At 44.0% G+C, this 576,716-nt stretch overlaps 8 protein-coding genes, 1 long non-coding RNA gene and 1 pseudogene across 25 annotated transcripts in view; 3 read left to right on the plus strand and 7 right to left on the minus strand.

Annotated features, from left to right (window-relative positions):
• The window catches only part of LOC309363642, a 16,260-nt gene extending 7,575 nt beyond the window's left edge, over positions 1–8,685 (minus strand). Inside the window, exons 1-3 of one of the 2 annotated variants that reach the window (XR_014165501.1) lie at positions 7,994–8,581; positions 6,670–6,736; positions 2,891–3,005 (exon numbers count right to left, since the gene is read on the minus strand). This is a non-coding gene — a long non-coding RNA (uncharacterized lncRNA). Of the gene's footprint in view, positions 1–2,890; positions 3,006–6,669; positions 6,737–7,993 lie in introns of those variants that run through there. The other variant, XR_014165500.1, reaches the window with a different exon arrangement.
• Positions 8,686–58,394: 49,709 nt separating this feature from the next.
• GLS (glutaminase) lies at positions 58,395–130,832 on the plus strand. 3 transcript variants are annotated; one of them, XM_081922675.1, is made up of 18 exons: positions 58,396–58,792; positions 67,918–68,014; positions 68,532–68,653; positions 69,310–69,439; positions 72,804–72,883; positions 74,882–75,045; positions 79,241–79,299; positions 87,818–87,850; positions 89,202–89,260; positions 91,722–91,788; positions 92,465–92,515; positions 93,602–93,778; positions 94,744–94,875; positions 95,694–95,786; positions 122,020–122,081; positions 125,538–125,614; positions 125,713–125,776; positions 127,955–130,832. In XM_081922675.1, exons 1-18 carry the CDS (start codon positions 58,485–58,487, stop codon positions 128,109–128,111), a joined length of 1,932 nt encoding a protein of 643 aa, XP_081778801.1. In that variant the 5' UTR covers positions 58,396–58,484; the 3' UTR covers positions 128,112–130,832. The 3 variants fall into 3 exon arrangements, with proteins under 3 accessions (XP_081778803.1, XP_081778802.1, XP_081778801.1); XM_081922677.1 differs by lacking the exons at positions 122,020–122,081; positions 125,538–125,614; positions 125,713–125,776; positions 127,955–130,832 and adding an exon at positions 99,052–100,594 and having other exon boundaries at positions 58,395–58,792; XM_081922676.1 differs by lacking the exons at positions 122,020–122,081; positions 125,538–125,614; positions 125,713–125,776; positions 127,955–130,832 and adding an exon at positions 97,021–97,387 and having other exon boundaries at positions 58,395–58,792.
• On the minus strand, positions 130,642–174,483 carry STAT1 (signal transducer and activator of transcription 1). Of its 2 annotated transcripts, none has more exons than XM_081919199.1 (24): positions 174,380–174,483; positions 171,736–171,864; positions 168,311–168,455; positions 166,574–166,672; positions 163,198–163,287; positions 161,923–162,001; positions 160,428–160,519; positions 158,413–158,564; positions 155,993–156,151; positions 155,744–155,836; positions 154,811–154,870; positions 154,240–154,269; positions 154,052–154,142; positions 152,404–152,442; positions 151,058–151,141; positions 150,375–150,473; positions 147,970–148,105; positions 146,298–146,347; positions 144,517–144,611; positions 140,841–140,980; positions 139,149–139,334; positions 138,314–138,386; positions 135,345–135,441; positions 130,642–133,247 (listed from the first exon to the last, which is right to left on the minus strand). In XM_081919199.1, the coding sequence occupies exons 2-24, from the start codon at positions 171,861–171,863 to the stop codon at positions 133,230–133,232; spliced, it is 2,235 nt and encodes a 744-aa protein (XP_081775325.1). In that variant the 5' UTR covers position 171,864; positions 174,380–174,483; the 3' UTR covers positions 130,642–133,229. The 2 variants fall into 2 exon arrangements, with proteins under 2 accessions (XP_081775325.1, XP_081775324.1); XM_081919198.1 differs by lacking the exon at positions 174,380–174,483 and adding an exon at positions 174,183–174,204.
• A 4,642-nt stretch (positions 174,484–179,125) lies between these two features.
• Positions 179,126–213,847, minus strand: STAT4 (signal transducer and activator of transcription 4). 5 transcript variants are annotated; one of them, XM_081918560.1, is made up of 24 exons: positions 213,582–213,847; positions 209,758–209,886; positions 208,604–208,748; positions 205,456–205,554; positions 204,162–204,254; positions 203,216–203,294; positions 201,275–201,360; positions 197,268–197,419; positions 196,354–196,512; positions 196,035–196,127; positions 195,285–195,344; positions 194,428–194,445; positions 194,242–194,335; positions 193,237–193,281; positions 192,215–192,298; positions 191,514–191,612; positions 190,056–190,191; positions 189,575–189,627; positions 187,507–187,601; positions 183,739–183,875; positions 182,594–182,785; positions 181,816–181,882; positions 181,192–181,300; positions 179,126–179,863 (listed from the first exon to the last, which is right to left on the minus strand). In XM_081918560.1, exons 2-24 carry the CDS (start codon positions 209,883–209,885, stop codon positions 179,837–179,839), a joined length of 2,250 nt encoding a protein of 749 aa, XP_081774686.1. In that variant the 5' UTR covers position 209,886; positions 213,582–213,847; the 3' UTR covers positions 179,126–179,836. The 5 variants fall into 5 exon arrangements, with proteins under 5 accessions (XP_081774686.1, XP_081774687.1, XP_081774685.1 ...); XM_081918561.1 differs by lacking the exon at positions 213,582–213,847 and adding an exon at positions 213,330–213,431; XM_081918559.1 differs by lacking the exon at positions 213,582–213,847 and adding an exon at positions 210,858–211,520 and having other exon boundaries at positions 179,126–179,774.
• On the plus strand, positions 213,050–373,307 carry MYO1B (myosin IB). Of its 5 annotated transcripts, XM_081908161.1 has the most exons (33): positions 213,050–213,064; positions 217,876–217,928; positions 222,518–223,991; positions 264,827–264,971; positions 281,664–281,779; positions 301,645–301,739; positions 302,519–302,623; positions 305,734–305,780; positions 311,652–311,715; positions 326,235–326,333; positions 326,541–326,644; positions 327,896–328,043; positions 328,190–328,308; positions 329,585–329,671; positions 329,903–329,968; positions 334,152–334,256; positions 336,744–336,806; positions 339,917–340,117; positions 341,155–341,381; positions 343,869–344,069; positions 346,557–346,650; positions 348,144–348,293; positions 349,093–349,161; positions 350,836–350,922; positions 351,230–351,316; positions 354,367–354,453; positions 358,669–358,743; positions 359,456–359,590; positions 361,179–361,285; positions 363,724–363,856; positions 364,332–364,484; positions 365,592–365,719; positions 371,638–373,307. In XM_081908161.1, the coding sequence occupies exons 4-33, from the start codon at positions 264,837–264,839 to the stop codon at positions 371,759–371,761; spliced, it is 3,411 nt and encodes a 1,136-aa protein (XP_081764287.1). In that variant the 5' UTR covers positions 213,050–213,064; positions 217,876–217,928; positions 222,518–223,991; positions 264,827–264,836; the 3' UTR covers positions 371,762–373,307. The 5 variants fall into 5 exon arrangements, with proteins under 5 accessions (XP_081764287.1, XP_081764285.1, XP_081764288.1 ...); XM_081908159.1 differs by lacking the exon at positions 213,050–213,064 and having other exon boundaries at positions 217,201–217,928; XM_081908162.1 differs by lacking the exons at positions 213,050–213,064; positions 351,230–351,316 and having other exon boundaries at positions 217,201–217,928.
• An 18,935-nt stretch (positions 373,308–392,242) lies between these two features.
• On the minus strand, positions 392,243–393,716 carry LOC309367160 (testis-specific serine/threonine-protein kinase 6-like). The gene has a single exon (XM_081906521.1). It carries the CDS (start codon positions 393,573–393,575, stop codon positions 392,700–392,702), a length of 876 nt encoding a protein of 291 aa, XP_081762647.1. The 5' UTR covers positions 393,576–393,716; the 3' UTR covers positions 392,243–392,699.
• A 7,901-nt stretch (positions 393,717–401,617) lies between these two features.
• On the minus strand, positions 401,618–408,275 carry LOC309363160 (baculoviral IAP repeat-containing protein 5.1-like; the record flags this gene model as incomplete). Its single annotated transcript, XM_081899241.1, has 4 exons — positions 401,618–401,976; positions 403,032–403,152; positions 404,001–404,110; positions 408,138–408,275. The coding sequence occupies 4 exons, from the start codon at positions 408,273–408,275 to the stop codon at positions 401,818–401,820; spliced, it is 528 nt and encodes a 175-aa protein (XP_081755367.1). The 3' UTR covers positions 401,618–401,817.
• A 44,429-nt stretch (positions 408,276–452,704) lies between these two features.
• LOC309367270 (testis-specific serine/threonine-protein kinase 6 pseudogene) lies at positions 452,705–453,931 on the minus strand (annotated as a pseudogene). The gene has a single exon. The product of its transcript is annotated as a testis-specific serine/threonine-protein kinase 6 pseudogene (transcript).
• Positions 453,932–464,826: 10,895 nt separating this feature from the next.
• Positions 464,827–484,787, plus strand: NABP1 (nucleic acid binding protein 1). Of its 4 annotated transcripts, XR_014165229.1 has the most exons (8): positions 464,827–465,478; positions 465,848–465,986; positions 476,429–476,500; positions 478,994–479,069; positions 479,752–479,821; positions 481,578–481,664; positions 484,450–484,557; positions 484,644–484,787. XR_014165229.1 is itself a non-coding variant. In XM_081899124.1 (7 exons), exons 1-7 carry the CDS (start codon positions 465,388–465,390, stop codon positions 484,676–484,678), a joined length of 570 nt encoding a protein of 189 aa, XP_081755250.1. In that variant the 5' UTR covers positions 464,827–465,387; the 3' UTR covers positions 484,679–484,787. The 4 variants fall into 4 exon arrangements, 3 of the variants coding, with proteins under 3 accessions (XP_081755250.1, XP_081755251.1, XP_081755249.1); XM_081899124.1 differs by lacking the exon at positions 484,450–484,557; XM_081899125.1 differs by lacking the exon at positions 484,644–484,787 and having other exon boundaries at positions 484,441–484,557.
• A 62,552-nt stretch (positions 484,788–547,339) lies between these two features.
• CAVIN2 (caveolae associated protein 2) lies at positions 547,340–575,056 on the minus strand. Its single transcript, XM_081892646.1, has 2 exons — positions 574,271–575,056; positions 547,340–548,226 (listed from the first exon to the last, which is right to left on the minus strand). The coding sequence occupies exons 1-2, from the start codon at positions 574,775–574,777 to the stop codon at positions 547,435–547,437; spliced, it is 1,299 nt and encodes a 432-aa protein (XP_081748772.1). The 5' UTR covers positions 574,778–575,056; the 3' UTR covers positions 547,340–547,434.
• Between the last annotated feature and the right edge of the window lie 1,660 nt (positions 575,057–576,716).

Genomic DNA, 576,716 nt, shown 5'->3' on the forward strand with positions numbered 1-576,716 from the left:
AAGACTGGTGGGGCCACCATCCCTGGCTGGTGGGCCTCAATCCATTTGATGAGTCTAAAAATTGCTCAGGCTTACTCAACAAAGTGACCATGTACTATTGACAGTACAATTGCATCATTCTTAAATCCCACTTGGGTTTCAAGCCAGAAAATTACGCCTGATTAAAGGTACTAAGCCAGTACAGTGGTACCTTGAGTTACAAACAACTCAGGTTACAAACGCTTCATGTTGCAAACTCCGCTAACCTGAAAGAGTTACCTCGAGTTGAGAACTTTGCCCCAGGATGAGAACGGAAATTGTGTGCTGGCAGCGCAGTGGCAGCAAGGGGCCCCATCAGCGAAAGCACGCCTCTAGTTAAGAACAATTTCAGGTTAAGAATGGACCTCCGGAATGAATTATGTTCGTAACTAGAGGTACCACTGTAAATTCTAAATGCTGTGATTCTAATGATATATGTATATATTAACTCACCTGTATCCCATTCAGGTTTTTTTTTAATTGATATTTTATTGAAAGATTTTAATTTATAAAGAAAGAATGTGATAAATGAGAGGAATTTTAAAAAGTGGGGAAAAGGAGTGGGGAAAGAGAAAGGAAAAAAAATACTTAGGACTGCTTAGGACTGGGATGTTGTAAATCAACTTCATGATGATGATGATGATGATGATGATGATGATGATTATTTTGCCCTGTCCATCTGACTGGGTTGCCCCGAGCACTCTGGTCAACTTAGGTTCCACTGAATTTACTTCCAGGTAGTGAGTACAGGATTGCAGCCATACGTGAAATATTTGTATGCTGCTTTTTAAAAAAACATAAAAACAAATTAAACTGACCAATAGTGACTGATTAGTCCCTCATTTCCTCCTCCAGAACCTTCACATTGTCACCAACTACCCAAAAGGTTGTATTTAAAAAATGAACCTCAGAGAATTACTTAAATCACATGGAAGTATTACAAAAGTACTTCCTATGTGCAGCTCCATGAAACTGGGGAAGCCACCAAGAATAAAATGATATTTCAAGTAGGAAATACGAAAAAGGTGAGTAAGAAGTGACCTGATAGAAGTTTATAAAATTTGGTATGGCATGGAGAGGGTGGGTAGAGAAATGCTTTTCTCTGTCTCTCATAACACTAGAACTCATGGGCATTCAATGAAGCTGGAAAATTCTGGACAGATGAAAGAAAGTATGATTTTATGTAGTGCATAGTTAAGCAATTTGTCAGCGACTGGGCAGAGGAGGAACGGTGAAGACTGCCTCTCCATCCTGACCCTTCCAGGGGGGAGAAAGAGGAAGACAGCTTAGATTTTCAACAGGAGGTTGAAGGAGGTCACAGTTCAGAGGCAGATGAGGGGAAAACATGGGAGAGGAGGAGGCAGGACCTGAATGGCAGCTGACTCACACGGTGTCTTTAGACAGCATTTCAGACCCCTCCATCTCCCAGAACCCGGCGGGCCTTAAAAGTAGGAGAGCAAAGAGCTTGAAGACAGTGGGCACATAGCAGCACCTATAGAGAAAGTGATGATGATGATGAATGAGGAAGTAGGAGAGACTGGGGGGGTGGAGATTCCCTTGCGACGCCATTATCCAAGAGGCTGGGTTCTGTAGCCTCTCTCCGTAAGTTTGAAATAAGAAAGGACTGTAAGAAACTTTCCCTTGTCTTTTTACTTTCCTGGGCAACCAGCCGGGAGCCACTGACAACATCCTGACACAATGGGGCTCAGTTCCACAGTAGTTGGTTAGGACCACGAATTTAAGAGAGAATTGGACAAATTTACGGAGTATAAGGCTGTTCTTGTGGGACGCCAGTGGCGCTGTGAGTTAAACCACAGAGCCTAGGATTTGTCAATCAGAAGGTTGGCGGTTTGAATCCCCGCAATGAGCTCCTGTTGCTCAGTCCCTGCTCAGTGGCTTAGACCACAGCGCCACCTGCTCCCTTTACCTGCCAATCAGAATAGACAGTGAACAGGTAAACGGAGCAGTGATCTGATTCAGGATAAAACGGCTTCCTAAATTCAGAAGGCCTTTTCGTGTGTACCTAATTTAGTTGCATTTCCTAATGCAATTATCTCATTAATGCATATGACTAAATTAGGACGCGGGTGGCGCCGTGGATTAAACCACAGAGCCTAGGACTTGCCGATCAGAAGGTTGGTGGTTCGAATCCCCGCAACGGGGTGAGCTCCCATTGCTCGGTCCCTGCTCCTACCAACCTAGCAGTTTGAAAGCACGTCAAAGTGCAAGTAGATAAATAGGTACAGCTCCGGCAGGAAGGTAAACAGCATTTCCGTGTGCTGCTCTGGTTTGCCAAAAGCGGCTTAGTCATGCTGGCCACATGACCCAGAAACTGTACACTGGCTCCCTTGGCCAATAAAGCCAGGTGAGTGCCGTAACCCCAGAGTCGGTCACGACTGGACCTAGTGGTCAGGGGTCCCTTTATCTTTACCTTTAAGGCTGTTCTTGGTCAGCCACTCTGAGAACAAAATGCTGGACGAGTTGAGCCGTGGACTCCATCCAGCAAGTTCTTATTGTGTTCTTATGTTCTTAAATACTAGTAATTATTGAGATCTGTGTGTGTATAGAGAGAGTGCTTTGTGGCAGTTCTCACTCCGTTATTTTCTTCACAATCTTCCAGAGTAAAAACGGCACTTCTTAAAGGCTATGCTTCCGATGGGGGTGGAGTGAGAATTTCAGAATATTAGCTGCTTGCGTTTTCTAAGGTGGCTGCACAACCACCAATAATCTAAGCCAAATGCACGCAATTGCCGCGTACATGTAGGTTCTCGTCTCCTGGGTTTAGATCAGAGACCGATCGGATGACTCACAGAAACACACGGAAAGAGATAAAAAGGAAACAGCATACGTTTGAAGAAAGTGTTTGCGTTTGGCAGGGAGTGGGGGATTTCTTTCTTTCCTCTGTTTTCCCTTTTCTTTTTGACAACCATTCGTCACATGAGTCAGAGAGGAGGTTTGCGTGGGTAGATCTCTGTGGGCGGATGCATCTGTGGGTGTCAGGGTGAGACAGATGTAGATAGATGGCTGTAATTAAGTAGTTAGTGAAATGGCTATAATAGTCAAATGATTTTCAGATGGAGAGCTTGTTTTTTTTGTTTTCTGGGGTATTTTTTTGTTTTAAAAAAGCTCATTTAAAAAGAAATCTCCCAGCATTTATGTGCAATGCTGTTCTGAAGCGCGGCGAGCACGACAAGAGGAGGCAGTTCCATTTGCTTGAAAATGCAGCTCAAAACAAGCTGATCTCCATTTGTTTTTCAGGGGGGAAAGGCCGTCGTTGAACAGCAAGCCATGTGATCAATGTGGGACTTCAGAAGAAATGCAAGATCTTGACAAAAATGAGGTACGTGGGTGTGTTGACAGGGTTCCCCCCTTTAATTGCTTTCTTTGTTTGCTCCACTCCATCAAATCAAAACATCAGCCCCCCCATTGACTTCAGAAGGAATGTTAAGCACTCTCCCATCCCGAAATCCACGGGGCAAAAATCATTTCGCTCAGAGGTGGAGAACCTGTGGCCCTTCAGATGTTTCCAGGCTACAGCTCCCCCAATCATTGGCTATGCTGGCTAGGGGTGATGGCAGCAGGAATCCAAGCACACCAGGAAGGCCTCAGGTTAGCCAAACTCTTTCAGTTGGATCACGGCATTATTCATCCATTCATTTATATCCTGCCTCCTCGCTAAGCTCGAGGGAACTCATAAGAACAAAAATGAAGATAAATGGAATACAGAAAACAAACCGGCAATCCTTGAAAAGTGCAGCCATAAAAGCAGCAGATAAATAGGAAAACAACCGGGTGTTTAAGTGCATTTGGCTTTTAAGAGTCAAACTACACCTGTCTGGAGAGAGAGTCATTGTTTGCAGCAAGTTGTTCAGAGCCGAGAACCAGGAGGAGAGAGCTGGTGCCTGAAGCAACTGTAGAATAATTTTGTATCTAAGAAAATTCCATTACCACATCATTAATATCTGGTTCTAAACTGCGAAAGAAAACAGTAGAAAGCCTCAGTCCACAATAACCAAAGTCATGGGAATAGTTCATTTCTACCAAGGGGGCCCAATGCCAAGATTTTCACTGCAGAGCTCCAGGTGAAATTTACATGGATGGGATTCTTTTCTCAGTCAATATTGTACTTGATGGTTCGTATCTGTTCCCTTCTCACCATTAAAGCCCATCACTCATTGCTTCCGGTGGGGAACAACATGTTATATACACTTGTCTGTGCATACCTACCCTGGAAGTAACACCTGAGATTACTCACTGCAAAAAGATGTGGTACTATGCCAGTTCCTGGGCCCTGCCCCTATGACGCAGAAATGTTCTTATTGTAGCTCTAAGATTTTCTGGGGCACCGCTAAGAAGGTAAAAATTGTTAAAATGCTGGAAGGGTTATTTCTTTCAGGCTACTTGGGGGATTTCTGGGGAAATTGCAACATTACTATACTATACTATACTATACTATACTATACTATACTATACTGTCCTATATTTTAGGTTCATGTGCAAACGGAACAGAAAATAGACCTTTTTATCATTATTGCACACAGGTTCACAACAGACGACCCTATTGGTAGAGAAACAATAGAGATGTTCTTACGCTTAACAGTATATATATATGTGTGTGTGTGTGTGTGTGTGTGTGTGTGGTAAAGGGACCCCTGACCATTAGGTCCAGTCATGGCCGACTCTGGGGTTGCGGCGCTCATCTCGCTTTATTGGCCAAGGGAGCCGGCGAACAGTTTCTGAGTCATGTGGCCAGCATGACTAAGCCTTCCTTATGGAAGAGGGTTAGAGACTTTTTTAAAAAGAAAGAAAAAGGATGAAAGATGAAGATTTTAAAAAGAGCCCAGGATATCTCTGAGGGGAGGAAACGTGCTTCTGTGTTCCACTGAACCTTGAATTCCTACAGATATTTTGAGTAAAATGTAATTAATACCTTTTTCATGTTTTGCTATTGTTGGGATGCTTTGAGATGTTGTTAAAGAAGCCCAAACTCAGTAAATCAAACCTTCCCTAGATTTCTGAGATTTAGGGCATGATCCAGCCAAGGCTAAGCACTGCTAAGGCTCATCATTTTCAATAGGATAGTCAAATTCTTGCTCAGATAAGTAGAACTTAAAGAGGAATCCTATGCACTTTGTCTTACGCTGAAGTCTTACTCACTTCATTGTGCTCATTGGAACTTGTCTCTCAGGTTAGTGTGAGGATGGACCGATAACTCAGTCTTGGTTTCTTGCCATTTCTAATTATTCCAATCTTAAAATCAGTTTCTGCATCATATTTCTGCATCAGTTTGCAGTTTAAAAAAAGAGTCGCACAAAATATTGCATTTCATGGCACATTTTTCCTAAAATACAAATTTTTTTATTCAATTTTGCTTAATACACTTCTTTTGCAAACAAATTTCCTTAATATAATGTATCTTTGCAGGTTATTTTTCGCACGTATGCATTTTAATGCACACTTTCCCCTAATAAATGCACCTTTGTACACATTTTTTGGGGGGTGGATAGCTTCTCTTGCAAAATTTCGAGAAGTGCAAATTCCTAATTGTAGCTGTGTTTTGCTTAATGTCTTGTTTGACAAAGTGCAATCAATCAATAGAAACTTTATTCGCCTCAGCCGATGGCCATAGTAACAAGAGAACATTACAATATACACGGAAGAAAATGGGAATTAAATATAAAAACACAGTTTAGGGTCCTGAGTCAACGGTCAGATAATGGACCTTATTTTAATTGCTCCAGCTAAGAACCTAGCAACCTTTGCTGACAAAGTGCAAATGACCATTTTTTGTGTGCTCTATAAGACTCACTTTTTCACTCCGAAAATGTAAGGGGAAATGTGTGTGTGTCTTATGGAGCGAATGCAGGCTGCGCAGCTATCCCAGAAGCTTTCACTGCGCAGCGATCCCTCTTGCTGTTCTGGCTTCTGAGATTCAGAATATTTTTTTCTTGTTTTCCTTCTCCAAAAACTAGGTGCGTCTTGTGGTCTGGTGCGTTTTATAGAGCGAAAAATACGGTAGGTAGGGTTGCATTGAAATGCAAATCTAACCCACTTTCCTGGCAGGTATGCTTAGAGTTATAGCTTGGGGGAATGCTTTGCATGGCCTGGATCAGGCTCTTTATATTTTTTAAATAAAATGTATATATTTAAAATAAAATGTATATATTTAAAATAAAATGTATATTTTTAAAATAAAATGTATATCAATGTAATAACTGAAGGTAAGAGTTTATACAGAGGTAACATTTGCTGACGGACAGAACATTTACTTTGATAATTTTGTAATGAAAAACTAAAAAAAACCTCTTGAAAGCAGAAGTGCACTTCATCAGTCATATCATCATCATCATCATCATTATTATCATTTGTATAGTACTACCCTATACCCGCAGATCTCAAGGCAATTCACAGGATAAAATCACAGTGTAAAAACACAAAATACATAATCAAAACAAAAACAACCTAATAATCCCCCCCCCAAAGTCTAGCTTGACTTATTTCCCAGAATTAGCAGGCTTATTTTTTGACACTTGCTGGATCCAGGGATTAAAGGGGTCTGGCATCTCCCAGCTCCCAACATTATTGAGTGTTTCCCCTTAGGAAGGTTTCTGACTTTGAGAAAGGGCCACTGCTCAGTTGTAGAGCACCTACTTTTCATGAAGATGGTCCCAGATTTGAATCCTTGACATTTCCACGTCGGGCTGGGAGATGATCCTTTCTGAAATAATAATAATATATATAATATTATATTTTTATTTGTACCCCACCCATCTGGATGGGTTGCCCCAGCTACTCTGGTTGGCTTCCAACACACATAAAAATAATAATAAAGCATCAAAAATCAACAATGTGCTTTGCTGCCCCCTCCCATGCTTTAAGCCAAGCTGAAAGTATATTTGTACGTTCAAGCAAGGGAAAGTTCGTTCTTTCTCTTTTTAAAGCACAAACAGGAATGAATTTCTTCAAACTAGCTTGCAGGTTGTTCATGGGAACAATGGGGATTGTGACATCACAGCTACCAGCCAATCAGCACCGGGCAACCAAGACAACTCCTGCAGCACACTGGCAAAATCAGTTTCCCAGGAATCTTATCCTGGATTAGGTTTAGGAACAAGAATACAGTCAGTGTGCCTGCTCTTTTTATATACACCAAGGAAAGAAAATACGTGTAAGGACACCCTCTATTGGGCAGGAACAGACCTACAAAAGTACATAGGTTTTGTGATTTTGAGTACTTAGTTTTGGCAATCAGGACCTGCAACAAAATAATGGCGTGTATCATCACTCGACAACATGGGTGGTCATTCTGGATTTAAGCTAGCCAACTATATCCTCCTTAGGGGGAGAGATGTGATTCTGTGTCCATTTAAAGCTGAATCCATCAGATTTGTGCTTTACAAAACGATATGCGAACTAAAATGCAGCCGGGCTTCGAAATTTGCACTTATCTGAATTTTCTGGTGCAGAATTCTCCAGCCAGTGTTTGCAAAAATGCATGTTTTAGGAGAAAGTGTGCCTAGAACCCAAATATATATTTGTGGAAATGACATACAGAAAAGCATTATGTTAGGGGAAATGGCTTGCAGAAATGCCATTAGTCCAAACTATATGTGTGTGTGTGTTTTTGTGAGAAGAAATTCACCCTAAAACATTGAAGAATTTTATAAGGATTGTTTTTAAAAATTGCAAATTACTGCAGAAATGTATAGGACTGAATCTGAAGTTGGAGAAAAACTGAGAGAACCAAAATTGACAGATTTTCCCATCCTTATCCCTCAGGATAATATAACCCATAGGGGCAGAAGCAAGGCATTCCAGTTGTTTTCTGTTCCCCAGCACAACATACATTTTATTTTCCAATTCACATTCAACATCCCATGGCTACTGAGCATTGGATAACAACAACAACAAATTATTGTTGTTGTTGTTATTACCCCAACCACATTTTTTGTACTATTTTGAGATGTTTAACTACCTTTTGTACTTCTGCAAATTAAGCTTCCTCTGAGCACGCGAACATCTTGTTTTTCACTGGCCTCATGTTGGCTGCGGTGCTGTTAACACTCACCAATTGAGTTAACTATTAGCCGCAGCGATGCTCACTCTCCCTATTAACACGAAAAAGCACAGCGTGTATAATAAACAGATTAAAGCTGTAGGTGGTAAGAAATGCTTACGATCTGGTTGTCATAAATAGCCGTGTTCGTTTTGGAACTGACTACTCCATAGAAATTGATATAAAATGCCTTCTTAGGGGGGAAATGCTCACAACTATCAGATTCTAACCAGAACAGTGGAAACGGGCATATGTACAAGAGTATATGAGGAGAAGAATGGGTAGTTTTCAACCCAGTTTTACTCAGAGTAAACCCACTGAAATTCATGGTCCTAATTTGTTGCTGTTGTTTAGTCATGTCCGACTCTTCGTGACCCCATGGAACAGAGCACGCCAGGCACTCCTGTCTTCCACTGCCTCCCGCAGTTTGGTCAAACTCATGCTGGTAGCTTCGAGAACACTATCCAACCATCTCATCCTCTGTTGTCCCCTTCTCCTTGTGCCCTCCATCTTTCCCAGCATCAGGGTCTTTTCCAGGGAGTCTTGTCTCCTCATGAGGTGGCCAAAGTACCTGAGCCTCAGCTTCAGGATCTGTCCTTCCAGTGAGCACTCAGGGCTGATTTCCTTCAGAATGGATAGGTTTGATCTTCTTGCAGTCCATGGGACTCTCAAGAGTCTCCTCCAGCACCATAATTTAAAAGCATCAATTCTTCGGCGATCATCCTTCTTTATGGTCCAGCTCTCACTTCCATACATCAGTATTGGGAAAATCATAGCTTTAACTATACAGACCTTTGTTGGCAAGGTGATGTCTCTGCTTTTTAAGATGCTGTCTAGGTTTGTCATTGCTGGAGGAGGAACCGGAAAGCCACTCCAGTATCCCTGCCAAGAAAACTCCATGGACAAAGGCAACAGGTCCTAATTTAGTCATGTGTATTAATGAGATAATTGCATTAGGAAATACAACTAAATTAGGTACACGTGAAAAGGCCTTTTGAGTTTAGGAAGCTGTTTTATCCTGAATCAGATCACAGCTCCGTTTACCTGTTCACTGTCTATACTGATCGGCAGGTAAACCACTGAGCCTCTTGGGCTTCTTTTTTCAAAATGGACGTGCCCAGTTTACCAGGAACCTCTCCACTTCTGTTTCCTGTGCGGATTCCAATCTGACGACGCTCTCAACGGATGCAAACTCGAAAGTTTCATTTATGCCTTTGGATTGCCAGGCCGCTGGATACCTGCTTCTGCATCACCTCTCAGACCTGCAATTTGGTAGCTTCAATTTGGGTGACAGTCGGCTTCACTTTAATTACAATGATCGCTCAATCTGGAACAAAGCTATTTAAAATGCGGCAGAGGCTGAGCGTTTCCACCCCCCGTTCTCATTCCAAGTTGTGATGTATCCTGTGAGTAAGCAGGACTAGGGCCAAAGCGATGCCTGCTCACCTCGGATGTGGGTTTTTAATTTTTTTTTAAAAAAAAACCCAACCATTTTCACAAAAGCTTTGATTTCCCGTTTTAAGCCTAGGTGTTGTTTTTGTCAGAGGCGCTCACAGCCCAGGCCTCCCACTGTGGCATTGTTGTTGTTCTTCTCTGCAAGGCCAAATGTGTTTTTATTCTCATTCAAGTCACAAAGATATTGATAATAAAATCAAATATCCCTCACCAAGTGCCCTTCAGAAGCTTTGGACTCCAAGTCCCAGGAGCCCCAGTCAGGTATGGCCTGTGGGATGATGGGAGCTGTAGTCTGGGAACCTGATGCCCTCCAGATGTTTGAGACTACAACTGGTCCACAGACAGGGCTGGCCCAAGGCGTTTTGGAACCTGAGGCGAAATAATAAAATGGCACTGGGTCTCCACCAAAGAAGAATACACTCCAACACTTTTCTGATGAAAATAGGGTACCCTCCAACATTTATCTGATGAAAATAGAGGCTTCCACCCAACATTTCTCCGATCAGTGCTTTTTTCTGGGGGGTGTACCCCTAAACATTTTGTGAATCTTAATGGGAGAAGCAACTATTTTTTTAAAAAAAAATTAGTTTCTTCTCTAGCACGGTCAATCATCAGTTCCGTTGAATAGCGTGGTGAATCATCAGTTCTGTTGCTGCCCCCGATGGCGGCGGCCTCATTTCCTGTCACCGTGTTTCCTGAGTCTCAGACGGAAGCGAGCGTTTAATGTGTGAAGTAGGAGTTGGAATCTAGCACAGCGATTGGTCAGTTTCGTTGTTACCACCTCTGATGACGGCTTCATTTCCTTCATTTCCCGGTGTTTCCTGAGTCTCAGACGGAAGTGAGTGTTTAATGTGCGAAGCAGTGTGCAGTGTGGAGGTAACTTATTTATTTTTTATTATTTATTTATTTCATTTCTATAGCGCTTTATATTTTTAAGAAAAATCTCGAAGAGGTTTACAACATGTTAAAGCATCAATAGAGCAATCTTGAATCAAACATTTCTGAAGAAAGTCAAATATAGGGTATACAGTCAAAGCGATATAATTAACCGAAAACTAAAATATTATCTTAAAGATTTCAAAATAAAACATTACAAAGGAGGTCAGCTACAGAATACAGACTTAACACAAACTTAACAACAACAACTAACATCTTAAACATTTTTTTAAAAAACATTGCTAAGTGAAGTCAAATTACAAAATGCACATTTAAAACAGCATAATTAACAAGAGAATAAAATATTGTCATGACACGGCTGTTTGGCAGACACAAAAAGATGGGGCAAAAGAACCCAATAATTAGGATTTGTTACAGATAGGTAGCCGTGTTGGTCTGCCATAGTCAAAACAAAAAAAATTCCTTCCAGTAGCACCTTAAAGACCAACTAAGTTAGTTCTTGGTATGAGCTTTCGTGTGCATGCACATTTCTTCAGATACACTGAAACAGAAGTTACCAGACCCTTCTATATAGTGAGAAGGTGGGGAGGGGTATTACTCAGAAGGGTGGTGGGAATGGGTGATTGGCAGATAGCTGTGATGAGCCTGTTGACGACTCTTAACTACTGCAATAGGTCTTACAGGAAAAAGCAAGGGGTGAGAAGGTGAAAAATGGCTTTGTCTATTTCTGAAATTCCTTTGTAGTAAAACAGCTACTTGTGATTCACAAGACAGAGAAACCAGTAGGAGAACACTTCAATCTCCCAGGACATTCTATACAAGATCTCAAAGTAGCTGTTTTACTACAAAGGAATTTCAGAAATAGACTGGAAAGAGAAGCTGCTGAACTGCAACTTATCACCAAACTTAAAACCATGGAGAGACCTGGTCTGAACAAAGACATTGGATTCTTATCTCATTATACATGACAAAGCCATTTTTCACCTCTTTTGTAGCATGTTCTTTATACTTTGGTCCATTTACTGTATTTATTTCCTCCGATTTGAACTATAAAATGGTGATTTTCTTGAGTCAAAATGAGAGTATCCCTAAACCTTTAAAAAAAATATGAAAAAAATACTGTCTCCGATGAAGAAAGGAACATCTGTTGTGGGCTTCCCATAGGCATCTGTGAGGACTGGAAGTTGGACTTAGATGGGCCTTTGAGTTTACCTGACGGGTCTCTTTCTTATGTGCAAGTGATTCAGCAAGGACAGGAACCAGAAAATAGGGACTGCACTTGATAATGAGCGATGGTTAGAACGTATGGGGAAATAACATCATCAAAAATCTGGATGATGGTTTTGATTTTAAAAATCTGCTTTTGTATCTCTGTGCCGGGTCAAGTACCTATCTCCACAGGAGTCAACTGCTGCTGAATAACACCCAGTCTCTCTCTTTTCTTTTCTTTTTTGCTCTGACACATCATTCTAATTTGCTCCTCTGTGGTGATACTCAGTCATAACCACCCACAACCACTTGTGCGTACCCAGTCCTACTCACACAGCTCTCGCCCCTGCCTGGTCACACTGAATCATCCTTCCTGAATACCCGTCCATGCAGCTGTTTGCCGCTTCACAACTGCTAACTTTTCTACCAATGCCCCATGGATTTGGAACGATGAAAATGCCACCACTCTTCTCGTCTCTGTAAGCTGCTAAAACCAACTTGCCGCCGTTAAAAAACCAGGACTTTCCCCTTTACCTTGAACAGAAATTCGGAAGGTCTCCTTTTCTTCCTGCCCATGGATGCCACTTTCTTGGTGAAATTTTGCTCCTAGAGGGGGTACCAGACAATTGCTCAGGGATTCTAACAAAGCTACCTATCCATGTCAGCAAAAGTCTGAGACTATGGGTTAGCAGTAGTGTATCTCCATCAATCCTGTTACAGAGGGGATTATTATTATTATTATTGGTGAATCTGTCCATTTAGAGTCCTTCTGGTTTTTCAATGCTAAATTCCATTTGCTACTTTTCTGCATTGGTTTTGTTTTTAACTAGAAAAAGAAAGACTTCACAAAAATTGTCAACACTTTAGTGCAGATATTCTCCTGATGTGAATATTTCTGTACGCAATTGTGCCTCACATACACATCTTGGCAAGCAACATCTCCCTAACAGAATACAATTTTTTAGAATGCACACATGTTCAGCACACTTCCCTAAATGTATGCATTTTATGAACACATTTTTTTTTATATTAGAGAATTGCATCGCAAAACTCAGAGAAGTGTGGCTTGGGAAGAAGGTGAACTGAACAGAATTTCATCCCACCCCTAGTTAAAGAGCAAAACTGACCTTTATTTGAGTTCCTCTTTGGGGCCCTATTCTCTTCATCCAGTGTTTCCAAATGCTGTGAATCTTCATATATATAAACATTGGTTTCCTCAGCTTTTACACAACACTGCCATTGTCCTTTTAGATGCTATTGGCTTAACTACTCTGATGTCACAGAGATATTCAGGCTGACTAGATGAACGGTAAAGGAAACCTGAGAGACTTTAGAATTAAAATTCTAAGCCCAACAAGCAGCTTTTGTTAAACCATGCAAGTATTCCTTCACACCACTGACTTTTGAAGAAATCTTTGCTGGTGCAGATCTATTTCAATATGGGCAGTGCTGCTGCGTACTTAGTTTGAAGATGAACCAATTGTTTTACTACCACAAAACCGCTTTTAGTGCTCTTAGTTTAGCCCAACGATGGGGTATCTGTTGTTGGACTACAGCTCCCATCATCCCTGACCATAGGGTCATATTATGTGGGCTGCTGGGAGTTGATGTCAGGGCCTGGCTGGCTGAGGAGGAGTGGTGGAAGCACAGAGGGAGAGGAATTAGATCCTGGCTCCTGGCGGTGGGAAACCGCTCACAGCCCAAAGAAGGGGACGATCTGGGAACTACTTGTGGCAGGGAGCTTGAAGGATGATGAAGAGAAGGAAACAAGCAAGTGCCCCAGCACAAGGCAGGGGCAGGAATCAGACTTGGCAGCTCTACAGCAGAGCCACTCTGACAGCTTCTCTGCTGACAGCCTGCAAGGCAGCCCCCTCCCAGAACAATGCATCTACCTCATGGTACCTCTGGTTGCGAACGGGATCCATTCCGGAGGCCCATTTGCAGCCTGAAAAGAACGTAACCCACGCCTGTGCATCTGCACGCACGTGGGTCGCCATTCGCAGCTTCTGCGCATGCGTGTGACTTCATTTTGTGCGTCTGCGCATGCACGAGCGGCGAAACCCGGAAGTAACCCGTTCCATTACTTCCGGGTTGCTGCGGGATGCAACCTGGAAACGCGCAACCTGAAGCAAACGTAACATGAGCTATGACTGTATTGGACGTCACTGATCAGAGAGCCAGGCGGACACAGAGAGGGTCCCTTGGGACTCGCCGTAGACAGAGAGATGGGCCTCACACAGAGGGCTAGGGAGGGAAGTGGGCAGTCTGGGCAACTGCTTCATCAAGACAGGAGCAACACTTTGAAGTCTCCATGTGTTCTTTGTTCTGCTTCCTTCATAAAGAAACTAGCTGCAAGTTAGCCAAGTGGTTTCACTGTCTTTCTCTGGTCTGTGAACAACCTGCCCTCCTTGTCAACTCCCTGACAGTTGGAATGCAGTAACATCTCTCCATCCCCTCAGTGATACCCAAGGAGCCATTTCAAAACTTGAATGCAGGCAAAGACCAACATAGATGCAAATTAGCAAGGAGCAAGTTTTTTCTCTGAGAAACACCATGTGGCGTTTGCCTCCTAGGTGGGTCATAAGGAAAGGGTTAAATGTGTGTGAAGTGATTGGCCAGTGGGACCCAAGGGGAGGAGTTAGAGTTGGAGTTGTGTGGAAGTCAGTCGGGTGTTAGAGAAGGAAGAGGGAGGATAAGTCTGTGGGTTGGTCGAGTTGTATTGTGAGAGAGTGAGAGAAACTGATAGGAGTCAGATAGACAGTTGGGATAATCAGTTAGCAGTTGTTAAGAAGGTATAGGCCGATATAGAAACTAAGGATAAGAAACTGACAAGAAAAATTATCTGAAACCATAAACTTGTTAAGGCTTATAAAATAAACTTGCTTATTTGATTTAATGTTAACAACTGTCTGAACTCAGTGTGTACCCAAGAGAAATGGGTTGGTGGCAGCGGGAAAGCAATCGCAGTGGTGGCACAGGGATCAATGGACCGTCAAATGTCCGGGGACCCTGTGAGATTGCCACACACCACCACCACGGTTCAATGATCCAATGGCCAACGTGGACTGATAGAGTCATTCCAGTACCCAGGGTTTGCTGGGTTTGCTGGTCTGTGCAATGCTATGAAACAACAATCTACAACTGCCGGTGGCAATAAGATGCATTTTAATATCCAGCTTAATTTTAAGTTTTTCCGTTGGGGAAGAGAAAAAAGGGTCTCCCAGTTTGACAAATTTCATTTGGTTTTATATTATGCATGGCTTCTATCAGTAGCTCTAGCTTTTTTGCAAGTGGTGCTTTTGTAAGCTTTTGTAAGCTTTTAAAAAATAAATTCAGAAAGAGATTCTATTATCATGCCATGATTCATACCCCTTAAAGGCCTCCAAGCCACTCCTTTACCTGCAAGGCCCCTTCTAGGCAGATAGCCAGATCAGCTACTCTGCTCCCCACACACAGTATAGCCAAAAATAGTACCGACAAGCAGCTGCACAGATTTTTCTCAAAAGCGGCATGCCAATGACGAACCATCTCGGCTTCACAATCAGGAGCTGTTGTTTAATCAGAGCCATATTTATTAAAGTAAACATGTAAATAATCAGAAGCATTTCATTGAATCATAAGGATATGTGGCATTCATTAAGCTGTGCACTCATCAGCCTGGAAATGGTATAGGCTGGGGTTCACCTCTCACAAGGAAAGCGACTCTTCAGAAAATAGAATTTAGTCAGATAGGTGTCCTTCTCCTCTGAGTAGTAATAAGGACTAGTGGCTTGCTTTGGAGATCTAGCGGCCTTGCAAATAAGAACAACTCGGTTCCTGATCCCTAACCCTCCAGCTCCCCAAGGGGTTATCGTAATCTTTCTTAGTATATTAAGCAAAATGACAAATGCATTAAGGTGCGGGGGTGAGGTGAGCCTGTTAGAATTCCGTATCAGGCTAGTGAGCAAGCCAGATGTGAAAGCCTTTGGCCCTTTCATTACACACTTTTAGGCAAAAACGTTCCTTTTTAACCAGGTCTTTGGTTGATCTGATTGACATCCTATGCCCTTTTAAAATGTGTTTTTATTGGTGGGGGCTGTTGGGTTGTTGTTTTTGTTTTTATTATGCATTTTGTGGTTTTATATCTTTTATATCTTGATTTTATTCTGTGAACTGCCCTGAGACCTCCCCTGACCATTAGTTCCAATTGTGGCCCACTCTGGGGTTGCGGCGCTCATCTCGCTTAATTGGCCAAGGGAGCCGGCGTACAGCTTCCGGGTCATGTGGCCAGCATAACTAAGCCGCTTCTGGCGAACCAGAGCAGTGCACAGAAACGCCGTTTACCTTCCCGCCGGAGCAGTACCTATTTATCTACTTCCACTTTGATGTGCTTTCGAACTGCTAGGTTGGCAGGAGCAGGGACTGAGCAACGGGAGCTCACCCCGTCACGGGGATTTGAACCGCCGACCTTCTGATTGGCAAGTCCTAGGCTCTGTGGTTTAACCCACAGTGCCATCCACGTCCCAATTCCGGGTATAGGGAGGTATATAAATTCAATAAATAATAATTATGATGATGATGTGCATGACCCACATGTTGCACATGTGACGTTGCGTGTGTGTAACGTTGGGCCTCCTCAATATTGGGTACAAGATGGTGCCACTGCCTGCCACTCATTTTTACTCACTCAATCTTTTCTGGACTCAGCAAATGAGTCGGGTGACTGACTTAGTCTCTCCCAAGGGAGCGGGGTCTCAGGTCATCACTCCAGGATATGAAGAGAAGCAGTAGAAATCCTACTTACATTTCGAACATGCTGGAGGTTTCTCCTGGAGGACCGCTTTGCACTATCTCAATCTACCTAGAATGCCCACTTAACCTTCACCCCAACCCCTAATCCTACCTCTACCCCTAATCCTAAATCTCTGTCTAAAACAATCGTACACAAAATATAAAGGTAAAGGTAAAGGTAAAGGTACCCCTGCCCGTACGGGCCAGTCTTGACAGACTCTGGGGTTGTGCACCCATCTCACTTAAGAGGCCAGGGGCCAGCGCTGTCCGGAGACACTTCCGGGTCACATGGCCAGTGTGACATCGCTGCTCTGGCGAGCCAGAGCCGCACACGGAAACGCCGTTTACCTTCCCGCTGGTAAGCGGTCCCTATTTATCTACTTGCACCCGGAGGTGCTTTCGAACTGCTAGGTTGGCAGGCGCTGGGACCGAGCAGCGGGAGCGCACCCCGCCGCAGGGATTCGAACCGCCGACCTTTCGATCAGCAAGTCCTAGGCGCTGAGGCTTTAACCCACAGCGCCACCTGTGTCCCTACACAAAATATACACACAAAGTATATAAAAAGAAAAGTGTACACAAAATAAACGAAGGTTTGCATTGGGGAAAAACCCAAAAAATAAAAGAAAGACTAAAATAAATACAGAAGCAAAAAATAAAGAATGAAATAAATACAGAAGTAAAAAAAGAAGAAGTAAAAAGTAGACAAAAATAGAACTCTCTAATCTCTCCTCCTCTCCATCACCTCTGGACTCCCTCTGGCTAACCCACACTGGATATCTGTGGTTGGTGGTTTTTAAGCCAGCAGCAAGAGATGTCACAAAGGAAGGTGGGATGCTGTTACCTTGGCAACCCACCTACCTTGACACTGGGGCAGTATTGCTCCTCCTGAGTCGTGATTATTCTTCAGGACTTTGAGGCATCTGCTCAGAGGGGAATCTCCTCCTTCCTCTCCTGTCAAGAGGTTTCTTCCTGTGCCTGCCTGTCTCCTCATCAGGTCCATTCTTTCGCTGCTTTATTTCCACAGTAAACTCTTAATTGCTGCCGGATTGATTCTTGCACTAGGGGGAATACCATTTATTTTGAAATTATAATTAGATATCTAGTCCTCTTAGGGTCTGCAGGTAAGCAGTCTTTCAGCTTTGTTTCAGAAAGCCTCTGAAAGTTGGAAGCTAAGTATAGCTAGGTTTTGCAAGTCGTGAAAAGGCAAATGTCCTCAGAGACTCCTCGCGACTTTAATTAGACATGACCTTAGCCAGCTAGAAAAAGATGCTACTCAGTCTAAGCTAGAATATTATTTGGTTGGCTTTAGGGAGGTCCAGGAGTTTGCATTTTGGCATTCTTCATGTATTTCAAGAATTTCAGGAAATGTATTATTAGTAGTGTCAGGGAACTGCCATCGGGGCCAGAGGCGGAGGGAAAGCTCCAGAGAGATGCCGGAGAGGGTCCCAGCAGGCAGAGAGGCAGCACATCTGCTGGGGAAGGAAATCAGCGTAACACCAGGGGTGAAGGGGGGCAGATGGGGGAATCGGAGAGGAGGCTCCAGGACTCTTCACCAGAGACCAGCGGGGAGAGCACGGGTCCTCCGCTGCCCACACCCTCCCTGCGCAGAAGACTTCCGCGCAGGGAGAGTAGGAGGAGACTTGGCGTCAAAGAACTTCTTTGCTGGAAGAAGTTCAAGAAACGCCCACTGACGGATTCTGCCAGCGACTGAGACAGCCACGGGTGGGAAGCTGTCCAGACAGAAAGGGTTCAACCAGGCAACCTAGCCAGGAGTGGTGGCAACTTACGCACGAGCAACCCCCTAGAACCATTACAAGTAGTAATAGAGTTCTTCTTCCTCAGATGACAGCAGTCAACTTATGAGAGCCAGTCTCTGAAATATGGCGATGATGATGATGTCACCTTTCACAAACACACAAAAACATACCATCCAACATTTCTCTCATGAACATAGGGACATGTCAAGACCCCGTGACCAGGCAGTTCCCTAGGGAGTGAATAACCAGACAAGACAATGGCATATAGATTTATGGGTTCAAATAGGCCACAACTTTAATGGTTACAGATATGAATGGTTTGGCACAGACACTGGGTGAAGCCAAATTATTCCTCTCTACTAAATCAAATAAGTGTTGGAGGCTGTGGCTCCGATCCGGTGGAACACTCTGTCACAAGAGACAAGGGCCCTGCAGGACTTGACATCTTTCCGCAGGGCCTGCAAGACAGAGTTGTTCCACCAAGCCTTTGGCCAGGGCACAGCCTGACTCCCTCCTTCGGCAATCTTCGCGGAGCTCTGGCCCAATGGTTGCCATTGGTTTGATTTGGATTAATTTTATAATGAATGATTTTAGAGTGTTGTGTTGTGTTGTACTGTTGTACTGTTTTATTGTTGTTAGCGGCCCTGAGCCCGGCTTCAGCTGGGGAGGGCGGGATATAAATAATTTTATTATTATTATTATTATTATTATTATTATTATTATTATTATTATTATTAAATGTAAAGATAAAGAAGGTTTCTTTTATCATATGTGGTGGTCTTGCAGTAAGGTTAAGGCTTACTGGGAAATGATGTACCATGAAATGAAAAAGATGTTCAAAATAACATTTGTAAAAAACCCCAGAAGCCTTTCTCTTGGGAATTATAGGGACAGAACTGTTAGCATATTTCCATTCCACCTTAAAAGGGAGCAGGCTATGTGAGTCAGAGTCTGCGTATTTCCTGTCCACAGGATGTTTATGTTTGCTATTGCTTTCGTTTTCTCTCTCGGTGCCTGAACACGCTAGCAGGCAGTCATGTTTGTTCTTTGTTCTGACCAACGCTGAATAAACTTGTAAATATGCTCTCCTGCTGTGCAACTTTTGCTGTGTGAATTCTGCTGACAGAGTGTGCACCAGCCTAAGAATGTGGCAATCTATTTCTGAGGCTTCGTGTTGCTAACTGCTGATACTGCACGTCTACGGGGGATCGATGGACGTCCGAAGTCCGGCTGGAGGCAGTGACGGTCGATGTCTCCCTGGCGTTATCCCAACAAGAACTACCTAAATTGTATAGAAACTTATCCATGTATGCTACTACAGTGGCAAGAATGTTACTTGCCCAAAAATGGAAAGAAGAAGTCTCAGCTAAGGAAGAATGGATACAAAAACTTGTGGAATATGCAGAAATGGCGAAACTTACTGGAAGAATAAGAAATCAAGATAACAAACTTTTTATAAAAGAGTGGAAATGGTTTATTGAATATGTGCAGATAAATTGTAAACAGATAAAAACACTGGCAGGATTATTGTAATAACCTGCAATTACATAAGAGTATATATCTAAAGAAGATAAATAGATGAGTAAGTTAAGTGAATTTGGATATGCAGAAGATATTAAAAGTAAATTTAAGGAAGCACAGAAAGAGGGGGAAGTCAAGTTTAAAAATGTCAAAATTATGGTAAAATCAGTGAAATGTATATATCTTAAAAGTATAAATAAAAAATATTTAAAAAACCAAAAAACCACAAATTATTCCACTCCAGTCCATCTGCTGACAGTGCATCTAAGGGTAAACTACAGCAAATAGGAGTACCCCCGAGGGGTCCCTGTTGCAGGAGTGCTGTGGCCCTATTCCCCACCTGGTCATCGGACAGAAGCCACTTTTCCCGGATCCCTTTAACAAGAGATCCTTCACCAAGGAGGGGCAGGAAAAGACTACAACCTCCCCTCCAGCCAAGACCTAGGTGTACCCAAAATGTTTTAAGATTTATACAGTTCTCCAAACCCTTGACTACCCACAGATCTTAGATGATTGTGATATATGATTGGTCCTGAATGGGGTAACTGTGCCCCTGAAGGACCAGGTTCGCAGCCTGGAAGTCATTTTGGACTCACAGCTGTCCATGGAGGTACAGGTCAATTGTGTCCAGGGCAGGTACACAGGCTGAGACCCTACCTGCCCACGGACTGTCCAGAGTGGTGCATGCTCTGGTTATCTCCTGCTTGGACTACTGCAACCCACTCTACGTGGGGCTACCTTTGAACGTGACTCAGAAACTAAAACTAATCCAGAATGCGGCTGCTAGACTGGTGACTGGGAGTGGCCTTCAGGACCATATAATACTGATCTAATGGATCTACATTGGCTCTCAGTGCGTTTCTGAGTACAATTCAAAGTGTTGGTGTTGACCTTTAAAGTCCTAAATGACTTTGGCCCTGTATACCTGAAGGAGCGTCTCCACCCCCACCGTTCATCCTGGACACTGAGGTCCATGTCCGAGGGCCTTCTGGCAGTTCCCTCACTGCGAGAAGCGAGGTTACAGGGAACCAGGCAGAGGGCCTTCTTGGTAGTGGCACCCACTCAGTGAAACACCCTCCCATCAGATATCAAGGAAATAAGCAACTATCTGACTTTTAGAAGATTTAGAGGTTTAGGGATGTTTTTAATGTTTGATGTTTTGATATGTTTTAATATATGCTGTAAGCTGCCTGGAGTGGCTGGGGAAACCCAGTCAGATGGGTGGCATACAAAGAATATAATGATCATTACAGTGATACCTCAGGTTAAGAACTTAATTCGTTCTGGCGGTCCATTCTTAACCTGAAACTGTTCTTAACCTGAAGCACCACTTTAACTAATGGGGCCTCCCACTGCCGCCGCCGCATGATTTCTGTTCTTATCCTGAAGCAAAGTTCTTAACCCAAGGTACTATTTCTGGGTTAGCGGAGTCTGTAACCTGAAGCATATGTAACCTGAAGCGTCTGTAACCTGAGGTACCACTGTCTTATTATAAAAAGTAGTGGGTGAAGGCAGGGAAATTGAATTTTCCTGCAGATGCTGACTCAGGATCCTGGTGAAGGAAAAGGTAAATAACCCCTGACAGTTAAGTCCAGTCATGAACAACTCTGGGGTTGGGGAGCTCATCTCACTTTACTGGTCGAGGGAGCCGACGTTTGTCCTGGTAGGTAGGAGTTAAGGGCTCTCCATGGCTACTCCACACTTCTCAGTTGCTGCTGAGAGCCATCCCTGGCAAGTCTGAATCTGCTTCCTCGTCGGTTGCTGCTGGCAAGATAGATACTTAGCAAGAGAAATGTAGAAAATTATTTTCTGGATGAGCAAGGACTTGTGCTCGTTTTCTTGTCTGGCAGCAAAGAAATTCTGGAGGAGACGGCTGTTCACACAGTTACGAACCAAAGGCCCGTTCAGACCAGCCTTCTGTGCTCCACATTGCTCAGTCGAATGCCTCTGGCTGCTTTTGAGAGTCACGTGAGGTAGTACAGACCAACTCCCTGGTTGGATCAGGTGCCATTTGGCTCCTCCTCTCCCCAAACTCCATAAAGAGCCATTGTACTTGGCTGCTTCAGAGGGAGAGGTGAATATGTGAAGTCCCACCTCCCCGTTGCCCTGGCTATGCCCAACAACCAATTAGCTCAGAGGTGAATTTAGGGCAGCACAACAGGTTCTGCCGCAATGGGCACCAAGCACAGGACATCGCAACTATGACATAGTCCGACAGGTAGATCGCAATCTACTGGTAGATTGTGGGGGTGTTCCTGGTAGATCCTGGTTGATCTCTGGCCCCTCAGCGAACTTCTTACAAAAAAGCAAAAAACTTTGGCTTACTAAAAAAAAGCTCCATAATTTTGGTGAGATCACTGCCAGTCTTTTTACCACAATGGTAGTTCACTGCCCATTGTCACATGAGGAGATCACTGCCAGTTTTTTTAATACTGTGAGTAGATAGCAGTCTATTGGTTGTTGGATGTCCCTGACATAGTGAATTGAGCAGAACAGAAGGGGAAGAGGTGGGCCACACAAAAGGTGCCGCTGAAATTTGAAAGACCAAAACTAGCCTCTCCTCTCCCAGAACTATCTCCTGCACTGACCATTCGAGCTGGTTTATGTTACCTTTGTGCCATATGATGTGAGAGCTGGCACCTGTATGGGCAATGTACCTGGAAGATAAATTGTATATTGTTATAAGAATTTTAAGATCTTAGATATGTAATAAATGTTTATAAATGTACCAAGCAAACACGTACAGAAATATATAAACCACATGTCTGGAGCAGCACAGGAAGACCATCCTGAACCCATTTTGACTCCCAAACTGACCAAATGTTTTCTCTGCAAGGAGGGAGGGGGTGAGGGAGCCTTCCCATTGTCTCAGGAATTGGGTAATCACCATTTCAAAGGAACGGCCAGACTACCAGGAAAGGCAATAAGATAAGGCATTATCAGATAACCTGGCAGACAGGGTTGGTCTTGGGTTACACCCCTTCTGTGATGTAAGTATGATGTTTGTGGGGGGGGGTGGTCTAGAGCTCCAGGGCAGGGAATTTAAAATGACTATATAAGCGCAGGCACACCTTTGTTCTGGGTCTTGCTCCTTCCTGCGTGTGAGGGGAGCACACTGTTGCAACAGATCAATAAAGATCAGGCTTACTAGAATCATAGAATCATAGAGTTGGAAGAGACCACAAGGGCCATTGAGTTCAACCCCCTGCCAAGCAGGAAACACCATCAGAGCACTCCTGACATATGGTTGTCAAGCCTCTGCTTAAAGACCTCCAAAGAAGGAGACTCCACCACGCTACTAGTTGCTTTGCTTCTCAATATTCTCTGGTTGGCCTCTGTTATTTTCTCCTACCAATAGGGAACCCACGTAAGGACTCCATACGGGCTCTTGGATACCCCATAAGGGAAAAAAAAAATTGTAAGCCCCGGGGTCACAATTTCAGCAAAAATCTCAAATTGTCCAATTCACTCAAAAATATTGCCAAACTGTTGCAAATTCTCCCCTGAAAGGTTTGTTTACAACAATATCGAGGAGTTAGTGATCTGACATGGTTGCCCTCTTCCTGCCTCTGTTTCTTCCCCCTCTCCTTGTCTCTTAAGTTCTTTGATGGTGAAATATACTCGGAGTCGAGAGTGGATTTCATGCTCTTTATTTAGCTCATAGTGGTGAGGAGGAATGGAAGTTACCCCACAATATCTGCTTTATATACATTATTTGCACAATGGGCTGCATGTGATTGGCTAATTCCGGGATTCTCCTGTAGGCCAATCAGGTTGTGGATTCACTTCCACCTGGAGCTGGATTGGGTGGCTCCTGCGGACCAATCATACTGCTGCATTGTTCTAGGACCAATCAGACTGCTGCATTCTGAATCCTATTGTTCTAGGACCAATCAGACTGCTGCATTTTGGATCCTATTCAACTCAGTACATAACAGATGGCATGAGAACAGCCTTTCATGTTCTAAGCAGGTAGGAGGAAGAGATAGTGATGAGTACCTTCTTTGATGTTGGACATTGTTTTGAGAAAGTGAGGTACTGGGAGGAGGTGTTTAATGAATGATCTGCAGGTAGCCAGTCAGGCAAGCCACACAGGCTGGCTATCTAGCTATCTATAAATCAGATGGTTGTGGGCAGAGTTTCTTTGAAGCTTGTGCACGGACTGATTGGCCGTGGGGCCATGCAAACTAAAGACTGCCTAGGGGAGTCACTTCACCACTTCTTGAGGGCTTCCAAGTGGCAGATCAAAGTGCTTGCTTGGTATGTATATATTGTGTTAAGTTGTGGGTGAACATATCAGACGACACAGCAATTCTTCAAACAGCTCTTGTTTATTCACAGGCCAGAACAGAACAGAACTGAAGGGTTCAGCCAGCCTACTTATATAGAGCTCCAGTACAACGTAACTGTAACAACTTTCTGTAACTATCCAATCACTGAACGTCACTTTCGATCCCTTATTTGCATATGTGGACCTGAACTATCTACAGTATCCCCCTGCTGGCCCAGGGCGAGAACTTCAGTACATAACATATTGCTTGCTGTTTAGAATAAAATCTTTAATCTTCTCACTCACTTATCTTTTGTATTGCTTCTGAATCTCATTTTTAAAGAACCACCTTGCATTTGGCAAGACAGTACCTGCCATTGCTTGTTTCCCTCTTCCCTCCGCAGCCCTTTTTCCTTTATGTTGCAGCTGTTAGATTGCAAGCCGTTACTTTAGATTACGAAATGCCTTGACATAAAATTTTTGCAAGCAGACAAATCCATAAATAAGCAAGCCTGCAAACTCGGCTTAACTGAATGGTCCTGTTTTATTCTGCCTGAGAAATATAACCCTGGCAGAATCGACTTACTTCAATCTCACTACCATATAGAGAACGAAATGAAAATAGTTCCCTTTCTATGTGCTCCTAGGCAAAGACAACACCACTGTCATGTGCCAGTAACTGTGAACACATAGCATTAGACCACCTGTTGAGAATGGTGGAAAACTCACTCATATTCCTGCCAGCGTCTGGCTGTTCCTGTACACTTACTTGAAAAATATGTAAGTGTATGAAATACATGTACAATTGTTTTGCAAACTCCCTAAGGGATCCTGCCAACAATATTTGGTTTTTAAATTTCAGGGAAACGAGCTAACTCTCGTTTAATTGTATCTCTATTCTTCCAATTCATTGGTATCAATCTCTTGCCCACCATTAGGGCTCATAAAATCCATTTCTGCTGTTGCCAACTTCCATACAATGGGTATATAGTTCAAGAGCATATTCACCTATGAAATCTTACTTTTCCTGTAGTGTCTTGTTTGTATAGCCCAGCACTTTCTCCAAAGACTTAGTAAGGAATCTCAACTACAGGTAGCTTAGGTCACTCCAATGCGCTCTACATGGGGCTACCTTTGAATAACGTTTGACTTTTAGAAGACATCTGAAGGCAGCCCTGTTTAGGGTTGTTTTTAATGTTTGATGTTTTATTCTGTTTAATATTATGTTGGGAGCCGCCCAGAGTGGCTGGGGAAACCCAGTCAGATGGGCGGGGTCTAAACCACTGAGCCTTGGGTTTGCTGATCGGAAGGTTGGCGGTTCGAACCGCTGCAACAGGGTGAGCTCCCGTTGCTTGGTCTCAGCTCCTGCCCACCTAGCAGTTTGAAAGCACGTCAAAGTGCAAGTAGATAAATAGGTACTGCTCTGGCGGGAAGGTAAACGGCCTTTCCGTGCACTGTTCTGGTTCACCAGAAGCGGCTTAGTCATGCTGGCCACATGACCCAGAAGCTGTCTGCAGACAAACTCCGGCTCCCTCGACCTATAGAGCGAGATGAGCGCGCAACCCCAGAGTTGTCCACGACTGGACCTAAGGATCAGGGGTACCTTTACTGTTAAGTTGTGGGTGAACATGCCAGACGACACAGCGATTCTTCAAACAGCTCTTGTTTATTCACAGGCCAGAACAGAACTGAACTGAAGGGTTCAGCCAGCCTGCTTACACAGAGCTCCAGCACAACATAACTGTAACAACTTTCTGTAACTATCCAATCACTGAACGTCACTTTCAATCCCTTATTTGCATATGTGGACCTGAACTATCTACAGTATCCCCCTGCTGGCCCAGGGTGAGAACTTCAGTACATAACATTTACCTTATTATTATTATTAAGCATCCATGGAAGGCATAGTTAATAGCTTCATGGAGGTATCTAAACCCAGATTATGAGGACTGAGTTTGGTGTTTCCCAAATCCACTGGTGGACCTTGGGCCACTTTCAGGAGGAACTCAGTACCAACTCCTTGCAGGTTGAGTAAAAGGTGGCCAGGAAACACAATGGTCCATGTTGTTGATGGGGAGTAGGCTGTTGAAATTATTGGAGCGTGCCCAGGAATTGCCCAGGAATTATCCTGAGTGTTGCAGAGCTTTTTCTTTGAGCTTGCTGAACTTCCCTGTTCTCTATTTGTCCCTTTGTCCCTTGTTTATTATTGAATGGTGCCCAGCCTATCAAAACCAAGGGGGCAATGCATGCTGATAGCAGTGATGACCTCTGATTATTTAGTCGGTGAGCTTGCCTATCGCTCCTGTGACATCAGCCATGCTCGGACCTGACAGAGTCATCCTTTAATATCCAGTTTTAATTTGGATTCCCAATGCTTGTGACTCCCCACCCACCCCACTCCCTGTCTGTGTGCACAAGCTCCGCTCGGAGAGAAGCAGATTTTAGAAGGATTTGCTGTAACAAGGACACTTGATCCTTTGAACAAGCAGCATTTACGGAACACGACTCAACTGCATGGTTAGGTGTCCCATCGCATTGGCCTTTTTCCCCATAAATAAAACAGAAGCTTAGTATCGATCAAGCAAACAGTGCTATAGCCTTTTCACAGAAACACCTGTTTAAAAGCATTCTCCCACTACTTGAATAGGAAAACTGCCCATTCATTTAGTAAAATATGTTGTTGTTTAGTCATTTAGTTGTGTCCGACTCTTTGTGACCCCCTGGACCAAAGCACGCCAGGCACTCCTGTCTTCCACTGCCTCCCGCAGTTTGGTCAAACTCATGCTGGTAGCTTCGAGAACATTGTCCAACCATCTCGTCCTCTGTCGTCCCCTTCTCCTTGTGCCCTCTATCTTTCCCAACATCAGGGTCGTTTCCAGGGAGTCTTCTCTTCTCATGAGGTGGCCAAAGTATTGGAGTCTCAGCTTCTGGATCTGTCCTTCCAGTGAGCACTCAGGGCTGATTTCCTTAAGAATGGATAGATTTGATCTTCTTGCAGTCCATGGGACTCTCAAGAGTCTCCTCCAGCACCATAATTCAAAAGCATCAATTCTTCGGTGATCAGCCTTCTTTATGGTCCAGCTCTCACTTCCATACATCACTACTGGGAAAACCATAGCTTTAACTATATGGACCTTTGTTGTCAAGGTGATGTCTCTGCTTTTTAAGATGCTGTCTAGGTTTGTCATTGCTTTTCTCCCAAGGAGCAGGCGTCTTTTAATTTCGTGCCTGCTGTCACCATCTGCAGTGATCATGGAGCCCAAGAAAGTAAAATCTCTCACTGCCTCCATTTCTTCCCCTTCTATTTGCCAGGAGGTGAGGGGACCAGTGACCATGATCTTTTTTTTTTTTTTTTTGATGTTTAGCTTCAGACCATATTTCTTTCACCCTCATTAAAAGGTTCTTTAATTCCTCCTCACTTTTCTGCCATCAAGGTTGTGTCATCTGCATATCTGAGGTTTAGTAAAATATATTCAGTGCTAAACTGTGATGTGTTAGCTGAGATATGCATTACGGCTGATTCAATCTTTTGGGAATTATAGGGACAGAACTGCCTAAAATTGTATAGAAATTTATTTATGTATACTACTACAGCAGCAAGAATGATGCTTGTCCAAAAGTGGAAAGAACCAGAACTCCCAGTAAAGGAAGAATGGATACAAAAACTTATGGAATATGCAGAAATGACAAAACTTCCCAGAAGAATAAGAAATCAAGATAACCAACTTTTATAAATGAATGGAAATAGTTTATTGAATATTTACAGATAAATTGGAAACAGATAAAAACATTAGCGGGATTAATGTAATCTGCAGTTTTATAAAAGTATATATTTATAGTAGATAAAGAAATGAGCAAGTTAAATGAATTGAGATATGCAGAAGATGGGGCGGGGAATGAATTTAAGGAAGCACAGAAAGAGGGGGAAGCAAGTCAAATTTTGAAATGTTAAATTGATTGTAAAACTAAGGAAATGTATAGAATTGAAAATATAAACAACAACAAAAAGGCTGATTCAGTCTACTAACTTCCTTCTAAATATATCCCATTTATTGAGCAGTAGGCCTTTCTCAGCCCAGAGCTCACAATTTTCATAACATACTGCTGGTAACAGAGTAGAGAAATTTTATTATACGGCCCACCTTGACTCCCAACATTTTTAATTAGTGCACCACGCTAAAAGAAAATTTGAGATCTTCATAATTTCAAATGATTGGTTCATAGTGACACCCCACTGGGTTTTTGTGGGTTTTTTTAAAGTCTAATTGCTGAATATTTTTACCTCATAAACATTATATGAAATTCGCTTCTGTCAAGTCAAACCGTTCCTTTTGAATGATTTCCTTGTCAGGTATTCATTAAAGAGGGGTTCTCATCAAACTGATAGTCACTAATGTAATGAAAACATCCACGGTGGGTTGCAGATCATTACATTTCTTGATTGCTATAGTACATTGAAGCTAGTAGTACAAAACCATCCTCTTATAAAGCAGGTGTAGCAAGGAGAAGATCACGCCACATTGTGCTTAAGCAGCTAAAAAAAGGTAAAGAACTACTGGACAGTTAAGTCCAGTCAAAGGCAGAAGGGTGGATCCACGGAAGGGTGGATGGGAAGTCAAAGGAGTTGGAAATTCGGCAGTGTCCTTTTCTTCTTTTTGAATATATTTTTATTAAAGATTTATTAGTTTACAAAAATACGTGCCTTGTCTCTTTTTACAAACTGTGTATTCTACAGATCAGTTTTGTTTGTTGTGAGATGTTAGTGTTAAAGAAAAAGAAGGAAACTTCTACCATATGTGGTGGACTTGCAGTAAAGTAAAAATCTTCTGGGATTTGATATATAATGAGTTAAAGAAAATGTACCAAAGTACATTCGTTAAAAAACCAGAAGCATTTTTACTGGATATAGTAGGGGAAGAAATACCTAGGAGAGACCAAAAATTATTTATGTATGCAACGACTGCAGCAGGGACTTTGATAGCCCCAAAATGGAAACAACAGGAATTACCAACTATTGAAGAGCGGCAAACAAAGATGTTAGAATATGCAGAACTGGTGAAGCTGACCAGAAAAATCCAAAACCAGCAAAATCAAGCTTTCCAAAAGTCTGGGGTAAATTTATACAATATCTGAAGGGCAATTGTAAACAACTAACAACACTAGCAGGACTGATTTAAGAGCTTGTAAGGTTGAAGATGCGGGTGGCGCTGTGGTGTAAATCACTGAGCCTTGGGTTTGCTGTTTGGAAGGTTGGCGGTTCGAATCCCCATGATGGGGTGAGCTCCCATTGCTCGGTCCCAGCTCCTGCCAACCTAGCAGTTCAAAAGCACGTCAAAGTGCAAGTAGATAAATAGGTACCGCTCCGGCGGGAAGGTAAACAGCGTTTCCGTGTGCTGCTCTGGTTGGCCACATGCTGGCCACATGACCCAGAAAAACTGTCTGCGGACAAACGTCGGCTCTCGTGGCCAGTAAAGTGAGATGAGCGCTGCAACCCCAGAGTCGTTAGTGACTGGACCTAACTGTCAGGGGTCCTTTACCTTTACCATTTAAGGTTGAAGAATCTACCTTTTTAGATTTATTTAAAATGTGACAAATGGCATGGAAGTACAGTGGTACCTCGGGTTACCTATGCTTCAGGTTGCATACGCTTCAGATTACAGACTCCGCTAACCCAGAAATAGTACCTCGGGTTAAGAACTTTGCTTCAGGTTGAGAACAGAAATCGTGCAGCAGCGGGAGGCCCCATGAGCTAAAGTGGTCTTCAGGTTAAGAACAGTTTCAGGTTAAGGACCTCCGTAAAAAATTAAGTACTTAACGTGAGGTACCACTGTAAGGTAAATAGGAAAAAGTATAAATGCGATGATTTAGTAAGAATTTAAGGTAACCATGAGGCGGGAAGGGCGGAAAGTTGTCCAGCTCATGTGAGGAAGAATTTATGTGAAAAACAAAATTGTATTCATCTATTAAAAATGAAACTTTATTATTATTATTATTATTATTATTATTATTATTATTATTTAAAGTGTTGCATACAGTGTTAGGTTAGGAAGAAATGGGGGGAAAGAGGGGGAGTGGGGAATGGTAAGGGGAGTGGCAATGCTTCAATTCTTCTACTTGGTGTGCTCTTCTGATTGTTCCATTGGCACAAGCATCTCAGCTTGCCAGTGTCACAGAGCAGACAGGTCATTTGTGGGTCAGGGAGACAGAGAGAGAAGCCAGGCTATCTTGCAGTGAAGCTTCTTTATTCAGGAAAGAAAGCAAAAATCACAAGAAGGCTCCTAAAGGAAAACCCATCGAGTGAACGCAGATGCTCAAGCTGTTGTGCGGCCCCTGCTTCGCTCTCTAGCCCTCTGCGCCAGGCCCTTCCCTCTGTGATTGTTTGCTACGGCGAGTCACTTCACACGGGCCCTGATGGCACGATCTGTGGCTGCAAAAATAAAAAGTACCGATCATGTGAGCAGAGACTCACCCTGTGCAGGCAGGAGCAGGATCCCAAATATAGGGAGAAATTTATGGTGGGGGTCAACATGTACTACCCCAACCCTTCCTATCCAACAGCACTATAAATATTTTTCCCCATTCCTAATTCAGATTTTGGTTGCCTTTCGCTTTTCCCTAGGTGTAACGTAAGAGAAGACAAGAAACAATGGTAAGAGAAGACAAGAAACAGGCCTTACCTGTTCATAAGTCCATCCTCGACATTCTGCCATTCCAAATCCGAATAATACATGCCAAACCATAAACTCTATTAACATTCAATTGCTGGCTTTGAGTCCTGTGTCTCTTGTTCCTTCGTCTCTGCTGGATCTCTCTGCACATCTCCAGGGCTTCTCTCTTCGTTTGGCTAGGAGGACGGAGATCTCGAATAGAGAAGAGAAGAGGCGGAATGTAAAAGACAGAGGAAAAACAATTCTTACATCCTAGAAAGGAACGGGGCAGAAATTCAGCTTGGCTTTTGCCAAGGTTTGCATCAAACCTACCTAATTCCCGAAACGTCTTGAAACGAAATGTGAACTGAAACAGAGCTAGCCTTCGAAATCAATGCTTCTTTGAATTTTGTGGTGCAGTCCTCTGACCAAAAATGTGCCTCCCCCAAAAGCATATGTTGGGGGGAAACATGGAAAATATTTATATGTTTAGGCAAAATTGCACGCGAAAATTGTATTAGAAATGAGCAATAAAATGCTGGCGGGGGGGGGAGTCCTGCTATTAGGCAGGAATGCAACACTGAGCATGCTTTGTGCAGAAAATGTTCTGATGCAGCAAAACTCTTTTACAGTCATACCTTGGGTCCCAAATGCCTTGGTACTCAGACGTTTTGGCTCCTGAACGCCACAAACCAGAAGTAACTGTTCCGGTTCACGAACTATTTTTGGAAGCCGAACGTCCAATGGGGCTTCCGCAGATTGAGATTGGCTGCAGGTGTTTCCTGCAGCCAATCAGAAGCCGTGCTTTGGTTTCTGAACGTTTTGAAAGTCGAACAGACTTCTGGAACGGATTCCGTTCGACTTTCAAGGCATGACTGTAGTCTGAAGAACGGTGCTGCAATATCCCTGCATGCCACTGGGTGGCATCTGTGAACAGCATACCTACTTTGCATGAGACTACTATTCCATGATTCCATGATACTGGTGGAAGGTAGCTAAACATTACACTGCTCTGTGGTGGCTGTTTTAAATCAAATGGGATGGGGGGGTTGCCTGGTGACAAGCTGTTCATCACCACCCACCTTAATTCATGTCTGAGGGTGTAGAGTGAATTATAGAACAATAGAATTGTAGAGGTGGAAGGGACCCGAGGGTCATCTAGGCCAACCCCCTGCGATGCAGGAATCTCAAGTAAATCATACGTGACAGTTGGCCATCCAGCCTCTGCTTAAAAACCTCCATGGAAGGAGAGTCCACCACCAATCCAATGGGACTCAAACCCTTAGCGAGTGAGGGACTTCATCTGAATGGGAAGACAGGCTCCGGTAGATTGAGCAGACGTGATCAACATTGGGCCCAACGGTCAAGAAGGTGTTTTCTGCACATGCTGTAGAGCAGGGGTCAGCAAATTTTTTTAGCAGCGGGCCGGTCCACTGTCCCTCAGACCTTGTGGTGAGCCGGAGAAGTTGTGAGGGGGGCAAGTACTCCTCCCCACCTCCCAGCCCAAGCCCCAGCCATTGGACTTACCTTCCCAGCATTAGGATATTGAGTTTCCGCTCCACCTTTAGAACAGGCATATGGAGTTGTTGTAGGTCACATGTCTGTTTACTTCCAGCACAGTCTGCTGGGAACTTCCGTTGTATATACCGTATTTTTCCGTTGTATATACCGTATTTTTCGCTCTATAGGACTCACTTTTCCCCCTCCAAAAATTAAGGGGAAATGTGTGTGCATCTTATGGAGCGAATGCAGGCTGCGCGGCTAAGCCAGAAGCCAGAACAGGGAGAGGGAGCACTGCGCAGCGCTCCGTCTTGCTGTTCTAGCTTGGGGTTAGCTGTGCAAAGCCTCCGCAGGGCAGCAGGGTGCCTTCATCCCGCTGCCCTGCGGAGGCTTCATGGGCTGCCCCAGAAGCCAGAACAGCGAAATGGAGGACAGTGGGATGAAGGCACCCCGCTGCCCTGTGGAGGCTTCACGGGTTGTCCCCGAAGCCAGAACATTTTGCCCTGCTTTCCTTTGGACCACATCAGTGAAGCTGAGAGGGAGGTCTTGTTATCTGGGCCAACCAGACCACACTTCCCTGGCTTGCGCCCTGGAGAATTCACTTTGGTGCTGTTTGACTTCACCACCGCACTCCGAGCAGCAGTAGGTTTCAGGCAGAATGGTTCATCTTCTTTCTTTATCGCTGCGAACATAAACTGCCTTGAATATCTGACTTGAAAGGGGGCTGTGGGTGTAATCTGACTTCAAGTCCCATGCCAGAAAACCGAAGGTGTGTTGCGTATGTGTTACAAACAACGCAGGGACAGAGGTTATGGGAGTCTATTCAATGCCTGTATGACTTCTCATCTTCAAGAAGTCGCTTAAGCACTGCTAGCTGAATTAATCTCTGTTGATTTTCTGTGGTGCTCTGCTGCCATGCAGTGGAAGAATACTGAAACTCTTGTCTCCGTGTGTGTGTTTTTTTCCCCCACACATGAAACTCCATTGCATTGTTTCCTATCCACAAATTGCATTAGGGAGCTATGGGTGTGGGGAAATGTTTAAAGAGAATACAGAACACATCACCTTCTTTCTGTGGCAGATGAAACATCCCCTCAAAATGCATAAAGGGGTGGCTCTTTTCCTGTCCTTAAGTATGTCTTTAGAGGCTACTTCCATGAGCTAAACCACATGTTAAGGAATGTCACAGTGCCACTGTGTGCTTCTTAGTAACTGGAAAAACACAGGAGCCCAAATGATTGGTTTCCCCATATTCCTACCCCCAGCCCTGTATCTAAACTCAACTTTAAAATAAGTAATTTGGCATGTGCTTTTGGTCTCTGTACTCATTTGCCTGGGGAAGCTTTGTTCCATTCCAAGATGGAACCCATGCCCTTGGCATGCCAAAGCATGCTTCGTACTTTGATAAAAGTACGAAGGGACCCCTGACCATTAGGTCCAGTCGTGACCGACTCTGGGGTTGCGGCGCTCGTCTCGCTTTATTGGCCAAGGGAGCCGGCGTACAGCTTCCGGGTCATGTGGCCAGCATGACTAAGCCGCTTCTGGCGAACCAGAACAGCGCAAGGAAACGACGTTTACCTTCCCGCCAGAGCGGTACCTATTTATCTACTTGCACTTTGAGGTGCTTTCGAACTGCTAGGTGGGCAGGAGCAGGGACTGAGCAAAGGGAGCTCACCCCAACGGGAACCACCGACCTTCTTATCGGCAAGTCCCAGGCTCTGTGGTTTAATCCACAGCGCCACCTGCGTCCCACTTCGATACTTACGTAGGTCTAAATGGCCAATGGTCCATCTTTTCTAATGTGTGTGGGATAACCAGCTTTCATCTTTGTTGGAAGCCGCCCAGAGTGACTGGGGACACCCAACCAGATGGGTGGGGTACAAATAAATTATTAGTAGTAGTAGTAGTAGTAGTAGTAGTATTTTCATCATATAACCAACATGCTTAAGGCTAATTAATACATGAAGGGGTTAATACCATATAGACTAAGCAGTCCTGCCAGGCTTGGCTATGTCCACTTCCCCTCCTCTGTGAAGGAACTAGGTAATCAAGCTTTTGTCCTGTCCCTGTCCCCCCCCCCCCAGTTTGTGAAGCTCAGTGTATGAAGAGGTTTGAAATGGTTGCTCCAGCTAAATTTTACTGCCTGTGCAATAATCCTGAAGCACATGAATCTGACCTTTGAAGAGTTTGTAAGTAAACCATTTTTTAAACTTACCAAGTGCACCATCTTTTCCTATGCCAGGGGAAGAGGGAAACTCTGAAAAGAAATCTTTTAAGGGGGCATTTTGGAACTCACTTGGAGGGGCACATTTTAAAGGTTTCACAGCCTATATTTCCATGCTTTACTTTGCTGCATATTTTCCGATTTGAAATCTCTGCTGGGGATCTCTAACCAAAGAGGACTTGCCCCAAACTTGGATCTTGGCATACAGAAATTATTTCCTTTTTTTGCACAAACATGTGTTTGCTGAGTTTTACCTGTGTGGCTTTGTTCTGCATTCCAAAACTGCCATTGTTGTCTTACTCTGTATTTATTGTTTGATGTGTAAGCCACCTTGAAAATATTTTTTTCTTAATGAGTGGGAGCATTTCAGGGAACTTTCTGCGCTGATTTTTAAATGGCAGCTGAAAACTTTTTTTTATTCTGCCAGGCCCATTCAGGCAATTAAGAGTACATTTCCCCACAACATCTGTTGATGTTGGCTTTTAATTTATTTTGCTTTTAACTTCTTCTTAACTTTTTATGGTTTCATTCTTTGGTTTTACGTTTCTATATCGTTGTAAACCACTGTCATATAGTTTTATGATATAGCAGTATATAAATATTTTTAAATGACTAAATAATAAATAATATCAGTTCCTAGAATGCATCACTGGTGTGAGAGTTGACACTTAATCTGAGTTGCGGCTCATGAAAGCTCAGTGGCAGAACCAGATTTCAAAGTTAAGGCTCCACCCAGGAAAAATCTGATATTCGGGGGGAGGGGGGAGGAATACATGGTACCCTTTAACATGTACATGCAATATTGTGTGTGTGTGTGTGTGTGTGTGTGTGTGTGTGTGTGTTCTTCCTGGTCCTATGTAGGTCACTACAGCTGATCTCAGGTCCAGGGGTGGGGGTGGGGAATCTTTACTATTTTCTCAAAAATTGAATTTAATCCCAGATGATCTATTTACTACTGTATAATATGAAAACACGTTATTAAGAGAACACTAGGCAGATTAAGTAAAGGTCAAAGCAGGACATGGACAAAAAATCTTTGTGCTCTGCTTGTCACTCGCTCTTCTCCCTATAGTAGATGTTGAGTGGCAAACCAACGCTGTGTCGTTTAAAAAAATGGAAATAACTGAGTGTGGTGTGAATCTGAGCTGAGGAATTGCAGGTGGGAGTGTGCCTGAGCTATTACTAGTTACTGTCTCTAGCCCTCAGCTATGCTGAGATAGCTTCTGAGCTAATAATAATAATAATAAAACAGTCAGAGGGGAACAGGTTAAGCACCCCTCTCCTGTGTGTTTCTGATCAAGTTAATAGTGCCCAAGGTTGCACTTCATTTATTTTTTTTAAAGCAATCCTGTCAGGAGACGGCCTGATGGAAATTTTACAGAGGGAGGGATAGAGAGGGAGACTATATGATGAGAAGTGTGGTTTGTTGAACCTGACCAATTCCATCCTTTCTAAAGGCAGAAATCCCCATTAGCTAGGGTTGCCAATGACAGATATAGCGCCCGGGGGGGGGGATTTCGGGAAATCGGCAAAATGTCTGGGTTTTTGAAACTTTGCACAAGAAAGCTCAACGACTTTCAGAAAAAGAAGAAAGTCTCAACAACTGAAATATACTCGGAGTCGAGAGTGGATTTCATGCTCTTTATTCAGCTCATAGTGGTGAGGAGGAATGGAAGTTCCCCCACAGTATCTGCTTTATATACATTATTTACACAATGGGCCTCACATGATTGGCTAATTCCGGGATTCTCCTGTAGGCCAATCAGGTTGCGGATTCACTTCCACCTGGAGCTGGATTGGGTGGCTCCTGTGGACCAATCAGACTGCTGCATTCTGGATCCTGTTGTTCTAGGACCAATCAGAACTGCTGCATTCTGAATCCTATTGTCCTAGGACCAATCAGACTGCTGCATTTTGGATCCTATTCAACTCAGTACATAAAAACAACTTTTTGTGTCCAGATTTTTGCTTCTTGAAATATGGCAACCCTACCATTAGTGAACAGTCGGCCATGTTACATTAGTAAGGAAACACAGTTTTGAATGCATTATAAACATGCAACACCAGATGGCGCCAGAGAATAAAAGAAAATTCTATGCAATTTCCCATAGCGTTTTTTTCCTTTTGTTATAACGGTTTATTTTCTGACTTTTTTATAGCACATCCCCCCCCCCCCCCGTGTGTAGATCCACCCATACTATTTATTATTTATATCCCACTTTTCCTCTCAAGGTGATGTAAATGGTTCTCCTCCTCTCAATTTCAACCTCACAAGAACCCTGTGAGGTAGGCCAGGCTTCCTCACCCTCGGCCCTCCAGATGTTTTGGGACTACAACTCCCATGATCCCTAGCTAGCAGAACCAGTGGTCAGGGATGATGGGAATTGTAGTCTCAAAACATCTGGAGGGCCGAGATTGAGGAAGCCTGGGTTAGGCTGAGAGGCCCCAGATTACCCAGGGAGCTTCATGGTGTAGCCTTCTTAGACTTTACCGACTGGTGGGGTCTGCTTTGCTCCCGGGAGGGAGAAAGGGAGTCAAATGACACCGAGGTTGATTCGGAGAAAGAGTTTATTCTGCTCTCCGGATAGCAGAAGGCACTTTCGTGGTCAGTTCACAGCAAGTCCAAAAAAAATGAGAAATTTCATGCAGTATATATATCCTCCAGGCACCCTCCTCCCCCCTTCCCCAGGAATCCAACCACGTCAGCTCATACACGCAAGTTGACATCCATGACCATAAACAAATATTCCAGTTCCGGTACTCTTGACCACAAAAGGTTGTTCCTGTTCCTATACTCTTATCTTGGGGCAGGAGGTCACCAACTCTAAGAACACTCCTGGCACCATTCCCGGATCTCTTCTCAGACCTGACAAGGTCTGTGCATCTTTGTGGTCAGGATGTAAGATAAGGCCCAGACGTGCCATCCCTGCTCCACAGAACTGGCAAAATTGTGAACCCTGGGCTTAGAATTTTTTTTTCCACAGGTCATGTCTTTGAGGGCTGATTTCTTGACCTATGATAAAAGGCATTCTGTTTCCACCGCCAAACCTTTCAGGGGAGAATTTGCAACAGTTTGGCACTACTTTTGAGTGAATTACAGAATTTCAGATTTTTGCTGAAATTGTGACCCCGGGGCTTAGATTTTTTTTTTAACAGGTTATGTCTTGGAGGGCTGATTTCATGTCCTATGAAAAAAAATCCTTCTGTTTCCACCGCCAAACCTTTCAGGGGAGAATTTGCAACAGTTTGGCACTATTTTTGAGTGAATTTGAGAATTTCAGATTTTTGCTGAAATTGTGACCCCGGGGCTTAGAATTTTTTTTTTTCATAGGTCATGTCTTCGAGGGCTGATTAGATGTCCTATGATAAAAATCCTTCTGTTTCCACCGCCAAACCTTTCAGGGGAGAATTTGCAACAGTTTGGCACCTTTTTTGAGTGAAGTGGAGAATTTCAGATTTTTGCTGAAATTGTGACCCCGGGGCTTAGAATTTATTCCCCACATGTTATGTCTTCGAGGGCTGATTTCTTGTCCTATGACAAAAAGCCTTCTGTTTCCACCGCCAAACCTTCCAGGGGAGAATTTGTAACAGTTTGGCACCACTTTTGAGTGAATTACAGAATTTCAGATTTTTGCTGAAATTGTGACCCCGGGGCTTAGAATTTTTTTTTCACAGGAGATGTTTTTGAGGGCTGATTTCATGTCCTATGAAAAAAAAAACCTTCTGTTTCCACCGCCAAACCTTTCGGGGGAGAATTTGCAACAGTTTGGCACCATTTTTGAATGAATTGGGGAATTTCAGATTTTTGCTGAAATTGTGACCCCGGGGCCACAATTTCTTTCCCCGTAGGTCCTGTCTTCGAGGGCTGATTAGATGTCCTATGATAAAAAGCCCTCTGTTTCCACCGCCCCCTCTTTCAGGGGAGAATTTGTAACAGTTTGGCATCATTTTTGAGTGAATTGGAGAATTTCGGATTTTTGCTGAAATTGTGACCCCGGGGCTTATAAACATTTTTTTCATAGGTGATGTCTTCGAGGGCTGATTTCTTGGCCTATGATTAAAAATCCTTCTGTTTCTACCGCCAAACCTTTCAGGGGAGAATTTGCAACAGTTTGGCACTACTTTTGAGTGAATTGGAAAATTTTGGATATTTGCTGAAAATTTTTTTTCATAGGTCATGTCTTCGAGGGCTGATTAGATGTCCTATGAGAAAAAGCCTTCTGTTTCCACTACCAAACCTTTCAGGGGAGAATTTGCAACAGTTTGGCACCTTTTTTGAGTGAATTGGAGAATTTTGCTGAACCCCCCCCACCAAGGACTTCCTTCAGCTCCTCTCTCTGATTTCTCTGCACATATTATTCTCTGCATGTTATAAAATTATACATATCTTTACCTTCTCTAAATTTGTGTTTGTTTATTCAAAACCTGCCAAGGAGTCCAGTTCATTTTTATTTTTTTAGATAAATTGTAAAAAGTTCCCATTCTTCCTTAAAGTCACAGTTGTCTTTATCACGCAGTTTGTATATCAATTTAGCCAACTCTGCGTAGCTCATCAATTTTTCTTGCCACTGTTCTTTCTTTGGGATTTCCTCATTCTTCCCTCCTTGTGCTATCAAGACTCTTGCCGCTGTTGTAGCATACATAAATAAATTCTTTGCTTTTATTGGCAGGTCTTGTCCTACAATCCCTAACAAAAATGCTTCTGTTTTTTTTTTTTTTACAAATGTCATTTTAAACATTTTTTTCAATTAATTGTATATCATTTCCCCAATTTTTTTAACTTCTCTACATTCCCACCACATATGCAAATATAACGTTTTAAGTACATTATACAAATGTGGCACTAGATGGCAATGGTAAGCTTATGGCAAATTCAACATATTTTCCAAAAGTTGTTTTTTTAAAAAAGCATTTTCACAGCATTTTCTATATGTGTGTCTAGATTCCACCTATGACAGATTTCAGCCTTTTCTGTCACAGCTAATGGCAGTGGACTCCTTCCCCTTTTAGTTTTCCGTTAGGGTAAGAACAATATGCCCCTTCATGGATCACTGCCTTGCCGTGGCGAAGGGGCTTGAATAACTCAGAGAAGCTATGAACTATGCTGTGCAGGGCACCCAAGATGGACAGGTCATAGTGGAGAGTTTTGACCAAACGTAATCCACCTGGAGCAGGAACCGGCAAGCCACTCCAGTATCCCTGCCATGAAAACTCCATGGAAAAAGACAACAGGCATATAAAAGTTATGACGCTGGAAGGTGAGCCCCTCAGGTCGGAAAGCAGCTAACATGCTACTGAGGAAGCTACCAGCATGAGTTTGACCAAACTGTGGGAGGCAGTGGAAGACAAGAGTACCTGGCGTGCTCTGGTCCATGGGGTCACAAAGAGTCAGACACGACTAAACGACTAAACAACAACAACAAAGAACAATATGACATAACATTCGACCTTTGTGTGAGAGAGTTAGCAAGGCTTTCTCTCCCTGTGTGTGTCTCTGTGCATGCACTTGTGAGCTAGTTTCTTTCTCTCTGTGTCACACAAACGCCGGTTAGGTCACAGCTAGTCAGAGTATTAATTTTGTTCTCCTCACATGACCCTTGTGGTTCAGTGGTAAACAGCTGCTGGCTGCCCTCTTGCCGTGATTTCCTCTCTCTGCTACATATCTCTTGCAAAGCACATATATTTTGGGCTTTGACCCATATTGCTCTCATAAAGCTATCACTATGTCATGTATCAAGCAGGCATGTTTGGGCATGTGACTGCATCAATAGTTTCAAAGTGTGAACTCGGATATAACAGGGCACTGGGGGAGGCCGTCTATTGTCCAGGACTGGGCTGGCCAGAGTTATGTGGAGTGCTTGCAAGGCACAGTCATGGGACGATATGTGAGCTATATGACCTATGGAGCTGCTGCTTGGAGCCAATCTCTGGGCATCACGATGCATGACTTTTCTGTATCTTGTGTTCCATTTACGGGTTACACCTGATGTAGCCAATATATCACTTAAGGTCGTTCAGTTCATCGGCAGCAGTTTCATCTACAAAGGAGAAATCTCAAGCTCTTACTACTACTACTACTACTCCTAAAAAAAAATAAACTTTTATTTATATCCCGCCCTCTCCAGCCGAAGCCAGGCTCAAAGCGGCTAACAACAGTAAACTACACTTCAGTGACTTGGGAGAAAAGAAAACTGTGGGCTTTCCCCCAGGGCAAGTTATAAAAAAACAATTAAAATGAAAGTAAAACCAAACCTTTCAGCAGCTGTGGTTCAAACTATGGAGTAGGTGCTTGTGTATGTGTGTGTATGTAGATATTGTTATAGATTTGGGGGGACCAGATCTATACCAAACTGCTATCAGAGTAGTTCTAATTAGCTGACAGTTTTTTTTAAATGCCCCTCCCCTGAGCTGTCATTTAAATCGGTTGCCAAATGACTTCCATTTTGCGGGGGAGGGGGGACATGAAAGGTTTGTTTTTTATTTATTTTTTTAAAGTTATATTAATAAATTGTGTACCAAGATCAACAGGAATATGCCAAATACATCAAAAACTAATTGATGATGATATGATGTTATTTTTTAAATCCCGCCAATCTGGCTGGGTTTCCGCAGCTACTCCAGTAAAATATAAAAACCTAATAAAATGGCAAACATTAAAAACTTCCCGATACAAGGCTGCCTTCGGATGTCTTCTAAAAGTTGTGTAGGAAAACGAACATGTTCCTCATCATGTTAATGCTAAGCAGCTCATGAACTCTGCCCAAATTAGATTTTATGATCGCTAAGTCATGTTCACCCACAATATACTGTTTGGCACTGGTCTCCACATCTCTTTTAGATTTAGATTTGTGACATTTTCTTTCGACCAAGCCTTCTAGGAAGTTTGTTTTAACGTTCTTATATCTTCCTTTTTGAAAAATTTATGAGCCGTTGCTCTTCAGTTGGAGATAAGACCTGAAGGTTAAGTAGCTGCTGATCCCAACTGGAATAAGCAGGCTGGTTTCATAAATGAAGTCTGCACACAGAGGTTATCCCTCGTAACTGCTTGATTGGGTGGAAGGCGAAGAACATTTGGAGAAACAGTTTCATCTTGTTAAATTCAAGTTCCAGGGAGCTCAAACAGATACTGTTAATATTTGACCACTTCCTTGTAGGATAAAATTCAAGGTGAGAATTTGCTACTTAAAATTCAGTGAGCTTGTAATTTACTCTGAGCTGTTTTACACAGGCCAAATAATATTGATCTATCTCTACATGAGGCTCCAATCCAAAATCCACTTACCATAAGAGCAAAATCTCATTGAACTCAGTAGGGCTTACTTCAGAGTAAATATGCATAGGCTTGTACTATGGGAGGATAGGGCTATGAATGGCTACAAGTCAAGATGTTGTTGTTGTTAAAATTAATATACAGAGGTGCCTCGGAAGTCAAATGGAATCAGTTCTGGAAGTCTGTTTGACTTCCAAAATGTTTGGAAACCAAGTCATGACTTCTGACTTGCTACAGGAAGCTCCTGCAGCCAATAGGAAGCCCGCAGAGGATGTTCAGATTCCAAAGAACATTCGCAAACCAGAACACACACTTCTGGGTTTGCGGAGTTCAGGGGCCAAAATGTTCGACTCGCAAGGCATTCGGGATCCAAGGTACAACTGTAATGCCCTCCATCTGCAGCTGTCAGGGTAGTTCTACTTATGCAGACCCTCCAAGTGTTCCTATTTTGCAGGGACAGTCCCAGATTCACAGAAGCCATCCAATTTCTGATTTGATCCCAGAATGTCCTGCTTTTCCTTAGAAAAATGGCATGCATCTACCTCTGTCTTTTATATGTCTACACCCATTATGCTCTTTGTAGCATAGATCATGTGTGGCACAAATGACCCTCCAGGATGTTATTCTAAGTTCATCATGAGTTAGGACCAGAGTGTAAAACCATCTATCATTGAAACTTCCTGGAAGAAAGAAGATGCAAGGGAGGTGAGATAAAGGAAGGAATGTCAACAGCCTGACAAAAGTCAGATTGCCAGGAGAAATAGGGGTATTATTATGCTGATGAGTCGGGGAGGAGGAGCACCATCACCTCCCCCCAAATATTTAGGGGTAGTCCGATAAAGGATTCCGGGGGGTGTTGCCTCTTCCGAAACCTATGGAGGCTAGGGCCTAAAGCGCGCTCCCGAGCGGTGACCCATCAGGGAGCGCCTAGCGATGTGCATCTCAGGGGCTCCCCCTGTTGGTGTTAACCCCTTCTGGTTTTATCCCGGATAGTCTGATAGGACCAATGCCTAAAGCCAATACTGCTCTTATCTGTAACCAATAAAGTTGTGGCCATTTGTGGCCCATTAACCTTAAATTCTGGTGTCCGATGTCTTTATTTTACTCCAACTGGTGGGGGGCGGGAATTGCCATGCAACAGTGAAAGACATGTGACATTTGAGACCAAATGGCCTGGGCACATTTGAGGCACTCCAAGGTGATTGCTTTTCTTAATTCAAATACACAACAAAATTTATTAAACCTTTACCTATAGGGAGCAGTGAGGATTTCCACAGGTCCCCATTTCCTGTTCATTTCTGTAGATAAGGTAAATGTAAAGGATCCCTGGATGGTTAAGTCAAGTTGAATTTGACTATGGGCGCTCATCTCCACTTTCAAGACCAAGGGAGTCGGCATTTGTCCACAGACAGCTTTCTGGGTCATGTGGCCAGCTTGACTAAACCGCTTCTGGCACAATGGGACACTGTGACAGAAACCACAGTGCACTGAAACACCGTTTACCTTCCCGCCGCAGGGGTACCTATTTATCTACTTGCACTGGCATACTTTCGAACTGCTAGGTTGGCAGGAGCTGGGACAGAACAACGGGAGCTCACCCCGTCGCAGGGATTCGAACCGCCAACCTTATGATCAGCAAGCTCAAACTTGCTGATTTCCGTAGAAAGCAAAGTTATTCTAGGGGGTGGGAATCTGTTACAAGATGGGCAGTTACTTTTACAGCAGGAAAACTATTTCCATCAGTGTTAAAGCATGCATCTCTACCTCTGCCTGTTGTTATAGCATATGCCCTCTCACGGCATAGAGCATGTGTAGTAACTTTGTAATAAAATAATTATGTGGCATTGTCAATTATTAATCGGGACAGGCCTGACTATTTCTCCTTCCTATAACTCGGTCAATGTCATAAACCTTCAGTCATCACCGGAATTTTCATGCTTAGGAACGGTTTGGAAGATTAGAATCTTGTTCAAACACAGGTGAATGACCTTATACTGCAAGGGAACATTGTGTGATGTTTCAGGTAAGCATGCTGTCAAAAACTAGAAACATGAGATAAAATTCCCCCTATACAGAAGTAACAAAATCCTTTATTAGACACGAGGTTCACGTATGGGGAGGGGGAGAAAAAGGCTTTCCAAACAAAAATGGATACCAGAAGAAAATCCAAGTGGCATGGCTTTTGTTAAAGGGATTATTTTTGTTGATTTTCATAGATGTTTTCCTGCACTGCCAGCTTAAGCAATTTTGTTGCACGTCTCTTGATGCCCGACACATTTCTAAAAGCTCAGCATTCTGGAATTGTAAGACTTCTGTTGAACAGATGAAATGAGAAATTCAAGAACAAAAGGTCAAGCTCACAAGCATCCGCTGTGTGCCAGCCTTATACCACAGAGCTCTTGCTGCTAGATATTAGGAACTGTCATATACTGTCAGACTAAAAGGTAAAGGGACCCCTGACCATTAGGTCCAGTCGTGACTGACTCTAGGGTTGCAGTGCTCATCTCGCTTTATTGGCCGAGGGAGACGGCGTACAGCTTCCGGGTCATGTGGCCAGCATGGCGAACCGAGCAGCGCACAGAAATGCCGTTTACCTTCCTGCCGGAGCGGTACCTATTTATCTACTTGCACTTTGAGGTGCTTTCGAATTGCTGGTTGGCAGGAGGGGATTCGAACTGCTGACCTTCTGTTCAGCCCTTCTGATCGACCCACAGCGCCACCCACGTCCCTGTCAGACTACTGGCCCATTAAAGCTAATACAACCTGCTCTAACAAGCAGCTATTCTGAGTCCTGACCAGAATGGCCAATGTTCAAGGATGATAGGAGTTGTAGTTCCAATTTCTGGAGAGCAACACATTGATTCCCCATTGCCTTTATCTTACGTCTGCAAAGCATAAATTGAAAAAGGTGAGGTGATTCATGCACACAGGGTTTTACAGAAACCCCATCACCAAAACGCCAGTCTCTCTCTCTCTCTCTCTCTCTCTCTCTCTCTCTCTCTCTCTCTCTCTCTCTCTCTCTCTCAACACCCACCCACACCCATTAGCAGAGGTTGGGTGGCCATCTGTATTGGATACTTTAGCTGAGATTCCTGCATTGCAGGGGGTTGGACTAGATGACCCTTGGGGTCCCTTCTAGCTGTATGATTTTTGGAGTGGGTAATTTGTCACATTAATAATAATAATAATAATAATAATAATAATAATATCTTTATTGTCATTGCCCCCTCTCGGGGACAACAAAATTACTTGGCTGCTCCATCCACCCAGGTAGGGCACTCCACACAAAATCAAAACAACTATAAAAACACTAATTAAAACAATACAGTATAATACAGCAAGGAAGATTAGATGACTTTCAAAGTCCAGGCTTCCCATTCAGGGCCGAGATCGCTCTGGAGAAGAAGCTGTTCTTAAGGCGGCTCGTTCTTGTCTTCATCGTCCTGTATCTCCGTCCCGACGGCAGGAGCTCGAAGAGACAGTGACCAAGATGCGATGGATCTTTTACTATGTCCAGTGCCTTCCTATGGCACCTTGTGGCATGTGGTGATATTTTGGTGGGTGGTCTCCATTGCAATGCCCCTACTTCAGTTTGTTCCTCGCCAGAGCAGAAACTAGCCATTTTGTTTTTGGCGGCAAGTCCAAATTTCAACAGCCCAGTGTGAAGGAACGGTTCTCTCAACACCACCACACAGCACGTACTTAAATAACTTAAATCCATGTATTCAGTAAGTCTGCATAGAAGAGGATGGTTGGATACCACCCTGTAATTTCAGCTTGTGAAAAATAAAAAACAATAACACAGAGGTATCACACAAGACCTCTCTATCACTCTTGTGTGAGTCTTGTGAGTAATATTTAACTAACATAGTATACGTAGCTCTCATCAAAGTAAAAGATGACTGATACCCCAGGATGCATTAATTAATTGCCTTTTGGGCACTATGCAGTCCTTTGACTCCTTCAGTAAGACTCTCTAACTGGGTTTTTAATGAAATGGATGAATCAGATTTGAATGTTATATATAGCTTTCTGCAGCCAATCGGAAGCTGTGCCTTGATTCCTGAACATTTTGTAAGTCGAACAGACTTCTGGAACGGATTCTGTTTGACTTCCGAGGTACGACTATAATAATAATAATAATAATAATAATAATAATAATAATAATAATAATAATATATACCCCACTCATCTGATTGGGTTTCCCCAGCCACTCTGGGAAGCTTCCAACATATATAGAAACATAACAAAACATTAAACATTTAAAAATAACCCCCCCCCAAAAAAAAATAGTCAAGGGGGTGTTTTTATAGTTGTTTTGATTTTGTGTGGAGTGCCCCTGAAATATTGCTATTCAAATGGAATGGTGTGCATGTGCCACATCTGTGATCAGTTATGCAGGCAGGACTTGCCTGGACTCCCTAATATTTTATTCAATATTATTCAAATAATATTTTATTTATTGAATAAAATTTATTCAATATTTTTCAATATTTTATTCATTTTATTTATTTTATTCATACCCTCCAACATTTCTCCGATGAAAACATCCTATTCAATAATAATAATAGTAATATTTATACCTCACCTATCTGTCTGGGTTGCCCCAGCTACTCTGGTCCGCTTCCAGCATATATAAAAACATAATAAAACTTTAAACATTGAAAAACTTCCCTATACATGGCTGCCTTCAGATGTCTTCTAAAGGTTGTCTATTTACTTATCTCCTTGGCTCGGGGGTCGCATAACTCCATACCCTCCAACCTTTCTCAGATGAAAATAGGGACGTCCTAAGGAAAAGCGGGACATTCCAGGATCAAAACAGAAACTTGGGCAGCTTCTTTAAATCCAGGATTGTCCCTGGAAAACAGAGACACTTGGAAGGTCTGAGGTTACAGCAGAAGCTTTGCCACATTGCTGCTACTTTTATTTTATTCTCTAGACAAACAACCCTGGTTTCCTCAAGGGCAATAAACACTGGTTAGTTGCAGCTACCACTATCAGCAGGTGGAACTGGTCGGGTAGTATAATCACTATCCGCTTCCTTTGCAGGAAGCAAATGCCCATAGCTCAGTCAATGGTTGTTAGCTGGACTGTTGCCATGGCTGTGGAAGCACTGATAAGAGACAGCATGCAAAATAGGCAGAAATTAATGGAAGTGAATGTATTTAGCAACCAGACAGGAAAGGCGCCGAAGACTTAACATGCTGAGAGTGCCAGTAAAAAAGAAAATAAAATCAGTACATCATCCGGGAGTGTCCATTTAAAGTAGATGATAACATAGAAACACCACCATAAATAGATGGCAGTAGGCTTGTTCACACATTGTACACTGAACACAGGTACAAGCTGTCTCTACACATGTGCAAGTGTTTGTGTGAAAGGGTCAATTGATGCAATCGATCCTTATTGCAGTCAAAGACCAGACAACAGAAGTAGCATCAAGAACATGTACTACACCCTTGTGGGTGCGGGTGGCGCTGTGGTCTAAACCACTGAGCCTCTTGGGCATGCCAATCAAAAGGTCAGGGGGTTGAATCCCCATGATGGGGTGAGCTTCCATTGCTCTGTCCCAGCTCCTGCCAACCTAGCAGTTCAACCTGTGCAGCAATCCTGTTTGCTGTCCTAGCTTCTGCCTTAACCACGCGCAGCCTCTTCCAGGCAGGGGGAGGCTTCATCCCACTGCCCTGAAGAGGCTTCACCTGACTATCCCAGAAGCCAGAACAGTCAGAGGCTATCCCAGAAGCCAGATCCCTTTTCTGTTCTGGCTTCCGGGATTCAGAATATTTCCCTCCCTTGTTTTCCTCCTCCAAAAACTAGGTGTGCCTTATGGTCTGGTGTGTCTTATGGAACGAAAAATACGGTATTCTAACCAATCGAAAACACCTGAGGGATGAAGCTAGTGGCCTGGAAAGAGTTCTGAGAGCCAGTCACAGATGTCCATCCCCTGAGCCTGAGGATGCCTTTTCTTGATCTAGAGGCCATAGGTTTCCCATGCTATATTTCATGCCTGCTCACCAATGCACACTTCTCTAATTATTATTTTTTGCATAGAATCATAAGCAAGGTTGTACACATCTTCTATCTTGAGCACATTTCAAGCCCGTGACTTCTCCCACAGCATCCAGGAACTGCTGTTTACTCCTCCCAGCACCATTAACAAACTATAGTTCCTAGAGTTCTTTGAGGAAAGACGCGGAACTTCAATGTTCATGTCGATGTGGCAGGGGTAGCAAAACCAGGGCAAGAGCATTGGAAAGAGGGGATGGCGACACATCGTTTGCAAGCCTTTGCCCACATAGCCAGCTCGTTCTCCAGACCAATGTTACCTAACCAGGTGCAATCTCCTTGTGTATATACAAACATAAATTGGCCCAGGAGTGCTGTATATCAGCGTAGGTCAAGTTGATAAGATAATTGTATCAATGTCAAACAAGAACTTGTCCAAATGATTGGACACGTGTGCAGATCTGTTGATCCAAGAGTTACACCACCATCAACATTTTTTTACTTTTTCAAAGAGAACTAGTTGGATAGGATGTAGCTTCGATTATGGGGTGGGGGTTTTCCCCTCCCATATCTCTTGCTGACGGAAGTTAATATTTTTTTTGGAGTTTTGCAATGCTGATAACAATAGCAAAGGCACACTTAAGGTGCTTCCAAGAACCATGGATTCTGCCTAAGTAAAGGTACTAATTTCATGTCATGCTGGTTCCTTGTGTCCACCATGACTGCAGATCAGAGAAAGGGGTGACAGGAAGTCTCAGCTGAGACAGTCACGCCATAGCCCATAATTCTCCTTGCACGGCTCACCAGATACCACAGGCTCATATTGGATTCCCAAGCAGGTTGCCTCCACTAAATCAGGAAAGCCTAGCAGTGAAGAGGCCACCAGATTCTTAGCCTGCTTGACAAAGATAGCTGGTTGCCCATCCTTTGGGCCTGAGCTGGGGGTGGAGCAGATCCGCCAGTTTTGGTTTCTCTCACCTTCTCAGTTTTCCAATCCTGAATTCAGTTCTACAGATCCCCACATACAATTCCACCTAAGTAGTGTGAAAATTCATCATCACGTTAGTGCAATTTTATCAATTTATGCAATTTTGCCTAATCCACACTTTTTTTGTGCAAAAGCAATTTTGCCCAATACAATGCATTTTTGCATGCTATTTTCACTAATGTGTGCATTTACCCTAGGATATGCACTTTCGTACATATTACCCAGACAGAGAAGTGCTTTGCAAAATTCAGAAAAGTGCAGATTTTAAAAGGATAGTTGTGTTTTGCTTTGCAAATGTTTTGGAAATTCGAACGGTTTCTCTTCTACCCCTGTTCTGAGCAATAAAGCCTCATATTGCACAGACATTTGAAAGCTTGTATGCTGCATTTTGAATAGTAGTACACTCCTTCTAGGTGGTGATGATACTCTGCAACATTTTGTTGCAGTCTGACTTGTATATATTGCCAGAATCAGAGGTGGTTGAATGCCAATCTATGTGAAGCAATATGGAGCTGTTGACTGTGGTATGCATCCTTAGGTATGCAGAACTATGCGAGTTTGCCAATGAAAAGAAAGATTAAAGAATGCAAAACGAAACAATTCAAGGAGGCACTGTACAATATCAAACACTCTGACCTAAACAACAATAAAACTCTGTCCACAGGGTTACAATTTAAATAAACATGTCACACGAGGAAAAGGAAAGAGGAAGGATGTAAGGAGAGACAATGGAGGAAGTGAGACTCAATTAACATATCTCTGTTAATTAGGGGAAAGTGCATGAAAAGAGATATCTGGGAGGGACTGAGTCATGCAAATATCTGGAGGCAACAGATTCCACAGATATGACTGTGCCAAAGAAATTGGACAGAGGCGTGAGACAGTATATGTCTCATTAGTCCACCTCGTGATATTCGTACTAGAGGAACGCAGAGCTCTGGAAGAAGTGTAAAGTGGAATTTAGAGGAGAAAAATAGGAGGAACAGAGGGCAAGCATTAATTTTTTTAAAATGTGGAAAATTAAATGAACCCAGCTAGAGAAAAAACACAAAGAGTAAAAAAAAAAAAAAAGAGGTGACGCATAGTGCTATCAATTGAAATAGAAGTAGGTAAAAAAAAGGTAAAGGACCTCTGGAGGGTTAAGTCCAGTCAAAGGCAACTATGGGGAGCGGTGCTCATCTCGCCTTCAGGCCAAGGGAGCCGGCGTTTGTCTGCAGACAGCTTTCCGGGTCATGTGGCCAGCATGACCAACCCGCTTCTAGTGCAACGGAACACTGTGATGGAAACCAGAGCGCACAGAAGCACCGTTAACCTTCCCGCCACTATTTATCTACTTGCACTGGTGTGCTTTTGAAATGCTAGGTTGGCAGGAGCTGGGACAAGCAACGGGAGCTCACCCTGTCGTGGGAATTTGAACTGCCAACCTTCAGATTGGCAAACCCAAGGGGCTCAGTGGATTAGACCACAGCGCCACCCGCGTCCCCAGAATAGAAGTGAAGTTAAGTGATAGAGTGGATGCCAGTGGGTTTGGATGGGATGAAGGAAGATCAGCAAGTAAGGTATGAATAATAATTATTTATTATTTATACCCCACCTGTCTGGCTGGGTTTCCCCAGCCACTCTGGGCGGCTTCCAACAAAAAATTAAAACACAATGGTCCATAAAACATTAAAAGCTTCCCTAAACAGGGCTACCTTTAGAGGTCTTCTAAAAGTCTGGTAGTTGTTTATTTCCTTGATATCTGGTGGGGGGCGTTCCACAGGGTGGGCGCCACTACCAAGAAGGCCCTCTGCCTGGTTCCCTGTAACTTGGCTTCTCACAGCGAGGGAACCATCAGAAGGCCCTCGATGCTGGACCTCAGTATTCGGGCAGAACAATGGAGGTGGAGACGCTCCTTCAGGTATACTGGACCGAGGTTGTTTAAGACTTTAAAGGTCAGCACCAACACTTTGAATTGTGCTTGGAAATATACTGGGAGCCAATGTAGATATTTCAAGGCCGGTGTTATGTGGTTTCGGCGTCCACTTCCAGTCACCAGTCTAGCTGCCACATTCTGGATTAGTTGTAGTTTCCAGGTCACCTTCAAAGGTAGCCCCACATAGAACGCATTGCAGTAATCCAAGTGAGAGGTAACTAGAGCATGCACCACTCTGGTGAGACAGTCTGCGGGCAGATAGGGTCTCACCCTGCGTACCAGAAGGAGCTGGTAAACAGCTGCCCTGGACACAGAAATTACCTGCACCTCCATGGACAGTTGTGAGTCCAAAATGACTCCCAGGCTGCGCACCTGGTCCTTCAGGGGCACAGTTACCCCATTCAGGACCAGGGAGTCCTCCACACCTGCCTGCCTCCTGTCCCACAAATACAGTACTTCTGTCTTGTCAGGATTCCACCTCATCTGTTAGCCACCATTCATCCTCCAACCGCCTCCAGACACTCACACAGAACCTTCACTGCCCTCACTGGTTCTGATTTAAAAGAGAGGTAGAGCTGGGTATCATCCGCATACTGATGAACACCCAGCCCAACCCCCCTGATGATCTCTCCCAGCGGCTGCATGTAGATGTTGAAAAGCATGGGGGAGAGGACCGAACCCTGAGACACCCCACAAGTGAGGGCCCAGGGGTCTGAACACTCATCCCCCACCACCTCTTTCTGAACATGGCCCAGGAGGAAGGAGCAGAACCACTGTATAACAGTGCCCCCAGCTCCCAGCCCCTCAAGACGGTATGAAAATGAAGAGGCATAGATGATCACTGGCTATCAATGACTATTACACATGGGGGCTATGTTCTGCTTCTACTGTTGGAGGCAGTATGTTCTTGGATGGGGAGACCACTGCTATCCTGCTTTTGGACTTCTCACAAACTTCTGATTGGCCACTGCAAGAACAGTTTGGTGGGCTAGATAGACCCATGGCGTGATCCAGCAGGGTTCTTCAGTTCTTCAGAGGAAATAATATAATAATAAAAATAAAAATAATAAATAATTAAATAATTAAATAATTATACCATAGTTCAAGCTATGGTTTTCCCAGTAGTGATGTATGGAAGTGAGAGCTGGACCATAAAGAAGGCTGATCGCCGAAGAATTGATGCTTTTGAATTATGGTGCTGGAGGAGACTCTTGAGAGTCCCATGGACTGCAAGAAGATCAAACCTCTCCATTCTGAAGGAAATCAGCCCTGAGTGCTCACTGGAAGGACAGATCCGGAAGCCGAGGCTCCAATACTTTGGCCACCTCATGAGAAGAGAAGACTCCCTGGAAAAGACCCTGATGTTGGGAAAGACTGAGGGCACAAGGAGAAGGGGACGACAGAGGACGGGATGGTTGGACAGTGTTCTCGAAGCTACTAACACGAGTTTGACCAAACTGCGGGAGGCAGTGGAAGGCAGGAGTGCCTGGCCTGCTCTGGTCCATGGGGTCACAAAGAGTCGGACACGACTAAACGACTAAATAACAACAACAATTTATACCTTGCTCACATGGCTAGGTTTCCCCAGCCACTCTGGGTGGCTTGCAGCACATATAAAATGTCAAACATTAAAAACTTTTATTAATAAGCACACAATGGCATAATCAAAAATATGCCTGAAGATGCAGTGTAAACACAAGGTCAGTCAAACTCACAAACTCAAGATTTCTGGTGTGCGACATACAGAACTGGAAATGGAAGGAACTCAGGAAGAAGCTGAAAGAGAGAGAAAAAGACGCTCAGAGAAATTCAACTTAAGGAAGCAAAACATTGTCCAAAAAGAAGCAGCCAACAGGGAGAAAGAGGGGGGTGGGACTGAAGATGTGGTATGATCTCGGGCCCCCAAAATAATTTTTGAAACGTCAACATGAAAGTGATAATAACAAAAGTACGTATGAATCATGCCATTGGCAACAGAAAGAGAGAGAAAGGATGAGTTTTAAAATGTATTTGGAATCCTGAGAACACCAACAGAGTGAGGAAAAGAAAGCAGAAAAATGTCGATTAGTGGAAAGACAATAGGAACAGCTGGACAGATGAGAAGGCAACTATAAAGGAACAAGGCGGCAGAAACCAAAAGTCATAAGAAGGTGGCAAAAGACTAGAAAGCTCACAAAGAAATAGAAGAAAGATTCAAAAATGACAGAAAAAGAAAATCAGTACAGTGGTACCTCGGGTTACATATGCTTCAGGTTACATACGCTTCAGGTTACAGACTCTGCTAACGCAGAAATAGTGCTTCAGGTTAAGAACTTTGCTTCAGGATGAGAACAGAAATGGTGCTCCGGCGGCGCGGCAGCAGCAGGAGGCCCCATTAGCTAAAGTGGTCTTCAGGTTAAGAACAGTTTCAGGTTAAGTACGGACCTCCGGAAGGAAATAAGTACTTAACCCGAGGTACCACTGTAGAATAAAGCTATTTCAGAAGATTGCAAAATGCAGAAATCAGGTTAAAAGAAATACGTTCTAAGTTTTGCACAAGTATAACTGTTCTAAGCATTTAGCGAAGAAAGGCAAGGGAGATGAGGAGGCTCAACAGAAGTTGTTCCCCCCCCCCAAAGTAGGAGTGATTACAGCTGGCATCAAAGAAAGATTTAAAAGATGAAAGGGGGTCTAAAGAACAGGCAGGAGGTTTGAACTATGCAGTGTAGGATAGAAATCGGGTAAATATTTAACGTATCGTACTGTGGATTCATAAACACTTTTGTAATTTTTGCAGTCTTACATTGCTTTGTGTGCCTCTATAGAGTCTTTCTAGACATCACCTTGCCGACAAAGGTCCGTATACTTAAAGCTATGGTTTTCCCAGTAGTGATGTATGGAAGTGAGAGCTGGACCATAAAGAAGGCTAATCGCTGAAGAATTGATGCTTTTGAATTATGGTGCTGGAGGAGACTCTTGAGAGTCCCATGGACTGCAAGAAGATCAAACCTCTCCATTCTGAAGGAAATCAGCCCTGAGTGCTCACTGGAAGGACAGATCCTGAAGCTGAGGCTCCAACACTTTGGCCACCTCATGAGAAGAGAAGACTCCCTGGAAAAGACCCTGATGTTGGGAAAGATGGAGGGCACAAGGAGAAGGGGACGACAGAGGACAAGATAGTTGGACAGTGTTCTTGAAGCTACCAGCATGAGTTTGACCAAACTGTGGGAGGCAGTGGAACACATGAGTGCCTGCCCTACTCTGGTCCATGGGGTCATGAAGAGTCGGACACGACTAAACGACTAAGCAACAACATAGAGTCTTTCTTTCATGTATGGATGGAAGGCAGTTTGTTTGCACATTCTTAAAACAAATAAATGAAAGCAGGAGAAAAGAAAATCAAGATGATGAAAAAGAAGCTAGAACAGAGGGAGATGATGGGTTTCATAGAAATTAAAGAAGAAGCAAATTCGGGAATAGTAGCAACATTGGAATTAGCATTATTATATCTGTATATAGGACCAAATCAATATGCTACTAATAGAAATAAGTGGGATATCTCCTTATAGCAGCCAGAACATTGATAGCCCAACATTGAGAGCACCTAAAGCAGCTCACCTGGGACAGTGTGGGAAGGTGAGCCCTAGCAAAACAGCTAACGCAATGCTAGCATCTGGCAAGCGGCAAGAATAAAAAAAGACTCCTTCGCTGCAAACTAGTGTTTTATACCTTTCACAAACCAAGAAGGAACATGTCGTTTTGTACTTTCAGTCCTTCAGACCAAATGGCTTGTCTAATGAGGACATCAATTTCTTTTTCTTCCATGCACCCGGTTGTAAAAGAAAGAAGCATACTTAATTCCCAATTTCCACATGTGCTTTCGTTTCTGCGTTTTGCTTTTGCTTATGGTTGTTATACTTATGTGAAAAACACTTCAGTAAATACGTTTTCAACAACAACAGCAACAGAGGGAAATGATGAAGAGTCCAGGAGCAAGTAGCATTTTCATGAGGCCTGGACGCAAATGTGAATTTTGAAGGTCTTTGTCTGAGGTAATGTAAGCTGTAATTTAACCAGAGCAGCCTCACTCATTGACTTGTTTTTCTCAGAGCAGCTAAATGCTGAAGAACCAAACTTTGATGTGGAAGAATTCAGGGAGGTTCTTTGCCTTATCTTTTGCTGAGAAGTTGCAAAACTTGCAGATACAAAATGAAAAGAAAACCCAAATGATTACCGTGTGCTAGGGTTATCTTGGACCATCTCCATGTGTTAGTATGTTCTCCCCAGAACCACTAGACTGATCATTGTTGTGGAAAGAGTGCTAAAATGATGAGTCTTTAATGTTCTTTGGCCCATCCCAGCAGCTGCCTGGGTCAAAGATGGAGGGAGTTGGGAGAATGTGTGAAGGCAACTGAACCCACTTACAGTGAGGAGACCCCGTAACATGATGGGGCAGGAGTTCTGCAGGCCCATGGAAAACTGCAGCTATCCCTGGTAGAGAATCTTCATTTGTCTAGCGCCTGTGAAATCATTTTGCAATGGAAAATGCACAAATAATGTTATATAATATCTAATTTCCTCGTTTTTATCATATGATCTCTTAATCTCTCCCTTCATCTATCATATTGCAATCTGGCTATCAGATCGCTGTTCTCCAACTGTTTGCCTTTTACATGTTTTCTAGGTTAAAATTACCATAGTTACTGTTTATACTTCTGTTCCTTCTCCTCCAGGGAATCTGTTGAATAGGAACTATTCCCATTTGAGTTGGAATGACAAATAATTGTAATTGGTGCCAGAATAAAATACATATTATTTTCAGTATGGAGAGCTGAAAACAACCTTTTGTGTTCGTATTATGTGCCCAGTGGGTATTCTGCCTTTATTCACATTTATACGGTATGTGCTGAATCCAGTTAGAGTCAAGTTTCCTGAGAGGAATATGATTTGCTTCTAGAAATCAGGATTTATGTGTCCGAATCTTTAGCTTTTCTGTTCAGAAAGCTATTTTTCTACATTAAATGTGATGCAACCGGCCAAGCTGCTTAAAATAGCATTGTAAAAAAATCCATGTCACTTTCAAGATAATCCTTAGTTTCTGCTCCTTATATAATATTGGTCCTGCAGATCTGATGTGCTGATTTATAGTTCCCCTCAAACATTTGTTGATGGATTTGCCTAAACTTGAAAAAACCTCTGCTGCCTTCTTCCCGGGGAAGGTTTTCTACAAAAGAATTAGCAAAGTTTCCTTTGCACTATAGAGATGAAAATGTAACTATCAACAAATGATAATTTGCAATGAGTCATAGAGTAGGATGGATTTACCGTTCATAAGCTATAGGGCACAGAATCGTGGTATAGATATAAAGATACGTGAGCCTTATAAAGTTGTGGAGATTTCCAAATAAATTAGATACTTGAAAACTGGAATATGTATAGCCTAAGACATCTTAATTACTAGAAGAATGGTAAAATGCCATATTTTTACATTTCCACTACAAAACCAGGCTATCAGTTATAACCCCAAATTGTTAAACTACTTCCATACTAACCAGAGAACTATGAAATATGAGATATACTAATTAGAGAGAGATGACATATGGTACCAGGAGCAGGATTTTGTATACAGTATTTAAAGAATATGGACCTCAGAGATCTATAAATGACTGGATCATCTATAAATTGATGATATTTTCAGTAGTTTGGGTGTTGAAGAGATTTCGATCAAAATGTATTAATTGCTAATTGCTTAAGGATTATGTTATAAATTACTGCTGTGTGTCTATAGATATCCCTATGAATGCAAATGTGGGTTCCTCCTTTCCCCCAGAAGGTGGCAGCACATTTGGTATGTCATGAAAAGTAACTTGTATCCATGGTAACTACAGCGTGACATTACTTACAGCTGTTCCCTCCATTCCTAACACATTTTAAATGAGTCAGGAATAGAAAGTGCTACATATGTAATACGTGCTCAGATCAACACCTTCAGGAACACTTTAACTGTTTCTGATACTAAGCCTTGCTAAAAGGTGCTAAACGGTCATTTTATTGCCATGGGGTTGATTGTTTCCCTTTCGCTAACGAAAAAGATAAAGGGACTTCTCCATTTCATGACAGAACATGTCTATTTTAGCGAAATCCCACGGAAAATTTGGAAAGGTTCTAAAATGTTGCTGCCTATGCATTTTTTAATTTTTAAATGCATAGGCATCAAGATGCATTTTAAATGCATGTGCATTGAAATGCATTTTAAATGCATATGCATTGAAATGCATTTTAAATGCATATGTATTTAAATGCACATTTAAATGTATGTATTTAAATGCATATGCATTTTTTAAATGCACTCCCCCCGCCGGCTTTTTGTATCCCTCTCTATCGGCGTCGATCCAAACTCTCTCTCCTTCTTAACTCAAAACTTCCGTTTTCAAATAAGATATTAAAAAGAAAACGACGTCCTCGGGGTTCAGAGATCTGCTGCCTTTTTTCCTTTCTGCTCGTGTCAGTTACTCGACCAAAGCGCCTGGGGTTTGTGCAAACTTCCAGAAACAGAAACTGTAACCAGTTTTTTTAAAAAAAGGAGAATGCCAAAAATGTCTGAGCTTGAGGGATGAAGAGGGAAAACCGAGCATGATGACGTTGAACTTGCAATAAGACATCTGGGCTAAAATGCCCAGGAATCTAATCACAGGCGAATCCTACGTGCCCTTTCGAGCGTCTGCCTCCTGCGCACACAGGTTTTCCTGCCCACTAGTCCTGCTGGCCGATCTCCCCCCACTTAGCTCCCTACTTAGGCCTCTGGGCAAGCTATTGATCCTTCTCTTTTCTCTGATTTTCTCTCTCACACACATTATACGTCAGTCTTGGGGCGATGTCTACCCTGTTTCTGGCGTGCAAATGAAATCCAATCCAATCCAAGCATGCACCGACCGAAAAAATGGTTTATTATTATTTTTATTATTATTTTGCATTGCTTCAAAACCAGCGTATCATCCAGGATTAACGTATTGTTGGGGTGCAAGCTCTGGAAAGCTGCCACCACCACAAATCCTTTTTGCGAAGGGGCTGGCTAGTCAGCGTGGTGGCGTCCAGATTGTGGCAACCCACAACCTCTAATAGAATTGTAGAGTCGGAAGGGGCACCCCAAGGGTCATCCAGTCCAACCCCCTGCAATATTTGAAGGGAGCCACTTCGGCTGTCCCTGCTTTTTAAAATCTTCACCTCAGTTATTGTGCATTCGTAACAAACTAAGCAGGAATACTTTATAGTCAATTTGTGGAGGGAGGAGTGATCGTCCCAGACTTTAGGAATCGCTCAGCTATGGGGGAAAAAAACCCTAACGGCTTGCGGGCGGGGAGATTGCAGCCCGCCTCACCAGGGACTAGTGACCTGTCAGGTTCTCTTCTCCTGTTTTCTTGGTTTGACTCCGTTGCCCCATTCCCTCTTGAAAAGCTATTTTTTCTCCCATCATTTGCTGGTGGTGGTGGGGAGAGCCAGGAATCCTATCGAATATTTCCCTTCCCCTCAGGCCCAAGGGCGTTTATTGAAACAAAACAACAACAACGTGAGAAGTGTTAATTGTGCTTGTACACTTGTGGCTGGGGGGAGGGGGGAGAGCAGGGGAAAGACCCCGAAATCTCTGAGGGCTGGAAGCAGCCTCGGAGTTGGCTCGACGTCGGCTATCTCCCCTCACAGCCCGCCGCTCCCTCCTTTCCCCTCTTCGCTCTGCAGGCCCAGCTCCAAGTGCGCCACATCTTCCAGCCTCCCCTTAAAGTGGGGAGGAGGCGCCGGGCCTTGGGCCCGCTTTCGGAGGATTGACGGGAGGGCTGAGCCAATGGCCTCCGACAGCGTCGGGCGGTGACGGCGGCCGCCGCCCAATCGTTGGCGCGCGCCCTGAGGCGGGCCCCGCCGGGGCGTGTGAGAGAAGCGGGGACGTCGGGTCGGCGGCTGGCTGAGGCACTTTCCTTCCCGCTCGGCAGCTGAAGGGAGAGAGAGGATGATGCGGCTCCGGAGCCCCGCGCTGCTGAGGGACCTGCTGAGGCTCAGCCAGAGCGGAGCGGCGGCCGTTGGCGGGCCTGGCTGCTGCCGCCGCCCGTTACTGAGGCGGCTCCATCCCGCCGCCGCCGGTTGCCGCCTGCCTAGCGGCGGCGCCCGCTCCTTATGCACCCGCTCGGAGGGGATTCTGGACGAGCCGGGAAAGGGCCCTCCGCCGCCTCAGCAGCAGCAGCAGCAGGCGGCGCCCTCGGCGGAGAAGCCCGGCGCCAACAACAGCCACGGCGCCGAAGCCGGCGGCATGGGCGACAAGTGAGTGCGGGTGGCGGAGAGGGGATGCCAGGCCACGCGGGGAGGAGGAGGAGGAGGATGCCAACCGGCTGCAAGGGAGGTGCCTCGGTTTCCTCCCTGCCTTTGACACGTGACAGGGCGCCCGCCGCCTTGCACGTCAGCATGGGGCAGTCCCGTGTTCCCCTCCCCACGCACTTAGGATCTTCAAAAAAATTAAGTTTTTATTTATATATTTCGGCCACGCGGGGAGGAGGATGCTGCTCGGCTTCCTCCTTGCCTTTGACACGTGACAGGGCGCCCGCCGCCTTGCACGTCAGGATAGGGGCAGTCCTGCGTTTCTCTACCCACACACTTAGGATCTTTATTTCCATCCCATTTGAATAAGTTCTCGTTTATGTATTTCCGGGAGGAGGGTGGGGGAAGAAGTTACAGCAGCATTTTCCAATTTGCAATTATTTAACTTTGGGCTCTCCAGCCCTCCCCACCCCCCTAAAAAAAAAAATCCCTCCATGTTTTCCCCAATTTTCTAAATAGTGCTGCACGAAATATCTTTATAGAATTATACCGTTATAACTCTATACTTTATCTTCATGGTGTTTTCAAATATAACCACTTAAAGTTCTTAAAACCTTCCAAAATTGGTACGTATAGGTTTTTCTAGGAGTGCAAAACCCAAGCTGAAGCTTGTATCCTTTTGCTATGTGTGCATGGATAAGTTTAGTTTCCCCTACCAGGGGCTCATAGTCCTCTTGACGTTGGGAGCCAGTCTCACGCTCCCTGGGTTTTGGGGCATGCATTGCCCTGACCCAAGGGTTTGGTTTCGGAAAACTTCAAGTCATGTGGTTGGAAGATGCCTCTAAGCATGTGCTGACTGCTCCTCCTCATTGCTGAATAAAATTTTGGTGAGCGCTCCACTCATCTAAGGACTCCAAAGAAGTGGGGCCCCAAGCCAGGCATGCAGGTGGCTTCCTGTTAAACTTGAAGTCTGGCACCTTTGATTTTAAACATTAGACACTGCTGCTGAGATTCTTGCTTTGCAGGGGGTTGGGCTAGATGACCCCTCTGGGTCCCTTCCAAATCTGATTCTATGAATCCACGTGAGAAATGCTGTTCATTTGTGGTATGTTGATGCTTGCTGGTTGTGGTGTTAAAGCCTGTTAGCTACAGCCACAAAGTGACTGACAGCACAACCCTGTGCATGTTTACTTGGAAGTAAGCACCATTACATTTGGTGTAGCTTACTGTCTAAGAAGTGTGTTCAGGTCTGTAGTAGCTATAGAAGCATGATCTACCATCTTCTCCTTTGAGAAAGGGTTGTAGCTCGGTGACAGATCACATGCTCTGCATACAAAAAGTCCCAGGTTTCAATTTCTGTCATTTCTAGATAGAGTTGTGAAGGTCTCTTGCCAGAAACCCTGGAGGACCACAGTGTTGATGGTACTGATCTAGATGAGCAGTGGCCTGGTGTATTTTTGGTTTCTATGGAAGCCGCCCAGAGTGGCTGGGGAAACCCAGCCAGATGGGCGGGGTACAAATAATAAATTATTATTATTATTATTATTGGTGTAAGGCAGCTTCTTTTGTCATATGTTTACAAAATAATGGGATCTGCTGTTCTGCTGGGTGTGTTGGATGAAGGAATGTGTGTATAAAAGTGATCATGTAGCATTGGCAATGTATTATTCAGATTTGATCAGGCAGCGATTTGCGGTATTATTCTGCTCCCTTCCCAATGCAAAGCTTTATCACTGTACAGAATGCAAGAGTGGATGAATTCAGAGAAATTTGTCCCTGAAATGCTACACTGGCTGCTGTGTCATCCTTTACCCTTCTTGGATCAGTTTTCTTGACCCTTGCAAGTTCCCAGCCTCAATGTTACAGATAGCGTAAGATGAAACATTTATCTTTAACAATGAAACATCTGAGTTGTTGCATATAGCTTGTGAAGAATATTCTAGTTGAATTAGTCATTCCTTCAGTGTTGGCAAAAGAGATAAGTGGATACACATCTTAGAATGAATGGCATTGTTAGTCTTAAAGTGGCACAAAAGTTTTTTTATTTTTCTCTCTAGGAAGGCACTGTGATAAATATTTTTTCCCCAAATAAAGATAATGTTGGCTACATGAAGAAATTGAATTATCAAGTTTGATGCAAATTTCCTGGCTTTCCCCCCTAGACCAGTGACAATTGGTCATACAGAATATTATTTTTGTATTGGCTAGTATTTCAAGGTTGTAAGTAAAATAATTTAATTTTAAAAGCAGGTTTTGGTAACACAAGTAGGCAGTGCTAGAGATCACCTTTAAACCTTTGGCCAAGGTAGTGTGCAATATCTCGATCAGAACTAGCTACCGGTATGTTGTCATTTGATCATTGGCTGGTATGTATATGAAACTGCTTTGAGATTAAAGCAGGCATGGGGCAGGATTAATGAAAAGATAATATAAATTTAAGTTTTATGTCCAGAGACTCTGCATTGGTTTCTGGAGCACACAGGGTGTCAGTTATGGCTTTGAGGAATAGTATGCAGAACCAAAGATCTTGGTCTTACTCTTAACTTTAGTACTACAGTGCTATTTGGGCAGCACATTTTACATATTTGCTGTGTATTACATTATTTGCTGTGTATTAACAAAAGCTGCCTGCTATAAATAATGGTTACTCAGATTAAGGCTTACTGTTATCTCACACTGGGTAAAATATGTTCTTTTAGCTGAATAATTTAAAGTAAAAAACTTTTTTGTCTTTTTTATTTCCATGAAATATAATTTTACATCCCCTTTAAAAAAGTGGATCAGAAGCTATTATAGTACCGCAGAGTAGTATGCAGTCTTTAGAACAGTCTTTGCCAAGCTGGTGCCCTCCTGCTGGTCTGGGCTCATGGTATAGTTGAAAACATCTGAAAGGCACCAGATTGGCAAAGACTGTTTTAAAATATTCATTGGTACCATCTTCTAAACTGCTCACTTTCATCTGGAATAACAATGGAAATATCAAGAAAAGTTCTGAGACGGAGGCCCACAATAGTTATGCATTGTTCTTTGTGTTTTCTCCTAACTCTTTTTCAAAACCAAAAGCATCCTGGAAGTTATGAGGATGGGCAGAGGAAGGGGCTGCTTATTTATTCCACCCCTAGATATTTTCACTTTTGAATCCCACCATGAGAAAATATGCAGGCTGTATTTTTTCTTCTTCATGGAAAAGCAACTAGAGGGTGATTTTGAATGGGAAAATAGCTTGAGGGTAAAAAGTTAAAGTGCTTGTCCCTCTTATCACCATATAACTGTTGTCAACTACCGGTATATACCTTGAAACCAGCAGAGGTCTATATGGAGCTTTCAGGGGTCAGGAAAATAATGTAAGCAGACAGTTGTACGGTGCCCATGGTTCAAGTTCATTTCACTACAGACCTGAAAGGATGTGAGGCTATTTCCCTGCAGAAGCTAAGCTGGTTTAACTGGTTAGTGCCTGGATGGGATACTGCCTGGGAACCACACATACGTTGCCTTGTTTCATGATGAAAGAAAGACTCTCAGCAGACATTCTGCAAAGACACCAGGCTCTGCAACTTAAAAGGAATTAAGTAACACTAAAATCAATTAACTTCATTAGTTTTTGGATTTGTTGATGATGGAATATAAATACTTTAGCATGGGATTTGTAGCTGAAATTTAAGTTGCTTTTGCAGTGAGAATTGTGTGGAGGTAAGAAGGGCTGTTTTCATTGACCCCAGCCCCAATAAACTCCATGTGTCGGAGAAAGTCTGGAAGTGAGTAGCCTGTTCTGCATGTGTTCTTGCTAGTGAACACAGAGTTTTAAATAATGTGTGAGCCTGCATATATAGAGTAGGCTTCCCACCTCATACATTCTCCCACATATACAGCGTGATGGAATGGGAGAAGGAACCAGCTGTCTCTGCTGCAGTTTGCAGTTAGTGAAAAAAGTGCTTAGCCATGACTCCCAGTTCAGGCTACGTGCTAAGCCAAAGTTTGGCTTAGCACAGTGTGACACAGGAGCAAAAAGGACCCAGGAGGAGAAAAGCAGCTGGTAGCATCTCTCTGGGAGCCGGCATGTGTGCGTGGTCTCAGTAAGTCATAGTTTGGCTTGGCATGTCATGCTGTCATCCACATCAGGTAACCAATGCAGCTGTCAAATAGACTAAACCTGGTGAGATGCTTCCAGATACTGTTTTGAATATTACGTCCGTGCATTACAGTTAGTCATAGTTTGGCTTGGCATGTCATGCTGTCATCCACATCAGGTAACCAATGAAGCTGTCAAATAGACTAAACCTGGTGAGATGCTTCCAGATACTGTTTTGAATATTACATCCGTGCATTACAGTTAGCCCTTTGCATGCAGTTAATTGCATAACCACCTTAAAGTTTCTTGGCCACATTTCTTGTATATGTGGACTGTCTCAAAGTTCTTAACCTAGCTCACGGTTGTCATCTGAACTAGTCACATGTTTAACCCATTATCAGTGATAGTCCATTATTTGAAAAATAAGACTTTAGAGCCGTCTTGCCCCCAAATGGCAGCTAGATATTCCATTTGGTGACTGTAACCTTGGTTTAAGGAGCCATTTGGCATCTAGCTTATATATCTGAGTTTCTAACAATGGCTAGGTTTGGGGCAGAATCCAGAAGTACATCCAGAGTTCGAACCGGAATCTTCAAAAGGGGTATTGCCCATCCAACACAGGTTGAATCCCTATTCCCTGATCCATCTTAATGTTAATCTTATATAATGTATATACCTCAGAAGTGTTTCCAGTAGATAAAAGTAGCAAATTAGTGGTTGGGGTAGGAATCTTGACTACAGCGGATTGTTGCCATGAGCCTTTGACTTAACTCAGTGTGGTGTAGGAGTAAAAAATACCATGGAGGAACAAAGTGGTCATGAGCCTCTTTCTAGGAGCCCTCATGGATCCAGTAAGCCATATTATTATAAGTTCCATTATAATAGTGCCAAACTTTAGAATTTTAAAAAATTCTAAGTTTTTTAAAATACTGCATTCAATTGGCATTCATTATTTGTTACTTCCATCCATTTGTTGTTTCTAATCAGCTTATGAAACATATTTTTATCTGTAGGAAAATAAAGGTGGAAAGTTTCCTGTACTGCATAATGTACTTTGTTTTTTTAAACTTTCATTGGAAAATATTGTTATTGGAATACTTTTAACTATTTTCATAGGAATTCAATAGCATGTTCATTGTGTAAATTCAAAGAAAAAAATGCACTGCAAATTCTTAAAATGCAAAATTTAGTATGCATTAAATATATAGATATATTTATATATTTAGCTTGACAAGATATAATTACATACAGTGGAACCTTGGTTCTTGAACTTAATCTGTCCTGGGAGTCTGTTCGACTCCCGAAAGGTTTTCAGTATGCCTTCGTAATTGTTACCATTTCAGATTTGTTTGTTTCTTAAATGTTCATTTATAGAGTGCTACTTATGTGTCTGGTACTATATAAAAGAGCATTCTGTTTTAAAATGTAACTTTTTGTTACCAAATATGTTAAAGCACTATCTAAAAGAGACTATACAGTGGTACCTTGGTTTACAACCATAATCTGTTCCGGAGGTCCGTTTGTAAACCAAAACAGGTTGTAACCCAAGGCGCGCTTTCATCAATGGGGCCTCCAAAAAATATTGTTCGTAATATAAAAAAGGGTTGTAATCCAAAAAAGGTTGCAAACCGGGACACACACTTCTGGGTTTGATGTGTTTGTAATCCAAAACGTATGCAAACCAAGACACCACTGTATTTGGGTGGGGAAGTTAGAGCCCCAGAATAGGGAAATGACCAAAATCTGAAGAGTTACAGTAGCAGCCCTATATCAGGGCAATCCAGAAACACAGTGTCTTAAGGAGAAGCTGAGGACAGGCATGGTGAGGCAGTCCGATAAGGTGTGAAGTAAAGCCGAGGGCAAACACAGCAGAGCAGTCCAAAGGTAGGCAGATTTTCAGGAGGTAGGGGTTTGTAGCACAGGGTCAGTCAGGGTAGACAGCAGCTGCAACTTGTTAACTCAGTCTTCCGCAGTCTCTGCTTTCATTTTTGAGGGGCCTGGTTCATATGGTCCTTGAGGCACACAGCCCCTTAGTGGGTGGCTGCTGGTGGCTGTACCATTGGAAGCCAGCATTCCCTGGGACTGGAGGTAGTTTGACCTCCCCTTTCGATTCCACAAGTGAGAAAGTTGTCCCAGGTGTGTTGGCAAACTCATCCACAGCTTCAGATTGGTGTAAGGTCACTTCTCCAGAGATGTTTGTGCCTGTGTTAGCGCTAGAGTCAGGAGGCCCTATTAAGTCTTTCAGCTGTATGTCATCAGGGTCCATCCAATGAGTCATCTCTGCTTAGTCATGGGTTAGACATGACACAGACAGGATCTTTTTTACTTCTGTGAGATCCTTCATGGGGAAAAAGCCTAATCACTCCTGCTTTATGCCATGCTTTTACATTAGAAGGCTTTATAATACAGGTGGCGATCATATTATATGCTCATTGGCGGGGTGTGCATAAATGTGCCCTACTCTGTTATGCCATGCCCCTATTCTGCCCCCGGTCTGCCCTCTTTGGATCCAAAAAGACCTGTGCGTTGGCGATCACTTGTCAATTGGATGCGCCTAAAATGGTCGTCGCCTATATCCTTTTAAGTTTATGAAAAACAAACTGATTCTTATACGGAGCTTTTCTTATGTCTTAAATTGCATCTTTGCATTTATTTGCCTAATGAGAACAACAAACTCATACATAGAAAACTATGTACAGTCGTACCTTGGAAGTCGAATGGAATCCATTCTGGAAGTCCATTCGACTTCCAAAATGTTCCAAAACCAAAGTGTGGCTTCTGATTGGCTGCAGGAGGCCATGGAAGCCCATTTGGATGTTCAGCATCCAAAAATAATTCACAAACCAGTCACTTTGCTGCGTTCGGGAACCAAAACATTTGGGGACTAAGCTGTAGTACAAAACACAGAAGTTTATAGGTTATGTAGTTAGTGCATATAAAATGAAAGAAGTGTGTGACTTGACTGAGTATGTGATTTCACTGAATGACATATTGGAAGAAAGAGACTACTGTTCTCGTTATAGTTTTGACTATTAAAAAGAGTGAGGCTTTCTCCTACTTCACTCTTAAGAATGCCCTTGTGGGAAGTAATCTGGGGAGTGGAAAATATGCAAAGGAAAAAGTAATTTAACTGAATTGTACATTTCTAAAAATGTAATTAGTAACACAATCAGCTAAGACTGAGTAATTTGATTGGTTTAGTACCCATTCCAAACTTGTGGAATCAGAAATGAAACTTGTGATTTTCATTTTCAGGTGATTATAACGCATGATAAAATGAATGCAGTTGTCATTATTCCCTGCCTCCCCCTATAAAATCTTAAAAGTGGAATGGAAGTTTATACTGTTAAAAGACTTAGACGTATCCTAGTAAAAAAAGTCCACACAAAATTTTGAATGTGCTGTCATACTTGATAATATAGTGACACTCCCCCCCCCCCCATGAGAAATTTCTTTTAGCTGCTGCGGGAGGAGTCTGTTGTATCCAGTCGAGTCTCCTCACTGTTGAAAGACCATGATCCACCATGACTTTGTGAGCTAAAAGGTGGAAGGTGGTATTTTTGCAAGTCCCCCCACCCTTTCCTGCACCCCCATATGCTGCCAGGCTTTTACGAAAAGTCTCACAACCCTCTGGACCAGATTGGAAGGGTACCGGGAGCTACTGAGGGACCCAACAAAAAGTGGTCTCTATCTTTTTAGCTAATAGAAGCCTCCGCTGGATCAAAACACCTTGGAAAGGGACATGATTGGGTGCTGCCAACACTGTTTAAAAGTATCATGGCATTTTCTCCCCCCACCCCGACTTGTTTTTACCAAACAAATATACTTGATCAGTCCAGAATTGGTGTTAGGATAATGACTAGGTCACTAACATTTCCATTTTGCAAACGGAGAACTGAGATTCAGTAACAGGTTTCAAATTCACTGTATGGTCTTGTACCAAGCTTTTGAAGGGCAGCACCATGTTTGCAACACAGTGACTGTTAACGCGTTCTGCCTTCAAATTAGCTTTCTATGCATTTTTCAGGTTTAAACTTTGCAGATAAGAAACATTCACTTGCATATAGTAAAGATAACTGTGACAATACCATGCCCACTTTATATCTTAGCTCTTTTTGGCATATGCTGAATATGTGTTTTTCTAAGTATTTAATGATGCTAAAACACTGCTCTTAGGTTGAACAAACATTATATAACAGTATTGACCTGGGAAATAGGGGGAGAAAAAGCTTATACTGCAGTTTAACTGATAAGCTTTGTACAATAATAGTCCATTTAAGGTATTTTCTGTATGAAAATTGAACGTTTGTCATGTTTGTTTTCTCGGCTGGGTTACTTTCAAAGCTAAATATTTGGCTAGTCTGCTTGATTTAACTGCAGCAGCTGTGAATGATATGCAGTCTATATACTTTTTCAAAAACATAATATTTCACAAAACTAATGTTTAATATTTTGAATTTTGAACAGTAGCATTCTTAACATACTATAATCAAAGTATGTGCATATTTTAGGAGACTTGTACATGCCACATGAAACATAAAGCTTACAATAAACATTAATGGGTTACGCTTATTTACAGTTTCATTATGTGTTTTACCATAGCCCTTCTGCACTAGGGAAATACCTGAATACCTAGTTCTGCTCCACACATTGTTTTAAGTTTTTCATAGTTAGAGAATCTATTATTATGGGGGAAAGTAAGCATTATATTCAGCTATACTTTATAGTTTTCTGACATGTACATTTTCTTAGCTTGAAATCATACTTTTCTACCTCAGGATCCTTTGGGAGGAAGGGTGGAATAGACATTTAATATATAAGTAATGCTGTAAAATGAAAATGAACTAAGCAGCAGAAGTTGCTTATGTAAGTAGTAAAATGCCTGTTTCTAGTTAGATATGATAGCTTAATAAAATTGTCAGCCGAATGTTTGTGTTAGCAGGTGGGCATATACTTACCCAAATGGTGGTCAGATGTGTTCCAGTGGTGAAATGATAAGAGTATCAGTGGCCTAGAATTTTGTTGTTGTTTCTCACCCTTTCCATGTATTGTTTCTTCTCAGTAAGATAAAGCAAGGTCTTTTGCCTAGTTTGGAGGATTTGCTGTTCTATACTATTGCAGAAGGGCAAGAAAAAATACCAGTTCACAAATTCATCACGGTAAGCTTTTTTTGTTTTGTTTTCAATAAACTATATGGTAAATAGCACAGTTTAATACTTTTTTGGTAACTTTTGAAAAGCAGTGCATGGCTCAAGGTTGCTAATGGTCAATTTTATTCTTCATTACATTTATACCTCACCATTCCTTCAAGGAGCTGATGGTAGCAAATATGATGTACCCCTCCTCATTTTATCCTCACAACAACTCAGTGTGTTGATAGGATGGTTATTAAAGATGAACATTCCATACATTTAACTCTCTAAATATGTCCGTCTGTGATATAATCTGCTTACTCTTGTAGTAAAACTGAGGGTACACTGTTATAAATCTTCTAAATGTGTTTATGACAAGGTATTGAAAAACAGAACTACTCTGAATGTGTCTGTCAGCTGTCAATTGCATTGTGTTGGAAAATGAGATCAGATGGTGCTTGATACCAGGGTAGCATATTATCCAAGTCAATGTTTAGAACAGGAAATATTTTTAATGTTCTACTCCTTTACTCTTTTTTTACAGGCCCTGAAATCAACAGGTTTACGTACATCTGATCCAAGACTGAAAGAATGCATGGATATGCTAAGATTGACTCTTCAAACAACATCAGATGGTGTCATGCTTGATAAAGATCTCTTTAAAAAGTAAATACCTATTTATTAATCTAAAACAAAAACTTAAAATTTGCCACATTCACCTTATTGATATGAAAATAGTGTGATGGGAGGGGGGAACTTGAGTGAGGCAAACTAACAATATTCCTAGGAAAATAGTTTGACAAAATTTGCTTTATTTTGCTGGCAGTATAGTGGACATATGTGCTGAAGAATGAAAAGATTTCAAAACACTTGTACCATAATGTTATCGTATTAACATATAACCTTTGTCCCTTGGTGATTGGATCACTATTGGAGCCAAGCTATTAGGGCCACTCCTGCTTGATTACAATTAACATGTCACAATTTTTAAAATTTAATGGCGGCTACAGGAATGTGGACGGATCAGGTCTGTAAAGAGAGCACTTAATGTTCCCCGCCCCTGCAGCACAGTGCTGATGATCTCACCTCAAAGCAACTAGTTCTGGGAGGGGAGCTTCCATAATTTAATAACTATAAATATTTAGACATTTAAACTCTTACTTGGCATGTAATGGAAAAACACTATACTGTCTAGTTACTACTAAGCTCTTGCTTTTGCTCTCGCATGTATGAGTGAGCTTACTTCGGCCTTCACATGTGTACTGTATGATAATGAACATAATTGAGATTTTCACTCATATATATTTTTTCATGTTTCATAGGTGTGTCCAAAGCAATATTGTCTTGCTTACTCAGGCTTTCAGACGAAAGTTTGTCATTCCAGATTTTGTGTCATTTACTTCTCACATTGATGAGCTGTATGAAAATGCTAAAACACAGTCTGGAGGAACGGTAAGTGCTCATATGAAATATTTGTTGTGTTAGTATGTTTTCATGTACTTTTAAGAAAAAACCCTCCTTATTCCGCAGTTGGGCAATACTTTTATTAGGACCAACCAAAAAGTCACAAAAAGTCCTTGCAGCACCAAGGATTCCCTGTCCGACCTGCTTCAGGTCGTGGCGGATTTTCTCCTGGAGATACTTAGTTTGGTTGTCCTAGGGGATTTTAACATCCATGCCGACACGACCTTACAAGGGGCTGCTCGGGACTTCGTGGAAAGCATGGCCTCCATGGGGCTGTCCCTGAATAAGTTTGGCTCAACTCATAGTCATGGACATGCCTTAGACCTGGTGTTCACCTCTAGTGACGTGGGTGATCTGACACTAAGTAAAAGTGAAACAAAAGAAGTGCCATGGTCAGATCACTTCCTGGTGCAACTGGACTTCTCTGCGACCCTTCCCCTCTGCAGGGAGGTGGGACCAATTTGGATGGTCCGCCCCCACCACTTAATGGATCCAAATGGTTTCCAGAGAGTGGTAGGGGATGCTTTATCCCATGTTGATGGCCTTTCAGCTGATTCCCTGGTGCCCGCTGGAATGCGGAGTTAACCAGGGCTATCGACTGTCTGGCTCCGAAGCGCCCTCTCCGATTGCATGGGGCCCGGACAGCCCGTGGTTTTCTTCAGAGCTGAGGGCGATGAAACAATCGCTGAGACGGCTAGAGCGTTGGTGGCAGAAAACTCACTCCGAATTTGACCGAACACAGGTTACAGCTCAATGTCAAGCCTACCAAGTGGCGATAGTGATGGCGAAGAAGACTTTCTTCACCGCCTCTATTGCATCTGCAGAAAATAGTAGCAGGAGACTCTTTCAGGTGGTTTGCAATTTAACGGAACCACCTTTACCACCAGGGCCTTGTAAAGACCCCAAGATCTCCTGCAACGATTTTGCAAAGTTTTTTGCAGATAAAATCACTCATATTTGGAAGGAGCTAGACACCACCGTGGGAGCAGGGCTGGGGCAGGAGAGTGCTAGAGCTCTGTCTGGTCAAGTTGCATGGAATAAATTTCAATCCGTTACCCCCGAGGATGTGGACAGGCTGCTTGGACGTGTGAAACCAACCACCTGTCTCCTCGATCCTTGCCCATCCTGGGTAATAAAAGCAAGCCGGGAAGGGCTGGGCGATGGGCTCTGCGGGGTGGTGAGTGCTTCCCTCTGTGAGGGAACATTCCCAGATCCGCTGAAAGAGGCGGTAATTAAACCGCTTCTTTAAAAAACCATCTTTAGACCTCGCCAGTATGGCCAACTATCGCCCAGTCTCAAATCTTCCATTCTTGGGCAAGGTGATTGAGCGCGTGGTTGCTGAACAACTCCAGGCACGCCTGGAGGATGCGGACCATTTGGATCGGGATTCAGGCCTCATCATGGGACTGAAACTGCCTTGGTCGCGCTGGTTGATGATCTCCGGTGAGCTAGGGACAAAGGTGAGAGTTGTTTCCTAGTTCTGCTGGATCTCTCAGCGGCGTTTGATACCATCGACCATAACATCCTTCTGGACCGTCTAGAGGGGCTGGGAGCTGGGGACACTGTTATAGGGTGGTTTCGCTCCTTCCTCCTGGGCCGTGTTCAGAAAGTGGTGGTGGGGGATGAGTGTTCAGACCCCTGGGCCCTCACTTGTGGGGTGCCTCAGGGTTCCGTCCTCTCCCCCATGCTTTTTAACATCTATATGAAGCCGCTGGGAGAGATCATCAGGGGGTTTGGACTGGGTGTCCATCAATCTGCAGATGATACCCAGCTCTACCTCTCTTTCAAATCAGAACCATTGAAGGCGGTGAAGGTCCTGTGTGAGTGCCTGGAGGCGGTTGGAGGATGGATGGCGGCTAATGGATTGAAGTTGAATCCTGACAAGACAGAAGTACTGTTTTGGGGGGACAGGAGGCGGGCTGGTGTGGAGGACTCCCTGGTCCTGAATGGGGTAACTGTGCCCCTGAAGGACCAGGTGCACAGCCTGGGAGTCATTTTGGACTCACAGCTGTTCATGGAGGCTCAGGTAAATTCTGTATCCAGGGCAGCTGTCTACCAACTAATCCAGAATGCGGCAGCTAGACTGGTGACTGGGGGCGGCCGCCGAGACCACATAACACTGGTCTTGAAAGACCTACATTGGCTCCTAGTATGTTTCCAAGCACAATTCAAAGTGCTGGTGTTGACCTTTAAAGCCCTAAACGGCCTCGGCCCAGTATTCCTGAAGGAGCGTCTCCACCCCCATTGTTCTGCCCGGACGCTGAGGTCCAGCGCCGAGGGCCTTCTGGTGGTTCCTTCATTGCGAGAAGCAAAGCTACAGGGAACCAGGCAGAGGGCCTTCTCAGTAGTGGCGCCCGCCCTGTGGAATGCCCTCCCATCAGATGTCAAAGCGATAAATAACTACTTGACATTCAGAAGACATCTTAAGGCAGCCCTGTTCAGGGAAGTTTTTAATCTGTGATATTTTAGTGTATTTTTTGTTTCTATGGAAGCCGCCCAGAGTGGCTGGGGAAACCCAGCCAGATGGGCGGGGTACAAATAATAAATTATTATTATTATTATTATTATTATTATTATTATTATTAATAATGTGACAAGCTTCTGAGTTTCCCAGAGCTCTTCTGGTGAGTTGTTACACAAAGCAGGGAGTGCAAGCTGGAAAACATTTTGCCTGATAAGAACTCTGGAGAATGCAAAAGCTTGTTGCGTTTTGTGACTAGTATAGATATTTTGGTCCTAATAAAGAGATTGCCCAGCTGGGGTCCCCTCCCCCTTATGGGCCAACCTTTGCTCTTTATGTGCCTTGAAGAATACTTTGAGTAGAGAGTGGCCACTGGAATTCTTGATTTCAGAATCAGTGCAAGATGTGAAATCCTTGTTTCTTTTCAGTTTTATATATTTTTGGTTGTCTTTCTTCATTTAGAAGTATATTTGCTGCCACTTCAAAATGAAAACACAAGATGCTGTAAAAATAGCAGTGATACAAAAAAACAAAACAAAACACCCAAGCAGCAGAAAATCATTTAACAGTTTGTTATGGGCTCCAAGCCAACGGTATTTGTAAGCGGCTTTTGTTGGTTTGGCACAGTAATTGATGGAAACATTATTTTGGCCTGTGGTATACATGTTAATTCAAGTAAGCTCCTGTCAAAGACTGTGTGATTAAACACCCTTGAAAGTTTGTGATCAAAGAACCTTCACTGTACACTTGTTGTTTGGGGGAGTTTGGGTTTGAACTTTGTTTTATTTATCTCTCTAGCATTTTTTTCTTAGTTGTAATTTTCCTCCAAGACATTTGTAGTAATGCAGTGTGATATTCTTAAATTGACATTATTAATCTCATTTTGGATAGGTTGCTGACTATATTCCACAACTGGCTAAATTCAGTCCTGACCTGTGGGCAGTTTCTGTTTGTACAGTTGATGGACAGAGGTAAGGTACAATTCTTAAATATCGTAACTGTCCCAATTTCAGCTATAGGTGATAGAAGCAGTACGCTAACTTTGAGGAAATAAATTTGCATCAAGGTAATTCTGTAAAATCCATGGTGTGTATTATTTATTGCACTAGGTGTAGGGTTTGCTTTTTTATTTATGTTCTTTTCAGTACACTCGCATATTCAGTATAGATTTAGGGTGACATTTCTTTAAACAATGGCTTAGCGCAAATGAACAAATGAGCAGGTTTTTGGAGAGAAGATTTTGGCTGATAAGTGATGGTTTGGGTTTGCATTGTGTCTAAACCTGGGCTTGCAATTTGTATGAAGAAGACAAATCACAAATAGCAAGCAAGAACAACCCTTGATTACAGCTCATGGCTTGTCTGGACTGATGTTTGCTTAGCATGATTTGGCTTAGCATTCTATGTGATCTGGTTTCTAGTTTCTTCCCAATATATAGAAGAATTTTTGGTAGTCATATCAGTAGCAGTTTGCCTAAGCACTTTTCTGAAGTAGTGTTAAGACTTTGCAGTTTTGCTCAGTTTGAGGGTGGGTAGTTATCCAGATTATCTATACCAGGGGTCGGCAACCTAAGGCCCATGGGCCACAAGCGGCCCACAGGGGTCGTTTAACCAGCCCACGAGCTGCCCGCTCAGCGAGTCCCCGCGCGGTGCCGAAAATCGCGTCTGGGCATGCTCAGATGCTGGAAATTGTGTCTGTACAGACGCAGATGTCAAAAATCGTGTCTGCACAGACACAGACACCAGAAATTGTGTCGACGCAGACACCAGAAATCGCAGCCACGCGTGCTCACAGAGCCCACGTAGGGATCTCCGCTGGAATGAACTGGCCCAGGCGAGATAAACCTTGCCAACCCCTGATCTATATAGTAATGCTACTGCATAGCTAGCCTCTAATTAAGGTGAGATTCTTGGCTATTAAAACCAATGAGAGATGTGACTTTGATAGGTTGTGGATTGTACGATTGAAGCTAATATATATATTTAGAATTTATTCTACACCATTTTGGTGTATGTGTTCTGGTTACTAGATTTTTATGCCAGTCTCTTTGAAAGTAATGAGGAAATTGCCTGTTTCTCAGATCCAAGCCAACAGGTTAGAAATCTACAAACAATGAAAATACCGAGGTCTTGACGCATTTTAAGTGTAACACTTCCTCTGAGGACGTGTTGAGAATCAGATAAAGCAGTGTTGAACTAAAATGATATACTTAGTTTAGATTTTGGTTTCATTTTCATTATTATATATCAGATTTTTAACAGTTGTCTCACATACCTTTTAAATCTTTTAATTCAAATACTGGACACACAGCACTTCTCACAGGGAAGTGCAGGAAGCCCCAAATAGTTGTTTTTCTGGCTTGAGGCCAGGTCATAGGATCTAATTCAGGGGAAAGTTTCCAGCCTTTGGAGCTCAGTTTCCTGAGTTAGTCCACAAAAATGAATCTTAGTAAATCTCCCTCGCATGACTAAATAAAAGCTCAGCTCAGTTCACTTCTAGGTGTGTGTCTGGGGGGAAGCTAATCATTGGACTACAACTCCCAGCAACATTAACTATGCTGGCTGAGGCTGATAGGAGTTAAAATCCAACAACATGTGGCAGTCCACTGGTTAACCACCCCTTCTATATATTTATTTATTTCTTGATTTTTTACGCTGCTTGATTGTTAAAAAAGACATACCCTTAAAAAAGACATATACAGTTGAATATTTTAACTGGCAATTTTTGCATATATGTTTTAATTGTTTACCTTTCCCTCCCAGACAAACTAGGATAGTAGTGAAATAATTATAATAATAATAAACCTATATTCCAGCCTGATGCATCATATAAACGGAACAAAAATAATAGAACCTGCTTCAAAAGTCCCTTTCCCTAGGATTATATCTATTTCTCAAACCTAGTGTGACAATTTTTATTTTCCCCTTAAGTTGAAATGCACGATTACTAATACGTTATTTGTCTCTCAGGCATTCTGTTGGAGATACCAAAGTTCCATTTTGTCTTCAGTCCTGTGTGAAGCCTTTGAAGTATGCTATTGCTGTTAATGACCTTGGCACGGACTATGTACACAGATATGTTGGTAAAGAGCCTAGTGGACTAAGATTCAACAAATTGTTCCTCAATGAAGATGGTAAGTGAGCTGAATGTGTATTTGCCACTTCCCAATATTCTATCTTAAAAAAAACAGCGAGGGGTGGCGAAGATGGAGAAGTGGGTACAAGGGAAGAATGAACTGGAGTGCCCCCTCCCTCTGTTTGTTCTATGAAATTGCTTGGGCAGATCTTTTTTTCTGGTTTTAGATATAATTGCAGCTAATGTCATTTTAGGGACGCAGGTGGCGCTGTGGGTAAAACCTCAGTGCCTAGGACTTGCCGATCGTATGGTCGGCGGTTCGAATCCCCGCAGCGGAGTGAGCTCCCGTCTTTCGGTCCCAGCTCCTGCCCACCTAGCAGTTCGAAAGCACCCTTTAATGCAAGTAGATAAATAGGTACCGCTTTATAGCGGGAAGGTAAACGGCGTTTCCATGTGCTGCGCTGATGCTGGCTCGCCAGAGCAGCTTCGTCACGCTGGCCACGTGACCCGGAAGTGTCTCCGGACAGCGCTGGCCCCCGGCCTCTTAAGTGAGATGGGCACACAACCCTAGAGTCGGACACGACTGGCCCGTACAGGCAGGGGTACCTTTACCTTTAATGTCATTTTATGGTTTAAGGAGAGTGAATGAGAAGATGTTGTACATATTCATATGTGCTTGCCAGAGTGCTTGGGTAGCAGACTGTGTAAAACAAAGAAAGCTGAGTGCATACTTTAGCTCGATATTTTCCTGGGAAAATTGTGGTGTTTGCATTGTCCCATATAAGCATTTGGTGTGTTCCATACCAGAGTTGGGTTGTGGGGAAAGGATTGTAGCACCAGGGTGAGAGAAAAGGTTTAAAGAACTTCTCTATCCAGTCCTGTGCTGTGATGATTCTCCCCCCCCCCCCCCGCTTAACCTTTCTCTTCAAATGTGTGGGTTAATCACTCCTGTTCTAGAATTGCGGGCATGATTAATGCCAAGTAAACCCACTGGTTTCTGGGCCAGTCCTATAGTTCATACAGATGCACAACAGGGACCCTTGTGGGACAACTATTACCCTTTGCATATCCTCATCCTGGACCCTGCTATTCCTAGTGACCCCAAAGTGAAGCAGCAGTGTTACCGAAAAACCAAGATTGCATACTTAGGAGTTCACCCATGCAGCTGCATGGTCTGTTGTCATTCATAGGTACTTGTTCATGGTTATGGCTACCAGCATATTTCCAGTCTGTAGATCCAGTATCAAGAAGTAGTGACCATCTTTGAAAGATTCTCCAATCTCATTGAACCTTTTGGCGCTCAAATTCACAAGGCTTTCCCCTCCAGGTCAGGAAAGGGAATACTGTCTTGAAAGAGCAGAGGACAGCATTTCCTCTCTGCCCTATCATGGAGGGGGAGGGACAGAATTAGAGTGCTATGTGAGAGGGCTGTGTGCCTCTGTGCATGCAATCATATGCGTGCAAGTATGAGCGCATGACTGCATGAACAAGAGAAAATGTTTATGTGATGTACATACTTTGGTCATGCTCACCACTGCAGTCCTTGGAAGGGTGGCAGATTGCCAATGTGAATGTGACCTGTAGGCTGGAAAAGATTAGCCGTTGCTGTTGTTGAGTGAAACTCCTTCCTTCCTTCTGATTTATGGTGATAAGATAATGAGGGACATTGTTTGTCAGTCTTCTCTGTTATAGAAAGTAATACTATTGGTAACCTAACATCAGTGGGAGTTGTGCTGTCAGTTTATGTGATATCCTTGGCTATATATGGTCTCCCATGTGCTGTGGTTATAAACACCGCATTGTACCTATGGTGCACTTGGGAATGTTTTGTGTGGAGAAAAGAAATCCTTTATGTGAACATTAGTCTGCCAAATTTCTCCCATGCAGCAGGGCTTTCCTACCTCCTTTCCCGCTGCAAACCCCTAAGACCTCTTCTGGGGGCAGGGGGCCCTTTAGAACAGCATAGGATGTGACATTAGGGTTCTAGGGTGTGGTTGGTGGGGGTTGACTGCTGCTTTGTTGCTCATCAGTTGATAGAGTTAATAAATTGCTCTTAAGTAAAAATCTTTTTTAAAAAATTGCATGTTTTTCTGGGTGATACCTCGCTGTGGCGCCCCACCTGTTCAACCGACTATTGCTTGTACGAACAGAACTTCCCTTTCCCCCCTCCTTTCCCCTGCAATACCCCACATGCTTCCCAAATTTGCTCTGGAGGGTTGGGGCAAATTGGGGAGGGGACAGTTGCACCCTTTGCTATGATGTTGGATCTCGCCCTCTGTGTGGCTTTTTGCATAAGCTGTCACTAAATACGTTGAAAGGTGAAATTACATTCTGGTGACTCATCTAGCTGAGGAATGAAAGACTGGGTTTATTAGTGAAAAACCTGCATACTCCCAGTATCTTTGCTTGGTGAGAGAAGACACCTCTCGGTTGCCATGACACCAAATTAATTTTTAATACAATGATAATTAAGGGATGGCAGTTGAAGACCATGTGATCTTTCTGCCGAGGAATAGATTTCATGTGTTTGTTTATCTGAAAGGAAATGCTCGTAATTTAGAAATACAGTGCACATTTTTGGCTTAAAGCTACTGCTAAAAGATAGATATTTAGTCATAAAATTAGCCTGTCTAGCTCTTTTTGTATTTTAATATAGTTTTATTAGTGTTCACAGATGTCGTACAGACTCTGGAAAGTTCTTAATTTAACAATTAATGTGGAGCATTTAAACAGCTCTGTACATTAAGGATTTGTGCTGGTTTATACTTTGAATAGCGAATATAGGTTTGAAAGACAGAACTTTAATTAAACATCGACAAATACTGATATAGAAAAGTCCCCTTGGTAGTCTGAGATGTAACTGATGCTACTTTTTGTTGAGACATTAAAAAGAAGCTTGGTTTTATTTTGGAGTTGTTTGTTGTAAAGAATGTATATTATGTGAATAAAATAATAAAGGATTTGGAAGGGGGTGGGGGAGAAGAAACTTGGTCCAGAGGTCTGCTGGTTCCATAGGCTGTCTGTTAATTTCCATTTTTGCCCTCTTTGCTCTTTTTGGACCCATCTGTGGGAATCATTAGCCTAGGAGCATAAGTAACTTTGTTCACTTGTAGATGTATTTAGCCTTGAATTCCAGGCCATTAACTTCTTGATGGTGATTACTAAGCTCTTAATACATAAGAACTAGGATACTGTAATGTCCTTGGCACAGTTCCAAGTGTGTGAATATCAGCAGTTGTTTCCACAGGCAGGATGCGCCAACTGTTGTGTCTAAAAGTTACTGCTATGTGCCAACTCAATATTTCATTAGGAGTAGAGCGCATGCACTTTCATTGACTATCCTAAATATAGTCCACTAGTTTTCCTATATCACAGTGTCATCTTAACAGTATGGATAATCATCGCTGAATGTGGAAAACAGCTGAGGTAATTTCACCTCATCATAAGACGTTAAAAAAAAAATACTAACATTTGTTCTAGGACTGTGAACTATTTTTTTTTACCTGTTTTCTCCTTGCATATATTTTGACAGCATATTTTATTGGATACCCTTGCACCACTAAGTCCTGTAGCCAAGATGTTCTGGTTCAGTAACAACTCCCTTTTCTGCATGTAGAATTTATAGCTGAAACATAAATGGGGTGTAGTAAACAGAACAAAACTAATTCAATGTTGAGATTTCCAAATCTGTCTGCGCAAGCATATCAGCTTGCCAGACTGAATTATCTCTCCCAGTACATTCTGGGGGTTCTCCTGCACCCTTCCCACTGAGCTTATTTGGGGGGGGGCAGTGGGGAGCCCTTTGCAGAAGTGGACCTGTACCCTTCCCACTGAGCTTATTTGGGGGGGGCAGTGGGGAGCCCTTTGCAGAAGTGGATGTACTAGAACAGGGTTCATTAGGTGAATAAAGCCCCATGTTAATAAGTTTGTATATGATAATCAATTTTTTAAAAAAAGTTTGCTGCGTTTAGTTTAATTGAAAACTTATATTTCTATTGTTACTCAGAGTAGAGTTAACTTCTTTTTAGATGACGTGAATGCATGTGCCATTATCTCTGGCATGCAAGACCTGTCTATTTCATTTCATTATTCTGGTTTGGAATTTAGTCCACTTAAGCAGTAGGGAATCCTGACTACATGTGGAAAGTTGGTTGATGGAGAAGAGAATAGATTGTGCTGGTTTTCACACACGTTTTGTTAATTTAATTCCTTGGGTAGTGAATGTACATGACTGAATAACTTTTGTTTTGCAGACAAACCTCACAATCCTATGGTGAATGCTGGAGCAATTGTGATCACTTCCTTGATCAAGGTAAAATGTTTACACAAATTTTCTGAACTGCATTATTAACATTTTTTGTGGAAAGCTATGTTGTGCAATGTTAGATATTGCACGGACAATGAAAATTTTAATTTGAATTGCAGTTTGTAGTCCACACAAGCATGCGGGCAAATATGCAATAATATTTGAATCTAGAGGGGTATGTGTGAAAGTAACTGTTTTCCTTGTTAGTTTTCTGAAACTAAACCCTACCCTGTATGTTCAAAAACCAGTTCTGAGGTATGGTACGAAATAATTTTAAGGGGAAATGCTCCTGGTGTGTTATTTCTCTCTTCTCCCTCCTCCTTTAAATTTGCTGGATTCCAAACTGTTGTTTGAAATAGGTTGGGTTGAAGATGGGCTCCTACTTTTTTCAGAGTAACACATGCTTCTCTAGATTTGTGGCCTGAATTATATTAAAATGGAAGGAATATTAGATAAGCATAACACATTCTACTTGAGATTTTATGGATTCTGTGAAACATGCAACTCATTTTAAAGTCTGTTAAATGAGAACTTGTACATCAATTTTAATATACAGTTTAAATTGTTTCTTACGTATTTTAGCATTTGTTGCAGTGATGCTCTTCTAGAGGATTTAAAACAAAAATTGTTTCTACATCAAGTGTATATTTTGAATGACAGAATTGTTCATTATATTTACAAGTATTAACATACTTTGGGTGTTTACATCATTAATATGCCTTAATTGCTCATTTAGTGTGATGAGATATCTGTAAGAATTAAAAACTTATACTGGAAGCAGTGGCTCTCTAGAAATAAGTGAAAGCTAATCAACATTTCACTCCCCTAGTAGCCTTAAAAATGGACAACCTATGCTGTTGATTACATCTTAACATCCATTAATTTGTTTTCAGACTTTTAGATACGAGAGGCTACTTCAGTCTTGGCTCATGATTTTCTGCTTTTCGTTATATTGAATAAAATAAAATAAAATCCTGCTTAAAACATTTATCTTTAATAGCTATAGGTGAAGGAAAATGGCCTTAAGTATGACAGGTAAATTTATTCATGTTTAACTTTTCTCTGTAGGTTTAAATAACTTTGAAATTCATTTTGACAGTGGGTTAGAATAAGCAATATACAATACATCAAATACTTGACTGTAATTATTGCCACAGTACAGCCTGTTACAAAGTACTGTAGGGTAAAATCCAAAGTGCAAACTTTCCTGGAAATAAGTTCCACTGTAATTAGTCTAAAATGTGCTTTTCTATCACAACAGTGTAGGTTTCAGGCTGTTGTAATATTCTGCAGTTTTAGTTTTTACTGCATGCAATCGTGGTATCATGACAAGAACACTATAGCAACTTTTGTAGCCAGTACTGGATTGCATTGAAACTTTGCATGTAGTATACTTGCATGTCCAGCAGACATAAATCACCATATTGCACCATCTGTTTAAAGTGATTGTAAGACATTTTTTGTGATACATCTACTGGGAAGCTATTTTGTAAAAACTGAGTGACTATGAAAACTTAGGAATCAGCACTGGGTTTTTAATACTTGGTTTTAATTTAAAAATATTTTCGCTATCATTCTGAGTTAATTGTAAGCTCACACTTAGTAACATTCACAACCACAGGCTAATGGTATGTTTGCTTGGAAATAAGCCTTGCTGTCTCCAATGAGTCCTACTTCTAATGACTATGTATTGAATTAGAGTAGCTTCATACATGAATTTGGAGCATTTGTTAGCTCAAGATCATAGAATACTAAAATTTCTGTGCTTGGTCTAGTACAGAGTGGCAAGTCAAATGGCTGTTTAAAGCTACAATCCAAAGATGTAATCTGTTTTGTTGAAGAGGGTGAAAAACCTTGGGAATTGATTGATTGCGTATCTTAAATGTGTACCTTATTACATGTTGTTTTTCACAACTGTATCTGCAATAGGGCAATAGTTCTAACTGGTTAGCATATTTTGTTTACTACTGCCTTTCATGATGCCTTTCTAAACCTACTGCCATTTGAAACCATTAAAACATAACACATATAGTGGCAAGACAATGCTGAGTTGTACCAAAGTCCTTTCCTGTATATAAGGAAAGTTATAGAAGCTCCTTTAGCTTGAGTGGTTAAAGCATATTAGTCACTGACTCCTAAAGTATGGTACATAAGAGAAAGTAAAGTTATTTTCTAGAGCAGTCAATGGCCACCACTGATAGAACATTAAGCCATGATTTTAAGGGTCTGGGTTCAAAGAGTGCAACAAGCCAGGCGTTGACTTACTTTGGCTGTGATGTGGTAGCTGCGGGAGTTGGATAGGACCATTGCAGGAAGTGTTGGAGCACTAGCAAGCTAACATAAAGCCATAGTTTGTTTTAAACTATGGTTTGATGTCGTGTACAAATTGGGCCAGTGATAAACATCTCAATTAAAATTAAACTCACTTTGTACAGTACTTAGATGCAGCTGTATTGAGTGTGCAGTAAAGATGTGCCGGGTTTTTGTTGGCCACTCCTGGGGAGATTGGTGGGCTAAATAGATCTCAGATATGGCCTAAGAAAGCCGTTCTTAGTGACTAAGGTTTCTTGTTCTTGCGCATACTCTGGTCTGTTGCTTCTCAAAGTGCTACTATACAGTTTTGGATCTTGCATAGTGGCAGCCATATGTCAGGAGCTGTGCATAAAAGCCTTACTGAATGAGAGATGCTTGCTATGTCAACCTGCTGAATAATAGTGTATTGACAGCTACAAATCTGTGATGTAGGACATAGGTGACTGATCGGCATTAGAATTCGAAAGATTTTAATTCTCATGCAACATACCGCATGACCACTGTTAAGAGAGAGAGGTCATCTAGAGAGGTCAAATGAATAAAAGCCTCAGTGTAACAAATCTTAAGAACTGGTGCTCTGTGGGAATACAAAATAGTTATAATCATATACGTAGGTGAGTGGAGAATTCAATAACAATGATCGCTCCTTTTCACCCATTTTCTAGTGTGCACCACCATAACATGAGGTGAATTCTTCCCTTGGTCAGACCTTGCAGTTCTTACTATGGTTGAAATTTATACATACACGTTACAATTTTACAGTTTGGTGTTACTACCTTTCCCTGCCCCCTGGCAAGTGCATAATTTAATTAATGAAAGCCATTCTCTTTTCCTAAATTCTAAATACAAAAATCCCCTTATGTGGGAATCCCAAGCTCTAGTTAAATGATACACGAGTCTTAAATAAACTGCTGTATCTGAACGTCTTTGCAGTTTCTAGATTTACAGTTTGAAACAGTATTTGTAATTATTACTTTTAGGTGTAGTTAATAAGCTTAGCAATTGGAGGTAAGCCCTAATTGCCAGCCATCAACCCCTCAGAAAACATGGTTTTTCATTATTGAAATATTTGTCCTAATGCTTATAGTGGTCACTTTTTCAGTTAATGTTTGATAAGTTTTGCAGTGTCCATTGCAATCCAGAATAAACTTGCAGAAAATAGACTAAGTTGGTTTATATAGCCAGCGGACCCTTTTTGTTTAATTTTTTATATAGAGACAGTGAAAGAATCGGGATAGCTAATAGAACTGATTTCAAAGTATGTTTTGGAGAGAAAATATTCTTCAAGGTTTTTTTGCATTCACTTAGAGGAAACTCTTTAGAAATTCAGTATCAGAACTGATAATGGATACTGCTTGTCAATGGACGAGCTCCATCAATGGAAGGATTCCAACAATCTTATCTAAAAATGAGGAGAAGGAAAACCACTTATAAATCATTTTTTTCAGCTTCAGCTATGAAATAATAAATGCAGTCATGAGAGCTAACAAAGTAATACCTGGAATAGACCCATTGAAATAAGTGGAGTTAAGTAATGTTTGTGTGGGCATATTCCTAGTGATCAAACTGACTAGGGCAACCTAAGTCTCAGATTGGAGCCCATTTACTTATGAAAATGGTGGAGAACTGAACTAACCTCTATCTGCATAGAAGTTGTACTAGATGTAATGAAAGCTAGCAGTTCTTGCAGGCTCATCCCTATAAATGTTATATGACAACTCTGCTCTTCATACCCTATAGCTTCTGAATATATTCAGCCTTTTGTTCTGTGTTTCAGCTGATTACTCAGTTTAGTAATCCTGCAGCTAAATGGATATATGTACAGAAACAGCTTTATTTCTTTAAACATAGATCACATTTCCCTTTCCCTCCCTCCTGCTTACTCAGACATGATACTTGTCTTTTCCTATAGGTTCTTCAAAATTTTATATATATCTGAAAAAATATTAATAGTAACTTGCTTAGTTTTCCAATGCATGGTCTGTTGTTTATGAAAATATTAATTAATACAACACTTCTGCTGTTTGAGGTTGTCTCTTTCATCTTGACAATCCTTTATTCCAGTTTTATAGAAGTAGTCCCACTGAGTGAATTGACCAAGGCTCCCCAGTATGTCCATTTCTGAGGTGAGACCTACTTAATCCTGGGTCTCTTAGATTCCAATTCAAGCTAGGCTAGAAGTGTTGGTCAGATGTAAAACACAACCAAAGCAAAAGATTATTAAACAATATGGTCTATTTGTGTTCGAAGGTTTAAATGTAATTTGTAAGCAACAATTACAAATTGAGTTTACATATTGAAATTCTAGCCATAAATATAATACTAGTCATAAATATAATACAAGAATTGATTTTGTTTGTGTTTCGATATGCTCTCAAATCATTCAGTCAAGCCCTGATCATAGGCTAGATCCAGAAAAAGTAATATTTTGAGCAGACCCTTTGAAATCAGTAGGACAAATTATCTGTGACTTCCAATTTGCACACTGAAAGTTCTCTTCTGTGCCACTGTTTGGGAAAACTGTATGCATATGGTGTTGATTTTGCTGATAGTTATTTTCCTGACATCGAACTTATGTTGCAGTTTTGGCACATACTGGGTTTCACGCAACTCCAGTGAAATGTGGAGCATGCGGTTTATAGATATTTATTTGAATAATTCTGGAACTTTGAATCAGGATATCTTAAGTATTCTGACACCCCCCCCCCAAAAAAAAATCTGTTCTGGGGGATTCTTTCAACCCTGGGGATGTTGCAGAGGGAGGTGGGGTACGTTCTGTTGCAGAGGTGCTATTCCTTGCAAGTACATAGTTGCATAATCAGCCTTTGGAGGAAGAACCACATAAGCTTGCATAATACAAGTCAAGTAACAGTATTAAGCACAGAATTAAACATGGTGAGGTACTACCTCAAAACTGAGAGCTATAAGAAAAATCTAAGTATTGCTGAGATCCTATTGCATGCTGATGCAATTATAATATAAATAAATAAAATGAGAGCCTATCCTCTAATTTAATATGGATATGTAAACGTTCTTTTAGAAACTTGCATGAATGGTGTGTCATTGGATTGTCTCAGTCTAAAACTACTTTGTGTTCATAGACGTTCATTGTATATACACAAAAGTGTGCATATACACATAAATATACATTCAAGCATGCACACTGCAAGTGTGTATATGTATATATTATGTTTGTGAAGTTATTGCATGATACGTTTGTAGACAGATGAACTGCTTGTAAAACTTCATATATAAAAAACTTGAGACTCCACAAAGTGGAAAATTAGACTGAAGTCAAAATAAAATTTGGAGAGAACAAAGAACTGCTCTGTGTTCCATCTTAAAGTTGCCGGGGGAAATATTTTCACAATTTCCAGGGGGAAAAACAACTCTCAAATATTTGGTGCCTCATTTCTGTTTGACTTTACTTACAACTTTTGCCTCCTTTAATCTGTAAAAGAAATGGGAAAAACTGGCGGTGATAAGAACCTGCATTAAGAGTCCCATTTTAACGAATAGTTCATGCAGTACAAGCTAAATCCAAGTTTAGGGTTTTGCTTTTTAAAGATGCTTACTTTTTAATCAATGTGCTTAAACTGGTATCTAGAAGGTGCTGTGAAAGAGTGTTTTTTGTGTGTGTCAGGGTTTTGTGGTTTTTTTTGGAGCTAAAGGCAGGGAAACCCTGAATTTGATAAATGCTGAAATAAGTTTGCTCAGACACCATTGTTTGCTATGTTTACTCTGCTAATAATATCAAACATATGAAGATGCTCCTTTGTTTTTTTGCAGTTAAGGTCGGGTGCGGGGAGAGAACCAATCCTTTCTGTACTTTTGGCATTAAGCATCTTTCTCCTTACCCTGTAATACGGGGGAGAAATGCAAAACTTGTTTCAGTTTTTAACTGCCTTAACCTTAACGACAATGACCAGTACGGCATCCCGTAACTAATGCTGACCCACTTTCCCAAAGCAACATTCACTGTGCATTTAAAAGGTTTTTGTGGTTTAAATGTTGTTACATATTTTACAGCATTAGGATCTATGGAATATTTTGACAACTGCAACAGTTCAATGAAGTTGGTAATTTCTTCTTTTAATTATTTTTTCATTGAACAGATTTGGAGTTACACTTTTTTAAAAGCTTGTTTTTCTAATGCCTTTCAACACAATGCTTAACCTTTTTAGCGTATTTCTTAAATAGTCATTGACTATGGGTAGCAGTATTTTTACTTTATTGGTGCATAACTTTTGACACAACAGTGTGGTATTCTTTCAGCTGGTGATCATACGTGTATGACTGCACATCACTAGATGAGCTGGTGCGTGTGGCTTCACAGATTATCTGCAACACCCTAATCCACTTGTAGAATGGGAAATGAGGCTGGCTTTATGCATTTCATGAGTAGAATTCTGGTACATACAGGATTCAGGTTTTTTTTTCTTTCCCCTATATTAAACATAGTGCAAGTAATGTTTTTTGGATTGATTTGAGGTAGTGCTTTTAGATAACAGAACTAAATAACATATTAACCCGATGTTTCTGAGGCATTAAGTAATGCCTATTAATTTGTGACAGTCTGTTTTTAAAATTTATTAAGTATATTTATAATAATAAAATAAACTTATGCAATATGCATCCATCCATCCTGAATGCTTAACAATAGATTCCCAGCCACATTTAGTTCTGGAGACGGTCTGTTGGTAAAATGGTATTCACAACAAATCTCTTAGAAATTGCCTGTCAAGTTAGTCCTTTGAACACACAGATACAGTTGCTAGACTGTTGTTCAAGATAAGGACAATGCTCCTTTATCCTATACCACTGCATTCCCGTCAAATATGGTAAATCACCCTTATTTAAAATACCCTACCTCCATAGTGGTTTATAGCTGTGTTTCCATAGTGTTTATTTTTTAAATTTTGAGCTGGCAATCGGGGATATTCTTGAAAAAGGCAGCACAGTTAAAAAAACCAGTTTTGTTTTTTTGACAAAAGGAAATACCCATTTTAAATATCCACATATCAAGTATCTGTAGCAAGAACTTGATTCTGTGGCCACAACCCAGAGTAGAGTGAATGGAGATCTGTACAGAGAGGCTTTCCCTTTTGGGGTAGCAAGTTCTCTTTGTCCCCAATATAATTTACGCAGAGTAACAGCTTGGGCCAGGGCTCCTAGATATATACACCCAGGCATTGATGATTGCAGGCTTTACATTTGCTATATCATATAGCAAGCATGAAAACCTAACAGTGTCAATTGTAGAGTTGCCTTTATATAGTTCCCTGAGTTTCTAAGCAAGGGTATAATGCTGAAATAGAGGCTGTGTCAAGGTAGAGGGAGAGAAGCATAAGGATTGTGCTCTGCCCTTTTGAGTCCCACTGATGCTTAACTGGACATTTTAACATGTTTGCCAGTTAATAAAATCCAGGAATCTTTAGAACTACATTTGGACAGTATATCTGCTACTGCAATTTCTGTTATACTGGAAGATGTTTACCTATAAAACTTTGGAATTAATGGCTGGGGTGTAAAGATGCTTATGCATGTACCCAGGATTTCCCATGTGTGCATCAGGGCATCCTTGATACTTTCCCCAATTGCTGTTTGTGCTGTTTTGGAGTCATTTCCTAAGTTTTGACAGCAGCTTAACAAGTGGCGGAAGGGATGCACAAATGGAAGTTCCCAACAGGGCTCTTTGGTTATTGGTAGACTTTTTCATGCAGTTGCCCTTATAGCAGTGGTAACACTCATCTTCTACTCAATAGTTTACGTACAACCGTCACTGGCCCCTAAATAAAATAGCACTGAACATTCTAGTATCCAGCATAATGTAAAATAAAGTCTTGGACTACAAGAATGGAACGTTAATGTATCCACTGATTACAATAAACTATAAGTGAATTTCAAAGGCACTAATTCATAATTGAGTAGAGCACTTAAAATAAAGCTAGCCTTATTCAGTGTTCATCTCTGTTTCCTCACCTTAGTAATTTTCAAAAATTGAAACTTTCTGTAGTGTTCTTAAGTTTGATATAAACAATTTAGTAATCTAACTTTAGGTATTTAGACTAATAAATAAAACAATAGTTTAATATTAAATATTTAAGTAGTTATAGATTATTATGAATTATTTTCTTTAAACTAAGTTAAATTAGAATTAAAACTTCTCTTGTATTAACAAACTTTGTAAATATGTCTTCTTTCCTTTCAGCAAGGAGCAAATAATGCTGAGAAATTTGACTATGTAAGTGAACCATCAAACCTTTTAAAAATTATTTCCCATAGTTGAGTTTGAAACTGCAGGGTAAGATTTTATTTTTGTATTTGCTTCCCCCCCTTCATTTCTGATCTGGGAACTGGCATTCAAAGTCTAATTTAAACAAAAGAAAAGAAAAGCCATAATCTTGCTCCTGTAGAATGAACTTGGGTTCTGAAACACACCAAGCTATGATAAACTTTTCATAGTTGGTGCTTTTGAGAATCAGTTTCTTTCCTTTTTGTATTATTTTCCATTTCTGAAAGTCTACATTGCTGCTGAAGAAGAAACTTCAGTTTCAAAACAAGCCAAACGTCAATAAACTGTAATAGTTGGCTGTCAGGGAACTGCCATCGGCTCAGGGGCGAGAGGGGAAAAGCCGAATGGATTACAGAGAGCCCCCAAAGATTGTGGGAAGCAGCACTTCCTCAGCAGAGGAAGGAAGCCACGCCTCTAGTGGGGAGGAGATGCAGGGCTCGGAGGAGGCAAGGCGATGCCAGGACACCTTGCCTGAGCAAAGCGGGGAGGAGGGAGGTCCTCCTTTACCCAAGCCGTCCTTGCGCAGTAGGCTTCCAAGCAGAGAGGGGAGGCGCAGACTGGGGGTCGAGAAACTACTCTGCTGGGAAAGATTTAAGCACCGCCCACTCAGATTCTGCCAGTGAATGAGCAAGACACGGAATAGAAGCTCTCTGCAATCTAAAGGTTTTTACCACCAATAAGAAAGCTTTAGAACAGACTATTGAGGCATATTGCCTGATTGCTCTTGAGCAACCAACTGATACCTCTAACACTGGCGAAAACAGCAAAAACATTGAAACACCTAAGTATTGTTTGTGCAGCTTAACAGCCCAGTTCTCACAAAATGCTAAGCCATTGTTCAGCATTATAGGGACAGTCCTTGGAGGCACACATTGCCCTTTCACCTTTCAGTCCAAGGAGGAAATGGAAGCTTTTGTTTCCTGGTTTAAAATAACCACAGTTTACATCTAAACTGGACCAAAACTGTAGTTACTTTACACTATGGTTTATTGAAATAAGCCAGATAATAAACCCTACTTTGATCATGTCTTGTTTCATTAAACAGTCAGCTAAATTAATCTGAGTCCCTCAATGGGACATGACATAATAAACTGGCTTCCTCTAGACCACAGAAATGGAAGCTCCCAATCTCATGGCTGTGCTGAAGGAGGAGTGGAAGTGCATAAACCTAAGGCTTGTTCTCGTGATGCAAAACCAAGGTTTCATATTTCATCTGAACCAGGCCAATGAATGTTGAGTCCTAGGCGTATGGGGATATGTTACTGCACATTCTGAAAACATTGTGATGCTTCTTTAATAGGTAATGCAGTTCATGAATAAGATGGCTGGAAATGAATACGTTGGGTTCAGTAATGCCACGTAAGTATGTTTTTTAGTTTTAAAAATTTCCTCTTTACCCAGTTTCTTCTTGCGTCTATACTTAGTTCTGCTACCGCAAGTTAGGTAGTAAGTATGTTGGAACCTCGGTTTTCGAACGTAATCCGTTCCGGAAGACCGTTCAACTTCCGAAACGTTCAAAAACCGAGTCAAAATGGGCAGTCGGCAATTTCAATGGAGAAAATCAGAAAACCCTCGGTGGAAACTGTTCAATTTCCAAGGCATGTTCGAAAATGAAAGCAATTACTTCCAGGTTTTCAGTGTTCGAAAACTGAAATGTTCGGCTTCGGAGACCCTCGAAAACCGAGGTTCCACTGTAGTTCAAACAAGTGTTGGTTTATTCAAATGGAGCATTATTTATGCTTGTCTTCACCAAACATTCCCTTTTCTGAGTCCTGTAGCACTTAAGGAAAAGGAGATGTGATTCCTGCAAAGGCTCAGGGAGGCAATTTCTCCTTTATAAGTTTGGCTTTTGGGGAAAGCACCAGCAGTGCCTCACTACTGTTGCCGCCTCCAAAACTCCACTTCTTCCAAGCTCTGTTTTCTTTTTTGGGGGGGGGGGCAGGAACAGGGCATGCTAAACTGCAGTAGAAAAACTAGTTCTCTCCATATTATTGTGGAGGGAAATATGTGGTTTTTCAACTGCAGAGTTGGGTGGACGGTTCCCTCTGCAATAACTGAGCAGAAAAGGAAAGAGACCACCACCACCCCTTTTCTCCATGAGAAAGGCAGGCAGTACTGTTCCTTTTTCCATCCAGTTCTGCTGGATGCAGTGGCTGGTGTTTTTTCTCAGCAGCTCAATGTGCCAGGAGGGAAAGCATTTTTGAGGGTGAAAGGAGAAAGAGTTTTTGCCACGAGCAGGACATTTTGCGAAAGCACAGGGCACTGGACAGCAAAAGGACGTTGCCACTAGCAAATAAGATTATGAAATCCTGATTAAAATACGCTCAGGATGCTTGGGGGGAAAAAAGGACATTCTAAAATTCAATTGCTTCATTGCCTTCGTTTCAGCCAACAAAAGTCAACCAGAATAAACAGATCTTAAAAGCTGCTGAAAGATGTTTTGGCATTGGAGCATCTTCTACAGAAAGAGCTGGATTGCTGTAGTTCAGCCGTCCCTGAGTGAATGCTTCTCTATGTCTTTTGCAGTCTATACTTGACTCATGATGTTATGTGGTCTGGCTCAAGGAACAGTCTGCTTTGGAGATGCTCAAACCAAACTGTTAATAGCTTTGTAAAAGTTATGGAGGGAGGTAGCACCTTGAACTGTTTTTCAAAAGCAATATGAAGCCAGTGCAGATTCTAGAGTGCTGGTAGAATTGGCATCCATTGATGGCTTGCCAGGAAGCAGCCTGCTGTACCAGTTAAAGCCTGGCCTAGCTTCAAAGTTCATAGAAAGGTGCATGATCAGAGTTGGAAAGGAACACGAGGGCTATTTAGTCCAACCCTTCAATGCTGGAATCTTTTGCCCAACATGGGACTCAAACCCACAACCCTGAGATTAAGAGTCTCATGCTGTACCCACTGAGCTACATTATATGGGAACTGCAGGTTGCCACTCCCTTGCTCATCCAATATATGCAATCAGTGGCGTAGCGTGGGTTGTCAGCACCCGGGGCAAGGCAAGTAATTTGCGCCCCCTAACCTGTGGATTTGCGCCCCCTAACCCGTGGATTTGCGCCCCCTAACCCTAACCCCCAGATGTTGCGCCCAGTGCGGCTGGCCCCCCTGCACCCCCACGCTACGCCACTGTATGCAATGAAACATGTATAGGTTTGCACTGACCGTATTTTACGACCCTTCCTAGTTTCCTTATTTAATAATTTGCAGTTTTACTGAAAATTTATTCAAATTGGACAATGGAGAAATGCTCAATAGGCAGCCTTTGTTGTTGTTTTGGCCAGTAATGCCCTATGACACTAATTTGTTTTTAAACTAAGTTTAAACTAAGCTTGTGTCTTGCTAAAGCTGTAGATTGGGTAGCTGACATTTTTTGGGCCAGTGGACAGGCACATTTGGATTTAAAAAAAAAAAAATTCTGGGGGCTGCCACATCCAAAAGAAAAGAAAAAAAAAGACAGGACCACAAAAAGGCACAGGCATGCTCCCCCTCCTCCCCATCAGTGGAAAAAAGTTGTGTACACCAACCATCACTATGCTCAGTGTGGCTTTTTAAGGGATTAAAGACAAAGACCTTTTGCAGACACCACGGGAGAGGCACCCATGAGTCGGCAACCATTGATGTAGCCACTTAAGCCTCTCTCTTAAAGAAGGTAGCAGAACTATCAACATTAACAAAATGTCATCAGTATACAGAAATTAATTCTGTCTTGCTAAATGAATATTATGGTGTTTTAAAAAAAGTTGTATCCTAGTCAGAAGCTTTCAGTACTGTTAATAAGTGTCCTGATCTTAAGGTGCATTTTCATATTTCCTCACACTAGGTTCCAGTCTGAAAGAGAGAGTGGAGATCGCAACTTTGCAATAGGTTACTATCTGAAAGAGAAAAAGGTATGTTGGAGGATTACATAACCACCAGTTTCTTCACTTTTCAGGCCATGTACTAAGCAAACTACCACAGAACAGCCTTTCACATCCAGTCAAACCTCAGTTGTCAAACGTAATCTGTTCCTTGACTTCCAAAATGTTCGACAACCGTGGATCAAAGTTCAGTCGGCAAAGTCAATGGAGGAAAAAAGAAATAAATAACTCCCCGGAAGCCATTCAGCTTCCAAAAATTGTTCGAAAACAGGAGCAGTTACTTCCAGGTTTTTGGTGTTTGGGAGCCAAAACGGAGGTGTTTGGGAGCCAAGGTGTGACTATATGCATAATATGTATAGGATATAATGGTGATTCACCAAAGGGTGCATGCAAGGTAAAGCAGCAGTTTCTGCTGTCTGGAAGCACACTTAACGGACTTGTTTATTTGTATGCCACTTTTCCACAAGATGGTGTCCAAAGTGGCTCTTGCATATCTGATAAACAGCAATAAATATAAGTCACTTGCACTTCCGCATTCTTGTCAGATGTACCTATTCCTCTACAAATATGAAGTCACAAACAGCCTGTTCTGTCAGCAAAAACTATCTCTAATTGGCTTTTGGCTGTGATGTCATGATACCACCTCCATATCTGTGAAACCTCATGGCCTAGCTTGTGTACTAAAATCCTCTGCTATTTTTTCTAGTGTTTTCCAGAAGGCACAGATATGGTTGGCATATTGGACTTCTACTTCCAGGTAATTATCTGAACTTCATGTCTATAATCCTGAAAGGGAAATGTAAAAAGCTACAGAAATAATTGGGCAAGTGTAACGTTGACAAAAATCTCAAAACTGGGGTCAACAGTTAACTATACTGCAATACTTAACTAACTTACTTTTGCATATTTCATAAAGACAATAAAAATGCTGTACCCCAATATCAGATGCTATCAAACTATCTTTAAATTGTTGTTGTAGCTTTAATCTATGGAAGTTAGAGTAAGTTATCTTAGCAGTGGATTCCTATTACAGTGGTATCTCAGGTTACAAACAGCCTAGCCAACGAACTTTTTGGATTATGAACACTTCAGAACCGGAAATGAGTGTTCTGGTTTGCGTATTATTTTTTTGATTGTGAACGTACTCTGGGTGTGCACTTCTGTTTTGTTGGCACAGCCTTCCCTTGCTCAGCGCAGCAGCAGCAGAGGGACCCAGTGTTTTCTCCCCACAATGCATGCCAGGCCCACGCTCCCTCGCCCGGTCCCTCGGCGTCCTCTGCTCTCCCAGACTCGAGAGGTGCACCTCCTACCGTCTGGCGCAAAGCACCAGCTCAAGAGCAAATGGTGGCAAATGAGGGAGCCGCCTGCAGCCCAGAGCAGTGTGCCACAAGCCCTGTGCTTTGCCTACTGCTTCCTCTGGATCGTCCTGGTTGCCATAGCCGGACTCCCCATTCCTTCCGGTTCCATCCTGCCTCCTTCCCAGAGCGGGGCGGGCTCAGCAACGCAGGCGGGCAGCTGGAGCCAGGGAGCCCAAAGAGCCATGCACCTGCCATTCCGTTTTCCTGCAGTCGCCGCTTCCACAACAGAGGGACCCAGAAGCGGAGAGGGGGGGTCGCTGCAGCATCATCCCGTGGAAGCGCCGACTGCAGACAAATTGAATGGAAGGCGCACAGCTCTTTGGCTTTCCTCCCTAATCTGCTGACAGCTCGTTCCATAAGCTGCAGTCTATAGCTGGATCTAGTTTTTGTAAGGCAGTCTTTTAATCTGTTTACTTACGCAGTATACCACTTGTGTGTGTCAAAGTTTGTAACTGTTCCTTCTCTCACTCCCCACCTTTCTTAAGCTGTGTTCCATAGAAGTGACTTGCGAATCGGCCAGTGTAATGGCAGCAACATTGGCTAATGGAGGGTTTTGCCCAATCACTGGCGAGAGGGTACTGAGCCCAGAAGCCGTTCGGAACACTCTAAGTTTAATGCACTCCTGTGGCATGTATGACTTCTCAGGACAGTTTGCCTTCCACGTAAGTAGCATTTTCAAACTAGCATTTAGTAGACACGCCAATAGGAAACATTTAGGCTAAGTGGTATCATTCACTCTCTAAAGTAGCAATTTTAAGCATTTACTTAATGTTATTTTATCTAAAATGTTTATATGCTGCCTTCCATCAAAACTGATTCAGTTCATAACAATATAAAGTGGCAAGACACAAAGTTGAAAATACAACTCAATAAAACAAAGCTAACGGTAAAAGCTGTAGTTCAAATAGCAAATAAATAAATAAATAACCCAGCAGAACGTTATTAAAATAAATAAAATAAGTAGGTGAGAACAAAAGATTTAGCGAAATTGACACCAAGCAAACATCCATGGGGAGGTCATTACATACCTGGTTGGCAGCTGCTTCCCTTCTGATGGCAGCCGCACTCTGACAAGGGCGTTGGAATTAAGAGTATGGGGACACTGATACTGAATCTCAAACTGTTTAGGACTTTGCCTGTTTGTTTCAGGGTCCAATTCTTTCATGAAATTCTTTTAAAAGCAGGTGTGATCGTGGTCTTAATGAACTGTTCTGGTTGATGTTCTGAATTGAAGCTTCCAGTCAGTCTTCGGAGACTGTTTCACATGTAACAACACACCGCAGTAGCTCAACCAGGAGATTATGGCAGCCTAGGTCACCATAGTAATACTGTCCCTATCCAGCAGTGGTCACAGCTGCAGCTAGTCAAAGGCACTTCGTCTTTTGGAGGCCCAAGTTGTGTCTGTGATAATGGCAAACTCCGAGCTTACCTGTATGAGTGCACCAACTAAATAATACCTGGGACACGAGTTGACACCAATAAGTCAATCCTGAAAAGCTGTCTTTAGGACTACTTCAGTTATGGATGGCCACCAAACATTTAAATTCTGATATCTTTTAAGTCCTTAATTTTTAAATATATTTTAAATCCTTCAATGTAAGCCTTCCTGTTGTTCCTTTTAATCTAGGTTGGTCTTCCTGCAAAATCCGGGGTTGCTGGTGGCATTCTGCTGGTTGTTCCCAATGTTATGGGCATGATGTGCTGGTCCCCTCCTCTGGACAAGATGGGCAACAGCGTTAAGGGGATACACTTTTGTCACGTAAGCAGCATGCCTTCTCACTTGCATATTTTCTTTGGTTTGCATCAGAATTTTATTAGACTTTCCGTTTTCATGCCCACCTCTAATTTCGTCATAATCTAACAGATGGGCAGGCAAAGCTGTACTTGCTCTGCAGAATTGGTTTTTGCAAGTGCTTGGAAAATGTCATCTGGAAAAACCTTTTTCAGATTCCAGCATGAATGGTGGTTCATGTTAGGGCTGAGCTAGATACTAAGGCATGTACATTATTTCAATGTGAAAGAAGATCTTCAGGGCTCCCAGATGTTTGCCAGAGCCACACCCGTCTCATCCGGCTAGTTACTGTTTGTTCCTTGCCCCATTTGGCTGCAATTTGCATGGTATTTTGAGAAAATAGCCAGCTGTCTTCTGAATAATAGAGCTCCAAAAAGCAGCTGGTCAGTGTTATATCATGATGTCACTGAGGCTACCTGTTAAACAAAAATGATGCTAAATCTGCAGCTTTAAGCTGCAGCTGCAAAGAGGGAGTACATTTTGCAGGTGAAAAAAGTCTTCCAAAATGCACTTACCTGTTTCAGTCTAGCAGTTCACATATTGTTGGCTGCCAAAAATGCTGGTTCTTTGCTTTCTGTTCACCTACGAATCCATAAGTTTCAACAATATTTCAAACCAATTTTAGATTATTATTATTGCAAAATTCATATCAACCAGTGAGCTTTTCTAATGGGCTCCAGTTAGCTATGTAATCGGATAATAACAGACTAAATGTGTAAAGCATAGAAACCTATAAACTTTGCTGGTTTGCCCATAGAACAATGTGATGTTCTGACCCATTGCAGGAACTGGTATCTTTGTGCAATTTCCATAATTACGATAATTTGAGGCACTTTGCGAAGAAGCTTGATCCTCGCAGGGAAGGTGGTGATCAGCGGGTAAGTAGGAAAGGTATTTCAGGTTATTAGTGTGTAATGTGTATTTACTAGGTTTCTCCTTTTCCAAAATAAGATTGATCAATGTCATGTATTGCATCAATATGTAAATTCTAATGGTTCAAGTTCAGTTTACCTAATTGCCATAAGTGGAGCTTAGTGCCAGATGTTGTGCTTTTGCCATTTTGCCTACTCTGTTAGTAACCTGGTACCTGGTAGCACACTAGGTTTTGCTGTTGCTTTTAGCATGCCTTGGTTTGGTTTAGTATATTCAAGCCAGCCTCAAGCAAGGCCATCATTTATATAAAGATCTAAAGTCATCTTGGGCCAATTAACTATGGAGCAACATTGGCATGCCTTCCAAAGTACAGTGGTAACTTGGTTTTCGAGTGTCTCAGAAGCCGAACATTTCGATTTCCAAACACTGAAAACCCAGAAGTGAATGCTTCAGTTTTCAAACATGCCTTGGAAGTCAAAAGGTCTTCTGGAACAGGTTACATTCGACAACTGGGGTACCACTGTATAGTCAAGTCTCCGTGTACATGTTTGCAGTATAGATGCGGGAAAAAAATCCTTTGTTATTCTTGGTGCTCAAGGTAGCAGTTGTGAACTGCCTTTTGCAGTGTCTGGTGCTCTGTTGGCTGCATTAAGAATTGCTAGAAAAAGGAAGGAAGCTTCCCATTTAGTTTTTCTCCTAACTATACCGGATGGCTTGGAGAGACGCTTATCCAATCTTCCTCTTCTGGCTATAGCTCTTAGGTCTCACAGAGTACTTTGGGGGGCACAGTTTTGATATGGGGGGGAGGGACTACGATTTTTGGCCAGGTCAAACAGACCCATGGCTAGGATCGCCATGCTATTGTGGGAATGACCCTCTGCCCCCCCTGCAGCTCCAAGGCCGGGGAGCAGCAGTGTGTGAAGCCTTATGGGGAGGGGATAGCTGAAGAAGGAAAGCGAACCCCCAAATCCAAGAATTGGGCCTTCTGAATATCCCCAACTTCCCGTATAGTGAATGAAGCTGGTTGGAGGAGTGGCTCTTGCCTTCCCTCCCCCTCCACCTTCCGCATTGCAGAAAATCCCTTAACTGTCTCAAAACTGAATGCATAACCATGTCAAGAGGTAGCGGAAAGTCAGTGCTAACAGCTGGCTTAACGCTAATTGCTAAATATCAATAATGCTAGAATGTTTCCCCCCCACCAGTAATCTAACAAATAATGTGTGTTGCTTGAACAACTAGCATTCCTATGGACCGCTGGACTATGAGAGCCTTCAGCACGAACTTGCATTAAAAGAGACTGTGTGGAAAAAAGTGTCACCCGAGGCAAACGAGGACATCTCCACCACTGTAGTGTATAGAATGGAAGGCCGAGGAGAGCAAAATTAAAGAAATGGGCTCTAGTTTCAGAGAGAGTTGGTTTTCGTCTTAAAGCATGCTCCCGTTTTTCTAGATCGCACAGTTCCAGAGAAGCTAGTTTTGTTTTCAGTGTTTTGTAAATAACTGCTCCGAGATACCAAAGATTAGCATCTGGTTTTATGCAGATTCCTTTTAATTGCTTTTTCAGAAAGCAAGCGGAAATAAAGCACGAAAATGTGTGTGGCCTATACTTGCAATTCTATCATGCTTAAGGAATGAATTCAAAAGGGAATTTCATGGGGTATTTAAAAAAAAAATACAGAAAATTTGCAGTGCAGCAAAACACAAAGGTATATTGGCTACAAAAGAAAATTGGAACAATAGATGTAGAAAATAATAATACCCGAATCATATATTTTTTATAAGTGGATAAATTTTACTGTTGTCACAATTTGCTTAGATTTTAACAGACTGTTAAACAAATCCTCTGTTAGATTTTTCTCTCTGTGTGTCTTTTAGTATCTTAATCCTAAACATTTGGAAGCAGGTTCATTTGCTTTCAGTTCAAGCAAATATATGCAAAGTCATTCATTCAACTTGTGCAACATTGGAAAAGGTTGAAAATGAATGGAGGTGATAGGATTCTTTGTATCAGTCGTTATGTAACAATATGTAGAAACCTAGTTTAAACAACTCTTAAATATATTGAATATTGAAATATACCAAAGTATAGAATAGTATTGATAAGTTCAAGTTAATCTTCTAATAGCATCATATTAGGAAACCATGCTTGCGTTGTGCCTTTGACTTCTGAAAAATGATAGAACCAATGGTTGAGAGACACACACTCCATATATATTATAACATATATATTACTCTAGATTCTGCCAGAAATAAATAACAATAGGTGCAATAAGAAAGAAACCGTTTCACATTTGAGAGCCCTTTAACACACAGAGGCATTGCTTTTCTGTCGTTCGCTGAAAGTGGTATTAAATGCTTTTCAGAACCTCCAGTTTTAACATAGCAAGGGGAAGGAACTTTGTGGTAGTCTGGACATTTTTACATGCAGAACCGGCCAGGTTCAAATCCTGGCACCTCCAGGTAGATCTGGAGCTTTTGTATGAAACTCCTAGAGAGTTGTTGCCAGTCACTGTAAAGTTTGGCTGTGGTGAGGTGGATGAGCTGGTGGTCTGACTTCATACACGTCAACTTCCTATGTAATTAGCAGCCCTGTTTCCCCTTGACCAATATCTTCTTAGAATGTCTGCTCACAGGAAATTTACACTCAACAAATGCCCTTTCTAATCTTAATTAAAAGCTTCCTGTTCAGAAGCTCAACCTGCTTCATTGCTTCTGTGATCCTTGTGGCTGAAAGAGCGGTGAGGAATTACCCTTTATTTAGTTAGCTTCTGTTCCTGGCGTGTGTCAATTTAAGTCTGTGCTGCTTCACTATAATGAAATAAAAGGGGATTAAAAGTAATAATGGGAAGCAACACCTCTTTCCTCCCTCACCCCCTTTTGTGGGGGACAGAAGTGCAGTCAGTGACATTGCTGCGCTTTCTGTGAAAAGAGAGGGGGTCAGGGGTCAGCACTTTGTGAGTGCACCAGTTCCAGTACAGGATTGGTTCTGGCAATGTACCTGAAAACACTAACCTCACCACCAGCTCTCCCTCCCAGTAAATACAACAATGGTCCTCAGAGGAGATTAGGTATCCAGCACTACCTCTCCCTTAAAAAAAGGGGGGGAGTAAAATAAAGGGCAGTTTATCTCCACCTGCTGACTTGGGGAAGCAATAAAACGGTCTGAAACAGGAAGCTTTCACGTGAAAGGTACAGAGTTCCCCTAAGAAGTCCTAGTAGTGAATTGCTCGTACACAACTGACAGGATGTTGCTGCAATTGCATTTTACAGCAAAACCCCCACAACAAATCAGGTCTGGGAAAAGCACAGAAGGATAACACAAAACACTAGATTGCAATGATTTAACAACAGCGTTGTGCCGATTCCTTGCAAAAATTGAATGAACAAGAGACATCCGCCCCAGAGGAAAGGGTTAGTGTGGAAGCAACCTACATCTTTGATCTAGAACCAGCCATGAAGAAAGTAGACCATGATCCACTTGTGTACCACTTAGCACCTTTGGGCTGCTGGGATTCCTGAAAAGAATGCTGGATTAAGTGGATGCGAGTCTGATTTTGTACGGTACTTCTCAATGTAATCACTGGCTAACTTTTTATTGCACACTGATTATTCCTAAACTGCTAGGAGATCTGGAGTATTGAAGTCTGTCTTTGTGAGTTTAAAACATGTTGGTGAATCACACAAGAGTGAAATAATGCTGTCCCTGTCCTAGATAAGAGACATTCAAACCTTTGAGTGGGAAAGGAGGGCAAGGGAGCAAGGCGGCATCTGTAATTAAGGGGTGGGTGTTTCGTGTATCTGCCACCCTCACGAATGAATTAGGCCCCTGCAGTTTTCTGAACATGAAATCTTCTCTAAAAGAGGAGAGAGTTGCAATCTGAAGACCCACCACCAGTTGATCCCAAGGAAGGAAAATATCCAAACAACCCCTCAGACAAACATGGGTGTCTTCATTTTATGGGAGATGTGGGCGGTGACTGATGAACCTGAGCAGCAATAAAGAGGACCATGCACTAAGCCAGGGATGTGCTCTTAAAGCTTTAAAAAGAAGAGCACAGGAGATGAAATAAACCAAAAACAAAAAGCATTCAAAAATTCTATGGGGTCTGGAATGATAAATCAGCACAACTGTTGGGAGTGTGGAATGTGGCACTCGGAGTCTCCTGTATTGTTGTGATTGGGATGACCTGAATAATTGTATTTGGACTGGAAGGTGTTACGGTGCAAGCTCATCACATTCCTATTGGTAGGGTGGCCTTTTGAAGACAATTTGGTATCTCCAGCTGGTGCAAAATTCAGCCACTAGAATGCTTGTAGGGGCTGGGTGGTTCGTTATACCAATTTTACATTGGTTATCCATTTGTTTTGAGGCGTAGTTTAAATGTTATTTGAAGGACCTCCTATATCTTATATGAATCTCCCTGGGTCCTAAGATTGATCTCACAGGTCCTGCGTCCTGGCCTACCACTAAGGCTGATCAAGGTCAGTGAGTATCAAGGACAAGGCCTTGTCAGTAGCGGCCCCCCGAATTCAAAGAATTCCCTTTCCTGAGAATTCTGCTTGGCCCCTTCCCTTGAGGTCTTTAAGCAAACTCTGGTGGTGTTTTTTATACTGCTGGGCTTCTTGATTGCCCCCTAGATTGCTGGCTGCCTATAATTTTATTTTCTGCTGTTTTGTTATGGGGTTGTTGTTTTTTTTGCATTCAACTGTTCTATGTTTACACATCTGTTATAAGCTGCCTTGTGATGGCTTGCCCTAAAACGGAGAGTGACAATTAATAATAATAATAATAATAATAATAACAACAACAACAACAACAACAACAACAACAACAACAACAACAACAACAATTCTGTCCTCTTTAAATTTCTGTGGCGCTGGGTGCTTCCTGAGGAGAGAGGATGAAGCATGGACTTGTGTTAGCCTGTGCATATTTTTCTCCCTGTTTCCTTGGGGATATTGGCCTCACACTTTCAGAAAGTTGAGCCTACACAAGGTTTAGCCTGGAGGATGGCTCATGTGAGACCATTAATTTATGTGGTATGGAAAGTGATGCTCAGGGAATGGGTTTCAGCTTCTTTGAAGTACACTTTGTGATGGAGGTAACACTGCCCTGACCCATCAGCGCTGTTACGACTTATCTGGGCTGTTGGTTTCAGTTAATTCCAAAATATTTGCTGGTCTTTGGCGTCCTTTTGGTGTCCTTCGCATGCCCCTATAATCGGTTCAATGCGTTTAAGTTGAAAGCAATTTAAACTCTTTCCTTTACTAACTTATGGTTGTACTCCACAAAGTTGTCCTGTCCGTGCAATAATTTCGGCTTGTGCAATGAAAGTTCCCCTCCCTCTCCTCTCTGCAATACTCCGGAGGGGTGGGGGGAAATGACATAGGAAGAGAGAAGGGACTTGTGCAAAAGAGATGACTTCTTTGGATGCAATCCATAATGCCTGGACCAATATGAATGAGCAACCTCAACTGTCCAAAACCTTTCATACAGGCTTCACTGCTATGTGCATGAGCTGAAACAAGCTCAAGCCTCAGGTTTGTGTGTTCTCCTCTACAGCATTTGATTTCACTTTCTATTAATCCTGGCTTGTCATAAAGTATGAAATGGAGACCTTGACTCTGGCTGGCTAAACCAGCTGCTTTGCTTTGACCAGCGTTCATTATTTGAAATTTATTTCTGATTTGTGTGTAACGACAAGCCCAGCGTTCACAGAAAGTGAAACAAAACCAGCCACGTGAGCATCTCTGCAAAAGAAAATGTAATATGAATGAACATTCTGGCGAATGTAGGTTTTGCATTCAACACCATCTGAAGCACCTCGTGTATGAAAATGCTCTATATGACCTTAAGAAAAAGGATGTGAACTCAGCTTATTGGTTGAACAGAGCAGTGGCTCCATTCCAGTGGGGAATTTGTCAGATGAGCAAGACCATGAATATGTTATTAAAAGCTGATAGAATATTAGCATGCTTTTGTCTAAATATTCTTAATAAAGCTTAATGTGCATTTGTGTTCACGGCAATAACAGTTCTTGATATTCAAGCATTTTACTTGTCGTATTTCTTTTCCCGTTTCCTGTTTTGTTGCCATCATTAATGCTCCTTTGGAAATGTAAATGCATTTAGATTTTGCTTTGGCATGTGTTGTATGCTTTTGCTTCAGTTGAAGTGATATGTCATGTGTCCCATTTTTTTCATTTGCATTGTATGCTATTTATGTATCTCCAGCACATACACTTTTGTATCATAATAAATTTTATTTTGAGCTGCTCAGTTTGTATTTTTTTGTTCCTTTTCAATAGCAACTAGATCCATGATTTGAAACTAGGAATAAAAACACTTTCCATAATCTCCTGTGTTTACATCAAAATAGCATTCTGTATAAATTTGAAGTAATTGAGAGTTCAGTATAAGCTCTAGCCAGCTTTTGGTTCCATTTTAAAGTTGTAATTTTAACTTTTTTGCATAACAGCTCTTGTTCGTTGTCTAGTCCTGCAATTTTTGTTAGAGCAACATTACATTTGGTGTGGTGCTTTGGGAACATGTTGGCTTGAATCCAAACAGCGGCATGCCGTATTTGCTGCCACTACCCACATTTCTGACGTAGAACATTGTGCTAACTGAAGAAGCACTCCTGAGTGTTTGAAAAATCTTTGGTTTAGGGTGGTGGTGGGTGAAAGGCTAGTTAGGACCAGTTGGCAAAAACAGGTGATTCTCACCCCTCCCTGCAAATTATCAGAAATGCCATACATTCATGCACTGGGCACTTTGGTTTATGTAACTTATATAATGATGCTTCCTTACTAGGTCATACAGTTTTGAGCTTAAACAAGTGTCTAATTAGTCTAATACCTTATGTTATATCCTTTACAAGCTGTATGCTTGTGTAGGCAAGAACTGATCACACAGATGAACATTTCCTTTGCTATTTTTTATCAAAGCAGCTCCCAACAGCCAAAAAAATTGCCTCTTTGGCAGGTAGGGTTGCTGTGCAAAATCATTTTCAAAAAGCTTTTCTGCCTTTGTGCATGCACATAATTCTGGGGATTGTGACTGTAAACGCCAATTGAGAATTAAAAAAAAAAATTTAGTTCACTGAAATCATTGGCCACAGTTAGACACAGCTAACTGCATTCAGAAATGACTGGTTTCTCCCGGGTTTAATCTTGTGCACCTTGCTGCATCTTTATAGATTTGGTTATTGTGACTAACTACTAATAATGCAAAATGTATAGAATGGAATGGAAGCCAAAGAAAAAAGGGAAATGGCAGGGAAATACAAGGAAGGCAAAACAACACGCACACTTCTTGGAAATACTGTTGTTTGTACTTTTCCCCCAGGTCTTGATAATACAGTGGTACCTCTGGTTACGAATGCTTCTGGTTATGAGCTCCGCTAACCCGGAAGTAGCTGCTCCTGGTTGCAAACTTTGCCCTCAGGATAAGAACTGTTTCAGCTTAAGAACGGACCTCCGGAACAAATTAAGTTCGTAACCAGAGGTACCACTGTACATGCCATTGAGATTCCAATTCTATACCCACTTACTAGGGAATAAGCTCCACTGAAGTCTGTAGAACATACTGCTGAGTATAGTCGTACCTTGGAAGTCGAACGGAATCTGTTCCGGAAGTCCGTTCAACTTCCAAAACGTTTGAAAACCAAATTGTGGCTTCTGATTGGCTGCAGGAAGGTCCTGCAGCCAATCAGAAGCCACGAAAGCACCGTCGGATGTTCGGGTTCCAAAAGAACGTTCACAAACTGGAACACTCACTTCCAGGTTTGCAGCGTTTGGGAGCTAAAACGTACGAATTCCAGGGCGTTCGACAACCAAGGTACGACTGTATAGGATTGTGCTATAACATATGACACACAGTGTGTGCTTGGTGGTGTTTATTTTTAATTATTTTACTGAGCAACGTTAAAACCTCTGTATGTGGTTTTGATAACGAGCAGTTTATCTGAAATAAATATTAAATCTTAAGTCTCTTCCCAGTAAGCGTCAGATTATCATATACAAAAAAGTAGCCTTCAAACTTTGTGTCCCATCTATAGGGGATCCAAAATCAGTAGAGGGAAACGCAGTTTGCTAGGTGACTCGTATTCTCTGTAGTGAGACATTCACTGTGCCATTATTTGAAGTACTTGTAGATTTGGTGATTGAAAATGTCCTGCGAAACTTGCTAGGTAAACAAAATTCAACTGTCACTGTTTGGGTGCTAGTAGATCTGTATAAAGAACCAGAATATAAGAACCAAGTGGATTGATCTCTGTGGTTGGGGTGATCCCAAATCCACAGGCTTCCCTCTTCCCTTAAATGATGGGAACAGCTTTGTCATGCAGATCCCCTCTGCCCCCGAATCTGGTCCACAAGCTGTGTATACTTCAAGTAATAAAGACGCTTGTCAGGTGTTCCTGTCCAGTCCTCCTTTCATGCTAGCTTCCTTAGGAGGATGCCAAAAGCTCATTTTTCTTATTTAAGGTTAATTATTATCAAAGTCATATGTAAGGCACAAGCAGGAGAAACTAAAGTCCAAACAGCATTAAATCATCTCAAATCCTAGTACTCCAGCTTAACTCGAACATAGATTTACGGCATACTAAGCTAGGTAATCCTCGGCTTGTCATGCAACATCTATTTTTATTTCTGTTCTCTAGATCTGCACCTGAGAATAGAGGTTGCTTCCCAATATTCCTGCCCCATTTTTGAGCAATGTCCTTTAAAAAATATTGCCACATTTGCTCGGTATTTTACAAGTTCGTTGTGGCTGTTAGTGCTGCAAAGCCAATTTTGTGCCTTGCAGAAAAGAAGAAAGAGAATCATAGAGTTGGAAGGGACCCCAAGGGTCATCCAGTCCAACCCCCAGCAATGCAGGAATCTCTTGCCCAACGTGGAGCTTGAACCCACAACCCTGAGATTAAGAGCCTCATGCTCTACCGACTGAGCTAACAGATACTCAGCATCTTCTCTGGATCATCTTCACACTAAATGCATTCTTTTCCCTGGAGTGTATTCTTTCAAGGCTGATTTAATCCTTGTACCTGACAATTGTGGTTAGTGAGCATTATTTTTTGAGTCGATATGCGGCACTCACGTTTCAGCTGATTCTCTGAAGTTTGCGGATGCAAGGTTTATTAATTTTTTCCATCCCTGAAACATCCAGCTGCAGACCAGCATTGCACAAACAATTATTCTAAATGTCTTAGCACCTATGTGGACTGGGCAACTGGTTAAAAACCGAGTAGTTTGGAAGGCTTTCATTTCATAAAGGTAAAGGGAGCCCTGACAGTTAACGTAAGTCCAGTCGCGGACGACTTTGGGGTTGCAGCGCTCATCTCACTTTACTGGCTGAGGGAACCGGCATTTGTCTGCTCTGCAGACAGTTTTTCCGGATCATGTGGCCAGCATGACTAAGCCGCTTCTGGCGAACCAGAGCAGCGCATGGAAACGCCATTTACCTTCCCGACAGAGCGGTATCTATTTATCTACTTGCACTTTGACGTGCTTTCGAACCGCTAGGTGGGCAGGAGCTGAGACCGAGCAACGGGAGCTCACCCTGCTGCGGGGATTCGAACTGTCGACCTTTTGATCGGCAAGCCCAAGGCTCAGTGGTTTAGACCACAGTGCCACCCGCGTCCCATTTTTCATTTCATATTTGTCAACAAAACCCAGATTACAAAAACCACGCTAGTGTGAAGAAACAAACATGGTGGTACAAAATCATATTTCAATAATGAATTAAAACAAAGATTTGGGCATTATTTCCAGGTTCAACATCAACATTAAGTTAAAACATTTCTGCTTTTGCCACTTTTTAAAGACAGTCATCCAGTCATTCATTTTATTTCACAGATTCTTGCAGCAAAATAAATTTGATATTTCATAGTTCATTTAGACCTTTTCACACAATTCTGTAGCAATATTGCAGGTTCCATTTAAAGTTCACAATCACACCTGTTATATTTTGTCCCTTAAGTAAAGTCTGTTTGACATCCATGAATATATTTAAGAGTTTTAATTCAGCTGTCAAGATGTCCATAACTTTGAAAACCTGATGCACAGATCTCGAACAACGTAAGTCTGGTGTGGTACGGTTTTCTCCAGTTATAAATCTGTGTTCCTTCCCATGCTAACAGGTAGGATGCCTGTCCTTGTAACTTTAATTATACTATTGGTTAAAGGATTGAATAAAACAGTCAAGCAGGCTATATACAATTTGGATGAAAGTCTAGCCAATCTTAGAGATTTACCACTTTAAATTTCAAAATAGATAAATTGATTTCATCTTTTATAACTGGTGGCTTCAAAAGTTATTATCGTGCATTGAGAACTTCTAGGGGTTTTCAACTGATCCCCAAATGCTGAAATCTGGTTCTAAACAATATTTCTTAAAATATTATACAAAACCAAAAAACAAAACAAAAGTTGCCTTTTCTACTGGGCTCTCACCTTGGTTTTGAACAGGTTTTCAAATACTGTTTCTTAGTGGTGTGTTGTGGGTTTTTGGTCTTGTTTTTTTAACTCATCGGAAAGTTGCTGATCTGCATGGTTTATTATTTTTGCTTCGGAAAAGTTCAAAAAATTCCACTTTAAAAAACATTTAATTATTGGCTTTGGTGATGGTGAACTTCCCTTTGCTTGTGTTGGATTTGACTAGGAAATTCTGAGCTTTTCAACAAGTGTATTTTTTTTTGGGGGGGACACCCCCTGGCTCATAATGTTTGCATAGGTGTGCTAAAAGTGTCACACGCAAGGGCATTTGTTGCATTGTCCCCAGGAATGGCAGTTCCCAACACTAGACAAAGATCCTTTTGAAAGTTCAGCTGCCACCCTGGAAACACTGTCCAGATTTACCTGGGATAAGAAGAAGATCTTAGATGTGAATAGGAGGCAGCAATTGCGTGAAACCTTTGCAAGTAAAATTGAGTAAATAGACCCACATATCAAACATAGGCACCAGACAAAAGACTGCTTCAGTGATCACGTGGTTCACAGCAATCCAGTAAGAGTTTCTTGTGTTTAACAGTAAAGGAATTTTGCACGTTATACGCCTTCCTTAGTCATCAAGCATGCTCCATGTCGACTGCATGCGCAGAATCTTAACAGAATCACACATTAAATCCAAAACCAGAGAATGTAGGAATGGCATGATTTATTATTTACCTTGTTTTGAAGACAAGTTCGTTCTAGTTTGTAATGGTGAACTTAAGAGACTGCTTTCGCCATTTAACTCTTTGAGATCTTGGATTTTTGAGATCTAAAAGATTCCCCCCATAATATTGTCACATGTTTAACATGCCCACACTATTGAACTTCCACCTGTCAGTGTAGTTAGTTCATTGTTAAAAATTTCTCAGAAATAATAGTCTTAACATTGATTTTTTTAAAAACTGATTTAACTGCATGCAACTTTCCTGTGTACTTAGTTTCTCATTAGTTTCTTGAGAGGTATAGAAAAATTTACCTGATGTTAAATATATATATACTTGATGTTGCAAAATAGTATATTCTTTAATGTGGCAGTAAGAAAATAATAATATCTAGCCGTTTGTTGGATTAAAATACTGCCAAATATTAAACATTTGAAATTTTCCTAATCTTATGTAAAAGGAGGTAGTAAACTTTAGTAACTAAAGAGGCCCATTTTATTTTTTCTGATTGCTTTCAGGAAAATCTGCCCAAGTTTTCCACATTTTAAAGAAATCTTTTGGAGTGATGTTGGGCCCATTTACACATCCAGGTGTCATTTTTCTATAATAATAAAATTTCTAGATGATATATCTCCCATTACCATCTTCCTTATATCCTTCTGCTTTTAAAAAAGATAACTCTTGTTTTCTCTGTGTAGATGTGACACAAACTTTTCCAAGTTTCATTCCCCACAGTTCTTAATTTCTTTTTAAGATGTGTTTGTTACCTGCAAGAGAAGAACACACTTTCTCCTCTTTTAATAAATGAGCTTTTTTTTAATAAACTTTTCCCTGGATTTAATCCTTTGATACTTGATGAAAAGCATTGTAAATGCCGTCATGCTTGGATTTCAATATTAATTAGACATTTATTCTTTCTTTCCAATACAGTGAGAAGAAAGAGAAGAACAAAGGAGAACACACAAAATACAAATTTTATTCCCTTGGTTTTTTTAGGTAGTGCATGTAATGGTGAATCCTTCTAAATTTGCAATAATTCTTGGACATTCTCTGTTGCTTGCACTACGGTCAACTTTTTTGGCCCAGTTTGGATGTGGTTGCTAAACCGTGGCTTGGCGCTCAGGGCTGAGCCTTAGACTTCCTTCTCTGTTCTCATGGACTGTATCACACAAAATCATCCTCTTGAGTAGACCCATTTAAACAAATGGACATTACTAACTTAATTCCATTGATTTAATGGGTCACACTAGTGTTGACAGTTTCGTGCAACCTTCAGGTTCCTACCTTCTAATCCGAATCTGGGGAAACCATGGTTTGCCATTACATCCAAACCGAGTAAGGTACGGTTTGGGGAAACCATTGTCTACCCCAAACCAGAGGTGGAAGGCAGAATTTGAAATGGAATTCTAGTTTGGGTTTGGAGGCAATACATGGTTTGCACAAGCTAGAGTTTGCCTGACCTGGAAAACAATGGCAAACTTAAATCATTCATTGTGGGAATAAATTCAGTGTTCCTATTGGGAGAAGGGAATGTGTGAGCCCAACATTCAGCCCTGATGCCCAAACCATGGCTTGTGTCTTTACATCCAAACTCAATTCATGCATTTTCCTTTCCTTCAAACGTACACTTAAATCTTGAGGTCTCTTCTTACTTCTTCTCAATGGATTTTGTTAAAGGCTCTGACCTCTAACCCCAAATGTCAGTGATACTCCCCATTCATTTCCTAGCAGTGTCTGCTTTTATCCTTAACATTGTTAACTTCACAAGAAACTATCTTTTTTCTCCTTTATGCCACTGGCGGAAATTGGGTTATCTTCTCCTGTATTCAGGCTACAGACTTTCCTGATCTTCCTCTGCCTCTTCTGAAAGCTCTCTTACTTTAATACTTCAAAGTTCACTTCCTTGATCTCTGCCTGTAGTCGAATCGTATCAACTCTCTGAATGTGTTGCTCCATTTAGATTTACTGAACCAAATATTTTGGGTGTGTACTTCCCTTCCACTTACCTCTTCCAGTGCATTGAGTTTTGCCTCTTGTAATCTGATGTGTCAATTTTATAGTCCTCCGCTGTAGAACCGATTCTTAACCCACTTCATAGGTATGAGATCAGTAACTTTCATTTTAAAAGAGGGCGATTTGAAATTCTGAATGCAATTTAAGTAGAAGGTGTTTGAGGTAAGAAGCCTGCCTGTTTGCCTGCTATGCTTATGACTTCTAGTCAGTTTCCCCTTGACCAGCAGATTTACCTGCTGAGGAATGTGTGATTTCCTTAAAAGCAAAATCCCAAACCCAACTTAACGTTGTTTAGAAATGTATTAAGGGCTGATAGGACACTTGTAGATTTTGTGGTCTCCTCCTTTTTAAAGGCTTGTTACATCCTGTGGCTTTCCCCATGTGCTCCCACTGTTTCCCATATTAAATTCTCATTCTTCTCAGATGATATAAATCTTACAGGGGTGCCTTGGTTCGCAAACTTAATCCGTTCTGGAAGTCCGTTCCAAAACCAAAGCATTCCAAAACCAAGGTGCGCTTTCCCATAGAAAGTCATGCAAAACGGATTAATCCGTTCCTGATTTTTAAAAACAACCCCTAAAACAGCAAATTAACATGAATTTTACTATCTAACGAGACCATTGATTCATAAAATGAAAGCAATCATCAATGTACTAGTCTATAAAATAAATAAGACAGTATTGTAGATGATAAAAAATAAAATTATTATTTTCTTACCTGCACTGATGATAGTTTGGATGGGGGGCTTTTATCCATTTCCGCAGTCACACAATCAATCAGTAGCTGAACTGGGTTCCATACAGTCAGAAAAACAAATTAACTGAAAAAGCCTCAAAAATAAAAACACAAAATAAATAGCAAAAACAAAACAATACAGTTTTCAACTCAAAACATGTTCCAAAATGGGTGCTTATAAAAAAAAAATGCTACTCCTTATAAAATATGTCTAGAAATGCCTGCACTGAGATAATATGAGTGGTATTCAACTAACTTTTGGCACACACAAAAGCAGGTCTGCTAAGCGCAACAAGACTTGCACCCCTCTCTCTCCTTCACTCAGATGTGCCCTGCAGGCCCCCTAAATCTGCTCTGGGGGGGTTGGGTGGGAACCCAGAGCAGGTTTGGGGGGCAGGGGGAGGAGAGGAGAGAATGTTTCGCCAACCAAGCAGAAGTCGTTCTGCACACTTGTAACCTTTAGCACTACATAGACTGTGACCCATAGCATTTAAATACATATTTTGTGATTAAAATATACATGAAAAACATTTTTTGTGGAGATTAATGTTAAGTCTGCATTTTCAGTAGGCATAGTAGGAAACAATCTTGGTTTGTAGGGATATATATATATATATAATTAAATCTCACCTCTTTATCTAACCCAGGGTTTCCCAAACTCAGGTCACCAGCTTTTCTTTTTTCGGACTACAACTCCCATCATCCCTAGCTAGCAGGACCAGTGTTCAGGGTTGATGGGAACTGTAGTCCAAAAACATCAACAAACCCAAGTTTGGGAAACCCCAAATTCTAACCTCTCTTTACCATCTATCCTGCTCATCATATGCTTCTCTGTCATTTTCCGCAGGGTTTCACAGACCTTGGTGCACAAATTTACAAACTACTCTCATGTCCCCAATGAGTTATCCTGTTTTTTGTTCCTAGCCGAGAAAGCCTAAAATACTTGCGACTTCCAACCCCTTAAATATTTTGATTCCCTCCTTCATCCCCAAACTGTTCAAACATCTCCCTGTTTGCGAGTGTGTCCTTTAAAGGGAGTGGCCCTCTGAGGTATGTGGTCCTCAGTCTTTGTGTGGTTTTAAATGTCAGAATCTGAGTGCTTTGAATTGGCTCCTGGAGCTAACAGCAAAGCTATTCCCCTGAGTAGGTGGACTGTGGTAATCTGAAAGGGCAGCCAGAGTGCATTGCCGCGGTCGATCTGCGGGTTACAAGGGCATGGATGATCTTTCGCAAGATCTTTGCAGGTCAGGAGGGAACGCAGCCAGTATTTTGTATACTTCTGATATCCAAAGGTGTGTGTTGTCATCTGTTTCAGCTATCAAGAAGCTCTCCTGGCTGTGTGAGATCTGGTCCAGCCCATTAATTGCCAATTCATTATTTTCAGGCAATTTTTTTTCTCCCAGTCTTCCCTTATCTTAGTTACCGAGGTGGATGGTAGTATAGCCAGGGCTATTTTTCTAGAAAAAAGAGTTGCCGGAACACACCACGAATGCTTCTCTTCTTCCCATTTGATGGCAATGGCACCCGTCTGAATTTCTGCGAGCACTGAGTTTATCAGTGACAGTAGTCCAAAGCTACGTAGGATTTCTTGTTGTGGCTTCAGACAGATATTAAAATGTGATCTTCTTTGGAGATCACTCATAGCCGAGTAAGATTGTCTTCCATAAACACGGTTTTAACAGTGAGTTCGTAAGTGACTGTGGAGGCCAGTTCTGGATCCACATGTCCTTCCACAGTGGGGACATTGGTTTCTGGGCGGGAGTCGATCATGGTGAGGGTTTGCCAAGCATGCCTTCCTCTTAGCGTGTTTCTCTCTTTCATCCTGAGTTCGAGCATCTTGAAAGCCCATGTAAAGGTAAAGGGACCCCTGACCATTAGGTCCAATTGTGACCAACTCTGGGGTTGCAGCGCTCATCTCGCTTTATTGGCCGAGGGAACCGGCGTACATGGGGCCAGCATGACTAAGCTGCTTCTGGCGAACCAGAGCAGTGCATGGAAACGCCGTTTACCTTCCTGCCAGAACGATACCTATTTATCTACCGTATTTTTCGCCCTATAGGACGCACCGTCCCATAAGGCGCATCTAGTTTTTTGGGGGATAAATAAAGGGAAAAATTATTTTTTCCCAGCCGCTGGGAGGGGGAGGCCCGCCCGAGCTTCCCCCAACCCCAGCCCCCAAACAGGCAGCTCTCTGCAAGTCGTGGGAGCCCAGCGCTGGCTCCCGCTGCTTGCTGAGAGGTCCGCGAAGCCTGGAAGCACTGAGCTCAGCGAGGGCAGGCTTCAGCATGCAGGAGAGGTCCGCGAAGCCTGGACGCGCTGATCTCAGCGCGCACAGGCTTCAGCATGCAGGCAACTCTCCGCAAGCAGCGGGAGCGCTCCCACTGCTTGCGGAGAGGTCCGCGAAGCCTGGAGAGCGAGAGGGGTCGGTGCTCACCGACCCCTCTCGCTCTCCAGGTTTCAGCGAGCACCGACCCCTCTCACCCTCCAGGCTTCAGCAAAAGCCTGCATTCACCCCATAGGACGCACACACATTTCCCCTTCATTTTTGGAGGGGAAAAAGTGCGTCCTATAGGGCAAAAAATACGGTACTTGCACTTTGACGTGCTTTCGAACTGCTAGGTTGGCAGGAGCTAGGACCGAACAACGGGAGCTCACACCGTCGTGGGGATTCGAACTGCCGACCTTCTGATCGGCAAGTCCTAGGCTCTGTGGTTTAACCCACAGTGTCACCCACGTCCCTTTGGTAAAGGCTGTTCTCCAACTGGAGTGCTCACAGGCCAGTGTTTCCCAGTTGTCAGTGTTTATACTACTTTTTTTTTAAGATTTGCCTTGAGAGAGTCTTTGAACCTCTTTTGTTGTCCACCAGCATTACGCTTTCCATTTTTAAGTTTGGAATAGAGTAGTTGCTTTGGAAGACGATAGTCAGGCATCCGCACAACATGACAAGTCCAAGTTGGTGTCAGTCCGTGGAACCCCAGAAGTTTGCTTTCAAGGGACCTCATAGCTGCCCTCTGAGAGATAGCTTAAGGGAGAAAAAGAAGCCAAACCATTTTAGGGTTTCTCCATCAGTCTACTTGCTGGGTCAGTTGGTATAATAAAACGCCATTGCCCACAGGATCAGAAATCAATGAGAAGCCCAGAAACGAAAACCAGTGCATATCCAAATTTTCATGCGTTGACAGTGGGTGAAATCCGTACGCACATCCCATAAATTCAGAGTGCTTTGGCTCGTGCACAGGGAGGATGAAATTAACTTGTAACAGTGGCCTTATGGGATGTTGCTCTGGGAGGAGACTGTTTGTTTTTGGGGAGGGTGTCCTTGAAAGGGTAGCTTACAGGGTTTTCCAAACCTGGGACTCCAGCTGTTTTGGGACTATAACTCCCATCATCCCTAGCTAGCAGGACCAGTGGTCAGGGATGATGGGAACTGCAGTCCAAAAACAGCAGCAGCAAACCCAAGTTTGGGAAACTGTCCTCTAATATGTGAGCAGAGGAGCTGTTCGCTCTGGTGATAGTCTTGGCTTTCTCTGTGTGTTCCGTGTCTGTTGGGGGGCACATTATTAAAGAGAATGTTTTGCATGTCTCCACGAAGACACCCAGAAAACAATTGCCACGATTCCAGTGGCACATTTGAATGGCTGCTTTTATCTCCACGGTCAGCGAGCGTGTCTTTGAATGCAGGTTCCTTGGAAACAAAAATGGGGAGTTGTGAGTGTTGTTGCGTCCAGGTCTGGTTGGTGGGTGTCACAGCGGTTCGCCACTGAGAACAGGATCCTGCCCGAGGTGGGTCATTGGCTCTTCCTGGGTTCTTACTTTACTGAACTTAACACCTAGTACGGTTTTCGAAGATCTTGGAAATCCAAATTATTGTTGCGTCCGGCTCTTTTGTCTAATAATTCTCGATCTTCGGAAATTGCCTCCTTCTGTAGATAACGAATTTCTATATTAAGATGATTTGAGTGAAGGCTGGGAGAGCTTCCCGCTCGATCCATAGTCTGCTGCTGTTATTCTTTTCTGGGTTCCTTACACTTGTATTTTCAGCTCGACTTTTGAAACGGCTGAGAGCAAGCTGGGACTTTGTGGGGGCGTGGGGGGGGGAGGTATCTGTGCAAATATAAATGCTTAGGTGGGCATCATTTCAAGTTAATTCTGCATCTGTGGTTCCAAAATGAAATCCCTGGAAGCAGCTTTGTGAGTTAATGCTGCCACCGGCCTCCAAAAATAAAAGCTACCCTAACAGCATTGTGAAGTTAATGCCAGTGCGTTTGTAGGGAGGCAGAGGGTTTAGGGGGGAAATATCAAACAACCTACAGACACTACAATATTGTGACTGTGCACCACCTAGGGGGCAAACCAGGAGCTGTCTCTCTCCTGAGAATTGAAATTGAAATACTTTATTGTCACTTGTACAACTTGTATGCAGTGAGATTACACGAGCGCCCCCCACTTAGTTCTGTTAGTCTTAATTCCCCTCGTTTACTGACACAAACCCACCAAACCCGAAAGTCAGTTGCCCTGTTGTTATCTTTTCATTCAGCAGCCTAACAGCCCACGGATAGAAGCTGCTCTTTACCCTGTTGGTGCGACTAATCATGCTTTTATATCTTCTGCCTGAGGGCAGGAGATCAAGAAAGTGCCGGCCAGGGTGTGAATCATCCCTGAGAATTTTCCTCACTCTCCTGAGGCAACGTTCTTCCGCTATGTCATCCAGCGGATTCACGGGACAGCCCATAATATCATGTGCTGTATTCACCACCCTCTGTAGGCAATTCCTATCAGTTGATGTCAAACCAGCATACCACACCGTGATGCAGTATGAAAGGACACTTTCTATTGTTGATTGGTAGAAGGAGATCATCAGATGTTGATTGACATCGTTCTTTCACAATACTCTGAGGAGATGGAGTCTCTGTTGGGCTTTCTTAACCACCTGGGTTGTACTTATTTTCCAAGTAAGATCTTCACTGAGATAAACTCCTAGGAATTTAAAGGAAGAGACTCTCTCCACACAGCCCTCCCCGATGTACAATGGGGCTAGTTCTCCTCTCTTCCTCCGAAAGTCCAACACCATCTCCCGGGTTGTCCAATTCCTGAGGTATTGATGATATTCCTCTTTGCTTGCTTGCAGTGACATGATTAAAAATAATGTGGCACCCCAAAACTGGGGAGTTTCATGGTTTTGGTAGGGTAGGGAAGTTTAGACCATCTTTCTGGGTGCTGTACCAGAATAGCCAGACTGAGTGCTTTACAGAGAGAGCGAGAGAGAGAGCGCACAATTATTTTTGGCAAAATTGTACAGTACGAAAATCAATGCTGTTGCCGGCAAAGTCAAAAGCAGAATATATTGTAGTCTTTCTTTATTCATTCTGTGCCATTGCATTATCTTCCGCCATATCAACATATATATATATATAAAGTTTTTATTAAGATTTCCTTGGGTAACAAGTGTACAGCATCTCTGCTTTCAGTTCATAGAGCCCTTCCTACAAGTCAGTTAAATTTGATGTGAGACCCTAATATTATAGGCAATATGAGTTTGGGGGAGAAGAGGAATGGGGGGGAGATACACTTTTACATAGTGTTATGTGTGCAATTTGTGTGTCAGTGTCACAGGGAAAGTAGGTTCTCTTTCCATTCATGTTTTTGTTGATTGGTTGCCTAAAGTTGACTGCAGTGAGTTTTGTTTGTGTGTAAAGGGGGGGGTGCTGTTGGGTCAAATTAGCCATATCGGAGTTGTTGTGTTTTTTCTTGTTGTCTAGTTGGGCTGTGTATGTAATAAAGGGGAGCCATACCAGGGTGAAGGTGTCCTCTTTGCTTTGTCCTCACACCAGTTTCAGTTTTGAGATGACCCTGAGGCTTCTTGCGGATACTAGAGTTCTGCATGCAGGGTTTTTTGTGGAAGTTTTTCACAGTTGCCCTAATGATGATGATGATAATAATTTATTACTTATACCCCACCCATCTGGCTGGGCCACCCCAGCCACTCTGGGCAGCTTCCAACAGAGCATTAAAAACAATAAAACATCAAGCATAAAAAAATTCCCTAAACAGGGCTGTCTTCAGATGTCTTCTAAAAGTCAGATAGTTGTTTATTTCCTTGACATCTGGTGGGAGGGCGTTCCACAGGGCGGGCGCAACTACCAAGAAGGCCCTCTGCCTGGTTCCCTGTAATAATTATTTTTATTATTTATACCCCGCCCGTCTGGCTAGGTTTTCCCAGCCAGTCTGGGGGGTTTCCAAAATAATATAGAAACATAATAAAACGTCAAGTGTTAAAAACTTCCCTAAACAGGGCTGCCTTCAGATGTCTTCTAAAAGTCAGATAGTTGTTTATTTCATTGACACTTGGTGGGAGGGCGTTCCACAGGGTGGATGCCACTACCAAGAAGGCCCTCTGCCTGGTTCCTTGTAGCTTCACTTCTCATAGTGAGGGACCCGCTAGAAAGCCCTCGGAGCTGGACTTCAGTGTCTGGGCTGAACGATAGGGGTGGAGACTCTCCTTCAGGTATACTGCAAGACTCGATGCTGTCGGAGGGCATCTCGTAACGTAGCGTTGAGGCTTTCGCTGCCATGTTCAGCACTGCAGTTTTGTTTTAGCTTTGAAGTCTGGGGATGGGATTTGATCAGTTTTCACTTTCCTGGCGCTTGGTTTGGTTTTGAATAGGGCAAGGGTTGTGTGGTGGCCCTGATTAACACGGTTCAGCAAAATTAAGTGTTGCCCTTTGTTTGAGTTTCCAGATACCATTTGTAACCTGTACCTGGCATGATGTCAACTGAGGCTATTTTTTCAGATTCTTTCATACACAGGCATTGCATAGATAGCTTACACTTGTTTCGTTGTTGCCTTTTTCCTTTTTATTTGATAGGAGGAGAGAGAAAACCTGCAATCGCAAATGCAGTAAGCTACTGATTCTGGTTCACCAGAAACACACTCACCTCAGACAGCACAGAATCTATTTTTTGCACATCGGCGCTAATCCCACTTTGAGCCAGATTAATGGGGGCACATCCTGTTAACAATAGGTGCCGAGGCCCTGCAAGGACAACAGCTGTTGCCTCATTTTGCTCTTGGGTGCTTGCCCCCTTAATAGAGCTCACTTGGGTGCAAGATCCTCAGGCTGCCTGTGAACTGGTCAGAATGCTGGTTTAATTGTGACACAGCTGAAATCAAAGATTACTATCTCGAACGTCTTTGGAGCTGGGCCAATGGTAAACACGAAAGACGCCGCCACTTGGCTGCTGCTAATACCTTTTCTTTGAACAGCAACACACAGAATTTAAGTCCGTTACAGTGCTCTGCAGATCCTAAAAGTCTGTTGGAAACAGGCCAGGAAAGCCATTGAGCAGTGCTGACACCAGGATTGTTTTATTAATGCCATGCTCTTGTGTGTGTTCTGCTTAAGTCAATGAGCCAGGGAGGGTGTGTTCTGTGTGTGCACCGTTTGTGAGGTTTCAGAAAGTGAGATGAATTTGGTCAATTTTACTGAGCAGTTTTGCAGTTGTTGGGATGAATAAAATAGGTTCAGCACAGTGATATTTTTTCTAGAAAGAGAGGTGCCGGAACTCACCATGAACACCTCCCTCGTTCTCTTAGAATGGCAATGGCACCCACGTCAAAGGTGCCGGAACTCAGTTCTGGCTGGGGGGGGCAAGACCTGGTTTTGTATAATCTTACCAAAATGATTAGGGACGTGGGTTAAACCACAGAGCCTAGGGCTTGCCGATCAGAAGGTCGGCGGTTCAAATCCCTGTGACGAGGTGAGCCCCCGTTGCTCGGTCCCAGCTCCTGCCAACCTAGCAGTTCAAAAGCACATCAAAATGCAAGTAGATAAATAGGTACCACTCCAGCAGGAAGGTAAATGGCGTTTCCGTGCACTGCTCTGGTTCACCAGAAGCGGCTTAGTCATGCTGGCCACATGACCCAGAAGCTGTACGCCAGTTCCCTCGACCAATAAAGCAAGATGAGCGCCGCAACCACAGAGTTGGCCACGACTGGACCTAATGGTTAGGGGTCCCTTTACCTTTACCTTTACCAAGATGATTGGCATTTGGTTAACACCTTTGTAAATGTTAATACCTTGAATTTAGCAAGAGATCTTTTGCCTTAGTGGTATCTTTGATTAATGCTGCTCTCCCCCTCCTTTTTGTCGTCGGGATGTAAGGAAGAATTTCTCAACAAATGTAACATTTCCGTTCTGCTTTCCTTTATTCCGCAGAGTAATCGTGTGGAAAGTTTAAAAGCCTCTAATATCTATATTTAATCATGAATCTAAAGGAGTGGGATGATTTTCAGATTGCAGGGAAGGAGTTGCCTGGAAAGTAGACCATTCCGACATCTGTAGATCAAACCACAGTGACCTCGGGCAGAAAAATCACAGGGAATTTAATCAAGCTCTGAGCAAAATTGATTCATTTGAGGAATTTGTTTTTGCATGCATAGCAATCCAGAGGCTAGGTGAGGAGGGAATTGCCCCCCTTTTGAGCTGAGAAGGAAAACGTGCGTTTTAAGCGAAAACTAGACTGCCACGTTAGGAGCGATTCATTTAGGGAGTCTGAAACAGCTTGTTGGACGAATCAGTCCTTAATCACAAATTCTTAATCACAAATTCCCGTTTTAGGACAGCAGTTCTCAAACCTTTATCTTCATGACTAATAGAATATTGCTGGTGGAATATTGTTTATGTGTTTTGAAATACATACAGTGGTACCTCGGGTTAAGAACTGAATTTGTTCTGGAGGTCCGTTCTTAACCTGAAACTGTTCTTAACCTGAGGTACCACTTTAGCTAATGGGGCCTCCTGCTGCTGCTGCACCACCAGAGCACAATTTCTGTTCTCATCCTGAGGTAAAGTTCTTAACCTGAAGCATTATTTCTGGGTTAGTGGAGTCTGTAACCTGAAGCGTATGTAACCTGAAGCGTATGTAACCTGAGGTACCACTGTATATATAAATCGAAGCACATAGATGTAGTCTTGCCTTACTAATGCAATGGATGTGCTTCTGGGTTAAATAGAACAAAAACAAACTTAACGTTTTTCTTTTGTGCTGGTGTCAAAACCAGCACCGTATCAAGAAAATCATAAGTTGCTGTTAAGGTTCCATTCGAGTGGGAAATGTTTGAGGGAAAATCACACTTGCCCCTGTGTTGTCTTTTGAAAACTATGAGCCCAAAGCCAGGAGTTACACATAAGGGATTGCAGGCTGAAAAATCTTACTACGTTTAAACCAAGAAAATGGTAACTAGTTGCAAAGCTGGTTTATGTGATATTATTGGTTTCTGCTTCTTTTATTTTGCATCCTTCCATTTGGCTTTCCTGGTCTCAGCTCTTAAAAAAACATCTTAAACATGAGTGCTGCCAGTGAACTGTTGAATGGATTTAGGAAATCATCCTGGCTTGGTATAAACTCACCCTTAAATGTTGGAAGCTGCCTTATTGCAGACACTGATCATCCGTCCACCAAGTTCAATATTTTCTATACTGATGGGCATGCAGGTTTTCAGATTGGACTGCCCCAACCCTACCTAGGGATGCTGGTGACTTAACATGAGCCCTTCTGCAAGCAGGCCACGTGCTCTCCCACCTAGCTGCTTCCTTACTATCACCAAAGCTTGGGAAAAAATGGATTATTTGGCCAAGAGTTATTTGAGTCAATTTAATAATTTATTAGCCAGGCAGGGACATTTGACCTTTTGTGAATTCATCGTTCTTGTGGTTCTCGTGTTACTCTGCCAGTTCCTCCACTTCTGTATCTAAGCAAAACAGCGTCAAGGACTCTCTATTCCTTACCCACGCAAGGACAGAAGCTGCCACATTTTGAGTCAGTCTTGCAAATAGGCATGGGTAGTGTATCATTGCCGCCGTATCCTTGACTCGCGTTCGTGGCTTTGAGTTCTGTTTGTTGGGGAGAGTTGCTGGCGATAATCTATTTTTGCCAAGATAACGCACTGGCAATTCAACAAATAGAGGCAAGCAGGGAGGCTGAGAGGTGAGCAGGCAGGCCTGCGCAGGGGTTGCACGAGGTGACAAAGTCTGGGACGAGCTGTGGCCCAATCCTGCTTCCTTCCACTTGGGAAGTGCCGTTCTCCTCACGGTTAAAGAGGAAGCAGGAACAGAAAACGAGAGGGTGGGGATAGCTCCTCTCCCCTGGCATCTTCATGTACAAAAGTCAGAAGGGAGGGAGCCACCTTGCATACAGGTTTCCATGTGTTCTGGAACACTGAGGGGGTCAGGGTTCTGGAACATTGAGGGGTCAGGGTTCTGGAATGCTTGAGGTGTCAGGGTTCTGGAACATTGAGGTGTCAGGGTTCTGGAACGCTGAGGGGTCAAGGTTCTGGAATGCTTGAGGTGTCAGGGTTCTGGAACATTGAGGTATCAGGGTTCTGGAACGCTTGAGGGATCAAGGTTCTGGAATGCTTGAGGGATCAGGGTTCCAAACTGCCTGAAAGCCGTGTGTGTGTGTGTGTGGACTCCCTTTCCTGTATATGTGGTGTCACTGGGAGGGGCCCACTTCCCACTAGCATGTTCCTAGTAGTGAACCCAAGTAGGGATCGAGTGGGTACTATTTGTTCTGGGAGATCCCTGTTTAAGTGGAACACACTGTACAGTGGTTCCTCTGGTTAAGAACTTAATTCATTCCAGAGGTCCATTCTTAACCTGAAACTGTTCTTAACCTGAGGTACCACTTTAGCTAATGGGGCCTCCCACTGCCACCGCACGATTTCTGTTCTCATCCTGAAGCAAAGTTCTTAACCCGAGGTACTATTTCTGGGTTAGCAGAGTCTGTAACCTGAAGTGTCTGTAACCCGAGGTACCACTGCAATTTCTTATACAAATAAAGCTGGAGCTGGCTATGTGTTTTGGGGTCTCTGTGGGATGACTCTTACCTATATATATATATATATATATATATATATATATATATATATATATATATATGATGGGGGAGAGAAAGAGCTTGTCAAAAACTCACAGGCTTCCTCTTTGGAATGGACCCTGCACTGTGCTGCAGTTTCCCAGAAGCCTTTGCATGTGTCACGCCTTACTGGAAACAATATGGTTGCTGCCATGTTTGATGCCCTGGGTCCCTTTGGGAGGAAGGGTAGGGGTATAAATTGAATTAACTGGATAAATAACCTGTGCCTAAGTCCAACATGTGAAATAGTAAGAGCTTGAAAAGTGTGCTCAGCACTTGTTGTATAAACCTGTCTCCCAATAGTTTCTGCCTGTCCTATGTTTAATTATCTTCTTTCACCCACTCTCTTGGGTCTCTTTAAATAATAAAATGTACATAACATATAAATTTGCTACGAACGTGAATATATATTCTTTTTAAATAGTATTTTGGTTACCTGACATTGTAGTGGGGTAGGGTTAGGGTTATAATGACAATATATTTCTGGCAATATATTTGGCAACCAGTGTACCCCTTTGGTTTCAGATAGTATATGGGTAGATGAGTCAAAAAAGCCTGGGACACAAATTTAGACCAAACTAAGCCTCCTAGAGCACAATATACATTGTGGTCAGAATTGAGTATATACTTCCAGTAAAAGGTAAAGGTAAAGGGACCCCTGACCATTAGGTCCAGTCATGGCCGACTCTGGGGTTGCGGCGCTCATCTCGCTTTATTGGCCAAGGGAGCCGGTGTACAGCTTCTGGGTCATGTGGCCAGCATGACTAAGCCACTTCTGGCGAATCAGAGAAGCGCACGGAAATGCCGTTTACCTTCCCGCCAGAGCGGTACCTATTTATCTACTTGCACTTTGACGTGCTTTCGAACTGCTAGGTTGGCAGGAGCAGGTACCGAGCAACGGGAGCTCACCCGTCGCGGGGATTCGAACCGCCAACCTTCTGATCAGCAAGTCCTAGGCTCTGTGGGTTAACCCACAGCGCCACCTACGCCCCATATACTTCCAGAGTTAATGCTAAATACATTACTTCTGGTAAATGAGCTGCTAGAGGACTGTGAAAATTTGTGCCCTGGTCTTTGTAGACTCGACTACCCATGTACTTATCTGAAACCAAAGGGGCGGATTGGTTGCCAGATGTGACTTTTTTGTTTCGTTTTTGCTCTCCTGCCCCACTATTAAATACAGCCTTTCTCAGATATCAGCTGCTAACCTTTCCAAGTGACAACTTTGGCTGTGTTCCACCGGTTTAATTGCTTTGAAGTTGTCCAGAACTAGAAATTTATACAGAGGCAAAGTTGCTGTTGATAAGGCTGACATGAAAGTTTGCAGGTGTTAGCATGTTTTTATACTCCTTTCTGCACCTCCTAGGAAAATAGAAAAAACAACATTATAAATCCCTCCCCCTTTCCCTTCTCCATTACAGGTGAAATCTGTGATAAATCTCCTGTTTGCTGCCTACACTGGTGATGTGTCTGCACTACGAAGGTAAAAGCCATATTTTGCTTTGTGCTGCATTATGTGAAATGTGTATGCCATGTAGGGTAGCCATATTTCAAGAATTAAAAATTCGAGCTTTTTTTTTAAAAGTTTCTAAAACCCGGACATTTTCCAAATTTCCCCCAAAAATTCCTCCAGGCGCTAATTCCGTCATTGGAATCGTGGACGTATGGCAATCCTATATAATGTATATATTAAACTTGGCCGGGCCATGTTCAGAGAGACTGTGAGCGATGGAAGATCCATTTGAACAATAATTATAGTCTTAGATTCCAGAGACACTCTATTCAAGGTGGAAAGAAGATTCAATTACTACATGGTTCCTTAATAATCATGTCTCCTGTGGGGAACCAGTGATATATTATTGAGTTTTATTGATTTATTGATTTTAATATGCTGTACACCGCTTTATTAAAAATATAAAGCGGCATAGAAATTTAAAAAATAAATAAAATGTAAATATAAAATAAAATAAAAATATAATATCTACGGGACCGCCTCCCTTGGTATGTCCCACAGAGGAACTTACGGTCTGCAAATAAAAACATCCTGAAGGTCCCAGGCCTCAGAGAGGTTAGGCTGGCCTCAACTAGAGCCAGGGCTTTCTCGGCTGCAGCTCCAATCTGGTGGAACGCTCTGCCACAAGAGACTAGGCCCCTGCGGGACTTGACATCTTTCCACAGGGCCTGCAAGACAGAGCTGTTCCGCCTGGCCTTTGGTCAGGGCGCAGCCTGACTCCCTCCTCTGGCAATCTGCACAGAATTTTGCTTAACGGTTGCCATCAATTTGATTTTAATTAATTTTTATAATGAAATGTTTTTAGAATGTTGGATTATTTGATTGTTGTTAGCCGCCCTGAGCCCGGCTTCGGCTGGGGAGGGCGGGATATAAATAAATTATTATTATTATTATTATTATTATTATTTATAAGTTCTGGCTGCAGAGTGGCCACATCTGCACCATACAGCCAGAGCACATGCCTTCCCCCCAGGGAATAATCCTGCAAACGGTAGTTTAAGGGCGCTGGGAATTGTCGCTTTGTGAGAGGTAATCTAAGGTTTCCTGGATTATTTCCGGTGAGCCATGACTTTGGCTCTGAGCACCAGTCGGTTCCTTTGAAGTTGACCTGACTTACCTAGAGAACTATCAGTGTACATAGTTTCAAGGTTTCGGGGGATAAGATTGAGAGGAACGTTTCCAGGTGTCACTTACCCATGTTTCACACTTCCCTTCGAGCCTCCCAAGAAAAGAGGAGGGGGAGAAAGGCCATTTATATATGGTATAAATGTGATTTAAGTGCATTGTGTGCATGTGACCGCTGGCAATATAAATTCTTTTTTAATACATAATATTGCGGTTGAGATGCACACTCCCCACAACCCTGTTTGTGCTCCATTATTTTAAATGAATACTGTTGGGAATGCCAGGAACCTGTTGCATAAAGCTAGTACAATTGCGGGTTTTAAAAAGCATACCAATTAAAGCTTTCATCAATTAAATCTGCAGAGCAAGTGATTAAAGCTTACAGAGCCGTGGTGAAAATATTACAGGAGCGAGATTACATGCCCTCTGCTCGTTTTTAATTTTTTTTGCCTTTGTTTTGAAACGTTTCTGCTTTTCTAGTGTATATGCAGAACCAATGGCTGCTCTGATGTTATTTTGTTTTACAAGACAGGACAGTGCTTGAATGCAAAGGGTGGGAACCAAGGCTTTTCAGAATGACTGGAAAGGAAGCAAACGCATTACAATTTGGATGATTGAAACACATTCCCCATTTAATGGCCTGGTTAGCTAAGGCATGGCAAACACTAACCATAGTTAAAGCTGAGGTGTCTGGCAGATGAACACTTAAAACCTAACTTTATTATATTGAAGAATAGTTAAAAACACCAGCAGCTGAGCCTTGAGAGAGGTTCAAATTCCCCCACTCTTTATTCGAGCCAGCCCTGCTCAAATGCTGCTAGCCACATTTAACTATAGTTGAGCAGGAGGTCTAGGTTTGCACATAACACTAAGCTATGATTAATGTTAGCAAAGGCTTATAAAACAACTACAAGCCTTAGTTAATGAATGACCTTCAACCAGAATTAATCATCCATAGTTAAGCCGCTAAATTGGGTTCATACAACGCTTAAATCATGGTTTAATAAACCGTGGGTTTAGCATTAAGTGCAAACCAGGTCAGTGGGTGGTGCCCAATGCTATATTATTGTTGTTGTTGTTGTTGTTGTTGTTGTTGTTTCATTTGTAACCAGCCCATCTGACTGGGGTGCTGAAGCCAATCTGGGCAGCTTCCAACATATACCAAAACATACTGTATTTTTCTGTATCTGAAGAAGTGTGCATGCACACGAAAGCTCATACTAAGAACAAACTTAGTTGGTCTTTAAGGTGCTACTGGAAAGAATTTTTTTTGTTTTGACTATGGCAGACCAACACGGCTATCTATCTGTAACTGTATTTTTCTGTGTGTAAGACTAGTTTTTCCCCCTAAAAAATAATGCCCAAAATTTGGGGGTGTCTTATACACAGGGGCCATCTCCCCCCATTTTCTTAAATTGGAGTCCCCCCAAATAGTGGGCTTCTTATACATGGGTGCATCTTATAGAAGGAAAATTGCGGTAATTAAACATTAAAAACTTTCCCTATAGAGGGCTGCCTTCAGATGTCTTCTAAAGGTTGCGTAGCTGTTTCTCTCCTTGACATCTGATGGGAGGGCACCACTACTGAGAAGGCCCTTTGTAGCTTCACTTCTCGCAGTGAGGGAACCAGCAAAAGACCCTCAGAGCTGGACTTCAGTGTCCAGGCCGGATGACAGGGATGGAGATGTTCCTTCAGGTACACTGGGCCAAGGCTGTTTAGGGCAGGCACCCCCAAACTTGGCCCTCCAGATGTTTTGGGACTACAACTCCCATCATCCCTTGCTAACAGGACCAGTGGTCAGGGATGATGGGAACTGTAGTGCCAAAACATCTGGAGGGCCAAGTTTGGGGGTGCCTGGTTTAGGGCGTTAAAGGTCAGCACCAGCACTTTGAATTATGCTCAGAAATGTACTGGGAGCCAATGTAGGTCTTTCAGGACCAGTGTTCGATTTCCTAATGAAAGGACTCAGTCAGTGAAATGAGGAAGAGAGGCATTTTTTGGTGAGTCCCCCTTCAGCCCTCCAGAAGGAGCCGCCAACACTTTGTGGAACAGATTTGGGAAGAGGGCAGAGGGAGAATTGCCCAAAATGGCCTTCCTCCCATTCCACTGACCAAGTTCTTCCATCAGCATATGGAAAGCTTTAGATACCAATCGATATATTTTGAACTTCTAATTAAGCTTTCCTCATATCCAAGGCTTAGGAAACACCAGATGCTTGGTTCTGCATTATTTGGGACTGAGCTCTTTATCCCCTCCCCCCATTTTCCTCTCAAATTTTAATAATAATTTTATTTATTTCAGGTTTGCTTTGTCAGGCATGGATATGGAGCAGAGAGACTACGATTCCCGGACAGCGTTGCACGTAGCAGCTGCGGAAGGTTGTGGCAGTGAATAATCTCCGGCATTTCTTGTTAACATTTTAGCGTCGTTTAATATAACGAGTGCATAAAATTATCCTCCTCCTTGTGTTTTGTAGGTCACGTAGAGGTAGTTAAATTTTTGCTGGAAGCCTGCAAAGTGAATCCTTTCCCCAAAGACAGGTGAGCATCTGCACTTGAACATACAGGGGAGTATTCGCAGTCAATTAAATTACGGCAGTGCTGGCTTCGTGGGCACTGTTCTCCGAGGAATTTGTGTGCTGAAAAGTGGATATTTTATGGGGAATGTAATGAGAATTCTCTATATGAAAGCCAGGCGGCTGCTGATTCTGCTAATAGGGAAGGCGGGAGGCAGGGTTCTGGGCTTAGTTACAGAATATGCCTAGTCTGCATGTACTTGGGAGGGAATCAAGGCAGTGAAATGGGAAGATTATTATTATTATTATTAATTATTATTATTAGAGTTTCTATACCACCCTATACCCAAAGGCCTCAGGGTGGTTCACAGAAAAGATCACAACATATATAATCAGAATAAAAACAACAACCCAATAATATCCCCTGAAAAGAGCCACATTTAAAAGGGCACAAAATGTCAAACAGATCACCCAAAGGCCTGGTTAAAAAGGAACCTTTCTGCCTGGCGCCTAAAGGTGTGGAATGAAGGCGCCAGGCAAACTTCTTTGGGGAGAGCATTCCATAGACAGGGAGCCACCGCAGAGAAGGCCCTGTTCTTGAGTTGCCACCCTCTAGACCTCTTGAGGAGGCGGCACGAGGGCCTCAGAAAATGATTTCAGGGTCCACATAGGTTAACATGGAAAGAGGCGGTCCTTGAGGTATTGCGGTCCTGAGCCGTTTAAGGCTTTATGGGTCAAAACCAGTGCTTTGAATTGGGCCCGGAAACTAACTGGTAGCCAGTGCAGTCAGACCAGGATCGGTGTAATATGCTCAAACCGTCTTGTTCCGGTGAACAACCTGGCCGTTGAATTCTGCACCAGCTGAAGTTTCTGAATCTTCGGAGGCAGCCCTACGTATAACAGATTGCAGTAATCTAACCTTGATGTTACCAGAGCATAGACAACAGTAGTTAGGCTATCCTTGTCCAGATAGGGGCGTAGCTGGACCACCAGCCAAAGCTGATGGAAGGCATTCCGGGCCACCTGAGCCTAGACATTGTGCTCCAATATTTTACATTTTGTCAACATTCTTCCCTGTACAAACTAATAGACTCCTAGTCTGGTTTTGTGCAATGTCAGATGTCCTTAAGCCTATTTAATTCAATGAGCTTTGGCACATCGAACCATTCCTGCATTGTTTGCGGGTTAAACTGGATGCCCCTTGGGTCCCTTCCAGCTCTTAAGATTCTATGCACAGGTCAGACTGTGAGACCACATATATCCATACTCAGGCCATCCTTGGTTTTATGGCTTATAATCAACTTCACTTTTGAGTTTCACCTTCAGTTTCATTGCTTTTGACGTAACCCCATGCAGAATTTTCTCCAGTAGAATGAAATGGGCTTGTTAGCGGAGTCCCTTGTTTACAGAAAACAAACCTGAGGACCTCAAGGTTGCTTCAGATGCTTTGAGCTTCTTCTGCAGATTGCAATGGGTTCCTGTGGAGGAAACATGCAGCCTGCCTACGGATTGGGAACTGTGATGATGGCACAACCATTCACGTTGCATGGGTTTTCTTCCATGGTAGTCAGTCATGCCTGAACCCTGTACTCCCTGCTGCGTTCCTCGCCGTAACCATCATTGTACATTAAAAAGCAATTAGGTTTATTGGGCGAGGTTGCAGGACTTCCTCCCTCGTGTGGTTCCCCCAGAATCTGCTCCAGAAGGTTGGAGGGACCCTCTTGAGCTGTTTTTAGGGTGCACGAGGGTGGGGAGTAAGAAAATCTTTAGTGCCATTGCACAAGCAGATTTTTGTTCTGCAAGCAGGCAGACGTGTTGCCCGCTGCTTTCATTAAATGCTTGTGATTTAAAGACACCTATTGATGCCTCCTGCTGCGGCGACGATGTGTGATGTCACATGCTGATGTCACACACGCGTGCCGGGCACCCACAATGTTGGGTGGAACCTGACACACCATCTCCCTGCCTTTTCACTAGGGAAAAGAGAAACTCACTATCCCCATTTTAACGCCTCGCTTAACATACTGGCTGACCTCGGGCAAGTCACTCTATCAGCTTGCTTCTCTGGGTTATTTTAATTCTAAAAAGCTGCTCCAAGCTTGGGTGAAAAGGGGGGGGGCGGTTTTACAAATATGGCAAGAGCTTCCGATATATTTTGATACCCACATCATCTTCTTCAACCTGAATGTTTTTGCTCCTGCAGATGGAACAACACACCTATGGATGAAGCTTTGCATTTTGGACATCATGATGTATTTAAAATTCTTCAAGAATATCAGGTCCAGTACACGCCTCCGGACGATTCTGGCAGTGGAAAGGAAAACCAAACCGTGCAGAAGAACCTCGACGGCTTACTATAACCCTCTTGTCCCCCCTGCTAGATCCCAAGAATTGAGGTTACTGATCTAATTAATTGTGGAAAAAATGATTATGAAGAGCGTGTGTGTTTCTATTGGATAGTGATGTTATCTTTGTTTCAGTGTTACAAGAGCTTTCTTCATGGCGCACAGACAAGTCTAGTTTCTCTTTCAGAAAAACAAAACTTCCAAGTCTCCATTCATGATGTGAGCAATATTACCTCGTGCTACTTATAACCGATAGAAAAAAAAGAAATATTAGCTGCTGTTGGCTTTGTGCACTACTTTATTTATTTTTCTGTTTTCCGTGATGCTTCACTCCATGGTCAAGAACTCCCTCTCCCCCGTTCTGCATTTTTTTTTTTAAAAAAAATTATTAATTGAAGACGTCTGGGAAGTGCGCCTGAGTGGAACTGGGCCACACACAAGTGTCAATGTGGTCTTGCTAGATTTTCAAGATTTGTTGCCGATGTGGATTTAGTTTGGATGCGTGATGTGGATTTAGTCTGTGTGTTGAGCTACAATCTGCACTTACGTATTTGTTGTGTTTTTAATTTCCCATGATACTTGTTTACATCATGTAAATTCTCAGAAGCTTAGATTGTTGACTGGGGTCAGTGGTCTAGGCTTAACTTTTTATTCAAATAGTGTTTTTATCAGGGAATCTGTTCTAAGGTTTGTTTGACCAAAAGATATAGAGGAATGTAATTAGAGAACCACGAGATCTTAGATGTTTCTATCAAATCTGCTTTATCCTCATGTCTGGCTGCTGAAATACTCTTCAGTCCTTTGGCAGCCGCTGGTTTTTCACCAGATCGTTGTATACATACCACACTGGACTATGACTGATGGCAAGTGTTTCCTCCTTGTATTAAGCAGTGGCAAATACTTTATTCCAATCAAGGACCTGCAGGTATAAATAGAGAACCTGGCATTTTATAGTAAATCTAAATTCAAATTATGTGTGGATAAAGGTGATGTGGGGGCTGGTTTCACGCCAGGGGAAATAATTGCAACAATGGGGTCAGAAGAGTACCTCTAACTAACCTCCATTCTCAACTTGGTGACACTCATGCTATGTGCAACTTGCTTAAGGGACCTGATCAAAGCAGGTAATGGTGATGTTGTTATGGAAGTTCATCATGTCAGAATCAATCTAGATGCAAACAAATGGCGTTTTATAAAGGTGGGAGCTATATGAAATCTTTGTGAACTTGAAATAAGGATTCCATGTGGTGTTGATGTTGCTACCCCTTCTGTGGAAGATCAGCTGAGCTATTACTAGAGAGTGGACTGGGTTTTGTTGAAGGAAACAATGACTGAAGTAGAATGATTTGAATCCTTAAGGAAATGCTTACACCATAGAAAGATGAGCGGTTTGAGACTGAGTATATGAAGGCATAGGCCTGAGATTTTACCTTATAATAAGCAGTGGATCAAAACTGGGTTGCAGGCCATATGAAGGTGGATTGATCCAGAGTCATAGCCACCATTTTCTGTTGTTCTTGTTGTATAATAGGGAAGAGCAGACAATAAAGCCAGGAGGAGGAGACGTGCAGAAAAGCACATGCTATGGACATGAGGATCCAAAACAGGTCTTGCATAACAAGAGAGGCTTAAAAATGGATTCCAAAAATAAAAGATGGAAGGTGCACATTTTAGCAAACCTCTCATTACTGGTAGAATATCCTATTTGTTCACAGGTTTTAGGAGTTTCTTTCAAGAACTCCACATGCTTTATTTTCCTAAATGACATCCACTGGGCTCTGTGCCACACCCCTCCACTAACGTTCTTTGAGCCAAATTGAGGACAGAGTTTACTGCAACTCCTCAGAAGTGCTTAGCAATATTCTGCAAAGACTGAAAGTATAAAAGTCCATTTGCCTAGAGCGTCATAGCTGTTTTCTCCAAAACGAATCATATTCTACGTGTATCTCCTTAAAGTATTCAAATTTATCAATATTTCAGTAGTCTATAGTTATCACTATTTAATCAATCAATACTGCAAAGGAAAAAAAAGAGCATTATGCATATAAGCAAATGAAAGCCATTTCCCCTCAAATAGTTTGAGATTAACATTAGTATTTCCACCCTGCCAGTAGACAGCAACTATTTTAGTACCAGCCTCTTCGAAGGTAGTTATAGTTTTTCCTCATTACAAGAGGAAGTTGCAATTTGTAAAGTAATTGTGGCCCATTGGAGGCAGTTCATTTACATGTGGGTTTATTTATAAATATACTGTCCTTTAGTTCTGTTTTCTGTTGCTAACCTGTTTTTTGTTTACCAAAAAGGACTTGTTTTGCTTGAAGAACACACTCAGTTTTAAAGTCTAAGCATTCTATACTTGTTCATCACAGCCTATAGAATTAAGTCAATTTTATGCTTCGTACATAAATGGCTCCTGCAATAGTCCTAGAATCAGCTATCCCATTTTTTGTGTGGATGTGTTGTGCTGGACGCATGTCCTTTTTAGTTTCATAGCAGAAACTACCAGTGACTGTTTGTAGTGACCCAATGAGTAAAATACCTGGGCTTGACATTTGACATTCTTTATTGTAGAGGAGAAACTATGATGATTGTATTTGCCTCTTGACAGTTTCCCCATGAACTGAATCTAAACTTAATATACTTGAGCTGTACCACTTCTGAACGTAAGATTTATTTTCAGGATTACCAAATTCAGTGGTGTTGCATTTTACAACATAATAAACATGCTTACAAAAAGGTGGTTTGTTTTTTCTTCCCCGATCTATGCATGTGTGTTCTCAGTGGAAGCATATTAATTAAGCTTTTCATTCTTTCTATAGCAGCTTTACAAAACACATTTGCTGAGTGATTGGGGGGGGGGTTTCCAATCTGAACTTGTGTATTGTGAAACGTGCACTGCTGGGACTCTAGCTTGCTTAAGAGGAATGTACTGCTTTTAGGGTTGCATAGAGGGGCTGTAGAACTAATCTTTCTGGAGCCGAAGTGAGACACACAAGCCTTAGCCACCGAACAGCCTAGGCAACAGAATCAGTCTCTTAATTCCCTCCACAATCTAGACTCTCTCCAGAAAGCAATTCCCTTTTAATGAAGAGAGACACCATGGGAAACCATTACAGTGGTACCTCGGGTTACATACGCTTCAGGTTACAGACTCCGCTAACCCAGAAATATTACCTCGGGTTAAGAACTTTGCTTCAGGATGAGAACAGAAATCGTGCTCCAGCGGCACGGCAGCAGCGGGAGGCCCCATTAGGTAAAGTGGTGCTTCAGGTTAAGAACGGACCTCCAGAACGAATTAAGTACTTAACCCGAGGTACTACTGTATTCCATTAGCAACCAAACACACCAAAGGTATGCCACAATTACACACATGTTATTAGGCGCTGCCACTTATTTGCAGTCTTCAAACTGTGTGTGTCATTTATGGTCTGCCAACACAGAATACAAAATACATGGGATCATTAAAAGGTTATCACGGCAGGAATAGGGGGGGGAAACCCCAAATCTAACAATGCTGCTTATTTTGCAAATTCATCCTTTTACTGAATGGCTCTGATACGCAGAGCGTGCATGCAACAAAATCTATATACCACTTGATTGCAATAAAAGCGGCTTACTGCATAGAACCCTACAGAATAGGCATATTATTTGGGGGGGCACTCCTGGTAAAAATTGACTCCACCACCAGATGAGTTACGAGAGCTGGAATTATTACCTGCCTCTGCCCTCTAAATGCTTTCAGCGTTAAGTCATTAAAGCGTTCCTGTATTTAGGAAAAGATAACCAGTTATATAATAGGGAATTCTGCCCTTTAAAATTGAGTACAGCAATAACTGTGATCTTGTTGTTGAGCTCTACAGCAACTCTTAGCTGCAAATCCTGCTCCACCTGTTTAGTTTAGTTTTAACGACACAACAATACACAGTTAAGACAAGAAGAAGCAACTTTCTCTTGCAAACCATCATTTGGAATGCTACAGAGAAAAAGGAGATGGCAGTGCAGAAAAGTAAACATTTCCTCTAGTATCTTCATGTATTCCGATAGAATTGTACAGTTGGCAGCATCCCCCCAGGGCTATCACGTCCAACCGCCCCCCCCCCCGCTCAAACCCATGACCCTGGTAGTAAGTCTCATGCTCTACCAACTGAGATATCCCTCAGGATCTTGAAAGTTCCTGGGGGACTCCTTGCCTATTTCCACACTAGCGCTCTGCATTTGGTGACTGATCTTGTTCCCACCTCCAGCTACACACTTTCACTTAGCTTTCCTGTAGGCCAAAATGGAATCAAAATGTTAGAAGAGACACAAGTGCTGTGTACTTGGGGTACAATGCTTATGTCAAGCTACACCCCATGGAACGGGGTGTACAGTGGTACCTCTAGATGCAAACGGGATCCGTTCCGGAGCCCCGTTCGCATCTAGAAGCAAACGTAACTAGTGACGGCGCGTCTGTACACGTGTTGCTTTTCGCCGCTTCTGCGTACGACATCATTTTGAGCGTCTGCTCATGCGGCAAAACCCGGAAGTAACGCGCTCCGTTACTTCCGGGTTGCTGCAGAGCGCCACTCAAACGTGCTCATCCCGAAGCACATTCAACCCGAGGTATGACTGTACTTTGAAAGAGACACAACTAGGACTCCAGTTAGTCAGAAATGCGCAGTTAACAGTACCCCACCAAGGAGTCCTGATTTGTATGCATTTTGCCTCTCTTTGACACAGCAACAAAACCAGATTTGATTTCTGCAGGGAATCTAGGCTTCCAATTTGAACGTTCTTGGTGCTTTGTTTTTAAAAGAACATTCCATTTCACAGGGAACAAGCTAGGAATGTATGCGACGCTAATAAAATCAAATCGCCATAAGCACACACCAACTGACACACACAAACAAGCTGCTGGAAAATAAGTTACGCCCTGGATCACTAGCCTAAGCCACAATGTTCGTAACAAAAGAACAAACCCTTCTAACTTTTTAAAGCTGCGCTTTCGGCAAACAAAGCAGTACAGCAGCGATATATAAGGCACTGCAGTGCTCAGAAACCAGAACTGCATAATATGGATTCTACAGCCTTTATAGGTCCTCAACTCACGAGTGGCTAAGTCTTGATGCAGGCCTAGCCAGCCAGCAGTTATGTTCAATAATCTGGACACAGCTGGAAAAGAAAAGAAAAAAAAGACAGGTTACCCAAGTGACAATGACGAATGACACTTAACATTCTAGACTTTTGGCGGAGCACTTGATCCTTCAAATCTGCTTTTAAGCAGCTGAAGAGCTGCTCTTGAGTCCCACGGCCTGTGCACCAGCTTATTCACTATTATTTAAAGGAGGCTGCTTAGAGAGAGAGGTGCAAGCAGATACAATGCCCTGCATTAACTCGAAAAGCAGTGGGGCAAAGCCAAGTCTGCACAATGGCCTCTGCCCACTTCATCATCACCCCCCCCCCCAAAAAAACCCAGTGTCTCTTAACAGGAGACCAGGGTTAAAATTGGGATTGCTATAAATTGCACCGGGTGGCTTTGAGTAAATTATTACAGTTAAATTGGTGTTTAAGATAAAAGGGACAGCTCAGTTATGCTGCCTTAAAAAAGAAACCTTATATCCATAGTCTACAACCAGGGGTCAGCAACCTAAGGCCCAGGAGCCACAAGTGGCCCATGGGGGTCATTTAACCAACCCATGAGCTGCCCCAAACTGAATCGCCCGCTTGGTGAGTCCCCGCGTGCTGCGCTAAACCGGCGCAACGTGGTGCAGGGACTCGCTTCCGCAGCGTTGAAAATTGTGTCTGCACAGACGCCGATCTTGTTCGCAATCCAGCCCAGAGGGATCTCTGCTGGAGTGAACCGGCCCATGCGAAGTAAACCTTGCTGAACCCTGGTCTACACCTCTGCTCATTGGAGGAAACCCAGAGTTGAGCATACCCCAGCAAAGGGGGAAAGGTAGACAAACAGATATGCAGAAATACGATTTTGCCTTAAAGCTAACAGACTCCAGGGTAGTTTTTTCAGTTCTGCAGGGCAGAGGTTTTCAAGCTTTTTTGAGTCCACTGCTTGCTCAACCAACTACATTCTTTCTGTGGCTCCCCTGTGGGGCTCAGTTACCGTATTTTTCGCTCCATAAGGCGCATCGGACCATAAGGCGCACCTAGTTTTTAGAGGGGGAAATCAAGGGGGGGAAATCAACCAGCTGGAGAGGTTGCGCGCGGCTAAAGAGGAAGCCGCGCGCGGCTATGGCGGCTATCCCTGAAGCCTTTGGAGCGCAGCACGAGTTCCCGCTGCACTCCGCAAGCTTTGGGTTCCTTTTGCTGAAGCCGGGAGAGCAACTCTCCTGGCTTCAGTGAAAGGAACCTGAAGCCTCCAGAACACAGCGGGAACTCGTGCTGCGCTCCGAAGGCTTCAAGCGGCTATCCCTGAAGCCTGGAGAGCGAGAGGGGCCTCTGCGCTTCGGAGGCTTCGCGTTGCTATCGCTGAAGCCAAGGAGCCTGCATTCGCTCCATAGGATGCACACACATTACTAAGTACGTTTCCGAGCACAATTCAAAGTGTTGGTGCTGACCTTTAAAGCCTTTAAAGCCCTAAATGGCCTCGGTCCTGTATACCTGAAGGAGCGTCTCCATCCCCATCGTTCCACCAGAACACTGAGGTCCCGTACCGAGGGCCTTCTCCCTCACTGCGAGAAGCCAAGTTACAGGGAACCAGGCAGAGGGTCTTCTCGGTAGTGGCGCCTGCCCTGTGGAACGCCCTCCCACCAGATGTCAAGGCAATAAACAACTATTTTACTTTTAAAAGACAACTGAAGGCGGCCCTGCTTAGGGAAGTTTTTAATGTCTGATGCTGTACAGTGGTACCTTGGGTTACATACGCTTCAGGTTACAGACTCCGCTAACCCAGAAATAGTGCTTCAGGTTAAGATGAGAACAGAAATTGGGCTCCGGTGGTGGGTGGCAGCAGGAGGGCCCATTAGCTAAAGTGGTGCTTCAGATTAAGAACAGTTTCAGGTTAAGAACGGACCTCCGGAATGAATTAAGTACTTAACCCGAGGTACCACTGTATTGTTTTTAATATTCAGTTGGAAGCCGCCAGAGTGCCTGGGGAAACCCAGCCAGATGGGCGGGGTATAAATAATAAATTTTTATTATTATATTATATAAGATCACGCTAAGTCTCTTGGGCATGGGGGCACTATGTGAATTTATTGCATCCATGACAGATAAGCAAGGCTTCAGAAGCGTCCGGCTTTGTGGTTGACTCACCATCATGTCTGCAGAGCCTATCACTCGTTTGACCTCGTCAAAATCTTCCGGGGACATTGGCAAGAGGTTATCCGTGCTCTGCAGTTTGGAGGGGTGGCTGCAAGATAAGAAGGGGGGGGGAGAGAAAACAACAAGAACGTGACTGTTTCTAATGAGCTGGGAGCAACCAGGGAATCACTAGTCCTGGTATAAACAAGGGTGGGGAACCAGACGCCGAACAGATGTTGGGAGACCAGTGCCCACCTTCCCCAGCAAAAAGCCAAACTGGGTGTGACAGATGGGAGTTGGAGTCTAACAGCATCTGGAGGGAGACTGGTTCTCCTCACCCCAGCAGTACAGGATACCTCTGGCCAAACTCTTAATTTAAAGTGCTTGAAACCATTAAGCGTTGCCCAAAGGCAAGGCAAGCCCAACAGCCCTTCTTGCCCTGCTAAGACAATCGGATCGCTTTGAACAGCACAGTAGAATTTTAACAGCATCCCCCCAATACTACTAGGGCATAACTGGGAGAAGAGGCCGTGGAGGAGGACTGGAAGAAATTCAAGGACTATCTACAAAAATATTGTAAATTGTTTGAGCGTTAAGAAAGATGCAAGATTACAAATAATATGGCACCATTAAATTAGTCGAAAAGAATAGGAAGATAAGTGAAATATAGGGCAAGTTAAATTTTGGATAAATATCATGTTAAAATTAAGTTTTTAAGGTTTGGGTTAAATTATCTAAAATTAGAGATATAATATTTGAAAATTATAAAATAAGAATTGAAATAAGGCGGTAAATTGCTGGATAAAGTTTGATTAATTTAGAACGCAGGAACGAGAGACGCGAGGAAGTCAAATGAAGTGAAGAAAGTATGATTATTGTATGCTACTTTGTTTGTTTTGTTCTATTGTATTAAGAAAATCTTCAATAAATATCTTTTTAAAAAAAATACTACTAGGGCATATAAGTCCAGCATTACCCTTGCCAATACAGGAGCCAAACGTGAACTGGACCCAAGTGGGGAATCATCCCCTAACTGGCAATGCAAGCATTAAGTTAGGATAGCCACACCTTCCTATTTGATACAGTGCGCATGCAATCCATGCTCAGGCATGCACAATTAAATAGAAGCAGCCCGGTAAGGAGCTAGCGCACGAATTCAGAGGGGCAGGGAGAGATCGTGTGTTTGAATATCCTACATACCGCACACAGAAAAAGCAGCATATTGGAAATAATATACAGAGGCAACCTTCTCAACTTTGAGCAGCACACATCTTGGACCTGTTCCTACTCACAAAGAAGCACCTTTTCCTTCATGCATGGCAAAATGCAAACGTGAGGCAAGAAGATGAAGGCATGCTGTAAGGAGATGGCCTTAAAACTCTTCCAACTGTTGCCATGTCATACATTATTATTATTTTTCTAAAAACCATGACTTTACCAGATCTATTTGTTAGGACACTTTGGGAGGCTGAGCCAGTGTGACATTAAAAATTAGGGCTCCAAACTTTAATTAAAAACCCTTTAATAAATCAATTTTAAAAGGTAATCCTGGTTAATTGGACAACACCTTTAAAAAAAATATGGTCAGTTAAGAGAAATATTATCTACACTGACTGGTAGTGGTTTTCCAAGGATTCCCACACCTACAAGGAGACACCAGAGACCTTCTGATTGCAAAGCTACTGCGCTACTGCTAAGCTATAGCTCCACCCATTTACCCATATTTGGTTGATGATGTCATCCTAGGGGGAGTGGCTACAAAGCTGATAGAGCCTGCTCCCCGATGGATGGACAAGAGATAATTCTGGAATATTTAACTTACAGTGGCATACTGTGTTCTCAATTATTTAGCTGGAAACTGATAAAAGGGCTCTCTAGGATAGAGAAGGAGCCTATATACTTTATTAGCATTTAAGAACTGGGAACTGTATCAAAACACATACAACGAGACAAGTGTCCCTGCCTTCTAGGCTTACAATCTAATTTGTTTAGAGAGAGTCAAATGGATGGGGAACAATCTATCTATCTATCTATCTATCTATCTATCATCTATCATCTATCCATCTATCTATCTCACACACACAAGGGCGAAGTTTTAAATCAGAATATTGAAACACACTAAGTGAAGGAATAGACTGGGTTTTATGGGGGGAGGTGTTGAGTGTTCCAGTGGGAAAGAGAGGGGGCAGCTACGGAATGGAGGGTGCAATTTTGGATTTATTGAGGAAGGGGAAACAGAGGAATGCAGACAGTGGGCAGGGAGACCACACAGAGATTTAGCAAAGGAAAGACTGACTTGAGTGGTGGGACAAGCAGAAGGAGGCAGGGAGAAAACAGAAACCAGGTTTCTCTCCCCACTCAGGCTGTTGCCAGCCTGAAGCATCCTTTGTGCAGAACCACCTGTGGGCTCAGCCCAGGCTCCAAGTCCCTTCCCTTTAGACTCCCGCCTCCCAGGCTGCATCCCCTTGCCAGCTGATAACCCAGTAGCCGTAACCCTTTGCCCCTCTTCCAAAAACAACAAAACAAAACAAGAAACAAAAAAAGCCCTGGGGAAATCTGGTTGTCCATCCCAAATTAAGTACCGCCAAAGAAGCACATTATACCAATATCCAAAATTAACATTTTATTTTGACATTTCTTTGTGCGTGAGGTTTTCCCGCCCCCCTCCTCCTCCAAGTGCGCAGTGCATCACTAAGTGATGGTGTGTTTGGAAGGCAAGATGGTCCATGGGAGGAGCTTCTGGAGTCAGCCTAGGCATGAACAGGTTATATAGTTCAGCTGTGCTGGTACCCCAGAGGTCACTATGAAGGTCTGCACTGCAAAAGCAGCAAGGAAGGTGTGTGTATATGTGGGGTGGAGGGGGTGGGGAGTGTTCTACCCTGTAATAACAACACAGGAATTTCACTTCTTAGCATCTATCACAGATTTTTTTTGAATTTTTTTTTGGAAAGTACGTTCAGCTGTCTTCTCAGCAAACTCACACTTCAGACACAGAGATTAATTCAGTTTTGATGTATCCTTTTCCTCCGCCGTCCACATCCATGGGTTCTGCGGCTAAAATGATGAAAGAAAAACACATACAAAACCCAGTTTTAGTAACAACGGAACTGGTTCATCCAGCCAAAAATGGCCAATGGTCAGGGGCTGACTTGAGTTGGGAGTCTAGTAATAATAATAATAATAATAATAATAATAATAATAATAATAATAATCTTTGCTTCCCGGGAGAGCGGGAAGGCAGCGCTGCGTTTCTCCGCTCTCCTGGGAAGGCAGGCGGGGGGAAGCAAAGACTTTCGCCCCCCGCTGGCCTTCAGAAGAGGTGGGGGGACAGACTGTCCCTGGACCTGGTCTGAAGGCAGTTTCCATAGGAATGCATTAATTGATTTTTAATGCATTCCTATGGGAAACCGTGCTTCGCAAGACGAAAAACTCGCAAGACGAAAAGACTTGCGGAACGAATTAATTTCGTCTTGCGAGGCACCACTGTATTTCATTATGAGTAGGAAAACGAGAGCACCCCTAAACATTTTTAAAAGAAAAAAAGCACTGGAAAACACAATGGACAAGACTACATTTCAAATCACCCGTTTGCTGCTATTCCCTGCTATTTTCCTTACAGCTGCCCCCTGTCCCCCACAAGTGCCATCCCTGTTTGGGGCCCAGGAAAAAAAGATGGGGTGGCACTGCTAATTTATGAGAGGAAATTGTTGTTTTTTTAAAAAAAGAACATGGCTTTTCACCGCTACAAATTCAGCTACTGATGCTTCATGGAACTGACCACAACACATGTTTTTGTTTCAAAGGAAAAATACTCACACTCTTTGGGCCTGGAGTAGTATTTTCCAAAGGCATTGTCTTTGGGAATATCTGGGTAAAGAAATTTCAGGGGGTTTTCCGGAATATTCTCAGCCGCCATCACCTTGTAGCTGCGAATAATATCGGGCAGGCTAACAGCAGAGAGTTCCTTCTTTGTGTAGGGTTCCACTGAGTGACATAAATTATCTGGTACAAAGCCGGGGGTGGGGTGGAGAGAGAAGAATTAAATCAGAAACTCAACTTTCAACACACTTGGCCTGCTAAGAAGCTAACAGAACTCAGAAAGCTGCTATCTATACTGTTTATCCTTCACATTAGGGTTGCCATTCACCACGACCCCAGTCCCACCCTGTAACATAAGAGAAATTTAGCAGGTGAAGTGCTTTTCCCTGGCATCAAAGGAGGATGGCTCTTGAGAAGTTGCCAACTTCTTCCATTTTTTAAAAAATAATGCTTATTAGTTTTCAATTACAATAATCCAATAAAAGCCTCATTATGCCAACACGAAATTATAATTAATAATGCCAATCCTTCAAATGCCAAATTATACAATTTATATGCCCCCCCCGCATGCTAGAATTAATGGTTTGATTATGTATATAATTTCTGTGTTCCATAATCTTATAAATTCCAATTACACAGCAGTCAGAAAAACAAACCAGCGTCTCCTTCCATGTTTTTCTCCATTCTCTCGTTTCTCTCAAAATCCCTGCCTAGGCTCTCTTTCCCACAATTATGCCAAGAGGAAAACAGGAAGCAAGAGACTTGTTTCAAAGGAAGGAACATTCCAATTTTATTTATCTTTTTGAGAAATTGGGGCGCAAGAGAAAATTTCCATAGCTTAGTGATAAGCATTATTATTGTGTAGGAGGCCCAATTCAAAAAACAACTGTGCTTGGAGAGCAAGGCTCCAATGAACATGGGAGGATTTGCTGCCACAAAAAAATAACAACACAAACAAATATGCAGGCTGTATATAAGTTCTTTTTACATGTGATTCAACATATCATATCAAAATATATGGTTCTATAGACCAAAGTATCATACAAACGAAACATATTATGATAAATTAAAGTCCAGCAGATTGATCAGGAAATACAATCTATTCAGTTCTTATACTGGCAATATCCATGGTGTGGAATTCTTATACAGTGATACCTCGGGTTAAGTACTTAATTCGTTCTGGAGGTCTGTTCTTAACCTGAAACTGTTCTTAACCTGAAGCAGCACTATAGCTAATGGGGCCTCCCGCCGCTGCCGTGATTTCTGTTCTCATCCTGAAGTTCTTAACCCGAGGTAATATTTCTGGGTTAGGGGAGTCTGTAACCTGAAGTGTATGTAACTCGAGGTACCGCTGTATCAATCTTGGTAGTGTTCCACGTGAAGATGCTTTTAAGAATTCTACCATTCCTTGTATGCAGGTATCAGACGAAAAACTTGGAAGAATGGCACATGCACAAAATTTTTTAAAAATGGAACGCTTCACGAATTTGCGTGTCATCCTTGCGCAAGGACTATGATAATCTACTCTGTATCATTCCAATTTTAGTATATGTGCTGCCCCCCAAAAAAATATGAAATTGGATGGGTTTAAATATATATATATATATATATATATATATATTTTAATGTATTAAAAAAAAATTAAGCCCTTGAACACAAAATGAGTGTTCTTTTTGATTGTTTGCCTACCATTTTGTGGTCCTTCTGCCCAGGTAAAAGTGATGGCTCCTTCTCGACTACTTTCACTGAACCTCAGGAGGAAGGTCCCGGTGGGCTTATTCTTGAGCAAGCAACGTTCTCGTTCTTTGCTTATGAAGCCGATGATGCTTCTGAAATGTCAAAGAGAGAAGAGCACAGATGCACAAAAACATTTGTGACAGGACTTAGGCCTTGTAGTAAGTCAAGAGGACACCAACCTGGCGCCCTGAAGGTATTGTCTAGAGACTCCCAACTCGCACCAATTTAGGGTAAAGTCCTATCCGCCTGCAACTGCCAAAACGGCTTACAAATGAGTATTTCCAGTACATTTCCGAGAACAATTCAAAGAGTTGGTGCTGACCTTTGAAGCGCTAAACGGCCTCGGCTCAGTATACCTGAAGGAGTGTCTCCACCCCCATCGTGGCAACAGTACAGATTTAGGAGAATCATTGGAGTGAAAGTTGGGTTTTACTATTAAGTAAGAAAATACCCACCTTCACTGACCACAAAATCAAAAGTTGCATTATAAATTAGGGATGCAACTTGCTAATTGTTCCTCATTTCCTTCACCTTAATTTGGAGGGGAGGGGTCAAGGCAGAACCTTTTTGCTGTTTAAGGTAAAGGTAAAGGGACCCCTGACCATTAGGTCCAGTTGTGGCAGACTCTGGGGTTGCGGCGCTCATCTCGCTTTATTGGCCGAGGAAGCCGGCGTACAGCTTCCGGGTCATGTGGCCAGCATGACTAAACCACTTCTGGCGAACCTGAGCAGCGCATGGAAACGCCATTTACCTTCCCACCAGAGCGGTACCTATTTATCTACTTGCACTTTGATGTGCTTTTTTTTTTTTTAAATAATTTTTATTAAGGTTTTCCAAATTAAAACAAATAAAATCCAATTTATAAACTTTTTTCCAATAACCAGGACTTCCCCTCCCCACCCCCTCTTGTATTCCAAATCTTCCAAAAAAGCAATTAAATTCAACAAATTCTTATTCCCAAAATACACTCATCATCATTAACTTAATTTATCCAAATTTCCATCCCCTAAGGTCGATCTATTCCCTTCCACGAGTTCCCCCCTTTCAAATATGATACAGATGAAAATAAAATAAAAACAGACAATAATTTTACAACCTTTGGATTCCAAATTTCCCTCCCCTCTTTCCCTGTTGCGTTCCTCCTATCCCTCCACTTCTAATATCTTCCTGAAGATCCCACATTTCAATAAATCCACATCCCTCTGGTTCTTTACCGGTCTTTTTAAATTACGAATGTCCAATCATAGAAGGAGTCTATCAAAAAAGGGGCCCATTTCTTCTATCCAGATTTTTATAACCAGGAGTAAAAACTCCAATTTTATATCCATGAGCTTGTCAAATCTGGATATCCCAAATGTTCCCACCCCAGTTCTGTCCAGTTCTTGTTGTTTCCTTGTTCTTGTCAGTCATTCTCCTCCTTTTTACTTCCCTGTTCCCTCACAGAAATGTTCTTTTTCCAAAAGCTTCTAGTGTCTCTGCAGAGGCTTGTTGTTCAAGAGCAAAACATTACATCATGTTCCTTTCATTTTTCAACAGATAAATCCATTGTTTCCAGTAGAGTGTAGCCCTCTGTAGACAAAATAATGTTCCATTTCTGCAGTTTCCCAGGAGGTTAAAAGTTCCCTTCAACTGTTCAAGTTTCCCGTCGAAAACACATGCAATATCCCTCAGCTCCTCTAGATGGATTACAGTAACAATGTTCCCTTCCAGATCACATCCACCAGTCCAAATAGCTTGTAGATCCTTATTTGAAACAATTTATATCCAATTTATAACATATGTAACCGGCAAAGTCCTCATAACAAAGTCTCAGTTTTATTATTCCGTTTTGACAGCTCTTGACAGCTGTCAAAACCTCCGTTACTCTTCTCCAGGCATTTTCACGGATCGCTCCGGGGGTTCCGGGGGGGGGGTTGCTTTTTAATACGAATTCCACTTTTCTCCTCCAGCTCAATCTTATAATTTTCCCTCGCGAAGTTGCTAGTTCGGCAAGATAAGGTTCCACTCGATCTTAGTTATCCAGTCCTTTGTTTTGGCTCTTCTACAATTTAGGGGGGGGCTGACTTCCTTTTTTCCACCTCCCCCGTTCGCTCCTAATTTTAAAAAATTTATCCCTCTTTTTAGTCCATATTCCAATTACTCACGGGTTCTTCTTTTAGATCCAAATTTTCAATAGAAGAAGTCAGCGCTCTCCGCCGGATGGCTCGCGGCTGCGCTCGGCAGGGATAGCAGAGGACTCAAAGCACCACGCTTCTCCCCGGCACCCGATCCGTAGCCTTTAAAAAGGCTCCTTCACGAGTCGGGAGGGCGCTAACGGTGCCAGCCGAGTCTCCATGTCCACGGCCTCCGTGGCCGTGGTTTTTAAGGGTCCCCGCATCGCCGGTGCGGTAGGACCCAGCCCCTGCCGAGCAGGCTCCCTCCGGAGCTCGGAGGGAGCCCGCCATTCGGCGATGGCGCCGACCCGGAAGTCCGCACTTTGATGTGCTTTTGAACTGCTAGGTTGGCAGGAGCAGGGACTAAGCAACGGGAACTCACTCCGTCGCGGGGATTTGAACCGCTGACCTTCTGATCGGCAAGTCCTAGGCTCTGTGGTTTAACCCACAGCGCCACCCACATCCCTAAGCTCCCAAATATTCTGCAAATATTCCAGCAGGTCCCATCTATCCGTCTCTTTACATTACTTGCTTTTTCATAGTGAAGGCAAGCCATAAAAACGCTTTTATGTTCTCAGTAAACCTGTTTGCTATGCTGTGGATAACAAGCTTCAATAGCTCTCTGGAGGTCTATTTATCCCCCAGCTTCCTCCCCATATATACTTTATACTGTGCTGTAAAAAAAAAAAAAAAAAGCAATTTCAGGGCAATTAAAGTTCTGTTTTGAGAAATGGGTGCACGTTCAGCACTGCCTATCGTTTGACGGTCTGAGCAATTACTGTTTACACAATTAATTAGACTGCTGTTGTTTGGAGCCTACCAGTAGATATATAATAAGCCATTTAAACTGCTTTTTAATGGTCTTTGAGCTGCCGTTCTGACAACAGTCCCTAAACCAGGAGCAGGGAAACTGTGGCCTTCCAGATATTGCTGAACTGCAACTCCCAAAAATCTCTGACTGTCTGTCATTCTGGCAGGGAGGAGCTGAATTGCAACAACATCTGCAGGGCGACAGATTCCCATCCTTGCTGTAAACCTTCTTACCTTAAAACTGAAATCTCCTTCATTGTGTTTCTCTCTCCTCATGCCCCCAAGGCTATTCCATATGCAAAATGTTCTCTCTCTTTTTTTTGGGGGGGGGGGGAGCTAAGCATTGTTTAAGCACCACTGATTTCAAGGGGGAAGACAAGGGCCCTGGGAATAAAATCCCATGAATTCAATGACGCTTATATTGGAGTAGATGCACCAAGACTGCATTGTAAGATGCCCAATTCCAACCGGAACACCTTTAATGTTGTTTAACTGATGTTTTAATGTATTTTTAATCTTTTGTTGGAAGCTGCCCAGAGTGGCTGGGGAATAAATTTATTATTATTATTATTAATAATAATAATAATAATTCCAGACGTGGGACGTGGTTTTATTTAGGATTCCAAGCCCATCCACTGCCCTCTAGCAGCCTCTGAAATTCTTACCCATCGTTCCAGAGAGCGAGAAGATGTTTCTTAATGAGATCAAGGATGCCTTCAATCCACAACCAGAAGGGAACGTTTTTGTCATTTATGTTTTCCTGAAATTGAAGGAAACAAAAGAACAGTGCGTTAGAAGTTGCTACTTCAGCTAACCACAACCAAGCTCTTACGTTAAGAGTATCCGTTATATTAGCGGTGCTCTTCTCATTAATTTTTTTCCTCGCAGCTGTTCTTGGGTATTCCGATTTTATGTTCCATACATTCCCGTTCCCACATGCATTCCAACTGTCTTACGAGTCTGAAGGCCACCTCTATGCTATTGTGCGTAAGGGTGTTCACACATTGCATTCAATGAGTGTGAAACTTGTGTGCCCAATAGTTGAGCTACTGCTCCGTAAAGAGTTTTTCCACCCGCATCGTTCAGCCCAGACACTGAGGTCCAGCTCTGAGGGCCTTCTGGCAGTTCCCTCACTGCGAGAAGTGAGGTTACAGGGAACCAGGCAGAGGGCCTTCTCGGTAGTGGCGCCCACCCTGTGGAATGCCCTCCCATCAGATGTCAAGGAAATAAACAACTATCTGACTTTTAGAAGACATCTGAAGGCAACCCTTGTATCGGGAAGTTTTTAACGCTTGACATTCAATTACGTTTCTATATTCTGCTGGAAGCCACCCAGAGTGGCTGGGGAAACCTAGCCAGACAGGTGGGATATAAATAATAAAAATAAAAATAATTACTATATATTTTTTTAAAATCCAGCCACCACAAACACTTGTACATGCACAAACACAGTCTGCGACTTGTGCTCAGGGTAACCTATGAACAAGCCTGGTGAAAGCTAGTAAGGCAGCCCTGTTCAGGGAAGTTTTTAACGTGTGATTTTACTGTATTTTTCGTTTTTATGGAAGCCACCCAGAGTGGCTGGGGAGGCCCAGCCAGATGGGCGGGGTATAAATAATAAATTATTATTATTATTATTATTATTATTATTATTATTATTATTATAGTAAAAGGTGTCTGGAGCAAGATGATTCATAGAAGGCAACTGGGCACCAAAAGAGATTGCACTATGCACATGTGCCTTTCTCTTGAAAATGACCGAAACCACAGAGAGTCCAAACATGCAGCGTACGCTGTGCACTTCCCTGTATCAGGAGGGTGTGTGTGTGTGTGTGTGTGTGTGTGTGAGAGAGAGAGACAGAGAGAGAGAGAGAGAGAGAGAGAGATACTCCTATTGCACACATTGCGGTACAGCAATATAATGTTGCCTATGGTTGTGCACTCAAGACAGTCTGTTTTTCCGAAAATACAAGACTCCTCTCTTGGGTGCTCTCCCCTCGGCCCAATCTCCCCCCATCCTGGTTCTCACTGTATCAGTAAAATTACAACCACAACAAAATGATTCTCAGTATACTGACGTGTTTTCTGTTCTATTTAGTACCCTCTGCTGGCAACTGGAGAGCATGCAAGATTGTAAGACCTGAGGAGAGTTGTTTTAGCAAACAACAGCTTCCCCTCCCCACCAGAAAGTTTAAAAAAATGACAGTTCAGGCTCTGTTTTCCACCATGGCCTCCACACACATTTTTTCAGGTTTGTGCAGTGGCTAAAAAAAACCCCCACAACAACTTTTTTGAGATGACGAACAAAGGCCTTTATCACGCCACCTTAAAACTCCCTTATAAAACTACGGTTTGTCTCCGACTTAGGCAACCAACTGGTTATCAATGGATCCAGCAGTGGTTGGACTCTGGCCCCTTCAGAAAAAGAAAAAAGGAAATATCCTACCTTACAGAACCTCACCCAAGTAATAGTGCCGTCCGCAGTGCATCCGTTCGCTAAAGGGAAACAAGTTATCGCCATGTTACTCTTCAGATAGTAATTAGGCTAATATATCTGTATCACATGTAAGATTGGAGATAGAATCTTACCCTCCAAGAACACAAAGGATTGAATTTAAATCCCAAGGGCAAAGGGAGAGGAAGGACTCCCAGAAAAGAAAAGTCCTGCTGATTGGAACATGCCTTATTCCCACCTGCACTGCCGTGCTAAGGACTTAGGAATTTCCTAGTAACTGACAAATCAGGATGCTTTGTTGTTGTTTAGTTGTTTAGTCGTGTCCGACTCTTCGTGACCCCGTGGACCACAGCATTCCAGGCACTTCTGTCTTCCACTGCCCCCTGCAGTTTGGTCAGACTCATGTTGGTAGCTTCGAGAACACTGTCCAACCATCTCGTCCTCTGCCGTCTCCTTCTCCTTGTGCCCTCCATCTTTCCCAACATCAGGGTCTTTTCCAGGGAGTCTTCTCTTCTCATGAGGTGGCCAAAGTATTGGAGCCTCAGCTTCAGGATCTGTCCTTCCAGTGAGCACTCAGGGCTAATTTCCTTCAGAATGGATGCGTTTGATCTTCTTGCAGTCCATGGGACTCCCTCCCCAATTATATTCTGATCAAGTTGGCAGATTTTGCTTTCTTCTCGCTTTTGACAAATGTGATGTTTTTAAAATAATGATAATAATAATAAACCCAGAAATACTTCCAATTTCAAACAGATTCGAAGAGTGAATAGCTCACAATTTCTTTAGGGCAGGAGCTACATAACTGGGCTTCATGCAAGCTTCAGCCAGGTGGGGTCCACAGTAGGGGCTGTGTGATAAATTGCCACATCGTTGAATACCAGTATCGAAATAACATTGTGGTGAGTGTTTCAACAAGACAATATATGGGTGAGCGAAAAGGTAGAGACTTGACAGCTTCCCAGGGGGTAGCTAAGCTGAACCGATACTTTACAGTTAATTTGCAGATAATTTGCAGTACGTTTCTGAGCACAATTCAAGGTGTTGGTGCTGACCTTTAAAGCCCTAAACGGCCTCAGCCCTGTATACCTGAAGGAGTGTCTCCACCTCCATCGTTCTGCCCGGACACTGAGGTCCAGCGCAGAGGGCCTTCTGGCGGTTCCCTCAATGAGAGAAGCCAAGTTACAGGGAACCAGGCAGAGGGCCTTCTCGGTAGTGGTGCCCACCCTGCGGAACACCCTCCCACCAGATGTCAAAGAGAAAAACAACTATCAGACTTTTAGAAGGCATCTAAAGGCAGGCCTCTTTAGGGAAGCTTTTAATGCTTAACAGACCACTGTATTTTAATACTCTGTTAGAAGCCGCCCAGAGTGGCTGGGGAAACCCAGTCAGATGGGCGGGGCATAAATAATAAATTCTATTCTATTCTATTCTATTCTATTCTATTCTATTCTATTCTATTCTATTCTATTCTACCTTGTCTCCTGCTTTGTTTTCTCTCTCCCTCCTCCCTCCTAACCGATAAGAAATGAAACTGTTATGCCTTGTGCGCCAGAAAAGAAATGAAAGAAATGGCATAACCTCTTATTAAACATGGTGGGAAGGTGCATGCATTTTTTTTTAAAGAAGGTTGACAGTGCAAGCAACATTTCTGAACGTCTCTTACGAAGTAACTTTTCTCCTATCATGGTCAGTTGCTCTGTGTTGAGTCCCCTCTTTGTGACAGAAGAAAACTGCCAACTCAGCACTTCGGAAAGCTGCGACCATCTTGCACACGGCGCGTTCAGAAAGAAGGACAAATTCTAGAGAGGAAAAGGATAGCATTTAGAATCTGAGCCACTATTTACTCACTTATGTTTTATTTACAGGAATATCATCCCACCTTTCTTCCAAAGGAGCCCAAATGTCATAGAAATTTCTCCCATTTTATTCTCATAACCTTGCTTGGTAGAAGGAACTTGAGACATGATTGGTAGAGCCATTGGTAGAGTGGAGATTTGAACCAGTCTCCTTGGTCCTAGGACTCGGCTACATTTCGTCACATTAATATGTTTTGATTGTGTTATAAATATCCAACATCAGATGGTGCCAGAGAGCAAAATAGTTTATATGGATTTTTACATAGGCATTTTCCCCCCTTCATTGTAACGATTTAATTTCTGACTTATAGTGTTTTTAACCTGTGTCTAGACCCACTCCTTATTTTGAAATACTAAGTACAGTGGAACCTCGGGTTGCGAACATGATCCATGCAGGAGGCACGTTCACAACCTGCAGCACCGCGTCTGTGCACGCATGATGTGATTCTGCGCATGCGCCGAAACCCGGAAGTAACCTGTTCTGGTACTTTCGGGTTTCGGTGCATCCGTAACCTGAAAACACGTAACCCAAAGAGTCTGTAACCCGAGGTACCACTGTACTGCACCATATTGGCTCTCACAAGGCTAAGCCTAAACACCCATGTGGGGAGTTTTTACATCCCTATCAGGGAGCTTCAACCTCCTCATAAAAAAACCTATTTTTATCTTCCCACTCAACAAGACATATACTCCTGAAACGTGGAATCATTTTGAGGAGGGTGGTGCCTTCTGATGCAACACAAAGCATTACTATTTCAAAAGGAAACAGGAGGCAGACCAGGGCGCATACCTTAAAATGGTCTTTGGATTTCCAGACAACCTACATGGAAACTCTAACAATAATTGTTTATTTTAGCTGGAGTGAGGGGGGGGGGAACCAATAAAATTTCCTGCAATTTTGTAGTTACGACTTGTTGCTTGTTTTCAAAAATGTTATTTTAAAAAAATGGCTGTGGATTTAACTATAATCCTTAAGCTTTCTCTGTGACTGTTGTGTGCAGTTTCTCCTGTCTGCATTTTGTCCACATTCTTCCTTTTCCTTTTGTTGACAACTCTACAATCCATTTGCATGTTCCCATGCCCATTTTTAATTTTATACGGGAAGCAGCTGGTTTGCGTTTTCTAAAGTGAAATATGATCAACATCAGCAAAGCAAGTGATTTCTTCTTACACAGAGAATGGCACTGTCCTTGTACAATTTAAATCAAGAGGAAAAATGCTGCTTTTTCTCCCCAAAATGCCATGTATAAAAGAGTTCGAACAATGCTAATGTTTATGCAACGGTCATAAAAGCAATTCCAAAAAAATCAAGTATCCAATTGGGTCTTCAGCGTATGTAAGTGAAGAAAATCTCATCACTGAATGGAGCTTTCCAATTACGTTTTTAAAAGGTACCATTTTACATGAGCTATTTAATATTGCAAAACCATAAGTTGAAAAGCCAGCCACTTTTAGCTCCTTTCTCCTTAAAGAGTTTTCATTCCAAATGGTTGTTCGAAGAAATGATATCCAACATGGGCCATACTCAGGGTAAACTCACTGAAATAACTTATGTCCATGTTCAATGGGTCTTATGTTGAACTTATGGTCAATGGGTCTGTGCACAGATATGAGCAATGCTTGGATTATCAGCCTTCATAAACAGAGCCTTCAAAACCAGAGCTTGCTTCCTCCTCTGTCCCAATCATTTTCCTTTTGTGCCATGTACTATTATTGACTTTGGTAAGTTACAATGCTCTTTAGCTGTAAGAGGGCGATTGCTTTCTTTCAGAAGTTTTTAATTTATTTTTTTTTAAAGGAGACTTTCTTTACTTATTGATGTATTTGCTACCCTAAGTTCTTCGAAGAGCAGGATATAAATTTAATAAATACAGCCGTACCTTCCAAAATGGATTCTGTTCCGACTTCCAAAACGTTCAAAAACCAAAGCGCGGCTTCTGATTGGCTGCAGGAGCTTCCTGCGGCCAATTGGAAGCCACATCAGACATTCGGCTTCCAAAAACAGTTAGCAAACCGGAACACTCACTTCTGAGTTTGCGGTGTTTGGGAGCCAAATGTTTGAGAACTAAGCTGTTTGAAAAGAAAGGTACGACTGTAAATTGATGAACAAAATAATGGGGCTTGCTTTAATAAAAGAGTATTCTTTCAACTGTTTCAATATCCACTCACCCACCCAAATCCTGCACTTAAAAAAGGATGCCAGGAAACTCACCTTGGGCTCATTTGTCAGCATGTTGTACCACAAGATGGAAGCCCATCCACTCGGCAGCTGGCTGACATTGGAGATCACAACAATAGGAAGGGAGGTGGTCTGGGAAGTGAAGATGGTCAAAGGCACGGAAATTAAGGGGAGACACAGTACCAAATTCTTTTAGGCAGCATCACCATGTCATTAATTAGCAGAACATGGCTGGATATTTTGACACAGAAATGTATGACAGGCAACCCTCATTTTGTGCGGGGGGTTGCATTCCAGACCCCAAAGCGCATCGGTGGACCATGCGCATGTCGCCTTTCATGACATCTCTGTGACGTTTCAGGGCTGCTTCCTGGTTTGGCACGATGCGCACATGCTCAGATGCAACTAAAATTGGTCGTTGCCTGTATAGCCAAGGTTGGAAGATTCACTTTTCTACGCTCAAAGCTCTTTGGTGAATTTAAAAACAAACCAAACTGCAGGGCGAGCCAAACTTCATATAATTCCTTTTACCACAAAAGCAAACTGCTCCCAGTTTGGCAAACGAGACATAGCTGGGCCAATCTAACAAACAAGTAAGTGCCAGGCTGTGTTCACAGTTTGGTTCGTGGGTAGATTGGGACAAGACTTTTCCCAAAATTCACTCCACTCTTGCTACATACATATAGCCTTATGTCCTGAGTAGTTGACACACTTACCTCTAGTTCAATTATGAGGCCCCACTGTTCCAGCGTTGTCTCAAAAGAGAGAGAATGGAGTTCTTCTGTTACAATGAGAGGCCCCTTTATATAGGAAAAGGGCAGATTTAAAAAATTACAATTACAGGAATCTGTCACACTACACAACTCCCGATCCCTGATCCCGTTCGCTGGAGAAGAAGGGAACTGGTTAGATTCTCCAAACCCTTCAGAACATAGGACTGAAAATGAACTGGACTCTTCGGCAGGTTCACAAACTGTTTATTGTAATGTATAGAAAGACAACTTGAGGATTTTTACAATTTGATAACATGCAGATAGAAATATGTTGAGAAACCAGAGAAAGCAGCTGAGGGAAGTCTGGGTGTGAGGTGGGAGGTTGGTTTTTGTTTGTTTGTTTGTTTAGGGGGAGGGGAGGGCAAAAAAAATGGAGGGGAACAATAATATATTGTGGATGATGTATTTTTGATAAAACTATTGTGTTGAAATTTCCATTTTTATTTTTTATTTTTAGGAAAAGGACTGAACTTCCTGTGCAATCCTCATTGGACAGTATCTCTGCCCCCCCAATATAGGTGGGACAACCACTTGTCAATCACCCGACATCATTATTGCATCAGGTGCCTAACAGGAAGGTGGCCCCACCCACCTGTCAAAAGCTGGCCCAGTGGGATGGGGAAAATAAAATATCTGATATGCTGAGCTAAAAATCCTGCTCTTCTATATGAAAGGTTAACAAGAGAGACCTTGGTACTTTTTTCAGTTATATAATTATATTATCACTCTAACCAATATCAGGTTTAACATTTACAGGCTAAGGTTCAAGCAAGAGTAACCTCAAATCTATGGGGAGTCATGGTGTGCGGTAAAATAGGTAAGGGACGCCAGGACAGTTAAGTCTAGTCCAAGGCGACTATGGTGTTGCGGCGCTCATCTCACTTTTCAGGCCGAGGGAGCTGGCGTTTGTCCGCAGACAGCTTTCCGGGTCATGTGGCCAGTATGACTAAACTGCTTCTGGAGCAATGAGACTGTGACGGAAACCAGAGCGCACAGAAATGCCATTTACTTTCCTGCTGCAGCGGTACCTATTTATCTACTTGCACTGGTCTGCTTTTGAACTGTTAGGTTGGCAGGAGCTGGGACAGAGCAACGGGAGCTCACCCCGTTGCGGGGATTTGAACAGCTGACCTTCTGATTGGCAAGCCCAAGAGGCTCAGTGGTTTGGACCACAGCGATGCCCGCAATCCTTTGTGTAGTCTATTACCATTTCTTATTAAAAATCCGCTATCCAATTAAAAGAAAACCAAGCAGGCAAAATGAACGGCATAAGTGTTGATTCCTCTTACCTCATTGGTTCTTCCCGGATTCTTTTGCTCCTTTAATTGCTGTAGAATGACGAAATGTCTCAAAGTGAGTGACATTTATGTTCATTTTTCAGTATATTAACCAATCAAAGACACAGTTCAAAGGCCAACGTGTCAGGTGCCAAACCATGGTGCACATTTTGACTAGCCAGGGGTGAGCAACACCCTAACACAAACATCACCAACCTAGTGCCCTCTAGATGTTCTGTATTCCAACTCCCATCAGCCCTGGCCAGTGCGGCCAATGGTCAAGGATGATGGGACTTGTTGTTCAATAAACACCTGGAAGGGCACCAGTTTGACTACCCCTTTACTAGATTCTCCCAAAGGAAGCTCTGGATGAAACTAGTCAACATCAGACTCACAGGTGGCAATGTTGTGCAATTATATTTCACGTGAATCACGAAGGACTTTGTTTTAAATCTTTTCCCCTTTCTCATTGAAAGAAAAATTTGTGATATTGTGTCTCCCCACACCCCCAATACTTTCATTTCACTTTTAATTTGTATGTTGCCCTTCTATATTACTACACACAAGGCCATTTACAAGCTGAAGAAACAACAAAACAGATGCCTAATAACAATCTGATCCTATACAAAAAATGCCGATATAAAAACATAACTTTAACAACTTATATCAAATAATGCAATATTCAACAATCCAGTAAAAATCACGATGTGGGGAAAACCGTGAAGCCAGCCAATACTTCCACACAGCTCCATCCTTACTTCAGACTTTGTGATATATTGATATAACACGATGTTTAGCTGCTGACATATCACAACTTTGAAAACCAGGTATTGCCCAGCCCTAGTTATGGGTCTGTAAAGAAACCTTAGTTTGTGCTATACAGTGGAACCTCAGGTAACATAAACTTCTGGTTACGTTACCGGCAAACCTGGAAGTGTTTCGCCGCGCACGCATGTGCAGAAGCGAAAAAAACCCGCCTCTGCGCATGCGAAGAAGCGGCACCTCCGGTAGCAAAAACTTCAGGATACGGCCGGACCTCTGGAACGGATCCTGTTCACAACCGGAGGTACCACTGTCTAAGAAATGTACCAACATTAATAATGGAGTATAACTGAATTAATGCACACGTTAAAAAAACCACATTTTTAAAAAAAAACAAAGCAGGTAAATATTTCAAAATTACTGTATTTTTCCATGTATAAGATGCCCCCATGTATAAGATGCCCCCTATTTTTGGGGACTCCAATTTAAGAAAACACCCCTCGGCACTACCTGTGTATAAGACCAGCCCCAATTTTAAACCTACTTTTTTGGTAAAAGACAAACAAACAGCTAGTCTTATAAATGGAAAAGCTCTGGCACAGAAGGAAAGAACAAGACGACTTCTTACGAAAGCAATCCTGCCAAAAAGGAATAGGGGTGTTTGTGCATTGTATGTAATTGTATATACATACACACAAATATGTGTGTGTGTGTGTGTATTAAATAAAAGCAGGTTGTGAATACAAAACAGTGACAGACTTGATAATTGTGGCCTGTATGGAATATTTACCCCTTCAATACACAAACATCAGTAGCACAGAACGTTTTGGGGGACAACGAAGACAGAACATTATGAAGATTATTTTGAGAATCTGAATGCCAAAAAGATATGCCTCACCAGATGTCTAAATTCTGCTGACAGGCTTCCATTCGACTCTTCCATGTTCATTACTTTGGAATTCGTCCCCAAGATGTTAAATTTTCTAAATCTTCAGTGAAAACAGATTTTAAAAGTTTTTTGGAGACTAATCAATTCACTGTGTAACAAGAACAACAAGCAGTAGTGCACACAAGAAGTCAACGTACCCTTTAACAGCAACTTTCTCGTTGACGTCTCTGCAAAGGAATAAAAATAGTCAGGGGAGATCCATTATATAGAGCTGACAATGTATGTGGCAAATTTATCCATTTTACTGTAGTTTTTTTAGTGTGTGTTTTAAGCAGTGGTAAACGTCTCCAGTGTGCAAATGTTATATATTGCAGGACCTGCTATTTCAAAGATGAGCAAGACCTGTCAGCAGAAAACCATACCAGAATTTTTACTTTTGAGTCCGTAAACAGAAATAGGGAAGGTATGAAAAGCTGGGGAAGGATAACAGGGATCTATTGTCACAGGTGGAATCAGGGTAAGCTTTAAATGGATTGTGTGGATGCAATCTCAACCCTACAGCCACTAGTAGATTGTCTATTTTCAGTCACCCTTCATGATGTTTCTTAGAAAGTGGAAAGCTTTCAGAGAAGCTTTCTTCTGGTTGGAATAAAGGCGGCTACAGTTAAATGGGTAGAGAAAGAGGGCAAAGGTAAATAACAACTGATGCTTCAGTTTTGAGTGAAATTTTGATCTGGATGTCAATAACATATGCAAGGCGTCACTTACTTATCAAACACAACTTGCACCTTCAATTTGTAATTCAGTTCCTGTAGTTTCACCAGTAATCTGGAAGCACAAGACATATATCACTAGTGTGTTAATGAAGAAATTACTCCCATCTTTAACTTCACGACGAGCCTTGCATTTCCTTCAAGTTCTCAAGACAACAAAGAAAGCTTCATTTCCACACATAGCAACAGGGGAGCTGATTCATATACTGAAGATCAACGTGTGCCCATCCCAAACCACAACGTTTTAGAGAAGCAGCCCCCATCTGGTTTTGTCATGCACACACTTGCCAGAAGCCAGCTAATAGCTGGAACACCACAGATCGTTCAGCTCAACCAACCACTACCCGACAAGTGCTCTGTAGAATTGGCTTTTCATTGGATAGAGAAACTACTAGAGCATGGGTAGGCAAACTAAGGCCCAGGGGCCGGATCCGGCCCAATCACCTTCTGAATCCGACCCGCGGACAGTCTGGGAATCAGCGTGTTTTTACATGAGTAGAATGTGTGCTTTTATTTAAAATGCATCTCTGGGTTATTTGTGGGGCATAGAAATTCGTTCATTTCCCCTCCCAATATAGTCCGGCCCCCCACAAGTTCTGAGGGACAGTGGACCGGCCCCCCTGCTGAAAAAGGTTGCTGACCCCTGTACTAAAGGTAGTGAGAAATTAGTAGTGTCAGATATGTTGCCTTAGCTGTAAGTTTGCAACTGGTCCACAAACAGAAACGTGACACTTTTTCCAATTACTGCCCTTTTGTTTGGGCACAATTTTCCTCCGTGGTTTGGACAAGACATGGTACCATTTTCTCCCTGGTTTGGAGTTGTAACATTACAAGTGGTGTGGAATGGCCGCCTTGAAACGTGTTGCTGGTTGGTTGTTTTTAACCTAAAAGCTCAATAATCTGGATCATTTAAGGGGGGGCGGATTACCTGAGTTTTACTGTAAATTGCACTCCAGTCTTCACCACCAAAGGTCTCTGAGAGTGGGTCGGCATGCAAGGCTGTCTTTCTACCACGAAGGAACTGGACAAAGAAGAAATGGCATTCTAATTTGTCTCAACAAGAGAATGAATTATGGCAAAGGGCACAAAAGAGCGACATTAAGAATATAATCTATTTTAATATTTTGGTTCATTTTTAACGGACCCAAGAAACCCAAAACAAAACCCCCAAGCCTACCTCTGAATCAGTTGCTTGAAGAGGCCCAATGTCCGTTCATACAGCCCATTTTTCTGCTGAGGGATGGGGTCTGTGTCGTAGGTAAACTTCTGTTCCAACTCCTCCAGCTTTTTAAGCTGCTGGCGAATTTGCTGAAGACTCTCTGCTACTGTAGTAAACCTACCATTTACAAGCGTTATATATTTTAACATGGCTAAGCAATGCAGCTAGAACACAGCAGAGTTAAGATTTGAACACGCTCTACTTGACCAAGGGGGAACAAATTTCCTTCATCTAGGAAAGAAAAGGAAAAGCAGTGCTTGCATATCCCAACCTTAACAGCTTTTCATTCTGCAAAACTTAGGAGCACAGCAGGTCCCAGCACCTGAGATCAAAACACTCCTGCGTCAACTTGCCGCTTCAGAGACTTGGGGTGTGGGGTGGAGGGAGAGAAAAACTTATTCCTCCAAGGCCTGCAAAGCCAATATAAAGGTAAAGGGACCCCTGACCACTAGGTCCAGTCGTGGCTAACTCTGGGGTTGCGGCGCTCATCTCGCTTTATTGGCCGAGGGAGCCGGCGTACAGCTTCCAGGTCATGTGGCCAGCATGACTAAGCCGCTTCTGGCGAACCAGAGCAGTGCACGGAAATGCCGTTTACCTTCCCGTCGGATCTACTTGCACTTTGACGTGCTTTCGAACTGCTAGGTTGGCAGGAGCAGGAACCGAGCAACGGGAGCTCACCCCGTTGCGGGGATTCGAACCACCGACCTTCTGATCGGCAAGTCCTAGGCTCTGTGGTTTAACCCACAGCGCCACCCTCAGCAAAGCCAATTGGCAGAGGGGAAAAAAGCCGACCTCTGAGGCAGCTCAGGAACCTGTTTTGTCTTCCTGTCAGGGTGCTCAACAGAGCAGACCCAACAAACATCCTGCTTCTGAACATTGCAAAGGCAGGAGGGTTAGGGTTAGCGGCCTTGAGAGAAAAGGGAAGACATTGCCCTTGTCTTCCTTAGTTAATGCCTCCCACGGTGTGGAGCAGAGAGAATGCAGAGTTTGGACCAGTGGATGTTGATAAGCACAGAGGAGAATCTGCAGGAAACATTAACTGAACAATAATAATTTATTATTTATACCCTGCCCATCTGACTGGGTCCCCCCAGCCACTCTAGGCGGCTTCCAACAAAACACTAAAATACAATAACCTATTAAACATTAAAAGCTTCCCTAAACAGGGCTGCCTTCAGATGTCTTCTAAAAGTTTGGTAGTTATTTTTCTCTTTGACATCTGGTGGGAAGGCGTTCCACAAGGCAGGCGCCACTACTAAGAAGGCCCTCTGCTTGGTTCCCTGTAACTTGGCTTCTCGCAGTGAGGAAACCGCAAGAAGGTCCTCGGCACTGGACCTCAGTGTCTGGGCTGAACAATGGAGGTGGAGACGCTCCTTCAGGTATATTGGACCGAGGCTGTTTAGGGCTTTAAAGGTCAGCACCAACACTTTGAATAGTACTCGGAAATGTACTGTGAGCCAGTGTAGGTCTTTCAAGATCGTTGTTTTATGTCTTGGCGGTCGCTTCAAGTCACCTGTATTAACCTGCTTTCTCTCCACTGTGCAGTTCCAATGTGGAACTCAGGACCGCAATATCTCCAGGACCGCCTCTTTCCATATGAACCTACCCAGACCCTGAGATCATCTTCTGAAGCCTTCCTTTGTGTGCCTCCTCCTTGAGAGATCCAGAGGGTGGCAACACGAGAACGGGGCCTTCTCTGCGGTGGCTCCCCGTCTCTGGGATGCTCTTCCCAGGGAAGATCACCTGCCCCTTCATTATACAGTGGTATCTCGTTTTGAGTCCGCCTCGTCGAGCATCCATTTTGCCGAACGTCCGCGGCAAACCTGGAAGTACCGGAACGGGTTACTTCTAGGTTTGCCACTCGCACACGCTTTGTCGTGCGTCCTTTTTGTCTAGCGTCCGGTGCTCCGGAACAGATGCCGGTCGCAAAACAAGGTACGACTGTACACCTTTAGGCGCCAGGCAGAAGTGTTCCTCTTTAACTAGGCCTCTGGTTGACCTGATGCGACATCTTATACCCTTTTAAAGTGTGGCTCTTTTTTAGGGGGGGCGTGTATTATTGGGTTATTGTTCTTATTTGGATTTTACATATTGTGATCTTTTCTGTGAACCGCCCCGAGACCTCTGGGTATAGGGCAGTATATAAATTCAAAATAAAATAAAATAAAAGTGGTCTCCTATCCAGGCACTGAGCAGACTCAGAGCTGCTTAGGTTCAATAAGGGGACTTCAAGGCTGTGCGAAGGCTCCCATTTACACTCCCCGCTTCCCCAAGCAGCTTTGGAAAAGCAGCCTCAACATACAATTCTCAAGCAAGTTTTGCAGGGCTCGGTTCTTTCCAGACTCCTCCCCAAAAGGCCTTGCTTAGGAGAGGCCTACCAGTTCTGAAGCTGGTCCAAGCAAGCATTGGGCGGCCCTCCGATGCAAGCCATTTGCTGCCGCTGCTTCCATTCCACCAGCTCCTCTCGAATCAAGGCGTTCTGGGTGTGTTCCGACACATGCAGCGCATTGGCTATTCTCTGTAGCACATCCTAGCGACAGAGAGCCATTCAGGAATGAGTAAGAGCATTTAGAATTCTAAAAACCATCTCACGTCAATAGCATTTATTATTTATTAAATATGTAAACTGGCCCCTTCATCCTCATATCTTGATTGGTTGAGAGGGGTTGTATGTTTGGAGACAGAGAGGTTCTCCTTTGCGGTCTCTGGTTTTTTGCCTTCGGGGTGCGCTTCTGAGGCTCGCCAGTTTTTCCTTCTGTAAAATGGGTACTTTGCAATGACCAGGAAAGCTGCTCACATTTCCAAACATGCCTCCACATCCAGAAACGTTTGCAGTAATAGGCTTTGGGAAGTGCAACAGGACACATGCTTAGTTTGTACAAGGAACCAACTACAGTGGTACTTTGGTTCCCAAACGCCGAAAACCTGGATGTAAGTGTTCCAGTTTTCAAATGTTTTTCGGAAGCCAAATATCCGATGCAGCTGTCAGCTATTGTTTCCGGGGCGCCTGCACCAATCAGAAGCCACGCCTTGGTTTTCAAACATTTCGGAAGTCAAACGGACTTCCGGAACGGATTAAGTTTGGCACTTTTGTTTTTGCTATTTATTTTGCGCTTTTGTTTTTGAGGCTTTTTCGGCTAATTTGTTTTTGTGACTGTGCAGCTACTGATCAATTGTGTGACTACAGAAATGGATAAAAGCCCCCCACCCAAACAATGACTATCATCATTAAATTTTATCATCTACAGTACTGTCTTATTTATTTTATAGTACTGTACAGTACATTGATTATCGCTTTTGTTTTATGGATCAATGGTCTCGTTAGATAGTAAAATTCATGGTAAATTAATCCGTTTTGCATTAGTTTCTATGGGAAAGCGCACCTTGGTTTTGGAACACTTTGGTTTTGGAACAGACTTCCAGAATGGATTAAATTTGGGAACCAAGGTACCACTGAAAGCTTGTTCGAGTTTCTCCCTCTGCTGAAAGCATGGCCTGGAGCAGCCAATGTAATGGACTTTTCATTTCCTGACCATTGGGCCATGCTGGCACATAGCTGTCAAGTGTCCCTTATTTGAAGGGACAGTCCCTTATTCCAGCGCCATGTCACGTTGCTGTCCCTTATTGATGGATGTCCCTTAAATGATGTCCCTTAAATTTCAAAGGAAGCAGCTCCTCTCCCTCCCTCCCTGTCGGCCAGGGAGGAGGGAGGCTCCAACTGTGTTGCTTGGCTGTGTTGCTCACCCAATAAGAAGTCTAAGAATGACGGGGGGGTGGAGCTTGCATGCCATGTGTGTGGCTAGTTAATGCAAGCTGAGGGGGTTTTTCAATGCTGGACGCCATTTTGTTGCACGTGCTGCTGCAAACTTTGCAGTGCAAAGCCAGGCCGGGGAGCCATCTTAAGTTGAGGCTGCATAGGCCTTGTGGCGCATGTGATTCAGATTCTATTCAGTTGAACCTCTGGTTACAAAGTTGGTTGGACAGTGTTCTCGAAGCTACCAGCATGAGTTTGACCAGACTGCTGGAAGACTGGAGTGCCTGGAACAGGTGAGGCTTCAGGTCCCTTATTTTGGCTGTTGGTCCCTTATTTCCAAGGCTGCTGGTCCCTTATTTTCAAATCTGTAAGTTGACAGCTATGTGCTGGCTTGGGCTGATGTTTAACATCTGGAAAGTCCTGTGTGTTGGCTACCCCTGGCCTTGAATAAAAACCAAAGTTTCCCTGTACTTTGCAAGGAGAGATGAAGCACAAGTGGTCAAGATGTTTCTTAAGGAAAACGCCTGACTGACTGCCTGCCAGCCATTTCCCCACCTGTGCTAAGCCAAGGGAGAGGGGAGGGAGTTGCATACCAGCAATTTAGACAAGTAAAGTTCCACAAGTTCACCAAAGAATCACCTGTCTCATGAGGTCCAGCTGCAAATACATTGTGTGGAGCTGCATTTTTTCCTTTAGGAAGTCTTCCTGGGTCATACCACAGGGCTCATTTTCTGCAAAAACAGACCAAAGAAGAATTCCTGTGTTACGGCATTACATTTAAAGAACACTCTTAAGTTTGTAGAACTTTTAAAAAGAAAAGTAAAACCACATAGCTCAGCAGCTGGAATGTATTTAGGAGGGGAGATTTTTTTTGTCCCCTTCAAAAGCAGAAGTGCTCGGAAAACCAGGAACCTATTCCTGCGCATTATAGACAAAGGTTTTAAGACTGACTTCCTTGTTAATGATGCTTAGGGAAACTGGTATTAATTCCATCCTCAAAGCCCACATATATATTGTGTCGTTCAACAGAAGAGTAAACCCTCGAGGGCGGACTTACATTCTTATCTCAAGAAACCAATGTTCCCAAACTCACAAGCTGTTCATAGGCAGCCGATTTAGAGTGTAATGAGAGGGAAACAAAGTTAAGTTTTTAAATTCATTCCTGTATTATTCCCTGGCAGACGAGCTTGTGGGATTTTCTGTCTCAGGTGCCGAAGCAAACTCAGCCAGCCACATCCTGGGACCCATGGAGGAGACGCCATTTGCTTCAGGCAGCCAGATGTCTCGCGCAGACCCTCCCCAAACCTTCATTTTCCGAAGTAATTTGCTAGAGGCACTTAGCCAGGTATGGTGCGTTCTCTCTCTCTCACCCCCCCCCGGGGGGTTAAAAAAATATTAAATGGCGTTGGGATAAATATCCGTTGGGATAAAAAAATATTAAATGGCGGAAGCCAGCATTTTTATAAAGGAAAAACAGCACATACAGAAAGGGTTAAGAGCTCCTCTCCCACCTGACAATTTTCCCTTTCTGTTAAGGCCTCAGGCTGTCTTCATAATGTTAAGTCCTGCATTCTGTCCCTGAGGAAACAATTGCCTGGCTCCTGAGAGAAAATGTATGGTGCCAAGGTTTTTTTTTTTTCTTTAAGGAAATAAGACTGAGAGAAAAGGACTACTGGATGGCAACTATGGGGTTGCTGCGCTCATCTCGCTTTCAGGCCGACAGAGCCGGTGTTTGCCCACGGACAGGTTGGTCATGTGGCCATCTTCTGGCGCAACGGAACACCGTGACGGAAACCAGAGCGCACAGAAACGCCATTTACCTTCCCGTCAAAACGGTACCTATTTATCTACTTGCACTGGCATGCTTTCAAACTGCTAAGTTCGCAGGAGCTGGGACAGAGCAACGGGAGGCTCACGCCGTCGCAGGGATTCGAACTGCCAACCTTCCAATCAGCAAGCCCAAGAGGCTCAGTGGTTTAGACCACAGCGCCACTCGCGTCCCTTTATCTTTTCTATAAATAAGCTTCACATGAAAAGCCGGCCTCACCCTCAAATCGCAACTCCCGACAAAGCATCACAAGCATTTTTCTAGAATGGCTATGGTTTTGAACCCCTGCAAAGCTGAACTGCTCACCTCTGACCTGCAAGGTTTTGTATTTGAAGTCGTATTCGTCTTGCGCATCCTCCAGATTTTTGATGATCTGTTCAATTCCCTGGAAAAGCAATGACAAGCTTACGCACTGGGAAATGGCAAAGAATTCTTAAGTTGCCCCACTCACCTTTCCTACCGGGAGCTCAGGTTATTCCTCCCACCCCCTTTTATCTCTGCAACAATTCTGTGAGGGGTAAGGTTAGGCTAAGAGAGACAGAGACTGAATGTCCCAGTGAGATGTGTCTGAGTAGAGATTTGAACCCAAGCCTCCCCCATTCCTAGTCCAACACCTGAACCCACTATACCATACTGGCTCATTATAGTGAAGTTTCGAGGACCGAAAGGAGAGACTGTTTAGTCATGACTTGTCTAAGTAAACCAATTTAGACATCTAGAATAGGCAGTGACTCAGTAAAGACATTCACACTTAACTCTGGTTAACTTTAACGCTGGTTCAGATTCCAAAAGTACAGGGATTGTGGAATGTGCGTTGAGACACTAGAAAGACCTGTTGGTGGTGCTGGGTTAAGAAAGCCCGCAAAACTGGCTCCCACTGCAGATGCAATGCTTAACACATCGTTTTTCCATTGGTCCCAATCTGGCACGGGGCTTCAGCAACTCGGATGCTCCCAGACCATCCCTGGGACCACTCTTAACCATGACGATGCAAAAAGGTTCTGCACTCATTCTAAATCAACCTTCCCTAAGCTTGGTTATGGATTTGGTATGACAACTACCATTAGGATCTAGCTGGCTAGGGTTAAAGGTCATAGCCTGGCAATATCTTGTGGACCAGCATTGGGAAAGGCTAGTTTAGGCAATTTCAATGAAACTGAAAACAATGTAGGGCTTAACATGTATGTTTATTTAATTATTGCCCATCCTTCACCCCAAGAAACCAGGGTGGGTTGCAGCATTAAAAACAAATATGAAACAACTTACAAACGTAATGTGGGTTTCTAAAAACACTGTCTGGAAAAGGCGATAGCCCAACCTCTCTTTGGTTGAAAACTTGTGGTCGCGTTTCTTCCTGCGATATACCAAGATTGCAAGTGAAGTAAACTTGCAAGAAAGCAGCTCACAAAACTCTGACAGCAGCACTGATGAGGTAGTGCTGTGCGACTCTAAACAAACCCCTGTCCAAATGCGGCAAGAAAAGACAAGTCCCGTATTTTGCTCTCACACCTCTCAGAATGCCTTCAAGTGCTTTTCGTCAACAAGTTTCAGCTTAAGAACTCCTGGACTTTCAATACTTACAGTGACACTATCCTTCACGCTTTTGACTTTCGCATCCAGTTCTTTCACTCTGCCCAGCACTACTGTGTTCTGCATAGTCCCCAGCTGCATCTGGAATGGAAATGAGAATGCATGGCAACATGCAGGAGGGACGGAGGGCGACAATGCCCATCACCTCTGACCAATGCCCATGCTGGCTGGGACCGATGGGAGATTGACAGCATCTGAAGGTCTGCAGTTTGTCCACCCGTATGGCTACGTAAAGGTAAAGGTACAGGGACCCCTGACCATTAGGTCCAGTCGTGGTCGACTCTGGGGTTGTGGCCCTCATCTCGCTTTATTGGCCGAGGGAGCCGGCGTACAGTTTCCGGGTCATGTGGCCATCATGACTAAGCTGCTTCTGGCGAACCAGAGCAGCGCACGGAAATGCCATTTACCTTCCTGCCGGAGTGGTACCTATTTATCTACTTGCACTTTGATGTGCTTTCGAACTGCTAGGTGGGCAGGAGCAGGGACCGAGCAACGGGAGCTCACCCCGTCGTGGGGATTCGAACCACTGACCTTCTGATCGGCAAGTCCTGTGGTTTAACCCACAGCGCCACCCGTGTCCCTTGGCTATGTACAAGGAACTAAACCCCCAAAACAAATTATTCTCTACAAGAGACAGGCAAACTGAACACCTCCTCACTTGGAGAAATCCTTCAAACCAACACCGAATAGTGCAGTCCCACCCATGTGTTGTCAAATGTAAATCTCACTGAACCCAATGGGTCTTACTCCCAGAACAGAAGAATCTTTATTTGCATCAGCCACTAGCCATAGCAATAAAATAAAATAAAATGTACTGAAAATAGAGGTAAAAACTTAACTATAGAAAACACATTTTGGGAGTTTACATCAATAATCAAATACAGTGGTACCTCGGGTTACAAACACCTCCGGTTACAAACACTTTGGGTTACAGACTCCGCTAACCGGGAAGCAGTACCTCAGGTTATGAACTTTACCTCAGGATGAGAACAGAAATTGTGTGCTGGCAGCGTGCTGGCAGGCCCCATTAGCTAAAGTGGTATCTCAGGTTAAGAACGGTTTCAGGTTAAGAATGGACCTCCAGAACAAATTAAGTTCATAACCAGAGGTACCACTGTAGTAGATCTTATTTTAACTGACCCCGTTAACACCTTGCCATTTTTGCTGTCACCTGATCATCTTGATCTGCTAAAAGAAAGGACGCAGTAGCCATGGTTGAGCAACCCAGCGTGGAGAATAATAGAGGGGTAATACAGTGGTGCCCCGCAAGACGAATGCCTCGCAAGACAAAAAACCCGCAAGACGAAAGGGTTTTTCGGTTTTTGCGACGCTTCGCTAGACGATTTTCCCTATGGGCTTGCATCGCAAGACGAAAGCCCATAGGGAAATCTCGGGGACCTTTTTTTAATGCTGGCGGTGGGGAGCAAAGCCTTTCCCCCCCCTCCGGACTTCAGAAGAGGTCCAGGAAGGCCGGCGGGGGCGAAAGGCTTTGCTCCCCACCGCCAGCATTTTAAAAGCGGTCCGGGATAGCAGGGAATCGCTTCCCGCTATCCCGGACGGCTTTTGAAGGCAGGCGGGGGGAGCAAAGACTTTTGCCCCCTGCCCGCCTTGGGAAGAGGTCCTGGACCTCTTCCCAAGGCGGGCGGGGGGCAAAAGTCTTTGCTCCCCCCTGCCTGCCTTTCCGGGAGAGCGGAAAAGGCAGCGCTGCCTTCCCGCTCTCCCGGAAAGGCAGGCAGGGGGGAGCAAAGACTTTTGTCCCCCGCCCGCCTTCGGAAGAGGTCCAGGACCTCTTCCCAAGGCGGGCGGGGGGCAAAAGTCTTTGTCCCCCTGCCTGCCTTCCCGGGGGCTTTTAAATCGCCCCGGGACAGCTGAGAATTCCTCCGCTGTTCCGGGGCGATTTTAAAATGCTGGCGGGCAGCAGCGAAGGCTTCGCTGCCACCTGCCAGCATTTTAAAAGCCCCCGGGACAGCGGAAAAGTCTCCGCTGTCCCGGGAAGGCAGGCGGGGGGGGGAAGCAAAGACTTTCGCCCCCGCCAGCCTTCAGAAGAGGTCGGGGGACAGACTGTCCCCAGACCTGGTCTGAAGGCGGTTCGGTTTCCATAGGAACGCATTAATTGATTTTTAATGCATTCCTATGGGAAACCGTGCTTCGCAAGACGAAAAGACTTGCGGAACGAATTAATTTCGTCTTGCGAGGCACCACTGTAATAACCTGACTCCTGAAATCTTTATGAAGACTGCAAGCCAGAAGCACGTGAACCACTGACTCAATACTGCCATCTCCACAGGGACATAACCCTTTCTCTAGTGGAATTTTTTGAAATCCCCCCTCAAGTACCAGCCGAAGGCAGTACTGTATATTCAATCTTGCAAAAGTGAAAGCCCGTCTGTTTTTTGGAATTGTTAAAGTTTGCAAACAGGATGCCAAAGTGTCAAAATGACGAGGTGGAAAACAATCATACCATGGACAAAACTTCCTTAATGTGGCTAGATTATTCTGTCGCTTGATCGCTTACTCCCAGGTATATGGGAGTCATGACGGGATTTTAGAGTCCAGGGAAAGGAGATGCAGGCTACAAAATTAAAGTCCTACGGATGCGGCAATGCCCGTTCCAATGCTTTGTGAATTCCAGCATTCCAGGAAACGCCTGGGGCGTTTAGTACCGTTGGTTTCAAAGGGAATTGGGGCTGAATTGGACGTCATGGGAAACTGCATTTGTTTGCAGATGTTTTTTAACAGCACCAAGGTGACAAGAAATTCAGTCAAGAGTGGGGAAAGTTTATAGAATATCTTAAAGGCCACTGTGTATACTTAAAAACGTTAGAAGGATTGTTGTAACACTTATAATGTAATATTAGTTAAGGTAAAAAAGGAGATAAAATGGATTAGACAAATGTAATCAGATGCAAAAAATATAGAGGGGAATTGGAAAACACACCGGGGGGGGGGGGGGGAGTCCGAGGGACCTAAGTAATCCCCGGAGTGTAAAAACTGAAAATGATGTGAATGTATAACAACACTGTTTAAAAAATGAACTATTAAAAAACCCCAACAGTAATTCAAGAGAAGAGATTGTTCCACAGCTGAGGTGCCAACCCTAAGAAGGCTCTCCCATTCACTTGTTTTAACTTTGATGACACCCAGGTCAAGCAACAACAGAAACCCCCAAAGACAATCACAGGCTCTGAGCAGACTTGACAGTAAAGGACATCTTCATGGAAGACCAGCCTGAGCTCCAGCATTTAATGTTGGGGCAGCACTCCACATGGCGTGCGGTGTGAATGTCGCTGTGGATCGCTAGAGGGCATCCCTCAATGACATGATGCTGTTTGCCCAGAGATAAAAAAGCAAGGGAGAAAACAGTTACCTTATCTACTTCCTCAGCCACCTTGAGGATTTTCTCTTCTTCGTGCAGACACTTGGAGATCATCATGGCCATGAACATGGGGTCTTCCTCAAAAGTGTTCTAGAATACACCATAAAGAACAGGTTAATGCGAGCTGGCCCAGCTTCTCTCTCTTTTTGCTACATTTGCCTATAAAACAACAACAACAGGAGGAACTAAACAACATTGACCAGGGCATCCTCAGGTTTTGACGTCCCATCAAACTCAAATAAAAAAAGATGCTGAGTGCTCAACCTCACAACAGGTGAGCTGCCAAGAAGCAGATGTAGAGCCTATTCACACATGCAACTGGGCAAACCATAGTCCCGGGAAAAATCTGCACTTATTTATGCTCACCTCAGCATTTTGAATTTCTGAAGACAGATCACAAGTATCCCACATCCTTCAGAGAGCCACCTTATTGCAGGTAGAGAGTCAAGATGCATAAACTTCACTACTGCAGATGTTATGTAGCACCCCAAATTTGGGGGGCCAGTTCAACACACAAGATCCAAGATTGTGGACCAGTAAGTGTTGAACAAACATTAAAAGGGGGGGGGGGAATCTGCCAACATTACCCTTGATTTGAAGACATGCTAAAATTTTCAGGACCGTAATACACAAAGCTTGTGGCTGTGAAGTATCGTATTTTTCGCTCTATAAGACGCACTTTTCCCTTCCTAAAAAGTAAGGGGAAATGTATGTGTGTGTCTTATGGAGCGAATGCAGGGTGCACGGGTATCCCAGAAGCCAGAACATGGAGAGGGAGCACTGCACAGCGCCCCCTCTCTCTGTTCTGGCTTCAGGCTTAGCCACATGAAGCCTCCGCAGGGCAGCGGGGAGCCTTCATGGGCTATACCAGAAGCCAGAACAGCAAGAGGCTATCCCAGAAGCCAAATCCCTCTTGCTGTTCTGGCTTCTGGGATTCAGAATATATTTTTTTCTTGTTTTCCTCCTCCAAAAACTCGGTGAGTCTTATCAGCTGGTACGTCCTATAGAGTGAAAAATACGGTAATTGCATGTATTCATTTGAAGCACTACAATACCACTTTAACCATTCATGGCTTCCCCAAGAGTTTTGGGAGCTATAGTTTGTTACAGATGCTGAGAGTTGTTAGGAGACCAACTGTATCGAGAGGTTTTTAATGTTTGAGTTTTTTCTATGTGCTATATAAGCTGCCCAGAGTGTCTGGGGAAACCCAGCCAGATTGATGGGGTATAAATAATAACATTATTATTCCAGTGCCAGAGGTGCAATTTCAAGAGTACCCTATGAAGATGGATTGACTGGATAAATAAATTGGTTTAGCAGTGTTCTTAGACTGTTCTCATTTGTTTCAAGAAAACTTCCAGCATTTACTTGGGGATACTATCAAGGCCCTTCTGAACGGAAGAATCATGGCAAGATCCTCGCATGAATGATGAGAGTATGTAAACCATGTGAAGAATTTTACATACAGTGGTACCTTGGGTTAAGTACTTAATTCATTCCGGAGGTCTGTTCTTAACCTGAAACTGTTCTTAACCTGAAGCACCACTTTAGCTAATGGGGCCTCCTGCTGCCGCTGCGCCGCCAGAGCACGATTTCTGTTCTCATCCTAAGCAAAGTTCTTAACCTGAAGCACTATTTCTGGGTTAGCGGAGTCTGTAACCTGAAGCGTATGTAACCTGAGGTACCACAGTACTTTTTTTTTTACTTCTCATTCACAAGGACATTACCTGTAGGTTACGTTTGCTCTTCCTAATGTTGTGCTGAAGTAAAAAGTTGTTTTCCTGTGTGAAGCGGCTGTATTGGTCATCCAGTTGAGACAGCAGGTTATGGAACAGTAGAGTCGCCTGCGAAACATCGCTAGCAGCATGGTCCCTGGGAGATGAAGCAATGGAAGATGTTCACTTTCAGCTTCTTTGCCCTCCCACAAACCTTCTTGCAAGGCTCTGGGGCCCTCCCCTCTGCCCTTCCAGCAGCCTATTTTGGTTTATGATTTGCAACAGCAATCCCAAATAACAATACTGCACTGCAGCTAGAATCAAATAGGTACATAATTGCATAATTATGCTAAAAGATTGGGAAAACTTATGGAAGGTAAATTTGAAATTTACAGCCAGCTCTAATACAGTGGTGCCCCGCAAGACAAACGCCTCGCAAGACGGAAAACCCACTAGACGAAAGGGTTTTCCGTTTTGGAGGCGCTTCGCAAAACGAATTTCCCTATGGGGTTGCTTCGCAAGACGAAAAAATCTTGCGAGTTTTTCCCGCTCCCCCCTTTTCCTAAGCCGCTAAGCCACTGATAAGCCGCTTAACAGCTGATCGCTAGAAGCCGCTAGACCGCTGTAGCGCTAATCCGCTAAGCTGTCAATGGGCTTGCCTCACAAGACGAAAAAACCGCTAGACGAAGAGAATCGCGGAACGGATTCTTTTCGTCTTGCGAGGCACCACTGTATAAGAGAGAACATGGTGAAAATGGCTCATAGGTGGTACCTCACTCCTTCCAGATTATCAAGAATGTATAAAAATTTGGCGAATACTTGTTGGAGATGTGGAGGAAATAACGGTGACATGATCCACATGTGGTGGACGTGTGGAAAGATGAAGATTTTTGGGGAGGAAATATACGATGAATTAAAAAAGATGATGGGGATAACTTTTACTAAAAAACCGGAGGCATTTCTATTAAGTATTTTAGATAAAGAGATCCCAAAAAATCTATGAGGTATTTTTGTATGCAACCGCAGTGGCTTGTATACTAGTGGCCAAGGGATGGAAAGATCATGAGGCTCCAAAAATAACAGATTGGCAAATCAAATTACAGGAATTGGTGGAGACGGCTCAATTGACTAGTAAACTCAGAGGAAACTCAAAGCAAAAATTTGCGGAAAAATGGGATGTTTATAAAAAATATGTTCAAAAATACAATAATAGTTTTGACTCCGTGCTAGCATTCGAGTGATAAAGGAAATAAAAGGAGGTGGACTACAATTAAGGATTTATTATGTTTTCAGAATGTATTAGAAAAATTATATAGAAAGGTTTGTTGTTTTGTGTACATTCAAATGTAAGATAAAACATATGCAAAGGGACTTGACAGGAAGTCAAAGTTGAAGAAAAGATTTTAGAAGATAAAAGGGGGAAAATATTTACTTTTATTATTATCATTTTCTGTGCGGGTGTGTGGGTGTGCACACATGTGTGTTGTTGTATGCAATGTTTGGGAGGAAATAAGACGGTAAATAACAAATAACAAACTAAATATTGATGTATGTAATTTTTTTTTCTTAATTATATTTTGTGGTAGTATGGCTGTATTGTTTTTTGTAACATAAAACCATTCAATAAAAATTATTTTAAAAAAAAATAGAATCAAATAGGTACAAATAAAGCAGACAGGTGTGCCACCATTATGTTTCACGTTGGAGCAGCACCAGGTACCAGTGTTAGAAACTCAAGATATATAAGCTACATGCCAAATGGCTCCTTAAACCAAGGTTGCAGTCGCCAAAACAGAATGTCTAGTTGCCATTTTGGAGCAAGACGGCTCTGAAGTCTTGCTTTCCAAATGATGGACTGGTTGCGATCGATTCTCGTTTGAACATCTGGCTTGTTCAGATGACAACCTTGAGCTAGGATAAAAAGTTTAAGAACTTGAAGAAAAGTCACTTGGGACAGTTCACATATATACAGTGGTACCTTGGTTCTCAAACGCCTTGGTACTCAAACAACTTGGAACCCAAACACTGCAAACCCAGAAGTCAAGTGTTCCAGCTTGCAAATGTTTTTCGGAAGCTGAACGTGCTCTGTTTTGAGTGTTACGCTTCCGATTTGAGTGCCACCCTTCCGTTTTGAGTGTTATGCTGAAGTCCGCCTGTTTCTGCTATTTATTTTGCGTTTTTGTATCTGTGTGGAACCCAGTTCAGCTAATGATTGATTGATTGATTGTGTGACTGCAGTATGTTGCCTATTGCTTTCATTTTATAGATCAGGGGTAGGCAACCTAAGGCCCATGGACTGGATGCGGCCCAATCGCCTTCTAAATCTGGCCCGCAGACGGTCCGGGAATCAGGTGTTTTTACATGAGTAGAATGTGTCCTTTGATTTAAAATGCATCTCTGGGTAATTTGTAGGGCATAGGAATTCGTTCTTTTTTCCTTTCCTTTTTTCAAAATACAGTGGTACCTCAGGTTAAGTACTTAATTCGTTCCGGAGGTCCGTTCTGAACCTGAAACTGTTCTTAACCTGAAGCACCACTTTAGCTAATGGGGCCTCCCGCTGCCGCCGGAGCATGATTTCTGTTCTCATCCTGAAGCAAAGTTATTAACCTGAAGCACTATTTCTGGGTTAGCGGAGTCTGTAACCTGAAGCGTATGTAACCTGAGGTACCACTGTATAGTCCAGCCTACCACATGGTCTGAGGGACAGTGGACCGGCCCACGGCTGAAAAAGGTTGCTGACCCCTGTTATAGATCAATGGTCTCGTTAGATAGTAAAATTCAGGTTAAATTGCTTTCTTAGGTTTTTTATTTAAAAAGTCTGGAATGGATTAATCCATTTTTGCATTATGGGAATGCGTGCCTTTGATTTTGGAACGGACTTCTGGAACGAATTAAGTTTGAGGACCAAGGTACCACTGAATTGGCCTATTCCGACCTCTTTCTTAACGATATTTGCTACTGCTCAGAAAAAGCAATTTCATTCCGATTGAGCAGATAAAATGTAACTGGTAGGGTGGGGTATTAGTGTGCAAAAACAGTCCAGATCCAATGATTCCTGGTTGGTGGAGATGTCAGGCATTTTCACTTGGTCACAAGTGGTCAAGGACCGGATGCAAAATGCGCCTGTTAATTTCAAACACTGCCTGGTACCGTGATGTCATGCAAGTGACATCCTCAACAGGATGACAAGACTTTGTTAACAAGACTTAGGATGTCGTTGGCTCAACTTGCTTACATCTCAACATTAAACTGGTTGCCAAACAAGGGCTTACAATAAAATATGTTGTTTATTTGCTTTACCAAAACTTAGTTCCTATGCAAACATTATCTTCGGCACTTTTTAAAGCCCAATCGTTTTGACAGGAGCAAATTAGGCCATGCACAGTTTGGAACACAATCTTATCATTTGACATCTCAAACACAAGTTGGCCTCTCACCAGTCTTGGGCTTCCAGCCACTGCGCTAGATACTGTCGTATCTCCATAGGGAAACTGTCATCGTAGAGCTGGTGTACTTGCTCCAGGAATTTTGAATCCAACTGCTGCAGTTTATACCACTGACTCATCCTGCAGAATCAAAAGGAGAACAGTTTTTAAGAATACTTACCGTAACGTTCTCTATCACACACCTCAGTGGAGATTTTAGCTTCCTCTTCTCTGAGATCAGAATGGAACTGCAGACTACCAAAAGTTTAGGAAGCTAGCAAAGGCAGAGAGACCTGCAAGCCAGTAACTTGTGTGTTCACAAGGCTGCTCCATCAGAAAATGGCTTAGGCCCAGCTGTACTAAAAAGCAAACTTGAATTCTGTGCCAAGCAACACTGGATTTTATAATGCTTAATGTCTTACTATGTTTCTATATGTGCTGTAAGCCGCCCAGAGTGGCTGGGGAAACCCAGCCAGATGGGCAGGGTATGAAATATTATTAAGCTATACGAACAGCACAATTTTTCTGCCTTTGCCACGGGGAGTAAAGAGGCTAGTGGAGGAATTGCAGGGGTGGAAAATGGGGATGAGCAGGACTTCGGCTGCAATCCTATACCCACTTACCTGGGAGTAAGCCGCACTGAATGCAACAGGGCTTACTTTTACAGCATTCTTCTGTTATAAGGTTAGGTGGATACTGTATGTAGGTACAAATAATGTACAATGTACAGGACAAACTGTTTGACATCTGGACACATCCTGCAAAAAGTTCAAAAATCTGCCCTCTCTTTTGACTTACATTAATTCAGCAACTGGAGAAAAGAGGTGGAATCTAACCCCTAAGTTAAGCAGTATCGCACACCACTGGGTTCAATGGGCAAGATTTAACAGGCATGCTTTTAACCCTTCCCCACTCAAATTAGAGGGACAAAATAATGCTTAATTTGAATGGGATGATGCTCAGTGCATTTCTGAATTGGCCCCAGACAGATCACAATCTGGACCAAGGCAAGCTGGGAGAAATAACTCAATCTTTAGCACCTTAGTAACCAATTCCCTCTTGTTCTGCTTTAATTCTACCATGGGCGTAGCCAGGATTTATGTTGGGCAGGGGGCAGGACTTCTGTCTGGTTCTGTCTAGCAGATTCAGAATGAAATGTCTCAAAAACAGCTGTTTTAAATTGCTTTCTTTTGACTCTCAAGAAAAATCTGTCAAAATCTTACATCATTTGACAACTAGAAGGTAAATTAAAAAAAGACACCTGGGCGTACCTCTCGTGCAGTTAAAGGGTATACTTTGCAAAATTACAAAAAACACGCCTTTTAAAAAACAACAACCCTAAACTAAAACAAGTTTTCTTGAATTTGCTGAAATCCGTTTCACACTTCCTTCTCCAATTCCTTTTTTCCAATGCAGTTTTTCTGTGCACGCTCAGTAAAAATAGCCCATTGAGACTCCCCTGTCACCCCTGACCTTAGCCAGGTCTTTATGCTCAGCAAGGTACTGAATGGCTCTATGGTCCAAGTAGTGGTGCAAGGCTGAGCAAGAGAGATGGCCAGTTAGTATTCTAAATTTCCATGTTCTGTAGACAATGGCTCACACATTTCAGGGAAGGATAAAATAATATGCCACATACGTAAGTAACAAAAGCAGGCACTGCTAAATAAAGGATCAAAATCAGAACTGATGTCATTAGAATAATCAAGATTATGGAAGCAGAAAGAAATAAGAACTTTGTACCCCGATATCCAACACACAGGAAGTCACCCTTAATGGTTTAATTTTGTATTAGATTTTTTTTTCAAAAAAAATTGTATTGTAATTTGATATTGTGAAAATGTGGCTCTTTTGGATCAATGGGATTAAAAATTAATAAAAATTATTATACAAAATCAGGCACTGATGTTTTCTAGGGAAAAGTACCTGCCAGGGAGTAAGATTGTGATATTTTTATTTATTTACTTGATGGGGGGGGGGGAGCTGCCCGCCCCCGGCTACGCATTCTGGCTCCGGAAAATAAGTGCAATCGCCAGCGAAGCTTGCAACGCTCAAGGGTTTGCGACACATTTCAAGAATGCAACTGTGCTGCCCCTTCTCCTATGTATACTTGGAAGTCGCGTCCAGCTGCTTCCGAACAGAACTTGGCATGATGAAAAAACGAAAAATCTGAATGCCCCCCCCCCAAAAAAGGTTTTTCCTGTGTAACTGGTGCATTTGCACAGGAGGGGGGAGAGAAAAAAACTTCGAAACCATTCGCACCATAAATTTAAAGCACCCTTGATGCATATTTTACATTCCCCCCCCCAAAAAAAATACGAATCCTGGCACTATCAGTTTAAGCGTGCTGCGAATTGCAGTTCTGTGCGGAGTTCCACAATATACAGATATATAGAGACACACACACACACACATACATATATATTTAGGGAAGGCAATGCCTAGAATGGATGCAGCCTTACTCTCGCATAAATCGAGGGAGCGCAGCCTTATTTTATACCCCTGCGTTGGAGAGACGCTTGCGCGAAGACCCTGGGAATCCGTTAAGGCCCAAGCAGACGGCTGCCGCTTTTTGCATACATCTATCTCCCTTGCATTCTTGGAGAGCCCAAAACTGCACAAGCACGGAAGCACGCAGCACCTTGCTCCTTCTGCTTACCTGGCTGCTCTGCAGATGCCCCGGAGCGCGCGCCGATGCTCCCCGACTCTGTCTAAAACGAAAGTAAGCCGGACTAGGAAATAGCAAGCGGCGGCAGGCGCGCGACCAATCAGCGGGGCGCTGCTTTCGGCGATCAACCATTCAGGAGAGTGTGTTCCGCCTTCTTTGAATAATAAGGCTGTTCCCACGATAGCGCCCTCCTCCCTCTCCTGCAAAAGCACAGCTGTAGTTTAGCGAAGGGGCCGTGCTTATAATCGTCCTCTGATCTTGCCGTGTTCTTTTTGCAAACGTTTCCTAAAGCTAGCTAACGCGCTCTCTTTACCGTCTCCTCATCCTTGCCCTTTAAAAAAATAAAATAAAAATATTATAGGAAAAGCATTGTTCCCCTTGTGTGGATGTGGTTTTTTATTTATTTGAAAAATATCAAATTCAATCCATATATCTCAGGGCTGTTGACAGATGTTTCTTTGACAGGATTTGACACTACTGCTGCTGGGTTTTTTTGTTTTTTTAAATATATACTACCCTTCATCAAGAGATCCCAGAGGCAGTTCAAAGAAAAAAATGCAAGATAAAGCACAGTAAATAATTAAGCCAAAACAATGAAACACCCTTACCCTTCCCACAGATGCATTTAAAAGGCTGTAGAATATTCATCAGCCAAAGGCTGGTTGAATAGGAATGTTTTAACCTGGTGCTAAAAATATATAATGAAAGCACCAGGCGAACCTCCCTAGGGAGAGCATTCCACAAACGAGGTGCCACTGCAGAAAAGGCCCGTTCTTATGTCGCCGCCCTCCAGATCTCACTTGGAAGAAGCGCACAAAGAAGGGGCTCCGTTTGTTCTAACAGGGACAAAAACCTCGAGGTTAGTGAGTTTGAGATGATTGCATGATAAGGGCTTCCTAATTTTTGCATGTGCTTGGCAAAAAATAATTAGCAACCCAGTCCTAGGTGGAATCTACAAATCCAAGACTTGTAGCAAGAAGGGGTTTCCTGCACAATGCTCTGTAGCTCTACTCTGAAGTTAGTCCCCCCCCCCCCAGCTGCATAGGATTAGCTCCCAGTTAAAAGCAGGTAAGAGGGACTCGGGTGGTGCTGTGGGTTAAACCACAGAGCCTAGGACTTGCTGATCAGAAGGTCGGCAGTTTGAATCCCCACGATGGAGTGAGTTCCCGTAGCTCAATCCCTGCTCCTGCCAACCTAGCAGTTTGAAAGCACGTCAAAGTGCAAGTAGATAAATAGGTACTGCTCTGGCGGGAAGGTAAACGGCGTATCCGTGCGCTGCTCTGGTTCACCAGAAGTGGCTTAGTCATGCTGGCCACATGACCCGGAAGCTGTACGCCAGCTCCCTCGGCCAATAAAGCGAGATGAGCGCCGCAACCCGAGTCGCCCACGACTGGACCTAATGGTCAGGGGTCCCTTTACCTTTTTAAAAGCATATCAGATTACAGCTTCTGTTTAAATATTTGAAGCTTTCCTATAGTTTCATACCTCCGCAAAGATCAGGTTTTCACAGTAGTGCCTTTCCTTTAGCATCAGTACTGTTGTAGGTAATATCTCAAACTCTTAGTAAACTATGGATATGGGGTGGAGAGAGGAGGGAAGATTTCACCCAACGTGGAACTCCAACCCACAACCCTGAGATTAAGAGAGTCTATCCCAGGAAATAAGTTTCCTGTGTAGAACTTTTCTTACATTGATGCCACCAAAGTTACCACCCTTTGAGCAATGAAGCAGAAGTCTGCAAAGCTGCCAAGTTCAATATTATCAAGCTTTTCGGTAAGGCAATGAACGGCCAGGGTCAAACATGCAGAAACCGCTAGGAAACCCCCCAAATCCCAGCCTGCTTTTTCCAGCCAAACCACACAGAAAGGGGAGGAGGCGGATGCCGCGCCTGGGTGAAGGGCGGGAGGAGAGAGCTGTTCCTGGAACAGCACGGCCACACGTGCTTTCTGAGAAACAGGGACAAGTACGGGAAAGCCTTCGTCCGCAATGAAAACGAAAGTTAAAAACGGTCCCACGTGGTGGGAGCCTGGGGAGGGGAAGGAGAAAGAGCTAGCTTCAGAGAGATGGCCGGGAGGATTGCTTTGACTTCCTTTCTTCTTTCGATTTCAATAACCTCCTCTGAGTTAAAGAAAAGAAAGCAAAGCCCCAGCTTACTATTGCCGTGTTTCGGATCGATGCAAAGCGATATATGAGCGCGTCCATTGTAAAGCACTCTGAAAACAAGACAGGAACCCAGGAAGTTCAGAGGGAAGCTGTCAAGGAAATATTGGCATGGACTGAAATGGACAGTGTTGTAATTTATTGCGTCTCGTGCACTGGCCATCATGGGGCGGCAGGGCTTAATAGATGATGGCAGGGAGCCCAAATCTGGTTTCACATCCTTGCTTTTAAAACAGGATTGCAGTGGAAGTTAAGGGGGCAGGAGATGGTTAACAGTACCCAGTTCCTTATTTGCATGAAAGTTCGGAACACTGCTCAATCAGAAAACTTTTTTAAAAAACACACGTATTATGCACACACTTGTCTGAACCCCAAAATAAACTCTGGTCTATCTCATATATTAATCAATTTTAGCATCTTCTCCAGTAGCAATGGAGAAAGTGAGGACTCCAGCATGAGCAGAATGCCTTCCTCTTATCACCATGGGCAAAGCTTGGTCTAGAAAGCATTTAGCTCTTTTGGTTCTGTGGTTGTTTCTAGTTGTCCTGTATACTAAGGCATACATTCATGCATGCTATTACACACATACACACCCCTCTTGAAGGTTATGCAATGATCAAGAGCAACAGCATTCATTATACATGCTTCATGTGTGCAAGTCCTTTCAGAGATTGAGAGGGGCTTGGGTAACTTCTAGTTTCTGAGACCCCTAGCCGTTATAAAAATAAAAAATGACAACACAGGCACACACAAAAAAGACAGACATAATTTGAGTATTTATTTGACAAATGTTTTTTTCTACCCTTCTTCTGTGCAAATGCACCAATTCATCAGAGAAATCTTTTTTTGCCATTAAGATTTTTTGTTTTTTCATTATTCACTAAGGTACAGAAAACTAATGTAAAAAAAACAATCCACCAACAGTAGTAAAAATAGTCTATGGAGTCCTCTCTTAAAGGTAGTTCTTAACCCTTACCACTCACAGAAGGCAGTAGTCCCTCCCAGCTCTCACCTGGGATCTAGGGGGAAAAAATCTAACTTTCATTCAATGTCACAGCTGATATTAAGCATGATAAGCTGAGATATACTTGGAATCGAGAGGGGATTTCATGCTCTTTATTCAGCTCATAGTGGTGAGGAGGAATGGATGTTCCCCCAGAATGTCTGCTTTATATACATTATTTACACAATGGGGCCCACGTGATTGGCAAATTCCGGGATTCTCCTGTAGGCCGATCAGGTTGCGGATTCACTTCCACCTGGAGCTGGATTGGTTGGCTCCTGTGGACTAATCAGACTGCTGCATTCTGGATCTTATTTTTCTAGGACCAATCAGACTGCTGCATTCTGAATCCTATTGTTCTAGGACCAATCAGACTGCTGCATTCTGAATCCTATTCAACTTAGTACATAACATAAGCCCATTCCAATGTTCTTATCTCATAGTCAACTAGACTTAAAACTATAAAGACACAAAAATATAACAATTCTCTACCATTCAACACCAACTTGAACCAGGCTCAGGTATCGGTAGTGGATTCTTTATATAATCAGCTGATAGTCATATTCACTATACACTCTCCAGCCAAGGGGGCCTGCTATTCTTTTGGCCATGCAAAAAACACTTGTCTTGGAGCTAGAAAATCCAGTTCTCAATCTGATGCCCAGCCGTTTCTGGATGTGTGTCAATTTATTCAATATTTCCAATGCGGCTAGGCTTTAATGAAAGGCCCAATATGTTTCCACACATAATTACGTTGCTTGCAGTCACTCTAGCTTGTAGTTTTTAAGGCTGCTTCGAAGAGTTATTCACACATATGCGTGTTTGGCTCAGTTCTCCAATGTATCAAGGTTTAATATATTGTAAGAATGACAGTTTGGTGCACACAGATTAAAATATTACAAGAATAAATATATAGCAAAAATACATAACCTTTGTAGATATGCATGACTTGGAAGTTTTGTTGAAAACATGGTGGATTTTGGAAAGGCTGCCAGGATTCATAGTTCAGGATCCAGAAGTGGCAAGAATTGAAATATAGAACCCCAATTTTTAGGGAGTGGGAAGGACAGCTTGCAAAGAGCAGTAGGAATTCTACTACAATTCTACATTAAATTATATCTATATAGAGTATAAAGGCAGAAATAATATTTTTAGACCTGTGCAACTAATTTGATTCTAGCTTTTCAGTAGTACATCCATTTCCTAATTTTTCATTGCCACTTGTTTCATGTACTAAGTTCTAGTTCCAGTTCAGACATAATGCTAAACCAGGGTTGTGAGAATAAGCCAAAGTGAGCCTCGGGCTTGCACAGTGCCAATGCTCTCCTCCTTCACATGCAATGTCAGGAAAGTGCATACTTCCATCCAGGGCCGGATTTAGGTTTGATGGGGCCCTAAGCTACTGAAGGTAATGGGGCCCTTTATATGTCCAGCTGTCCTTTGTCAACAACAAATTGTCACTGTTTTTTGTGTTGAATATATGCTATATGGTAATTTATGGACCTAATAGGTATCTAAAGCCATTTGCACATAACAAAATATGTATTTTATCAAAGTGATTGTTGAACTGAAATACAATTAAGAAGTATTGGGGGGGGGGCCAAGAGAGTGGGGCCCTAAGCTATAGCTTGTTTAGCTTATACGTAAATCCGGCACTGCTTCCATTAGCAGTTTTAAATCATCTGCAGCTTTCTGTTATGGCAAAACTGAGAAAATGGGGATTTATGTTCACTGCGCTTAGTTCAAACAAGCCAGGACTAGAATAAGAGAATCATAGAATAGTTGGAAAGGACCACAAGTACAATCTAGTTAAACTTGCTACAATGCAGGAATCTTTTGCCCCACAAGGGCCTTGAACCTATGACCTTGAGCTTAAGCATTTCATGCTGTATTGACTGAGCTATCCCTCAGGGTAAACCATGGAGAGCAGGGGTGGTGTGCACAAGCCAGAGGCTTATCACAGCTTGTTCTTTGGGCCCAAACCATGGCTTAGTGTTATGTCTGAACCCAGGCCAAGTATTGACTTAATTTATGAAAGCAGAGTTTGGTCAAAGACAATCGTGTGTGTCTGGAGGAGTGATGAAGAACCTGTGGTTCTCATCAACACCAGTCAGGATGACTAACAGTAATTGATGATGGCAGTTGTACTCCAGAAACGTCTGTAGGGCCACAGGTTCCCCATATGTGCTCCACAGGGTACAGATACAGTATCTACAAAGGGAACTAGAAAAACATCTTCTTAGGAATGTTTCTGTTTAAAAACATACACATGCACTTTAGAATCGTCAGTCAGCTGAATATGGTGAACTTAACTGGAAGAGAAGAAAAAGAAGAAGAATCAATCAGTTTGTGGAAATTCGTTGCTGTTTGTTTTTCTTAAATGCAAGTTGAACTATAGCTTGCTGGAAATGAAAATGCCACATGTGTATCTGAAAACTGAAAGCTGAAGCAAACAAAAGATCTATTTGTTCCCCTCTTGTGAAAGATTGACCTAATTTTCTACTGTGGTGTGAAATCCAGATGTTACGTTATGAAGAAGGCACAATGGTACTGTTGACCCAATTAATTCAGCGCGCGTGGGGGGGGGGGGAGAATATCACTGAGGATTAGAGGCCCAATTTGATCTTTAAAATCATTTTTAAAAGACCCAGCTTCGTTTTGGAAGTTTGTGCCGTATCAGTTCTGCGGAGGAAGCAGTACTAAATAAGCAAAGTGTTGTCTTTTCCTTAGTTGGTGTAGGAATGTGCAAGCTTGTGAATTATACAAAACTATTCATCATAGTGAAAGAAACTGCAGCCTACTGAGGGCTACAGATACAGTAGTTTGGTTATAAATGTAGAAATTTTCTCCTATAAGCATACATTTATCAGGGTGCTGTGTGCAGTGTTTGCATAATTCCTTAAAATGTAAGCAGTTTCTGGAGCTGCAAGCTAGCAAACACACATGCATGTGCAGGGAGTCTTTTAAGAGCGGCTGCAAGGATTTTATTTGGAGAAGGTTTATAGCTTCCTAATCATGTGAAGAGCTAAGTGTTTTAGAGTACTATTCTCTTCTCCTCCTGACAAACTACTCAGTCTTCCCTATAAAGCTGTCCTTTTAGCAGGGGCTGGCTTAGTGCTGTCTAAACCCAGAATCACTGTTAAGCTGTCCCCCTCTCAACCTGAGTGGGAGCCAAGAACAGGTACAAAGTGGCTGCAAACTGCTCAGAGACCACCCATTTGCATTTAGCCATCGTTTCATTTCACATTATGTAAGAACACAGTCACTAGCTCTTTCGTTATAGCACCTGATAACCAGTCCGGCACAGTGGCACCTCAGAAGTCGAAAGGAATCTGTTCTGGAAGTCTGTTGGACTTCCAAAATGTTTGGAAACCAAGGCGTGGCTTCCAATTGGCTGCAGGAAGCTCCTGCAGCCAATCGGAAGCTGTGGAAGTCATGTCAGATGTTTGGGTTCCAAAGAACGTTTGCAAACCGGAACACTCACTTCCGGGTTTGTGACATTCGGCAGCCAAAACATTCGACTCGCAAGGCGTTCGGGATCCAAGGTACGACTGTATTCTAAAAGATACCCAGTCACTCCTTAACAGCACCTCTTCATTTGTTAGTCACAAGTTTAGAAGAAATTAAGCTTGGAACGTACAGCAGTTTCCATTACGGTAGGGCTCAGGTGTTCTCTCAAAACAGCATAGACACTTGGAGACATGGGGAGAAGGTCTGATGGAGAAGGTGGGTCTGTGGAATCACTCAGGCTTTAAAAAAAAGAGACAAAAACGACATCTTGAATGAGTAATACGCGAGAAGCAGATACTGTTGTAAGGGACTGAGCTAAATTGACGCCTCAGGCACATACAGTGGTACCCCGGGTTACAGATGCTTCAGGTTACAGATGCTTCAGGTTACAGACTCCGCTAGCCCAGAAATAGTACCTCGGGTTAAGAACTTTATTTCAGGATGAGAACAGAAATCGCGCGGTGGCAGTGGGAGGCCCCATTAGCTAAAATGGTACCTCAGGTTAAGAACAGTTTCAGGTTAAGAACGGACCTCCAGAACGAATTAAATTCTTAACCCGAGGTACCACTGCACTCTATTTTCACTTCCCATCAATCCTGGATGGTTCACCCACTTTTTAGGAGAAGGGTTCCAAGACAAAGCAGCAAAAGAAATGTCACTTCCTCTGCTGAAGAGCAACATACCATTTGGACTGGTATGCCAGACTTTCCACACTAAGAAGTTTGGGAAACACGACTTAATTAGCATGACTCACATTTTGGAGACTGGGATAAATACAGATGGGACGTAACCTTTGGTTCCTCCTTCCATAGGCCTTGGCGCTAAATTAAAAGCAACAACAACATTATGGACATTAAATCTCCCATCTATGAAACCAGAAGTCCATATTCAGCAGTGCAGCAGGGTGAATTTGTTCTTCACTGAAGACAGCTGGTGGGGGAGGACACATAGCTCAGTGCCAGAGCACACATTCTTCACATGCGAAAGGTTCCAGGTTCAAGTCCTGGCCAAAAGTACTGGTGATGGGAGAAGCTTCTGCTTGAAACCTTGGCGAACCACTGCCAGCCACACAGTTGACAATACTGAGCTAGGTGGACCAATGGTTTGACTCGGTATATGGCCGCTTCCTATGTTAAAGGCTGCTCCAGAAGTTCTTAGGCTGGGGCTTAACGACATTTGACTTTCTGATCTGTTCTTGTGACGGGACATGCAGTTTTTGTATGTCTGGTTGAGTAATTATCCTTGCAGAGAACGTTCCATTTAATATCGCATTTGTGAGGGAGACGGGGAGTGACTGTTTTTGCCAAGCCAGATTGCTCTTTCTTCTTTGCTAGTTTCGGTTTGTATTTTTGTTACTGCTTTGATTGTAAGATGTCTTGTGCACCACAAGAAGTAATTAAAAATGGACAAGCCTAATCTGTTTTCAAAGAACAAATGTGGCAAGCATGAGCATCGGGAGTTTGCATGCTCAGCAGTTTTAATGTAAAATGGTGCGGGAATTTATTATTATTATTATTAAAGCAATATCCTACCTTCATTTGGCTGAGAGCTATAGTGCTTTCCAAAGGCTTTGTCTTTGGGAATATCTGGATAGAGATATTTCAGTGGGTTTTCAGGAACGTTGTCTGCCATAATAACTTTGTAATCTCGTAAAATATCAGCAAATGGCAGCGCAGTTAAACGACCCTTATTATATGGTTCAACAGAATGGAAAGTCACTTCTCCTGTGAAGGACAAGATAGTTATGAATAAGCAGACAGATAGTTGATTGCAGGTTGTTTTTTGTCAAATGGAAAGAACCACAAACTCACTTAAAATAATAAAAATGCAAAATACACAAATGCTGGCCAGCTGAGAGCTGAGACAAGTAACAGATCCATTTCGTCCCAACCTGTTAAGGTACCAACTGAATACACTTTATAGGGGAGTACTGCAACCCAGAGAAAGAGGTCCAAAGAAGCTACAGCAGTCTTTATTTAATCTTACATCTGTAGTTAAGGTAGCACTGAGATTTGCATTAAAAGCAACATTCGAATAGTCAGTGGAAGAAGATTGGAGGAAATTTAAAATCTATCTACAGAAACACTGTAAAATTTTTGAATGTTGATGACATTGGAATGAAATGAAGGGGTTCTAGTAATAAGGTAAAAGATTATGTAAGAGTGGGTTGATATTAGATGAAAGTTCAAAGTTAAATATGTGATGAAAAATAATTAAGGATAGACCAATAGGATGAATTTGCTGAACCAAATTTTTAAGTGGAATACAAAAAAGGGAGGCGTGAGGAAGTCAGGAAAATAAGTCAACTAAAGAAGAGAGAAAAAGAGGGAGCTTTTGTTATTCTTTTTTCTTTTTCTTCTTTGTTCTTTTTATTATGTTAATTGTTTGTATTTTTGTGTTTTGTATTTTTCTTTTTTCTGTGTTTTTTCCAGTTATTGTCTTATTCTGAAAATTTTAATAAAATATCATTTAAAAAAAATAAAAAAATAAAAGCAACATTCAAATGATCTAAAAAGGATCCTAAAATGTTTGGTACTGGCAATTTGGCATGTGAGATGAAAAGGGAGGGTGGGGCCAGGCCACTAGCGTGCATTTCCCAAATTGCTTTTTGAACTCGTGGATAAGGGCGATAGGGGTCTGGAGTGCAGCATTCAGCATGTTAAAATATAGCACATACCATTTTCTGACCGCGATACCCAGGTAAAAGTAATCCCTCCTAAGTTGCTTTCACTAAACCTCAATAAAAATGTTCCAGGCATCTTGTCCTTGAGCAAATTTCTCTCTTTTTCTTTGCTTACAAACCCCATAATACATCTGTAAAAAAGAAAAAGAGGAAAAGAAATAGGTTTATATGTGCAGAATGCTTGTCAGAAAATCCTGTGGCACGCTAAAGACAAAGAGCTTTTGGGGACTAAAGAATTTTTCTAAGGTGCCACAAACACTTAGTTGTTGCTGCAATTTGTTGACCACACCAGAGCAAAACGTGGACCCCATCCCAGTGTTGTCCTGGACCTTTCCCACTTTAAATACACAGGTTTACAATCCTGGACATTTTGGACTTTCCAAGGATTGACAATCTCTGCATTTCAAGGGGAGGAAATCTGAGTCTACTCTGGAATGAAGAATGTCTTATGGATGTCTTTACATTAAAGGAGAAACAGACCAGTGTGAATCCACAGTTTGCTCTGGTGTGGACTAGTTCTAACTTGCCTACCCCTTTAGGAACCAGGCAAAATGTTATGCAGCAAACACATGTAATTGCTGGTCACCTGCAACTTTTTACATTCAAACTGCAGCACGGAGCTCCAAACAAAAGTGGTGCTGAACGTCTTTTCTGCTATTCTGTTTCGTATTCTATATTGCTCTCCTGAAGTAGTTTTTGGCAGACCAGTGGTTCCTCATCATGCTTGTCTCTAGAAGGATCAGCAAAGGCCCTATGATCAGTATTCAGGTGCCAATGACCCTGTGATAAACTTCCATACAAAACAAAAATGCAACCCATTGCAGTAAATATTTCTGCATTTCAATACATAGTCTCTTAAATAGGTTTTTGGTCAGGTGATGAGGATTATAAATGTAATTCTTGGTAGTATTCTTGCTAGATTGGTAGATTCTTGGTATAGCAAAGGACATGCACCGAACAGAATTAATAACTTGAAAGGCAATGTTTAACCTTATATATTATTTTCACTCACATTTTCTGCTTAAAATATAATAGTAACCAACGACACCTAAACAGTGTATACAATTCTCTTAAAACAGTAACCATCTTTTAAAAAATATGGATACATGATATAGTATCCATACACTATAGTAACCAACGACACCTAAATGGTGTATACAATTCTCTTTAAACAATAATCATCTTTTTAAAAATCTGGATACATTATATTATGAAATTATATTTCATATTTACGTATATAAACGAAATGTTTTATTTCTTTTGTAATGATTTTATTTTTCTGGATTTTTTTAAAAAGGCTTTTGGTTAATTATGTAATTTTTGCTGACTCAATCCAATGATGCTTTTTGTGCACCTAAAATTTGTCAAGAGTTAGGTATTGTTAATTTTATAATTTGAATGCATATTAGCTTTTTTTTTTTAAAAAAAGGATTGTGTTTGTTTTACTCTGCTTTTGTTAACCACCTTGAGTCTTTGCGGAGACATAAGCAGGATTTTTAAAAAAAACAACAACAACAATTAATCCTGAAGGATGGGGAGTGGGAAATGGGTTCAGCACTTTTCCTTTCCATCCAGCAGGGTCAGTAGGAGTTTCCATGAGGCAAGTTAAACCACACATATATGAGGGAGTAAAAATTCAGAAAAAATCAGATCATGGATACTTTTTTTTTAAGGTCATAAGTGGTTTGGCTTGAATTCTCAACCAGCTGGAGAAGCAAAATGCTTAAACTGGCTAACAAAAACTGCAAATACATCTGAAATAAATGGTGGCTGTGTGCACACATATTCCTGGCAGAAATTCCTGTGGTTAACCTTTGTCCTCTTGCAGAACTGCAAGGTTCCACTGGAAGTTCCCTGGAACTGAGTGGCAATGACATTTTCATCTGTGCACTGGGTGAATCATAGTGTTGCTCTGGTGCAGCAAAACAGCCAGGTATTACAATTGGGGCTTGTGCACGCCAGAGTTTACTATGTTCTTTCAGCTGTTTGCGTTCCCATTTGATTTGCATAGCTCACGTTGCCTTACTCTTTCGATAGCACCAGTCTCAATGCTTTCCCCAAGTGAATTTGGGTTTATGCAATACCAGCAGGGCTTTTTCTCAGCCTGAACTCATTTCCAGCACCTCTCAGGGGGGCGCCATTGCCATTCTAAGAGAATGAGGGAGGTGTTCATGGTGAGACCTCTTTTCCAAGAAAAATAGCACTGGATGCAGGGATAATCATATACACTGGAGGAAACTGGGGGCACAGAACATTTGTTTTGGTGTTTTGGGGTGAGTGGATCAATATCCATTTCTGCTTCTCTCTTTTCCATGCCCACTACTTCTTTAATCCTTTCTTTTTTTTCCCTGGCTGTGCTCCAAACTATTTCCAGTGTACCCCTGAATGGAGGCATGTTGTTTTATCCCCTTTTGATCCCCCAAATACGCACAAAATGAGAACCCTGTTGGTGCTTAATTGACATAAGAGAATTAAGAAATTAGAAGACAGGGACAAACACAAAAAGGATCACATACTGATTTTTAGAGCATATCTGAAGGCAGCCCTGTTTAGGGAAGTTTTTAATGTTTGATGTTTTAATTATCGTATTTTTAATTTCTGTTGGGAGCCACCCAGATTGGCTGGGGAAACCCAGCCAAGTGGGCGGGTATAAATTATTATTATTATTATTATTATTATTATTATTATTATTATTAACAGGAAACACCAGTGTTGTTCCTTATATACAAATTCAAATACATGTGGACTGTCAGTCTGCATTTCTTAGTACAGAAAGTATTGATCTGATATGTAGTGATCTCTCCTATTCTAATTGATTCAAGAGGGTTATGTAAGCTTCTCTGTGTGAAATAAAGAAGCAGAAGGTTCATGAAAGCAGAAGGTTCATGATGTTTGGGTTATTCCTTCAGAGAGGCTGAGTACAGCTGGCTTAAACTGGTTCTGTTATCTCTTTCTGTCAAGGTCATACTGACTATAATAGTAAGGCCAGAAGGAGCCTGGGTTTCCCTCTCTTTCTATCTCTGCTGGTGCAGTGTTCTGTATATACTGTATTTTTCACCCCATAGAGCGCACCGGCCCATAGGGTGCACCTAGTTTTTTGGGGGGAAATAAAGGGGGGAAAATTATTTCCCCCCCAGGCATGGGGCTGGGGCGGGGGAAGCCCGAGCTTCCCCCAACCCCAGAACAGGCTGCTATCCGCAAGCCGTGGGAGAGCTGCGCGAAGCCCGAAGCCTGGGGGGCGCTGAGCTCAGCGTGCTGCAGGCTTCTGGGTGCAGGCAGCTCTCCGCAAGCCGAAGTCACACAGCTCTCCCATGGCTTGCGGATAGCTTCCTGAAGCCTGGAGAGCGAGAGGGGTTGGTGCGCACCGACCCCTCTCACTCTCCAGGCTTCAGGAAGCTATCCCCTCAGCCCGGCAAGCTCCCTCTGGCTCCCATTCTGGGGGCTGGGGTCGGGGGAAGCTCGGGCTTCCCCCGCCCCCCACCCCGCAAGCTCCCAAAGCGATGCAGAAGCTGCGCACAGCTTCGGCATCGCTCTGGCTGCCTTCTGGGGGCTGGGGTCGGGGGAAGCTCGGGCTTCCCCTGCCCCAGCCCCGCGCTGGGGGGGGGGAATAATTTTTCCCCCCTTTATCCCCCCCCCAAATCTAGGTGCGACCTATGGGCCGGTGCGTCCTATAGGGCGAAAAATACAGTACTTAACAAACAGGAAGGACAACACAAAATTCCCCGTTGCCAGTTTATGTACAATCACCAAGATGCTGCTCACCCATCAATCCAAAGTGGAAGAATGTGCTTTTTAATTAGCTCCAAGATTGCTTCTAGCCATGCCCAAAACGTAAATGATTTACCAGGCAAGTGTTCCTGTTTATAGAACAAATTAGATACACAGAAAAATTAAGTTTTCAATATAGTACCAGTAACCTTTATCTTTAGACTTATTCTCCAACAAAAACAACCACTTGGTATTTGCAGACTACTGGAGGTCACCTGTGATACTATTTCTGAACAGTCTTTAGCTCCCTTCGTCAGCATATGAGACTACACTTTGCTATCAAATGTTCCAAAGCCAGTCTATAAGTTGCTATTTCCCCTATTTTTCCTTTTTAAAAATATAGTAAGTGTTTATGATACAAAGAGTCACACACTCAATATTCCACCCACTTTTGCTTGTGGAACTACCCACCACATGTGACACACATACCCCGCCACCAAAGAAGTTTATCTGTGAAGGAACATGGTTCTTGGACTAGAAAAGGTTCCCCACTTCTAGGCTGGAACTACCCTGATCTGTAAAAACGCTAATAAAAGCTATTTAAAAACCGTGTCATATACCTCTCAGTGCAATTTCCCATTCCCATTGTGACTCTGCAATGCCTTCTGGTGCCACACTTTCATAACACATTTTTGCTTTATAACTGACCAGTGTAGATTCATCCCTAGTCTATAGTCTTTTAACACTGTGCCAAATAAAGCACTTTTATTTCATATTTGTTATAATCATAATGCCACATTTCCTCTCTTATCCCGTCTCTCTCAAAAGAAGAAAAATCAAATGGAAGTGAGAACAAAACAATGAAACTCTATATGCCAGTCTTTCTCAACTGTGGGTCCCCAGATGTTGTTGAACTACAACTCCCATCATCCCTGACCATTGGCCCTGCTAGCAAGGAATGATGGGAGTTGTAGTCCAACAACAGCTGGGAATCCAAGCTTGAGAAAGGCTATTATATACCATATAGGTACATAATATACAACAAAACCCTCTGCATCCCTGAAATGTTGTGGAGCTCTTTGCTAGAATTAAAAGCTCCCTTTCTTCAACTTCTGAGTTTTTTAAAACAACAAAACCTCACAATATGGCTATCCACTAGGGATGGGTGAATATGTCAATTTCAGTTTCACTTAGCCACTTGTTTTTTTTACCATTCTTCTGTTCATTTCTCCATATTTCTGCATAAGTTTGTGATCTCATTTTAAAATAAGTATTAATGAAAATTCATCAGCATCAGTGCAAATCTCTCCTAATATACACACTTTTTCATTTCATAAAATGTATATACAGCTTGTTTGTAGAAAACCTCAAAGCGGTTTTTGCAAAGCAATTTCTCAAAATATAATAAATGCATTTATATGTTATTTTCACTAATCTATGGATTTATATGTGCACTTTACCCTCATATATGCATTTTTGTACACATTACCTGACTAGCAAAATTCACAAAAAGTGTGACTCTCAAAGAATGGCTGTGCTTCAGTTTGGGTATTGAGTTTCAGGAAGTGTGAGTTATGTAGGTTCACATTTAAATGCAAAATGAATTGAATGTCTCCCCAAATCCCTATTATTCACCCACCAGTGAAGCAAGGCTGCACCACTACCCTTTTCCCTTGCAGATGGGATGTTGCACTTTTGCTACTCAAAAGCTATACAGCAAACAGGGTTGGCCCAAGACATTTAGGCATCTGAATTGAAATACAAAATAGCATGCCCACCACCCACCAGGGAAGAAGGGGAGAATGAAGAACTACATCAGGAACAAGGTAGAAGTCAAGATCTATTCTGGGGACAAGAGAGGGTGCAATAGCAGCAACAGCAGGTGATGCATTCCTTGACGGCTGGATCTGCTCCCCTGTGGATCCTGCCACCTGAGCCAGTTTCCACACATAGCCTCCTGGATGGGCCGGCCCCACAAGCAAGCATCATGAAAAGACTAAAATAGTTGCTTGGAGAGCAAGTTGAGTGTTTGGAAAGACCTATGGTGCTTCAGTATCTGACTTGTGTACAAACATGGCCAAGAATGCAAGCAACATTTTGAAACATCTTAACAATGACATACCTTACAAAACTTTGACCAGGAAAGTTGATAGTCCCCATAACTAACTTGCAGTCCTAAAATTTAATGGGGAGAAATGTGAGGCCAACATCTTTCCAAAATGTTTGTTTTAAATATCACAGTTTGAAATACCGTAATTTAAAAAGACAAGCACAATTTCCCAGTTGGACTAAAGATTGAAGTACTATGAAGCAATCTAGGAGTTTCAAAATCCTGCCAAACAGCAAAGAAGAAGCTAATAATAATAACAATAATTTTATTATTTATACTCCGCCCATCAGGGTAGCAAGCTAATTTAGGAAATGTAGGATAGACCATGGAGTATGCACAGTTCTGTCCTCCAATATCTCACCACCATTTCCCCACAGCATTTGCCACATGAGGCAACTGCCTCAGTCCACCTAATGTTAGGTCTGGCCCGATTTACAACAGGACACAGTTTGGCTCAGAGAATTAATGCTGAAAATTTGCTTTATAGTTTCACCTGTAAGTTTGTCTGCCAGCATACTAAGTTGATCAGAGTTGAGCCCACGGCCAACATATGATGAAAACTGCCAGCTCAGTACTTCCAAGACTTGATTCAAAGTGCCGGGTGGTGGATTATTAAAGAAAGCCAAGTTCTGCAGCCAAATGAAAGTTAACACAGAATTCTGTTAGCTACTCATTGTTTCCATATGTGAGCTGTCTTGGGAACTCTGAAGTGTCAAAGGACAGTAGAAGAAATGTACCATGTTTTTCCATGTGTAAGACGCCCATATGCATAAGATGACCCCTATTTTTTGAACCCAAAATTAAGGATATTGGGTTTAAATCCAGAACCAGAACCTGAGCCCAGGCCACCCACGCCAGAACCAGAACCCAAGCCCAAGCCCAGGTTGCTGCGCTTGAACCGCCCACACCAGAATCTGAACCTGGGCTGCCCATGCCAGAGCCAGAGCCCAAACCCCTATGCATTCACCATCTGTGAATAAGGCAACCGCAATTTCTGACTATTTTTTAAAGCAAAAAACATTGTCTTATACACAGAAAAATATGGTAATACATAATATATTTATTTTAATGTATGTGGCAGGTCTAAGATTATGAAGTCAGATTGCTTATATATGATACATGTGGGGTGTAGCATAAGCAGTCAAGTACAACACTTCCTGTTTGCCCAGAGTGGATAAGCAGGGGGGTGTTACTCCCGCCAGGAGGACTTCCTGTCACATCTAGTCTGGAGCACCCTCCCCCTGCGTGTGACCAGGTAGGTGGGCGTGACCCTGGGTGACCTTGTAAAAGGGCCAGTCACGCAGCCATCTTCCCCTACTCTTTTGCTGCTTTCTTCTGATACTGATGTATTTTGCTGTCTGCTCGCTCTCAGCCAGCAGGACATGGGCTCAAATCCCTATGTGAGATGAACCCACTCTTTTCTGTAACTCTAAGCTAAAGCCTGCCTTCAGGGATTCAACTGCGAACTGAATGTGAGTAAACTTATTACTTTTAAAAGAAGACTGTTGTGTCTTTATTCTTTTTAGGAGGGATGAAAGGGGACTTGTCAGGAACAGAACCCAATCTGGACAAAGCCAGATTGGATTGCTTAAGCAAACAGATTCAAACAATTCTACCAACTAGCTTCCTGCTATATATTGGGGAATGCACTCTGTTGCCAACTCACATGTGTGAGTTAGGATACTATTAAATCAATATATCCTCTCCTAGTATCTACAACAACCCCCCAACAATCCCCCAATACAATATTTTCTTATTTTATCTTAAGAAAGAATAAATATAGACTGTAAATAGAATTCAGAACATACGAGCATCATCTTTCAAGTACCAATAAGGATACACAAGTGTCATGAGTCAGAGAATTGTGGGAAAGATGCATCATGGGAAAGAAGCCCTCTGTGCTTCTATACCCAATTCATGAAAAACAGGAATTTTGCTATATAAAACCTACCTGTGGTTCACTTGTGGGCAAGTTGTACCAGATAATAGAAGCCCAAGCACTGGGCAATTGGCTGACATTGGAAATCATCACTACTGGTAAGGAACTCGTCTGAGGAAAAAAGATGCATAGATTTCATTGTTTATATGGAATATAATATGTCATAAAATGCTGCAATCAAAATGCTATGTGGTAGGTGTACTCTTGCTGATTTTTGCAGGTAATCAATATTGTTGGAGTTCAGCTTTCTACGCTGGACTCTACATGGAGGGCTACTTGTGGCATGTGCCAACCAATAAACCCAAGCTACAAAGGCAGGATACAGTAGGAGCTAGAAAACAAATGGAACTTTGGAGAAATAAGTCATTGCTTGTTTGACCATGTGTGGGTCAACTTACGTTTAACTTGTGATTTGTTAAACAAACAAGGGCTTAGCATTTTGTAAAACAGGCCACTGTTTCTAGGTACATACAGTGGTATGTTGGTTTTCGAACAGAATGGATTCCAGGAGTCCGTTCGACTCCCGGAACGTCCTGCAGCCAATCAGAAACAACCTCGGACGTTTGGCTTCTGAAAATCGGAACACTCACTTCCGGGTTTCAATCGTTCAGGAGCTGATTTGTTTGGGAGCGAAGGCATTTGGCTTCCAAGGTATGACTGTACAGTTTTCCTTTATAGGCCACTTTATATAAATATATACTGAGAGCACTTACTTCCAGGTCTATTGTCAGACCATATAAGCAGACCTGTGTTTCAAAGGTTATAGAGTGTAGTTCTTCAGTTACCATTTGAGGGCCCTGAAGAGATAGAAAATGTTTTTATAAAAAATATCTGAAACACATATGAAACTAAACATGAGCGAGTTGGAATGCAACTCAAACAACCAAGTTACTATATTTTGAAATTTTGTTAAACAGGATTAGATGCATTGTGGATTCCAACGCCACTATGCTTGCTTCCGAAGTTTCCTGCATTTCCAAATTTCATTTAAACAAGAACAAAACAAAATGGTTGAGTGATGCATCTTACTTCTCAAAACGTTAAAAAAACTAACTGTGCTATTTGAAGGCTGCTTTCAGTAATGGCAAAAATATCATCTTCTGGTTTTAAATTCCAGTGGAAATGGTTAATTTCAAAATCAGGGGTGCATTTTACAGATTTTATTTTTATTTTGTAGGAAAGTGAAATGAATCAATTTATCCAGAAGTGGGAGCCCCAAAGCTACTTTTCTATTAAACCCTAATGGATAGAAATAAATTGTCGCTGCCCTTTAGAAGGTCCAGTGCTTGTTTTGGGGGGGCGGCGTACATACCCCTAAACATTTTTTGTATTTAAGTTTGGCCTCATTGAGGTGCAGTATTTCAATATGAGTAGGAAAATGAGAGTACCCCTAAACTTTTTTTTTAAAAAAAGCACTGAGAAGGTCGATCAATAAAAATATTTCTGCCACATGTTGCCATTGTTTAAAGAAAATAACAGAGCATGATAGCATTTCAGCTGCAATTGCTTATCTCCCTTCTCTCTCAAAATCAAAACTCTGACTCAATTTAGGTAGGATGGGGGAGGACTTTTATCATTCATTCATTTTAAGCAGTAAACTATTGGTGTACCATGCGTTATATATAAATTTATACTTAACTTATATGGAAAAATATGGACAATGACATTTTCTTCAACTCAACAGGGCAGCTTATGCCACACTACAAATGCAATCCAAATGATTAAATCTTCCTACCTCACTGCCCTTGTTTCCAGTACATGATTTCATTTCTTTTGGTTGCTAAAAAAGGGTTAAAAATCAAGACTGAGATTAATATACAATAGTGTTTATTCACAGAAATTGGTAGTGATGGGTACTTTTGTGTTCAGTTGATGACAATCAAAGAAGCATGGAGTGGGCCCTCTGGTGGAGACAAAAAACCTTCCAAAAGAATAATTATAATACAGTGGAACCTCGGTTTTTGAATGTAATCCGTTCTGGATAACCGTTTGACTTCTGAAACGTTCAAAAACTGAGGAACAATGGGCAGTTGGCAAAATCCATTGAGGGGGAAAATAAAAACATGCAGTGGAAGCTGTACGACTTCTGAGGCGCGTTCAAAAACGGAAACAATTACTTCCAGGTTTTTGGTGTTTGGCTTCCGATACGCTAAAAAAAGAGATTCCACTGTACAGTGTGGTACCTCGGGTTACAGATGCTTCAGGTTACATACGCTTCTGGCGGCGCGGCAGCAGCAGGAGGCCCCATTAGCTAAAGTAGTGCTTCAGGTTAAGAACAGTTTCAGGTTAAGAATGGACCTCCAGAACAAATTAAGTACCTAACCCGAGGTACCACTGTATTGGTATTTTCCTATGCCATCAGATCAGACGTTTAGTGTTCTAGCTTGGGGACTCAAAAACAGATTTCACAGTTTCCATGCATTTTGCCATGTCTGCTTTTTGTGGTTGTTAAATTTTAAAAATCAGCATCGGAAGGGGAAAAAATGCAAATTGCATCAGTGAATGGGATCAGAGCAAGAATCGGAGGGGAAATTTAACTATTTAACTACGCAGTATCGGCACCGTTGTTGCTGTTGTTAAAAAGTGTGGCTCTTGCTGTAACAACTTCATGGTAATTACCTTCACCTATTTTTCTATTTTAAAAAAGCACTGGGCAGCAGGGAAGAAAAGGGTTAGATTCTCTACATACCTGCATCCGTTTCTCCATTTTTGGGACATAATTAATGAAGTATTGCCTTACCAAATGACGAAATTCTACAGAAAGGCTCCCATTTGCAGATTCATCCATGTTCATTGCTTTTACATGAGTGCCACAAAGGATAAATCTGCGGTTGCTAGAAGACACATCCCAGTAAGCAGCAGCAGAAAAATAATAAGGGAGCAACACGTGTTTGTTGTAGAAGTTCCATCATTTATATTGTCTTACCTTATAGTAGAAGCATTCCTGAATTAAAAAGACAAGAAAACCCAAGGTAATTTACTGTGCTGAACTAAAACAATGTGTTTTAAAGCACAAAGGTTGACTCATGTTTCTGATATTTCAGAGCATGTTCAGAGCTTATTCAAAGTTTACCTGGAAATTGAGAACTCAAAGAAAACCAATAACAGTGGTGAAGTTGGCATTCATAGCGAGATACAGTATTTTTATTGTCATGGTTCTCTATTTTGTTTTGTTTGGTGCAGTCGACTTCCAAAACATTCAGAAACCAAAGAACGGCTTCTGATTGCCTGCAGGAAACTTCTGCAGCCAATCGGAAGCTGCGGAAGCTCCGTTGGACGTTTGGCTTCCAAAAATAGTTCGCAAAGCGAAACAGTCACTTCCGGGTTTGCAGCGTTTGGGAATCAAAATGTTCGAGAACTAAGCTGTTCGAAAACTAAGGTACGACTGTATACAGTTGTGCAAAGTTTCTGGTCAATGAGCCTAATAGATTGATTGTTTGCAATCCTTATTTCATTGATACAACAGAATTAATTTGCATGGATTCCATCCTGCCATAGATAACTGCAACTGCTGTTAATTTTACCAAGTGGGGCATTTGTAGGATTTGTTCCGAAGTTGCATTTTGTGCTGAAACCATGGAACAGCGATCAGTACTTCGAAAGTTGTGGTTGTAAAACCACACTTGCTATTGAGGCCTAAGCAATCCTGACACCAGTCTATGCAATCGCAGCAACTTGTTTTCTCGTGTGAATTGCAGTCTTAGTTGCATATTACTCAAAATGTTGTTAACAGCCTGAAGAAATAATGAGATCCGCCCCCCCAACACCCTGCAAGTTATCTACCTGTCAATAGCAGCTTTCACTTTGATCTGGTAGTTCAGTTCTGGCAATCTAATAAGCAGTCTAGGGGAGAAAAAGGAAGGGGGGGGAAGCTTCATACATTCAATAGCAAACAATGATAATTGCCTAGAGAAATTAGCTGTCATAACAGTTTTTATGATAATCTTGAAAAGCCAAATTAGGCAATCCATGCATACTTTGCAAATCGCATCCACGATGTTAGTGTGGAACCTGCCGCCAAATGCATGAGACTCGCAGATGCAGTCCAATAGTAACTAAAAGTAATATGAATTAGTCAAAGTGAAGAGAAGCTGTTGTTCTCATCTTCTGAAAGTTGTTGTGATAGATGCTGGCCTGAGTCTTCAGGGCCATAATCTTTTCCATTTAGCAGCTCCATTTAACAAACTGATTTCTTCAAGAACAAAAGACAATAGAAGTTTTAATGTTTAAAAATATTTGGCCCAGTGTGCACACTGGTGGAGGAAGAGGAGTGCGGGGGGAGCACCCCACCCCCAGCAGCATGATCCCGGTGGGGTGCCATCGCGGCTGCACCCCTGCCTGACCCGGGCACCCCGCCCCTGCAGACATCGCACCCCACCCCAGAACACATGCCTGCCCCACCCCCGCCTGCTCTCCGCCCCCCCGGTGCCGGAGCATGAAGCTCCGCCACTGAGTGCGCATAAGAAGTTTTTAAGAGATACTCCATGACACTAAGCAAATCAAGTAAATGGTTAAGTGATAGCCTTTACTCACCTAAGTTTAACAGTGAACTGTATTAAAGTTTTAAGAACCAAGGGCCTCTGAGGATGGGTTGGCATGCAGGGCTGTCTCTCAACTACAAATGAACTGACACAAAAGGAAGTACGGTAAATATATTTGTTAGTACTTTGCATAAACATGACTAGAGAAATACTGAAGGATAAGCAAGATTATTTCATCTCATGAAGACAAATTCTTCAACATGGCAGGGTTAATTTTTTCAGACACATATTGCATTTTCATGACAGGAGCTATATGTTGACATGCCTTTCCTTCACAAATTGCACTTAACACGTAACATAAGCTTACGCACCTTTGGAAGAGGCTGTAGAGCAAAAAGTTCACTCTTTCCAGCAAGTGAGGTCTTTGCAGGGGAATGGGGTCTCCCTCATACGTGAGCTTGACCAAAAGCTCATCCAGTTTCTCCAGCTGCCTTCTTATTTGAAAAAGACTCTCTGCCATCAGAGTGAAACTGAATAAATGAAAAGAAAGGATCAACTGTCTCTCTCTCTCTCTCCTTCACACACATGCAGTGAAATGGACACCTGGTGGAATCTAAATGTCTTATTTTTATATTTTGTCTTTGGCAAGGTCTATATAATTGCATACAGTGTGCTGTGTTCTTATCTCTCTGTATTCCTTTGTGATGTGTCCCATTGCAGCAGACGGTGAGAGCTCAGGTATAGAAAATGGGGGAAAGGCACAGAAAACAGATAAATGGATTGACAATTCAACTAGGGTGCAGTGAGACAAGAGAGAGGAGAAAATCTCTGTTGTCTCCTGTTTCCAGAACCAGCAATAGAAATCCAAAAGCAGCTATCTTTCTCAGGATAAAGTGCACAGTGCTAATGGCTGGGGTGGGATATACTCTCTATCAGGTAACTTTCGATGGAGGTTTCGCAACTGGCTACAACCCTAACAGTGATTCCCCAGATATGAAAGTGTTTGCTTGGGGTGACCATGACACAATCTGTGTGGTTCAGCCACAGCCCCTCATTTCTTCCATTGCAGCAACCTTGTTTCAAAGAGCCCTTTTCAGAGCAGGTGATGCCTGCTAGAGTTATTTTCACTTCAGATGCATACATTCTTAGAAGCTGCATAAACTCTGTTAACCTCTAAGATTAAATTTGTATTGGGTATTCTGGGCTGGGGAGAAGCAGCAGAAGCAGCAGCACCACTTCCTGTCGCACTTCGCTCAGAAAATAGGAGTTACCGATAAATGTTTACCAGTTTTGCAGCTGATCAAGCCCATTGTGCAGAGGCCCTCCGATGCAAGCAATTTGTTGCCTTCTCTTCCAGTCCACTAATTCTTCTGTTAGCAAGTTATTCACCAAGGCTTCAGCTTCTTTGATTATTTGTGCCATTTTGCTGAGAACTTCCTAAAAGACACAGGATGTGTATCTCTCGTCCAAGCAAGGACCAAGAATGTTTATAAATGCAACTGTCCTTTATTGCTCTTCACCAACTGGGGGGCCTCTAGATGTTTTGAGCTACAATTCCCACCAACCACAGCCAGTTTGGCTGCTCTGGAGCTCACCATCCATACAACCAGTGCTTTTTTCTGGGGGTACGCATACCCCTAAACATTTTGTGGACCTTTGTACTTTTGCCCATTTACTGTGTTTATTTTTCCAGATTTGAACTATAAAATGGTGATTTTCATGAGTCAAAATGAGAGTACCCGTTTAGAAAAAAAGCACTGCATACAACAATGCCTACTACAATAACACAATGCAAAGAGGCAACCTATTTTTTCTACTCACAGCTCTGAGGCTCTCATCTTTGTAAGGCTAATCAAAATCTGAACATCTTCCAGGATGTATATCAGACTTTTCTGTTTAGGAAAGCATTTAAGGCAACCTTCATCAAATAATTTCTTTCCAGCAATTTTGGACTAGAATTCCCATCAACCCCAGGCAACATACATGATGGGAGTTTAGACCAAAACAACTGGAGGGCAACAGATTGGCAAAGGGTGCTATATAATATGTCTGGACTAAATTCCACCAATGAACCACTTCGGCACACAAACTTCAGAAGCTCAAAAGGTCCATAAAGTACTAACACTGAATCACAATTCCCCATGGAATACATATCAGTATTACTATCTACTTAGGAAAGGTAAGACATTTCGAAAGTGGGAGCTTCAGACCTTATTTTTCTGATTTTATCTTACAAAGTTAATTGTAGGAAAGTTTTAAACAATCATAGTGTTGTTTTTTTAAAAAACCTTCTCCCCCAATAATACTGATATTTAACATGTAGATTCTGGCCTAGAATTTCAAGAGATACAAGTGAATGTAAAGTTCACCAGAAGTGAGCAACTTTAGCACTTAATAAAGCATGGTTCCTGGAGGGTTCTCAGTTTTGCTGACATGTTCCCCAGCCGTCATGATAAGTTATATTTTAAAAATAATAATAATCCAGCTTTACTTTGATTGCCTGTCTTGCACTAGCTCACCTTGAAACTCACTACAGTGGTGCCCCGCAAGACGAATGCCTCGCAAGACGAACAACCCGCAAGACGAAAGGGTTTTTCGGTTTTTGTGTCGCTTCGCTAGACGAATTTCCCTATGGGCTTGCTTCGCAAGACGAAAGCCCATAGGGAAATCTCCGGGGACCTCTTTTAAATGCTGGCGGTGGGGAGCAAAGCCTTTCCCCCCCCTCCGGACTTCAGAAGAGGTCCAGGAAGGCCGGCGGGGGCGAAAGGCTTTGCTCCCCACCGCCAGCATTTTAAAAGCTGTCCGGGATAGCAGGGAAGGGTTCCCGCTATCCCGGACGGCTTTTGAAGGCAGGCGGGGGGGGAGCAAAGACTTTCGCCCCCGCCGGCCTTCAGAAGAGGTCCTGGACCTCTTCCGAAGGCGGGCGGGGGGCAAAAGTCTTTGCTCCCCCCTGCCTGACCTTCCCGGGAGAGCGGAAAAACGCGCTACGATTCTCCGCTCTCCCCGACGGCTTTTGAAGGCAGGCGGGGGGGGGGGAGCAAAGACTTTTGCCCCCCGCCAGGACCTCTTCTGAAGGCTGGCGGGGGGCGAAAGTCTTTGTCCCCCCTGCCTGCCTTCCCGGGAGAGCGTTTTAAAAGCGGTCCGGGATAGCAGGGAAGCGCTTCCCGCTATCCCGGATGGCTTTTGAAGGCAGGCGGGGGGGAGCAGGACCTCTTCCGAAGGCGGGCAGGGGGCAAAAGTCTTTGTCCCCCCTGCCTGCCCTCCCGGGGGCCTTTAAATTGCCCCGGGACTGTCCCGGGCGATTTAAAAGCCCCCGGACGGCTTTTGAAGGCAGGCGGGGGGAGCAAAGACCTTCGCCCCCCGCCAGCCTTCGGAAGAGGTCCAGGACCTCTTCCGAAGGCGGGCGGGGGGCAAAAGTCTTTGTCCCCCCTGCCTGCCTTCCCGGGGGCTTTTAAATCGCCCCAGGACTGTCCGGGGCGATTTAAAAGCCCCCGGACGGCTTTTGAAGGCAGGCGCGGGGGGGAGCAAAGACTTTCGCCCCCCGCCAACCTTCAGAAGAGGTCCAGGACCTCTTCTGAAGGCGGGCGGGGGGCAAAAGTCTTTGTCCCCCCTGCCTCTCCCGGGAAGGCAGGCAGGGGAGAGCAAAGACTTTCGCCCCCCACCAGCCTTCAGAAGAGGTCCAGGACCTCTTCCGAAGGCGGGCGGGGGGCAAAAGTCTTTGTCCCCCCTGCCTGCCTTCCCGGGGGCTTTTAAATCGCCCCAGGACTGTCCGGGGCGATTTAAAAGCCCCCGGACGGCTTTTGAAGGCAGGCGGGGGGGAGCAAAGACCTTTGCCCCCCGGCAGCCTTCAGAAGAGGTCCAGGACCTCTTCTGAAGGAGGGCGGGGGGCAAAAGTCTTTGTCCCCCCTGCCTGCCTTCCCGGGGGCTTTTAAATCGCCCCAGGACTGTCCGGGGCGATTTAAAAGCCCCCGGACGGCTTTTGAAGGCAGGCGCGGGGGGGGGAGCAAAGACCTTCGCCCCCCGCCAGCCTTCAGAAGAGGTCCAGGACCTCTTCTGAAGGCGGGCGGGGGGCAAAAGTCTTTGTCCCCCCTGCCTCTCCTGGGAAGGTAGGCAGGGGGGAGCAAAGACTTTCGCCCCCCGCCAGCCTTCAGAAGAGGTCCTGGACCTCTTCCGAAGGCGGGCGGGGGGCAAAAGTCTTTGTCCCCCCTGCCTGCCTTCCCGGGGGCTTTTAAATCGCCCCAGGACTGTCCGGGGCGATTTAAAAGCCCCCGGACGGCTTTTGAAGGCAGGCGCGGGGGGGAGCAAAGACTTTCGCCCCCCGCCAGCCTTCAGAAGAGGTCCAGGACCTCTTCTGAAGACGGGCGGGGGGCAAAAGTCTTTGTCCCCCCTGCCTCTCCCGGGAAGGCAGGCAGGGGAGAGCAAAGACTTTCGCCCCCCGCCGGCCTTCAGAAGAGGTCGGGGGACAGACTGTCCCCGGACCTGGTCTGAAGGCGGTTTCCATAGGAACGCATTAATTTATTTTTAATGCATTCCTATGGGAAACCGTGCTTCGCAAGAAGAAAAACTTGCAAGACGAAAAGACTTGCGGAACGAATTAATTTCGTCTTGCAAGGCACCACTGTATATGGGAGCCTGCAAGGCTGAAATGATGATACTCTATACTGCTTTAAAACACACCATTCAACAGGTGCTATCATCAGCGAATTATTAAGGAATGGAGGTTTCTTCACCACTGCCTTTTTGTTCAGACACCAAACCTATTCCTTGTGGAAGAAGAGAACAGCCCTGCTTAAGAGACAATTATTTTTGAACGTCATTCTAATAGTAGGATTGCATGCCTGTGTCTCCTGACTCATCACTTTCTTCCACCCTAGTCTGTCTCGGAAGGCTGTTATAAGATGTTTGGATAGCCCCACACATGCTACTCTGAGCTCTTTGGAGAAAGGGCAGGTCGGAAATGTAAGGGGAAATGCAAACTTAAGTCCTCTCACTTTCAAATATGTGGAACATCCTTCCGCAACCTTTGTGCCCTCCAATTGTTGCATTCCAAGTCCCATCATTCTCAGCTAACATAGCCAATGGTCAGGAATGGTGGGAGCTATAGTGCAAAACATCTGGGAGGCGGCAGACAGTACTCTCTCTGCAGTCATCAGACTCTCTCGAGCTCTTGGGAATTTCCTGCTGCTTAACCACATGAAGAACTCTGAAGCAAGCTGCCTCTACATTTGCATCAGCAGAATAGGGTGGTGTGCAAAAGAAAAACATACAAACGACGAAGACAATTTAGCAAACCTTTCTCTTGTAGTCTAAGGTATTGAGCATCTCCTGCAACAGCAGCATCTCTTGTTTCACAGCAACACTGTTTTTGTTGGTGTGTTCTAAAAGAAGATGCAAAATAGCATGTGTATGGCACAAGAAGAATAAGCCTCTTAAACAGCATAGCCCAGCTAACACACACACACACAATCACACACAGACACATACACAGACACACACACACACAGCTAAAATCATGGTCTAGCCTTATGAGGAACAGCTATAGGTAGCTTCAGGCTGCAATGAGGAGATAGGGAAGCTTCTGCCTCCATTTTATAATCTCTTAATGATGAAATTGCTGGAAAATTAAATACACATTTTTTATTATTAATTTCATTTATTAATGACTTCCTATGAAGCATTACACACACACACTTTCAAATTCAGTACAGACACTGCTTAGGAAAAAATCTCCACTTAGAAGGCTTCTTCAAAAAGGAAGGTGTTCAACAGGCACCAAAAAGACAACAGAGACATGCCTGCCTGATATTCAACAGGAAGCAGTTCCAAAGTGCAAGTACCACCACTCTAAAGACCCAGTTCTGACATTGTATACAATGGCAGCACACAGTGATCATTTAGGTATAGTGCTTATATGTACATTATAAGCCCTATATGGTACATGCCAGCAAAATTAATCATGACTGAGTCCAACTGAAAGCAATGGAATTTGTTGTAACTAAGTGCCGTTCCATTGTTTTCCACTGAACAGGCAGCATAATTTTGTACACGTGTCCACTGTATTCACTGGGATTTACTTCCAGATAAGAGTTAAAGCATTGCAGCTTTAGTTGTGACCAAGTTTTGCAGGGTTGAGACTCCAGACATGAAAAGTACATGCAGGCTGCATTCTGACACACACCTGGGGATTCAGCAGGGAAACTGTTACTTATGAGAGTTTGATGAAACCAGAGATATGTTCACACATTTCCTTTATCATGTCTACAGTGACCCACAAAGGTGCCTGCTTATAGCGGTTAAATGTCAGGCAAAGTGATGCAGTAGTGATCTGTTTGTGGTCATGATCATCGTCATCATTTGAGGGAAGAGTCAATACATTATTACTCAGAAAACAGTATGACATTAGTAATAGACTAGCAAGAAGAAATGGCTTTTAAAGAGCCTGCATCTCTTGAAACTGATCAAGTGTAAACTCATGCTTATAATACGTAAACTTATCTGGCTTCCTGTATGGGTTATATTCTATATTTTGAAAGGAGGCTGGACTTTGGTGGAGAACATTGCTTATGGAACCATATGCTACATATAATCGGGGCAGACTTTGGTCTTTCAGATTTCAGTGGCGCCCTGTGAGAGGCCAAAATTCTCCCCCTCCCAACCTCTTGCATTCTGTTCTGTGCATGCACTATATCATAGTTGCGATGGCCCCCAGCAGTGCCCAGTGAGGGGAGGGGCCTGTTGCGCTACCTTAAATCCACCTTTGATGTGATAATAAGGCATTCGCTTTACAAAGCAAACATCCATTTTCACCTACACGGATCTTCAGCTTTGTAAAGGATTTTATTAGAAGGAATTCACAGCTCCCTTTTAAACAGCCAATCACAGTTTTTGATCAAGGTGCTAAGGGTGTTTTACAGCAGCAGATTTAAACACCTTGTTCTACCATAAGAAGAATACAGTTTTAGGCTTGTTTCTCATAACCATAGAAGGAGTTGTGACCACAACAATCATGAAGGGACTCTGCACTTCTGAATTTGCCACTAAACTATTGGATACCTCATCACTGCTATACAGTAGTTACATAGGTTGGGTGTTTTCGTTGTTGCAAATATGCCATTTGTTGAGTTTTTGGATGTAACACAAGGCGAACTTAGGCATTAACAACAATAAACACAACATTTTAAAAGTGTTAATAACCTTCAAATTAATACGGTTTACACACATGGAAAAGCTTACCTATGCTCTGTATTGTTTTATACCTCAAGTCAAACTCCTCCTGCAGATCTTCTAAATATTTGACATCTTGTTCTGTCATCTGCTTTTTTCAATTAAAATTAAAATGATTTAATGGCAAACAGATCCCCTATGAATTCCCTATAGTATTCCCTGTGAATCCCTTGCCGCTGCCTTGCTCCCAGAGCAACTGGGTGTGCCCTAAATGGGCAAAGTGAGCTGAACTATTTTGTATCTTGTGCTTATTGCTAGTCATGTCCATTAACTTCAATCTACTCTGAGTACGACTAGCATTGGATACATTGGCAGCAACATTTTATCTTATTAATAACTCAGATCAGTCAATTAAAAATATATTTTATCAACTAAAAAAGGTGCCCACACTAATGAGGCTGAGGATTTCATTTACAGTATCTCTCTCTACATTTATATCTACCTGCACATCCACACACAGAGATAGAGTGCTGTCTGGCAAGTATGAAGAGACATGGGGCCACCTGGGAACCACATCATACTGCCTTGGTTTCCAGGGCTTAAGAAAAGCAGGATATAAGCAACAGAACAAGGTGGTAGCATGTCAAAGAGCTAGAATAGACCACATCATGTCAGACAGTAGGTGGGGGGGGGGGAATCACATTTTCGAAAGTTCCTTTATGTTACAAAATCCACACAGATAAAAAAACCACCAGCATTACATGCAATGAGCTTTAGTAAAACTTTTTAGCCTTGATGTGCTGATTTTCTACTTGCATGCTATATTTCTTAAATGGGGGAGCATTCAAAAGTGGTGTGCTTCAAATGTAGTGCAGCTTCATTCTACCACCTCATTCTGCTGCATGTGTAGGCTCAGCCTTGCTCTGTCTGCATAGCAAGTCCACAGAGATATATCTGCACCTTGAGGAAGATATGTTGGCATTTGGTACACATGTGGCAAACTGTAGTAACTTGCCTGTGCACTGTTCTTGACTGCAGACACCTTGTGTTCAACGTTTCTTTGCCTTTCCAAACCCAGGTTATTCTGTAGTGACTTTTCCAGAGGTCCCTAAAAAAAAAATTTTTACAGATGAGTTCAGCAAAATGAATTTTCTTGGCATAGAGACAAATTCAGTGACCAATAACTTTAAAATAACTGATTTAGGACCTTATTTGTTAGCTTTCATGGTCCCCCCCCCAAAAAGTTATTTCTGATTTTAATGTTTTCATTCACGTGAGATAACTTGCACAACTCACTTTTGTGGGGAAACAATAACACACAAAGCATGGAGATCCACATCTGTTCATGAAACTGGCATGGGTGTACAAGTAATCTACTCCCTAATTTCTCACATATTTATGTCTGATCTGAGAACTACTTCCTCATCCAATATCACAGTGTCGGCATCATCACTGGGTCAAAAACCAAATAGATTCTTAAAGTTCCATTGAGTTCAGTGGTGATTACTTCCATGTATACTAATGCAGTGTATAGTTAAAGCCATGGTTTTCCCAGTAGTGATGTACGGAAGTGAGAGCTGGACCATAAAGAAGGCTGATCGCCGAAGAATTGATGCTTTTGAATTATGGTGCTGGAGGAGACTCTTGAGAGTCCCATGGACTGCAAGAAGATCAAACCTCTCCATTCTGAAGGAAATCAGCCCTGAGTGCTCACTGGAAGGACAAATCGTGAAGCTGAGGCTCCAACACTTTGGCCACCTCATGAGAAGAGAAGACTCCCTGGAAAAGACCCTGATGTTGGGAAAGATGGAGGGCACAAGGAGAAGGGGACAACAGAGGACGAGATGGTTGGATAGTGTTCTCGAAGCTAGCAACATGAGTCTGACCAAACTGTGGGAGGCAGTGGAAGACAGGAGTGCCTGGCGTGCTCTGGTCCATGGGGTCACGAAGAGTCAGACATGACTAAGCGACTAAACAACAACAACATACTAATGCAGCATAGGTTATTGCAAATTAAGTGCAGGTGGTGGTGGGGAAAACTTCAGCAAGAGGAAGGGTAATAGTTCCTGTTGGAAGAACAGGAGTGCTACAAATACACGTGAGTTGCCTTGTTTTGACCTGTGAAATACTGGAGGGTATATACAACTTGACAACAATCTTGGATTTGATGGGCCAGGATTGCACCCAGTGGCCATGATCCAGCCCCGAATTATATGTGCTGAAACCCTTTAAAATCAGTGTTCCGAATCTGCAGTGAATTTAGGCCTCCTTAAAGACAAACGTATATATCAAATTAAAAGCAGAGTTACCTGTACCGGCATGCTGGCTGAAGCCAATATTCTTCTTTCTTCTCTTAAACAGTTTGAAACAACCACTGCTATATGCATAGGACTACTCTGGTATTTTCCCTGAGAACAAAAAACAAAATAGCCCAGAAAATAGCATCAGAAACAGCCCAGGCCTAGTCCATATAGATCAAGAAGCACTGCTTTGCTGACAATATTTTTGCACCCACTATGACCCTTAAGGATTTTTTGGCATGAGTTTCAGGGTTAGGGTCCTAAATACTTCCACTCCGGAGGTTATTTGAAATCAATTAACATATATGAAGCTTAGTGTTACTGATTAAGACTATTGGTCTAACTATCCCAGCATTGACTAGGAGTAGCCCTCGATATCTTGGACAAGGGTATTTTTAGCTCTGCTATCCAAGATACTGGAGATGCAGGAGGCTTGAACTAGGGCTGATATGAAAAGAATGCACTCTGCCACTGAGTTATGATCTCTTTTTAATACCCAGCTTGAAACGTCAAACCTTTCTGGGCGGTTTTTATGTTTTAAAAATAATAATAGTGGTTGCTTTCAGGGGTTTTTTATATAGAAAAAACCCACCCTCATTGCTTAATTTTAACCGGTTAGTCATGACTAAATTATTAAATCTTGTGCTCAAACCACTTGATTTCAATTAGCTCTGATGCACCTTAGGTTTTGCATAAGGAGAGCTGTTAATTTACTTCTTTTGACAGTTGCAGTACCTACGTTCCCTCTGCTTTATCTGTTGATAGGTATGTCAAACATGCACATTTATGTAATACAGTTGTACCTTGGAAGTCGAACGGAATCCGTTCCAGAATTCCGTTCGACTTCCAAAATGTCCAGAAACCAAAGTGCAGCTTCTGATTAGCTGCAGGAAGCTCCTGCAGCCAATTGGAAGCCGTGAAAGCCCCGTTGGACGTTCAGGTTCCAAAGACTGTTCACAAACCAGAACATTCACTTCCGGGTTTGCGGTGTTTGAGAGCCAAAACCTCTGAGTACCAAGGCATTTGGGATCCAAGGTACGAGTGTACTGTTAAATATATACCTCTACATCTCTAAGATTATGTGTGCTCAGTATTAAATAGTTCAGAAGAACCCTTGGTTCTGAATCACAAGTGCTGATGCAGGTTAGAATTACAGCTCCACTGCAAAGAAATGGAGTGGAGGAAATGGGGTTGGTCTTTACCCATTCTGCCTGTGTGAATATGGTAGGGTGGCTAAGGGATGCTAAGGATGAGCGTTGTTGAATTGGTGTTCTTAAGTGATCCTGAGTAGGGGCTTTAACTGCCAATAAAGTAGTTGTTCATTTAGCACCAGTTGTTTGCATTGCTCAGCTTTTACTAGTGTGCACCTAACTTGGGGATAGTATGGTGCCATTTAGGGTTCAGTCTCAGGTGGCAAAATGGCTAGAGCCAGCCCTATCACTGTTTGAGGCTAAAATGCAAGGCGAGTTTTCTTGAGTTCAGGTAATCATTATTGGAAGCCACTTATCTATGTTGAGAATTCTAAATCTAGGTCAGCAAGAGGAAATGCATTACAAAACCTCACACAGAAATGTAGTATTAGTTTTAAGCCACATGTGTTGTTTTCCGCCCCTCCTCCACCCACTTCCTCAGAAGCGCTGGTGTTCATTTGCTGCCATGATGGTCTAAAAGAATTAAGAAACACCTATTAAATAAGGCAACAGGTTTCACTGGACCAACATCCAATAGACTTGTGCACAGAGTTCAAACTTCCAAGTCTCAAACAACACTTTCCACAATCTAAGTCTCAAACAACACTTTCCAGAATCTCCATTTGCTGCAGAATATTTCACACATAAAAATCTGGGATACATTTCTTTTAGAATACATAATCAAATGAAACTTTATTACCAAAAAAATGACAAAAGTTTGTAATTTTTTCAGGACAAGTTATTTATTCTTTACTGTTGTAACAACTGTTTCCTAAAAATGTATCTTCTGTACCATGAAAAAATAAATAAAAACATAACAAATATATAATAGAAGTAACCCTAACAGGGAAAAAATATCCACTGAATCATGAGCAAATGCACAGGTGTGTGGGGGGGAGTTCAGTAACTCTCACAATCCCTCTGCTGTGTTTTAAATCCCACCCAATTTTGTAGGAATTTGGCATGAATTGCCTTCTAACAGCACATGAGATATGCTTTTATAATACCTAGTTTGACCAATAGTGCCTGTGGATCCCCAGGACTTTCCTTTAACATGTAAACATTTGTTTTTACCAGGAGGGTTAAATATGGGGTTGCTTTCAAAGTAGCAAGTCACCCGTAAATACCCACCCATACTCAGGTGGTAAAGTCCTATGCCATGTCAGGAAAAGTTCATTTAAATTGGCTTTCGGGCCTATCCTTTTTCACACAATGTTACAGAAGCAATTGCTGTCTCAGGCATGAAAAATGTTTTTCTTCATTGCCAATATCTATTTTTAAAGCCACTTCAGGCCAAGGCATTGTGCTTCCCCATTCCTGACCCACCAAGTGAACAGCATAGACTAATTTGGAAAGAAACAGGTCACAACTTTATTGAATACAGATGAGAGAGGTTTGGCTTGGGCATGGGGCAATCATTTACTTGTGGTCCATCTGCTGGAAGTGATGCCATAGGTCAATCTGGCAGCAGGGGTTCCTAAGACTTACATCAAATAGGAGGACCCCCAGAGGGATCACCGTCTGGGGGAGTGTGACCAGCCCCCGTCTGGGCCTAAGGACATAGGCAACTTCAAATGTTTGGTGTAGAGTAGATGCATCTCACATATCACATCTAGTTTACAGAAGGTACTGGGAACGTTCCTCTACTAAGCAACCTCCATCCTGCATCAGCACCAACAACTAGAAAAAAGGGATGCACACTGCAATAGGAAATATTGGTCCCCCAGTTTGGTCACATGGGTAAACAGGTAACTAAGAGCAGGTTGAAGCCCCTGATTTTGGTGGACTGTAATGACCAAATACTTATAAGTGAATGCATTGCATCTATTTCCATAAATTGAGGCTGTGTGCAGATCTTCCTGGCTTGAAACCTAATAAAAATTACAGTAGTTCATTGCTCATGAAACAGACTGCTTCATGATTCCTCTTTAGCCTCAAGGTGTTGTGTGTGAAGGCAATAGACTCACCTGAAGAACTTTCCTGATTCTCTTTAGATTGTGTATCAAGAGGAGATTCTTCTCTTGGGAAACACGGTCAAAATGTTCGTCCAGCTTTATTAGTAAGTTCTGCAAGAGGATGGCTGCCATAGGTTCATTGTTATATGCAGATTCCCTGTGCAACACAAAATTTATATGAATAAAACATATACATGAAAAACCAAAACAAAAAAGTAATGGTAAAAGCCTTCAAATTATTTGTTCAAGAAAAGTATTAGGCCCTAGAATGGGTGTCTGGAATCATCAGCTTCATGCATGTTCTTATTTGTTTTAAGACTGAAGTCCTAAGCACGTTCAGAGGAAAGTCCCAATAAACCCCAGTAAATATTTCAGTAGGCTGAAGAACTAGTATGTTCCACCATGATTGGATAACATTACATGCAAAACTGGGCTACTGACTGCTTAGAAAAGGCTTGCTTACAAATTCAGATTGTTTCTATCATAATGCATCATCTCCCACAGGCTTAGCTCATAAAAAATAGAACTGCAAGCGTATGCCAGTATTTTGGAAAGAGCTAATACTATGCTAGGAAAATTATTGTTCCTTTCCTTTTAAAATATTATTATGCTTTCATTGGGCAGCTTGTAAAACAACTAACAAAAGTGTTTTTATTCCTATAGACCCTTTAATAGCAAAGGGAGTACTTTTAATAGCTTTACGTAAGCAATATGTACAGCTACAGTATATTGTACGTTACTTAGAAATATGATTATTGTGTTAATGTACACATGGTATATATTGTATAGTATACATGTATCCTTCGTATCATATCAATTTTTCATGTCCATTACACATCACACTTAATATTTGTTATTACAGTTACTGTTTCTTGATTTTGATAGTTTCTTAAGTTGCCACGTTTGTTTTCTGTTTATTTCTGATCAATACCTTCATCAAAAATAAACAGAGAACAAATGTTAAAGGCAATATTTCATCAGAATAATAAAAAGTTCTCTATATATTCCTAAGGATATGCTTTTTATTGGAATTTATATCTGCACACAGTAATAATTATGCACCCAATATCCTGCCTGTACATAAAAGTTTCCTAAAATTCAAGCTTTATAAGAGAGATAAATTAATTTTTTAAAAAAACATGTAGACAAAGAACATTTTATTTTACCAGTCCTGGTTTTCAATCCATTGTGCTAGCAGATGTCGGACTTCCATGGGAAATTTGTCATCATAAATCTGGTCTATCTGCTCCAAGAATTTTGCTTCTAGCTGCTGGACTTGATTCCACTGAGACATACTACAAAGAATAATGCTTGTTTTGATGAGATATTAAACGTTATCATGCAGGAGTGTATAAGAACATACGCAGAACCCACCAAATTGGGCCAATGACCCGTCTAGTCCAGCATCCTATTCTCACAGTGGCTGCATAGAAGCCTATGAGAAGACTTCAAGTAGGACATTGAGTGCAAGAGAACTCTGCCCACCTTCAATTTCCAGAAACTGGTACTAAGGCATATTCTCTTTGATAGTGGAGGTAGAATATATATGATACTCTTTCCTCCAGATTGCACTTGCTGCTTCAAGGTGAATAACCTTTTGCAAAATGATCACACATTTGTAGTGTGCAGCCTGCACAAATTTTGCCCAGGTTTTACTTTTATTTTGAAAATAAACATTTTTCTTTTCAAATACCAAATTGCTTTTATTTTACATAATAATAAACATGCATATGACGTATAATATATGTGACATGTTCAAAATCAGAACATTCAGTTGTCTGAATACTGTATACTGCTTTACCATTCACTTTGTGTTGTTTGGGAGATGCATTTTGATAGATCTCCTTGATATTCTGTGGCCTTTCAATGATGGTTGCTTGTTTTCACACTATGAGTGTGATGGGTGCAACTTACGTTGGGGCATAACTTGTGTTGTCGTTTCCAAATAAGAGTAACAAATTCCTTTACATCTGCTCAATCACTCTTCAGTAACTACAGCTGGACAATGTTATGAACAGTGCCTTTAAAATAACTTTAGGATTTATTCTTAGATGTTTGAGAAGCAGAGAGTATTGCCTTCTGTGTGGGCTGGGAACACAAACTTTTGGGGATATTCAATTTTGAAAGGCACAGCAGAGTTTGTTTGTTTGTTTGTTTATAGATTTGTGAAACTAGTAGGTATTTGACTCTTATCACCAAACAAGATGTAAAAGTCCACTTATGCAAAGAAACAAATAAATGAAGATGAATGCACCACAATACCCACCAAGTATTAAAATTGAGTTTGGGCATAGAGGGTTTGCAAAGGAAATATGATTCTACAGCTTCTTGTTTCAATTCTTCTTTGAAAAAAGAAGAAGATATTTGAGCAACTCAGTGTTGCGCTACTCCCAGGTTAAGTGCCCCCTCATCTACACTGGAAAATACAGGTATAGCACATTTACAAATGAGTCAGTTGCCTTTGACAATGATGAATAATAAACCCCCACCCCTGGCAAATGCTGACTTGTTTGTTTTCTGCTAAACCCAGGCAATGGAAAAACACAAGCAATGTGTATGTCATCAAGAACCATTTGGTTTCAAAAGAGGAAACTTGCTCCCAATGAGGAGCGTGGTGAAAAGAAAGTTGAAAAACAAAGTCAAGAGGACCAAATCACTCCAAAATGCTTGGGAGATATTTAAAAACACAATAATAGAAACTAGAGTTTCAACTAGTCAACTGGAGCTTATATTGTAGATGGGACATGAATGGTGCTGTGGTCTAAACCACTGAGCCTCTTGGGCTTGCCGACTAGAAGGTCGGAGGTTCGAATCCCCGCGACCGGGTGAGCTCCCATTGCTCTGCTCCAGCTCCTGCCAACCTAGCAGTTCGAAAGCACGCCAGTGCAAGTAGATAAATAGGTACTGTTGTGGCGGGAAGGTAAACGGCGTTTCCGTGCGTTCTGGTTTCTGTCACAGTGTTCCGTTGCGCCATAAACATGCTGGCCACATGACTCAGAAAGCTGTCTGTGGACAAATGCTGGCTCCTTTGGCCTAAAGTGAGAAGAGTGCCGCACCCCATAGTAGCCTTTTACTGAACTTAACTGTACAGTCATACCTCGGGTTACAGATGCTTCAGGTTGCGTTTTTTCGGGTTACGGAAGTACCGGAACAAGTTGCTTCCGGATTTCGGTGGTTGCGCATGCGCAGAAGCACTAAAATCGCATTTTGCACATGTGCAGAAGTGCCGAATCGCAACCCGCGCGTGTACAGACGCGCCACTGTGCATTGCGAACGTGAATCCCGCACGGACCATGTTCGCAACCCGAGCGTCCAATGTATAGGGGTCCTTTACCTTTCTATATATATTGGAGATGCATCATGAGAGCAAAAAGATGCCAGCATTGTGCAAGCAGACAGTAAAAGGTAAAGGTAAAGGTACCCCTGCCCGTACGGGCCAGTCTTGACAGACTCTGGGGTTGTGCGCCCATCTCACTTAAGAGGCCAGGGGCCAGCGCTGTCCGGAGACACTTCCGGGTCACGTGGCCAGCGTGACATCGCTGCTCTGGCGAGCCAGAGCCGCACACGGAAACGCCGTTTACCTTCCCGCTGGTAAGCGGTCCCTATTTATCTACTTGCACCCGGAGGTGCTTTCGAACTGCTAGGTTGGCAGGCGCTGGGACCGAGCAGCGGGAGCGCACCCCGCCGCAGGGATTCGAACCGCCAACCTTTCGATCGGCAAGTCCTAGGCGCTGAGGCTTTTACCCACAGCGCCACCTGCGTCCCAAGCAGACAGTAAGCGATGCTAAAAAAAAAATTGAGGAGCAAATACTCTCTAATTTTTCCCCCTTGGTTTTATGTATTTTCCTTTTCTTTTGTATTTTCTTTTGTTGTAAATATGTATGTTTTCTAATTTGTACTTAATAAAAATATTTTTTTAAAAAGAATTTGAGGAGCATGTTGCTGATGACATTAAGTTTTTAAAATATATTAGTAGTAGAAACCATCTAGGCAGGCGTTTCGATGACAAAGGAATCAAAGGTGTGCTAAAGGAGGATAAGGAGTTTGTGGAGAAACTGAAGGAATTCTTTGCAACTCTCTTCAGAAAAGAATATGTAGGACAGAAGGGGAATCTGAGGATTATGTTCCTGCCCTGATTGACAAAACAAATAATGAGAAAACACCCGATCTGGATGGCATCCACGCAACAGTTTTCAAAGCACTCAGTTGTGGAATTGCTTATATTTTAGCAAAAATATGTAACTTGCTCTTCAGATCTGCCTCCATACACGAGGACTGGAAAGTAGCCAATGTAACACCTTAAAAACAAAAACGTAACCAATGGGGGATCCTGGAAATTACAAGCCAGTTATCTTAATATCTTGCTGGGATGGGGAAACTGGTGGAAAGTATTGTTAAGGATAAAATCATCAAGCTTATACAAGCTTGCTGAAGCACAGCTCCTGCGTGGGCAAGTCCTGTTCACAAACTTAGGTGAGTTATTGGAAAGTGTCAACCAGTCTGCAGATAGAGGTGATATCCTGTTGATATATATTTTGGACTTCCTAAAAGCTTCTAAGAAGGTACCTCATATAAGTAAGCTTAGAGGTGATGGAATAAGAGGCAAGGTCCTCTTGTGGATTGGTTAAGTAGAAGGAAGCAGAGGGTAGGAATAAAAGGGGCAGTTTTCCAGCTTACTTGGGACAGCCTCCCTCCCAAATACTTTCCTCAAGTCGGCACCCATGGCTACAATTCCCACCTTCACACGAACTACAGTTCCCTGGAGGCGGGGGGGGGGGGGAAAGAGAAATAACATGCTTTAACGGTGTTAAAAATTAAATAAAAAACGTGGCGGGGCTGGGGGGGGGCACATGCCGCTCCGCCTCAGGCAAAAGAAAAGGAGAACAAGCGAAGTTCTGAGGTGAATTTTGCCCGCTTCTCGGCGTCTTCCCGCCTTTCCTCTCCCGCCTCCCCCTCCCCCTTTTCTTCCTCGCGCGCCGTCGTGACTCACCTGCCTCAGGGGCTGCGGAAGCCGAGAGAAGAGGGGCTTCGGCGCCTGGCGAGAGAGAGAGAAGGGGCGTCCAGGGGTGGCTGGGCGGGCTCTCCGGGCTCCTGGGCGTCAGGGGAGCGGACGGGACGGGGTGTGTGGGGTGTGTTTGTGTAAAAGAAATAAAAAATGCGGTCGGAAAAACGGGGAGTTCCCTGTCAGCCGCGGAACCTTTGCTGAGGCCGAAGTGTTCTGAGCTGAGGATGAGCTTCTCTTCCGTCTCTCTCTCTCTCTCTCTCTCTCTCTCTCTCTCTCTCTCTCTCTCTCTCTCTCTCTCTCTCTCTCCTCTTTCTGCTCTGTTCTCTGTCACAGAATATTCAGCCATAGAATACTATTATTATTATTGATTCTCTTCAGTCTCTCTCTCTCTTTTCTCATTCCGCTCTGTACTCTGTCACAGAATATTCAGCCATAGAATACTACTACTACTACTACTACTACTATTATTTCTCTCTCTTTTCTCCTTTCTGCTCTGTTCTCTGTCACAGAATATTCAGCCACAGAATACCATTATTATTATTATTAGCTCTCTTTTCTCTTTCCGCTCTGTTCTGTCACAGAATATTCAGCCATAGAATACTACTACTACTACTATTATTATTAGTATCTCTCTTTTCCCCTTTCTGCTCTGTTCTCTGTCATAGAATATTCATTTTTTAATAGATATTTATTGAGATTTTGCAAAACAGAAACATAAGTAAAACAGACATACAGCGAAAACAGATATATCAAAAAAGAAACAGAGAAAGAAAGAAGAAATCCGATTTTTTAACTTCATAGTTCTATAACCCTCTTTCCTGACTTCCTCACATCTCCCTTTTTTGTGTTTCCCTTTACTCAATTAAGTTCAGCAAATTCTGACCCTCTTTCAAACCTCGTTTATAAATATATGTTTCAACCTATTATGTCTCCAATTTTTCTTCTCTTTCCACATCATTTTTTACCTAATCTTCATATCTTAATCCCTTATACCACTTTATATACCTTTGACATAATATTACTCTGGTCTTCCCCCCTTTTCTTTTTGATCATTTTTGCATACTCCTTCTAACCATGTCACTAATGCCATATTACCTTTATATCCAACATCATTTTAACATTCAAACATTTTACAATGCTTCTGTAAATAGTCTTTAAACTTCTTCCAGTCCTCTTCCACCAACTCTTCTCCCAGGTCTCGGATTCTGCTGGTCGTTTCTGCCATCTCCATATAGTCTATCACTTGCATCTGCCATTCTTCCAGAGTGGGCAAATCTTGTGTCTTCCAGTACTTTGTGATGAGTATTCTTGCTGCTGTTGTAGCATACATAAAGAACGTTCTATCCTTCTTTGACACCATTTGGCCGACAATGCCCAGGAGAAAGGCCTCTGGTTTCTTAAGGAAGGTATATTTAAATACCTTTTTCAGTTCATTATAGATCATTTCCCAGAAAGCCTTAACCTTTGGGCACGTCCACCAAAGGTGAAAGAATGTTCCCTCAGTTTCTTTACATTTCCAACATTTATTATCAGGCAAATGATATATTTTTGCAAGCTTGACCGGGGTAATGTACCACCTATAAATCATTTTCATAATATTCTCTCTTAGGGCATTACATGCCGTAAATTTCATACTGGTGGTCCACAGCTGTTCCCAGTCAGCAAACATAATGTTATGACCAATGTCCTGCGCCCATTTAATCATAGCTGATTTGACCATTTCATCCTGTGTATTCCATTTTAGCAGCAAGTTATACATTCTTGACAATATCTTAGTTTTCGGTTCTAACAATTCTGTTTCCAATTTTGATTTTTCCACCTGGAAGCCTATTTTTTTATCCAATTTATAGGCCTCTCTAATTTGATAATAATGCAACCAATCTCGCACTTTATCTTTTAATTTCTCAAAACCCTGCAATTTCAATGTATCTCCTTGTTCCAATATCTCCCAATATTTTGGCCACTTGGCCTCCATATTGAGTCTTTTCAGAGCCTTACTCTGTCATAGAATATTCAGCCATAGAATACCATTATTATTATGTTGTTGTTGTTGTTGTTGTTGTTGTTGTTTCTCTTCAGCCTCTCTTTCTCTTTTCTCCTTTCCACTCTGTTCTCTGTCAAAGAATATTCAGCCACAGAATACCATTATTATTATTATTATTATTATTATTATTATTATTATTATTTGGATTCATATACCGCCCTATGCCCAGAGGTCTCAGGGTGGTTCACGGAACGTAAAACCCAAATATAATATAAAACCACAAAAATCACGTAACCAAAATAAAACAACAACAACAACCCAATCACCCCCCCCAAACCACATTAATATATTTGTGCCCCGCCATTACCCCTGATGGGAACGGGGGTGGGGGGGTGGGGAGGGAGGCAGCTGTCCCTCCAAATCGATAAAAACCAATAAAAAAAATACCAAACACAGGTTTTGCCTCCCTCACACAGACATTATAATTAATTAATTAAATTGGTTTCCCGCCCTATACCTGGAGGTCTCAGGGCAGTTCACAGAACACAAAATCAATATATAAAACCACAAAATAAAAATAAAAAACAACCACCACCCAGTAACCCCCCCAAAAAAACACCACATTATTTTATTTGTGCCCTGCCATTTCCCCTGAAAGGGGCATGAGGGGCAGCTGCCCCTCCAAATCAATAAAAAAACCTAATGGAGCTTTTGCCCCTCCTAACATTATAATCAATCAATTAATTAAATTGGTCTACCGTCCTATACCTGCAGGTCTCAGGGCGGTTCGCAGGATAAAAGCACAATACGGAAACCACAAAATAAAAACCCAAACAACTCAATAACCCTCCCCCACATTTTAAAAGGACATTGGATGACAACCAGCCAAAGAGCACCACTCTGATTCCTGAAGAACAAATAATAATAATTTTTATTTATACCCCTCCCTCCCCAGCCAAGGCCGGGCTCAGGGCGGCTAACAAGCAATAATAAAAACAAGTTGAATGATTACAACTTAAAAACAAAATTAAAATACAACGTTAAAATATCAAAATGTAGCCTCATCGCAGGAGGACAAAGGAAAAGATAAAAGAAAGAGAGGGAGGGATTCAAATTGGCTCCAAGCCAAAGGCCAGGAGGAACAACTCTGTCTTACAGGCCCTGTGGAAAGAAATCAGATCCTGCAGGGCCCTGGTCTCATGAGACAGAGCGTTCCACCAGGCCGTAGCCAGTGTTGAAAAGGCCCTGGCTCTGTTTGAAGCTAATCTAACTTCCTTAGGGCCCGGGACCTCTAGGGTGTTGCTATTTATGGACCTTGAGGCTCTCCGTGGGGCATACCGGGAGAGGCGGTCTCGTAGGTACGAGGGTCCTAGGCCGTGAAGGACTTTAAAGGTCAAAGGCAGTACCTTAAATCTGACCCTGTACTCCACCAGGAGCCAGTGCAGCTTGAAAAGCACTGGATGAATATGCTCCCATGGCAGAGACCCTGTGAGGAGCCTCTCTGCAGCATTCTGCACTCGCTGGAGTTTCTGGGACAGCTTCAAGGGCAGCCCCGCGTAGAGCGAATTACAGTAGTCAAGCCTGGAGGTGACCGTTGCATGGATCACTGTGAAATCACAAAGATCACAAAGAAAGTGGATGGAGAAAGCGCTCTCAAAAATGTATAGGGAATGCTCTCGAACCCTGTATTCATGAGGGTTACGTAAAATGCTTAATGTGTAGAATGCTGTTGAGTGTTGAAATTACTTTACATTCATTACCTAGCTGCAATCCTTACAACAGCCCCATATTATTCTCCCCTCTATTCCCACCTCTATAGGTGGGAAGCCTGAGGCTTGCTTAAGGCCCCCTAGTGATTTCATGGCAAACTCATTTGACCAGAGGCTTTTGTGGAAATAGCTTAGCCACTATGCGACACCAGCTCTGATCAGAAATCGCATAGACTGCATATTTCCACAACACAATGTGGTGCAATTCCAGGAAGGGTGCCAGGCAAAAGCAGATATTTTTCTTCCAAAGATACACGTGGGTAGGATGTGCTGGGTATGCAGACTGGAGAGAACCATGTTGAATTATCCATAAAGGGGATGCTATCCAGTAAAGTCACCCAACCTTGATAAATCAGCTTTGCAGATAAGTCCATAAAAGTAACAACAACAAAAAATGTTTTCTAGCTTGCCAGACCACAGAAACCTACGTTAGTCATCTGTGGAACATTGACAGCCTAAAAAAAAAAGGGTGGGGAAATTTGGAGAAAGAGAGAGAGAGAATGAACAGGCTTTGTTGTTTCTATAGGTTTTTCTGCCTGGTTGCTTGGAGGCAATTCTTACCGTGCCACAGATGACTAGGTAAGGGGCACTTTCAAAGGCTTGTCAACACATGTGATCTTGATAGTAAAAGTTGTGTTCGACACAGACATGCAGGGTCAATACAAAATGCTGCACTGGAAAAGGGTCACAGGGGTCAACAAACTTTTTCAGCTGGGGGCCGGTCCACCGTCCCTCAGACCTTGTGGGGGGCCGGACTATATTTTTTTTTTGGGGGGGGATGAACGAATTCCTGTGCCCCACAAATAACTCAGAGATGCATTTTACACAAAAGCACACATTCTACTCATGTAAAAACACGCTGATTCCCGGACTGTCTGTGGGCCGGATTTAGAAGGTGTTTGGGCTGGATCCAGCCCCCGGGCCTTAGTTTGCCTACCCATGGACTACAGCATGATGCTAGCTGCAAATTTACAAGCATGGCTGTGACCAGAGCTGTGACCAAGCCATTTTGGCACAGGCAAACCACAAAATGGCTCCTCCCTTGCCATCAGGGAAGAAGGGGTAAATGAAGATCTACATCAGGAACAAAAGAGGTATAAAGATCTACATCAGGATCTGCTGCCCCTGTGGATCCTGTCACCTGAGGCAGTCACCTCACCTTGCTTCATGTGTGGGCTGGCCCTGGCTATGACTAGGAATTATAGGAACCTTCTTATCGCTTCAGCCATCTTGACACATCCCTCTCAGACCTAAACTTGAGCCACACAGAGAATCATAGAACTAGAGAATCATGTAATTGTGGAGTTGGAAGGGACCTCAAGGGTAATCTAGTTCTCGCCCCCCCCCCCATTGCTATAATATTACCAAGGTTGCGACAGCAGTGGTTCTGTTGTCTGGGGTGTTTGTCTTTATTCAATCAAATATCAAGTGGTTGAACGATATCCTCTGCTGGCTGTCTAGTACATGACCAGCTCTATACAGGATTCTGAAGCCTCTTATCATGTACATCATGATCCTGACATCTAATATCACTTCAAAACCTTTCCTGGGACTTTTGTGCCACAAACTCCGAATTTTGTGCTGCTGTCCATGAGTGTGTATTGATGTATCCAATCAAAGTTCCTGGTTTATACCTCCAACAAACCATGATTGCCACATTCCCTCCAAACCAACAGCAAAGTATTGTGTGTTTTAAGACACAAAGCTTTGCCATAGGTTATGAGAAGATACAATATATGGGGGTTCATACTTCAGCCTTGCTTTGTATATCCATTGTCTCTGTCCACATACATGTGCTTAAAAAAAGGATCTAAAAATTAACTGTTACAAGTTATCATAAAATATATTTGGTATGTAAAAATGATTTTATGGAATCTAATGAGAATGGAAATCTCTCTCCCTCTCCCTCCCTCTCTCTCTCTCGCCCCAAAGCAAAAGAATGCAAACACCTACAGAGTATATTGACAAAAGATCAGTGATATGAACAGATATAGCTCACAAAGTATCAAAGAACCCAAATGTGTTTTGACCTTGGGCTTCCTCTGCTCTGTGTAGATAAGAAATGTTTGGCATAAAAACAAAATCTTATATATATATAAATACAAAAGACATAGTTTAAAATATTGCTACATGCTGTATTTGAAAAAACGAATTGAAAGTTAAGTAAAAATATCAACTATATTTTTGAAAAACACCTTTTGAGGCTATAAATAATAATAACTTACCTAGTCCTTGAGTGCCACACACATATCTTTGAATGTACTGTCCTGTTAAGTGGACTCTCAGAGAATACAAGTTGCCCTTCAAATTTCTCTGTATGCATCTGATAAAATAGGTTTTTGCTTACAAAGTTCCTACTACCATAAGTTGTTTATGCTTGAATTTACCACAGGCCTCTTTGCCGTTGCATTTTATTATTGTTGCAACAAACCAATGTGGCTACTTTTCTGGACTACTTATCTAGAGACAAATGAATGCCATATCTTACTATATATCATGCATAAATATTAGGAACTTAAAACAAACCAAGCTATGGCCCAAAGGTCAATACGGTTATTAACAAATAGTCATATATAGGTTCACAACAATAAGATACAAAAACTGTATGTGATTCCATATCTAAAATTTCAGTCTGCTGTCAAAATATATTCCAATAATAACTGTACCGCTGCAATGAAATAAAAAGATATGGTTGCACAAAAGAATGGCAACCCATTGGTGATAACTGCACCGCCCAGATGTTCTTTGGGAAAAATCAAAGAAGAGTTTCAGTTTATAAAGGCTTTTTCAGTGGTGTATGCAAATTTTTTTTATCAGTCTAATGTGATTTTAGTGATATTGAAATTAAATGTTTTATCGTTGTCATTACATATGTATCCTTCTGGGTGACGGGCAGTTTATAACTGTAAATAATAATTTCACGTTAATAAAGCAAATTGACATGAAGTATGTATTCAAATGGCTATTTTGTGACCAGATGTGCGCATTTTAAATATGAATTTTATATACAGTCGTACCTAAGCCCAGAAACAGATAGGTAGCCGTGTTGGTCTGCCATCTGAAGAAGTGTGCATGCACACGAAAGCTCATACCAAGAACTAACTTAGTTGGTCTTTAAGGTGCTACTGGAAGGAATTTTTTTTGTCTAAACCCAGAAGTGAGTGTTCCGGTTTGCAAACGTTATTTGGAACCCAAACATCCATCGTGGCTTCTGCGGCTTCTGTTTGGCTGCAGGACCTTCCTGCAGTCAGTCAGAAGCTGTGCTTTGGTTTCTGAATGTTTTGGAAGTCGAACGGACTTCCGGAACAGATTCTGTTCGACTTCCAAGGTACGACTGTGTGTGTGTATAATTAATGTAGAAAAGCATTTGAATGGCCTTATTAATGAGCACATAACACTGACTAGAAATAGAATATTCACCCACCTCTACTTCTGATTGATTAAGCACACACACACAAACACACACCTCTCTAGCTGTTCAAATTGAGATTGCTGTGAATACAAACTACCAGCAGAGGTCTCATACCACCATTATTCCATACTGACGCCAATGGCATTCTTAAGGACTGGACCATTTCAGACTGAAAGACAGTTGAGACTGCTTTGTGAACGCTGTGTTGTTTAAAGAATTAAAAAATCCCTGTGAGTGGAAAAGTAACATGTCAATGAGAAATATGCTAGCCCTTTTATTACAGGTTTACAGTTGTGTGGAAAAGGCTTTTTGTTGTTGAATGTATATCTACGGCGAAGCATTAGAACAGTGTTTCCCAACCTTTTTTGGGCAAAGGCACACTTGTTTCATGAAAAAAATCTCGAGGCACACCACCATTACAGCCCCGTGACGTCAGCGCGCAGCGTCACGCCGGGAGGGACGCACAAAAGTGTAAGTTTCAATTTTTTTCCCCTCCCCCTTGCCTTCCTTCTGTGCCAACCGCCAAAAAGCCAAGAAAAAAGCCAAGACTTTAGGGCAGCAGGTCGACACGGAAGAAGCTCCTACCTAAGGACAGGTGCGACGGCCGTGTCCTCTTCTGCCACACTTGGCAGCCCTGCCTCACGGTCGTGACTCCCACCCTGATTTCTCCCCGCAGGTCGAGCGGCACAGGCAGCCCAATGTGTCCAGCCCAGACATAAGCCCCGCTTCCCCACTCTAGATCCTGAATGCGACCAAGTGCTCTGGACTCCCGAGCAGGGTGGGAAAGAGGACTCGCATCTGGTAGCCTCCGGGCTCCTCGCCTGCTCGAGGGATGGCATTGCAGGCAAGCTGCCGGCCGTCGCCATCGCCGCCCCCTCATGCGAGTGGACCTGCCCGGAGTGGTGGGCCGGGGGAGGCTCGCTCTCTGTGGGGATGTGGCCCGCACGTGCGGCCCCGCTTCCTCCTGCCCAGGGCTGAGCTCCTTACCCGCAATCTCGGTCTCGCGCACGCGGATCCCACTTATTCCGAAGCTCGCGCCACTAGCCGGGGCTCTCACACCGTGCCAGGGCGAGGCGGTGCGGCCCACTGACGTCATCGCGGCTCGCCGCCGCCCTCGACTTCCCTGTTCCCTCCCCTCCCTCGGGTCGCCGTGGTTACCGAGGACTGCAAGCTGCTCGGGCGAGCGTGGGGCATTAAGTGGGAGAAGGAAAATTAAAATTAAAACTCGCCTGAAGGCCGCCTCTCCGGATATCTTTCGAATTTTTTAATTTTTCCCACGGCACACCAGGCAACGTCTCGCGGCACACTAGTGTGCCGCGGAACACTGGTTGGGAAACACTGCATTAGAAACTGCTATCCCCCAACCTCCACCTTTGGTCTAAATTAGCAGTTTCATTCTACTCTCTCAGAACTGCGCCATCTCCCACTTCTGCTGCCTGCATACATCAGTCCTTGCATTACTCGAAGTAGTGCAGGTGCCGCTTCCCTCAGGTGTTGCTGTGCTAACATGTGAAAGCTTGGCAGCACCTGGTGCACGGTAACAACTGTGGTGGTGCTTGCCATCCATTTTAAGCGATCCAATGGGAAGGGCCCACATTCTTGCTCTTTGCTATAAGCTACTGCACTTGTGCTACTGTGGTGAGATGGGATGAAGTGAAAGAAAGGCTGCTCGCTTGTCACTTCAGCAACATATATAGATTCTGATAGCCAATGTGAAATGCTTCACCTGCTGATTTTCTGCTCATTTTCTGCACAGGTGTTTAAGGTACAGAAGCCTTCAAGGAAAAGAAAGCTGACAGCCCCAGATCGAGGCTTTTGAAGCTGATGAAGTCAGTGATGGCAGCACACCCTTGAAATTAATTGACTACTTGCTGAATCACTCACCTGGCTGATATTATGAAATGTCTTAACACTATCTATACTCAGGCATGTAAGCTCTGTTTGTCTTCACGTCTGGGGTTTCACAAGATATCGCTTGAGGAGCTTGAAGCAGCCGTCGTGTTTGCTCTCAAGCCTACCTGTGATACTGCAATTCACCTTTGCTCATATTCAAATGAGAATGACATAAAAGGGTTTCATCGAAGTCAGCGACTTCAGTGATTACTTCATTTTCCCAGCTGTCATTGCTGGCCCGTTGAATAATTTTGTTAGGCACAGATCTCAACAAAAGAAGCAGCAGCAGGAGCAATTTTGCATCTGTTGCTGCTTGCAACTCTGGAGGGGCAGCAACACTGGAATTAACTATGTGGTTTAAGCTCCTAGATTGCCAGTTGGTGCCCCTGGCGAGCTTTTAAGCTCCTTGCCCAGGGCTTCCTATCAATAGGGCAGGTGTGCAATGTTAAGACTCTGGACTTAATGGTCTTCTTGTTGGTGGGGATTCATGGACTTTTTCAGGGTCCTGTGCTAATGGCATCAAGGTCTCCTCCCAGTAAAGGTAGCAGAATTTGTTCTGGACCTTTCATTTTTAAAAGATCAAAATGACAGTATCCATCATCTCTGCAACAGAGCAATTCAAAAGCATGACCCGGAAACATTGCACATCGCTTATGCCACATAGCTGGTAGCACTGCACTCAGAAGCACATGCCCCAGCCTGCCGCAGTATCACTCAGCTGTGATTCATATGAGATTCAGGATGAGGGGCACATCCAAGTGCTAACAGCAATCTTGTCTTTGTGATGTCATGCCTTTCCTAAGTTTAAATTGCCTACCAATTTCCTCTACTGTAATCTTGCAAAATTGTTTTAAATAGGGCTCTTGATCATGCTAAGTTTAACTGATTGCCCTGACTTCATTCCCCCACATGGAGGTAGATTTTAATCTCCAAACTGCATTTTAATTGAAGAGGTGTTGTATTCTGTTAGCCTCAAATCTATCAATGTCATTGGGTGAACCCAACCTCTAGTACTATGACAGAGGAGGTGGGGGAAAGCTTTGCTCTATGCACTCTTGGAGTAGCATTTATATTTTATATCCCCTATTTTATATCATTTATATCCCTTCCGGTCTTCTTCCGCCCTTGAAACTTCACCCTCTATTCATATGGAAAGTGTTCCAACTCCTTGATCATTTGGATTGTCTTTTTCTGCACCTTTGTCAGCAGCAAGTTTTATATAATATTTAAGGCCTCAGTGATGCTGGAGGAAGGCAAAGATGTCTGGAACTTTATGCAGCCAATGAATCATCCGTGGGGAAGCCAATCTACCTCAGAAGAGGCCATTTCCATCTGAGGTGGGTGTGTTGTGTATATCCTTAAGAGTCTGTATGAAATAAATGCTGAAAAGCAAAGTCTCTCTCTCTTATGTACTGACAACCAGACAATATTCATCCTGCCAGCACCCTTTGCAACAGCGAAGCAAATGTTCTTGGATCGTTTGCTAACGTTACAGCCAGCTAGTTAATCAGGTGTAACATGAAGCTTTGACATGATTTACAACATGCTGGTAGCTTGTACTGTAACTGCTTTGTACTGCTGTATGTATTGTATAATAGTGTTAAGCTGTCCTTGGACAAGTCTTTATTGTAAACATGCTATCTAGCTCAACTGGGATATCCTGTAAAAATATTGTAATAAAAACAGATTCTGACATCACTGTAAAGAGCCAGTGTTCCCTCTGCCCAGGACTCAAAAAAAAATACACTCAGCTACTGTCTGTAAAGAACATTAAATGCGGTCATTTAACCCTGATAGTACTGAGCTGGTTGCCTTCTGAGAAAATTTAACTTCCAATTGGTTGGACCTTCAGTCCCCCCCTCCATCCACCACTGGATAGTTCTCTGGGACAATGCTGACCTTCCACCAATCAAATCTGGATGTTCCAGTCACTTCAAATCTCTGGAAAGGCCCTTAGCTGCACAATACAAGCGCCAATGTTGGCAAATGTACCAGAGTGTCAGAAAGAATAATGGCGGGGAAGCTAGCATTCCATGGGCTAAAAGTACATTGTGGAAGCAAAGCAAGGCATTGTTTCAAAGTTATTATTCAAAGGTTGTTCCACTTCCCCAACAGTTTAATCTTCTCATAATTACATTGCTCCTCCGAATGACTTTCTGGCTAAAACTCAAATAGCCACCTTGGCCAAGGATCGTGAAATCCAGTGTCAATAAAGTCATATATTTCCTTTATTAGGTTGTTGTTGTTTAGTTGTTTAGTCGTGACCGACTCTTCGTGACCCCATGGACCAGAGCATGCCAGGCACTCGTGTTTTCCACTGCCTCCCGCAGTTTGGTCAGACTTATTAGGATTGGCTGAATTCCTTAAATTCTAGCCCCTACATCCCATCATGTTATATCCCATTTCTGCCCCATTCATACCCCATAACAACTTGGAATGACAAGGCATTGCTGTATCTGTCTGAGTTTGTATGAAATTCTAAGTATTCATTGGCAGTCACATAGAATCATGTTGAAAGGGACCCTGAGGGTCTGTGTTTCATTTTGGGCAATGAGGAACAGCAGAGACTGGTGTCTTTATGATATATAACCTAAGCCTAGGATGGAGGGATCCACAGCATTTATACCTCAAGAGGTTCTGCCTTTCTCAATAAGAGTAGCATTGGATTCAAACAGACCCCAGCCATGGCTCTCTGATTCTCTCTCTCCAGCCCGTTACTTCCTTCTCTGTTGCATAACTCATAACACTCAGCTTTTCTAAAACCCATGGCTTCCCTTTGTCTGTAGAGTGAAAGGGGCCTCACATATTTGTAACCTCACACTGAATTCCTTTGATGCTTTGTGTTCTAATGGCTCAGTTACCTCATGCAGGATGCCAGCCTGACTTAATTAGTTCTTAACACAGGCTTCCTCAACCTCGGCCCTCCAGATGTTTTGAGACTACAGTTCCCATCATCCCTGACCACTGGTCCTGCTAGCTAGGGATCATGGGAGTTGTAGGCCAAAAACATCTGGAGGGCCAAGGTTGAGGAAGCCTGCCTTAACACATGCCAATTTCCTGGGATTTAGAAGTGTCTAATACACGTTAAGATGTATTAAGCTAGTTTTAGAATTTAATTCAGGCTGGTGTGTTAAAACTGGTTGTTAGACCCATGGGTCTAACATACATGGGTCTAACAACCAGTTTTAACACACCAGCCTTAATTAAATTCTAAAAGTAGCTTAGTCTGAAATTCAGGGTGTCTTGCACAGGGTTTTTGCTGCAAAAACAACTGCAACAGTTTGGCACTGGTTTGGAGGGGATCCCTAATTTTTCATAGTTAAAGTTAAGTAAGAAACCCATGTTTGAAATATCAGCTGCTCAGTTTGTGGGGAGCTTCAAACCAAATACTTCAAACCATCTAATAGGTATGTATGGTTCCATAATCACAGGTTAAAATTTTGTTAACATCAAAAGTCAAGGCTAGGTGGGAGTGAACACACACACACCTGACTTCTAAAGTTGGTAGGATGCACTCATCGCCTTTTTCAACTCCCATAATTATGTTACGGGGTTTGTCCACCCACGCTTGCGTAGGCTTGCAACCTTTGTGCAATACAAACTTTTCCACATCATGGTGGAAAGTTATAGAGTTCAAGTTATAGAGTTCAATTAGAGTAGACTAACTGCTTAGTCTTAAGCACATCTATTTAAATGTAACTCCCACTGATGTCAATGAGGCTTCCTTCCATGTAAATAGTCTTACAAAAGTTGGGTGCCATCCCCACTCTATGCAAGGTTCCAAGGGATTTCAGTCAGGATCTGTGTTCCTTTGGAGAATTGAGACACAGCAGAGACTGTTGTAGGTTTAAGGAATATGGTTTATTCACCTATTTACACCTTTAGACTGCATGGAGAGAGTCCAGATCTTACAGCATGGTTATTTCAAAAAAGGCTTGTCCCCCACAGCAGTGCAGCCGTGGAGTCCAAGGCATCTCTCCCAGCCAGCCTTCAGCCGGCCTGCCCAAGATGGATCCCATTCTTTCTTCTTCCCCCTTCTTCCCAGAACACCCTGCTAAAAACTCTCTTTTCCTGTCCCCTCATGTGCCCAACCCCCAATCTCTGTTTACACCTCAGGGCCAGAAGGAGGACAATTCTCTTTCATTGCCAGTGACTCTCAATGGCCCTCAATGGCTTCTTGATGGGCCTAGTTTGGCCAGGTCGTTTTGCATAAGTTAGTTTAGGAGTTCCTCTGCAGCTTGTATTTCTCCCTTCACATTCCAAATAATCAAAATCCTACCATTTATTAATTTCTAGGGTTTAGGAGGATTCCATCCAAATCTATAACAATAGATATTGCTACAGTGGTACCTCGGGTTACATACGCTTCAGCTTACATACGCTTCAGGTTACAGACTCCGCTAACCCAGAAATAGTGCTTCAGGTTAAGAACTTTGCTTCAGGATGAGAACAGAAGTCGTGTGGCAGCGGCGGGAGGCCCCATTAGCTAAAGTGGTGCTTCAGGTTAAGAACAGTTTCAGGTTAAGAACGGACCTCCAGAATGAATTAAGTACGTAACCAGAGGTACCACTGTACTTTATAGCCCAATCCTATGCAAAGTTAGGCAAGGCTCTAGCTGTTAAAATAAACATGCTTAGATTTGCCTAATACCACAAGACCTTGTGGTTGGACCCACATAGAGTTGCAGCATTAATGCAGGAACCAGGAGTTTTTTGCTCTGAACAAGCTACATAGCAGGCAGGAATCAGTTCAAGAAGCTGGGTTCTCCTTGCTGAAACTTCCATCTTCTTGCCACCAAAGTGCCACCCTTTAATTATTACTGCCTGTTGGCAGCTGTTCAAGGCACCGCTGCCCATAAAAAACAGTGGCAGCTTTCCAGCATGCTTCAGAATGTTATGGGATGTTGCCTGATGCCCGTGTAAGGGAGGAGTGGATTTGCTGGAAGTGCTACAATGGAAGTGTATTTGTCAGCCAGGGTCGTAGATTTTATTCACAAAATTTCCCTCCATGTGCATGAGGCATTCCGTTTTCAGAACAAAATTTCCTTTTGGCTGCCTGCTGAATATATTGGAGTAGGCTTGGTGAACTAAAAGTGATAGTCTCCAAAACGTCCGCCTGTAAAATGCTCAGGGCAGGTCAACAAGTACTCTTGCTCACCTTTACAACAAAAGTGGCACCAATATTAGCTTCTCTCCTGTGGCAAATGACAACAAATGACCAGGTTGCCTGAAAGGCTGCCTACCATTGTTAAGAGCTAATGTCACTTAGGTCATGGGGGAAATTTAACTTGTAGCACCACACCCTACAGAGTAACATGGGGTGGTGACCTGAAAATAGGAAGTTTCTGTCATTGCTCCTGAAGTGTGGTATGCCCTTCCCTCTGCCATAGGTGAAGTATCATCTGTCAGTTGCTTCAGACAACTTGCCAAAATGTACAAAATGTGCTCAGGCCTTCCTAGGCACCAGTTAGTCCCGAATTCCTATATTTACTTGTCAAGCTGTTTTACACTTTTTATCGTACAGCGGTACCTTGGTTCTCGAACGTAATCCATTCCGGAAATCTGTTTGACTCCCAAAACGGTTTGAAAACCAATGCACTGCAGCTTCCGATTGGCTGCAGGAGCTTCCTGCAGCCAATCAGAAGCTGCATCGGATGTTCAGCTTCCAAAAAACCTTTACAAACTGGAACACTCACTTCTGGGTTTGCGGCGTTCGGGAGCCGATTTGTTCAGGAGCCAAGCCGTTCGACTACCAAGGTACCACTGTACTGTTTTCTTGTTTTTATATTCATTCTGTATGCTGCTAGGGATTTTAAAAACATTAAGCAGCGTAGAAATGCTTCTAAATAAATAAATAGTTGGGTGGGAGCAATTTTCACCAGCGTGGGTCAAGCAGCAAAGGGTACCCCATTGTACTTGCTGGGTACCTAATCTAGATCCAGCCCCTCCCTGTGTGATTCCTAAGATACAGGCCATCTCTTTAACACAATGTGCAGGTTGAAGTGGCCAGCATCCAGAAATGTAGGGATCTGATAAAAGCAAGGGGAGCTGGATGCACATGGTGGAAACATAGACACTTAAGATGTTAACTAGACCGACGCGGAGGAAAAGCAAGTGTTCTGAGAAGAGAAGAAGAGGAGTTTTTGATTTGATATCCCGCTTTATCACTACCCTAAGGAGTCTCAAAGCGGCCAACAATCTCCTTTCCTTTCCCTCCCTCCCCTACAACAAACTTCAGAGAAGTGTGACTAGCCCAAGGTCACTCAGCAGCTGCATGTGGAGGAGCAGAGAATCGAACCCAGTTCACCAGATTATGAGTCCACTGCTCTTAACCACTACACCACACTGGCTCTCTTAGTCAGGAGGTTTTATCTCAGAATACATGGTTCTTCTGGATGCCCTCCTTGTCAGAAAGAAAAGTACAATTATTCTCTCAGAGGCTGCCATTTGAAGTGAGTCTGTAGAGCAGCAGTCAAGAAAGCAGCCACCTTGCCTTAAAATACATTTTGGAGCCTTTCTCATAGACACTGGAACAGGGGCCTACATGTAGGCCAGGTTGGCCTCCGCCAAGGATGGAGGTCCTGTGGGGAGGGCACAATGTGCCTCACCAATTCGGCTCAGAGTGGCTAGGAGCCTGCCCGCTGGTCTGCACACTCCCTGGGTCCAGGGAAGTGCTGGTATAATTCCTTGTCAAGGGCGCAAGGGAGCCTAGGTACACCTCTGCACTGTAAACAAAAGTGCAGCCATCCTGGATCTCGTAAAACTAGACTACAATCTTATTGTGAGTTTCCTGAGATTTCCTCTCTTTCCAGAAGGCTTCAATTTGTCCGGGCAAAGAGTTCAGCCCCAGTAAAGCAGCCAACTCCTAGGGGCCGAGGTCCCTTCGGCCCCCAAAATAAAATATCTGAGTTAGCTGCCCCCATCCCCCCGGTTGATGAGCATTGTGATTCCAATGGGTGTGTGCCACATGTTGTGATCAGTTGTGCAGGGTGGGGCTTACCTGGGCTCCCCGCAATATTTTATTCAAGTTTGCAGCTGTGGGCCCAGGTGTCCATCAGTGCCTGGACAAAATGCGGGAAGGATGAAGAGGGGAGAGCACCTCTGAGCAGGTGCAGAGTGCATTTCCTCCCATGACCTATTGAGAAACTACTAATGAGATTATATGAGCAGGACTCCTGAATGCAAACAGTTGTGTTTCCTGAGCCTCGGCATCTCCCAGCATGAGGAAATTTAGAGGGAGATGCCATATTATGGTATGCGTGTGTTTGTGTGTGTGTGTGTATGTATGTGTGCTCTGGAGGGCAGGACTTGAACCAACAGCTTCAAGTTACAAGAAATGAGATTATAGGAAATACTTTCTGAGGGTAAGAGCTGTTGGACAGTGGAACACAGTGGCGTAGCGGGGGGGGCGCAGGGGGGGCCGCCCGCACCGGGTGCAACATCTGGGGGTTAGGGTTAGGGGGCGCAAATCCACGGGTTAGGGGGCGCAAATTACTTGCCTTGCCCCGGGTGCTGACAACCCACGCTACGCCACTGGTGGAACAGTCCCCCTCGGGAGGTTGAGCACTCCCCTTCCCTGGAGGATTTTAAGCAGAGCTTGGATGGCCAGCTGTCATGCATGATTTAGTTGAGATTTCTGCATTGCAGGGGGTTAGACTAGATGACCCTGGGGGATCCCTTCCAGCTGTACGATGCTATGATTCTAAACCTTTGGATGTTGACAGAATATGCACACCTCGTAGACTTAAACATATAGAATCAGAACAAGAAGAACATATGTTTGAAGATTGGAAAACGTTTATGGAATATATGGGAAATGATTGTGTACAGCTGAGAACGCTGGCAGCATTGAGATACAGTAAATTCAACGCTGTAAACAAGTTTTGATGGATGCAATAAGGGAATGCTGAATGGTACGGTTTTTGTAAAATAACGCAGGGATTTATGATATGTAAAACGAACCACGGAAAGAGAAGACGGGAAGTCACTGATATCTTAAGGATGTGGAATGAGTATTTTAAACAGAAAACTTAATAAGAATTATATACGAAAAGAAGAAGAAACCTTCGGGGGACAAGGACTATGAAGTCCAATGAATGAATGAATGAATGAATGAATGAATGATGCAAACTTCCCCCCGCGCCCGCCTCAGCCGCTGGGCGGCGCTCCCCACCGGTTCGCCTTTGACGCCGAGGCGCAGGGTCCGGGCGTCTCCGCAGCGCCCACCCCTCCTGCCGGCCGAGGGGCGTGGCCGCCCTGGCCGCCGGCTGCTTCGGCAGCGGCTTCCCTTTGGCTGGCGGGAGAAGCCGGGACGACCTCTCTCTTCTCTCTCTCTCTCGCTCTCGCCGGAGGGAGGCTTCTCCGCCAGGCGCAGAGGGCGCGCGTGCCGCGGAGAGAACGAGAGGAACCCAGCGCCTGGAGCTGCTCCCGTCGGATCAAGAGGGGGAAAGGTACGCCAAGAGGCGCCCGTGGAACTCCCCGCGGAGCTGCTTTGGGGGGGCACCCTCCTGCCCGCCCCCTCGGGCGCTGCTGCTGCTGGATCGCGCGCCTCCAGGTGCCCCGCCGCTTTGGGGGCGCGCGGGGTGGGTGGGCGCGCGGGGCTGAGTTTAAAAGGGGAGTGGGGGCCTTTGGAAAGGGACTGGGGTAGGGTGCTGGTCCAGTGCTGCTGGGCCAGGGGCTTTTGGAGAGGCAGTGCGACCCCCCCATCCACCGACCACCCCCCCCCGCTCTGGGTGGCGAAGGGCTGGCTTGGGGAGGGTCTGGTTTGGAGATCAAAAGGGCGCATTTCCCCCCGACGTGAGGGCAGGAGAGGGGGAAGCTCGTGTTGCTTAAGGGAGGCTGAGAGGGAAGGGGAGAGAGGCGACTTGGGAAGCGGCGATGCATGAATTAAGGGAGCTCGGTTGTTCTGGCTCGGGATGGGAAGGACCCTTTAAAAAAAAACAACCATCCCGTGAGTCTCGAAGATGGGGGTTAAGGGGAAAAAATGGGGAATCGGGGTTTGGAGACTGAAGGTTGGAATAGGGTGGGGGGGGGGTCGTCGGAGATTAGGGAAAGGCTTGTTTGGGGTTTGTGTGATGACGGTGAGATTTGGGGACACGGGCTTTGGAGGGGTTGGCCATGGAGGCAGCGTTAGGATAGGGAGGCTACTCTGGCTCCGTCGGGGGATGAGCAGAGAAACCAGGATTTGTTGAGTTGCTCTGTGTGTGGCTGCTGGTCTGTGATCCGGATCTGCGCTTCTTTGGGACCGGGCACCTGGGAAGTAGGTCTAAATGGAATTCGACTAGGTCATTACACACCCACTTTTAGCCTTTCGCCTCCCTTCCTCTTCTTGAGTCTGATTTCGAAAGGAACTCTTGGAAACATGTTGCCAGGGCGCAGCGTTTTCTAGGAGCAGAGGGGGACTAAAAGTTTAAAGCCACGCGTTTGGTTTTCTCCGGTGAAGTTGGATGGGGGCATTTGTACCCCCTCTTGCGAAATCGGTTCTCTCCTCCTGCATCTCTTCTCTTCCCTGCCTGGTCTTTGTTTAGTCTCGAGGACTGGATGCGAGAGAGAGCGCCTTTCTGTCCTTCATGTATGTGTGGCGCCTGCAGAGGGATTGAAACCAGATTCTGTGACTGTAGATTTCAGTGTGTTTAAGCCCTGGAGCCACTAGGGTGCCCATGTAACTCTTTGTCTTTAGAGACCTTTTGTCCCAAGCTTTGGACATCTGTGCCTTGTTGAGGCAGGGTGGGGGACTGTTCCTTTTGTTTAAGAATCCAGAGGTAGAAATTTTTAGCTGCAACAAGTTCTCTGCTTAGCAGCAAAGCTGCAAGATGGTATTGAGTAGAGGCAAGCTGCTGCTCTGCCTCTCTTTTTGCGTTTACTACAATTGTCACCTTATTTATGAACAGAGGCTTTGTGCCTTAAAACAGCTGTAGAGGAAACAGAAAATCAACAAGTGAAGCTTTTTTCTGCCATGGAGATGCAGTGGTGGTAGGAAAAAAACACAAACTTTTTTCAACATATATTGCAGCTGTTCAAGCTTTCAGTTATTTAGGAAAGCAAATAAAGAAGGAAAAACAATTCTTGTTGCATTTCTGGCTTTATTTATACCCCCTTTTCGTAAAGGAGACAAGTTGCCATTCAGAGTAAATTTCTTTGCATGGTCCATTATCAGAGTTATAACTATGTTCCTTACGCGAGAAAAGGTGGCTCATGCTTAAGGGAGTGCCTGAGTGGGAAAATCATATGGAAATAATTGTTGAGTTCATCAGTTGCACAATAGGTGACATTGTCCTAGAGTACTTTTTCCAAAGGATTTTTCTCTACCTCTCATACTAGTGTTGAAATCATCAAGGCAGGCTTGCAAATAAGCCCACAGAGGTTACTAGCCTATCAGCTTGTATACCTGTGTGCATTTGGAATTTGTCACACACTGGAGCATGAATTGGGAGGTGGGGGAGAAGAACCAACCACCTTCTAGTTGATGAACTCTCCCAAGAGTGGGGAAGCTGGGGCCCAGTAGATGATGCTGGATTCTCCTATCAGCCTCATCCACCATGACCAATGGCCAGGGATGATTATGGGAGTTGTACAACACCATCTGGACAGTGACAGGTTGTCCTCCAATATAGGCTGTCAGGATAGTGGTTATTCAGAAGTTATCTTGGCCCCTGGTTGGGTGCTCAAAGTACTCTGCTTTGGGACACCATCATCCTGTGAACATATGTGAACATAGCTCAGTTGGTTAGAGCATGGCGCTGATAATGCCAAGGTTGCAGGTTCGATCCTCGTACGGGACACCTGCATATTCCTGAATTGCAGGTGGTTGGGCTAGACTGATATGCAGAGCGGGGAAATGAGGAATCTATAGTAACATGTAGCAAAATGGCAGCTGAGACAACTGATGGGCAGTAGGGCTGGGCGATATCTGGTTTTCAGCATTGTGATATATCACCAGCTAATCATTGCAATATATTGATATATCACAGTGTCTGAACTAAGTATGGAGTTATGTAGAGGCATTGGCTGGCTTCATGGGTATTCCCACATTGTGATTTTTGCATAGCACACACACATAGTGATTAGCAATATATTGCCAGGTCAAAAATTATGAAACTGATATCACAATATGGACTTCAAACTAGTTTTGGGTGATACATTGCCATATCACCCAGCCCTAGGGGACTTGCCTGTCATAGTTGACTTGTTGGAGTGAGAGGGAGACAGTAACCAGCTGATGAGCAGAGACTTGAATACTCCAGGAGTTTGCTTCAGCAGCGTGTTCCCCACAGGGAACAAGCTGATGAAGTATCACCAAACAGGATTGAACGGCATTCATCAGCTGATGAGTGGAGACTTCACTTCTGCTCTCTGGAACCATTTGTGCATGATTTAACCCACCCCCTCATCAGCTGAGAGGGCTAAACGCCAGTTCTCAGCCAAACTGAGCAGGATTATACTATACCCCTTTCTCATCAATGGATGAGAAGGGGGCTAAATTCCGCTTCTTTGGGGAACTGATGGAGGTGACGCCATTCATGTATTGGAGTGGTATTAGCTGATTGGTGGGCATGGGTTGGGGAAAATGGTTTTCTGGGCCAAATTGGTCCCCCCTGGCTGGTGGGCCAAAGGTGCTTCATTATAGGGGACGTGGGTGGCACTGTGGTCTAAACCACTGAGCCTCTTGGGCTTGCTGATTGGAAGGTCGGCAGTTCAAATCTGCGCAGTGGGCTGAGCTTCTGCCAACCTAGCAGTTCAAAAGCATACCAATGCAAGTAGATAAATAGGTACTGCTGTGGCAGGAAGATAAACAGCATGGCTGTGGCAGGAAGATAAACAGTTTCCATGCGCTCTGGTCTCCGTCATTGTGTTCTCTTGCGCCCGAAGTGGTTTAGTCATGCTGGCTGCATGACCCAGAAAGCTGTCTGTGGACAAACACTGGCTCCTTTGGTTTGAAAGCGAGATGAGTGCCATGCCCCATAGTCACCTTTGACTGGACTCAACTGTCCAGGGGTCATTTACCTTTTACCTTTACTCCTGGTATGTAGGAACAGCTGTAAAAGCTGATGGCATGACTGCTCTGGTGGCATTCATTGAGGCTTTGATAGCTGCTCCAATATATGCAGAAAGTTTCGCAGCCAGCCCACTTTGCTTGGAAGAGGTCTTAAGTATCTTGCTTTGGTTTGGGATTTGGGGTTTGCCCAAACTGGTTAAACCACAGAGCCTAGGACTTGCTGATCAGAAGGTTGGCAGTTCGAATCCCCGTGACGGGGTGAGCTCCCGTTGTTCGGTCCCTGCTTCTGCCAACCTAGCAGTTCGAAAGCACATCAAAGTGCAAGTAGATAAATAGGTATCGCACCGGCGGGAAGGTAAACAGAATTTCCATGCGCTGCTTTGGTTCTCCAGAAGCAGCTTAGTCATGCTGGCCACATGACCTGGAAGCTGTCTGCGGACAAACACTGGCTCCCTCGGCCAATAAAGCAAGATGAGCGCCGCAACCCCAAAGTCGGTCACAACTGGACCTAAAGGTCAGGGGTTCCTTTACCTTTAAACTGGATCCACAACCCAGTAGCTGTTCAGTTTAAAAAGTGTAGTCTGGTGTTGGTATTGCAAGCACTAGGGGGTTGACTTTTAACAGATGGTCTGAACGGGCTAGGCTGAAATCATTGTCAGTGATGGGTATCATTTCTCTATTGAAGAGCAAATGGGATGAGTAATTGCATTGCAGCTGTATTTATAGAAAAAGGGCTGTGAATTTTCAAGAAAACAGGAACTTTTGGTATCTAAGCCATAAGGGAAGATGTGAAATGTAAATGATATTCTAGAGAAGATCAATTATTAAAAGTGCTTAGATTAACTCAAGTGTGTCATCTCCATGCACAATTTGACTCCATCTGTCATGAATGTCTTGTCTACAAGCTTATATTGAAGCCTGGTGTTTAAGGATGTGCTTCAATATTTTAAAGTTGGGGACCAGGGCTAATGTTTTAAAATACGTAGAATTCATTTCTGTATTCGCAAGCACTTTATTGATGAATGAGCTGAAATGTATTTTATCAGTGCAAATAATGGGGCTAAAGAAATATAACAGTTTGAACCGAGATGTACACTATATTTCCTTTGCCTTCTCAAATAACCCTTGTGGATGCAGTGTTTTACTAAATGTTATTGATTATTTGCTCTGGGATGCTGGCTACAGTGTCCCATTAAAGCCCTGTCTTTGATTTGGAAAGTCCTTGAATTAAAGTGGCATATACAACATGCGGGTAGCATACCTCCAGAGCTTTCAGTAAGCACTAAACCTGCTTGACAGTGAAAGCCATAACATTTATGGCATAAATCAATGGCTGTTCCTTAATAATTCAGAAATAATTACATTAAAAACACACACACAAATGCAACAATATGTGGGTGGCCACCAGTATCATCTAATTTTCTTCTTGCTAGAGTTTTGATCCATTTCCAAGGAAGTTACTCAGCTTATGAGTTCCTCAAAAGACGTGGAGGTGGAACTTGTAAATTCCTGAAATTGTAGAAGTGAGTTGGTGCACACATCTTCCATCCTTTGTATTTAACACTAGTAATTACTCTGCAACGTTTTATGTTTCTGCAAAACGCATCTGAACACCCCAAAACATTTAGTCATTCACTTGAGCCATTTGGGCATGTATGCTAATTTTAATTCTTACTTCACAAGTATCTTAGTCATGATGCACCCTGATATTCCTTCTCTCGGCTTATTTTATTGTTAATGTTTTGGGAATGTTGGGATCATGGGAACCACACTTTGGCCTAGATGACTTTCATGCCCCCTACCATCCTTGCCTAGCAATTCTAGAATCACTGCCTTCTGAAACTATGTAGAATGAGTTTTTTCTTGTTCCCACAAAATTGCAAAGTCAGACAGGTGAACTGTTTGAGTCATGATCCTTTCCCTCCATATGACAGACTAACATTGTCTGTGAATCTAACAAGGCTCTAGGTCAGTGTTTCCCAACCTTGGGCCTCCAGCTGTTTTTGAACTACAATTCCCATAATCCCTGACCACTGGTCTTGCTAGCTAGGGATGATGGGAGTTGTAGTCCAAAAACAGCTGGAGGCCCAAGGTTGGGAAACACTGCTCTAGGTGACCAGCCCTCCATTATGTGAATCATTGCTTTGTCAAATCCTGTTTCAAAGGAGAGGTTTTTCCCAAATTGGTCTCTGTTGGTCTGGCACATCTGTATAGTACGGCAGTTAATAAGCTGATGCTCACAGAAAACTTCCCGGGCAGGATACTTTTAGTCCCAACGTGGGGTATCCTTGTTTGGTTGTCCATGTATACAGTGGTACCTCTGGTTAAGTACTTAATTCGTTCTGGAGGTCTGTTCTTAACCTGAAACTGTTCTTAATCTGAGGTACCACTTTAGCTAATGGGGCCTCCTGCTGCCGCCGCACCACCACTGCACGATTTCTGTTCTCATCCTGAAGCAAAGTTCTTAACCTGAAGCACTATTTCTGGGTTAGCGGAGTCTGTAACCTGAAGCGTATGCAACCTGAAGCGTATGTAACCCGAGGTACCACTGTACTTGACTTCATTCTATGCCAATAATATTAATAATTTCAGTGCTGTATGTTAGTCTTTGACAAAAGAAACTACTATGTTAGCGGTGCTAACAATACGTATGTTGCTATAGCTGTTTTATTAATTGCTGTACACACAACCCCCCCCATTTATGCGGGGGTTACGTTACAAGGCACCGTGTTTTTAGTGAAATTGCATACATTTGAAACACCATTGGAAAAGTCTCTGTTCCATCCCTGTTCCTTTTTGTGATGCCCTGTTCCTTTTTATGATGGTTTCCGGTCGCTTTCGGGTTTGGAGCAGTGTGTGCGGGCGCACAGTCATGCACATATTGAACACATGTAAATTGGGGGTTGGGGGGTTGGGTTTGCCTGTATGTGAAAATGTGACTTACTACCCTTATCTTACTCTTCCTTAAATTTCTCAGTGTAACTGAAATAACTTCCCTGGAAAAAAGGGAGGTATTTATTTTAGGAGTTTTTGTGTTACATAAGTGGTGCAAAGGAGACTTGAACACTTCAATGGAATGTGCAGAGCGTTGTTGTTTCATGCATTCTTTAGCCAGAATTGTTTCTCTTCCGTTCTGTATAGGACCCCCCCGCCCCCGCACTTGTAGTGCTAAGTTTCTTTTGGTGTCCTCTTATTATAGGAGTCCTCATATTTTACCATGCAGGAATCATGTGGGGTTGCAGATAACCCTGTGCTTGTATGATTCTTTTTGAAATATAATACATGAAGAATACAGAGCTGTAAAAGAAAGAAAGATATGACCCAGAATCTCAAAGCAGAGTATTGAACAGTGACCTTAAACAAGCTGCATTTCCGTTTGTCATTGGTTGCATCATTTGTGCTTTTGCAAATTTACCTGATGCCGACCGGCTCATGACACAGTTCCGGTGTGGTTTTATGTTATCCATCTCAAGGTCTCACCCTCAGATCATAGTCTTTAAGCACTGTTGCAGTAACAGTGTGAAAACAATTCATATTTTGGTGACATTTATTGCTTAGGGAGAGGGATCAGGCATGAGCTTAATGTACTGTGGTTAAATTGCATTAGAGTCATTAAACTGAAATGGCATCGGAGTCATCTAAATGAAACGCTTATCACAAAGGAAACCATTTCTAGGTAGACAAGGACACACTTTCGAATTCTAGCTATGCAATTTTTTGTTTTATGTTGGATTTCCAGGGTGGGGTGTTTTTGGGTTTTTTTGCAGTGTACTTCACATCTCTCTCTTCAGTGCTGTGATGAACTAACCAAAGTCTCAGTAACTGGGCAGGGGGTATAATGGATCAGGCAGTCCTTAAACCCAGGTTGTTGTGGTCCATGTAAATTAATCATAGAATTGTAGAGTTGGAAGGGACACGGAGTGTCATCTAGTCCAACCCCCTGAAATGCAGGAATATGCAGCTGTCCCATATGGGGATCGAACCTGCAACCTTGGCATTGCGTGGTGAGTTCCCACCTCCCCCTCGGAAATAAAGACACAAGACACCGGTATTTAAGGTTAATGGGGGGGGGAAGGGCCCAACTTTATTGATTACAGGAATTGAGCGGTATTGGCTTAGGCATTGGTCCTATCAGCGGCGTAGCGTGGGTTGTCAGCACCCGGGGCAAGGCAAGTAATGTGCGCCCCCTAACCCATAACCTGCCGCCGCTGCCAGCTTCTTCTTGCTGCTGCCTGGTCTGGTCTGGTTCTCTCCCATGCTCAGTGCTGCGCTGGGCGGCTGCTGCACTGTCCCTCCCCCAGATAGTCCCTCGCTCTCTCTCCGCACCGCACGCCTGGCACCCACCCCCTCCACAGTGGGCTGCGACCCGGCGGCTCGGATCGGATTCGCACAGCCAGCACTGCAGTGAGAGAGAGTGAGTGAGCCAGGTAGGGGCAGAGAGCTGCGAGTGCGAGCACCCCCCCAGATGTTGCGCCCGGTGCGGCCGGCCCCCCCTGCACCCCCCACGCTACGCCACTGCTATCAACTAACTGGCTTCAGCCTGATTGCTTGAAGACCGGCAACGGTTAACCGCCAGTAGGGGGAGTCCTGCTGATGCACATCAACTAGGAGCTCCCCTGGGGTCACCGCTCGGGGGCGTGCCTTAGGCCCACACTTCCATAGGCTTCAGACAGGGCAACGCCCCCCGGAATCCTTTACTGGACTACCCTTCGTTATGGGGTGATGGCGCTCCCTCCCCCCTCTCATCTGCATAACAATACCCCTACCAATGCCTAGCCCCCAGTGCCAAGGAAGTTGTGACGATTTGCTACGAGGTAGGCGAGAAAACAAATGGCTGGCGCCAATTTGCCAAGTGGAAAAAATTCCTACCAGGCCCCTTGACGGCAACCAAACAAAGTCCATAGCAGTGTCAAATAGCAAAACCTAAAGGATGGGAGGGATGGGAAACCGGAGCAGCTGGAGCGAAGAAAGAGGGAAATCCTCTGCCGCGCCGGCCCTAAATAGGGCAGGCCATGCCTTCTGGGCCAGTTGATTGGCTGGCAAGGGACATGACGCGTCCGAGGATTTCCCCAGTCTCGCAGGGGCTGTGAGTCAGCCCCCGCGCATGTGGGGAGGGCGTGAAGCCCGCAACCCCACCTCCTCTCCAGCTCAGAAGTGGCTTTATCAGAACCACGCTCTAACCAACTGAGCTTGAGCTTTGTCCCCATAACACCAGTGCTTAATGGTTGTACTGACTGCTCATATGTTATGTGCTGCCAGTTGTCTGTTCCCATCAACAGTCTGGCTTCAGCATTTTGCCTCAGCTGGAGCTCCAGACCAAGTGCAAGGGTAGCCTCTCATAGAGTGCACTGCAGTAATCAAGTCTTGAAGTTACCAATGCATGAATTACTATGACCAGGCTATTCCTGCCTAAGAAAAGCCATAGCTTGCACACCAGCCATAGTTGGTAGAAGGCACTCCTAGCCACTGAGGTTTTTTGACAAATGTTAGAAATTCAGATACATAAGCTAGGTGCCAAATGGCTCCATAGGGATGCAGGTGGCGCTGTGGTATAAATCACGGAGCCTCTTGGGCTTGCCGATCAGAAGGTCAGCAGTTCGAATCCGTGCGACGGGGTGAGCTCCCATTGCTCGGTCCCAGCTCCTGCCAACCTAGCAGCTCGAAAAAGTGCACAGCAAAAAGTGCAAGTAGATAAATAGGTACCGCTCTGGTGGGAAGGTAAACGGCTTTTCTGTGCGCTGCTTTGGTTTTGGTGTTCCGTTGCGCCAGAAGTGGCTTAGTCATACTGGCCACATGAGCCGGAAAATTTGTCTGCGGACAAATGCCGGCTCCCTCAGCCTGTAAAGCGAGATGAGCACCGCAACCTCATGGTCGTCTGCGACTGGACTTAATGGTCAGGAGTTGTTTACCTTACCTTTAAATGGTTCCTTAAAAAACCAAGGTTGCAGTTGCCAAAATGGAATATCTAGTTGCCATTTGGGGGCAAGATGGCTCTAAAGTCTTATTTTTCAAATTAGTGAACTGACTGTGCTTGATTCTCAGTTAAACATCTGGCTAGTTCATCTGAGCTCAGTTAAGCACTTTGAGAACTTGGAGAAGAAATGTCACTTGATCCGGGGACAGTCCACATATATATTGGCCTCTTCCGACCTCTTTCTTAATGGAGTCTTCTCCTGGCCACAACTGGTCGAAAGCCAAAATGAGCTTGGTCCCTAGCTGATTTTGAGCACTGCTTAAGCCTCAAGTGAAGAAGATAGTTCCAGGAGTACTCCCCCTGCCAAAGCTCCCGAAATTGAACCTATTCTTAGAAGGAGAGTAACACCATCTGAAACAGGCAAACAACCCTTCTTCCCGGGTACCCACCCTTCTTCTCAGGGTTCTCACTCAACCTATTAGCTTGCATCCATTCCGCAACTTCACCCAGACCATATTCCAAACCATACCCAGCCTCTCCTGACTCAGAGGTTAGGCTGAAATAAAGCTGTGTTTCATCAGCTCATCAGCATACTTCTCCAGTTGCTCCAAAATTCCTAAGGGCCACTCCCAACATCTTTGTACAAATGTTTAAGTAGCATTGGCAACAGAATCATGCCTCCGGCTGGCCTCCATCTTTCTTGGGAGCCAATGGAAGAATGTGCCTTCAGGGCTGAAGTCAAACCATTGGAGAATGACAGCTCCTGCTGTGGCGGTAGAGACCAACACAGGAGAGGCGTGTTTTGTTGCAGTTGGGGCAGATGAAGGCATCTGATTGTGCTGATGCAGGTATACCATGGTGTTTTTTCTTTCTGTGCTCCCCACAGTGGTCATTCCTCCTCTGGTCACTGCTGTGGATAGACAACCTGATTGATTGTCTCCAGGCACTGTTGTGGTCATTGCAAGGGATTCCCCCACAGCAAGGTTGAAGCACAAGGATTATGGAGCTAAGACACAATCTCTCAGTGCTACTATCTAGACATGGCCCTGCAAGGAGGGACAGGAATAGAGTGTAAAATGCTGTTCTTTAGTCGTTTAGTCGTGTCCGACTCTTCGTGACCCCATGGACCAGAGCACGCCGGGCACTCCTGCCTTCCGCAGTTTGGTCAGACTCATGTTGGTAGTTTCGAGAACACTGTCCAACCATCTTGTCCTCTGTCGTCCCCTTCTCCTTGTGCCCTCCATCTTTCCCAACATCAGGGTCTTTTCCAGGGAGTCTTCTCATAAGGTGACCAAAATATTGGAGCCTCAGCTTCAGGATCTGTCCTTCCAGTGAGCACTCAGGGCTGATTTCCTTCAGAATGGAGAGGTTTGATCTTCTTGCCGACCATGGGACTCTCCTCCAGCACCAGAATTCAAAAGCATCAATTCTTCAGCGATCTGCCTTCTTTATGGTCCAGCTCTCACTTCCATACATACTGGGAAAACCATAGCTTTAACTATATGGACCTTTGTTGGCAAGGTGATGGCTCTGCTTTTTAAGATGCTGTCTAGGTTTGTCATTGCTTTTCTCCCAAGAAGCAGGCGTCTTTTAATTTTGTGGCTGCTGCCACCATCTGCAGTGATCATGGATCCCAAGAAAGTAAAATCACTCACTGCCTCCATTTCTTCCCCTTCTATTTGCCAGGAGGTGATGGGACCAGTGGCCATCTTAGTTTTTTTTATGTTGAGCATCCCTGACAACCATCTTACAGAGCCAGCCCAGGAAGATGCTGTGGCCAATGGTATTAAATTCCACCAACAGCTTGAGAAGCAGAGATGTATTTTCCCTCTTCTGATCTCAGTAATGCGACAGCTTTGAAGCATTATGAAAACTTGCAACCTGGGGTAACAAGGACAGCCAGAAAAAAGTATGCATAACTGCACTGAAACCTAGGTTGCCTAGATTTTCAGATAATTCAGATAATTGGAAGCAATCATTGGTAGAAAGTTCAGGGTTAGCTAGGATCTGAATCGAGATGCCTCATTTACTTGGAGATAAGAATAACACGCAGCAGAAATAAGTAATTAAGAAATAGGCATTTGAGGCATGACTCAAGTAATTACGTTTCCCACTAGAGATTTGCAAAAGGCTGGAAGAATATAGGAAAGTGTGGAGGGTCTGTTTTCAACAAGGTCCTCTGAGATCATCACGTTTCTGAGCATCAAGGTGAAAGAATTTTCTTATACCCCTTTCAAATATCATATTTCTTCAACAGCAGTAAGTAATAGCGCCAGATTTTTATTTTATTTTTTGCTTAGGAATATGAATGACAAAACTGGAAGATGTAAACTGGAATTTAAGCCACAGGATGTCTCCCTTCTTTTGAAGATTTTTTAATAAAAAAACACACTTTGATGGGTATCACACTTTCATGTTTGTCTTATCTAGCCAGTTTATTACCCTAATTTGAAACTGACATGCATAAAAAAACTCGAAGAGTAGTTGCAACTTCTGAAATAAAGTAAAGGTAAAGGTACCCCTGCCTGTACGGGCCAGTCTTGACAGACTCTGGGGTTGTGTGCCCATCTCACTTAAGAGGCCAGGGGCCAGCGCTGTCCGGAGACACTTCCGGGTCACGTGGCCAGTGTGACAAAGCTGCATCTGGCGAGCCAGCGCAGCACACGGAACGCCGTTTACCTTCCCGCTGGTAAGCGGTCCCTATTTATCTACTTGCACCCGGGGGTGCTTTCGAACTGCTAGGTTGGCAGGCGCTGGGACTGAGCAGCGGGAGCGCACCCCGCTGCGGGGATTCGAACCGCCGACCTTTCGATCGGCAAGCCCTAGACGCTGAGGCTTTTACCCACAGCGCCACCCGCGTCCCTCTGAAATATTAGGTGGAAAAATAAATGCTTTCCTTGTAAGTTGTCTAGGTACAATCGGTTTTTTTAAAAAACAACAACAACAACTCACGTTACATTTGAAGTCACAGGAGTTCAGCAATTCCTTTGTTTTTGAGTCCTTTCTGAATTTGCAGTTCCGATGAAGAGCTCCGTAATCGTACTTTGGTATGGCCAAGTCACACGACTCTTTTGTTATGGAGAGATAGAAGTCGCCTTTGTTGCGTGGAAGGATCTCTCCCATGATGACCAGGGACCAGTTGCTGTGCTCCTACCATCATATAACATTTCTGCTTGTAACATCTCTGTGTTGACCATGGACATTGCACAGTGGGAGCCTATGCTTGTAGTGCAAAACATGTGCTGGAACTGGGCACAAAATACAGTGGTACCTCTAGTTACGAACTTAATTCGTTCCGGAGGTCCGTTCTTAACCTGAAACTGTTCTTAACTAGAGACATGCTTTCGCTAATGGAGCCTCTTGCTGCCGCTGCGCCGCCGGCACACGATTTCCGTTCTCATCCTGGGGCAAAGTTCTCAACTCGAGGTAACTCTTCCAGGTTAGCGGAGTTTGTAACCTGAAGCGTTTGTAACCTGAGGCATTTAAACTCGAGGTACCACTGTACTGTGGAAGGCTATGTGCTCTGAGCTCAGTGTGCCTAGGCTTCTCCTACACACATATTGGCACTCAGTGTGTGGGCAGTGGGGATGGGGCCAGCACAACATCTCCTATTCATAGAGACACCTTCATATGATTAAGATGTTAAGTGGAGCTATGGGTGATGGAACCTTCTCCTGAATGGGCTATTTTCCCAGGCTGACGAGCCCCATTTATCCCTCACTTCCCTCTACATCACATGCAGAAACTGCTCTCTTGACCGTTGGACCTACTCATCCACTCAATCGCCTGTCTTCACATTCAGGGGACCTCTGATCCTAAACCTCCACTGCCTTGCAGGATATCTCCAGGAGAAGAAAAGGCCAAGGAGTAAACCCTACACAAATCCAGTGTGTGTAGGGTTGCATGGCATCTTGTACACCTCCTTCCGCCAACTCCAAAGCCAAGCTAGTGCCAAATGTATTGCTCTGCTTTCCTTTGGACCACATCAATGAGGTCGAGGGGTGGGAGGTGGATCTTGTCGTCTAGGGGCAGCCCAGGGCCTCCATACACACTGCCCGGGCTTGTGCCCCAGGGTGGTCACTTTGGTGCTGCTAATGTCTTCACCCCCGGAGGCACACTCCATTGTCTCTCAGGACAGATGGCTGCCAACAAGGTGATTGAACAAGTGAAGGGAGCTCAATGTCTCCTGGTTATTTCTGCTATACTTTCAGATTCTAAACCACAAGCATATTTGTAGCCATGCCATGTGTCTGTTGGCAAGCTCACTGCAGTCTTGGGAATGAAAGCTGTTGTAAGGTTGCTATGGCTTTTGACTCATCAAAATCCATCCTGATTAGTCTCTGCTCCACCATAGTGAAGCCGACTTCCCCTTACCCCCAGTAAAGGTAAAAAGGTAAAGGACCCACGGACGGTTAAGTCCAGTCAAAGGCAACTATGGAGTTGGGGCACTCATCTTGCTTTCAGGCTGAGGGAACTGGTGTTTGTCCACAGACAGTTTCCCGGGCCATGTGGCCAGCATGACTAAACCGCTTCTGGCTCAACGGAACACTGTGACAGAAACGAGAACACACTGAAACGCTGTTTACCTTCCTGCCACAGTGGTACCTATTTATCTACTTGCACTGGTGTGCTTTCGAACTGTTTTGGCAGGAGCTGGGACAGAGCAACGAGAGCTCACTCCGTTGTGGGGATTCGAACCGCCAACCTTCTGATCGGCAAGCCCAAGAGGCTCAGTGGTTTAGACCACAGTGCCACCTGCATCCCACAGTAGAACTGGCCAGAAGGCAATGTTGCGCCTACCAGCTCTGTATTTCTTAAGTGGCATGAGACATCCACAGGTCTTCACCTGGCCCCATGACTTGCCTGTCTAAGGACCAGTTTTTTCTCACCATCCTTTACCTCCTGCTCACATGTCTGCATAAACAGCAGCTTGCTCAGTGCTTGCTGTCCCATGGAATAGTTTTAAGATTAGTGGTAGACAGGAAATCTCTTAGCTGTTGGGCTGAAGTTAAGAGCATATAGAATTGCCGGCTCTACTGATAGTAGCAGGAAGCTTCTGATGTGATTTGTAACAGGTATGCTGCTTTTGCTTCCTTAGGCAATTATCCAGCCTTATTTGCATGGCACGATGCCATTAATTGTGCTAGCGTTGCTTGATTTGATTCCCCCTGGCATGTTATTCTCTGCCTTTGCTCTGGATAGAGCAACTGTTTTCTAACTCTGGGTCTGAGCATCTATCCTGTTTTCTTGGCTTGGGTGAAGTTAATCTGATCCCTTTCTTTAAAAAGACAAAAACAAAAAACCTTTCACCTTCTTATTTGGCCCTGATGATGAAGACTGGTGGAAGTCAGATGGACAAAAGAATTTTGTAATTTCCACAGTTATTTAACATTGCAGTGATAAAAAGTATCAAGTGATTTGAAGTGGAGCAGTTTGAAGCATGACCTAGTTTGTTCCAGTAGTGTGCATGTTTAACTGATATTTTTCTTGTAAACACATGCAAGAGGTGGGCCAGTGTGGCTTTTTATTTCTTTTTTCAAAAGTTAACGTCTAATGAAGGGAAATTTTTAGTGTTCTTGGAAGGTGTATCAGCTGATATATTAATCTGTATCAGTACATTTAAGGGTAACTATAAATGTGGACCACTTGTAGAGCTATTTGGTGTATTTTGGCTGAATTTTGCAAAGTGCTTCCTTACTCTGGGCTCCTGGTCACTTTTGACCGGGGTTGTGCTAGTTCAGTTACAGATAGGATCAGTCAATATCTACAAAGGGCTTGTTAGCTCTGTAAAGCCTAAACTGTTGTGAAATCTATGGGCACATTCTTAAGTAGCAGAAAAGTAACTTTTCTATAAGTATTTTTTTTACCCTGACCAGTCAGGTGCTATGAAAAGGACTGAAATGGAGAATATTGGCTAATTTTACTTGCTGTAGACATAAAGGTAAAGGGTAAAGGGACCCCTGACCACTAGGTCCAGTCGTGACCGACTCTGGGGTTGTGGTGCTCATCTTGGTTTATTGGCCGAGAGAGCCGGCGTACAGCTTCCAGATCATGTGGCCAGCATGACTAAGCCGCTTCTGGCAAACCAGAACAGTGCATGGAAACGCCGTTTACCTTCCCGCCGGAACGGCACCTATTTAACTACTTGCACTTTGGCGTGCTTTCAAACTGCTAGGTTGGCAGGAGCAGGGACCGAGCAACGGGAGCTCACCCCGTCACGGGGATTCGAACCGCCGACCTTCTGATCAGCAAGTCCTAGGCTCTGTGGTTTAACCCACAGTGCCACCCGCGTCCCTGATGTAGACATAGTTATGAGTAATTATATCTGAAGAAGAAAACTCTGTGTTTACACACTCACATCACTTCCCCCACTGCAGTCGCTTGAAGTTCTGCATGTCTCTGAAAACAGTGATCTCTGCTTATCAGCTAATTGTTGGGTTGGGAGGCCCAAAGGCTGGGTGCTTCATTACTTCTACCAGCAAGATTGTTTTTCAGGGTGTGGCATCTTTAGAGGGACACCTTGCTAGGACTGGGCGGTGGTGATGTGTTCCTCATAATAGTATAAGGAAACTTTGGTTATTGTTATATTATACAATGACTGTTAAAGTTTTTCTAAGACCTCGTTTCTGATGACACACTTGTTACAATGAGAAATATTTGGATGTGTAAGAAATATGAAATAGGTATTTAGAAGTGGGTTAGGAGGTAAAGTTTGGAGAGGAACCTTGAAGAAGAGGCATCTGGCCTGAGTGTTTTATGTCTCTATCTTGGCTGTAAGCAGAATGTGCCTGTGTCTTGAAGTATAGCTGTAAAAACCCCCCAATGATATGTGGAATCATTGCTCTAAAGTGCATGAATTGGACTTCAGAAAAATCCTTACCAAGGTGAATATCCCTTTGTTCTGCTTTTCTGTGTGATGTAATTAAGAGTTTCAACATGTAGTTTTGTGTCAGTCCCCTCCCCCCGCTGCAACTTCTGGGCCTAATTTTAAATTGCTTTGTTTTCCTAAAAGTGGCCTTTTAATGACCTGTTGAGTAGACTTTTATTTTCCTAGACCTGCATGCTAATGATTACTGACTAGTAAATGCAACTGAAATATAGTTTAAGGGTGTCACCAGTATTTTAAACTAGTATGGGTATGCGGTGACTGAGTAAATACTTGGAAACTAGTCTACAAGCCTTCTGATATACTGGCACTAAATGTTAGCGTGACACAAGCAAGCAGTAAGTTGTAAACTTTAAACATAATCTGGTAATCTAACTTCTCTCAGTCCAAATGATTTCCTTCACTTCCCCCCTCTTTTTTTAAAGGAAGTAAAGTGTACCTCGGGTTACAGACTCCGCTAACCTGGAAGCAGTACCTCGGGTTAAGAACTTTGCCCCAGGATAAGAACAGAAATCACTCAGCAGCGGGAGGCCCCATTAGCTAAAGTGGCACCTCAGGTTAAGAACAGTTTCAGTTTAAGAACAGACCTCCAGAATGAATTAAGTTCACAACCAGAGGTACCACTGTATCTGCCAATACAGTACAGGAGAACCAGCAGTATATTTTGGTTAGAAAGTCAGACCGGGAGTAATTCAATTCCTCCCTCCGTCTCTATTTCTGCTTAACTTTCCCCTCAGAGTGGATATGAGAAGAATAGGATGGGGGAACCTTCTATGCCACCCCAAACTGAGTTCTTTGGAGGGAGGCGGAGAGAGACAGAGAAGCAGTATAGTGTTTTGTATTTCTTCCTGCCTGTCCACCTTCTTCTCCTGAACTGCTTTGTGGGTCTGCGTAGGATATATCAAGCTGAGGGGCTGGCTTTCTCCTCTTTGTGACTTGTAGGGAACAGGTGGTGCTGTGGTCTAAACTACTGAGCCTTTTGGGCTTGCCAAAGGTCGGCGGTTTGAATCTGCGTGACAGGGTGAGCTCCCTTTGCTCTGTCCCAGCTCCTGCCAACCTAGCAGTTCGAAAGCACGCCAGTAGATAAATAGGTACTGCTGTGGCAAGAAGGTAAACGGTATTTCTTTGTGCTCTGGCACTCATCGCGGTGTCCCATTGTGCCAGAAGCAGTTTAGGCATGCTGGCCACATGACCCAGAAAGCTATCTGCAGACAAACGCCTTCTCCCTCGGCCTGAAGCGAGTTGAGCACTGCACCCCATAGTCAAGTTTGACTGGACTTAACTGTCCAGGGGTCCTTTACCTTTTACCCCTCTGTGACTTGCCATGTCAGATAAATCCTCCATTGTCTGCCACTTAGGAACTACAGGGAGGAGAGAAGCTGGTTGGATATGCAGGACTCAGTGCCTTAGTAATATTGCCAGCCAATATGTCAACCATGTGCATTACTATTCATGCTTATTAGCATGATTCCTGTTCATTGTGTCAATTGACAACAGGCGGAAAAACAGGCTGCCAATCAAGTTTCTTTATTGAACAAGCTGTCTTCACAAAGGTGTGACTTAGGCTTCACACACACAATCCAGACTTTAAGGCGGGTGGCAAATTAAGTTAAGAAGAAGCTGGATGTCAGCACTCCTGATTATCATGCTAGAAAAGGCAGGTGTGGCCTGCCCAGTTGTGAGTTTGGAATTGTTGTGGATGCAAGTAGCCCTCGACTGTGTACATTGCAGTTTAATGTTAGGTTTGTGTAAGAAGGATGTTTCCCTTAGGAAAAAATGTGGCAACTTGTCAGTTAAGCTTGGCTAACAGTGTATGCTGACCTCTTGTGTGTTTGGTCCAAATTATGACACCTAAAATAAACAATCCTTTGCTTGGCATTTGTGCTTCTGTTCTGTAACTCTTCCACAAACACAACCTTTGTAACCAAAGACAAAAAAAAGGTAGCAGTCAGCTTAGTTTTAAGGGGGAAAATGCATCTAAACTTTAAACTGAAGTGATCTGCTGCTATGGGACGTATTATTTCTTTCTCTTGAGCTATGTTCTTTTTGTAGCAATTTCTCTCTATAAAATTAACTCCTGCCGTTTTCCTCTTTCACTTACAGTGGTACCTCGGGTTACATACGCTTCAGGTTAAGAATGGACCTCCGGAATGAATTAAGTACGTAACCTGAGGAACCACTGTACTTTAGAGGAAATACCTGTCTGACTTAGTAATGTATGCAGCTTAAAGTTCTCAAAACATAACGCTGATGCAGATGGCTTCCATAGCATTGACATATCCTTAAAATGTTGACATTTAACTGGTACCAGGGTGGATTTGTGCTGCGACGAGTTAAGATCGAAAGCTGAAACGCTTCTCATGAATTGTCTTCAGAATGAATACCTTTAAGTAGCATGTGGGTGCTATACTGCCCACAGTTTTGCCTGTTCAGCGTGGCCAGATAAAACCTGCCATGTACATTTCCCTCACTACATATTGGGTGTACAGTGGTACCTCGGGTTACATACGCTTCAGGTTACAGATTCTGCTAACCCAGAAATAGTACCTCGGGTTAAGAACTTTTTTTTAGGATGAGAACAGAAATCGTGCTCTGGCAGCGCGGTGGCAGCAGGAGGCCCCATTAGCTAAAGTGGTGCTTCAGGTTAAGAACAGTTTTAGGTTAAGAACGGACCTCCGGAACGAATTAAGTACTTAACCCGAGGTACCACTGTATTTAAACATGACACTATATCTTTGCATTAGGGATCCATGTCTTCGAGTCTCAGCTGCCTCCCCTTCCTCCTCTGGCTTGGCCACAAGGAGTTCAGAAGCTTTCACTTGTGTTTTAGATGAATCGCAGCTTGCCGTATCCTTCAAACTTGGTTCTTAACTATGGTTAGTGGAAACAAACAAGCTTCCAGCCGCAGTTCTCAACTAACCACATTCAAGATTAACCATAGTTTAGGATTCAGACGGCCTCGTAAACTGTGGTTAATGAGAAAGAAAAGCTTCCAGTCTCCTCCCGATGTGACTGCAAGGAGAGGGGAGTTGGAAACTTGTGAGGCTGAGGCCAAATGTAGCCACTGCATATTTGGGTGGTTCAGTAAACCATCCTATGGAGATCCTTAAATGTTAAGAACGGAAGTGAAGTTTACACAGTTAAAATTATCCCATAGTCATGTGTATGAACATCTCACGGAAGCAGGTATCTCGGTAGTTCCACAGAGAGAAAATGTTTTGTCTGCATGATTTGTAGTCACTAAAAGATGAATGTTTTAGCATTGCAAAAGCAGCAGAAGTTGTTCCTTAGCAAAGCTGACTTAGACAACATTTTAAAAGTGTATGTAGATTTCTCTACCTGCATTTTGTTGTGCTCACTTTGCAAGGAATTGCTTCTCTACGTCGGGTTCATTGGGAATTAATGATGTAGAGTAATGCTTATGGATTGATCTGTGATATCCAGTTTTTATTTCATGACTCATTAGGCTTAGTTTTGCCTTGGCCTGCTTTAGAAACTAGCAGCTTGCATAGTTTTCTTTCAGACTAAAACACTGTGAAATAGAGATAAAATTTCTGGAATTTGTTGTACTGTAGTCTCAAAATCACTATGTAAGCCTCAAGCTTAGAACTTTTACTAGGTCAGCCCCCAAAAGTCCAGGATTCCAGTGTTTTTTGAGTTGTGGATGTTCTCAACAGCATTGAAAAGAACCCACCCCATTCCCTTTGTAGTATTTCCACCCTTCAGGGATTGCACTGAAAGGTGCCAAAGTATTTTCCCATGCAGGATGAGGTCTGTTGGTGATCCCATTGACTGTAATCTTACCTGTGTGAGTAATATAGGAACTGTCACCCTCGCTCCAGGTTTGCCTTCATGGGTATAGCCAAGTGGGGGGAGGGGCAGGGACGGGCAGCTTCCCCCCGATCAACAAAAATATTAAAAATGCATAGCTACCTGAGGTTTTGACACCCCCCCAACAAAAGGCCTGCCCCCCCCTAACAAAAATCCTGTCTACACCCATGCTTGCCCTTAGTGATATTGTCCCATAACCAGATCTGATTTGCCTTATATAGTATCATAATGTTCCATTCACTGTGTGATCCCTTGTAGAATGGCATCATAAAGGACTTTGCAATTTGAAGCAGGGCAGATGGATTGGGGGCAGGGAAGAGAAACTTTTGCTGCTCCCCAAAGCTCTGGTTACAGCTTCAAATTGAAAAGGCCCCGTATCCACTGCAGGGCTCACAGATGCATGCAGTGATGATCGTAGCAAGAATTCAGAACTTTCAGATTTTTTGTAGCTATTTATTTGGTGTTGGAAGAGACCTCTGGGAAAGGAAAAGGAAAAATCAACGTTCTGGATGTGTGTGCATGAGTGCACTGGAAGGGAATCTGGACTATATGTCATCTTAAGAAGAAAAAGGATAACTTGTTATAGATTCTAGAAATAAAAAAGGATCAACAATGCTGGAGAAAAAAATTATGCTCCAAACTGTTGCCACCTGATCATATACAGCATTTTTGTTGTGGTGTTAGGGTCAGGGTCCTTGCCGTTACTGTATTCTGCTCATGTCACAGAGCTTTATGAGTGCATCCACCAGCGAGGTCATAAAATGCTACCCCGAACCGCTCTGCCACTAGCCTGCCTCTACTCTAGCAGGTTTCAGGGACACCCACAGTCTGCAGGCTATCATCTTGAGAAGTTTTTAGCAAACTGGAAGGCAAGTTCAGCCTATCCTCACCCGTTTCCCATTTGTCCAAACTTTGCCCTTGTTTTTGGAGAAGTCCGGCTCAGTGAAGATAAACTGTAGTGACTTACGCAACCAGCCAGCCTCTAGCATTCCACTACAATATAATTTATTTGTAAAATAATGAATAAAGAAGGTGGGGGGAGAGAGGTAAGTAGAGTGAAAGATTAAAAAAAACAACAACAAGAAGGCTGATCGCCAAAGAATTGATGCTTTTGGATTATGGTGCTGAAGGAGACTCTTGAGAGTCCCATGGACTGCAAGAAGATCAAATGTATTCCATTCTGAAGGAAATCAGCCCTGAATGCTCACTGGAAGGACAGATCCTGAAGCTGAGGCTCCAATACTTTGGCCACCTCATGAGAAGAGAAGACTCCCTGGAAAAGACCCTGATGTTGGGAAAGATGGAGGGCACAAGGAGAAGGGGACGACAGAGGACGAGATGGTTGGACAGTGTTCTCGAAGCTACCAGCATGAGTTTGACCAAACTGCGGGAGGCAGTGGAAGACAGGAGTGCCTGGCGTGCTCTGGTCCATGGGGTCACGAAGAGTCGGACACGACTAAACGACTAAACAACAACAACAAGCCAACTCAGAGGAAGCAACAGGGTTCAACTCTCATGCCTGGAGTATGCATGGTTCTTCACGGCTGTTTTGCTGATGGCAAACACTAGATCAGACATCTTAGCGATAGGGGATGTGGAAATTCTCTGGAAAATGTGAGGTGACACTTCCTTTGATGCAGTCCTGTCTAACTGCCCTGCAAACAAACCAGAATAAAGCCAGTTGAATAGCCAACATTGTCTTACCTCTGTGTAAACAAATCAGGGTCATAGATCATAGAATCAGACACTCACACAGTAAAGTTGGAAAGTACCCCAAGGGCCATCTAGTAGTTCAACCCCTTGCAAGGCAAGAATCTTGCCCAATATGGGGCTCAGACCCACAACATTGAGGTTAAGAACTTCATGCTCTGCTGACTGAGGCATCCTTTTTGCATATTGAGGATGAATTGTTAATAAACGGTTTGTCTGCAGAAGCCAGTCCCAATATGTTCAATGGGACTTACTTCCTAAATAGTTACTTCCTAAATAGTTGGTTTTAGGATTGCAGATTAAATTGAGCTTGCTTGACACCTGAGCAGAGTAGCTAAGCATGACAGCTGGCATAACTTTTAATTGTTATGATGTTTTTGTTCTTCTATTGTTGCCTTTTATTTGTTTAGAACTGCTTTGGGAACAAGTTAATTGTGAAATCGTGTAAAAATAAACATGATGGTCATGGATATCTAAAAGTGGCCTTTCTGAAAGTGATTTCACAAGGTACAAATCCAGAAGAAACATATAAAAACCTGGTTTGGAGGCTTGCTCGTTCTTCCAGCGCTTGTGGTTTGCGATACTGAATGCAGCAGATCTATTTTTGATAGCTTAGTGCTTCTTTGACATCAGCAAAAGCGAAACAAAACAAAACACATGCAAACAAGACGCATAGAGCAAAAATATTTTGTCTTTGGCCCAGACAAACGTGATGTAGGGGAACAGTGCTTTCCAATTTCACATTTACTTATTATAGATTTATTGCAACAACTGTGAATTACTGCCTATTCCAGCACAGGCTGATTTGTTTGCTCAGGATCTTGTGTGTGTGACAGCGCCATCGGCTTGGAAGCATCTCAAACATGTTAGAAAGAGGAGTTCTAGCTTTCTATGGTGGTACATTATTGTGGAACTGTTATCTTGCAAGCAACCCTCAAACATTTTACATTGAAGGTTGGGCTGCCTTCAGGGTGTTCCACAGGGCAGGCGCCACTACCGAGAAGGCCCTCTGTCTGGTTCCCTGTAACCTCACTTCTCGCAATGAGGGAACCGCCAGAAGGCCCTCGGCGATGGATCTCAGTGTCCGGAGTGAACAATGGGGGTGGAGACGCTCCTTCAGGTATAAAGGACCGAGGCCGTCTAGGGCTTTAAAGGTCAGCACCAACACTTTAAATTGTGCTCGGAAACGTACTGGGAGCCAATGCAGATCTCTCAGGACCGGTGTTATGTGGTCCCGCTGGCCACTCCCAGTTACCAGTCTAGCTGCCGCATTCTGGATTAATTGCATTTTCCGGGTCACCTTCAAAGGTAGCCCCACGTAGAGCGCATTGCAGTAGTCCAAGCGGGAGATAACTAGAGCTTTTGAATAACATGCCTTTATTAAAGCTCTGGTTTTTAGACCTTGCTAGACCAGATCCCTTAAGCCTAAGAAGAATTTGTTAGCTGCATTTGTCTAGTCCTAAACGGAAAAAAGGGACACGGGTGGCGCTGTGGGTTAAACCACAGAGCCTAGGGCTTGCCAATCAGAAGGTCGGCAGTTCGAATCCCCCCAACGGGGTGAGCTCCCGTTGTTTGGTCCCAGCTCCTGCCCACCTAGCAGTTCGAAAGCATGTCAAAGTGCAAGTAGATAAATAGGTATCACTCCAGCGGGAAGGTAAATGCACTGCTGTGGTCGACCAGAAGCAGCTTAGTCATGCTGGCCACATGACCTAGAAGCTGTCCGCGGACAAACGCTGGCTCCCTCGGCCTAGAGAGCGAGATGAACGCTGCAACCCCAGAATCATCCGCGACTAGACTTAATGGTCAGGGGTACTTTTACCTTTTAGACCAGAGGCTAGTGATTCCACATATCCAAATACAGTGGTACCTCGGGTTACATACGTTTCAGGTTACATACGCTTCAGGTTACAAACTCCGCTAACCCAGAAGTAGTGCTTCAGGTTAAGAACTTTGCTTCAGGATGAGAACAGAAATCGTGCTCCGGCGGCGCGGCAGCAGCAGGAGGCCCCATTAGCTAAAGTGGTGCTTCAGGTTAAGAGCAGTTTCAGGTTAAGTACGGACCTCCAGAACGAATTAAGTACTTAACCCAAGGTACCACTGTAAATAATAAATTTAAACAAATGTGGGCTGGTGATACATGATAATATGTATGGAATTTGAATTTCAGAATGGAGAGGAAATTTTAATGTCATGGAGTAAGGGCAGAAGCACAAAAAGGAACTTTTCTGAGAAGTCTGTGATGTTGAAGTGTAATCTGACTTTGAACCACCATTCTCATTTTGTAGCATCAGCTTCTCTCAGTAATCCTGGAATCTTGTTTCAAGCTCTTTTAAGATATATATTAGTGGACTATTTGCCCAGTCTCTGTATTATGGCATTAGCTGATGACCAGGTTCTCCCACCTTCCCCCAGAATTTTCATGTCAGACACTTTAGGCGGCAGAAATGCAGAGGAAGTTGTCAGCTGAGGGGAAATTTTGAGGAATTGACGGGAAAATTCTGTTCCATTGCTGACCTGTTGAAAACTGAACATTTCCACTTCTCTTATTAAAGAAGACTCAAATGGGAATCTGATCTAGGTCTTTAAGGCAAATTGCTGTCTCGAGAGACAATAGAGTGCGACTCCGGGGGGCAAAGCCAAATCACTACACTCAAAGCACCAAATTGACCTCTCTGGGGCGCAAACCTGGGCAGCGTGTATGGAGGTCTTGGGCAACCCAGGCAACAAGACAACCTTCTCGGCCTCGCTGATGTGGTCCAAAGGAAAGCAGAGTGATATGTTTGGCACCAGCTTGGCTGCAGGAGTTTCCAGAAGGAGACATACAAGGTGCCATCCAACCATCTTACCGACTTCACTCCGGATTTGTATAGGGTTTATTCCTTAGGCTTTTCTTTCCCCAAAGGTATCCTTCAAGGCAGTGGAGGCTTAGGATGAGATATTTCATTATCCTATATCAGGGGTAGGCAACCTAAGGCCCGGGTGCCGGATGCGGCCCAGTTGCCTCCCAATCCGGCACATGGATGGTCTGGGAATCAGTGTGTTTTTTACATGAGTACAGTGGTACCTTGGGTTACATACGCTTCAGGTTACATACGCTTCAGGTTACAGACTCCGCTAACCGAGAAATAGTACCTCGGGTTAAGAACTTTGCTCAAGGATGAGAACAGAAATTGTGCAGTGGCCACGCAGCAGCAGCAGGGACAGTGGACGAGCCCCCGTTGAAAAAGGTTGCTGACCCCTGTCCTAGATGGACTGTCTTCCCAGGTTGACGAGCCCCATCTGCCCCTCACTTCCCTCTACAGCATGTTTGCGTGTCAAAGTCCCCAAGCCACCCCAATAATAATAATAATATTAATAATATTTTTTTATTTATACCCTGCCCTCCCCAGCCAAGGTGGCACTGTGGGTAAAACCTCAGTGCCTAGGACTTGCAGATCGTATGGTCGGCGGTTCGAATCCCCGCGGTGGGGTGAGCTCCCATCTTTCGGTCCCAGCTCCTGCCCACCTAGCAGTTCGAAAGCACCCCTAAGTGCAAGTAGATAAATAGGGACCGCTTTATAGCAGGAAGGTAAACGCCGTTTCCGTGTGCTGCGCTGGTGCTGGCTCGCCAGAGCAGCTTCGTCACACTGGCCACGTGACCCGGAAGTGTCTTCAGACAGCGCTGGCTCCCAGCCTCTTAAGTGAGATGAGCGCACAACCCTAGAGTCGGACACGACTGGCCCATACGGGCAGGGGTACCTTTACCCCAGCCAAGGCCAGGCTCAGGGCGGCTAACAAGCAATAATAAAAACAAGTTGAATGATTACAACTTAAAAACAACATTAAAATACAACATTAAAATATTGAAGCATTAAAATATTAAAATGGAGCCTCATCACAGGAGGAAAAAGAAAGAGGGGGAGGGAATCAAATTGGCTCCAAGCCAAAGGCCAGGGGGAACAACTCTGTCTTACAGGCCCTGCAGAAAGAAATCAGATATTGCAGGGCCCTGGTCTCATGAGGCAGAGCGTTCCACCAGGCCGGAGCCAGACTTGAAAAGACCCTGGCTCTGGTTGAGGCTAATCTGACTTCCTTAGGGTCCGGGACCTCTAGGGTGTTGCTATTTATGGACCTTGAGGCTCTCCGTGGGGCATACCGGGAGAGGCGGTCCCGTAGGTACGAGGGTCCTAGGCCGTGAAGGGCTTTAAAGGTCAAAAGCAGCACCTTAAATCTGACCCTGTACTCCACCTGGAGCCAGTGCAGCTTGAAAAGCACTGGGTGAATATGCTCCAGTGGCAGAGACCCCATGAGGAGCCTCGCTGCAGCATTCGGCACCCGCTGGAGTTTCTGGGACAGCTTCAAGGGCAGCCCCACGTAGAGCGAATTACAGTAGTCAAGCCTGGAGGTGACCATTGCATTGTTCACTGTGGCCAGGTCGGGGCGGGAAAGGTAAGGGACCAATTGCTTGATGCGGCAATGGTGGAAAAATGTCGCCTTGGCTGTTGCTGTAACCTGTGCCTCCATGGAAAGGGAGGCGTCAAGGATTACACCCAAACTCTTAACGGAAGGTGATGGCACTAATTGGGCCCCCGCAAAAGAAGGGAGTTGGTCCCTCATCCCCATGCCATCCCGACCCAGCCATAGGACTTCTGTCTTCGAAGGATTTAGTTTCAATCAGCTCCCACGAAACCAGTAAAACACAATTCACACGTAATTTTTGTTTAAGGTTTTTGGCATAATTTTGGCCACAACTTTATTAAAATACAAAAAATGTGAGTGGTTGCTTAGGCATTGGTTGTGACTATCTGACCCCGCACACGACCGCGAAAGTCAGAAAGGGAAAAACATTTTGGGGAGAGCAATGGAGCAGGGGACCTGCCCTCAGCTCTCCCCAAATGCTCCCTAGGGGCTCTTGCGTGGCCGTAGCCCCATGAGAGGGGTTCGGACAAAAGCATGGCGAGCCCCTGGATTCCTTTAATGGAATCCCTTGCAGCAGCAGCATTAGAGGGGCAGGCACAGCCAATCCATGCCCCTCAACCAACCAAACCATAAACCAATGCCTAACCGCAACCTTACAAGTTGTGACGATTTGCTACGCAGTAGGCAAAAACCAAATGGCACCAGCCAGTCAGCCAAATGGCCAAAATTCCTACCGGGTCCCCTGCCCCAAAAGCAAACGACCCCATGACAGGCATAGCAAGGTCAACGTGAACAACCCTAAATGTAGGAGGGTGGGCAGGTGGGCGATCCGATGTGCGCAGTGAAAAGAGGAAGCAGCTGCAGGACTGTTTTGAGAGAACCAATTGGGATATTTTTGATCGTTCAGACCTGGAAGAGCACACGGCGGCAGTTCTGTGCTATATCAATCACTGCACAGACACTGTCACAGTAAATAAATCCATCCGGTTTTACCCCAATCAGAAACCCTGGATGAATAGAGAGGTCCAGTGCCTGGGAAAGGAACAGGGCTTTCAGGTCGGGCGAGGTGCAGCTTTACAGTGTGGCAAGAGCAAACTTGAAGAGAGGTATTCGACGGGCAAAACTGGATTATAGGCAGAGGATTGAGGATAATTTAAGGAGCAACAACACAAGACAGATGTGGCAGGGGATTCAGCATATTACCAACTACAAACCTAACCTTGGTGCTGTCGACGGTGACCCTTTGCTGGCGGAGGAGCTTAACCTCTTCTTTGCTCGCTTCGAGAAGGAGCCACCTGAGACGCCGGTATTACAGCCACCAGCCCATAGGGGCCCCTCATTCACTGTAGAGGAGCACGAGGTGAGACAGGTATTGAGGATGGTGAATCCGAGGAAGGCTGCTGGACCTGATGGCATCACTGGAAAGGTGTTGAAGGGCTGTGCGGATCAGCTGGCGAGGGTCTTTACTAAGATCTTCAACAAGTCCTTACACCAGTCTATTGTCCCACCCTGCCTGAAGTCGTCAACTATTGTTCCTCTGCCTAAAAAACCCACAATCAGTAGTTTGAATGACTACAGACCAGTTGCACTTACTCCAATCATCATGAAGTGTTTTGAGAAACTGGTGCGCCGTCACATTATTTCCTGTCTTCCATCAACTTTTGACAACTACCAGTTTGCATACAGGGCAAATAGATCCACAGAAGACGCTATCACCACCACTCTCCATGCTGCTCTGTCCCATCTGGAGCAGCCGGGGAGTTATGTGAGGCTGCTGTTTGTGGATTTTAGCTCTGCTTTTAACACTATCCTCCCCCATAGACTGGTGTCCAAGCTAGAGGCGATTGGACTCTCCAACTCCACCTGTCTCTGGGTTTTGGATTTTTTGTCAGAACGTTCTCAGAGGGTTAGAGTAGGGTCACATATGTCCAAAGCCCTTAGCCTTAACACCGGCTCACCACAGGGTTGTGTGTTGAGTCCCCTGCTCTATACTCTCTATACGTATGACTGTACAGCCATCTATTCCAGCAACAAAATCATCAAGTTTGCTGATGACACTACGGTGGTGGGGCTCATTTCAGGAGGGGATGAGTCCGCCTATCGGGACGAGGTGGAGCGGCTCTGTGTTTGGTGTGGAGAGAACAATCTGGCTCTTAATACGGCTAAGACCAAGGAATTGGTGGTGGATTACAGGAAAAAAAAGGCGGACATTCAGCCCTTGTATATCAACGGGGAACGGGTGGAGAGGGTGGCGGAATTCAGGTTTTTGGGAGTGACTATCGATCAGGGCATGACTTGGAGCGCAAATACCACTGCTCTGGTGAAGAAGGCCCAGCAGAGAATTTATTTCCTCAGACTTTTAAAGAAGAACAATCTGAGTGAGAGACTGCTGGTGTCCTTCTACCGAGGCTCCATAGAGAGCATTCTCACATACTGTATTTGTGCTTGGTTCTCCAGTTGTACAGCTAGGGAGAAGAAGGTGCTCCAGAAGGTCATAACCACAGCCCAAAGGATTATTGGTCATCCTCTCCCATCTTTGGAAGAACTGTACGGTTCCCGTTGTCTTAGGAAAGCAAACAACATCCTGCAGGATTCATCTCACCCGGGATACAGTCTGTTTGCACTACTGCCTTCTGGCAGGAGATATAGAAACATCAAGTCAAGGACAAATAGACTGAAAAATAGTTTCTATCCAAGAGCTGTGGCCTTTTTGAATGCTGTAACTCGATAGTGTGACCTGGGAGTTTGATGGGTGTGGGTGTGGGTGTGGCTGGAATGTGGTTTGTTTGGTTGTTGTTGTTGTTTTGCTTTTGTTGTTTTTTAAGGGATGGCATCCAATTTCGTTGCACTTGTGCAATGTTGCACTTGTGTAATGACAATAAAGAATCTATCTATCTATCTATCTATCAACGCTGCGCGTAGGGAGTTTAACACTTCTGGCTGTCAATCACTAAATGGCAACATCAAATTCTCCCCAACGACAAGGGGAGCCCAATCACAATGGTGGCCAACTCAATTTACCCGCCCAGCAACAATGGGGTGTCTTGCCAGCCCCTACCTCAACACGTGCTCTCCAGGGAGAAGAACACGTTTTCTCAGGGTGTGGGTGCTGTTTCATGCTGACAGCTTCTCGGAGCGACAGGTGAGAGCTGAGGCCAGGGTGGGAACCAAAGCTGGACAAACTACCGCAGAAGGAGCACGACGTGTCCCCCACCAGAGGTACCCCCCTCACCTAACACCCCATACACCCCAAGTAAAATAATGTAGGAATAATAATGGGAAGCATAATATTTTATTAGTAACGTCTGATACCTAAAGGCGTTGTTGATATGGAGCACTTTGCTTGCTGGAAATGGAGTTTGTCTAATGCTGATTTGAAAATCCTTGAGAATGTCCTTTGGTTAATTCCATTTGGCAGAGATTTATGATATTATAGCATTTGGCCTAAAATGGGGCCAATTCTCCACCCCTCCCCCGTGTTCTTTGACTTGAATTGAAAGATTTGCAGCTTTATTTCTCCTCAGTCTCATTCAATCTATATATCTTGAAAGAATGTATTTTTAATACCCTAAATGGCTGAATACATTTTTAGTGCCTGTGTCACTGTGACACCATAAATTAGGACACTGTGCCAGAGGCTATTCATTCAACCTTACATTTACTCGAAAACATGCCTCACTGGGTTCAGTGGGGTTTACTCCCAGGTAAATTTAATGTGATTGCAGCCACAGTTTCTAAATATAATAAAGAAATGGGGGAAAAGGTATTTATGTTAATGATCCTGCCCAGTTTTTGCTTCTGAGGATATTTTGGAGTCTTTAAAAATAGAATCTGCTGAGCTCCTTAGGTCCTGATGTTATTATCCATTTTCTTTTCCTGAATGGATGCTTAATTTGAACAGCACACTGAACTGTTTCCTTGTGCATTCTTAATTTATTTGTTAAAAATTGAGACTTCTCATATTGTTTTTGGAGTTCAGTGTGGAATATATTTATGATCTGATTAAACAATTTGAAAGGGTGCTGACAAAGCAGTTGCAGAAAACTTACTGTGTACATGTTTAAGATTGTTGAACACTGGGTAATGCTTAATGATGAGTCTTTTATTAGTATGCCTGTTCATTTTAGCCACTGATCTACGTTAACTTTAGGAGGATATTGGTGACAGTAACTAACCTACTAATAATTTCTTTTAGTTATTGCAATACATTGTTGATTAAGAGTGTATAAGTTGAGCATCATTTCCACTTGGTGCAAATGACTAGTTTTTGTCACTAAAGTCTAAGGTAGTTTTGATTTTGGAGTACAGTATATACTTGCAAGTATTAATAAAAGATATCATTAGATTATCCATGCCAGAGAAACAAACCTTTTTTCACCCACCCCCCTTTTAAACAGTGTCTTTTTCATCATATAAATGTTGGGTGTGTGGGTGTCAAGCAGACTTGAATACAGAGCTTTTGGCTACAATTGACTTTGCAAAGTGTTTATGGGCAACACCTCAAAGCAACTTATCTAATTTATTTAGATAGACTTAGACAGGCTTGTCAAGGATAAAGCTAACCATGGTTGCTGTACACTAGTTCCAAGGTCAGAGGAGGATGCTACGAGGTCCTGCTTTTGGGCTTCCTGCAAGTCACCTGGTTAGCTGACCCAAGACTTTTTGATCCAGCAGGGGTGCTCTTTATTCTCCTTGCTTAATCTTGCTGTAGGGAAATCTTTTCGATTTGGCAGTTTGACCCAGAACTAACGCGGCTGCGTAAGCTGTGCTGCTGTTTCAGTTTGGAACACTTTAAATGTCACTTTAGATCAGAACTCTTTCTTGGTTTCGTCTTGTTGGAATAGGAGGCTTATTGGTTTGGCTTTGTCCACACTTGAAATTCCACAGCAGTGATGCATTTTAGTATGGTAGGTAGCTTGTAATTTAGAGTGGTAAAAAACCGAGACTCTGCTTCAGACTGAAAAAATTTAGCCACAAATGACCTTATTAGGATTTGTATTGCTCAGGAAAGCATGCTTTGAGAAGTGCAGATCCAATGCAAACAAATTTCAATTATTAACTTAAAGTCAGAAGTTGTTGTTTTGGTGTTTCTGACATGGAAAAGTTTGACACTTCGGGTTCTGAAGGTGTTCTGCATGAAACCTAGAGGCAGTTGATGCAGAATGGGTGTGAGGTTTTAGAGTCTCCTGCGCAAAGAATGGGGATGTACTGTATTTTTCCATGTATAAGATGACCTTTTTTCCTGAATTTTTTGTGGTAAATTGAGGGGCATATTATACATGGGTTATAAGCAGTGCTGAGCCGGGCGCCAGGCACGCCAAGCTCCAGCTGAAGCCTCGCAATGCGCCTGTCACGATGGCCATAGCGCGGCCCAGACCCGCTGCCCGCCCGCCGCCCTATCTATCTATGTTCACGCTGTGTTTCCCTCAGCTGCAGGCAGCGAGGCTTCGGATTGGCTGCAGGAACTTCCTGCAGCCAATCTGAAGCCGTGCCAGCGTCGCTGCCCGCCCAGAAGCCATGCCAGCGTTGCGGAACTCAGTCCCTGTACAGTGAGGCATACAAAGCGCACGGGGACTTACTGAGCTGGCGGCAGGCTGGATTTACAAGCCTGGAGGGCCGCACCTGGCCCCCAGGCCTTAGTTTGCTGACCCCTGTTCTATGCAGTTACGTTTTCCTTTTGCTTGGTTTTCTTCTTCCAGACCAAATGCCTTTATTTCCTTTTTACAAAGAACGCAGCAAGGCTTTCAGTCAAGCCTACGTAAGGCGGTGGGATCCTTTGGGATCCTTCTAGTCTTTTCTGATGAGTTTTGTTCCATGCCAGACCCTCCCAGTTCAGTGCTAATACCAGGCTTATTAACCACCTGCAGTCGATTAAATAGCCGGGCTGCCCATTAACCCCTTCAGTACACGTTCACTTAAAGCCAAACTGTTTCCTTTTGTTTGGAAGCCATGGATGCGCCTAATTACAGCTTTTTGGAAACGTGTGATTTAAAGGGACTCTTTCTATGTAGATAGTGTGGAGATAAACACAAGGCTGCGACCTTACAGTGTCCATTCAATTTTCCTGTACCTTCAGTTAGCTTTGCAGATGGAATAATTCTCATGGAGGTACCTCTCTGGCAAGATAAGCCGCCATGACCATAATTCTACCATGTACATGTTTTAATTAAGGTACAGAGACCCTGCTTCTTAATGACTGGCCACCCCAGTGCTGTGACAGCCTGGTTGCTTTTGAGACGTAGCCGTGATAGTTCTTACAAGGCAATAAGTCTGCTTGTTTTAGCTGTACATTTGCAACTTGATTCTTTAGGATGTCTATGATTTTGTCATGGCTAATAATAATTTTATCATTTGTATCCCGCCCATCTGACTGGATTGCCCCAGCCACTCTGGGCAGCTTCTAGCATATATAAAAACATAATACAGTGGTACCTTGGGTTAAGAACTTAATTCATTCTGGAGATCCGTTCTTAATCTGAAACTGAAACCAGAGGTACCACTTTAGCTAATGGGGCCTTCGCTGCCGCTGCTGTGTGATTTCTGTTCTCACCTTGAAGCAAAGTTCTTAACCTGAGGTAATATTTCTGGGTTAGTGGAGTCTGTAATCTGAAGTGTCTGTAACTCGAGGTACCACTGTAAAATATCTAAAACTTTCCCTATACAGTTGTATCTCTGGTTACAAATGCTTCTGGTTACGAATGCTTCCGGTTACAAGCTTCGCTACCCTGGAAGTAGCTGCTCCTGGTTTCCGAACTTTGCCCCAGGATGCGAATGGAAATCGTGCATCAGAGGCACGTGTGAGGCCCCATTAGCGAAAGCGCGCCTCAGGATAAGAATGGTTTCCGCTTAAAAACAGACCTCTGGAACGAATGAAGTTCATAACCAGAGGTACCACTGCACTACACTGCCTTCAGATGTCTTCTAAATGTCAGATAGTTGTTTATTTCTTTGACATCTTATGGGAGGGTGTTCCACAGGGCGGATGCCACTACCAAGAAGGCCCTCTGCCTGGTTCCCTGCAGCTTCACTTCTCGCAGGGAGGGAACTGCCAGAAGGCCCTCGGAGCTGGACCTCAGTGTCTGGGCTGAACTACTGGGGTGTAGATGCTCCTTCCGGTATACAGGGCCGAAGTCGTTTAGGGCTAGAAAAGTTACAGAACCGCACTGCAAGGAGACCTGAGTTCTCGGCGCCTTCTACCTTCCTTGAATGGCTTTTTCATAGTTGCGATATAGCAAGAGCAAACAGTGGAAACAGTTGTTTTCTGACCTTGAAGTACTTCTGCTCAGTTTCTTTTGATTACGCTGCCTGCTGTGAGCAATTTTTCCAAAATACCCCTTCCCCCCTCCTGTGTTGCTATGTGCTTGAAAGTCATTTGAGGTACTTTGTACTTGTGTTTTATGTTAAAGTTTAATCTCCTTGCTTTTGGTTTCTGCCTGCAGTAAAGAGAAAATGGCAAAGATGGAGGCGAAGACATCTCTTTTGGACAACATGATCGGGGTAGGGGATATGGTGCTTCTCGAGCCGCTCACGGAGGAATCCTTTATCGATAATCTCAAACAGCGTTTTGATCACAGTGAGATATATGTAAGTATGCTGTAACCTTACTCTATAATGGAGCTTGGATAGAAAGCCCCACCCAGGATCTCAATACCTTAAGGCAGCGGTTTTCAACCTGTGGGTCCCCAGATGTTGTTGGACTACAACTCCCATCATCCCTGAGCCTTGCTAGCTAGGGGTGATGGGAGTTGTAGTTCAACAACATCTGGGGACCCACAGGTTGAGAAAGGCTGCCTCAAGGACTGCCTCCATACAACCTAGAATTATATGTTTGAACATGGCTATCATATCACCCCTTAACCTCCTCTTCTCCAGGCTAAACATGCCCAGCTCCTGAACCCGACCCAGATCATCTGAGACCCTTCTCTGTGTCCCCCCTACCCAAGAGGTTTGGAAGGCAGCAACATGAGAATGGACCTTTTCTGTTGTGGCTCTCCATTTGTGGAATGCTCTCTCCAGAAAGGCTTACCTGGTGCCATCATTATATGTCTTTAAGTACCAGGCAAAAACATTCCTCTTTATTCATGCCTTCGGCCATTAAACAATCTATGGCCTTTTAAATGTGAGAGGTCCCAGCTCCTGCCAACCTAGCAGTTTGAAAGCACATCAAAGTGCAAGTAGATAAATAGGTACTGCCCCGGCGGGAAGGTAAACGGCATTTCCGTGAGCTGCTCTGGTTTCGCCAGAAGCAGCTTAGTCATGACCTGGAAAAACTGTCTGCGGACAAACGCCGGCTCCCCCAGCCAGTAAAGCGAGTTGAGCGCTGCAACCCCAGAGTTGTTCACAACTGGACTTAACTGTCAGGGGTCCTTTACCTTTACTGTTGTTATGATTTTTTTATGTGATTGTTTTATTGTCTTTTAGTATGATGCTATGCAAATTATGCTTTTAATGTTGTACACTACCCTGGGGTCTTCGGATTAATTGTGGTATATAAATTGAATGATAGATAGATAGATGATAGATAGAAAGATAGAAAGAAATATGGGATCGTTCCATGCATTTAGGTACAGGGATTCAAAATTGTATTTAGACACAGAATTGGTCGCGTCCTAAACAGACAAATAAACACATAGAAAATCAGGATATGCAATGAAGATGTGAATAACATTAATCGAATGCAGTGGTATGGTTCTCATTGATACCTATGCATCAAACAATAACTAAACACCAAACATGTTTTGACTCCCATGAGCTCTGCCTTACTAGTCAAGAAATCTGTTGCACAATTTTATCACCCAAAATTAGCCACTTGCCTGATAGTTGACACTCTGAGCTGACTAATCAAATACATAAGGCTGCAAATACCCACTCGGGGAACATGAAACAATGGTGTTTCTCCACACAGGCCCAGTCATATATGTTTTAGGAGCATCTCCAGATCTTAGGTTTTAGATGTCAGCTATCCACTATGTGTTCTACATGGATTTAAAATGCTTACGGTATTTTTAAAAAAACTGATAAATGTTTTGAACCGTTGTATGCATAACAGTGGAGAAGTAAACCCATTCAGCTGATAACATGGTAATCCTGAAGCGATGTCATTTCAAGGTGATGAATTGCAATATTTTCACTTGCCTGTTTTATTAAAAATAATAAATAAATAAATGCTGGGGACTGAATTTTGTTGTTGGGTCTTCTGGAATGTTTCATAACAACATAAAACCATCATTGCATTAAGACTTTATTAAGCAGGTTGTGGGGAGAGAAGTGGTGCTGGGAGGGAGTTTAAGGTATATGGGGCAGCAGAGGAGAAGGAGTGGAGTTGTCTGACAGCATGAAACCCTGGAGTGGCTCAGGATGGTAGAGTTGGAGGAGGAGAGGCAACTTTCAAGGCAGGGCTATCTTGGGGGTGGAAAGGTAACAAAAAGTATGGTCAAGGCCACCTTTAAAAGCAAATGCATGTATTTCGTAACTGGGAAACTTGCCTAGGGGTCGACAGGTGCCCTTGATTCCTGAAAGTGAATTGCATAATAATACAGCTTGCTTTTCCTTTCCTTTTGAACTCATTCTGGAGTTTGCTTGGTGGACTCCTCTGTTGACAAGATTCTTGATTTATGCACAAGAGATTTCCCTCCTCTGAGCAGATTCCCCCCCCAAAGCTTTTTTTGTGTGTAAACTGCTACGGTTTAGGACCTCAAAAAAAGAGAAAGGACTGCAGTGTTGGTCTGTCTTCAAAGGGCATTCTTCCCTTTTGATAAGGAGAGTATTCTGTGACTCAGAATTGCTTTAGGCTTTTTGACTGCTCAGCCGCTTGCATAGACTCAGCCAACAGGCTTTGCCAAAGTGAGAGGCGCAGGCTAGTTTAGAACGGTGATCTGTGCAGGTGTACAGCTATAAAGATGTAGAGGTTGGGTGCAGGGCCACAAGGATGTATGCTTCCCCACTCCATGCCGGTGAACTCCCCTTGTCTCACTCACCTTCCATTTCAGAATAAACGGGAAAGCATTGCTAACCAGATTTAGAAATGAAACTATAATAATATTAATTTATTATTCGTACCCCACCCATCCGCCTGGGTTGCCCCAGACACTCTGGGTGGCTTCCAACATATATAAAAACATAACAAAACATTAAAAAGCCTCCCTATACAGGGCTGTCTTCAGAGGTCTTCTAAAGGATATGTAATTACTCATCCGCTTGACATCTGATATGAGGGTGCCACTACTGAGAAGGCCCTCTGCTTGGTTCCCTGTAGCTTCACATTTTGCTGTGAGGGAACTGCTAGAAGGCCCTCAGTGCTGGATCTCAGGGTCCAGGCTGAACGATGGGAGTGGAGACTCTGCCTCGGGTATAAAGGGTATTGTAATGGTTCTAGGGGTTGCTCGTGCATAAATCGGCACCACACCTGGCTGGGTTACCTGGGTGAACTCTTTCTGTCCGGACAGCCACTCACCCGTGGCTGTCTCAATCGCTGGCAGAATCCGTCAGTGGGCGTTTCTTGAACTTCTTCCAGCAAAGAAGCTCTTTGACGCCTAGTCTCCGCCTACTCTCCCTGCATGGAAGCCTTCTGCGCAGGGAGGGTGTGGGCAACGGAGGACCCGTGCTCTCCCCGCTGGTCTCCGGCGAGGAGTCATGGAGCCACCTCGCCAATTCCCCCATCTGCCCCCCTTCTCCACTGGTGCTACGCTGATTTCCTTCCCCAGAAGATGGGCTGCTTCTCTCCCTCCCGGGACGCTCTCCGGAATCCCTCTGGAGCCCTCCCTCTCCCTCTGGCTCCGATGGCAGTTCCCTGACAGGTATTTAGGGCTTTCAAGGTCAGCACCAACACTTTGAATTGTGCTCTGAAACAAACTGAGAGCCAATGTACAGTATGTCTTTCAGGACCAGTGTTATATGGTCCTGGCGGCCATTCCCAGTCACCAGTCAACTGCTGCATTCTGGATTAGTTGTCGTTTCTTAGTCACCTTCTAAGATAGCCTCATGTAGACCGCATTGCAGTAGTCAAAGCAGGAGATAACCAGGGCATGTATCAATCTAGCAAGACAGTGCGCAGGCAGGTACGGTCTCAGCCTGTGTACCAGATGCAACTGGTGGACAGCTGCCCTGGATGCAGAATTACGTACACCTGTTTACCTGCCATTTCTACCATGCCTCTTCTCCTTTCTCTCTCACCCTCTGTTTTATTGCTTAAAAGAGATTTATTTAGGACTGATAGCTAATTTTCATTTTGCTGTTACAGTGTCGTTCTTAAGGGCTGACAGGGACCTGCTTATAAACAAGGTTGTTTAAAGAAAAGAAAAAGAAAAGCAGGATTTCACATGCTCCAGGCTACAGAAAGCCTCATGGGGGTTGTCTCTTCATATCAAGGGCATGTGAGAGCCTGCTTCACTTATATTTATTTTTAAAAAACCTAGCAAGCACTGTGTAAGGGTCCAGACTTCTTTTACTTTTCTGCTTTTGTCTTAGGATTCTCAGTGTCTATACTGAAAGCTAGCCAGATGAGGGGTTTAGATATACATAGGTAGCCGTGTTGGTCTGCCATAGTCGAAACAAAATTAAAAAAAATCCTTCTAGTAGCACCTTAGAGACCAACTAAGTTTGTTATTGGTATGAGCTTTCGTATGCATTCAGATACACGAAAGCTCACACCAGTAACAAACTTAGTTGGTCTCTAAGGTGCTACTGGAATTTTGTTTTGAGATCAGGTTTTTTAAAAAAACTGCTTGCGAAGTTTAAGAGAAGCAAAGTGTGTGTATGTCTATAATATAGCCCTGCATTTGTCTGTTAGAGATAAAATGGGATCAATTGTTTTTTCTTTCTTTAAAAGTTCACAAAAGCTATAGACTTTGGTTAACTATTGCCACCCTTGACGTTCAGATGTAGAACTTAGTTTTAGTGTCACCTCACACCATTTTGGGTTGGCAGTTTGAATCCCCGCTATGGGGTGAGCTCCCGTTGCTTGGTGCCTGCTCCTGCCAACCTAGCAGTTCGAAAGCATGAAGTGCAAGTAGATAAATAGGTACCGCTCCGGTGGGAAGGTAAACGGCGTTTCCGTGCGCTGTTCTGGTTCACCAGAAGCAGCTTAGTCATGCTGGCCACATGACCCGGAAGCTGTACGCCGGCTCCCTCGGCCAATAAAGCGAGATGAGCGCCGCAACCCCAGAGTCATCCGCGACTGGACCTAATGGTCAGGGGTCCCTTTACCTCTCAAGGTGCATAGCTAAAGATGCTGCAATTGAATGTGGCAAATGCATCTCAGAGGACTGGGATTGGCTGAAGCTCCAGACTGATTGACACTTGCAGCATGTGAAATTTATTATTATTTATATCCCCGCCCATCCTCCCAAATGGCCCTTTAGGTGGATTTGGCTGTTAAACCTACTGCCTTGAACAACTTTCAGGTATGGAGGTGAGATGCCTGGTTTTGCCTGTTAGTTTCTACTCTTTATTTTTGACTCTGTTCCTTCTGGATAGCCAGGTGGTTGTCAAACATATGAGGGAGGAAATGATGACCTGCTACCGCGGCGAAATTAGTTGCAGTGTTTGCTTTGGTGCAATTTACCGGTACTTAGAGACATTCCCTTCCGGGTGGTAATGACTATTAACTTAAAACAGAGCTGTTTGATTTGGTGTCAGATTAAAAAATACTTTCAAGCAAGTATGAAAATCCTAGTCATCATATCTTGGCCAAAAAAAAAAGAAATGATGGGGGCAGCCAACATATCTGATTATTTTCACTTAAAACAATTGGTAGGACCAATGAGATTGAAGTAAACACTTTCTTCTTAGATTTGCCTTTGATTGTCTGTGTAAAGAAGGTCGCTTTTTCACTGAGGCACCAGGTCATGTTCTTGCTACCGGTGTTGCTCTGTTGCTTTTTTTTTATTTTCCAAGTAATGCTAAGAATGTCCTTTGTGCTCCCAATCGTTCTATCGCTATGTAAATTTTGCTTCCCTCGCTGCTTTCCCTCCTTACTGAACCCGTTTCCCTGCCCTCTGGAGCATGTTGTACCTCTTGTTAAATGTGCTCTACTTAATTGTAAAGCAAACCTCAGCCCTGAAACCTCACATCCTGAAATCTGAAACTTTGCTTGGCCTGACGGATCAAGGAAGGCAAAGACTGCTGTTGGATTTGCAAGAATTTTGAACCTGATACATAGTTAAATGCGCAGAAGGATCCGTGGTGGTTCTGTTCTAGTGAGGGAGCATTCAAGTGCATACACAAACTGTTGCCTTCCTCAAGGTGCAAGTTTTCCCTTTTCTAAAACACTTTGTGCATGTGGGGCTGTGGATAAGGGGCACAGTTCTTTAGTGAATATAAGGCAGTGAGAAAAGCTACAGAGAAATCAAGTGTATATTCAAAGGTATATGCTAGCCACTCTTCTTCCCCTCTCCCTCACCCACAATCAGGCTGCTTTTCAGTCTCCCCAGGGCTTTAAAATGCAATTTAGGGGGAAAGGGTTGCCATGTGAGATGCCGAAAATGTACTCTTTTAAAGCGAAGGAACTTCAAAGGGAGACTGCTGAAATACACCAGGAATTTCAAGGCTATCGTAATTGCGGGTCGAACTGAGACAAAGAATTTTTCACACATTTTATGCGATAGCTGACCTACCAACATTACTGGGTAATGAGAAATGATGACCGTGCTTTTCTGCATTTCATTTGCTCCATACCTCACGTCTCATGCACACCCTTCCCACCAAACCTTCACACACACACAGTAGAGTTGGAAAGTACTGCAAGGGTCAGGTAGTCCAACCCCCTTCTTGCCCAACATGGGGTTCAGACCCACGACCCTGAGGTTAAGAACCTCATGTTCTACAGACTGAGCCATCCCAGCAGTAGAATATCTTCTGCAGAATTGTAGAGTTTGAGGGCCATCTAGTTCAGTAATCTGCAAAGCAGGGAACTTGGCTAAAGCATCCATGACAGATGGCCATCCAACTTGCTCAGAAACCTCCAAGTAAGGAGAGTCCACAACCTCCATGGGAGACTGTTCCACTCTCAAACAGCTCTTACTGTCAGAAAGTTTTTCGTGATGTTGAGTCGGACTTCCCTTTCTCATTGGTTCAAGTCCTACCTTCCAGAACAGGAGAAAACATCTTGCTCCATCTTCCATGTGTCAGCCCTTGAGATACCTGAGCCTCAGATTTGAGATCTTTGAACCAGCACCTCTCATTTAGAGTCTTCATGATTCATTTTTTAAATAAAAAAACTTGGGGAAGATCAAGAAGTGGTCTAGCAGTTCTGTCCGCACCAGGGATTCAGCATGTGCTGGGGCAGGAAGTGCAGAGGAAAGAGAATAGTTGTTACTGGCACCAAGGTAGAAACAGAGAGCAGCTGTGAGTCTCAAGGTAAACTACCGTACCTTGAGTGGTAACTGTAGAATGAGTCACAGGCAAAATTGTTCTTAATTTTCTTTACACGAAAGGTAGGCTGTCTATCCCGTAAGTGCTGGATTGCATAAATCACATATACCTGTCTACCTTTGCCAGTTTAGATTCTGTATTCTGCCCTTGAAACCGCTTGGCCGTTCAATTGGCCATGATTCCTGTGTTAATGAAAGTATCTACTCCTCCCGATAGAATCAATAATGATGCAATGCAGAATTACATTCTCTCCCTTTTTGGCCCGAGGAATAGAGTTAATGCATTTTTGTATTTATGATTTCCTGGAATAAAAGAGGGGTGGGCACTCCCCCTCCTGCCTCTCCTTGTCAGTCTTCAATGGCCAAGTGAATTTTCTTTCAGGTCTATTGATCCAGTGCAGGGAGTTCTTTAAGAGCAGGGAAGAGTGCCATCTCTTCTGTTCCACCCCACCCTCTCAGTCGCTGCCTCGCCATTTACTGCCTTTGACTTGGATCCAAGAACTGGCATGCTGCCTTCAACTAACTAGGGGAGAGATGAATAGGTGTGTCAAACAGCTCTCTTTTAGAAGGTGCAATGAAATGTGCTATGGCTGTGTCTGATTTCCAGCCCATTAACAGATCTGCAAGCTGTAGTGTCTAGATCAGGGGTGGGGAATTGGTGGTTCCCCAGATCTTCCACTGCAACTTGCATCATTCCTGACAATTGGACATCCTGGCTGGGGAACATAGAATATAGGGTGAGATTCAGCAAAGGTGTTGCATGCGCAGAATAAGGTCCACAACAGGATTCCCATCACTCTTCTCCTCTTGGGCGCCCTAAATCTGCTCTGGAGGCTTTGGGAAAATCCAGAACATGCTTAGGGAGGCACAGGGGAAAGAGAAAGGAAAAAGTCCTGCTATGTAAGTGGACTTCATTCATTGCCCACACCCACCACTTAGTGCAACAATGAATTCCTCCCATAGAGTTCAATAGCATCTGGAGGGCATCAGATGCTACGAATCAACTAGTTGGTTGATTGGACTGCCTTAGTGTTGCAAATACTCTTGATTGTCCTCAACTCTTAGTGCTACCAGACTTATTAAAAGGCCTTTTGATATATTACAGTTTAATTTCAGTATCTGACTTCTGTGCTTGTGGCTGTTCTAAATGGCAGCAGTTATTATTAAAAGGATTTCTATACAGTGGTACCTCAGGTTACATACTGTAATGGCATAAGGGGTTGCTTGTGCGTAAGCGCTAAAATGCTCCCAGTTTTGTGGTTAGTTTTAAACTCTCTCTAGCCGGGCAGCCATGAGTGCGTGGCTGCCTTAATCACTGGCAGAATCCGTCAGTGGGCGTTTCCGGAATTTCTTCCAACATAAAAGTTCTTTGACAGAAAGTCTCCTCCTAGATTCTCTGCGCGACAGCTTTCTGCGCAGAGTGGGCGTCCCAAGGGGAGGCCCCAAGCTCTCACCACTGGTCTCGCTTGAAGCGTCTCTGTGCCTCACCTCCAACACTGTCTCCTCCTCCCCTCCTTCTTCAGCGGAAACTCTCCCTCTCCCCCTGCTGGTTCCCTCCTCAGCATCCGAGGGTTTCCCAGCATCCGAGAGCCTCTCCACCACCCTGCGCTCCGATGGCAGTTCCCTGACACATGCGCTTCAGGTTACATACGCTTCAGGTTGCAGACTCCGCTAACCCAGAAATAGTACCTTGGGTTAAGAACTTTGCTTCAGGATGAGAACAGAAATCGTGCAGCAGCTGCACAGCGGCAGCAGGAGGCCCCATTAGCTAAAGTGGTGCTTTAGGTTAAGAACAGTTTCAGGTTAAGTATGGACCTCTGGAACAAATTAAGTACTTAACCTGAGGTACCACTGTACTGCTTTTCATTTGGAGAAGAAATGCCATGCGATTTTGCAAACACATAAAAGCCAACAGGAAAGCAATAAGCAAAACCAAAATGTGGGTAGAACATGATTCTCTTAATCTGAGGGTCATGGGTTTGAGCTCCACTTTAGGCAAAAGATTCCTGTATTGCAGGGTGTGTGTGGATGAGATGAGCCTTGTAGTCCCTTAAAAGTAAAGGTAAAGGGACCGCTGACCATTAGGTCCAGTCGTGGACGACTCTGGGGTTGCGGCACTCATCTCGCTTTATTGGCCGAGGGAGCCGGCGTACAGCTTCTGGGTCATGTGGCCAGCATGACTAAGCCACTTCTGGCGAACCAGAGCTGCACACGGAAACGCCATTTACCTTCCTGCCGGAGCGGTACCTATTTATCTACTTGCACTTTGACGTGCTTTCGAACTGCTAGGTTGGCAGGAGCTGGGACAGAGCAACGGGAGCTCACCCCATCACAGGGATTCGAACTGCCGACCTTCTGATCGGCAAGTCCTAGGCTCTGTGGTTTAACCCACAGCGCCACCCACGTCCCTGTAGCAACTCTACCATTCTATGATTCCAATATGGGATACCTGTAAAGTAGTAATATAGGGAGAGCTGATAAAGAAGACAGCTTATATAAGAAAGAAAAGGAAACAAGGAATATATTTATTAGAACAACAAATAAGAGGACTTGAGAGAGAAAATTTAGAAACTTGTGCTTCAGAAATCTGTAAACAATTACTCCTGGCTTGAAAACAAGAACTGAAAAAAGGCAAATATGTGGCAAGACCATTGAGATTAAAAACAAAAACAAAAACCCCCGAACAAATAAAAAGATATTTGAGAAACAGAACAAAGCTGATAAACTTCTGCCCCATATGTTGAAGAAGCAAGAGATAAATAAATAGCCCTATAACCCCCCCCCCATCGGACAAGAATGGGCTGTAACACCCAAACAGTTTGTTATGGAATTTGAGAAATTTAATAGAACATAATATAAAATGGAGAGTCCTTTATCGACTGAGGTTAATAAATTCTTAAACTCTTTAAAATTGTCTAAACTAAAATAAGAGGGTGTAAGGAAATTGAATGCACCAGTTGAAATGGAAGAAGTAAAAGCTGCTCTAAAAGGACTTTCAGGAACGGAAGGACTTGTATACCATAACTTTATTTTATTTTTTAACAAAAATTCCTGACGGTGCAGCTTTGACACACTAACTTCTATGATTAATTCAATAAAAATGTCTAAAAACATGCCAAGAACCTGGGAGAATGCCTAAATAGTAGTTGTTCTTAAAGAAAACCTCTTAAAACTTCATTTTATAGTTCTTTGTCATTGTTCAATTATGGACCCAAAGTACTAGCTAACCGTTTAAATAGAATAATTGAAAGAGAACAACCAGACTTTGTAAAAGACAGAAGTGTGACACAGTGTAATAAGAACAAATAAAAACAAATAAAAAGAACCAGGAACCTTTCTTTTTATGGATGCCAGAAAAGCTTTTGACCATATTGAATGTCTGTCTGTATTTTTTAATGATAATAATAATAATAATAATTTATTTATTTATAGCCCACCCACCTGACTGGGTTTCCCCAGCCAGTCTGGGTGGCTCCCAACAGAATATTAAAACATAATCAAACATCAAACATTAAAACATAATCAAACATCAAACATTAAAAACTTCTCTAAACAGGGCTGCCTTCAGATGTCTTCTAAAAGTCAGATAGTTGTTTATTTCCTTGACATCTGGTGGGAGGGCGTTCCACAGGGCGGATGCCACTACCGAGAAGGCCCTCTTCCTGGTTCCCTGTAACTTCACTTCTTGCAGTGAGGGAACCGCTAGAAGGCCCTCGGAGCTGGACCTCAGTGTACGGGCTGAACGATGGGGTTGGAGGCGCAATTTTAGAAACTCAGATATTTAAGCTAGGCACCAAATGGCCTCTTAAACCTGGGTTATAGTCACCCCAATGGAACATCTGTTCACCAGTTGGTTAAACTAGATAACTCTTGGGAACCCCTTCTAGCGCTACAGTTTTTCGATTCTATGATCTTAATTATAGTATTTTTTGCTCTATAAGATGCACCAGACCATAAGACTCACCTAGTTTTTGGAGGAGGAAAACAAGAAAAAAAAATATTCTGAATCTCAGAAGCCAGAACAACAAGAAGGATCGCTGCGCAGCGAAAGCAGCAATCCCTCTTGCTGTTCTGGCTTCTGGGATAGCTGCGCAGCCTGCATTCGCTCCATAAGACGCACACACATTTCCCCTTACTTTTTAGGAGGGGAAAAGTGAGTCTTACAGAGCAAAAAATACGGTACGTTGCTTGACTGTAGCTCTCTCTCTTATGACAATTCACTTGTCCCAGTGTGTGAGAAGGAAAAACATGCATGATGGAAATGGCATTAACTATGGACTAAGTCGGAGGTTTTTAGACTGTGGTTGCCAACCTGGCTTCCCAGAAATCTCCACATATGCACAACTGGACCTGCACCAATCACAAAATGTGCCTGGCGCCTGGGGAATTTTGAACACTGAACCCACGAAGAGAGTTCCCCCTTCAAAATGCCTCTAGCTTATCATTCCCAGATCCTGGAGCCTTGTAAGAAGGGGAAACAGTATCCACTCCTTTAGCCGCCTCTCTGCTCCAAATTGCAGCGTCCTGAGACTGTTTATAATTTTTTTCGAGTCAGGGCTTTGTTACCCACCTTTGCATATAATGTATAATTTGCCCCTGAGGTGATAGCTAGGTGTGGGTTAGAAGCTATAGTTAAATCCGTTATAGTTCAAAGCAAGAAGTATAAATGGAAGGTTTGTCATTTCGGTGTCTTTTTTGGAGGGTTAATTACATAACCAGGTTACAAATATTCCAGGGTGGGGAAGCAATAGCATTTTAAAAAATACTCTTCTTTTTTTCCCTAGCAAGACTTACAAGCTCTGCTGAGCAGGTCATTTAGCCTCTAAACATAGGTACCAGGGCACACATGTATATTAAATAACACTGGAAGGGACGTTGCGGGACACGGAAGACTTTATAAAGACTATGTGCTCTTTGAGCAAAGGAAGGAAATGCTCCCAAATACTTATAGAACCAGGTTCCGAAATTAGTTACGTTTTTGTTCGTATGGCTTTTTTCAGGGCCGCTTTGCAGGACTTGGGTGTCCAGTTGCGGCCCCGAATTACAGATCTGAAGGATGTGCTTAGAACAAAATTGGCTCTTGACCAGGAGTCTACTGAATGTTGGACTCCCCTTCGATTATTTCATGTGGCGTTGGAATATTTCGGGACTTGTTCTGCCTGAGGTGTTGGTGAATGTGGGACTCCTTTAATTTAGACTGAAGCCTTATCAGCAAAGTTTATATGGTCTTATATTCTTTCCCCATCTCTTTGGTTTAATATTAGTGTTTCCAATTCTTTGCAAGCTAATGCCCAGGTTCTGGCACATACATAAAAGCCAGCACACACATCAAAAAGCCTATTTATTGGATGCAATAAAAGTGCTTCTGCCTTGACTGTGGGCAATAACCACAGGGCTGTGCAAATGTCATTTTAAAGCATGCTGTGGCAGCATGACATTTGGGTCACCGCTAAACAAATTTCTTCTCTTGCACCCTGGTCTCAAAGATTGGTTAAAGTGGGCTTGCCAATCTGTTCCCAGGGGAATCTGGTTAGTGTCTTGTGTTGCCCCTGCTTCAGCAATCTTGCTTTCTTCGTGAGGTTTGGAACTATCTTATCCAGTGGCGTAGCATGGGTTGTCAGCACCCGGGGCAAGGCAAGTAATTTGCGCCCCCTAACCCATGGATTTGCGCACCCTAACCCTAACTCCCAGATGTTGCGCCCGGTGAGGCCACTCCCCCTGCACCCCCCACGCTACGCCACTGATCTTATCTTGGGATAATGATAGTCAAGATAATGAATAGTCTGTGGTGCAGCTAGGCCAAAATCTAGGGGTCTGCAGCCCAGGGGTCTCCTAATGACTATGTAGAGAGCAGCAGGAGGTGGAGACAGTGACAAACATGCCTCAGGTCTGTACCTGGCCCAGCACCAGCAAGCTGGGCTGCCGCTGGTCTCCACAATATGCTTTCTTCCAACATGGCTTGAAATCATTTTATAATTGGTGGTGGCCTGCCAGGTTGTAGATCTTCATTTTATTACTTTTATTTTACTGTTTTATTATCGTTTTCTACCACAAAATGGTTCTTATTTCCTGGTTTTAACACCAGGACAGCAGAAGCAAGTTCTCCTTTATTTCTGTAGTCATAATGGTGCTAGGATTTAAGCAGAGGTGGATTTAGGGCAGCATGGTTGATTCCTCCACACACAGTGTAGCAGCCAATAGGGTGCCTGCCTGCCTCCTTCCAAAAGCCTAGTAAGTGCTGGGCTTTGGGAAGGAGGTGTGAGGGCTCTGACAGGGTCATAGAGACCTCCTGCCTTCTTCCCGCAATAATAATATAATAATTTATAATAATAATTTATTATTTATACCCCGCCTATGCGGCTGAGTTTCCCCAACCACTCTGGGCAGCTCCCAACAGATTAAAAACAGAATAAAACATTGAACATTACAAACTTCAGGTGTCTTCTAAAAGTCAGATAGTTGTTTATTTCCTTGACATCTGATAGGAGGGCATTCCACAGGGCGGGTGCCACTACCAAGAAAGTCCTCTACCTGGTTCCCTGTAACTTTGCTTCTCGCAGTGAGGGAACTGCCAGAAGGCCTTCGGAAGTGGTCCTCAGTGTCTGGGCAGAATGATGTGGGTGGAGATGCGCCTTCAGGTATACTGGGCCAAGGCCGTTTAGGGTTTTTAAGGTCAGCACCAACACTTTGAATTGTGCTCGGAAATGTGCTGGGAGCCAATTTGGGTCTTTCAGGACTGGTGTTATATGGTCTCGGCGGTCGCTCCCAGTCACCAGTCTAGCTGCCACATTCTGGATTAGTAGTAGTTTGCGGGTCACCTTCTAAGGTAGCCCCACGTAGAGCGCATTGCAGTAGTCCAAGCGGGAGATAACTAGAGTATGTACCACTCTGGCGAGACAGTCCGCAGGCAGGTAGGGTCTCAGCCTGCGTACCAGATGGAGCTGGTAGACAGCTTCCCTGGACACAGATTTTACCTGTGCCTCCATGGACAGCTGTCTGTCCAAAATGACTCCCAGGCTGCGCACCTGGTCCTTCAGGGACACAGTTACCCCACTCAGGACCAGGGAGTCCTCCACACCCGCCTGTCCCCCCAAAACAGTACTTCTGTCTTGTCAGGATTCAACCTCAATCTGTTAGCCGCCATCCATCCTCCAACCGCCTTCAGCTTGGTGAATGAGGATGGAGGGCTCTAGGATCTTGCCAGAGTCTCACACCTCCTCCTCAAAGACCAGCAGCCTCCCTTACGCAGCTTTGCAAAGGTGGTGCAAGGGTTGGGTGTTCTTGTGTGTCAAATTTTGACCTTTGCACAGGGTGCAATATACTCAAGGTCCACTACTGATTTATGTAGGATCACCATATTTCAAAAAGTGAAAATCCAGACACAAAATATGAGAATGTGCATGGACACTGCTTTGGGTACATATTTTGCTTCAACATATCTGGATAGTAGCAGCAGTTGTAAAGCATGCAGTGGTGGAAGGATGGGGAGAAAAGTCCATTGTGTTCTTCACAATTGAAGTAATAAACATGGCCTGATGAGACCATTGAGTCCAGGGTCAACAATCGCCCAGCTGCACCACACCACTGTGTGTGCTGCGGTGAATGGTTTTTTCTATCAGAGGTTTTAATGGGCTTTCGTTGCAGAAATTGTTTGAGCATGATCCAGGGCATTTTTCCATATTTTAGAATGTGTGAACTTTTTGAGATGAGAGCGTCTGGTAAGAAAGAACTAGTATTAATGAATAGGGGAGGCAGCATTTCTAGAAACTGAAATGATTGGTTGCTAAGGGACTCTCTTCCAGAGTTTTTACTGAGCATGCATGTATATGCTGTTCTGATTTTGGAAGAACACTTTGTGTGCTCTCACAAGGAAGATCCATGTAGTATTCATACTGCAAACCTCGAAAATGGCCACTTCTGATTTTACTTCTGGGGTAGAGTAGCTACCATAATACAATTTCTTGCTATTTTCCTGTTTCTTTTTTCCACCTCTTGCCAGTTCAAAGTGCCTTTAGACTGAGAGCAACCAAGAGTGTCCACTGGTACTTATTGCCTCCAGAGCAGAATAACGTTCTATTTCAGGATAATCTCTTTTCGCTTCTTTGGGTCAGTGCCTTACAAGCCCTTGTGGGCTCAGTTCATTATTGTATTATGTCACACAGTGATGGGATGAGTGGGAACTGGATCTGTCTACCTGCTGGCTTGTGTTTGTTTTGGATCTCAGCGGCTCAAATAATGAGCAGATCCATGGCTTTGCAATGGTTTTAGTGGTGGCTAACACATGTTAGAACTTGTGTAACATGGCAACAGCCAGATTCCATTCATCTGTCTTAGCGAAGTGTGTGTGTGTGTGTGTGTGTGTGTGTGTGTGTGTCAACTGTGAATGCCCAGATAAGCCAAATTGTGGCCCAGGCTTACACAAACTTCTGTGGCAAAGCAGAGAGAGAGGAATTCAGATCAATGTCTTCCTGTGCTTTGATCACGAGACCAGTCCTTTGGGGCTGCAGTTCCAAAATAGTAGCAGTATAAGAACTTGCAGCAAGCCGTAGATATTCTAATCCCTTCGATGCTGTGGCATTTTCTTCCCCCTACCCATAGGAGTTCTGTTTTCATCGCTGGAATGCAATTGCACTCATTCCATGCTCAAGGAATTAAGTCATTTATATATGGACTTGTTTATACTGGACTCCTGGTGGGAAGGAGGGTTTTGTGTGGGAAAATTCTCTTTCCCTGGCGTTCCGCACCCCCCACCTCTTCCCATTGCTGGGACTGTAACCCAGTTAACTTTGGAGTGAATCTGGAGGTGACTAAATTAGTGCAAAGAGTTCTTTCTGAGTCCTACCGAACCCAAAGCAGTGACTTCTTGACGTACTTCAGCTTCAACAAGAGAACATGGATGTGCCCCTGACTAGGCGTCGTTCTTTGACCTCTTGAATAAAATGGGTTATTTTAGGATGTCGTATACTGGATTTGGAGCACACTGGTGAACAGCTGGTTCCTCACTCTCAGAATATCAGAACAGCTTACAAAAAAGAAAAACAGCACCCCCAGTTCTCCTCAGATGGCAACCTTTTGTATCTTGCTTAATTTCCCCTTATGTTGTCCGAAGAAGATTCCAACCCCCGCCCCCAAAGAATTTGAGTTGAAATATGCAATGCTTTTGTGCAGTAGTTGTTTGAGAATCCCTCCCCCCAGTTTCTTGAGACCTTTGCTGATTATATGGTATCAAATCACAGTTCATCTGTCTTCACTTCCAGCTGTATTTTCCTCTTGCCCTTCAGTAACGAGAGATGAAGTCATCCTGCTTTTTGAGCATTTGTAAAATACGAACGTGACGTTTTGCCAAATCGCTCTTCAATATTACTAAATATGAAGGGCTCCCCACCCCCCTTGGGGATTTACATCCTTTTAAATGGAGCAAGAGAGCCTTTAGGGTAGGTTATAGCATAATGCTTCTCACTTTGCACAGGCCTAAACAAATCCAAAAACATTCTTCTCAGAATCACAGATTTATAGAGTTGGAAGGGACCATAGGGGCCATCTAGTCCACCCCCCTGCAATGCAGGATTATTTCACCCAGCGTATGACTTCAACCCACGACCCTGATATGAAGAGTGTTATCCTCTACTGACTTGCTGGTTTTGTGTTCTTAAAGGCAAAATAATATTTCATGATGAATTCATCAAGTTAATCCTGTATTTCACTTTACTTTTTAGAATTAAAGCTGGGTGGTTGTTTATTAATGTGGCCAGTTTTGAAATTTCCTTCGTATTTGGGGAGTTCAGGTGATAACTGTTCCAATGCAAATGATAAGGTAGAGAGAGGTAAGCATTCCTTAAGGTGTTTTGTAAGTTAAATTGTCACATCAGCTGTTAAAGCTCCACTCTGCATTCTTTCTTTTTGGCAGACTTACATCGGTAGTGTGGTGATATCGATAAATCCATACAGATTGCTCCCTATTTATTCCCCAGAAAAAGTGGAAGAATACAGAAACAGAAACTTCTATGAACTCAGACCTCACATGTAAGTATGTAAAAAGTTTCAGGTTCTTCTTCTTCTTCAAGAAATGCAGTTTATAGATGGGAACAGCTGTTTCCTGCAAGTCACAGAATGTGTTTGATCCATCGTGCCTTTGATCATCTCGAAGTTTAATCGCAGAATTTTTTGTTCCAAGGGAAGTAATCTGGATATTTTATTCACTGATTGTAGTAGAAGTTGGTCTTACAGATGACATTGCTTTCTAGTTATATCTTAGGCCAGAATTAGATGACACAGCAGGTGCTTGGTGGCCACTGAAAATAGGAGCCCTGTGTTTTGCGCTCTCTCCTACTCTTCCTGCCTTCAGTAACTAGACCTGGGAGGGAGAGGAAGTGGCTCGAGGAGTATTTGCAAATGAATGGATGGACATGGAAAAGTTGAAAGGTTAACCTTGCAAGGCAAGCTGGGTTAGGACTACCTGCTTGCTGAAATGGTAGACATGTCGCATGTAATGTTAAGTCAAGCCTCCACGTTCCTCCTCTGGTCCTCCTGCTGTTGCCATGCTACTTCTGGCTAAGCTGTGGTCTGGCTTAGCACTACCTCTGAATCTCCACGAATCATGTGCTGGGAGCCAAGAACAAATCTTGGTTGAAACTCGTGGCTTATCAGGAATGAGACAAACTATGAGCCCAACTTTGGAGGTCAAATGCGAAGCCAGACCGTGACTTAGCCCTGGGAGGCATGTCATCAGCAGGATTGGGGAAGAAGGGCTGCAACCACAATCTTCAGTTTTATTATTTGTGCTAAGCCGCGGTTTACAAATGGAGATTCCTAACTCAGTTTGTTTTGTAATGTTAACTGGGTCAAAGTGCATTTCTTCCTTTGGCCAGGGATGTGGGCCCTCTATCCTTCATCACTCCCTTCTTCTCCTTCTTCCTGTCACAATTTTAGTTGCGCCTTCTATTTATAAAAAACTTCCTGTCACCTTGCTTTCGCCCTTGCTCTGTATCAAGAAAGTGAGGTGATTAAATGTTCTGATTTCTCTGCAAACCAAAACCTTGCGAATTGAGATTGGGTATATGTAATTCCAAATTGAGAATAGGGCTTTGCATATATATCCCTGCTTTTTCACCAAGGGGCACATGGTTCACCCCCCCTCAGTTAATCCCTACAATGACCCTGTGAGGTAGGCTAAGAGGCTGTGACTGACCTGAGATCACTTGAGCTTCATGACTGAGGGGATTTGAACCCTGATCTCCCAGGTCCTAGGTCCGACACTCTACCACTACACCACACTGACTTCCTAGAGTACTTCTGCTATGGGGGCAGCTATATAAATTAATTGTTTGATGTTTTGATGTGTTGAGGGTTTTTCTTTAAAAATGAAGCTGTATAGAAATGATGATGATGATGACGACGATGATAAATTCCGTGGCAAAAAAAGGTGTCTAGACCTTCCATTGTCACTACTGTAGCCTAGGCTCAAGGTGCCATTTGGCCTTTACCGTATTTTTTGCTCTATAAGGCGCACCCAGCCCACAAGATGCACCTAGTTTGTGGAGGAGGAAAACAAGAAAAGAAATATTCTGAATCTCAGAAGCCAGAACAGCAAGAGGGATCGCTGCGCAGTGAAAACAGCTCTCCCTCTTGCTGTTCTGGCTTCTGTCATAGCTGTGCGGCCTGCATTCGCTCCATAAGACGCACACACATTCCCCCTTACTTTTTAGGAGGGAAAAAGTGAGTCTTATAGAGCAAAAAATACGGTAGCTTATGCCTCTGAATTTCTAACTGCTCCCAATTCCCTCAGCTGGGAGTTGGTGGGAGTTGCAGCTGAGGAACAACTCTGTTCTAAGATTTACTTGTACTCAGATTCTCAGTCTGGTCCTTTTTGGAAGAAATGGGGGATTTGTTCTTTATCCATCACCCCACTCCTTATGTTGCTTTTGCCTTCTCAGAAAACCATTGAAATTGTTTAGTTCCGTGCGACAGGAGAGGATGCCTGGTATAGGAATAATCATGGCAATAGCCTGGGCCATCTCTGCATTCTAGGCACTTCCCAGTGTGTCAACAGCATCTGCAGATGTATCACTAGGAAAATCCCCAAGAGATAACAAGAATCTGTGTTTGCCAAGGAGGCCATGAAATCCTCATGTCTACCAAGCGGATAAGTATTGGCATTCTGCATGGAAGTCTCAAGCGCCGCCTCTGAGACCAACTTAACTACTGCTGCGATTTTGCTGGAGGGCAAAGAAAAAAACTTTTGCTGGTGTGCTTTGTGTGGTTCTGGCCCACTTCTGCCCGATCTCACTTTGAGCAGCGAGGGAAGAATGTGCTGAGGAAGCAGGAAGGCAAATGTCAGGCTAAGAGGTCATGGGATGTGCAGTTCTGTATCACTGGAGAACGAATTAAAGACAGACATCAGGAAAACAAAATCTTAAATAACAGTTCCTTCCAACTTAAGTTGATTCCCTCTTATCTGGTATTCATGTGCCGCTTATTACTACATATGCATACCCGCCAACATTTACCTGATGAAAATAGGGACATCCTAATAATAATAATAATAATAATAATAATAATAATAATACCCCCATCCATCTGACTGGGTTGCCCCAGCCACTCTGGGCACCTTCCAACATAATAAGAACATTGCTGTTGTTTAGTCGTTTAGTTGTGTCTGACTCTTCGTGACCCCATGGACCAGAGCGGGCCAGGCACTCCTGTCTTCCACTGCCTCCCGCAGTTTGGTCAAACTCATGCTGGTAGCTTCGAGAACACTGTCCAACCATCTCGTTCTCTGTCGTCCCCTTCTCCTTGTGCCCTCCATCTTTCCCAACATCAGGGTCTTTTCCAGGGAGTCTTCTCTTCTCATGAGGTGGCCAAAGTATTGGAGCCTCAGCTTCAGGATCTGTCCTTCCAGTGAGCACTCAGGGCTGATTTCCTTCGGAATGGAGAGGTTTGATCTTCTTGCAGTCCATGGGACCCTCAAGAGTCTCCTCCAGCACCATAATTCAAAAGCATCAATTCTTCGGCGACCAGCCTTCTTTATGGTCCAGCTCTCACTATAAGAACATTATAAAACATTAAACATTTAAAAGCTTCCCCATACAAGGCTGCCTTCAGGTTTCTTCTAAAGGTTGTACAGTGGTACCTCAGGTTACATACGCTTCAGGTTACCCAGAAATATTACCTCAGGTTAAGAACTTTGGTTCAGGATGAGAACAGAAATCATGCAGCGGCGGCATTGCAGCAGCGGAGGCCCATTAGCCAAAGTGTTGCTTCAGGTTAAGAACTATTTCAGGTTAAGAACAGACCTCCAGAACAAATTAAGTACTTAACCCGAGGTACCACTGTATAGTTACTTATCTTCCTGGCATCTGTTGTGAGGGTATTCCCTATACAGGGCTGCCTTCAGGTTCTATAGATACTTATCTCCTTGCCTCAGGGGTCATATAACTCCATACTCACCAACATTTCTTCGACGAAAAATAGGAACGTCCTAAGGATAGCTCAGCTGGTAGAGCATGAGACTCTTCATCTCAGGGTCGTGGGTTCAAGACTCACACTGGGGAAAAGATTCCTGCATTTCTGGTAGTTTGACTAGATGACCCTCATGGTTTCTTCCAACTCTACAATTCTATTATTAGGACATTCAAGGATCAAATCTGAAACTGGGACAGCTTCTGCAAATGTGGGACTGTCCCTGGAAAATAGGGACACTTGGAGGGTCTGCATATGGCTTGAGTTGCATGCATAACAGAATAATAATAATAATAATAATAATAATAATAATAATAATAATAATAATAATTTTTTATACCCCGCCCTCCCCAACCTAGACCGGGCTCAGGGCAGCTAACAACCAATAATAAAAGCAAGTTGATTAAAATACAACTTAAAAAACAAGATTAAAACACAACATTAAAACATTAAAATGCCACCTCATCACAGGAGGAGAAAGAAAAAAAGGAAGAGGGGGAGGGAATTAAATTGGTTCTAAGCCAAAGGCCAGGTGGAACAACTCTGTCTTACAGGCCCTGCGGAAAGAAATCAGATCCTGCAGGGCCCTGGTCTCATGAGACAGAGCGTTCCACGAGGCCGGAGCCAGTGTTGAAAAGACCCTGCCTCTAGTTGAGGCTAATCTGACTTCCTTAGGGCCTGGGACCACTAGGGTGTCGCTATTTATGGACCTTAAGGTCCTCTGTGGGGCAAACCAGGAGAGGCGGTCCCGTAGGTACGAGGGTCCTAGGCAACGTATGTGGCAAGGTATATGTGGCAAGGTAGGGGAAATGTGGCAAGCAAGGCACTGTCTCTTTTTGTTAACATTTTAAAAGCCCTATTAGCTACTAAATTAACCACATTTCTGGGTCCAAATGGTGGATGCCCCCACCCTGTACTTGGCTTCTACATTAATGACAGATATTAGAGGCACTATTTAAATGTGTGTGTGTTTATAAGCAAAATAAATAGTTGTTTATTGTGCCCCCTCCCCTCGGGGTGGCAGTTTTGGGGGGAGAAGAGAGAAACCTCCTACGTTTCCTGTAGCAGTATAGTCAGCCATGTGGTTATATATGGCTCATCTTGCAGCATTGTGCTTGGAAACTTGTTAATTACAGTTCCAGCCTAATTTTAAGTCTTACCAAGAATTGATACTTTTTAAAGTAATCAGGGTTCCAGTGAAACAAAAGTGAAAAGTAGACTCAGGCAAGGCAGGGTGGTCTCAAAAGGACACTGGCTGTCCTTTAACCTGATATTTAGTTTTCCTGGTTTCAGTAGTGAACTGTTACTGAACAGTATTATGTACACTAAGATGTTAGGCCTTTTTGTGGCGGATATAATTCATGCATCTGAGCTGGGCGGGGGGGGGGGAGAGGGGGAAGAAATCATATACCATATATTAAAAAATGGGGAAGAGAGCCTGGATGAATGGTTTAAAAATGTGTGCATAGCTATCTTTTTATAGAACTCCCACCTATTTTGAATACATAATTCTCTCTGTGTGGTGTATGTTCACATCAATCCCTGTGGAACTGGGTGGTGGTTTGAAAGTGTCCAGAAGGCATGGAGAATTCTGCTAACTTTTTCTAAAAGGAAGTTGCATTTTTATTTTTTTATTTTTTTGCAGATTGGTGTGTAGGGGGTTGTGGAATTCACTGTGCAGCTATGCCTTCCCTCGGGCCACTCAGATCTATGTGGATGTTAACAGTGCGATGATGCAGATACTTTTGCATTCTCCCTGGCTGTGTGGAATTCGCCAGACATGCCCTGCAGCAAATTTCACCCCCCCCCCGAACTCCCAGACCCCATGAAAATGGTTGGGGGTTTCATCATACCCCTTAAACATATTTCTCCTCCATAATCAAAGCACATCCTTAATCTGTATGGAACTCTTATCAAGCACAACATAGCACAGTGCAGCAGAGTGATACTAATTAAAAAAACAAACACATTAGTGAAAATAAAATATTTGGTCTTGAGGCCCAGGCTGCTGAGAAGAACCACACCAAACTGGCACATTTTTAGGGAAAAGTTAAGACGTCTCCATCCCTGTAGTGTAATGAAAATCATGGGCCCCAGGGCTTTGCAATCTGCTTCTGGTAATTTGGCTCGGGTCAAAGCAGCCTCTCTGTCTCCAGTATCAGCAAATAAAATAAAATAAATTGAGTACAGAGCAAAGGACACATATTCCTTTGTGTTCTTCAACCTTTTTGTGGATCACCTGAATGGAATTTATGGGTATCCCAGTAATCTGTATGGCACAGTTTGAGAAACTTCTTACTTACAAGTCACTTCTGTCTTTTAGAAGGCAGACAAAAGTATTCTGTTTGGTTAATCCCTTATGGCATCAGATGTGGGGTAGGTGAGGAACAGGCCAGAGGTCCCCCTTGGCTGCTATAGTTTATACCATGGCTTAACACATCTCTCCCAAATGTCAGTTGTAGTTGTGACTTCACTCGTTGGCTAAGAACACTGAAATATGTTAGTAGGCACATTTCTCATGAAAGAATTGGACATAGTGATGCTTGCACAGTTTGCCTCTTGAGTTCTTGAAGGACTTGAATCTCTTTTCTCTTTTTAATGAAAATTGGGAATTGGATACACCTAGTAGCATGGCTAGAATCAAGGTAAAGGTACCCCTGACCGTTAGGTCCAGTTGCAGACTCTGGGGTTGTGGCGCTCATCTTGCTCTATAGGCCAAGGGAGCCGGCGTTTGTCTGCAGACAGCTTCCGGGTCATGTGGCCAGCATGACAAGGCCACTTCTGGTGAACCAGAGCAGCGCACGGAAATGCTGTTTACCTTCCCACCAGAGTGGTACCTATTTATTTACTTGCACTTTGACGTGCTTTCAAACTGCTAGGTGGGCAGGAGCTGGGACTGAACAACGGGAGCTCACCCCATCACGGGGATTTGAACTGTCGACCTTATGATCAGCAAGCCCTAGGCTCTGTGGTTTATACCACAGCGCCACCCGTGTCCCAGAATCAAGGTAAAACCTGGTGAATTAGGCAATATGGCAACCCTAGTGAATACCTAAATTAGATTTCAGTTGGCACTCCTATCCTAAGACCTCCTCTAAAATACTTTGCAGTGCTCACTTCTTTGTGAAATTCCTAATGTTCTTGTATGTCAGGATTATGAATCAGAAATAGTTAAAATTCTTTCACTAGGACACTGTTTAGATTTCCTGTTACCAGCAAGATCTCTTATTGCTCAATGTTCATAGTGAACTGCTGTCAGTCTTGCTTTGGTGACCAAGTTTATAAAATAATGTTCATAAAGTGAGCATCTGGCGAGAGAACTGCTAACTTCAGTATTTCAACATATTATATATGTGTATTTTCTTAATGAAACTTCTTTGTGTCTGGAGTATTTAATGGCCTGTAATTTTTTTTAGGAGATGGCATGCGCTTCTGCTCTCGATTCTACGCATAGATATATTTTTAATTAATTGGTTCTGTAGGATTAGAATTGTGTTGAGAGCTACATTTTGTTTATGTAATGGGAAGTGGTTTTGCAAATTGGTTCTACCAGATTCCGACCGTAGATTAATGATGTTGGGGCCTTTTCTCAGTGAGGAAAAGTAAAGCTGAGAAAACAATGCGCTTGTAAACGTAAACACATCTGCACTCTTTGAGCACTGACACATGGACACTTCCATTGTAGACTACTGTGCGGCCTCGCAAGTACATTTAGAAAGAGAAAAAAACACAGACAGTCATTAAAAGATACCAGGCTGCTTATGCCAGGATTGCCAACTGTATTTTTTAAAAAATTGTGCCCAGTGCTTGGAGCCCTCTGGAAAAATGGATGAAGTTAGCAGTATTTAATGCAGAGGGATTCACCTAAGGTGCACAATTTAAAAGCTGATGGGGAGGCCTCTCCCATCTCGCTCCTTGATTTCTGGCTACTGGCTTAGAAGCAAATCTAAACCACAACCAGGCCATTTCTATTTCTGGTTGGTTGGCAACCCTTGTCTCCTATATGGCCAATGCCCTGAAAACCAAGACTTCCCCACTTAGATGAGATCCTAACTTTCCACATGTAACTAGGGTGGTTAAACATTGAAGGGGATGTGCAATTCTATTACAGTGGTACCTTGGTTCTCAAACTTAATTCGTTCCTCAAGTCCGTTCCGAAACCAAAGCGTTCCAAAACCAAGGCACGCTTTCCTATAGAAAGTAGTGCAAAACGATTAATCCGTTCCAGACTTTTAAAAACAACCCCTAAAACTGCAATTTAACATGAATTTTATGATCTAACGAGACCATACAAGGAAAGCAATAAGCAATGTACTGCAGTCGCACAATCAATCAATCAATCAGTAGCTGAACTGGGTTCCACACAGTCACAAAAGCAAAACAAAAAAGCTGCAAGAACAAAAACGCAAAATAAATAAGCAAAAAGAGACAGACCTCAGTGTAACACTCAAAACGGAAGTGTAACACTCAAATCACCATCGTAGCACTCAAAACGAAAGTGTGGTGCTCAAAACAGAGCATGTTCGGCTTCTGAAAAAAGTTCGCAAATTGGAACACTTATTTACGGGTTTGCAGTGTTTGGGTTCTGAGTTGTTTGAGTACCAAGGCGTTTGAGAACCAAGGTACCACTGTATCATCATCATCACCATCATCAATGCATTTATTATTAATAATAATTGTAATAAGAAAACTACCCCATTGAAATTTTAGGAGCTTTGGTCTTGAAGATAGCTGGTCTTGGAGAGAAAGATGTTTTAGCAGTGTTCAGATGTTGGCCCAAATGAGTGGGGAGAGCATGACCACACACTCTGCCTCCATTCCTTAGGGTCCCCAGCCACATGGGCAGAGCCTACACACAAATTTGTATGTGCATAGGTTCATTTAGACATTTACACTCGGCTTGGCTGAGATTCCTGCATTTCAGGGAGTTGGTCTAGATGACCCTTGTGGTCCCTTCCAATTCTATGATTCTGCACCAAATGTTGCAGGAAGCAGTGTTTCCCAGTCTCCACTCTTCTTGCATTCGGACAAATGTCTGAACGGTAAACCCTAAGTTTGGTCTTAATTTTAGACAAGGAAATGCTCCTGTTGTCTTAAAAAGTGAAATGTGAGCTGATTTTCAATTTGGCAAGGGAGGGAGGCCTTTAGTGAACTTGTGGGATGCAGATTAAGTTCTGAGATAGGAGTGACATTCTGACCAGGTGCGGCGGTGATGGGGGGCATAATTCCGCCCCGCCCCCCAAGTAAACCTGGACCCAGCAGTTTCCAAGAGGTCAGTTTATGGATGGATTTCAGAAAACTGTAAAGCGTCAAACCCATCACCCAACTCCAAAAGTGGTAAGGGAGTCAGAAGTCAACATTGCTTAGTTTAAGTTGTTGTTCTAAATAAGAAGTGTGAAGATGTGCCCTGTGTAAATGAAAGAGATGTAAACTAAAGTATTTGGCACGAGTGCTGATGGTTCTCTCTTATATTCCCTTTGTTCCTAGAAAATATGACCATTAGTTCTAGAGGCCCCCAGTTGCAATTAACAGCAGCTGCCTGTCCCTTTCATTGAAAATGTGTCATTTATATTTAAGGCTTTATTTTTCCCCTGCCTGCTTCAATTTACAGCATACAAATGGCATCCATCTGCTGCCCTAAGTGCCTTTGGCCATTATTCAAAGTAACAATAAGGGTGGCAGCAATAAGTCCTTAGAAACAGCTATTTTGCTGAAAAGCTGATAGCTTGAACCTCACCCCCTAAGCAAATTCTTAATAAATAGGCTAGCCTATCTTGCTTGAATCTGGGATTTTTGTTTTAACTATCTTTGGTCTGGGAAGCTTTGGATTTATAAAAGGGAACAAAAGTTTCTAGCTATTAAGATACACATAATTATATTAAACGTGTACAAGATGGAACCAAAAGTTTTTGATAACTTAAATGTTAAAGACAGAATTGAATGGTACTGCAGACCCCCTGTTTTTCCAAAAGCCAAACCATGGACCCCTTGCTTTTGAAACTGTTGAAATCTCTGTGGTAGTTTTTCTTATGTGACTAGTACCACTATAGCTCCAACATGTCCCAGCTCAAACTGGGGATGCATGTCTTCTGGGACAAGCTCTAACGCGAGTCACATGACCCACACGAGAGCACAGCCCCCCCCCCAACAGTTGATGGGTATGTGCCATACATTTGTTCATGCAGGTTGAGGACTATATTATCTGTTTACCAACATAGCAATCCTGACATAAGGAAAAGGTAAAGGGACCCCTGACCGTTAGGTCCAGTCATGGATGACTCCGGGGTTGCGGTGCTCATCTCACTTTATTGGCCGAGGGAGCAGGCGTGCAGGTTCCGGGTCATGTGGCCAGCATGACTAAGCCGCTTCTGGCGAACCAGAGCAGCGCACGGAAACGCCGTTTACCTTCCCGCCAGAGCGGTACCTATTTATCTACTTGTACTTTGATGTGCTTTCGAACTGCTAGGTTGGCAGGAGCAGGGACCAATCAAATGGGAGCTCACCACGTTGCAGGGATTCGAACTGCCAACCTTCTGATCGGCAAGCCCTAGGCTCTGTGGTTTAACCCACAGTGCCACCCACACCCCTAACATAGTTTCACCCTTATTTCAGACATTTAGCTGGTGATCTCTCTCTCTCATGCACACCCACTCACCCACCCCAATATTGGAGTGGAAGCTCAAATAAAACTTGCTTTAGCATTTTTAGGTTTCTGAATTCTAGGTAATGTTGTAGAAACGTATTATATTAAAGCGATGTGTGTGTGTGTATTCAGAGAAAGAAGCATGCAAGTCAGAGAAATTCCCCTTATATCTCTCCCTGCTGCCCCCCCCCGCCAATTGTAGGTGTAAACAGAATCACAAAATTGAATTATTTCCCCAAAGGTAGTGAAATATTACATTGAGAGTAGTTATAATAAACGACATTCCTCAATATTAACTAAAAAGAGAGAGAGAACAAATTTATTGTCCCTTTTCTGCTTTAAAAAATATATTGATCAAGTTACAGTGGTGCCTCGCAAGACGAAATTAATCCGTTCCGCGAGTCTCTTCGTCTTGCGGTTTTTTCGTCTTGTGAAGCACGGCTATTAGCAGCTTAGCGGCTATTAGCGGCTTAGCGGCTATTAACGGCTTAGCGGCTTTAAGAAAAAGGAAATGAACTCGCAAGCCCATAGGGAAATTCGTCTAGCGAAGCGATGCAAAAACCGAAAAACCCTTTCGTCTTGCGCGTTTTTCGTTTTGTGAGGCATTCGTCTTGCGGGGCACCACTGTAGTAAGTTTTCCTTAATGTACTAAAAGTGTGACTTCAACTTTAAGGTTTGTGTATATCTTATTCTCAGTATCGTGTACCATGCCCTTTCCCTCTTTTGTACAATTACTCTCCCCCACTCCCCATCGCCTTTATAAAAACCACACACCATGAAATCTACTCACATTTTAAAAAAAAAAGATAAAATGGTAAAAGGAACGTTTCAGGCAATTGAGCATGTGGCTCAAAAATGTAAAAGTGGCGTACTTAAAACTGCGTATGCGCAAATGAGAAAAATATGCACAGCCGTTTGTGAGTCTTATTAGTGGGATAGGATGAAAGGGAAAATGAGTGGAAATGGCGGGTTTTCCTTCTTCCCCCCCTCCCCCTTGGAGCATTAAGAGTTGGTGCTTGCAAGGGAAATGGAAGCAGTGTGCCTTAATGTGAGGTTTGAAAAGAGCTATGAGTCAATTAGACTTGAAGGCATTGAGGGTATTCCAGATGGAGGGGACATTGTATGAGAAGGATGTGCCACCTGCTGTGAGTAAGCAGCTGGGACAGACTGCGCTGTTGTTTGTTTACGTGGGGGGGGGACAGTGTTTCGGGGGGGGGCAAGAAGGGTTGTGTTTGTAGTGTTTGTTCTGGCCCCAGAAAATTGACTGGGTATCGTTTCGCTGAAACGAGGGATTTCAGGACAAAAAGGGAAAGTTCAAAGGGAAGCATGTACCGCTCTCACGAGCATCTCATCATAACACGTGCTTCTCTTGTCCGAAAAAGTTCTGTCTCTCTCTTTCTTGTTGCGTGTGGAGGTCCCCAAGCCACTCCTCGAAATAATTCACACGTAATTTTAGTGTAAGGTTTTGGCACTATTTTGGCCAGAACTTTATTAAAATACAAAATCTGTGCGTGGTTGCTTAGGCATTGTTTATGACTATCTGTCCCCCCGCCTGGGACAGAATTGACTATCTGAACTCCCTCGGAAGCCAGTGAAGGGAAAACAATGTTGGGGATCAGTCGAGCTGAGCAACAGTCCCTCACCGCTCACCCAACCAGCTCCCCAAGGCTTGCCGGCCCTGGTCCCATTTCAGGGATTGGACGAAATCGTGGCAAGCCCCTGGATTCCTTTAACAGAATTCCCTTCCAGCACCATTGGAGGGGCAGGCACAGCCTACCCTGACCCCTCCACCACCAATTTTTATAACCAATGCCTACCCGCAACCTTACAAGTTGTGACGAATTGCTAAGTACTGTAGTAGGTGAAAACCAAATGGCCCAGCCAATCAGCCAAATGGCAAAATTCCTACTAGGCCCCTGCCCCAAGGCAGACGACCCCATGACAGGCAAAGCAAGGTCAACCGGAACACAGGGCGGGCGGGTGATCCGATGCTCACTGCGAAAGAGAAAGCAGAAGTAGTGAGCCCCAATATGTAAAGCCTATGGTCCCACCCACACAATTTGCTACATGCAATTTACCCCAGCAACCTGGTCAGCCAATCATTGTGTCAGGCACTAACCATTAACCTGCCTGGCAACAGAGGGCTGGCTTGGCGGCCCCCACCGCAACCCGTGCTCTCATTTTAGGGAGAACACGCTTTGCATGATAGTCTTCAGGAATGACCCCTGGCGCCTTGTCCTTGGGGCCCATGTTAAAAGATTTGGCTTGGTTTTGCTTGGACTAAAAACCAAGACATCACTGCCTGCCCTGTGGCACAATGGGTCAGTGTCTCTGGCTGTTAACCAGAAGGTTGCAGGTTCGAGCCCACCCAGGGACTGTGGGCAGGATTCTTGCATTGCAGGGGGTTGGACTAGATGATCCTTGGGACCCCCTCCAACTCCACAATTCTATGATTCCAAAGCAGGCATAGACCAACTCTGGCCCTCCAGATGTTTGGGACTAGTCCCAAGTATCTGGAGGGCCAGAGTTTGCCTATGCCTGTTCTATACCCTGTCTTTCTGTAATAGAAGGTGACCTGAGAGCATATTCTGTAGCCTGGCCATAAATCTATGGAGAAAGGGGTGTCTGTTTCACAGAGGCTGGATGCTCCCAAAATCCAAGCCTGAGCAATTGTGAGATTCTGTTTTAAAACTTTGATCTCTTTTTAGTGCCTAAGGGGTACGAACATTAAGAATATTACATGTTAACATGGGTAGAGTTTATTTGCTCCTGAGGCTTTTGAGTAGGGCAGGATTAGAAAGTGGATTAAAGACTCGTTTTGAAGATGATTCTTGGCTGAAACAGTGGTGGTTTTGAGAAAGTGGGCCAGAATTATGCAGGAAAGGTCAATGGGGAGAGAGGCACATTTCATAGCATTTGAAAATCTGTCTTTGCCAACCCAGTGCCCTCCAGATGTTTTGGACTATGACCATTGCACGTGTTTTATTCTACTGTCCATTTAATGCAAAAAATCCAGGACAGATATTTCAACCCCATACTGAAAGAAAGGTTGAATTGTGACGACTCCTACAGGGCTTCCTTCTTATTCAATAGCTGTAGGCATGATATCATGGAGAATGTAGCAAAATTTCTGAGTGACACCGCGAAACTACGTCGTTATAAGACTCGAGAGGCACTTTGAAACTTATAGTTCTATCTTAAAGTATCTCCTTTTTTTTTTTTGAACAGATGCCAGTTTTATACTTTGACCCACATATTTTTGTATTCTCTCTATGCCGAAAAGGTGATTGATTGAATCCCATCAGCCTTGATGAGCAAAGCAGTGCTGGTTTGGGAGTTGCAATTCAAAGCACCTTGAGTGTATCAGCTTGCGGAAGGCTGCTTTCTATAGCATGGAGACTTGAACTTACGAATCCCTCTTAAATTTACCCTGGTGCCTTATCTGTTTTAAGAATGGTGGTGGTGACCCATGTACCTACGGGACTGCCCCACGGAGGACCTTAAGGTCCACAAATGACACCGTTTTGGAGGTCCCAAGTCGCAAGGTAGTTAGATTGGTCTCAGCTAGGGCCAGGGCCTTTTCAGTACTGGCCCCGACTTGGTGGAACGCTCTGTCACAAGAGACCAGGGCCCTGAGGGACTTGACATCTTTCCGCAGGGCCTGCAAGACAGAGCTGTTCCACCTGGCCTTTGGTTCGGACTCAGTCTGACCCTTATGTTTCCCTCCCCTTATGGTTTTGATCTATGGACTATTATTAAAATAAGGCTGCTTTTTAAATTGCATTTTAACTTGTATTTTAAATTGGTCCCTCCCCATTATGTTTTTATTGTAATTTTACTGGTGTTAGCCGCCCTGAGCCCGGCTTTTGCCAGGGAGGGCGGTGTATAAATAAATAAATATAATAGTAATAATAATAATAGAAGAGGTGGCAAATGAGCACTGGGGGGTGGGGGAGTAATAAAATACAAATTTTGCAAAGAAAATGTAGCCGCTCAGTATGGAGTAACTTAAATAGGTACCCCACGTCATCCTGAAGAACATTTGGTGGGGGGGGCAGGGTCCCCCCCTTCATGTGGTAGGAGACTAATACTTTTACGAGAATACTTCACAACAAGCCCTTATTTCATTTTTTTAAAAGGCAGTGAATAGCCCTGCTGATTTGGTTCAGTAATTACATGATTGCTCAGAAGACTGGATTGGTAATTGAGGTTTGCAGCTATGGATGTTAACAGTATGAAGGGCTGGGCACTGATGTGGGTCAGGACTTCATGGCTGCCGTGAGAGTCGTGGGGCTGCCCCCAACGCATCATCACAACCCTACACATGTAAGCAGGAGAAGGGTGAGTTAAGAACGCATCACTGTGGCTTCTTATAACTTCCTGGTGAAGCAATGTGAATTTAGTGAATTTAGGAAGTGTTTGCAGCTTTAAAAGAAACAAAAGCTCTAGCTTCCAAAATAAAGAGCTAGCTTACAAAAGAAAACCTATTAGAACAAAATCCAGAAACATTCTTTCTCCCTCTTACTTTTTTCTGGATCGTCCTCCAGAGTCCTTTTCTATGCCTAAGATGCTAACTTCTAATTTGACACTCAGAACTATAAGGCTTCCTGTGCAGACTAAGAATGAATTTTATTCTACAAGCAAGGTGGCGTTTAAATGCACCTGCTCTCAGCTTGTGCTTGGCACTCGTTTGGATTGCCTAAGGTGACCTGGGGACAAGGTTTGGTGGCAGCTGGTGTTGATGTTATGCCTGTTAGTGGTGGCAGACTAGATGAGTTTTGTCACCCTACAACTCTGATCCTCTTTTGCAGAGTTGGTTAGGAGTCTACGTACTCCCACAGGTTTACCTGTTAAAAACAGCTGTCTAGAATTTTAGCCTTTCTGCAGAGTCAAATTTTTGCCACATCTCTCCTCTTCCACCATCTGAGCAGCACCTTTTCTTAGACTCACTCTCACATTACCTTGCAAGGTTTTTACTGCTGCCAGGTGGAGCAGGCTGCAAGTTTAAGCATGCAGATGAAGCGACACTTTTTTGTATCTTTGATATGGTTAACATAATCATGGAGGCAATGGAAGAATTAGGCCTTTATCTGCTCAATTATAACTCCAGAGAGCTTGACAAAAATACTTGGTGCATTTTTGTTGTTGCTGAAAACAACACCACAGTGATTAAATTGTCACGCAATAAATTGTAAAAATTACTCTGCCTCTCCCAAGGGACCTGAAGTGCATAGAAAATTGATTTCAAATAACTTCGTTTATGGCTTACAGTGTGTCCTATGCATTTCAGTGGGATAAAGAGATTAAAATGGTAGTACTACTACATTTTTAGTCACCTGACAATAGCGAAATGTACAAAATATTAAGCAGACTCTTCCCAAATGAATGCTTAAAATGGGGCGCGAAGTGACATAAAGGCTCTCCCTAGGTGGAAAGGTTGTGTTGCAGTAGTGTTTGAAATTAGCCACGCACCAGGCGCATTATGTCCCTGGTTATTGATGACTTGCGACCAAGTAAAGATGCCTGGGTAGCAGGATGGTGTCTGACATTTCCACCATCTGAAGATGCATGCCTGGGGATCTTTGTTTTCACACACTAATACCACATCCTGTAGAATTCTAACGGTTATATTGTATTTGCACAATCAGAATGAATTTCAGGAACCAAAATGCTGCTTCTTAGCAGCCTGAGCAGGAGCAGTGAACAACGCTATAGTTAATTGCTGTAGCTTGTCTTCGCTTACTCCACCCAACTGCCCAGCTCACAGTGCTGAAGAATATTCCTATATTATGAATGGTCCATGTCACCATTAAGAAAAAGAGGTCGGAATAGGCCGGTTCTCAAAGTTCTTAACCTAGCTCAAGGTTATCAGCTGAACTAGTTGTTGTTTAGCCGTTTAGTCGTGTCTGACTCTTCGTGACCCCATGGACCAGAGCACGCCAGGCACTCCTGTCTTCCACTGCCCCCCACAGCTTGGTCAGACTCATGTTTGTAGCTTCAAGAACACTGTCCAACCATCTCGTCCTCTGTCGTCCCCTTCTCCTTGTGCCCTCCATCTTTCCCAACATCAGGGTCTTTTCCAGGGAGTCTTCTCTTCTCATGAGGTGGCCAAAGTACTGGAGCCTCAGCTTCACGATCTGTCCTTCCAGTGAGCACTCAGGGCTGATTTCCTTCAGAATGGATAGGTTTGATCTTCTTGCAGTCCATGGGACTCTCAAGAGTCTCCTCCAGCACCATAATTCAAAAGCATCCATTCTTCGGCGATCAGCCTTCTTTATGGTCCAGCTCTCACTTCCGTACATCACTACTGGGAAAACCATAGCTTTAACTATACGGACCTTTGTTGGCAAGGAACTAGCCAGGTGCTTAACTGAGAATCAATCACTGCCAATCCATCGTTTGAAAAACATGACTTTAGAGCCGTCTTGCTCCAAAATGGCAACTAGACTGTAAGCTTGGCGACTGTAAGCTTGGTTTAAAGAGCCATTTGGCGCCTAGCTTACATACCTGAGTTTCTGATATTGCGCTGCAGTCAGCATGCCCCTAAGAAACTCTGAAAATCGACTGAGTTGCTTTAACATTTATTGTATGACTTTAAACAAATGAATCAGAGGTTTAAGATGGTATGCAATTCATGGGAGTTCAGCAGCAAGATTAATACAGTTGGTCTGCAGAGAACACATGGAAATTTTTCAATTCTTTTCTTTATTAATTTCCTTCTTTTTCCTTTTCCTTTTTCCTTATTTTCTTCCCTCCCCCACCCCTTTCTCTCCCTTTCCTCTTCCTTTGGTTCTTTTCCTCTTTTCACTTTCTTCTTTTGGTCTCCTCCTTTCTGATCTGCTAAGAAAGAGCTAAAGTTAAACATGAAAAGTTGACTAACTCGAAGTGATGTTTTGTAGTTTGTTAACTATTGTTAAAGATGGTCAACTGTAATGAATTGATGTTTTAGTTATTGTTGATTTATTGTTATTGTCGAATAAAATTTATATTAAAAAAAGCACTTAAAAGAACACATGGAAATTCTTTTTATAGTCTGGCTGTGATAGTGGCAGAAACTGGCAAATGAAAACGGTGTTGGTAAGGGCCAAAGAGATATGAGCAGTGCAGATTATTGGATACTTCAAAAGGGAATAGGGCATTCTAATTCTTTACAACAGCAAGAGCCACAGAAGTATGCTCTGGATAAAGTGTGGATAATATTTACTTGGGCTGGTTCATGTTTATGGTGTCTGCAAGCGGATTTGACACTGAGCAGCATTCATAGCTGTCAAGCGTCCCTTATTTACCGGGACAGTCCCTTATCCCACCCCCATGTCCCGCTGCTGTCCCTTATTGATGATGTCCCTTAAATTTCCTGGGTTTCAAAGGAAGCAGCTCCTCTCCCTCCCTCCCTGTTGGCCAGGGAGGAGGGAGGCTCCAACTGTGTTGCTTGGCTGCGTTGCTCACCCAATAAGGAGTCTAAGAACAACTGGGGGGTGGAGCTTGCATGCCTTGTGCCGATCAAATCGGCCGCGTTGCCTGGGGACTCGCCTTTGCTCAGCACTTCCCAGCGGAGAGGTGACGGTGGTTTTCTTTGCTGCATCCCCTTTGCCGGGTTGCTGCGCTGTGGGAACCACCACTTGAGGCTTCGTTTGGCTGCTGGTTGACTAAAATCCCTTATTTTGGCTACTGATCCTTTATTTTCGAGGCTGCTGGTCCCTTATTTTCAAATCTGTAAGTTGACAGCTATGAGCAGCATGGTATCATGCAGGAAAATCAAAGCCTTGCAAAGAGTTTAGCAGAAATTCTAGCACACAGACCAGCAGTCTTGGTCATGTTGAGCTTGCCTGAGTCATGGTTGAAGCTGCTCAAGCCTCCCTAATTGCTGAATCAGCAAGTTGGTTGCAGAGGCTTATGGGTATGAACTCAATGCTTATTGTGGTCAGTTTAAAAATGGCTATTGGTGGAGAAAGTCTTATTTTGTATCCAAGGAGTTTCCCCAAATAAATGACGATACTCAAAAGCACCAACTTACTGGGTTTTCGTGAGCTAGGCCAGTGGTTTTTGGTCGCTGGTATTTCAGTGAACCATAAAAGAGGTTGCTGACGGTGAAAGAAATGTAGTTTATTAAGTTTTTCTAAATGTGATTTCCAGATACTCTTTTCTGAAAAGCATCTAGCTTGAAGACTGGGGAAAAGACAAGCCATATTTTTATAAGCAGTATATGTACTTTTCACTCAACTTGCAATTGTTTAAAAGTTTTGCATTTTACAAATTTAAATTTCTCATTTAATACATAGTTTTGTGTTTTCCATTATTTCATAACTATGAATGGTAAGAACGTTGCAAGAAATAAAGTGCAAATAACTGTTCTTTTGTTGCTTTTCATATAACTGTAAGAACAGCACAATTGCCTCAGTTTAAATTTGAAAAACCTTTACATCCTCATCTTTGTAAAGGCTTGTTCACCTGTTTTTAATTTTAAAATTTGATATTGGTTTTCTGTGTACATGGTTGCAATTTGGACTAGATATTCAATTAAATAAAAAAACTGGATTTGTGGATCCTTCCTGCGTGTTAGAGAAAATCTGTTTCACAGTAACACTTCTTAAATTCCCTTCCCCTCACATATAAAGGCATTGGTGTCAGGATGTGTCCCCAAAATGTTGGGCAGTTGCAAACACCAAATGATTGCCGTGATGTCAGGCAATTATTTGGTGTTTGCCACTGTCCATCATCTGAAAATAATGCCTCCTTTTTAAAAGATTATATACACTGCTTGACACTTCTTGTGTTCTAGAGCCATGTGTTTTGATAATCGTGTGGATATCTCAGCTTGCATGTAATGTAATGAAAAGCCTAACCATGGTTTAGTGGAAGCAGTGAGTTCCTGGAGAAAAGACTGCAATTGCTGCGCTCCTTCTCAGTTCTGGTTTGGCTGTCTGAACCCAGGCTTATAACTTGCCTAGCTCCAGACATACCATGAGCTATAACCAAGGTTTGCTCTTGGCTTACCACTCATAGTTTATCTGGGGGAAGCAAAACACAACCCTGCATTTGGATAACATGTTACGCCAAACCACGGTTTAGCCATGGGCAGCATGGCAGCAGCTGGACCACAGGAATAGCACAACAGCCACAGTCTCCACCCTGGGGATCCACACACTCAGGTGTTCCCACTAAACCATGGTTTGGCTTAGCGTTAGTGCAAACTGGGACAGTGTCTGCCCCCATGTTATTCCACCAACTGAACTGATCACCATAAGCCCTGTTTTGAGGCAGCAGGTAGTGGCATGAAAGCTCTCTCTGCCAGAATATGCCATGGCTGCTGCTTCACTTCATGGGTGAGGCCCAGGGGGCAGGGAAGAAGAATATTAGTTGGCATGTCTCGTGTCTATCCTGTCTACCGTGTCTTTATGCCCAAACATTATAAACATCTTAAAAAGAGGCTTGCTACTTTCCCCCAGTTCTGCATTGTATAAATGAATTGCTTTGGCTGTAGATAGGAGTATAGCCTGCACAAACCTCCCATCAGACGTTGTGTATAGTCAGCAGATTTGCAGAAGACCAAACTACACAGTGGCACTGATTTGTAATGTCTATCATCTGATCTGCTTTATCAGCCTACTGCAGAGAAATTCTTGTGTTCAAGACTTGAATAGGAATTGTTTTTCCTGCCTCCTGAATGCTGATGGATCTGACCTAGATAGAAATGTTTCACAGTTCACCGAAGTGACTGAAGGCTGTGATGTGTGTGTTAAACATGGGGCTTACCTGTCTCCTCAATTTATCGTGTTCTCTTTCCTAGCTTTGCCCTGTCAGATGAGGCATATCGATCTCTGAGAGACCAGGATAAAGACCAGTGCATACTTATAACTGGAGAGAGTGGAGCTGGAAAAACAGGTAATGCGTGATTTCCTCAGATTGAAGTGGCTGACCTTTGAACTTTTAATTCACTCTGGGATATTAGCATGGGTGCCCTGTTCTTGATCCGAATCCTAGAACTGTGTGTGTCTGGTCCAGTTGTGTTGAAAATTATTTCATGCCCGCTTCCATTTGACGAGCCGCTTAGTCTCTGTGGATCATCTCCTCCATATTACATACCCTCCAGCATTTTGAGAGGGAAATTTGGGGCACCCCACCCCATCCTTCTCCCTCTCTCTGCCACCAATTCCTTCCTCGCCTGCCTGCTCACCCCTCTCCCCCTTCGCTCCTTCCTCCCTTTGCAGTATTCCTCCTCCGCAGCAACATTCAGGGAGCAGCGGGAGATAGTGACTTCTAGACTTTGTCTCGTGTGGGTTTTGCCATGGCATTTCCTTCATTCCTTAGCGCAATTTTGCTAAAACTGCAATGTGTCACAGTGGCGTAGCGTGGGGGGTGCAGGGGGGGCCGGCCGCACCGGGCGCAACATCTGGGGGTTAGGGGGCGCAAATCCACGGGTTAGGGGGCACAAATCCACGGGTTAGGGGGCGCAAATTACTTGCCTTGCCCCGCGTGCTGACAACCCACGCTACGCCACTGATGTGTCGTCAAGCATAAAAGCTGAAAACAATAAGGCTTGAAACCTGAATAATGCATTATTTCTGCGTGGTTCATTCGGGGATTTCTCCTCCAAGTTATGATTTTGGGTAGGATCTTTTTCAGCTTAGAAAGCAATGTTTGTTTGTCTGTTTAACCTTTAGAGGCCAGCAAACTTGTCATGTCCTATGTGGCGGCTGTTTGTGGCAAAGGAGCCGAAGTTAATCAAGTGAAAGAACAGCTTTTGCAGTCCAATCCAGTGCTTGAAGGTAAGGAAGTAGTAACTAATACTGGTGTATGTACTTCACTTGTAGTAACACAGTTGCTGAATACACAGTTGAAAGCTCTAAACAGCAGTTATTGGGTTTAAGTTATTCAACCAGCTTGGCTCCCCTTTATTACATGCACAGCCCAAAATGACAAAAACAATAGCAGGGATCCACCAACAGCATATAGATCAATATGGCCAACTTGACCCAACAGCCCTTCTCCCCTCCCACACATCCAAACAAATCTTACTAAAGTTAATCAAAGGCAATCAAACACGCCCTGCCCCACCCAACCTTCTCTCACTGCTATTGTAAACCAAGGGACACCGGTGGCGCAGTGGTCTAAACCACTGAGCCTCTTGGGCTTGCCAATCGGAAGGTCGGTGGTTCAAATCCCTGCAACGGAGTGACCTCCCGTTGCTCTGTCCCAAGTGATCCTGATACAAAAACCTCACACATATACCAATTTTGCAAAAAGGAAAAATAATATGTAAGTTGACTACCCAACTTCTCCCCACCACGTTCTCCCCTAAGCTCTCTTTCCCTTCAACCCAATGCTAGATACAACCTTGTCTTACACTGAACATAACTAAGAGACTCTGTGATCTGCAAAGAAAGGAAGAGACATTGCACTTTCTTTTGTAATTCAAGAAATATTTTTTTTTAAAAAAAGGTTATTCAGCCAGCAAACATTTATTATACAGATGCATTTAAATGTAACTGCTCATCTACCTCCTACAAATGAATTAGTGGTTTTTAGAGGTTTGTTCACACTCTACTCTGACCTGAGCTTGATGTCCCTAGTGGATCTGCACCATTGGATATTCTTATATCGCCTTAGCCGGTCTTCTCTTGGGGAGAGGAGTATAAGATTGGCTTATATCCTCTGGTTTCCCCATCCTAGTCAAGAAGCCAAGCTCCAGGACTTTAGCTTTTCAAAATTGACTCCACTATTGTGGATTCTGGATCAGAGAGGGGAGCTGCATGTACAACTCCCAGTTGTGCATAGCAAGATGGGAATTGTGGAGATGTGTGTGCAGAGTCCTGCTTCCACACTTGTGGTGTCCCTGGCACCACTGGTATTGCATTTCAGCAAGAAAATTCTTCCAAAAGGCTTTGATCTTTTTGCACACCCACCACATGTGGAGCATGGTTCCAAAACAGCAGTGATCGATTTTGGTGGGATTTTTCACACAAATCCATATCATTTTTTCTGTATCTTGTTCTAGATCTCTGCCCTATTTCCACAAATGTTCCTTCATTTTTGAATTCCAAAATGATGCTGTATAGCCAACCTATTAGTCTCTCACTGCCTGTAGATTTTAATAGTATCCCACATTTATTTTTATCCCATATGGTTTCATACTTCCTATTGCCCTTCTGTTTATAATTTGAGTAGCAATATTAACTTGTACAGTGGTACCTCTGGTTACGTACTTAATTCGTTCCAGAGGACCTTTCTTAACCTGAAACTGTTCTTAACCTGAAGCACCACTTTAGCTAATGAGGACTCCTGCTGCTGCTGCGCCGCCAGAGCACAATTTCTGTTCTCACCCTGAAGCAAAGTTCTTAACCCGAGGTACTATTTCTGGGTTAGCGGAGTCTGTAACCTGAAGCGTATGTAACCTGAAGCATATGTAACCCGAGATACCACTGTACTCTCTTTATTATGATCTAATGGCTTCAAATGGAAGCTGTTCGCAAACCGTATGTAAATTGCATTGTCTTCTACCTTTGTTTGGAATCACACTTCAAGAACTTCTTAAGATTTTGCCTGTCTAAGTTACCAAGTGATCAAATTCTGCATTCCATCTGGTGTGTATCTGCTGTACATGAATATCAGGAAACAATGAACTTATGGTGAGGCGGAAGAATGTGTCTCCAAACTCTTATAATGGAGCACTTGTGTTTGATTCTGCATTCATTTATAAATGATCCCAGTGTTTAGCCTCATGTTTAATGATATGCTGCCCGGAGACTGGAAATATGATTTATCGCTTGCAAACTTTGCACTGTATAAAGTTTTCAGAACAATTGTTTCAGTTACCCTGAACAACAACAGTGACACGTGCTGCCTTTGGGCTTCAGTTCTTTCATCCTGGGAAATCTCAAAATGCAGATTTGCTAAAGCAGAATCAACATTTTTCCACCCGCCCAAATGTCCACTTGACTTGAGCATTGGTTATGTATTGATGTATTGATGGCAAAGTACACAAATCCACCATGGTTGTCTATGGAGTTGGTAGGAGATAGGAAGGTCATAATGCAATTTAATCAACAGAGAATAACATGAAGTATTAATTCCACATGGCATAGTGTAGGACCAAAAATAGTGACAAATTGCTTGTTCTGGGACCAGAAGGAGGGACTAAAATAAGCAAACCTTTTTTTAAAAAAAAATGCATGGCCCAATAATTTTCTGAACCAGTGTTGCATTGGGTTGGTGCAGACATAACATCAAACCATGGTTTCATGTTACATGAATGATTGGTAGGGGAATTCATGCTCATACTTTTCTACCTCCCCCACCAGCTGTTCCCTTCGTTCCATGGTTTGAGGAAGCCAGGATCAAACTCTGGTTTGCATTGTGATTTCATCACCCCTCATTTTGGATTATCTATCTTTTTATTAGGGACGCAGGTGGCGCTGTGGGTTAAACCACAGAGCCTAGGACTTGCCGATCAGAAGGTTGGCAGTTCGAATCCCCGCGACAGGGTGAGCTCCCGTTCCTCGGTCCCTGCTCCTGTCAACCTAGGAGTTCGAAAGCACTTCAGAGTGCAAGTAGATAAATAGGTACTGCTCCGGCAGGAAGGTAAACAGCGTTTCTGTGCGTTGGTCTGGTTCGCCAGAAGCGGCTTAGTCATGCTGGCCACATGAGTCAGAAGCTGTACGCCGGCTCCCTCGGCCAATAAAGCGAGATGAGCGCCGCAACCCCAGAGTCGGCCACGACTGGACCTAATGGTCAGGGGTCCCTTTACCTTTATATTTTTATCTTTTTATTAGAAGGTAAAGCTGGCAACAACCCCAATAAATGCCTTTGTTTATTCTTGCAGATTGACTTGGCTTTTAAAAGACATATTTTACTTTTTTTCCTCCTTCCTTCCTTCCAGCATTTGGAAATGCCAAAACCGTAAGGAATGACAACTCATCGAGATTTGTAAGTATTGATTGATTGATTGATTGATTTTATAAACTGCTTTGACCAAAGAGCTCTCCAAGCCGTGTACAGATAGAATTGGAGATAAACACAGCTAAAATCCACAGTCCAACTAAAGCTATTGTATGTATGTAAAACAAAGATAAAATCATTAAAATGTTTTGAAAACAAAGGTTACATGTCTGGGTAGGCTTGCAGAAACAAACAAGTGAAAAGTTTTTAGCAGACATCTAAAACAATATAATTCATAATGTCAATAGGCAAGAGAATTCCAAAGTACAGGTGTATCTATATATCTATGGAAGAATAGAATAGACTTTATTTGTGTAGCCGACAGGCCATAGCATCAAAGGACAAACACCGACAAAAATACATTACGAATATAGTTACCATAAAATATTATGACCTATTAAAACCCTAGGTAGAAGCTGGATTATCATTCATCCATGACCCTCTTTCCCATGGGCGGCGGCCTTTTCTCTAATAGATTGTTCAGGTCGGTTAAGTGAATAGACCAGCCAAATTGAAAGATTATAAATATAAATATAACCTTGGAGGGATGGTCAGGACAGGGAGAAAGATAATAATAACCGGATGCAGATAAATTAATAATCTCAGTACTTAAAACTTGGCAGAGGTAATAAAATAATAACGATAAAACATAATAATAATAATAATAATAATAATAATAATAATAATAATAATTAGGCGAGGAATCCGGGTGACGACACATGTCATTCAGATAGCATCTCTCAGTCTCATTGCTCTCTCGATAAATTTGGCAACCTTCTCTGTTGTCGAGCTGTTCTGGTCGGCTAGGAGTGAGAACAATTTGGCTTCACAAGAGCGACCCAGGATGGCAGATAGGAGCGGCGTGATGGTCTCGTCCCTGAGATCTTTATATAGGGAGCAAGACAAGAGAACGTGTGACATAAATTCTATTGGTTGATGGATTCTACCAGAATCATAAAGATGACAATGGAATGTTGAACTAATGTTCCACAATTGTTTCTTTTCTTTTTCATATTCAGAGTTAGCATTTAAAGCCTTGCCCAAGGCCTTTCTGTGAGACAAACTCCTCTTCTGTTTATGGTGTAAGAATGTTGGATCAAGGCATATTCAGATTTGTTTTACTTAAATGCTGTTTGGTAGCTGTATTTTCAGGTAGCTGTTTCTGAAAGCGAGGCAGAAATAGTTTCTGTGGCATTCTAAGAAATGTTTTGAACAGGAGAGTGAAAGCCGTGACCTTGAATCCTAAATGTTGCAAAATGAATTCGTGGAAAATGAGGACAATGCTGTCAGGCCTATGCAGAATATTCAAGGATTTGTAATAGAAAGGCTATGGACAACCTTAAGTGGGAAATGTTGCAGGCTTCTTCTCTGCAGCTTTTGAAAATCCTTGGAAAGTTCTTCTGAAATGGTTTGATTTCTTAGCATTGTGGCTTTTCCATAATCTCTTTTTATTTTATACAGGGCCTTCCTGCTGTTGTCATTGTAAATAGTAATGCTTGTCACCCTTATGTAAAGTCTCTGCTAAGTAAATAAACTGTAGTAAGGTACAACCACGAGGCTGTCTGATGTGGAAGAAAGTCAGAAGGCAGGGAGAGAAGCTGTGCTGGCAGTATTGCACCTCAGAAGGTTAGGCTGGGGTCATTACCATGCCTTGGGCCGGTGTCTCCAGCACCGATCGTGTGGCGGGCCGGAGGGTGAGGGAGCGCGTGCCCATACGCGTGCACACACGCTATTTCTGGCGCACTTCGGGGTCAGAAGAGCACCGGAAATAGTTGGGTTCATGTGCACAGGCCTCCTCCGACCTGGATGTGCACCATAAATAACGCTTGTGCATATCCAAATAATGCTTGCGCATGTGCAAATAATGCTTGCGCATGTGCACAAGCTATTTCCGGTGCTCCTCCGACCTGGATGGGGGCAGTCGCGCAGCGCAGCACCAGTAAGAGAGGGTGGCGGGGGTCGCCACGGACCGGATAAATCACCATATTTTTCGCTCTATAAGATGCACCAGACCATAAGACGCACCTAGTTTTTGGAGGAGGAAAACAAGAAAAAAAAAATTTCGAATCTCAGAAGCCAGAACAACAAAAAGGGATTGCTGCGCAGCGAAAGCAGTGATCCTTCTTGCTGTTCTGGCTTCCGGGATAGCGGCACAGCCTGCATTCGCTCGATAAGACGCACACACATTTCCCCTTACTTTTTTAGGAGGGAAAAAGTGAGTCTTATAGAGCAAAAAATACGGTACTCCCTCGGGCCTTATCCGGCCCGCAGGCCTTAGTTTGGGGACCCCTGGGTTATGGGGAGAGAAGCATTATTCCATAACTTTTGAGAGTCTGTGTAGTATACGAAATGTGGGTGGTGCTGTGGTCTAAACCACTGAGCCTCTCTGGCTTGCCGATCGGAAGGTCAGCATATCGAATCTCCGTGACAGGGTGAGCTCCCATTGCTCTGTCCCAGGTTCTGCCAACCTAGCAGTTCAAAAGGGATGTCATCTGTTGAGAGTCAAGGGATGCCATGAATTGGGCACTCTGTGATTTATCCTCAGTCAGGGAATCATAGAATTGTGGAGTTGGAAGGGACCACTAGGGTCATCTAGTCCAACCTTCTGCAATGCAGGAATATTTTGCCCAACGTGGGGCTCAAACCCACGACCTGGAGATTAAGCCTCATGCTCTACCAACTGAGCTATCCCAGAGAGAGGGGTTCTGTGTGTACAAATGGTGTTTGTGAGCCATGCTGGACCGTTTCTGCTGCTGATTGATCTGCCCTCTCAGCTTGTGTGGTTTTCATGTCAGAAAAGGGAGACTTTGAGAAGCAAGGTCTCCGAGCCCCTACTATGGGTCAGGCAGGCATGCCCCAAAAGCATATGCATGAGGAAACACCAGGTTGCCAGGATCAGGGATTATTGTTTCTGGGAGTGTGAAAACTAGCCCTGTGAGTCCAGGGCACCAAGTGCATTGAAGATCAGATGATTAGCACTGGAGGTGCTAATTACTTTGCAGCTATGACTTGCAAATTGCTGGCAAACATCTTTTCTTATGGGCAGTACTGACTGTTGAATAAAACCTCACTGAATTTCTACACCTTTAGGAATTCGAACTTTTTTTTACATTGCCACTTTTACCTATGTGAATGCTCTATTATTATTATTTTTCATTAACTGCCATGTAAATCTACCCCCCTCTCTATATATATCCACATTATAAATACAATGGTACCTCGGGATGCAAACGGGATCCGTTCCGGAGCCCCGCTAACATCCCGAACAGAACATAAGATGCGACAGCGCGTCTTAACGTGCGCGGGGTGTGTTTCGCCACTTCTGCGCATGCGCATGACGTCATTTTGACCGGCTGCGCATGCGTGAGCAGCAAAACCCGGAAGTAACACGCTCCATTACTTCCGGGTCGCTGCGAAGCACAACCTGAAAGCGCTCGACCTGAAGCGTATTTATCCCGAGGTATGACTGTAGCTGGGATGTGGGTGGCACTGTGGGTTATTCCACAGAGCCTAGGACTTGCCAATCAGAAGGTTGGCGGTTCAAATCCCCGTGATGGGGTGAGCTCCCATTGCTTGGTCCCTGCTCCTGCCAACCTAGCAGTTCAAAAGCATGTCAAAGTGCAAGTAGATCAATAGGTACCGCTCCGGCGGGAAGGTAAAAGGCATTTCCATGCGCTTCTCTGGTTCGCCATAAGCAGCTTAGTCATGCTGGCCATATGTACGCCGGCTCCCTTGGCCAGTAAAGCAAGATGAGCACCGCAACCTCAGAGTCGGCCACAACTGGACCTAATGGTCAGGGGTCCCTTTACCTTTAGCTATGACTGTAGCTGTTACTCCAATTTACCTTGTTAAATTGAGGGACCCTTGTACAGTGGTACCTTGGGTTACATATGCTTCAGGTTACATACACTTCAGGTTACAGACTCTGCTAACCCAGAAATAGTACCTCGGATTAAGAACTTTGCTTCAGGATGAGAACAGAAATCGTGCTCCGGTGGCGCGGCAGCAGCAGGAGGCCCCCATTAGCTAAAGTGGTGCTTCAGATTAAGAACAGTTTCAGGTTAAAAACGGACCTCCAGAACGAATTAAGTACTTAACCTGAGGTACCACTGTACACAATTCATTTAATTCTACCACTTTCTTACTTATTCTATTTTAGATGTTAGTAGGGAGAGCTGAGCTGTGGGGGCTTTAAATGTCCCCCTCCTCAGTAGGTGCTGTGGAACACAGTTGTCTAGTCTGGGAAGGAGGGTTTGTAGTGAAAGAGTGGGATGAAGAAACTCTGTTGATGGCCAGAGTTGGCAGCAAAGTGCCAGGGTGAGCCACATAGCCTTGGGAGTGTTTTCCTCCCAGCCCTGCTCTTGCCCCAAGGCTCTATAGTTTGGAGTCTCTGGGGTAGGGCAGGCAAACAAACCATGGCATACAGCAGGTGAGTGTGGCTTGGCAGAAAGAGTCTCATGGCTCAAGTGGGGTGGCCTGGTGAGCCTACTTAGGTTTGTGGGCTGGAGATTCCCCATCCCTGGTAATAGGAGTGGAGAACTTGTGGCTCAATGGATGTTGTTGGACTACAACTCCCATTATCCCTGACCATTGTCCATACTGGCTGGGGTTGATGGGAGTCGGAGTCTTACAGCATTTCAAGAGCACACGGTTTCCTATAGCTGGTGTAGAGAAGAATCCTACCCCCACCCCCCAATGCAGTGGTACCTCGGGTTACATACGCTTCAGGTTACAGACTTCTAACCCAGAAATAGTGCTTCAGGTTAAGAACTTTGCTTCAGGATAAGAACAGAAATCGGGCTCCGGCGGCGCGGCAGCAGCAGGAGGCCCCATTAGCTAAAGTGCTGCTTCAGGTTAAGAACAGTTTCAGGTTAAGAACGGACCTCCGGAATGAATTAAGTACTTAACCTGAGGTACCACTGTATAAAGGAGGACAAAAAGTTAGCATTGGCACCGTAGCTCCTCCCAATGGCTGTGCATTGATGTAATGTGGATGTTCTGGTCTGTATAAACCAGGCATCTCCAACCAGATGTTTTGGCCTACAACTCCAATGATCCCTAGCTAACAGGACCAAAACATCTGGGGGTTGGGGATGCCTGGTATAAGCTGTTTCTCCTGCCTTGGAGCTCAGCAGCCAATTGCTATGCTAGATATGATGGGACTTCTAACTGGCCAACTGTACACCAATGCAGAGTCAGGATTTTGAAAGCTTTTCAGTAGCCTGTCCATTTTAAAATGCTGCTTTCAGATGCATTGTTCTTTCATCCTCTGCAGAGTTCTTTACTTGGCCAAATTTCCAAAAGGCTCTTATCTGACCTTGCAACGTCAGTAATTGCCCTTATTTCTAGTCAACTGTGTGTGAGAGGCAGGCAAGAAATGTCAGGAACTTGCAAATGGTGAGATTTCCCAGTAAATCTTGAGATAATAGGCCCAGAGGAAAATACTGGGGAAACTGACTTGCACCAGTAAATATCACAGGGAGTTGAAGTGCCTTCAGTAAATGTCCAGATATTAACTTTATGGTTGTTGTTGTTGTTGCAGTTGTTAAAAATTTCTTGCCGAGTTGATCTGGCCTGCAAGCAAAAATTAATTTAATAGCTTGGCTCTTATGAGCCGTCAGATCCTTCCTTTGCTTGGTTAAAAATAAATTAGCATTCATTATTTGGTTTGACCCAGTTATAGTGCAGCTCAGGAGATCTTAATCTGAAGATTATTAGAAGTCATTTACACTTAAATATATACACTTCAGGACAATGGAATTTCTCGTACGACATGTAACTCCGAGGACGTCTTGAAAATGTCAGGCTACCTCTTTTGTTTCATGCAAGTCCCCCCCCCCCAATCTGTTCTCTTTGCAGGGAAAGTACATGGACATTGAATTTGATTTCAAGGGTGATCCGCTTGGAGGAGTTATCAGCAATTGTAAGTACTGGCATAAATTCCTGTGAGTATTTTCATTATGCCACATGCAAGGAAGTGCAATTTCGATTGAGCATTTGACGGTGTTACCGGAAAAATCCGAGGGCTCCCTTGGACAAAAAGTAAAGACACCAACCAGAGTACATTGAAGCAAATTAGCAGCCTGTAGGCTTGGTCTTTATTGAAGAAAGACTGTCGCGACAGGGTGCTCCCCTCACTTGCAGGTGAGAGGAAAGACACATAAAAATGGTGTGCAAGGTCTTATAAAAACTTTTGGAATTCCCATCCTGTAAGTCAAGCCCACCCCCAGAAACATCATGCATACATTACAGAAAGGAGGGGTTGAGGGAGGAGTTGTGGTGGTAACCTGAGTGTCCTGTCACCTGGCTGGTTCCCTTCTCTCCCCCTCCCCATGAGTCACTTCCAGGAGACAAAGGGGAGTTGGCAGTTTCCTGCCCCCAGAGGGAAGATCTGATCATTGTCCTTTGTTTCAGTCCATGCTGAATCCACTCCCATATGCAAGTTCTTTGTGATCTTGATTGTCTTCTGTCTAGGAACATCAGGGTTGGCATAGCAACTGGGCAGGGTTCCTGTGGATGTGCTGGGATGGTGAAGGGATTATGGCTGCCCTGTATCAAACCTTCCCCATTTTGTAGTCCTTCCTTCATGGAGTAAAATAAAAGTAGAACAGTGCAAATCCGATGCATGGTCGATTTTCTATGAATTTATAACAGAAGTGTAACGTATGTAGTGTGTGAGTGTGAGTGTGTGTGAAGTTTGTACAAACTGGATGATGGGGGGGTGTTTCCTGCTACAACGGACATAATTCCTCAAATCTGTAGTTTGCAAAAAAATATATAGGGAGAACTGGCCTGTCTTATTTAAACATTCAGATCCTTTTGCCAAACTACATGTTGCATATTTAAAGCCCCACCCTCCACACCACTAGTGTAAGCAGATGGCTTGGGCAGGTGCATCTAAGTGACCCTGAATCCTTACCCTGCCTGTCATTTCTTCAAAAAGATCCTTTCCTAGATCCTTTCAGGGGAAACGTATGGAGACCTGAGGTTATGCAGCTGCCGCGCATAAAGGGTGTGTGTTTGTGAAAGATCTCTCTGTATCACAGAATGAATTGTATGTAGCACTGAGCTCAACCTATCAGATTCACATTGTCCCCAACTAAGCAAAAGCGCTGGAGAACACAACTGCTCTTTGATGCATTGTCTCTCATTAAGCTGAGCTTCCCTTCGTGGAATTTTCTTTTGACTCGACATTATGACATGGTAATTCACCCAGCCAGATAAGTTATATGCATGCTTTTTTAAAATTTTTGCTTTAGCCAGTCTTACTTGAAGAACAATAGCCTAAGCCTCCAAACGCTGCTATTTGTTTGTTCATCAAATTACAGTCCTCCTTAACCTATTGCACGCCTGCTCTTCAAAAGCCGGTCACATAGCTTCCATTCTGTGGAACTGAGAAGGAGCCAGCTTTTAATCAAACTCTTATTGTTCCTGAGTTGTTTCAGTAAAGCATGAAGTTACCAGTAACAGTTGGACTTCACCAGGGTTCACTCAGTAGCAAATCTATACATTTCTCCCTGGAAAAAGCTCTTGCTTAAAGAAAGTTCTGTCATCCTGTCTCCCGTCACGCTAGCCTCCAGGCAAATAGTTAAAACTGCACCCTTTGATCTAAAAATGTCAGTCTCGTTGGAGGTTCCTTTTCAGTGCATGAAACTTGAAATCAAAGGACTGGCAATTCCCTTGTTAATCTACTCCAGTCTAAAATAGCATCTTTGAGTGGGTGAATGGGGGTGGGGTGGTTTGCAACATTTAGTCAACTAATCATTTAGATGAATTGATTTAAAAGTTGCTCCCAGCCGAGGCAGCAGATTTTAATTTTTAATTTTGTTTTTATTTTAGAATTAACTGTTTTGGGATATCTGGCTGAGGATCAGCGTTGTATCCATGCCTGCTGTTCTTCCTTCCCCTTCTCTCTTTAGTGCAATACTTCTGGGGTACATTAAGCCACAATTTTCCTTTGAATCTGTACCATTCGTTAAGCTCTGTGGTTTGTAACTACAAACCAGGTTTGTGAACCAAGGCTTGACATTGGTTTGCAATCCAGGAGTCGAAAACAACATCCTTGTTCAGACGTAATGCAAAAACGTAGTTTAACAAACTGCACAAGTCTTGCATTTAGTAATTTCCAGCCCATTGAAACCATGGCATTGTTGGGGTGAGATTGCAAGGATTTAGGGCGCTTGCAGAATGAGCAATTGTCACGTCTTGCACCACGGGATGGCGTTGTGCTAATGGGTTTCAACTGTTCCGTTTGTTGCAGTGAATGCTGACAATTAACAAATCTGACAATTGCACAACCATATATATATAGAGAGAGAGAGAGAGCGCTTTGAAATATTTTAAATCCCTGAAGGCACAATCAAAGAGCAATTCAGCAAACATTCTGTGGTTTATCAGGTCTGGGTCTTCCAGGGCTTGGAGACCACGTGGGAACTCCCATCTATACCACTTTGAGTTCACGATGGAAGAACCGTGATATAAAAATGTAATACACACAGTTAATGTTTTCAAATTACAAATTGTTTAGTGTAGGCAAACTTGGCCCTCCAGATGTTTTGGGACTACAATTCCCTTCATCCCTGACCACTGGTCCTGTTAGCTAGGGATCATGGGAGTTGTAGTCCCAAAACATCTGGAGGGCTGAATTTGCCTATGCCTGGTTTAGTGCAATGAGAAGCCTTAGGGCAGCCTCAGGCAAGTTATCCTGGAGTCGCCCCCCCCCCCACAAGATAAGCGAGTTATTGCAGCGCTGCAAAGTTATGCTTTGTCCTTTTCAGATTCTCAGCTGAGAGAGAGAAGAGGGATAAGGGAGGTACAGAACTCTGCCACTGACTATCTGAGCAGGATCCCTGAGTTTGTGCCCTACCTTTCAGCGCCATAATGATAGACTAGGAAATAACTATGGAATGACGTACAGTAATGGCTATTTGGAAAGCTTTACATCAATATGGGTATATTTGCAACCCAAATGGCAGGGCAAGGCTATAATTAAGTACCAAATCTGTTCCTCCTCCAGAAGCACGATAATACAAACAAGGACTGTTGGTTTTTATTTGGCTAGAAAAGAAACTCCCCCACCCTCGCTTCTTTTATAATGGAGAAAATGTGTCAAGTAACTGGAATCTCCATTATTATCCACCTGGTCCCTTGATGCTGGCCTTTTAATTATGTGAATATGCGAGATACAAAAGAAGTACGTTCGGAAATGTTTCATATTGTTTTGGGAAGGAATTCTGCTTTTTAATGGTTTTAATGGTTTTTTAATGGTGTGTATCTGAAGAAGTGTGCATGCACACAAAAGCTCATACCGATAACAAACTTAGTTGGTTTCTAAGGTGCTACTGGATGGAATATTTTAATTTTGTTTTAATGGTTAGATATTATGGTATTAATTTTTGGCTCCTATTTTGTTGTTGGATTACCGTACTTCCGCTAGTCGCTTTTTGGAAATGCAGGCCTCTTGTTTTAAGTTGTTAGCGCATCGTATATGAGTTTCCGGTGCAGTTTTCTGGGCCTGTAAAGCATGGCTGTGTCCCTTTACTTCTGCCCTGCTTTTTTCCTGAAGGCTTCAAATCATTTCCTGTCCTTTGGTTCTTCCAAAAGGAATAGATGGTGGAAGCACTCTTAACCCACTAAGCGACCTGCATTGTGTCAGGAGCTGGCAGGAGCCCGAGGAGAAGGAGGATTTGCAGGCAGAAGAGGGGGAAAGAGAGGAGAAAGATCCCAGGGAAAGGACCAGTGGTTTGTGTTAAGTTGTGGGTGAACATATCAGACGACAGAGCGATTCTTCAAACAGCTCTTGTTTATTCACAGGCCAGAACAGAACTGAACTGAAGGGTTCAGCCAGCCTGCTTATGTAGAGCTCCGCTAGAATGCAACAGTTACCATTTTCTGTAACTATCCAATCACTGAACGTCACTTTCGATCCCTTATTTGCATATGTGGACCTGAGCTATCTACAGTATCCCCCTGCTGGCCCAGGGTGAGAACTTCAGTACATAACAGGGGCAAGCAGTCCTCCTCCCTCCTTCCCAGGGGCTGCTGCTGCCACCACCACCACTGCTCCTGCTTCTTGTGGGTAGGCAGAGCGAGCTCGTCCGCTCCGCTCTCTGGCACACAGGAGCACCAGGGCGGCGGGCACGGTGGAAAGATGAATTGCGCGAAAGGGCTGGCTCCGGAGAGGGGCTGCTTAAAATGGCGCTCAGCCAGCTCAGCCCAGCCCCCTTCCTCCTCTAGGCAGGGTGGGGAGAAGCCAGGAGGAGGGAGGGAGGAGGCACCACCGTGGTGTGTGTGAGGGAGGGGGGGGAATGGAATGGCGCAGGGGGGAAAATGGCACAGTCTGAACAAACAGAATCCCCACACCGATCCACGGACAGTCTGCAGGCTGGATCCTGAAGGGAAATGGGCCTGATCTGGCCCGCGGGCCTTAGTTTCCTGACCCCTGGGCTAGAATATCCTCGGGGTCCCTTTGTAGTTTAGTTTATATTTAGCTTTCAACTCTGTTGCTTGCCACACAAAACAACTAACAGGGACGCGGGGGGCGCTGTGGGTTAAACCACAGAGCCTAGGACTTGCCAATCAGAAGGTCAGCGGTTCGAATCCCCGCGACGGGGTGAGCTCTCGTTGTTCAGTCCCTGCTCCTGCCAACCTAGCAGTTCGAAAGCACGTCAAAGTGCAAGTAGATAAATAGGTACCGCTCCGGCGGGAAGGTGAACAGCGTTTCCGTGCGCTGCTCTGCTTTGCCAGAAGTGGCTTAGTCATGCTGGCTACATGACCCAGAAGCTGTACGCCGGCTCCCTCGGCCAATAAAGCGAGATGACGCCGCAACCCCAGAGTCGGTCACGACTGGACCTAATGGTCAGGGGTCCCTTTACCTTTACCTTTTAAACAACTAACTGCTTGTTTCAGTAGCTTTGTATGCACCATTCTAAAGGGTTAACAAAACTGCTAACAATGCTCTGTTTTTTCCTGCTCCCATCCAGTTCTGAATTTGCTACTGCTCTGGTGAAGAGGCGGTAATCCTTGTCTGGCCAGATTTCCTCTGTCCAAGACCCCCCACCCCCCCTTTCCCCTCAGTAGCACTTTGGGATGACACACATGTCTTGGAAGGAAGTGTGTGGCTTGTCAGGCTGCATGTTTATATTTAGCTTTCAACTCTGTTGCTTGCCACACAAAAAATGGAAAGAAAAGGGAGGGAAAGACTGGTTAGCCAGGATGGTCCCTACTGTGCAATGGAAGAAGAGGAAGTGACTAAAAATAACTGTTCCTGGACCATTTAGAATATATTATACTACTGACATTTATTTCTTGCTTCTGTTATGTAGTCATTCCTTTCCCAAATGTGAATTCAATTTGTAACGCAAATGAAAGGAGGAGAAGTTAACTGTTGTATAATAGATGAGAAAAGCATCCCAAAGGTGTTTTTTTGTGGCATGGCTTACCAATTGTACACATTTAAAAGAGGTGGTGTTTCTGTATGTAGACTAGCCAGCCTTTAACTATGGCTTGTTGTCTATCTATCATCTATCTATCTATCTATCATCTATCTATCATCTATCTATCTATCATCTATCTATCTATCTATCTATCTATCTATCTATCTATCTATCATCTATCAACTTTATTAGAACAATACATACAATACATTTTGCAAAAGCAAACCAAAACCAAAACACAACACAACACAACAAACAAAACAAAACAAAACAAAACAATAACAACAAACTAAAACACCAAAAACATCACATATTCTCTTGACTTCCATTCATCCCCTTGTGTTATCTAAACTTTATTTTCCACTTCATACATTTATATTTCTTCTTTCTAAATATTTTAAAATACTTTATTATTTGTTCCTCTATTGTCTTGCAAGATTCAGTCCAGACCGGTAAAAGCATTTAGATTTTTACAGTACTGTTTTATATACTCTCTAAAGACATTCCATTCTTTATTTAATCTCTGTTTTGAGTCGTCTCTTAATCTTCCAGTCATTCTGGCTAATTCTATATATTCTATCATCTTCACCTGACAGTCTAATTTGGTGGGTAGCACTTCTCCTTTCCATTTTTTTTGCTATTAAAATTCTAGCCGCCGTTGTCACATACGTGAAGATTCTTCTAATTTTTTTTTGGGGGGGGGGATTTCAGTAGCCATAATGCCTAATAGGAAGGCTCCTATTGATTTTTTTTGAAATGAACATTTAAAGATTATTTTTTTTAAGTTCATTATATATTGTGTCCCAGAGTTCTCTCACTGTCTTGGCTTTTTAAAAGGTTCAGAAGCTACATAAGCTTCTTAGTTTTTTTCTCCTGTCCGTGCCAAGCCAGGAGCAATCAGGTAGCATGTGCAAGCACACTGGTTTTGCATGGTCAACAGCGATAAGCCAGCAACTATGGCTTATCCTGACATGCAAACATGACCATAGTGCTGAGCACTGCTTTTTAAATCCTGTGGCCGGGCATATCACTACTGTGAGCCTATACAGAGAAAAATCCTGGGGTGAAGTTTCACCCTATGATGGCAGCTTCATCCTCTGTACCATACTGCTGTAGGGTAGGGGGAAATTTGGGGTGTAGCAGTGTCAGCATCGCCCTTGAGCCAGTGTCACCAACTGGACTCATCCACTTCAGCCCCGACTGGGCTAGGCGAGCTGGGTAGCACTTCCAGAGACCACCTTCTGCACAGGAACAGGTCAAAGTGCTGTGGACTCACAGCTTAGAGTTGTGAGCACCGGATTCACTTCCACAAGAAGACTGTCGTCGCACAGCAGAGTATAGCAGAGCATAAACGACTCGGAGAGCAGCTCTGTAGAATATCTTCTTTATTCTATCTACAACTATAATACACAACTATATACAGAGCTAAATGAGGTCTAAACCGAAATGCTGAACTGCACTGAGTGTCTGCAGCTGCTCTTAGCAGCAACCTTATCTATACACACGACCTCTCTCTAACGCTCAGTCTCTCTGTCTCTCCGACACTTTGATGTGAGGCTGGAGCGGAATAAGTAGAGAGCAGAAACCGCCCCTCCTCTCTGGAGAATCAGCAGAGAACATCAGCAGATTCTTGGATATGGGAGGGGTGAAATTTCCTCAAGCAGATGGTGGTGGATGTGTGGCAGAATGCACAAATAGTAAGATGTAGTGCTGCATAGGAAATAAATGAGTTATTCTTACATCATTGGCAGGTTGCAGTTACTGCCCCAGAGACAACAGGAAACTTAAATAACCTTCAGCATCTTATACTGCCTGCAGGGTTTCAACGTTTTCTGTTAGATGTACATTTACCATCAAGCAATTTGATATTTGACTTGAGCTAATAAACTGTTAGCCGTGCCTCCTTCTGAGGAGATGTATCTTCCCACTAGCACCAATAATTTAATAGTAATAATTTTATTAGTTGTACCCTGCCCTATCTGATTGAGTTGCCCCAACCACTCTGGGCAGCTTCCAACAAATACAAAAGCGTAATAAAACATCAAACGTTTAAAACTTCCCTATATAGGGCTGCCTTCAGATTTCTTCTAAAAAGTTTTATAGTTATTTATCTCCTTGACATCGGATGGAAGGGCGTTCCACAGGGTGGGTGCCACTACTGAGAAGGCCCTCTGCCAGGTTCCTTGTAACTTCACCTCTTGTGATCCTCCCTTCCCCCCACATCCCACGCCCAGCACTTAGCAGCCTTGTAGATAAATATACAAAATTTGCCAACATGCACATTCTTCTCACCACCTCTCTGCTTGCATTTAAATGAGCCCTGCAGGATGTATTTTGTGATAAGTCCGGCAAGTAATGGGTGAATGGCAAATGGGGAGCTTGGTGTGCTAGCCTGCTGGTGTGCAAACACACTTTATTTCCTATACAGTGGTACCTCGGGTTACATATGCTTCAGGTTACATACACTTCAGGTTACAGACTCTGCTAACCTTGAAATAGTACCTTGGGTTAAGAACTTTGCTTCAGGATGAGAACAGAAATCGTGCTCTGGCAGTGTGGCGGCAGCAGGAGGCCTCTTTAGCTAAAGTGGTGCTTCAGGTTAAGAACAGTTTCAGGTTAAGAACGGACCTCCAGATAGAATTAAGTACTTAACCCGAGGTACCACTGTATTGCTGTGCGCCTTTTGCACTTTCTTTTTGGGTGAAAACATGTCTAAAATATTTAATCTTTGTTTCTTAATGCAGAGTTGATAACCATCAGTATACAGTGGTACATTGGGTTACAGACGCTTCAGGTTACAGACGCTTCAGGTTACAGACTCCGCTAAGCCAGAAATAGTTCCTCAGGTTAAGAATTTTGCTTCAGGATGAGAACAGAAATTGTGTGGTGGCGGTCCCATTAGCTAAAGTGGTGCTTGAGGTTAAGAACAGTTTCAGGTTAAGAACGGACCTCCGGAACGAATTAAGTTCTTAACCCGAGATACCACTGTAATGAGTGTTTTGAAGATTCCTTACCAGTTTTTTTAAAGGATCTATAGGCTGTGCTGCATGCTTGGGATCTACAAAACGGGCATAACCTAAGCTCTGTTTCAAATAAGACGGGGAATGGTAGTTGCCTGTTATAGTAAATATCTGGCTTCCTGCTTATAACTACTTTCTGGAAAAAAATAATCCTGTAAGGACAAGTGCTGTGAATGTTCCTCTATGGAAATTCTTAATTGCTTTAACTTCCCTCCTAAAGACAATCCGAGAGAGACTGGTACTTCTAACAGAATCAGCTGAACGTTTTCAGGAAACTGTTTATATAAATCTCTCTAGGGGCATGTAAGTAATTGCAGCCAGGCCTTGTGTGCAGTGTTTTCACCAGCTGAACTCTCCCTTCGAACAAGTACACTTACGCTGGTTTTAGAACGATTTGCACATGAGGTCCGTAAGTGTTTGACAAAAGCAAGGAGATACCGCGGAATTCCTTTGGTGTGTAGTCATTCTGAAACGGGAGAGAAAATACTTATGGCGAACAGTAGATTGAGCGGCTGAAAAGCTAGTAAATTCCTAGATGCAGAACAGCTTGCCTATGTCTGTTGCATCTTTTTACAGATGTCTACTTTGCAACAGTCACCTCTGTATGCAGATGTCTTCTCATGCTGTGGTCTCTAGCATGGATTGCATATGTGAAGGAGAATATCTCTGATTATAATTTTTTTACCCTTGCACTTTTGTTTCTAACAGTATTTTCTAGAATGGAGTAAAGCAGAAAGAGCCATGGCATTTAGCCTCTCCTAAATGGAATGTGACCCAAAATGACAGATATGAAGTTGGCACTTTACTGTACGGTATAAAGGCTGTGGGGGCGCTATGGGGACGCTGTGGGGTTAAACCACAGAGCCTTGGGCTTGCTGATCAGAAGGTCAGCGGTTCGAATCCCCACGACGGGCTGAGCTCCCGTTGTTCGGTCCCTGCTCCTGCCAACCTAGCAGTTCAAAAGCACGTCAAAGTGCAAGTAGATAAATAGGTACCACTCCAGAAGGAAGGTAAACAGTGTTTCTGTGCACTGCTCTGGTTCACCAGAAGCGGCTTAGTCATGCTGGCCACATGACCCGGAAGTTGTCTGCGGACAAACGCCAGCTCCCTTGGCCAGTAAAACGAGATGGGCGCCACAACCCCAGAGTCGTCTGTGACTGAACTTAATGGTCAGGGGTCCCTTTACCTTTACCTATAAAGGCTATGGGTTGTCGTCAACTAAGCTTTACTTTGAGTAGACCCACTGAAATGAACAAACTAAGTTAGGGACATTCATTTTCCTGGATTTATTCTGAGTAAAACTTTGTTGCATACCAGCCAGATGGGTGGGGTATAATTATTATTATTATTATTATTATTATTATTATTATTATTAGCACCTAGATCAAAGTGGAAAAATGAAAACAGAAACATAGGCTTATGGAATCCAATCACTGCTGCATTTAGCACGTTGCCCTTCCATCAGCTGTGTCCATTTCCAGATACTTTTGGTGAAATTGCAGTATTATAAAGAGCACCAACAGGTCTTATCATTCCTGCCCAGTGTTTTGCAGTATAATCTTTCAGGCATGTCAGGGCATGTGGATATGTGTTCCGAGTTGTTCTAATACCTATTGAAGTTAATCGTACATAAATCTGTACAGAATTGGAGTGCAAAGGGGACTAGCAGACATCTAAATCTTAGAGCACAAGAGTAAACTGAAATAAAACCCAGTTCTTGGGTTCTTTGTCCTTGGTACGCTTTTATTATACATAATACTCTGTTGGTCCCGGTTACCCATGGTGCACTGGTGTTTGTCTATAGTATATGTGTGAATACCATAACTACTTGGATGAAGACAACCCCATGAATTCTCCCCATTCCCTCCCTGGCTTCCACCTTGTGGAACACCCTCCCTTCAGTGAAGGAAATAAGCAGCTATCCTATCCTTAAAACACATCTGAAGGCAGCCCTGTTCAGGGAAGTTTTTAATATTTAATGCTGTACTGTTTTTAACACTTGATTCGGAACCACCCAGAGTGGCTGGGGAAACTCAGCCAGATGGGCGGGGTATAAATAATTTGTTGTTGTTGTTGTTGTTGTTGTTGTTGTTGTTGTTGTTGTTGTTATTTATTATTTAGTGATGTGATCATTTGAATGGCAAGACACCTTCAAGTGACCCGATCCATGTGTTGGTGGTTTTCTCTGTTACACTGCAGCCACATCAAGTGACGATTACAAAAAATTTGTTGCATGTGTGTGAGTAAACGGGAACTTTGTCACATGACAAAGTATGTGATTATATGTAAAAAAAAAGTATGTGGCTATATGTAAAAGGAGCCTACTTTGGTAAATGATCCGAGACAAAATGAACAGTGTATTTGGTACACTTTTCAGAGAGAGAGCACAGACTTCTCAGCTCAGGTACTATCCTGGCTTTCCACCCCAGACACAGAACTTGACACATAATCATGACTGGAGGTTTTAAAAGTTTTATGAATGAAGTCAGTGCAACATCCCAACTTTGGGTCTACAGGTTATAAGCTATTAAACCACAACAGAGTGCTATGATACATGAAGAGGCTTAACAAAGACGTTGACCTAACACTTGACATGCACCTTGTGTGCTCCTTTTGAATAGCAGGCACAGCTATTGCGCAATGGATACCCTCAGTCTCTGGACTCAGCAAGCAAACAAGTACTCCTGTGTAGAGAATGGGTGTGTGGGGCTTGTTGCTTTAGTTCATGATTACCTGGTTTGAAATATGAATTTGTCCAGTTCTTAAAACTTGGCTTGTTGAAAGAAAGGGCTGCTAAATGTTCGGGTTTTCCTGGCAACATCCGGGAATCGCCATGAAAAATGGCGTCTGGGCAGATTTTTGACAAATCAGCAGAATGTCCGGTGAAACCCAGGCGTATGGCAAGTTGGGTTAATTTTTTTAATCTTAAAAAATCAAAGAAAGGGCCCCAAACCAATTTTGGTTTTGGGAGGGGAAAAAAAGCTCAGAAAGAAAGAAAGGGAGGAAGGAAGGAAGGAAGGAAGGAAGGAAGGAAGGAAGGAAGGAAGGAAGGAAGAAGCTCAACAGCTCTGTCCCGATTTTCACTTTTGGGAATATGGCAGCCCTTTGAAAGATAATCACTTGACTTTACTGGGTGTGTAAATCATGCATTGTTGTTAATTATGGTCGTATTGATTGCAAAGATCACATAGTTCATTGTTGTTGCTTCAACTATCATGGTCACATCAAACCTATTGTTGGCATCTGTCTGTCTCGAGAGACAATGATAGTGAACCTCCAGTGGTGAGGTCAAACCAGTGGAGAATCACCACACCTTCTGTAGTTGCAGAGACTGGTAACTTACAATGGCTGCCTCCCGCATGACCTCTTCAGGACACAAGTGTGTATGGAGGTCCTGGGCTCCCCAGACGACAGGACCCTCCTCCCAGCCTCACTGATGTGGTTCAAAGGAAAGCAGAGCAAGACGTTTGGTACCAGCTTGGCTGCAGGAGTTTCCTCAAGGGCACCATCCAACTGTCTTAGGACCTCTACTCTGGGTTTACTCCTTAGCCGTTTCTTCTCCCAAAGATAACCCCTAAGGAAACAAAGGATTAGGATCAGAGTTTTCCATGTCAAACCAAAGATCACGTAAATGTTGCACACTATACTCTTCAATGGTTTTCCCAGTAGTGGTTTTTTCCCCAGTAGTGGCTATGGTTTTCCCAGTAGTGATGTATGGAAGTGAGAGCTGGACCATAAAGAAGGCTGATCGCCGAAGAATGGATGCTTTTGAATTCTGGTGCTGGAGGAGACTCTTGAGAGTCCCATGGACTGCAAGAAGATCAAACCTCTCCATTCTGAAGGAAATCAGCCCTGAGTGCTCACTGGAAGGGCAGATCCTGAAGCTGAGGCTCCAATACTTTGGCCACCTCATGAGAAGAGAAGACTCCCTGGAAAAGACCCTGATGTTGGGAAAGATGGAGGGCACAAGGAGAAGGGGACGACAGGGGACGAGATGGTTGGACAGTGTTCTCGAAGCTACCAGCATGAGTTTGACCAAACTGCAGGAGGCAGTGGAAGATAGGAGTGCCTGGCGTGCTCTGGTCCACGGGGTCACAAAGAGTCGGACACGACTAAACGACTAAACAACAACAACATACTCTTCAATAACAAATTGCATTCTCCAAATATTAGTGCTTGACTTCATTAGCACATTCTTGGGTTTAAAGGGGGAGAATGATACCCTTGCTTCGAGCTCCAGAGATACGTTCATTTATACAGATTTCTTTATTGAAGCATAAACTGCCTTTCTAAATGTTCTACCCAGTTCTGCGACGCAGAACAACAGTGCTTTCATTCTGAGCATCCTTTGTGGAAAGGCCCCTGTATATTTACTTTTCTAATAGCAGCAGGTGACATGAAGACAAAACGCTGCTGGTAATGTGCTGAAATATTAATAGGCCTTATTGTATGGCTTCTTGTTCTGAATGTTAATGTAGCGTAAAACACAGCAGTAGCCCGATGGGGATAAGTTGCATTTGGCATGCAAATATACCCTTTGAGGGTAAAGGCTTATAGCAAATCTGCATTTGAGAGACAAGGTGAAGGAGTGAACGATAGATATGTTTGCTTGCGTTTGACTGGGTGTCACTGCAAGAGTGGGGCTTTTATTGCCCCTATTCATTCTACCCAGACATAAGCTTGAAGAGTTTCCAAAGTAATCTAGCTTAAGTCCTTGGTTTGACGCAGGCTGTATTCAAACTATACTTTAGCAGATTAATTTGTGTAATGGAAGAAGGCCAGAGGTATGCCTTGGAGAGATTTTTCACCCATTTGTTTGAATATGGATGGAAAATGTGTATGTATTGCTAGATTATCCAGCCACACTTTATTGTATTTCATATTTAAGAGATGGCAGCAGGTAGGGCATGCTCTGCAGCGATGGTTTCAGAGTGTCCCAACATACCGTACTTTTCGGTGTATAAGACGAGGCTTTGTTATTAAAAAATAATGTAAAAAATTGGGAGTAGTCTTATACTATTTAATGTTGTATTGTTTTTAACACTTGATTGGGAGCCACCCAGAGTGGCTGGGGGAAACTCAGCCAGAAGGGTGGGGTATAAATAATAAATTATTATTACAGTGGTACCTTGCAAGACGAAATTAATTCGTTCTGCAAGTTTTTTCGTCTTGCGAATTTTTCGTCTTGCGAAGCACGGATTCCCATAGGAATGCATTGAAAAAGAAAAAGGAAACAAACTTGCAAGACGTTTTCGTCTTGCGAAGCAAGCCCATAGGGAAATTCGTCTTGCGAAGCAACTCAAAAAACGAAAAACTCTTTCGTCTTGCGAGTTTTTCGTCTTACGAGGCATTCGTCTTGCGAGGTACCACTGTATATTATTATTATACACAGATAGTGCATGGGGGGGACGACCTAGGATTGGTTGGTGCCACGAGCCAGAGATTGTCAGTGGCTATTGGGCGTGTTATTGGTTGCTGTGGCAAGGGCTGGTGTTGATTGGCTGGCACTGTGGCAATTGGGCGGGCGATTGGCGGCTTCCGCTGGCGAGGGGACAGACGGTAGGTGGCAATTCCCCCTTTAAAAAGCTCAACAACTATGGGCAATCCTCCCCCCATTTTCTTAATGTGGAGTCCTCAATGATAGGGAGTGTCTTATACATGGGGGCGTCTTATACATGGACAAATACAGTAAGTGACTGTTTACTTGTTAGTCAATCCGCCCCCCGAAATGTGAACTCGAAGCAAGTTGCAGAGACAAGCATTAACACAAAGCAGAAAAATCAGAATAAAAACAACCTAAAATGCTCATTGATTATATGTATGAGCGCAGATCTGACTCAACCCCACAGTGTGCCACACTTCTCTTACATAAAAAATAAATAATGGGAATGTGTTTGTACAGTTCTCTGATACAGGTGTGATAGTGGCAAAAGAGAGGCGGACTAGAGGAGTGGAAAAATAATTTCTGTGGCATCTTGCTTTTTTAGATCTGTTGGAAAAGTCTCGTGTTGTTAAACAACCAAGAGGTGAAAGGAATTTCCACATTTTTTATCAGATATTGTCTGGAGGATCGGAAGATTTGCTCAGTGAGTACAACTCTGGTGGTATTTTAAATGTCTAATAGAATTGCACATGAAGTTGCATAAGTTAACCGAAGTCTCCATAATTGATTTCCGTGGTTTGTGTGCCTTTCAGTGCACACACATGTTAAGCAGCTTCAATTCTCACTGCTATTAAGAGTAATAGTGGGTCAGGGAATTTAGCTGTTAACAAGGCCTGTTTTCATTTCGTAGAAAAACTTAAGCTGGAGAGGGACTTCAGTCGATACAACTACCTTAGCCTGGACTCTGCAAAAGTGAATGGAGTAGATGACGCTGCAAATTTCAGAACGGTTCGGGTAAGAATTGGTGCAGATTCCGTATTAGTTCAAACTTGACTTCATTTTATAATTTTGCTAAATTGTTGAGTCAGCCAAGATGATCAGCAGCATAAAAACATGAAATCTGATGGTGTGATCCATCAAAAGATATTTGGGATATTAAAAGTTGCTTATGGTAGCAGAAGTAACTTTTAATATCCCAAATATCTTTTGATGGATCACACCATCAGATTTCACTTCTGCTACCATAAGCAAGCTTCTGTGGCCTGAGGCTGTGAAGTGGTTTATAAATTTGTATATAATAATAATAAATAAAATTATTTATTACAAATAATAATAAAATTTGTATCTCATAATAATACATGAGTGTTACTTTTTTTTTTTTTTACAAAACTTGTTACAATAAAGGCTACATTTGGATTCCACATTATCGAGACATGAAACTATGGTTTACTTAGCTTTTATTAGCTTAAATAAGCCGGTTTCATAAACCAGGGTTCGAAGCTGACTTTTTTTTTACACTAGGCATAGTTAAGATTAACCACAGTTTGCTGAGTTCAGATGACACAGCAAGCTATGGTTAGTTAAAAGTTTCTGAACTCATTCTGCTCCTTTCCCCTTCTCTGGTGTGACATGAGGCCATTCCTCTCAGGATAAGCAATGGCTTTTTGTGACTTCCAAATGAGTGTTTGCTTTGTTTCTGTGGCCTGCCTGTTCAGTGTATTTGGAAGTGGCAGAAAGACACAGTTTAATGCTACTTTGGTATCTGTAAGGCTGAAGGGCATTTTAAGCATATTTTAAATAAACTAATAATAGTTGGTTGTGAGGATAAAATGAAATGGAGAGGTGGGTGGGGAAGAGGACCACTGTGCAGGGATGTCTTACCCATAGGTGCTAGGGGTGTGGGGCACCCCAGCGCCGGGCTCTCAGGGGCACCAAGCCAAGAGTCCGGGGCCCGAGAGTTGAGTCCGGGGAAGAGCTCGTCCATTGGTTGGAGCGCCGCCGTGGGCTCTTCTGCTGTGGGCAGCTCTGCGCCGCAAGTTTGGGGACGACTGAGCCAGCGAGACACTGAGGCGGGCGGCCAGTTCCGCCCTCCTGTGTGCCTGGGACTGGGCAACCGGGGGGGAGGGGCCAACAGGCGGATCTTTGCACCCCGGCACCTCATATGCTTAAGACAGCCCTGCCACCGTGTACCAGCTTGTGCTCTTTGGAGAAAGGACAGGCAGGATAAATCAATGCGACGAATAAAACTTGATTTCCCTATTCTAGAATGCCATGCAGATCGTGGGGTTTATGGACCATGAAACGCAGTCAGTTTTTGAAGTTGTCGCGGCCGTCTTAAAACTGGGAAACATCGAATTCAAACCTGAATCTCGAGTGAATGGTTTGGATGAAAGTAAAATCAAGGATAAAAATGGTAATTCAAATAATATATTCTGATCCAATCAAATCTACCCACACTTTGATAACTGGTTTAACACCCACCCACCCCCTGATTTCTGAATGTACTTGCTGCCTAGGGAGGTAGGAATGATTTTAAATTGAGATTATTTGCTTCCATAGAGCTCAAAGAAATATGTGAGTTGACAGGCATTGATCAGTCAGTGCTGGAGAGAGCTTTCAGCTTCCGCACCGTTGAAGCCAAGCAGGAGAAAGTCTCTACAACCTTAAATGTGTCTCAGGTAATATTGAATTACTACTGTGAATATGTTTTTTTCTTTCTGGTAGAAAACATAGGGGAATTTTCCTTTGTCACAATGAATAAAATGTGACCTGAAAAGAGGAACTTCTGTGGCCCCTCTTGAAGGATCTGTATTTTCCTATTATTTCATTATGGAAATATGGATAACTACTGTGGGTGCCAGTTCCTACCTCAAAGTGGGCTCTTGTATCTTTAACTAGGATCACAGGCTATCAGTTGCTTTCCAGAATTGATTATTGTAGTTGAATTTTATGAGTTTCTGCAATTTCTTAAGGCACCCCTTTAGTCAGCCGTGTTGGAGTCACTTTTGTACCACACAATCTCACACTGGAGGGGAGTACATGGGAGTCACATGACCACATGGTCAAGATAAACTTTGCATATGTATTTTTATGCTTTATTGGTTTTTAAAACTGTGTAACATAAGTGATCAACAGAAAATAAAAACAAAAACAAACATTCATTCCATAGTTGGTGCTTGATGTATGAAACAATTTGTATTTGGATTCAACATGACCTCTGGTCCCCCCCATTCTGGTTCTTAGATTACATTCTTTAACTGCACACTAAACTTTGTCTTCTCTAAAAAAGGTAAAGGGACCCCTGACCATTAGGTCCAGTCGTGACCGACTCTGGGGTTACGGCGCTCATCTCGCTTTATTGGCCGAGGGAGCCGGCGTACAGCTTCCGGGTCATGTGGCCAGCATGACCAAGCCGCTTCTGGCGAACCAAAGCAGCGCATGGAAACGCACTTCGGCAATTTAGCTCCAGGGACCACACATTCACTCTATAAGACACACAGACATTTCCCCTTAGTTTTTAAGAGGAAAAAAGTGCGTCTTATGGAGCAAAAAATACGGTACATTTTTGCTGATAAGGTACGTACTGCACGGGAAATGGACTTTAGCTCGAAGGTACAGGATGCAGCTTCCTTCCTAAAGCTAAGCCGATCAAGGACTAGTCGCTACCTGTATAGGAAACAGCCTGAGAATCCTATGCCTTTCCTACAGAAGCAGAGTGGGAGATTGATGTAATAACGATTTAATGACAACGTCAAAACAATTTATTAGAAAATTCCCGTGCGTATCAAAACTTCTGCAAAGCATGCCGGTTTGTTTATATTCATAATTCGACAGGCAACACCTGTGTGTGTGGATTTTCTCCTCTTTATGCTGTGCCACAGCCAGAAAGAGTCCTGGGCCAACCCCAAATGTTTCTAATATTCATGTGTCTTTTTTTCTTCTTTCTTTAATTAGGCATACTATGCACGGGATGCATTGGCAAAGAATCTTTACAGTAGACTGTTTTCCTGGCTTGTGACCAGAATCAATGAGAGCATTAAGGTAGTGTTCTTTGAAATCCTGTATACTTAGAACAAATAAGCCAGACAAGTTAAACTAGATGCTCATCAGTTTGTGGCATAATAATGCAAAGTGTTTAGCAGGAAAACAATAGATGTACTCATATAATTGACCCCTGCTTTTCCTCTGTGTCATAATGATGGTTTTCATAGAAAAAATTAATTCCTTGCTGAATTTTAATAAACATCTGAAAATAACTTTTCTTTTCTTAAGGCACAAATGAAAGTAAGAAAGAAAGTCATGGGCGTTTTGGACATCTACGGCTTTGAAATTTTTGAGGTACTTTGCTTTGACTGTAATCTTATTGCTTTGTAGCAAGATGTAGTGAATTATTCATTCATTCTGTTTTGAACCAGCCTTCTCAACAAAGTTTCTCAAGCCAGCTACAATAAAATGACTACCAAGAAGCAGGTACAACCAGTGCAAAAAAGTGAAAAAATAGGTAACAATAGCAAAACATTAAAACTAACCCTGAAATATCAAGAGATAAGAACTCTAAAAGAACAACCAGATAAAATATGGTTCAGTATTTTTTTTAAAAGCCTACAGCTCCATCAGCAATCGGCATGGAAAGTTGTGAGGAAATAAAACTGATTTTTCTTCATGTAAACTTCATAAGGGTAGATGTCAAGTGTACAGACCAAAACCCTGGCCTCCACTCACATATCATACACACAGAAAAAGACTCACTGTTTTTAGGTTTTGCTTCAGCTTCCTAAGAGTTTCTGACAAAAAGGTGGCATATAAATGTTTAAATTTAAAATTTTAAGGAAGTAGTAATAACTCATATTGTAGAGGGCTAAAATGCTAATTTTGCCCAGGTCCCTCCTCTTGTAGATCATGCACAATGAGAAATCAGATTGGACAAGCAATGCCCAAAGTTTATAGCGATTTAGCAATGTGTGTACACTTAATCTCAAAATTCTGAATTCTGGCGATTTGTTCCTGTGCCCTTTGAATGGCATTTTTTTTTTAGTGTTAAGGTTATACCTAGATGGAAAGCAAAACAAACTGTGCATTTCAGATCAAGGAGAGATGTCAGGTTAATTTGTGTCTGCCCAAGGCTATTATGCCAGGAATATAATACGTATACTGCAGCTTCTTATATTCAGGCTTATCTGTGACTTTTCCATCCAAAATGTTTTTCATAACTCGATTTCCCCCCCTTTTCAGCCAGAAGGGAAGAGGCGTAAAAATAGTCCCTACAACCCATATTGCCTTTTTTAAACTGGCTTAGCAATGCAGGGAGGTAGAGTAGACGGAAATATGAGACAGCGAAATACAAGATTCTTCTGCTGAGCTGACATCTAACATTAATATGCTGAAATTCAGCAAGGACAAATGTGAATTTTAATATATGAGGAGAGAATAATATGCTGCTCATGGATAAAATAAATTATAAGAGGGTGGGAGTGTAGTTTCAGGCATCAATCCTGTTTCCATTAAAGTCAATGGCAAAGGCTTTAAATGAATCATCCTTAAAATTCTTAACTTACTGTGGAGGAGTCTAGGCAGCCACTGCCTTAAAAAATCAATATGATATGAAAAATCAAATTGAAAAGTGACGCAAGAGAATTGTGGCACCTTAAATTAAGGGCCAAGGTAAACAGGATGTTAATTACATCTTTTCATATAGCATGCAGGATTCTATTTTATTGCACATGGTATCTCAGGTGAGTTGGTGATGCACAGCTGTTATGATGTGTGTCTTTCTGTTCCCTTGCTGTCATCCTAAGGGCAAATCCATCATCTGAAGCAGATGTTTGTTTTTGGAAGAAGCCTCCCTTTGCTACAGTTGCAACCCCGTCCCGTCCCGTCCCTGTCCTTCCAGACTGTTGCACTCCTGATTATTGTCAGCCAACCAGCCAGCTCATTCTATTGCCTTTTAAAAACAAAACAAAACAAAACAATCCTTCTCTTCAGAACTTTGTTTTTCACATACTGGCTATATTATATTATATTATATTATATTATATTATATTATATTATAATCACCCTTATATTAAAAAAGCTGGATTTTAGGGGTTACCGTATTTTTCGCCCTATAGGATGCACTTTTTCCCCTCCAAAAATGAAGGGGAAATGTGTGTGCATCCTATGGGGCAAATGCAGGGTTTCGCCGAAGCCTGGAGAGCGAGAGGGGTCGGTGCGCACCGACCCCTCTTGCTCTCCAGGCTGCGGGAAGCTATCCACAAGCCTTGGGAGCCCGGCGGGAGTTCCCGCCGGGCTCCCAAGGCTTGCGGGCAGCAGCCTGCAGCCCGATGCACGGGGCGCACTCCAGAGCGCACCCCGTGCTTCGCGCAGATGTCCGCAAGCCTGTTCTGGGGGCTGGTGTCGGGGGAAGCTCAGGCTTCCCCCGCCCCCAGCCCCACAAGCTCCGGGAGCGATGGCGAGGTTGAGCGCAACCTCGCCTTTGCTCCCAGACCCCCAGACCCAAGGCTAAAAACGAAGCCAGGACAGCTAGCGGGATCCATCCCGCTCGCTGTCATGGCTTCTTTGCTCTTTGGGGCTCGGGGGAAAAATAATTTCCCCCCCCAAAAATAAGTGCACCCTATGGGCCGGTGCGCCCTATAGGGCGAAAAATACGGTACTTTGTAACACTTCAAGAGAGAGAGAGAGAGAGGTTGTATTATAATGTCATGTACCTCAGAAGTGCAACAGCTTAGCTCCCGAACATTTTGGCTCCCGAACGATCGAAACCCGGAAGTGACTGTTCTGGTTTGCGAACTATTTTTGGAAGCCGAACATCCGACGGGGCTTCCATGGCTTCTGATTGGCTGCAGGAGCTTCCTGCACCCAATTGGAAGCCGTGCTTTGGTTTTTGAATATTTTGGAAGTCGAACGGACTTCCGGAACGGATTCCATTTGTCTTCGAAGGTACGACTGTATAGTTTGGCCAAACAACGTTATTATGAGATAAGTGTTAATTGACTAGTGTCCACTTCATCAGATGGCATCAAGTATTATCCTCAGGGATGAACAACATTTGATGCAGACTATATTATATATATGTAGGTAGGTAGGTAGGTATATGCATACATTCTATCCTGGAAAACACACCTAACATGCTCTTGTTTTTATTGTTTTTATTTATTTATTTGAAAATATTTAAATACTGCTATTTCACCTCAAAAAATATTAAAGCGGTTTACAAAAGTAAAAAAAAAGAGAGAACCATTCAATAAATAAAGTTGTCTGTTTAGTCGTGTCCGACTCTTCGTGACCCCATGGACCAGAGCACACCAGGCACTCCTGTCTTCCACTGCCTGCCACAGTTTGGTCAGACTCACGTTGGTAGCTTTGAGAACACTGTCCAACCATCTCGTCCTCTGTCGTCCCCTTCTCCTTGTGCCCTCCATCTTTCCCAACATCAGGGTCTTTTCCAGGGAGTCTTCTCTTCTCATGAGGTGGCCAAAGTATTGGAGCCTCAGCTTCAGGATCTGTCCTTCCAGTGAGCACTCAGGGCTGATTTCCTTCAGAATGGAGAGGTTTGATCTTCTTGCAGTCCATGGGACTCTCAAGAGTCTCCTCCAGCACCATAATAAATAAAGTAGAACCATAAAATAGAACATAAGAAGAAGCTGCTGGATCAGGCCCAAGGCCCATGTATCACATCATCCATTTTCTGCTTGTGATAGTGACTTGTCTTGTCTGAGCACCTATCTTGGAAGATGTAGTAATGACCCATGCAAGCATTAAAAGTTTTATAGCTGGTTTGGATGATGATGCCTCATTTTAATAATCTGGGTTATGAACCAGCCTTTTTCCTGTGCATGCATCTCCCTCTTTCCAGCAGCAATTAAACCAGGAAGCCTCTAATGAATAATGATTTATCATTTCAACCTTCTGGGAAACTTTGTTTTCCAGCTGTTGAGCAAGACAGGATCTTAAAAATCCACTTCAAACCATAGTTTAATATCCTGGCTTGGTCCAGTGCTCGATACGCATAGTTTTCCTGATTCAGATTAAACAGGAAGCTATGGTCAGCTGAAGACCTCATGGTTTGCTTGCTCATATAGCGAAGAAAGGATCCGTGGGGCTTGTGTCACTTCACTGCTTGTTAAACTGAGATACGATTGTCTGGCTTTAGTCATTAACATAATTATGGGCTCACACGCTGTGAATCTGTGTGTATTTCTAGCCCTCTAACTTCTTTTGGGTAGGCTGTTTTTAAGGGAAATTTTGACTTCTTTCTGATGAGTAAAAAGTGATAAGTTGTCTACCTGTAGTACTCCTGAATCAAGCACCCAGTACGAAGCGTGATTAGCAAATGGTCTTCAGGCATATATATAAATCCTGTCGTGCATAGAATAGGTGCGTATCTTATTAAATCCCAGAAGGTAGTCCCATTGCAAAAATCTGCTTGCAGGACAGAGATTTGGATAGGGCTCATATTTGGAAAAATATGCTGCCAGGCTTCCATGTGTTGCCATTGTCACTCTTTCCTATCTTTGTTTTGTAGGATAACAGCTTTGAACAGTTCATTATTAACTACTGCAACGAGAAGCTGCAGCAGATCTTCATTGAGCTTACCCTGAAGGAAGAGCAAGAAGAGTACATACGAGAGGTAAAACCTGTTTGTTTCCTTGTGTACCTATCTGCCTCTGTGCACCTACAATCCTTGTCCTTGTTGCTGTTTGCCTTAATAGCTTTTAACATGTTTTTCCTTGATGGTTGCAATGACCTTGTCAGGTACAAAACAGAACTACCATGTTGATGTTCTATTTGTGAGGCATTAGTAGTAGCCCTGAAACCAGATAGACAGTTGAAAGGACACTGATTTAAGGTGAAGTCTTTACTCCAGGTGGTATCCTTTTGACACAAAATGGTTTTGTGGAGTGGGCGATGGCATCCAAAGTTGGCAGGTAGAGAGGAGATTCACTGGGCTCGACTCTACCCACGGCTATTTTTCTGCTAGAACTTGCCGAAACTCAGTTCTGGCGCCTCTCAGGTGGGTGCCATTGTCCTTATAAGAGAACAAGGGAAACATTCATGGTACCTCTTTTTCTAGAAAAATAGCACTGACACTAATCCGCATTTTCTTCCCCACTTTTCTTCCTGACTTTCCCCAGGCTCCTTACACTTCTCCACAATATTTAGACAGTCTACTAGAATCCAGTAACCAAAGTCAAATTTATGCTTATACACTGGTACCTTGTTTTGTGACGGGGATCCGTTCAGCCGCTAGCTGAAAAGGATGCAGGGCAAAGCACCATGTCTGTGCCGTGTCTGTAGATATATTCTGTATATAATTATATTCCATATATAGAATATAGGCACTATATTCTACTAGATTTATTTTTTTAAAGAAAAGAACACATTCTAAATCTGATTTGCTTAAAATCCCAAGGTCGTAAGCGCCTTCATTTACATGTTATAGACTACAGTGGTACCTCGGGTTAAGTACTTAAGTCGTTCTGGATGTCTGTTCTTAACCTGAAACTGTTTGTAACCTGAAGCACCACTTTAGATAATGGGGCCTCCTGCTGCCGCCGGGCTGCCAGAGCACGATTTCTGTTCTCATCCTGAAGCAAAGTTCCTAACCCAAGGTACTATTTCTGGGTTACCAGAGTCTGTAACCTGAAGCGTATGTAACCCGAGGTACCACTGTAATCTAAATACCTCACAGCTGCATTTATTTAACACTACAATTCTGATGGCAAGTTGGCAGGTGAAAGTACCAAAGTTAAATTTCAGACATTTGGCCACACAATGATTTTGGTGTATGAACCTATAGCCCTGTTCACAAGTTACTTGTAGGGCATACCTGTACAGTGGTACCTCTGGTTACGAACTTTGTTCTGGAGGTCCATTCTTAACCTGAAACCGTTCTTAACCTGAGGTACCACTTTAGCTAATGGGGCAATTTCTGTTCTCATCCTGAGGCAAAGTTCTTAACCCGAGGTACTGCTTCCTGGTTAGTGGAGTCTGTAACCCGAAGTGTTTGTAACCTGAGGTGTTTGTAACCCGAGGTACCACTGTATTTACTTTGGAGAAGGGCTCTGCTTTTAGCTTCGCCCCCCAGTGTTACATCTTCCTCGGACAACCATGGATTGGCCACTTTTGTATGTAAAGCAACTACAGTAACTGGTTTGCACAACTGAAACCCTTTTCAACAATTGTGCACAGACGTAGGGTAGAGACAAAACCTCAGATATATTGGGGAGGTGAAAGCTGCATTTATATTGCCATATGCACCTGGGTGGCGCTAAGCATCACTTCAGATTTGGTTTGTGACGTACTTTCAAAAATGGTTAACCACCACCAAAGTGGACTGTATAGCCTATGCTGACCGTGTTATTTCAGCTTGTCATCTCTGCCTCAGGAAGAAGGCTGAAGGCAGGGAAAAAACACAGCAGCAGTTCTTGAGATGAAATTGTCAATTTCCTTAGAAACGCTCCCAAGATGCACAAAAACATTATTGACCCAAAGCTTTGCACTAAAAGGGCTTTGGCTCTGTTTCAGTTAAGTGCATGGGAAATTGACACAGATTGGGGAATGGAATGGAAAGCAAACCTGGCAGCCGCTCAAGGACGCTCATCTTGCTCCAGCAACATTAGCAGCTTCTGAAGTTTTGACATAATGCTGAAGTCCTGATGATCACAAATTGCTGTGACGAGGAGAAGGGGATATAGCCCTTCATTTCCTTTAAAAACTGCAGACCCACCCCCACTCCATATCATAATAGATCAGCTCACTTTCATCAAAGGAGATTCATATATTGGTGGTCACTATCATCTTTGTATGATCCTGGCTCTGGGTGCCTGCCTTGTGGGGTTTCCCACTAGCCCATAATTCCTTGTAATTTAAAAGTGGGTGTCAAGCCTGTTTAAGGCCTGGGAGCTGAAAAGTGATTAAAGCACATATATCCTTAAGGTTTCCTTGTCTTCAGTGGCCTTATTAGGGTTCAGAGGAACTGGGGTATTGTGCTAGGAATAAAAGAAGGCAAGCCCCTAGCTTACTAAAATATGCTCTGGTTGGAATGGGTGAAATTTCAGCAGACTGCCTTCCTGCCATGGTTATCTTCTTCAATTTCTGTGTTTTGTTTCTATAGGGTATTGAGTGGACGCACATTGAATACTTCAACAATGCTGTAATTTGCGACCTAATAGAAAATGTAAGTCATAACTATAGAAAAATGAAATTTTCTGGAATGTTCTCATTCTTTTGATTTGATGGCTGCCACACGGGAACAGGCCGTTTCTGTGGTGGCTCCCCGACTGTGGAATGCTCTCCTCAGGGAGGGATGCCGGCCATCTTCATTACGTATCTTTAGGCACCAGGCAAAAACATGCCTCTTCTCCCAGGCCTTTGCCTAACTTTAACCATCTATGGCGTTTAAAACTGGGGGTGAGGTATTGTTTTTGTGTGTTATTATGGTATCATCGCTGTCAGCGTTTCCCTTTTTTTAAGGGAAATTCCCTTATTCCGAATAGGATTCCTCGCAAGAAAAGGGAAAAGTTGACAGCTGTGTATGGTGTGCAATTTTTGTGTTTTTATATTGTGAACCTCCCTGTGATCATCGGATGAAGGGTGCTGTAAAAATTTAAATAATAATGATAATGATTTATTTAGTTCTGAAGAATGTATTGTGGCATAGTGCTTTAAGGAGTAAGGAATTATCACTGTATATAGTGTTGTTTGCCCACCTTCCCCTAACCTGGTGTCTTTCAGATGAGATTTTTTGACTGCAGTGCCAGCAGCCTCTGCTGGCATTGCCAATAGTCAGGGATGATGGGTACAAGATCTGGAGGGCATTAGCCTGGAGAAGCTTGTAGCAAAGCATTCTGAAGGGTGAAATTGAGCAAAATATTCATATTTTTTTTAAAAGCATTTTTCTCCCTCCCATTATAAACAACAACAACAACAAAACCCTGCTCTCAGAGCACCTTACAAGTGTCAGTGAGAAGACATTCCCTTCCCTCAGGTTTATAATCTAAAAGACATAGCACAAAAGGAAAAGGGATTGGGGGAAGAGGAGGAAAAAAAGAATGTGCAGCAACCATTTCTTAGTTGCAGAGTTTGTAGAATCACCAGCCAGAATGGAAAGACTTCAAGGAGTGGAGGAGCTCTCTCCTACCCTGATGGAATGGCTGCTGTAGATGGCGATTAAGGGGAGCAGGCTGATGGAGACATCGTCCAATGTCCATGTCTCATAAACTGCCCCGTGTATTGCAGCAGCAGCAGTAATAATAATAATAATAATAATAATAATAATAATAATAATAATTATTATTATTATTTTACTATTTGTATTCCACCCACCTGACTGGATTGCCCAGATGAAAGTAACATTGTTCTTGAGGATTAGGCGGCAAGCTTTTTAAAAAGGTTTCTTTTCCCAATAAATAACATTTCTCTTTTGAATGCTAAATGGAACACTTTGCGTCTTTCAGTGTATGTTTCAAATACAGCATGTACTTGCAGACAGCAGCTCCTCTTGACTACCCACACTTTTAAGTCTCATTAGTTCCTTGACAACAGTGAAATCTGGAGCAGTTCTTTAGCCAGCATCACCAGACAGAGAAAATGAGACAGAGAGATCAGCGTCTTCCTTCAACTGTCTCGCTTTGGATCATAGCTGAGCTTTGTATCGGAAATTCAAATTGCAAGGAGTTGAGAAGGAACAGTTGAAATAAAAGGCATGGATTTTAAAATGGAAAAGAATAGGTGTGCTACCAGTGAATGATACACGCTTAGAAATTTGCAGCTAAGAGACACTATCCTATTCTGCATCTCATCAGGAAGAGGAGGAAGAGATTCATCTGCTCAGTGATGCAGTTGCCAAGCACCTTTCTACTCCTCTCTGATCTCAGGGGAATAGGGCATTAGAAGGGGTTTTCTCATAGCTGGCAAGTGTCCCTTATTTGAAGGGACAGTCCCTTATTCCAGCACCATGTCCCGCTGCTGTCCCTTATTGATAGATGTCCCTTAAATGTCCCTTAAATTATGTCCCTTAAATTTCAAAGGAAGCAGCTCCTCTCCCTCTCTCCCTGCCAGCCAGGGAGGAGGGAGGCTCCAACTGTGTTGCTTGGCTGTGTTGCTCACCCAATAAGAACGACTGGGGGGGTGGAGCTTGCATGCCGTGTGTGTGGCTAGTTAATGCAAGCTGAGGAGGTTTTTGAATGCTGGACCCCATTTTGTTGCATGTGCTGCTGCAAACTTTGCAGTGCAAAGCCAGGCTGGGGAGCCATCTTAAGTTGAGGCTGCATAGGCCTTGTGGTGCATTTGATTCAGATTCTATTCAGTTGAGCCTCTGGTTACAAAGTTGGTTGGACAGTGTTCTCGAAGCTACCAGCATGAGTTTGAGGAGAGGAAGACTGGAGTGCCTGGAACAGGTGAGGCTGCAGGTCCCTTATTTTGGCTGCTGGTCCCTTATTTTCAAGGCCGCTGATCCCTTATTTTCAAATCTGTAAGTTGACAGCTATGGGTTTCCTCCAAGCAAAAGGGCGCAAATTCCACCTTGAATTTTGTGACATCTCTTGGGCCTCAGTGTCTGGAGACCGGAAGAATGGGAAAGTACATCATCATCATCAGACCTTTTATTGGCATCACATACAAACATCCAAAACAAATCAATACAGAATTACCACTTCCCCAGTGGCACACAAGATTTGCTAAAAGAAAGGAGGCAGAGCAGTCTCTCGTCACATCTCTAGGTCTCCAGGGAGATCAGACGTCTGCAATGTATTTCGACGACAAAAAACCAAATAGAGATATTTAGCCACTAACTTGGTGAGCTCCTGATCATTCGAATGGGGAAGTACCTAGGAAGTAACAAACAGGTTCGAGCCCTATGTTGGGTGAAAGATTCCTGAATTGCAAGGGGTTGGACTAGATGACCCTTGGGGTCCCTTCCAACTCTACAATGTTATAAAACAACACCCTGGTAAAGTTGGAGAAATATGTAGCCTTTTTTTGGAAACCGCTGTACATAAATGTTGTTAAATAAATCAATAAAATTTGGACATGTCCAGGTAAATCCTAGTTTGAAGTTTTAGCTGTGCTCAGCATACCGAGTTAATCTAATCTGAATAAATGCCTTTTAACATGGTAAGGACTGTGTATGGCAGACGTACACGCAGGCTTTCAACTCTGCATTCTGACTCGAAATTTGACTTGCTAATTATCTGCTTTAGTTTGGCATTTATTTACTGTGAACCTTAAGGGATACATAGAATATTTATGCCCATCTCACACGGAATGAACCTTATTGTTGCACAACAGAATCAGAATGGAATTCTAGCCATGCTGGATGAAGAATGCTTGCGGCCAGGAGCTGTTACGGACGACACGTTCTTAGAGAAGTTGAACCAGGTCTGCGCCACTCACCAGCACTTCGAGAGCAGGATGAGCAAATGTTCACGCTTCTTGAACGACACTTCCCTGCCCCACTGTTGCTTCAGAATCCAGCATTACGCTGGCAAGGTAATGCACGTTGTATGGTTTTATACACAAGGCTAGCATTCTAGCTTTGGGCAGCTTGAAAGCATGCTTGCCGTAGATGTCCCAAGGTGAGATAGTGAGCCGAAAAAAGAGATGCACAAATTACTGCAGATGCAGCCTTCCTTCATGTTTCCACTGCTGCCATCCCAGTCATGAAGAGATTAGCCAGAACACCGTTTAAAGTAGCTTCTCTCTTTTGTTTATGGTGCACACAACTGGGATCAGGAAGGGGCGTAAAGGTAAAGGGACCCCTGACCATTAGGTCCAGTCGTGGCAGACTCTGGGGTTGCGGCGCTCATCTCGCTTTATTGGCCGAGGCAGCCGGCATACAGCATGACTAAGCCGCTTCTGGCGAACCAGAGCAGCACACAGAAACGCTGTTTAGCTTCCTGCTGGAGCGGTACCTATTTATCTACTTGCACTTTGATGTGCTTTCGAACTGCTAGGTTGGCAGGAGCAGAGACCAAGCAACGGGAGCTCACCCCATCGCAGGGAATTGAACCGCCGACCTTCTGATCGGCAAGTCCTAGGCTCTGTGGTTTAACCCACAGCGCCACCTGCGTCCCTAGGAAGGGGTTTAAGGCAAGGGAAATTTGTGGTCTGTGTTAATATAGTTTACTTAACATGCAGCAGAGGAACCATCTAGGGGGGCCGAGAGGCCGAACAGCCCCCTCCCCGATTTTTTCAAGGAGGGGGCCTGACCCCATCAATATTTCGCAGCCTGCGACGGGCCTCACCGGGTCTACTCGCTGCTGCGGCAGGCCCTGTCAGTCCTTCCTGCGATTGTGGCGGGCCTCTCCGGGCCTAACCAGACTGTGGCAGGTCTTGTAGCTTCCTGTCACCATGTGATAACACATGTGTGCACTGGGCACCCTCAAAGTTGGGCGGGACCCAGTGCCTCTGGCATGCAGCATTAATATTTTGGAGGCATTAGCCGTTTGTTCTTGACTTTTGTTTCCCCCCCTCCCTTGGTTTGATTATCTCTTGTTCATTGAAACACTCTTGATTCGCATTGTTAGGTGATGTATCAGGTAGAAGGATTTGTCGACAAGAACAACGACCTGCTTTACCGCGACTTGTCCCAGGCCATGTGGAGGGCCAACCACTCCCTCATTAAAGCACTCTTTCCAGAAGGAAACCCGGCCAAGATTAACCTAAAGAGGCCCCCAACAGCAGGTTCGCAGTTCAAGGCTTCCGTGGCAACCTTGATGAAGAACTTGCAGACCAAAAATCCCAACTACATCAGGTAACCTTCAAGGAATCCAGTTCCCTGGCCTTGTAATGAGCATAATAAAAGAGTAACTCATTGCTACTGAAAATGCTGGAGCCACATGAAGCATTTGACCAACTCGAATGGGCTTTTTGTCTTTCTAAAACTTTTTGAAATTACTGTATCTGGGGGTGGAATTACATGTGCTATAACAAAACTTATTTAGTACTTAATGGGCAATAGTGAAAACCAGTGATTGGGGGGTGGGTTTGCTTTGAACTTTGTTCACGTATTAAACAGGGGTGTCTCTGGACTACCCTATTTGTTTTATCTCCCAAGCTCTTCAACGTTTACATTGCAGGGGAATGATGGGGTTACAAGGTACACCATAGAAGGCAGAGAACATCTAAGTTCATTTGCTGATGACATTGTGATAATGCTGTAAGACCGATAGAGGTCTTACCAGATATAATTAAGGAGTTGGCATGGTATGGGGTGGTTGCAAGGTTAAAAGTTCATTATGAGAAGCCTGTAGTGTAAACATGGCTCCCAAATTGCAAGGCCAAGTGTGCTATGGGGATCCCGCCTTACGTTAAATCACTCTTGAGATCTGGGAGTTCAGATTCCAAAAGATCTAAGTAAACTTTGTGCCTTAAACTTATGCTCAGTGCTCAGAAGAATTAGGAAAGAAACAAAAAGCTGGGTAAGCTGAAAGTTGTCCCTTTTAGGCAGAATAGCAATAAAAATGTCAAACCTCCCCAAGCTGTTATTTATGTTTCAGGTGTTTCTCATTTTTAATTCCGGGAAAGGTTCTTTGAAAATCGCAAGCTTCCATTAATAAATTTATTTTCTGAGAATGAAAGGGCCAGGCTGCGTTGTGATTTACTATGCAGAAGGACAATCCATATGGCATGAGGAATTCCACGTTAACTTTTTTATATATAAAAAAACAAAGCTTGTCAGTAATGTCACTTAATTTATTTTATACTGGGTGATAAAGGCAAGGCCTTGTTGGGCATGGGATGGTCAGGATCAGAGACAGTCGCTCTGCAGGCACAACCTTTCCTTTTCAATAAACTCCCATACAATTGCAAAGCTTCGTAATGTGTTCACATGGTGCATGTTTTGCAGTCTAGAAAGCATGGCAATCCAAATTAATCCCAAATAGGTGCCCCTGGTACTGATATATTAAATCATTCACCTTTCTACAATGCAGACAGAGAGACACAGTTTCAGGGACTGAAAAGGAGAGAGACTGTACCAGTCTAAGGCCTTCTGTATAACACCTGTCCATTTACAGACGAGTAGTTGAGAGATTGATTAACCACGACTGAACTCAACTAGCTTAATGTCCATCCAAGTTGTTACTTTATTTCCAACAGGGAGATTTGGGAGCAAGGTACTAAAAGTCTCTCTCACAGTTTGTGGCATTGGTTTTGGGTTCAGCGGATGAACGGAGGGACCTGATTTCAGATATATATTCTGCAGCAGCAGAAGAGCAAAGGTGGAAAGCCGTAGGGTGATTTGAGTGGGAGTTAGAGGGGTGGAAATTCTACCTAATCAACGGGATAGCTTCTGGAAAATGAAGGTGCTGGGACTGGTTCCCCGTATGTCAGAGAGAATACATAAAAACCCACAGATCATATTAAAGCACAATGAGATTCATACACATGCTGTCTACGATGTCCCCAGACTGCTGGAAGGGTTATGGGTCAGTGGGGTACATGCATTCATCTGTGGTGGAAGTGCCCATATCTAGCAAGACTTTGGGATGAAGTACTCAAGGAGATCAACACTACTGTGGGGCAAACAGTTGTTAAAACACCAAAATCAATGCTATTTTCACCATTAGACTCTGAGGGAGGCGGTTGTAAGCTTGAACAGAATTACAAACCAGGAAGGTTAAAAATCACCTTTCCTTATAGACATGATTAGATTTATAACCTAATCAATAGACTAGTGATAGCACAACTGTGGAAGAGCAAAAGGACTCCTTCTTTTATATCTCTGGTGCAGTGAACGTTACAGAGAAGCTTACACATCAAATCCAGGTCATCAAGTGACAAGCAAAACAGGATGCCTTTTCGGGGCGTAGAATTAAGTAGTTTTATTTTGCATTCTAGTAAGACTGCGACAGTACAAGGCTCTGAGCCCCAGGGCTTCTTTGGCAGGAAGGAAAGGATACAAATTTAATTAGTAAATAGGGACACTTGCAATTCGATATGCAGCTATTTGGAAAAATAATGAGCCAAGTGTCTCTGGAATTACCATAAGTTAATGTTTATAATGTCTTAAGATCCATTGTCTGATGAATATGATAAGCGTGATTTTCTTCTATATTTAATCCATAATGGGAGAGAAGATTATGTTACCTGTTTTAGTCATTTATTGTTGTTTCTGTCTGAGACGTGCAAATGATTGCAGTCAATTGCATGTTAAACCAACTGAGTGGAAAAGAAATAGTTGTGCTTGTGTAGCAGAAATTATTGAGCAATACCTTAATGAGAGTTCTTTTTCATGCAGATGCATTAAGCCCAATGACAAAAAAGCAGCACATATCTTCAACGAGGCTCTAGTTTGTCATCAGGTCCGGTATTTGGGTCTGCTGGAAAACGTTCGTGTCAGAAGGGCAGGATATGCGTTCAGGCAACCTTACGAGCCTTGTCTAGAAAGATATAAAATGCTTTGTAAACAGACATGGCCACACTGGAGAGGTCCTGCCAGGTAAGTGTCGTTAACTAATTAGTGCAGGTGTATTGGTGTGGCACTGTGGTGTAAACCACTGAGCGTCTTGGGCTTGCCGATCAGAAGGTCGGCGGTTTGAATCCCCGCAACGGGGTGAGCTCCTGTTGCTCAGTCCCTGCTCCTGCCAACCTAGCAGTTCGAAAGCACGTCAGAGTGCAAGTAGATAAATAGGTACCGCTCTGGCAGGAAGGTAAACGGTGTTTCCGTGGCCTGCTCTGGTTTCGCCAGAAACAGCTTAGACATGCTGGCCACATGACCTGGAAAAACTGTCTGCGGACAAACGCCGGCTCCCTCAACCAGCAAAACAAGATGAGTGTCGCAACCCCACAGTCGTTCGCGACTGGACTTACCGTATTTTTCGCTCTATAGGACACACCAGATGATAGGATGCACTTAGTTTGGGGGGGGGGGAAGAAACAAGAAAAATAAATTCTGAATCCCAGAAGCCAGAACAGCAAGAGGGATCTGGCTTCTGGATAGCCTCTTGCTGTTCTGGCTTCTGGGATAGCTGGTCTAGCTTTGCGCGAAACCTCCACAGGGTGCGGGGAGCCTTCATCCCCATGCCCTGCGGAGGCTTCTGGGACAGCCCTTGAAGCCTCCGCAGGGCAGCAGGATGAAGGCACCCCGCTGCCCTGCGGAGGCTTTGCCCCGCTAACCTCAAAGCTAGAATAGCGAGAGGGAGCGTTGCACAGCGCTCCCTCTCCCTGTTCTGGCTTCTGGTTTAGCCGAGCAGCCTGCTTTCGCTCCATAAGACGCACACACATTTCCCCTTACTTTTTAGGAGAGAAAAAGTGTGTCTTAGAGAGCGAAAAATACGGTAACTGTCAGGGGGTCCTTTAGCTTTTTATTGGTGTTTATTTGGCCCAGCACCAATTGCTTAACATGCCTATGGGATTGCATGCTCTTTCCAGAAAAAAAAATCCGACCTCTTAAGCCACACCCTATTAACTTCCCTGCTCTTTGCCCTTCCTGGATTTCAAAATGCTCTCAGGGAGCGAAACATGGTGCCAAAATTTTGCATGTTGCTACAAAGGTTCTTCATATGAGTTGAAGGTATGCAAAACTGTGGCCTCTGCACCTGATTCTTGAGATTATCTTGCACATCATCTGTATGGCGCAGAGCCAGTTACAAAACTATCCTGTGGAGATGCGATCCCAAGGAAATCATATTCAGTAAAAGACATACAAGGATTGATTGAAGAACTACTGTATTGTTTCTATCAAAGCTCCTCTCACCTTTTTATCTGCATACCTTCCCTATTTTAAATTGCAGATTTATTTTGTCTTGTGGCAACCCTAATTAAAATTAAACATGGATTAACCTTTCAATTTCGGGTTCGTGTCTCTTTCATATGTTTTCCCCACAATTCCACTCCATTTTGCTTCAAACTGCATGTTCTATAAATTAAATACATATTTTGCTACATTTAAATTGCCAAGAACTGTGAAATATGTTTGGAGAGCTTAAGTTCGATTTGTACATAAGTTTGGGAGGTGGGGTTTAGGACATTTCCGCTACAAATTCATAAAGAGGTACCTTGGTTCTCAAACTTAATCGGTTCCAGAAGTCCGTTCCAAAACCAAAGCGTTCCAAAACCAAGGCGTGCTTTCCTAAAGAAAGTAATGCAAAATGGATTAATCCGTTCCAGGCTTTTAAAAACAACCCCTAAAAAAGCAATTTAACATGAATTTTACTATCGAGACCATTGCTCCATAAAATGAAAGCAATAATCAATGTACTATACTATAAAACAAATAAGGCAGTATTGTAGATGATAAAAAATAAAATTATTATTTTTTCCTTACCTGCACTGATTATAGTCATTGTTTGGATGGGGGGGCTTCTATCCATTTCCCCAGTCACACAATCAATCAATCAATCAATAGCTGAACTGGGTTCCACACAGTCACAAAAACAAATTAACAAAAAAAGCCTCAAAAACAAAACTGCAAAATAAATAGCAAAATCAAAAGCACCAAACTTAATATGTTCCAGAAGTCTGTTCGACTTCTGAAATGTTCGAAAACCTGGGTGAGGCTTCTGATTGGTGCACGCGCCCTGGAAACAACAGCAGACAACCGCATCGGATGTTTAGCTTCGAAAAATGTTTGAAAAGTAGAACGCTTACTGCCAGGTTTTCGGCGTTTGGGAATCAAGGCGTTTGAGTACCAAGGTACCACTGTACCTCTGTTTAAAACATTTCTTTGCCTATTTCACAATCTGGCTGGAACTTTCTAATCCTTAATGACTTTATCAGAGCAGACATTTGTTATTTTGTATACCATTTTCACATCTGAAGCGCAAGTGTTTGCAAACAGAATAGGTAACAATTACTGTTTTTTCCAGTGCCTATGCTAAAGCAGAGTTTTCCCTTTAATAATATGCTTATTGTATTCTCAGCCTGTGTAAGAGGTGCTACTTTTGAGAGAGAGGAGTAAATCACTTCCATTTGTTTTCTGTTGTAGAGCTGGTGTAGAGGTATTGTTCAGTGAGCTGGAAGTCCCTGAAGAAGAATATTCCTTGGGAAGATCAAAAATATTCATCCGCAACCCAAGAACAGTATGTGAACCAATTTTTCTTCCATTACGGCAAAGGCAGCTCAAGTACATTTGTCTCTTTCTTCCTGCTCCTCCTCTTTCTTTACAAGATATCAAGAGTTTTAAGGCCAAATTCAGGTTGTTAGGTGATGGAGGGCTAAAGCTTAGGTTTTGGAAAGAAGAGGGAAATAAATTTAATCCAACATATTTTTTGACTTGTCACTGTGACATGCCATCTAACAATTGTATCACACATTCCTCAAAAAGTTGGTTTTGTGTGGGCCTCACAGCTTGTTAAAGTTCGTTTGTTGCATTCCACCTTCGCTCCCTAGCTGTATTTTGACATCACAACAACTCTTTGTCCCAGGTAAATGACAGAATAGGAAGGACAAGATGACAACATTTGCAGTTTATGAACCGACTGCTTACAGACATAGATTTTGTTTGGATAAATGTGACAACACTTGGAATGTAGTAGGCTGTTAAAATCTACATATGTATTAGGATAATAACACTGTATCAATTTATATAAGAATCTATGGGAAAATATTACATTGCATTTTTGTATATACATATTTCTTATACACAACTCTGCTCTTTTTTTAACCTAACTTTCCCCCTCTTTATCACTTTATTTCTTTATAATTGAAATTCTTTCAATAAAATATGAGTATTAATTTTTTTTTAAGTACAGTCATACCTCGGGTTAAATATGCTTCGAGTTGAGTGCGTTCGAGTTGCCGTTTGCACATGCGCAGACGCTTAAAATGACGTCACGCGCATGCGCAGAAGCGGTGAAAAGCGACACGCGTGTGTGCAGACGTGCCATCGCTAGTTACGTTTACCTCTAGATGCGAACGGGGCTCTGGAACGGATCCCATTCGTATCTAGAGGTACCACTGTATAGGAATGGATTGTTCCTAGTTTGAATTGCAGCTGGGGGATGCCCTTTCTGAATGCATTCTCATGTAAAACTCCTTGCTGGCAAAAAGCCAATACATCAGTGAGAGGTTCAAGCTTGCTCTCTGCAGAATTAGTTTTCCTCATGAGGATTTTTGTTTTTAAGCATAGGGGGCATTTGAAACATAATCTCCACCCACATTGTCAAATGGTCCAGCCCGTTGTACCACCTCTGGTCTCTGATACCTCGCTGCCACCTCATTCTGCTGCGTGCGTGTGCAAAATCTAAAATATCTTAGGTGTCAAACATTTTACTCTTCCTTCTTGTTAAGTTGTGGGTGAACATATCAGACGACACAGCGATTCTTCAAACAGCTCTTGTTTATTCAGAGGCCAGAACAGAACTGAGCTGAAGGGCTCAGTCATCCTGCTTATATAGAGCTCCAGTACAACGTTACTGTAGCAACTTTCTAAAACTATCCAATCACTGAACGTCACTTTCCATCCTTCATTTGCATAACTATCTACAGTATCCCCCTGCTGGCCCAGGGTGAGAACTTCAGTACATAACACTTCTCGTTTCTCCTTCCTGCCCCAACCCCTCCCCCCCCATAGCTCTTCAAATTAGAAGATCTAAGAAAACAGCGACTTGAGGATTTGGCTACCCTGATCCAGAAGATCTACAGGGGCTGGAAGTGTCGCACACGTTTTCTTCTCATGAAAAGGAGTCAGATTGTGATTGCTGCTTGGTACAGGAGATACGCAGTAAGAAAATATTATATGTGGGGCTTTTTTAATCCTGTCCCTTCTCAAGAGTTCAGTGCAGTTAGCAATATTAGCAAAAAATAAAAATAAAAATGGTGACATCTGTAGTTAAACTACAGTACCCAGTGAATTTTTTTTTTTTAATGGCTGTAAACTCAGAACTGTGCCCTGCTTTTGTAGTGAGTATTCTTGGATGTTGGTAAGTCTTGCCACAGCTTTGTAATCTTAAAGCAATTAGTTGAGGGATGCGTCTTAGAGTACCCTTGATTGGTCTCAACGTGCACTTTTAATTCAGCTTGAAAAGCCACAGAAACAGCAGTAGAGCTCTTGGACCCAAAGCAGACGTAGTATAGTTTGCTGCCTTAATCCTGATTCAGGTTCCAAATGCCCAGTGAAACCATGTTTTTTGTCCTTCGCTTGGCTAAAATATGCCTCCAGGTGACATGTATCAGGAGATGCCTTGTGAGCCGCAAGGCTGAGTTGATCAGAAACTGTCTTTAACCAGGTTTTGCTCATTGCCGACGTAACACTTAACCATTGTCAATACAGCCATGGTTTGCAAGCCTTCTCCAAACCATGGTTTCAGGTGCTGGTTAGTGGTCAATTATTGACCATGGTTTAGTTATTTAGACACAATGCCTATTCACAGTTCAGCGCGTTGCTCTTAGATCACTCACCGGGGCAGTCCCTACATAGCATGCATCCCTAATAGAACCAGTACGAAGTGTGTGTGTGACAAGCTGAGTATATTTCAGTTATGTAAAACTCTGACTCATTCTTCTTTAAATTTTCAATGCAGCAACAAAAAAAGTACCAGCAGATCAAGAGTTCTGCCATCGTGGTGCAGTCTTATATCAGAGGATGGAAGGTGAGAAAAAGTCAGTTCAGCCCCTTGGGTTGTACCTACGTCATCCACGACCAGCTGCTGCCTTTCCGTGGTAAAGAAAAGGGGTACATGTGTTTCATTCGTGTATTTGGACTCCTAGGTTGACGCAGAGGCAGTGCAGGGAAATAAAAGTGTTAAACCCTCGCTTGTTCACTTATTCTTACCTGCGAATCACACCCTGCCGTTGGAAAACCTTGTTGTTGTTTTTAAAAAGGATGTAATTAATGGATTTACTGCTTTTCGGTGTAGAAGCAGCGGCTGGGGTTCAGAAAGGCAAGCTGGACATGCCAGATGTAGGTCCAACCATAATGTTCTTTAAAAAGAAGTAGGACTGCTTAGAATGTGCTGAAAGAATCGAAAATAAAAACCCAGTCAAGCAAAATGTGGTTTACCAGAATGTTGTTTGGATTACTCTTAAAATGATATGCTATCCCCCCCCCCCCCCGGTTTTGTTTTGTTAAACTTAAGCTTTCTCTAGAATCTGTTTTACGTGCGTTTGCTGATGCATTTTGATAACTTGAGTAGTTTTGGCTTAAAATCCCAAGCCACCAGTAGAATTAGATGGGCCTTGGAAATCTGGTTTAGGTGCCACTCCTACTCATGTATCAATAACTGATTGGAAGACCAGTGCTGTCTCCCGCTGCCCCAGGAGTTTTGCAACGCTGCCTGCTTTAGTGTCCTGAGGCCTACATTGTGGAAGACACTGGGCAGTACTAGATTGCACCAGAAAGGCATAATAATAATAATAATAATAATAATAATAATAATAATAATAATAGTGTCTAAAGGCCTAGTGTCCTGAGGCCTACATTGTGGAAGACACTGGGCAGTACTAGATTGCACCAGAAAGGCATAATAATAATAATAATAATAATAATAATAATAATAATAATAATAATAATATACCCCACCCATCTGTCTAGGTTTCCCCAGCCACTCTGCGCAGTCCCAACAGAATATAAAAAATGTGATGAAACATCAAACACTAAAAACTTCCCTAAACAGAGCTGCCTTCAGATGTCTTCTAAAAGTCAGATAGTTGTTTATTTCCTTGACATCTGATGGGAGGGCATTCCACAGGGTGGGCGCCACAACAGTAGTACCTCAGGTTAAGTACTTAATTCGTTCTGGAGGTCCTTTCTTAACCTGAAACTGTTCTTAACCTGAAGCACCACTTTAGCTAATGGGGCCTCCTGCTGCCTCGCCACTGGAGCATGATTTCTGTTCTCATCCTGAAGCAAAGTTCTTAACCTGAGGTAATATTTCTGGGTTAGCGGAGTCTGTAACCTGAAGCGTATGTAACCCGAGGTACCACTGTACTGAGAAGGCCCTCTGCCTGGTTCCCTGTAACCTCACTTCTCACAGTGTGTGAACTGCCAGGAGGCCCTTGGAGCTGGACCTCAGTGTCCAGGCTGAATGATGGGGGTGGAGACGCTCCTTGAGGTATACTGGACTGAGGTCATTTAGGGCTTTAAAGGTCAGCACCAACACTTTGAATTGTGCTCGGAAATGTACTGGGATGGAATAATTATGAAATGTTTGCCTTGTCTGGGAGTTTGAAGTGGGCAGGTGGGCATCAGATCGCTCTGTTATCTTTTGCACAGCTGTATTTTAAGCGCTAACTCTTCTTTGGCACGGGCTATTGCTGTTTCACAGGCTCGGAAGCTGCTCCGCGAACTCAAGCATCAGAAACGCTGTCAGGAAGCTGTTACAACTATTGCCGCTTACTGGCACGGAGCTCAGGTAAGAAAACACAAGCCGGCTTCTGTTTGTTTCCGAGCCAGCTACGTGGTGCAAAGGTTGCCTTTCGATGGAAAGAGTGGCAGAAATATTTTCAGCTGCTTACTTCACTTCACTTGAGTTTTCTGCACTCCCCTCACCCCACTCCAAACTGTGCTTTTCGGTCTAAAAATCCAGACACACATTTTTCATTTATTCTGTGTGAAAAGGCTTGCTTTCTGTCCATTGGGAAAACTGAAGCAAACTCTCTTCTTTTCTTTCCTTTGTCTCTATCAAAATTTCCCACATTTCATTTTCAAATGCACCGCAGGCGCGAAGGGAGCTGAGGCGGCTGAAGGAGGAGGCTAGGAATAAGCTTGCTATTGCTGTTATTTGGGCTTACTGGCTTGGATTAAAGGTACTACATGCAAGCGTCATGTGCCCCCTTCCCTTATCCCACTCACTTTTTTTTAAAAGCAAGAATTAATCATTTGTGCTGGCTTACTAAACAGGAGCATGCCACTGCTGATAGCCTTTCCTTTACATCTTTGCCCCACTTAACCTGAAAAAAAATCCATAAACTAAAAAAAAGTCAAGCATGCCCAGCTGTTTAGCACTAATTGCTCGTTAAGAAGCCATAAAGCATCTAGACTGAAAAAGGGGCTCTAAAATGTATTTAACTAAACTTGCATGTCTCGAAGCAAAGGCCCTTTTATTAGCATGCACATGCAGTAGTAATTTTATAGGTTCCCACGCTAAGAGTTGAGGCGGAAAAATGTTCTATTAATTAAATTCACAGAAGTGCACATAGGTTCTAACCCATGACCTAATATTTCACAATTTGTGAGAAAGTGTTGGGTTTTGTTTTGTTTTTAATCCCAACAGAATTCTATGATCTAAATTTCTAATTTTTTATAGAATAATAATAATAATTATTATTATTATTATTATTATTATTATTTATTTATACCCCACCCATCTGGTAGGGTTTCCCCAGCCACTCTGGACGGCTTCCAACAAAACACTAAAATACAATAACCTATTAAACATTAAAAGCTTCCCTAAACAGGGCTGCCTTCAAATGTCTTCTAAAAGTTTGGTAGTTATTTTTCTCTTTGACATCTGGTGGGAGGGCATTCCACAGGGCGGGCGCCACTACCGAGAAGGCCCTCTGCCTGGTTCCCTGTAACTTGGCTTCTCGCAGCGAGGGAACCGCCAGAAGCCCTCGGAGCTGGCAGAACGAAAACATGAGAATATATCAAATGTCAGTCCTACAGGTGTCAAAGGGCTCTTCAAGGTCCTCAATGTGGTCCATCGCACCTTACCCTTGGCGTTATTGAGCCATCTTCCAGTGGCCATCAAACCATATCTTTAGTTGTGCAAAGGGGCAAGCGTACTAATGGCTTGCTGCATGCCACCACATTGCGCTACCTGCAGGGTTTGGCAGCTCAGGGAGCGCTAATGTAACTGGCGATTTGCTAACATTTGCAGCCAAGGTTCAGAACTGGGAACAGAAGCAGTCAGTAGACCGGGCATGTGAGAGATCAAGCAACCAATTAAGACTAAATCCATTGCTTCTGGTAAATGAGCCCCTAGAGGGCCATGGGAATTTGTGTCCCGGGCTATTTCGACTCATCTACCCAAGGGGCGCATTGTTTGTTCCGATTGTGAAAGGTGTAGGTGAGCGTATTGGCCTCTAAAACTGGTGCTTGGTGCTGGTGCTTGGTGCTTGGTGCTCCTTTAGGACTTTGGGAAGAATATTGCCGATATGATAGTTGACATTAGTCATATCTTTAAAAAAAATGACACAGGAAAATCCCAAGAGGAATAGTCATACCAAAAATTTACAGCAGGCATGTCCAAAGTCCTAATCCGTTCTTGGGGTTAAATCCTAAAAAAAGCTCAACAACTTTGGTCGGCCCTCATGCATGTTCACTTCATCAAAACTGGCCCTATTTAAAAAAAGTTTGGGCACTCCTGGTTTACAGTGAGCAACTGACTGCACAATATATATATAGTATGGTAAAATGCTCCACTTAGGTGAAATGATTCAACGGTTTGGGCTTTAGTAGTGATATACCATAAAAAGTAGCTTGAGGGTTATAGGTTTAATTTGGAAAACCAAGCTGGTCTGTTTGCGATAGCTGGGATACTGTCAAAGTAAACTAGCATTGAATCATGTCATGTGGTTGTTGGCCCCTTTGGAGTGGGAATTTACTTTAGGAAACAACTGGAAATTCTCCTGCAAGATAGCTTTGACTGATTTATTTGAGGAAAAGTATTTTTATAATAATAATAATAATAATAATAATAATAATAATAATAATAATAATAATAATAATAGGTGCTTGGTATGACCAGCCCCTTGATCCGTAGAATTTCAAATGTTTATTTGATTTGGTGATCAAATTGCACAGGGCACCACCACCACCATGTAATTCAATCAAAACAAAACACATACAAACAACATCTTCCCAAAAACACTTTAGGCATGAGGGGTTCATAAACTGAACCCATTCATGCAACAATCATCAATTGCTGACCATAAACAAAAATATAATTGAGAGTAAATTGATCATTGCCTGAACCCTCATAACACTGCAATTCCTTTCAACATTCGTATGCCATTTACTAAGAACTTAAATGCGCTTGTGTGAACTTCTATTTGACTACAGACTTAAGTAGCAGAGCATGCTTTTGTTACAGACTGCAAAATTTGCAAGACAAACATTCTGTGGGATGAACTATGTATCAGTGCTGCAGGTGCATAACTACGGCTGCTGTTAGCGTAATGCTATACTCAAACAACCATTTGAACTCTGAAGATGCCTGTCCTCTACTAACCCTAAAACACCCCAAAGCAATAACAGAATCTCATGGCCGTACAGAATGTATAGATCTTTAACATCCCTTTTTGTGTTACCCATTCCCTATGTACTACACATACTGAAGTCATGTTGATGTGATGTGATGTGCATGTATGTCTCTGTGTGACATCAAAGAAGAAGCTCTTTTACAAGATTTTGGAAGAAAGCGCATTGACACCCAAAATTGTGTAAGGCTGGCCTAAACTGGGGTCCTTCGGTACTTCATGTCCAGACCTTAGTGTTTTAAGGGGATGTTTTACCTGGAATAACAACCCTTTGGGCTGCAACTGTGCAGAAAGTTTTCCGTTTAAAATTGAGAGCTATGCAGCATTTGCCAGACCTAACATGCCATATGAGAGTGCCAGAACCCAGGGAACTTCTGCTACTCTTACTTCTCTGACCTGCCTTGGTGAAGCAGCACTGAGGGGTCTGCTTGCACTTTCACCCTCTCTTCCCCCTTTCATGCTGGGGTTCTAAAAGTTGCATACTGTTCTTCCATCTTCCTGTACTGGCTTGTTCTATCAGTGGGAGAATTCTGTTCCTGGTCATTGTGCTTACCTGCATCAGGCTGTCTCTGTGATTCACTGTCTAAACCTTTTAGGCTCGAAGGGAGTTGAAACGCTTGAAGGAAGAGGCTAGGCGTAAGCATGCTGTTGCAGTCATTTGGGCTTACTGGCTTGGACTAAAGGTACTCTCTTAAACGACTCCCTTATGTCAATAATGAACTCAATAAAAAGCGTGCTCTCTACTAACGCATAATCAACCTCTGGTGCTGTGAGATTGCTCTAGCAAGCATGATCTTTAAGGAAATTACTCTTTCCCATAGATTAGACTCTTAGAAACAAGCAAGCAAAATGGCGTTGCAGATTATGCCAGACAACTTTATGTGTGTGCGTTTTCAAATCTATGCAGCTGTTTCAAAAACATTGCTAATCTTACCAGCAGTGTGACTTATCAAAGGGATAATAAATAGTTTTAACCAATAGGGGTGTCATGGCAGCTATTGACAACAGCTTGCATTGGCGACAATTCAAGTAATGGCAGACAATTCTTTTCTGAACCACCTTTTGCTGTTGTGTGACGATAGCTCTCTGCTTTCGTTGGTTGTCCAGAATTACTAAACGTTGAGTATGCTTAATTTTCCTTCTGATGAGGATGGATCCCTGCCGGCAAATGGATTGCACCCACATGGAGGGACTATTTGTGTGAGCGGATGCTTCCAGGGGATGTGGGCAAGAGAGGGGGCTAGATATGTGACTGCTGCAATTTCTGCGGCTGCAGCAAAACTCCTCCTGCCACAGTCATATAGGAATCGCAGCAGCCACACACAGTCCTGATTTGCATGTCACACTAAGCCAAATTATGGCTTAGTGCAGGTGTGGAGGAACCCTCCAGATGTATAGTGGGAGCCGTTTATGCATACAGGGTCCCCGAGCAGAGTTTGCAGGCACTTTGCAGCTCCCTGGTTCTTTGATGCGGCTGCGTCATGCCGACATGCGGCCGAGCCAGGTTCTTTTATCGCTGACCATTGACCTGTAAGCAACTGAAACAAGGGCAAATTTCTTAAAGGTGCAACACCATTCCATTCAAATCAAGAAGGGGATTGCCATTGATTATATTTGTGTTACAAGTCAAATACCGTATTTTTCACTCTATAGGACACACTTTTCCCCCTCCAAAAATGAAGGGGAAATGTGTGTGCGTCCTATGGAGCAAATGCAGGCGAAGCCTCTGAAGCACAGAGGGAGAGCTACCCCCGCCCTCCGGAGGCTTCGCGTTGCTTTCGCTGAAGCTGCCTGAAGCCCCCGGAGTGCAGTGGGGACTCCTGCTGTGCTCTGGAGGCTTCAGGCAGCTATCTGCAAGCCTTCGGAGTGCAGCAGGAGTTCCCGCCATGCTCCAAAGGCTTGCGGATAGCCGTCTGAAGCCTGGAGAGCGAGAGGGGTTGGTGCACACCGATTCCTCTTGCTCCCCAGGCTTCGCTTCGCTGGAGAGGCGCTGCACAGTTTTCCCTCTCTGCGCAGCGCCCCTTCAGCGAAGCGGGAGGAGAAATGGAAGGGGCTCCTTTTCTCCTGCTGCTTCACTGAAGCGCTGAGCAGAGAGGGGGAGATTCCTCCCCCCCCCCGTTCTCCCCCTCCTATGGTTCGGTGCGTCCTATGGAATGGTGCATTCTGTAGAGTGAAAAATACCGTATATGAAGACGCTGTATATTCTTGCTGCTTTCTGCAGCGTCGGAGCATGTGCTCGCGCTGGCCAGGGCGGGTGCGCTCCCGAGGGGCGTGGGGCGCAGAGGGTGCCCTCCCAGGTGCAGGGTACTGCTTGGGTGCACGGAGCGGCGCACCCACAGCGGTAGAGCGAGCCACTCATGGCGGACATTCAGCGCACCGCCCGCCCGTGACTCCCAAACCTCCCCCAAAGGTCAAAACATAGGGGGGAAGGCTGCCGGCAAAGGGGCACAGCTCCCCCCTTCCCCCAATGGCTTGGGGTAGACTTGGGAGCCGCTGGCAGTGCGCAAAATGTCACACACCCCTCAGCGAAGACACGTGGGGTGGTCCGCCCCCACCACACCCCTCTTCCTCCGTCCCTGGCCGTTTGTTAACCAGACGCTCAAAGATCAAAGCAAGTCATGCTTGATGTGGTTCGGCTCTCTCTTTCTCCTGTTTACATGATTTTGAAAAACTTAATGAATCTTATAGATACTACAGCTCAGCTGTTTCCTAAGAGCTGCCCTTTCTAGATATCTAGAAATCAAACACATATGATATGGTATGTTTTTTTGTGTGTGTGTGTGGGTGGGGGTGTGTTCTCCATTTTATTAAGAACCTGATAATGTCAGGTAGGGATAATGAGGACTTTTTCTCAACCAGTGTTTGGGTTGTACCAGTTCAGACACCCTTGACTGAATGCTTCTCTACCAAACATTAATATGCACAAAGAAAATAGGAACCAGCTGTCACTTCCTGCCTATGACCCAATGGGGCTCTCAGGAGGTTATGGAGCCTTGGTAAGCTGGTCTTCGACCATAATAAATTATCTATCTATCTACGGAGCCTTGGCCAATGAGCAGTCGCAGGGGGGCAGCCAAGTTCTGCTTTTCTCCCCACCCTCTCCCCTTGCAAAATTACTATGGACGCTTAAGCATTGCCATTTTACAAATAGCCCCTAACTGCATGGAAAAGTGTCTTACTTTGGTTCAGGAGGGTCCCTCGCTATAATTTCTAGGGTGGGTTGGAGCTGCGTGGCAAAAAATGGTGTCTTTGCTAGCCGGGGTGGGAGTGGGAGTCTAGAAACCTCTGCTTTTTCTGGGGCTGCAATATTTTGTGCAAAGGTAGGAGTTGCACCTATTGCGGCCCACCCTTAATGCCCCCAGCCCCATGGTTCCCAACATGGGGCGCACAAACCCCACAGGGGCGCTAGTTTGATTCTTAAAGGAGGCAATTTGAGAATGAGTTATTAACGGTGAATGGCCTTTTAGGCTTCCTCCACGTGAATAGGAGTTCACTTTTTGAATAATAAGAATTATGTGTCAATGGCGGGAGCGAGGAAATCAGGATTTTAGAGATGCGTAGGTGGGACATGGCCAAAAAAAGGTTGAGAACCACTGCTGTAGCCTCAACCATGTTTTTCCTCTGACCTCACCTCCCCACTTGTATGTGAACCCCAAAAAGTTGCTTGTCTATTTATTACTTACTTATTTCATAAAATTATACACCGCTTGACTGTAAACAGAACAAAACAAAACCTCAAAGCGGTCTACAAAAGATAAAAGGGTAAAATCAAGAAAAATTGGCAACCCCACTTTAAAACAAACCAACATTAAAATACTTAAAACAAAAAAAATTCCTTCCAGTAGCACCTTAAAGACCAACAGATCTGAAGAAGTGTGCATGCACACGAAAGCTCATACCAAGAACTAACTTAGTTGGTCTTTAAGGTGCTACTGGAAGGATTTTTTTTTGTTTTGACTATAGCAGACCAACATGGCTACCTATCTGTAATTAAAATACGTAAATAGATTCAAATTGCCTCAGCTTTCTAAGCATCTGCAAAGGCTTGTCTAAACAGAAATGTTTTTAGAAGGTGCCAAAAATATGGCTAACCTGATCCAAAACACCCACCCACCCCACTCACACATGAAAACAAAGATCACCACAGCCAATCACAAGCAAACAATCACACCCTAGGCCAACCCCAACCTCTCTCACCACCAAAGGAACACAAGTGAACAACACAAGCAACGCTGACACCAAACTCTACATACATTAAACATAATAGAAACACCGCCTCCCGACCCCACCCCTATCCATCTTCCCTCTCTCCACCCCCCCTTTCTTTTTTCTTTTCTTTTTTTTCTTTTTCTTCTCCCCCTAATGCCTCAACAAATGAAACAGATTTGTAAAAATGTTACATGAAAAAAAAAATACGAGGCACTACACTTCTGTAAAACAAGAAAATCCTTAATAAAATATTTTAAAAAAGTGTTTGCTTGATCTCAGTAGGCAGGGAGTTCCAAAGTGTTAGATGCTGCCACATTAAATGATTGAGTTCTTACAAATGATGGAATGTGGCAACTGAATTCCAAAAGGTTCCCCACTTAGTATAGAGAGGAACATTCAATCATGTGGGTCCTTACCTGTAAACTGAATTGGTACCACCCAAACTCAGGTTTTCTGATAATAATAAACACATCCAGAAATGCTAAAGCCTCTTAAGTAGTTAATGAGGATTTTTATTTTGCCTGTGTTTACCCTAACTTTTTATATCTGGGGGGAACCTAGATTGTGGTCTTGCCTCTGCAGAACAACTCTAAAAATTGTCTCCTTGCAATTTAGTGTACTACTTATCCTTATGAGAAGAAAACAAAAACAAAAGCTGAATGTTTACTCTTGAGTTTTTGATTTCTCAGGTCCGTAGAGAGTACAGGAAATTCTTCCGGGCCAACGCTGGAAGGAAGATCTACGAATTTATACTTCAGAAAATTGTACGTTTCCCTCCCTCCTTATACAATTACTGCAGCCAGTCATCATTCACCTGCAGCCAGTCATCAGAAAAGAATAGCAAACACAATCATTTGAAGTTTTATTTCTCAACATACATAAGAGGGGCTGATTGGAGGAATGCATAGTGCATTGAGAACAACACTGCTTTCTCTATTAATGTGTTTGTTTTTTTAATTATCTGTGCTGCAGATGGCAAAGTAGACTGCATTTAACCAAAAACAAAAAGTTGCTCAGCTCCTCACAGCAGTGCCGCAGAAAGAGCAGGAGTACATGAGCCCATGGCTAGCTGTGGCTTAGTCTTGCAGTGTTAAACTGTGGTTTGGTGCCAGTGTTGAGAACCTTTGTTCCTCCAGATAATTGCTGAGCTACAATTCCCATTCCCCTTGGCCATTGGCCATGCTTGCTGGGATGAGTGGGGGACGTAGTTCCGCAACATCAGGAGGTTCTAAAGGTTCCCTACACCTGGGTTAGTATCACATCAGAACCAGCTCCTTGGCTTAGTAAAAAGTACAATGGTTTTACACTCAGTTGTTGCCAGCAGTGTAATATCTTTTTGTGTAAATGAAGCTGGATGTTGGTTTGCCAGATCTTGTGAATAGGGAGTGTGGTTGTACGAAGCCTGCTTAAATAAAAAAAAATAGTCATTTAAAAGCAAACAAAAAAACACAGGTTGCTTAATTCTCCTTACCATAGATGCAAAAGTATTTCTTGGAAATGAAGAATAAGATGCCTTCTTTATCGCCAATCGATAAAAACTGGCCAGCAAGGCCTTATCTCTTCTTGGATTCAACTCACAAGGAACTGAAGAGGATATTCCACTTGTGGAGGGTAACCATATGATACAAGAGTTAATTGTATTTGTTTGTTTGTTTGCATTTTTATTTATAGTCTGTTCTACCTTCTGCTCTCAGGCACTCAAAGCAATTTAATGTATAATATAGTGTTTTGTTTTATTGTAACAAACATAAACATGAAGCATTGGAACATCTGAACAAATAAAATACGATAAAAGCCATTAATAAAGGACCAGGGGGACAAAACATGCAGTGCGCCTTATTTTTCATTAGAAGTGTCTCAGCAAAAATATGTATTTCAGAGGCTGTCAATAGTTTCAAATGGCATCAATCCAAAGAGACTGAAATTGCTCTTGGGTTTCATTTGTTAGTGGAGAGCTAACATTTTCTCCCCGTGAAAAGGTAGTGCCTTTAATCTTCCTTAGTAGCGCCTGTATAGTCATCAATCTTGTGAGAGAAGGTAGCTGTTAAATTCTATTTACAGAAAGCTTAAAAGTGTGACTGCCTTACTGAACTCTAGCAAAGTCCAACTGGGAACTGTGCACACGTTATTTGGAACTTCCCAGATAAACTGGCTGAAGGTCAGGGGTCTCTGTTCTCTCTCTCTCTCTCTCTCTCTCTCTCTCTCTCTCTCTCTCTCTCTCTCTCTCCTTCCTTCCTTCCTTCCTTCCTTCCTTCCTTCCTTCCTTCCTTCCTTCCTTCCTTCCACAGTTTAGTTAAGTTGCTGAGGATTTGAGAAGTGTAAGCAACAGTTCTTGAAACAGCCCTCTGGGTGATTTCCATATTTCCCCATTAATCTACACTTTCCCCAGCCATTAGAATTTCCTTAAACCTCGTATTCTGGCCTCTATGTTACTAATTAGTTTTATGAAGCAGAGGGAACATGTGTAACGATCGCTGTGAGCATATCTGTTCATCCTGCGAGATTTAGTCAGAGGAGTTATTTAAGAAGCAAAAGGTAAAGGTATAGGAAAAGGGACCTCAGACAGTCAAGTCCAGTCGTGAACGACTCTGGGGTTGCGGCGCTCATCTCGCTTTACTGGACGAGGGAGCCAGCGTTTGTCCGCAGACAGCTTCCGGGTCATGTCACCAGCATGACTAAGCCGCTTCTGGCGAACCAGAGCAGCGCACGGAAACGCCGTTTACCTTCCCGCCGGAGCAGTACCTACTTATCTACTTGCACGTGCTTTCGAATTGCTAGGTCGGCAGGAGCAGGGACCGAACAACGGGAGCTCACCCCGTCGCGGGGATTTGAACCGGCAACCTTCTGATCTGCAAGCCCTAGGCTCTGTGGTTTAGACCACAGTGCCACCCCCATCCCAGATAAGCAAATGGTAGCCAAGTAGAATACTTCCCCCCCTTTTTTTTACACTTTGATGCCCTGCCTAGGTTGCCTTGTGATGAATGCGTGTTCACAGGGAAACAGGTAGGAAATGAGGTACTTCGTGTGGAGCTGATTGCTGCGTTTATATAATTGCCTGTGGGATGTGACTGATTCAATCCAGAAATCCATTAAAATTGGCTTCTTATGCACAAAGGGAATAGCAAGGCATGGCAGCTGCTCTTCCGAAGCCACTTTCAAAGAATAGCTTTGTGATTCATCTGTAATGCTGTTTTTGTAGTGTAAAAAGTACCGGGACCAGTTCACAGACCAGAAGAAACTGGTTTATGAAGAAAAACTGGAAGCTAGCGAACTTTTCAAGGACAAGAAAGCTTTATACCCAGCCAGGTAATGAGCCGTTCGGAGGCCTATGCTGAGGCTGCAAGATTGAAATGACCTTATTTCATAAGGATTGAGGGGAAATTTGCTAGGAAATCCTACTTATCTCCACTAGCAGATGCTGCCTGTTTTAGGCTTTCACAACTTTGCTTATCTCCATGGACTTGCCCAGAGAGCTTATATTACATGGATTATTGGCTTAATAAAATATTTCTTCCAATGGCTTTACATCTGGAAAATTGAATCTAAGTTGGTTAAGCACACTCAACACGCCACGTACAAGGCTATCGAATTTAGGTACTATGTAGGTTTCAAATGGATGTTACATAAAATCATAACTTTTTTTTTAAAAAAAACAACAACAACAACTTTACGCCCTTCCCCATTTCTCCCATGCCAAAGTGCAAGAGAGGGGATTATTGAAACCTAGGAATAAAGAAGCTTTCTAGGAGATGCCTCGTCATTTTAAAATTACACACTTCCCAGGAGTGTGTTGTGTTGTATGTGTTTACATCTTCATGAGGCCTGCCTGGTATCAGTCAGCAACTCGCACAAATATTCTGAAGAAGGGATTTATTTATTTATTTATTTATTTATTAAATTAAAACCTCGCATTCTAGGAAACTTCTGTGGGGAGCAGGGACTGATTGTGGAAATGTAGATCCCTGCGTGACAACCATGGAAAATTCAAGTTTCATGCTAGGGGTTATTAGGGAAAGGACTGAAAATAAAATGTCAATTCAGTGATGCTTTGGAAAAAGGCACAGAAAAAGTAGCAAGACCTCTGTGAAGAAAGACCACAGCCATATACATTGAAGCTTCTAGTTTACTTTACGGCGAAAAAGGGGCAACACAATAGTGGTTTATAAAGTTACATGTGGTTTGAAGGAATTTGAGATTTCTCCTCTCGTAATCCAGATCTTGGGGGTCATCCGGTGAAAATTAATTAGTGGGTGATGCAGGAAAGACGTAAGGAAGGACTATTTTGAACACAGCCCATAATTAACTTAAGACGTGTGTTCGGATACCACTCAGGTCTTTTTTCACTTCGGTATTAAAAAAAAAGCAGCCAAAGTTAAGTTCTTTATCTTATCAGTTTCTTAGACAGGTAGGAGCCGGTCATCATATGTTTGGATGAATCTCAGGCAGCACTCCTTGTTCCAGACAGGGGTACACACAGTTCATATTGCTCCAGGGGTTGTAACACTGTCTGCATTCCTTTTTCCTTTGGAAGCGGGGGAGGGGGGGAAATCTAATGCAAAACGATGACAAAAAATTGTTTGGGAATCTTAATAAGTGTTGTAAGAAATGCATTCTTTTTGTAATTAAATATATGTTGGGTGTCTGTTTTGTTAGGAGAGTCCTCTGACATAGTTGCAGATTAGACTCCTGGGCTACATGGCTATAGGGCTATGTGTTCCTCTCACTGGGTTTTCCTCTCGGGGTTTGTACCCCAGTCTCAGTTTCCCAGATGAGGAAATGTGTCTAAAGTAGCCAGAAGTGGTAATTGTTACATCACAAATACACATGTCACGCACAATTGGATTTCCTGTGAGGCAAAGCTCTGAGGGGCAAAGGATTTTATTTTATTGCTCCTGCAGGGTCTTAATTTACCTACTGATTATAATGTAGAGGCATGGCTCCCTTAATAGTAGGGGGAAATTGAGTGTACAGGAAACCCAGAAATTCTTCAGCCTAGGAAAATTCTGGGGGCTGAAAACCTCACCATTCCTTTCAGGTTGAGCATAGTGAGCTAGCAAAGTTACCTTCCAAACCTGTAATAATAGTGGTGATGATGATGATGATGATGACGACAACAACTTTATTATTTATGTGTCCCATCTAACTGGGTTGCCCCAGCCACTCTGGGTAGCTTCCAGCAAAATATAAAAAACACACATAAGAGAACTTTGTCAGCATCTCCCATTAAATGCTCCCTAAACAGCTCAAAGCCACAATACCTCAAGGACTGCCTCCCCACACATGAACTGACCCAGAACCTTGACCATAATCTGAGGTTATTCTTTGTGTGCCTCCTCCATGAGGGTGGCACCACAAGAAAGGGCCTTTTCTGCAGTGGCTCCCTGTTTGTGGAATGCTTTCCCCAGGGAGGTTTGCCTGGCACCTTCATTGCATGTCTTTAGGCGCCAGGTAAAAACATTCCCCTTCTCCCAAGCCTTTTGATAATTCCTGGGTAATTACTGGATAATTAAACAGTCTGTGGCCTTTTAAACTGGGGTGGGGGGTGTATTGTTTTTCTATGTTACTGTGTTAGATATTTTTCTGCTTTTATATTGTAAACCGCCCACTGATTTCCGGATAAAGGGCAGTATAGAAATTTCATTAATTGCCAGGCAAGTGGCTGTTTGCAAGCTTGACTAAAGGCATGCCAATGGAGCCATTTTATGAGCTTTCTTCATCTCTTTCTTTCTGTTGTCTCCCTCCAGTGTTGGGCAGCCTTTCCAAGGGGCTTACCTCGAAATCAGCAAAAACCCCAAGTATAAGAAACTAAAAGATGCCGTGGAGGAAAAAATCATCATTGCTGAAGTAGTAAACAAAATCAACAGAGCAAATGGAAAGGTAACACGCACAAAAAAAGCTTATACCCAATGAGATTCATTTTTGTTCCCTTTGACTTATTTTACATAAGCTTATTACCGTGTGAAGCAAAAGCAAAAAAATGTTGCTTTTAATAATCCTGTATCCCCAGTGCTAAGGGTCCTTAATTCTAGTTTGCCTTATTTTAGAATAGCTATTCCCAATGGTGATGGAATGTTCCAAGGCATAAGCATCAGTGAGACCTGTGACTTATCCTGTCCCTAGTTAACTAGATCCTTATTCCCATTTCCGTAGCCATTTTGTAATTCATGCCTCCATTTCAAGATCGCAAATTCATTTGGAAAGGGTAGCCCTTTCGCCACTGAACCAAAATGTCTGCTACGTTTGTCAAGACTTGAAAAATCTTGATACAAGCCAGACCTTGAAGTTGCATTGCTTCTTTAATAGCTACCCCTATGTATTAGCCCCGTGAATAATTCCTGTCGTTCTTCCTCAGTGCACTGCTAGGATTTTCTTGCTCACAAAAAACAACGTGCTGCTTGCCGATCAGAAATCAGGGCATATCAAATCAGAGGTTCCTCTAGGGGACGTCACGAAGGTGTCCATGAGCTCCCAGAATGATGGCTTCTTTGCTGTGCATCTCAAAGAGGTAGGTATGAAATCCTGTATAATATGAGCAAACGCTTCGTAATTCAAAACTCGTGATGGTAGTAAATCACAGCCTATACAGAATAAAATTGGAATTTTCTGCCAACCCCATATCTGCACACTGTATGTGTAAATACATGATGTTTCCTTTGAACTAGCACCCTCAACTACAAGTTTACTATACTTTCAGCCCCTTCCCTATTTGCCCCCCCCCATTTGAACAACATATAGCAACAATAACTTGCCCAGTGGTACATTCCTCTAAAGTTTTGTATGTACTATGTACAGTGGAACCTCTGTTTTCGAACGTAGTCCGTTTGACTTCTGAAATGTTCAAAAACCGAAAATCAAAGTGCTGTCAGCAAAGTGAATGGTGAAAATGGAAAGACATGCTGCGAAAGCTGTTCAACTTCCGAGGCACGTTCAAAAACAGAAGCATTCACTTCCAGGTTTTCAGCGTTCGGCTTCCGAAACGTTCAGCAGTCGAGACGTTTGAAAACCGAGGTTCCACTGTAGTACATAGTAAGTTTATCTCTGCATTATAAATTTTAAAATGCTGTCCACAGGGACAGTTGTAGGCAGAATAAAAGTATTTTCTGTCTCATTTGTAAAGGAAAAGAAGGCGAAGCACGTTTCACCCAAAATGTCCTTCCTTGAAGTGCCTTCTGTGCTGAGTAAGAGACATTCCAAATATTATTTAGCCAAACTTCAATAGGGATTTTAATAGATTGTTTCCAGTACTGGGCTTTGGTTAATTGGGCTGCTGATAACAGAAAAAAATGCTGCGGGCTTATCCACACTTATCCTTTGCCCTATGCTTTCCAGGCACAACTCCACACTTTTAAAGCTCCTTGTTCAAGTGCTCTTTTTTCCACTCACTTTTCCTGTGAAAACCTGCTCTCTAAAGCTGAAGAGCAGCAAACAGCAATTCAGGTGTTTCATGGATTGCTGTTTGCTCCAAATCAGCTGCAAAGAGCTGGTTTTCAGGAAAGCTCTGGGGCAGGAAAAAATAGCGCCGGGAAACAGAGCTCTAAAGCTGGGAGAAAGTACGGATAATCCGTTTGAATTCGATTGAATGATAATGTGCGAGTTTCCTTTTCTGTGCCAGGGATCTGGAGCAGCTGGGAAAGGGGACTTCCTGTTCAGCAGCGATCACCTGATTGAAATGGCCACGAAGCTTTACCGCACGACGCTCAGCCAAACCAAGCAGAAGCTCAACATTGAAATATCCGATGAGTACGTCTTGGCACTTGCCCACTTTAAACAGCTTCTGCTGGGAGAAATCGAAATGACTCTAAATGAAAAGATTGGAACTGATTTAATAATATGAAAACAAACTGAAGGTTAAAAATAGGAAGGCTGATGAGAAACAAACCACCATGGAGAGACAGGGAAAGCATGTGGAAGCAACAGCCTTGAAACTGTTTAGCGAGGGGGCCACCACAGAAGCGGCCACACTCTGCTCTCTATTTCCCCAACCTGCCTGACTACAGTTGTAAGTCTGGGAAGCCAGTGTTAGGACTCCTCCCTACACTAAGGTAGTTTTCAAAAAGAACTTCAGTTATCCCTTTGCTGCCTTATGCAGCATTGCTCACTAACAATATCCAAAGCCTGCCCACATGACATGGGTCAATGGCCCATCTGGTTGTATGATTTGGATCTTTGGGTCTCTCTCTGCTATTTGAGCAGGGACACACATTTATGCTTTTAAAACAGTCTTTTCAGGAGTTATTTCTTAGCCCCAGCTTCATCTTGACAATTTGACTGGGACTTAGTAATGTGTGGAACATGATTGATTCCACTGCATGAGCAGTTTTCTTACTCTTCCTTTGAATAAGAGGCGATAAAAATCAGAGTCCCCTAGTAATCTTGGTGTGTGTTCTTGTAAAACGGGGGTCTTATGCATTCCATTACTTTCTCACCCGTTTATTGCTATAGAATTACTTGCTCGCAGGAGGGTCTGGAAGAAAGGGAGACTTGTGAATTTTCAGATGACTTATTTTTGGCGTAAGCTGAATTGTCAGCGCAGATGGTGTTTTGGAGCCCTTTTTTATGCAATAGGAGGGCAAAATGCATTTAATCTACTAGTAAACCATAATTGTCGATAGCCTTTGTTTCCAAAGGTGCCAGACTTGACCAAAATTAAATCTGTGTGTGCTTGGTAAATATTTAGCACACTGGATGAGTCTGCTTAAAGCAATTTCAATAACACTTACGTGATGTAACCCTGCAGGTCTGTTTCCTAATGATGCAAACAAGGCCAGACTATGGTAATCCCTAGTGTACAGCTACTTGTGTTCGCATTTGTGTGGGTAGGGAGACTGCTAGTTCTACAAAGCATCGAAAAGGAGGTATACAGGACTCGCAGGGAGCATGGGAGCTTATGGTCTTCAAACACAATTATGGTTATGCTTGTATGTTGCTCCTTTAGTCTAGCAATGACATATGTTTATACAGGTGTACCTTGGTTTTTGAACATCTTAGTTCTCGAACGTTTTGGCTCCCGAACGCTGCAAACCTGGAAGTGATTGTTCCAGTTTGCGAGCTGTTTTTGGAAGCCGAATGTCCAACGGGGCTTCCATGGCTTCCGATTGACTGCACGAGCTTCCTGCAGCCAATCGCAAGCCGCGCTTTGGTTTCCGAACATTTTGGAAGTCAAACGGACTTACGAAACAGATTCCGTTTGACTTCCAAGGTACGACTGTATTACCAGGTGTCCCTTTGGGGCAGAGGGATCGAAAAGAAACTGAGGAGCAGTGCTTAACACCTTTAATTGGGACTACTGCTCTGCCCCTAGAAACTGCATGAAAGACGATGGTGCATTGGAGCTCAGAATATTAGTTGGGGGGCACTGCAACTCAGGGACAGACCATGTGCTTTTGCTTGCAGAATTTCCCAGGTCCAATCCCCAGCATCTCTGGGTAGGGCTGGGAAATATTCCTCCCATGATTCCCTGGAGAACTTAGCGTAGGCAATACTGAAGTGAACAGACCAATGATTCGACTTTGTGTAAGGTAGCTTTTATGAGCTGGGGGCCATCAACCACCAACAGATGAGGAAGGTGCGTTAGGTTTCTCTACATTGGCTTACAACAGCGTAACTACTCCCACCATTCCTAGCTAGCAGGACCTGTGGTCAAGGATAATTGGAACTGTACAGTCGTACCTTGGTTGTCGAATGTCTTGGTTGTCAAACGTTTTGGCTCCCGAACGCCGCAAACTCGGAAGTGAGTGTTCCGGTTTGCAAACATTCTTTGGAAGCCGAACATCTGACGTGGCTTCCGATGGAGTGCAGGAAGCTCCTGCAGGCAATCGGAAGCCGCGCCTTGGTTTTCAAACATTTTCAGAAGTCGGAAGGACAACCAAGGTACGACTGTATGCCGAAAACAACCAGAGACCCAAGTTTTGGAAACACTGGCTTAGAGCAACAGTTGCCCTTCTTCTATGCATCATTATTTGTTGTGGTCCTTTCCTTGCGGCCTTTCAGACGATGGCGCATGATGAAAATATGAATAAACATTGCTCGCTAGGACTTTATGTAGTTAACTCGTGTTTGGGACAGGATTGGTGTAACACTGCTGACCATTTGCCACAGTTTTTCAGTTGCTGGCTGATGTGCCGTTTATGTATTTATTAAAACAGTTATTCCTCTCCTGCCTTTCACGATTGTAATCCATCTAAAGTGGATTACATATTACAGTGCATTTTTTTTTAAAAAAAAAAGTTTTAAAGATGTGATTTAGTTGAGGGAGAGCGAGAGAGAAAGAAAGAGATGCAATCCATCACCAATGATGAATGGAGCACTGCACTCTAAACGGCTGACCACTTTTGCCATAAGGTTTTAGGGGAAGGGATTGAGTGGATGGGAGTTCTGGGCTAATGGCTCATCAACTGGGTAGGTGGAAAGATGTAATCTGTAGAAGCTCTGAAAAGATCAGGCTCCTTCGTCCCAGGAGCTCTGCAGTTAGTTTGATTTGTGGCTTCTGGTTTAAGGCAAAAATCCTTTTGAAGTGTGCTAAATCCCTGTTGGAAACCTCGCTTAAGATAAAATGCTGGAAAGAGAGGCTGCCTTTTCTAAAAGGTGGCGTGCTTTCCTGCTTTGTTACCGATGGGATCTGTCAGTGCTAAATGGTGCTATGATGTTTATCTTTATTGTTTCTGGAGCTGCTGTACTGAATGTGGAGGAGGGGAATCTTCAGTAACACTTAAACTAATGGTTTGCAAGCTACTGGGAATTTAGCCTAGCCACTTGGACGTAGCAAAGCCAAGAGAGGGGAGAGGGTGTCCAAGAATTCAGTTACACAACTTGGACAGGGCTGAGTAGGAAATAACGTGGTCACTGTGAAAAGCTGAATAATATGAAAATGAAGGGTTTTGGATATTAAATGGATTCAGATAAGCCCTAAATTGTCATACAGCAGATATGTGGGAGCCAGGGCCCAGATGTAGCCGGTTCTACCCTACACAACCAAGATGTTTCTTAGAAGCTTGGTTTTACCTTATTATTTTTAACAAAGCCTTTCCAATGGCTGAGAGAACCCTCCAAATGTGATTGTGCAGTTTGCCTTGAAGAGCATTCCTTACATGCAACAAGGATGTATCAGTATGTTGTTTGAAAAGCAAGGCACCGCCGACCCAAAGCTAAACCGTTGATTTCAACTGGAGAGGGTTGGACACACGCCTTGCTTCCTCGTTGCAGTAAATGGGGTCTAAAAAGTGATTAATTTTGGCTGAATTGTGCCCATGGTGGTTACTTTTGTAGGACAGGGCCTGGTGTGTTGAGCAAAGAACCATTCAGTCTATCAGCAGCAAGGGAGAGGAACATTCTGATGGGAGCAGCTAGAAGGGAGGAGGGCTGAAATGGGTAGGAAGAAGGGACCAGGCTTTGGAAATTACATTGGAGCTACATGGGACGCAGGTGGCGCTGTGGGTTAAACCACAGAACCTAGGACTTGCTGATCAGAAGGTCGGCGGTTCAAATCCCCGCAACAGGGTGAGCTCCTGTTGCTTGGTCCCTGCTCCTGCCAACCTAGCAGTTCGAAAGAACATCAAAGTGCAAGTAGATAAATAGGTACCGCTCCGGCGGGAAGGTAAATGGCGTTTCCGTGCGCTGCTCTGGTTTGCCAGAAGCGGCTTAGTCATGCTGGCCACATGACCTGGAAGCTCTACGCCGGCTCCCTCGGCCAATAAAGCGAGATGAGCACCGCGACCCCAGAGTCGTCTGTGACTGGACCTAATGGTCAGGGGTCCTTTTACCTTTACCTTACATGGAAATAGTAGGCATATACGTAGGAATGCTTATTTTATGGATCTCTGTGGGTGGTTAGACACATGTGGAAGCAGGAACAGTGATTCAAATGGTTAGTCAACATTGTGCCCTCCATATATTGTTGGATTCCAGCTCCCCTCAGCCCCAGCCAGCATGGCCAATGGTCAGGGAAGATGCATATTGTAGTCCAACAACATTTGAAAGGTACCACATTGGCTATCCTTGGGTGAACGAATCTGCTGAGGGCCGGGGGTGGGGGCTGTTTCTGAATTGAGGGATTTGGTAAGAATAGTTCACAAATAGGACCAGGTTAGGTAGTACCCCTTAGAGTACACCTCATAGGAAAAGTGGACCGTTTGTGGAAAATGTGGGCTTTTCAACTTCGTTTACTAACTCTGCCACCCTCCAAAAAGGTTTCTTTTTATTTTTCAGAATTGCTTTGACTTGACTTTAGAGGAAGGGTCAGCAAACGTTTTTAGCAGGGGGCCGGTCCACTGTCCCTCAGACCTTGTGGGGGGCTGGACTATATTTTGAAGGGGGAACAGAATGAATTCCTATGCCCCACAAATAACCCAGAGATGCAGTTTAAATAAAAGGACACATTCTACTCATGTAAAAACACACAGATTCCTGGACCATCCGCGGGCCAGATTTAGAAGGCAATTGGGCCGGATCCGGCCCCTGGGCCTTAGTTTGCCTACCCATGCTTTAGAGGATTAAAAAAAGGAAGCCATCACAGAATACATTAGCTAGCAAAGATTTCATGACTTGAGAATAGAGAGCAGTCAGTTTGCAGCGAGCAATTAAGACTTTGCTTTCTTCTGTCTTATGCAGAAGGAGGATGAATGAGTCTCTTGGTATCTTCCTTGTTCCATGAGACCCACCAGGCGGGGTTGGAGGAATGTGTCCCATTTTGACTCCATTATTTCCTCGCGTCAAGTGTGGCGGGGAATAAATATATCTGTACTCAATGTGCTGGAGGCTGGGATACAGCTGAAAAACATTTTGCGATTGCTTCAGCCGGCAGTAGAATTTCCGGCACACCATATTGAGCCAATCTTGAATGTAAAGCCAAATTGTGACATTTTGTATTTATTCCAGTGTCTGCATTTTGATTTTATTTTTGTAAAATCATGCTAAGTGCTGAAGGGCAACACAGTAAGTGTGCCAGCCACTTTCTTTCCTTTTCTCTGTATGATTCTGTCTGCTGTACTACGTGCTCTGGCAACTTTCCAGATTAGATTATTGCAACACACTCTACGTGGGGCTGCCCTTGTAGATGATTTGGAAACTTCAGTTGGTCCAAAACAACTCTCAAAATATGAAGATATCTTTTATCAAATAGCAGCCCTAGTATTTGCTTTTTAAACGGTGCTTGGCCTGATACCCGAGATAGAAAATCTGGACATTCTTCTTGTCTGCCCTCAACAGTAATATTTCTATTTTTTTAAAAAAGCAAGCCTTTTGTATTTGTTTAAAAAACCAATAAAAATTGTTTTTTAAAAAAAAATAAACAAAAGTATCTGGCATTTGCAACCTGTTAATAACCCATTAACAGAATGTACAACCTGCCTCACTGCCTAGTATAAGCAAATTTTGGAGGTAGGTCACTCACTTAGCACTATGGAAGATAAGCAAAAATCAAGGGTGGCGGGAAGGGGGAGTAGATTTGCAGTGAGTTACTGGGTAGGAATATCCTATGTTGGCCATATTCAGGTCCATTGATTTTAGCATGTCTTCTCCAAGTATGATTAACGTGAGATAATCACCTTCTATTTTATTGCTAATATAAAGAGGGCTTGCGCTTCTTTGCTTTCTCCTTGCTGCTGCAGCCAACTGGGACGAACACCATACCGAACTGAAACCTGTTTTTTTGCACCTCCTAGGTTCCTCGTTCAGTTCAGACAAGACAAAGTGTGCGTCAAGTTTGTGCGGGGCAACCAGAAGAACGGCAACGTGCCCACTTGCAAGCGAAAAAACAACCGGCTTCTCGAAGTTGCTGTACCTTAATTTATGCACGCACTCTCCCTACAATTCTCCGTAATGGTGCAATTTTACTCATTTGGCAGGGGGGTGGGGTGGGATTTGAGGGAGGAGCAGTCTGCTAAAAGGTGCGACTAACTTATTGACCACCCCCCCTTTTTTTTTTTTTAGTTGTTACAGCTTTTGGTTGATTTTTATATACAGGCTTTGTGTGCTGATAGCATATTATAAACAGAAGGATGCCTTGTCGCATATAATTTCTGTGGTCATTCCTTACTTTTTAATACCGCATATTGTAAACCCCATACACTTTCATGGCCCATTCCTCATATTTATTCTTTAGAGCAGAATCCTTCGCCGCAGGCTATATAGATCCATTTCCTCCCAACCCTATTCTGTGGCAGAGCTCAGTCCAAAGGGTTAATCATAAACCAGGACTGGAGAGTCTGGCAAAATTCTGGGGCTGCTGCAGCTACCTTGTTAATTGCAAACAGCACAAAGCACCAAGTAATTTGATCTTTAATGGAATATGTGGGGCAGGAAACCCTAATTCTGCAAAGCAGAAGGAATGTACAACTGCATATGTAGCAGCTGCATATGGTTTTTTGTTTTGTTTTATTTACAGTGCGGGTGGGGGAAACCTAGCATTCTGCCTCAGACTTTTTAATTGTCAGCTTTTAATGACTTTGTAAGACTAGGAAGCAGAAATGAGTCCATTAAAGAGGCAAGAAGTGCGTTAAACGGTTAACAATAGCCACACAACAGCGCAAGGCATCTCTTTTGTTCTCTATGGGATCTCCCACCCCTCTTTAAAAGGACCCTTCAATGTTTAAAACTCCTTAAAAAGCAGTTGTTTGCATGGGGAAATGAGGTATTTTACACTACGTGTCAAATGAAGGGATAGAGGAATTTTCTCTCTCCCCCCCAGATGTTGGCATGCATGCTGTACAATGTGCAATAAAGCATTCATACAACTTGTGAAAATTATTTATAATAACTTCTGTGGGTAATAAAAGAGGAGAGATCCTGCCTATCTGTTGTGAGGACTTAAGTTAGGCTAGTTCTATCTTAATGTTGACGTTATCACTTTGGAAGAAGGGGAAACCATTTCGGTGGGGAGGTATGTTGTACATAAATTTGATATTAATGATAAATAATTGTTTTAATTCTGTGCTGTTTGGTACTCTTGTGATAACCATATTTTTGTATTTCAACCAGTTTTATATAAGTTTGTGTGCCTGATATGTAATGTGTGCACAGAAACACTTTACAATCAAGAACTGCATTCTAAACTTCCTGAATGGAGATTGCAGCTTAAAGCCTTGTATAAACCAGGAGAATTAGTGGAACGCATTGATTTATGGAGTATCGTTTTCCAGTGTTTAGACAAAAGTTAGCTAAAAGAGATTGTTGAATGTGACTGTTTGACTTGTTGATGTAAGGATGGTTTTAGATCTATTGTATTCTCAGACTGATGCAAGAACTTGCTGTCAAGGAAAGGTTTCTGCACAATATGTGCAATGCAAAAAACAAGCAAGCTCAAGTATAAATAAAGAGAAGCTTTAAAGCAATGGCTTGTCGTGTTTGGCCTTGGGTTATTTATCAGCCATCAAATACGTGGTGTTTTTTTTTTAAGAGTGCAGAGTAGAAGAATTAACGACAGCAGATCTATTGATAATATAGACCCCCCTCAGATGCATTTCTTAAATAGAAATCTTCCTGCATCTATATTTCCATCCCATTTGATCTTTGGTGAAGTGGCTTCAGAAGAGCTTTTAACCACTTGAGCTGCTGCTTCATATTAAATGCAGAAAACCCAAATTTACACAGCTCATATTAAATAGTAGCTTCACCATCTGAACTAAGAGGATTCTTCCAATATATGGAGCTGAATGCGATCCCAACATCTCTGCATATTTGTGTGGCCAAGGAACCTAATGATGCTATTCAGATGAAGAGGCAGAAGACCACACAGGTTGGTTTCTCCGTGGCTGGGGTCAGCAGGAAACAGGCCTAGCTCCCAGCCCAGTAGTGTCCCCAAAATGAACCCCTTATCCCCATATAAGTGGGTGGGCAGGTATGATTAATTCATGTGGGAAAAGTAAAACACCATTAAAATTCAGGGGATCTGGCTACTAGGGCTAGGTGATATATCAATATATTGTCCAAAACCAATTTGAAGTCCATATCATGATAATTGGTTTCATCATTTTGGACCTGGCAATATAACACAAGTCATGGGCGTGTGTTTTACGCAAAAATCACCATGTAGAGAAAACCGTTAAGCCAGCCAATGCCTGTACAGAGCTCCATTCTCATTTCAGACATATTGATATACAGTGGTACCTCAGGTTACATACGCTTCAGGTTACATACGCTTCAGGTTACAGACTCTGCTAACCCAGAAATAGTACCTCAGGTTAAGAACTTTGCTTCAGGATGAGAATAGAAATCGTGCTGCGGCAGCGGGAGGCCCCATTAGCTAAAGTGGTACCTCATGTTAAGAACAGTTTCAGGTTAAGAACGGACCTCCGGAACGAATTAAGTACTTAACCCGAGGTACCACTGTATTGTGATGTTCAGCTGGCGATATGTATTTAAATGTTGAAAACCAGATTCAGTGGTACCTCAGGTTAAGTACTTAATTCGTTCCGGAGGTCCGTTCTTAACCTGAAACTGTTCTTAACCTGAAGCACCACTTTAGCTAATGGGGCTTCCTGCTGCCACCACGCCTCCAGATCACAATTTCTGTTCTCATCCTGAAGCAAAGTTCTTAACCCGAGGTACTATTTCTGGGTTAGCGGAGTCTGTAACCTGAAGCGTATGTAACCCGAGGTACCACTGTATTGCCCAGCCGTAGCTGCTACAGTGAGGACAACATTTGACCTGCTGCCTTGACCACAGATAAAGAGCTGGCATGGAGATGGAGAGCAATATCTCCCTGCTGGAAGCGAACAGATGTCATTTGGCCCTTGTGGAAAAGAGCAGAATGCAGTCCACAAGAACATTGCAGGGGGGAGATGTTGCAGAACGTGTTAAAAATACAAAGCGAAAACCAGACTGGAGCAACCCAGTGGTTTTCTCTCTGGAGGAAGAAACCTAAAATGAGATAGGAGTATACTTTCTTCAACTTCCATTTCCTCTCTATGTTTTTAATAATCCTGTCTTTAGTGGGAAAGTCTAGCCATCCTTATTAAGAGACCCGCCCAAGTCCCTTAGAGAGAGAGGCATTGTCTCTTTACAAGATGCTTCCTGTGCAGAACCCGTGAGGACCAGTGGATAATCCGTGGAGTTTGCAGGCTTCATCTCTCTGTTGCTTCTCGCATCTGTTTTAAGCCTCTGAGCGCGGAATGTTAAGGGCTGGGAAAGGGAATGGACCACTGGGGAATTTCACAGCCCACTCTCATCCCCTCCCTTATATTTTAACATGGCAAGAAAGGCTACAGCTACACAGCTCTTTGCTCACTGACCTCAGCTACCCTCTGTGACTCGGTTGGGAAAAGTCAGCGGAGGGCTACTTCTGGCTGTCACCAAGGCGGATTTTGCAGATCAGCCCACCAGTTATGGCCAAAAGCTTTCTTTTGATGAGTGGCTTTTGCTGCAGTGCACTCTCCGACGTGATGAGCATAGGGGAGTTTGGCAGAAGGAAAACATGGCTCCACAGAGGGAGATTTGTACTTTATGCATTCCTCCATTCCCCCACCTCTGTAGAAATTGGTGGGTGAAATGCAGTTTTTGCATTGATCGTGAAACTCAGGAGTGGTAAAGTTTGGAATCTTAATTGTTAAAGATTCAAGTGTTGCTCTGTCCTTCTCCCATCTGAATCTCATTAAGCACATGTCATTTTCTTTCTGTTTTTAATTTACCATTTCCATCCCTATGAGCTGGGCTTAAGATCCAGATTTCCGTCCTTATCGACAATCCAACTGCTGATGAGACGTGCAAAACCTTAGAAGTTAGTGCAGATGGTGCAATATCTGTGCACTTTGTGCTCCCCCTTTTTTTTTTGAGGGAGGGTGCAACACAGAGCTCAGGCTTGACATTCTGGAAGACATGGCTAAGGTCATGCATACACTCAGTGCTTGTTGTTATTGTTGTTTAGTCATTTAGTCATGTTTGACTCTTCATGACCCCATGGACCAGAGCACGCCAGGCACTTCTGTCTTCCACTGCCTCCCCCAGTTTGGTCAGACTCATGTTGCTAGCTTCGAGAACACTGTCCAACCATCTTGTCCTCTGTCGTCCCCTTCTCCTTGTGCCCTCAATCTTTCCCAACATCAGGGTCTTTTCCAGGGAGTCTTCTCTTCTCATGAGGTGGCCAAAGTATTGGAGCCTCAGCTTCAGGATCTGTCCTTCCAGTGAGCACTTAGGGCTGATTTCCTTAAGAATGGATAGATTTGTTCTTCTTGCAGTCCATGGGACTCTCAAGAGTCTCCTCCAACACCATAATACAAAAGCATCAATTCTTCGGCAATCAGCCTTCTTTATGGTCCAGCTCTCACTTCCATATATCACTACTGGGAAAACCATAGCTTTTACTATATGGACCTTTGTTGGCACGGTGATGTCTCTACTTTTTAAGATGCTGTCTAGGTTTGTCATTGCTTTTCTCCCAAGAAGCAGGCGTCTTTTAATTTCGTGACTGCTGTCACCATCTGCAGTGATCATGGAGCCCAAGAAAGTAAAATCTCTCACTGCCTCCATTTCTTCCCCTTCTATTTGCCAGGAGGTGCTGTCTAACCCTCAGTGCCATCTTTCTAGAAAAAGAGGTGCCGGAACTCACCATGAAACTTCTCCCTTGTTCTCTTAGCATGGCAATGGCATCTACTTGAGAGGTGCCAGAGCTGAGCTCTGGCTGAAAAAAAGCCCTGCTTACGTTAACTGTCTGTCACACAGCTTCTGTTTTGCTTGATGAAGTTACATGAGATAAATGTTTTCCTCTGGAAAGGACCAGTGTGGTGAGCGTTGGACTCAGATGTTGTCTAGGAAGTTCTCCTGGAGCAGCAACATGGCTTTGCCCAACTTAGGCTGTTGCACCAGTTGCATTCATTCCATATGATGATAAAGTAACACACACCTGAGGTTGGATTACTGCAATGCAGACCTCAGATGGATGAAGTACAGTGGTACCTCGGGTTACATACGCTTCAGGTTACATACGCTTCAGGTTACAGACTCTGCTAACCCAGAAATAGTACCTCGGGTTAAGAACTTTGCTTCAGGATGAGAACAAAAATTGCGCAGTGGCAGCGCAGCAGTAGCGGGAGGCCCCGTTAGCTAAAGTGATGCTTCAGGTTAAGAACAGTTTCAGGTTAAGAACAGACATCCTGAACAAATTAAGTGCTTAACCCGAGGTACCACTGTACTGACCATTGAGGGGCACAGTTTTGTATAGATTAGTTTTGTTTATATCTTATACATTTCTGAGATTTTGAATAATTTTACCATTTTGGAAGTAATTAGAATTGTTTTTATGTGTATATGAAATAGATAGACCATAGAGTTGATTGGAGGTACGTAAAATAAGAAGTGAAAATGCATTTAATTTTAAATATCACAGTCACACCTTCATCTTATTGGAAAATGTATTCATGGTTCTAGTGAGCTATTCTAGTGAGCTACTCAATTTCTTGACTTTAAGAAAGCCGACTTCATAAAACTTAGGGAAGTGCTGGGTGAGATCCCATGGACAGTAATATTAAAAGGAAAGGGAGTTCATGATGGCTGGGAGTTTGTTAAGAGGGAGATAGTAAAAGCACAACTTCAGGCAATACCAATGAGACGGAAACATGGAAGGTGCCTAAAGAAGCCAGGGTGGCTATCTAAAGAACTTTTAACTGAGTTAAGATTTTAAAAGGATGTGTACAAAAAATGGAAAAGGGGGGAAACCACCAAAGAGGAATTCAAACAAATAGCCAGCACGTGTAGACACAAAGTCAGAAAAGCTAAAGCACAGAATGAACTCAGGCTTGTTTTGTTTGTTTGATCCTGCAGTTTTTAATGAAAATATTTGATCTTCATGTGCCTCCTCCTTCAGAGATTCAGAGTGTGGCAACACGAGAACAGGCCTTCTCTGCGGTGGCTCCCCATTTGTGGAATGCTCTCCCCAGGGAGGTTTGCCTGGTGCTTTCCTTATATACCTTTATGTGCCAGGCAAAAACATTTCTCTGTAACCAGGCTGATTGACATCCAATGCCCTTTAAAAATGTTTGGGAAGGGGGCAAGTCATTGGATTGTGATTTTATATTGTGAACTGCCCGAGACCTGTAAGTATAGGGCAGTAAACAAATTTAATTAATAACAAAAATAATGATGATGATGATTTGAATTGCCATAAGCTACACTGAGTGATGCGCAGCATTAGAAAGGCGGGGCAGAAATGAAAAAGTAGGACGTTGACGTGATGCCACAATCTGCTGTTTTTCACCAACCCTGAAAGGTGGTCCTGGCAATTCATTAGTCCAGCATGAAAAATTAAACAGTTTCGTGATCCTACAGCACAACAGAAAAGTCATTTGTCATGTTGGGCGAAACTAGTAAACAGAACAGGAATGGAGAGCGGGAGAGGTAGAATAAAAACCATTGCATCTTAGAGAATTGTTTGGAGATGTCGTTAGCTGTTGTGTTTTTCCAGAAGCAGCCTCTTCTTGGGCGAGAGAGACTGTAGTAGCACGTAGCAAATAGCTGCAGCTGGGGCATAGCAAAGAGGCACATATATGCTGCTTTCTAGGGATTTACAGATTGTATGTTTATATTCTGGCATGCTCTTTCCAGCTCAAACACTCTGCATCCTGTCGCTGGGGAAATTATATGCAATATCCTCAAGTGAGACAAAACCCCATTTTTTCATGCAGGGGGAGGAGGAGGGTTTCCTTCTTTCCTTCTCCCCCCCCCCCAAAGCAGTTTTGCCTACTTCCAACAGCTTTTTACCTGTAGAGAATGAACGTGAATAGACGCATAGGCAGAAGCAAGAAAGGGTCGCCCCATTGCTCTGCATCTTTTGGAATCATGTTCCCTTGCTCCAGATGTTCTGCATCACAAGTAGAGAAGTGTTTGGCATTGGATTTTTGTTTGAAACTGATTGTTGATAGTCTCCCGAGACAGCCTGTGACAAACTGTATAATAAAAATGTTAAAAATAGTGCGGCCATTCCCTGGTAAAGCAAAAGTTCCCACAATTCAGTGTGCTGGGAAAGTTGCTGAACTTTCCTTTGACAGAATGTGCTGGTCCTCTGCTTTTACAACCTTCCACTGATCCCCAGTTCCTTGTTTACATGCAGTTCTTTTCCTGCCTTCTCCAAGTAATAGTTGGTTCTGACTCCTCCAAAAACAATGGAGGAATATCCAAAGAAACCTCTAAGAAAAGCGCTTAATGCAACTGCAGACGGGGAAATATTTGATGAGCAATGCTTGACTGAAGGCAAAGAGGGCATACCCTCCAACATGAAAATAGAGATGTCCTATTTAATAATAATAATAATAATAATAATAATAATAATAATAATAATAATACCCCGCCCATACAGGCAGCCTTCAGATGTCTTCTAAAGGCTGTATAGTTACTTATCTCCTTGGCTCGGGGGTCACATAATTCCATGCTGTCCAACATTTCTCCAATGAAAAGAGGATGTCCTAAGGAAAAGTGGGACATTCCGGGATCAAATTGGAAACTGGGATGGCTTCTGTAAATCTGGGACAGTCTCTGGAAAATAGGCTGAAAGCAATGGACCTTTCAGAAACTATGGACCCTTGGCAGGTGCCTTATCATTCCTGTGCCAAAACAAATGTAGGGAAAGGCAAAGGAATATCCAAAGCTCTGCAAGTTGTCCTGTTCCACAGCTTATTCCTTGTTCAGAAGTTCATGAGAGGTTCTGCACACTTGAACCATTAGGTTAAAGGTAAAGGTAAAGGGACCCCTGACCATGAGGTCCATTCATGCCCAACTCTGGGGTTGCGATGCTCATCTCGCTTTACTGGCCGAGGGAGCCGGTGTACAGCTTCCGGGTCATGTGGCCAGCATGACTAAGCCGCTTCTGGTGAACCAGAGCGGCGCACAGAAACGCCGTTTACCTTCCTGCTGGAGCGGTACCTATTTATCTACTTGCACTTTGACGTGCTTTCAAACTGCTAGTTTGGCAGGAGCAGGGACTGAGCAACAGGAGCTCACCCCATTGCGGGGATTCGAACTCCCGACCTTCTGATCGGCAAGTCCTAGGCTCTGTGGTTTAACCCACAGCGCCACCCGCGTCCCTTACCATTAGGTTAGGATTGACTATATATGTAGGAATGTGGTTTAAGCCTGCAATCCTGCCACGCACCAGGAGTAAGCACCATTGAAATTAGTAAAGTTTAATTTGGATTAGACTGGGACAGGCTGGTGCTTCATGACGACAGCAAGTGATATCCTAACACTGCAGCCCGCTTGCACGAGAATCCTGTTCTTAGCATAGCGCAGCAGCCAAATCCAATGGGTGCCTTGTGTTTTTGAAAGACCTTGCTATTCTTATATTTGGGGACAGTTCAGCTTGTCACACCAACTCTTGTACTTTCTCTTGCAAAACATCGCGCCAACGTGCAAACGTCTGGATCTTGCCTAATACATGCATCTCATTGGAGAAATGTTACAAAACAGAAAGTAAATGCTACACATCGCTCTAGAAGCCAGTGATTTTTATTCTTGTCATTATCTCATTCTCTGCAATATAAAAGAAATAGTCTTTGGGTGCCAATCTACTTAAAGAAGATGTTTCAACATATCTTTTCAGCTGCCTGCATTGCTAAACTATTTATGCCAGGTGGAAATAGCCGGCATTAAGGATGTATAAATCTTGTCTAGTACCCAAATCTCCACTTTTCAGTAAGCCTCAATTTTTGTAGTTGCTGCAGGTTTGAAGTCATGGCTGCTTATTGCGTATTCAGAACCCTGCGTGCAAATCCATTCAAATTATTTATGGTTTTCTCCTGTACCACCTTTTTGGTAATACAGATTTCCCCCATCTCCCGCCCCACAATGGTTATATCTCCTAGAGATCTGTTTGGTGGCGTGGTTTTACAGAGTTTGATTTGCAAATCAGCCTCACCTACAGAACTTGACCCCCCCCCCAAAAAAGCATGCTAAAATGCTGATATTAATAAAAGCAGCATAATCCCAGGGCTGAACAACAAAATGTAGTATTGTAAATCAAACTGGGGGCGGGGGGGTGATGGGATTCTGGGATATGCAGAAATTATGCAAATAGGCAGTCATGAATATGTGTTTTCCTATTTTGCATGATTTACAACAGAGGCCTCTGCATGCTTGCTTAGAAGTAAGTCCCATTGTGCAGTGGGGCTTACTCCCAAGTAACTATTGAACTCCCCGCTGCATTAACCTCATGGTATCAAGGTTCACCCCTTCCATCTCCTCCTAGATTCCGCATAATGTTGTTTCATGGTGGCTGCAGTTCTGTCCTGTCCTGCAGCCTTATCTCGGACCCTCCAAATCTCCCTATTTCTGATTTGATCCCGGATTGATCCCGGGACTCCCCCAGGGTGTCCCTATTTTCTCTGGAGGGATGTTTGAGAGTATGGAATTATGTATCCCCTGAGCCAAGGAGATAAATAACTATACAACCTTTAGAAGACATCTGAAGGTACCTCTAGGGAAGTTTTTTAATATTTCATGTTTTATTATGTTTTTATATACAGTCATACCTTGAGTTGAATGTGCTTCGGGTTGAGCGCATTCGAGTTGCGCTCCGCACATGCGCAGACGCTCAAAACGACGTCACACGCATGCGCAGAAGCAGCGAAACGCGACCCGCACCCATGCAGAGGCGCCGTCGCATCTTGCGTTCCATTCGGGATGTGAATGGGGCTCCGGAACAGATCCCGTTCGCATCCCGAGGTACCACTGTAAGTGGCTGGGGCAGGAGTCGGCAAAGTTTTTGTGCCTTGGGCCAGTTCACGGTCCTGCGGACGCCGTGGTGGGCCGGAGTGCGTGCACACACACATGCATAAACGCTATTTTCGGCGCTCCCTCCGGCACAGAGGAGGCGTGCGCAGCTTCCCATTGGCTGAGGAGCTTCCTGTAGCCAATGGGAAGCCAACCAGCGTTGCGGAAGGCGGTCTCCACTCTTCTCCATGCCAGTTTAGCATGACACACGGGAGCCGACCAAGTGAGCGCGTGGTGGGGGTCCCCGAGTGGGCAGCGGGGGTCGATGGGCCGGTTAAGTGACCCCCATGTGCCTTAGGTTGCTGACCCCTGGGCTGGGGCAACCCAGTCAGATGGGCAGGGTGCAAATAATAAAATTGTTGTTATTGAATAGGACGTCTGTATTTTCATTGGAGAAATGCTGGAGGGCATGTTATACAAAGTAAGCCCACTGACTACAACAGTATGGTATTGCAAGCAGAGTATAGAAGTGGAAACTTACTGGGAGACATTGTGGCCAGCACGATCTATCTCACAGGTTTGTTGAGAGGGTGTACTGGGCAGATGTGGGTGCTAAATAGACGTAAGTAAATAAAAACCCCTTCAAATAACAAAGGCACAGTTTGGGAGATGCTGAGTAGACCTAGCAAGATTTTACAAAACTTTCTTTTTTAAAAAAATATTTTTTATTAATTTTTAGCATACAGATTTTTTTTAAGACATACCACACAAATTATTATACATATGTCCTTGTTTGGACTTCCTTCAGCATCTCTGATAGTGTACCGTCTTGATTATTTCTCCTGCAATTCTTAACTTAATATTGCTTTTACCTTTTCTAACTTCTCCCTTTCCATTTTTACAATATTTCTTAAATTACTCCTCACAGAAATTCTTGTAGTCCTACAAACGTAATCTGATCATCACAAATACTTTTCAAATACTCAGTAAATTTAGTCCAGTCTTCGGTAAACCTCTGGTCCCGCCGGTCTCGGATCCTTCCTGTTAGCTTGTCTAATTCAGTGTAGTCCATCAATTTCCTCCTCCATTCTTCTAATGTTGGTAGTTCTCCTTGCTTACATTTTTGGGCCAATAATATTCTTGCTGCTGTTACTGCAGAAGATTTTACAAAACTTTCTAGGGGATGTCTACCCTTTGATCAATACGGCCAAACTTAACTTTCTTTTGGAACCCAAACATTCATGACTCCCAAGTTCAGCTGACCTTTGGTTGCTGAACCTTTCCAGTAGTACAAATGAAAAAGATGTAATAAAAATAGCCAACTGTTCTAGGGACATAAAACTTGGTTGCAAAGCTTTCAAGTCACGGCAGATATGTCTGATAAGCTTCAGATTTGTTTCTTAAGGACTCCTGGACGCTGAAAAGGATACACATGAATTGTGGGAAAACGACTGTTCAGTAATCAGATACTTCCATGTTCTTGGGCATTCAAATCCAGGGTTTTAACTCTTTCTCGGGATTCGGTGACAGCCTGAAAGTGTTTTGTCTTAAAACCTCAAAGTCGGAGGGAGAGAATGGCCCTGAACAGCCACTGCTTGAGTAAGTAGATAGCAGGAGTTCCTGGGTAACTTTGCCTCTTTGGCAGCAAATCAGCAGCCGATTTAAACAAATAAGCAACTATATACTTCATTCTGCTTGAATTCATTAACCTTTTCATAATTACAGCTTTCAGCATTAGCCACCTTTTGTCCTGTTACCTAGCACCCGGGAATTGTGGCTGGCACCTGCCTTTAACCCTGTTGATCCACAGCTGCTCTCTAGAATGCTGTAGCCTAGTTGGTGAATCCTGGGAGCAAATGTTAGGCTGCAAATCAGGGGCAACCGATCTGGAGACACATGGTAGTAGCTAGATTTGTTTTGCTTCTAGTCAAGAGAGTTGGCTCAAGGAAGCAGGCCATCACCACGCGATTGGTGTAAACTCATCACTGTAAGATTCCTTTCTCTGAATTTATTTTTTTATGTGCTATTTGGTGGGAGATTGAGCCATCTCTTGAACTGTTTAATGTTATTTTTATAGTTGACATAGTAGAAGGGAAGGAAAAGGAAGAGAGGCATCTGCAAAGCAACCAAACTGTTAAGTTGTGGGTGAACATATCAGACGACACAGCGATTCTTCAAACAGCTCTTGTTTATTCAGAGGCCAGAACAGAACTGAACTGAGGAGCTCAGTCATCCTGCTTATATAGAGCTCCAGAACAACGTAACTGTTGCAACTTTCTAAAACTATCCAATCACTGAACGTCACTTTTGATCCTTCATTTGCATACAAACTATCCAATCACTGAACGTCACTTTCGATCCTTCATTTGCATACAAATTATCCAATCACTGAACATCACTTTCGATCCTTCATTTGCATACAAACTATCCAATCACTGAATGTCACTTTCGATCCTTCATTTGCATAACTATCTACAGTATCCCCCTGCTGGCCCAGGGTGAGAACTTCAGTACATAACACAAACCTTCTGGGCTATTTTCATACAGCCTAGCCAACTGGATCGCAGAGCCACCTTTAAGCCTGAAATGTGACAATGCCTTGGGGTCTTTCAGATAGTGGCTGGATCTCACAAAAGGTTGAAGGTGAAGTATTATTGCTGGGAAGTAAGCTTAAGTGAATGCAGCAGGTCTTAATTCTGGACAAACATGCCGAAGATCAGGCTAACGCTATCAAATTAGGTCAAATGGTATGAATTTTGTCCCTTAGCTTCCCACCTGCAAAAATGCAATAGTGGTATAACTGAGCCTAACTCCTTCAGTGGGTTGTATTGGGTTGTGGCCATTTGGTGCATCTAAGCTTCTGCGTGTACACCAATAGTAAGTCATGATTTAATCCCTTTTGAAAGAAAAGGACTTGGTCCGCATTGTTAAAGGATTGTGCCTTTAGCACACAAGCAAAGAGAACAGGCAAGGGAGCGATGAAGACCTTATGCTCATATGATAACTGAGAACAAGGAGAACTGATGCACGCATCTCGAAAGGCAGGCTTAATCCACATTTCAAAAAGGAAGAGGACTGCTTTGTTTTCTTCCTGCTTTGCTGATCCGCTCCAGCACTCTCTCGTACCATTAGCAAGTGACCTTCCGAGATTACCATCTGCTTCAAGAAGAGTGCTGTGGCCTATCAGGCCTCATGTGTCTCCTTGACCTTTTAACCCCAGCTGCTTTCCCAAGCTTCTCAAGGGGGGACATCCTCTTGAAACATTAGCCACATGTCCCATCTCCCCTGCGATTCTCAGCAGATGTAACGGTGCGGAGGCCAATTTGTTGCTGGAGACAGACGGATGCTCTTGCTTTTTTGAGCATCTAGCGGACAAGCTTTCATTCCTCCCAAGTTGGGATAAGTAATGAAATAATGTGCAAACGGAATGTGAAAAATCTGAAGACACCATTTTGGACTTGGCATTCTTTATGAGATGAATGGACCCATTTTTCAAGGGAAAGGATGGAGGGGAATCTTGTTGACCTCACGTGAATGGTGATATGCGTCCAATCCGTACATTGGTAACTTCGGTGTGTCCTAAATTCTGCTTGCAAATGCCATCAACTGCAAAGACAATGTGGGGTGTTCTGCCTGAGAAAGATGCTTTCGACAAAGAGACAGAGTACTTCTGTTTTTTAGGTGCCTGCATTGCCTACCTTTCTCAACTTGCCAACGTGATTCTCCAGGAAGAAACTCTGCAAATGTCTCCAGATCTAATTTGTGTCGACACTCTTTACCATTCTGTTCATTATAAAACCCCTAATTTGTCCTGATTGCATGCTTGGCTCAAGTAGATCTGATTAGCGCCTATGCATTTTCCCTGACAGCTATTAGGAACAAAGTTGTAATTAGGCGTTACGTTCAGGTTTGTTTGTTTGTTTGCTTGCTTCTGAATGACCTTGAAATAGTCACACAGAAATTCTTGCAGCTGAATCGTCTTCAGAACCGTCTCTTGCCCGCAGTCACCTTCGAAGGGCCTAATGCTCAAAATGGCCTAAATATGACAGAAAGTTTTGCCAACGTGGTATGTATATTGTCATGGTTACTGCTGCCTAACCAGAAGAAGAAGAAAAGTTTGGATTTGATATCCCGCTTTATCACTACCCAAAGGAGTCTCAAAGCAGCTAACAATCTCCTTTCCCTTCCTCCCCAACAAACACTACGTGAGGTGAGTGGGGCTGAGAGACTTCAGAGAAGTGTGACTGGCTCAAGGTCACCCAGCAGCTGCATGTGGAGGAGCGGAGATGTGAACCCGGTTCACCAGATTACAAGACTACCGCTCTTAACCACTACACCACACTGGTTTAAAGGATTAGAAAGGACCACCACTAGGTCTAATGACTTGGACTCAGGTCATCTGATAATGTCTTGGATATTCAGTCAGGCCACGCTAAACTCATTGGCCCTAAGGTGGGTGACCAATCAGAAAAATAACTCCTGGGGGCAAGGAGCAAAACATATCTTCCTGCCTTTAAAAATAAAATAAAAATCTTTATATATAAAAAACACTATTATTTTATTTTCTCATTACATTTATATCTCACTATTCCTCCAAATACAGTGGTACCTCTGGTTAAGAACTTAATTCATTCCGGAGGTCCATTCTTAACCTGAAACTGTTCTTAATCTGAGGTACCACTTTGGCTAATGGGGCCTCCTGCTGCCGCCACGCCGCCACTGCACGATTTCTGTTCTCATCCTGAAGCAAAGTTCTTAACCCGAGGTACTATTTCTGGGTTAGCAGAGTCTGTAACCTGAAGCATTTGTAACCCGAGGTACCATTGTACTCCATATTTTCTTTTGTTTTCAAGCAGAAAGATTTTTTGCACTGTTCTTCACTGTGTTTAGACATCTGATAATATACAGTTACCATATTTAAAAGTGAAAACCCAGACACAAAAAGTTTTTTTTCCCGGGGTTGGGGGCAAAGTTCCGATATGGACTGCCATACGCACAGGTTTTCCCAGACATTTTATCCGCTTTGTCATTTTGGGCGGACGAATCCCAGCTACGCCTGGAAAATTCCAGACGTATGGCAGCCCTAGGTAATATAACTTCTCATAAGAACAAGCAAACAGTTTGGCGTGGATGTTACTGGCCCAGAAGATAAAGTCCCTACCAGAGAAGAATGGCAGATGACGTTAATGGACTATGCTGAAATGGCTAAAATGACCGGAAGAATCAGAAATCAGGAAGACCAAAATTTTAATAAGGAATGGGGGAAATTTATAACTTATCTTAAAGACCATTGTAAACAGTTAAAATCGTTAGTAGGATTGGAATATCACTTGTAGTTTAATGGTGAATTTTGGATACAATGCAGAGATAAAAGATCTGGATTATTATAAAAGATACAGGAGGAAATGATTAACAGTAGGACCCACAAAGGGGAGGAAGGAAGTCCAAGAGATTACCATATTTTTCCATTTATAAGATGCCCCTATGTATAAGACAACCCCTACTTTTGGGGACCCCAACTTTAGAAAATGGGCATATGCACTATCCTTGTGTAAGACGCCCCCAGATTTTTAACCTTATTTTAAAGTAAAAAACCTCTAGTCTTATACATGGAAAAGTACAGTAATTGGAGTCTAGTTTTTATGTTGTATGTTGGATATGTGACAGTAAAAATTCAATCTGAAAAACCAAATGAATAAATTTATTTTTTTAAAAAAAACCAAGCAAACATTATGTGCCACAAGCGTACAATTTCTGAAACTGCGTACACCAGTAGTTGAGCCATACGCTTGTACTGGCATTCACACATTACGTTCAGAAAGTGTACTTCCTGCATACAGTGTACGCAATAGCTGAAGCTGCACACATCAACGACTGTACAGTCTTTCGCACTGGGACCGAAAGTGGGTGAGAACCTGGACTGACTCTACACAATTCAGCGGAATGAAATGTGTGAACAGAATTTTTAAAGACTTTCTTACAGCATCAATAGTGTCACAATATACATGTCTACTCGGAAGTAGGGTCCATGGGACGTAATCCCAGGGAAGCAGGTACAGGATTGCAGCTCAAGTCCCACTAATTTTCAGGAGCCACTGAAATAGAAATATAATGCTGACCATTGACTGTAGCAGCAAAAGATTTGATTTGGAATGTACCTTTATAAATATTAAGTAGTGTGCTGAGATAATTCTTGTAGGGTTCCTTTTTTATATTAATATTTATGGGCTATTTTTTCCCAACTTATAGGCTTACAAAGCATATCACAAAGTTTAAAACTGACAGTTTTTTTATTTTTTAAAAAAATGCAGCGCCCAAACAATAAATTTTATTTTATTTTTCATCTTTCTGCGCTTTCCTATTTATGGGTTGATATATTCCTCCCAGGCTGAAACTGAGGCTACTACAACAGCAGCAGCAGCAACGACGACAACAACTATTATTATTATTATTATTATTATTATTATTATTATTATTATTACCTCACCCATCTGGCTGGGTTTAGAGCACATCTTTTACCCAAAAGGAATTCTGGAAACTTTAGTATACCCCCTCAACCAAGCTACAATTCCCATCACCCTCAACAAACGACAGTTCCCACGATTCTTGGCTGCAGCGGAGGGCGGGAGTCATGTGCTTTTAAATATATGGTCTAATTTACCTAGGAGTGCTAATTTTCACTCATTTGGACCTTTGAATGCTTCCTCTTACCTTTCCCCCAGCTGTTTCCTCCTTGCCTCCAGGGAGGATCAAAAAACCATCGCTTTGCCCCCGCCCTCCCAGAAACAGACATTTTGATTGGGCACCTGCCCACAGTTGTCACGGTGACAGCCAATCAGAAGGAGTGTTCCTAAGACCCGTTAAGGTGGAGCCTAGGGGAAACCTCAGACCTGGGTCTGAATGTGGCCCTCTAAGCCTCGCTATTCGGCCCTCGGGACTCCCCAAGCCACACATCCTACTGGCACTGGTCCAAACCTTCCTTGAGTTGTTATTTATTCCCCCCCCACCGACTGGAATATATCCTTGAAAGGTGATAACGCCTCCGGCTTGCCCAGATATGGGATGGAGAGAAGCATTTTCAGAAAACCTCTGACCTCCACTTGGCTGGCCTGCAAGGTAAGAGGAATATCTGTTGCTTTATGTGTTTTTTGCCCCACTTGCCATGGGCGTGTATAGCCCCATAGCTGTCAACCGTCCCTTATTTGGCGGGAAACTCCCTTATCCCAGCGCCATGTCCCGCTGCTGTCCCTTATTGATGATGTCCCTTAAATTTCCCGGGTTTCAAAGGAAGCAGCTCCTCTCCCTCTCTGCCGGCCAGGGAGGAGGGAGGCTTCAACTGGGTTGCTTGGCTGCCCAGCCTGCCCCCCTCTGGCCTCTTCTCATCAGCTTCGGCCCCCGGGAACCCCTCCCCGCCGGGACTGGCGGGAGCCTCAGGACTTTCCGCAGCCATCCTCCTCGTGGCCGCTGAACTGAGCTTCTCTGCCTGGGGACTCCCCTCTGCCCGCCGCCAGAGGACCCGGATGAGATGGGCCGCCTGGGGCGGCCTTTGAATTGCTGAGGAGCCTTGAGAGGAGAGTGAGGGCAACCCTAGAGAAAGCAGTTCAGAGAGAGGAGGCGGAGGCGTAGGCAGGTGTTCCAAGGGCTAACCATAGAGGGGGAAAGCGGAGGCAGGACCGCAAGCGCTTCTCCCATAGATTTGTAGTGGTAGACTAGCATAGATGGTCTGATCTGCAGGTTTACTTTGGGCGCTATTTCCCCCCCCCTCCTCCCGCCCCGCCTGATGGAACTGAGAGCTGCAGATGGAGCACGAGAGAAAAGATACAGAACTGCAGCAGCATCTTCGTAGCTTGGACTTCGTTTCGCGCAAAAAGTGGTTGCTGCTTGTAGTTATTTAATTGCAGTGTTTCATCAGCTGGTGTCTTGAGCAGCAACCTCTGGAAACGAAGGGCTAAAAACTGGCGCTGCTCTCCCATATTATCTGGTCCCCTTTAACTTTGTATTTCAGCTGGTTGACTAAAATCCCTTATTTTGGCTGCTGATCCCTCGTTTTCGAGGCTGCTGGTCCCTTATTTACCAACATGCAAGTTGACAGCTATGGTATAGCCCTCCTAAGGGAATGCAGCCCCCGGTGTGAAATTACCTAAACTGCACCGCCTAAACACACACAGCCTACCCTCCCAACATTTCTCCCATGAAAATAGGGACGTCCCGTTCCATAATGATAATGTTACTATTTATTCCTCACACATCTTACTGACTTGCCTCAGCCACTCTGGGCAGCTTCCAGCAAATATATATGCTGCTATGAGGTGCTTTGTTTTGTTTTGATAAAATGTCTGATAAAATGAGTTGACAATCCTACTAAAGTACACAAAGTGCTTGTCCCTCATAGCCTCCAACATTGATCCAGTGAAAATAGGGACGTCCCTTTTCTTTAAATTTTATTATTATTATTATTATTATTATTATTATTATTATTATTATTATTATTATTATACCTATCTGACCGGGTTGCCCCAGCCACTCTTGGTGGCTTCCAACAAATATAAAAAATAATAATAAAACGTTAAACATTTTCTTAAAAAAAAAATCCTATGCAGGGCTGTCTTCAGATGTCTTCTAAAGGTTGCATAGTTACTTATCTCTTTGGCACAAGGGTTGCATAACTCCATACCCTCCAACATTTCTCCAGCATGAAAATAGGGATGTCCTAAGGAAAAGCGGGGCATTCTGGGATCAAATCAGAAACCGGGATTTTATTTTATTTATTAGATTTATATACCGCTCTTCGTCAAAAGATTTCACAGAATAAAATACAAGGTAAAGGGCAAGTGAGCAATTAAACGAAAACAGCAAAACAAGACCACCACCCCTCCAGACACATTTAAAAGGCTGTACAATATTTACCAGCCAAAGGCCTGATTAAAGAGTAACGTTTTCGCCTGGCGCCTAAAAATATAAAATTGAAGGTGAGTGGGGAATCTCCCTGGGGAAAAAGAGCACCACACAAACAGGGAGGCACCACAGAGAAGGCCCGTTCTTGTGTTGCCGCCCTCGTGACCTCGTGTGGAGGAAGCACACGAAGAAGGGTTTCAGATGATGAACGCAGAGTCCAGGACGGTTTATATGGGGAGAGGCACTCTTTCATGTTTATTCATTTATACTCCGCCTTTTCCCCTGGCAGGACTCAAGGCGGCCTACAGATAAAAGGGAGAATGGCTAAAAACATGGAAGTAAATCATTTAAAAAACAATTAAACATGTATAGATTTTAAACCGTATAGGTAAGGTAAAGCCCCCCCCCCCCCTGACCATTAGATCCAGTCGTGACTGACTCTGGGGTTGTGGCGCTCATCTCGCTTTATTGGCCGAGGGAGCCGGTGTACATCTTCCAGGTCATGTGGCCAGCATGACTAAGCCGCTTCTGGAGAACCAGATCATCACACAGAAACACGGTTTACCTTCCTACCAGAGCGGTACCTATGTATCTATTTGCACTTTAACGTGCTTTTGAACTGCTAGGTTGGCAGGAGCAGGGACCGAGCAACGGGAGCTCACCACGTCACGGGGATTCAAACCACCAGCCTTCCAATTGGCAAGCCCTAGGCTCTGTGGTTTAACCCACAGTGCCACCCGCGTCCCGTTTAAACCGTATACATATAGTTTAAAATACACAGATAATTACACACACACACAAAAGCCCAGCATGGCATCAGCCCTTTCATTAAAAGCAGCCAGTTCCCCAAAGCCTGTTGGAACAAGGTCTAGGGCAGGCCTCCTCAAACTTGGCCCTCCAGATGTTTTTGGCCTACAACTCCCATGATCCCTAGCTAGCAGGACCAGTGGCCAGGGATGATGGAAGCCTGGTGTTGCATAGCTGTAGATCTAGAGATTTACCGTATTGGCCTGAATATAAGCCTCACTCCCACCCCCCCAATTCCAACCATGAAAAGTTAAAGTGCGGCTTATATTCGCAACCTTACGGTATGCAGCCCGGAGTGCGGGGCCAGGAGTGCGGCAAAGCAGCGCCCGCCCCATGCGTAGCCCCCCCTCCTCTCCCCCAAGGCCAGGAAGGGAGAGAGCGAGGCTCCCCCCCCCAGTATGCCGCCAGGAGCAGCGAGGAATGGAGCTGCTTATATTTGGGTATTTTTTCTTGTGTCTCCCCCACTCCAATTTTAAAGGTGTGGCTTATATTCGGGTGCGGCTTATATTCGGGCCAATACAGTATTTATGGTGTACTTCTGTGCATGTCTACTCAGAAGCAGACCCTACTGAGTTCAAAGGAACTTCTCCCTAGGTCAGTTGTAGCCTCACCCATCCCTGGTTCTTACCTTACCTTCCTTTAAAGAAGTGAGAACAACATTGCAATCTCACAGTAACCCTTTTGAGGTAGGTGGGAATTCAAGGGACTTGGCCACAGGCACTCACTGTGAGGTGAGATCTGAACTGGACTTTGCTCCATCCATGCCCACCATGCTTTCCAGCACATTGTGCCACATCATTCCCAAATCAGTGCATTTCCTTTGGGAATCAAGAAGTTCGGGGGGATGAAGGCCATTGCACTATATATAGATATAAATAAATAAAAAGAGGAAGGGAACCTATTTAGAAAAGGACTGAAAGGTACAGAGAGGTCTCCAGGTGGGAGCTTCAGGGTTTATTTCTGGAATAGACTTCAGACAACACTGTGCAGTGGTATGTCTCGTTCCCTCGCTTGCCCGTTGGCCAGCTTTGGATCTGCAATGAAGTCTTGTCTTTTGGCAAGGGTCACAGGTCTTTTCTCCTGCTGCAGGCTGTGCGGCTGCCCATTGGCGTGTGGTTTTGGGTACTGAAGGTTCCAAACGTCCAGTGTTTCTACTGCCCCCTGCTCCGGTCTTCTACCGTGAAAGCCTTTGAATCCCATCTCCTTGGGCTCCATCTTGTCGCACCAGAAGCTTTCTCCGTTGGCACCTCTGAAGGTGGCATAATAAGCGCTGCCCCCTCCAGTCGTGACCCCAGACCGCTCTGTAGCTCCACCTTTGTCAATATCACTTTAAGCATCTGTTCTTTCCCTCCCTACAGCAGCTCCAACAAGTCACACAGCTCCATCTGCCTTAATCAATCCTAGTGTTGAGCGATCTGGAAGTGTCTTTGTTTAAGAGGGCTCCTTTCAGCCAGGTGTTTTTCGCCACCTGCCCCACTCCAGGCCGAGAGGCTGGGCTGAACTGAAGCAGTAGGGCGATGAGGGCTTTGCAGGCCTCGGGCAAGGGGCCCAGGCCGTCTGGGTAGAACACCCCCTTCTTCTGTCGGCGCGGCATGCTGTGGATATGGGTGTCGTCAAAGGGCATGCAGCCAGTCACCATCACATAAAGGACGACTCCCAGGCTCCACACGTCGTACTTTTTGGGGTCGTAGGGGATGCCCAGCAGTACCTCAGGGGAAGCGTAGGCTGCCGATCCGCAGTAAGTGGTGCTCAAGTCTGGATAGCCGCGGGACTCCCTGCCAAAGCCAAAGTCGGTCAGCTTTGCTCGGCGCCCGTCGGCGGTGAGCAGCACGTTCTCGCACTTGAGGTCCCGGTGCACCAAGTTCCGGTCGTGCAAGTAGCGCACGGCAGCCACTACCTGGACGAAGATGTCCCGGGCGTCTGGGACGCAGGGCAGCTTCCCCAGCTGTTGCACCAGCTGCAGCAGGTCGGTGGAAGCGGCTTCCATCACGATGTAGAGCTTCCCATTGCAGACTTCGATGAACTCAAAGACGCGTACAATGTTTGGGTGGCGGATGGCTCGTAAGATGGACAGCTCTCGCGGGAGAAACTTGTGGACGAAATCGGGGGGTGCCCGGCGTCGGTCTACCACCTTGATGGCTAATGGCCCCTTGTATTTGGCCGAGGTGGCTACTCTCACCTTAGAATAGCTCCCCTCCCCCAGTGTTTGGCCCAGCTTGTAGCCAAGCTCACTTAGCCACCTGTCCCCTCCAGAACTCTTCGACATGGTGCAGGGTGCCGCGGAGAGCTCTGATGGGTTTGACCGGGACTTAGATATTAAAACTGGGACCGGAGGCTTTAACCCATTGTGTGTGGTAGATGTTAACCTGCACCCCCTCCCATGTTGCCACTGAGTGCTTAAGACAGCAGCTTTATACAACCTTATCCCAGGGTATTGTGATGTGCTAGAGGTGTCATGGGGTCACCCATCCTTGGGTTGCCAAGGCTGCTGTGCTTGCCTCCTTCATTTCACCTATACTTGTAGGACACGCACAAAAGTCAGGGGTCGTAACATCTCTCCTATGATTACCAGTGTACCTCTATTCCTTTGGTCTAGAGTTAGGGCAATGTGGTCATAAGGACTTCAGCAAAAGCATTCCCGATGGGAGTTTTATTCTACACTGCTATAGCCTTCACAAGAAGTGAGGTTGATGGGGGAACATCTGGTGCCTCCACCTCGAAAGATCTCAGGTAGCTTGCTGGACAATGTCCCCTTCTGAATTCCCAGAGAACTGCTTTGTCCCTGTTGTCCAGTTCTGTTAGTTCAATAAAGGTTCTTGCTGTTGTCACTTTGTCCTGCCTTGTGGGAACTCACCTACACTTCAATAAACATGCTCAGTTAAAACCAAAAGGTGTGGGAACAGGAGTACCCCTTTAAACAGTTGCAAGGTAAAGCTTAGGTTAGGCTTATTGGTTGTAAGTTAAGAAAATGACCACTTGGTTGTCTATTAGGCTCCCTCCAGATCTGTGTTTTGCTGCCCCTTGTTCAGTTCGAAAGGTTTTGTGGGCCATGACATCCTTCCAGGGTTTAGGCGAGTCCCCACGTATCCAAGTAGCACAATTTCCCCCCACCTCCCTGATCTGGTTGGGCTCTAATCTTCTGGGTCAGGTTTGGACTTTGTCTACTCTTACCGATGTCTATTAGGCTGTTATGTCCACCTGCCCATCTCCCCTGTAGCCCAGAGCAGCAGGTCTGCTGCTTCCAAACTGCAAGCCCTCTTGGCCGGCCACGACCGAGAATCCTGACATTGAAATCAGGCCCGTTTGACAGAGCTATCTGCATAGAAAGAGAACGGAGAAGGTTTTGAACGTCCTGCCCAACATCCAACGCCGTGCAGGGCCAGACCCACAGAGACTTTCCATTCGGTCGGATCCTAGAGTTTCTATTGAAGTGGTTTAGTCATAAAAACGCCTTTCTGCAGAGGCAACCATCCAACTTCCTGGCTTCATGGAACGATGGGAAATGAGGGGGAGGGGTTGGTTGGGGACGTGGAAGAAGCAGCAAGCTACGTTTACGAAAGCCAATAATTAAAACCAAAGCGGAGGAAAAAGAGCGAGAGAAGCAAGTATCCACTTCCAAAAATGTTAAGTCTAGGAGTTTGCATGCCACGAAGGCGATTATTTTAGCACAGGAGGAAAACCGAGCCACTGGCCAATTGTAGGATGCCATCTACTTTTGTGGGCAGCTTATTAATTCCAGGCGCTTAACGTGAATGAATCATAGCTACAGATGAACTCTTTGGTGCCCTTTTTAGCACAAGCAAAAACTGTACCAAGAAAGCAGTCATAAATGGTATGAGGGTTTTTTCCCTAGTTTTCATTTGGAGGTCAGAATTCCCCTTTCCTTCACCTTGCTCAGTCCCCCTGGAGAAATTCAGAAATGTTCCCCGTCCCCAGTCCCTAATGGAACAGACATGCTGGGTGCATCTAGACACACCAAAAAAGTGATTTGGTTATGGTTTTCCCAGTAGTGATGTGTGGAAGTGGGAGCTGGACCATCAAGAAGGCTGATCGCCAAAGAATTGATGCTTTGGATTATGGTGCTGGAGGAGACTCTTGAGAGTCCCATGGACTGCAAGAAGATCAAACCTATCCATTCTTAAGGAAATCAGCCCTGGGCACTCACTGGAAGGACAGATCCTGAAGCTGAGGCTCCAATATTTTGGCCACCTCATGAGAAGAGAAGACTCCCTGGAAAAGACCCTGATTTTGGGAAAGACTGAGGGCACAAGGAGAAGGAGATGACAGAGGATGAGATGGCTGGACAGTGTTCTCGAAGCTACCAGCATGAGTTTAACCAAACTGCAGGAGGCCGTGGAAGACAGGAGTGCCTGGCGTGCTCTGGTCCATGGGGTCACGAAGAGTCGGACATGACTAAACAACAACAACAAAAACTTCATACAGGGAAATCCCGTTGGCAAAAGATGGGACTCCACAGCGCCATCTGGTGTCACAGTGTTATAACACATATAAAGTGCTTTATCTTTATGCATGTAGCTGAGTCCACTGTTAACGATGGGCATATGTATTAATATGATGGTTGTGGTAGAACAACCTACAACATGCCCTAAATGTAGCAAAAGCCGGGGTGGCTTCTGTAAATCTGGGACTGTCCCTGGAAAACAGGGAGAGTTGTAAATGGAAGATCAGCTTCCCAGCTCTACGGATGTGTTTTGAGGTCCTTGTGTGACGACGGTGTAGAATTCCCTGTATGGTGCAAAATTCCCTCTAAGCAAAGATAAAAGAAAATTGCCTTTGATTTGAGCACTGCTAGTGACAGTGTTGTTGCTTGACCTGAGAGTAAACTCAGGGATTATTAGAAAGATTTTTTTTAAAGAAGAAAGAAAGAAAGAAAGAAAGAAAGAAAGAAAGAAAGAAAGAAAGAAAGAAAGAAAGAAAGAAAGAAAGAGAAAGAAAGAAAGAAAGAATTTTTGAAATATAATTGGGTGGCCCCTGGTGTGTTGCTGAGCAGAATGTGTAAATGGTCTGCTTTGAGTCATAGTCATAACCGTGTTCCAGGGAAGAAGCACAGAAGCATAATGCTTAGAGCTAAATGGGTAAAGCTCAGCTTTGTAACAAGATCCATCCTCCCTCCCCTCTCCTTCAACAGGAGCTCAAAACACAGCGTTCAGGTTAATCAAACCTTGCTAGGTATTGTGTTCAGTTGTGCCTTTCATTCAGCTTCCAGAGGCAGAACAATGGCTGTTTTACTAATTGGTTTCTGAAGTACTAAGTGTCATTCAGTACAGAAAATAGAACTTTAAAAACAAACAAACAAACAAAAAACAACAACAACGGTCAGTCTTATTTTGCATCTTAATCACCTGTCAACTACTTTGGCTCTAAATTATTTTTCAAGGTTAAATGTTAAGAATACAGTACTGTATAGCCCGAATATAGGCTTGTTCGTTTGTTTTAAATCAAATGTAAACGGGTGGGGTAGGGAAGCGGGTGGCGCTGTGGGTTAAACCACAGAGCCTAGGACTTACCGATTAGAAGGTCGGCAGTTCGAATCCCTGCGACGGGGTGAGCTCCTGTTGCTCAGTCCCTGCTCCTGCAAACCTAGCGGTTCAAAAGCACGTCAAAGTGCAAGTAGATAAATAGGCACCGCTCCGGCGGGAAGGTAAACAGCGTTTCTGTGTGCTGTTCTGCTTTGCCAGAAGTGGCTTAGTCATGCTGGCCACATGACCCGGAAGCTGTCCCCGGCTCCCTCGGCCAATAAAGCGAGATGAGCACTGCAACCCCAGAGCCGGCCACGACTGGACCTAATGGTCAGTGGTCCCTTTACCCTTTAAATGCTAGTTGCAGAGCACTAGATTCCAGTAGGACAGAACACTTCCACTGGCAGACACAGGGTGTGTGTGTGTGTGTGTGTGTGCGCGCGCAAAACCTTGTGGATCTCAAAAAGAGGACTGATACCTGGCTTCTCAGCTGTGCCAAACAGAAGCAACTGTATATAAACAAAGCAGGGGAGAAAACCTGCCTGATTCCTTCTGTGGTTGGTGTGAACTGGCTGGGCTTCAGATGAAGTACTTGATCTGCTGCGCCACCCCTCTTTCCTATTAACACAGCAATCCTAACCCCCAGATTTGCTGGCTGAAGTGTGTTAAAATGAAGCGGGAACTTCTCCACTGCAAGCAGAGAGCAGCTCAGTTGGCCAGAGGGCATCGGTGGCGCCTGGCATGTCTGCAGAAAGTTCCATAGGTGCACATCTGTTGCTGGCAGGATCCCAAGGGTCAAAGTGGCCAAGGATCTACAGGCAGAGTCCATCAACAGCAGCTCCCTCCATCTTGACATCACCTTTTGAAGTGGGTCTAAGTATTACGATGCGTCGAGAGAAGACCAAGTGTGCGTTTTTGTATGTATGCCTGCGTAGAGCCTTATGTGCTTGAGTGAAGTGCCAGCGAGGAAGAACGTGCTTTTCAGTCTTTTGCTCTCTTCTCCTTTGCAATTTTCTGTGTTGTTTTCGGTTACCACTGTCTCTTGTTTCGCGGGTGGGAAATGGTTGGTCTCTTAGACATAAGAGCGCTGTGGAGCTGCTTTAAAGGGCAAGCTGTCCTACTTTGAGGGTCACATTCAGCTGACCCTGCTGTTGGGCATAGGCTGTGGCACAGAAAGTGGGTCTTTGTGAATATTTCCCTTGCTGAGCTAGCTTCAGAGTACAGTATGGCATGGTCAGTAGTGGAGAAGCTCCTTTGCTTACTTAATCTCTCCTGACAAGAGAAGAAGGAAGGAAGGAAGGAAGGAAGGAAGGAAGGAAGGAAGGAAGGAAGGAAGGAAGGAAGGAAGGAAGGAAGGGCATAAGAGAAAGAGAGAGAGAGCGCTCACCTCCTGGGCCTAGGATGGCGAAACAAGGCTAATATTCCGGAAATCCTTGTCTTAGACTCTGTGAAAGGATTCTGTGGAACTGTAACAACCCTTCTTGTGGATTATTGGACTCTTTGAACAGACAGGTGGAATAGATACTTATACATGTATAGACCTTATGCATAAACTGACTAGAGAATGAACTGATCCACTGGGTCTTCTGCTTTTTTCGTTGAACTTTATGAGACTTCCGTTGAAATCTACAATTTGATACAATGAATAGTATACCTTATTTATTCACAAGTAGAGCTGGTTACGTCTTGTGTGTTTATCAGAGTACAGTATGGCATGGTCAGTAGTGGAGAAGGTCCTTTGCTTACTTAAACTCTCCTGACGAGAGAGAGGAAGGAAGAGAGAAAGAAGGAGAGAGAATGAGAGAGAGAAAGAGAGCTCACCTCCTGGGCCTGGGTCTATCTGCATCACAGGCTCAGAACTGCAGCTGTGTGAGAGAGGCCAGGGATCCCTAACAGAGAATGCTCAGCATCTTCACCAAATTGCAGTTCCCAGAATTCTTGGGAGGGAAGCTGTGACTGTTAAGCTGGTATCATGCCAAAATATCTCCAATGCTTGACTGCTTGACTGAGGTTAGCTACTGAGATTGCAGGTCAGTTTGACAAGATGACCCTCAGGGACTCTTCCAACTCTACAATTCTATGGTTCTAAAAGCTACAGAGTATGCAGGTATGAGTGCCGACGCTCCCTTAAAAGACCAGACTGAGCAATATCTTTCCTTTTACTACCTGTGTATGTTTCTGCTCTGCACACACAACTTCTCTCCATCGTTTTCCCCCGAGAAGAGACATGAGGTTGTTCACAGGTGAGGTGATGCTGCGGTTGCTAGGTAACCACAACGGGCTGCTTCTCCCTTCTCCAAAAAAGGGCAAAATGGCTAACAGAAAACCTGAAGCACAGGCGTAATCACCTTGCCCTTTCTCCCTTGGATCTTTGTCCCATCCATCCAACAACTTCCCACGGCAGCCTTATGCTACCCAATCAATCAAAAACACAGTAAAAACATTGAAAACACACACCAGATACCCACAAAGCATTCAGTTCTGATATATAAGGGAAGCCACCAGAGAGAGCATCCTCCCTGGACAAAGCATTCCACTGTAAAGGTGCCACCACCAGGTAGCCCCTTCCCCCTGGGTACCATATTTTTCGCCCTATAGGACACACTTTTCCCCCTCCCAAATTGAAGGGGAAATGTGTGTGCGTCCTATGGGGCGAATGCAGGCTTTCGATGAAGCCTGGAGAGCGAGAGGGGTCGGTGTGCACCGACCCCTCTCGCTTTCCAGGCTTTGGGCAGCTGTCCGCAAGTCTTGGGAGCCTGGCGCGACTTCCCGCCAGGCTCCCAAGACTTGCAGAGAGCTGCCTGCATCCCGAAGCCTGGGGCGCACTGAGCAGTGTGCCCCGGGCTTCGGGCAGATATCTGCTAGCCTGGGGAGACCGGTGCGACTTCCCGCCGGGCTCACTAGGCTTGCGGATAGCAGCCTGTTCTGGGGGCTGGGGTTGGGGGAAGTTCAGGCTTCCCCCGCCCCAGCCCCACGCCTGGGGAAAAAAAATTCCCCTTTATCCCCCCCCCCCAAATCTAGGTGCGCCCTATGGGGCGAAAAATATGGTAACTGCCTGCCGCATCTCAGTTAACTGGGAAATGAAGATCTCTGTGGAGCCAGTGAGTCCTTCAGATCTGCTGCTCTCAAGCCATGAGGACTTTTAAAGCAATACCTGATCTATTTGGCTGAGAACACAACCAGCAAAGTGGAAGTTGCATCCACTGAGCACTTTGCTTCTTTTCAGCATTTATATGCCCACAAAGTCTTTAATGGGTGCGAAATGGAAGAACTTCCCACGATCCACTCAAATCAATGGGCTTAAGCAATATTCCGCTCTGCATTGGTTTGTGAGCCCAAGTATGACTGCGTATCTATCTAACTGGAATTAGCACGACCCTTCTTTGGGAAAGTGCTTGAGAGGGTGGTGGCTGTTCAGTTCTGGGTGGAAACTGATAATCTGGAGTCATTCCAGTTTGAGTTCAGCCCTGGTTTCAGGACCAAATCAGCTCTGGTCACTCTTGAACTTTGTCAACCCAGTAGTCAATCACACCATTCAAAGTAGGAGCCAACTCTTTTATTACAAAAAGTGTGATATTCACAGACCTGGCGGAGTGTCATGCCTAAGCTCATCTCCGGTAGGTCTTGCCCCCATGAAACAGTTGCTAGGACTGACGGTCCCCATCTCTCCACGGCTGCCTAAGTTCTCTATTCTCCAGATTTAATTCCCAACCAGAGACTGTGTCTGCATGAAGCCAACCTTCTGCCCTTTTCATGCCTCCCGTAAACTGTACGCCAGCTCCTTCAGCCAGTAAAGTGAGAGGAGCAGTGCAACCCCCGAGTCGTCCACGACTGGACCTAATGGTTAGGGGTCCCTTTACCTAAGCTTGGTGGCATGGAAAAGTTTTCAGCAGACATTTGGATGAGCATTCAACAGGGCTGGGTTAATGACACTAAAAATTTCAGATTCCTATTGCTGCTGGAAGAGCCTCACCAGTGACCAATGATGCTCCTGCAAATAGTTCACCGACGGCATACAAGCTCACAAATGACAGGAATAGCACAGCCATGCCGGGTGAAGATGGGCTCACGTGCTGCGCTGTTGTGATGGCCTGGGAATCGGGTTCGGAAGCTGAACCTGAGGAATCCCAGCCTGCACAGGATTCCCCGCCTCCAGAACCAGCTGAGCCGGGGCTGGGGCCTGAGCCTGAAGGGTCCTCACCTGTGCTGGATCATCAGCTGCAGGCACCAGCTGAATCCGCTCTGGCTCCTGAGGGCATGGAGGACCCATTGCCTGCAAGTGCTCCACTCTCAGCCCTGTCAGAGGAAGACGAGGTTGCCTCTGGGTCTGGTAACCCTCCATCCTCTCCTAAGCTGCAGAGGCTCAGGGCAGAGAGGCGGAGGGAACTAACTTCCCGCAAGAGGAGTGCTCGCCTCCAGGCCAGGAGAGGTGAGTCACCTGAGGATCGGGGCCGCCCTATGCCTCGGGGGAGATAAAAGCCAGCCAGCCCCAGTCCCAAGTTGCGGGAGCAACATTGTTGGTTGTCAGTTCCAACCTGATCCCTGACCTGCTTCCCTGCCAGAGCTCTTGACCTCACCCGATGCCCTGCCCTGCACCCAGCTTCAACTTCTATGGACTGCCTTCCTATTGCACCATCAACCTCGGACTGGACTCGGACCTCGCCTCTTGGTTAGCCCCGGGACCAGCACAGCTATTAGCACTGCAATTGGGGCAGTGTGCCAGTGTGCAAAAGTGGTCAATTTAGGTGTCATCGTGAAAAATGGAAAGACCCATAGTTTTATGCAAAAGTCTTTATTTAACAATGCCCTCCTTATGCCTTCCATAAGTCGAAAAAAAATACTTCAGCTTTTGGTTACTGGTTTCATACAGAGCAGCATTACACAAGATGCGGTACTGACAGATCCCCGGTGACCCCCCCCCCCATGCCATATAGTCCGCCCGAAAGTCTCTCCCAGGTATGTATTACAGTACTTGCATCACTGTCAATACAACAGCCTCCCTTGTCTTCGTGGTGGCCCATTTTCTTTCTACGTGGTGGTGGGCATGTCATTCTCTGTTGCAGCAGGAGTGTCTGGGTCAGGTTCTGGGACATACTGGTATTTGTTCACAAAATGGTCCACGAGACGCTGCCTGGTTGCTGCCACTTCTTTCTCATAGGCGTTTATTACACTTTGGCCAGTTTTGCTCTGGAGAAGAAAGGGGGTAGATTTTATTGAGTTGCCATTTTTGAAGTTAAAGACTGCAAGCAGCTACTTTAGATATTGCAAGATTATGGCAAGGAGCCTGGCACCGCCAGTGCCACATGCTCACTGTCCCCCTGCCTGGGGTGGTTGCATCTGAAAATGGGGACTTCTGACAAGCTGCCCAGAGCAATGTGCACACAATTGCTGCGAGAGAGGCACCTTACACACCTCTGGGGGGTGATAAGGGGCACTAGAGAAGTCGTACAGGGAACCAAAAGCATGAAGTGCAGGCGGCAAACATTTTGTGCACGTTCAATTGATATGCGACCGCCAATGCGCAGGTCATTTTGGACCTGGAAGGAGGCAGGCTTCTGCACATTCCCCCAGTGCCTGCAGGGGCCAGGAAAGGAACTCCCCTGCAAAATGTTGCCGCCTGTTACTTCACACCAGTTGTTCCAGTGGCAAGATTTTCTCCAACCCTTTCCTACTTGAGTTAGGGTCAGAACTCTTTACCGCTGAATCAGAGCCAATGGCAATCTACTGAAGACCTGAATTGCTGCTTGCCGCACCTCAGAAGAAGAAGAAGAAGAAGAAGAAGAAGAGTTTGGATTTATATCCCGCTTTATCACTACCCTAAGGAGTCTCAAAGCGGCTAACATTCTCCTTTCCCTTCCTCCCCCACAACAAACACTCTGTGAGGTGAGTGGGGCTGAGAGACTTCAGAGAAGTGTGACTGGCCCAAGGTCACCCAGCAGCTGCATGTGGAGGAACGGGGAATCGAACCCGGTTCCCCAGATTATGAATCTACCGCTCTTAACCACTACACCACACTGGCTCTCCAGCCTTAAGAAGCGGCGTTTTCTCAGGGAAAACTCTGGAGTTAAAAAAGGAGCATTCGGAAAACATGGGCCTTTGCCTGGAAGGCACAGAGAAAAAAAAGGTAAGTATGGACAAGCCCTTAGACACAGAGATGCCAAGATTTACATGAACTAGTGGACAGGAAAAATTCATTTTGGTGCAAATTTCCAAAGCCCACAGATATCCGTGTCTTAACTTACAAGAAAGATCCTGACCCGCTCCATCTCTAGTTCGTAGTATTCTTCAACTGTCAGGTCGTCAAAACTCTTTGAAAGGGACAAAAACCCACAAGAGTCTTTGGCACGCTTGGAGTGCTCCAGCCTGCAGTGGGAACAGTAAGGTGGCAAGTGAGCAGCTTAAGAGGACCAAGAGAGATTGACCAGTAAACTCAGAGGAAACTCAAAGCAAAAATTTGTGGGAAAATGGGATGGTTATAGAAGATATGTTCAAAAATACAATAATAGTTTTGACTCCGTGCTAGCATTCGAGTGATAAAGGAACTAAAAGGAGGTGGATAACAATTAAAGATTTATTATGTTTTCAGAAAGGTTTATATAGGTAAACCTTTATAGGTATTATATAGAAAGGTTTATTGTTTTGTGTACATTCAAATGTAAGATAAAATATATCCAAAGGGACTTGACAAGAAGTCAAAGTTGAAGAAAAGATTTTGGAAGATAAAAGAGGGAAAAATATTTACTTTCATTATTATCATTTTGTGTGCAGGTGTGGGTGTGTGGGTGTCTGCACAAATGTGTGTTGTAAGCAATGTTTGGGAGGAAATAAGAGGGTAAATAACAAACTAAATATTGATGTATGTAATTTTTATTTCTTAATTATATTTAGTGGTAGTATGTCTGTATTGTTTTTTGTAACATAAAATCATTCAATAAAAATTATTAAAAAAAAGAGTACCAAGAGAGATTAGAGGAATTTTGTCCTCCTCCCTCCCCAACTTCAACAACTTTCTTCAGACCACTTTCACTTCAATAAGATCTGTAACAATTTAAAATGGTGCTTTTCTAGCTAACCTGCATTAGCCAAGGTGAACAAAGAGAGTGTAACCCAAATAGAAAGGCATTCTTATCCACTGATCCCCACTTGGTATTTCATAGAGTTTTCACCTTGGGCAATTGCTAGGCCAAAGAACCCCGCTGGGTCTTTCTTACCAGGGATCATGATCTGGCTCCCAGCCCTCCAACTCTATTAAGCAGAAGAAACACTTTGCCAGGTCAGGTTCATTTGCTCCTGGACAGTGGATCAAGCCAGCCCTGGCCATCTGAATGAGAAGAGCAGAACAACATGCTGAAGACATTGGCAAGGAAGCTATATTGTGCAACGTTGGGTGATTCTTGCCCTCCTGACACTTTGGACTCTGACAGCTTAGAATATTTCCTTCCCCATGCTGAAAGTTAACAAGTATATTACGGCATGTAATGCCCTAAGAGAGAATATTATGAAAATGATTTATAGGTGGTACATGACCCCAGTCAAGCTTGCAAAAATTTATCACTTGCCTGACAATAAATGTTGGAAATGTAAAGAAAATGAAGGTACATTCTTTCACCTTTGGTGGACGTGCCCAAGGATTAAGGCTTTCTGGGAAATGATATATAATGAACTGGAAAAGGTATTTAAATATACCTTTCTGAAGAAACCAGAGGCCTTTCTCTTGGGTATTGTCGGCCAAATGGTGCCAAAGAAGGCATGTATGCTACAACAGCAGCAAGAATACTCATCGCAAAGTATTGGAAGACACAAGATCTACCCACCTTGGAGGAATGGCAGATGAAGGTGATAGATTATATGGGACTGGCAGAGATGACTGGCAGAATCCGAGACCAGGGGAGAGAGAAAGCGGAAGAAGATTGGAAGAAATTTAAGGACTATCTTAAGAAATATTGTAAAATTAATGAATGTTAGAATGACGTTGGTTTAGAAAATATGTGGTTTCCAGCTGTAATGGATAAGTAAAAAAGAAAAGAGAGACTAAAAATTAAATGAAAAATAAGGGAAAGGATTTGCTGAATTAATAAATTAGAAATTGGAATACAGAAAGGGGAGGTATGAGGAAGTCGGGGAAGTAAGTTATAAGAAAATAAGGGACTGAAATTATACTTGTTTTTATTTTTGTTTGTTTGTTTGTATTATTGTATTGTATAGTTTTGTTTTTATAAAATGTTTGAAACTTTAATAAAAATCTTTTTTTTTAAAAAAAAAGAAAGTTAATAAGTATAAATCATGTACTCATAGAATTGCAGAGCTAGAAGGGAGTCACTTTGTCCAACCCTCTGCAAAGCAGGAATTTTTTTTTGTCCGGTGTGGGACTCAAACCCATGACACTGAGATTAAGTGCCTTGTGCTCCGCCGACTGAGCTACCCAGGTTTAAGTAAGATAGAGTTGCAATTCTGCAAATCCTGTTTTTGCATGCATCTGAAGAAAACGAGGTGCTCCCTGCTGCCGTATTTTAAAGGCTTGGTAGCAGGTCTTATATTAAAGTTATGCTCCTCTCGCGAGTTGTGACCCAAGTACCTCCTGCTTAGCTTGATCACAGTAACTTGTCCAGTTTCTGCTACCCCAAGATCCGAGCTCTTCAACTTTACATCCAGCAGACCTCATTTAACGTGCAAGGTAAAGTAAAGTTCTCTAAAGGTATTGCTCTGCTGGTTCCTTGCAAGATTTATCTACCTTACGAGAGAGTTGTGTACTTCTTTAATTTTGCACATTCGGTAGCATTTGTTTGCTCTTTACCAGGCATAGCTGTCAACTTTCAGATTTGAAAATAAGGGATCAGCAGCCTCACCTGTCCCAGGGACAGTCTACGGGATATCTAACAATCCGGTATAGCAGCGGGAAACGGCACTGGAATAAGGGAATTTCCCGCAAAAAAAGGGAAGGTTGACAGCTATGCCCCAAGGTTCTCATTTCCCCAACCTTAAGTACAGTCCTGCACATTTCCACGTCCATTTGCTATTAAAAAACACACACACATTCTCGTGAAAATGGATCAGTATTAGAGAGTGAATTTCCCCTAATAGACACATTATTGTTTGCAGTCTTGCCCAACATACACATTTCTGCAAAGCAATTTCCCCTAATACAGAGCATCTTCATGTGATACTTTCAACAATATAGGTATTTTTGAAGTACACACTTTTCTCCAGCATATTCATTACTCGGCTGAAGACCTCATAAAATTCAGAGAACTGCGAATTTCAAAGGATGACTTGTTTTGATTTACATATTGTTTTAGAAAGTCAGATTGGGTAGGTTCACTTTTAAATGCAAATTGAATCACATTTTGCCCTCCTTCCCTGCTTAGCCAAGGTACCAGAGCCAAGAGTGCAAGTCCTTTCACATAAAAATCCCCTCTTGGCCTCCTCTCCACTCCTCCACCCCCCCCGGGATCCTTTTAGGGAAAGAGGGAAGCTTTTTTAGTCTTTATGGTTAGACATCCGGGAGGCAGAAATCCTTGCTAATCTACCTGAAGTCACTCAGATCCAACAGCAGATCCCGTTTATCTTCTCCCCACTCCTGACCTATAGGGTTTGTAATAGCTAGAAAATAAAACCTCTAGGATTTGTAATAGCTACAAGGTAAAATCATAGTATGATGCAGGATTTTGGCGTAGGCAGGTGAGCAACAGAGCATAGCTCAAACCCTTTTCATCCTTAACCTGCAAGGATACTGTCAAAAGATACAAGCAAAAATGCTATTGAGATGACATAAATTCTCTTTGGGAATTTAAGGAGTTTTGCTCACTAAAAAACAACAACCCTGGACCTGCTTCAAGATAGTCTCCATTCCCAAAACCACTGAAAGACCACACCACCCAATCTCATGAATAAACCAAGACTACAAGATACTCACATCAATCTTGGCCAACTGCCTAAAAATTTCCTACACAAGTTAAAAGCCTCAGACCAGACTGGTCGCAATATAACAGACCCCATTACTGAATCTGATTGAACACAGCAAGGCAACTAAACTCCCACTGACAATCAAGTCCCTAGACATCCTCAAAGCTTTTGATCACTTAGAGTGGTAATACCTATTAGCAGTGCTAACTGACATGAAATTTGGTCCTAACTTCTTATAAACCCTCAAGCAAATATACTCCTGAGCCTCAGCAAAATGCAGGACTAACAGTATGGACGCCAATACCATAGCAATCCAAAGAGGCACAAAACAAGGGTGGTTGCTATCTCCCTTCCTATTCATCCTGGCTCTGGAACCCTTAGCAATCCAAATCTGAGCAGCCACAGACATCAAGGGAGTGGAAATAAAAGGCAGAACCTATAAATTAGGGCTCTTGGCCGTCGACTTAATGGTCACAACACCAGACCCCATAAATAATAATAATAATAATAATAATAATAATAATAATAATAATAATAATAATTTATTATTTATACCCCGCCCATCTGGCTGGGCCTTCCCAGCCACTCTGGGCGGCTTCCATAAAAACCAAAAATACAGTAAAATATCACACGTTAAAAACTTCCCTGAACAGGGCTGCCTTAAGATGTCTTCTGAATGTCAGGTAGTTGTTTATCGCTTTGACATCTGCTGGAAGGGCGTTCCACAGGGTGGGCGCCACTACCGAGAAGGCCCTCTGCCTGGTTCCCTGTAGCTTTGCTTCTCGCAATGAGGAAACCACCAGAAGGCCCTCGGCGCTAGACCTCAGCGTCCGGGCAGAATGATGGGGGTGGAGACGCTCCTTCAGGTATACTGGACCGAGGCCGTTTAGGGCTTTAAAGGTCAGCACCAACACCAACCAAAGGTCAGCAACTTCCCTAATCAGAGAACTCAACACATTTGCAATGGTGTCGGGCCTACAGGTAGATTTTGCAAAGTCCGGGGCTATGTGTTTCAACACCCTGCCCCCCTACCCAAAAATAATTTGCCAAGATAAAACTTTGTTGCACTAAGTTCAGATACCAAGGGGTGCAAATAACCAGAAACCTCAGCAAATTATACCTTCACAACTACAACCCCTTGTGATGACAGATCAGCAAAGACCTGAAGAGATGGAACAACACCAGCTTCACTCTCTCAGGCAAAATAGCCATGATCAAGATGATCACCCTCCCAAAACTAACCTATCTATTCCAAACCCTCCCAATCAGGATTCCTTCAGCCCAACTTCGCAAATGGCAGGAAAAATACACTCATTTATCTTCTCACAAAAAAAAGAAAGAATAAGTCCCAAATACCCGCAACTCCCCTCCCCAACTCAATAGCACTTATGCATACCTGACCTACAAAAGTTGGTTTTCTTATTTGTTTGACTAAGTAGACCTACACTTTCAGGAGTACACTTGCAGTTCTCTTTAAAAGGCCAGCATGCAAAGCTTCTCAAGCGATTCTCATAATAATGCATGCTTCTATATTCAAGCAGGCACTTGGCGTTTGAGTTGACTTTGTTCAGCACATTCTCCATTTCTGTGGCTCCTTAGCAGTGTTCCCCTGTCACGACTTACCTCTTTATATATAAGGCACTGAAATGAGCTGACTTGATTGGTCTCCCCTGTCAACATCAATGTAAATGAGCGAGGGGGAACCCCACCCAAAGCAATCTGTAGTTGTCAAAAAAGGAAAAATTAAAAGAGATAGCCCAGCAGCCAAGCCCAGTTTGGTTTGTTCTGTTCAAATACGTTATTAAAAATATTTTTACTCTGCTTTTCAGCCAAAACAAAAGGCTCCTAGAGTGAGTTAGCATGATCAATAATAAGCTTATGCTTACAATAACACACACACACACACAACACAAAAGGAAAAATGGCTTGCTGGGAGAAGGGAAAAAAACACACCCTCAGACACTAGTTTTCAGATACAAGGTTTCTGTAAGTTTTCTTTCTGGTACGAAGAATGAAAGCCAGCTCACTACAACTCTTCTTTCTTTGGCTGATTAGTCCAACCATTGAAGGCAGCCCTGTTTAGGGAAGTTTTTAATGTTCGATGTTTTATCGTGTTTTTAATATTCTGCCGGGAGTCGTCCAAACAGGCTCTTGGAGTTTGAGTTGCTCTCGCCCAGGGAAATCTCCATTTAAGAATCCAATTCTGTGACTTCTTAGCAACCTTTCCCTGACATGACTTATATTTAAAACCATATAGATATGATTCTATTCTGTGAACCGCCCTGAGACTCCTAGGTATAGGGCAGCATATGAATTTAATCAATAAAATAAAATAAAGATAAACATGAGTGCATTGGGATAGGGGGTAGCAAAGGTGATGATAAATCTTGTCTCCTAATTTTTGTTACTTGCACAATCTTCTATCTAGCTCAGCTGGTAGAGAATGAGGCTCTTAATCTCAGGGTTGCAGGTTTGAGCTCCACGTTGGGCAAAAGATTTCTTCATTGCAGGGGGCTGAACTAGATGACCTTTGTGGTCCCTTCCAACTCCACAATTCTACGATTCCTGGTCAAGTTCCTACATATATTGTTCTCATTATGAAGATTCAGGAGCGTTAGGTTGTCCTGTGGTTCTGAAAAGAAATTGTCTCTGGGATTTTATTGAGCTGTGTTTGAGAAATGCTTATTAAAGGTGCACCTTCCCTTTAGCCATTCATTTGCTTCCCCCTGGTGTTGAAATGTACGTATTGCTCTATAGCAGCCTTCCAGGATGAGGATCCTGCAGGTCTTGCTGAATTCCAGCTCCTCCCGTTCCTGAATTTTGGCTATGCTGCCTGGGACTGAAGGGTGCAGAAGTCTTGACAGCATTTGGAGGGCAACAGGTACCCCACCCCCATTCATGCAACTGCGAATAATAATACAAAAAGGGCAAATACAACCACAATGTATGACTTAGCAAATTCTAGTTACAGGTAGGTAGCCGCGTTGGTCTGCCGTAGTCGAAACAAAATAAAAAAATTCCTTCCAGTAGCACCTTAGAGACCAGCTAAGTTTGTTATTGGTGTGAGCTTTCATGTATCTGAAGCAGTGTGCATACACATGAAAGCTCATACCAATACAATAACAAACTTAGTTGGTCTCTAAGGGGCTACTAGGGACATGAGTGGCGCTGTGGGTTAAACCACAGAGCCTAGGACTTGCTGATCAGAAGGTTGGTGGTTCGAATCCCCGCAACGGGGTGAGCTCCCATTGTTCGGTCCCTGCTCCTGCCAACCTAGCAGTTCGAAAGCATGTCAAAGTGCAAGTAGATAAATAGGTACAGCTCCGACGGGAAGGGAAACGGCATTTCTGGGTGCTGCTCTGGTTCACCAGAAGTGGCTTTGCCATGCTGGCCACATGACCCAGAAGCTGTACGCTGGCTCCCTCGGCCAGCAAAGCGAGATGAGCGCTGCAACCCCAGAGTCGGTCACGACTGGACCTAATGGTCAGGGGTCCCTTTAACTTTACCTTTAAGGTGCTACTGGAAGGAATTTATTTTTATTTTCTTAGCAAATTGGAATAGTTAAGTGGCCAAAGGCAAATGTAGAGATTTTTTTTTTTTAGGAAGTTCTTCTTTTTTAAAAAAATATTTTTATTGAACAATTTCAACATAACAAATTATCAGTTAGGAAGTTCTTCAAATAGATTGCTCCTGTTCTATTCCTGTCTCGGCTCCTAGGCCAGGACTCCCCCCCCTCCACGCCCAATTGTTTATTCTATTTGCTATATCTTTCGTTGCCACATGAAGCATATGATATTGTTGTTTTTACAATACAACTTTAGATATTCCTTAAATATTTTCCATTCTCCGTATACTTTATGGTTTGACACTCCTCTGACTCTTCCCATCAGTTTTGCTAGTTGCAGGTACTCTATCATAAGAGTCTGCCACTCTGTTATTGTTTGTAGTCTTTCATTTTTCCAGTTTCTTGCCACTATTATTCTAGCTGCCATGATTGCATACATGAACAATGGTCTTATACTTTTAAAAAATTCTATTGGTTGTTGTGGTTGTTTAGTTGTGTCCGACTCTTCATGACCCCACGGCCCAGAGCACGCCAGGCACTCCTGTCTTCCACTGCCTCTTGCAGTTTGGTCAAACTCATGCTGTAGCTTCAAGAACACTGTCCAACCATCTCGTCCTCTGTCGTCCCCTTCTCCTTGTGCCCTCCATCTTTCCCAACATCAGGGTCTTTTCCAGGGAGTCTTCTCTTCTCATGAGGTGGCCAAAGTATTGGAGCCTCAGCTTCAGGATCTGTCCTTAGTATACCTAATAAGAAGATCTCTGGTCTTTTAAAAAATTTAAATGGTTTTCTGAGTTCACTGTAAATGTTGTTCCAAAATTCACGGATAACTACACAGTTCCACCACGTGTGAAAATATGACCCGATGCCCTTTTTGCATCTCCAACATGTTGGCGACCTGCCTTTATACATTTTAGTGAGTTTTAAAGGGGTATGGTGCCATCTGTATAGCGTCTTCATAGTGTTTTCCCTGAGGTTGTAGCAGGCTAACTTGAACATAGCAATCACCTTCACATGGAGGCACTTTTGAAAGGGAGCTGAGCTCAGCTTCCATCCATAGTGGCTGCCAGCCACTGTAAGTTACCCAAAATGAAATGCCCCTGCCCATAGATCTGTGGAATCTGTAGGTTTTATCCATTGGCCATCGTACCCAAAAAATTCATGAGAGCCTTACATGATCAGTGCACATACAGCAAATGGTGTGCATATGATTATGTCTCTGTGCACATCATATCCTTCAACATTTATCTGATGAAAATAAGGACATCCTATTCTATGGGTGGCACTGTGGTCTAACCCACTGAGCCTCTTGGGCTTGCCCATCGGAAGGTCGGCAGTTCAAATTTCCACAACAGGGTGACCTCCCGTTGCTCGGTCCCAGCTCCTGCCAACCTAGCAGTTCAAAAGCACACCAGTGCAAGTAGATAAATAGGTACTGCTGTGGCGGGAAGGTAAACAGTGTTTCCATGTGCTCTGGTTTCATTATGGTGTTCTGTTGCGCCAGAAGCGGTTTAGTCATGCTGGCCACATGACCGGGAAAGCTGTCTGTGGACAAATGCTGGCTCCCTTGGCCTGAAAGCGAGATGAGTGTTGCAACCTCCTAGTCGCCTTGGACTGGACTTAACCATCCAGGGGTATTTTACCTTTTTTTACCTTTATTATTATTATTATTACAGTGGTGCTTCGGGTTACAAACACCTCGGGTTACAAACACTTTGGGTTACAGACTCCGCTAACCCGGAAGTAGTACCTTGGGTTAAGAACTTTACCTCAGGATGAGAACACAAATCGTGTGCCGGCGCTGCGGTGGCAGCAGGAGGCCCCATTAGCTAAAGTGGTACCTCAGGTTAAGAATGGTTTTAGGTTAAGAATGGACCTCCGGAACGTATTAAGTTCGTAACCAGAGGTACCAAAGTATTATTATTATTAGTAGTAGTACTGTATTAGTATTAGTATTAGTATTAGTATTAGTATTAACCCCATAATTTTCATAGTCAATTGCCTACTTGCAGAAGACCATTGTACTATATGGCAGACCAGTCTGGATTTGAAAGGAGGCGGGGAAATCCAAAATCACAATGAGCAGATCTAAGCCTAAGGTGTTCACCTTATTAACACCTTATAATGTTGATATAATCAATATGCTGACCTTCAGATATTCTTGGACTCCAACTCCCATCTGCCCCAGTCAGCATAGCCCATGGTCATGACTGGTGGGAGTCGTAGTCCCAGCAACATCCCGAGGGCACCAGGTTGGCTAACCACAGATATGGTGCATATTACACCACCAACACTGTTGCCTTTGAGGAGCATGAAACCTACCAACATCTGCTGCCACCCTTTTACACGAAATGTTGTTTCGACCAGTTGAGAAATTTCCTTTTTTTGAGATGGTTTTGAGTAACAGTTTAGAATATGTGGGGGTTTTTTGGTCCCGTTTTGAAAAGTCTTCTGTTTATAGTGTGAAATGGAAGGAAGCAAACATACTTTCAAGATGAAGGTGGCAGTGTGCGCTGCTAGATGCAAAACGCCTTCTGCAAATCCTCCCAGCTGAAACAGACTCAGTAAGAAACAAATTGTTTTAAAGGTAGAACTTAATTAGCTGACGCTTCTCTATTCCAGCCCAGCTTCTTCGGGTCCCTAGTGCACTCATTGGGCTTGAAGCTCACCACCACCCCCATTTTCAGTAAAAGTGTGTGAAGAATGACTGTCACATCAGGTGGACATGACAGCTCCCTACTGACTGCTGGAAGCAACTCCAGAGGAGGTGGCTTTTTATTCCTTTGCATTACCACCAGGAAATCGCTTCTCGAGCATTAAAAACAAGCTATTGGAAATGTAGCAAATGAAATAAAATCAAGCCCAGAAGCTTGCTGGGACTTTTGCTGACTCTCATCTGCTATATGAAAGGAAATCTGTTCTCTTATGTGGAACAGGATTCCTGCTGAGCTATGATACACACCTGCTATCTGGAAACGACAGAGGGCACTTGTGTTTCAACAAGTTTTTCCAGCTGGTTGAAAAGGTCTTTGCTGTAGGTGTTCATTTGGTATATTTTTTTTTTAACCTATCCAGGTGAGGTGGGGTGTTGTTTTGTTTTAGAAATTATTTTGTTGTTGTTTTTAATGTCCTGCAGCCCAGCTGGTGTGCAGACCCTGCAACATTTCTCTGCTGAAAACAGGGACGTCCTATAGCATAATACTGTACTAATACGAATAATTTTATTCATCTGGTTGGATTTCCCTAGTCACTCTGGGTAGTTTCCATCATATATAAAAACATGATAAGTGTTAAACATTAACAAAACTTCCCTATAGATATGGCTTGGGGGGTCAGATAACTCCATACCCTCCAGCATTTCTCTGATGAAAATAGGGATGTCTTAAGGAAAAGCGGGGCATTCCGGGATCAATTCAGAAACTGGGATGGCTTCTGTAATTCCGGGACTGTCCCTGGAAAATAGAGGCACTTGGAGGATCTGCAAATGTATTGCTCTGCTTTCGTTTGAACCACAGCAGCAAGGCCAAGATGGGAGTTTTGACATCTGGGCAGCCAGGGACCTCCATCCACGCTGCCCAGGCTTGCACACCTTGGAAGGTCACTTCAGTGCTGCTAAGGCGGATGCCAAGAACATATGCTTGTGTGTATAACACCCACATGGCATGGCATCATCATCATTATCATCATCATCATCATCATCATCATTTGTTGAGTTTATATACCGCCCTACACCTGGAGGTCTCAGGGTGGTTCACAGAAAAGATCACAACATATATAATTAGAATAAAAACACCAATCCAATAATACCCCCCCCCGAAAAGAGCCACATTTTAAAAGGGTATAGGATGTCAAACAGATCAACCAAAGGCCTGGTTAAAAAGGAGCATTTTTCCTGGCACCTAAAGGTGTATAATGAAGGCGCCAGGCAAACTTCCCTGGGGAGAGCACTCCACAAATGGGAGCCACTGCAGAGAAGGCCCATTCTCGTGTTACCACACTCCTGAACTCTCGAGGAGGAGGCACACGAAAGAGGGCCTCAGAAGGTGATCTCAGGGTCCGGGTGGGTTCATATGGAAAGAGGTGGTCCTTGAGGTACTGCGGTCCTGAGCTGTTTAAGGCTTTATAGGTCAAAACCAGCACTTTGAGTTGGGTCCGGAAACTAATTGGTAGCCAGTGCAGTTGGACCAGGACCGGTGTAATATGTTCAAACCATCTTCTTCCAGTGAGCAACCTAGCCTCTGAATTCTGCACCTGCTAAAGTTTCTGAACCGTCTTCAGAGGCAGCCCTATGTATAACGCATTGCAGTAATCTAACCTTGAAGTTACCAGAGCATAGACAACAGTAGTTAGGCTATCCCTGTCCAGATAGGGGCGAAGCTGATGGAAGGCTCTCCGGGCCACTGAGGCCACCTGAGTCTCAAGAGACAGCAAAGGATCCAGGAGTACTCCCAAGCTACAAAGAGCAGGCCCGTCTTACCCATAGAGGCTAGTGGCACGGGGCGCCAGGGTGCCATGTTCTGCAGGGCGCCAGAAGGCTAAAAGGGGAAAAAACAAGCCAACGCTCGGCGGGAGCGGCGCACGCACCCTCGCTTGGTGCAGGCCCGCTCACTTGGTGTGCTGTCTGCTGTGGCGCCGCGTCCAGCCTCTGCCTCTTCCCCGCCGGAGGAGCCACCCTCCAGCTGCTGCCCGTATCCTCCAGCCCTAAAAAAGGTTGACAACTCTGGGAAAGGGGAGGGCGCCGGAGGGATCTTTGCACAACAGCGCCGGATATGCTTAAGAAGAAGAGGCGGGGATGGAGTGCATGAATACAGGGCAGCTGTTCGGAGGAACCCTGTTGTGGAAACAGAGCTCTCTCTCGGGACAGAAGAGGAAGGTGCTTCATTGTTCAACTGTGCTAAGCAGTAAGGTACAAATGCAAATATTTTGGAGGAGGGGAAAACATACAATAGCTTTACACACCAGGCTGGCCAGCTTTTATGCAAAACCTGCCTTATGTGCTGGCTGGTTTCCAAGGCTACCAGGTGCCAATAACTAAAACATCCTTTCCCAGCCTTCTTATTCACAGTCAAGTAAAGGATCACAAGTAGCTGACAATAACCGTTCAGCCAAAGTCATAGAAGAGAATGAACAACCAAACCAAAAGTGATATACTTATTTTGGAAGACGCAAGTGGGGGAAACTTGCTCCGTCATAACATCTAAGATTGGAACTATTTGTGTTGAGAAGAGCTTATGAAACCAATACGGTCACTGTGACTTCAACTTCTTCCAGGGACTTGTCTTATCAGAGAGGGTATATCAACATGAGAAGATAAATTTCCTTTTCCTTAGAAACCCTGGGAATTGTGCTAACAGAGTTCTTAGCAACCTCATCATAAAACATAGCAGTTGGTAGTGTGAGGCCAGGAGCCTTTTATTTTATTTGTTTTTGAGGATTTCTGCCTGGGCCTCTTCCATTCATAGACTCTGTAAGGCGGCTTACAATAAAATGAAAGAACAACGTACATAAGAACACCTCCTTCCTGCTTTGGCGATCACTCATAGCCGATTAAGATTGTCTTCTATAAATACGGTTTTAACAGGGAGTCCGTAAGTGACGGTGGAGGCCAATTCTGGATCCACACACCCTTCCACAGTGGGGACAATGGGTGGGAGTTGATCGCAGTGAGGGTTTACAAAGCGTGCCTTCCTCTTAGCACATTTCTCCTTTTCGTCCAGAGTTCGAGCATCTTCAAAGTCCATAACACCTTTGGTAAAGGCTGTCATCCAATTGGAGCGCTTGCAGGCCAGTGTTTCTCAGTTGTCAGTATTTATACTACTATTTAAAGATCTGCCTTGAGAGAGTCTTTAAACTGTTGACCACCAGCATTACGCTTTCCATTTTTAAGTTCGGAAGAGAGTAGTTGCTTTGGAAGAACACCATACAGCTGTTAAAAGCTGAGATCGAATGGCAGCAAAATATGGCTTGGGGTAGGCGGGAGTCACGGATGGGCAGTGCGCTGAATGTCACCCCCTTCGGAGATGACATCTGGGGCGGACCGCACTCATTGCACCCACCTTGCTCCGCCCCTGACTCCACTCCAGCTGCCTCCCTTGGAACTCTGGCCAGTCAGGAGCTGTTGCTAGATTAACCGTTTGCTGGCAGGGGGAAAAACCACTCGGTGACTCAACCTGCTCAGTAAACAAACTTTTCTGTCGCAGATGGCAGATCTCAAGCTCCCTTTTCATACACACAGAATGGGCAACAGGAGTGGAATATGCCAACCCTAGAGATGGCATACTTGTTTCCTCCTGAAACCCCACCCTACCCTTTCCCTTGTCATGTCTGCCACCAGCAGGACTCTGGGTTGGGCAGTTCTTACATCAGATTTCCTATGCTCTTCCTCTTGAAGTTCCAGTTGAAATCAATGGGACCTGCTGCAGCTAACTTACCTTGCCCTCTTGATTCAGTAGGACCTACCTCAAATACACCACGTCTGACTCTTAACTCCCTGTATGCATTTCAGTAGGGGAGATGGTTGATTCTAGTCTGTTGCTCAAAATAAATAAATTCTGATAATTTAATGCTAAGGTTGGCAGTTCGAATCCCCGCGACGGGGTGAGCTCTGGTAGCTCGGTCCCTGCTCCTGCCAACCTAGCAGTTCGAAAGCACGTCAAAGTGCAAGTAGATAAATAGGTACCACTCCAGCGGGAAGGTAAACGGCGTTTCCGTGTGCTGCTCTGGTTCGCCAGAAGCGACTTAGTCATGCTGGCCATATGACCCGGAAGCTGTACGTCGGCTCCCTCGGCCAACAAAGCGAGATGAGTGCCGCAACCCCAGAGTCGGTCACGACTGGATCTAATGGTCAGGGGTCCCTTTACCCTTTACCTAAGGAGACAATAAACATATCCTGCAGTCAGGCAGGGAGGGGGGAAGTTTTGTTCGAAGCATTGCTTTCAGTCTCGTTTAAACAGCGTTATGTCCAAAAATAGGGAATAAACAACACTAAATTGGTTATCTAAATTATGCACTATACGGCTCCAGATGTGAATTAGTTCCCGTGTCTAAAGCTGTCTGGGAAGTCCAGGTTTCTGCCTCTGAAATTCAGTCTCCCTTCAGAGTAAAAATCCTTCTGCTGTTGCATTCCAAAACAACAACATAGGAATTTCCTTCTGCAGACTTTGGAAAAAATGAAAAGTTCTTGATAAGCAGGAGTTGGCCTCTTTCCGCTTACAAGAGGCCTTCCTGTCCTCAAATGCTCTTTGTACGGTGGAGCAACTTTCTTCTTCCCGTATATTGAAATACATATCTTCCCCTTACTTGCCAGAGCAGCAAAAAGTTCCAGGTTTATTGTCAAATGCTTTAATTTACTTTCAGTGAACAATAATTTAAAATTTGGTTTAATATTTGGACTTTGTGATATGTATTGATATAATTTGGAATAATTTATATGATATGGTTGGTTTGGTAAATGGAAATTTAATAAAAATTATTTGGAAAAGTTTACTTTCAGTGAGAGAGGGCAAGAAACACATGGAGTCTTGATCTCAATGCAGAGCAAATAAACAGGCATAGCAAAGCAGAGTGGGGGAAAATATACATCTTCAGCAGGGAGCACGATAGCTAACCCTGTATCAGATTCCCAGAGAGCAGCTGTTGCAGCTGCCCCGTCCCACAACAAGGCTGCTTGCTTAACTCCATCTAAACTCTCGGTTCTTTCCTCTTCCGGCTCAAACTGCAAACTCTCTCTCTACTCTTCCCCCTTGGTTCTCAGGGGTGTCGCCTTCATAAGGCTGGGCTCCATGCCATTTGGCAGGTATCAAAGTAGTTTAACTCAAATCAATCAAGACATCTCATGTGCGTAACAATAGTGTTGTAAATAAAAATATGCCCTTTCCCCCGTTCATAACCACACGTACATAGATCAGCACAAGAAGACCAACCTGGAACCATTTTGATTCCTAAACTGACCAAATCCTTTCTCTGCAAGGTTAAACTGGAAAAGCCTCCCCATTGTCTCTTTCCTCACAAATCCTGTCTCAAGGATATGTCTGTTTGAATAAGGTGTGAGCCTGTGACCTGGCCCAGGAAATAAGTATTTTACTACTACAAAAGAATGGCCAGGCTCCCCAGGAAATCCAATCAAGTAACTTGCCAGACAGGAGATAAACTGTAACAGGAGAAAAACAACATTTAAATTTCTGTGATGTAGGTGGGATGTATCTGAGGGGTGGTCTTAGGTCACACTCCTTCTGTGATGTATGCATAATGTTTCTGGGGGTGGTCTGGATCTAGAGGATGGGAATTTCAAAGTCTTTATAAGCTCTTGCACAGCATTTTTGGGGGTCCTCTTCCTCTCCTGCGTGTGAGGGGAGCACCCTGTTGCAAGAGATCAATAAAGATCAAACTTACTAGCTGCTTTGCTTCTCAATATTCTCTGGTTGGCCCCTGTTACTTTCTCCTACCAATAGGGAACCTATGTAAGGACTCTATATGGGCTCTTGGATACCCCATAAGGGAAAAGGGCATATTTTTATTTACAACAATAGACATCAACTTCCTCGTAAAGAATGTTAGCAACTGGGAACAATATGCATGTTTCTGACGCCCATGAAGGGGAGCAGGAAGAAACTTAAACATGATGCAGAGTTTTCCGAAAAATAGACCAGAGGCAATTGTACTTCATCCAGCAGAGCTTTACTGAAGGCAAATGAGCATAATGGTCACAAATCCAATGCATTCGGGATTGGCACATAAAGATCCAGTTACAATAAAACTTACAATACTTATAATAAGTCTAAAGCTTAACACTAAGTAAACTACGTACAGAACCCCACACCAGAAGGAAACGAGATAGAATGAGAAAGTGAAACCCAGGCTCCTTCTGGCCCTACTTTTATAGTCAGCATGACCTTGGCAGAAAGAGATAGCAGAACCAGTTTAAGCCAACTGTACTCAGCTTCCCAGAAAAAATAATGCAAACAAGAACCTTCTGCCTGCTTCTTTCACATAGAAAGAAAACTTATCAGAACCCTCTTTTTTCCCCCCAACATAATTTTTATTGATTTGTTTTCAGAACCCTCTTGAATTACAAGTGGTACCTCACAAGATGAAATTAATCCGTTCTGCGAGTTTCTTCGTCTTGCGGATTTTTTCGTCTTGCGAAGCACGGATGCACCCTGCTAATGGGATAGCGGGCAAAGCACAAAGCACAAAGCGGGTTGCTCCACAGCAGGAGGAGTTTCCCCAGCCTGGAGGATCTGTTGCCGGGAAGAGGCAAAGACACCCCCTCCCACCTCCCCACGAAAACAGCCCCCCTTCCTCTGTCGCCAAGCCTTGCCGCGTCTTTGCTCCACCAAACCACGTCCCACATCAAAGCCCCAGCCCGCTCCTCTCCCTCTCTCTCCACGAGGTGCCAAAGGAAGTTCGAGCCCAGGAACCGAGGGCGGACGCACGAAGCGCCCGGTGCGGACTCTCCCTTGCTCCCCCCGTTACCTTGCCGCCGGCTCCCCACAGTCTCGGCAGCTGCTCCCGGCTTCTTCCCACCCCCGCAAAGGCGCCTTCGCAGCGGCACAAGCACAGTGGATGCCTCCTCCTCCTCCTTGGTCCCCCTCCTCCTGCCTTCGCGCAGTTAGGGCAAAATGGAGCAGCCACGTGGGGAGGGGGGGAGAGAGAGAGGGGCAGAGGCGGCAGTGCAGAGACCCAGCCAGATCCGCTGGATCCCAGCCCACCTGCCTCCTCTGTGCCCTCTCCAGAAGAGGATCCCTCTGGAAAAGGTAGGTCGCTCCCTCGCTCCCTCCCTGCCAGCCCAGTCCCCGCTTCAAACTTGGTACAGTATTAACGGTTTTAAGAAAAAGGAAACAAACTCGCAAGACGTTTCGTCTTGCGAAGCAAGGCCATAGGGAAATTCATCTTACGAAGCAACTCAAAAAACGAAAAACTCTTTCGTCTTGCGAGTTTTCCGTCTTCCGAGGCATTCGTCTTGCGAGGTACCACTGTAATCAGAACAGGAAAGATCTCTACACATCAGATTGATACTTTCTGTACTAAGAAATGCAAGCTGACAGTTTCTACTCACAAGGTAGTTGCAGAACAAGTAAAGCTTTTGGGCCGGCGGGGGCGGGGGCGAGGTATGAATACAATACACAATACAATCAAAATACGGGCCAGACAAAGGTGTAGAAAATACACAAAGATTCCCACCTCGGACTGTCCCGCTCAAAGTGCAGAAGCTGGGAGGTGGAATGGATCTAGCCTTTCTTTTAGTCCTGCTCCTCTAGGCCATGGGTAGGCAAACTAAGGCCCGGGGGCCAGATCCGGCCCACGTATGGCCAGTGTGTTTTTACATGAGTAGAATGTGTGCTTTTATTTAAAATGCATCTCTGGGTTATTTGTGGGGCCTGCCTGGTGTTTTTACATGAGCAGAATGTGCGCTTTTATTTAAATGCATCTCTGGGTTATTTGTGGGGCACAGGAATTCGTTCATTATTTTTTTTCAAAATATAGTCTGGCCCTCCCCACAAGGTCTGAAGGACAGTGGACCGGCCCCGTGCTGAAAAAGTTTGCTGACCCCTGCTCTAGGCATTCTGAGAAAGCATAGAGGCGACTATCTAAACAGAGAATCTGCATTTAAAATCCTGTCATTGGATGTGTTCAACATTGTGCATTGCATAAGGAAATCCAAACCTGTATACTTTAAGGCTGTCTACTGTGAATAAAAGACTGTTTATGTATGCAGCAACAGCAGCAAGGATGCTTCTAGCCCAGAGACGGAAAGTAGAAGAAGTACCGACCAGAGGAGAGTGGCAGACCAAACTGATGGAATATGCAGAAATGGCAAGACTGACGGGAAAGATCAGAAATCAGAAAGACCAAGTATTTTTAAAAGACTGGAGTAAATTTTTAACATATTTGAGAGACCACTGTAAACAGTTGAAGTCATTGGCAGGAATACAATGACACTTGTAAAGTAACATGGATTTTGGTTACTATGATTATATGATAGATAGATTACAGTAAAAGATGCAGGAATTTTTTTTAGAAATGGAACACATGGAGGGAAGGAAGGAGGTATGAAGGTTCAAAAGAACCCCTTTTAATTTTTGGAATTGTTATGTTTGTGGTGCACAACCTTTATGTAAAACCAATAAAAATTGTGTGTGTGTGTATGTATGAGGCATCTAATCATAGCCTGCATTTTTATCAAGGCTTATATTTTGATCAGGGTCTGTATTTTAAAATGAGCTTAAAGATTTTCAAATGTTTTATGCCAGGCAGAAGACCAGCTGCCTAAGTACTTTGGCAAGATGTTTATCCTCCTGGACAAGGGGGCCCCCTGATTTATAGCAGAAAACAATTCTCAAAGTTGCAAAAAGGGAATTACAGGCTGAGAGCAAAGGTTACACTGACCCTACATATTACAGAATATAAAAAAAGCTGAGAAAAAACATAATTAAGAGTTGGTGAATAGTAAAATAAAACCATGTGCCTCCCATTAAACTTGAGCCATATTTTCCTAAAGTTAAAGGGCAAGAGCAAATGGAAAAAGCAACTGGCTGGAGAAGGGGAGTGTAAACAGAAGAAGAGGCTTCTTCCTATTTTATTTTGAGGCTGTAAACTGTTCCTTCCTTTTTACTTTGAGAAGGTTTATTCTTCTAAAAAGCTATCTATGATAATGTATGAAATATATTGGCTTAAATGTAATTATGCAAAGGATTTAGAAACTAAGAAATGTTAAATCCTTATGCTAGATTCTTATTTCATATAGTTGGAAGAGACCACAGGGGCCATCGAGTCCAGCCCCCTGACAAGCAGGAAACACCATCAGAGCACTCCTGACATATGGTTGTCAGGCCTTTGTTTAAAGACCTCCAAAAGAAGGAGATCTTTCAATGATGGTGTGAACTCAAGATCTCTGACATCTGTTTAAGATAAAAATTTAAAAATATTAACCATCTGTTTTGGAAGGCAATAGGGCAAGGAGGGCAAGAGGTGAGCTGGTAATTAAGGTTCCTTGTTGAGACAAATGTAAGATATATGACTACTTATTTGTCATTTATAGATAGAAGAATATATAGCTTTTTGTTTCCCATAAAAGGCAATAGGAAATGGGTGTATCTTTTGTGATTGGTTCTAGCAAACAGCCAATAGGAATTTCAACCAGGCTGATTGGACAGAGGCAGCCAAAGGAGGAGCAAGGGGGCTGAGCTGAGGAAATATAAGTGCTGACCATCAGGGCTGGAGTGGGCAGAGCTTTGGTAACCAATACCACTGTGTCTCTCATTTATTTGTCTGACAAATAAATTATTATTTTAATTTCTCTATTGCTGCGTTAAATATTTCATTCCAGCTAAGCGTTAACCACAAGCAGGGTGCTACATGTGTGTGTGTGTGTGTGTGTGTGTGTATATATGGCTGTCTGTTGTCATGAGCACTCTTCTGTGGCTCCTCCTGTCATAATGCTATCACCACAGTTCCGCCGCCTTTTTTTAAGCCAAAGAACACCATGAAATTCAACTCGGTTAGCTGACCTCTGTGTGTAAAACCACATTCGTCATTAAAGCGATATATGCTCCTTCCACCGCCCACATTTGCTTTCTCCGGAAACGTGCACCCAACGTAATAGACAAAAAGCAAAAGTCACAAATATATCATTTTAGTGCATTTGTCGACAGCAAAAGTGTGGCAAGTATTGGCTTGGCTTCCATTTCACAAAACTCGCTCACTCTTCCTAAAAATCATTCTAAAAAGAGACGAGAGCTAAAATTAGATTCCTTTATGGTTTTCCTGAAGGTCGAGGAGGTTGAAGGTAGACTTAAAGCAGTTAAGAGCACTACTTTGAACAGGAGCTTATGAACATTCATTTAGACATTTTAAAAACTCAGCTTTCAACTAAGGGATGGCATTTCAAAGGTGCTGACAGGCCAGCCAAAGTGTGGGCTGTGATATGACAACTTATATCCAGTCTCCTGGAAACTGTGCTTTGCCGTTCTTCTTTTAGACTTTAACCTGCAGAGCACTGTTAAAATCTTTACCCAAAGGTTATTGTCAAATAATGAACGTTAGAATGTTATTTGCAACATTCCCTCTTTGCCTCAGATGTATGAAACTAGTGAAGTTATCTTTTGATGGGATGATTTCCGTGAAGCTTTTTGCATTTAAAACAGGACTTTTCAAATTATTCCCACGAGCATGCATACACATACGTTTTTCTTGGAATATTCCACTTACACAATGCGCTCAAATGTTTGCAAGTTTGCATATTTATATAAAAAAATGGAATCAGACTTTCTTTTCTTAAAAAAATGAGTGTGAATCTGATTTATATTTTCTGGCTTTTGACATCACTGTGAAGGGGTAACTGATGAATGATCAGGATTTTTCAACGAAAGGACCTAAAAGTTTGTTAAGGGTGTCTTATCTGATGGCCTAGACAGTGTTCTTCAACATTGGGTCCCCATATGTGGGTGGACTACCACTCCCATCATCCTTGATCATTGGGCTACGCTGGCTGTGGATGATGGGTGTTGTAGTCTAGCCACACCTGGGGATCCAAGGTTGAAGAACACAGGCCTAGAATGCTTTGCCTGCCCAGGGAAGGTGATGCCCTCAAGCTAGTGGGAGACACAGGCGGTGTGTCTATACCACTGTTGAGGTGCACATGGGTCACACAGATCTGATGTGTTTTTCTGTGTTGTTCATCCACACATGAGAATGCCCCAAGGGAATAAGTGAGCTACTTCCGGCTCAATTCCTCTTAATAGCCACTGCTGAGAACAACAGCAGGAAGTACATCTCTCATTTCCTCAGAATGCAGCTTTTATTTTCTCTTTTCAATGCAAACTTGATAAAAAGCATTTGAACTTTCACTGGTCCTTCTAAATGTGGGCAATTCAACAGCACTCCTCTGATTCAAGATGCAAGTTTAAACCAGGCAGCTGGAATCCACACGGCATCCTTTGTTTGACTGGGTATTTCCTCTTTCCCCAGCTTCAATTTTTTTTTGGGAGGGGGGGGGTTTATGATGTTAACAATAAAAAGAAAACAAGAGTACATGTAGGTTTCCTGAGACCCTCCAAGTGTCCCTGTTTTCCAGGGGTGTCCTTGATTTTTGATTTGATCCTGGAATGATCAAGTTTTTTATTTGATCCTGGAATGCCCTGCTTTTCCTTAAAAGGTAAAGGTAAAGGTACCCCTGCCCATACGGGCCAGTCTTGACAGACTCTGGGGTTGTGCGCCCATCTCACTTAAGAGGCCAGGGGCCAGCGCTGTCCGGAGACACTTCCGGGTCTGGCGAGCCAGAGCCGCACATGGAAACGCCGTTTACCTTCCCGCTGGTAAGCGGTCCCTATTTATCTACTTGCACCCGGAGGTGCTTTCGAACTGCTAGGTTGGCAGGCGCTGGGACCGAGCAGCGGGAGCGCACCCTGCCGCAGGGATTTGAACCGCCGACCTTTCGATCGGCAAGTCCTAGGCGCTGAGGCTTTAACCCACAGCGCCACCTGCATCCCTTAGGACGTCCCTATTTTCATTAGAGAAATGTTGGAGGGTATGGAGTTATCCGACCCCCGAGCCATTGGAAGGCAATCCTGTATAAGGAAGGGTTTTTTTTAAAAAAAAAATGTTTTGTTATGTTTTTATATACATTTGTACCTTGGATCCAGAACACCTTGGTACTCGGACGTTTTGGCTCCTGAATGCCACAAACCCAGAAGTGAGTGTTCCTGTTTGCGAACGTTCTTTGGAAGAAAGAGCTTCCTGCAAACAATCAGAAGCTGTGCTTTGGTTTCTGAATGTTTTGGAAGTTGAACGGACTTCCGGAACGGATTGCGTCTGACTTCCAAGGTATGAATGTATGTTGGAAGCTGCCCAGAGTTGCTGGGGCAACCCAGTAAGATGTGTAGGGTATAAATAGTAAAATTATCATTATGGAATGGGACGTCCCTATTTTCATGGGAGAAATGTTAGAGGATATGCGATCTACAAAGGTCAGGCTGTGAATATGATACAAATCTATCCCAAAAATATGTGTTTCCAAGCTTTGTAAGATGAGTATCATAGCCGCAGTAGATCGCTGCTGAATTTCAAATGCTATAGGACTAGAATGGCCAATCTGTGAGACAGATAAGCAGCTCAGGTAGTTTGAGCTTCAGCTCTGGCTCAGAAGCCAGCCTGTTTCTGTATCTCAGTAGAAAAGTTTGCACACATCTATTGTGGTGCAGACTGAAGTGGCCACACTTGCCAGAAGAAAAAAGTTGGCTACCACCAAAGTTGGCCACCACCAACTTTGAGAGCCAGTGTGGTGTAGTGGTTAAGAGCGGTAGTCTCGTAATCTGGGGAACCGGGTTCGCGTCTCCGCTCCTCCACATGCAGCTGCTGGGTGACCTTGGGCCAGTCACACTTCTCTGAAGTCTCTCAGCCCCACTCACCTCACAGAGTGCTTGTTGTGGGGGAGGAAGGGAAAGGAGAATGTTAGCCACTTTGAGACTCCTTCGGGTAGTGATAAAGCAGGATATCAAATCCAAACTCTTCTTCTTCTTCAAAGCAAGATCACAGAGCACCCACAATGAGTAGCTAGAAGAGCTTAGCAAACATGCCTTTCATTCATAGATAAGGTATAAGGTAAAGGACCCTTGGATGGTTAAGTCTAGTTGAATTCGACTATGGGGTGCAGCACTTTCAAGCCAAGGCACCCAGCGTTTGTCCACAGACAGCTTTTCCTGGTCATGTGGCCAGCATGACTATACTGCTTCTGGTGCAGCAGGACACCATGATGGAAACCAGAGCGCACAGAAACACTGTTTACCTTCCCGTCTCAGCGGTACCTATTTATCTACTTGCACTGGCGTGCTTTCGAACTGCTTGGTTGGCAGGAGCTGGATTGACAGAGCAACAGGAGCTCACCCCTTCATATGGATTCAAACTGCCAACCTTACAATTGGCAAGCCCAAGAGGCTCAGTGGTTTTAGACCACAGCGCCACCCGCTCCCCTTTTGTTCATAGAGAGGCGCGCCCTCTATTCCATTGTGTTTGTATAGTTTTGTGATGCTGGATCAGTTCCAGCCTTTCAGTAGAAGCATCGTAAAGGTGAGGTCTCTTCCATGACCTTCAGTATGTGCAGCAAATCTGATTTCTCCCTAAACCTTTAAAAAATTAGAATATGTGCGTCTGGGCTTTCTGTTACTGAGCTGTATTCCTGGTCTGTTCATTTCGCCCAGTCATTCTATCTTTTTGTCTCCCATCTCTCTCACTTACACGCTGGCATTTCTTCAAAGAATTCGGAGAACTTCTCATATGGTTTCCATCCAGGCATTTTCCTGGGCCAGATGTCCAGAACTCCTTTTTAAAAATATGAGTGCTAAACTGAATAAATCATACAGAGGGTAATGAATGTGCGCAAGGAGATTAGGGGGGAGAAGCTGAGCTTCAGGGAAATGACTTGCTCCTCTGTAGGGGCCTTTTGAAATCCAGACAGATGTGTTTCCTAACGCTCTCATTTGGGCAACAGAGGGGCAGCAGTGTGCAAATCTGCTTAACAATAAATGTTATTAATACTAAGTCATTGCTCCCAGGGCTTCGCGATAGCAAAAAAATAATTAGCACACAGGACAAACAAACGGAAGATCAGAGCTGATTAAAATTATAATTAAAGTTCAGGAATGACACTTTGCTATCGCAGACATCTCTGTAGACTATTTGAAGAGGGCATTAAACAAAATCAATCATTTCTACATAATAACAGTATTTACAAGAGCACAATGGGAATGCAATATGTTTAACTGGAGACAAGCTGGAGCCTGAAGTGTGTTTGCAATATTAAAATACAGTGGAATGTGTGTGTGTGTGTTTGTGAGAAATGATTAAAACTAAAGTATTTCCCCCTGCCAGCTACTAGGCCTAATAATAATGAGAAAGGCAATGATAATGAAAACGGAGGATAGGGTGTGCTGAACTGGCATTTGAAAGAAGAGGATTTGCCAAGTAGATTTTAGCACAAAGCTGATTTTGATTGCGCTACAATGACGCAAGATAACGTGGATGTGGGGACAGGAGGACCCTGATTCATAAACCTGAATCATTCACAGAGGGAAAAAATGCATTAAAAATAAGAATGATAGGTTGTGGTTAGCAGCTTCAGTCAATGCCTTCCTTGTATTTATAGTCTATAGAGATGATGAATAGCTCTTGCTGCATTAATCAGAAAAGAAACAATAAGGAACTTGCATTTCAGTAGAAGTTGAACAATGTCTGGTGAGGACAATTACCAGCCTCTGTACAAACAAGAGCTTGCCAGTATGTAGGAGGCATTGTTGAAACACTGGGCCCACCCCAGCCCCCAATCCCCACCCCATGTTCTGGCCAAACTGGTTCTACAGCAAAAGCCAAAAATTATTCCCAGCAATAAATGCCTGTATGCCCTCTGGATGTCGTTGGATTACAGCTCCCACAATCTTTCAGCAGCAACCATGATGACCAGGGCTGATAGGAATAATAATAATAATAATAATAATAATAATAATAATAATAATAATAATAATAATTTCTTATTTATACCCCGCACATCTGGCTGGGTTTCCCCAGCCACTCTGGGTGGCTTCCAACTGAATATTAAAAACAATACAGCATTAGACATTAAAAACTTCCCTAAAAAGGGCTGCCTTCAGTTGTCTTTTAAAAGTAAAATAGTTGTTTATTGCCTTGACATCTGCTGGGAGAGCGTTCCACAGGGCAGGCGCCACTACCGAGAAGGCCCTCTGCCTGGTTCCCTGTAATTTTACTTCTCGTAATGAGGGAACTGCCAGAAGGCCCTCGGAGGTGGAAGGGGAGTCCAAAAACATCTTTGGGGTGTGTGTGTGAACAGATCACTGCTGCATGTTTGGATGTCACTGTCACAGACCTTTATTCATCTTTCCCTGCCCAATATAGAGGGCTATTTGGTAATGTCAGAAACAGCCAGATTGTAGCTGCTTCTGGTCTCCAAAAATGAGCCCAAATTGAGAGGCCCTGCTTCTATATCACAGAAGGTTGACCTTTCATGGTGCACAGACTACCCAAAAGACCAGGGGTGAATGAACCTGTGCAGCTTGGGTTTCCCTTAACATCTCAAGAAGTTCCATTTGTTCTGTTTCCTCATCAGTTTACACATTGGGAGCTCACTTAAACCCCAGCTTCCTGACTTCACCAGAGACATCTGGTTGGCTACTGTGTGAAAGAGGAGGCTGGGCAACTTGACAGACCCTTGGTTTGATCCAGCAGGACCCTTCGTAATTTCTTGTGGAAATGAAACCAAGACAGAATGAGACAGAAAGCTGAGCCGACAGATGGAAATCTCTGAGGGTGCCAGAATGCCTCTCAGGGGATCAGCTGTTGGCCATGTGAGTTTGCTTTTTGTAGGATTGCTTAATCTTTTGACCTGTTTATTGAGCATTTATCCTGATTTGTTTTCAGGAAGGTTATATGACATTGGCTATTTCATGAGCAGTTTCATGAGCAAACCAAACGGGTTTGCAGGGCCAACAGCATCGCCTCAAATGTAACAATATGTTCCAGATATTCATTCTAGTTAAGCTGAAGATGTGCTCAAGATCTCAGCTGTGTTATATAAGTCACAACCGGAATGACAAAGGAGCTTGTCTCTGCTAGCAGAGGGAACTGCCGTTGTGAAAATGCTGGAGAAAGCTTCAGTTTTGTTATTTAATATCTTCACAGAAGGTGAAACCACGAAAGAATCACACAGTGAGTCTAGTATTGCTTGGACTGTGGCTTTGGCCTTGTGATTCTCCAGTAGACCACCTCCTTTCCGATGGTAAACGTCCTTTGAAACAGAGGTGGCTTCCTAAAGCAGTTTGTGAGATGGAGCGGGAGAGTCAGTTGTTAAATCAATACATGTTAAAGATCCCACTGGGTGTGTCACAACACATTTTGGATTCCAGCCTGAGGCTGCCTCCAGATGTTGTCTTCTCCTGTGCTGATCAAAAGTGGCACTTTGTGGCAGGAGATGTCAAAACTGGCAAAGGTGTCTCCAGGCCTCAAAGACAACAGATAGCCTCATTTTCAGCTTCTTTGACCATAAAGCGAAGGGAGACTTCTAAAGTGTCAGAGAGCCCTGGATTTCTGGTACCAAACTGAAAGCACCATTTGGATAGCAGGACACTCTAGGAGGGTCACTCAGATGCCAAGTGCTCCTCTGCTCAATCTGTATCATGATGGTTCGTTATCAGAAACAGGAAGTGCTACTCAATGTTGGAAATCCTGAGTAGCACTTCCTGTTTCTGATAATGAACCTCTGGAAAAGAACCTCAGGTCATGTTTCTCCAATGAAAATAGGGACATCCTATTCAACAACAACAACTTTATTATTTATACCCCACCCATCTGGCTGTGTTGCCCCAGCCACTCTGGGTGGCTTCCAGCATATATAAAAACATAATAAAAGATTTAAAAAAATCTTCCCTGTACAGGGCTGTCTTCAGATGTTTTCAAAAGGTTGTATGGTTACTTATCTAGGGCTGCCATATTTCAAAAAGTAAAAATCCGGACACAAAAGTTGTTGGGCATTTTCTGTATATAAAAAGAGAGTTTTTGAGCTATTTTTAATTAAATTTGCCAAAATTTACACTTCCAGCATGGGCTGACATAAGGCTGGATTTCCCCAGACACTTCAGCGATTTCTGCCTGGACGCTGCTTACCAGGGTCGAATACCGGCTGCATCCAGAAAATTACAAGTGTATGGCAACCCTCTCTTATCTCCTTTGCTCGGGGTCACATAACTCTGTACCCTCCGACATTTCTCCAATGAAAATAGGGATGTCCTAAGGAAAAGCGGGATATTCCTGTGGGATGTAAAACACAGGAGCAGTCAATGACAACATTCCTAGAGTGTACATGTTAGAACATGGGGAGGGATGTCTGTCCAGCAAGCAGGTAAACTTCCTGGGGACGGACTTCCTCTGCATGTGACCAGAGGTGGGTGTGGCCTCACCTGTGCAAGTAATGATAAAAGCACAGGGCAGGCAGCCATCTCTCTCTCTTGCCTCTTGCCTCTCTCTCTTGCCTCTCGCTGCCATCTTCCTTCCATGAGGAACATCTAAGGATGCTCTCTTGGCTCCCAGCCAAGAGAGGAGATAAGGACTATCTTGCTACAAGATAGATTCTAAATGTATTTTACCTTTTTAAGTCTGTGTGCCTTCTGGGATCATATTGTGAACAGAACGTGAGTAAACTCTTTTATACTTTTATAAAGACTGTGTAGTGTCTTGTATTTTAAGAGGGATCAAAGGGGAAATTACAGGAGTAATTATTATAGAGGTTCTAGCGAACCTGTGCACACGTTACCGTTGCAAACTAAAAAGGGAATGTTTATAAACTCTGCTGATATTTTGGGAACTTGTTAGCACAAGTTGGATAAGGATATAATTAGTCAATATATCCTCTCCTGCACCCCAGAACATTCCCACAATTCCGGGATCAAAACAGAAACTGGGATTTGTGTCAATCCTGGACCGTCCTGGGAAAATAGGGACACTTGGAGGGTCTGAGGCTTCATTGTGAGAAGTGAGACCCATTGAGGTTTATCACACCTGGAAGAACCTGAGCATAAGTCCGCCCCTCCAAAAAAAATCTGATCTGCACTGTCTCCATCACCAAAAAGGTCACACAGCCATCAAAGCATACCCTATCTGCATTTTCTTTAATTAGTTCTTATGCTACTGGAAAACATGGCTCTTCAATTAAGAAAGCAAAACAAGCACTTAACCTTGCACTGCTGGTGCACTTTATTAGCATTAAATGCTGCCTTTTAAAAACCTTTTAGTAAATGAATAACAGAAAAACCAGGACTCAGAAATACAGGAAATTTGTTTTCCAATGACGTTATAAATGGAGGGGTGGGGGTGGGGAGAAGCCTGTTCTCTCTTTTATAACCGAAGAGAAAAAGAAAATACAAGGTGTGGGGGGGGGGATTTCCATTAAAGTTACATAAGACGGCAAATATTTGAGCAATTGGTAAATCAAATAGATAAGGACAGAAGAAATGTGATTCACAAGCCCTATTCCTTTTGTAATAGGTTAGAGAGACACAGGAGAGGAAAAAAACCCCTGGTTCTTTCTGACGATGAACTGAAGAATCCAGATTAAGAAAGCACAGCTCAGTTAAAAGAAAAGAAATAGATAAATGATGAAGGATGCTGGTTGAGTTATCCTTTTTTAAATATATATATATATGCAAGAGCAATTGTTCTGCATATGCACAAAATAATAATAATAAAAAGGAACAGGGTCTTCCTCTCCCACCTCTGAAGGAAGTTATTTTCTCAGTGCTCACTTGTGTTGAGTTACAAGGAGATAACCATAACAGAGGGAGTCAATTTAGCAAGAAGGAGAAGGCTGGAAGGAAGAGGAGAGAAATTATTGTTGCAGAATAAAGCAGAATATTAAATGGAACGTCAGATGAAGGACGAAATGAAAGCTGTAGATCTAAGGTTGCCAACTGACCAGAAAACTGCCCTGGTGCCTTTAATAGCAGCTCAGTTGGTGGAAATACTCAGGTTTGTGGCAAGGAGATAAACAACACTTTTTAATGTCTACGGATCAAGCAACTGTTAAATGCACAGATATGATATGCAGAAAATTGAGAGAGAGAGAGAGAGAGAGAGAGAGAGAGAGAGAGAGAGATATGCTTGGATAAACCCATTCAAATATTAGACAAGGCATTCAAAATACATCTACAAATAATGTTAACCCCCCCCTTGTTCCCTGGCAGGCCTTGTGTAACTTGAATGGGCAGAAATTCAGTCGGTGAGACTTTTCCCCAACATAATAAAGGAATTTAACTTCCTTCAATGTGTTCTGTTGTTGAAAGGAAAAGGTACATGGGTTTGGGTGTTTAGACATGCCCAATGCATATGTTTTATTCATTTATTTTATGTCCTGCCTTTTCCCCACTATCGACATCTGTGGTGGTTTTTATGGAGCTTATTGTGATGGCCTGAGAATCGGACTCGGAGGCTGAACCTGAGGAATCCCAGCCTGCGCAGGTTTCCCCGCCTCCAGAACCAGCTGAGCCGGGGCTGGGGCTTGAGCCTGAAGGGTCCTCACCTGTGCTGGATCCTCAGGTGCAGGCATCAGCTGAATCCGCTCTGGCCCCTGAGGTGATAGAGGACCCATTGCCTGCAGGTGCTCCACTCTCAGCCCCGACAGGGGAAGCTGAGGTTGCCTCTGGGTCCGGTAACCCTCCAGCCTCTCCTGAGCTGCAGAGGCTCAGGGCAGAGAAGCGGAGGGAACTAAGTTCCTGCAGGCCAGGAGAGGCGAGTCACCTGAGGATCGGGGCCGCCCTATGCCTCGGGGGAGATAAAAGCCAGCCAGCCCCAGTCCCAAGTTGCGGGAGCAACATTGTTGGTTGTCAGTTCCAGCCTGATCCCTGACCTGCTTCGCTACCAGAGCTCCTGACCTCACCCGATGCCCTGCCCTGCACCCAGCTTCAACTTCTATGGACTGCCTTCATTTTGCACCATCAACCTCGGATTGGACTTGGACCTCGCCTCTCGGTTAGCCCCTGGGACCAGCACACTTATAAAGTATCTGCGGCAAGGAAAAACAAAGGGCTTTAATAAAACAAGTATTGGAGGAGCGGCTCAGAAAAGATAGGATGTGTTCATGCAGTGAAGTTGTTTGCCTCCCCCCTCCCCACCCCCTGGGGCACTTCATAGCTCTCCCCCCCCACAAGCCGTTCACATCAGCACAGCTTCATTAATGTCAGATTCATTTCTGATTGTGTATACCCCAGGTCCAGAGGACTGGACAAGCATGTCTTAGCCTACGCAAACATGTTCACACCTTGCCAGAAACAAAGTAAAAGGTAAAGGTAAAGGTACCCCTGCCCGTACGGGCCAGTCTTGACAGACTCTGGGGTTGTGCGCCCATCTCACTTAAGAGGCCAGGGGCCAGCGCTGTCCGGAGACACTTCCGGGTCACGTGGCCAGCGTGACATCGCTGCTCTGGCGAGCCAGAGCCGCACACGGAAACGCCGTTTACCTTCCCGCTGGTAAGCGGTCCCTATTTATCTACTTGCACCCGGAGGTGCTTTCGAACTGCTAGGTTGGCAGGCGCTGGGACCGAACAGCGGGAGCGCACCCCGCCGCAGGGATTCGAACCGCCGACCTTTCGATCGGCAAGTCCTAGGCGCTGAGGCTTTAACCCACAGCGCAGAAACAAAGTAGGAGCTGCTTAAGGGCTCTTATTGGTGTGATGCTAGTTTGCAAAATGATGCATCAAGCAGTATTTTATAACGAAGCAAAGGATACAAGCATGTTTTGGATAATGTTATGGGAACTCAGATGTAGTGGGGTATCAGAATCAGGCAATGAATAGGAAGAAGTACGTGTCATTTAACATGAAGATGCTATTTGGTGCTGAGAATTCCTCATTCGAGATGCTTAGCCTCCAGCACAGAAGTGCAGTTCCCAGGGTTCTCTGGGACAAGGGACTGACAAAATAGTTTATTTTGGTAATAATAATAATTTATTATTTATACCCCGCCCATCTGGCTGGGTTTCCCCAGCCACTCTGGGCGGCTCCCAGCAGAACACCAAAAACACGATCAAACACTAAAAACTTCCCTAAACAGGGCTGCCTTCAGATGTCTTCTAAAAGTCAGATAGTTGTTTATTTCCTTATTATCTGATGGGAGGGTGTTCCACAGGGCGGGCACCACTGCTGAGAAGGCCATCTGCCTGGTTCCCTGTAACCTCATGTCTCGCAGCGAGGGAACCGCCAAAAGGCCCTCAGAGCTGGACCTCAGTAGATCTCATATCCAGTCTTCACCAGAGCTCAGGCATGTAAGCCAAGCGTAGTCTAATTGCAGGCTGTAGGTGGCACTGCTCATCTCTTATTCAGCCCATGGCATCCCTAATCAGAAAACAGCAGCTCTGGGATACCTTTCCCCCCCTTTTTTTTCAGTATGGCGTTGCAGTTCCTTATGCAGCACATGCCTATGCATGGGTATTTAGAAGTTTGTCCTATTGCATTCAAAACAGATCACTCGCTAGTAAGTATGCAGAGGACTGCCACCTCAGCCATTCTTACAGCCTATGCATGATTACTCAGAAGTAAAAGGTAAAGGTACCCCTGCCCATACGGGCCAGTCTTGACAGACTCTGGGGTTGTGCGCCCATCTCACTTAAGAGGCCAGGGGCCAGCGCTGTCCGGAGACACTTCCGGGTCACGTGGCCAGCGTGACAAAGCTGCATCTGGCGAGCCAGAGCCGCACACGGAAACGCCGTTTACCTTCCCGCTGGTAAGCGGTCCCTATTTATCTACTTGCACCTGGGGGTGCTTTCGAACTGCTAGGTTGGCAGGCGCTGGGACCGAGCAACGGGAGCGCACCCCGCCGCGGGGATTCGAACCACCGACCTTTCGATCGGCAAGCCCTAGGCGCTGAGGCTTTAACCCACAGCGCCACCCGCGTCCCTTCTAAATCCCCATTAAATTTAGCAGTGTTTATCCCTACGTAAGTAGGGCTTAGGCGTCAGCCTCCAAGTTCCTGGATTTACAGGCATGGGGTGGTGAGGGGGCAGAGGAGGGATGAATGCTTTCAATGGAATTCAAGAAAATACATACAGTTCAGAGGTAAACAAAGTCAGGTTAAACGTAAAGGGACCCCTGACTGTTAGGTCCAGTCACAGATGACTCTGGGGTTGCAGCAGTCATCTCACATTATTGGCCGAGGGAGCCGGCGTACAGCTTCCGGGTCATGTGGCTAGTATGACTAAGCCGCTTCTGGTGAACCAGAGCAGCGCATGGAAACGCCATTTACCTTCCCGCCAGAGTGGTACCTATTTATCTACTTGCACTTTGACGTGCTTTTGAACTGCTAGGTTGGCAGGAGCAGGGACCGAGCAATGGGAGCTCACCCCATCACGGGGATACGAACCGCCGACCTTCTGATCGGCAAGCCCTACGCTCAGTGGTTTAACCCACAGCGCCACCCGCAAGTCAGGTTAGGTTAGGCTTATTAAATATGGGAGAAATTAAACATAATGTTTTTCTGATTGTTCTGCCAGTTTGCTAGATGGAACAATCCTCCCCAGTCTGGGGTCCTCCTGACCCCCACTGGGCCAAATTCGGAAGGCATGGGGCAGAGGTGCTGACTTATGCCCGAGATTGAGGGGGCCTGACATGCGTCTCTCTCCCTGTGTGATGTCATGCATGCATTGCACATTGCGAGTGTGATGTCGTGCCATTGGAAGGAGGTTGAGCACGGGCTGAGTGTGGCGTATGGTGCCTCCTCCTCTCTCGTGCTCAAGAAGATCAAGGTAGAATGTTATCAACTGCTTCTTCTACGTTTGTTACCAGGAGGACAGTGTTCAAAGCCTTTGTTAGAACACCTTGCTACTTCCTTGACTTCCTAACAATGATCTGGATGGCTTTCTCTTGATATACCTGGTGTTCATAACTGTACAAACCACAAGACAATCAGTTTGTCAGTTCAGGCAGGCAGAAATGCCCATGAACAAAGTTCCAGCTTGACCAAATGAACTGCGCAGCGTGATCTCCCAAGAGTGTGCGCCCGTAATTTATGTCCCTTCCCTTTGAGCTCAGTTGGACTTTCTCCAGCATTCATAGAATGGAAGTTTCTGTTCTAGATCAACCGCTGTGTTTAACTGCTGAGTAAACAAAGCTTTAAAGAGCCGGTCCCAAATAGACATGATTTGGTCAAACACTTGAATTGCCACCATGGAGGCTTTTGCCTGGAAAAGTGTGGGGTGCTAGGTGCCTCTGGTCCAGACTGCCCGTATTCTTCAGGAGAAATTCAAGTAACAACACACACAACGTAACAGGCTGTTTTTGACTATGTAACTTCTATATTTCTAAATCGAAACATAATATCTCACAATGTGTAATTCCATAGACCAGCACATCATGCAAACAGAACATATCCTGAGAAATTAAAGTCCATTGGATGGTCAGGAGATAAAGTCCATTCAGTTCCTAAATTGGCATAATGATAATAACCACAATATGGTATGGTTATCTTATGGTGTTCCATGTATCGCTGCTTTGAGGATTCTAACATTCCTTGTACAGTGGTACCTCAGGTTACATACGCTTCAGGTTACATACGTTTCAGGTTACAGACTCTTCTAACCCAGAAATAGTGCTTGAGGTTAAGAACTTTGTTTCAGGATGAGAACAGAAATTGTGCTCCAGCGGCGCGGCGGCAGCAGGAGGCCCCATTAGCTAAAGTGGTGCTTCAGGTTAAGAACAATTTCAGGTTAAATATGGACCTCCAGAATGAATTAAGTACTTAACCCGAGGTACCATTGTATGTAGATATCAAATCAGATGGAAAACTTGAAGGTATGGCACGACAAGGATTCCGGGATAATACCTTGTTTCGCCCAACCAGGTTTTGTTAGCCGTGCATACTCTAAATTAAACAAACATGATGTAACATAATCCTTATACAAACTAAGTAACATAACATCCCAATTAAACAATAAGTTTACATACCCTATTCTTGTATAATGGAAACATGCTCACCAAATTTTTTATTGATAAGAAATACATTTGAAAACAAAAAGAAACAACTCCTAGCGGTGCTTGATTTTGAAAATATATCTGTCCATATTATGCTACACACACGCACACACACACACACACAAATACACATGCACACACACATGCTATACTATACCACACTGAAATGTTTAAATGTTTCTTTGATTGTCCTTGAATCTTCTTGCCACACCATTGTGGCATGTCACACCCTTGGAGAACCACTGTTCTAGTCCAACATTTTTTTAGAAAAGAAATTGACTTTTTTGCAGTTAGGAAAGTGACAGGGAATTGCATCGAAAGGTGTGGAATGGGCAAATGAAAAATGAGAAGAGACGTGGAACCGCCCAGCAAGCAAATCGGGATGAGCGCTTGTCGTATAACTGCCATGAAGGCAAATCAGAACAAATGATCAGTTAAAACCAAATCTAATCTCCATGGAACCTTTCCGAAAGCAAAGCGAATGAAAATGTCATTTGGGAAGCCCACAAATGAATAATGATGACAACCGGCGGAGTCTACGGCATGTTCTAGGATGTATGGGGAGTTGACATGTACCCGGTGTTCTTCTGCAGCTGCGCATTGACCAGAAGATGAAGTGCGGTGGGTAAGAAGATGATCGGGTAAGTCTGTCCCTGAGAAGAAGCACATGAAGGGGGGGGGGTGACAGTGACAGTGGCATGTTGCTGCTTGAAAGCAAAGAGATGGGATGGGGTGAGGTGGTGTTGAGGTCAGGGGAGGTCCAGGTTGTTGGCACCAGCACTGCAGGTGTACGCATGCCTGTGTGGCCACGATGAACCCAAAACTCCCCTGGCCTTTCTGGTGTCTTCTCTCTCCTGGTGAGAAACAAACCAACCACTTTACCAAGTCATCAGGGCCAGCCCTACCATTTGGCAGAATGAAGTGGGTACCTCGGGCAGCAGATGCCAGGGAGTGGGGCCACCCAGTTTGCCCAGTGCTTCCCTTAAGCTAGGCTAACACCCTCAGGTGCACCGCCTCATTTCTAGTGTGTAAGTAAGATTAAACTGCTGATCCATTTCCAGTCAGTTTATGTATGTCTGTGGAAAGAGGGAGAACCTTCTTCTTTGCCTCAGGCAGCAAAATATATTGGGCCAGCTCTGGTCATGTTGCAGCAAGCCAGGCCATACCGAGAAACTCATTTTAGTTATCCAAGAAGCGGGGGCCTTGTGAGGGCACATGAGTCTGCTGATAACAGAACAGATTGCCTTGGTGAAGGTTGGTGAGTCACTTTGCAGAAATGGTCAAAACAACATGTGTCTCTGTGCTCGAATTCTCCGAAGAAAAGGCATTAGTCTCCTACATAATTAAAAGATTGCTTCACCTTCTACACATCTCTGCCTGGGAGTACTGCGTTGCACCCTGTAATACTTGACTTTAACAAACTGAAGGAGAAGGGATTACTCAACAGAAAATGAAATCTCCGTGGAAAGAAAGAAAGATCCCTTCTTTATTGCCCTGCTCAGTTATTCTGGTGACATTTGGCCAGATCCATGGCTTAATTAGAGACAAGTAAGTAAGCAAATAAAATAAAATAAGAATTGCAAGACAAATGACCATTGCGTGGGTTGATTTATTTAAAGATCGGCATTTCCCCATCCTACGAAAAAGGTAAGGCATATCCTTCAACAGTGAAAATATTTACATTTCTCCCTCCAATTCTCATCGACTGCCCATTTTTGTTCCCGCCCCTCCCCCCATCCCGGAAGCATTTTCCAGTGCCACCACTACGTCACCAACGGGATACAGCACACATGATCAAACATCAAACACTAAAAACTTCCATAAACGGGGCTGCCTTCAGATGTTTTCTAAAAGTCAGGTAGTTGTTTATTTCCTTCACATCTGATGGGAGGGCGTTCCACAGGGTGGGTGCCACTAGTGAGAAGGCCCTCTGCCTGGTTCCCTGTAACCTCACTTCTCGCAATGAGTGAACTGCCAGAAGGGCCTCAGAGCTGGACCTCAGTGTCCGGACTGAACAATGGGTGTGGAGACGCCCCTTCAGGTATACTGGGCTTTCAAGGTCAGCACCAACACTTTAATTGTGCTCGGAAATGTCCTAGGAGCTGGTGTTATGTGGTCTCGGCGGCCGCTCCCAGTCACTAGTCTAGCTGCCGCATTCTGGATTAGTTGTAATGCCCATGGAAGGAAGCCAGCAGCGATGGCCATGGGGTGCTCCCTTGCCGCCACTGCTTGGGACAAGCGCCGGTTCATCCTCCTCCCTGAGCTCAGTGGCCGCATGGGCAGGGGAAATAGGGACAATCCAGGATCAAATCAGAAGCTGGGATAGCTTTTATAATTCTGGGTCTGTCCCTGGAAAATCGGGACACTTGGAGGGTATCGGTAAGGTGGTGAGGATCCTCTTTTGTTAGATCATCACCATCATCAAACCTTTTATTGCCATCACATACAACATCCAAAACAAATCAATACAGAATTACCACTTCCCCAGTGGCACAAAACATTTGCTAAAAGAAAGGAGGCAGAGCAGTCTATCGTCACATCTCTAGGTCTCCAGGGAGATCAGGCGTCTGCAGTGTATTTCGACGACAAAAAGCCAAATAGAGATATTTAGTCACTAACTTGGTGAGCTCCTGATCATTCCCCAGTTATAGAAAATGTATGACCTCTGACTCTGGTTTCCATTTGGGGATACAGTGTTGATCTAGAAATTGCTGGTGGAGATCAGGATATAGTTTACAACTGAGAACCCCTATGTGGAAGGGTTTCCACCAGGTGGTCTTCACATGGGCAAGTTCTTTCTCCTTCCACCCTGCCTGAGAACCTTCCCCAAATGGAGGTTTGATGGATTTGAATTAAAACTGGCCAGCGAAAATGCCCTTCTTTCTTGAGGGTTAAGCAGAAATTCAAGGCTCTTGTTAGAGGTCTGTCCTCATCTTACAGGCTCCTGTGAGACTTAATTGTGCAGTTTTAATTACTATGCAAAATTTTACCCATGTCTTTCCCTTCACCCAGAGTCTCTCCAATGTCCAAGACTGCGCAGTTGCCGTGTTACAGTCCCCACCTCAAGTCTACTTCATCTTGACTTTCTTTGCTGCCTCTGATGTTTTGAACCATTAGTCCCCAAACCCATTTCTCTAGTCCTGCTGCAGTTGCTGCCATCTCTGCTGGGGGGTTCCCTCCTCCCTCACTTTATATGCAGGCTATTGCGTGTTCAGACCTTTAAACCTCCCCCTTAAATAAATTCAGACAAGACTCAAATTTTGGTTTGGTTTTTGGCAGAATTTAGGCCACAACTTTATTGATTACAGAAAGTGAGTGGTTGCATAGGCTCTGGTTCGACTAGCTCCCTGCCATGCAGGTAGCGCTGACCCAGGGTTCCAGCATAGGTCAGCCAAGGGTGAAAACCTGGATAAGCGGAAAGCCAGGAACAGGTTATCTCCGCCACCCAAATGTCCCCCTGGACTCAGGCACGGGCACAGCCCCCTCTCAGGGGTTGACCAAACCATTGAGTCCCTGGATTCCTTTAACAGAATACATAGGGATGGTGAGAGCGTTTTCCCATCCCTATCACCTGAACCAGAGCCTATCCACAACCTTACAAGTTGTGATGATTTGCTATGCGGCAGGCGAAACCCAAATGGCAACAGCCAATCAGCCAAGTGGGGGAAATTCCTGCCGTACCCCTGTCCCAACGACAGATGACACACAACGGCATAGCAAGGTCAAGCGCACAGCCCTAAAAGTAGGGAGAGGTGGGTGGGTGTTTCAATGCACATGCCAAAAGAGGAAGCTCTGGGTCACATGCATAGGTATATATAGGTCCCTTGATCTGTTTAGCCTGCTTCCCATTGGCCTGATTGAACCCTGCATTAAGGGACCTACCAATCGGGTGTTGTGGCTATCAAAATGTACCCACCCACAACACAGGGTTAGGTTGCCAGGTCTCACCGCAACACGTGCCCTCTTTAAGGGAGGACCCAATTTCTCCAAGTCGAGCTTCAGATCTAGTGAAATTGTGGGAGTCGGGGTTGTTCCTCAGCTACGTCTCCTCTCCACAATTGGTTTTAAGAAGCTTGTGGCAAAAGAGTCCTACTGGATTAACAGAACAGGGCGTCTGTACGTACCAACAAAAGAATTCTGCTGGTCAAACAGTAAAATGGGATGTTAACCTCCCCTTGGCAAACTTGATGCATTCTGCCAGTGCTTAGGGACATCTATTGTTTAGCTGGTTGGGTGATCTAACTGATAATTTTTTCTCTCTGCTCTGCTGTTGGGGCACTTGCCCAATCCACCATTTCTTCTGTTTGCCTGCCAAGAACAAGTTGGGTTATACCAGTTTAGCAACACTCACAAAACATCTGGGCCAAACAGGAGCACACAAGACTTTAGCGGGTGTGTGTATGCAGCTAGGGCTATATATAACTAACGCGCACACACAATTTAAATTGACAGCTGTTAGGTTTTATGTTTTGCGTGTCTTCCTGCACTTTCCCATCTGTAGGAGAAATGAAGGCTACAATTAAAAATTAAGGCTCTGTAAACTGTGGGACTGTGGAACCACTTGATGGCTTGATTAAAATCACTGGGAAGCAATTCTGTACTAGTGAGCTTTATTTTATTTTATTTTATTACTAGATGAGGCTTTTGCTTTCTGAGTGTTGCAATTTCCAGATTTAAAAGAAGAGAAGAAAAAAAAGAGAGAGTAAACACTTAATTTGGTATTTCAAAATCAACACTTACTGATTTGATCCAGTTTTGTTAATCCGGTGATTTTGCAGAACATGTAACAGCAAACAAATTACAATCTTAGTAGATCTCCCCCGCCCTTCAGTTCCTTATTCAGTTGTTGATCCACCAGTTGGTCCCACCAGATGGGGGGGTATAAATAGTAAAATTATTATTATTATTATTATTATTATTATTAATTTGTTATGTACTGAAGTTCGCACCCTGGGCCAGCAGGGGGATACTGTAGATAGTTTTCACTCAGGTCCACATATGCAAATAAGGGATTGAAAGTGACGTTCAGTGATTGGATAGTTACAGAAAATGGTTACTGTTGCGTTCTAGTGGAGCTCTATATAAGCAGGCTGGCTGAACCCTTCAGTTCAGTTCTGTTCTGGCCTATGAATAAACAAGAGCCGTTTGAAGAATCACTGGGTCGTCTAATATGTTCACCCACAACTTAACAACTTAACATTATTATTATTATTATTATTATTATTATTATTATTATTATTCACTTTCTATGCTCCAGAAATAGATTAATTCAGGTTGTACAAGTAGCCTCTGATAAATACATTTCCTTCTCAAAATGGCTCAAAGGAAGCAGTTCTCTGGATAATTTAACGTTTTTTGATCACAACAGTGACCATAGCATTGTTGTGGATTTGCAGGTCCTGATGCCTTTGGCTTTCTGGGTGCCCTGCCTCCTCTTAGATTCCTGGGTGTTGTGGTTTAAAGCTAACAGGCACTGGATTTAGTAGTATAAAAATGCAGACTAAGCTTTCCCAGACCAGGGAATCACCTGAGGGGAAGTCCTTAAAGAGTTCAGAGGTGCTGATGACCAGTCATCAACACATCGAAGGAAGATTCTCCAAATGGAGGTAGCCAGGGTGAAACTGGGCGATGACGACGTAAATGAGAGGGGGTGGTTGCCAGGATGACAGGGGGTGTGATGTCACCAAAGTAAAAAAATGTCCTTTTTACACAAGGCTTGGGTTGCGTTTTTAGCCACAGCCCTGACTGTGAGAACCAGGAAGCCGGTCTAGATGGAACATATTCTGAACCATCAGGGCTTTCCTGGGGTTTTTAATTAATGTCACATAAATCCTCCGTCCTTGTACTTCTGTCTAGTCTTGGCAAATATATAAGGCATGAAATGAAAAGCGGATTGGCACCATTCTTTAACTTTGATATAAAGCTATCTTTAAAAAGGCAGAGACTTTCTTTAAAGAGACCCTGCCACAATTCCCTTGTAATATATACAATATTATTTCCACTGAAGTTTTCCTGAAGTTCTCTTGCTCCCTCCTTCCTCTATCTTCTTTTCTTTATGAAGTGTGCTTTGATGGTAATTTCAATATTCCTCATCCTGGGTTCATAAAGTCCCCCTGCTGCTGAACTACAGTTTTTATCGTTTACATTTTTACACTTGAAACAAAACAAATCAAAACCACACAATTAATATTGACTCCCCTTCCATTCCTTCCATGGTTTGTTTTGTTACTTTCTTATTCCACTACATATTGTATTTCCCCCCTATATCTTATTCTTTATCGACTTTATATCTCAGAATTTCTTACTGCTGACTTTATCCTTTTACTGTTAACTTTTTGATATGTTTACAATATATTTCCAAATAATCCATAAAATACTCCCAATCTTCTTCAAATACTTTTTTTTGGTCTTGTTCTCTTATTCTGTTTGTCAGTCTTGCCATTTCTATATACGGTATACTATTAGCTTCGTCTGCCATTCCTCCTTTGTCGGTATAGTATCTTCGCTCCACCTCTGAGCACTGGACTTATAAAGTTAGTTTGTCCCTTGCAATTTCCGGTGAATTACCTGGTAGGAACACTCCGCGCCCAAAGAATTGCAGGGATAAAATGGGAAGAAAAAAGAGTGAAGAGCAACCTTTTGTCCACATGAGAGTAAACCAAATTTGAGATATCTGCATGCCAGCCAGCCAGAGCTTTCATAAGTGATTCAAACACGAAACAAGGCCCCAAAGTGGTATTTTAGCTCTCTGTGCCCTGCGTTGTATAATTGTCGCCCTTTCTTGCTAAAATAATTTCTCTCTTTCTCTCCAGCGACGGCTTAGCAATTGCTGCCTATAATTGTGCAATCTGACTCAAATGGGAAATGGCTTGCTGAGCCTAATAAGCACTTAGGTGTGGATCCTCTAAATGTACCTGCTGCCATGGCAACTTCTGTTTATAATACACAAGAAGGTAAGCCTGTTAAGTCAGTCTCTCTGCGCAGTTCTGTTCTGCCTGCCTTCCGTCTCTTAAAGCCAAGAGGCCTTGAATTTGCTAGAGCTGGTTTAATTACCAGACCTGGAAATGACCAGCCTTGATATTTAGATTAGTATCTGATTAACCTTGAGATGAACACATTTTAAGGTTCTGTAAATTCCTCATATTTTCACCCGGCCAACACAGATCAACTTTGCATGTGTTGTTGTTTAGTCGTTTGGTCGTGCCCGACTCTTCGTGACCCCATGGACCAGAGCACGCCAGGCACTCCTGTCTTCCACTGCCTCCCGCAGTTTAGTCAAACTCATGCTGGTTGCTTTGAGAACACTGTCCAACCATCTTGTCCTCTGTCGTCCCCTTCTCCTTGTGCCCTCCATCTTTCCCAACATCAGGGTCTTTTCCAGGGAGTCTTCTCTTCTCATGAGGTGGCCAAAGTATTGGAGCCTCAGCTTCACCATCTGTCCTTCCAGTGAGCACTCAGGGCTGATTTCCTTAAGAATGGATAGGTTTGATCTTCTTGCAGTCCATGGGACTCTCAAGAGTCTCCTCCAGCACCATAATTCAAAAGCATCAGTTCCTTGGCGATTAGCCTTCTTTATGGTCCAGCTCTCACTTCACTACTGGGAAAACCATAGCTTTAACTATCCGGACCTTTGTTGGCAAGGTGATGTCTCTGCTTTTTAAGATGCTGTCTAGGTTTGTCATTGCTTTTCTCCCAAGAAGCAGGCGTCTTTTAATTTCGTGGCTGCTGTCACCATCTGCAGTGATCATGGAGCCCAAGAAAGTAAAATCTCTCACTGCCTCCATTTCTTCCCCTTCTCTTTGCCAGGAGGTGATGGGCCCAGTGGCCATGATCTTCGTTTTTTTGATGTTGAGCTTCAAACCATATTTCATATTTCCCCTTCATATTTCATATTTCCCCTTCATGGATCACTGCCCCCTTCACGGATCACTGCCTTGCAGTGGCGAAGAGGCTTGAATAACTCAGAGAAGCTATTAGCTATGCCATTGAGGGCAACCAAGATGGACAGGTCATAGTGGAGAGTTTTGACCAAACGTGATCCACCTGGAGCAGGAACCGGCAAGCCACTCCAGTATCCTTGCCAAGAAAACTCCATGGACAAAGACAACTTTGCATGTAGAGATGGGCAAATTTCTACTGCAAAAGAACTCCTCACCCAGCATGAAGTCACCTGGTTCAGGTGTGGAGAACCTCTGGCCCTCCAAGTGCTGCTGAACTACAACTCCCATCAACCCCAGCAAGCATGGCCAATAGCCAGATATCTATCATTGTCAATCAGTGACATCTGAAGGGCCAAAAGTTCTCTTATACCTTCTCCACCAGGTTTGCCAACTTTTCCTGTTGAACTTCAGCCCGTCATGCTGCTTTTATGGGCGGAGGCAACCCACCTGATCCTGAACACACCCACGGTGGTGAAGAAAGCCTCACCTGCTGGATTTCTGCCGGTCATGCAAATGGACATGGTCTGATGAATTTACACAACACTAAATCGATCGGTTTGGTCAATGGTGGAGCCGTGAAAGAAAAACCTTGGCGTGTGTCTGTATGCTAGCACTTTTTATGAGGTATTTGCAAGGAGCAGTAGTAGTATCAATTTCACCTCCAGACATCTATGCGTCATAATCCAAGCTGGTGGAGGTTGAAGGCTGCAAAGCTGTATGAACCTTGGTTGTAACTGATGTGATCACATTTCTTTTTTTTAAAAAATATATTTATACAGTGGTACCTCCACAACCCCAGAGTCGGTCACGACTGGACCTAATGGTCAGGGGTCCCTTTACCTTTTACTTCGGGTTACAGACGCTTCAAGTTACAAACGCTTCAAGTTACAGACTCCGCTAACCCAGAAATATTTCCTCGGGTTAAGAACTTTGCTTCAGCATGAGAACAGAAATTGCGCAGTGGTGGTGCGGTGGCAGCAGGAGGCCCTATTAGCTAAAGTGGTACCTCAGGTTAAGAACAATTTCAGGTGAAGAACGAACCTCCAGAACGAATTAAGTTCTTAACCCGAGGTACCACTGTACTTTTCAGATACATACATTTCACTTATTTTACAATCATTTTGACATTTTAAAACTTGACTTCCCCCTCTTTCTGCGGTTCCTTAAGTTTATTTTTAAGATCCTCTGCATATCCAAAGTAAGTTAACTTGCTCATTTATTTATCCTGCCAATGTTTTTTATCTGTTTACAATTTATTTGTAAATATTCAATAAACCATTTCCACTCTTTTATAAAAGGTTTATCTTGACTTCTTATTCTTACGGTAAGTTTCGCCATTTAGCATATTCCATAAATTTTTGTATTCATTTTTCCTTTGCTGGGACTTCTTCTTCTTTCCATTTTTGGGCAAGTAACATTCTTGCTGCTGTAGTCACATCCATGAATAAATATCTATACAATTTAGGTAGTGTAATTCCCAGAAGAAAGGCTTCTGGGTTGTTGTTTTTTACAAACATTCTTTTAAACACCCTTTTCATTTAATTATATATCATCTCCCAGTAAGCCTTAACTTTACATTGACCGTGATTGGTCTGTTACGGCTAAAATCTGGGTGCGAGGCTGCTCTGCCACCCAGCTCATCGGACTAAGTCCGTGGGTCCCTGCGGAGGAAAATGAGCTCAGCCGTAGACAGGAGCAAACTGCAGAAGATCCAAGTTTATTGCGCAACAGGTTCAAGGTGGGATTGAACAGCGAGAAAGGGGTGACATGAGTTTTTGAAACTCCCTCCATGTCCCAGAATACAGTGCAAAACATGTCATGAATACATTAAAGAGAGGTTTGGTTACACGGATTACATCATGAATATATTAAAGGGAGGTTGGGTTACACAGATTAACATATGGAGGAGGGAGGGGGGAATATGCAGAGTCGGAGATATGCACAGATAAACACTTCCTGAGAAGACAATGGTCCCAAATATGCATAGTCTGCCACCTGACATTGCCTGGAGGAAAGGCTGATCAGAGCGATTTGACAGGATTAGTTTCTATGAATTTTATAGATTTTAGTCCCTTTTGACATTGACAATTGGGAATGAATGGACATGTTGTAGTGAAGAAGAAGGAAAAGAAGACATGCCCCCCCTTCCGTATCAGGTCTGAAGTCCTGACAAGAGGACAGGGGCCATTTCACACCATTCTGTTAAGATATGTGGCACCTTCCATTTCCTCCTATTGCTCCCTGCTCTATCAAAGCATGAGAATTGTTGTTTTCGTAAAACCTTTCCTCATAGAGGAGTATCTTTATATAAAAAGATTCTTGAATGAAGGATAAAAAGTAATTTTTCAATACAGTGGTACCTTGATTCCCATAGAAAGTAATGCAAAATGGATTAATCCATTCCGGACTTTTGAAAACAACCCCTAAAACAGCAATTTAACACGAATTTTACTATCTAACAAGACCACTGATCCATAAAATAAAAGCAATAAACAATGTGCTGCATTATAAAATCAGTAAGACAACATTGTAGATGATAAAAATAAAAATTATTATTTTTTTCTTACCTGCACTGATGTTAGTTATTGTTTGGCTGGGGGGCTTTTATCCATTTCCGCAGTCACACAATCAATCAATCAATCAATCAATCGCTGAACTGGGTTCCACACAGTCACAAAAACAAAACGAAAAAGCCTCAAAAACAAAAATGCAAAATAAATAACAAAAACAGACAGACCTCAGTGTAACACTCAAATGAGAGCGTAACACTCAAAAGGGAGCACGTTCAGCTTCCGAAAAAAAGTTCGCAAACTGGAACACTTACTTCCAGGTTTGCAGTGTTTGGGTTCCAAGTTGTTTGAGTACCAAGGCGTTTGAGAACCAGGCTACCACTGTACTTGTAAGTGCACAGGGTGAAATAAGACATAAAAAGCAGGGAGAGGGAAGAAAAAGAGAGAGAACACCCATATATACAAAACAAAACGAAAACAGAACTTATAAACATTACAAGATTGTAGTCAACCTACATTTAACCCAGTGCAGTGTTTATAGAAACGAATTCCATGAGAGTTAATGGAAGCCTGGGGGGAAGTAAACAGTTCTCTTGATCTGAGCTTGAACTCCTTCTTTTTTGTCTTGGGAGTGAGGAGATAGTACGGAAGAAGCTTTTGAGACCCACCACATCCACCTCAGACTCACAGGTCTTGCCGGTGGGGTTCAGGACTAATGGAGGCATCTCTTAGGGATGGAATTAGAACGGGTGAGGTCATTTCCTGTGTGATGCTGCAATTGACCTGGTTCAGCAGTGCCCAGGTAGTCATGAAAGACCAAGGAACAGGAAAAACCGGATGCCAGCTATTACGTGAGCCAGAACAGTACTTACCTCTGAGGAAAACACACATACTTCAAATGCAATTTATCAACTCCGGTCACATCCACACCATATATTTGAAGTGCATGTGGTCAATCACAGGGGCTGCCGTTTGTTAAGGGTGTTGGGAATTGTAGCTCTGGGAAGTGTAAAACTACAGTTCCCCGAAGGGAAGCCATATATTTTAAATGCATGTGGTGGACGTGACATATGTTTTCTTCTGATTTTTCTATTTTGGCTTGATATTTAAGGAATTCAGCCTCTAAATACAGGAAGCTCACAACTTGCGCACGTTTAACTTATGCATATTCTGCTTTACCTGCTTGGCAGAAATAAAAAAAAATTAAAAGGGGTGTGGAAATGGGGCGGGTGTTCAGGAAAAAAACTTTTGCAATCCCACCCACCATTGAACTCAGTGTGCTTTGATGATATGTGATTTTGGCTTTAGGTGTGATTCCCGGAATGTAACCCCCCCCCATACCGTAATTTGTGGAAAATGGCACTGGGGCTGGTTAGTTATGGAACAGGAACCAAGTTTATTGTGGTAAGAAATGAAAGGCCTTGCTGCCATGAGGTGTTTTGTTTTGTTTTGAACTGTCTGATAAAACGGGTAGACAACCCTACTTGGGTACACAAAGTGTTTTTCCCTCATATCCTCCAACATTGAGCCTCTGAAAATAGGGACGTCCTATTCTATCATGGGGATGCGGGTGGCGCTGTGGGTTAAACCACTGAGCCTAGGACTTGCCGATCAGAAGGTCGGCGGTTCGAATCCTCGCGATGGGGTGAGCTCCTGTTGCTCGGTCCCTGCTCCTGCCAACCTAGCAGTTCGAAAGCACGTCAAAGTGCAAGTAGATAAATAGGTACCGCTCTGGCGGGAAGGTAAATGGCATTTCCGTGCGCTGCTCTGGTTCGCCATGCTGGCCACATGACCCGGAAGCTGTACGCCGGCTCCCTCGGCCAATAAAGCGAGATGAGCGCCGCAACCCCAGAGTCGGTCACGACTGGACCTAATGGTCAGGGGTCCCTTTACCTTTTATTCCATCATAATCATACTATTATTATTATTTACACGCCACCTATCTGGCTGAGTTGCCCTAGCCTCTCTGGGAGGCTTCCAACAAATATAAAAACATAATAAAACATTAAACTTTATATATATATATATATCAATCCTATATGGAGCTGTCTTCGGATGTCTTCTATAGATTGTATAGTCACTTATCTCCTTGGCTCAAGGGTTGCATAACTCCATACCCTCCAACCTTTCTCCGATGAAAATAGGGACGTTCTAAGGAAAAGTGGGACATTCTGCGATCAAATCAGAAACAGGGATGGCTTTTGCCCGTGAAAAACAGGGACACTTGGAGGCTCTGTTGTCTGTGTGTTATGAACATCAATGGAGGGAGAGCTGGCCAGTCTGGAAAAGCACCTCAGGTCAGGTTGACAGACACGGCCGCTTGACTTTCACCTGGACTGTGCCTGCACCATCTCTCCCATATGACCCCAATATTCTTATCTCATGGAGCAATTTCTGAGGCAATATCATGGCAAGCCCCAAAGGCCAAACTAGATTAGAAGTTTGCCACATAGTTTGCCCTTGCGTCATTTCTCTACCCTGCTGGTTCATGGCTGTAGGGAGGGGAATTTAATGCTTCGCCCCCACTGCGGTTCCAAAGGCACCCACGAGAGCTTCTCTTCCATTGTGAACAGCAGGTGTAAACCATTATGCGTGTGATTCTCCCTCAGGACCGTGGATCTTTATTTTAGTTTATTTGCTTTTGGATGTGACGGCTGAGTCAACGAGTCAATTTCTGCAAACGCAGAAGGCATAGCGATTCTTGCATGGGGAGGAAAGCGGGCAAGAGCAGTGCAGAGAAAAAGCAGAGAGCAAGTGAGAACAGTCTGACCCAATTAGCAGCAGATAGGTTCACGAAGACAAAGGCTTTGGAGAACTCCCTGAATGGCAGACTGCAGGACGATCTGCCTGTCCCATTGGTGAAGCCTTGCCGTGGACTGACCAGAAAAGGTCAAAGACTTGCTTTCACCCAGTGGCGTAGCGTGGGGGGTGCAGGGGGGGCCGGCCGCGCCGGGCGCAACATCTGGGGGTTAGGGTTAGCGGGTGCAAATCCACGGGTTAGGGGGTGCAAATCCATGGATTAGGGGGCGCAAATTACTTGCCTTGCCCCGGGTGCTGACAAGCCATGCTACGCCACTGCTTTCACCTGATGATCAGGAAACTGGCCACCCCCATGGCTGAAGGTGGCAAGTTAGGTTCCGGTGAGCCATCACTGACTGATAATCATATCCCCTATTATAGTGGAGACTTGGGCAATTCATAGAATCATAGAGTTCGAAGGGACCCTGGGGATCATCTGGTCCAATGCAGGAATATGCAGCTCTCCCTTATGGGAATCAAACCTGCAACCTTGGTGTTATCAGCACCATGCTCTAACCAACTGAGCTATGCATTGTATTGATTGGATGACTGCTTTGTGCATGGGTGTAGTCAAGGGGAGGGGCAGGGGAGGGCAGCTGCCCCCCAGATCAAGTGAAACAACAGAAATACAGGCATACCTTGGAAGCCGAATGGAATCCGTTTCGGAAGTCCGTTCGACTTCCAAAAAGTTCAGAAACCAAAACATGGCTTCTGATTGGCTGCAGGAAGCTCCTGCAGCCAATCAGAAGCAGTGCTGGACATTCAGGTTCCAAAGAATATTCACAAGCCAGAACACTCACTTCTGGGTTTGCGGCCTTCGGGAGCCAAAACGTTCAACTTGCAAGGCGTTCGGGATCCAAGGTATGACTGTACTTAACTAACTGACCAATCATGTCAGTTCTGCCCCGCCAAACAAAAGTCCTGCAAACCCCCCCCAAAAAATAAATAAATCCTGGCCACACCCATGGCCTTCTGGACATTTCCACCATGATATACTATTGTGGGCCAATGCATTATTTTTGATACAATTGAGCTGAGCCTTTTTCCAATCTGGACTTCTGTTACCAATTACATCATGGGTACACAGACCAAGGCCTGGGGGCCAGATCCGGCCCAATTGCCTTCTAAATCCGGCCCATGGATAGTCCGGGAATCAGTGTGTTTTTACATGAGTAGAATGTGTGCTTTTATTTGAAATGCATCTCTGGGTTATTTGTGGGGCATAGGAATTTGTTTTTGTTTTCCAAAATATAGTCTGGCCCCCACAAGGTCTGAGGGATAGTGGACCGGCCTCCTGCTGAAAAGATTTGCTGACCCCTGGATTACATGGTCTGCATAAAAGATAAAGGTAAAGGTACCCATGCCCATCAGGGCCAGTCGTGACCGACTCTAGGGTTGCGTGCTCATCCCGCTCAAGAGGCCAGGAGCCGGCGCTGTCCGAAGACACTTCCGGGTCACATGGCCAGCGTGACGAAGCTGCATCTGGCAAGCCAGAGCCGCACACGGAAACGCCGTTTACCTTCCCGCTAGTAAAGGTAAAGGTAAAGGTACCCCTGCCCATACGGGCCAGTCTTGACAGACTCTGGGGTTGTGCGCCCATCTCACTTAAGAGGCCAGGGGCCAGCGCTGTCCGGAGACACTTCCGGGTCACATGGCCAGTGTGACATCGCTGCTCTGGCGAGCCAGAGCCGCACACAGAAACGCCGTTTACCTTCCCGCTAGTAAGCAGTCCCTATTTATCTACTTGCACTTAGGGGTGCTTTCGAACTGCTAGGTAGGCAGGAGCTGGGACCGAATGATGGGAGCTCACCCCGCCACAGGGATTCGAACTGCCGACCTTTCGATCAGCAAGTCCTAGGCTCTGTGGTTTAACCCACAGCGCCACCCGCGTCCCCTACATGGTCTGCATAATCCTGATCAACTCTCAGGATGGACTGTGACAGTGTTTACACGAGGTTCACGCACCATAAATTTAAAGCACGTTGTCCTTCACCCTGCAAATAATCCTTTTGATCTGGGAAAGTTTGGATCCTAAGATCTTAGGGCCAGCTAACATTTTTTGTTGGGAATCCACAGTTGTCCTTTAAATATGATCCAATCAGAAGAGGGTACTTTTATAAGCATTTTGATTCCATAGGAAAAGCCTGACCATGCAGCTGCCTAGGACTGCGCAAACAAAGGTACCCCATACCAAAGGCAGTGTGAGAGTCCTGTTTCTGGTCCAGCTCCTTCCAGTACGGCCAAGACTCCATCTATGCTGAGAGAGCACATAGAATCCTCTGAAATGCTGCAGGGGATTCTGACGCACTTCCTCAGTACAGGATGCTACACTATGTGAGACACCGCTCCCACAAACCAATTCCCTCAAACTTGAGCGATCTGTAGGAATCCCCTCCAAACAAACAAGAAGTATCGCTTGTTATGTACTGAAGTTCTCACCCTGGGCCAGCAGGGGGATACTGTAGATAGTTATGCAAATGTAGGATTGAAAGTGACGTTCAGTGATTGGATAGTTTTAGAAAGTTGCTACAGTTACGTTGTTCTGGAGCTCTATATAAGCAAGCTGGCTGAGCTCTTCAGTTCAGTTCTGTTCTGGCCTCGGAATATCAAGAGCTGTCTGAAGAATCGCTGTGTTGTCTGATATGTACGCCCACCCTGAGCAGAATGAGAAGCTGACACACAAAAGTGGGTTTTAAAGATCTCATTGGCACCCCAAACCTAAATACATTTGTTTGGAAGTAAGTCCCGTTAATTTCAGAGGAACTTACATCTGAATTGCTTTTCTCTTTTTCCTTTCCCCCCATTAAATCAGTTTGCCCACTTACTTCTTCTCATGCTCAACAATCCCAGAAACCTTTCTGACAACTTAAAACGTTTCCATTGTCCGGTTAACATGACCCCCCCTCCCTTGAAGCAGCTGCGTCTGGTAGGTGTCCTGGCGAAAGCCATCGCACTTAGGCTTCCCCCTTCAGCCAGCTGTTCTTGGATACTTGCCCCACACAGGGCCGGGATTCTGGGCTGAACTGGAGCAGCTGCTTAATAAGGGCTTGGCAGGGCTCCGCCAAAGCGGGCAGGTCTTCGGGGAAAACGACGCCTTTCTTCTGGCGGCACGGCATGTTATGGATGTGGGTGTCATCGAAGGGCATGCAGCCGGTTATCATCACGTAGAGCATGACGCCCAAACTCCACACGTCGTACTTTTTGGGGTCGTAGGGGACGCCCATGAGGACCTCGGGAGAGGCGTAGGCCGCAGAGCCACAGTAGGTGGTACTCAGCTCCGGGTACCCGCGCGATTCTCTGCCAAAGCCAAAGTCGGTCAGCTTTGCTCGGCGGCCGTCCGAAGTGAGCAGCACGTTCTCGCACTTGAGATCCCGGTGCACCAAATGCCGGTCGTGGAGGTAGCGCACGGCACCCACCACCTGGGCAAAGATGTCCCGCGCCTCAGGGGCGCAGGGCAGTTTGCCTGTCTTCTGTACCATCTGCAGCAGGTCTGTAGATGCGGCCTCCATCACAATGTACAGCGTCCCGTTGCAGACTTCGATGAACTCGTAGACCCTGACGATGTGCGGATGACGGATCCCTCTCAAGATGGAGAGTTCCCTCGGCAGAAACTTCTCCACAAAATCCCGGGGCGCTCGACGCCGGTCCACCATTTTGATGGCTAGTGGCCCCTTGTATTTGGCTGAAGTGGCTACTCTCACCTTGGAATAGCTGCCTTCCCCCAAGGTTTGGCCCAACTTGTAACCGAGGTCGCTCAGAAGTTTGTCTCCTCTGGAAGCCCTTGACATGATGACCTGGTCAGGGTGACAAGGCCTGAAGTTTTTCTTCCCGGGACTCAGTGCTTTAACCCATTGTGATAGACATCTCTAGACTTTCACTCCCCATGTGCCCACTGAGGGCTTGGCTTCGAAGTCATCACTACTCATACAGGTATTGTGAAGTGGCTGGGAGTGTCATGCACTATGTCTTCCTGTGCATAATCAGCAGTGCCAAGACCCTTGTGGTCCCAGAACTGGTCTGTCCAGCTTCGATATCAACACTCGGGAGTTTGAGGAGGTTTCAATTCCTCTTCTTCATGGGAAGGATTATATAACCTGCTTCGACTTTATGGAGGAATTCCCAATGACATCCTTCTCTTTTTTTATACATAAAATTTATTTATTTGGCTTTTCAAATAAAAAAATTACAGAGATATATCACACATCAATCATAAAAACAAGATTCCAAGGAATCTCCTGGACTTCCATACTCCTCTTTGTGGGTCCTTTCCTATTAATCCTTTCCTCTCGCATCTTTCATGAAGAAGAAGAGTTTGGATTTGATATCCCGCCTTTCACTCCCCTTCAGGAGTCTCAAAGCGGCTAACAATCTCCTTTCCCTTCCTCCCCCACAACAAACACTCTGTGAGGTGAGCGGGGCTGAGAGACTTCAAAGAAGTGTGACTGGCCCAAGGTCACCCAGCAGCTGCATGTGGAGAAGCGGAGACACGAACCTGGTTCCCCAGATTACGTGACTACCTTACCTCTTCCATTATGTCCAGAATTCCCAGGTGGAGCTACTTCTTGCGGCACTGTATACTTAGTTTTTTATATATAATTTTTATTAAATTTTGTTTTACAATTTAAAATATGCATATAAACAACCGTAGTCAAAGTCTTCCCTTCTTCTCTTTCCATGGTTCATTTTGCATAACATAAAGCCCTGCATGTTCTATATAAACTAAACCACTCAGCATTCCATTATTACATCCATCAAAACTTATTTACACTGTTGAATTTATCTTAATGCTGCCAAAGTTTTCAAGTGTGCACAATTTCCCCCCATACATTCAATAAACATTTCCCAGTCTTCTCTAAACGTATAGTCTTCTTGTTCTCTTATTCTATGAGTTAGGTCTGCAAGCTGTGCATATTCCATCAGTTTAAGTTGCCATTCTTCTTTAGCTGGGACCTCGCTCGTTTTCCATTTGGGGGCTAACAAAACATGGGCTGCAGTAGTGGCATACATAAATAACCTTTTTTTGACACCTGGGAATATCTGTCTGAAATACCCCCAACAAAAAAGACTTTGTTTTGTTTTTTGAAAGGTACTTTTCAACATCCCCCCCAATTCATTATAAATTATTTCCCAATACTCTTTTACCCTTTTACAGTCCCACCACATATGAAAGAACGAGGCATTGTATACTTTGAAACTTTTCATCATTCCTCCCTTGACCTGCTTCAGAAGTTCCTTCAGATCTGGGAGTGGAGAACATCTGGCCCTCCAGATGCTCTTGGACTCCAGCTCCCATCAGGCCCAGCTACCAAGGATGATTGGAACTGAAGCTCAACCACATCCGCAGGCTGCCCATCACCCCTGCTTTCGATTCTAAATCTTTTCAAATCAGCTGCGCACAGCTCAAATGTGCAGAACCAATTTTTGTGTGCGCCAAGAACACACAGAACATTTGAGGGAGTTCAGACTGTCTGGATTATGGAAATAGGCCCTCGACTTGAAAGGAAAAGTGAGGTTGAAATATTTTATGCTAATACAAATTAGCATCATGGTTTATCCTAATGTGCATTTTAAAAGCAAGCTGGGTTTGTCTCTCTGCAAAGGAATTGCCCTGGCAAAGAAGGCCTGAAAGAGATCTCCAAGGACGGCGGGGAGCTCAAGGTCAAACTGGCAAGGTAAAAGCAAAACCTTTAATTTCTTCCAGTAAGAAATGCCACACAAATAGGACGTTGTTGTACTCCTGTTAGGAGGTGTCGCAAACAGGAAGTAGCTTGACACCTCTTATGAAATATGCTTTAATTAAATCCATCATTTTGATCCCTTGAAGCGCAACAACTAGATGGCCTACACCTACCTAGTAATAACAGCCTACCCTAAATGTTTGGGTGGCACACTTAGAAGCACATATAGAATACGTAGAACCCCCTGCAATGCAAAGCACTGCTGATCATTGCTTTGGAAGCTCATGCTACAAGATTATATTCATTCTAACTTTTAAAAACACCCCAAACTCTGGTGTTTTCCAATGTACAGACTCTCCATGTGCCCCTATTTTCCACGGACAGTCCTGGGTTTACAGAAGCTGTCCCAGTTTCTGATTTGATCTCGAAATGTTCCGTTTTTCCTTAGGACATCCCTATTTTCATCGGAGAAATGTTGGAAGTTAAGGTAAGGTAAAGGTAAAGGGACCCCTGACCATTAGGTCCAGTCGTGACTGACTCTGGGGTTGCGGCGCTCATCTCGCTTTATTGGCCGAGGGAGCCGGTGTACAGCTTTCGGGTCATGTGGTCAGCATGACTAAGCCACTTCTGGCGAACCAGAACAGCGCACGGAAATGCCATTTACCTTCCCGCCGGAGCGGTACCTATTTATCTACTTGCACTTTGACATGCTTTTGAACTGCTAGGTTGGCAGGAGCTGGGACCGAGCAACAGAAGCTCACCCTGTTGCCGGGATTCGAACCGCCAACCTTCTGATTGGCAAGTCCTAGGCTCTGTGGTTTAACCCACAGCGCCACCCGTGTCCCATAAGTTAAGGTAGGATGTCTCTATTTTCACTGTGGAAATGTCGGAGCGTATGGAGTCATCCAATCCCCAAGCCAGCCCTGTACAGTGGTACCTCGGGTTACATACGCTTCAGGTTACATATGCCGGTTACTTAGACTCTGCTAACCCAGAAATAGTACCTCGGGTTAAGAGCTTTGCTTCAGGATGAGAACAGAAATTGTGCTCCGGCAGCGCAGCAGCAGCAGCAGGAGGCCCCATTAGCTAAAGTGGTGCTTCAGGTTAAGAACAGTTTCTGGTTAAATATGGACCTCCGGAACAAATTAAGTACTTAACCCGAGGTACCACTGTTTAAGGAGGTTTTAAATGTTTAATGTTTTATTCTGGTTTTTTTTAAAATATGTTAAAAGTCACCCGGTGTGGGTAGGGTATAAATAGTAAAACTATTATGATGGAAAATGTTTTTTTTTTTTAAATAATTTTTATTAAGATTTTCCAAATTAAAACAAATAACATCCAATTCATAAACTTTTTTCCAATATCCAGGACTTCCCCTCCCCACCCCCTCTTGTGTTCCAAATCTTCCAAAAAAACAATAAAATTCAACAAATTCTTATTCCCAAAATACACTCATCCTCATTAACTTAGTTTATCCAAATTTCCATCCCCTAAGGTCGATCTATTCCCTTCCACGAGTTCCCCCCTTTCAAATATAATACTAATAATAATAAAATAAAAACAAATAATAGTTTTACAACCTTTGGATTCCAAATTTCCCTCCCCTCGTTCCCTGTTGCATTCCTCCTATCCCTCCACTTCTAACCTCTTCCTGAAGATCCCACATTTCAATAAATCCACATCCCTCTGGTCCTTTACCGGCCTTTTTAAATTGCACGTGTCCAATCATAAAAGGGGTCTATCAATAAAAAGGGGGCCCATTTCTTCTATCCAGATTTTTATAACCAGGAGTAAAACCCCCAAATTTATATCCATAAGCTTGTCAAATCTGGATATCCCAAATGTTCCCACCCCAATTCTGTCCTATTCTTATTATTTCCTTGTTCTTGCCAGTCCAATCTTAAAAGGAGTCTGTCAAAAAAGGGGCCCATTTCCTCTATCCAGACTTTTATAACCAGGAGTAATAACTCCAAATTTATATCCCTAAGCTTGTCAAATCTGGATATCCCAAATGTTCCCACCCCAGTTCTGTCCCATTCTTGTTGTTTCCTTGTTCTTGTCAGTCCAGTCTTAGGAGGAGTCTATCAAAAAGGGGCCCATTTCTTCTATCCAGATTTTTGTAACCAGGAGTAAAAACTCCAAATTTATAACCATAAGCTTGTCAAATCTGGATATCCCAAATGTTCCCACCCCAACTCTGTCCCATTCTTGTTGCTTCCTTATTCTTGTCAATCATTCTCTTCCTTTTTACTTCCCTGTTCCCTCACAGAAATGCTCTTTTTCCAAAAACTTCTAGTGTCTCTACAGAGGCTTGTTGTTCAAAAGCAGAACATTGCGTCATGTTCCTTTCAGTTTTGAACAGATAGATCCATTGTTCCCGGTATGGTGAAACCCTCTGTAGACAAAATAATGCTCCATTTCTGCAGTTTCCCAGGAGATTAAAAGTTCCCTTCAACTGTTCATGTTTCCCGTCGAAAACACATGCAATATCCCTCAGCTCCTCTAGATGGATTACAGTAACAATGTTCCCTTCCGGATCACGTCCACCAGTCCAAGTAACTTATAAATCCTTATTTGAAACAATTTATCTTCAATTTATAGCAAATGTAGCCGGCAAAGTCCTCATAACAAAGTCTCAGTTTTATTATTCCGTTTTGACAGCTCTTGACAGCTGTCAAAACCTCCGTTTCTCTTCTCCAGGCACTTTCACGGATCGCTCCAGGGGTTCGGGGGGGGGGGTTGCTTTTTGATACAAATTCCACTTTTCTCCTCCAGCTCAATCTTATAATTTTCCCTCGCGAAGTTGTTAGTTCAGCAAGATAAGGTTCCACTCGATCTTAGTTATCCAGTCCTTTGTTTTGACTCTTCTACAATTTAGGGGGGGGCTGACTTCCTTTTTTCCACCTCCCCCGTTCGCTCCCAATTTTTTTAAAAAATTTAGCTCTCTTTTTAGTCCATATTCCAATTACTCACGGGTTCTTCTTTTAGGTCCAAATTTTCAATAGAAGAAGTCAGCGCTCTCCGCCGGATGGCTCGCGGCTGCGCTCGGCAGGGATAGCAGAGGACTCAAAGCACCACGCTCCTCCCCGGCACCCGATCCACAGCCTTTAAAAAGGCTCTTCACGAGTCGGGAGGGCGCTAACGGTGCCAGCCGAGTCTCCATGTCCACGGCCTCCGTGGCCGTGGTTTTTACGGGTCCCCGCATCGCCGGTGCGGTAGGACCCAGCCCCTGCCGAGCAGGCTCCCTCCGGAGCTCGGAGGGAGCCCGCCATTCGGCGATGGCGCCGACCCGGAAGTCTATTATGATGGAAAATGGAATTTTTATGGAATATTATTATTTTCATTGGAGAAATGTTGGAGGGTATGCAATGAGGAAACGGTGGAGGTTTCCCCAAGAAATCATTCCTTCTAATTTAATTTCCATTTCCTGGAAAGAAAATGAATTAAGAGTCTGGGAATTCATGTGGTCACACAATTGTCTGAAGCGTTTCTATAATTTTAAGATTTTCAGCCTTTTTGCAACTTTGCAATAGCATCCTCTTTCCCAAATCCCCTCTAGAGTTAGCATATCCAATTGAATGGAGGAAGTGTGCAAAATTTAATCCCGTAAGAATACTGCATTCACACCAAGGGCACCAGGAAAGCCCTGTCAGTGGGGCTGTTTAGCCCTGCATTCTGCATCCTGTAGCAGCCAAGATGCTTGGGTCTGAAGACAGTGGCCCTTCCTTGCTGTTGCTCTGCCAGCAACTGATATTCAATGCCACCATGCTGCCCTTGGGCAAAGAGACAGCCTATGAGTCAGCCTTGGATGAAATTATCTATGGATTTCCTGTCTATACCCAAAACACATTTAAGGGAAGTACATTCCAGTGATGTTCATGAAATTTACAGCCACTTATATGGGACCCAGGTGGCGCTGTGGTTTAAACCACAGAGCGTAGGACTTGCTGATCAGAAGATTGGCGGTTCGAATCCTTGCAATGGGGTGAGCTCCTGTTGCTCGGTCCCTGCTCCTGCCAACCTAGCAGTTCGAAAGCACGTCAAAGTGCAAGTAGATAAATAGGTACCGCTCCGGCGGGAAGGTAAACGGCATTTCTGTGTGCTGCTCTGGTTTGCCAGAAGCGGCTTAGTCATGCTGGCCACATGACCCGGAAGCTGTACGCCGGCTCCCTTGGCCAATAAAGCGAGATGAGCGCCACAACCCGAGTCAGTCACGACTGGACCTAATGGTCAGGGGTCACTTTACCTTTTATATGGGACCCAGCCAGGGCCGGATTTAGGTTTGAGGAGGCCCTAAGCTACTGAAGATAATGGGGCCCTTTATATGTCCAGCTGTCCTTTGTCAACAACAAATTGTTGCTGTTTTTTGTGATGCATATATGCTGTATGGTAATTTATGGCCCTAATACAGGCATAGGCAAACCTGGTCCTTCACATGTTTTGGGACTGCAATTCCCATCATCCCTAGTTAACAAGGCCAGTGGTCAGGGAAGATGGGAGTTGTAGTCCCAGAACATCTGGAGGGCCAAGTTTGTCTATGCCGGACCTAATATGTATCTAAAGCCATTTGCACATAACAAAATTTGTATTTTATCAAAGTAATCGTTGAACTGAAACCAGTGATGTTTTAGGGAGGAGGCTAGCATCAGTGATGGCCAACCACTGTTGCTGTATGTAGGTTTTATTTTATTTGGGTTTTTTTATCTTATATTTTGGAAATGTACATCCAGGGTTTTTTTCCTTTAAATTTTTTTGGGGGTCCCCAAGAGAGTGGGGCCCTAAGCTATAGCTTGTTTAGCTTATACGTAAATCCAGCACTGGACCCAGCAAGGCAGCTGTGCAAATACATATAGTTAAGAGGTTTTCATGAAAAATGCCCCATGCACTCATCGGGGGAAGCTCAGGGGTGAGGCATCAGTGGAGGAGGCTCTATTCAACAACAACAACTTCATTATTTATACCCCGCCCATCTGACTGGGTTGCCCCAGCCACTCTGGGTGGCTTCCAACATACAGTCATACCTTGGGTTGCAGACGCTTCAGGCGGCATTTTTTGGGGTTACGGACTGGCGAAACCCAGAAGTACTGGAATGGTTTACTTCCGGGTTTCGGCAGTCGCACATGCGCAAAAGCACTAAATCGACCTTTGCGCATGCGCAGAAGCGCAGAAGTACAGAAGCGCCAAATCGCAACCCGCGCATGTGCAGATGCGCCACTGTGGGTTGCAAATGCTGTGGGTTGCGAATGCTGCGGGTTGAGAATGTGCATCCCGCACGGATCACGTTCGCAACCCGAGTGTCCACTGTATATAAAAACATCATAAAACATTAAACATAAAAAACCCCTACCCTTTATAGATGTCTCTTAAAGGTTGTATAATTACTTAACCCCTGGGTCGGGGGTCACATAACTCCATGGCCCCCAACATTTTCCCAATGAAAATAGGGACGTCCTAAGGAAAAGCGGAACATTCCAGGATCAAATCAGAAACTGGAACGGCTTCGGTACTGTCCCTGGTAAATAGGGACACTTGGAGGGTTGGCCCTCTGTGTTTGGTGTCCTAGGTTGCAGCCAAAGTATTTGGAGCTGAGCAGTTGGAAATAAAGAAGGCAGGGCTTTCTTTATTTCAGGGGGAACTCACTGGAACTTAGTTCCGGCACATCTCAGGTGGGTTCTGGCACTTCTTCTGGCTAGTGCCGTTGCCATTCTAAGAGAATGAGGGAGGCTTTCGTGGTGAGTTCTGGCACCTCTTTTTCTAGAAAATATATCACTGTATGGCCTAATAAATGCGGGTTCAAAAAACAACAACACCTTGCCTCTTGTTTCTATTTCTTTTATGTCCTTACCGCACCTGTGGGTAGCAGTTGAATACGGCAACCTAGAGTCATGTGCATCTACATGCATTATAATTAAAAGACCACAGATAGCAAGGTGGTGTTTTCACTTGTCATATATTGCTGGCTGGCAGGCAAATGGACAAACAGGACCAGGAGACTTGAAAGAAAAGATGCATGAGGCAAACTGGAGGAAAAACAGGAAGGTTTTGTGCAAGAATGCTGCAATAATTTGCTGCCAGCAGATTCCGCCCTCCCGCCAAGGGAACCACAATTTGTTGCTGAAGAAGGGCAGCATTTCAGGTTTTGATTAAGAGTCTCCCCCTGTTCAAATTTCACCTCATAGGTTAACTAAGTGGCATCTACAATTCCCAGAGTTCCCTGGGAAGAGGGGTTGCTAAACTACTTGGGGAACTGTAGCTATGTGGAGATGATACTGCTTTAAATGTACAGTGGTACCTCGGGTTAAGTACGTAATTTGTTCCGGAGGTCCGTACTTAACCTGAAACTGTTCTTAACCTGAAGCACCACTTTAGCTAATGGGACCTCCCACTGCTGCCACGCTGCCGGAGCACGATTTCTGTTCTCATCCTGAAGCAAAAGTTCTTAACCTGAAGCACTATTTCTGGGTTAGTGGAGTCTGTAACCTGAAGCTTTTGTAACCTGAAGTGTATGTAACCCGAGGTACCACTGTATAGTGTTGGCTTGGATATGACTAACATTTCCTACAGCCCTAGATCTGGTCTACTGAGCACTTTGTTTGCTGGGAAATTATATAAATGATGAACGTTCTTCCTGAATTTATCCTGATTTGCTTGTGGTTATACATCTTCTAATTAATCAACCATTTATCCCACTCATTTTAGGTGCATTTCTGCATCTTTTCTAACCACAAAACCTGCACATGGAACCACAAAACCAGAACAAACTTAGTTGGTCTCTAAGGTGCTACTGGACAATCTTTTATTTATTTTGACTGTGTCAGACCAACATGGCTGCCTACCTGAATCTAGAACCACAAAACCTGTTATTGTTTTGAAAAGAAAGATGGGTATGTTGCACCACGACACTTGAGTTGCACAAACCTAAATTTCCAGTTTGGATTGAATCTCTCCTACAAAATACTGGCAGTCTGGAGGCGACCTATGACTTCTGCTGCAAAAACCGCACTTATGAAAGCCCACATGGTAGTGGTGTTACCCTGGCATGTGAGTGACTGTGAAATTAGAGGTCTCTTCCTAAGGCATAGAAAAATGAACAGGTGACCATTAGTAGGTGACTAAGAGGGCAGGTAGGACACAGGTGGCGCTGTGGGTTAAAGCCTCAGCGCCTAGGACTTGCCGGTCGAAAGGTCGGCGGTTCGAATCCCTGCTGCGGGGTGCGCTCCCGCTGCTCGGTCCCAGCGCCTGCCAACCTAGCAGTTCGAAAGCACCTCCGGGTGCAAGTAGATAAATAGGGACCGCTTACCAGCGGGAAGGTAAACGGCGTTTCCGTGTGCAGCTCTGGCTCGCCAGAGCAGCGATGTCACGCTGGCCATGTGACCCGGAAGTGTCTCCGGACAGCGCTGGCCCCTGGCCTCTTAAGTGAGATGGGCGCACAACCCCAGAGTCTGTCAAGACTGGCCCGTACGGGCAGGGGTACCTTTACCTTTAAGAGGGCAGGTTTAGGATGCGGGTGGCGCTGTGGGTTAAACCACAGAGGCTAGGACTTGCCGATTAGAAGGTTGGTGGTTCGAATCCCCGCGACAGGGTGAGCTCCCATTGTTCAGTCCCTGCTCCTGCCCACCTAGCAGTTCAAAAGCACGTCAAGTGCAAGTAGATAAATAGGTACCACTCCGATGGGAAGGTAAACGGCGTTTCTGTGCGCTGCTCTGGTTCGCCAGAAGCGGCTTAGTTATGCTGGCCACATGACCCGGAAGCTGTCTGCGGACAAACGCCAGCTCCCTCGGCCAGTAAAGCAAGATGAGTGCCACAACCCCAGAGTCGTCCGCGACTGGACTTAACAGCCAGGGGTCCCTTTACTTTTAAGAGGGCAGGAGGGAGGATGGTGAACATGAAGAACCTAGCGATGGAATGGGCAGAGCAATTTGGAAGATGATCTGAGATGCATAAATACCATTTAACATTCTGCTGGATGAAGAGTTCTGAACACTGCGAAGGCTCGCTAGCTATTTTGTGGGCATTTTGGGGCGGGGGTCACTGCTGATAAAGGCGCTGTGCCTAACTGTGGCTCTCTCTCTCTCTCACGGACTGACCCACACGGCCTCCTTTGCTTTAAAATGCTTTTATGGCTCAGTTAGTTTCCTTTAAGAACAGCACAATCTGATTCCCCACGTCCTCTTCCAATCAAACATATCCCGCATTATAATTAATAATAATAATAATTTTTTATTTATACCCCGCCCTCCGCAGCCAAGACCGGGCGCAGGGCGGCTAACAACCAATAAAAAAACCCAAGTTGATTAAAATACGATTTAAAAGATTAAGATACAACATTAAAACTCTGGGATGCAGCCTCTTCACAGGAGAAAGAAAACAAAAAGAGGGGTAGGGAAGTAAACGCGCGCGCACACAAAATCCCGTTGCAAGCCGTTTCCCGAGGAATCCTTTCGAAAACATAAAATATAAAGTGGATGCGGGGCGGCGGAAATGATCGTAGCCCCCACCTCCCCCAGCCTTGGTGTTGTTGGGTGGGGGTGGGGGGAATCAGCAGCGCGTTAAAAGGCAACAGCCAGCCATTCAGCGAGCCTTCCCCGAGGCTCATGATGAGCTTGCAGTGCTGCCTGCCTCCCGGCGGGACAGGCTCGATCCTGCCCCGGAGAGAAGGCAGGGGGAAAAGAGGGAAACGGGAGGGCGAGCGACTGTAAATATTCTAGGTCAGAGCACAAAAGAATCGCGGCCAACCAATCAGCGCCTCTTACGGGGCACTTTGTCACATTCAGTTCCATTCTGGTGTCTCCGCGTTCCACGGACCATTCCATTTTTCAGGGGGAGGCTTTCTCGCCCTCCTTGCGCTTCTCCGGCGCCGTGGGGCCACGGAGCAGAACCGCTCCGGCGCAGCAGGATCCAAACACCGAGACCTTGGAGCTCGACTCTGACTCCTTTCTCCCCGCCGCTCTTTTCCGTACCTTTCGACGCGACTTTGCTTTCCCACCTCCCCGCGCGGAGGAAATGGTCCGGCCCGGCTGGATATAAAACGACGGCGCCGGCACATGCTTCTTTTAGACGGAGAGCGAGCGCGCTTGGAGGGCGAAGCGGCGTGTTTGCGCGCTTGTGTGAAAGTGGCGCTGGGGTGCGGGGCAGCTGGCGAGTTGGGGGGGTTGGAGAGGAGGCGGAGGAGGAGGAAGCACCTTACTCGCTGTGCAATAATAGTCATAAGCGAAAAAGAGCGCCCCGATTTTCTTGCAGAGGGGAGGAAAAGGGAGCCTATAGCGAAGGTGCCTTTTCTCGTTCGCCAGTAGGGGCGGCGGCGGCGAAAGCAGCAGCAGCAGCCAAGCCCCGTGCCTGTTTTAATCACAGCGCCCCGGCTCCCTCCTTCACCCGTCCAGCCTTACGAGGCTTGTGTGGTCAGCTGAGAGAGGGAGAAGCGAGCTTAAGAGTTTCAGAGAAGAGGGATCGCCGTGGGTGCCTCCTTCCTCCCTCATAAACACGCTTCCCCGCCGACCTCCCCAGAGTATATTGCACATTACTGTTGCCTTCTCCAAGGGCTGGTCAAACCCGATCTCGTCTAATCCCCCCCGCCACAGCTCCTGCCACCCCTGCCCTGTTTTCCAAGTGTCCCTCTCGGCTAAGGGGGAGCTTTGTCTTGCTCACTCTGCCCCAGCAGCGCCCGTGCCTTCCTCCTGAAAAGCAAAGCAGCATGAGCATGGCAAACGAAACATACCTCCTCATAAAAGACATAAGGGCCGGACTGAAAAATTTAAATGTCATCTTTATTGTGCTAGAGATCGGTAAGTGGGGTCCCGTGGAACTGTCGTGGTTTTGTTTGTTTTTCACTCCCCGACTTCCTTGGCCCGGGTTCAAGGTGTGCAAATGTGTGTGTGTGTGTGTGAGAGAGAGAGAGAGAGAGAGAGGAGTTGACACGTGTCCACTTTTCAGGGAAAAGAGTTGGGTCCACTTTCTCTAAATCTGTCCTTAAGTAGACCCACTTTTAGGGTCCAGAGTGGCTCCTTCCCTGGGCTTTGGCGAAAGTTGCAGGTCCCAGGCAAAGTTGCAATTTCAAAAGGATGTTGTGTCCCCTTGTTCTAAGGACCTTTGCTCAAACCACCTTTCTTTTTCTCTCCCCTCCTTCTCCCCCCCCCTTCCATATTCCCTTGCAGGCCGTGTCACCAAAACCAAAGATGGGCATGAAGTGCGGTCCTGCAAAGTAGCCGACAAGTCAGGCAGCATCCTCATCTCAGTGTGGGATGAACTTGGCAGCCTCATTCAGCCGGGAGATATTATCCGGTTGACCAAAGGGTATGTATGTGTTTCCGACAGTGGGGTTAGGCTGAGCGAGCGGCCTCTGCCCAGCCGCTCTTTTGTTTCGTTGCTGAAGCAACTGGCTGACTCAGTGTGTTCCTGTTAACGCTTTGGGCTTCCTCTCCCTTTCTTAGAATCGTAATTGGTGTAGCAGGAGGAGGGGAAGGGAAAACAACATCTCGCGGGGCCAGATTAGAGGTGAAACCAGCGTGCTCATTTCCCCTTGCTGTGTGTATATAGAGGAAGGTGCCTTTTGCTGGGTCCTTTATTATTATTTATTGCATTTAAAACCCCACCCATTTCTCCCAAGGAGCTCCAGGTATGGCAAGTACGGTTCTCCCCCTGCTCCATTAATCCCCACAACCACAACCCTATGAGGTAGGTCTGGCTGAGAGGCCGTGACTGGTCACCCATTGAGTCGTAGAAGGGGTAGAGTTGGAGGCGACCCCGAGGGTCATCTAGTCCAACCCCCTGCAATAATAATAAAATAAGTAAATAATAATTTATTATCTAGACCCCCCGCCCATCTGGCTGGGTTTCGCCAGCCACTCTGGGCGGCTCCCGACAGAATAAAGCATTAAAAACTTCCCTAAACAGATGCAATGCAGGAATCTTAGCTACAGCCGTCATAGTGGGTTAAGCAAGAAAGCTCCTTGTTTTCTCCTGCCCCTGGAGGCTAGGACCCAGATCAGTGGGTTCAAGTGCAAAGAAAGCATATTCCCTCCCATTCCGCTTTCAAGCCACTTGAATCCATTGGCTTGAGTCCTAGCCACAGCTTACCTGTGCTCCTAGGGTGACCTGAATGGGAATTTCAACCCTGGCCTCTGACTGGCAGTGGGTCTCCTCTGACCAGCAGGGAAGAGCTCCGGAGCATGTGATCCCAGGTTCAAGCCCCAGAATCTCCAGGCAGGTGTTTCTCTCCCCCCCCCCCCCCCCCGGTCTGGAATCCTGAAGAGCCACTGCCAATTGGCAGTGCTAGGTTGGATGAACCCAGTGGTGATAATAATAATAATAATAATAATAATAATAATAATAATAATAATAATAATACAGTGGTACCTCGGGTTACATACACTTCAGGTTACAGACTCTGCTAACCCAGAAATATTACCTCAGGTTAAGAACTTTGTTTCAGGAGGAGAACAGAAATCGTGCAGCGGCGACGCGGTGGCAGCAGGAGGCCCCATTAGCTAAAGTGGTCCTTCAGGTTAAGAACAATTTCAGGTTAAGAACAGATCTCCAGAATGAATTAAGTTCTTAACCCGAGGTACCACTGTAATAATATATTATTTATACCCCGCCCACCTGGCTGGGTTTCCCCAGCCACTCTGCGCGGCTCCCAACAGAATATTAAAAACACGATCAAACATCAAACACTAAAAACTTCCCTAAACAGGGCTGCCTTCAGATGTCTTCTAAAAGTCAGATAGTTGTTTATTTCCTTGACATCTGATGGGAGGGCATTCCATAGGGCGGGTGCCACTACCGAGAAGGCCCTCTGCCTGCTTCCCTGTAACCTCACTTCTTGCAGTGAGGGAAGGCCTTCGGCACTGGACCTCAGTGTCCGAGCAGAACGATGGGGATGGAGACCTCCTTGAGTTTGACTTGACAGCTTACCTGTGCTCCTAGGGTGACCTGCACGCAGAGTGTGTGCATGCTCTTCTTCTGACCTTAGACATCTGTCAGGGCCTAGCTTTTTAAGCAAAGGGGAAGTTTCAAGCCCCCCTTTCCAAACTCACTCGCCTCTCTACAGATGCTAGATTTAGAGGGAACCACGTGGGGAAGCAAGGCCCACTCCTCAGTTCTCCTTGCCCCTCCTTCCCTTCCTTTGAACATGATTGGGGCAGATCCAAGATTTAAACAGATGGGTTTGCTGCTGTCACATCCGGCTTGGCTCACAAGGATGCAGCCTTGACCACACTGGTCGATGAGTCATCTCTTAAAAGCTGATGGCTTCTTATTTTCCTTAAAGGAAGCAATGAGACACCCTCTTTTCCTGTATGTTCTGTTTTGAGCTGGAGAGGCCAAGAGTCATTTGGCTTATTTTAGTGGGTTCAGTAATAGCTGAAGCAGAACCCACACTTTGTGCCGTGCTAAAAAGTCCTGTGGAGATGAGAGAAGACTTTAAGGCACAGTGTGAGCCAGGGGAATTTTCTTCTCCCCCCACAACCAGATTACCTCGTTGGGTAGGGGCTGTTTTGGAGTTCCGCAGAAGAAAAACTGCGCTCCCAACTTGCAGCTGCTGCATAAACACCTTCGTGTCCCCCAGGCCCCGGTTTTTCATTATTACAAAAATTAACGCTGCAACATTCCAACTCATTCATGCGGTTTTGCTGTTGGTAGCATTTAGTGTTTCTCCAGCTCACAGGAATCTGCTTCCAAACACTTCACCCATCTAAATTGTCTGCGTGCCATACCTGTATGACAGGCACACAATTCACCTCTGGTGTCATGCAGCCCCTAGGTTGGGTTATATCCCTGGTCAAATGATGAGGCAGGAGCACAGATTTCCCGATAAGCAAACCAGTCATACTTCAGGATTATTATATTTTAAAGGGTGCACACTTAAAGTGTGTTGTTGTTGTTTAGTCGTTTAGTTGTGTCCGACTCTTTGTGACCCCGTGGACCAGAGCACGCCAGGCACTTCTGTCTTCCACTTGCTTCCCGCAGTTTAGTCAAACTCATGCTGGTAGCTTCGAGAACACTGTCCAACCATCTCGTCCTCCGTCATCCCCTTCTCCTTGTGCCCTCCATCTTTCCCAGCATCAGGGTCTTTTCCAGGGAGTCTTCTCTTCTCATGAGGTAGCCAAAGTATTGGAGCCTCAGCTTCAGGATCTGTCCTTCCAGTGAGCACTCAGGACTGATTTCCTTCAGAATGGATAGGGTTGATCTTCTTGCAGTCCATGGGACTCTCAAGAGTCTCCTCCAGCACCAGAATTCAAAAGCATCAATTCTTCGGCAATCAGCCTTCTTTATGGTCCAGCTCTCACTTCCATACATCACTACCGGGAAAACCATGGCTTAAGTAGCCCAATATGTGGCTTGTTACACAGTTAAAATCTCAGGGCCAGCTATCCCCAGCCTCTTCCCTCTTTCCCTAGCAGAATAGGATCTGTGGATCTGAGCATGTTCCTTCTGGATAATCAGAGCCGTAGCTCGGCTTGCTTGCACAAGCCTTAACAAGTCATGAACGCCAGCATAGCCTTGTATGCTGCTTTGAAATCTGATCTGTTAGGGGACCGAGGGTTCAACGCAATGTAATTTTTAAAAGAAGCAACCAACTCTTTCTGCTTCCTCTTTCGATGAGCTCTCACAGTGCGCAGCCGAGAGGTTTGCTTTCTTTAGCATGAAGAGAAGCAGAACTAGCAATTAGTAGGAAAAGCATCTGCTATATTTTCATGTGACAAACGCAGTCCAGAGGAACGCTGGTGGATCGCTGGGATTGCCATGTCAAATTGCTTTTTTAAACACAATTAAAAACCAAAAGTGTATTTACTTGCACTCACAGAGGGTTGATCAATTTCTTTTGTTTTAATATTTTAAAGGTTTCAGATTGGTGGTGGCCTTTTCTGCTGTATTTCTGAGAGAGGGAGAAAATCCTGCCCGTATTTTGTGTGCGAGAGCTTTCTAGGTTTCAGCAAAGGAGGTGACATTTGCCTATGTTCTATGACCTACCTTGCAGGCAGGTTGTAAGGATTCCTGAGATAATGTTTGCAATCTGCTTTGAACATGCAAAAGTATTCTAAAGTGCTAGGTCCTTTTATTGTGAATGATGTTGAAACTGTAAGCACCAAGCATTGTCTGTGAAAATAATACCCTCTTTGCAAAAGTCTATAGTCTGATCTTAAAGGGAAGCGTAATCATTTCTTAAAAGAGTGAAATGGGATGTGTTCAAGAGACATAGAATTCCCATTGTGAGCTACAAGTTAGTCTGTGCAAAAGTATTATTAATAATAATAATAATTGTAATAATAATAATAATTTTCTCCCAGCCACTCTGGATGGCTTACAGTACATACAAAAACGTTGTTGTTTAGTCATGTCTGACTCTTCGTGACCCCATGGACCAGAGCACGCCAGGCACTCCTGTCTTCCACAGCCTCCCGCAGCTTGGTCAAACTCATGCTGGTAGCTTCGAGAACACTGTTCAACCATCTCGTCCTCTATCATCCCCTTCTCCTTGTGCCCTCCATCTTTCCCAACATCAGGTTTCTCTTCATAATAAAACATAAAACATTAAAAACCTCCTTAGGGCCATAACTTCTCCCTCCTTATATGGTGATGGCAGATTCCCATAGTCACCTGAAAGCCAATCAAATAAGCTAAAATAACCCCTTTAACGGTTCCTTTTCCTTTGGATTAATGAGGTGTATGATAATAATGGCAGAGGGCAAGCAATGTCTCCAAGGCCACACGTGCTGCTAGGATGGTGAGCGAATATTGTTTGTTGGAATTAGACTGGGCTGACCTATGATCAACGATAAAATTCGTTGAGTGACCATGGGTCAAATTATTCCCTGTCTAAAACCACACCTAGCTCACAGGCTTCTCCTGGAGACAAAATGTCAACCTGTCACCTAGAGCTCTTTGGGAGAAGGCTTAGATACAAATGTGACAAACACAGAAAAGTAACTTGCAGTGGCCCGTTTGGTACATAGTTAAGCCATGGGTTGTTTCGCAAACTGTAAGATCATCTTGAGTTGTCCCACAAGCGATCAGCCAAACCATGGCTTGATTATCCAAAGTTTGGTTTCTTTCCCAGTGTCTGTGTAGTGGTTAAGAGCGGTAGTCTCGTAATCTGGTGAAACTGGGTTCGATTCCCCGCTCCTCCACATGCAGCTGCTGGGTGACCTTGGGCTAGTCACACTTCTTTGAATTCTCTCAGCCCCACTCACCTCACAAGAGTGTTTGTTGTGGAGGAGGAAGGGAAAGGAGAATGTTAGCCTCTTTGAGACTCCTTAGGGTAGTGATAAAGCGGGATATCAAATCCAAAATCTTCTCTTCATCTTCTTCCTTATGCCTTCGAAAGTTGGTGAGTATTTGTGGTGGGATGACAAAAGAGACCATGGTTGAGGAAGAGGGATAGGTTCATGGCATAACACCAAGCCGTAGTTAAAACAAACCAAGGTTTTTAAAGTCATCAAGCTACCCATGGCTTCAGACCATGGTTTGTTGGCAGTAAACAAGCCGCAGCTAAGTTGCTGGGCCGGGTTTGCTCACAACACTAAGCCATAGTTCCATAACCATGGCTCAGTGTCGCATTCTAGCCAGGCTAGCAAGAGCGTTAATTATTGGTTTCAGTGCAAAATACAACAACGGCTGCTTATTTAAGGCCATTTGGAGAGTTCCTGGTTGCCTATATTGCATGCAGATGTCATTGGATTTCACTCCTAGGCTCATTTGTAATCTCTTCAAGTTACAACTTGGCACAAAATGCCGTGTTAAGGTCACTTTCCATTTGCGTCATCTTAGCAGAACTAATACGTGACTGACGGGTGGAGCTAATATAGAGTGGCTGGCTTACTTGTTTGGACACTGATAAAACGTATACCGCTTGTGCCAGGAGTCTGTGTGACAGCCTTAGAAACACTAGTGGCAGAGTGGCAGACAGTATCTTGGATGCCTACTAGTGGTTTATTGCCAAACCGCAGGAACAGGTCCATTTACTAGCTTTATAAATAAAAAATTCCTTTGTTAATGATCTTTTAAGAGCCAACCTGAGCAGGTCTCAGGTAATCATAAGTGCAATGTGAAAAGCCAAACGTCATTTCCTCTTGCATCATTTAGTTCAGGATTTCCCAAATTTGGGTCTCCAGCTGTTTTGGGACTACAATTCCCATCATCCCTGACCAATGGCCCTGCTAGCAAGGGATGATGGGAGTTGTAGTTTGGTTGTCCCTCTCTTTTGCATTTGGCAAAAAGAAAGAAAGGGGAAAACAGTTGATCGCTGGTTAAAAACCAAAGTTTGAAGGTCATGCACATGAATGAAAACAAACTTTCATTCTTGCAGGCAAATATTCACTACGTATAAAGGATTTACTTGTGGGAGATAGGGAATTCTGCCAAAGGATGTCTTTTGTTGCGCTTGCAGTAAATGGAAGCTTTCTTGTTTCTATACCCCAGTAGTGTCTCAAGTCCCCATTTGACAATGTTTGATTTGTGCTCTTTTCGTGTTTATACATCTATGCACATGTACGAGAGAGGGACAAATCATACATACAGTCAGAGAATGTAGTAATGAAAGTGAACGATCTTGCAAGTCACACAGGGCGCTTCAGCAGAACGCTTGGTGTGTTGTTGCAAATGGCTTTTAATAAATGCTCCCGACTCGGTTAAAAGTTGGTCATGCTGACATACCATTGAGATCAGTGGGACCAATTACTTACGGCCAATTTAAGTCCCACCGATTGCCGTGGCACTTAAATGTGCCTAACTTCACCTGAACTGGAGCTTTAACCCTCCAGCCCTCACAACTGTGCAAAACCTTTGGCTATACAGTAGCAAAAATAAAATAAAAATCCTGATGTGCAGAGCTATGGGTAGATTGGAGCTGCAATAAAACACCTGCTAAAAATTAAGCTGCTGGTGTCTTGTGTCAGCTCTGCTGTTAGGATTAAGTGGTTGAACAATTTTCAGCATGTTTTGAAGCAGATAGACCCTCCAGATGTTCCCGCAATGCTGCTTTAAAGTGAAGGAAACTCCTTTTTTTTTAATGGCATTCCAGGAGAAAGCATGGATGTTGCAAGTATTGTCATACTAGCAGTAGCTGTACTAAAAGGGATTAGACAAGATAGGGGAGGAACAGTTCATCAATAGCTACTAGTCATGATGGGCAATGTGTTAGCTCCAGAATCAGAGACACCATGCATCTGATTACCATTAGAAAGCAGCAGCTTATGTTCTGCTTAAGGTTTTCTCAAAAGGCACCTGGTTGGCCATCGCGGGAAGTGGAAAGCTCTGTTAGATGGTCTGATTGCGCGGGGCACCCCATTGGATGAATGGGTGAGTCCTCGAGTGTGAGAGAATGCTTAAAATCCAACCATTATAGTAACGACAGAACTTAGTTTGGTGCCAGGAAACCTCTGAGAGAGTTGCGTAACTTTGGGCGCGTGAACGGACCAAGAAGCGAAACACTGCTCAGAGAAAGGCGATGTGGACAGAGACAAATGGAACCAGTTGCGCATGTTCTTTTTTTTTTTATTAAGTTTATTTTGCAACACACACACACACTCACTCACAAAAATGCACAATCGAAGCAAAGAACAAAAAACAATTAATTACAAATAAAACATAATAACATACACAAACTTACACAGATCAAACAATCAACTATATGTGTGTGTGTGTGTATGTATATAATATAATATAATGTGCAGGTTTTGGTGTCCTCGGGTGTCTTCCCGTGTAAAAGTTGGGGTGTCTAGGCGACGTTTCGACGAGGTCTCACTCGTCATCTTCAGGCTGGTGCTTTTGGCTTCTTGTTACTGGAACAGAGCAGGATCTCAGTGTTTGAGTTCCTATAAATACTGTTGAGGGGGTGTGGTGTATAGCCTCCAATGTTCTGGGCAGAGAGGAAGTTCCCAGGCTAGTGTGCCTTTTCTTCTTTTGTTCCTTAATTACTTGAGGGATATCTTGAGTGATTTCTTGAGTGATATCCTGAGTACCACTTAGGTGGGTCATTAGGTGTGGATTAGTTGCTAAAGTCTTTGTGTCTTGACCTCTTGAACTTTGTGAAGAGTTTTTCTGAGAAGATGGCTGTACTGCACTTAGTTGTGCTCTGGCTTGGCTTCGTGTATAGGGGCGAGCTGTGGTTTTGTGGCCTGTGTCAGCCAGATCTGTGTAGGGATTGCAGGGGGGTGCAGCATCCGGAGGTGCCACCATGGTTTGGCTACTGGATGGTGTCTGTAATTTATCTGTGGAGAGGGTCTGGGTTTGGGTCTGGTGTGGTTGATTGGTGATGGCGTTCTGTGTGCCTCTGGATCTGGTGTCAGTTTTTGTGGGGAGGGCTAATTTCCAGATGTCTGGCAAGCGGGATGTGTCGTCACGCTTGTTCATGTTGTGAGGGTGTTTCTCTATCTCGATGGCTTCCATGATTATTCTCTTGTGATGATGTTCCATGTTAAAGAGCAATTTGGAATCTGCAAAATTAATTTCGTGTCCTGTTTCTTTCATGAAAGAAACAGGACACGAAATTAAAGACATGAAAGAAACAGGACACGAAATTAATTTTGCAGATTCCAAATTGCTCTTTAACATGGAACATCATCACAAGAGAATAATCATGGAAGCCATCGAGATAGAGAAACACCCTCACAACATGAACAAGCGTGACGACACATCCCGCTTGCCAGACATCTGGAAATTAGCCCTCCCCACAAAAACTGACACCAGATCCAGAGGCACACAGAACGCCATCACCAATCAACCACACCAGACCCAAACCCAGACCCTCTCCACAGATAAATTACAGACACCATCCAGTAGCCAAACCATGGTGGCACCTCCGGATGCTGCACCCCCCTGCAATCCCTACACAGATCTGGCTGACACAGGCCACAAAACCACAGCTCGCCCCTATACACGAAGCCAAGCCAGAGCACAACTAAGTGCAGTACAGCCATCTTCTCAGAAAAACTCTTCACAAAGTTCAAGAGGAAAAGACACAAAGACTTTAGCAACTAATCCACACCTAATGACCCACCTAAGTGGTACTCAGGATATCACTCAAGAAATCACTCAAGATATCCCTCAAGTAATTAAGGAACAAAAGAAGAAAAGGCACACTAGCCTGGGAACTTCCTCTCTGCCCAGAACATTGGAGGCTATACACCACACCCCCTCAACAGTATTTATAGGAACTCAAACACTGAGATCCTGCTCTGTTCCAGTAACAAGAAGCCGAAAGCACCAGCCTGAAGATGACGAGTGAGACCTCGTCGAAACGTCGCCTAGACACCCCAACTTTTACACGGGAAGACACCCGAGGACACCAAAACCTGCATTCCTGTACCCGTGAAAATCTACGAAAGCATATAATATAATGTACATATATATAATTTCAATTCTTCTTTTCTTCCAATTGACTTCCTTCATCCTCAACACGGTTCTCTTTTCGTTTTTGGTAAACTGTCTCCTTCTTAGTTCATTATTACTCCTTTTTCTTTCTATTTTTAGCTTTTATACCATGATTTATTTTGCAGAAGTTAAATCGAAACAAGTCCAAGTATTAATTTGAGGGCACTGCTTTTTCAGGTATTCTCTATATTTCCCCCATTCCTTTTGAAATTTTTGCTTGGGCTGACCCCTAATGGCGTCTGTCAATCTAGCCAATTCAATACAGTCAAATAATTTATCTTGCCACTCTTTTTCTGTCGCCAGTTGCACATGTTCTTTTGTACTGCCTCCGTCTGGTATCAGACAATTCAATCTAGGTTGGTTGGTTGTAGGGAGTGGAATTCGGACAAATACAGGGTGGCTTTCCTAATGTTAGCATTCAAGTTTCTGCAACACACACACAGTAAGGGTTCATGGATGCTGTACAACACTAAGTTAAATGTTAGCCGCAGTGTTGCTGTTTTGTAATGATTGGGTTGTTGTTTGTTTGTGTTGAGCCCTACTGGAATCATGTACGTAGGCCAATAAAAGTTTGAGCATCTGACTAAGAAATGACCTGTGAGTACAAAAATTTCAAGAAAGAATGGGGAAAATATTATAATTTACTTAGGAGGTAAGCAGATGAAAACATTAGCAGGATTTGAATCCCACAAATGTTATGGACAATATGGATAGATGTAAGATATAGACTATGAAATAATATGCAGGGGAAAATGTTGACAATAGGACTCATGGAGGGGAAGACTCGAGATTCAGAGAAATCTCTCTTCAGTCATACCTCTTGTTGTGTTTGCTTCACGTTGCGGCTTTTCAGGTTGTGAACACGGCAAACCCAGAAGTGTATACTTCCAGGTTTCGCCACACGCGCAGAAGTGTCCTGCGTGCTTTGCGCATGCGCAGAGGCACTTTATCGTGCTTGCACAGAAGCGCCGCTCTAGTTGCGGACTTTTCGGGGTGTGAACGGCACCCCGGAACGGATTGTGTCTGCAACTAGAGGCACCACTGTATATGGATATGTATTTGGTTTTGTAATAAATTTATATCTGTAAAATCAAATACAAATAATTTCAAAAAGGAAAGGAAGAAATGACCTGCCAGAAGCTGGCGAAATCTGAAAGCTGCACACTTAAGGTTAGCGATAAAGTCCTATTGATTTTGGTGGTCTGTGTGGCCCACTCCCCCATTGGCTTTTTTCTGAGAGGAAGATGTGCTTAACTTAACCCCTTTCCCCCCCATCAAAACCCAAACCCTGGTCAAGCCTGGACATTAATTACATCCCTCCTCCCCTGGTGCTTTCTAACGCTTCTGGTGTTTCTCTTGGCTAGGTACGCGTCTCTGTGGAAAGGATGCCTCACGCTTTACACCGGAAGGGGAGGCGAGCTTCAGAAAATCGGGGAGTGAGTATCTTGCTTTGCACATGCGCTCGGTTGCTCTCGAAGCCTTGTGCTTTGCAGGCTGAAGCGGTAGGTATCAAATGCTGCCTTGCAAGCGTCTGCCCAACCTGCCGTTGCTTTTTGGGGTTTAGCAAAGCACTCTTTGCCCAAAGAGCCTTGTCCCCGATCAGCTTGGCTTTCCTCGATCTCAGTATTGTTTTTTCGGACAAGCGTGTGGGGAACCTTGCCTGGGATTGCTTGTGTAACCAACAGCTTGCTCAGCCATGCATCCATCTGGCCTGAATGCCTTGACTTAGGTACACCTGCGAACAGGTAAGTATTCAGCCGCCTAAGCTGTCTCCTTTGTTGTGGGTTAACGCATTGTCGTTTTCAAGGACTTGCAGCGCTGAAAACTGAAGTCCTCTATTTAATCCACAGGCTAGGTACGGTAGAGGCTTCTACATTCTGGCTCTGGTAATGAGCTCCAGCCTTTTCCTGCGGGAGCCAGCCTCTCTAGGGGTGTAAAGGTAAATTTCCCCCTTCCGTCGAGCTAGAGCCTCTGGGGTCATAATGATGGCGGTCTAAGATGTCACGGGCAAATGCTGCTGGTTTGCTTTCTCGAGCATATGCCTGCGTCGTGACCAGGCAGTCTGTCGAGACCCGTAATGGAAAGTTTGGAAGCAGAGAGCTGAGCACTGTTGGCAAGCTGGAATGTGTCACTTTGGGGACTGGTTTACCTGGGCGCCTGGGCAGTCGCGGAATATCGCTTCATTGCAGCTGTAGGAGGAGGACGTAGGAACCTGCCTCATTCTGGGGAGCCAGGCCATTGGTCCATTTAGCTCACTATTATCCACTCTGATTGGCTGGCTTCCCAGGGTTTCAAGGCAGGGGGTCTATGGCAGCTCTCCCTAGAAACACCAGGGATTAAACCTTTGGCATTCTGCATGCCCAGCAGATGTTCTGTTGCTGAGCTGTGGCTCTTAGCCACAGAAAGTTAGACATCATCTGTTTAAGGCTATGCATGGCAGCGTTTGTGGTCTGATCTGCCGAAAGTGATATCTGATTATTCATAATTGAGGCCATTTTCATAATGTAGAGGCACAGGCAAACTCGGCCCTCCAGATGTTTTGAGACTACAACTCCCATCACCCCTAGCTAACAGGACCAGTGGCCACGGATGATGGGAGTTGTAGTCCCAAAACATCTGGAGGGCCGAGTTTGCCTATGCCTGGTGTATTAGCTTCTGCTATATTGGGAGTGTTTCCCAAAATTGGAATGTCGGGGGGATAGTCTAGGGTTAGTACTAACTCAGGAAATAAATCTTATTTCCCATCACTGCATAAAATCATTGCCCCATCGCCTCTTAATTTGAATGACGTTGGAATGTTTTAATCTCAAAATAAATTACTGCAAGAATTTTTTTTAAAAAAATGCTTTTTGTCACCCTGAGTGATATCATTTTGAGAGGATTAGTGTAAGATTCTGGAATGTAGCTGACTTAAGTGTGGCTAGATCAGTCTTTAACCTGATTCCACCTTAACTGGACTTCAATTCCCATCATCCCCAGTCCAAATGGCTCTGCTGGTGGGAGCTGTGCTCCGACATAGGTGGATTGCACCTGGTAGTTAATGTGGAGTGTTGCTTGTGCAGCTGGAATTATTTTAAAAATAGAATAAGGTGCATCGAACAAACAATAACCGGGAGTCACGGTTGGTTCTGTTTTGACGCCTGTGGTTCCTTTAGCTTAAAATGCAAAGCAGGCCTGCAAGATGTTTCTGATGGTGACAAATGCCACTCGACAGCCCTGGAGCTAAATTTTCTCCAGACTGAGAAATGCTTGAGAATTCCATGTTGGGCCCTACTTTATAGCATGGCGCACTGCAATGTGGAACAACTGTTGCTTTGCAGCGCTCAACTTCGTTGGAACTTAACAGTACAGGATTGCAGCCTTTGTTATGGATTTGGCATTCTTAGGCCTTCCTGGTTTTTTAAAAACTTCTGCAATCGGTTCTTGCCGCTGACATCTTCTGCATGGTCTGATTCTAGATGTGCTTCGTTCGATGCAAGCTCCATTTTAATTCAGCAGGACTTGCTCCAAAGTGGTTGCAGCTGTGTATCTTTTATGGCAATGAATTGAATATTTGCTGTGTATCCTTTATGAAATAGACGAATAGACTGTTAAGCGTGACCCAACTGCTGATTTGTGGTCTTGCAAAAGGAAGCAGCGGGAACAACTTTTACGCATGCTTGGAGCATCAACTATTTGGGTGCCAGTTTCGTTGGAATCGATACAATAGACGTCCAAGTGGAGCTTGTGTAGAGCTGGGCTTGTTCATATCTCCTGGTCTAGTTTCTGGGATGGGAGTGGGGGTCAAGCATCTGGTGCTAACACCCTTACTGAGGGGTGGCGGCTCTGGAATTTAAAACAAGGCATGCACTGGTCCTTGGAAGTGGGATGAGGACAGCTGAGGAAAGAAATCTCCACACTCCCTCTCACCAGCTTGTTTTTCTTTGCAGGTTCTGCATGGTGTACTCAGAAGTGCCCAACTTCAGTGAGCCCAGCTCGGATCACCCTGGGCAGCCCAGCAAAGTGGTATGTGCAATCTTGTGTAGCATCATAACATGCCCACAACTGAGGGGCAGACAAACCCTTAACAGTGTGGCCTTTACAGTGGTACCTCGGGTTACAGACGCTTCAGGTTACAGACGCTTCAGGTTACAGACTCTGCTAACCCAGAAATAGTACCTCGGGTTAAGAACTTTGCTTCAAGATGGGAACAGAAATCGTGCAGTGGCAGCGAGAGGCCCCATTAGCTAAAGTGGCACCTCAGGTTAAGAACAGTTTCAGGTTAAGAACGGACCTCCGGAAAGAATTAAGTTCTTAACCCGAGGTACCACTGTATAGGAGTGGGTTTCTCCTGTCGGAGGAGAGGAGCATCTTAAAGAGGAACAAGAATTAGCTTATGTTTGGGGCGTCTTGTGGATACAGTGGTACCTCTGGTTAAGAATTTAATTCGTTCCGGAGGTCCGTTCTTAACCTGTTCTTAACCTGAGGTACCACTTTAGCTAATGGGGCTTGCATCCCCGCTGCACAATTTCTGTTCTCATCCTGAGGTAACCCAAGGTCTCTAACCCGAGGTACCACTGTACTGTTTATCCAAGCCCCCACAGTTCTTTCTGTGCCATGGTTGTCTTAATATCTCTCTCTCTCTCTCTCTCTCTCTCTCTCTCTCTCTCTCTCTCTCTCTCTCTCTCTCTCTCCATTCCTTTTAAAGGCCCAGATTGAGCAGAGTAACAATTCCCTCCCATCAACTAATCTGAGTTCTTGTACTTTTGGCCCTACTGGTAAGTGAGTGTGCATTGTAAAATAATAATAATAAAGTTTCTGTCTTGGAAACAAAGGTTCAGGAACACCTGCGGCGGCAGGTTTAAACTATGGTTTACGGGAACAAAGATCGGAAGCCGACTGTTCGATCTCTGCAGCTTCCCACAAACCACAGTTGAAACCAGTTTTAAGCTGGTTCAGGCTTAAACCAGAAATTGGATGCTTCCTGTCTATTCTGACCGGGCCAGAAGAGGGAAGTGTGTTTGTTCCTCACGCTCAAGCGTGCTTATTCTTGTAATGTTAAAACACTGGTTTAGCGTTGACATCCAAACTGGGCCTACGGGCTGGATTCAGAAGGAAAGTAGTTGAGCTGTGGGTTAATGTCCCCACCCCTCTGACTCCTCACTCTGGCACAGTTGGGCCTGTAACAACCTTCCTGCTCAGGTTGTGGCTTAAAGGGCTCCTGGTGATTGGGAAGGGTGAGTCGTCAGGCAGTACTGGGGCAAGAAAGGTTGGTTCCCCCAACTACCCATTGTGTTTGTCTTGCTTCTTGGGAGATGGTACTCCCATACAGGAAGGAGGAAACAGCAGGGAGGGTGTGGAGAAGCTGGTAGCTGGGGGTTGTGGGGATGTTGTGGATAGTAGGAGAGGCTATATTGATTAAATATCATTCTTCCTCACTCACGCTAGTGAGTCAAGTAGTAGAACACATTCCCCTTCCAATAGGAAGCTAGTTTGCAGATTCATTTGAGTCTCTTTAGTTAAGCAATCCAGTCTGGCTTGCCCAGATTGGATTATTCCTGGTCAGTCCCCTTTTGATCCCTCTCAAGCTGAAAGGATTCTGCGTTGCCACCTTCTACTGAAGTCAAGCTCCCATTTCCTTTGAGCGCTGTGCAGGTTTCAGCAAAACAACAACAAACAACCTATGGTTACGTGAAACATCCTCAATAAACACACAAGATGTAACCGGCTGCACTTTTGAATAAATAAGGTATACTGTTCATTGTATCAAATTGTAGATTTCAATGGAAGTCTCATAAAGTTCAACGGAAAAAGCAGAAGACACAGTGGATCAGTTCATTCTCTAGTCATAAGTTCCATGTATGTATAAGTGTCTATTCCACCTGTCTGTTCATACAGTAAGTGTTACTGCAACCACTACTATGCTATAAGATCCACTGTCCTGTAATATTACATATGCCTGTTCTGCTGATGAAGCCTAGGATGGCGAAACAAGGCTAATATTCTGGAAATCCTTGCCTTAGACTCTGTGAAAGGATTCTGGGATCTGTAACAACCCTTCTTGTGGATTATTGGACTCTATGAACTTTAAGAGACTTCTGCTGAAATCTACAATTTGATACAATGAATAGTATACCTTCTTTATTCAAAAGTACAGCCGGTTACGTCTTGTGTGTTTATTGTGCAGGTTTCAGCAGCATCCCAGTATATCTGGGGTTTATACAGCCCTGGGAGCAGTTGCTCCTCCTGCGGCTGCTAAGACACCGAAACACATGTCTTCCCTTGTTTTCTCCTTGCCGTTGGTTACTGTTGGCATGTGGATGGCAAAGCAAGCTGCTGATAGGGACTTCGTGGTCTCTGCAGACACCTTCCCAGCTCACCTCAACCTCTAACGCTCAGCGAATTGTGAGAGAGGACAGCTTCCTATACATGCAAAGCAGTCTCCGGGACCAAGAAGCTGCAGCTTAGAATGTTTGACGCGCGAATGTCTTGTTTCTCTGTGTTGTCTTTTATTCTTCTTATTTGCTTTTGTAGGAAATGGTTTGCCAGCAGGACCTGAGCTGAGCGGAGTATCATCTACTTATAATCATGTCTCCTCCTCCTCCTCCTCCTCCTATGCAGGTACTGGGAGGGTTGGCGGGCGGGGACCCGCCCCTCCTTCAGTGCCGTCCAATCACACGCGCCCCCCACAAAGCACAGTGAGTAACGGGAGGGATCCCCGCAGAGCCTCAAAAAGATGACCCGGCCAAAAGACTCACTTGTCCGCCTAAACTCTGTATACGCCCTACTTGAACACTTAATTGCACTTTTATTTATGGTTAACTGTGGGGGGGGGGCGAAGTTTGGTCTACTAGTTCTCTACCTTCTGTTGTCCAGAGAAGAGGATTTCCTCCCTGCCACACACCTTTCTCTCTCTTCGCCATGTTCCCCCCAGGCTGAAAAACCTAGTGAAGCTTCTGAGAACCGCATGAGTCCAGGGGGGGAAATGTCTTAAAATGAGGGTCGTAGATGGAAATTGGGATTCCTTGTGCATCAGATGTTCATTTCCAAAACAAACCATGAGTGTGGTTGAATGCTTGTTTGTTTTTTCCCCTTTTCCTTTTTTCGGTTAAGTTTGAACTGCCTAGCCTTAAGGTGTGTTAATATCGTCTTTCTGCTGTCCTGACCAACTCTCATCGCGGCTACTGAAGGCTGGCAGATGGAACAAGGGGCAACTGCTCTGTTTAACCTGTGTGAATTAAAATTGCCCTGTGTGAAGTGGAGACGATCTGCCCAATGGTGGTATAAAAAGGGGGGCTGGTGTTTTCCCTCTGGTGAGGTGGGGTAAGTGATGATGGCTGCGTTCGACTAGAGAAGGCCAACCTTCTCGTGCCAAACTATGCCTGCTGCTTCTCCAGGATCTATTTTAAAATCCCAGATTTCTCCAGGACTGCAAAGCCCTCCTCTTTAGTTCAGTAGGCGCTGCTGCATGGGAAACAACTTGAAATTCTTAATGTGCCTCTTGGATGGCTTGCAATTGACCTTCGTGGAAGCTGTGATGGCAACTGAAGATCCAGTAGGATACGACTTTCATAAAGCCAGAGAGATTCTTTGCCACTCGGTTCTGCAAGCTGCATAAATCGGCCATTTTTTTCCAGCCCTGCCAATGTGGTCCCGTCCCCCCCAGTGACGGATGGTGATTTCAAGTTTATTCTGTTGAGAACGGTGCTGGGAGAAATAGGAAGGGAATCCCCATACACAGAGAAACCGTATGCCAGGCAGAAATCTGGCTTGAGCTGTTCTTCTTGACACACTGGTTTTCTTTTTGGAGCCCTCCATCCCACAGGTGTGTGTATTTAGGGGGAGGGCATTCAACCTCACCCTTGCAGCCCAGGGAGTGTTTTACCTCTGTATCCTGCTGGTGGTTTTAGCCGGTGCAAAGTGTGTTTGGAGCGAAGAGCTAAAACGAAACCTGTGTATACGATGCTGATGCCTGCTTTTCTTGTCAGAGCCGGCCTCAAAATTCTCAAGGGCCAATTTGCACACGTAACACTTTCTGCTTCTAGAGCTAATACCTCAGTTTCTAGAAAGGGCAGCCTGGTGCGAATTGTTTTCAAGCTGCTGAGTTCGGAAAGGGGGAAAATAACTCCCGGCGTCATGCAAAATATGTGCGGTTTTTCCTTTTTATATTGTAAGCATTCTCCGTGTGTCTTTGTACTGGGTAATCCTAGAATTATTTTCAATCCTTTTTGTTTGTTTGGGGGCGGGGGGAGAGAAATCTTATTTGGAATTCATGCAAATGCTGTAAAATGACTGTTTTTCCTTCTCTTTTTGTTTGTTATATTCTTGAAGCGGACCTCATAAATAAAAGTTGCACTAACCATGTAAAGCAAAAAGCAAAAAACCCCACCATTTCCCCCCCTTGTCAAGATCATTTTCTGCTCTAAAATGTGTGTGTTTGATTTCATCTGTAACGATGCTTATTTGGAAGCAGGTCTCATCAACTACCGTATTTTTTGCTCTATAAGACTCACTTTTTTCCTCCTCCAAAAACTAGGTGCGTCTTGTGGTCTGCTGCGTCCTATAGAGCAAAAAATACAGTATATTTCCAAGAATATATAGGAGTGTGGGGTGTGTTCCTTGTCTGGCATCACTCTTAATCTGCAAACTTTTGATGAGCGTTTTTGCCATCTTCATCTTTCTTGTTTACAAAGGCTTCCTTTGCTTATAAAACAGAAAGCAGTAATAGCATTAAGGATATAAATAAAAATACAGCAATGAGCATGGGTTTTAGTTCTGCCTGCATTGTGATCCTGCAAAATTCTGATCTGTGCTTCAGTAAGAGGACACTATTGGAAAGCTTGCCATTCCAAAACAAGTTCTTCAGTAGCAGCGGCTCAGGGGGAAGCTGTGTCGGCTGACTTCTTAAAGGGCATTGAGGTAGTCGGTGTGGTGTTCTCCAAACACTGTGTGCTTCAACTTCCACCCTCCCTCATCGTTGGCCATTCTGGCTGGAGCCAATGGGATTTGGGAGTCTGAGCAACAGCAGGCTGGCTCCCTCAGATAGAGGCGATCTGGGGGTAACTGGGAAATAGTCTCCCGGTTGTGTGGAACTTGAAGCGTTCATTGGTTTACAACCACCAGTCCCAGGCCACCGTAAACAGGTAAAGTATAAAATATCAAAACAAAGGGGTGCTGGTTGAGATTGGCACAACAAAAGCTTGTCTCTTTAGGGTGAACTTGCCAGCTAACCTACCCTCTTCAGTTACATGTGGATGAGATATGCTCTGAGCCCAAATGCCGGCTGCTCACAAAACATACATTAGAAGCATCGTCCATGGTTGAAATCGCTAATTTGCGAGGAAGAGAAGCAAACTTGCTTGACTTCAGTGGCATGTTCTGTTTGGTTTGTCATGAGTATTGTAAGGACCAGCTCAATGAAACCTTGATGTTTAAAGAGAGGTTCTGGTAAAAAACGGGCAGAGCTGTTCTGGGAAGACACCATTTCGCAGATGAACCCAAGAACATATTTATGGTTAGTAATATATCCATATGTATTTCCAGATTTTAAATGTCTTGCTGTCCTTGATTAATCACTTTGTTCTTTTAAATTTTCTTAAGGGGAAACTGCATCAAGCCAAGAGAACTTGGGCTGAGGCGACACAGGAGGAGCCTCTACTTATTTTTGCCAGCCTTCTGGATATTTCTTCAGTCCCCACTCCCTGTTATGTAGTTGCTAAGAATACATATGGCTCTCGCTCATAATATAGCCTCAGCGCCCCACATGGGAAGAAAAAAACCTGTCTAACCCTTGACAGTTGCTTGGTTCATGACATAGAGGAAGGTTGAACAATTCTGCTAGGACAGCTTTCAGCGACAATGAGCATTGTTTAATGTTGTCTACCATTGTTCACTTTTGCTCCCTAAAGCAGTCTTCCTCAGCCTACTGTCCCTCAGTTCTTGTTGGAGCTCCCATTTACCACTAACGATTGCCCAGGCTTTCTGACCTTGATGGGAGTTGTAGTCTAGAAGGCACCAAGTTTGGGAAAAGGCTGCCCTAAAAGTAACACCATTTTAAAATATGATGGTTAGATGTCAACAGATCCCAACTTTCTGTATTTCAGAGGGTTAACATCCTCATCCATGATCATTGTGAAATGAATACCCAGCCCAGTGGTTTTTTTTTCCTGGCGGTACAGTGGTACCTTGATTCTCAAAGTCTGTTCCAAAACCAAAGTGTTCCAAAACCAAGGTGTGCTTTCCCACAGAAAGTAATACAAAATGGATTAATCTGTTCCAGACATTTAAAAACAACCCCTGGAACAGCAATTTAACATGAATTTTACTATTCAATGAGACCATTGATCTATAAAATGAAAGCAATAAACAATGTACTGCAGTCACACAATCAATCAATCAATCAGTAGCTGAACTGAGTTCCACACAGTCACAAAAACAAAACAAAAAAGCTGCAAAAACAAAAATGCAAAATAAATGGCAAAATCAGACAGACCTCAGCATAACACTCAAAACGGAAGTGTGACACTCAAATCGGAAGCCTAAGACTGAAAACAGAATGTTTGGCTTCCAGAAAAAGTTCACAAACCGGAACACTAATGGGTTAGCAGTGTGGGTTCCAAGTTGTTCGAGTACCAAAGCGTTTGAGAACCACAGTACCACTGTATTTGAGAGTATGCAGTACTGACACTCTTTCCCTGCCCCCAAATGTTTAAAGTGTGCCACTTACTGTAAAAACTTCATGTGAATACCAGCACCTTTTTTCCTTAAAAAAAGAAAAGAGAGCACTGACTGCACGCAATAGGACTTTTAAAAAACTGAACGTTTTTAAATGCACAAACCTAGGTGTGTCTTTTTATATACCTGGCATGCCCTCTCTTCTGACAAGGCAGCCATACTTGTAAGGAAGACCTTTTCAAAATAGCTGGTTCATTAACGTGAAGGCTGAGCCTGTCTTGTTTTGCCCCATAAGGAGCGGTTAAGGCTTGCTGGCATCTGTGTCCTCGCTTACCCCTGGGAATGATGGGAGAGGCTGCATTGCTGCCCTCCTCTGTGACACAGTAGTGTTGGCCTTCCCCCCCAGAGGCAGCTCAGTGGCAGGCCGCAGAGCTCTCTTACCTGAAATGCTCAAAACACACGACTGTCTCGAACTCGCTGTTCTCTCACCACATAATCGCCTCCTTGCCCCCTAACTTGGAAAAGGAAAAGGGAAACACATAAATGTGGACATTTGAGCCTCTCTTCACTGTCTCAAAACCTGAAGTGGCAGTAACAGTTGAATAGATGAGTTTGTGCTTGCTCTTAGCGTTCTGGGATTTCCAGAGACCGAAAAGCAACCGCAGAGTGGATTTGGCAAGAAGCTTCCTCTGGTGTGCAAACTGAAATAAGATTATGATGGGGCAGGGAGGGAAATTGAGGAGCAGTGCTCCCTGCCCCTAGAAGCTGGGGCGATGCCTTATCTGTGCAGTATTCTGGGGTTTGATTTGTGTAAATAGGACTGCATGTGTGGCTTGTAAATATTGCCACTGGTAAATATTGCCATGACCTTCCTTAGTTCAGTCGAGTGTAGTTTTCACTGCTCTAGGGCAGCTTTTCTCAACCTGTGGGTCCCCAGATGTTGGACTACAACTCCCATCACCCCTAGCTAGCAAGGCCAGAGCTCAGGGATGATGGGAGTTGTAGTCCAATAACATCTGGGGACCACACAGATTGAGAACCGCTGCTCTAGAGCATGGGTAGGCAAACTAAGGCCCCGGGGGGCCTTCTAAATCCATTCCGCAGGTGGTCCGGGAATCGGTGTGTTTTTGTATTAGTAGAATGTGCCCTTTTATTTAAAATGCATCTCTGGGTTATTTGTGGGGCATAGGAATTTGTTCATTATTTTTTTCAAAATGTAGTCTGGCCCCCCACAAGGTCTGAGGGACAGTGGACCAGCCCCCTGCTGAAAAAGCTTGCTGACCCCTGCTCTAGAGGCCATTGTTTCAACACAGCTTTGGTTGGGAGCTGCTTTGTGACTACAACAAGGCAGCTGTGCCTTTTCTCAGTGGCTTTCAGGAATGGGGAGCGGAGCATTGGGACTTGTGACATGGTAGACCCACACCTGAACGGTGCATGCTTCCAAGTGTTAAAACAGGCAGGGCAGACTGCGAAACTACTGTATTTTTCACTCTATAAGATGCACCAGACCACAAGACGCACGTAGTTTTGGGAGGAGGAAAACAAGAAAAAAAAATATTCTGAATCTCGGAAGCCAGAACAGCAAGAGGGATCGCTGCACAGTGAAAGCAGCAATCCCTCTTGCTGTTCTGGCTTCTGGGATAGCTGCGCAGCCTGCATTCGCTCCATAAGACGCACACACACATTTCCCCTTTTTAGGAGGGAAAAGGTGAGTCTTATAGAGCAAAAAATATAGTATTTACATTAGGCAAGCATCAGTAAGAACATAAATATCCATCCCTCGCTCAGCATTGCCAAATGTCAGCCTGAATACTCCCTCTAGTGGTGTACGGTTGCATGGTTGATGCCAACATTACCAAAAAAAGAGAGAGATTGCTCTTCTGCCACCAAATCTTTTGAGCCCATGAGCTCAGGCTTTTGTAGCAAATCTGCCATTTGTACCTATAGACCCCTGCAGTTTTATATTGACTTGCCCTATTGTTTGTGTGTGCACACAGCTAACATGCTGGCCTGGATCCCAAAGTGGTTTGCCACAAGGGGAAGGGCGGTATTGTTCATGCAAGGCAGCGTGATGTTCCAGCCATGATGGCTCAGTCGTAGGACATCTGCTTTGCAAGCAAAAGGTCCACTGCCACTCCGTGTACTGAGGCAAATGGACCAACAATCTGGTTCAGTGCAAGGCAACTTCTGATGCCCCTTGACCCTAAAAGGAGTGGCTTTGGGGCCAAGCAGACTGTATAGACCCTGCAGGTGCTCCTATTTTCCAGGGACAGCCCCGGATTTACAAAAACCATCCTGGTTTCTGATTTGATCCCCAAATGTCCAGATTTCCTTAGGGCATCCGTAGTTCCATTGGATAAATGTTGGAGGGTATGGAGTTATGCAACCCCTAAGCCAAGGAGATAAGTGAATATACAACCTTAAGGCAACCCTGTATAGGGAGGTTTTTAAATATTTTTATAGAGAAGGCTGATCGCCGAAGAATTGATGCTTTTGAATTATGGTGCTGGAGGAGACTCTTGAGGGTCCCATGGACTGCAAGAAGATCAAACCTCTCCATTCTGAAGGAAATCAGCCCTGAGTGCTCCCTGGAAGGATAGATTGTGAAGCCAAGGCTCCAATACTTTGGCCACCTCATGAGAAGAGAAGAGTCCCTGGAAAAAGCCCTGATGTTGGGAAAGATTTAGGGCACAAGGAGAAGGGGACGACAGAGGATGAGATGGTTGGACAGTGTTCTTGAAGCAACCAGCATGAGTCTGACCAAACTGCGGGAGGCAGTGGAAGACAGAAGTGCCTGGCATGCTCTGGTCCATGGGGTCACGAAGCGTCGGACATGGCTAAACGACTAAACAACAACAAATATATGCTGGAAGCCACCCAGAGTGGCTGGGGCAACCCAATCAGATGATGGGGTATTATTATTATTAAACAGGACGTCCCTATTTTCGTCAGAGAAATGTTGGAGGGTATGCTGTAATAGGGGAGAGGAGAAACCAGGAAAGTCCTCCTACAAGACCTGAGTTTGACTCCTGCGTTCAGTGGATCCAGCCCACTGATTTACCACATACTTAATTTGCCGTAGCAGCTGTAGTTTGGCAATACATTGAGCATTTTCTGTTAAAGATCCCTCACTCGTCTTTCCCCCAGTGCAAACTACAGTCGCCAAGGTTCCCTGGGAAGAGAGAATAGCTTTTAAACTAGTTTTAAATATGTCGTGTGGAGTAACACCTCCATTTCTCACTTGAGAAATGGGCTAAGTGGCATTCGTTTCGCAGTTCTGTCTTCTGCTTTGCATGGCTCCGCATCTGAGGAGTAAGGAGGGGAAGCGCATAGCTAGATGCCTGCAACAGCGTCTCTTGGGATAGTTATTTCAGCTGAAGGCATGTTGCTCCATCAGGAGAAGGTAAAAGCTGTTTAAGCATTATGGATTGCAGAATCCTATTTCTCCAAAGGAGAAACAAAAACACAATTTGAAAGAGACTGCAGTGTGCATTGATATCCAAGTTATCTGAAGATTATACATTATTATTTTCTGTGATGCATGTATGTTTGTATGTTGAATATTGCTGGGTTTTAAATAGAATTTTTATCAGCTCTTTAATGAAATGTGTGTGCTTTTGTCTGGCTGGAATGTGAACTCCAACCATGCCTCTGAACCTGCCCGAAAGGGGATGGAGGTGTGCATGTTTTGAACCCTTGACTTTTGTCTGGCTCAGAGGAGGCATAAGGTCCTGTTTTGTTGCTCTGGCCACACAGCCTGAGTTAGCCTCCAAACTTTGGAAATTATTGCATGAGACAAAGTGGTTCTTGGCTTGAGAAAAGTTTTCCAACCTCTGTTTTAAAAGTGTTGGCTTTCCCTGGAGAGATGGCATACCCGCTAACGTTTCTCAGATGAAAATAGGGACATTCTCTTCGAAACTGGGAAGCTTCTCCCGTGTTTTATCTCCAACGCAGGTATATGTCATATACACATAAACATATGAGACTGTCTCACCAGAGTGGTTCATGCTCTGGTTATCTCCTGCTTGGACTACTGCAATGCGCTCTATGTGGGGCTACCTTTGAAGGTGACTTGAAAACGACAACTAATCCAAAGTGCGGCAGCTAGACTGGTGACTGGGAGTGGCCACCAAGACCATATAACACTGGTCCTGAAAGACCTACATTGGCTCCCAGTACGTTTCCGAGCACAATTCAAAGTGTTGGTTGACATTTAAAACCCTAAACGGCCTCGGCCCAGTATACCTGAAGGAGCATCTCCACCGCCATCATTCAGCGGTGAATGAGGGCCTTCAGCTCTGAGGGCCTTCTGGCGGTTCTCTCCCTGCGAGAAGTGAGGTTACAGGGAACCAGGCAGAGGGCCTTCTTGGTAGTGGTGCCTGCCTTGTGGAACGCTCTCCCATCAGATTTCAAGGAAATAAACAACGATCTGGCAGCCCTGTTTAGGGAAGTTTTAAATGTTTGATATTTTATCATGTTTTTAATATTCTGTTGGGAGCAGCCCAGAGTGGCTGGGGAGACCCAGCCAGATGGGCGGGGTATAAATAAATAAATCATCATCATCATCATCATCATCATCTCTCTCTCTCTCTCTCTCTCTCTCTCTCACACACACACACATGAATACACCTTGAGCCCCTCTGCCTTACCTACCTCACAGGATCGTAAAGAAAAAATGTGCGAGGGAAGGGATTGTATACAACACCTTCCAAAAATAAATGGAGTGTTTTGTTTTTTAGTAATAATAATAACAATTAATAATTAATGGAAACTGAGAGTGATCAGGAGCACACCAGAGAGTAAGAACTCAGTGGGACTTACTTCTGAGTAACAATGGTTAGGATTGCAGTGTAACGCTGCATAGTCTTTACCCAGTTACCTGGGAGTAAGCTCCCTTGAATACAGTGAGACTTACTTCTGAGTAATAATAATTGTACCCAGCCCATCTGACAGGGTTGCCCCAGCCATTCTGTGCAGCTTCCAGTATATAAAAAAACAGCTCTGTTTTGGAATGTTTCGGCTTCCAAATACTTAAAACCCGGAAGTAACTGCTCCAGTTTCCGAATGATTTTCGGAAGCTGAATGGTCTTCCAGAATGGATTAAATTCAAAAACTGATGTTCCACTGTACAATTGTACCTTGGAAGTCGAACGGAATCCATTCCTGAAGTTCATTTGACTTCCAAAACTTTCGGAAGCCAAAGCGCATCTTCTGATTGGCTGCAGGGAGCTCCTGCAACCAATCGGAAGCTGTGGAAGCCCCATCAGACGTCCGGCTTCCAAAAATAGTTCGCAAACCGGGACAGTCACTTCAGGTTTGCGGCGTTTGGGAGCCAAAACGTTCGAGAACTAAGCTGTTCAAAAACCAAGGTAGTACTGTACTGCTTAGTTTGCTCTGTTCAGTGTAACCCATCACCATGGTCTCGCTACCCTTAAGAAGGCATTCTGAAAATGCATGGAAGTTGGTCAAGATGAAGGAGCTTTTGAGAATCAGGAACTGGAATAAATAGCAGTTTACATCTATTTTTCTTTTTTCTTCTGTTATTTGGGGGGGGGGGGAGAATAAGACACTCTTATGTGTTAGGGAATTGTTTGCTCTTTCCTCCCCACCCCCCGCTTGATTGGCATGAGACTTAATTTGAGCTAATCAGCTTGAGCAGGCAAAGTGAAAGTGCAGCTCTTGCCTGATTGCAGCCTCGAATGTGGTTTGATTGTGAAGCACGGGAATATCTGCATTTTATGCACTTTTACAGTAGGATTTCAGCAAAGCAAACCAGCAGGTTCTGGGGGAGGAAGAACCTGCAATCCAAGCACCCAACTTTCATCCAACTTTCATGTGCCAGCCCTCTGCAAGCAGTCAGTTGGGGTGGAAAATGGCAACATGGGCAGGGAGATAGAGGCAGGGAGGAGAGATGGAGTAACTCAGAAAGAGAAAACAATACAACATTGCAGAGGAGTCATCTATACATCTGGAAATAAAATGTTTTAAGTGTGTATTACATGCAAGATACAATGTGACACTAGATGGCGATGGTGAGCTTTATGGAAAATTCAATATATATATATATTTAAGGTTAAAAAAAAGAAGCATTTCAGGGCAGTTTTTATATGTGTCTAGATTCCACCTCTGTCTACAATTTGGGTCTGACTCTGCTCATCATCTAATACACCCTCTGGCTGACTTTCACCATGAGTCAACAGCCCTACATTGGAAGTAGCTAGCTTGGTTTTGCAAATCGATCTAAGAAGGAGTGCCAGGGACAGACAACAAGGAGCGGTTACTGCCTTCGTGCTTTGATTGTAGGCATTGCTGAGTTTGCTGGCTGGACAACGCTGGATTCAGTGGAGCCTTTGGTCTAATAGGAGGGACGCAGGTGGCGCTGTGGTCTAAACCACTGTGCCTCTTTGCGCTTGCTGATCAGAAGGTCAGCGGTTTGAATACCTGTGATGGGGTGAGCTCCTGTTGCTCTGTCCCAGCTCCTGCCAACCTAGCAGCTCAAAAGCTCACCAGTGCAAGTAGATAAATAGGTACCGCTGTGCAGGAAGGTAAATGGCATTTCCGTGTGCTCTGGTTTCCATCACGGTGTTCTGTTGCACCAGAAGTGGTTTAGTCATGCTGGCGACATGACCCGTAAAGCTGTCTGTGGACAAACACTGGCTCTCTCAGCCTGAAAGCGAGATGAGTGCTGCACCTCATGAGTTGTCTTTGACTGGACTTAACCATCCAGGGGTCCTTTATGTTTGTTGTTGTTGTTGTTGTTTAGTCATTTAGTTGTGTCTGACTCTTCATGACCCCATGGACCAGAGCACGCCAGGCATTTCTGTCTTCCACTGCCTCCCGCAGTTTGGTCAAACTCATGTTAGTAGCTTCAAGAACACTATCCAACTATCTCGTCCTCTGTCTTCCCCTTCTCCTTGTGCCCTAAATCTTTCCCAACATCAGGGTCTTTTCCAGGGACTCTTCTCTTCTCATGAGGTGGCCAAAGTATTGGAGCCTTCGCTTCAGGATCTGTCCTTCCAGTGAGCACTCAGGGCTGATTTCCTTCAGAATGGAGAGGTTTGATCTTCTTGCAGTCCATGGGACTCTCAAGAGTCTCCTCCAGCACCATAATTCAAAAGCATCAATTCTTTGGCGATCAGCCTTCTTTATGGTCCAGCTCTCACTTCCATACATCACTACTGGGAAACTCATAGCTTTTACTATACGGACCTTTGTTGGCGAGGTTCTTTATCTTTACCTTAGTCTAATAAAGAAAGGCAGTTCTGATGAGCAATGCTGATGTTCTGCTATGGTAGGTTTGGGAAACCTTTGTCCTTCCAGATGTTGCCAAACTCCCATTAGCCCCAGCAAGCATGGCCAAAATAGTCAGGGATGATGGGAGCTGTAGTTCGGGAACAAAGGTTCCCCATGCCTGCCCTAGGCAAAAAACCAACTTTTACAGTATGATCGTTGATGGAATCTTCAGCTTATTCAGGGACCAGTTTTATCTCATTTGTAACCAGAGTCCTTGGGGACTGTGATGGAATTCCAGTCTTTAAAACTATGGTGCTAAAGAGCAGAAGTGTGTTTTCCCTGCTGGTGGCAGTGGTTAGGAAACATTTTCTTTTTTTCCAGAACTCTGCCTGCATTTCTAGAACAGAAGAGAGATATCACACAGCACATTTGATGTTTATTTTGAAAGCTAGGGGAGGAGCAGCCTGTTTCATAGCATTAGGAAGGCGCTTCTATCATGCCCAATGTTATTTTTCTAGAAAAAGAGGTGCCGGAACTCACCATGAACACCTCCCTCCTTCTCCTACAGTGGCAATGGTGCCCACTTGAGAGGTGCCAGAACTGAGTTTCAGTGTCTTCTGGCTGAAAACAAGCCCTGCCTACACCATACATTTAATGCACATTTAAATCACCTGGCTTTCCTACCTTTGAATGTGACCCGGAAACTGCAATTAATCCAGAATGCAGCAGCTAGACTTGTGGCTGGGAGTGGCCGCCTGGACCACATAACACCGGTCCTGAGAGATCTGCATTGGCTCCCAGTACGTTTCCGAGCACAATTCAAAGTGTTGGTGCTGACCTTTAAAGCCCTAAACGGCCTTAGTCCTGTATACCTGAAGGAGCGTCTCCACCCCCCATCGTTCAGCCCAGACACTGAGATCCAGCGCCGAGGGCCTTCTGGCGGTTCCCTCACTGCGAGAAGTAAGGTTACAGGGAACCAGACAGAGGGCCTTCTCGGTAGTGGCGCCGCCCTGTGGAACACCCTCCCTTCAGATGTGAAGGAAATAAGCAGCTATCCTATCTTTAAAAGACATCTGAAGGCAGCCCTGTTTAGGGAAGTTTTTAATATTTAATGCTGTATTGTTTTTAACACTTGATTGGGAGCTGGCCAGAGTGGCTGGGGAAACTCAGCCAGATGGGCGGGGTATAAATAATAAATTATTATTATATTCCTCCCAAAGCACCCTGGGAACTGTAGTTTGTAACAGATGCTGAGTATTGCCACTCTGTGTGGTGTAAACAAGAGATCCCAGCATTTTTTATTTTTTATTTGGAGGAAAGTCAAGTGCTTTAAATGTGCTACAAATGTATGGTGTGCTTTAGATTTAAATGTTGGTGGCATTTCAGTAGGAACATTCTCCCTGTCAGGAGTTCAGCCTACACACGAGTAGGACCCTGGTAGAGACACATGCCTAACTGGCATGTTCTCCCCCTCCTGGTCAATCGTTTGGGAGCTTCAAAAGCTTTCTTCAGCCCGAACATCACAGCGACCGATGCCAGCCGACACCGGCACACTTAGGGATCCGCAGAGTTTGTGTATCATGCGTGACAGACTTCAGCAACTCAGCATTTTGGCTAATCTACTTTATTCACATATCAACACACATGGAGCATTGCAACATCTCTAGCATCAGGCAGCAAAGAGAAAAAGAACAAAGGACAATAGTCCCACTTCATGGAACACAGTAACACAAACATCCTGTTTCCTTCACTTCCCAATTTGTGGAATCAAAACATATACCGTCATGTGATAGGCAACAATCCCACGACTGCAATCATGGAGCAGGAATTCTAACACCTCCATGCGGAAGAGGTTTCGCTAGCTGGGAAGGAGAATGATACAGAGCACCATACATTCCATCAAACACTCTCCCCCTGCCCCCGCATTTATACCTTATTTTTTAAAAAATGATAAAAATGGTTGAAACAGAATCCCCTCACCCCGCAGGAGCCATCTGTTCAACATTGACCTTAATTTTCTGGATGAGTGCTTCAAACATTTTAAAGCCATGTCTACATTTCATTTAGCAGGAACCTCAGGTGCTGAAGAGTAAAAGAGTCTGGAGCGTTCTGAAGGCACACACACCATTATCCAGTAAATTGTTCTCTTCATATAATTTAGTGAATGGCTTGGTAAATATTTGACAGTTCTGTACTGGCTAGTTTAGCTTTAATCCTCTAATACATGGCACAGCACAAGCCCCCAGCATTCACACATTTCCCCCCATTTCAGGTTATAGTTTGATTTGTTCACATTTATGCAAGTGAGTTATTTCAGTGATACGCCTCTTTTAGAGTACAATCCTAGCCATGTCTGATCAGAAGTAAGTCCTACTAAATTTAGTGGGGCTTACTACTGGATACATGGGGTTAGGATTGCAGCCTTACTCTCTGTTTTATAGCGTCCATAAAATATGTGCTGTTAATATCAATCAAAATCTGACCTTGCCTTCTCAGAAAGCGCTTCCTCTCACACACTGAAGCACCCGATTCTCACTGTTCCTATATCTTGTATGTGGGAGCAAATTAAATATATGAATCCCTGTAGACCCACGTGTCTGGGTGAACAGCAAAAGAATCAGCTGGGTACCTGGATTTAAAATGCAGAGCTAGCACACAGAGAACTCCAGTAGCAGAGTATTAAACTCACAAAAATAAGCAGCACAGTATGGTGTTTGGAATATAGGTTGTTAGACCTTTTTATCCTGTTCAGCTGCACATAGCAGCTGCCCTCTTTCTAGCCCTCTTGCAGTGAGCAGACCGCACACTGCTAAGTAAGTTTAAAATGATTTACTTACAGATTCAAAGTCTCTGTCATGAATTGTTCCACGCCACAGCAAGGATAACACAGGTAAAATACTCTTGCGTATTTTAGTTTCAAACATGTGCTGTAAGCTTGGGAGCATGCTCTCACACATGCATCTTGTTACATGATGCACAGAGAGAGAGAGAGGAAGGAAGGAAGGAAGGAAGGAAGGAAGGAGGAAGTTTTCATTTTCTTTCCAGAAGAAAGTGTGACCTAGCTGAGTCTATCTAGCAATACAACTCTGTGATTCTTTACCCCTTCATTCTCTAACTAGCAGTCGTGCATAGCTATGTTTGACTGCAGTCTCCCACACTGCAGTCCTCTGTGTCATTTCCCATCCTGTCCTACCCTAAATAGCAAAATTTTCAAGGGTAGTAGAGGACTTAAATGGATAGAGAAGGTTGGCAAAAACTGGCTGCTCCGATTGTGTGAGCAGAAGTACTTTTCTTTCCACTGCAGAGGAGCTTCTCAAACCCTTCTGGTCTGTGAGCTCCATTCAGAGTCTGCCGAAAGATTTCAGAACTGTTGGGAATAATCTGAACTTGCCTTGCCATAATCTTTTCTGATAACAGAGATCGGGACCATTTTGTTTGAGTCTGTATTACTGAACAGGCTAACAAGGCCCTAGCTTTGTTGCTGTAATTTTCGTAATAATGGTGTTATGATACCAGGAGACGGAGACAAAATGCTGTCTGAAATATATATCATTTTGCTGACTGAGGACAACTTCTTCAGTCTAGAATTAATAATGAGGGAAAGCAGGAAAGAACATTGCAAGCTTCTTTATCAGAGCAATAATGCTTGTTTATATTTACGAAAGGTCCTGCTTCATCTGTATAAATATAAGAGAAAATCACTCTCTGCTTCTTTATATGATTCCAGCGAGGTTTCGAGCAATGTCTATAAAACCAGAACTGATCACTGTTTGTGGGAGGGAAAACCATTCTCCCCCATCTCCCACGTTTGGTGGTCCTGCTCTAAAATATCTTCGTTCTGGGAAAAGCTTTGTTATGCAATGATTCATTGTTCCTTTGAATCCTTTAATTATATTGTTAGGATTTTAGAAGCAACGGCATACAGGGAACATTATGAGCTTGTTTAGAACTTATTGCCAGCGGCAAAAAATCCCTGTTGCTGGAAGAACACAGCTCCGTCATTGAAATGTTGGTTGGCCAACATGTGATGTATAGGGAGGAAAGAGTTGTCAAATCCACTAGACACCCCCACCTCCACCACCTTCACTTCAGTGTGCTCTAAGGCGGCAATGTGAACACACTTGAGGACTCTTGTCTCCTCTCAGTCCTAGACAGCATGGGCAAGGGGATGGGAAAATGGGAGTCGAAGAGACAATGGGGATCCAACAAATGGAAGGTCACAAGAAGATGTAGGGGAGCATGACCAGTTTGGTTCACTGGGTGCGTAGCCTTGGGGGCGCTGCAGTGACATCACAATTAATATTTAGAATGGAGCATAAGAGGTGGGGGCCGGCAGCGAATTTGGGTGTTGTGCAGGGTGCCACTGAAATTTGAGACCTTAAGTCAGTGATGGCGAACCTTTTAGAGACCGAGTGCCCAAACTGCAACCCAAAACCTGCTTATTTGTCGCAAAGTGCCAAACGGCATTTTAACCTGAATTGGTGCGTAATCTGCAGTAGCTGTCACTACTCTGGCTCCTATTTAGCCCTAAAGAAAGAAGTACAGTGGTACCTCAGGTTACAGACGCTTCAGGTTACAGACGCTTCAGGTTACAGACTCCGCTAACCCAGAAATAGTATCTCGGGTTAGGAACTTTGCTTCAGGATGAGAACAGAAATCGCGCAGTGGCAGCAGGAGGCCCCGTTAGCTAAAGTGGTACTGTAATAAATGAAAATCTGCCCTTGTTCCCTTATGGGGGACACAAGAGCCCTTATAGAGTCCATCAGTCGGAGGAAAAAACAGAGGCCAACCCGAGAATATTGAGAAGCAAAGCAGCTTGTAAGCCTGATCTTTATTGGACTGTTGCAACAGGGTGCTCCCCTCACACGCAGGAAAGGAGGAGGACCCAGAACCAAGGTGTGTCTGCCCTTATATAGACATTTTAAGTTGCCCACCTTGGAGTCAAAGACGACCCCCAGAAATATCATACCTACATCACAGAAAAGGTAGTCTAAAACAGAAATGTGAATGTTGTATTTCTCCTGTCATTTATCTCCTGTCTGGCAGGTTACTTGATTGGATACCCTGTTTACTAGACTGGATTGCCTTTGAAGCCTGGACAGTCTTTTGGAATGATAAATACCATATGTTTTGCTCTATAAGACTCACTTTTCCCCTCCTAAAAAGTAAGAGGAAATGTGTGTGCATCTTATGGACCGAATGCAGGCTGCGCAGCTATCCCAGAAGCCAGAACAGCAAGAGGGATCCTGCTTTCACTGCACAGCGATCCCTCTTGCTGTTCTGGCTTCTGGGATTCAGAATTCCCCCCCCCCCTTGTTTTCCTCCTCCAAAAACTAGGTGCCTCTTGTGGTCTGGTGTGTCTTATAGAGCAAAAAATACGGTACTTAGTTCCTGGGCCATTTCACAGGCTCACACCCTATTCAAACACAGACATACCCTTTAGACAGGATTTGTGAAGGAAAAGACAATGGGGAGGCTTTTCCATTTTCCTTGACCTTGCAGAGAAAACATTTGGACAGTTTGGGAATCAAAAATGGTTCTAGGTCGGTCTTCCTGTGCTGATTTATGTACGTGCTTGGTTGGTACACTTATGAACATTTAACATATATCTAAGACCTCAAAATTCCTATCACAGTACCTCAGGTTAAGAACAGTTTCAGGTTAAGAATGGACATCCAGAACGAATTAAGTTCTTAACCCGAGGTACCACTGTACCTGGTTACCATATTGCATTGTATCTGGGGAATTTGTGTGAAGTCTAGGCAAGCTCTCTGTGTTCACATTGAAAGAGAAGATGCATATACATCTTTTTGCCGTTCATTAACCCAACAGTTACCCATTCTCAGCACCGTTGTTTGCCTTCATGAAGGTAAGTGTAGTTAATATGTTTTTACATCACCACCATGAGACCGGGTTTGTTTTCTCTATGAGATACTCATCTCTGTTTGGGTAAAATACTTGTTTCTGCAGCAGCCGCAGCAGGTCTTAGAGAAAATAAATCCCGACAGTGTTTTCCTTGCTCCCTCACGCAGCCCCGACTGGCCCCTACGGAGGGTGTCCAGCTTGGGCCCGGGGGCACCCTCACCCACTGCACTTGGCTGTGGTTGAGCTGGGTGAAGACGTACTCCAGAAAGTGGGAGGCGATCATGGCGTGGCGAGGCTGGTGGGGCCTGGAGCCCCGGTGCCAGGTGAAGGGCAACGAGGACAGGGCAGAGATGGACATGGCCCTACCTGGCTACCCGGCGCTGGAACAAAGTGGTTTCTTGAAGCTCGCCAGGACGCCATGCTCCGCTGCCAGCTCCCGCATGATGCGCCCTGCCTGGTGCCTCCCATTGGCCTGGCTTGTTGTTGTTTAGTTGTGTCCGACTCTTCGTGACCCCATGGACCAGAGCACGCCAGGCACTCCTGTCTTCCACTGCCTCCCGCAGTTTGGTCAAACTCATGTTAGTAGCTTCAAGAACACTGTCCAACCATCTCGTCCTCTGTCGTCCCCTTCTCCTTGTGCCCTCCATCTTTCCCAACATCAGGGTCTTTTCCAGGGAGTCTTCTCTTCTCATGAGGTGGCCAAAGTATTGGTGCCTCAGCTTCAGGATCTGTCCTTCCAGTGAGCACTCAGGGCTGATTTCCTTCAGAATGGAGAGGTTTGATCTTCTTGCAGTCCATGGGACTCTCAAGAGTGGTCATCCAGCACCATAGTTCAAAAGCATCAATTCTTCTGTGATCAGCCTTCTTTATGGTCCAGCTCTCACTTCCATACATCACTACTGGGAAAACCATAGCTTTAACTATACGGACCTTTGTTGGCAAGGTGATGTCTTTGCTTTTTAAGATGCTAGAGGGTGTGTGAAGCATCAACCTTGCAGCAGCAGCAGGAGGAGGAGGTGGAGGAGGAAGGTGGCAGCTCAGCTGTCCAAGTTGAGCTGAGGAGTCTATGCACCGCCCTCGCCTTCTGCCAGCTCTGAGTGCCCCCTCTGGCATGCTTGCCATAGATTCGCCACCACAGTGCTACTGTGGAAGGCAACAGAGGTTCCTCAGTCCTGTTTTAATGCAGACCTCTTCATATCAGACACATGTATTACACATTTTGCTACAAGCTGCATGACTCTGGAAGCTTAGACAGTCAAATCAATGTCCTATTGAAGTATTATGAGCGCTTTGGATATTCTGTTTTGGAAGCTAACTGTTCTCTGTATGTAATACAGCAGTTAAGTGATAGCATTGATGTGTAATTGGGAAAAATAATGAGGTGAGAGACGGACAAAAACTTTAAATCCCAGTTTCATCAAGAGACAAGATCAAGGAGCCTGGGCTAATATGTGAGAAAATTGCTTTCTGTTTCACTATTTAATGCAATCCGCCTTGCTTGCTTGTGGAAATGCTTTTTCTTAGTAGCCCACTGAATCTGATTTGGAGAATGCCTTGCAGAACTCAAATAGAGAATTACCCTAATTTTAAAATGCGAAATACCAAATTGTCATGGAGGAGGATTTTTTTGTACACACACTCTGAAAGAAAATAGCAGCTATTTTCAGGAAAAGCGTTAACAAGTGCTTTGTAGTGCAGAGCTGATAAAAAAAAATGTATCCCACCCAAATTAGGTTTAAGACCAGTATTTGGATATTTAACACATGTAGCCATTATACAGGCTAGTGACATTCTATTATTGGTGTAAGCTATGTTATTGAAAAATCACATATATTGTTCCTTAAAGGCTCTGGATGTTTTTATAGCTATATGTCTCACTCGTAGTTGCACTGCGTTATAGGGTTTGTAGTCTTCAGGCTGTAAAAGCATGGACTTTGGTCTCTTTGCAAAATATTCACTAACCTGTGTTACTTACTCTGCTCTTTGTGGCTCAGTGCCTGGGCAACTAGTTTGCATACAGAAAATCCCAGGTTCAGTGCCAGGGATCTCCAGGTGGGACTGGGAAGAAAAATTCCTGTCTACAGTGTCGTAGACTAGAGCCACTGGCAGTACCATCTGCAACCATTGAGATGACTATGAGGCAGCTTCTTCTGCATGTCCCTGTGACAAAGGGAGGAGCTCATGCAAAGTGGGAAGAAGTAGGACAGGAAGAATAACCGGTTTCAACCCTTCCATATAGAGCAGGCATGGGAAACTTTGGGCCCTATCTCCCGTTTGGACTACTGCAATGTGCTCTACATGGGGCTACCTTTGAAGGTGACCCAGAAACTACAAGTAATCCAGAATGCAGTAGCTAGACTGGTGACTGGGAGCGGCTGCCGAGACCATATAACACCGGCTCTAAAAGACCTACATTGGCTCCCAGTATGTTTCCGAGCACAATTCAAAGTGTTGGTGCTGACCTTTAAAGCCGTAAGTGGCCTCTGTCCAGTATATCTGAAGGAGCGCCTCCACCCCATTGTTTTACCCGGACACTGAGGTCCAGCGCCGGGGGCCTTCTGGTGATTCCCTCACTGCGAGAAGCCAAGTTACAGGGAACCAGGCAGAAGGCCTTCTCGGTAGTGGCCCCTGCCCACCATATGTCAAAGCAGGTAGAAGGCCTTCTCGGTAGTGGCACCTGCCCACCATATGTCAAAGAGAAGAACAACCACCAGACTTTCAGAAGACATCTGAAGGCAGCCCTGTTTAGGGAAGCTTTTAATGTTTGATGGATTACTGTATTTTAATGTTTTGTTGGAAGCCACCCAGAATCGCTGGGGAAGCCCAGCCAGATGGGTGGGGTATAAATAATAAATTTATTATTATTATTATTATTATTGGATCAGAGTTTTCCTTCTCCTAGATGGACTATCTTCCCAGCGTCATGAGCCCCATATGTCCCTCATTTCTCTCTACAGCATGTGCAGAGACTGCCTTCTTGACCGTTGGACCCACTACTGGTCCTGGTCTCTCAAACCACCGGAGCCTGTCTTCTCATGCAATGGAAACCCCTCACTCACTGAGGGTTTGAGACCCATCAGCTACCCTCACCAAGTTTAGCCAGCCCATTTATGCCATTTCTCAGAGTGTGGCCACTGTCACATGCTGATAGCTTCTAGGAGCCATAGGTGAGAGCTGCGTGCAGAGTGGGGACCATAGATGGATGACCTATCACAGAAGGAGCACAATGTGCCCCCCACCAGAGGTACTACTACTACTACTACTACTAATTTATTATTTATATCCCACCCATCTGGCTGGATTTCCCCAGCCACTCTGGGCGGCTTCCAACAGAACACTAAAATACAATAACCTATTAGACATTAAAGCTTCCCTAAACAGGGCTGCCTTCAGACGTCTTCTAAAAGTTTGGTACTTATTTTTCTCTTTGACATCTGGTGGGAGGGTGTTCCACAGGGCGGGTGCCACTACCGAGAAGGCCCTCTGCCTGGTTCCCTGTAACTTGGCTTCTCGTAGCCAGGGAACCGCCAGAAGGCCCTCGGCACTGGACGTCAGTGTCCGGGCAGAACGATGGGGTGGAGGTGCTCCTTCAGGTATACTGGACAGAGGCTGCTTAGGGCTTTAAAGGTCAGCACCAACACTTTGAATTGTGCTCGGAAACATACTGGGAGCCAATGTAGGTCTTTCAAGACCGGTGTTATATGGTCTCGGTAGCCGCTCCCAGTCACCAGTCTAGCTGCCGCATTTTGGATTAGTTGTAGTTTCTGGGTCACCTTCAAAGGTAGCCCCACATAGAGCGCATTGCAATATCTAACAATATCTGGAGGGCCAAAGTTTCGCCAGCCCTGATATAGATCTTTTAGCAAAGAGTACTATGTACAACTGAGTAAGATGGCAATCTTTTTACCTGTACATATCAAGTTTTCGCTGCATTCATTGCGGTACCTTTTCTTTTTCTTTCCCCCCATCTTTGTATCTTCCTTTTACAGTCCTTTTAAGTGGGGCAAAGAAAGGGGTTAATAGGAAGGTAATACCATAAAAGCATGACTGTGCTAAAGCGAATGTGACTTCGACGTTGATTAACAGCTGATAACAAAGTGTTCTCTCAGCACAAAAGAGTCAAGGTTTTAATATTCAGAATTGGAACAATAAATGTTAATAACTTAATAAGCTTCCCCTCCCCTTGCAGTAATATTAATTCCTCTTTTTCCCAGCATGCCGCCTGAAATACTTCAGTTACAGAAAAGGGGTCAACTTTTACTCAAAGTGTTAATTAAAACTAGCATGCTTTTCTCCTGTATGAAGCACTTGAAAGCAGCCACCAGAGAATCCCTCTTAAAAGCAGAATCGTTTCGTAGCAAATTGGAAGCTTTGTAGCAGAAATTAGCTTTGTAGCAGGCAGTGCGTGAACCAGGTTTAGGGCCTGCATTCCACTCGGAGACCAAATCCTCAGTCCATCACGAAGAAGAAGAAGTGTTCTGGTTTGCGAACTTTTTCGGAAGCTGAATGTGCTCTGTTTTGAGTGTTATGCTTCCGTTTTGAGTGTTATGCTGAAATCTGTTTTTGCTATTTATTTTATACAGTGGTACCTTGGGTTACCTCCTGCCAACCCAGCAGTTCGAAAGCATGTCAAAGTGCAAGTAGATAAATAGCTACCACTCCAGCGGGAAGGTAAACGGTATTTCCGTGTGCTGCTCTGGTTTGCCAGAAGTGGCTTAGTCATGCTGGCCACATGACCCAGAAGCTGTACGCCAGCTCCCTTGGCCAATAAAGTGAGATGAGCGCTGCAACCCCAGAGTCGTCCGTGACTGGACCTAATGGTCAGGGGTCCCTTTACCTTTACCTTTACCTTGGGTTACAGACGCTTCTAATGGGAGGCCCCATTAGCTAAAGTGGTACCTCACGTTAAGAACAGTTTCAGGTTAAGAATGGACCTCCAGAACGAATTAAGTTCTTAACCCGAGGTACCACTGTATATTGTTTTTTGTTTTTGCGGCTCTTTTTTTCCTTTTCGTGACTGTGTGGAACCCAGTTCAGCTACTGATTGATTGTGTGACTGCAGTACATAGTTTATTGCTTTCATTTTGTGGATCAATGGGCTTGTTAGATAGTAAAATTCATGTTAAATTGCTGTTTTAGGGGTTGTTTTTAAAAGTCTGGAATGGATCAATCCATTTTGTGTTACGTTCTATGGGAAAGTGTGCCTTGGTTTTGGAATGGACTTCCAGAAGAGATTATGTTTGAGAACCAAGGTACCACTGTATATTAAACAAGGGGTGAATTTACATGAGCACTTAAAAGCATAAAGCTCATATGGAAATGCGGGTAATTGAATTAGGAGCGGAAAAATGAGTAACCAAAATTGACAGGTTTGCCAACACCCAGCTGCAGCCCTGCACTTTGTCTCGAACTACAACTCCCATCATCCATGATCATTGGCTGTGGTAGTCAGGGCTGATGGAAGCTGGAGTCCATCAACATTGGGAAACCCCTAGGTTCCCATAGCCAGCACTTCGGGTGGTGCTTGGCGGAAGACAAGAAACCATCGGAACTCTTTTAGAATAGCATAATATGAGCAGAATGAGAAGAATTCCAGTCAGAATTCTGTTTTCCACATTCCGCACCAAATGGAGCTCCTTAACTACCTTGAAAGGCAGCCCAGCCCCCATGTATATATAAATAAAATATTATAAGTATATGTGTGTGTGTGTTTGTGTGTGCACGCACACACACACAAAAAATGTCCTAGCAGCAAAATGTCCTGGGCTGGACCTGTTTTCGATCATAATCATAATAAATTTATTATTTGTACCCCGCCCATCTGACTGGGTTTCCCCAGCTACTCTGGGTGGCTTCAAACAATATAAAAGCATAATAAAACATCAAACATTAAAAGCTTCCTTAAACAGGGCTGCCTTCAGATGTCTTCTAAAAGCCAGATAGTTGACATCTGCTGGGAGGGTGTTCCACAGGACAGGTGCCACTACCGAGAAGGCCCTCTGCCTAGTTCCCTGTAACCTCACTTCTCGCAGTGAGGGAACCACCAGAAGGCTCTCGGAGCTGGACCTCAGTGTTCGGGCTGGATGATAGGCATGGAGACACATTTAAAAACAAGAACCTACTGGATCACGTCAATTTGTGGAACTTTCTCTCCAGGGAGGCTCACTTGGCACCTTTATGGCATATCTTTAGGCTCCTGGCAAAAACATTTCTCTATAACCAGGCCTAATTAAACAATCTGTGGCCTTTGATGGAAAGAAGACAAAGTCCTGACCAGAGACGAATGGTTGATGAAGATGATGGACTATGCCGAAATGGCGAAACTGACCGGGAAAATCAGAAACCGGGAGGAGAAGTACTTCAAGGAATGGGGGAAAATTATAATGTATTTAAGAGAACACAGTAAACAACTAAAAACTTTGGCAAGATTTGAATAATGCTTGTAATGTACTAAAAATTATGCTGAAAATGGACTATTTAAAAAGAAATAATAGAGAAAAATAAGAGAAGTAGTTGAAAAAAATTTGTTAATGGTAACCATGGAAGGGCAGAGGGGAGGTGAAGTGTTTAGGGAATCCTGTATGATGATGTTGATGTTTAAGGTTTGAATTTTAATTTGCAATGTAAAATTTAATAAAAAATATTTGGAAACACAACAACAACACAATCTATGGCCTTTGAAATGTTTTTGTTGTATTGTCTTGTTTCTGCTTTTTGTTGTTGCATATTTTGCATTCTCATTTTGCATTTTTAATGTTGTAAACTGCCCTGTGATCTCTGAATGAAGGGTTGTTGTTGTTTAGTAGTTTAGTTGTGTCCGACTCTTCGTGACCCCATGGACCAGAGCACGCCGGGCACTCCTGTCTTCCACTGCCTCCCACAGCTTGGTCAAACTTATGCTGGTAGCTTCAAGAACACTGTCCAACCATCTCGTCCTCTGTTGTCCCCTTCTCCTTGTGCCCTCCATCTTTCCCAACATCAGGGTCTTTTCCAGGGAGTCTTCTCTTCTCATGAGGTGGCCAAAGTATTGGAGCCTCAGCTTCAGGATCTGTCCTTCCAGTGAGCACTCAAGGCTGATTTCCTTCAGAATGGAATACATTTGATCTTCTTGCAGTCCATGGGACTCTCAAGAGTGGTCATCCAGCACCATAATTCAAAAGCATCAATTCTTCTGTGATCAGCCTTCTTTATGGTCCAGCTCTCACTTCCATACATCACTACTGGGAAAACAATAGCTTTAACTATACGGACCTTTGTTGGCAAGGTGTAGACACATTGAATGAATGAATGAATGCCCAGCATCTTGTTCTGACAGTGACTAACCAGATGCACATGAGAAGCATGTAGAGGGGACTTGAGCACATCCAGAGGCATGGCTCTCTTCCATCTCAATAAGAAGTTTTGAACCTGTATAGTGCAAGAATTGACCCTGCCTTTTTAAAAGAAAAACAACAGAAAAACCAATCACCCATGCAAGTGTGTTCAGATGCTAGCTCTTCACAGCCCTTTATTAAGCCCCTGAATGTAACACCAGGTAATCATTGGATTAGTGCTAATTAATGCAACTCTGAGTAATCACTGGATTAGAATTCATTAACGTTGCTACAGGTAAGCTTGGGCTTATTTTAATGAGAGTTTCAGAGTGAAAGATGAGAATGTAGTTCTCGGCACACCATCTTTTCAGAGAAAGTGTTGAGGTATCTTTTCAGGTGTGCCCGATTCACCACAGGAGGAAACAAGTGTATCCTGCTGACAGACAAAAGGGCTTTGCGTGGACAGGCAGAGACACCCCGCCCCCAACTCCGGGTGACACCGTGTTATGTCAAGACAACGTGTTATGGGATTAAAATTTTGGCCACAACTTTATTAAAACTTCAGGTGTAGGGAGACCTTGGCTTAGGCATTGGGCGTTTATGCCTCCCAGTCCCCGGCCAGGGATCTGGGGAACATCAGGGTTATCCAGAATGTGTGGAGATTGGGCTGGCTCTGGAGAACGCCTGTTCGCCTCCGTCGCAGGGGAGAGCAATGACAACCTATTGACGTATGGCCAATGACTCCCTCAAAACAACCCCTTTAACGGGGAACCCTGAGATCACCGCCGCAGGGGGGGGAGTTGGTCACGGCTTCCCGTCCCCACCCCCCAATTTAGGAAAGATAGACTAAAGGATTCCGCCCAAGGCCTGAAACCGCCAAAGTTGCGACGTTTTGCTATGGGGAAGGCAAAACCTGCCAATGCTGGAAAAATCCTTTCTGGCCCTTCAACAGCGACCATAACGTAGTGGTTCTTGCGTACCTGTGAAGAAGAGGTTAACTTGCGAAAGAAGGCTTAACTGAGGGAGGGCAGGGTAGTGTAATAAAAATTTTAAGGTCTTATATATATAATAACTGTTCACAAATGTACCAACCAAGCACGTACATGGAAATGTGGACCACATGTCTGGAGCAGCACAGGAAGACAGTCCTGAAACCATTTTGACTCCCAAACTGACCAAATGTTTTCTCTGTAAGGAGAGAGGGGATGAGGGAACCTTCCCATTGCCTCAGGAATTAGGTAATCACCATTTCAAAGGAATGGCCAGACTACCAGGAAAGGCAACCAGATAAGGCATCATCAGATAACCTGGCAGAAAGGAAAAACAACAACATTCAAATTTCTGTTGTAGACCACCTTTTTTGTGATGTAAGTATGATGTATGTGGGGGGTGGTCTTGAGCTCCAGGGCAGGGAATTAAAAATGTCTATATAAGGGCAGGCACACCTTTGTTCTGGGTCCTCCTCCTTTCCTGCGTGTTGAGGGGAGCACCCTGTTGCAACAGCTTTAATAAAGACCAGGCTTACTAGCTGCTTTGCTTCTCAATATTCTCTGGTTGGCCTCTGTTATTTTCTCCTACCGATAGGGAACCCACTTAAGGACTCTATACGGGCTCTTGGATACCCCATAAGAGAAGAAGGGCAGATTTTGTTTACAACAGTGGGAGAAGCTCTGAAGCTGACTGAGAAATAGGTAAGTTCCGCCCACTATTCCCTCCTCCTCCCCTTTTTATGAGGATTACCCACTCTGGGATCCCACAGCTAATTCTCCCCTGGTCTCCTCGCTGGCCCAAATAGGACTAATTTAGCCAGCTAGCCCTGCTGATCATCTAATGTTTATTGGATGGATTTCCCCCCTAAATTTGATTTTTGAATTTTGAATTTATTGTTATTCATGTTTTATATGGTATTTTATGCTGTTTGTTGTTGCATCAATTAAGTGTTTTAAATTTGTTGTTAGCCGCCCTGAGTCCAGTTTTTTGAACCAGGAAGGGCGGGGTATAAATAAAATTATTATTATTATTATTATTATTATTATTATTATTATTATTATTATTATTTATTTTACAAGTGCTATGTCAATCCTGCTAACGTTTTTAGATATTTACAGTGTTCTTTAATATACTCTATAAAGTTATGCCATTCTCTGTAAAATTTATTATCCTCTTGGGGCCTGATCTTCCCGGTCAGCCTTACCTCATAGTCCATCATCTTCGTTACCCATTCTTCTTTTGATGGGGCTCTTTAAGAAACCATATTTCTTAAAGCTATGGCAGTCTCTGCCGTGTCTCAATTTTCCAAAGGACCCCCCTGGTATCTTGCTATCACTAGGTGGAGAGTGGGGGAGGCACCTAACTTTTGCAACAACTTATATTTCTTTTCCAGTATCTTAAACAAACGAAGGTTTATTCCTTCCATCAATACATTACATCCAAACGGTGTCATTTCATTTCAGAATGGATTCCGGTCTATGGTAGGTTGCGAGGAAAGAACTATGTCAGAGTCGTAATTTTCTTCTTTGGCTTAGTGGGATAAGTGCTGTGTATATACTTAGAGTAAACAGTCCAATTTGGGCAAGGAAACAAGCACTGCTTACCTACCACTTTGACGTCTTAAAGCACTCAAGGAATGCTACCATCTAATCATCTCGCTCCCTCGTCTGAGTATTAAACTGAAGCAAAAAGTGCCTCCTTCCTAGACAATTTATTAACTTTGCCGGGTTTGCAAAAAATTGGGGGTCACGTTTTCTTCACCACTTGAGAGTGCATGTAAAACATTTCTCTTTATGTCTGTCATTAGAGTCATACATATTTGCCAAGGTATAAATAAACATCTTTTGACTTGCAATAAAACCTAGACTAGTACATTTCAGGAGATTTTTTTTTTTTTTGTCGAGACAAACCTCCCTTTTTTTGGAAAAAAGTTCTGTGTTAATGCCTTGAGTAGCCACAGTTTCATTACCGAGGCCAGTATAGATGACTTCTCATGTGTGTTACCTTTAGTTCTGAATGTCCTTAGGGCCTGGTGGAACATTCCACGTTTTTAGGCCAGTTCTTAATTTGTTTTTGAGTTTCTGCAGCTCTCAAAGACGGCGAGGAATCCAGAGCTTAACTAGTGACTCATTGAAGTTAATTTATCTTTTTCCTTGGAATTAGATATGCTGGTATTTTTGCTCCCAAACCTGCTTTATTAATTATATAGGAATTTAAAAAATGAAACCCAAGAGACACTTGGTGCGTCCTGTTGCTGTCTCTTGGGTCATGATGGAGAGCAGATGAGACCTTGCAGCCGGAAATAGATTACAGCATCTCCAGGGAGCTAAAGGTGATCTGAAAAAGACTTCTCTGCGCATCTCCTACAGTTACTGGCAAACAAGCTCTGTGGGGATCTTGCTGTACTTCTGTCCTGTTGGAACAGAGATCATGACCACTCCCCATATCAAATGGGGGGCGCCTTTTGCGTGGTTGCGTACAACCTCCCCAATCCCATGTGGCTCCCAGCGGTACAGGCCTGGATTCCACCCCCCCCCCAGCTGGACACCTGGAGGTAGCCGCCTACCTCTGCCAGTTATCCAATCCCAGCTGGGGAGGCGTTGCCAGGAGAGCGTTGTCCAGGTAAGGGGAGGGATCGCCCAGCCCACACAATAGTGGCCGGAACTTACCTGGGAGTTCTCAGTTCTAAGTAGAATAGGAAAGACCTCTACACATCAGGTCAATACTTTCTGTACTAAGAAATGCAAACTGACACACTGCTCACCCATAACTGTACATCATTTATGAAGACGTTTTTAAAGACAGATCCCAATACTGATCTTGGGGGGGGGGAATTACATATGTAATTACATTTGTGGAGTACAGGGTCAGATTTAAGGTGCTGGCCTTGACCTTTAAAGCCCTTCACAGCCTAGGACCCTCGTACCTATGGGACCGCCTCTCCTGGTATGCCCCACAGAGGACCTTAAGGTCCATATATAGCAACACCCTAGAGGTCCTGGGCCCTAAGGAAGTCAGAGTAGCCTCAACCAGAGCCAGGGCCTTCTCAACACTGGCTGGTGGAATGCTCTGTCTCATGTCTGGTCAGACCTCACCTGGAGTACTGTGTCCAGTTCTGGGCACCACAGTTCAAGAAGGACACTGACAAACTGGAACGTGTCCAGAGAAGGGCAACCAAAATGGTCAAAGGCCTGGAAACGATGCCATATGAGGAACGGCTAAGGGAGCTGGGCATGTTTAGCCTGGAGAAGAGGAGGTTAAGGGGTGATATGATAGCCATGTTCAAATATATAAAAGGATGTCACATAGAGGAGGGAGAAAGGTTGTTTTCTGCTGCTCCAGAGAAGTGGACACGGAGCAATGGATCCAAACTACAAGAAAGAAGATTCCACCTAAACATTAGGAAGAACTTCCTGACAGTAAGAGCTGTTCGACAGTGGAATATGCTGCCAAGAAGTGTGGTGGAGTCTCCTTCTTTGGAGGTCTTTAAGCAGAGGCTTGACAACCATATGTCAGGAGTTCTCTGATGGTGTTTCCTGCTTGGCAGGGGGTTGGACTCGATGGCCCTTGTGGTCTCTTCCAACTCTATGATTCTATGAGACCATAGTGTATATCCTTAGATCTTCTGAGCTTTCTGTAGCTCTCAGTGGGGGACGTCTGCAGCAGATGCCATCTCTACCCCAGAAGCTGGTGGAGGCCGTTGGACAAGGTTGTCCACTACATCCTCGCCCTCTCAGCAGCAGAGCTCAGAAGGTTAGGACTGACACAGCAAGCCTTAAATAAATAAAGCAAAAATCTCCCTGTACATCTTGCAACAGGCTTGAGAAAGTCACCAGCCTTCAGTGGAAAATGTTCCTGTAGCAGGAAGCCATTAAGTTGAAAACCATTTATGGATTTGACGCTGTGAAACTTGGGTCTCGCTAGGAACTAGGAGTGGCTAGCTGACCGCAGGATGCAACTGTCCCATTGTTTGGTCTTAATGTACACTCTTTTATCTTGTTTTGGCTGTTCTTCCCCAGTTGGGAGTGAGCCACATCTACCCTGAACCTCTTACTCTTTTGTTTCACCGAATCCTGTTTACATTTGTGCTCTGCAAAGTAACACGAGTGACACATCTATCTTTTCCATCGCTGACCTTTCCAGCCTTGCTTTGTAATAACACCCGGCACCTGTTTCTTTCTGTACCTGTACCTGTCAGTTGAGAGTAACATTTCATGTATCTGACAAAGTGGACCATCGTCCATGAAAGCTGGTGTCACAGTAAGTCTGTTGATCTTTAAGATGTTGCTTAGTTTGTTGCAGGAAAAACCAATGAAGAAGCTCATTCCACTGGAATTTGAAATATGATTTCATGTTTTAATATCATCTATCTATTGCAGGCATGCCCAAACTTGGCCCTCCAGATGTTTTGGGACTACAAACCAGAAGTGAGTGTTCTGGTTTTCAAACGATTTTTGGAAGCCGAATGTCTGGCGTGGCTTCCACGGCTTCCGATTGGCTGCAAGGAAGCTCCTGCAACCAATCGGAAGCTGCGCCTTGGTTATCAAATGGACTTCTGGAACGGATTCCATTCAGCTTCCAAGGTACGACTGTATTAAAAACAGCTATGTTGCTTCCTATTAAACTGGCCACATCAATTTATGATTCTATTTACATATTGTGGGCTAAACTCTGGAGCCGAATAAAGGGACGGAGGCTTCTTAATGGCTCTTGTTTATTTCAACAAGCCTACTCTGAGATATAATTTAATAAAATGCAAAGGAAAAACATTATCAACAAAACACAGATAAAACCAACAAAAGCTTTTAAAAACGAATATGCATAACTATATTTGCTTTAAAACATTGCAGATTTTATCTTGCTTTTGTTGGTTTTTTAAAAAATTATTGACACTGCTTAGAGTTTTCTGGTTAAGCCATCTAGAGATCCCTCTAAATAAAACAAATACATCCGGTGCAATGAACCCCCCCCCAGCACTTTTAATTCCCCCCCCCCCAGCCTTGAATTATTCAAAAAGGAGGCGGGGGGGGGGGAGATGTTGGAAAGTAAACACATATTCTCTGCAACAATGATACACATTGCATGGTGGCGCATTTGCTTTGCTTAATGTTCTCTTCCAAATTTACCTGATTCTGGCGCATGTGCCTGTAAACATGATAATGAGCTGAAATTATAGGAGCTGTCAATTGATGCTGTCTGAATGGCTGCCAAGATGTTTGTTGATTGCTGGTGCACCGCCAGGCCTCTTTAGAAATTAAAGGATTCTTTTAAATCATAAAATTGCTTTGTATTGAGAGTTAATTATGAATGACTGTGAAGCATTTTATATTGAGCAAATAAGCCTATTTTCACTCCCTGCACTGATTGGCAAAGTGTTTTGCATCTTTCCTGTAGCAATTACCACAGGCCCCGTGCATATTAGGCCTTGTCCTCTGCTGTGCCGTGTGTGGAAAGCATCAAACCACCCTTGCTATCTGGCACCAAATTCTGGGAACTTTCTAGTAAAACAAATGTACCTTTAAAAAGTTAACTTTCTTTCCCTCACGATCGTGAAGACCGACACGAAGCCATTTTTTTTGTGTGTGTGTGGAACTCTGCAAGATCCATGGAAGTCATGGAATTCTACTCAATATTGATCCAGAGCAGACTCCAACGTATAGTTAGCAGAGTAAAACTTAAACACATTGCAGAAACACTATTTCCAAAAAATAGACCTGAGGCAAAGCTCCAGCAGGGCTTTGCTGCTACTGAAGGCCAATGAGTATAATGGGCACAAATTCAACACAGTGGTACCTCTGGTTATAAACTTAATTCGTTCCGGAGGTCCTTTCTTAACCTGAGGTACCACTTTAGCTAATGGGGCCTCCCGCTGCCACTGAGCCGCCGGCGCACGGTTTCTGTTCTCATCTGAGGTAAAGTTCTTAACCCGAGGTACTACTTCCGGGTTAGTGGAGTCTGTAACCTGAAGCGTTTGTAACCCGAGGGACCACTGTACATTCAGGATTGGCACTGTCCATAAGAAATCCAATTGTAGCAGACTTAACTTAAACTTACAATAACTTATAATAAGTCTAAACCTTAACAATATAGCATGCTATATACAGAACACCACACCAGAAGGAAAAGAGATAGAAAGAGAAACTTATAGTGAGCACAACCTTGACAGAAAGAGATAAGAGAACCAGTTTAAGCCAGCTGTACTCAGTTTATCTGAAGGGATAACCCAAACATCACAAACCTTCTGCTTGCTTCTTTCACACAGAGAAGCTTCCAGAACCCTCTTGAATCAAGTAGAATAAGGGAAAGATCTCTACACATCAGATCAATACTTTCTGCACTAAGAAATGCAAACTGACATAGTGTATATGCAGCCAGAGTCCTTTTCACATTTTAGAGGGACGGGAGCCTGAAGCTGTTCCGAAATGAAGTCAAGAGAGCGGGAGAGAGGCTGCTCCTAGCTCAGCCTTCCTTATTTGCAAGTAATTAATTAACTCCTCCCATAAAATAGATCGGGCTAATGCAGGAACAAGGTGATTTTTACACAAAAGGGAAGAGCTAGTTCAGCCTTTGCCATCTTTGTGTCCTCTAAATGCTTAGAACTCTTTCATCCCCAGACAGCATGGCTGTGCCAGTCGTGCTGATGGAAAGTTGGAGTTCAAAGGGTGAGCTACAGCTTATTCCATCGTATTTGGCTAGAGCGGGGCTTCTCAAGCTTGGGTCTCCAGCTGTTTTGGGGCTACAATTCCCATCATCCCTGACCACTGGTCCTGCAGTGATAGCAGTTGTAGTCTAAAAACAACTGGAGACCTAGGATTGGGGAACTCTGGCCTAGAGGATTTCTTTTCTTCAGTCGTATGAGATGAAGCCCTGGATTTCCATTGGGCTGGACATTTCTGAAGTTCATTTCCAGTTGCAAGACATATCCTGGGGCTTGGAAAGGCTCAAATAGGTTTTTCTCCTTGCTGAAGGCTGCTCACAGTCACTATACACCTTCGATGGTTTCTCTGCTCATGACAGTCCTGCAAACAGCAGATCAAGACTCTTCATCACAGGCATAAGCCATCTTTCTCTGCCCTGTGTTTGTGAAGTTAGTGGCGACAAGTGTAGCAGGAACCCCCCCCCCATCATTCAGTTTGTACAAACTTCACACACACTCACACTCACACACTACACTTCTGTTATAAATTCATAGAGAAAATCAACCATACATCGGATTTGCACTGTTCCACTTTTATTTTACTCCATGAAGGAAGGACTACAAAATGGAGAAGGTTTGATACAGGCCAGCCCAGCACATCCACAGGAGCCCTGTCCAGTTGCTATGCCAACCTTGATGGTCCTAGACAGAAGACAATCAAGATCACAAAGAACTTGCATATGGGAGTGGATTCAGCATGGACTGGAACAAAGGACAATGATCAGATCTTCCCTCAGGGGGCAGGAAACTGCGACTACCTTTTGTCTTCAGAAAATGACTCATGGGGAGGAGGAGAAGGGAACCAGCCAGGTGACAGGACACTCAGGTTACCACCACAACTCCTCCCTCAACCCTCCTTTCTGTAATGTATGCATGATGTTTCTGGGGGTGGTCTTGACCTACAGGATGGGAATTTCAGAAGTTTTTATAAGGTCTTGCACACCATTTTTCTGTGTCTTTCCTCTCTCCTGCAAGTGAGGGGAACACCCTGTTGCAACAGTTCAATAAAGGCCAAGCCTACAGGCTGCTGTTTTGCTCCATGTTATCCTGGTTGGTGTCTTTGTTTTTGTCCAAGGGAGCCCTCGGATTTTTTCCGGTAACACAAGAAAAATTCTCACCTGCTCTTGTGGCAAAATATTTGGATGACTTGTTTCTGGGGCCGTGGTTTGCTGCTGAAAGCAGAGAAAGGAAACCACAGAGGAGAGTGGGTCTGAATCGGCTGACAGGGCATTTGAAAACAAAACCCCAGGAGATGCGTTCATCCCAAGAGAGGGTTGATAGCTCAGCCAGCAATGATTTGACTTTGTGCTCAAAGTGTTAGGCAAAAGTCTGGTGCTTCATATGTTATGCAGCCTGATACATCAGATGCTTACGACTCCCTCTTCACACAGAATATCTGCAGCTATAGGTACTGCAGAGAGACAAAAATGAGCCATACACAATGTAGAAAAATGCTTCTTGTGAGATCTCCCCCCTACCCTGGCATAGTAGCATCCCTGCATACATTTTCAGCAAGGGATTATCTGGATTAGAACTACGAAAGGTGATTCCTCTGTTAGGATGCATGTTGCAGCTGCCTTTTCCGTGTCTCAAGTAGGGAGCCTAATCATCTTGCTCTCTTCGATGGAGACACTTCAAAGATCCAAGATATTCATGCACCGACTGCAGCACGCTCTCTGTGATGTCTTCTAAGGCTCAGCCTGTTGTACAAGGGCAGGTCACACTGGGACTTAAGAGCCCATCACGGCACTCATAGTTTTAGCTGCTTTCAAACAGAATTTGATATGGAGCCACCAAATTGGCAGGCACAGAGAGAAAGAGAGCTTCTCTCTCCCCCAGGGCAGTGTTGAAAAGGGAATAAATAACAAGACAACAGCTTCTGTTGAGAAAGACAGGATTCCTAGGTGTGGCGATTCTCATCCTCACGCAACATTACAGTCACATAGAAATGGCCACCAGGAATACCATATGACTTAGCCAGGTGGGCAGGTGACCCAGACCCTTCAAGTGTCCCTATTTTTCAGGGATGGTCCTGGATTTACAGAAACCATCCCAGTTTCTGATTTCACCCCAGATTGTCCCGCTTTTCCTTAGGACGTCCCTATTTTCATCGGAGAAATATTGGAGGGTATGGATTTATGTGACCCCTGAGCCGAGGTGATAAGTAACTATACAACCTTTAGAAGACATCTGAAGGCAGCTCTATCTAGGGAAGTTTAAAACACTTGTTTAAAACAATGTTTTATTAATTTTTTTTGTATGTTGGAAGGCGCCCAGAGTGGCTGGGGTAATCCAGTCAGATGGGTGGGGTACAAATAATAAAATGGTGGTGGTTGTTATAGAATAGGACGTCCGTATTTTCATTGGAGAAATGTTGGCGGGTATGGACGCGGGTGGCACTGTGGGTAAAACCTCAGTGCTCAGGACTTGCCGATCGTATGGTCGGCGGTTCAAATCCCCGCGGCGGGGTGAGCTTCCATCGTTCAGTCCCAGCTCCTGCCCACCTAGCAGTTCAAAAGCACTCTTAAGTGCAAGTAGATAAATAGGGACCGCTTTATAGCGGGAAGGTAACGGCGTTTCCGTGCGCTGCACTGGTGCTGGCTCTGCAGCTTCGTCACGCTGGCCACGTGACCCAGAAGTGTCCTCGGATGGTGCCGGCTCACGGCCTCTAGAGCGAGATGAGCACGCAACCCCAAAGTCGGACACGACTGGCCCATACGGGCAGGGGTACCTTTACCTTTATGTTATTCAAAGGCAGCCCTGTATAGAAAAGTTTTCTTTTTTAATGTTTAATGTTTTATTATGTTTTATATATGTTGGAAGCAACCCAGTCAGATGGGTGGGATGGTGGTGGTGGTGATAATAGAATAGGATGTTCCTATTTTCATCAGAGAGATATTGGAGGCTATGGTGACCTACTAGTGGCCAGATGATAGCCATCTTCAAATATCTCAAGGGATGTCACATGGAAGAGGGAACAAACTTGTTTTCTCCTGCTCTGAAGGGTAGGACTTGAACCGATGGCTTCAAGTTACAAGAAAGGAGGTTCCGACTAAACATCAGAAAGAATTTTCTGACAGGAAGAGCTGTTTGACTGCGAAATGGTCTCTGTTGGGAGATTGTGGACTCTCCTTCCTTGGAGGCTTCTAAGCAGAGGTTGGATGGCCACCTGTCCTGGATGCTTTAGTTGAGATTCCTGCATTGCAGGGGGTTGGACTAGATGACCCTTGGGGTCCCTTCCATCTCTACAATTCTATGATTCTATGTTCCTGTGTTCTAATATTCCAGAAGCATCCAAGTTCTCCTGCATCCAGAAGATGGCAGTATTGTCCTGCAGGACAAGGCGCTCAGAGCTTCTTGGTTGTCTGCGAAACTGCCTATGCCAATGACCGTCTGTATATACATCCGGTGGTTTTCAAGAGTCTGAGCGGAATCTGATTTTTAGAGCAGTTTTTATGATGATATCATTATTTCTTTACAGCTACAAATTAACTGTCTGCTTCAATATGCCCTGTGTTCTTCATGCCTTGAGGGATCTCCTTGTCAGTTATGCGAGCTTCCCATTTTATGAGTCTGACATGGTACCAATGAGAATCAAGAACGATTCCATAAAGACATACCATTAGAGACGACAAGCCGGCGTAATACCTTTGGGCAGGAAACCCAGCGCGCGCTGCTTTTGCCATTGATTCCCGGCAATTATATTACAGTTGCCTCTATGAACAAACACCCAGCCACGCTTGGCAAAATAACTTTAGTTATTATGACAGCGTCGTTCGCCTCTGTCGCTGGTATTGTTTTGCTTTAGCTGTTAGACACCTAATGCGGAATGAAGGGGGGGGGAAAGGAGGGGAATGTGTTGGTTGGAGGAGGATAATCTCGCTGATATGAACAGGCTACAAATGATTCTCGTTTTCAAGATGGCATGAGTGGCAGCCAGGATCTGCAGGAACAGATGGACACAGGGCTTCTGCAGTCTTTGAGCCTTATCCGTGGTCCACGTGCGTGACCCTCATTTGATGACTGATGGACCCAGGTAAATGGACCACCAACCCACTGGTTGAACCTTCATTTTAACCTCCTATCGGCCGCTGCCAGTTACCAGGAGAGATCCAGATAGGCTTGCCTCATATAGGCATCGGGTGGTGGTTGGCATGGGTGAATGGAGCGCCTAACACCCAGGGCAGAGCGTTCCAGTAACCCAGTGCCTCTCACCTTGCCGTGCATCTTGGGATATTGAGTAGCCTTGCTGAGTCACCAAGCAACGTTCAAGCATGTATGAACGGGCCTAAAGACCGGTGGGATCAGGGTGAACTGCACAACCTACATGCCGGACTTTCCACTGCACTGACATGAAGGGACAAAATGCTCTGGGTGATGCTCAAGAATGATGCTGAAGGCGGAGTGTTGTTGTTGTTTAGTCGTTTAGTCGTGTCCGACTCTTCGTGACCCCCTGGACCAGAGCATGCCAGACACTCCTGTCTTCCACTGCCTCCCGCAGTTTGGTCAAACTCATGCTGGTAGCTTTGAGAACACTGTCCAACCATCTTGTCCTCTGTCGTCCCCTTCTCCTTGTGCCCTCCATCTTTCCCAACATCAGGGTCTTTTTCCAGGACTCTTCTCTTCTCATGAGGTGGCCAAAGTATTGGAGCCTCAGCTTCAGGATCTGTCCTTCCAGTGAGCACTCAGGGCTGATTTCCTTCAGAATGGATAGGTTTGATCTTCTTGCAGTCCATGGGACTCTCAAGTGTCTCCTCCAGCACCAGAATTCAAAAGCATCAATTCTTCGGCGATCAGCCTTCTTTATGGTCCAGCTCTCACTTCCATACATCACTACTGGGAAAGCCATAGCTTTAACTATTACGGACCTTTGTTGGCAAGGTGATGTCTCTGCTTTTTAAGATGCTGTCTAGGTTTGTCATTGCTTTTCTCTCAAGAAGCAGGTGTCTTTGTACTTTGCACTAACTCTCATTTTGCATGTGTCGGTGCAAATCGGCAATGAGAGAAGCTGGATCCTATTAATTTATCCAATGTTTTTGTGTGTGTGGCTATGTTATTTTTATTTTGAAAAAAAAACTTCTTACCAATAGAAAGCCAGCAAAAAACCCAGCTCACAGCTACATGGCTGCCAACTTGAATAAAATCTTGGGGGAGGCAGGTAAGCCCCACCCTGCATAATCAATCACATGATGCCGCACGCACAATGGGACGCGGGTGGCGCTGTCGTCTAAACCACAGAGCCTAGGGCTTGGCAATCGGAAGGTTGGAGGTTCAAATTCCTGTGATGGGGTGAGCTCCTGTTGTTCGGTCCCAGCTCCTACCCACCTAGCAGTTTGAAAGCACACCAGTGCAAGTAGATAAATAGGTAGATAAATAGATTGTGATTTAAGAGATCTTATTTTAGGGGTGCGGCCTATATTTGGGGGCTGCTTATATTTGGACCAATATGGTATTTGTCCTGGCAGTTAGAAGAGGCTTTCATGTTCAGAGGCTTTTGAATGCCCAATGTTGTGGGCACAGAGTGTGTGCATAGAAATATTGTATTTATACCTTGTTTATGAGCCTCCCGGGGCACCAGTCCAGCCTCTGACACAGGAGAGTAGGCTAGAGCCACCCTTGATTTCATCTAGAAAGGTTCCTCTCATATTCTTTTCCTGCAGCCTGAGTCCTCTGCCTCCAACATTGGGATAACAATACATGTCTAGCTTACTGGAATGTTTGTAAGGATTGCCATGAAACATTTGGGAACTCTTACCTGCTGAATTGAAGCTCAGCTCAGCTAAATCTCTCTTTGGATTTCCCAGGCATTCAGTAAGATCTGATTCAGCAGGTAAGATTGGATTTTGGCAAGCTACAGCTGTGGAACAACAAGAAAAGGTCTCAGACCCATAGGAAGTAATCATTACACCATATAGTCTAAATATGGGTCAAGTGAAAGTACGATGAGTCTGTGAACTGTCCAAACCTGTATATAAATGCTAAATATTTCTCTCTCTCTCCCAATTCTGAATGGCCCATTCAGAAATTGGCCAAACAGTAATTCTGCAGAAGGCTCCTCCACTGAGCTGTGCATTTGCTGTTATCCTCGGAGCAACACAACCCAAAATGATCAGGAGAAACACAACAAGCCCCTTCATGCTCATTTGTGCTCAGTATTCGTGTCATTATTAAAAGGTGCAGCGAGGGCAAGTTTCAAGCCATGAAAATGATGAGCCTGGAGCAGAAACTACTGAGTGCGGAGAACATTCCCACTATATTTCCATTTTTCCTTCTGCGGGCATCTCCTTGCGACTCGTTTGTAGCTCACCTGAGCCTGACATTTGCCAAGGAAGATGCAGCGTCTGTTTATAGCACCTGGAGTGGGAAGTTTGCATTCTGCAATCAGGCCCACTGCTTGACGGCTATTCTTAAAGCGGTTATTCTTCACTCTGTCTGTATGTGTGAGGAATGCACAACTATATGTACAAAGTCTCAAGAGATGTCAAGAGTACCTCAGTGGAAAAATGTTTTCAAATAGCTTCCCTTGTACAAAACGTTTGTGTGTGTATTCATTTGAGGGGGGAAATTGTACTGCAATGGCATAAAAAGCAATAAAACATGACAATAAAGTCCGTACAAAAAACCAAAACAAAAAACAGGGATCAATTTGTCAGTTTGCATTTTTTGGTGCAGAAAGTATTGTTCTGATGTGTACAGACGTTTCCTATTCTGCTTAATTCAAGAGGGTTCTAGAAGCTTCTGGAAGCTTCTCTGTGTGAAAGAAACAAGCAGAAGGTTCATGATGTTTGGGTTATTCCTTCAGAGAAGCTGAGTACAGCTGGCTTAAACTGGTTCTGCTATCTCTTTCTGTCAAGGTCATGCTGACTATGAAAGTAGGGCCAGAAGGAGCCTGGTTTCACTTTCATTTCCTATCTCGTTTCCTTCTGGTGTGGTGTTCTGTACATAGTTTGTTTAGTGGAAGGGTTTAGACTTATTATAAGTTATTGTAAGTTTAAGTTAAGTCTGCTGCAGTGCCAATCTTGAATGTACTGGATTTGTGGCCATTATGCTCATTTGCCTATAGTAGCAGTAAAACTCTGCTGGATAAAATATTAATTGCCTCTGGTCTGTTTTGGGGGGAATCCCACAACGTGTTTAAGTTTTTACTCTGCTAACTATATATTGGAATCTACTCTGGATCAATACAGTGGTACCTTTGGTTACATACGCTTCAGGTTACAGACTCCACTAACCCAGAAATAGTACCTCGGGTTAAGAACTTTGCTTCAGGATGATAACAGAAATTGTGCTTGGGCACCGAGGCCCCATTAGTTAAAGTGGTGCTTCAGGTTAAGAACAGTTTCAGGTTAAGAATGGATCTCCGGAACGAATTAAGTACTTAACCCGAGGTACCACTGTATTGAGTAAAATTCAATGACACAATTAACCATTGTGGAACAATGTGTTATTAATTTCCTGGCGGAATAGAAAGGTTGTCAACAGGTGTTTAAAAGTTGGCGCAAAAGCGCCCACTGAATCTCTGTTGGCAGAGCATCCCTCAGATGGGACCATTAGCATGAAAGACTTGGCTTCTCGCTGTTGTCCAATGAATCTAACCAACTTGGGGAACAACCAACGATGCTCCTGCCGATGATCTCAGTGGTTCAGTTGGGATAGAAGGATTCAGGCAACCCGAACTCCAGATATAGTTGAAATACAGTCCCATAATCTAGAGTTGCCATATTTTAAAAAGTGACAATCTGGACACAATCTGGAGCTCTTTCTTGGGGGTGGGGGGAACAAAGTTGCTGAGCTTTGGCTGACCTTAAAATCTTTAAAATGAGAGTTTTTGAGCTACAGTGGTACCTTGGTTCTCAAGAGTGCCCAGCTAGGTGGTCACAGTCAACTACTAACTATGGTTTACAGTGACATGCAGATTTTTTAAGTGGAAGAGGTGGAACAGTGGTCTCCCACGTGCTTATGAGGCAGTACAGTGGTACCTTCGTTCTCAAACTTAATCCGTTCCAGAAGTCAGTTCCAAAATTAAAGCGTTCCAAAACCAAGGCATGCTTTTCAATAGAAAGTAATGTAAAACGGATTAATCCATTCCAGACTTTTGAAAACAACCCCTAAAACAGCAATTTAACATGAATTTTACTATCTAACGAGATCATAGATCCATAAAATGAAAGCAATAAACAATGTGCTGTACTATAAAATCAGTAAGACAGTATTGTAGATGATAAAAATTACCTTTTCCCCCTTACTTGTACTGATGATAGTCATTGTTTGGCTGGGGGGCTTTTATCCATTTCTGCAGTCACTCAATCAATCAATCAATCAATCAATCAGTCGCTGAACTGGGTTCCACCCAGTCACAAAAACAAATTACCGTTATTTTTCGCCCTATAGGACGCACTTTTCCCCCTCCAAAAATGAAGGGGAAATGTGTGTGCATCCTATGGGGTGAATGTAGGCTTTCGCTGAAGCTATCCACAAGCCGTAGGAGCCTGCGAGAGTTCCCGCCAGGCTCCCATGGCTTGCAGAGAGCTGCCTGCATCCCGAAGCCTGGGGAGCGCAGCGGAGTACACCCCGGGCTTTGGACAGCTCTCTGCAAGCTGTGGGAGCCTGGAAGTCGCGCCGGGCTCCCACGGCTTGTGGAGAGCTGCCTGCATCCCGAAGCCTGGGGCGCGCGCCCCGGGCTTCGGGCAGATATCCGCAAGTCTGGGGAGACCGGCGCGACTTCCTGCCGGGCTCCCTAGGCTTGTGGATAGCGGCCTGTTCTGGGGGCTGGGGTCGGGGGAAGCTCGGGCTTCCCCCGCCCCAGCCCCACGCCTGGGGGGTGAAATAATTTTTTCCCCTTTATTCCCCCCCCCAAAAAACTAGGTGCGCCCTATGGGCCGGTGCACCCTATGGGGCGAAAGAAACTGTAACTGAAAAATCCTCAAAGACAAAAACGCAAAATAAATAGCAAAAACAAAAGCGCCAAACTTAATCCGTCCCGGAAGTCCATTTAACTTCTGAAATGTTCGAAAACCAAGGCGCAGCTTCTGATTAGTGCAGGTGCCCTGGAAACAGGAGCTGACAGCCGCATTGGACGTTCAGCTTCCCAAAAACATTAAAAAATTGGAACACTCACTTCCGGGTTTTCGGCATTTGAGAACCAAGGCATTTGAGAACCAAGGTACCACCGTATTTTAAATGAAATTTGCCAAAATCTACACTTCTGACATGGGCTAACATACATCTGCATTTTCCCGGACATTTTTTTTTTTATTAAGAGATTGAACAAAACATTTTATCTTAAAACTTATCCTTGATTCCCCCCTATTTTCCCCCTCCCCTCCCCATAAATTAACCCCCCTCCCCTCCCCCCCGACTTCCCTCAGCTCCAGTCTCTGGTTTATCAACAAGTGTTATTCTCTGATTGTTACAAAACTGTATAAATCCTTAATTTGTCTGACTAGTTATTGACAATAAAAAGTTTGTGAGTGTTTATTCAAAACCTGCCAAGGAGTCCAGTTCACTTTGTTGTTTCTTTAAGTACTTTGTAAAAGGTTCCCATTCATCTTTAAAAACACAGTTATCCTTGTCCCGTAGTTTATGTGTCGATTTTGCCAATTCTGCGAAGTCCATCAGTTTCTCTTGCCATAGTTCTTTACTCGGGATTTCTTCATTCTTCCATCCTTGTGTTATTAAGACTCTTGTTGCCGTTGTCGCATACATGAATATATTTTTCAACTTCCTTGGCAATCCCTAACAAAAATGCTTCAGGTTTCTTACAAATGTTAGATGGAACATTTTCTTCAATTCATTGTATATCATTTCCCAAAACTTTTAAATTTCATTACAATCCCACCCATAGCTGTCAACCGTCCCTTATTTGGCGGGAAAGTCCCTTATCCCAGCGCTGTGTCCCGTTGCTGTCCCTTATTGATGATGTCCTTTAAATTTCTCGGGTTTCAAAGGAAGCAGTTCCTCTCCCTCCCTCCCTGCCGGCCAGGGAGGAGCGAGGCTCTAACTGTGTTGCTTGGCTGCATTGCTCACCCAATAAGGAGTCTAATAACGAGTGGGGGGTGGAGCTTGCATGCCTTGTGCCCGGTCGCATTGCCTGGGGAATCGCCTTTGCTCAGCGCTTCCCAGCAGAGAGGTGACAGTGGTTTTCCTTGCTGCATCCCCTTTGCCGGTTTGCTGCGCTGTGGGAACCACTGCTTGAGGCTTCGTTTGGCTGCTGGCTGGGCTTTCTGCCTTTGGCTCGGAGGGGCTCAGAAGTTGAACATACCTGTGCTCAGAATCGGATGGATACGTCATCGATGGCCCACTTATCCTTGCTGGGGAAAAGGTCTGTCTGGAGCGGGGGCACATGGTGGGGGAAAAGAAAGGAGCTGGTTGAGTACAATGGCGGGCGGCGATCTCGTGGGAGGGGGGGCTTTTGGATTTTTTTTGGAGGCTCCTTTGATTGATTGTTATGGGGGAAAGGATAGGAGCTGGTTGGCTAAAATCCCTTATTTTGGCTGCTGATCCCTTATTTTCGAGGCTGCTGGTCCCTTATTTTCAAATCTGTAAGTTGACAGCTGTGATCCCACCCCATATAGTAAAATGTCCCCTCCTTTTCCTTACATTTCCGACACATTTTTGAAGACTTCCCGGACATTTAAGCGATTTCCGTCTGGACGCTGCTCACGAGGGCGAATACCGGCTATGTTCAGGAAATTCCGGACGTCTGGCAACCCTACCATAATCCCCACCATGCTGGCTATGGCTACTGGGAGTTGGAGTCCAATAAGTCACAGATTCCCCCTCCCCCGGCCGCTCTGAAACGTAACAGGTGTACCTGTTGCGATCACTCTACGGAAGAAAATACATGTTTTTCCAAGTGGTGCAGACAGTTAATCTGAACGAATCTTATGCTTATGGAGAAAAATGATTACACAGACAGGCTTCATATCTTGCTTGGTGCATGCTGACATGAAGCCGTTTTTTCCAAATCATTATTTTTCGCACATGCTAATCCAGATCTTGGGAAACACATGTTGAAACCAGGGCTGCCGCTGTATAATAAAGGCCTGCTGAGCACCTGAGCCCTGATGTGTTCAGGCCCTGACATGTTTGCAAGGAGGGGGGCGCGATTTTCATAGCTTGATAGGCTTTGCTTATTGCAGTTCAGATGTCTGGCTGCTGGCTGATTCCTTAATGACAGGCTGGCTTGCGATTTCCCCCAAACGATAGGAATCGCTGGTAGGTCTTGCCCACGTATTTTTTCTTGCATTCTTATCATTGGCAGGGAGTGACATACCATATTTTTCTGTGTATAAGACTATATTTTTCCCTAATTTTTTGACGTTTAAAATAATGGGTCGTCTTATACACGGATACTGTATTTTCTTAATTTTGAGTCTCCCAAAATAGGGGGCGTCTTATACACATGGGCGTGTTATACAAGGAAAAATATGGTAAGTCTCGAACGTAAGTCTCGAACGGCGTCGGTTTTGCCTGGACTTGCAGGGATAAACAGGCAGGCAAGGGAGGTGGCTTGTGGAAACTTTAAAATCTCTGCAACACTTTTTCTTAAAATATTTATACTTTTCAAATATTTACATTTCACTGATTTTACAATCATTCTGACATTTTAAAACTTAGTTTGCCTACCCATGCAATACAACATTAAAAACAGAACAAAACATCAAACATTAAAAATTTCCCTAAGCAGGGCTGCCTTCAGATGTTTTTCTAAAAGTCAGATAGTTGTTTATTTCCTTGACATCTGGTGGGAGGGCGTTTCACAGGGTGGGCGCCACTACTGAGAAGACCCTCTGCCTGGTACCCTGTAACTTCACTTCTTGCAGTGAGGGAACTGCCAGAAGGCACTCGGAGCTGGACCTCAGTGTCCGGGCTGAATGATGGGGGTGGAGACGCTTCTTCAGGTATACTGGGCTGAGGCCGTAGGCCATGGGTAGGCAAACTAAGGCCCGGGGGCCGGATCTGGCCCAATTGCCACCTCAATCCAGCCTGCAGACAGTCTGGGAATCAGCGTGTTTTTACATGAGTAGAATGTGTCCTTCTATTTCAAATGCATCTTGGTTATTTGTGGGGCCTGCCTTATGTTTTTACATGAGTAGAATGTGTGCTTTTATTTCAAATGCATCTCTGGTTTATTTGTGGAGCATAGGAATCTGTTCATTTTTCGCCTTCCAAAATATAGTCCGCTCCTCACAAGGTCTGAGGGACAGTGGACCAGCCCCGTGCTGAAAACGTTTGCTGACCCCTGCCGTAGGCCCTTCTCTGTGAAAAAAAATATGCCTGTGGATGCCCTTATGAACTGGTTGTGTTCGCTCAAAGCTTTATATGCAGTAGACTGCATTATCTTGAATGGACCGCACCCCTACCCATGAGATGAGTGGATTGGGATCCAGGTTAGTGTGTAGTATTCAGCTTCCATTTCTTCTCAGCTGAGACCTGATTTTGTAGACGTCACATTTAGAAGGGTTTGCTAACGTCTGGTTCACACAGTCAACTTGGGGGGCCTGTTGCAAGAGGACAAATAATCACAAGCACACCCTGTTTGTGGGATGAAGCCACACCTGCTGCTTTCCAAATTTCTTCGCACTTGGACCACACAGGGAGCCAAAATGTGCATGCCGTAGAGTTCACAGAAACCAACACGCAAGCACAAGCACACTTTGTGAAAGCAGAAAGAGACGGGCACTTTTTCCTCAATCCTTTCTATTCATATAAGTTTATACGGAAACAATATGGTCCAGGGCGTTTATTAAATGGGGCTTGGATTTGTGCTCCTGTTCCTACACAGCCAGGAACTTGATGTGTGGCTAAACCTAACATTTCCCACCTCAGTTTGCTGTCTGTAAGGGAGATACATTAGCAGAAAAAACTGAATAATATTGTAATTTTAGAATATCTAACTGTAAAGATACACAGAATGAAAGGGTTTAAGGTCAGTGAGAAAGAGGAGGATTGGTTTGAGAAGATATTGAATTATTTGGGTAGGTTTGAACAATTTGGGCAATTAAAATGTTAAAAGTTAAATAAACCTTGTGGATGGAGGAGTGTCAACGTATATAAAATTGTACATATACAATTGATTTGAATATGTTATTATTGATTATGTATACCCAATGTTTCAGCCGCCTGGGGGGTTTCACTGTTGATGTTTTGGTTGTTGGTAAAAAATAAAAAATTTAAAGATGAAACATTAGCAGCTGTGACGGAGAAAGAATTTTTTGAGAAAGAATGGACACTGTGGCTTATGAAAATGATGGGGGATGCAGAAATGGCAAGGCTAAGAGCCCAAATTAGAGATAAAAATAAAGAAATGATTTTTTGGAGGAAGTGTTTTGTAGAATATTTAAAGAAATATTATAGTATTATGAAAACATGAGCAGGATTTGAAAAAAATGAGTAACAGCTTAGAAATATTAAGATGAATAATTTAGGGTTAAATTGATAGATTAAGAATAAAAATATATATGCAGCATTTAAGGGAATATATAGAACATTCAATAAATAAAATTTATTTAAAAAGAGAAAGAATGGACATCGGATCCCTGCCCCCCCCAGCAGATTAAAAGTGTTGCAAGAATTCAACAGCCTAAGGCACTTGAAATTTAATATTTTTGGTGCCTAAACTGTTGTATTATAATGCCATGTGTTTGTGAACATCTTGACCCTTCACTAGCCCTTTAATAAGAGACAGTTTTCTTTATTGTAAGTATTCATTAAAGCATTATTTTTAAAATTTTGGCAAATTTATTAAAGGAATAAAAAGAAGAGAAAAAAGGTGGGGAAAACCAAACCAAAATCATCATCTTATATTCACAGTATGATAAACATTAATACACACAATCTATGCCCTTCAGACGTCCCAACAGGTGTTTATAGAAAGTATATTTAGTGTATTAAGTGTTCCAGGAGGCTTAGTTTGGTCAGAATTGAATATACACTTCTAGAGTTAACCCTAAATACATGACTTCTGGTAAATGAGCCACCATAGCTAGAGGGCCATAAAAAATTGTGTCCTGGCCTTTTTATTTTATTTTTTAATATATTTTTTATTTGATTTTTAAAAAGTATAAACCTGTAACAAAAAACAGTTCTGAATCCAAATATCGAGATTACTCTGAATCTCCTGACTCCCCCCCCCCCAACCCTTCCATGGATACTAATGATAATATTTACAACTGCATATCAATACTTATCCAAATTTTTATCCTAAATTATCCATACTTTCTGTTACTTTACAAGTGTGATTCAAATCCTGCTAATGTTTTAACTTGCTTACAGTGGTCTTGTAAATAAATTATAAACTTTCCCCATTCTTTCTTAAAGTTCTTGTCTTCTTGATTTCTAAGCTTCCCAGTTAATTTTGCCATTTCAGAATAGTCCGTCAACTTGGTTTGCCATTCTTCTCTGGTCTGGTTGGGGTTATCTCTTCCTTCCACCTCTGGGCTAATAGCATCCGCGCGGCTGTTGTTGCATACATAAACAATCTTTTCTGGTCCTTTGGTATCTCAGGATCTATCATTCCTAATAAAAAAATGTTCTGGCTTTTTTAGACTCGTCTACCCATGTACTGGGGGACGCGGGTGGCGTTGTGGTCTAAACCACTGAGCCTTGGGCTTGCCGATCAGAAGGTCAGCAGTTTGAATCCCCGCCACGGTCCCTGCTCCTGCCAACCTAGCAGTGCCAAAGCATGCAGTGCAAGTAGATAAATAGGTACCGCTCCGGTAAACGGCGTTTGCGTGCGCTGCTCTGGTTCGCCAGAAGCAGCTTAGTCATACTGGCCACATGACCCGGAAGCTGTATGCCAGCTCCCTTGGCCAATAAAGCGAGATTAGCGCCGCAACCCCAGAGTTGACCACAACTGGACCTAATGGTCAGGGGTCCCTTTACCTTTACCCATGTACTATCTGAAACCCAATGGGCACATTGGTTGCCAGTTGTGAATATTTCTTTTATCCAGTTCTCCTTTCCCACTACTTGTCTCAGTCTTTGGTTTCTTCCTGGTTCCTCCAGCCTTAAAAATGGGTCTGAAATGTGTACGTTGTAGCAAAGGGAAGCATTAAATTGCATGCATAGGTGAAAATATTTTGGAGCGATCTTTACCCAAAATTCCTGGAGAGGAGCCTCCAGCACACAGTCTCAGTCTGGCTTTCCTAGGGTTCATATTCCGTGTAAAGCCACATCTTAGATGTTTGTTAACGCCGGCTAAATCTCTCGCTTTAGCTCAGGCATCCAGTGGCTTCATATCAGAAACTTTCTTTTACAAAGTGAACAATTGTGTAACAATCCCAAGAGGCTGGCAGAAGCTAAAAACAGGAAAGTGAAGGCAGCCCGAGCACCAAATGTTTCTGAATAAATATGTGAGAGTGCAGTTATTCCAGAGGGAGCAGGGAAGAAATTGCTCTAGCAGGCATGCCCTGTATTTTCATGTGGCAGGTTGCTCAAGTGAGCTTGTTAGGGAAGTTAGCAGAGAAGGAGTCAGGCTTTCTCCCATCCATATACTGTATGTATATGTGTGTGTATACATATATATAATCAAAATCCCACAGGAGTAGTATTATGACAAGCCCACCCACAGCAGGTCTTCAGCCCTCATCATCTATGCAATATCTATGCAACATGAGATGCTATATATATATATATATATATATATATATATATATATATATATGTATATGTATATATGTATATATGAAATAGAATCTAACATGCACTCCACACTGGACTGATTAGGAAATGTAGCCTTGTTGAGGGAAGGAATAATCAATCTGCTGTCCCAAACCACTTGAGGAGCAGCAAATTCTCCACCTGCAAAGGAAATCTCTTTATGGGCTAAGAGTTTGCTGCCTCTCAAATGGTTTGGTTTAGAATCATAGAATTGCAGACCTCGAAGGGACCACAAGAGTCATCTAGTCCAAGCCCCTGGAATGCAGGAATCTTTTGCCCAATGTTGGGCTCAAACGACAACCCCAAGATTAAGAGTCTCATGGTCTACCGACTGAGCAATGCTGGACTATGTTAAGAAGCCTCTAAAAGGAAAATGTCATGGGAAAAGAAGCTCTCTGTGGTCTGGGATGTGTAACTGACTAGTCTCCCCTCACACACACACACAAAAAGGTCTGTTAAAGCATCTCTAGTCAGTTTCATCTCAGTTCCTTTAAAGTTTGGAGGCAAATCCTGAAGAACCCGGTGGCTGCCTGCAATGATGAAACCGACAAGCACGCCGTGTGACAAAGTCCCTTCTCAATTTTCACAGTGGGAGGCAAGCGTTCAGACTTTGCCTCGAGATCAGTCGGCCTCAGCGGCGTCTTTTATCCCCAATAATATCAGAGACCCTGTTTGACAAATGCCAGTGACATATCTCACCATCGATCCCAAAACCACTCCAAAGAACGATGAGGATGTGGGGGAGAGGCATTTCTCATGTGCTTGGATTCCTTTCTTGAAGGAACTTCCCCTTTGTGAATTTTACAAAGCTTGCATACTTTTTCTAGGAGGGAAAAGAGAACTAAAGGGTCAAACGACCCAGGGCTATCTTCCGCACACTCTGTAAATGTGAACTAAAGCCCAATTCTTTGCCAAGGAAGTGCTTGTTACAAATCTCCGCTTTTTGCTATTGTACCACCACCACCGGCACCAACAACTTATTATTTATACCCCGCCCATCTGGCTGGTTTTCCCTAGCCACTCTGGGCGGCTCCCAATAGAATATTAAAAACACGATGTATTTAACATTATTTAACATTGTTTATTTAATGTTAAATACATCAAACATTAAAAGCTTCCCTAAACAGGCCTGCCTTCAGATGTCTTCTGAAAGTCAGACAGTTGATTATTTCCTTGACATCTGATGAGAAGGCATTCCACAGGGTGGATGCCACTACGGAGAAGGCCCTCTGCCTGGTTCCCTGTAACCTCACTTCTCACAGTGAGGGAACCACCAGAAGACCCTCGGAGCTGGACCTCAGGGTCCGGGCTGAACGATGGTGGTGGAGAATCACACCTGTTGTTCTTCCCTCTTTTACGTCGGGGCCTGCTCACCACAAATAAATGGCCATTGGACATTTGTCTATGATGGAACAGGTCCCAGGGGCTCAAAATATCCCAATTTTATTTATTTATTTTTGCAATCTTCAAAGAGGTCCTCACTCCAACAAGTTTTGCTTACCCTTTGTAGCCTAGAATGACTTTGTATCCTGGCAGAGATAATCAATCTGGCCCAAGATTGAACTCAGGAAAGAAATACAGCTTGTACACACTGATTGTGGTCTCTGTCTGGTGACTGCAACAAATAGACCAGGATGCAGTGTCAATAAATCTCTATCTCCAAAATACCAACTGAACCATAGGGACCCTGAGAAGCATTTTTATTCTTAAAAGGCGCAAAGCCCCTTTGACTAGCTGTGTGGTTGTTTCTAGGGCTGGGTGATATATCAATAAATTGTCCAAAACTGGTTTGAAGTCCATATTGTGATATTGGTTTCATAATTTTTCCTGGCAATATATCACGAATCATGATGTGTGTTACAGCTGGGTGATATATTGCCCCAAACTGTCCATATTGTGATAACGGGTTCATAATTTTTGACCTAGCGAATCGTGTGTGTGTGTGTGTGCTATGCAAAAAACACAACGTGGTGAAAATCATGAAGCCAGCCAATGCTTCTACAGAGCTCCATACTTATTTCAGACACTGTGATATACAGTGGTACCTCGGTTTTCAAATGTCTCTGTTGACAAATGTTTCAGAACTCGAACGCCGTAAAGCCGGAAGTAAATGCTTCTGTTTTTGAATGTGCCTCAGAAGTCAAATGGCTTCCACTGAGGTACCACTGTCTTTTTCTCAATTTTCTCTATTAAATTTGCAGACTGCCCTTTGCGCCTCGGTTTTCAAACATTTTGGAACTCAAATGGTCTTCCGGAACTGATTACGTTAGAAAACCGAGGTACCACTGTATCTATATTTTGCGATGTTTAGCTGGTGATATATCGCAATGTTGAAAACCTGATGTTATGTACTGAGTTGATCCAAAATGCAGCAGTCCGATTGATCCTAGAACAATAGGATCCAAAATGCAGCAGTCTGATTGGTCCTAGAACAATAGGATTCACAATGCAGCAGTCTGATTGGTCCCAGAACAATTCAGCAGTATGATTGGTCCGCAGGAGCCACCCAATCCAGCTCCAGGTGGAAGTGAATCCACAACCTGATTGGCCTACAGGAGAATCCCGGAATTAGCCAGTCAGGTGCGGCCCATTGTGTAAATAATGTATATAAAGCAGATATTTTGGGGTAACTTCCATTTCTCCTCACCACTATGAGCTGAATAAAGAGCATGAAATCCACTCTCGACTCCGAGTAGATTTCACCAGATATTGCCCAGCCCTAGTTGTTTCTTACTCCTGTCTCAGATTGTCTTGAGTTCTCTATCCTTGTTTCTTACTACGTTTCCCAGATGTAAAGACTGTGAATTCTGCACCCTACTGTCTTCCTCCTTCCCAAGGAAAGTGAATTCGGAGGTTACCAAATAACAACTGCAGCTCTTATATGAACGCACGCAGCTGCTCTTGGGGATAATCTGATCATCTGAAGAATGGCAACAGTGGGAGGAAAGCAGAGAGATGTCACTGCAACAGATTCTATAAATTAACCCACACACAGAATGTGTGCAAACCTGCTCTTAATAATACACCCCCCCCCAAAAAAAAGAGACTGGAAGCCCAGGCCACCACCATCATCATTTTTTAATTGCATGCCGCCTTTCCACAGTTAAAAAAGCAACGCTCAAGGCGGCTTACAGCATGACAAGATTTACATAATTACAAAAGCCATAAACCATAAACAAACCACATCAAAAACACACACACAACCAAATGAGAAACAATTTCCACATAAATCAAAATCTAAAACTAAGAATACAGCATTAATATCACAGTTTAAAATGACATAGGTAAAAAATAGCAGCAATTTAAACCAAAAACAAAACAAAACGGAGCCCTCTCTGCCCAGCAGCAGCAGCAGCAGCAGCAGCAGCAGCAGCAGCAGCAGACCTTTATAGAGCCCATCAGGCCCTGCCCTGGGCCAGGTGGTGAGTGGTAGGACTGGGGCCCTCAGGCACTGAGCAGGGGAGTCCTCCTGGTGGTAGCAGCTGCAGCAGTTCTTATAGGCCTCTCTGCCCATTAGATCCCCTACTTTCTGGGATATCTTCCTTCTCCTCAGCTTGCCCCAGTGACATGCAGTCAGTGGACTAGGGGCCAAAAGCCCCCCCCCATCACCTTCCCAAAGCCCTCCAGCAGAGCTCCAGCATTGCGTCAGAGGCCTGGCACCTGCTTCCCAAAGCTTAGGAAGCTTGTGTTTGGCTTAAGGAGGGAGGCGCAATGCTCACACACGACATCACGATTGTGATGGCCTGGGACTCGGGCTCGGACTTGGAACCAGAGGAGTCTCAGCCTGCACCGGATCCTTTGCCTCAGGCGTCATCTGAACCACATCTGGGGCCTGACCCTGAATTGTTCCAGTCTGCACAGGTTCCCCTGCAACAAACACCAGCTGGGCCGAGTCAGGGGCCTGAGCCTGCCCTGGTTCCAAATGTGGGGATTACCTCTTTACCTTCAGCTGGGTCATCACTTACAGCTGCTCCACTACGAGTTGGGTCAGGGGAGGCTGAGGCGGCCTCTGGGTCTAGTAACCCACCGACGTCTCCCGAGCTGCAGAGAGTAAGGTCTGAGAGAAGGAGAGACCTGAGTACTCGCAGGAGGAGTGCTCGTTTTCGGGCAAAACAGGGAGGTGAGTCGCTGGGGGATCAGGATCGGCCATTACCCCAACAGAGATAAAAGGCTGTTGGACCCCGCCCCAGGTTGCGAGAGCAACATTGCTGTATGCCAGATCCTGCCTGAGATCCTGTACCCGTCCTTGCCTGGTTTCCTGCCTCGTGTCCTGCCTTGGCCCTGTCGGACTGACTCCTAGTGGAACCTTCGGATTCTGGACTGGTCCTGGACTGTGCATCAAAGGTTACCCCCAGGCCCAGCACAGCGATGTCACGCGCACAACATTGTGTCGTCCCCCCCAGTCTTCCTTGCCCCTGGCTTACCTCATGGAGCCCCTCATGTCCCTAGAATCCCAACCAAACTGACCATTGCCCTTCCCCTCACAGAAGCTGGACTGGAAACACTGAATTCCACCACCAGCTTTGCTAACCGAGTGGTTGGTTGTGAGCATTCCGGCTTTACAGTGCCTCAGCCAATGGATTCCAGAGACTTTCTTGCCATTAGACAATATAGTGTCCTGTGCCCTCCTGAATCTCATCATGTATTTGCCATTGCAGAGCCTCATCAGCTATTCCTGGAGGCTTTACTGCAGGTTAGCTCCCATTCCTTGCACTGAGCCCCAGGAATCGGGCTAGCCAGAGGCCCAAATAAATGCAATTTCTAATGAGGGTATAATTGGACCGAGTCCGATCATTTCTGAATGGAGCATCCTGCAGCTGCATATAATCTGGCAGGGACCTACAACGTAATGAGGTTTCCTGCAGGGCTGTTATGAATTAGCCCGTGGGGTAGCCTTATTAGGTAGCAGAAATCTGGGAGCTGCTTCAGTCTGCAACTCTCAGCTCCCGAACGTGATGGGCGCGGTCAAATGCCTAAATTAAGGTTCCCCTTCTCCCTCCCTCCACATCAGAGCACTCTTGAGGAGAGGCCTCCTTCCCCCAATACTGGGAGTCAAAAGTGGCTGAAGTCAAAACCATGCAGATCACAAGAATATATTTTGAGATCTCCAGGCTGATCATAATTAGAAAAAAAAAATGTCTTCTGCAGAGAAATTGTGACTCATAGTTTATGTTCCCCGGAGTGTTGCTATGGCAAAGGAAGCATGTGCCAACTGCCGCACAGATATTAATCCCCAATTTGAAAGAAAGATAAATAGACAAACTTTACTTTAGCCAGAACCCAGCCTAACTTTCTATCAACAGCGGAATGCATCTTGCTGGAACCCAGGCGGGCAGGAGAAACTCAAAGCTTTAAATCAAAAGGACTGAAAGTACAAAAGGTTTTTGAAAGGAGAGCTAGTTCCTTTATCCGAAGAGGGTGCACACCCAGAGACTGGGAGGAGAGAGACAGAGGGAGAGAGAGAGAGAGTGTGTGTGTCAGCTGGTCAAGAAATAAATAATGTGTCAGGTGTTAATACAAAGGCAGAAGGTATATGGCGTTTCCATGCACTGCTCTGGTTTCGCCAGAAGCAGCTTAGTCATGCTGGCCACATGACCCGGAAAAACTGTCTGCGGACAAACGTCGGCTCCCTTGGCCACTAAAGCAAGATGAGCGCCGCAACCCTAGAGTCGTTCGTGACTGGACTTAACTGCCAGGGATCCTTTAACTTTTGAGGGTATTTCCACATGAGGCCTAATTCATGTTTTGAGCCTCTCTTTGCTCACTATCTGCATTAAAAGTCAATGATAATTGTGGATGAGAAACCTGGGGAGAAGCATTGGTGAGGCAGATGAACACCCCAGCCCAATTCATGCTGGGCGGTGGGTTGAGGCAACCTACCTCATGTGAGAAGTTGCACACCTGAAATGGCACTGGGAACAGTGCAACAAGCTATGAAAGCATGCACATCTGAGAAAGTCAATTTCATGTAGTGGCTACAGCACTAGGCTAAGACTACATACCCTCCAGCATTTCTCCGATGAAAATAGGGAACTCTATTCAACAACAGCAAGAATTTTATTATTCATACCCTGCCCCTCTGACTGGGTTGCCCTAGCCACTCTGGGCGGTTTCCAACATATATAAAAACAGAATAAAGCATTAAACATTTAAAAAAGCTTCTCTGTACAGGTGTGCCTTCAGATGTCTTTGAAAGGTTGCATAGTGCTCAGAAATCAAGATGACAAGAAATTTTGAAAAAGAATGGGAAATATTTATTATGTACTTGCAAAAAGTATTGTAGACAGGTTACTACCATAGCTGTCAACTTTTCCATTTTCTTGCGAGGAATCCTGTTTGGAATAAGGGAATTTCCCTTTCAAAAAGGGAAATGTTGACACCTATGTTACTACATTGGCAGACATCACCTTGCCAACAAAGGTCCAAATAATTAAAGCTATGGTTTTCCCAGTAGTGATGTATGGAAGTGAGAGCTAGACCATAAAGAAGGCTGATCGCCAAAGAATTGATGCTTTTGAATTCTGGTGCTGGACTCCCTGGAAAAGACCCTGATGTTGGGAAAGATGGAGGGCACAAGTAGAAGGGGACGACAGAGGAGGAGATGGTTGGACAGTGTTCTCAAAGCTACAAACATGAGTTTGACCAAACTGCTAGAGGCAGTGGAAGACAGGAGTGCCTGGCGTGCTCTGGTCCATGGGGTCACAAAGAGTCGGGCACGACTAAACGACTAAACAACAACAACAATAATAGGAAATTTGAGGTAGAAAAAATAATTTGGAGTAGAAATGGCATGCAGTTGAAAAGGAAAATTAAGGTTTGGGGGGGGGGAGAAAAGTCACGGGATTTGGAGAATCCCATTTTATGGATTTGATACTGGTTTTGTGTATATTTTTCTTTCTTTGTTGTTGTTGTTGAAAATTTAATTAAAAAATTATATAAAAAATAAATAAAAGTTGCATAGTTACTTATTCCTTTGGCTCGGGGGACACATAAATCTACACTCTCCAACATGTCTCTGATGATAGTAGGGACATCCTATTCCACAATCATAATACTAATAATTTCATCTGACTCTGTTGCCCCAGCCCTTCTGGGTAGCTTCCAACATATATAAAAATAGGGTTGTCCTAAGGAAAAGCAGGACATTCCAGAATCAAATCAGAAACCGGGGCGGCTTCTGTAAATTTGGGGCTGTCCCTGTCAAGCAGAGATACTTTGAGGATCTTCATTGGGCTAAGACTGGGGAGGGTCAGGTTTAAATCCCCATTTAGCTGTGAAATTCATTGAGTGACCTTGAGCCGGTCATTAACTCACCACCCAAGCTCCCTCAACAGGGTTGTTGTGAGGATAAAAGGAGGCAGGGAAGAGAAAGGAAGCAGGGAACCAAGGCTGACTCTGTACCACTAAGCAGTGTGAGACGGCGCCTTAAAAAAGTGTAACTTTTCCTCATAGGAGCGATAGACTCGTAATCTGGAGAACCGGGTTCGCTTCCCCGCTCCTCCACATGCAGCTGCTGGGTGACCTTGGGCTAGTCACACTTCTCTGAAGTCTCTCAGCCCCACTCACCTCACAGAGTGTTTGTTGTGGGGGAGGAAGGGAAAGGAGAATGTTGGCCGCTTTGAGACTCCTTCGGGTAGTGATAAAGCAGGATATCAAATCCAAACTCTTCTCTTCTTCTTCATAAGTGAGGGTGCGCTGCCTCGGGCTGAATGCATAAAAAGAGCCCTGCTGCTGGGGCATCTAAGTATGACTCTCTGTGCCACACAGTGCCTGGGAAAACTGTTCCCAGAAAGCCAGCCAGCGGGGCAGGAACCAAACGAAAGGCAAATGTATGGTCCCAGCCCACGCTCTTCAGAAATGTACTCCCTTCCTTTTTCAAGGCGGGGGATTAGGAAGCGGAGAGGCAAAATCTATACAGCCTCTGCACAGGTGTTAGTGAATATAGCCAATGCAATCTTCCATGCTTTTAAAGACGCACCGTGATCAGAAAACTGGTTTTTCAAATATGATACCTTCCCATTTCATGCACCCCTTTCCCGCCAGGTCACAGAATGAAGCTTCGGTATGTATCAGAAACTGGAATCCACAGATGTTTTTTTAAACCAAAAACAGAAAAAGCCAACCGGTCTCTTCTCTTCAGCGTTGCCAGTAATGGGGCAGAATAAATCCTGTGTTTCCGCAGTAGCGTCTGCTGTGCTTTGCAGACAAAACCAAACCTTTTGATTCCACCCATGAGCTAAGCGTAAAGGATTAGGGAGATGTAATGCAGTGTTGGTTGTCCTGTGTTCTTGCCCAGATCTCCATGATACTGACCGGTGTGAGGGACTTTGCAGAATCCTGGTCAATGGAAAATCTATGTCGTTGCTGGAAGCTCAGTTACTGACGCCAGTGGGTTTAGAAGCGGTCACATTCTGGGGGCACATGTAGGTTAAAACAGGATTCGTTCTCTTGGTGCATTTTCCTGACACTATACATCCATCCTCCTGTTTATTTATTTGCATGACTTGTAGCAGCCTACACTTCATGATGTATTTTCTGCTTGCAAAATATGGCATTAAATGCAGCCTGCAAGGATGTAAAAGTGCTCCTTCATATATCTCTCTCTGTGTGTGTGTGTGTGTGTGTGTTTGTGTGTGTTTGAAGACTTTCAAATAAATAAACAGATGCCCCTTCATACAAATACCTGTATCTATTTGCATGGAGAATTAAGAAACGTGAGCATCCAATTGCAGGCTGAAGTGGTAGTATTCAGACATGGGTTTACCACCTCAGCTAGGCCTCTCTGATGGGCTGCAATTCTCATGTGCTCTGTGGCAAAGCAACCTCTCTTATGTTTTACCTGAGTGAGGCAGTGTACACCCTGCTCTGTACATGCCCTCCAACATTTCGCCAAGGAAAATAGGGACATCCTGGGCGCTGTGGGCTAAACCACAGAGCCTAGGACTTGCCGATCAGAAGGTCGGCGGTTCAAATCCCGGCGACGGGGTGAGCTCCCGGTGCTCTATCCCTGCTCCTGCCAACCTAGCAGTTCGAAAGCACGTCAAAGTGCAAGTAGATAAATAGGTACTGCTCTGGTGGGAAGGTAAATGGCGTTTCCGTGCGCTGCTTTGGTTCGCCAGAAGCGGCTTAGTCATGCTGGCCACATGACCCGGAAGCTCCCTCGGCCAATAAAGCGAGATGAGCGCCGCAACCCCAGAGTCAGTCATGACTGGACGTAATGGTCAGGGGTCCCTTTACCCTTTACCCTTATTCAATACTACGACTACTAATTTTATTATTTATACCTTACCCATCTGACTCTGTTCCCCCAGCCACTCTGGGTGGCTTCCAACATATATAAAAACATAATAAACATTAAACATTAAATAACTTCCCAATACAGGGCTGCTTTCAGATGTCTTATAAAGGTTTTATAGTTACTTATCTCTTTGGCTCAGGGGTCACATAACTCCATGCCCTCCAACATTTCTCCATTGAAAATAGGGATGTCCTAAGGAAAAGTGGGGCATTCTGGGATCAAATCAGAAACTGGGATGGCTTCTCTAAATCCAGAACTGTCCCTGGAAAATAGGGACTCTTGGAGAGTCTGGGAGATTTCACCTCCTTGAGACGTGCAGAGTGTGTTTCATTCAGGAGTTGACAAAAGCCTGATATAATAGGCCTGAGGACTCCCATTTCTCTCCCGTAGTACCGTTGTTTGACTTAAAGCTACCAGGAACATAAACAATGCAGGAATAGCTGGGAGTGAAATGCAAACATGATGTTCGATTCCCTCGCAAGTGCTAAAGGGCTGCTGGAAGTTGACAGCTATCCCGTGAAGGTTAAACATACATGCTTTGGCCTGTCAGTAAAATTAAGTCTTCTAATGGCTATGCAGCACTGTGCATGACACAAGTGACTCTGTCTGAATAAACAGAGCATCCGCTTCAATATGTTTCTGCTGGCGGAGCTCTTTAAAAAGCTACCATATTAAAAAGTCTTGCACGATACAATAGCAAGTGCAGACAGATCTGTCAAATGCATTGGGGCTGGCAAGGTGCAACTCCTTTCGAAACATGGGACTCTGATATCTGGGAGGAATAAAACGAAAGGGTATAGCATACCCTCCAACAATTCTCTGATGAAAATGGGGACGTCCTAACTAATAATAATAATAATAATAATAATAATAATAATAATAATAATATAATAATAATAATAATAATAATAATAATAATAATAATAATATCCTGCCCATCTGACAGAGTTGCCCCAGCCACTCTGGGTGGCTTCCAACATATATAAAAACACAATAAAGCATTATGGTGCGGGAGGAGACTCTTGAGAGTCCCATGGACTGCAAGAAGATCAAACCTATCCATTCTGAAGGAAATCAGCCCTGAGTGCTTACTGGAAGGACAGATCCTGAAGCTGAGGCTCCAATACTTTGGCCACCTCATGAGAAGAGAAGACTCCCTGGAAAAGACCCTGATGTTGGGAAAGATGGAGGGCACAAGGAGAAGGGGACGACAGAGCAGGAGATGGTTGGACAGTGTTCTTGAAGCTACTAACATGAGTTTGACCAAACTGCGGGAGGCAGTGGAAGACAGGAGTGCCTGGCATGCTGTGGTCCATGGGGTCACGAAGAGTCGGACACTAAACAACAACAACAACAAATATTTATTGATCTCCTTGGCTTGTGGGTCGCATAACTCCATACCTTCCAACATTTCTGTGATGAAACTAGAGATGTCTTAAGGGAAAGTGGGATGTTCAAGAATCACATCAGAAACCAGGGTGGCTTCTGTAAATCCGGGACTGTCCCTGGAAAATAGGGACACTTGGAGGGGTCTGGAATAGAGGCAAATGGACTGCAGGATTGAAGCTGTGGGTGGATGCACCATTGAGTCATGACATTTCTTTTTGAACAAGGAGCTCAAGGTGGCATGTATAGGTCCCACGCACCCTTGTATACACAGTAAAACTCTGAGGTAGGTTAGGAGGAGAGATAGAGACTAGTTCAGAGTTATCTGGGTGACTGGGGATTTGAACCTGGGTCTCCTGGGCCCTAGTCTGACACCAACCCCCCGTGGCGTCATGTGTGAGGGGACCACAGGGGCAGTTGCCCCGGGTGCAAAATTGTTAGTGGCGGAAAATTTCGACACCCGGTGCTGCCTCAGTACAACCCTGTGCTTGAGTTGCCGGGATCCTTTGAAAACAGCTTCTCCATGTGAACCAGGAAGTGACCTCTCCAGACAACAGAATGACTCTTCTTTTCTTATCTCTGTGGCCAAGATCTCCTGGGTGACGTGGCCGCTTTTAGGCAGTTGAACGCGCATGTGTTTTCCATCCGTTTCCCTCCCTCCGTGTGACCCACACAACATCACTGCCAACCAACTTTACTACAATAGCTGTTGTGTAAGGATGGGTGGGGGGGGATTCAATTTGGTTCTCATTTAAAGGCAAATCTGTCAGATTTGCACTTTAGCAAACCAAAATGCAAAGCATCCTTCAAAATGTGCACTTATCTGAATTTTGCAATGTAGTTCTCCAACTGATATTTACAAACATGCATATCTTGTGGGAAAGTGTGCCTAAAAATGAAGATACTGTTGAAAAAAACAAATGCATTCTACTAGGGAAAATTGCTTGTACATGAGTCAAAACTGCATACCAAAATGTGTTCTTTGGGAGAAAATGGCATGAAAACCCTGGTGAATTTTTAGGAGGATTTTTTTATTTATTTGCAAATTGTTGCTGAAGGGTGGAGAACTGAAATAAGATTGAAAAATGTGAAACAAATGTGAAACTAAGAGAACCGATATTGCCAAATCCTTCCATCCTTCCTTGCGTGGACATTTTGTTCCTTCAAAAAAGGACATGAGAGAGGATTTTGAACAGCGAAGCAGCGGGAAGGAGTGCTTCACCCTTTTCCTACTTGCCTGTTGGTTTATTTTCTTTTTTGGCTTATTCCCCATAGGATGAACGGGGTGCGGGTGGCGCTGTGGGATAAACCACAGAGGCTAGGACTTGCAGATCAGTAGGTTGGCGGTTCAAATCCCCGCGACAGGGTGAGCTCCCATTGCTCGGTCCCTGTTCCTGCCCACCTAGCAGTTCAAAGGCACACCAAAAAGTTCAAGTAGATAAATAGGTACCGCTCCGGCGGGAAGGTAAACGGCCTTTCTGTGTGCTGCTCTGGTTCGCCAGAAGCGGCTTAGTCATGCTGGCCACATCTGTACGCCGGCTCCCTCGGCCAATAAAGCGAGATGAGCGCCGCAACCCCAGAGTCGGTCACGACTGGACCTAATGGTCAGGGGTCCCTTTGCCTTTTGCCATAGGATGAAAACATGCATGTTGAACGTAACAGTGGGAAAAGCCACTGGGCAGAGTCAGCAGGTGCTGAAAGGGTAAATCTTCTAGCCACTTCTCTGCTCAAAATCCTCCCTTCAAAATAATAATAATAATAATAATAATAATAATAATAATAATAATAATAATAATAATAATAATTTATTTGTACCCCACCCATCTGGCTGGGCTTCCCCAGCCACTCTGGGCAGCTTCCAACAAAGATTAAAAATACATTAAAATGTCACACATTAAAAACTTCCCTTCAGATGTCTTCTAAATGTCAGGTAGTTGTTTCTCTCTTTGACATCTGATGGGAAGAATAAGAAGTCTTGGCCATTAAAACTTTCATACTACCAGTTTCATGTTCATAGAGTTGGAAGTGACCTTGAGGTTCATCTCATCCAGCTGGCCTATACAGGGATCGAACCGGCAACTTTGGTGTCATCAGCACTGCGCACCAACCAACTGAGCTATCCATCCTGAGCTTGAAGTTAGCTCTTCAGTCCCCAAGCAGATGGGGGAATCTGCATCTCCACCAGCCTCAAAAGGCCCATCCAAGCTGGTGAATCAGGCGAGCTGCTGCAACCATTATGGAGAGGCACTTCTAAATATGCATGTGTGCAGCTGTGTATGGAGAAGACTGGGACACGAGTGGCGCTGTGGTCTAAACCACTGAGCCTCTTGGGTTTGCCAATCAGAAGGTGGACGGTTTGAATCCCTGCGACGGGGTGAGCTCCCGTTGCTCTGTCCCAGCTCCTGCCAACCTAGCAGTCCGAAAGCACACTAGTGCAAGTAGATAAATAGGTACCGCTGAGGCTGGAAGGTATACAGCATTTCCGTGCACTCTGGCACTTGTCAAGGTGTTCTGTTCTGCCAGAAGCGGTTTAGTCATGCTGGCCACATGACCCGGAAAGCTGCCTGCAGACAAATGCCAGCTCCCTCGGCCTGAAAGCGAGATGAGCGCCGCAACCCCAGAGTCGCCTTTGACTGGATTTAATTGTCCAGGGGTCCTTTACCTTTTTTTTTCTAATGAAGAAGACTTTTTCTCTGCATGAATCTCCTTTACTGGACTAAGAGTCAAGCAAATGTTTGTTGCCTCTTAGTATTTAAAGGGCTGGGGATTTTTGTATTATTATTATTTAAACACAAACAGCATAAGGAGGGAAATTGCTACCAGTAATCACAAAGGACATGGAGATGGAATGTAACTCCTTTGTTTGCTGTGATTTTGGGGGGAAATCCTTCATCTGAAGGTGCTATTTGTATTGGGAGGAAATCCCCCAATGACACCACTTAAAACCATGCTAATTTGGCTCCACGAATTACATATCAAAAGATTTGTTTGCCCATCTCTACAATAATTTTGTCCAGACAAGTGTAATTTAATGCAACTTGATTTTTATTTACTTAATCAGAACTGTGGTTAGTAACAGGCATTGTTGTTAATTCAAAATAAGATGAATCTGTGTGGATAATATCACAGTTATATCTACTGATTGCAACTCTCTCGTAATATTGATTTTTTTTTAAAAAAAGTTTAACCATCTATAGCCCTGCTCAAAAAAATCAACTCTGATCAAACATCCAGTGACACTTAAAATGATTGCGCGAAGCTCCCCACATGGAATAGCTCACTGCCATCAATAGATTTTCTTAGACTTCTTTAATTTGTATTTCTAAATAATATCTTTCAAAAAAAAAGCAATGCTTTAGTGCAATATTATGTAAAAGCAGACTTATCAGTATTAAAAGGGGAAGGGGGAAGATTGCATATAAAACAAAATACAATTGTCAGGCACTAGTAGGTTGACTGCTAGTTTACGTTTGTGATTGTAAAGTGGAATGGAGGATTTGAAAATAAGGTGCAAGAGGAATGCAGTTTCGTTTCTGAAGATGTCCAGATTTTGGTTGAAAAGCATACTGTTTGCAGGAAATTCAAACGCGGTATCATTGTGAAGTCCAGTGCATACTTCAAGATGCAAAAGATTGCAGATGTATCTCCACAACGGTATTAACATTGAGCCTGAACAGAGAAAATTCCCTGGTGGGTTGTGTTCATTGCCATTTATATCCCATTTATATTTCACACAATACACAAAACAACACACGCAACAAAATGTAACATCTTTTGACATCACCCGCGGAAAAAGAAAACATTCCACCCACTTTTAAAGAACCATATATTTCCATCTGAAGACAAATCTTACACATCACAGTGTACGTTCAAAATCTAGGAACTTTCAAAAACGGCAAGGACGTGTTGACAATCCCTCATACGTTTGGCTCACGTCCAAAAATATGAAGATGGTCTAAGTTCACTAAACTACTACTTAATGGCCCTTATCAGCATTCACAGGGGTCAGTCCATCCTGTTGGACATTTGCCACATGTGTGGAGGTCATCATTTCCTCGTGTTTTCCAACAATCTGCATATTTTGGACGATGGCCAATGCAGCTACGCATACTCAAGTCCCACGAAAATCAAGGGGGTTAAGGTACATGTCATTTTGTGCTGGAATGTGGCCATCTCTTGTACACACACACACATAAAAAAATAATATAATGGCGAAGTTATCAAAATACCCTTGCTTGTCATCTGGTGTAGGTGTAGAATGAATATATATATATTTCCAGAATGGTTCATGTGTACTACTTAAGTGTGTTCTTCATTAGTCTAGTTTGTATTGACTAGCCTCTATTTCTCCCCATCATGTGCTCTCTTTCCTTTGATCAGATTATATTGCAACATGGCGATCTGTCCCTCACATTGCACTCAGCAATACAGTAGTTGGGTCCATATATATATGAATCTGTTTCATTATCTATTTCCACGATTACAGTCCTACCTCTCCCTTTTGCCATTTCGACATAGTAGATTGCATTAAGCAAATAGCATCTTTTAATAAAAACAACAGTTCTCTCTTAACATAGAACAAAATAATCATAATAATAATAATAATATATATGTGTATATACATTCATTACTGAATCAGCATACTTGGAACAAAGGAAGTCAAATTAACTAGGGAACATATGTAGACATTGCTAAGCTTACACATAAAACCAGTTTGTTTTCATGATCATGCCTCACCTCTTAAATATCGCCTGGTCCAACATGTGGTAGCTCTCCTGTGGAACGTGAACAAAATAAAAAGGAGTACAACTTCTCCAACAGATCGGTGTGCCCAGGAACAGCATCCCCCCCCCCCGTCTAAATAATCCTAAGGAGTCAAAATATACAAGAGCAAGATCTTATTCCCACTGTATACTTTACTCAGGGTGCTTCATCCTAAACCGACCAGTGTGGTCTGCCTAAGGTTTAAGGGAACTTCCTGCCAGGACACACCCCTCACTGCCTTTTGGCCTGAATGGAATGGGGCCTTGTTCTCATTCCATCGTGCTTGTTTGGATGATGGGCTGAGAGGGTGAGTATGTGTACCGAGCTAAAATTTACATATAATCTTTTTGCTCCACTCACTTTTGCATATGGAAGGTAGCTGAAAAGGGGTTCCCCACCCATCCCTTCAGGTAAGACATGTATCTTGCAGATGTCCATGGGTTTATGTGCAAAAAATGTGTCGTCTCACCAGGCCAAGACGCCATTTTCCATAGAGGGGGAGGTCCATGGAATAGATGCTTATTACATCATGTGCCATTACATTCAACTAATATACCAGGGCTGCAATGCTATACCTGCTTAAGCGCTACTGAACTCAATGGGACTTACTTCTGAGTAGACACGTCTAGACTTGCACTGTTGCTGTAGGAATGCTAGATATTTTTTCTCCCCTGAGCAGAACAGGGGCGGATCAAATGAAATTCTCAAGAGTAATGAACTCAAAGACAATTATGGTGCTGGTCATGTTAACAGCCCAACTATTCTGTCTCAGTAGTTACTAACAGTAAAGCAGCTAAGATTCAATTCTCATAGAATCATAGAGTTGGAAGGGAACCCAAAGTTCCTCAACACCCTGAAATGCCTATTTCCCATATTACTTTTCGATGTGGCAAAACCACCACATGGGAATCCTTTTTTTAAAAAAACCACCTCAACTTGTACAAGGTCAACACTAAAAAAATAATAATATATGTGTTGCATCCTGGTGGCTCAGTCGCATCAAATATTAACATGAGGAAACGAACTGAAGTAGTTTATAGGGTGGGGAATGAGGTGGAACCTGCACAAACACTACTATAGGGAGGAAAAACACACAGAGGAAACGGCTTTATACAGAATCAGACCACTGGTCCAACTCTTCAGTATTGCTAGTATCAGGGGCAATCCCTCAATAAAGGAACCTGATTCTGCCACCTTCCAAAACCCTACTAGTTTGGGTCGTGGCATCAGCCAAAAGAAAATTAAAAAGTGCTGGGGTTGAAGGAGAAGAAGAAGAGGAGGAGGAGGAGGAGTTTATCACTACCCGAAGGAGTCTCAAAGCGGCTAACCATCTCCTTTCTCTTCCTCCCCCACAACAAACACTCTGTGAGGTGAGTGAGGCTGAGACACTTCAGAGAAGTGTGACTAGGCCAAGGTCACCCAGCAGCTGCATGTGGAGGAGCAGGGAAGCGAACCCGGTTCACCAGATTACGAGTCCACTGCTCTGAACTACTACACCACACTGGAGGAGCCCAGCACCCTGGTGAGGAAATGAATTGCCTCCTACCTGGTCATCAGAGCGGCCATCAGATGAGCAGAGAGGGAGCAATAAGATCAGCTGAAGAGGGGAGGCCGTGGGCCTGTGTGTCTCCTTGTATTTGTGCTATGTGTGTGCCTACATTGACCGCTAGTGGCTCTCCAGGGTTTCAGACAGGATTGAACCCCGAGAACATGTGCTCTCTGTCACAGAGCGAGAGCCCTTCCCCACAGCTTACCACCCACAGTTTGCAGCTTAAAAACAGCGAGCGGGGACACACACACACAAACACACACTTCATTAACTCACAAAGAAGGCAATACAAGCACACTCTCCCAGTCAGCAGTTCTGTGGACAAAAGGGCACAGCAAGCAAAGTGGAAGGCAGCTCTCATCCTCTGCAGTGTAAACTCGCTTTTCCCAAGCCAGGAAAAAATACTGGGGAATGCATTTGAATGAACTTAGCACTTAGGAGAGCTTTTCACCAACGAAAATTGTGCCTACATGGCAGACCCCCCCCCCCAAACAAAAGGTTTAATAGCCTCCCCTTTTTTGTCCTGGGAGTAGAAGTTTCCTTAGGGGAAAAATCTCTGACACTTCTCAGCACCCTCACTGAACTACAAGTCCCAGATTCTTTGGGTGGAAGTGAAACAGATATCAGCCTGATTCAATTTGTAGGGTAGTGCTGCTTTTAAACCGGTTCATTTAAGTACATCTCCACCTGCAATTGATTGCAGCAATTTGAAACTGATAACCAATAGATGTGTGCAATAGAGGTTGGAATGGACTTCAAAATGCAGCAGAGTTGCCTTTAAATTACCTCATTTCCCGTCTAAGTATATGAAATTAGCCTTTTGTGAAAACCTAATTGTCCAAAAAAGAACCACTCCACCTTAGGTTACTGTTGCCTCTTGTTTATTGTGTAACAGCCCTGTTTTACTGATGTAACTACAAAAAAATGCGCATAGAAACATAAAAGGCGGCTCAGGCGATTTATGCAGTTTGGTTGACGTGGAGGACAGCGGCCTGGCTTGATTCTTCGTCGGAGTGCTCCATCTCCCTGCTGGTCGGTTTGCTCCTCTCATCGTAGAGTTCCTGCCTGATTTCAAGCGAAGCCCTATAGTCATCGCCTTCTTCAACGATGGCGAGCTCGATGTTATTGTTGACCACAGCATCTCCTTCACTCCCGTTTTCTCTTTCCAGGGAGTCAGCAAAGGCTTTCCCTTCCTCCGCCAGAGAACTGGGAGAGGCCAGGTCGGAGTGAATCTCGGTGAAGGATGTCTCCTCATCGTTTGCAGTGTGCTCACTGCCGGTAGCCTCTGCCGGCTTGTCTTCCGTTTCTGTGGAAGGATCTCCATCCCGAACTTTCTTCACGTTGAACGTGAGGGGAGAGACCTTGAAAGATGAGCTTTTTGATGAGGAGGACTTTTGGTGGTTAGGGGTGAGGGACTTCTTAATCTTCTCCCTCCTCTCATGAGAGACGATCTTGGTGCTGAACTTGTTCATCTTCTTCTCGATATTTTGGCGGGAAAACGCTTTCTTCAGGCTGTCCACCTTCTTGAGGCTGGACCTCTTGATTTTCTCAGCTCTCGTCTCCCCGATTTTCTCATCCATGCTATCGTCTGCGCCCTCTTCATCATGGGGTGCTTCATCCTCTGAGGAAAGCTCTACAGTGTGCAAGGTTTCCTCCAAAGTTTTGTTCTCATCAACAGGCTCTTCCTTCCCGTCAGTAATACTGGGAACAGGCTCTTTCACAAACACGCTGGCCGGGATTTCGTTTTCTTCCTGCAAAGAGAAGTTGACATCGTGTTTATTCAGTGTTCACATAGCACAGACTTGATAAACAAGGCACGGCCCTCAACAACATCAATATTTTTCTTTCGAATAAGGCGGTAAAGGAAGTTTGTTTTTTCTGCTGTTGTTGCCACAGTATATTTAACCAGTAACAATCACTCCCCGTGGAATTGTTCGGTTACGTGCTGTAAGATTAATGGGCTTACGAGCTGTCAACTGCATTGTAGAAGAATTCATTTTGCTCCAAGTTTAGGCCGGCGTAGATCTAACCTAGCCAATTTCTTACTGCAGTTGACAGCAAGATGCAGGATCAATTCCTGTTTCCCCTTCACGCACCCCTCCCTGATGGCCTTAACAGCAATATTAACGATGGTTATGGCTAACTAGGGCTCCTGGTCACATTTAACCCATAGTCTGAAACTGGCTCCAAACCATTGTTAAACAATTGGCAGCGGCGTATCTCCACTAGTCCCGGAAAAGCTGAACAGGAGATTGTTCTGCAAGTCCATTCCCCTTCCCGGGGGGCGGCATTGCAGGAGGGCATCCAGGACCTCCCAGTGACCCAGCTGTGGGTGGAGGGATGCCAACTGCATCATAGGGACCCCTGGCCTCATCACCCTACCGGCTGACCAATTGCAGTAGCTGGGGGGCATGGCCGCTAGCCATTTAAACAGCGGCGTGGCTGGGGGGCGACCTCCTTTTGCCTCCTTGCTGGATCTCCCAGCCCACCTGCCCTCTTTTCATGCGTTTCTTGACAGCAGCCTTGCTATGACTAAGGTCGGCTGCCATATTGTTGGGGCCAGGTATGATTTTTTTTCCGCTTGGCAAACTGGCACCAGCCATTTGGTTTTCGCCAACCTTGTAAGCCTTGTTTATGGGAGGGGAGGTTGTTGCCTCTGCCTGCCCCTCCTCGTTAAGGGTATCCGGGGGGGGGCATGGTTCCTGTCCAAAGCCTGGGCATGGGCTAGGGCCTTAGCATGACCCCATCAGGTACCCTGGGGGTGCCCCGATTTGATGTATATCATAGGGCTCTCCCTACCGGTGGTTTACCCTTATGAGACTCCCTGCAGATGGGCAGGAGTCTGGTTTCACCCAATGCCTAAGCAAAACTGCTCACATCAGTAACCAATAAATTTGTGGCCTATTTTGTCCCATTAACCTAAACTTTACAGGCATAGGGCCCTCCAGATGTTTTGGGACTAGAACTCACATCATTCCTGACCATTGGTCCTGTAAGCTAGGGATGACGGGAGCTGTAGTCCCAAAACATCTGGAGGGCCAAGTTTGCCTATGCCTGACCTAAACATTTGTGTCCGTGTGTTTATTATCTAAGGGAACTGTGGGGCCCAGAGCCTCGCCACGCAATGCTCTTTACTCGTCATGAATCTGGGAGTTTCAAACATGCAAAGTATGTGCTCTACCAATGTGCTGGAGCACATAAGACTTTTGTACATCCTCCATTCATTTTTACTTGCTGCAAAACCAGGCCAAAACATGGAACAACGGCGATGTTTTTGTATGTGTCATGGGCCTTAGGGAAAACCAAGGGGGGAAGTGAAATTGGAACTGCCTCCAGTTACAAATCAGGCAGGCACCATCTCCTGTTGTCCTTTTGGCGCCTTCTCTGACATGCCTTTCAAGTGGAGATGTTTATCCCAGTTTGAGTATTGGACTCAAAACTGTTTTCATGCAAGTTTAATCGCTGTTGTCCTCTTTATTGTCAAATCGCTTTGGGGTGTTTTAAGGTAATCCATTAAAAAATAGTTCAGTGACAAAGAATTATCAGAATTGTAGGTGCTTGTCAGGATTTGTACATAGAATTATGAGGGTTTTGTTGTTGTTTTTAAATGCTCAGTCTGGACAATAATATAAAGCAGGACTCATGAAGAAGTACCCTAGGTTAATTGAGGATAATTATTTATGGCTGAGGAGAAAGACGATGTTGCATGCAGGGCATGAGATCTGGCCTTGGGGACATGCACATTCTTCTGTGAAATTTGCTTTAGTTGTTGCAATAACTGTATTTCATAAAGGCGCTGGTTTAATGCCATCTGTGCCTAATGCCTCTTGTATCATTCTACACACACCCCACTTTGTATTTTAAATAAATAAGGGGGGAAATATTCCGTGGCTACCAGCTCCGTTGATACCAAACCCACCTTTTCAACTATTTGATGCATCAGACTTAAGACATACTCAAGAGCAGATCCGTTGAACTTAACAGGCTCAACTATTTCAAGTCTGCTGATTTCAACAGGTCCACTCTTAAATATGACAGAGTTGAACACAACCCTCAGTGCCCTAAACAATGAAAGTGGTCTTTCATTGCGCTTTACGTGGGGCTACCTTTGAAGGTGACCAGGAAACTACAACTAATCCAGAATGCGGCAGTTGACTGGTGACTGAGAGTGGCCGCCGAGACCATATAACACTGGTCCTGAAAGACCAACATTGGCTCCCAGTATGTTTCCGAGCACAATTCAAAGTGTTGGTGCTGACCTTGAAAGCCATAAATGGCCTTGGCACAGTATACCTGAAGGAGCATCTCCACCCCCATCATTCAGCCCGGACACAGAGGTCCAACTCTGAGGGCCTTCTGGCGGTTCCCTCACTGTGAGAAGCGAAGTTACAGGGAACCAGGCAGAGGGCCTTCTCGGTAGTGGCACCTGCCCTGTGGAACGCCTTCCCATCAGATGTCAAGGAAATAAACAACTATCTGACTTTTAGAATACATCTGAAGGTAGGCCTGTTTAGGGAAGTTTTTAATGACTGATGCTTTATTGTATTTTTAATATTCTGTTGGAAGCCGCCCAGAGTGGCTGGGGTAACCAGATGGGTGGGGTATTTAATAAATAATAATAATATTTATTATTATTATTATTATTATTATTGCCAACAATGGTACCATGGCAAGGCATTATGAAATGCACAGAACACCTTTAAACGAATATTGGAAAGGATGCGATGGTTTGGGTGCCACAGAATGTCTATGATGGGTGTGATGAGTAATCTGTATGTAATGGCAGAGGATGGCTAAAGAAATTCAAATCATCGCTCACCATCCCTTTATCCATCCTAGACTTTGTTCAATATTTTCACAATAACCTCTTATGTGAGGTACTGATGGCATATGACATGGGTAGGCAAACTAAGGCCCAGGGGCCGGATCTGGCCCAATTGCCTTCTAAATCCGGCCCGCGGACGGTCCAGGAATCAGCATGTTTTTAGATGAGTAGAATGTGTGCTTTTATTTAAAATGCATCTCTGGTTTATTTGTGGGGCACAGGATTTCGCTCATTTCCCCTCCCCCCAAAAAATATAGTCTGCCCCCCCCAAGGTCTGAGGGACAATGGACCAGCCCCCTGCAGAAAAAGTTTGCTGACCCCTGGCATATGAGCTTATTTTTCAAAAGCAGCATGAAAAATATATAGGCAAGCTTTGAATGACCCCCATATCCATGGTTCTGCGATGGAGGGGGTTTTCAAACTGTTGCTCTTTTTACATGGGATTTAGTCGCACGCCCAATAAATTCAAGTCTGCAGTAAGTCTTGTGCCAACAAACCAACTCCCCTAAAAGATTGGACTTTTTGTGATAAGAAATGCGAAGGGAAAACGTACTGGAAAAGGTGAGGTTGTGCTTGCTTTGATGCAACATCGTCTAACACTCCTGCTAGCAAACCAACATGAATTCTCAATATAGGCATCGTTGTCTAATCTTTCTGCAAACGAATCAGGACGAACGCTCAACAAACAGGCTGCCTGGAAGCACCCTGATTGGCTATTCAGTGAGTGGGTGGAAAGACTCATACTGGGGTATATGGTCTGAAGACCCGCCCACCTACTGAAGCTAAGCAGGGTTGGGCATGGATGGTGCCTGGATGGGGGACTGCCTGGGAACCACGCTGCTTTGGGTTTCCTGACAGAAGAATGGCAATAAAATAATTAACTAACCAAAATACAGCTGTCTGGCAGTTTCGTCAAACCAAAAGCAGCCTCCACCAGAAATGGCTTGCGTTCAGCATGTACACGGAACAAGATTCTTCTGCAACTAAACGTTCTAACTTCTGGGTTTCTTAATCCTGTCGGTGTTGTTGACAAAGAGAAGTGTGCTTTTGCAGTGATGCTTGTGTGTGCTTAAAAACAACAACACTCGTATTTATAGTGACTTTAAAAAAAATTACTCAAAGGAAAAAAGGAAAGGAAAGAAAGTGGTGCTGTTTAAGTAGGTATTTATGACTGATTGCCTTATTACCTGGGACTTAAATCAGTTTTACTTTAAATTGGTTCCCAAGACGAATATAGAACCTACAGCGGCTGCAAATTCTTTCCTGCCTTAATATAGCATTCACATGGGGGTGGGGGGTTGGAAATGAGAGAAAGCTCAAGTCTTGTGCATTTTGGGGCATTATATAGATAGAAGGGATGCTGTGAGGTACTTAAAGGACTTCGAGCACGGACCCATGGCATTTGCATAATGTTAGGGTTGCCATAAGTCCAGAACTTTCTGGATATAATACTGCAGTTTGCAGTCGGAAGCAGTGTCCGGGTGGAAATCGCCCCCTCTGGAAAAAATGTCAGGGAAAATCAGGACGTATGGCAAATCATGTCAGCAGTGTCGTTTTTGTCAATTTTGTTTAAAAATAGCTCCAAACTCCCCTCCCCCCCCGCCGCCAAAAAAAAAAGCTCAACAATTTTGCGGGGGGGGGGGGGGGGATTGTGTCCGGATTTTAACTTTTTGAAATACAGTGGTACCTCAGGTTAAGAACTTAATTCGTTCTGGAAGTCTGTTCTTAACCTGAAACTGTTCTTAATCTAAGGTACCATTTTAGCTAATGGGGCCTCCTGCTGCTGCCACACAATTTCTGTTCTCACCCTGAAATAAAATTCTTAACCCGAGGTAATATTTCTGGGTTAGCAGAGTCTGTAACCTGAAGCATATGTAACCTGAAGCGCCTGTAACCCAAGGTACCACTGTATGGCAACCCTACATAACGTTTGAATATTATTTATTTACTTATTGCATTTATATCCCCTCTCCCAAGGAGCCCAGGGCAGCATACATGGTGCCCCCCTCCTCATTTAATCACAAGAACAACAACAACCCTATGAGGTAGGCTAGGCTGAGAGGCAGTGGTTTGCCTGAGGTTTACCCAGTATGTTTCATATCCGAGCGGGGATACAAACCCTGGTCTTCCAGGTCCTTGTCTGACATGCTAACCACCACACTGGCTCTCATATGCTGCTAATCGTATGCATAAATGGCTTGGCGAAATGAAGAGGTCAGGTAGGGCACTCATCCTTCCTATAAGCAAATTAATCAAATCAAACTTTTAAAAAGGTGGAAGGGCAGGAGTTCCAGGATCTAGCACAAAGGACCACCTCCTAACAGCCTCTCCAATCTCATACAAGATCTGGTTGTGTGTGTGTGTTTTTTACTGAATGCTGATGTGCTCTATGTTTTAGGAGTTTATTAAGATGGGCACATTTTCTTTCTTTCTTTCTTTCTTTCTTTCTTTCTTTCTTTCTTTCTTTCTTTCTTTCTTTCTTTCTTTCTTTATCATTTTTAGCTGCCCGAATCCTACAACGCCCGCCATTACTCCCCAAGGACCTACTGAGCTTTGTATGTGATGAAGCATTTTTTTGAGAAGAAAGGAGATTGAAATAAACTGCCCCCGGGCTCCGCTGTTGGGCCTCCCAGTAGGATATGTGCAAACAGGATGCTAGAAGAGATGGACCCCCCCCCACAGTCTGATCCAGCAGAGCTCTTCATATGCTCATATGGCTCCTCGAAGGTGCTTTAAATCAGATACACTTTCTTTTTTGGGTGGGTGGGGGGGTCAAGCGACAATCTGGTCCTTTCATAATGATAATTAGTCCGCCTACAGGGAATAACTAAAAGTATAAATGAAAGGCTGCACTGGTTTTTCTACTGCTGTTACCATACCATGTCTATTTTAGTGTCGATAATGACGAACACCATGGATATAGAAATAAATACTGTACAATGCCACTTCCGACATCAGGAGGAGGGGTTTTTGCAGTCTCACGCCCCAATCACACTTTCGCGGGGCCAGCTGCAGCCCTGCGGGAACAAGGGAAATCCCGGGATCATTACTATGCATTATTCATCGCGCCAGCCTACCTCGTAGCAAATCGTCACAACTCCGTGGTTTTGGCGGTTAGGCATTGGCAGGGGTATTGATATGCAAATGAGATGGGGGGGAGGAACGCCATCACCTCCCCCAAAATGCTGAAGGGTAGTTCGTGAAAGGACTCCGGGTGGCGTCGCCTCGTCCGAAACCTATGGAGGCTAGGGCCTAAAGCGCGCTCCCGAGCGGTAACCCCTCGGGGAGCGCCCAGGGATGTGCATCTCAGGGGCTCCCCCTGTTGGTGCTTAACCCTTCATGGTTTTATACTGGTAGTCTGATAGGGCCAATGCCTAAAGCCAATACCGCTCTTACCTGTAATCAATAAAGTTGTGGCCATTTTTCGCCCATTAACCTAAATTCCGTGTCCTGTGTCTTTATTTATTCCATTCAGTGGGAGGGGGCGGGATTAGACACACAATGGCCTTTCAAACTCTCTCTCTCTTTGTGTGTGTGTGTGATTTTTCTCATTGGTTACTATGCTATGTATGTTTGTGTTTTTATATTGCAAACCGCCCTGTGACCCTTGGGTGAGGGGCAGTCTAGAAATCTAATAAGTAAATAAAATAGAAATAAGTAACTATGGGATATACAGCCCCTGACTCAGAAGCCTAGACCGGGATTCAACTCAGGAGTCCCATCAGCAGAAGCCCTCTGGAAAGACTTCTGTTTGTGCACAGGGCTCCCCCTTCTTCTTCCCCTGTGCCTCCCACAATTGGCTCACAGTCAGCGGTCAGGAGTGTGGGTGACTTGCAGGAATCAGCTGGTTGTTTGCCACACCTCAACCTCTGTGATAGATCAGCAGAACATGGAGAACCCCAGCAGAGTCTTCAGAAATTTCCTTCTCTCATCACACAACTTATTCTAGGGGAAAACTCCTCTCTTGCACAGTTCAAAGTAACAAAGTGCTTATTGTTTCCAGACACAAGACAAAGCTAAGTACAACGATCTAGTAGGGCTGGGAGATATATCCATATTTCGTCCAAAACCGGTTTGAAGACCATATCGTGATAGCAGATCTTGGCTAAGAGACAAATGATACACTCAGGTGTCCCAAGAGTGGACTCACAAACTGAATACACACAAACACATACCCACCTCCCTGCTTGCAGAAAAGTATCACATAAAGGAGAATACTAAGCTAGAGTCGTTTTAGTGTTGGTCAACAGTTAGCCCTGGTAGAACTTAGCAGAGAGGAGAATAGGGAGAAAACTGGGGTAAGTCTTCTCTGACTATCATTGGTTCTGACGCTGCATACTGTTTTTCTCCCTCTCTGCTTTCTGCCTTTCAAGTCCCAACGGTCAACGGCTACTACTGAACAAAGCTGTAGAGGGAAACCGATACCAATCCGAGAGGAAATAAAACCCTACAGTTAGAAGTCATAATAGCAGCCATTCTTCACAGCTCTGGAACGGAATGCGGTGGGTAACATTCACAGCCAAGAAACTTCAGGAAAAGCAAATATTTCAGAAGGAATCTCCTCCAAACAAAGAAGAGGTTATGGAGGTCCAAGCAAAGGCCTTCCTTCAGAAATGTGCGCTTATGAAAACATCACAGCTCCGTAGGGTATGTCCCAGAAGCTTGAAATGAACTGGGCAGCAAATTGGCACATGGTTGGAGCTTAGAAAAATCTAGCAGCTTTGACATTTCTGAAGTTCTCTCCCCACTGCAAAAAAAATAAAAATAATTCTGTTGCCATTTGCAATATCTGCATTTTTCTGTTTGCCTGTGTCAGGGTTATATACTTAGTTTATCATTTTGAACGAGATGTTCACAAGATAAATTTGCCTCCACACAGAGAAGGGTGGTGGTGCAGCTGAAATGCTGCAATTGTTTCAACTCTGCTCCCAGCAAGAAGCAGATTGCAAAACGTGGCAGATATAATGTAGCTTTTGAACCCGTCAGCTGTTGGTGAAAAGAAAGCACAAGCTCTTCTTCAGAACGGTTTCCCGGAGGAAAGGTTATTGGCAAAGTTGCCTCAGGGTTGAGATTCTGAATACCATGTGCAGATGCCATTTTGCACTCGAGTAATCGCTTAAAAAACCCCAAAAAAACTCTGCTACCCTCACGGAAAACACCAGATCAACATTTCAAATTTTTTAAAAGATACACTGTCAAGGTTCTGGTGTTTGTTTCACAATGTTCAAGGGAGCCATTGTGTTCTGAAATAGAGAGATCCATCATGTTCTACAGAGCCTGGGAGTTTCCCATCATCTGTTTCATTAAATGACATCTTGGGAAACAAGGTTGTTTTGCTCATTGTGCTTTTAGTAGAGAAAATAATACAGAAAGTGGTTTAGGGTTACTTTAGACCTAGTGAGCCATACAACGGAATGGTAAAATAGCTAAAGGGGCCCCTAAACATTAGGTCCAGTTGTGGCCGACTCTGGGGTTGCGGCGCTCATCTCGCTTTATTGGCTGAGGGAGCCGTCGTACAGCTTCCGGGTCATGTGGCCAGCATGACTAAGCCACTTCTGGCGAACCAGAGCAGCGCACGGAAATGCCGTTTACCTTCCCGCCAGAGCGGTACCTATTTATCTACTTGCACTTTGACATGCTTTCGAACTGCTAGGTTGGCAGGAGCAGGGACCGAGCAACGGGAGCTCATCCCATCGCGGGGATTCGATCCGCTGACTTTCTGATCGGCAAGTTCCTTGGCTCTGTGGTTTAACCCACAACGCCACCCGCATATAAACGTAAATGCATACATACTTAAGGCAGTTGCAGATCATGTGTTCCAACCATCTAATTTAGGGGCGGTGGAGTCTTTTAGTTGTTGCTCTTATTAAGCAAATTGGAGTCACAAGCCCTTGCAAGCCTACTGTGGATAATTTAGCAAATGGCCCGTGCGTCCTGATCTGCCCACCCCCAACTGAAAATATATGGACAATGAACTTTAGACCAGTTTAGCTGCGGAGTGATTTGAATTTGCATTTCATCAGCCCTGCCACTATAGTCATTCCGCCTGCCTAGCATATATGGGTAGGCAAACTAAGGCCCGGGGGCCGGATCCGGCCCAATCGCCTTCTCAATCCAGCCCATGGATTGTCAAGGAATCAGTGTGTTTTAACATGAGTGTGTCCTTTTATTTAAAATGCATCTCTGGGTTATTTGTGGGGCATCAGAATTTGTTCATCCCCCTCCCCGCAAAAAATAGTCCGGCCCCCCACAAGGTCTGAGAGACAGTAGACCGGCCCCCTGCTGAAAAAGTTTGCTGACCCCTGTGCTAAGCCATACTGAGAATAAACCCATTGAAATAAGTGGAGTTGATTACCAGAAGCCCATTGATTTCAAGCCGTCTCATTTGAGTATGACTCATTCAGAAGCAACACTCTGTCATTCCTTGTAGCGAATGCAGACAAGCAGGGGTTGGATCCATTACTAGCATGCACTTTAAAGGGGAAAGCTGCAGCTGAGACACCCAAAGCGAGCTTGTACCCAGGTATATATACCTACACACTGAAGGGTATTGTTAAAATCGGCCTCAGAAGTTGCATGGATTCAACTCCTAAGAAAGCATTTTGCCTCATTCTTTTCAGGTTCGTTCCTCATCTGGGCATGATTCTTGATGGGTATCCAAATAAACCGTTTGGGGAGGAGCATTTTGGATACCTAGCAAGCTGAAAGGCTGAGGCTTATTGTCCTTCGTGGGAACCTGTGAAATCAAGGCAACGAAACAGTTTCTTCTGTTGGCACATTGCCTTGAGGCCTTAGTCTGGGTTATGGCTAACTCTGATTTGTTTCTGAATCACAAATTCTCTCTCCTTACATGGGAAAAACTCTCTCTAACTTATGCTTGGCAGAGGACCAAGCAGAGCCTTTGACTTCTAGCAAGAGAGTTTTTTCAAATAAATAAAATTTCGCACAGTGTGGTCAAATCATCTCGACGACACAGAATGGCTTGATCTTGTTGCAAAGTGATGTCGGCTCATTGGTAATTGCTCTCTTTCTTCGTTTACAAATGCTACGTACTGAATAAAAGGGACCCACCATTAACACCCCGATAGCTTGCAGGCTGGGGATGCAATCCTGTATCCCTCCAAAAGGGTGTTATTTTCCAACTCCCACCAGTTACAGCCAACATGGCCGATAGGCAGGTTTGATGGGAGCTGCAGTCTGGCACCATCTGCAGGGACACAAGGTTCCCTATTGTCTGGTATTCAAAAGTATGCTAAAAATTAGTCAGCAATAAGCTGTAAAAGATAAAAGCTCATTATGTGCAATGAGCCCTTGGCACAGTCATCTCACGTGATAATACAGTGGTACCTTGGTTCTCAAACGCCTTGGTTCCAAAACGCCAGAAACCCAGAAGTAAGTGTTCTGGTTTTCAAACGTTTTTTGGAAGCCAAACATCCAATCCGGCTGTCGGCTATTTGTTTCCGAGGCGCCTGCACCAATCAGAAGCTGCACCTTGGTTTTTAAACACATCGGAAGTCAAATGGACTTCCGGAACGGATTAAGTTTGGTGCTTTTGTTTTTGCTATTTATTTTGTGTTTTTGTTTTTGAGGCTTTTTTGGCTAATTTTGTTTTTGCGACTGTGTGGAACCCAGTTCAGCTACTGATTGATTGATTGATTGTGTGACTGCGGAAATGGATAAAAGCCCCCCATCTAAACAATGACTACCATCAGTGCAGTTAAGAAAAAATAATAATTTTTATCATCTACAATACTGTCTTATTTATTTCATAGTACAGTACGCTGACTGTTGCTTTCATTTTATGGATCAATGGACTCGTTAAATCCATGTTGAATAGCTGTTTTAAGGGTTGTTTTTAAAAGTCTGGAATAGATTAATCCATTTTGCCTGACTTTCTATGGGAAAGCATGCCTTGGTTTTGGAACGCTTTGGTTTTGGAACGGACTTCCGGAACGGATTAAGTTTGAGAAACAAGGTACCACTGTACTGCCTCATAAGCACTTGAGAGGCAACTGTTCCACCTCTTCCACTTAAAAAATCTGCATGTCACTGTAAACCATGGTTAGTGGTTGACTGTGACCACCTAGCTGGGCACTCCTGTTCCTCTCTATTGCTAGGCCGAGTAAACAAACCGTGATCCCTCCAAACAAACCACGTTCAAGAACAATCAGTGGCTACAGATTGTGGTTTCCGGGAAATGAAATAAACCACAATCCTTGGTTTGGACCTAATGCTAAACTCGGGACTGTGGCTTGCTTCTCTCTCCAGGGCTAGGAGGAAGAAGCAAAGCGGGAGTGATCAACCCACGCACAGTATGCTATTGGTTTATGGCTGACCGTGATGTGCAAATGGGAGCCCTGGACGTGGAAAAGCCGAATGTTTCAGTGAGAAGGTGAGCTCATCATTCCAAGGCGGCAGAGATCTGTGACAGGACTGTGATAGCATGTCTGAATTGGTTTACTGTGGCATAAACTCTAATGGTCTCATAAGCTACTTCATCAGTTTCTTTAAGACACCATTAAAATTTTCTGCGTCTTTGGCCTCCTGGCCCCATTTCCTCTTGATTTTTGAGCTGGCAGGTTTCTGAGCTGGGAGTCTCTTGGTATTCAAACAGCACAAAAGGCAACCAAACAATGACATTTCTTGGTGTTTTTCTCATCTTCTGGCTCCTTCGATTTTAAGATCAAATATTTACTAACTGGAGTAGTACTGAATACCAAATTCAGTGACCCCTAAGCTCTCATTTAATGGGATTTTTCTGGTCCCCACATGCTATTAAACTGCACATTGTTGTCACTGTGTTTTGCTTTTTTTATTTTAATAAAAAAGACCTGAATTTCTCCGTTTTCGGTGGCAACACGAGCTTGCTCATTTGCTTTGGTGCACGATTGGCTGAATGACATTTATTCTGAACCAAAGCGGGGCGGGGGTGGGGAATCATGCAGGTCATGTGGTTCCAACAAAGCAGAAAGGAACAATGCCAAAGCTTAATAAGGCTTTGCAAACAGTCATTTCTGTGTTTTGTTAGGTATTCTGTGCCGTTTGCAATTTGTAACAACTCCTGCAGCCACATTAGGAAGAAAGAGAAGCCAAGCTTGGAACGGGACAGTATATCTAAATGAGAGGAAAACAAGAGGAATGCAAAGGTACAAAAGTTTTTCTTTTAATAAAGAAAAAAACAATGTATCAAGAGCTCTGCTGGATCAGGAAAGGGTCCAATCCAGTCCAGTATCCTGTTCTCACAGTGGCCAACCAGATGCCTGCGGGAAGTTTGCAACATAGCTGTCAACTTTTCCCTTTTCTTGCAAGGAATCCTATTTGGAATAAGGGAATTTCCCTTAAAAAAGGGAACACTGACAGCTATGGTTTGCAAGCGGGATCTCAGGGCAACGGCACTTTTGCTCCTCAACTGTGATTCCCAGAAACTGGAAAGTGATCTGCTCACAAGCCTAAACCATATGCATTTATTTTCACATCCATCTTGGGTAAGGGGTAGAAACGGTCTTTCTGAGGAACACGAAGTATCAGATTTAATCAGCGCTCTTTTTCTAGGAAAAGAGGTGCCAGAACTCACCACGAACACCTCACCCGTTCTCTTAGAATGGCAATGGCGCCCAGAAACTGAGTTCCGGCAAGTTCCGGCTAAAAGAAAGCCATGGATTTAATCTGTCTGGGGGCTGTTGTTGTTTTTTGGTAATCCGAAAGCTAATGCAGATACCTCAAACTCTACAGGTTCTTACTGTAGCTTTCTACAAGAAACCAGAGGTCAAGATTGTTTTGGGAGATTTTTGCTCGTTTCCGGGAGATTTTAAAAGCTCGCTGTTCACTAGCGAATGAAACCGCACACATTAACGACGGGATTTTTTTTTATAAAAAAAGCTTTTTATCCTGTGTGTACAATACTTCCCGCTCGCCTCCTTTTTTAAACTAGGGAGTGGACAAAATAATAATAATTAATAGGTCTTTTCTTTATCGAGGTCATTTAAGAGATCTCTCTGAAGGCTTTTGCCTGGAAAGTCCTAGAGTGGATGAAAGGAGAGGGGAGAAAGAAAAAGAGAGACCTGAACATGGCGGCTGTGTTTTTGATCCGTTCTAGGGTGTGGCGAACCAGTTCCCTAGATGTGGACATTCTTGGCAGGGAAAGTTGCGCAGCCTTCAGGGCTGAATATCTCATAATTTTGCGAGTGCTTTGGGGCTGAAGTGAATGAGGAAAGCTTTAGCTATGGGCCAGCCTCTTTCTGTGTACACATGTTCGCACTGCACGGCTATCCCAGTATGGCGAAAATGCAAGCAGAGGGGCACAAGGGTGGAAAGCTTTTTCAGCACAGCCACAGGGCACATGGGACTCCCTGCTTGGCTAAGTGCTCCTTGTGATCCAGGATCAGCTATAAAAATAGGCCTGAACGTGGTGGTAAGCGATGCATTCCAAAGATTCTTAAATCCTCTGTCTCAGGAGCTACAGAGGCACCCAGGGTCTGGGTTGTTGCCCCAAGAAGATGGGAGTGGTTGAGACATTCAGCCCTGGAGGCAATATGGCCGTCCCCACATGTTTGTTTTGTGTAAAAACAGGCCTAAGGGAAAACCATTTCCCAGTGCAGAAAACTTTGCCTGGGACTTCCTAAGCTCCTACTCCAGGGGTCAGCAAACTTTTTCAGCAGGGGGCCGGTCCACTGTCCTTCAGACCTTGTGGCGGGGCCAGACTATATTTTGAAGAAAAAAAAATGAACGAATTCCTGTGCCCCACAAATAACCCAGAGATGCATTTTAAATAAAAGCACACATTCTACTCATGTAAAAACACCACACAGGCCCAACAAATAACCCAGAGATGACTTTTAAATAAAAGGACACATTCTGCTCATGTAAAAACACACTGATTCCTGGACTGTCTGCGGGCCGGATTTAGAATGCAATTGGGCCGGATCTGGCCCCCGGGCCTTAGTTTGCCTACCCATGTCTTAGTCCCTAGATCTGCAGTTGCAGGTCTACAATTCGTAATTTGAGAGGAGCTCAGAGGACACGATGACTTCCCAGGGTCTGACCATAGCCTCTTTGTGATGCTGATAATTTTGTTCCTGGGTTTCTGATCAGGTCCAAAGTTCTCCTCACCACATGGCCAGGAAGATCTTAGGAATGGGGGGGAGGCGACAACCCCAAACAAACAAACAAACAAACAAACAAACAAACATCCCCCCTGAATCAAGGCGCTCCCTTTTCCCCACCAAAACCGGTGGCATGCAGTGAAATTTTTCATAGGGGAACAGTTAGGATCAGAGGCACCAGTTTGTGAAGGCAAAGGGGGGCGGGGAGACAATGTCATGTGTATGAGCATCGTGCCCCCTTCCCTGAGCTGGGCAGAAGCTTCCTGGGCTTTGGGAAGGAGGCACCAGACTTTAATATTGTAATATTCTAATTTAATGGGAACATTTCAGGGACTAGCCTAGCTCCCCATGTCCACTGACTGCATGCCACTGACCAAAATTGATTTCTATTGCCTGGATTCTTTTGAGAGCAGTAAGGAACTCTGATAATTGCAATTAAATGGGTTTCTAGAAAACGCGGATATGAAAAGCCTGAGCAATTAAAAAAACCAGCAACCAACCATATTATATTCCTGTATCTTTCTTCTTAAGAATCCTGTTATCTTGGCAGAAAAGCACCTTGCCAACTCTTATAACACCAATGCTATCTTCCTTCTTTTGCACTTCTTCAGCTTCTCTCATGACCTTTTAAACCTAAAAACTACAACTCCCAACATCCCTCGCTAGCAGGGCCAATGGTCAGGGATGATGGGAATTGTAGTCCAAAAAAACAGCCGGAGACCCAAGTCTCAACCTTGGGTCCTCAACCTTGGGTCCTCAAAAGTTGTTGGACTACAACTCCCATCCTCCCTAGCCAGCAGGGCCAAGGATGATGGGAGTTGTAGTCCAACAAGGTCTGTCTTTGCTGTTTTTTTTTGTTTTTTGTTTTAGTCTATGCAGAGCCTTTGATATGACAGCGAGATGGAACACTTCAAAGTTTGCTCTCGAGGCAAAGTATTAAAAACTGGAAGGCAGAACCTGCTAGCATGCCAGGATCCTTTTCCTCCTCTGGTTTTATAATACTGAGAACTACACAGGGAGCAGAACAATGAGCAACAAGGTGGGGCCTTTTCCTCCCTGAGGGAAAGAACAGGAGGTTAGCGAGCTAGTCAGCAACCTGTGCCAAATGTTTTCCACCAGGCCTGCTTGATTTATTTAAAGTATTGTCATCTAACGGTGCAAGAGATATTTAACACGAAAACATCGTTGCACACATACCCCTATATTAAACTTGGCAAAATCAAACAGCTTTCTTTCTCTTCTCAAAGCCTCATGGTCTCTCCCCCCCCCATTTTTTAAAAGAACTGAGTGGAATGTCTTGTATAGTTGATTCAAATTTAGATTTTGTGCAGTCCAGACCACTGCTAAAAAAGGGGATGGAATGCGCACTGCTGGTTCTATTTTAAAAAAAAAAGACAGAGAAAAAGAAAAAGTTTGGTTTTACAAGCAATTCTGCCCTTCAACTCCCTCGCCCCTTGAACTCCACTTCTGAACGGATCGGATTGGTCCTCAAAAGTTTACGACTGGCACTCTATCCAGAGTTAACAGTGTTGATACTTGAAAACAGGTCCAACTTTTAACCAGTAACTGGCCGGACTGCATTATGCAAGAATTCTTAGCAGATTTTTTTTTTCTACGCCTGGGGGCGTAGCTGCTGAAAGCCCTCCCACTGACTTAGAGCTCGTGCTTGAAGACTAGATGACAACTAGTGCGAAGAGAACAAAAATGTACAGCCTTGCAAATAAGTCTGGTAGTTACTAGCTTGACTTGCATGTGACACATTAGACACGTGACGCACCAACTTCCTGAAAGACATGAAGAATCAACCCTTTTCCATTTCACAAATGCTTTGCTGCTTGGCAAATTGTGCTTGCTTCTCATGGGCAACACGGCAAGAGGAGCCGATCCACATGGAATCAGAGCAGAGGAGTGGGAAGAGATGCGGATGCTCAACCTCTGGATTTCCTGCATCATAGAACCATAGAGCTGGAAGGGACCACAAGGATCATCTAGCTCAACCCCTCACAATTCAGGCATCTTTTGCACAATGTGCGACTTGAACACACAACCCTGGGATGAAGAGTCTCATGCTCCGGGCTGGACTTCAACTCCCATCAGCCACTGCCAGCATGGCCAATGATTAGGGAGGATGGGAGTTGGAGTCCAACATCTGGAGAACCACTGGTTCTGCATTTCTGGCTGATCCTGCCTTCCACAATTGCTATCTATTGGATATATTGGAGCGGTAATCAAACGCACCATGGCAACTGTCCTAAACTCACCGTGGGAAGAATGAGATAAAAATGTAACCAGTAAGTCAAGATATTCTCTGTGTACACAACACTTTCAAGAATTAGCAAGAATAGCCCATACGCAAAAACAAACAAACCCAAAACGCCTAAACACCCAGCATCAATGTACCCCCTGACATATTTTCACTTCCACAAATCCCACAAAAGCAAAAAAAGGTCACTCAATGGAGGTGCTGGTTTGCCATGCTCTGAGCAAGCTATTTTGGTATACAGTGGTACCTCAGGTTAAGTACTTAATTCGTCCCGGAGGTCCGTTCTTAACCTGAAACCGTTCTTAACCTGAAGCACCACTTTAGCTAATGGGGCCTCCCGCTGCTGCTGCACCGCCGGAGCCCAATTTCTGTTCTTCTCCTGAAGCAAAGTTCTTAACCTGAAGCACTATTTCTGGGTTAGCAGAGTGTGTAACCTGAAGTGTATGTAACCCGAGGTCCGTGGCGTAGTGTGGGGGGTGCAGGGGGGGCCCTGGCCGCACCGGGTGCAACATCTGGGGGTTAGTGTTAGGGGGTGCAAATCCACGGGTTAGGGGGTGCAAATTACTTGCCTTGCCCCGGGTGCTGACAACCCACGCTACGCCACTGCCCGAGGTACCACTGCATGCATATATTCTCAACAAACTGCAATTGCTGGAAAACGATACACGGAAGCCTGCAAAGATACTTGTTTCTGCCACTATTCTAATCCGCAACATACGTACCCCATGTGATTGCATTCTAGCAAAAGCGGAGATGAATGGGGTTTGTGTGTGAGCAATGATGTAGAAAATGGAACATCATCCGCTAAGCAGGGGGAAGGCGTACACAATACAAACATTTCTTTCAATGCTCATCCTTTTGATAGCTTTGGGCTGATTGGTAGCCTGCCTGTCTGCAGTTCTGGCGGGGAGGCAGGAGGAGAGAGCAAATCTTATAATAGATTCCTGATAAAATATTGATATACGTGGGAAAACAAACTGAATTTGAAAACCTTGCTTAATTCATTTTTTTTATTACAATACCTGGAACATGAAGCTGTGTTTTCACTCTCACTAACTACTACAGGATACTTTTTTTTTAGAGAGAGAGAAACAAACAAATACGAACCCCATAAGAATCAAATCTCGGCTCTTTCACAAGCTCACTAGGTGCCTTAAGAAAAGGCATTTTCTCTCTACCTGAGCAGAATCTACCCCCATTCCTGGTCTGTAAAATGGAGATGATAACACTGACTTTATGGGGTTGTTGTAAGGATAATAGAGATGATACATTGGTACCTTGGTTCTCAAATGCCTTGGCACTCAAACAACTTGGAACCCAAACACTGCAAACCTGGAAGTAAGTGTTCCGGTTGGTGAACGTTTTTTGGAAGCTGAACATGCTCCGTTTTAAGTGTTATGTTTCCGATTTGAGTGGCACACTTCCGTTTTGAGTGTTACATTGAGGTCTGTCTTTCCCCCCCCTATTTGTTTTGCATTTTTGTTTTTGCGGCTCTTTTTGTTTGGTTTTTGTGACTGTGCGGAACCCAGTTCAGCTACTGATTGATTGACTGATTGTGTGGCTGCAGTACATTGTTTATTGCTTTCATTTTATGGACCAATGGCCTTGTTAGACACTAAAATTCATGTTAAATTGCTGTTTTAGGGGTAGCTTTTAAAAGTCTGGAACGGATCAATCCATTTTGCATTAGTTTCTATGGGAAAGCGTGCCTTGGTTTTGGAACACTTTGGTTTTGGAACAGACTTCAGTAACAGATTAAGTCTGAGAACCAAGGTACCACTGTATATGGGTAGTGTTTCAAGTACTCAATAAAGGTTATGATCATAGAGTCTCTCCATCGTTTCTGGTATGGTCACCTTCAAAGGGAGGGTTCATATGACGCCTGCCATGTTGAAATATGGGTTGAAAAGGGGCCCATGTGGGCTAGCCCTGCTCCTGGGAAAATGTGTGCCATGGCCCTATAGAAATCATTCCCAGTCATCTGCACCTTTGGCTGCAGTGGAAAACTACCGTATTTTTCGCTCTATAGGATGCACCGGACCATAGGATGCACCTTGTTTTAGAGGGGAAGAACAAGGAAAAAAAATTCTCCCCCTCTCTGCTCAGCGCCCCTTCAGCGAAGCAGCAGGAGAAACGGAGCCCCTTCCTTTCTCCTCCTGCTTGGCTGAAGTGGCGCTGCGCAGCTCTCCCTCTCTGCTGAAGCTAGGAGAGTCTTGCTCTCCCGGCTTCAGCAAAAGGAACCCGAAGCCTGTGGAGCGCAGTGGGAACTTGCGCTGCGCTCCGAAGGCTTCAGGCAGCTATCCCTGAAGCCTGGAGAGCAAGAGGGGTCGGTGCACACCAACCCGTCTCGCTCTCCAGGCTTCAGTGAAAGCAACACAAAGCCTCTGGAGCGCGGAGGGAGCGCTCCCTCCGTGCTTTGGAGGCTTCGCGTTGCTATCGCTGAAGCCAAGGAGCCTGCATTCACTCCATAGGATGCACACACATTTCCCCTTAATTTTTGGAGGGGGAAAAGTGTGTCTTATAGAGCAAAAAATATGGTAGTTCTACAGGTATACCGACGTAGAGATCTTCCACCCAAAGGAAGAACCTAACTGAGCAAGATTTTTGGGCCCGCCCTCCTTTCTTGTAACTTGAAGCCATTTCAAGAGAAATTCACAGACTTCTTCAGCATTCCAGAATCAACAGCACGAGACTATCGCTAAACGGGCAGAAACAAACACGCTGGCCAAGTGTTACAAAACACCAAGGTACAAATGTCACTTGCCGAAAGAAAATCTCAGTCCACAATGTAATGTTTAAGGGAATCACTGCTGTCTCTGCCGAGGGGACCTTGGGACGATGGCTGCCTTTTAAATCGCAATTGTCGTGACTGCAGAAATCACACCGTCCTCCTCGACTCCTTCAAAGACAAAGGCCTGAAAACGGCTGAGCTGTTTCTGGGGTTTGCAGTTCACCAACCTGTCTCGAAAGCAGTTACTTATTTAGGCGAGATGGCTGCCTTGAACTTTGGACATGGGAGTGGCATGTAGAAGTTCTCCCCGTGTCTTAAAAATGCAGTACTGGATGTAATCCTAAATATGGTCAACTAACAGCCCAAACTTTTGAATATTTGCTGGGAAATATGTCCCACTGGCCTCGGTGGGAGAAACTCCCTCAACATTTTCCACAGGGCTGCAATCTTCCTGTGGTATTTTCTTGCTGATAAGAAAATGTCAAGATTCCTGGGCACATTTCTCTGAGGCACGGGGAGCTGGTTTCTCATTGCAATCTCTCTGGCAGCGTGCCTGGGGTGTTCCTTCTGGGTGGTGGAAAAAAGAAAGCGAGAAAGTCGCTTGCTTCCTCGAGGGGCCAACACAGCCCATTGCGTTAGCTGGAGCAAACTCACTTACACAGCTCTGAAGCATGGCTCAGTATTCGTTCCCGTAATTTATTCTCGACATCGTGCATAGATCTCTCTAAAAATGGGCTTCTTCCCCCCACCCCTTTAATAGCTTGTTAACTCGTTACATAATTCATTACTTGCTTTAAGCTCTTTGCAATTTTCAAAACAGGTTTTTTTTGTCACATTTCCTGCCTAGGAAAACACTAATCTGCAATTTGGGTGGGGTTGACATGTTTTTTTTTACTCTGGACTTTGAGCATCTCCTGCTGATTTTAGAAAAGAAACACCCCATACGTTATTATCTCTGACAAGACAGGCAGCTGACGCTGCTGTACATTTATGTACGAAAGACTAGCTTTGTCTATCTGCTCGCCTGTGTGGGAGTCACAGATGTGTGCTCCTTCCTACACAACAGAAACCTCTCAGCAGCACTGGAAAAAATTGTGTAGCTTCTCCTCTCTACACCCAGGGGTGTGCTAGGGTGGTGAAGAGCCAAAATGTGCCGGTGTAATGTGGCAATTGGGAAGCGGGTGGCGCTGTTGTCTAAACCACTGAGCCTCCTGGGCTTGCCGATCGGATGGTCGGCGGTTAGAATCCCCATGACGGGGTGAGCTCCCATTGCTCTGTCCCAACTCCTGCTAACCTAGCAGTTCAAAAGCACGTCAAAGTGCAAGTAGATAAATAGGTACTGCTCCGGTGGGAAGGTAAACGGTGTTTCCATGCACTGCTCTGGTTTCGCCAGAAGCGGCTTAGTCATGGCCACATCACCTGGAAAAACTATATGCGGGCAAACGCCAGCTCCCTTGGCCAGTAAAGCGAGATGAGCACCGCAACCCCAGAGTCGTTCACAACTGGACTTAACTATCAGGGGTCCTTTACCTTTAATGTAGCAATTAGGGCATGAGGAAGCATTGGCCCTCCAGATGTTGTTGAACTGACTGACCGAACCCAAAGGGTGCTCATCAATGGTTCCTCTTCATCCTGGAGAAGAGTGACTAGTGGGGTGCCACAGGGTTCTGCCTTGGGCCTGGTCTTATTCAACATCTTTATCGACTTGGATGATGGACTCAAGGGCATCCCGATCAAATTTGCAGGTGACACCAAACTGGGAGGGGTGGCTAACACCCCAGAGGACAGGATCACACTTCAAAACGACCTTGACAGATTAGAGAACTGGGCCAAAACAAACAAGATGAATTTTAACAGGGAGAAATGTAAAGTATTGCACTTGGGCAAAAAAAATGAGAGGCACAAATACAAGATGGGTGACACCTGGCTAGAGTATATGTGAAAAGTATCTAGGAGTCTTGGTTGACCACAAACTTGACATGAGCCAACAGTGTGACGCGGCAGCTAAAAAAGCCAATGCAATTCTGGGCTGCATCAATAGGAGTATAGCATCTAGATCAAGGGAAGTAATAGTGCCACTGTATTCTGCTCTGGTCAGACCTCACCTGGAGTACTGTGTCCAGTTCTGGGCACCACAGTTCAAGAAGGACACTGACAAAGTAGAACGTGTCCAGAGGAGGGCAACCAAAATGGTCAATGGCCTGGAAATGATGCCTTATTAGGAATGGGTAAGGGAGCTGGGCATGTTTAGCCTGGAGAAGAGGAGGTTAAGGGGTGATATGATAGCCATGTTCAAATATATAAAAGGATGTCACATAGAGGAGGGAGAAAGGTTGTTTTCTGCTGCTCCAGAGAAGCGGACACGGAGCAATGGATCCAAACTACAAGAAAGAAGATTCCACCTAAACATTAAGAAGAACTTCCTGACAGTAAGAGCTGTTCGACAGTGGAATTTGCTGCCAAGGAGCGTGGTGGAGTCTCCTTCTTTGGAGGTCTTTAAGCAGAGGCTTGACAACCATATGTCAGGAGTGCTCTGATGGTGTTTCCTGCTTGGCAGGGGGTTGGACTCGATGGCCCTTGTGGTCTCTTCCAACTCTATGATTCTATGATTCTATGAACTACAACTCCCACCAGCCCTAAAACAGCACGGACACTGGCCTTGGATGATGGGAGTTGTAGTTCAGCAACATCTGAATCTCACTGAGCAACCTGGTTCACATGTCACACTGAACACAAGGACAAACTGTCTGTACAAGAGTGCTCACCCGTTGCATTACTTCTCTCAAGCACGCTGTGCACCCTTTGAACGCTACGTGTGAATAATTGCACAAGTGCATAGCTCTACTGTTTGCGTGCACACTCGCTGAAGCACCCTTACATCTTTGCCTAGCCTACTTTACAGGGTTGTTGTTGTGAGGGTAAACAGAATGGAAAATATGCATGCGCACACACATGCTACCTTGCGTTCCTGGAGGTCAGGCAGCATATAGACCCTGAGATCATCTTCTGAGGCCCTCCTTCGTGTGCCTCCTCCCTGAGAGGTACAGAGGTACGGAGGGTGGCAACGTGAGAACGGGGCCTTCTCTGCAGTGGCCCCCTATCTTTGGAATGCTCTCCCCAGGGAGGTTCTCCTGGTGCCTTCATTATACACTTTTAGGCACCAGGCAAAAACGTTCCTCTGTCCAAGCTAGCTCCACAGGAGCAGGCTACAGCAGGGGTGGGACACATTTTTCAGCCTGAGAGTGGCATTGGAGGGTGGGCAGCATATGCCAGAACTGGGCGTGGCCAGAGGAGAAAGAGGGCAGAGCAATGAAAGGAAATTTCACTTTTGTAGTGTAGATAAGTTTCAATACCTGCCCACTGGATCTCTCTATCCCCTGTCCAGGCAAGCGAGAGGCATCATGCTAGTGGTGTAGCAATAAAACTAGCTAGCACGTTTGCAAAGCTAAGCAGGGTCTGGCCTGGTTTCCAACTGGATGGGAGAATATGTGTTGAGATTCCTGCATTTCATGGGGTTGGACTAGATGACCCTCAGCGCTCCCTTTAATTCTATGATTCTGTGATTATCACAGTTCAAAGACATTCCACCCAGGCAAAAACATTCGAGGGGGTTTTGGAGCCTGGGAGACAGACAGAGAAGCTTAAGAGGGCTTCCACATTTGGACCAGAGGCCTGAGATGTCCCAATCGTGTTCTACAACAACAACAAAAAGTACCGTATTTTTCGCTCTATAAGACACACCAGACCACAAGACGCACCTAGTTTTTGGAGGAGGAAAACAAGAAAAAAAATATTCTGAATCTCAGAAGCCAGAACAACAAGAGGGATCACTGCACAGCGAAAGCAGCGATCCCTCTTGCTGTTCTGGCTTCTGGGATAGCTGTGCAGCCTGCATTCGCTCCATAAGACACACACACATTTCCCCTTACTTTTTAGGAGGGAAAAAGTGAGTCTTATAGAGCAAAAAATACGGTAAGTGCTGTCGAAGACGAAGATGCTTTAGCACAGGGAGAAAGACAGATCTTGGGAGGAGAGCACTTGGTATACTTTGCAGGCCTACAAATCGAAACCCTACTGGATTGTCTATATTGCAGGATAATATATTTAGCAACATCAAATTGGAGGCAGATGCCCAGGAAACCAGAGCTCAGGTTTTGTACACAATGAAGAACGAGGCTTTATCAACAGGCACCGACGGCTGCAGAGTGACGGGAAAAGCTTAGGTCGGCTCAGTGCATAAACCCATGGGGAGGGAAGGGGTGGGGTGGAGAAGCCAGAAGAATTTGCTCAGGGTGGCAAAGTCCATTAACTACTTTTTAACAGCCAGGATGTGGGGACGTAGGTGGTGCTGTGGGTTAAACCACAGAGCCCAGGACTTGCCGATCAGAAGGTTGGCAGTTCGAATCCCTGTGATGGGGTGAGCTCCCGTTGCTCGGTCCCTGCTCCTGCCAACCTAGCAGTTCGAAAGCACGAAGGAAGGTAAATGGCGTTTCTGTGCGCTGCTCTGGTTCGCCAGAAGCGGCTTAGTCATGCTGGCCACATGACCTGGAAGCTCCCTCGGCCAATAAAGCAAGATGAGCGCTGCAACCCCAGAGTCGGTCACGACTGGACCTAATGGTCAGGGGTCCCTTTACCTTTTAACAGCCAGGAACGAGGTGTGACTGTTTTTTAAGCTGGTAAGTATACAAATGCATACCGTGTTCTCTCTCTTTTTAATATTAAAAATAAATAAATTAGGTGCCCTGTACTCCTATCTTGATAAAAGTGCTGGGAGTACCAGAACAAAATGACCCCTGTGGGCAGCAAAAAGAAGAGGGTGCCATGCTCTGTACAGGTGAGCACTGTCACAAAGAAAGCCTTGCTGCAAAACAGGTGAGGGTGAGGCTTGAATCCATGCAAGGACTATGGATTTTTCAATGGCGACTGCTTTGCAGGAAGGGGTGGCTCTCTGAATGTTGTTTGGCTACAACATCCATCAATCCTGACCAGCATGGCCAATGGCAAAGCAGGGGGGGACGGACCGGGAACATCCGTGAGCCACAGGTTCTTCACTTCTGCTTTCTAAGTAACAACAGAATGGATAACTGTTTGTAAGTTCGATGCAAACTCCTGATCTTATTTCTCTGGAGGGTGGAGCAGTCCGATACTTCGATATCTGCTGACCACTGGCAGAACTACGCAGACAGAAAAAGCATAGAAACTGGGGAAGTGGTGGTTGTTGCTGGTTGTTTTCAAAACTAACCATATAGCAGATGCCGTGCCAGTTTTTGAAAGAGAGGTTCATCTACTTTTAAAACACATTTATCACTGAGCTCAAGCAAAGATGCATTTGCGGCTGCAGTCCTGTGCATAATTTACTTGGGAGTAAGACCCAGTGGGATTTAGTTTGGTGTAAACATGCACAGGACCAGACTCTAGGACTGTTTTGCTGGCTTAGCTGCATATCGGAGCTGAGGATCATTTGCTGCAAAGGAACTAGGTAGGATTCAGTGGGAGGCGTGTTCCATCGGCAGCACCAATCACAGGGCCAGCAGCTAACGGATCATTTTTTCCAGACTACATAAATAAGACCTGTGTTTGCTCAGTGGAATTTGGGAACACAGATCTGATGATTCATACCAATTTCAGTTTTGTGAGTATGGCATGCAGCAGGCATGATCTTTACGCACTGAAAACTGGCAAGGCTGAGTTTCAGCCTTGGCTTACCATGGCCTCAGGATCCTGTTTTCTTGTCTAGACTCAAACCTGGAACCTGTGAGGCAACCATCAGGACTGTGCCTCTGAGCATGTGCTGATGGTAACCACAGCACACATCTGGTGGGATTCCTGCTGCAATGGGTTTCCCAGCAAGACTTGACCACGGGCAAATATTTTCTTCTTGCCAGAACTTGGCGTGTGCAAGCAATGGCGAGGGGATGAGAGAGTAGGAAAAGCACAATGATAAATGAATACAGTCTGTATGGCAGGAAAAGGACTGCTTGGATGACTAGTTAATATTCCACATTTCCTTCAAAGAAATCAGGGCGTCGCAGGTTAGGTTAGGTTTTTGGAAACCTCTATGAGGTTTTCTACAGCCAAGAGGCATATGACTTTTAGGAAACAGGTTAAGGAAGTGTTTCCCAAACTTGGGACTCTAGTAGTTTTTTTAACTACAGTTCCCATCACCCCCAACCACTGGTCCCACAAGCTAGGCATGATGAGAATTGTAGTCCAAAAAACAGCTAAGTTAAGGGATAGTGGTTGCCCTAGGCTTGCCCAACATACTTGATGATCCAGTGAAAACTGGAACCTGGGTTTTGCCCGGGGTAGAAAGGCACTCTAACCATTGCACCACCCTGTCTCGGTGGTCTCTGGCAATTGCTGAACTGCGGCTGGCCGAACATTTCTCCAGGGTGAGCCTGTCCCGGCGGCCCCAATCTCCCCTCGTCTCACCCCCACTCACAGGAGCCAACTCCGAGGGCCGAGGTCCCTTCGTCTCCCCCATAAAGTATTTGCGGGTGTTGAACCCCACCCCCAAATTGATGGGCATTGCCATTCAAATGGTGTCCATGTGCCACGTCTCGAAATCAATTATGTGGGGTGGGGCTTACCCGCCCACCCCACCCCCAGTGCCAGCTTGCCAAATAGAGTAGGAACCAGTTTATGGGGACTTTTAGGGGCCCCGCGACAACAGATCAAAATAATATTGATTTGATCCCGAAGGAAAAGTGCAATCAAGCTTTCTTCGTTTTAGGAGATTATTTGCAAGCCCCCGAACCCCGCCCCCCGGAAGAGTTCGACTGCCTAGGGGGTGCTGCCAATATTTTATTCGAGTTGGCACCCCTGTCCCCAGACGCCCGGCCCTTTCTCTCCAGATCCCCCACCCCCGACCTACCTGGAAGATGAGGACCTTGAAGTGGTTCCTGCGCAGCAGTTGCGCGTGGTTGTGCTCCAGCCGCTTCACCTGCGCGCACTGGCGGTCCATGCGCTCTCGCACCTCGCGCGTGTTAGCGCTGACCTTGCGCGACTTCTCCAGCAGCTTGGCCACCGTGTTGCTGGTGGACGTGTGCTGCTTGCACAGCTTGCTCAGGTCGCTCTGGATGCCCTTGACGGAGCCCTCCAGGTCCACCTGACGCTGCTCCATCTTCTGCTGCTTCTCCTGCACCGAGTCCAGCATGTTGACCAGCTTGTCCAAAAGAGTCAGCACCGTGATGGCGTTCACTTGAGAGCTGTCGCGGACCGCCTCGCCCGGAGCTCCCGGAGCCCCCGTCGGTCCCGGCTGCAAACTGGGGCTACGGCTGCCCGACGACGGCACCGGGCTGGGGCTGCCGCGATCCAGAGGCCCGTCGGGGCTGGACGGCGGAACGTAGGCGCTGCTCTTCTCCGCTTGCACCGCGTCCATCGCGGGAGGCTGCCCGGACGGCCGCGATCAGCCACTTCTGGGTGCTTGGCTGGCTGGGGGGGGGGGTGCCCTTCTGCTTGGGTGCTGCTGCTGGAGAGGCGACTGCAAGAGCAAGGTCCGCCCCGGGAGCGAGCGCCTTCCCCAAACCTCCCCGCCGTCGGTGGGACGCAAAACTTTCGCTCCTCCCCGAAGCAGGAGGAAGCCCGGTTCTTGCACGGATCAGGCCTCCTGTAGCTTTAACTCCGCTCCTCTGCCTCTCTCTCTCGCCCCCCTTCTTCCAGCCCCTCCTCGCCCTCTTACTTTATGAGAGGAATGCCATATTTCCCCCATGACTTCATTGGCAAAGGCGGGGGAAAAAAACAAAACAAAACAGGCCCTGGACGGCCATTGGTGCAAAGCCTGTAAACTTTTCAAACAGGCTGCGGATGCAGCGCCAGGGACTCTCGCCCCTCCCGCCCTCCCAATGTTCCTTTCCTGTGTTGGGTTATATTTTTTTTTCCTTTTTCCTTTTCTCCCCACCCTAAAAGAAAATGACTTTAATGGAAAGAATTGTTTGCGTTTGTCCTGAAAGCAAGGAAAGGGAAGGGGGAGAGAGAAGCAGTTGAGAACATCTTATTTATATTCTGCAAAGGGTTTTATTCTGTTCTCCTAAGTTAGCACCTCTGTCCTTTGTATTCATGCCTCTGGTGAACTTCTCCCTCACCCCCCTACAAGTGGGGAGGTGCCCAGGGTGGGCTCCCGGCTTGCTGGTGGGCTTCACAGAGGCATCTGGGCATGATGAGAACAGTGTGCCAAACCTGCTAGGCCTTCCGTTGGAGCTGGCTTTTAGGCTTTTATAACTCTGGAGCAGCAGTTCTCAAACTTTTCTGCGTTGTTTGTACGAACCCATTCTGAGTGCCTCTTAAAGGTAAAGGTCCAGCCATGACCGACTCCGGGGTTGCAGTGCTCATCTCGCTTTATTGGCCGAGGGAGCCAGCGTACAGCTTCTGAGTCATGTGGCCAGCATGACTAAGCCGCTTCTGGCGAACCAGAGCAGCGCACGGAAACGCGGTTTACCTTCCCGCCAGAGCGGTACCTATTTATCTAATTGCACTTTGACGTGCTTTCGAACTGCTAGGTTGGCAGCAGGGACCGAGCAATGGGAGCTCATCTCATTACGGGGATTCGAACCGCCGACCTTCTGATTAGCAAGTCCTAGGCTCTGTGATTTAGACCACAGCGCCACCCGCGTCCCGAGTGCCCCTTACCCTGCTCTATAAAAAAAATCATTATTCAGAGTAGGGGTTTGCACCACCTACAGTGCCAGATTTACCTATAAGCTAAGCAAGCTAAAGCTTAGGGCCCCACTTTCTTGCCCCCCCCCCAATTAAAGTAAGAAACCACACCTGGATGTACATTTCCAAAATATAAGGTAAAAAACAAATGACTGGTTTGCACATTTCTATATATAGGGTGCCTACATTCTGCATGGACTGGTTGCATGGAATAGAATCATAGAATCATAGAATTGTAGCAACATGGGCAAACGGCTTTAGATACCTATTAGGTCCATAATTAGCATACAGCATATATTCAACACAAAAACCAGTGACAATTTGTTGTTGACAAAGGACAGCTGGACATATAATGGGCCCCATTATCTTCAGTAGCTTAGGGCTTCATCAAACCTAAATCCAGCCCTGACTGGATTGTGCCTCTGGGCTTAATCCTGGAGCCTTTTTTGAGTGTTTTCAAGTGCAATAACACAGTGTCTCTAAGTTCATGCAAAGTGCATTTCTTGCATAGCCAGTTTCTCCTAGTACACACATACGCACTCGTGCACACACACCTCACTGTCCCAGCCATGCATTCAGTGCTTTTGCTTGGCTGAAATCTGTCCTCAACCTCTGGCTATGCTTCTTATTTGCCTCAACGGAGGGCAGAGGTACCAAGTAGTGTG

This window comes from Podarcis melisellensis (genome assembly GCF_964234715.1).
Source record: "Podarcis melisellensis genome assembly, chromosome: 1".
Taxonomy (NCBI): Eukaryota; Metazoa; Chordata; class Lepidosauria; order Squamata; family Lacertidae; genus Podarcis; species Podarcis melisellensis.

Excerpts from the sequence above, each read along its gene's own strand:
- GLS (XM_081922675.1), top strand. The coding sequence starts at position 58,485 with ATGATGCGGCTCCGGAGCCCCGCGCTGCTGAGGGACCTGCTGAGGCTC. Across the intron at positions 69,440-72,803 it reads AAACACAGTCTGGAGGAACG|GTTGCTGACTATATTCCACA; the intron begins GTAAGTGCTCAT and ends CATTTTGGATAG. Across the intron at positions 93,779-94,743 it reads CAGGACAGTTTGCCTTCCAC|GTTGGTCTTCCTGCAAAATC; the intron begins GTAAGTAGCATT and ends CTTTTAATCTAG.
- STAT1 (XM_081919198.1), bottom strand. Across the intron at positions 160,520-161,922 it reads CAAAACCTTGCAGGTCAGAG|AAAATGAGCCCTGTGGTATG; the intron begins GTGAGCAGTTCA and ends CTGTTTTTGCAG. Across the intron at positions 146,348-147,969 it reads GATAGGAGAAAAGTTACTTC|CGAACGGATGCACTGCGGAC; the intron begins GTAAGAGACGTT and ends GTTTCCCTTTAG.
- STAT4 (XM_081918558.1), bottom strand. The coding sequence starts at position 210,883 with ATGCCCAAACTCAATTTTAATACTTG. Across the intron at positions 203,295-204,161 it reads CAGTCAAGAACAGTGCACAG|ATGACAGAACAAGATGTCAA; the intron begins GCAAGTTACTAC and ends TGAAAAAAGCAG. Across the intron at positions 182,786-183,738 it reads GGTATCGCGGTCAGAAAATG|GAGAAGTGACTTTCCATTCT; the intron begins GTATGTGCTATA and ends TGTCCTTCACAG.
- MYO1B (XM_081908161.1), top strand. The coding sequence starts at position 264,837 with ATGGCAAAGATGGAGGCGAAGACATCTCTTTTGGACAACATGATCGGG. Across the intron at positions 346,651-348,143 it reads TCATCCGCAACCCAAGAACA|CTCTTCAAATTAGAAGATCT; the intron begins GTATGTGAACCA and ends CCCCCCCCATAG. Across the intron at positions 364,485-365,591 it reads TTGCTGTGCATCTCAAAGAG|GGATCTGGAGCAGCTGGGAA; the intron begins GTAGGTATGAAA and ends TTTCTGTGCCAG.
- LOC309367160 (XM_081906521.1), bottom strand. The coding sequence starts at position 393,575 with ATGTCGAAGAGTTCTGGAGGGGACAGGTGGCTAAGTGAGCTTGGCTAC.
- NABP1 (XM_081899123.1), top strand. The coding sequence starts at position 465,388 with ATGAGCATGGCAAACGAAACATACCTCCTCATAAAAGACATAAGGGCC. Across the intron at positions 465,479-465,847 it reads CTTTATTGTGCTAGAGATCG|GCCGTGTCACCAAAACCAAA; the intron begins GTAAGTGGGGTC and ends ATTCCCTTGCAG. Across the intron at positions 476,501-478,993 it reads GAGCTTCAGAAAATCGGGGA|GTTCTGCATGGTGTACTCAG; the intron begins GTGAGTATCTTG and ends TTTTCTTTGCAG.
- CAVIN2 (XM_081892646.1), bottom strand. The coding sequence starts at position 574,777 with ATGGACGCGGTGCAAGCGGAGAAGAGCAGCGCCTACGTTCCGCCGTCC. Across the intron at positions 548,227-574,270 it reads TCAAGGTCCTCATCTTCCAG|GAAGAAAACGAAATCCCGGC; the intron begins GTAGGTCGGGGG and ends TTCTCTTTGCAG.